At 38.3% G+C, this 576,716-nt stretch overlaps 2 protein-coding genes across 3 annotated transcripts; both read left to right on the plus strand.

Annotated features, from left to right (window-relative positions):
* The first annotated feature begins 22,090 nt into the window (after positions 1 to 22,090).
* Positions 22,091 to 268,188, plus strand: LOC150077348 (cholinephosphotransferase 1-like). The gene is made up of 8 exons (XM_090386825.1): positions 22,091 to 22,406; positions 51,853 to 52,000; positions 68,819 to 68,960; positions 120,244 to 120,328; positions 146,948 to 147,079; positions 191,162 to 191,320; positions 207,162 to 207,287; positions 267,772 to 268,188. Exons 1-8 carry the CDS (start codon positions 22,170 to 22,172, stop codon positions 267,949 to 267,951), a joined length of 1,209 nt encoding a protein of 402 aa, XP_090242951.1. The 5' UTR covers positions 22,091 to 22,169; the 3' UTR covers positions 267,952 to 268,188.
* A 77,015-nt stretch (positions 268,189 to 345,203) lies between these two features.
* Art1 (arginine methyltransferase 1) lies at positions 345,204 to 574,502 on the plus strand. 2 transcript variants are annotated; one of them, XM_090386508.1, is made up of 11 exons: positions 345,204 to 345,432; positions 410,187 to 410,366; positions 436,201 to 436,398; positions 444,728 to 444,883; positions 467,090 to 467,153; positions 504,132 to 504,280; positions 514,007 to 514,094; positions 521,823 to 521,938; positions 532,131 to 532,281; positions 558,826 to 558,947; positions 573,611 to 574,502. In XM_090386508.1, exons 3-11 carry the CDS (start codon positions 436,231 to 436,233, stop codon positions 573,692 to 573,694), a joined length of 1,098 nt encoding a protein of 365 aa, XP_090242634.1. In that variant the 5' UTR covers positions 345,204 to 345,432; positions 410,187 to 410,366; positions 436,201 to 436,230; the 3' UTR covers positions 573,695 to 574,502. The 2 variants fall into 2 exon arrangements, with proteins under 2 accessions (XP_090242634.1, XP_090242633.1); XM_090386507.1 differs by lacking the exon at positions 410,187 to 410,366.
* Positions 574,503 to 576,716: the final 2,214 nt, after the last annotated feature.

The raw sequence follows: 576,716 nt of genomic DNA on the forward strand, positions 1-576,716 counted from the left end.
TAATAATAATAATAGTGATAGTCATGTGCAGTTTTTTTCCAATCATGTTATAAAGTTTTTAATTTAATAGAATAAAGACACGCCATGTCTGGTAAAAGTAGTTAATTGAATCCTAGTGCAATATTCGAAGGATAGAATCTGATGAAAGCCACCGTAATGTGTGTAGGGCTATGAATATGCCTCCATCGACTATTAGTACAACTATGAAGAATGCTAATAAAATAAAACAATTGATGCAAAGTGGTAGGGGTTGAACTTTGGAACCTGGTACACATCCGGTTTACTAGACTGAGGAGGCTACGTCACTGCAGTGATCAACAACTTTCGCTCCTCCCACTTGCCTACGTTCAGCTTCTGTCACGTGACACCTTCCGCCCTCCCTCGCTGCCCCACAACCACGCCGAAGCGTCAGTTATGAACGAGCCCAGTTTTCGCCATGCTGAAGCGAGTGTCAGTTGTCACGTGACCGATTTCCGAAGCATATTTGCGGAAAGCAACGATGGCGAAGCGGCATGAAAGCTGATGCCGTCCCACCAACAACTGCGTGTCGGCGTACCAGTTTCCAAATTTACGTTGATCGCAGGACAACTGCCGACACTTTCACACGGCACGGCGATAGTAGCACTGATGCTAGAGTACGAAATTCTACGGATGCATTGCGATGATAGCAGGAGAACTACGTAACACATGCGGGAAAACATTCGGTTATCCGTTTAAAATTTATATACCGTAATTTCTTTCTAAAAATTATTAGGACACACCAGTAGGTGAATCTTGTTTTCCGAACTCAGTAATGTAAACTTAAAATTAGAAGAATAGACTCACTTACCAGATGTGGCCGGACTTTTCAATCCTCATCCATAGGTGGATATAACGCGCACACAGGACCCCTTTCGCACCGATCTTTTCACGTAATGCCCATTTAACCCTCCACCTACTCTACACTTCCACTCAACCATCCATAATATCCTTTGTCTCGGTTAATCGCATCATATTCCCACACTTAGGACATTTATATCGGGAGGATATCAAACCAACACTCATGCACCATTCAACTACATTCATAAAAGTACTATCATACTGCAAACGAATAAAAAAAGTAGAAGTTAATCTCTCTAGAGGGTTCATGGCGAGCGATCTTTGAACAAGCGAGCTTCTCAAAATGAATGAATGGCAATTCGCAATTGCTTAGGAGGAATCATTACTTTTCAACACAAAGAGCGGGTACTGATAGCGAATCAAACCAAATCAATAGCAAATGACCGCTAATTAGTAACCAATCAAAGTGATAGTCCGTAATTTTTTGTGCTAAAAAAAAAAAAGACAATACTATTAGATGCACAATGCAACGAAAACTAAAATGTTATGACAGGAATAAATGAACAAATGAAAGCATCAGATTTTACATGCAACGTATAAATTTTGCTACCGCTCTAAATTAAAAAGTCTGGTGAAAGGCAGTCATGTTCATCATATTCCTGCCATAACATTTTAGTTTTCGTTGCATTGTGCATCTAATAGTATTATCTTTTTTTTTTTTTAGCGCAAAAAATTACGGACTATCACTTTGATTGGTTACTAATTAGCGGTCATTTGCTATTGATTTGGTTTGATTGGCTATCAGTACCCGCTCTTTGTGTTGAAAAGTAATGATTCCTCCTAAGCAATTGCGAATTGCCATTCATTCATTTTGAGAAGCTCGCTTGTTTAAAGATCGCTCGCCATGAACCCTCTAGAGAGATTAACTTCTACTTTTTTTATTCGTTTGCAGTATGATAGTACTTTTATGAATGTAGTTGAATGGTGCATGAGTGTTGGTTTGATATCCTCCCGATATAAATGTCCTAAGTGTGGGAATATGATGCGATTGACCGAGAGAAAGGATATTATGGATGGTTATGAGTGGAAGTGTAGAGTAGGTGGAGGGTTAAATGGGCATTACGTGAAAAGATCGGTGCGAAAGGGGTCCTGGTTCTCGGAGAGCAAGTTGCAAATGTCTGAGGTGCTGCTTCTGACCTATTATTTGGTTCAGAAGTTGCCCTGTGAACATGCAATACATGATTTGCGTGTTAGTTCCAGTACCGTTTCTGACTGATGTAGCTTTTGTCGGGAGGTGTGTGTTGATGCCTGTGTCAGAGAAAGTTGCATAATAGGTGGCGAAAATGTTGTGGTCGAAATTGACAAGAGCAAGTTTGGAAAAAGGAAATACAACAGAGGAAGGCGTGTAAAGGGCAAATGGGTTTTTGGAGGTGTTCAGAGAGGCACTACACGGTGTTTTTTCAGGGTCGTTGAGAGCAGGAGTAAAGATGTCCTGCTAGACATCATTAAGTCTTTCATTTTGCCGGGTACTACAATAGTATCTGATTGCTGGAAGGCTTACGATTGCCTAGGGGATGAAGGATTTACGCATATAGCGATAAATCACTCGCTTCATTTCAGCGATCCTGAAACAGGAGAAAACACGAACAGTATAGAGGGATCATGGAGTGCGATCAAGAGACAGATGCCGTGCCGGACTGCTGAGGATCAATTTGATTCTTACTTGGCGGAATACATGTGGCATCGGAAATACTCACAGTCAACCGATCTCATGAAGGAATTTTTAAAAGCCGTGTGCACGTTATATCCACCTATGGATGAGGATTGAAAAGTCCGGCGACATCTGGTAAGTGAGTCTATTCTTTTAATTTTAAGTTTACATTACTGAGTTCGGAAAACAAGATTCACCTACTGGTGTGTCCTAATAATTTTTAGAAAGAAATTACGGTATATCAATTTTAAACGGATAACCGAACGTTTTCCCGCATGTGTGACGTAGTTCTCCTGCGATCATTGCAATGCATCCATAGAATTTCGTACTCTAGCATCTGTGCTACTATCGCCGTGCCGTGTGCAAGTGTCGGCAGTTGTCCTGCGATCAATGTAAATTTGGAAACTGGTACGCCGACACGCAGTTGTTGGTGGGACGGCATCAGCTTTCACGCTGCTTTGCCATCGTTGCTTTCCGCAAATATGCTTCGGAAATCGGTCACGTGACAACTGACGCTCGCTTCAGCATGGCGAAAACTGGGCTCATTCATAACGAGCTTCGGCGTGGTTGTGGGGCAGCGAGGGAGGGCGGAAGGTGTCACGTGACAGAAGCTGAACGTAGGCAAGTGGGAGGAGCGAAAGTTGTCCATCACTGCAGTGACGTAGCCTCCTCAGTCTAGTAAACCGGATGTGTACCAGGTTCCAAAGATCAACCGTGGTAGGTAAAATTTTTCGTGCCTGGAACCTAACCCTGTGATTTCCAATTAACTCCATTATATAAAGGGTTCCATTTGCGCCTGTCCCTCCGACGTAAATCGAGGGCTACCTATACTGTGGAGTCACCGTGAGCCGAATGATATTCCCATGTCTGATGATGATGTGCCCAGTAATGCACTTGAAATCATCGCCAAACATTATTCGGTTGAGCGGCACAATCTTGATCCCTAACAGGATATTTAAATTGTTGATTATTCGAGTGATTACCGCCAGCGCTCATGGCTTGAAGCCACCAATAATAGTACTATGAATTGGACGAGGGGAGTACACTTACACTTTACACCCTATTATAGAATGTACTGTATTGCAGTGCGAGGAGCGCTGGCGATCATCACGTGTACGTAATTCTGCTTTACCGACAGCAGACTCGTGATACATGATCATGCCCAGCTGACTTGTGCTATTGTAACCATCAATATATACTGAAGTACACCATTCACTCACTGACCAGCCGATGAAGAGGCACTTCGCTTCGAAAGCTACTATATATTTTAACGCTTTTATTATATAAATTTTAACTCTTTTATCGTATTGTATTTTAACGCTTTTATCTTATTTTATTTCTGTTTTACCTTATGTATATATCATTTTTAGTTTAATAAACTTATTTTAATCAGTTAGTGAGTCGTCGCACAAGGCCTGTTTTCTAATGCACTTGAAATCATTGTATTAACAAGACAAGACCTTTTATATGCAATTAATAAATTGCCTGCAACTGGTACTGTAGCAATCGACAAAGTACCAAAGCAATACACAGTTTATCATTAATTGTTTGAGCCCATATCTAAGTGATCCCCTCTTAGTAATTTTTAAAAATTACTAAGAGGTAATAGTAATTTTTAATATCACCATATTAAAAGGAGAATTTTTCCCTCCAACATGTAATATGTATTCTGTTAGGCCACTACGAAAGTTTCCCAGCCAGCTGAACCCAAGCACTAATTATTGAAGTTGCTTGAGAAAACTACTGAAAACACTTACCACGCACATTCTTCCTCACTGACCTCAGCAAATTCATTATGCTTTGCATGACAGATCAACAATTAGTAATCTACTTACGACTACCAATGCCATCCTTGGATCATATGAGAAGAAAGAAGAAATAGCAATCACATATCTAGATCTGCAAGCTGTGTTCAATAGTGTCAACATCCCAGCCTTGGCTCCAAGCCAGTGGCAATGCAGCACACATCAACGTTATTATGCAGCACACATTCAAAATTACTATCACATCACAGGCCATGTATTAAAGTTTGTAACATCCCTTCTTTGGAATAGAACCACTAAACAAATACAAGCAGGCATGGCACAGGAGGAGTCCTGTCTGGAATGCTTTTCATAGATATGATATCATATGCAGATGATTTTAAGATCTTAGCAAAAATAAATTCGACTGATGAAGCAAAAGACACCACAGTAACCATCAACAAGACTTTATCAGAAGTACAGCAGTACCTCACGAAATTTGCAAGTCACCTGGAAGTAAACCCTGAGAAATCTGCCATCATTGTATTCTCACTTAAACCCACACCAACCATGATTCGACTTGCGATTGATGGAGTCCTGATCCCCTGCATCGAAAAGCAGAGAGATCTGTGTGTGACCTTTGACAGAAAATTAAGATTCCATCATCATATAGAAGAACTCTGTGCCAAAGTCAACAGGAAATGGTGGGTTGCCAAGCAGCACTTGCTACATATTCAGAATGCAAACCTGAGAATAATGTATATCAGAACGATAATTTTCAGAGGTGTACTGTATGGAGTAGAGTTGTGGGCTCTGCTGCAAACACCACAATTAAACCATTAAACGCTGCAGAATACTGGCTCCCGAAGTGAGTGACCAGGAAGTGACATCTCCCACCACAGCATCATACAACACCAGTGGCCTAGCGCTGAATTTAATCAGGTTTTCAGCATTAATGCATAAAAGAAGACTCATCTTCACCATAAAAATCACAGGGTCCAACATTTGGGACACTATGTGCTGGGCGCCTCCGTAACCAGGTGGGAAGGAGCAGCAGTACATAGCAAACGCTTCTTGATTAGACCGGGGTTCGAGCCCGTCACCACCATACTGAGGATGCGGAAAGGTCAGGGAATGACCATCGCATAATCCCGGAGCAATATTGCCTTAGTTGCTAATGCTCCTAACAACCAAATAACAAACAAACAAACACTGTGTGCTGGCAGATCCCCCAACCATCTCTCCGCTCCACTCCCATGCTTCTTGCTCTTCCTTCAAGGCTACAGTTTAAAGATTGCTTCCTCCCGTATCAAAAGAGCCATCTAGTTCAATCCCTGGATGCTGACTTCTGTGAAATGATAAATGATAAAGAGTATAGACGACTCATCCGAGATCTGCATGTGGTCTCCACAACTGTCACTTGAAAAACAAACTCAAGGAAACTATCTTTTCTTATCGCAATTTTTATTTATTTTTTTTTTGTATTAGTTTTCCTTTCAAGATAATACGGGATCCATTTTTTACTGCTGTTGTCAATCCAAGTACTGCGCATTCTCTCAATTAGGTACACTGGGACAAGCTGTCATATTTATGGAAATGGGAGATCCTACAGCAACAGCAATTCCAATTTTCTGTTCATTTTTTTTTTAATATTCGGATTGTTGCTTCATTTAAATTGAAACTTTTTGCAACGAATTATACCTTTCCCCCATTTTTAAGACAATCCGAAATTTTTATCTTTGATTCTAGAGAAATAAAGTTTATTTTCAGCAGTGGTTTTTTTGCTCTCCTTATGCACAAATTTAGGGCTGGAATTTAATTCATAACAAAGCCGTTATTCCAATACAGCTCTCAAGATCAGTTTATTAATACATACCCGGAAAAATTATAAACAATCAAATAAGAACCAAAATAACCTTACAAAAATCTAAAGAGTCACGAACTGCAGGCTTCGATGTCACAATTTTTTATGGTCTCAAACAAGCACAAGTTCAATAGCACAGTACCTAACACAGAAATTTCCCAACAAAATAAAATACGAGGATCTCCCAATTGTTGAAAATTACATCCAACATAATATCAGGGTCCCAAGCGTGACCATAAGGTCATATAAAAGGTCATGAGCATGGTTTATAAATTGTATTAGTTACCAATTCAAATCATTAAAATGCACTATATTTTTCAAAAGCATATTTCTCGAGGTTACGACCATAAAACAATTTAAAAAAATTGTACTTTCCAGTTTATTGGGCTTTTTTGTTACTGCAAGCATTTAGCATTAGCATTAGTAGAGGCATATGATGCAAGAAAGCAAGCTTATGCAGCATTAGCCAAAAAAAAAAAAAAAAAAAAAAAACACTTCCACTTCACCCCCCCCCTCCGTGCGTTCGAAATATCTGTCCAGCTGAGCCTTAAATTTATTTAGGCTATCAACTTCCAACTATCAACATACCAACCAAGAAATATTGTTCAAGATTCAGGCCAAAATGGTTGTCAGATGAACTAATGAGACATTTGGCAGAGAAGAAAAATGCATGGGATACGTATAAATTAATGGATGACATGGAAGCCTATGATAGATATAAGTTGGTCTGTAACCAAGTCACAAAGGAGATTAGGCAGGCAAAGGCAGATTATGAGAAATCCTTGGCAAAGGATGCAAAGAAAAAGAGAAAAGAGTTCTTTACCTATTTAAACTAAAGAAGGAAAGGGATGAATCAGATTGGTCCACTGGATGTTGATGGTTCAACAGTTGAGGCTCCTGCTCAGGTGGCTAACAATCTAAACGAGTATTTTGCATCTACATTCACACATGAGGAGTTATTCAGGAAGGGGAATGTCGTAGGTGAAGTAAACATTGGCAGTGAGCTAGATGATTTTCTAATAACTGAGAGGAAAGTGGAGGAGAAATTGTTGAGGTTAAACATAAAAAAAGGCACCCGGGGGTGGATGGGATCTATCCAGTTATATTAAAAGAGGCAGCAAAGGAAGTAAGCAAACCCCTGGCCATAATTATGAGAGCTTCTTTGAACTCAGGGGAGGTACCCATAGACTGGAGAAGTGCAAATGTAACCCCAATTCACAAAGGAGGATCAAAGGCTGACACAAGTAATTATAGACCTCTTAGTTTAACTTCGGTTCCAGGAAAATTAATGGAGGCACTGGTTAAAGAAGCACTGCAGGATGATCTGCACAAGAATTCAGTTATAGCTCAGACACAGCATGGTTTTGTTAAGGGCAGGTCTTGTCTGACCAATTTGATTGGATACTATGATGTAGTCACAAAAGAACTGGATGCAGGGAATAACTTTGATATTATATATTTGGATCTTAGAAAGGCTTTTGATACTGTTGCGCATGGAAGACTGCTGCACAAATTGGAGCAGTGTAGCATTGGAGGCAAACTGCTGCTATGGATAAAGGGATGGTTGAGTGGCAGAAGACAGAGTGGTAATCAATGGCCACTGCTCCACGTGCACTAATGTTATTAGTGGAGTTCCTCAGGGTTCAGGGTTGGGTCCATTGTTGTTTTCTGTATTTATAAATGATATAGATGATGGTATATCAAGCTTAATGTCCAAGTTTGCACACGATACAAAGGTTGGCAGGGTTGTTAAGGACACTACTGATGCTATGCTGCTGCAACAGGATCTGCAAAGGTTGAGCAGATGGGCTGAGAGGTGGCAAATGAAGTTTAACATTGACAAATGTAAAGTACTACATATGGGAAACAGTAACCTCAGATCAACGTATCAACTCTGTGGTACTACGCTCAGTAACTTCAGATCAACGTATCAACTCTGTGGTACTACGCTGACAGTGGTAGAGAACGAAAAGGACCTGGGGGTAATTGTGCAGGCAGATATGAAGTTCTCTGAGCAGTGCAGACGAGCTGCAAGAGTAGCTCATGGTGTCTTGTCAATGATATACAGGAATTTTTCTAGCAGGGATAGGGATGTGATTATTCCCTTGTATAAGGCATTGGTCAGGCCACACCTTGAATACTGTATACAGGTCTGGAGGCCTCATTTCAAGAAGAATGTAGAGCTGCTGGAACGAGTACAGAGAAGGGCAACAAGATTAGTGAATGGAACAAAGGGTTGCTCTTACGAAGAAAGGCTTAAGTTTTGCAAATTACAGAGTCTGGAGACTAGGCATCGGCTAGGTGATCTGATAGAGGTGTACAAGGCTTTGAATGGCTTGAGCATCCTCAATGCCGATGGGATTCTTCCTCTTGCTCAGAATAATCACCTGAGAGGGCATAAATTCAAATTGAGGAAGGACGGATGTTGGATAGATGTGCGGAAATTTGCCTTTAGCCACCGGGCAGTTGGTTTGTGGAATAGACTTCCATCACTTGTTGTTGAAGTTGATAGCCTAAACAAATTTAAGGCTCAGCTGGACAGGTATTTCGAACGAACGGAGGGGTGAAATGGGAGTAGTGGTTGTGCTTTTTTTTTTTTTTTGGCTGATGCTGAATAAGCTTGCTTTCTTGCATTATATGCCTCTGCTAATGCTAATGCTATCAAGATGGTTTGCACGAATTTATGCAGTTCAGCCAGTTGCAAAACATTTATCCGCTATTCGAGCTGCTGTGAATGAAGTGGACTTTCTGAAACTTCAACCACATGCATGTGCCGAATTAACTTCTGTTGATCAATATTTGGAAGGATTCGAATACATTCTTTTATCAACGATGTGGATTGAAATTTTAACCTTAATACAAGAAACAGATCTATTAATGAAGCGTGCAATGCGAAAAACACAGAAAACCTCGAGCTGAAAAATGCAGAAAAAGTTATTTCAACAATTTGACAAGACAGTGGGGAATGGGACAGGATTTAACAAGCCAAAGGAAACTGCAGGAAATTCCAGAGTTTCAAACAGCGTACAGTATAAAAACAGTCGGGCGCCAAAACCATTACAGAATCAACTTTGTTTCTGCATTACTGCAAGCAATTATAAACGGGTAGTAAACCCTATCTTCTTGCATTTGCCAAAATTCCGATAGATGGAATTCTGTGGGTTTTTTTTTTACGTTATTATTGTGAAATGTGATTCCCCTTTACTGAAATCTTCAATTGTATAACAAGCATAAATAAATTTTCAGAATCTTCTCTTCATTCCTGTTTTTTTTAAGCATCATAAAATTGTCACTCCTTGCGAATCGTGTTAGTTGCAATATTGTGTCCGTTAAAAAATGCTTATGCATGCAATCGTGAAATATATAAAGAAAAGAGAAGAGAAGAGATTATCATGGAAACAATCGCCTCTTGAAACCTTTCTGAAGAAGACGACTCCATGTGTAACAAACCAACGAGTGCCAAACCAATAATGAGTGATCAACGAGTGTGCATTTAGTTGATGATGATGAAGAATAAACATTCTTTAAAATTTGTAAGTCGTAAATAATTTCTCTATTATTATAATTTGCTTGATTTTACAGGCTACGTTTTCATTTCTTCCGATAAATCAATCATTGAGTAGGAGACCGGAGATAAATCAATCATAAGAGTAGGAGACCGGCAGAATTATTTAACAAGTACAGGTCACTGTTGACAAAAAAGCCGTGAATTACGGTTGAATTTGAAAGTGTCTGCAATTCTGCCCAGACACGATAGGAGGGAGTATATGATGAGAGCCGTGTCGATCAATTCGGCCCTGGAAAGATTGTGCAAGGCTCAAGGGGTAGAATTTTTTTCAGCCTGGTCGGTACTTGTTAACAGAAGGGACTGCTTCTACAGGGACGGGATACACTTAAATAGAAAGGGTGCAAGAATATTTATTTTTATTTTATTAATAGCAAGATACACAACAGGTAACCATTAACAGTGTATCTGAGATCAGATCAAAAAACATAATAACAATAATATGAAATCCAAAGGACAATAAACATTGATATAGATTCAAACAATAAAAGCATATGTACAAAAGGGGATTGTATTAAGTTAAGTCACCGGTAAAACAAGTAATAATTAATCCCTTAGAGAATAGAAAAATAATATAACAAATAATAAGCTACAATAATTAGATGTGAGCTAGTCACTTTGCAGTTTAAGAGAAGAGGCAAACTTGTAGATGGAGTTCATCAGTGATTGGGAGTTGTCAAAGAAGTCAATGAGAGAGTCATTTGCTGATTTGCTGATTCTGTTCAGTGGACTGAACTTCATAAAGTCCGTGTTGGCAGAGTCAAGGCGAAACGGTGTAAGGTTCCTGACTTGTCTACAAGGAGCATTGAAGTTTATTTTACTTAGGATATCAGATGCTTCGTAAATTCCAGTGATTACTTTGGCTAGAAGGGCGATGTCAGCAGTAACTCTTCTAGTGCACAGAGGCCTCAGATGAAAGTAATCACACAGCGATTCATAATACACTGAGTGATAGAATAGAGGATTGCGGTACGTAAGGTAACGGATAAAGTTTTTTTGGACTGCTTCAATTTTGTTAGTTAAAGTCTTTGTGTGAGGATTCCAGACGGATGAACTGAATTCAAGGTTTGGCAGAACAATAGTTTTATAAAGGATAACTGCATATCTGTAGCTTTTGAACTTGTATGTGTTCCGTTTGATGAAACCCAGTGTTTTGAATGCTTTGCTGGTGATTTTAAGGACGTGGGCATCGAATTTAGCACTGCTGGAAAAGAGAATCCCCAAGTCGTTAACTTGGTCACACCTTTCGATGATCACAGAGTTAATACTATACTCCGTATTCATTAGTTGTGGAGATCTGCAAGATGAGAAAGAGATTACTTTGCACTTCGAGGGGTTAGCAGACAAGCCATTCAGAGATAGCCACAGAGAGAATTTATTGAGAGCACATTGAAGCTGTTGAGAATCGGTAGTCTCCTTCACTGCTGAGTAGATCTTAAGATCATCTGCATGGAGAGCAACTTGAACATTGGAGGTGTAGATGAAAGAAGGAAGATCATTTACGAAAACAATGAAGAGAAGAGGACCTAAGGGAGAGCCTCGTGGTACTCCGCTTAGTGGTATAAAACAGTCTGAGTTCACTTGATCGATGATAACGCTCAAGGAACGATGCGTAATATAGCTGCGTAGCCATGAGAGCAAAGGGTCACGGATACCATATAGCTTAGGTTTTTTCCAGAACTTGTTCGTGCGGGACTTTATCAAATGCCTTAGATATGTCTGTGTAGACTGCATCAACTTGTAGGTGGTTATCAAGAGCTTCAGAGGTGTATTGCCAGAAAGGAAGTAAATTTGTGACTACTGACTTGCCACTGCAGAAACCATGTTGACTCTGATCGATAAAAGGCTTGAAGAATTCGAAGAGATGTTTGTGCACTGCTGTGTCGAAGTGTTTAGCCAGGCTGTTTTGCAAGGTTATGGGTCTGTAATCGCATACGTCATTTTTATCACCTTTTTTGAAAATAGGAACTACATTGACCTGCTTAAAGTGCTTAGGATACTTCCCCAGCCTGAGAGACAAGTTGAAGATCCGCAGTATGAAGGGTTTTAATGTATGCTGATGCTATCAAGGCAGTGTAAGATGGGTCGGAAAACTGCTAGCTTGAGAGGGCATACAAGAACTAATAGATGAACAGTATCCACTGGCAGAGGTGAAAATGATTCTTGCGCTGCTTCTATTGGAATGAGCAGAAGCCTGGAAAACAAGATGCAGGATATTTCAGAGACTGCTGGGAGTCATTGCGGTACAAGTAAACACATGGGTTGTGTTAGGGTAGCTAAGAAAAAGAACAGGTGCATGTATATTTGCTTGTACACCAATACTAGGAGTTTGGTAAATAAATTTGGTGAATTTGAGGTATTGCTCAAAGCATCAAAGGCGGATATCGTTGGGATATCAGAGACGTGGTGTCACGCTGATATAAGGAATGCAGAACTGGAATTTGGGGAGTACAATGTCTAGAGAAAGGATAGACAGGATAGGAAGAGAGGAGAGGTTATTCTATTAGTTAAGAAACATGCAAAATCCAAGGAAGTGAAGCCAGTAGATATCACTGGACAGTGCAGTGTCGAGTCAGTTTGGTGTGACATAAGCATTAGGAGATCAAAATTGAGAGTAGGAATGTGCCATAGGCCTAATGACTCTGATGAGTATAATAAGAAACTGTACAGGGAAATAGAGTGGGCCAGTAAATCAGAGAGTCTTATAATGGGTGATTTTAATTTCCCAGATATTGACTGGAATTTGTGGGTTATTATTATTATTAATATCCATATGATGCAAGGAAGCCTGAGGCTTATGCTGCACCAGGAAAAAAAAAAGTTCCCGAGTAACCCTGAGAGAGAGAGAGAGAGAGAGAGTCAAAAGTAGAAGGGAATCACCAAGAAAGAGAAGAATGATAATATCCAGCTCAGGACCCTGGGTGTGCCTAGCCCATACTCACCAGATGTGAGCCCCTGGGGTTAGTCACTCACAAACCAGCAAAGCTTTTGTGAATTTATTGGATGATTGTTTTCTACATGAGCATGTTCGGGAGGCAACTAGAGGGAGTAATACCTTGAATGGTTTGAGCACGTTGAATTCTGATGGGATCCTTCCAGTTGTTCAGATTACGAACCTAAGGGGGCATAAATTCAAATTAAGAAAAGACAGATGTAGAATAGATGTGCGGAAATTTGCCTTTAGGCAGAGGGTGGTTAACTGCTGGAACAAACTTCCATCTGTCGTTGTGGAAGTTGATAGGTTGGATAAATTTAAGGAGGAACTGGACAGGCAATTTGGAGGAAATGGTGTGATTATTTTTTTATTTATTTATTTTTTTTTTTTGGCTGATGCTGCATAAGCTCATACACTTGCTTTCTTGCATCACATGCCACTGCTACTACTACTACTACTGCTACTACTAATACTCTTGATTTGATTATCAGTAGTGATTTTTCATGCATTAAGAATCTGCAGATAGAGGAACCACTATGTGTCAGTGATTACAGTGTGGTGAAGTGGGATTTACTCAAAAAGGTAACTACCATGAGGGGTAAAGGGAAGGGTGTTTGCTTTCGTAAAGGTGATTACGGTGGTCTCAGACAGTATTTAAATTCTATACAGTGGGACCAAATGATGATGTTACCAATAGCAAATTCAAAATGGGAAGCATTCAAAGAACTTATCTTGGAAGCTACTAGGCTTTACATACAAACTAAGAAATATTGTTCAAGGTTTAGGCCTAAATGGATGTCAGATGAACTAATGATACATATGACAGAGAAGAAAAATGCTTGGGATACATACGAATTAATACGTGACGCAGAAGCCTATGTTAGATATAAGTTGATCTGTAACCAAGTTACAATTCGCCGCAACCTTTTTCCATCTCTACTCCCACCAGAACAACGGAACCATTTGTCCAAACAACATGGTTCAGTTGTCACTTCAGTCAAGGATAAAACTCACCTGCTAGCAACCCATTTTTCTTCCAGTTCATGAATTAATGATTTTAATAAAATACCTGCCACCATTCCCAACACGCTCCATTCAATGTTTCCTGTGGTCTTCCGTAAAAAGGATGTCAGAAGGATTTTGATAAATCTTGATGCTAAGAAAGCTCCAGGTCCCGATCGTATTTCTCCACTTGTTCTCAAAATCTGTGCTCCTGAACTTACTCCTATTCTTTACCGCCTTTTTTCACTTTCTTTTTCAAAGTGTTTTTTCTTCTTCTTGGAAATTTGCTCATATCCAGCCGGTTCCTAAAAAGGGAGACAAATCTCTCTCATTAAATTATCGTCCCATTGCAATTACTTCTACCCTTTCTAAATTAATGGAGAAATAAATTAACCGCCAACTCTTAAACTACCTAGAAATCTTCCTTCCGGTCAACAATCGCCAGTATGGATTCCGTCAGTGTCGATCCAATAACCCATTTATGAACAAATTCAATGGAAAAGTTCGGTGAAACACGAGCAGTTTCTCTTGACATCTTAAAGACTTTCGATCGTGTTTGGCGTAAATTTCTTCTAAACAAGCTTCCATCTTATGGTTTACCGACTGTTTTTTTGTAATTGGTTATCCAGTTTTCCCTCTGATCTCTCACTGAGGGTGATGATAGATGGCTCTCTGTCTTCTTACTTCTCCACTATATTAATGACCTTTTTCCATTGACTGGAAATCCTATCCATTCTTTTGCCGATGATAGCACATTGCATTCCACTTTCCATTTTGAGAAACTTTGCCCTGTTCAATCAGCTTCAATTTCTGAAATATCCGCTACTAATTCCTTACATGCCGATCTTCAGATAATTCTCCAATGAGGCAAAGACAACTGAGTTGATTTCAATCCTTCTAAAACTCAGTCTTCTCTTATATCTCGCAAAAAGGATTCTTCTGCTCCTATGCTTATCTTTGGTGACTCTGATTTCTGGGGAAAACGATATATATCTCTTTTGGGATTACCCTGACTTCTAATCTCTTTTGGCACAAGAACATTAGAAATATTGCTTGCTCTGCATCTAAAAAACTTGGTTTTCTCTTTCGCTCTCGGCGTTACTTTTCTTACCAACAGCTGCTCACTCTGTATAAATTTGTCCTAGCATGGAATATTGTTACTGCATATTGGACGGTGCCCCCGAAACGTCTCTCTCAGGCTTCTTGATTCCATTCATAAGAAGGCAGTTAGGTTAATTAATAATTCATCTCTAATAGAGTCGCTCCACTCGCTGTCTCATAAACGTACTGTTTCTGCTGCATGCCTCTTCTACAAATATTTCCATGGGTACTCTTCTTCTGAATTGGCTTCTGTAATTCCCGTTGTCTCTTTCAAAACCGTCCGAAAACGGGCAGCCACCAGCCAACATCCATTTATTGTCGAACTTCAAACTCATAGAACCAACTTTTCACCTTCCTCGTTTATTCATTCAACTGTCGTTTTCTAGAACAACTTTCATTCATACGTATTTCCTGAAAATTACAATCTACAGAAATTCATGTTGAATATCAACAAATATCTTCTTTCGTTTTCCTAACCTTCAACCCAAGCACGGCACTAACTACTTTAGGTTCTAATACCTTTCGCGCTTGGGGTTTACATAAATAAAAAATGAATAAATAAAATCCTGTGGAGAATAACAGACCACCTCATTAGGCAAATAATTCCACATTACCATGACAAAAATGGTGCAACGGTGGAGGCTATCATACAGCCGTATACTTTGCTGCCATAGCAGCTATTAGGATTAAGGGAAAAGGAACGAGAGACCAGCAGCAGAAGACCCGAAAACAGAACGAATGCCGGCTTGGGAAAGTAGCCTTCAGCAGAAAAATGAAGAATTAAGAGTCAAGATTGGTCAGCTGCCCCAGTACCAACAGAGTAGCAGAACAGAGTAGTAAACAAGGAGCAATTAACCATATGAAATTGATTGGAAAGGTGAAGAGCATCCTCAAGACAGACAGCGTCCAAAGCAAACATGAGGCCAGAAATCAGAGAATAGAAGAATAATTGGGCACATTGAAGCAGAACCTCCTCACCCTCAGCAAGAGCCTACGCAGATACAAGGAGAGTTCCCATAGGAAAATAAACAACCGAATCTTCGGTGAGGACCAAAGAGCCTTTACAGAAAAATGAGCGAAGTTGAGAAAGCAGGAAACGGACCACCGGAGAAGAAGACGATCGAGGAGTTCTGGAGAAATATCTGGAGCAGTTAAGTAAGTCATAACAGCAGAGCACCCTTGATAGAACGGAAGAAAATCAAGAACATACAAAAGAAGAGGAAGTGTGGAAGATTCAGGAAGAAGAAGTAAAACAGACGATCAAGAACTCTCACGAGTGGAGGATTTCCGCACAGGCGCACGAGGCGCGCGCCTGGGGCCTCTTAAATCGAGAGGGCCTCAAATCTCAGGTCCCAAAAAAAATAAATAAATTTGTTTCATTTTAAATTTTTACACTCATCTTTATTACCGTTACTGAATAAAACTATAATTTAATATGGGAAGTTAGTAAACTCTTATGCGAATATCCCCACATATGTGAAATATCTATGCGAACTAAGTGAATCTGAAGTAGAATACATATTATCATTAATGCTAGATATTATGTATTAATTTTATGTATTAATGTTAGATTTGGTAGGGATGGTAGTTGTGTCATTTTTTTCATTTAAACATTAGTTAAAATATGTAGGAAAGAACTGCGCAACCAAAATGATTAAAATCGCAACACCAAATCTAGAGCGCGTGCTATAAATAAAACGTGCGCTTAGAATGCACACTGTAGAGGTGGACCTCAAAATTGAATTGCGCCTGGGATCTCTTAAGTGCTAAATCCGCCACTGCTCTCACAACTGGCGAACTCCAGGAATAGATAACGTCCACAACTACTCGTACAAGAAACTCACCTGCACACACACAAGCACCTGGCAGAGCAGGTCACCCGAATAATAAGTCACCCAGAGACAATCTCGAAGTTTCTTACTCAAGGAATCACATATCTGAAGCCTAAAGACGAAGATACAAGAAACCCGGCGAAATACAGGCGAATCCCCTGCGTCCCAACGATATACAAGATCCTCAGCAGCTGCATAACCAAAAAAATATCGGACCACTTAGAGATTCAGAACATAATGGCTGAACATCAGAACGGATGCAACCGGAGGATCATAGGATACAAGGAACAATTAACCATAGATGCCGCAGTTATGGAGTAAGCCTACAAGAAGCACCGGAACCTATACACGGCCTCCCACCGATTACGACAAGGCCTTCGACTCCTTGCCTTATAGCTTGATAGTAGAGGCGCTGAACAACTACAAGGTCAATCCGATAATGACAAACTTCCTAGGAGAAATGGTGGCGAAATGGAGTACCACCACTAAGGTCAAGAACGGCAAAACCAAGCCAATCCCCATCAGGAGAGGAATCTTTCAGGGAGATGCCCTGAGCCCATTGTGATTCTGCCAAGCACTTAACCCGCTATCCACCATGCTCAACAGTAGAAACTACGGATATAACATTAAAAAAAGGAAGGAAGAACATTTACACCCTCACCCACCTATTTTACATACATGAGATCAAGCTCTTTGCGGCAACCGAGAAGCAACTCCAGCAACTACTCCGGATCACAGAAGAATTCAGCAAGGACATCACGATGGAATTTGGTCTAGACAAATGCAAGACACTACACCAGGGGAAAATTAGTTGGCCGAAACTACCAGCTGCTGACTGGCAAAGAGATCGAAGCTATGAGAGGAGAGACCTACAAATACCTAGGGATGATGCAGGCTGAGCAGTTAGAGCACAAGGAAATCAAGAAGTGCCTGACCGAAAAATACCATCAGAGACTCAGAAGCCAACTGAAAGCAAAATTGGACGGGTGGAACGCAGTTAAAGTTATAAACGCCTATGCAGTTCCAGTACTAACATACACCTTCTAGGCCATAGATTGGATTAACACCGAGCTAGAAGATATCATGCGAAAGACAAGGACAATGACGACCAAGAGCCGCCAACACCACCCAAAGTCAGCAGTGGAGAGACTAACAATAGCTCAGAAAGAGGGAGGGAGGAAGGAGCCTGATAGACCTGACAGAACACAATGATAGTTAACCTGAAGGATTACTTCGAAAACAACACTACACCACTCCAACAGGCCATAAGGAAAACAGATAAATGGTATACCCCACTCATCCTAAGCAAGGAAACCCCTCCAGTCCAGACGGTACAAGAAATGACGTTAGAAAGATGGGCAAAGAAGACACTCCATGGCAGACGCTACAATGACCTTCATCAAGATGACATTGATAACATTGCTTCCAATGCATGGCTCACAAACGGAACGCTCTTACCCTAAACTGAAGGATTCATGCTAGCCATCCAATATCAGGTAATAAACACCAGAAACTATAGAAAATAGCCCAGAATGTCAGATGACACAGGTCGACGTTGCCACCTGGCCTCAGAAACTATCCAACACATCACCGCGGGCAGCAAGGCGATCGATCACCCAGACTGAGTACACTCATAGACACGAGCAGTTAGCCAGGATAATACATCAGAAGCTACCGAGGAAATACCAGTTGACCAAAGGAAGTGTACCATACTACAAGTACGAACCCCAAGCAGTACTATAGACCCGATCCCACAAGCTGTACTGGGATCGCGCCATAATAACGGATAAGACCATCCCGCACAACAGGCCGGACATAACCCTTGTGGACAAAATGGAAAATGCTACCTACCTGATTGACATAGCGTTGCCAAACACTAGCAATGTCCAGAAAACCCATAAGAAAAAAATTAGGAAGTACACGAACCTGAGACATGAGGTCAAGGAGATATGGCTTATGCAAGGAGTGTCGACCAGTCCGATCATCGTGTCAACTACCGGTATGGTACCAAAGACTAGATAGCAGCCTAGCAGCAATGGGTCTCCCAGAGAACACCTACAAGGAACTCCAGAAAGTTACAATCCTGAACACCTGTAGGATAGTCAGAGATTTCCTTGACCAACAGTAACACCAGGCATTACAACTACCCTGTGTACTTGGTAGCAGTACCCATCACGAAGTGGAACCTTCCCAAATCAGGGAGAAATAATATAAGAACAATAATAATAATAATAATAATAATAATAATAATAATAATTAATAGTGATAATATTTTACACTTATTATTATTAGTATTATCATTAGCCATATTGTTGTGCAAGGAAGACAGGATTATCTGCACCAGTAAAAAAAATTCCTGAGTTACTCTGGGATAGAGAGAGAGAGAGGAATAACCAAGAAAAAGAAGAATGATGGGAGATGATATCCAGCTCAGGACCCTCGGGTTGCCAAGCCCATATTCATTAGATGTGAGCCACTGGGGTTGCACTATATCTCACGGTCATGCTTTTATTTTCCCACTTAATAGTGAAAGAACCTCACCTTGGTAATCACTTTAATGATTTCAGATTCCAACTGGTGCTAATTGGAAGTAGGAATTGCAGAACAATAATGAAAATAAAATCGATATATGGATCATATTATAATCGACAACGATATACACTCGTGTACAAAACTTAAGGACTAGTCAGGTTTTCACCTGTAGCTTCTCATAGGAGTGGCCTGGATATGTGAAAAGAATGCCTACGGAACCTCATGAGGTACAGAAATGATGAAGGTAACAACACCGAAACAACAACAGAATCAAAATGGTACAGTGGGACTTTATTCAAAAATGGCAACATAGCACTGGCTGCCATGATACAGATGCATCTCTGCCAAAGATGGAACACAGGGAAGAGGTCGTCCTCAATACGAGATATAGCAACTCCTAATGTCGATGCAGGCTTTGCACTCCCTGTCCATACTTAGAACAATGTTATTGATAAGTTCTTGCGGTAACATCGTCCATTTCTCTGTCAGCGCCCTCTTCAGCTGGTGAACATTTTCCTTGGGGGGGGGGGGTGTTGACGCTCTGGGGGATGGCTAGGCATACCCCAGAGCGTCCCATATGTGTTCGATGGGATTTAGGTTGGTGGAACGGGCAGGCCAATCCATACGAACAATGTTCTCACTTTCCAGAAGCATATCAACAGCTGCAGTGCGGTGGGTATGGCGTTATCATCCATAAACTCGATCTCGGGACCAATGGCACCTAGGATCAGACGCACATGGGGAAGGATTACCTCTGTACAGTAGCATGCACCGTTTACTGTACTGACTTCCAGTATATGGAGTTGCGTCGTCCTTCCAAGATAACGCCTTCCCAGACGAGAACACCTCGACTGCCATATAGATCCCTTTTAGTGATGTTTACGAGGTGATACCGTGTGTCAACCTCTCGCCAAATTAACTGACATCCACAATCGCTGCTGTGACTGAATCTACTCTCATCAGTAAAGTGTACCTTACCCCATTGCGCTGCTGGCCAGTCCTTGTGTTTGAAGCACCACTGTTAACGGTGTCGCCGATGGGCAGGTGTTAAAGGAACACAGCGTACTGGCCGTCGGGCAAACAGACCACCTTTGTCGAGTCGCCTGGCGTAAACCGTGATATCCTGTTTCCCGTACTGCTGGTTTGCAATGTATCCCGCTGTTTGGTGTCGGTCTCTCTTGGGCTGTAGGAGTATATAGCGGTCATAATTGGGCATTGTTTTTCGTTGAGGACCACCACTGGTTCTTCGAACAGCTGTACCTGTCGTTCTGAAGGCCGACCGCGCACGTGAGACGATGCTATGGGCTATATCGTACTGTGCAGCCACACTCATCGCCCTACGGCCTTCCTCGAGCTTCCGAATTATTCGACCCCAGGTAAAGCTATCCAGATGTTGTCTACTGGCCATTTCGTTGTCTGTGGCACTGTAGTAAACCAATCGAACGTCTGCAACAGTCATGCTCACCATTCGGTAATTTGCACGTAACTGCTGCTTTTATCTGAGCCTTCTCAACACGAATTCAAATTTTTGCATGTGCATCAGCCTTCTACTGAACGGCCACAGTTATGCAAATCGTCATAGGCTTTTTCGTTTGATTTTGTGGTTGTAACCTTTAGAAATAGTGTTGGTCTTTAAGTTTTGCACACCAGCGTATCAATACTAGCAATATATCGCAAAGCGAACACCGCAAATTGATATTAGCAATATTTCGCCAATTGAAAACCATTGGTGATAGTTGCAATATATTGCAACCAATATGACGATATATACTTCTTGACTGACTAATAAGGTCAATTAATTGCTTCTGGTAAGCTCACTCTTATTGGAATGAAAGTGTTAATCAGAGGTTGGAATACATGGGGGCGGCAGTGTGGTGCAAGGTGGTACAAGTGCAACACACTTGGGTTTCGAAGTAATACACAATATTTAATAATTTTAATAATTTTTTGAAACATTAAAACAATACAAATTCTCCAAAAAAAAAAACCGAAAATATTAATTCATATAATTTATCAAAACAAGAACAAAATTAGTCAAACCTGACTTAATTAAGATATTGCATGTATTTGAAAATTTGGTGAACAAAAAATGTATTCCCGCCTGCATCACCTTGCAAAATATCCTGTCGGTATACCCTTGAGTTGGAACTGTTGATTTGAGCGTACGGCGGCCTTCAATTAGTTGGCCTTAAAGTAATATGGTTTTCCCCTCCTGAAGCCATGTTTTTCGTACAACAGGGGTACTAAATGGCCTGATTATGAAATACACATCAGGATTACTAACCGTTCCGGTCCTGGTTTATCGCACGCTTCCCTCTATAAAAAAAAAAAAAAGTGCAGCCAATATCAACCCACTCCAGGATGGAAGCCTCCTCAACAATTCATGCTGAGGGAAATAAACAATAATTCAGCAGTCAGGGGTTTGAACCCCCGTCTACTCAAAGAGCGTGTGCTATTGCACTCGCGCTTGACCACTCGGCTACGGAGGTCAGTGCTTCCCTCTATATGCTACTTCAATGTCACAGAGATTCAATGGTTGCATGATATATAATGTAACAAACTAAGACAATGGCATCAGAAGTCCGTTTATAACTACAAAAAAAAATAATAATAAATAAATAAAAAAATAAAAATAAGAAGCAAAAAAAAAAAAAGAAGTAAAAATTTCTTTGATGTGTGGCAGCACAAGTTTCGTATCCTTTTAATCAATGCCACATGGGAGTGAGCGAGTGTTGATAAAAGTGTATAAACAGTAACTTGATGTGTTGTATAAATATATCTTATAAGGCTATTGGCACCCAGTAGTAGTAATTTTTCCCCAAGCAGCTAAAATTCTGTATTGATTGAGTAAAAAATAAATTGAATGAGACTAATATGTCTTTTAAGTAAACATGTAAGATCAGTCTGTTTTTTTTTTTTTTCCCCTTTCTCTCATTCCGTTTTTTTTTTTTTTTTTTTTTTTTCCCCACGTGAACATATATGTTTATAATTGATAAGACAATAAAGGAAACAGATTTCCTTTGAGAATTATAAGTCGTCGTCTTTTTCAGCTGTTAATCTACAAAAATGATATTTAGTAGCACTGATGTCCTTTCAACCCTTCAACTTAAAAGGCTCTCCGAGCACAGATACAGCTCTTCAGGTTCGACCTTTTTGGACCCGTTTCTTCAGCCCTACTGGAATTGGCTAGTTACTCAATTGCCTTTGTGGTTAGCCCCAAATTTAATGACAGTGTCCGGACTTGTTATTACGGTTCTAACTACTCTCATCTTAGTCTACTTTAGTCCGGATGCAAGACAGGAGGTAAGCACTTGATACTGTACCCTTGTGTTAATTTAAAGGATTAACTCTGATGCTTAGACTTAGGGGTTACATCCCCCACTAAATTAGAATTTCTTAAAATATTTTTATGTTTTGTAAAAAAAATACCACAATTATAATTACAAAAAAAAAAAAAAAAACTTGCCCTTTTTGTGTGCGTTTTAATTTAAATTTTTTATTTATTTATTATACTAGGCAGGCCAGGTCAAACTTTGCCAAATCGGCTGTATGTTTACAATAATATACAGAGAGTATTATACTGATCCATATTTACAGTTTACAGATATACTCCTGTAGAAAAAGTAATAAAGTCACAATCATGTATGATTGTGATTTTATTGTGACAGTCAGGTCTGAAGTCCAAAGCACAGAAATAGGTTGAGCAATCCTAATATATCTGAGCAGATCCTTCTTGAGGCACCAAATCTCTACTGACACTACTGGTGGCATAAGGTGCCATATACAGAAATTGCTGTAATAGGGTTTTAGGTGCATCTTCAACTAAGCCCATATTGCTCCATGTATAAATTCAAATTGAGGAAAGACAGATGTAGGATAGATGTGCGGAAATTTGCCTTTAGCCAGCGGGTGGTTGGTGGGTGGAACAGACTTCCATCCCTTGTCGTGGAAGTTGATAGCCTAAATAAGTTTAAGGCTCAGCTGGACAGGTATTTCGAACGAACAGAGGGGTGAAGTGGAAGTGGTTATTTTTATTTATTTATGTTACTTTTTTTTTTTTTTTGGCTGATGCTGCATAAGCTTGCTTTCTTGCATCAAATGCCTCTACTAATGCTAATGCTAATGCTAATGTATATGTCTGTCAATTGCATGTGTTCTGTGGTTGATTTTCTGTTTTGCTGGACGAAAAACTCGAGTTTCTGTGAGTAAAAGCTGTTCTACCCTCGCCTGAGACCGACTACTTCAGCCACGTTGTGAAAAAGGCCCATAAAAATTCCTCATGTCATCAGCTCGACTCGAACTCAGGTCTTTTCCATCTGGTGAGGAGAGGACAGTAATTCTACCAACCATGCTAACCCATATACAGGAGCATAATATGAAGAGACACACCAGATTACACTAAAGAGCACAGAGAATCATAACCCATTGTCTCAGAATCCGTGATTCTTTTTGCAATATAATATAGAAATATGCAGTCAAATTTAGTTGGCATTATGAACAAAGCCAGCACAGATAATTCAGATGACTTCTCACCATGGACCAAGTTAATATTTCTATGTAACTTGGTTCAGATATCTCTTCTTGGTGAAGAGACATCAGACGACTTGGCACCACAAACTCAGTCAGCAAGGATTTTGATAAATTGCTATCCTGCATAATTTTCTCATTCATTTAATTTCCCAAATTGAATTTTTAGATCTGACTACAGTCCCATTTTATTTTTGAATAGTTAAAAATCCAACATAATAAATAAGACGTTCTGAATCCATTTTTTATTAAAAACATATATTTTTGATTAATTTTTGAAAGTGAAATTCCCTTTAGATTTATTGGCAAGCAAAATCAAATAGAAAAACATACATGCTTCAGCTTACTCATGCAATTGGATGGCAACTTGTCGAAACTTTTTCGTTTCATACCGCTGCTACATGAAATGAAACACGGCATTAATAGTTTGCTTCTAGGTATCACTTCAGTGTCACATAGCCTGAAAACATTACCAATTGGAGGAAGTACATGCAGAGGCGGACTGGATCAAAAATTCTTACCGGTAAAAATTTGTAGCAGCCTCATACCAGTGTTTATGGCCAAAATCACACTGGCCTCCATCAGTCTTCAGCCCACTGGGGTTGCCCCCCCCCCCGTAAGTATTATGGCCAGTCTGCCTCTGAGATCATTAGCATTAGTGGAGACATACGATGCAAGAAAGCAAGCTTATGCAGCATCAGCCAAAAAAAAAAAAAGCTCCGATTCACCCCTTCGTTTGTTCCAAATACCGGTCCAACTCAGCCTTAAATTTATTTAGGCTATCAACTTCCACAATAAAAGATGGAAGTCTGTTCCACCAATAAACTACCCATTGGCTAAATGCAAACTTCTGCACATCTATCCTACAACCATCTTTCCTCAATTGGAATTTATGCCCTCTCAGGTGATTATTCTGAGCAAGGAAGAATCCCATCAGCATTGAGCATGCTTAAACCATTCAAGGCTTTATACACCTCAATCAGATCACCTCACAGGTGCCTAGTCTCCAAACACTGTAATCTGCAAAACTTAAGCCTTTCTTCATAAGAGCAACCTTTGTTCCATTCACTAATCTTGTTGCCCTTCTCTGTCTAAAAATGAGGCCTCCACACCTGTATACAGTATTCAAGGCGTCACCTGACCATCGCCTTATACAAGGGAATAATCACCTTATCCCTGCTAGAAAAATTCCTGTATATCATTGACACGACAACCGCGAACTACTCTTGCAGCCTGTCTGCACTGCTCAGAAAACTTCATATCTTCCTGCACAATTACCCCCAGGTCCTTTTCATTCTCTACCATTGTCAATGTAGTACCACAGAGTTGATACGTTATTCTGGGGTTACTGCTTCCCATATGTAGCACTTTATATTTGTCAATGTTAAACTTCATTTGTGACCTCTTTTTCTCATTTGTGACCTCAACTTTTCTAAATCCTGTTGCAGCAGCGTACTGTCATTAGTGTCATTAACAATCTTGCCGACCTTCATATCGTCTGCAAACTTGGAAATGAAGCCTGATATATCATTATCATTTATAAATACAGAAAAAGCATTGGACCCAACACTGAACCCTGAGGGACTCCAGTAAAAATATTAGTCCACGAAGATCAGTGTCCATTGATTACCACTCTCCATCTTCTCCCACTCAACCATCCGTTTATCCATAGCAGTAATTTGCTTCCAATGCCGCCCTGCTATCAAAAGCCTTTCTAAGATCCAAATATATGATATCAAAATTATTCTTTTCATCCAGTTCCTTTGTGACTACATCATAGTATCCAATCAAATTGGTCAGACAAGACTTCCTCCTAACAAACCCATGCTGTGTCCGAGCTATAACTGAAGCCTTGTCTAGATGATCTTGCAGTGCTTCTTTAACCAGTGCCTCCATTAATTTCCCTGGAACAGAAGTTAAACTAACAGGTCTATAATTACTTGTGTCGCCCTTTGATGCTCCTTTGTGAATTGGGGTCGCATTTGCACATCTCTAGTCCACGGGTACCTCCCCTGAGTCCAAGGAAGCTCTGGTGATTATGGCTAAGGGTTTGCTTACTTCCTTTCAGCCTCCTTTAATATAACTGGATAGATCCCATCCATCCCAGTTGCCTTTCTTATGTTTATCTTCAACAATTTCTCCTCCACTTTCCTTTCAGTTATTACAAAATCATCTAGCTTACTGCCACTTTGCTTTCAGTTATTACAAAATCATCTAGCTTACTGCCGGAGTGGAATTCACCTCTGGCATTCCCCTCCCTAAATAACTCCTCATGTGTGAATGTAGATGCAAAATACTTATTTAGTTTGTTAGCCACCTGAGCAGGGTCGTCAACAGTTGAACCGTCGATATCCAGTGGTCCAATCTGATTCATCTCCTTTCTTCTAGAATTTACATGCATAACATTAGCATTAGTAGAGGCATTTGATGCAAGAAAGCAAGCTTATGCAGCATCAGCCAAAAAAAAAAAAAAAAAACCCCACTTCCACTTCACCCCTCTGTTCGTTCAAAATACCTGTCCAGCTGAGCCTTAAACTTATTTAGGCTATCAACCTCCACCACAAGGGATGGCAGTCTGTTCCACCAACCAACCACCCGCTGGCCAAAGGCAAATTTCCGCCCGTCTATCCTACATCTGTCTTTCCTCAATTTGAATTTATGCCCTCTTAGGTGATTTTTCTGAGCTAGAGGAAGAATCACATCAGCATTGAGCATGCTTAAACCATTCAAGGCTTTATACACCTCTATCAGATCACCTCGCTGGTGCCTAGTCTCCAGACACTGTAATTTGCAAAACTTAAGCCTTTCCTCGTAAGAGCACCCCTTTGTTCCATTCACTAATCTTGTTGCCCTTCTCTGAACTCGTTCGAGCAGCTCTACATCCTTCTTGAAATGAGGCCTCCAGACCTGTATACAGTACTGTAGCTGTGGCCTGACCATTGCCTTATACAATGGAATAATCACCTCCTTATCCCTGCTGGAAAAATTCCTGTATATCATTGACAATACTCCATGAGCTACTCTTGCAGCCCGTCTGCACTGCTCAGAGTACTTCATATCTGCCTGCACAATCACCCCCAAGTCCCTTTCATTCTCTACCACTGTCAGTGTAGTACCACAGAGTTGATACGTTGCTCTGGGGTTGCTGTTTCCTATGTGTAGTACTTTACATTTGTCAATGTTAAACTTCATTTGCCACCTCTCAGCCCATCTGCTCAACCTTTCCAGATCCTGTTGCAGCAGCATAGTGTCAGTAGTGTTCTTGACAACCCTGCCAACCTTTGTATCATCTGCAGACTTGGACATTAAGCTTGATATACCATCATCAATATCATTTATAAATACAGAAAACAATAATGGACCCAACACTGAGCCCTGAGGGACTCCACTAATAACATTAGTCCACGATGAGCAGTGTCCATTGATTACCACTCTCTGTCTTCTCCCCCTCAACCACCCCTTTATCCATAGCAGCAATTTGCCTCCAATGTCACACTGCTCCAATTTGTGTAGCAGTCTTCCATGTGCAACAGTATCAAAAGCCTTTCTAAGATCCAAGTATATAATATCAAAGTTATTCCCTGCATCCAGTTCTTTTGTGACTGCATCATAGTATCCAATCAAGTTGGTCAGGCAAGACTTCCCCTTAACAAAACCATGCTGTGTCTGAGCTATAGCTGAAGTCTTGTCTAAATGATCCTGCAGTGCTTCTTTAACCAGTGCCTCCATTAATTTTCCTGGAACAGAAGTTAAGCTCACAGGTCTATAATTACTTGTGTCTGCCTTTGATCCTCCTTTGTGAATTGGAGTCACATTTGCACATTTCCAGTCTATGGGTACCTCCCCTGAGTCCAAGGAAGCTCTCATAATTATGGCTAAGGGTTTGCTTACTTCCTTTGCTGCCTCCTTTAATATAACTGGATAGATCCCATCCACCCCGGGTGCCTTTCTTGTGTTTATCTTCAACAGTTTCTCCTCCACTTTACTACCAGTTATTTCAAGATTCTGTAGCTTACTGCTAGAGTTGAATACACCTCTGGCATTCCCCTTGCTGAATAACTCCTCATGTGTGAATGTCGATGCAAAATATTCATTTAGTTTGTTAGCTACCTGAGCAGGATCATCAACAGTTGACCCATCAATATCAAGTGGACCAATCTGATTCATCCCCTTCCTTCTAGAGTTTACATAAGTAAAGAACTCTTTGCTGTTTTTCTTTGCATCCCTTGCCAAGGATTTCTCGTAATCTGCCTTCGCCTGCCTAACCTCCTTTGTAACTTGGTTGCATATCAACTTGTATCTATCATAGGCTTCTGTGTCATGTGTTAATTTGTAAGTATCCCATGCATTTTTCTTCTCTGCCATATGCCTCATTAGTTCATCTGACATCCATTTTGGCCTAAACCTTGAACAATATTTCTTAGTTGGTATGTAAAGCCTAGTAGCTTCCAAGATCAGTTCTTTGAATGCTTCCCATTTTGAATTTGCTGTTGGTAACATCATCAGTTGGTCCCACTGTATAGAATTTAAATACTGTCTCAGTCCATCGTAGTCGCCTTTACGGAAGCATTAACCCTTCCCTTTACCCCTAATGGTAGTTACCTCTTTCAGTAAATCCCACTTCAGCACACTGTGATCACTGCCACCTAGTGGTTCATTTACCTGCAGATTCTTAATGCATGAAGAATCACTGCTGATAATCAAATCAAGAGTATTACTCCCTCTAGTTGCCTCCCGAACATGCTGATGTAGAAAACAATCATCCAATAAATCCACAAAAGCCCTGCTAGTGTGAGAGTAAATAGCCCCTAAATTCCAGTCAATATCTGGGAAATTAAAATCTCCCATTATAAGACTCTCTGATTTACTGGCCCACTCTATTTCCCTGTACAGTTCCTTATTATACTCATCAGAGTCATTAGGCCTATAGCACACTCCTACTCTCAATTTTGATCTCCCATTGCTTATGTCACACCAAACTGACTCAACACTGCACTGTCCAGCGATGTCGACTGGCTTCACTTCCTTGGTTTTTATGTGTTTCTTAACTAATAGCATAACCCCCTCCCCCCTTTCTATCCTTTCTGTAGACATTGTACTCCTCAAATTGCAATTCTGCATCCCTTATATCTGTGTGACACCACGTCTCTGATATCCCAACAATATCTGCCTTTGATGTTTTGAGCAATACCTCAAATTCATCAAATTTATTTACTAAACTCCTAGCATTGGTGTACACGCAAGTATACCTGCACCTGTTTCTATTCTTAGCTACCCTAACACAACCCATGTGTTTACTTGTACCGCAATGGCTCCCAGCAGTCTCTGAAATACCATGCATCTTGTTTTTCAGGCTTCTGGTCATTCTAATAGAAGCAGTGCAAGAATCTCTTTCACCTCTGCCAGTGGCTACTGTCAATCTATTGGTCTTTGTCTCCCCCCAAGCTAGCAGTTTTCCGACCCACCTAACACTGCCTCGATAGCATCAGCAAATATTCTTGCACCCTTTCTATTTAAGTGTATCCCATCCCTGTAGAAGCAATCTCTCCTGTTAACAAGTACAGTCCAGGCTGAAAAAAATTCTACCCCTTGAGCCTTGCACAATCTTTCCAGGGGCGAATTGATCGACAAGGCTCTCATCATATACTCCCTCCTATCGTGTCTGGGCAGAATTGCAGACACTTTCAAATTCAACCCTAATTCTCGGCTTTTTTTCAACAGTGACCTGTACTTGTTAAGTAATTCTGCCGGTCTCCTACTCTTAATATTATTAGTTCCAATGTGTACAACTATATCACTTTTTGTGCCCTTAAAAGATGATATTCGCTCTACAACGTCATCAACCTTTGCCCCTGGCAGACATACCCTGGTCCTGTTCCACCTATCTTTTTTACAAAGCATGTTCCCCGTTTTCCTGACAATAGAGTCACCAACAACTACTAGTTCCTTCGGGACCAGCGCATTCTGCCTTGGGGGTTGTCTCTGTGTCACGCGATGCCCAAGTGCAAGCTCTGGCGTTGATGTGGGCAGCTGAGAGCTTGATGGGCCCCTCAATTTAGCTTCTTCGAGGGCATCCACCCTGTCCTTCAAGCTCTCATATAGGCCCACAAGAACGCCGAGTTGTTGCCTGATATCGATACACTCCTTGCATCGCGCACACACAAAGACATCCCCCTTGGCAGTATCATGTCCCGTACCCGATTGCTCTGCAAACATCAAGCAAACAGTGCATTTTATAAGGCTGTGAGTCAGAGGACAACTGCCCCCCTCAGTTCTGCTCTGAGCCACAGCGCTTCCATTAGCTTGAGCCTTTTGCTTTGCTGCTCTGGTCTGAGTCATGATTTTATTAATTAATTATGTTATGTTATTAATTATGTTAAATATAATTAATTATATTACGTTTGTAATCTAAGTAGTTATATGTATACAATTTAACTGCTAACGAAGTTCAACTAACACTATCTAGTACGGCATACAACTATCGTATCACAATGGCGGGAAAAGTACGAACGGTAGCGGAGTTGAAACACGTGGAAACCTTTACCGATACTTTTATGCAATTACAAGGCCGAGTAAAGAATAAATACACCAAGTTAATCAGAAAATCACAAAATAATGTTATACTACTAAATTTAAATCAAAAGTTTTAGAAAAACAATAATTTCAAATCAATAAATAAGAAAAATCCACTTAGCGGCTTGGAACACGACCGTCTCTAGTAGCCTCAGACCACTATATAAGAACTCTTTGCTGTTTTTCTTTGCATACTTTGCCAAAGATTTCCTCATAATCTGCCTTTGCCTGTCTAAGCTCCTTTGTGACTTGGTTACAGACCAGCTTATATCTATCGTAGGCTTCCATGTCACCCATTAATTTATATGTATCCCATGCATTTTTCTTCTCTGCCATATGTCTCAATAGTTCATCTGACATCATTTTAGACCTAAACCTTGAACAATATTTGTTAGTTGGTATGTAAAGCCTAGTAGCTTCCAAGATTAATTCTTTGAATGCTTTCAATTTTGAATTTGCTGTTGGTATCATCATCAGTTGGTCCCACTGTATAGAATTTAAAAACTGTCTCAGACCTCCGTAGTCACCTTTACGAAAGCAAAAACCCTTCCCTTTACACCTGATGGTAGTTAGCTCTTTGAGTAAATTCTTCAGCACACTGTTATCACTGCCACCTAGTGGTTTCTTTATCTGCAGATTCTTAATGCATGAAGAATCACTACTGATAATCAGGTCAAGAATATTACACCCTATAGTTGCCTCCCGAACATGGTGATTGTGAAAACAATCACCCAATATATCCACAAAAGCCTTGCTAATGTGTGAGTGACCAACTTACAAATTCCAGTCAATATCAGGGAAATTAAAATTCTGCATTATAAGACTCTCTTATTTACTGGCCCACTCTATTTCCCTGTACAGTTTTTTATTATACTCATCAGAGTCATTAGGCCTATAACACACTATAACTACTCTCAGTTTTGATTTCCCTGTGCTTATGTCACATCAAACTGACTCAACACTGCACTGTCCAGTGATGTCGACTGGCTGCGCTTCCTTGGATTTTATGTGTTTCTTAACTAATAGCATAACGTCTCCTCAAATTCCTATCCTGTCTGTCCTTCCTGTACACATTGCACTCCCGAAATTCCAGATCTGCATTCCTTATATCTGCGTGACACCACGTCTATGATATCCCAACAATATCTGCCTTTGATGTTTTGACCAACACCTCAAATTCATCAAATTTATTTACCAAACTCCTAGCATTGGTGTACACGCAAGTATACTTTCAACTGTTCCTATTCTTAGCTACCCTAACACAGCCCATGTGTTTCCTTGTACCACAATAACTCCGAGCAGTCTCTGAAATCTCCTGCACCTTGTTTTCCAGGTCCAGGTGACAGCAGCTTGTTGTCAATAATTATGTGAGTGATGCCACTCAACATGTGCATATAATTAGGCATAACCTGATTTCCTGTTTGCATGATAGTTAACAGAGATTGTTAATATTTTTGTTGGAGAAATTAAAACATTTTCAAAAACAGCTATTAGAAGGTTCATCTTTGTGGATGGAGTATATCAAGAGTGCTAATTTCTGAAATATTGTTTGGGAACTTGTTAACCCTATACACACCACACAGGGTTGAAAGATCAGGTAATGAATAGCATGGGGTTTGTTAAGGGAAAGTCTTGTCTGACAAATTTTCTTGGATACTATGATGTGGTCACAAAGGAACTCGATGCAAAAAATAATTTTGATATCATAAACTTGGATTTCAGGAAAGCTTTGGACACCGTTGCACCTGGAAGACTACTGTACAAATTGGAGCAGTATGGTATTAAGGGTAAGTTGCTACAATGGATAAAGCGATAGTTGAGTGGGAGACAAGAGAGAGTGGTAATCAATGGATACTTCTCTTCGTGGACTAATGTTATTAGTGGAGTTCCCCCGGGTTCGGTGCAGGGCCCACTATTGTTTTGTCTATTTATTAATGACATTGATGAAGCTATATCAGGCTTAATGTCGCAGTTTGTAGATGATACAAAGGTTGTCAGGGTTGTTAATAACAGTAATGGCAGTGTGCTACAGGATCTAGAAAATTTGGGCAGATGGGCTGAGAAGAGGCAACTGAAGTTTAACATTGACAAATACAAAGTACTGCATATGGGTAGGAGTAACCTGAGAGAAATGTACTAACTGTGTAGTACTACACTCTAGGAAGTGGAAAGTGAAAAAGACCTGGGAGTAATTGTGCAGTCAAATATGAAATTCGCTGAGCAGTGCGGATGTGCTGCCAGGCCAGGTCATGGTGTCTTGTAAATGATATATAGGAATTTTGCTAGCAGGGACAGGGAGGTGATTATCCTGTTGTACGTGGCAATGGTCAGGCCACACCGAGAGTGTGTACAGGTCTGGAGGCCTCATTTTAGGAAGGATGTAGAGTTGCTAGAATGAGTACAAAGAAGGGCAACAAGATTGGTGAGGGGAACAAAGGGGTGCATTAGATGACTTGTAACCAGAACGAACCCAGTCAGATCTGACATTAGAGATTGTGCAAACACTGCAATCTGACTTTGAATGTGGCCTGATAGTCATTGCCAGACATGCAGGTAAAGTACCATGGAGACTGCTGCCCTGCTGGGGTATTAGTTTTAGTATTGGCAGAATAATGTAAGGAAGCAAGCTTATATGGTGTTAGCCAAAAAGAATTTTTGTACATCTACTCTGCAATCCTTTTGCAATTTAAATTTTGTCTTTCTCCCTTATGTGTCTAGTCTCAGAAAGAGTAAAAATACCATTATTGTGTTTCTATTCAATCCTTTAAAAGCCTTAAACACTTCATTAGGCCGCCATGCAGCTGCATAGTTTCCAGATGCTGTAGTTTACAGTACCCTTTTAAGTTCCTCCATATTTATAGAGGAAGCCCTCAAGGAGCCTTTAAAGTCTGTCTGCACTGCTTAGAGAACTTTCTCACATTTCCCAGTTACCCCTAGGTCTTTTTCACTATCGACTACCTTCAATTAGGTGAGTAATCCTTCTACAAATGCTATGTTATTCTACAATTACTGCTTCTCAGGTCGTCATCTTGCATTAATCAGTATCAAGCATCAATTCTCAACCCATCTTTATGAAGTGGCATATATGATTAATTTGTGCCTTGCCTAATTTTGCATCATCAGCAAGCATAGACATTAATCTTAAAATGCTTGCATTAGTATCATTAATAAATATGAAAAACAATAAAGGACACTACTGAACCCTGAACCTAACACTGAACCCTGTGGTATCTCATTCATTATATGAATCTGTGACGAGCAGTTACCATAACTGCTCTGTCTATAACCGCTCAGTATCTCAGTAACTGCCCCGTAATTCCACATTGTTCCAATTTAAACAACAGTCATTCCAGTGGAACAATACCTGAATAGTATATGATGTTAAACTTATTCTTTGCATTCAGTTCCTTTGAGATGACCTCATAGTAGCTAATTGGATTGACTAAACATATGCTCCTCTTAATCCCTGCTGGAATTGCCTTATAGCTCTATGCTTGCCAAGGCGATCTTGCATTACTTTCGTTATTTTCTTTAGCACAGAAGTCGGACTTAACAAATCTCTAATTACTCTCAAAAGGCAAAGTAAGTAATTACTTGCTTTGCTCTTTGAATTTCCTTTATGTAAAGAAGAGAGATTTATACATCTCTGGTTTGTGCTGACATCTCCTGAATCAAAAGATGTGCTTATTATTATAGCTAATGATTTGATTACCTCCCTTGCTACCTAATTTAGGTGCCTCCGTAGCCAGGTGGGTAGGAGCAGCAGTGCGTAGCACACGCTTCTTGATTAGACCGGGGTTCGAGCCCGTCACCACCAAATACGGAGGATCTGGAAAGGTCAGGGAATGACCACCGCATATCCCCGGAGCAATGTGGCCTTAGTTGCTAATGCTCCTAAAAACCAAAAACAACAACAACTACAGCTACCTAATTTAATATAATGGCATAGATCCTATTATCCCCAGGTACCTTGTTTATTTTCAGCTGACCCTCAATGTGGACACCTGGATGCAGTGATGCTGCTGGCCTTCCAGATTTGCATCACTCGGGTCAAATACACATTCCTATCTCCAAGTTTACATCATAGTAATCCAGTGTGTGTGTGTGTGTGTGCGCAGCCATGTGCCACGAACCATGGAAATTCAGAAAGGGGATCTTTTGAGTGAGGGGGGCTAGCCCTAATACACCACTTTGACCACTGACAAGATGGGAGGTTCCAGATTGGCCCGACTGGGATCAATCAGTGGTGGTTCTTACCGCTAGGGTCAACTGCATTCCAATAAGTCTCCTTCCCTACAGTCCTGGAATGGGATTCAGACTTACTAGAAATGTCGGTATGATGCTCTAAGTGAACTTGGCATCCTATTTGTGTATGCAGCAACTTCTAGTTCATGAGTGGGTTTCTCCTTATAAGGCTCCATGGTGGGCAAGCACTTAGGGTATCAACTCTCATGAGTTGATGCCTCATTTTACTCTGAGTAATTTAAATTCATCTTCTTCTGAGACCCAACAAGGTACCTACCTAACTGCTCAGATGAGACTGATAATACCTCTGTGAAAAGACCCAGAAGTGAGGATAAACCACCATCAGTGACACCAGTTTTCTTCATTCTCCCTTCACCATATCAAAATGAGATCTTCATCCATATCAGAGTGGGATCTTCATTTCTCTGAAGAGATCTGCTGTGAATTGAAAGTCAAGGTGTGACAGCTGTCAAGCAAATAGCAATGCTCAAGGGCAGCAATTTCATTCCTTCTTGAGATCTCATCCTTACATTCAATACCCCACAGCCTCCAAGTTCCATCAAAGCAGGCTACTTAAACTACTCAGTAAGGATTTACATTCCAAATCCATGGCAGTGTTACGGTGCCAAAAGTACATCCACTCGCAGACAGCCTGTTGTTGCAACTCTGCCTGTGTTCGATGTGGTGACAACAACCACAACAGCAAGGAATGTTCAGCTTCAAAGCCCATTTGTACAAATTACCAAGGAGAACATGCATACTCAAGTATGCCAACAGTGGAAGGAAGGGAGAGAAATTCAAAAACTGAAAACAGAACTGAATATTTCCTGTTAAGAGGCCAGGAAATGTGGCTAAACTCCAAATAGCAACACGCTGCCATACACCCAGAAGGTTTCTGGGGAAATGCATCATTGGGATACAAACGGAGATGGCCACACCATGAGAGTCATTTACTCTCGTTGCCTACTATTTCCTTTTGACCTGGGCACCTGTATGTGGTGAGGAGACAAATCTAAAAGAATCACACTGAATTTTAACAGGAAACAAAAAGAAAATTTTTTTTTTTTTGCCAACCAGGGTAATTTGTATAATTTAAATCTGTCAATTTCCTGCCCATATAATTTTATTAATATTCAAATTATGTGATTTTAAATATGAATCTGTGAGTGGAGTTGACTGTTCAAAAATACTGATTACCAAATTGATGCATTGCGTAATCATTATTAGCATTAGAATCAGCCAAAAAAAAAAAAAAAAAAACACTTATTTCATCCATCAACTTGCTCCAAGTGTTTGTGTCAAGTTCTGCCTTGAATCTATTTAAGCTATCAACTTCTGCAACAACAGATGGAAGTTTGTTCCAGCATTCAACCACCCGCTGGCTAAATGCAAACTTCCACACTGCCCTTCCTCAGTTTGAATTTATGCCCTCCCTGGTGATTATTCTGAGTAAGAGGAAGAATCCCATCAGCATTGAGAATGGTCAAACCATTCAAGGCTTTATACACCTCAGTGAGATCACCTTGCAGGTGCTTAGTCTCCAGACACTGTAATTTGCAAAACTTAAGCCTTTCTTCATAAGAGCAATCCTTTGTTCCATTCACTAATCTTGTTGCCCTTCTCTGTACTCGTTCCAACAGCTCTACATCTTTCTTAAAATAAGGCGTCAAGGTGTGGCCTGACCATTGCCTTATACAAGGGGATAATCACCTCCTTATCCCTGCTAGAAAAATTCCTGTATACCATTGACAAGACACCATGAGCTGCTCTTGCAGACCATCTGCACTACTCAGAAAACTTCATATTTGCCTGCACAATTACCCTCAGGTCCTTTTCATTCTCTACCACTGTCAGTGTAGTAACACAGAGTTGATACGTTACTCTGGGTTCATTGCTTCCCATGTGTAGTACTATACATTTGTCAAAGTTGCCACCTCTCCTCATCTGCTTAACTTTTCTAGATCCTTTTACAGCAGCGTACTGTCATTAACAACCTTGCTGACCTTCATATCGTTTGCAAACTTGAACATTAAGCCTGATATACCATCATCAATATCATTAATGAATACAGAAAACAATAATGGACCCAACACTGAACCCTGGGGATCTCCACTAATAATATTAGTCCACGAAGAGTGGTGTCCATTGATTACCACTCTCTGTCTTCTCCCACTCAGCCATTCCTTTATCCATAGCAGCAATTTGCCTCTAATGCCACACTGCTCCAATTTGTGCAGCAATCTTTCATGTGCAATCTTCAAAAGTCTTTCTAAGATCCAAATATATGATATAAAAATTATTCTTTGCATCCAGTTCCTTTGTGATTAATCATAATATCCAATCAAATTGGTCAGACAAGTCTTCCCCTTAACAAATCCATTCTCTGTCCGAGCTATAACTGAAGTCTTTTCTAGATGATCCTGCAATGCTTCTTTAACTGAATATATTCCGTCTTCCTCACAATAGTCACTGACAGTAACTATTTCTTGTGGAACCAACAAGAAATAGTTTCTGTCAGTGAACCCACATTCTGCTTTGTAGATTGCCGCTGTGTTGCCTGATGCACAAGAGTGAGCTCAGGCATTGAGTTGGGCAGCTGAGAACTTGATGTGTCCCCCATTTTAATTCTTTCAATGGCATTTACCCTACTCTAACTCTCACAGATGTCCATCAGAAAGTGAGTTGGTGTCTAATTTCTTGACACTGCCTTTTGCACACACAAAGACATCCTCCTTGGCAAGATCATGTCCTGTTCCAGAATGGTCCCTAAACTTTTCACAAGTTACACATTTTTTTAGGCTGTGATATGTTGGAGAATCACCCCCTCTTCTGTTCTCCTTCGAGCCACAACACACTCTCGCTACTTTGTGCTTGTTGCATTACTGCTCTAGTCTGGTTTAAATAATATTTCATTAATTAACAATGAAAATTAATAAGGTTAATGAATTTAATTGACAGTACTATGCTGAGCTAATGTAATGATAGATATTACTACTTTTTTCAAACTACTTTTTTTATCACAATTAAAACTCTACTATTCTTTTGCACTACTTGTTCTGTTCTGCGATATTCATGTCAAAACATTGATACAATAGCAGTATGAGCAGTGAGTCGTAACTTACAAAAATCACTAGTTAAATTTAAAAAATAAGCTAATGAACGCTACTAAGCCTATTTAATATCTTTGTAAAACACAATTTAATATGTTAATTAATCAAGAATAAGGTAAAAATTTCCAAAATACTTAGCCATTTGCAGGAGCTCAAAACTTTGTCTTGGTGCTTCTACCCTTGTCTCACCCTCTGTCATGGTTTCAATCTCTTCATTGGTCTTCAGCCGGTCGTTTTGTCCGACTGGATGTCCTTGATATAATCCATGGGTCTTGCATTTGTGTAGGCTAAATTGTGTCCTGATGTCAGTGCTGAACTCTGGTGATCTGGTGTAACTGTTGGAGTTGATTCTCTGTTACTGCAGAGTTTGATATCATCCATGCAAGATTTTGATATCATCCCTGCATATCATGTGAGACAAGGTGCATAGATTCTTCCTCCCATCTTGAAGGGTATATCTGAACTTGCAGTTATTGAGCATAATGGACAGTGGGTTGAGTGCTAGATAGAACCATAGTGGGTTCAGGGCACTTTCCAGGAACATTCTTCTTCTGATGGGTATCAGTCAGGTCGTGATGTTTTCGCCTTTGATGGTGATCCTCCATTTTGCTATAGCTGCTGCTAGGAAGTCTGTCTGTGTCAGATTGACTTTGTAGATCTTTAGTGCCTTTATCAACCAGCTATGTGGCATTGAATCGAACGTCTTTTGATAGTTCATATTAGTTGTGTACAGGTTACTGTTCTTCTTGCAGACTTGCTCCATAACTGCAGCATCAAGGATCAATTGTTCTTTGTATCTTATTATTATGATAATATTAGGTTTTCCCTGATGGAGGAGTATAAACCCGTGATGGGTAATGGTAGGTTGTTATGTCTGGTGTTATTGTTCGAGGATTGAGCAGGCTCAATGCTGATGGGATTCTTCCTCTTGCTCAGATTACAAATCTGAGGGGGCATACATTCAAATTGAGGAAAGACAGTTGTAGAATAGATGTGCAGAAGTTTGCCTTTAGCCAGCAGGTAGTTGATTGCTGGGAAAAAACCTCCATCTGTTGTGGATGGAAATTGATAGCTTAAATAAATTCAAGGCAGAACTACACAAACATTTGGAATGAATGGATCGGTGAAATGGGAGGGTTTTTGTTGGCTGATGCTGTATAAGCTTGCTTTCTTGCATGATGTGCCTCTACTAATGCTAACTCTCTGACTGTCCTATAGGTGGTCAGGATTGCTAATCTTAGCAATTACTTATATGTTTTCTATTGGAAACCTATTGCTGCTACTCTGTTATGTAATGTTTTTGGCACTATACCAGTGGTTGACACGATGATTGGGATAGTCATTGCTGGTTGCATATAACATATCTCTTTGATCTCCTCTCATAGGGCTGTGTACTTTCTGATCTTTTCCTCATGCTTTTTGTGAAGATTGCCAGTTCTGGGCACCACTATTTTAGTCAGATAGGTAGCCTTTTTCTTCTTGTCAGCAAGGGTTATGCTCGGTCTGTTATGTGGGATTGTTTTGTCCATTATTATGGGCACTGTCCCAGTACAGTTTGTGGGTTGGGGTCTCTAGTGCGGACTGGGGGTCATACATGTAGTATGGTAAACTTTTTTTTTATCATCTGCTTTTAATTGCTAGCTTCTGATGTATTATCCTGGCTACTTGGTTCTATGAGTATAATCCATCTCGATGATTACCTTGAATCCTGCAGTGATGTGTTGGATCATTTCTGAAGCCATGTGGCATTGTTGACATGTCATCTGACACTATGGGCTCCTTGGTTATGTATTTTCTGTAGTTACTGGTGTTGATTACCTGGTCTTGGATGGCATGCATGAATCCTTCAGTCTCGGGGAAGACCGAAGGATTGCATTGGAAGGAATGAGTCATGCATTGGAAGGCATTTTATTTGTGTTGTCTTGATGGAGGTCATTGTAGTGTCTTCTTTTCCCATCTTTCTAGCTTTGTTCTATCTGGGGGGGGGGACTACTTGCTTAGGTTGAGTGGGGAATGCCGCTTGTCTGTCTTCCTAATGGCCTGCTAGAGTGCTGCTGTTTTTTCTGGAAGTAATCCTCCAGGTTAGCTATTGTTGGCCTCTGTTGTTTATTGAGGGCTATCAGGCCCCATCCTCCTTCTTTCTGAGCTATTGTTATTCTCTCCATGGCTGACTTTGGCTGGGTTAGCAGCTCTTTGTCATCATTTCCCTTGTCTTTCTCATGATATCCTCCAGCTCGGTGTTAGTCCAATCTGTGATCCCGAAGGTGTATGTTAGCACCTGGACTGCATAGGTGTTCCCTCCATTCAGCTTTGTTTTGAGCAGGCTTCTGAGTCTCAGATGGTATTTTTCCATCAGGCAGACCTTGATTTCCTTGCGCTCTAACTGCTGAACTGCAGCATCCTTGTGTTTGTAAGTCTCTCCCTCTGTCATGGTTTTAAGCTCTTTACCAGTCTGCTTCTGGTAGTTTTGGCTGAATAATTTCCCCCGATGCAATACTTGTGTCTTGCATTTGTCTAGACCAAATTCCATCCTGATATCATTGCTGAATTCTTCGGTGATCTGGAGTAGCTGCCAGAGTTGCTTCTCGGTTGCAGCGTAGAGCTGGATGTAGATCATAATATCCATATACGTCAAGTGGAAGAGGGTGTACAGGTTTCTTCCTTCTTTGTGGTTATATCCATACTTGCTGTTTTTGAGCATGGTGGATAATGGTCGAATGGTATACAGAATCACAGTGGACTCACTGTGATTCTGTATACCATTCGACCTTTGGCACTGTTGGACTGATTTTGTAGATGTTCAACGTCTCTATTAGTCAGCTATGGGACACAAGGCTTTGCGATCATTGATGTATGCTGTGTACAGGTTGTGGCGCTTCTTTTAGGCTTGCTCTGTAACTGTGGCAGCAATGGTTAATTACTCCTTGCATCCTTTGCTCATTGCTTGCATCCTTTCTACTGTTCAGCCATGATGTTTTGGCTCTCCAAGTGGTCTGATATCTTCTCAGTTATGCAGCTGGTCAGGATCTCTTACATCAGCCTGTATTTCACCAGGTTTCTTTTATCTCAGTGTTTAATCCTCAAATATGTGATTCATTGAATAAGAAACTCTGGGATTGTGTCTGGGTACCTTTTCATTCAGGGGAACTGCTCTGCTAGGTTCTCGTATGTGTGCTTCTTGTACTAGTAGTTGACATCTATTCCTAGGGTTTGCCAGTTGTGGAACTTCCTGATGTACTGTTGTACTTCTTCCTTCTGAATCTCTCATTTTTTGTTACGTCCTTTATTTTCTTCCATTCTAGCTCTATCCAGGGTGCTCGGTTGTTACGTCTTACTTCACTGCTCCATATGTTGCCCCAGAACTCCTTGATCGTCCGATGGTCTGTTTCCATCTTTAATCTTCTTGTCTGGTACTCCTGTAAAAGGCTCTTTTGTTTCGATCAAAGATTTGGTCATTTGTTTTCCTCTGGGAACTCTCTTTGTATTGGCATAGTCTCTTGCTGAGTGCGAGGAGGCTCTGCTTCAACATGTCTAAGTATTTTCTTATTCTCTGATTTTTGGTCTCATGTTTTGCTCATGTCTTGCTTGATTTTTTTCAAGGTTGTCCTTCAATGGTCCTTCTATTCACTCTTCAATGACTCGAATATCCAGGACTCATTCAAACTACTTGGTATGTAGCCTCGGCCTGTACAATGTCATATCGGTCTCTAGCTTAGTTATTTCTTACTATGTTTGTATGAAGAATGTATTCATTTCGCTGCTCCACTTCATGCCTTGCCATTTTCTTCCTTCCTGGTTGGTTACTAGTGCAATTGTACAGGAAGCACTTCCAGTTGTATTTTCTATAGTTCCTGGTGTTGATTACCTGGTCTTGGATGGCATGCAGGAATGGTCTGGATTGAGCTGGATGGTCTTGCCCTTCCCTTTCTGAAGACAGTGGAGCAGTCTCAGACTTTTTGAACTGACACCTCTGCCTAAGGTGAGATGCGAGTGGCTTTACCTTGCACCATAGGATAAAGTCATTTCTCTTCAACATACCATCTATGGAGGTGGACCTGTTTAGCTTTGGCTTACTTCCAGTAGTAGTGTTTGTTCTTGGGAGTGACACCAGATGGCGGTTCGACCTTGGTTCATGTGCTTAGGTTCGTGTACTTCCTGATTTTTCTGAAAGTTGGTTCACTGAAGCAACTTTTGTGTTGGTTTTTTTTATTATTATTATTTTTATTATAATTTATTACTATTATAATTATTATGCTGGTTTCTCAGCATGGTGGAGACTTTTGCTTTTGCCAAAGCGGAACTTCAACCCGGGTCCATCGGGCCGGCACTCCAGTGTCAACTACTGGGCCATCGCACCTGTTGTTATTATTATTATTATTATTATTGCTCTATTATTTCTCCCTGATTGGTAGGTTTCATCCCATGAAGGGAATTGCTACCAAGTACACAGGGTAGTTGTCATGTCTGGTGTTACTGTTGGTCGAGGAACTCTCTGACTATCCTACAGGTGTTCAGGATTGCGACTTTCTGGAGTTTCTTGTAGGTGTTCTCTGGGAGACCTAATGCTTCTAGGATGTTATGCAGGTCTTTTGCACAATACTGGTAGTTGACATGATGATTGGGATGGTCATTACTTGCATATGCCACATATCTTTGATCTCCAGTTTTAAGTTCGTGTATTTCCTTCCTGATTTTCTCATGGGTTTTCTGGGGGTTGCCTGTGTTGGACACTGCTATGTCAATCAGACAGATAGCCTTTTCCTTCTTGTCAACAAGGGTTATTTCCCGGACAAGATAATCCCACACAACTCTGTTGTGTGGGATTATCTTGTCCCAGATCTTGTCCTTTATTATGGCGTGGTCCCAGTACAGCTTGTGGGTCGGGGTCTCTAGTACTGCCTAGAGTTTGTACTTGTAGTACAGTACACTTTCTGTGATCAACTGGTATTTCCTCACTGGCTTCTGGTGTATTATCCTGGCTACCTGGCCGTGTCTACGATTGTACTCAGTCTGGGTAATCACCTGGCATCCCACAGTGATGTGTTGGATCATTTCTGAGGCCAAGTTGCATCATCGACATGTGCCATCTGACACATCTGGCTCCATGGTGATGTATTTTCTGTAGTTTCTGGTGTTGATTTCCTGGTCTTGGATGGCGAGCATGAATTCTTCAGTCTCAGAGAAGAGCGTCCCACTCGTGAGCCATGCATTGGAAGCCATTTTATCTATGTGATCTTCTTTTGTGGCGTCTGGGTGGGAGGAGACTCCTCGCTTATGTTGAGTGGGGTATGCCACTTGTCTATCTTCCTTATGGCCTGGTGGAGTGCTGCTCTGTTTTTCTGGAAGTAATCCTTCAGGTAAGCTATTGCTGTTTTCTTTGCTCAATGAAGTCTATCAGACTCTTTCCAAGCTATTGTCAGTCTCTCCATTACTGACTTTGGATGGTGTTGGCGGCTCTTAATCATCATTGTCCTTCTCACGATATCCTCTGGCTTGGTATTAGTCCAATCTGTGATCACAAAGGAGTATGCTAGTACTGGGACTGCATATTTATTTATGGCTTTAACTGTGTTTTCTTCATTCAGCTTTGCTTTGAGCAGGCGACTGAGTCTCTTGTGGTATTTTTTGGTTAGGCAGGCCTTGATGTCTTTACCGGTCTGCATCTGGTGGTTTTGGCTGGCTAATTTCCCCTGATGGAATCTGTGGGTCTTGCATTTGTCTAGACCAAATTCCTGCCTGATATCATTGTCGAATTTTTCGGTGATCCAGAGTAGTTGCTGGAGTTGCTGCATAGAGTTTGATGTCATCCATTTACATCAGATGGGTGATGTTATACAGGTTTTTCCTTCCTTCCTTTGAGGTTATATCCATAATTGCTGCTGTTGACTGCGCCTCCATAGCCAGGTGGGAAGGAGCAGCAGTGCGTAGCACACGCTTCTTGATTAGACCGGGGTTCGAGCCCGTCACCACCAAATACGGAGGGTGCGGAAAGGTCAGGGAATGACCACCGCATATCCCGGAGCAATATGGCCTTAGTTGCTAATGCTCCTAAAAACCAAATAACAAACAAACAACCTGCTGTTGAGCATGATGGACAATGGGTTGAGTGCTAGACAGAACCACAGTGAGCTCAGGACATTTTGAAAGATTCCTTTCTTGGATGGAATGTTGTTGTTATTATTGTTATTATTATTGCTCTTATATTATTTCTCCTTGAGGAACTCTCTGACTATCCTGTAGATGTTCAAGATTGTGACTTTCTGGAGTTCCTTGTAGGTGTTCTCTGGGAGACCTACTGCTGCAAAGCTGTTATATAGGGTCTTTGCCACCATACCTGTGGTTGACATGATGATCGGGATGGTCGTTACTTGTTGCATATTCCACATCTCTTTAATCTCCTGTCTTAGATTCGTGTACTTCCTGATTTTTTCTCCCATGGGTTTTCTGCAGGTTGCAAGTGTTGGGTACCGCTGTCAATCAGATAGGTAGCCTTTCCCTTCTTGCCAACAAGGGTTATGTCTTGTCTGTTGTGTGGGATTGTCTTATCTGTTATTATTGCGTGGTCCCAGTACAGCTTATGGGTTGGGGTCTCTAGTACTGCCTGGGGTTTGTACTTGTAGTACGGTACACTTTCTTCGATCAGCTGGTATTTCCTGGCTACCTGGTCTGATGTATTATCCTGGCTACGGCGCCTCCGTAGCCAGGTGGGAAGGAGCAGCAGTGCATAGCACACGCTTCTTGATTACACCGGGGTTCGAGCCCGTCACCACCAAATACGGAAGATGCGGAAAGGTCGGGGAATGATCACCGCATATCCCGGAGCAATATGGCCTTAGTTGCTAATGCTCCTAAAAACCAAACAAACATATCCTGGCTACCTGGTCTGGGTGATCACCTTGCATCCCATGATGATATGTTGGATCGTTTCTGAGGCCGGGTGGCATCATTGACACTCTGGACTCCTTGGCGATGTATTTTCTATAGTTTCTGGTGTTGATTACTTGGTCTTGGATGGCGAGCATGAATCCTTCAGTCTCGGGGAAGAGCATCCTGCTCGTGAGTCCTGCATTGGAAGCACTTTTATCTATGTAATCTTGATGGAGATCATTGTAGCGTCTGCCATGGAGTGTCTTCTCTGCCCATCTTTCTAGCTTCGTTTGTGTCTCTTGGTTGGGAGGGGACTCCTTGCTTAAGTTGAGTGGGGTATTCTGCTTGTCTGTTTTCCTTGTGGTCTGATGGAGTGCTGCTCTGTGTTTCTTTTTATTATTATTATTGATGTAGCACATCACATTACTGTATTACTATTAGTGTTATAAAACTTGAATTGTTACTTATAATTGTTAGATGACTAAGAGTATTATGCTATTATTATTAATTTGGTCAAAATGTACAAGGTAGGATCAGGAAGGTTAAGGGAATGAATTAATTCAAAATATCTGAACATCAAGTAAAAAAAAAATTATTAGTTTATTTTGTAAACTAGAATGGCAGGTGTCATTTTGGTTTGCACATGCACAAAGGTTTATTTTTATCTATTGCTTGAGGATGTTTTTGTGTATTGCTCTTTTTTTTTTTTTCAGAATGATACTTTTTGAGCAAAAATCTGTAAAATTTTTATTTTTGTTGAAGAAATCAGCTTCAGAGACCAGCAGTCATTGTTGAAGCATATAGTAAAAAGCTATATCAGAAGTTAGGTTATCTTATTTGAATGATGCAATCACTTTAACCCTTCAGTAGTTGTGTGACCTTTCGTGACACATATTGGCACATAGATGACTATGTCTCCAGTTTAAAATTTATTTTTAATCTTGTAGTTTTTTTGTCCCTTTGTAATTATAGGATGTTTTTGTTGATCTATTCAGAGCCATTATAAACTGGTTATAAGTTTCTGGAACAAAAGGATAGCCATAAATAATCATCTAATGTTCAGCATTGATAGAATATTTGTATCACTTATGATTATTGTATAAGTTTGTAGATTATTATTTATAGTAGGTTCATCATGGAATAATCTGATGTTCAATACTAACGGAATATTTATTAGCATTTCTTGTGTGTTAAACAGATTTTAAAGATTTTGATTTCCATGCATATACAATATACAGAGTGCGGCTATTAAAGAACAAGACTGTTGCAATAAAATAAATAAAATATTTTGTGCCTTACAATTTATCCCTTTCAAATAATTGCTTTGGGCTGGTACACACTGTTCCATACATTTCTTCCGAGCATGGAAACATTTCTGGAAGGCCTCTTTCTTTAAGCCCTTTTACACTTTGGTCATTGTTTTATTTGGTCTGGTGGATTTTTTTTGTCTTCCTTTGCATTGACTGTCTTTTAGTTTCTGGGTCATACTGGAACAGCCAACTGTCATCACAATTACAGTCGGGTCTCCATATTCGCGGGGGTTACGTGTCAACACTTCCCGCAAAAATCTGCACTTTTGCCCAAATAGCCCCAGTTGTTTTCTACGTATGCCTAAACACCTATGCAACCATTTACAGTTAACCGAAAAATGTTTAAATACACATTTAAACATTTTTCGGTTAATTGTAAATGGTTGCATAAAAGGTTTTAATTGGTTTACAATGATGAGTAATATTTTAGACCCATGCTTCGAAAATACTGTATCCAAATTTTATTACATAGTTAAGAACAAGGCATGCAGATTTTGATGTAGAAGTTGTCTTTTCAGGAAAATTGTGATGGGAAACTGCTTCTTCTTTTGTTTGAACTTATTGAATATGGCTGTATATGGTGTTAAAATATTGTTGAGGCTTTCCTTGAATTTCATTGCACGAATCATGTTTGTAGAAGTCTGCAAGGCGTTTGGCATCACACATTGCCTGCACTAGGTTTTCCAAGTCGAACTTCTCTTGGCATGGTACTTCCTTAACTTCGTTCTCATCCTCAGAGTTGGAACAAACAAGCTACTTGAGTTCATAATCTATTATTGTTGTTGCCTGTCCATCAAATAAATTGTTGATGTCCTCCTCCTCTAACTCCTTGAAACCTATTTCCCCTATTCTTCTGGCCAACTCCTTTATTTCTAGGATGGTGGTCTTAACACTTTTCGCCAGGAATGGTTCATAGTTCGTCTGGACTGAAGTTATGCACAACCTTGGGCCAAAAGTTCTTCCAACAGTGTTTACAGACTTGCCCTTGATGTTTACCGGCATGTGTTTTTTTAGAAAGAGACTGTCAGCTATGGTGAAGGTCCTTCCAAAACTGAATAACATTGAGGTTGGCATCATTATCCATGGCCTCAACGATTCGATCCATACACTTCTTTGTATAATTGGGCCTAGAGGCCTTGTTACCCCCCCCCTGGTCGAGCAGCTGGATAAGGGAGGTAGTGTTAGGGGGTAGAAAGACCACCTCAACATCTTCACTTGCATGATCTTGTGATCCAGGTATTCCTTGACTTCAGGGATAAAGCAGTGGTGGAACCAGTTCAGGAAGAGGTCCTTTGTCGTCCAGGCATTTGCATGCCACATCCAGTACTCAGGCATATTCTTGTTACGTCCTCTAAGAGCTCTTGGTTCTGCATGTGGAAAATTAGTCCAGGCTTTGTCATGGAGTGCAGATCGGTACATGCTGCTACACTTATACCGGTCGTTAATAAGATCCAGACTAGACTATGGGTCTCCTGCATATGCCTCAGCTAGAGAAAGTGCATTAAAATGGCTGAACCCAGTACATCACAATGCTCTCTGAATTGCACTAGGAGCTTTTCATACATCGCCAGTTCAGAGTCTCTATATGGAAGCATACGAACCACCTCTATTCCTTCATCGGCATGCTCTGCTATTAAGCTATGCAGCTAAAATCAGAAATTACCCACATCATCCTATAAGGCAGTATCCCAAAATGGCATCATTTGTACCAAATCAAAATAAGCCTTTGCAGAATAAATCATGTGGCATTAGATTACAAAGCTTAAACACATGCTGGGAACTAAATATGAATAACATAATTCTAGATATTAGCACAGCAACACATGGCAAGTACCCTTGGCTAATGTTGACCAACATTTCCAACAATGGGGAAAGAATGCACTTCCAAATCTCAGTATTCAGCAAATCCATGCAACTCACTCTTTTCAGTCCTCTAGTTTTACCCAAATTTTCACTGATGGTTCCAAAGCAGATAGTAAAGTTGGCGCAGCTGCAGCTCTACCAAATATTACAATATCCCAGCAGCACTTACACCGCAGAACTATATGCTATCCTGATGGCTCTAGAGAATGTAAAACAGTCTTTATATCCTCAAACCATTATCTACACTGATTCCTTCAGTGCTGTATCTGCTCTTCAGGGTAAACTTCCTTCCAGTCATCCATTACTACAACAAATTGATATTAAGTTAGTGCAGCTTCTTGCAAACAGGCAAAAAATAATTTTCTGTTGGATACCTGGGCATTCTGGAATCGTAGGAAATGAGCCAACGGATTTTGCTGCCAAGAACGTCAGTCACATAACATCAGGCATCCTTACACGATACCTTACACAGATTTCAAACATTGGCTATCTATTCAGCAGGGGCAAAAAAGCAATAAGCTCTTACAGATCAAAAACGATCGTAAGAAGTGGCTATCAAGCCTAAGAGGCAATAGGCTTGTGCTGGCCAGATTGCGAATAGGACATACCCACCTAACTCAGTTATTTACTCACTCAGGATGACCCTCCACTATGCAGCAACTGTCAAACTCAACTCACAGTAAACCACTTTATCATCGAATGCCCATTATTCTTGGGAGAACAACAATCAGCTTTCTCTTCACATCTACATTCCTCTAATAAACTTACCTTACAGCAGATTCTCAGAGACCGATAAGATATTAATGATGTTTTTACCTTCCTGAGAATTATAAACAGATATCATCTGATCTGAATCCTCTTTTTTAATATAACAATCATGTACCAAATAAGACCCCTTAGTAGCCCTTGCACCAATAAATCCAACAAACAACAACAGCAGCAGCAGCATAACCCGATCTCGTGCCGCCTTGAATTCTGGGACCTTCTCTGCAACGGCTATATAGGTTCACTGAGACAGTGCGTAGCACATGCTTCTTGATTAGACCGGGGTTCGAGTCCGGGTCCATCAAATACGGAGGATGTGGAAAGGTCAGGGAATGACCACCGCATATCCTCGGAGCAATATGGCCTTAGTTGCTAATGCTCCTAAAACCCAAAAAAAACAACCACCACCGAGACATCATTTTCCAGAATAATGCTATCTCATTGGCATTGAAAACCTGTTCAGGTTTATATTCCTTCTCCTCAATGAGGTTTTTGAGTTGCACAGGGTAGACATTAGCAGCCTTGTTATCAGCTGAAGCAGATAATCTTTACATTACGGAGTGAATAATGCCTCTTGAATTTCTGGAACCAGCCTTTGCTGGCAATGAAAATGGTTTCTGCAGCAAACTTTAACAGCAGATTTAAGCAGCAAACCCACTGGTACAGTGGGTTTGCTGCTTAAATCTGTAAAGAATGAGGACCTTAGTGGAAATCATACTAATGTCACAGGCAAGTTTTTCTTGTGCTGGTCTTCAACCCAAATCAACAGTGTATACCCCATTTTTAACATCACTTTATCATGTGCATGAACTGTGTATTTAGCAGTCAGAATTCCACCAGTTTGCACTGCCTCTGATCTCAGTTTCCTGTTTCCTTATGTATTGTACAGTATTTTTGTTGATACCAAACACAAGGTCACAAAATTTATTTTTCAAATTATTGTATTAGGGTCACTCATAATTAATTACCTAAACCCCTTTTGTGGCTGTAAATTGTTTGTGTTCTCTGGTCAATTTGCCTGTTTTGTTGGATAATAAAAATTCCAGTTTTTGGGGAGAGGAAAACTGCTATCTGCACCTGAGACTGACTAACTCAGCCACGGAGTGAAAAAAAACCCCTTAAAGTTCCTCATGTCATCGACGGGATTTGAACCCCAGCTTTTTCCACCCGGTGTAGGGAGGATGGCGACGATACCACCGTGCTACCCGTGTCGTCACACAAAGCTCACAAGCCGACCTACTTAGACAATGCTCACTGCAAGACTGAAGATGTGTGCCCCACCATCACTCAGGGTGAATGCAGCAAGCAGCAACCAGATTTTTAGTATGATAAATTTCTTGACTGCCAATGTGAAAACGTGAATCTGCGAATATTGAGACCTGACTGTAATTATAGTACTCAGAAAATGTGGATCTTGAAGTTATTTCAAAACATCTTCACAAACTTGGAGTTCAAAACTTTATTCAAACATTTTGGCCCCACTTTGGCACACAATTTTCTCATGCTGAAATTTTCGGTTAAAATTTGTCCATATTGAGTTCTGCTGCATCCATTCTAATGCTTAAACAACGATCACTTCTAATCAGTGGCCTTACCCGATTTTCAGTGATGTTCATGGATACCAGACAGCCTGCTCGTTCATCATCTTTCACTTTCTCTCTTTCTTCTAAAAATCTTTTATGCCATTCAGACACACATGCTCTTGACAAAAGTATCTTCTCCATAAACTAAAGAAAACAGTAACTGAAAGTTACAAGTTTTTTTGTTTTTTTTAATGAAAACCCCAAAAACGAGAGGTATTATAACCTACAGTGCTTAATACCATGCTTGGGTTGTAGATTGAGAAGACGAAAGAAGATATTTGTTGACATTAGACTTGAACTTCTGTAGACTGTAATTTTCAGGAAATACGTATGAAGGAAGGTTGTTCCAGAAAGTGGCAGTTGAATGAATAAATGAGGAAGATGAAAAATTGGTTCTGTGAGTTTGAAATTGGACAGTAAATGGATGTTGACTGGTGGCAGCACATGTTCGGACTGTTTTGAAAGAGAGAGCAGGAATTATAGAAGCCAATTCAGAAGAACAGTGCCCGTGGAAGTATCTGTAGAAAAGGCATGCAGCAGTACGTCTATGAGACTAGTGGAGAGACTCTGTTAGAGGTGAGTCATTAATTAACCTAACTGCCCTCTTCTGAATGGAATCAAGAAGCCTGAGAGAGGTTTTGGGGGGCACCGCCCCAGATGTGGGAACAATATTTGATGGTAGGGTGGATTTGCAATTCATACAGAGTGAACAGCTGTTTAGAAGAAAAGTAACACCTAGAGCAAAAGAGAAAACCAAGTTTTTTAGATGCAGAGGAAGCAATATTTGTAATGTGTTTGTGCCAAGAGAGATTAGAAGTCAGGGTAATCCCCAAAAGAGATATATCATTTTGCCTAGAAATCGGAGTGTCACCAAAGATAAGCATAGAAGCAAAAGAATCCTTTTTATAAGACAAGACTGAGTTTTAGAAGGATTTAAATCAACTAAGTTGTCTTTGCCCCACTGAAGGAATACCTGAAGATCGGCATTTAGGGAATTGGTAGCAGATTTTTGTGAAGTTGAAGCTGATTGAGAAGGGCAAGGTTTCTCAAAATGGAAAGTGGAATGCAATGTGCAAAACTATGGATAGCATTTCCAAGTCAATGGAAGAAGGCCATTAATATACAAGACGAAAAGAGTGGGGAAAGAACCGAACCTTGGGAGCTTTGGTGTAGGCAGAAATTAGTGGAGAAGTTAGAAGACAGAGAGCCATCTACCATCACCCTCGGTGAGCAATCAGAGAGAAAACTGGATAACCAATTACAAAAAACAGTTGGAAAACCATAAGATAGAAGCTTGTTTAGAAGACCTTTATGCCAAACACAATTGAAAACCTTTGAGATGTCAAAGGTTTTGAGATTTCAAAGGTTGTCGGATAGATGTGCAGAAGTTTGCCTTTAGCCAGCGGGTGGTTGATTACTGGAACAAACTTCCATCTGTCGTTGTAGAAGTTGATAGCTTAAACAAATTCAAGGCAGAACTAGATAAACCTTTGGAGAGGGTGGATGAGTGAAATGAGAAGGGGTGTGTGTGTGTGTTTGTTTTTTTTTGGCTGATGCTATATAAGCTTGATTTCTTGCATCATGTGCCCTTGCTAATGTTAATGCATTTACCATGGCATGCTCATAATAGTAGTCTTTTACATACAACTTTAATTGGAAAAAGTATTTTCATATTTTCAAAAATATCTTTTATTTATTTATATTTTTTTTTGGTTTTAGTTTTATACTTTATATGATTTACTTTATTTATTTTTATACTCTATATGCCAGACTTTCAGTCAACTGTTATTCATTTTGTATGTAATAATAATGTAGTTAATAAAATTATACAGTTGTCATTGATTAGTTTTCTTTTGTAATTTTTATTATCTTATATATTTTTATATTTTTCTTTTACTTTCTGTAGCCATCAAGTTGGGTCTTTGTTCTGTGTGCCTTGGGCTTGTTTATCTATCAGTCTTTAGATGCATGCGATGGAAAACAAGCAAGAAGAACTGGCACAAGTTCACCGCTTGGTGAACTTTTTGATCATGGCTGTGACTCAATCTGTACAGGTAGAAAATATATATAATTATAATCTTAACTGGCCTAATTTTCAGTTTATTATTTTCTTCCTATTATATTATCACTTATTTTAGTTTATTCCTTAACTGTACATGGGTTGGCACTGGTCTAAGTTGTGTATGTAATCGTGAGCAAACTAAGGTTAAGAACTTTACTAGCCTGTGATATAGACTGCACGATGTGTTACTCTCCATTTTGTCTTGATCATTCTTCAGTCTGCATGCTGACCTGTTTCTGTGCCAGTTTATTCTTATTTTTGGTTGTCAGTAGTTCTTAGTTTTTGCTCTGTTCCATCCAGGCACAACTGACAACCAAAATCAAGAATAAGTTTGTAAGTTTGTCTGCATACAAAATAAAACAGTTGTGCAGCAACGTGAAGGGGTTGATTGTGTAATGAAACAGTGAACGTATTAATCAATCCCAAATATGAATAACAAGTTATACTTGAATAGCAGAGTGAAATGGATGCAATAAATTAAATACAGCACAATATATATACAAAAGTAAAATTTAAAGACTAAATGCACAAGGATTAAATGTAAAATTTAAAGACTAAATGCATAATTCCATATGGATTTAAATTAACTATATAATATCGGTGTAGATATATCATAGTAAACCCATAAAATTAAACTACGTATGTAGTGCAAAGGTATTGTTTAATTATATCTCACATTGTGGACATTGTAGAGAAGCAGCATTTGGCATCTCTCATATTGTGGGATTAAATTTGCAACTGTGATGGCATGTTTGCGTAACTAAAGTACCTGCCCACCCACCAATGATAGGCCAACAAGCTTTGAAATGGTACCCACTGAGAATAAGAGAAGCATTACTTATTCGAAGTGGTGCAATACCTGGTATCTCATTGTGAAGGTAGCCGCAACGTGAGATATAATTAAAACAATGCATTTACACTACGTATGTAGTTTAATTTTATAGTGTATCTTCACCGATATTATATACAAAAGTAAAATATAGTACAATATATACTATAAATATAACAATTATGAATGCTTGAACCATTGGTACACAAAGCTGTCCAGAGGTTCTCCATTAGCTGGTAAGTTTTTCTAAAAAATGGCAGTTCTGTGTATCTTATTGCCAAACATTTGTACTATATCAATGCCCAGCTGGCTCACAAGGTTTACCCCATTGGATGGAAACACTCATTGTAGGCTTCTGAGCTGGTCAAGTTGGAGTGTAGCAGCTTCTTCTTGGTTCTGTGTGCTATCCTTTGCCTGTGAGGAAGAGAGATAATTTCCAAAAGGTTTGGCGCTCTGTTCTGAATGTAAGCAATTTTGCCAGGTTGATGATGTTGGTCCTGATTATGATTAATTTCTTTTGATTAATTTCTTAGGGGATCTATTAAGTTAAAGGTGGTATATAGGATGCTTCTTGAGATTGTGAAAGTTTTTAAAGTGTTCTGTTTAGCCACCTTAGGATCCAGTATTTTATGCTAAGGAAGCTCCTGAGTTGAGTGGACGATGCAGAAGACCAGTCAACAGATGCATGCAGTGCAACCGGGAAGGCACATCTCAGGACATAATAAGGCAAGGATGATAAACACCAATAGGTTCTTGCTTTGCTCTCCAGAGGGCTGCAAGGGTCTTTTTCTTTGTGTTTACAAAGTTTTGCGAGAATGTGAGGTTGTTTGTACCAGATGATTCCTAAGTTTGTGTGATGTGTGACTCTGTTGACTGGAAAGCCATCTAGAAGGACTGTGGTGTTTTTTAATTCTTTTTGTTTGAAAAACTAACCTGGCCAGACTTTCCAGATTTAATTCTAAGCCAATAGCTTTGGTGTAGGCTACAAGGCCAGAATCATGTTTTGCAGCCCTGCAAGATATGTACAGCGTCTTGGCTCTCTTGTGAGGAGATGAACATCTTGAGATCATCTGCATACGAAATAAAACTCTTGCGGCGATATGAAGGGGTCAATTGGTAATGAAGCAGTGAATGTGTTAATCAATCCCAAGATATCTCAATGCTCGTGTTTTATTTTAACTATGATGTTATTTTATCTTATAGATCCATTGTTAGGGGTGGTGGTATGTTATTGTGTTTCAGACAGTCTTTTAGTATCTTAAAATTCTCCAGCATTAATACTCAGGATTTTGAAGGTGTTATCATTTTACAGCCCCTTCTTAAATTTAGTACAAGTCCTTATTATTGTAATGTACTGTTCCCCACTTACTCCTTACCCAGTTTATTTATTTTAATGATTGACCAGCTTTATTCTATTATCCACCTAGTAACATAACTTGATATGTTAGTTCATTTAATTTCAGCCAGGATCTTTCCTTGCATTGATAAGCAGTGTTCAACATCAATTGCTACAGTACATCCCTCTCCATCCACATAAGATGATATATAACTTGTTTGTATTTTCTTCAGTTGTGATTAATTTCAAGCGATGCTTTCAGTATCCCAGGTCTTTTAAGTCTGGCCATGCTGCATTTATAATTGTAGGTGTCCTTATTAGGACGCATGGTGGGCTGCACTGTTTCTGCTGATTTCAGGTGAATCTTTTTGATCACCTGTTTTCTCTCCAAAGTATATTCATCTTTTACATGCAAGTGCATGTGCAGTCATGTTTTAGAGATTTCCATGGTTTTCTCTTGTTTAAACTACCTTTATATGGATAGGTTTGGCTTATTCATTGACCATCATTTATTTCCAGTGAAGCTATGTCAGAGGGCATTGTAACATTTTGGCAGTTATATTAGGACTAGATCTGATGAGAACTAGCGAATTTTTTTCTCTAGCTTGTATATGAGAAAAAATTTGTGCATGCTAAAGCCCAGACACTCTGTAACCACATCATAGTATACAATCAAATTTGTCAGACAAGGCTTTCCCTTAACAAACCCATGTTGTGTCTGAATTATTACTGCAAGATGTCTTGTCTGGATGAGCTTGCAATGCATCTTTAACTAGTGACTCCATTATTTTCCCAGGAACAGAAGTTAAACTAACTGGTCAGTAATTACTCGTGTCACCTTTAGATCCTCATTTGTGAATTGGGGATACATTTGCACATCTCCAGTCCATGGGGACTTCCCCTGAGTACAAGAATGCTCTCATAATTATGGCTAAGGGTTTGCTTACTTCCATTGCCGCCTCCTTTAATATAACTGGATAGATCCCATCCACCGCAGGTGCCTTTCTTATGTTTAACTTCAGTTTCTCCTCCACTTTGCTCTCGGTTATTACAAAGTCAGTAAGCACACTGTTACAGTTTGATTAACTTCTGGCATTTTCCTCCCTTAATAACTCCTCGTGTGAATGTAGAGGCAAAATACTCATTCAGATTATCGTCTATCTGAGCAGGATCATCAACAATCGAATAATCGATATCAAGTGGACCAATCTGATTCATCCCCTTCCTTTTAGAGTTTATATAAGTAAAGAAATCCTTGCTATTTTTTAGCATCCTTTGCCAAAGATTTCTCGTAATCTGCCTTTGCTGGCCTAATCTCCTTAGGCAAGGGCCTGCCAGAGTATGAAATATAATCTACTGGAGGTGCCTCTGTAGCCAGGTAGGCAGGAGCAGCAGTGTGTAGCACGTGCTTCTTGATTAGACCAGGGTTCGAGCCTTGACCACCAAATATGGAGGATGCGGAACGGTCAGGGAATGACTACCGCATATCCCCAGAGCAATTTGGCCTTAGTTGCTAATGCTCCTAAAAACTAAATTACAAACAAACATAATCTGCTGGGTACCTGGCCTGCCTCCTCATGGCAAGTGTGTCTCATTAGGTGGGTCTCATTAGGGGGCCAATAGCTAAATGGTCAGAAGATACAATGCACCATGATATTACACAACAGAACATACCCATATATTTTTTAAATCTCTGGCCTCCACAGAGTACTGTGTTTCACGAACAGTTGCATACAATGCAGAGATGGGAGAAACCCCTGGTGCCATTAGAACCTAAATACTTTACACTTCACAATTTACCATATCCATTCTGCTTACTCAGAGACTTCAGTGCTCATCATCTGCTGTGGGTTCCCCCAACAACCGACAAGAGAAGTTAACTAATAGAATCCTTTCTTGATGCTTATCAACTTACCTTTTTGAACACTGGTAAGCATATCTATATTCATTTTTTGACAGAATCCATGAGTACAATAGACTTTTCAATCTGTTCTCCCTCCATATATGCCATTATGGAGTGGTCTGTTCTTGAAAAGTGATCACCTACCGATTCTCTGCAAGATCCAAACATGAGTAAACCCCCCTTCATTACATCACTCCACTTGAAAATTTCGTAGAGCAAGCTGGAATGAATATGCCTATGTCCAGTTCGATGGTGAAATAATACAATCCCATCCAATCCAAGCCCATAGATAATGTCACAGATAATCAAATATTACAAGCTGATACCTCTTCAATACCAAAATATTTGTCGGGGAAATGCAAACAGTAATTACTGGTAGAATCAGGATTGTATACATGCCAAACAGGAAAAAAATTAGAGCTTGGAATTTATTTCATAAATTCCCCATAACTGGTAACCTAATTAACTTCAAAAGACTGAAAAGCCAAGTTCCACCAAATAAGAAGAAAAGCAAAGAAAGATGTCTGGATTAGCTTTTCCACAAATATAAACAAGGACATGGACAGCAGAATCATCTGGAGGAAAATACAAATGCTTAATGGCAAATATGTTTTTTCCCCAGCTTCAATACTAAACTGGGAAGGTAAGGAGTTTTCCTCACTGGGAGAAATAGCAAATGCCTTAGCAGAATCATTTTCCAGTATATCAGCAGTATCCACCTACAACCCAATCTTTCAATGAATTAAAGAATCTGCAGAATATCTATGATAGTTTTTCTGTGATAGTTTCACACCCATTCACATTAACAGAACTTTTAGGATATCTCAATAAGACATCCAGTACTACTGCTGGTCCAGATGGGATCTACTACATAATGTTAAAACAACTTGACAACAGAGCAAAAAAAAAAATTGTCAAAATATTACAAAATATTGCAGAACTGAAGCTCTTTCATAGAAAGAGCTTCAGTTCTGCAAATTGCAATCTTTTGTTCCCTGCAAATTGCATCCTTTTGTTCCCTTCACCAATCTGGTTACCCTTCTCTGCACCTCTTCTAGCAGATCTACATCCTTCCTAAAGTGAGGCCTCAAGACCTGTATATAATACTCAAGATGTGGCCTAACCATGGTCTTGTACAAAGGGTTATTCACCTCCTTTATCCTTTGCCCAGATTACAAACCTGGGGCATAGATTCAAACTGAGGAAAGGTAGTTTATCACCTTTATCATTGATAATCAGAAATTCTGAATATACAAGGTAATATACAATATTCATCATCATCAGCCATCTTCAATCCACTGCAGGATGAAGGCCTCTCCAGCAACTTTCCGGTTCCTTCTGTTTGAAGCACTGGCCATCCATTTACTACCCAAAAACCCATGAATTTCATCTATCCATCTCCACCTTTGTCTTCCAGGTTTTCTTCTAGCTCCTCTTGGGTACCATTCTGTTATTTTCTTAGCCCATCTGTCATCATGTCTTCGAGCTATGTGTCCTGCGCAAGACCGTTTTAGTTCTTTAGTTTTGATAAGAATGTCCTTTACTTGAGTTTGCTGCCTAATCCATGTGTTTCTCTTCTTATCTAACAGTCTGATTCCCAGTATAATTCGTTCCATTCTTCGCTGTGTAGTTCTCAGCTTCTCTTCCATTCTTTTGGTGAATGCCCAAGTTTCATTTCCATAAGTCATGGTGGGGAGTATACATTGATTCATTATTTTACGTTTCAGACAAACTGGGATATTGCTCTTCAGTATGTGACTATATTTCCTGAATGCTATCCATCCAAAATTTATTCTTCTCTTGACTTCCAGCCATTTATCATTATTACAGCTAATAACTTGTCCCAGATAAGTATGACTCCACCTTTTCAATTACTGCTCCTTCAATCATTATTTCCCTTTCTGTGGCATACTTGTTCATCATTACTTTTGTTTTAGCCATATTCATGTTTAGTCCAAAATCCTTACTAACTGTGCATAACTGATTAAGATTTTCCTGTAATTCTTTGGGATCATGGCTTATGACCACAATGTCATTTGCAAATCGTAAATGGTTTAGGTACTCTCCGTTCACATTGACTCCTTTCTGCGACCAGTCTAATCTTCTGACAGCTTCCTCAAGGGCAACAGTAAACAGCTTCGGAGATATTGTGTCTCCTTGTCGAACTCCTTTCTCGATTTTAAATTTCCTACTGTCTTTGTCTAGTCTAATAAAGGAGGTAGCACTGTCATATATTTTCTTCAAAATCATAATATATGGGGTATCTATGCCTTGTCTTTCCAGTGCCCGAAACATTGCCTTATGCTGTATGGAGTCAAATGCCTTTTCATAATCCACAAATGCCAGGCATAATGGTGTTTTATATTCATTTGCTTTCTCCATTAGCTGTGATATTATGTGAAGGTGATCCATAGTTGAGAATCCTGTCCTAAAGCCAGCTTGCTCTTTCGGTTGATTCTCATTAAGTATTCTTTCTAATCTGTTAGTAATGACCCTTGTGAACAACTTGTAGATGTGGGATAAGAAGCTAATTGGTCTATAATTTCCAATTTCTGATTTATCTCCTTTCTTATGCAGCAAAACTATGATTGCATTATTCCACTGCTTAGGCGTCACACCTTTTCTAATGCACTTTGTGAAGAGCCTTGCCAGTTTTTGTGTTATGTCTCTTCCTCCCAATTTTAACAACTCAACAGTAACTTCATCTTCCCCCGGGGCTTTCCGATTCTTCATTTTCTTCAATACATGTTCTGCCTCATCAGGAAGAATATCAGGTATGTCGTATGTGTTGCTAATTTGCAATCCATCTTCCCCACTGCTGGTATCATTCCCTCGCTCCTTGTATAATTCTCTATAGTAGTCTTCTGCTATTTGAATTATGCCTTCTCTGCTGTTTATAAGTATACCATCGCTATTCTTCAGTTTCAGTATCATTTGTCTTTCTGTATTACTGCTCATGGCTGCTGATTTAAATCCTTTGTTTTCCCTTAATGCTTGTTCTACTTTTCTTGTGTTAAATCTTCTTATGTCCTCTCTGAGTCTCTTTCTAATGGCTTTGCATAACTCAGTATACTCAATTTTCTCCCTGTCAGTGTTTTTCTTGCTCTTCATTTGTCGTCTTCGGTTCATGATGACAAGTGTTTCTTGACTAATTTTTTCTTCTTTGGATTTCTTTTTCCGTATAGGTTTCTTGGGCTTTATCACCTTCAGAAAGTTGTAATATTCCTCGTCGATATCTTGGTCCTGAGCAGTCTGCAGAAGCTCAAACTTGTTCTTAAGTTCCAGTACATACTGCTTTTTCTCCTCCTCTGTTATCTCAAAGACCTTTGTATTATTTACTCAAGTCAGTTTTTTCCTTTCCTTTCCTACATCTATATCAAGTGTACATCTTACCATTCTGTGATCACTTCCAACATTTACCTTATTCAGGACGGTAACATCATTCATAATATATCTTCTGTTAGTGAGGATGAAGTCGATTTCATTAGTTGTTAATCCATTTGGACTCTTCCATGTCCACTTTCTGTTCACCCTTTTCTTGAAAAAAGTGTTCTTTACTGACAGTCCTTGAGATTCTGCAAATACCCCAAGTCTTTCACCTCTTTTATTTCTTTCGCCAATTCCAAAATTTCCTATAGTTCCTCTTTCTGCGCTGTTTTGCCTTTTTCCAACCTTAGCATTGAAATCCCCCATAATAATAGTGTAGTGGGTTTTCTGCTCGTCTAGAAGACTCTTCAGTTTCTGTGCATGGCAACCTGATCGTACCCAGAGATTCTTAGTACCCTCTGCTTCCACTCTGATCCTCTTGCTGCCGTAAGAGGGAGAGTGAAAGCTGCTGGGGACTGAGGGCCATTTGTATTGTTGTGCTGTCATATGCTGGAGGGTTTGGTCTTTTCCTCTTCACGCTGACCAGGCGTCTTGAAGAGAACCACTCTACATGTTCGTTGCCACCTAAGTGACGTAACAGGGCTTACCATTGAGAAGGTGTGCATGAGTGGATTTTAGGGAGGCAGGCCAACCGGACTTCTCCTAAATCTTCTGTAATAGAGAGATATTGGATCCATCAGTGTTTTAGGCTGAGTGTCCGATAACACACAGGATACCTGTTCCCCTCTAAGCCCCAACTATATTGTATAGTTCCCCTCTATACAATATTGCCTTGTATCAAGTCACAAAGGAGGTTAGGCAAGCAAAAGCAGATTATGAAAAATCTTTGGCAAAGAATGCAAAAGAAAAACAGCAAAGACTTCTTTACTTATATAAACTCTAAGAGGAAGGGGATGAATCAGATTGGTCCAACTGATATCAGTGGTCTAACTGTAGATGATCATTCTCAGATAGCTGTGCCGACCGGGCTAGCTGAGTGGGTAAAGTACCTGCCCGGCAACCCAAAGGTCGCGGGTTTGATTCCCGCCTCGGGCTTGGATCAAAGTACTGCAAAAACCTTGGGAGGTGCAATATGGCCACAGAAGCCGATGCGCCAACAACTACCAAATCAAAAAAAAAAAAAAAAAAATCAGATAGCTGCCGAACAAAATGAGTATTTTGCATCTTTGTTCACATATGAGGAGTTATTCAAGGAGGAAGGGCCAGATGTTTATCAAATGCTAACAGGGAGTTAAATGATTTTTTAATAACTGAGAACAAAGTGAAGGAGAAATTATTATTAGCCATATGGTGCAAATTGTTGAAGTTAAACATAAGAAAGGCATGTGGGGTAGATGGGATCTATCCAGTTATATTAAAGGTGGTGGTAAAGGAAGTAAGCAAACCCTTAGCCATAATTATGAGAGCATCCTTGGACTAATTACCCTTTTTCTTGGGTACTTGGGAAAGTACCCATGTACTGGAAATGTGCAAATGTATCACCAGTTCACAAAGGGGAATCGAAAGGTGACACGAGTAATTACAGCCCTGTTAGTTTGACTTTTGTTCCAGGGAAAATAATGGAGTCACTGGTTAAAGAAGCTTTGCAGGATCATCTGGACAAGGCAGAAATGATAATTCAGACACAGCATGGGTTTGTCAAGGGGAGATCTTGTTGAGACCAATTTAATCGTATACTATGATGTGGTCACAAAGCAACTGGATGCAAAAAATGATTTTGATATCATCTACTTGGATTTCAGGAAAGCTTTTGATACTATTACACATGGAAGCTACTGTACAAATTGAAGCAGTATGGCATTAAGGGCAAGTTGCTACAATGGATAAAAGGATGGTTGAGTGGGAGAAGACAGAGTGGTAATCAATGGATACTGCTGTACATGGACTAATGTTATTAGTGGTGTCCCACAGGGTTCTGTTTTGGGTCTGTTGTTGTTTTGTATATTTATCAATGATATCGATAAAGGTATATATCAAGTTTAATGTCAAAGTTTGCAGGTGATACAAAGGTTGACAGGATTGTTAATAACAGTAATGACATATGCTGCCCCAACAGGATCTGGAAGAGTTGGGCAGATGGGGTGAGAAGTGGCAACTGAAGTGACAAATAGAAAGTACTGCTTATGGGTAGCAGTAACCCCAAAGAAATGTACCAACTGGATGGTGTTACATTCAGGGTAGTGGAGAATGAAAGAGACTTTGGGGTAATTGTGGAGTCAGATATGAAGTTTTTTGAGCAGTGTAGACAGGCTGCCAGAGTAGGTCACGGGGTCTTGTCAATGATATACAGGAATTTTGCTAGCAGGGATTAGGAGGTGATTATCCCCTCTTATAAGGCAATGGTCAGGCCTCACTTTGAGTACTGCATACAGGTCTGGAAGCCTCATTTTAGGGAGGTTGTAGAGTTGCTAGAACAAGTACAGAGAAGGGCAACAAGACTGGTGACAGGAACAAAGGGGTGCTCTTATGTAGAAAGGCTTAAGTTCTGCAAATTGCAGCTTCTAGAGAGACTTCACCTGCAAGGCGATCTGATTGAGGTGTATATAAGGCCTCAAATGGATTGAACAGGTTCAATGCTGATAGGATTCTTTCTCATACCCAGGTTACAAACCTGAGGGGGTCATAGATTCAAACTGAGGAAAGATAGTTGTACAATAGATGTGCAGAAGTTTGCCTTGAACCAGCAGATAGTTGATTGCTGGAGCAAATTTTCATCTGTTGTTGTGGAAGTTGATATTTTAAATAAATTCAAGGCAAGGTAGTTAATGTGATTAACTACCCTGCCAACTTTCATATCACCTGCATCCTTTAGACATGAAGCCTGAAATGCCTTCATCAATATCATTAATAAATAATAATAAAAAAAGAACAATGGACCCAGCACTGAATCCGTAGCCAGGTGGTCAGGAGCAGCAGTGCGTAGCAGACGCTTCTTGATTAAGACCAGGGTTCGAGCCTGTGACTACCAAATACGGAGGATACGGAAAGTTCAGGGAATGACCACCGCATATCCCTGGAGAAATATGATCTTAGTTGCTAATGCCCCTAAAAACCAAATAAACTGAATCCTAGGGACTCTGCTAATAACATCATTTTAAGGAGAGTAGTCCCCCATTGATAACAACTCTGTCTCTACCACTCAACTACCCCTTTATCTGTAGCAGTTACTTGCTCTGCCACACTGCTTCATTTTGTAAAGCAGTCTTGTACATACAAAGGTATCAACAGCATTTCTAAAATATAAGTATATGATTTCAGAATTATTTTACTGTCCAGTTCCTTTGTTCCAGCATCACGGTATCCAGTCAGTTTTGTCAGACAAAGATTGCCCCTTAACAAATCATTGCTGTGACTGCAGTATAATTGCGTTCTTGTCTAGTAGTCCTGCATTAGATCTTTAAATAGTGACTCCATTATTTTTGCTGGAACAGAAGTCAAGCTAACAGGTCTGTAATTGCCCATTTCCCACTTTGATCCACTTTATGAATCTGTGATACATTTGCACATCTCCAGTCTACAGAGATTGGTACTGGATCCAAGAATGCTCCCCTGATCATGGCTAAAGGTTTGGTTACCTCTTTTGCTACCTCCCTTATATAATTGGATAGATCCCGACCATCCCAGATGTCCTTTTTTTCATTTAGCTTTAACAATTTCTCCTCCACTCTTCTCTTAGTTATCATGAAATCATTTATATCACTGTTAGAATTTTATGCACTTCTGGTATTCCCCATCCATAAAAAAAAAAATAAAAAAAAAAAATCTTAATACATGAATGTAAATACAAAACCTATATACTTTATCAGCAATTTGCTCTTAGTTAAGTGCACGCTGAATGTAATGGATAAGTACATCCAGTTGATGTAGGAAGCCAATGTAATTTTGAGTCAGGTTGGTATAACATAAGCTGTTCCACAGGTTTCCTCCATTATGGCGTGCTTGCTAGATAACCTTCTTCACAAGACGATCAAGGCAATCATCTCTTACTATCATCCGACGTTCAATGTTTGCTATAAGGTTCTCTGGCAAGTTCAATCACTAATATTAATGTTCCAGAAGACACTTGTTTTCATGATTGACTAGTGGTTTAAATTTAGGACAAAATCTCATGTTCTCAAGATCTGTTCCGAGGCGTAGAGAATAGACTCGCAACATCAAGATAGCACTGTGATTTTCACTCTGAAACCGTCCCTGAAGTTAGGCCTCAGAGTGCCGCAGAATATTGTTCTTTTATTATAACTTGTGCTGTGGAAAGTATGTGGCAAGAGAATGGCTAGAGGCAAGGATGAAACAACAAAACATGATTTATTAAACATAAACATATCATACAAATGGGTAAAAGATACAAACAAATGGATAGGTAGTAGTAGTGGTATGTGATGCAAGAAAGCAAGTGAATGAGCTTATCCAGCATCAGCCAAAAAAAAAAAAAAAAAAAAATCACACCATTCCCTCCAAATGCCTGTCCAGTTCCTCCTTAAATTTATTTAACCTATCAACTTCCACAACGATGGATGGAAGTTTGTTCCAGCAATTAACCACCCGCTGGCTAAAGGCAAATTTCCGCACATCTATTCTACATCTTTCTTTTCTTAATTTGGATTTATGCCCCCTTAGGTTCATAATCTGAACAAGTGGAAGGTTCCTATCAGAATTCAGCGTGCTCAACCCATTCAAGGCCTTATACACCTCAATCAGATCACCGCGCAGGTGCCTAGTCTCCAGCCACTGCTATTTGCAGAACTTAAGCCTCTCTTGGTAAGAGGATCCCTTCATTCCTCTCACCAGTCTTGTTGCCCTTCTCTATACGCGCTCAAGCAAATCTACATCTTTCCTAAAATGAAGCCTCCAGACCTGTTCGCAGTACTCAAGGCTTGGCCTGACCATTGCCTTATACAGAGGGACAATCACCTCCTTTTCCCTGCTAGCAAAATTCCTATATATCATTGACAAAACCCCATGACCTGCCCTGGCAGCCTGTCTGCATTGCTCAGAAAACTTCATATCTGACTGCACAATTACTCCCAGGTCTTTTTCATTTCTACCACCTTAAGTGTAGTACCACACAGTTGGTACGTTTCTCTGGGGTTACTTCTACCCATACGCAGTACTTGGCATTTGTCAAGGTTAAACTTCAGTTGCCACTTCTTAGCCCATCTGCCCAAATTATCTAGATCCTGTTGCAGTAGCACACGGCCATTACTGTCATTAACAACCCTGCCAATCTTTGTATCATCTGCAAACTTCGACACTAAGCCTGATATACCTTCATCAATATCATTGATAAATATACAAAACAACAGAAGACCCAACACCGAACCCTGTGGGACTCCACTAATAACATTAGTCCACGAAGAGCAGCACCCATTAATTACCACCCTCTATCTTCTCCCACTCAACCATCCTTTTATCCATTGTAGCAACTTACCCTTAATACCATTCTGCTCCAATTTGTACAATAGTCTTCCATGCACAACAGTGTCAAAAGCTTTCCTGAAATCCAAATATATGATATCAAAATTATTTTTTGCATCCAGTTCCTTTGTAACCGCATCATAATATCCTATCAAATTTGTCAGACAAGACTTTCCCTTAAAAAACCCATGCTGTGTCTGAATTATTGCTGCAGTCTTGTCTAGATGATCCTGCAATGTATCTTTAACCAGTGACTCCATTATTTTACCTGGAACAGAAGTTAAACTAACTGGTCTGTAATTATTCGTGTCACCCTTCGATCCCCCCCTTTGTGAATTGGGGATACATTTGAACATCTCCAGTCCGTGGGGACCTCTCCTGAGTCCAAGGATGCTCTCATAATTATGGCTAAGGGTTTGCTTAGTTGCTTTGCCGCCTCCTTTAATATAACTGGATAGATCCCATCCACCCCAGGTGCCTTTCTTATGTTTAACTTCAGCAATTTCTCCTCCACTTTGCTTTCAGTTATTACAAAATCATTAAGCACCCTGCTATAATTTGATAACCTTCTGCCCTTTTCAAACCTTAATAATTCCTCATGTGTGAATGTAGATGCAAAATACTCATTCAGTTTGTTTGCTATCTGAGCAGGATCATCAACAATGGAACCATCGATATCAAGTGGACCAATCAGATTCATCCCCTTCCTTTTAGAGTTTATATAAGTAAAGAAATCCTTGCTGTTTTTCTTAGCATCTTTTGCCAAAGATTTCTCATAATCTGCCTTCGCCTGCCTAACCTCCTTTATGACCTGATTACAGACTAGCTTATATCTGCTTTATGCTTCTGAGTCGCTTGATAATTTATATGCATCCCATGCATTTTTCTTCTCTGTCACGAGTCTCATTAGTTTATTTGATAACCCTGTCTTTAGTGTAGTAACATAAACTCTATACTCCTATTTCTGATTAAACAATGGACTAACATGATAATGGTATATATCTGTAGATTTGTCTGTGTTCTTCATGTGGCCTTTTGTAGATAACTATTGCTCGTACTCTCAGGAATTGACGAACATCTCACTGTCCAAGTATTTAACTACCAGTGTAAAGTAGACATGTAAGTTTAACAATGTTGATAGTAATACACTCAATAGTGGATCGTGTTGATGATACATAAAATATACATTTATCATAGTGTATGGCTAGGAGGAGGGATGTCCGCTAGTGGCATCAGTAAGAAAGGGGTAAGTCATTGTCTAACAGTTTCATCCGGTTAACTATTAAGAAATTAGGGTGGACTTACCCGAAAACTCTTCATTATGCTCTGGGGTTTACAATTCAGGATAACCGCAATCACATCTACTCTTCAGACGTCTACTTCTCGTCGGCCAATCTCTCTCTCTCCGTACACGTACTATCATCTTCTTGGACGATGACCTTCTCCGCAACAACTCCAACAACAAAGACTACCAACACATCGACAACCCCATTTCCTTCTCCCATCTCCATATATATAAGGTCCCCTTTTTTAGTTCCCCGAACTTGTATTGGTTCACAGGTCAATTTTGCAGAGAGAAGGAAAACTAGGGACTGTCATCTAGGAGATCTGATACAGCCAAAAATGGGATTTATGAGGAGCAAGGGGAACTTCATATCTGCATGAGGGCTGCAACCCCAGACTGCCCAGCAGAGGTTACTAGACATCAAGTTCGTCCACTCCTACACAAAGAATCTTCAAACAACAAGCACCCTGTAGATACCTGGTTCAGATTACACTAAAAAGTATGTTTTTTACTAACGTTACTCTCTTTTCCTCGACGAAAGTCACATACTTTCTTACCGTTTTTATAAATATTACATGCACGATGTTCATCCGATCCGATCGAGTGATGGTCTCTTGCTGTGATCCAACCGGACCCATTACAGTGGAATATTGTTTCAACTGCTATTTTTTTCCCTAGTGCGGCGTCAATGAGCGAGTGCTAGAGCAAAAAAAAAAAAACAGCTTTCACAGGAAGTGGATGTTGTTCTACAAATATAGTAGTGGCAAAAGTATAGGGTGTCTTTGAGCGGTGACTGCTCTCAAAGGCGAATAAAAAGTAAAAATGAAGACATTTTTACAAAGCACAGAGAAAACAAAAATGAAAGTAGGAGTATGTTATATAGGCTGAATGACTGTGATGAATGTAATGATGAACTATATAGACAAATAGAGTGAGCCAGTAAATCAGAATTTCTTCTGATGGGTATCTTAACTTTCCTGATATTGACTAAAACTTTTCTGAAAATATTCAGAAATTTTGAACAGCAGCAGCATGTTAGAGAGGCAAACAAGAGAAATCAATAATGTGGATCTTATAACTGCAGTGACTTCATGCCTTAAGAATATCTAAATAAAGAAACCACTAGGGTGGGTGGCAACATATTATATTGAAGTGAAATTTACTTAAAATATGACTACTATCAAGTATAACTACTGTCAAAAGTAAAGGATAGGAATTTTGCTTTTGTAAAGATGACTAGAATTGTCTTAGATAATTTATAAATGGGGTGCACTCAGGGAATCATAGGAGCTCCTAAACAGAGGTGTTGTTCAAAGTTTGGAGCTAAATAGATGTCAGATGAACTGATGAGAACAGTTGCAGAAAAGAAAAATGCTTGGCTTTATTAAAATTGCCAGGGTACACAGAAACTAACAGTAAGTACAACATGGTTTGGGTTACTGACAAACTGAATAAATATTTTGCATCTACATTCACCATGTGAAGAAATCTTAAGATATCTTCACATGGTGAATGTAGATGCAAATTATAACTTGTTATACTTTAGAAGTATAATAAGTTATAACTTGGAGCTAAACGATTTTGTGATAATTGAGAAAAAAAGTGGAAGGGAAATTGTTGAAGCTAAATAAGGCACCTGGGGCTGAAGAAATCTCTCTGGTTATATTAGGAGGAGCTCCAAAAGAGGTAAGCAAAGCTACTCCAGACCGATAACACCCAGCGTCTGTTTACTGAGCGAGCAACAATACAAATGCCGTTACGACAAGGTACTTTTACCCTTAAATTTCATTGAACTTTTGCATGCTTCTCGTGCAGGCTTTCTTTACCTTAGCCCAAAAATCTTCTAGATTCCGTCTGCTTACAATTAATTAACTGATTTCCAGAATTTTTTTTTTTAATTAAAAGTTGGCAGCTATGACTATAATAACTGTCTATGTTAGTTATTGACTAACATAGCCAATTATTTATTGTTCATTAAATCTGAAACCAACAAACAGCAGTGTTGTGGTGAACTGTGTATACCTCTTGTAATATGATTCAGAGGAATAGAAAATCATGAGGTCCTTTGCGAAATGAGGATTTCTCAGGGTGGGGGATCAGAAAAATGTATATCATTTTGTTTATTATATTTTGTATTTCAGTTCAATGAATTGTTTTTAAAGATGTTTTATCTACTGTGATATTTGTGATACTATTTTCCACCATCTCCCACAAGACCCCATGCAGTGTGAACTCTGCCAGTTACCTCCGTAGCCAGGTGGGCAGGAGCGGCAGTGCATAGCACGCGCTTCTTGATTTGACCGGGGTTCGAGCCCATGACCACCAAATATGGAGGATGTGGAACGGTCAGGGAATGACCACCGCATATCCCTGGAGCAATATGGCCTTAGTTGCTAATGCTCCTAAAAACCAAATAACAACGACAATATTGTGGACTCTGCCAAGCCTTTCACTTGCCATTAACCAAATAACCAACACAACGATGCAGTGACAAGCAGACCTGTGTGTCACAATTGTTGCTCACATCATTTCCCATTATCTAAATTGTCTCATTCTTTATTGAAAACTGTTTTTTTTTTTGTTTAAAATTTAAAATGATTTGGCTGATGTACAGTGGCTATGACGATTAAACAGTGGCTTTTTTTTTTATTGCAGTATTCATATCACTACAGGTATGCATTGCTGTTCAGTTGGGAAAATATGAGTCATGGATGTTTTTCCAGTGTATGATGGCTGTAATACTTTTTTATTGTGCTCATTGGCAGACATACTTGTCGGGTACTTTACAGTTTAACAAGTAAGTTTATTACTTTACAGTTTAACAAGTAATATGTGCTTTTATAATAGGTTCTAACTGCCTAAGTCAAAAAAATATAATTATCTTATAATAAGATATATGTGGCCAAGAACAAACTAAAGAACTTTTGGTGTGTTCCTGTACCACCTAACTTGACACATGATGAAATTATGTGACTAATTTATAGTGCTGATTTCCACACTTGAAATTGGAAGTTTCTTCACGGGAGAATTCCTTAATTTCCATTTAGATCTTTTCTTCTGTTACAATTTGCATTAAGACAATTTTTAAAGCTTGATTTCTTCTTTAAGGGAACATTAGTACAGATATATCATCCCTCAGCAGAATAAAAGATCACCTTCTTGTCTACCTTTTCACTAATTACAGACCTTGTAAATAATTAATGAACATTTATATATGTTGCTTTGTTTGTGTTGGTATTAACAAGATGCTCACAGAACAGTAGTACAGTAGACTTTCGATTTCCCGGGATAGATGGTAGAAAGAAAATCCTGGATAATCGATTTCCTGGTTAATCCAAAACTAGAGTAAGTCCCTGACATACGTAAGAGATACGTTCCAGGACTTTTTACGTGACTCGGGAATGACTAATAAAATATTGCTACTATATCCGTGATATGCCAGAATTACAAAAACCACATAATATCCTTGGAAGAACGAAGTAAAATAGTTATATACTGTATTTTTAATTAGTTTAATTAAAAACTTTATCTGGGCACAGCGGTGAAGTAGCCAGAGTGGTACATAAGAAAAGAAAACAAAATGAAGAAAAAACGCATGTTATTGTACTGTAAAAACTGATATGTATTTTGTAGTCTTGGTTATTATAGGTTGACTTCATTGGTACCAATCCCCTTACCGCTTCTCATATTCTCTCTTTGTCCTTTATTATTGTGTTCACCGTTGCCACTGACAAATCTGAATTCTGTGCGATACTTGTTAATGTTTGGCCATTTTCATACATCCTTATTTTAATTTTCTGATCCAACTTGGTCACTTTCCTTGGCTGCTGTCACCTATTCTCTTAGTCGGCACCATGATAATGGTCAAAATGAAATTTCCTGTAAAGAACTTCACAGGGTTAAGGCAAAAATTCACTGTTATCACCCCATGAGAGATCACATTTTACTAAAGCACAATTCTGGAGGTCACTGCCATAAAACAATAAAAACAATTTGCACTTTCCGTGTTATTGGGCTTTTCTGTTAGTGCAATTCACTATAAACAGGTATCAATCTTATTGCATTTTCAATAAGACTGATAGCTGGAATTCAGTGAGTTTTTACGTTATTATGGTGAAATGTGTTTCCCCTTCCATGAAATCTTGGAATCGAAATGTTCAGAATCTTCTCTTCATTCCTATTTTTAAGCTTGTTGCTCCATATCTCACTTGTGCAATTTGTGCGTGTCGTGAACGTTGTTATTGATTGCTTATTATATATATTTTTTTACTGTTTTAAATTTTACAATCCTTTAAAAAAAAAAAGTAGAGTGAAAAAAAATTTACATAAGTCCGAAGTTACGTAAATCTGGGACTTACTGTATTGAAAAACGCTCAGCAACCTATGTAAAAAATATGGTAAAAGATAAAAAACGAAAAACCTTATCATGCACTACTCGCTTGTCCAATCCGACGCGTCCCTTTATTTTTTATGATGCCGCGTAAAGTTTGGTCACAAACATTATTATTATTAGCTGCATGGTTCAAGGAAGCTTGAGTCATGCTACACCAGCCAAAAAAAAAAAAAATTCCTGAGAGAGAGAGAGAGTCAAAAGTAGTAGAAAATCAACTACTTTTGACTTCAAGAAAAAGAAGAATGATGATATCCAGCTCAGGACCCTGGGTATGCCAAGCTCTTACTCACCAAATGTGAGCCCCTGGGGTTAAAATGGTTCATTAAACTTCTGAATAATTTCAAGTTTTTGTTTAATCGAAAGCAGCACAATTCTTTTTTTTTTTTTTTTTTTATGTGAACCCCAAACACGAGAGGTATTAGAACCTATAGTACTTAGTACTGTGCTTGGGTTGGAGACTGAGAAGACGAAAGAAGATATTTGTTGACATTGGACTTGAACTTCTGTAGATTGTAATTTTCAGGAAATACGTATGAAGGAAGGTTGTTCCAGAAAACGGCAGTTGAATGAATAAATGAGGAAGATGAAAAGTTGGTTCTGTGGGTTTGAAGTTGTACAGTAAATGGATGTTGGCTGGTGGCGGCACGTGCTCAGACTGTTTTGAAAGAGAGAGCGGGAAATATAGAAGCTAATTCAGAAGAACAGTGCCCATGGAAGTATCTGTAGAAGAGGCATGCAGCAGAAACAGTGCGTCTATGAGACAGCGAGTGGAGAGACTCTGTTAGAGATGAATCATTAATTAACCTAACTGCCCTCTTCTGAATGGAATCAAGAAGCCTGAGAGAGGTTTTGGGAGCACCACCCCAGATGTGGAAACAATATTCCATGGCAGGGCGGATTTGCGATTTATACAGAGTGAGCAGCTGTTTGGAAGAAAAGTAACGCCGAGAGCGAAAGAGAAAACCAAGTTTTTTAGATGCAGAGGAAGCAATATTTGTAATGTGCTTGTGCCAAGAGAGATTAGAAGTCAGGGTAATCCCCAAAAGAGATATATCCTTTTGCCTAGAAATTGGAGTGTCACTAAAGATAAGCATAGGAGCAGAAGAATCCTTTTTGCGAGATATAAGACAAGACTGAGTTTTAGAAGAGTTGAAATCAGCTAAGTTGGTTAGCTGATTTCAACTCTTCTAAAACTGTTGGTTAGCTGATTTCAACTCTTCTAATTCTTCTACTGGAGAATTACCCGAAGATCGGCATTTAAGGAATTGGTAGCAGATTTTCGAGAAGTTGAAGCTGATTGAGCAGGACAAGGTTTCTCAAAATGGAAAGTTGAATGCAATGTGCTATCATCGGCAAAACTATGGATAGGATTTCCAGTCAATGGAAGAAGGTCATTGATATACAAGAGGAAAAGAGTGGGGGAAAGAACTGAACCTTGGGGGACACCGGCATTAGTGGAGAAGTTAGAAGGCAGAGAGCCATCAACCATCACCCTCAGTGAGCGATCAGAGAGAAAACTGGATAACCAATTACTAAACACAATTGGCAAACCATAAGATGGAAGCTTATTTAGAAGACCTTTATGCCAAACACGATCAAAAGCCTTTGAGATGTCAAGAGCAACTACTTGTGTTTCACCGAACCTTTCCATCGAATTAGTCCATAAATGGGTAACATAAGCCAGAATATCACCAGTGGATCGACACTGACCGAATCCATACTGGTGATCGTTGATCAGATGGAAGGTTTCTAGGTAGTTTAAGAGTTGGCGGTTAATTGATTTCTCCATTACTTTAGAAAGAGTAGAAGTAATTGCAATGGGACGATAATTGGATGGGAGGGATTTGTCACCCTTTTTAGGAACTGGCTGGATATAAGCAAATTTCCAAGCAGAAGATAAAACACCTTTAGAATAAGAAAGTGAAAAAAGGCGGCAAAGAATAGGAGTAAGTTCAGGAGCACAGGTTTTGAGAACAAGTGGAGAAATACCATCAGGACCTGGAGCTTTCTTAGCATCGAGATTCATCAAAATCCTTCTGATATCCTTTTGACGGAAGACCACAGGAGGCATTGAATGGAGTGTGTTGGGAATGGTGGGAGGTGTTTTACCAAGATCATTAATACATGAGCTGGAAGAAAAATGGGATGCTAGCAGGTCAGCTTTATCCTTGGCTGAAGTGACAACAGAACCATCTGGTTTGGACAGAGGTGGGAGCAGAGATGGGCAAAATTTGCGGCCAATAGCTTTGGCAAGAGACCAGAATGCTCGGCTACCATTAGGGCAAGAAGCAAGTTTTCTACTCTTAGCCTGTTCAAACTCTACTTTGGACTGATTAATAACTGCTTTACAATTGTTGCGAGCTTTGGTGTAGGCAGAAAATGAAACTGAAGAATTAGAAACAAGCCAATTACGATATGCAACATTCTTCTCTTGGACAGCCTTAGCACATTTATTGGAAAATCAAGGTTTAGATAAAGGACGAGATTTTAAAGTGGAGTGTGGGATAAAGGATTCCATTCCTGCAAGAATAATTTCACTGACACGATCTGAGCAAACATTGACATCAGAACTTTTGAAACAGTAATCCGACCAAGGAAAAGAAGAAAAGAAGTCTCGCAGGTCATCCCATTTTGCATTCTTGTAATGCCAAACAACACGAGGTTGGGAATAGCCATGAGATAAAGGTTCCATTGGAGAAGAGACAATCACCAAGTTGTGATCTGAAGTGCCTAAAGGAGCTCTCACTTCGACCGTGTACTTAGAAGGGTTGTTTGTGAGAAAAAGATCAAGCGTATTGGCTGTATGATTAGGATTGTCCGGTATTCTTGTAGGTAAATGAACAATGTGTGCTAGGTCATTAGTAATTGCAAAAGCCTCAGTATCTCGACCTGCTGGGTCAGTGTGACTAGAAAACGGAAGCCAGCTGGGGTTGTGAACATTAAAATCACCAAGGAAAATTACCTCACTGTTAGGGGAGTTGGACTGGAGAAAGTCAAGTTGCAACGAGAGGAAGTCAAAGTGCTCCAAGTGATTAGTCGAGTTGGGAGAAAGGTAGAGACAACAGATGAATTTGACACAATGAGGTAGAGAGATTTTAAGCCAGAGAAGATCAAAGAGAGGAGATTCCAAATTGCCAAGTCTCTGACAGGGAATATCAGAACGGACATATGCACAAGTACCACCTTTGAGGCGAAAGGAATCATACAGCGAATAATTTGGGCATCTGAGATGAGCAGTAGTTGAATCAACCGATAACTGAGATTCTGTAAAAAAAGTACATGAGGTTTGGCAGACTGCAAGTGGAAATGGACATCGTTGAGATTAGAATTGAGACCACGTATATTTGTGAAATGAATTAGGAAGGCCTTGGGAGGTTTAGATCTTTTCGCAAATAAGCTTGCTCTATAAGTTTGACAATTCATGGTGTATTCAATAGTAAGAAAAAGTGGGTGGGACATGCTGTATGAAGTAATGAAATTTTTGGATATGGCGTACATGTGGTAAGAATATACCCAGATCCTTGACATAACGTGGCCTCGACAATGCCCCCCGCATACACACTACTCGGACTCCCTCCAGTTACTATCTGGCAGAGTAGAGGTAGCAAGATTATACACTAGCTGATCCGGAAGCCTCCTAGAGAGTTACCAATAGGTCCGGTCCAGTGTACTAACTAGCGGCCGGCCTGCGAAAACCGTTTTAGAGCTGTACCCTCGAAATGTAAGGAATACTGGATCTCGCCACGACGTTCATCATAACCTCAAAAGTCATCAATCATACTGCATGATGGAAGAGATAGGGAAGGGTTGACCAGAACTTAGCTCTAGAGACTAAACATGGGTTCCACCACTTCAAGCCTCCAATAAGCAAAGTGGTGGTATTTCACCGGTTGTTGAGAGTCATCTTCCACATAGTACTGCCTGGTAACATAGAGGGGCGGCGTTCGTCCATGTGGTGTGGGCGCCACACCTCGACCCCTGCTTACGTTGGTTCACACCTGGGTGGTCACCCACCATGTACTTGTGCATGGGGGTTATACCCAGGATTACTAACAGTCCCACCATCGCGAAGGTGCAAGCAGAGGATTTGGCTGTCACAGACCGTCCAGACTTCGCCGAAATTGGGTCCACTTGACTTGAGTGTCACCCGAATATCAGTTCCATCAGCGTTTTAGACTCCCAGGTAGCAAGTACAGCTTGTCTGGTATATCTGAGAGAATGTCTGTGACAACCTCAAGGACCAAGTTTTGCGGTTAACCGTCATTTTTGCGATTTCTAAACAAAAAAAAAATTAAAATTTCGACATAACGAAACAAAACTTGGCTTTATGCAATGCGAAGGAACTAAATCGACGCAATACACTAAAACAAACTAAACACAGCTTTTTTTTTTTTTTTTTTGAGCGACTGGTGTGAAGACAGTGGGGGTTGTAGGTTAATAGGTACATTAATTTCCCAATGACGACTTATAACACTGCTTCTTGTTGCTTATTTATGAATTGCAAAACATCTGTATTACTAATTTTATGATTTCTGGTTGTTGTTTTTTTTTTTTTTTTTTTTTTTAAATTGGAACCTTGAAGTGTCCCAGTTAATGCGATCCTGGTAAGTCGAGAGTCTGCTGTATACTGCTGGATAAAAGTAAAAAATTTTGCCTTGCATATGTGTTGGTATTAAAAGTATATCATGGTACTAACTCTTAATGTTTACCACTTTACCTCTTCTTCCAACATCTCTTGTACATCCTCGGTTTTCTTCCATTCTAGTTCTGTTCAGGGGGCTCGGCTGTTATGTCTTACTTTACTGCTCCATATGTTACCCCAGAACTCATCAATTGTCTTCTGCTCGGGTGGTCCATTTCCTTTTTTTTCCCCGTCTTCTCCGAGATGCATATAGAAGGCTCTTTGGTGCACATCGAAGATTCAGTTGTTTATTTTCCTCTGGGAACCATCCCTGTATTGGCATAGTCTCTTGCTGAGTGCAAGGTTTAGTTTCAGTGTGTCCAAGTATTCCTGTGTTCTCTGATTTTTGGTCTCATGTGGATGCTATCTCACTTGATGATGCTTTTCACCTTGCCAATCAATTTCTTACTCCTATTACCTTTTTGGTTCTGGGTCAATTGGCCTACCTTGACTCTTAATTCTTTGGCCTACCTTGACTCTTTTAGCATTAGTAGAGGCACACAATGTAAGAAAGCAAGCTTATAGAGCATCAGCCAAAAAAAAAAAAAAAAAAACATTTCACACATCCTTTACCTCTAAACGGTTGTCCATTTCCTCCTTGAATTTATTTAAGCTATCAACTTCCACAGCAAGAGGTGGAAGTGTGTTCCAGCAATCAACTACCCGCTGGCTTAAGGCAAATTTCCGCACAATGTATTCTGCAACTGTCTTTCCTCAGTTTCAATCTATGTTCCCTCAAGCTTGTAATCTGAGCAAGAGAAAGAATCCCATCAGCATTGAGCCTGCTCAATCCATTCAAGGCCTTATCCACCTCAATCAGATCGCCTAGTCTCCAGACAGCAATTTGCAGAACTCAAGCCTTTCTTCGTAAGAGCACCCCCCCCCTTTGTTCCTCTCACCAGCCTTGTTGCGTTTCTCTGTACTCATTCTAGCAACTCTACATCCTTTCTAAAATGAGGCTTCCATACCTGTAGGCAGTACTCAAGGTGTGGCCTAACCATTGCTTTATACAAGGGGATAATCACCTTATCCCTACTTGTAAAATTCCTGTATGTCATTGACAAGACCCCGTGATCTACTCTGACAGCCTGTCTACACTGCTCAGAAAACTTCATATCTGACTCCACAATAACCCCAAAGTCTTTCATTCTCCACTACCCTGAGTGACGACAATTGGTACATTTCTCTCTGGTTACTGCTACCCATATGCAGTACTTTGCATTTGTCAATGTTAACTTCAGTTTCGACTTTTAAGCCCATTTGCCCAACTTCTCCAGATTCTGTTGCAGCAGCATACTGTCATTACTGTTATTAACAACCCTACCAACCTTTGTATCATCTGCAAACTTTGATATTAAGCTTGATATACCTTCATCAATATCATTGATAAATACAAAAAAACAACAACAGATCCAACACAGAACCCTGAGGGACACCACTAATAACATTAGTCCACTAAGAGCAGTGTCCATTGATTGCTACTTTGTCTTCACCCACTCAGCCATACTTTTATCCATTGTAGCAACTTGCTATTAATGCCATACTGTTCCAATTTGTACAGTAGTCTTCTATGTGCAACAGTATCAAAAGCTTTCCTAAAATTCAAGTATATGATATCAAAATTACTTTTTGCATCCAGTCCCTTTGTGACCAACTGATAGTATCCAATCAAATTGGTCAGACAAGACTTCCACTTAACGAACCCATTCTGTCTAAATTATTACTGCTGTCTTGTCTAGATGATCCTGCAATGCTTCTTTCACCAGTGATGCTATTATTTTCCCAGGAACAGAAGTGTGAAACTGACAGGTCTGTAATTTCTTTTGTCACCTTTTGATTACCCTTTGTGAATTGGAAACACATTTGCACATCTCCAGACAGTGGGGATTTCCCCTGAGTCTAAGGTTGCTCTCATAATTATGGTTAAGCGTGTGCTTACTGCTTTTGCCAACTCCTTTAATATAACTGGATATATCCCATCTACCCCAGTTGCCTTTCTTATATTTAACTTCAACAATTTAACCACCACTTTGCTCTTAATTATTACAAAATCATTTAACTCCCTGTTAGAGTTTGATAAACATCTGGCCCTGCCATCCTGGAATAACTCCTCATGCGTGAATGTAGATGCAAAATACTCATTTAGTTTGGCAGCTATCTGAGAATGATTATCTACAGTCAAGCCATTGATATAAAGTGGATCAATCCTATTTACCTCATTCCTTTTAGAGTTTATATAAGTAAAGAACTCTTTGCTGTTTTTCTTTGCATCCTTTGCAAGGATTTCTCGTAATCTGCCTTCGCCTGCCTAACTTCCTTTGTGACTTGATTACAGACTAGTTTATACCTGACATAGGCTTCTGTGTCACCTGAATGTATGCATCCCATACATTCTTCTTCTCTGCCACTAGCCTCATTAATTCATCTGACATCCATTTAGGCCTAAACCTTGAACAGTATTTCTTATTTGGAATAAAAAGGCTAGTAGCCTCCAAAATTAAGTCCCTGAAGGCTTCCCATTTAGAATTCACTGTTGGTAACATCATCAGTTGATTCCACTGTACAGAATTTAAAAACTGTCTGAGACCTCTGTAGTCACCGTTACAAAAGCAAAAGCCCTTCCCTTTAGCTCTGATGGTAGTTACATCTTTAAATAATTCCCACATCAATACATTGATCACTGTCGCCCAGTGGTTCCTTTATCTGCAGATTCTTAGTGCATGAAGAATCACTACTGATAATCAGATCAAGAATATTACTCCCTCTGGTTGCCTCTCGAACATGTAGCTGTAGAAAACAGTCATCCAATAAATCCACAAAAGTCTTGCTAGTGTGCGAGTGTGCAAACCATAAGTTCCAGTCATTGTCTGGAAAGTTAAAATCTCCCATTATAAGACATTCTGATATACTGGCCCACTCTATTTCTCTGCACAATTTCTCATTATACTCATCAGATTCATTAGGCCTATAGCACACACACCTACTCTCATTTTTCCTTTTCCATTGCTTATTTCACACCATACAGACTCAACACTGCATTGTCTACCAGCATTAATTGGATGTGCTTCCTTAGATTTTGTGTTTCTTAACTAAGAGCATAACCCCTCCTCCCTTCCTATATCCTGTCTGTCCTTCCTATACACCCCAGATTTTAATTCTGCACTGCCTATATCTTTGATATCTCTGATATCCCAAAAATATCTGCCTTCGATGTAGTAGTAGTAGTAGTGGCATGTGATGCAAGAAAGCAAAGGTATGAGCTTATGCAGCATCAGCCAAAAAAAAAAAAAAAAAAAACAGACCATTCCCTCCAAATGCTGCCTGTCCAGTTCCTCCTTAAATTTATTCAACCTATCAACTTCCACAATGACAGATGGAAGTTTGTTCCAGCAATTACCCACCCACTGGCTAAAGGCAAATTTCCGCACATCTATTCTACATCTGTCCTTTCTTAATTTGAATTTATGCCCCCTTAGGTTCGTAATCTGAACAAGTGGAAGGATCCCATCAGAATTCAGCGTGCTGAACCCATTCAAGGCCTTATACACCTCAATCAGATCACCGTGCAGGTGCCTAGTCTCCAGCCACTGCAATTTGCAGAAATCAAGCCTCTCTTGATAAGAGGATCCCTTCATTCCCCTCACCAATCTTGTTGCCCTTCTCTGTACACGCTCAAGTAAATCTACGACCTTCCTAAAATGAGGCCTCCAGACCTGTACGCAGCACTCAAGGCATGGCCTGACCATTGCCTTATACAGAGAGATAATCACCTCCTTTTCCCTGCTAGCAAAATTCCTATATATCATTGACAAAACCCCGTGACCTGCCCTGGCAGCCTGTCTGCATTGCTCAGAAAACTTCATATCTGCCTGCACAATTATTCCCAGGTCTTTTTCATTTTCTACCACCTTAAGTGTAGTACCACACAGTTGGTACGTTTCTCTGGGGTTACTTCTACCCATATGCAGTACTTTGCATTTGTCAAGGTTAAACTTCAGTTGCCACTTCTTAGCCCATCTGCCCAAATTATCTAGATCCTGTTGCACTAGCACACTGCCATTACTGTCATTAACAACCCTTCCAACCTTTGTATCATCTGCAAACTTAAACACTAAGCCTGATATACCTTCATCAATATCATTGATAAATGTACAAAACAACAGTGGACCCAACACTGAACCCTGTGGGACTCCACTAATAACATTAGCCCAAGAAGAGCCATCCTTTATCCATTGTAGCAACTTACCCTTAATACCATTCTGCTCCAATTTGTACAATAGTCTTCCATGCACAACAGGGTCAAAAGCTTTCCTGAAATCCAAATATATGATATCAAAATTATTTTTTGCATCCAGTTCCTTTGTAACCACATCATAATATCCTATCAAATTTGCCAGACAAGACTTTCCCTTAACAAACCCATGCTGTGTCTGAATTATTGCTGCAGTCTTGTCTAGATGATCCTGCAATGCATCTTTAACCAGCGACTCCATTATTTTACCCGGAACAGAAGTTAAACTAACTGGTCTGTAATTACTCGTGTCACCCTTCGATCCCCCTTTGTGAATTGGCCATACATTTGCACATCTCCAGTCCGTGGGAACCTCCCCTGAGTCCAAGGACGCTCTCATAATTATGGCAAAGGGTTTGCTTAGTTGCTTTGCTGCCTCCTTTAATATAACTGGATAGATCCCATCCACCCCAGGTGCTTTTCTTACGTTTAACTTCGACAATTTCTCTTCCACTTTGCTCTCTGTTATTACAAAATCATTAAGTATCCTGCTACAATTTGATAACCTTCTGCCATTTTCAAACCTTAATAATTCCTCACATGTCTTAACTAGCACTTCAAACTCATCAAATTTATTAACTATACTCCTAGCATTGGCGTACATGCAAGTATACATGCACCTGTTCTTGCTCCTAGCCATCCTAACACAGCTCATGTATTTACTGGTTACACTATGACTCCCAACAGTCCTGGAAATCTCCATTACCTTGCTTTCCAATCTGCTGCCCATTCTAATAGAAGAAGTGAAAGAATCACTTTTGCCTCTAAAATTGTTAACCTTTTAGTTTGTGTATCCCCCCACGCTAGCAGTTTTCCGACCCACCTAACACTGCCTCGATAGCATCAGCAAATATTCTTGCACCCTTTCTATTTAAGTTTATCCAATCCCTGTAGAATCAGTCTCTCTTGTCAACAAGTGCAGTCCAGGCTTAAAAATTCTACCCCTTGAGCCTTGCACAATCTCTCCAGCGCCGAATTGATTGACAGGGCTTTCATCATATACTCACTCCTATCATGTCTGGGCAGAATTGCAGACACTTTCACATTCAACCCTAATTCGTGACGTTTTTTCAACATTGACCTGTATATGTTGAGTAGATCTCTTACTCTTAATGTTATTAGTTACAATGTGTACAACAATATCACTTTTTGTGCCCTGAAAAGATGATATCTGCTCTACAACGTCATCAGCTTTTGCCCATGGCAGACATACCCTGGTCCTGTTCCACCTATCCTTCTTGTATAGTATATTCCCCGTCTCCCTGACAATAGCGTCACCAACAATAACTATTTCCTTTGGGACTAGCACATTCTGCCATGGAGATTGCCTCTGTGGTGCCTGATGCACAGGAGTGAGCTCTATCATTGAGCTGGGCAGCTCTAAGCTGCCCAGCTCTCTTATTAATTACTTTCAGGGCATTTACCCAACCTCAAGCTCTCATAGATGCCCATCAGAACGCATAGTTGTCTCCTATATTTATATGCATCGCATGCATTTTTCTTTCTCTGCCACAAGTCTGATTGGTTCATCTGACGTCCATTAGGGCCTAAACATAGAATGGTATTTCTCTAGATGGAACAAAAATCATTAGCATTAGGATTAGCAAAGGCACATGATGGAAGAAAGCAAGCTTATATAGAATCAGCCGGGGGGAAAAAAAAAAAAAAAAAAAAAACCCTTTGTCACCCATCTATTCGCTCCAAATGTTTGTCAAGTTCTGCTTTGAATCTATTTAAGCTATCAACTTCTATAACGACAGATGGAAGTTTGTTCCACCAATCAACCACCTGCTGGCTAAAGGCAAACTTACGTACATCTATCCTACAACCATCTTTCCTCAATTTGAATTTATGCCCTCTCAGGCATTGAGAGGGCATAAATCCGCATTGAGCATGCTCAAACCAATCAAGGCTTTATACAACTCAATCAGGCACATTATAGCCTTAGCAGCTTATGTGCCATTAAGCCTCCAGAACAACAACAACAACAACAACTCAATCAGATCACCTCGCAGATGCCTAATCTCCAGACACTGTAATTTGCAAAATTTAAGCCTTTCTTCGTAACAGCAACACTTTGTTCCATTCAATAATCTTGTTGCCCTTCTCTGTACTCTTTCCAACAGCTCTACATCCTTCTTAAAATGAGGCCTCCAGACCTGTATACAGTACTCAAAGTGTGGCCTGACCATTGCCTTATACAAGGGGATAATCACCTCCTTATCCCTGCTAGAAAAATTCCTGTATGTCATTGACAAGACTCCATGAGTTACTCTTACAGACCGTCTGCACTGCTCAGAAAACTTCATATCTACCTGCAAAATTACCCACAGGTCCTTTTCATTCTCTACCAATGTCTGTGTGGTACCACAGAGTTGATACGTTACTCTGGGATTACTGCTTCCCAAATGTAGTACTTTACATTCGTCAATGTTAAACTTCATTTGCCACCTCTCAGCCCATCTGTTCAACTTTTCTAGATCCTGTTGCAGCAGTGTACTGTCATTAGTGTCATTAACAACCCTGCCAACCTTTGTATCGTCTGCAAACTTGGACATTAAGCCTGATATACCATCATCAGTATCATTTATAAATACAGAAAAAGGAATGGACCCAACACTGAACCTTGAGGGACTCCTGTAATAATATTAGTCCACGAAGATCAGTGTCCATTGATTACCACTCTCCATCTTCTCAACCATCTCAACCATCTGTTTATCCATAGCAGTAATTTGCTTTCAATGCCACACTGCTCCAATTTGTGCAGCAGTCTTCCATGTGCAACAGTATCAAAGGCTTTTCTAAGATCCAAATATATGATATCAAAGTTATTCTTTGCATCCAGTTCCTTTGTTACTACATCATAGTATCCAATCACATTAGTCAGATAAAACTTCTCCTTCGCAAACCCATGCTGTGTCCGAGCTATAAATGAAGTCTTGTCTAGATGATCCTGCAATGTTTCTTTAACCAGTGCCTTCATTAATTTCTCTGGAACAGAAGTTAAACTAACAGGTCTGTAATTACTTGTGTCTCCCTTTGATCCTCCTTTGCGGATTGGGGTCAAATTTACACATCTCCAGTCCATGGGTACCTTCCTCTGAGTCCAGGGAAACTCTTATAATTATGGCTAAGGGTTTGCTTACTTCCTTTGCCGCCTCCTTTAATATAACTGGATAGATTCCCGACCCCCCCCAGGTGCCTTTCTTGTGTTTACCTTCAATTTCTCCTCCATTTTACTCTCAGTTATTACAAGATTATCTAGCTTACTGTCAGGGTTGAATATACCTCTGGCTTTCCCCTCCCTGAATCACTCCTCATGTGTGAATATTCATGCAAAATATTCATTTAGTTTTTAGCTACCTGAGCAGGATCATCAACAGTTGAACCATTGATATCAAGTGACCAATCTGATTCATCCCCTTCCTTCTAGAGTTTACATAGGTTTTACATAGTACTATGTACAAAGGTTTTACATACTTTTCATAAGAACTCTTTGCTGTTTTTCTTTGCATCCATTGCCAAAGATTTCTCGTAATCTGCCTTCACCTGGCTAACCTCCTTTGTAACTTGGTTACATCTGCAGATTCTTGATGCATGAAAAATCACTACCAATAATCAGATCAAGAGCATTACTCCTTTTAATTGCCTCCCGAATATGCTGCTTTTTAAAAACAATCATCCAATAAATCCACAAAAGCCTTGCTAGTGTGTGCGTGACCAACCCACAAATTACAGTCAATATCTGGGAAATTAAAATCCCCCATTATAAGACACTAATTTACTGGCCCACTCTATTTCTCTGCACAATTGCTCATTATACTCATCAGATTCATTAGGCCTATAACACACACCTACTCTCATTTTTCCTTTCCCAGTGCTTATGTCACACAAAATAGACTCAACATTGCATTGCATTGCATTGTCCACCCACATCAATTTGGATGCACTTCCTTAGATTTCCTTAGATTTTGGTGCTGTCAAAATAGTGATTTATTTGTAATTAATTGTGCTTAATGGTCTTATACAATCCATCTGCCTTCGCAGGAAGTGAAAGTATATCCACGGGCACTCTCCTCAAACAGGTATTCGCTTTTTCTCTTACAAATTAAGATGGTTTCTCGTTCGACGTTACGTGCTTGACAGAATGATGGCTGCCTAAGGCGACAGATGTCATCCACGCGGAAGCGGACATACAGGAAACGTGTACAAGAAATTAGTACCTCTGGTATCAGCGGAGCCTGAGTATTTGTACTGATCTTTCGATACTTAATGTTGTTTTATTGTCTTATGTAAGCGTAAGCAATCTACCTTCGCTTGAAGAGAAATACTATTCACTGGCATTCTCCTCAAACAGGTACGCTTTTTACGTCTTACATACCAAGATGGTTTCTCTAACTACGGTACGTGCTTGAATACTGGCGGCTGCCTAAAGTGGAAAACGTCAACAAGGCTGAAGAGTACACCCAGGAAACGTGCACGAGAAATAGTACCTCTCGTATCAGTATTTTCCGATAAACTGTACTGTAGAATTTGAGTGAAAACTTTTATCCAAAAGAAGTGCATATCAATTTCTCGGAGAGTTAACAGCTTTCACCGTAATTTTGCTTTTTTACACGCGTTTGGCTACATTGCAGCGTTACGAAGCCAACGAAGATGGCGGCGACTGACTGTGAAACTAGATGTCAGGGCGGAAGCACATGCCCTGGTGCAACCGCGGCAGAATGCAATGACGTTAACGAAACGTCGGATGAATGGTTTAATCTCGCAGGCTAAGGCAGTCCGCAGTATATTACTTTATGTAATTACTGCATGGATACAAAACCTAATTTAACGTCCTGCTTCATCTGCAGTAAACTTTACTGCAGCAGATGCGTGCCAACGTTAAATCATCTGTGCAAAACCTGCGACGGCGCCAATATTATGAATTCACCGACTGACATTCCAGTGGAGATAAAACTAAGTCCAAAACAAGTGATAAAGGAAATTGAAACCGCTTATTTACCCCCCTTTCCCGACCTGGACTTTGATGACTTTGATGACATAGGCTCGGGTGTGGAGGAAGCGCCAAACAATGATTTGAGAATCCAGCAGATAGGGAAGACACTCAAAAACATGCTGCAGGCCCAAACCAGACATTTTGACACTGAAATTTCTAAATTAAAACAATCGTTGGAAAAGGGATTTCACCAATTGAAGAATGGGAATGAGTTCCTAACCGAACATATTACAACCCTAATAAAATTGATGAAATCTTGTGATCAGGGCTCTCCTAGGGCTTTGCTGTTCCCCTCACACAAGGATCTGGAACAGAGGTACAACAGCTATGAAGCTCCAACTCTCATAGATGAAAATTCACACCGTTCGGAATCCCTCTAAAGCTTGGCAATTAATGAGCTCAAAACAAGCCTTGCCAATCAAAACAACAATATCAATAAAGAGCTCAGTAACCTTAACAAGAGCATAATAGACCTTTCATGCTCGGTCAGCGCACTGCAGGATACACGTTCCAATTCCTACCAAGCAAAAAATGACAGTGAAAGGAATACAAACAAGGAGCCAACCTTAGCCAAGCAATCCAGCAACTCAACCCTGGGCAACCCCCAATTTAAATCAAGTATGAATTCACAAGCACAGATGAAGATGTACTCACATAAAGAAACCAACACTGAGTACAACCACAGCAGCAGCAATAAAAACTCGGTTGCAACCCAAACTCACAATGAGGCCTCATCACGGACAGTGAACAAGCAAACCCAGACTGCATTTGATATAACTCTAGGAGCCATCCCCAAGAGCAAGAATAAATCAGAACTGGCAAACAAAGCTATCAAATCCGACCCCGGGCACTCCTCTCAGAATGATGGTTCTTCTTTTCTTCCTTTGAGGAATCTAAAACAGACATCGCAAATCGAGAATTCTGTTAAATCTAGCAATAAAGTGCACACTCACCATAGTCTAGCAACAGCCCCAACCTCAAAGGGGCCTAAAAACCAACCCAGACACAATAACAAGGCTAAGGATGAACATTCACAACCTATTCACACCAGGAACACTTCTGATGCTGGATTTCTTAATATTTCTAATATTAAGGACAAAACAAGGACAAACTCACTGAAAAGGGAAATGAGACAGGAACAGGCAATGATGGTATGATAACACACCAGGTTAAGGCTACTACTGAAATTATCTCTCTCAATAACACCAATGATAGCAAAATAAGATTCATTGGTAAAGGGGATAGAGGAAACCTAGTAGTGGTTCCTAAAAAGATCTCATGGCATGTCTCCAGGCTGGCACCCTCCATGGAGGAGGCTGACCTAGAGTGCTACTTTAAGAGAAAAATCAACATTAACATAACAGCTGAGAAAATGAAGTCACTTCATCCTGAAATATATTCCTCCTTTAAGATCAGTTTTGATCAAAAGGATATAGAACTAATGGCATCCAAACATAACTTCCCTGATGGGGTCACAGTTCAGGCATTTAGGTTCAGAAAACATAAGATCTACAGACCAATCACAGGAAACACCTTATATAAAAATAATGGTCCTGGACAGGCTGAAAGCAACCACACTAGATAGCAGTCATTGAACAATAATGCTCATGGCAGAGACAAAGACAACAGTGTCTTCATAAATATATACTATCAAAATTGTAGAAGTATCATTGAGAAGCTTAACAAATTTAAAATAGAGGTTAGCCAAGCTGATTCTGATATCTGGGTTCACTCAGAAATTTGTCCCTCAAACTTTCAAATTATTAGAAGAGATAGGGAAAACAAGAAAGGGGGGAGGAGTAATGATTTTACTGCACCATAAAATTGTCATCTCTGACATCATCTCTCTAGAAGATATTGAGGGCATTTACATCAAAGCCAAAGTTGGTAACATAACGGTGCAATTGGTAGGAATCTACCTACCACCACCTGTTAAAATGAACACCTTAAAAGAACTTGAGAGGGTACTTGAACCCATTCTTATCTCCTCCAGGAGTGATGTCAGAACTATAGTATTAGGTGACTTCAACACTCATTTTGAGCATGGATTGGGCAAGGAAGACCATTACAATAAAAATAGCCACCTATTGCAGTTTCTGAAGGATATGTTTCTCAGACTCAACCTGAAGCAAATATGCAAACTCCCCACCAGAAAAGAGAAACTTCTTGACCTGGTCTTCACAAATTTTAACATAAATATTAACTATACTACCAATTACTTCCACTCGGATCATCTAGCCTTATTGCTTGACTTTGATATCAAGACCAAATATATCAGCAATGTAGTCAGGGAATGCTCCTTCAATTTTAGGAGAGCCCCCTGGGACAAAATAAGAAATGAAATCTTAAATGTCAACTGGCAACCGTTATTTAGGAGTCAAGACCCAGATATAATTCTGGATATGCTGTACAACAACTTAGACCTAATTATCAAAAACTATACACCCAAGAGCCATGCAAAGGCAAACACTAATAAATTTCCTATGTGGTTCACAAAAGAAATCATTCAATTACTCAAGAAAAAACAACAAATGTTCATTAATTTCAAAAAAACACAGAGACATGACATTTACATTCAGTTCTCCATTCTAAGAAGGCAAATAAAAAACGATATCAATTTGGCCTATCAAAATCACTTAGCTAACCTACAGAATGCAATGCTAAACAGGCATGATATGGGTCCATTCTGGAAGCATTGAAAAATGGGTTATAAAAAACACAAAAACATGAACAAAATGGAGACCATTCAATCAGATGAATTTGCAAATTTCTACAGTGAACTATATACTGAAAAAGCTGATCACAGTAGTAAGCTTGATAACACCTCTCTCTCCACAGACTTCAGTGATACCCTGACACAATTTGAAGTCAATGCAGAGATTTTATTGAATACCCTCAACAAATTTAAATTAAGTTATGACACAAACACCGGCAGTTTCTCCATGGCACTCTGGAAACACTGCTTTGTTGTATTGCAACAACATCTTATACATCTGATCAAAGCCATTTTCAATAAGGGATCACTCCCCGGAATATTAAAGGAAACCACTATCACCCCTCTTTTTAAAAAAGGGTCTAAAGACACACCTTCCTCATTTCGACCCATACACAAATCTAATCCCCTAAGCAAGATTATTGAGAACCTCCTTTACTCTCAACTCTGCTCCTTCATGAAAAATAAATTCAGCCACATTCATCATGGCTTCCTAATGGGCAGATCTACAGTGACTAACCTACTCTCCATAGAACATGACATAAAACTTAGCCTTGACAATAACAATCAGATAGACATTATATACCTGGACCTACAGAAAGCCTTTGATTCAGTACCACACAAGTTGCTTTGCCTCAAATTAAAGCACATAGGTTTATCAAGTAATGCCTTATCATTTATGTCTAACTTCCTTGAAAATAGGAAAAGCAGAGTATATTTTGAAGGAAAATTCTCCTCCACTTTCCATATACAAAGGGGAGTCCCACAGGGTTCTCCTCTGGGGCCACTACTCTTTGCTGGGATTGTACCACTATACCAAAGAAGAGCTGCGGCAGACTGCAAATTCTTAATGCATCTTGTGGCTGGAAAGTTGGATGCCCCCGAGCTGCTCTACCTCATAAACTTCAGCTGTCCTCCAAGAGTCTTGAGAAGACAAAATATGCTGGCACAAGAGCCATTTAGAACTGATCAACTCAGATCCCACTACTTTAACAGAACTACAAAATTGCTGAATGAAACCAACATTGATATCCTAAATGAAAACATTAATATCAAAAAAAAGCTACAAAGGTATTACAATCAAATTAATAGAGAATGAAAATAAATTACTAATTTAATAATAACAACAATAATAATACTATAAAGATAGGTTTACTTAGCTTTAAGTTTAAAAAGTGATTGACAAAAAAAAAAAAAAAAAAAAATGGGATAACCATAAGATTATAATAACACAAATCAATCAGTGCAACTACTTTTTGTTAACGTTAAGAAAAGAAAACAACAAAATGTTAGTAAAACATATTTCTCTGTTACCACAGCTTTGCTCAAATGCAAATCGCTTGTAACATATGATATGCATTGTATATGTTGTAAATTACCTTGTATATTTGAAATTGTATATTGATACCTGACATTGTGTACAGATTGTAAATAGAATGATTACTATATTGCTGCTGAAAAATTCCTCCTCTGTAAGGCTTCGGCTGTTTTGGAGTAATAAAAAAAAATAATAAATAAAATAAAAGAAAAAAGAAAAAAAAAAGATTTTATGTGTTTCTTAACTAACAGCATAACCCCCTCCTTCCTTCCTGTCCTGTCTATCCTTTCTGTACACATTGTACTCCCCAAATTCCAGTTCTGCACTTATGTCTGTGTGACACCATGTCTCTGATATCCTAACAATATCTGCCTTTGATGTCTTGAGTAGCATCTAGACTCCTAGTAGCTTCCAAGATTACCTCCTTGAATGCTTCCTGTTTAGAATTTGCTATTGGTAACATCATCAGTTGGTCCCACTGTATAGAACTTAAAAAATCTCTGAGACCACTGTAGTTACCTTTTACAAAAGCAAAAACCCTTCCCTCTACCCCTGATAGTAGTTATATCTTTAAGTAAATCCCACATTAGTACGCTGTGATAACTGACACCTAGTGGTCCTTTATCTGTAAATCCTTAATGCATGAATAATCACTGCTGATAATCAGATCAAGAGTTTTACTCCCTCTTGTTTTCTCTCTAACATGCTGCTGTAGAACACAATCATCCAATAAATCCACAAAAGCCTTACCAAATACGGAGGAAGCGGAAAGATCAGGGAATGACCACCGCATATCCCCGGGGCAATATGGCCTTAGTTGCTAATGCTCCTAGAAAAAAAACCAAATAACAATAACACGAAAGCCTTGCTAGTGTGCAAGTGACCAACCCACAAGTTCCAGTCTATATCTGGGAAGTTAAAATCCCTTATTACAAGATACTCTGATTCACTGGCGTAGTCTGTTTCTCTGTATAATTGTTCATTGTACTCATCAGAGTCGTTAGGCCTATAACAAACTCCTCCCCTTATTTTTGCTTTCCGCGTATTTATGTCACACCAAACTGGTTCAACATTGCACTGTCCATATATGTCAATTGGATGCACTTCCTTAGATTTTATGTGTTTCTTAACTAAAGTCTTCTTTCTTTTTCTACTGTCTTCTTTCCCCTGCTGGCGGTTCCTTATTTTTTTTCAGTTCTTCTGCTGCTGGTCTCTTGTGTCCCTTCTGTTAATCCTAGTTGCTACTAAGGCAGCACGGTATACTTCTATGTGGATGGCCTCCCGTTTTGCACCAATGTTTTTGAGGTAACGTGCTGTTATTTGCTGATTGAGATGGCCTGTAACTCTCCACAGGATTCTGTTGGGCCTCTGCTTTGGTATCACATGGGTCTTTGTGTGGTCTATTCCTTTGAATTCTGGTAGGTTCTTGCCCTTCTCTTGTGTTATCCATACGGGGGGGGGGGGGGGCAGCTCCACTTGCTCTGTCTTCCTTGGGTGACTCTCTCAGACTTTTCAAACTGACACCCCCCCACCCGTTCGAACAGAGGGGTTGGTTTGAAAAGTCGTGTGAGATGAGTGACTTTATCCTGCACCATACTCAATGCAGTATGATTATTATTTCTCTTTGACATCATCCATCTATGGAGGTGGACCTGTTTAGCTTTGGCCTTTGGGAACTTAAGTCCTCTGGAGCAACTTTTGCAATACTTATTTTATTATTATTGATTTTTCATTGCTATTATCATAATTTTATTGTTGTTGGTGGTGGTGGCATCATATGATACAAGGAAGCAAAGCATCAGCCAAAAAACCTCCCGTGTCACTTGTCCTCCCTCTCCAGTAATTCATCTAGTTCTTCCATTAATTTGTTCCAACAGTCAACCACCTGCTGGCTGAAGGCAAACATCCTCACATCTATCCTGCAACCATCCTTCCTCAATTTGAATATGTGCCCACTCATATGTGTAGTCTGAGAAACAGGAAGAATCCATTTTTGCTTTGAATCCATTCAAAGCTTTAAAAACCTGGATTAGATCACCTCACAATTGACTAGTCACCAGATACTGTACTATAGTTTGCAGAACTGAAACCCGTCTTGATAAGACCACCGTTTCATTCTCTTCACCAATCCCGTTGGCTTTCCCTGCATCCATTCCAGTAGATCTACATCCATCCTAAAATGAAGCCTCTAGACCTGTATGCAATACTCAAGATGCAGCCTAACCATTGTCTTATACGACAGGATGATCACTTTGTTGTCCCTGCTGACAAAGTTCCTATATATATCATAGACAAAAAAACACCATGAGCTGTCCTGGCATCTCTGTCTGCATTGCTCAAAGAACTTCATATCTGACAGCACAATTACTCTCAGGTATTTTTCATTTTCTACAGCTCTGAGTGTAGTATCATACAGTGGGTGCATTAATCTAGGATTACTGCTACCCATATGCAGTACCTTGCATTTATCAATGTTAAACTTCAACTGCCATTTCTCAGGATGTTGGACTAATTTGTTCAGATCTTGTTGCAGCAACTTACCTTGATTACTGTCATTAACCATCCTGCCAACATTTGTATCAAAGGAGCATTAAGCCTGATAAACCTTCATAAATATCATTAATAAGTATAGAAAACAACAATGAGCAGTGCGTTCAGTGTAAACACACTGCCCATTATTGTTGCATCCAGTTCTTTTATCTCAGCATTATAATATCCAATCAGATTGATCAGAAAAGATTGCCCCTTAACAAATATAAGTTCATTCTTGTCGAGAATTACCCTTCCCCATAAGGCATATGGCCAAAGGAGCTTACATCAAGATAAAAAAAAGAATCCAAAATTTAAATAAAATATAAAATAAAAATTCTGCAAGGATAAAGGTACACCTAGATCTGGCATTTTTTTTAATGTGATTTTGAAGCCAATTTTACTGCATAAGAATGGAAAAGGAATAATTGATGAGTATATTTAGGAGAAGTTTTAAGGGATTCTGTTGCAAATAAGCCAGAGATAGGAGTATATTCTTAGTTTTTGTACGTATCTGATCGTAACCAGGTGAAAAAGAATTCAGCTTTAACAAATGCCTATTTAAGAATATTGAATTGAGTGGAGAGAAGACTGAGATTAGTTTTAATAGAAGTCTGCCAAATTACAGAACCATATACTGTAACAGAGTGCATATGAGTTTTAATGTCTTACTATTGTGAATTAAATTTTTCCTTAAAAGGTATGCACGTTTTAGAGATTTAGCCATAGAATTTTGAAGATGTGTTTTAAGTAAAAGTTTAGAATTCTAAGTAGATTGCCAGATCATTGTGAACTGAAACTTTTTGAACATAGAATTTCCTATGACAGGAATAAACTGAAATGGTGTAGATCACCATGTAACTGATAGATGAGCAGACTTTGGTTGATTAAGAACTAGACCAAAGGAAAACAGAAAATTACAAATGATTTATAGACCATCATTAATATGATAGCTTATTGCTTGTTCAGTGAAACTAGATATGGCCTGTATTATCAAGTCATCTCTGTAAACAGTTATGGGAGAGTTACATTCTAAAAGTGGAGGAATCAAAGAGGAAAATAGCACAGCAGAGAAGATGAGATACCACCATCATGAGGGATACCAGCAGAGAAGTTCAGACACTTTTCTGAAGTGGGGAATTAATTTTCTGAAATTTAATGAAAATAGAATGTCGGAGGAAGGCTTACAAATGACTGGTTGTAGAGTAGTATTCTCTACAATTGTTGACAGCAGCATGAAAAGCTGAGAAGACATCAAAATAAATCAAGTCCAACTGAGAATTTTATCAAGAGGTTCATAGATGAAAGGGCAGAAAAATTTTAAAATAGGAAAATATGAACCTGAAGTGTTATTGAGGGAAATTGTTAATTGCATTCCTAACCATTTTGGGGCTCATGAAGATGGAGAGATGTCTTGTTGCCAAGCCTAAGGAAAAACTAGACAAATGTTGGAGGGAATGAATAGATGAAATAGGGGTGGTGTTTTTTATATATTTTTTTTTTGGCTGATGCCGTATAAGCTTGTTTTCTTGCATCATTTGCTAATGCTAAAGAAGGTTGTAGTTTGATTATCTGTTGTGGGAAAGTAATCAATTTCGAGCAAGTGAAGGGAATTGGCATTCAGGTTTTGAACTTCATTACACAAGGGCCAAGGAAGATCGACATCTGTATAGTAGAGAAGGTATTTGTAAATTACAAGAGATCAGAAACCACATTACAAATTCATTATATATTTCAAAGTTAGACTATAGGGGAAAATATTTATAATATTAATGCTACACAGAGAGCACTTTGCTATGTAAAACTTCAATTTTTACTTACCGATTTAATCAAGGTAGCAGTGCCAACTTTAGCAGCTGTCTTGCAATGAAAAAAGCAATTTTAACCTGCTGTACAGCACAGTTAAATCTAAGCGGTCTTCAGAAAGCCAAGTTTCATTGAGACAAATTAAATCAAATTCAACAGAAATGGACAGCTCTTCAAAGCAAGAAACTATTTTAATGTAAGTATTGGTATAATTTGAGAAATGGTGTTCACACTGCTGTGACTGCTGGGGACCTAATGGGTTGTTATTCAATTAAAAATGATGTTAGTTACTTTAGGCTGACATTTTATTATTATTAGTGGTGGTAGTAGATGGTAGTAGTGGTGGAAATTGATGCAAGGAAGCAAGCCTATACAGCATCAGCCAAAAATAAAACAAAAAAAAAGCCAACACTTCTCATTTCACCTGTCCATTGCTTCTAGCAGTTTATCTAGTGATTCCTTCAGTTTATTCAAACTACCCACCTCTATAACACTAGATGGGAGTTTGTTCAAACAATCAGCTACCCTGTGGTTGAAGGCAAATTTCTACACAATCTGACCAGCAACCATCCTCCTCAATTTGAATTTATGCCTCCTCATGTGTGTATAGTCAGAGCAAGTGACTACATCCTAGTCACTTGCTCTGACTATACGCACATGAGGTGTTCTTTATCTTGAAGGATTCCATCAGCATGGAGCTTGCTCAATCCATTCAAGGCCTTAAAAATCTCAATTAGATCTCCTCGCATATACAGAGAGCACTTCATCAGCTATAAGATACAGAGTGCCTTATTGCAAGGTGTTAAAATTTGTAAAACTGAAAACTTGGTATGAGCACCCTTTTCGCTCCCCTCACCAACCTTGTTGCTCTTCTCTACACTGTTCCAACAAATTCATATCCTTCCTAAAATGAACCTTCCAGACCTGTATGCAGTATTCAAGATGTAGCCTAAATAAAAAGATAAGTGCCTCCCTATCCCTGCTGGAAAAATTCCTGTATATCATTGACAAAACCTCATGAGCTAACTTGGAAGCCTGTCTTCACTGTTCAGAGAACTTCATATCTGCTGGTAAAGTAACCCCAGGTTCTTTCATTCTCCACTGCCCTGAATGCAACACCACACAGATAGTACATTAATATGGGATTGCTGCTCCTCCATATGATGTGCCTTGCATTTATCAAAATTAATAACATTCGTGCAAGAAGGGCAGTTATCAACGGGCGTTGATAACAACTCGGAGTTGTATCAATGGCCACTGCTAGTCTTCTACCACTCAAACATCCTTTTATCCATAGCCATAACCTGCCCTTAATACCACTCTGCTTCAATTTGTTTAGCAGTCTTTTATGTTCAATGGCATTAGCATTTGTAGAGGCATATGATGCAATAAAGCAAGCTTATATAGCATCAGCCAAAAAAAAAACTTCACATTTCATCCATTCATTCACTCCAAATGTTTGTCTAGTTTTTCCTTGAATTTATTTAAGATGTCAACTTCTATGACAGATGGAAGTTTGTTCCAACAATCAACCACCCAGTGGCTAATGGAAATTTCTGCACATCTATTCCACAACTGTATTTCCTCAATTTGAATTTATGTCCCCTCAGGTGACTAATCTGGGCATGAAGTAGAATCCCATCAACAATGAGCTTGCTCAAACCATTCAAGGCATTTATACACTTCAAGGAGATTATCTTGCAGGTGACTAGTCTCCAGATGCTGCAATTTGCAGAACTTAGGCCTTTCTTGCTAAGAGCAACCCCTATGTAACCCTCACCAGTCTTGTAGCCCTTTACTCGTTCTATCAACTCTACATCCTTCTTAAAATGAGGCCTCCAGACCTGTATGCAGTACTCAAGGTGAGGCCTGACCACTGCCTTATACAAGGGGATAATCACCTCCTTATCCTGCTAGCAAAATTCCTGTATATCATTGACAAGACCCCATAACCTGCTGTGGAAAACTGTCTGTACTTCTCAGACTAAAAACTGCATCACTTCTGAATTTTGAAAATAATGTGCTTTGCGCTGCATTGTGGGTTGCAGAAATGTTCAAAATGCATTTGTTAGATGGAATATATCTCTTTGAATGAAATCCAATAAAAAGACTCCACCTGATATACCAAGTTCCCATAAATATCTTCCCAAAGAATAAAATGCATAATTAATGGAAATATGAGAAATCATGCAAATGGCAATCATGACAACCAAACATACATTGTATTGTATTTATGTGTACAAACTGAAATGACACGTTAAAGTAATAGTATTATGTACCGTAAATCAGCAAAATAAGTCCTCAATATTTTGTCCTCGAGCTGCACTTACAGCCTTGCAACAATCTGGCATAGAGTTAATCAACTTCTGGATATACGGTTGCCCAATTTTGTGGTACCACACCCTTACAATGCTTTCCTGTAGCTGAATCTTACTTATTGGCTTCTTCTGAACAATTCTAGAAGACTTTATGTGCCAATAATTTTCAATAGCGTTGAAATCTGAACTGTTGCTGGGACAGTTCAACACTGTAATGCCAACATTTCTGAGGTATGACTGCACCTTGAGGGAGAAAAACTAGGGAAAACATTGGTGTAAGTATGTTATGTTTGAAGCCTTGTGAGACAAGAAGACAAACTCATCATTAAATCTAAATAGCATAAAACTTACCAATTTTGCTGTGTGGCAAGGTGCTGAGTCCTGTTGAAAAATGCAGTTTTGGATGTGTGGTGATCCCTCATAACGGGTTTCAGACACTCCTCCAAGACATCATTGTAGTTTCTGCATTCACTGTTCTGTTAATAAACTTAATTCACCCTACCCCTTTGTTTGTTATGCATCCCCAGACCATCTGACTGGCGGGAAACTTTACAGTCAGATATATGCAGTTGGGATGGTATGCCTCTGATTTTCGTCTTCTGATATTGCTTCCCAATCAAACCATGCAGGTTGAATTTCGATTCGTCAGAAAATATGACAGCATCCCATTGATCTTTTGTCCATGAAACATGCGTTTTAGCCCAAGCAAATCGCTTCTTCCTCATTTGTTGGGTCAACAAAGGCTTCTTCTTGGGCTGATAGGCATGCAGACTACATTCCGAAAGCCGTCTTTGGATAGTTCGTGCACTTGTTTCAACATCAGAGGCCATCTCAAAGTCCAGTTTTAGATCAGGAGCACTAGCATGGCGATTACAAAGGCACAGCCATTTCAAATATTGATCTTGGGAAGGCGTAGTCACTCTCTTACGGCCTGATCCAGGTCTTCTCTTCACATCACCGGTTTCACACATTAATTTCAGCACCTGGGATACTGTTGACTGGTGGCAGTTTATTTTATCAGTGATAGCACACATCGAAAGCCCTTCCTGGAATGGAGCAACAACTACACTTTTTTTTTTTGTTTTCTTGGTGTCAACTGAACATAGGAAGCCATGCTTACACCTCTGGAAAACATGATATTAATGAGCATGTATATCCTTCGAACACCGTAGTTATAGAAATGCTTGATGCAATACCTTGCAACTACTGTGTGTTGGAATAAAGCATTATCTGATGCATTGTGACAAACAATATCTTATACAGTTCAATTTGAAAGTGTCTGCAATTCTGCCCAGACACGATAGGAGAGAGTATATGATGAGAGCCTTGTTGATCAATTCGACCCTGGAAAGATTGTGAAACACTCAAGGGGAAGAATTTTTTTTCAGCCTGGTCTGTACTTGTTAACAGGAGAGACTGCTTCTACAGGGATGGGATACACTTAAATAGAAAGGGTGCAAGAATATTTGCTGATGCTATCGAGGCAGTGTTAGGTGGGATGGAAAACTGCTAACTTGGAGGGATACAAGGACTAATAGATTAACAGTAGCCACTGGCAGAGGTGAAAGTGATTCTTGCACTGCTTCTATTGGAATGAGCAGCAGCCTGGAAAACAAGATGCAGGGTATTTCGGGGACTGCTGGGAGTCATTGCTGTACAAGTAAACACGTGAATTGTGTTAGAGTAACTAAGAATAAGAATAGGTGCATGTATACTTGCATGTACGGCAATGCTAGGAGTTTGGTAAATAAATTTGATCAATTTGAGGTATTGCTCAAAGAATCAAAGGCAGATATTGTTGGGATATCAGAGACGTGGTGTCAGACAGATATAAGGAATGCAAAACTGGAATTTGGAGAGTAGCATTAGCATTAGTAGAGGCATATGATGCAAGAAAGCAAGCTTATTCAGCATCAGCCAAAATAAAAAAAAAAAAAAAACCCCTCTCCCATTTCACCCCTCCGTTCGTTCGAAATACCTGTCCAGTTGAGCTTTAAATTTGTTTAGGCTATCAACTTCAACAACAAGTGATGGAAGTCGGTTCCACCAACCAACCACCCGCTGGCCAAAGGCAAATTTCCGCACATCTATCCGACATCCGTCCTTCCTCAATTTGAATTTATGCCCTCTGAGGTGATTATTCTGAGAAAGATGAAGAATCCCATTGGCATTGAGCATGCTCAAACCATTCGAAGCCTTATACACCTCTATCAGATCATCTCGCTGGTGCCTAGTCTCCAGACTCTGTAATTTGCAAAACTTAAGCCTTTCTTCGTAAGAGCAACCCTTTGTTCCATTTACTAATCTTGTTGCCCTTCTCTGTACCCGTTCCAGCAGCTCTACATCCTTCTTGAAATGAAGCCTCCAGACCTGTATACAGTACTCAAGATGTGGCCTAACCATTGCCTTATACAAGGGAATAATCACCTCCTTATCCTTGCTAGGAAAATTCCTGTATATCATTGACAAGACACCATGAGCTACTCTTGCAGCTTGTCTGCACTGCTCAGAGAACTTCATATCTGCCTGCACAATTACCCCCAGGTCCTTTTCATTCTCCACCACTGTCAGTGTAGTACCAAAGAGTTGATACATTGCTCTGGGGTTACTGTTTCCCATATGTAGTACTTTACATTTGTCAATGTTAAACTTCATTTGCCACCTCTCAGCCCATCTGTTCAACCTTTCCAGATCCTGTTGCAGCAGCATAGCGTCAGTAGTGTCCTTAACGACCCTGCCAACCTTTGTATCATCTGCAAACTTAGACATTAAACTTGATATCCCATCATCAATATCATTCATAAACACCGAAAACAACAATGGACCCAACACTGAACCTTGAGGAACTCCACTAATAACATTAGTCCACGTTGAGCAGTGTCCATTGATTACCACTCTGTCTTCTGCCACTCAACCATCCCCTTATCCATAGCAGCAATTTGCCTCCAATGCCACACTGCTCCAATTTGTGCAGCAGTCTTCCATGTGCAACAGTATCAAAAGCCTTTCTAAGATCCAAATATATAATATCAAAGTTATTCCCTGCATCCAGTTCTTTTGTGACTACATCATAGTATCCAATCAAATTGGTCAGGCAAGACCTGCCCTTAACAAAACCATGCTGCGTCTGAGCTATAACTGAATTCTTGTCTAGATGATCCTGAGTGCTTCTTTAACCAGTGCCTCCATTAATTTACCTGGAACAGAAGTTAAACTAACAGGTCTATAATTACTTGTGTCAGCCTTTGATCCTCCTTTGTGAATTGGGGTTACGTTTGCACATCTCCAGTCTATGGGTACCTCCCCTGAGTCCAAAGAAGCTCTCATAATTATGGCTAAGGGTTTGCATACTTCCTTTGCTGCCTCCTTTAATATAACCGGATAGATCCCATCCACCCCAGGTACAGTGTGTACAGGAAGGATAGACAGGATAGGACAGGAGGAGGGCTTATGCTATTAGTTAAGAAACACAAAAAAAACAAGGAAATGAAGCCAGTTGACATCACTGGACAGTGAAGCGTTGAGTCAGTTTGGTGTGACATAAGCATTGGGAGATCAAAATTGAGAGTAGGAGTGTGTGTGTGTGTTATAGGCTTAATGACTCTGATGAGTATAAGAAACTGTAAGGGAAATAGAGTGGGCCAGTAAATCAGAGAGTCTTATAATGGGGGATTTTAATTTCCCAGATATTGAATGGAATTTGTGGTTGGTCACTCACACACTAGCAAGGCTTTTGTGGATTTATTGGATGATTGTTTTCTACATACTACATCAGCATGTTCAGGAGGCAACTAGAGGGAGTAATACTCTTGATCTGATTATCAGTAGTGATTCTTTGCATTAAGAATCTGCAGATAAAGGAATCACCAGGTGGCAGTGATCACAGTGTGCTGAAGTGGGATTTACTCAAAGAGGTAATTACCATCAGGGGTAAAAGGAAGTGTTTTTGCTTTCATAAAGGCGACTACGGTGGTCTGAGACGGTATTTAAATTCTATACGCTGGGACCAACTAATGATGTTACCAACGGCAAATTCAAAATGGGAAACATTCAAAGAATTAATCTTGAAAGATACTAGGCATTACATACCAACTAAGAAATATTGTTCAAGTTTTAGGCCTAAATGGATTTCAGATGATCTAATGAGACATATGGCAGAGAAGAAAAATGCATGGGATACATATAAATTAATGGGTGACGTGGAAACTTTTGATAGATATAAGCTGGTCTGTAACCAAGTCACAAAGGAGATTAGGCAGGCAAAGGCAGATTATGAGAAATCCTTGGCAAAGGATGCAAAGAAAAACAACAAAAAGTTCTTTACCTATGTAAACTCTAGAAGGAAAGGGATGAATCAGATTGGTCCACTGGATATTGATGGTTCAACTGTTTATGATCCTGCTCAGGTGGCTAACAAACTGAGTATTTTGCATCTACATTCACCCATAAGGAGTTATTCAGGTAGTGGAAAGCCAGAGGTGAATTAACTCTGGCAGTGAGCTAGATGATTTTGAAATAACTTAGAGGAAAGTGGAGGAGAAATTGTTGAAGATAAACATAAAAAAGGCACCCGGAGTGGATGGGATCTATCCAGTTATATTAAAGGAGGCAGCATAGGAAGTAAGCAAATCCTTAGCCATAATTATGAGAGCTTCTTTGGACTCAGGGGAGGTACTGATGTACTCAAGGTGTGCAAATGTGACCCGAATTCACAAAGGAGGATCAAAGGGCAACAAAAGTAGTAGTAGTGGCATGTGATGCAAGAAAGCAAGTGTATGAGCTTATGCAGCATCAGCCACAAAAAAAAAAAAATCATGCCATTCCCTCCAAATGTCCAGTTCCTCCTTAAATTTATTTAACCTATCAACTTCCACAACGACAGATGGAAGTTTGTTCCAACAATTAACCACCCGTTGGCTAGAGGCAAATTTCCGCACATGTATCCTACATCTGTATTACAAGAAATCCTTGGCAAAAACTTCTTTACTTATGTAAACTCTAGAAGGAAGGGAATGAATCAGATTGGTCCACTTGATGTTGGTGGTTCGACTGTTGATGATTCTGCTCAGATAGCTGATAAACTGAATGAGTATTTTGCATCTACATTGACACGTGAGGAATGTGAGGAACGTGCACCTGGGGCAGATTGAATCTATCCAGTTATATGGAAGAAGGCAGCGAGGGAAGTAAGCAAACCATTAGCCATAATTATGAGAGCATCCTTAGATTCTCTCATAATTCTCACCGGAGATGTGTAAATGTATCCCCAATTCACAAAGGGGGGTTCAAAGCGTGATACAACTAATTATAGACCTGTTAGTTTAACTTTTCTTCTAGGGAAAATAATGGTGTCATTGGTTAAAGAAGTGATGCAGGGTCACCTAGACAAGACTGCAGGAATATTCAGACACAGCATGGGTTTGTTGAGGGGAATTCTTGTCTGACAAATTTTATTGGATACTATGATATGGTCACAAAGCAACTGGATTCTAAAAATAATTTTGTTATCATATACAGGGGATCCCCGGTATCAGAGTATTCGTTATCCGAGGATGCACAGTTACAAAGGTTTGAATATGAAAGAATTGAAGCTTTTTCCTCTGCAAAAATTGACTAAGCACTGAATATTTTTTGTGAGAGCAATCTTCTTCATGATCGTGCAATAAAAGTTAAGTGCAAAGTTAAAGACAACTAAATTTAGAGACATAGTTAAAGACATAATGCTATGACATAATTTTATCTGAAAAAATATGGCAAAAAAAAAAACACAAACATCTCTAGATACAGTCTTCATTTATACAGCTGAAAAATAGTGTAACTCAATAACCTTTACTTAACCTCACATTGTGCAATATATAAGTGGTCTCCAAACTTTTTTGGTCACGCACCCCTGTTTTACTTAAAAGGACTAGCACCCTGGAATAAAAAATTAAATACATGTTTAATATATTTTTTTATTTATAAATCATTTATATGGATGGCATTATATCTAAAATCACATTTATAAAATCACATATAATTTTAAAAGATCACAAATAAAAAAATACAAAACCAAATTAAATTGAAGTTCAAGCACAAAATGATCTGAAATCATTAATGAAATAAGTGTAGTAAATGTAATACTTTTTTTTTTTTTTTTTTTATATAAATAATTTACATGGTATGCATTATATCTAGAATCACATATATAAAATCACATTCTTACAAGTTAGTGCAATTGCATTAGATCTACTTGCAACTAACTACTAAATAGTTATAAGATTGGCATCATTATGTGTATCTCATATTGTGAATACCTTCACAATGAGTTGCCATGATACTGTACTACCTCGAATAAGTCACTCTTCACTATAGGAGAATACTATTGTTAATTATTCTCAGCAGATGCCACCACCAAGATGGCACTGTTTGAAATATGGTATAGGAAAAAGATTTCTGTTATCCTCAGTCTATCCCTATTAGACTTAGGGGGAAAAAAAGATGTAGGAAGGTGATGTAGGAGAGGAAGAAATGCCATTGAAGGAAGAAAGGGACAATTGCTCCTTCAACTCACACCACTCAAAAACTCAAATTCTTCGAATAGGCAACGCTTCCCCAGTAGAGAAGATTGGAGTTACCTATTCTCGGAAACTCTGTGGCCCTCAGCTCCCCCCACCCCAGATGGCACCTTTTGGGAGCTGATTGGCTCCTCTTCGATGGGTGGGCAGGTTTTTGGTTTTTTTTTTTTTTTTTTTTTAGGAGCATTAGCAACTAAGGCCATATTGCTCCGGGGATATGCGATGTTCATACCCTGACCTTTCCGCATCCTCCGCATTTGGTGGCTCACGGGTTCGAACCTCGGTCTAATCAAGAAGCATGTGCTACGCACTGCTGCTCCTGCCCACCTGGCTACGGAGACGCCAACGGGGGTGGGCAGGTACTCTGGTATTACAATTATGGCAAGGCAGTTGTGAAGTATAACTCCACAATATGAGAGATGCCTATTGGTGTATAGTAATTTGAATTACATCGCATTTTACAGCAAAAGCCTCAAGTTTTGTGGTGAGTTAACATGCTTACAAGTTAGTGCAAATGCATCAGATCTGCTTGCAGCTAACTACAAATTGTTATAAGATTGGCATCATTATGTATATCTCATATTGTGAATATCTTCACGAGTTGCCACAATGTTGCACTACCTCGAATACGTGTCCGTAGCCAGGTGGGAAGGAGCAGCAGTGTGTAGCACACGCTTCTTGATTACACCGGGGTTCGAGCCCGTCACCACCAAATACGAAGGATGTGGAAAGGTCAGGGAATGACCACCGCATATCCTGGAGCAATATGGCCTTAGTTGCTAATGCTCCTAAAAACCAAATAACAAACAAAAACTACCTCGAATAAGTAACTCTTCACCATAGATGAAGACTTCTTACTTATTCTCAGCAGATGCCACCACCACCCAGACGACACCGTTGCTGTGCTGATTCACTCCTCTTCGGTAGGTGGACAGGCACCATGGTGTTGCAATGATGGCAAGGCAGTTGCGAAGTCCATTGAGAATAAGTAACAATAGTCTTTTCCTATGGTGAAGAGTTACTTATTCGAGGTAGTGCAATATTATGGCAACTCGTTGTGAAGGTATTCACAATATGAGATATACATAATGATGCCTCTTATAACTATTTAGTAGTTAGTTACAAGCAGATATGATGCATTTGCACTAACTTGTAAGCATGTTAACTCACTTCGCAACTTGAGGCCTTTTGCTCTAAAATGCAACGTAATAAAATAATATAAAGAACCTGATTTGAAAAGAACACAAAAGATCACAATCTAATTCGATGCAAAAATACAAAACGAAATTGAAATTAAAGTAAAAAGTGGTATAAATCAAATCAACAGCATTCTTTAGTGGGAACAATGTGGTTTTTTTTTTTGGTTTTTTTTTATGTGAACCCCAAACACGAGAGGTATTAGAACCTATAGTACTTAGTACCATGATTGGGTTGGAGGTTGAGAAGACAAAAGAAGATATTTGTTGACATTGAACTTGAACTGTAGATTGTAATTTACAGGAAATACGTATGAAGGAAGGTTGTTCCAGAAAACGGCAGTTGAATGAATAAATGAGGAAGATGAAAATTTGGTTCTGTGGGTTTGAAGTTGGACAGTAAATGGATGTTGGCTGGTGGCGGCACATGTTCGGACTGTTTTGAAAGAGAGAGTGGGAATTATAGAAGCTAATTCAGAAGAACAGTGCCCATGGAAGTATCGTCTATGAGAAAGAGAGTGGGGAGGCTCTGTTAGAGATGAATCATTAATTAACCTAACTGCCCTCTTCTGAATGGAATCAAGAAGCCTGAGAAAGGTTTTGGGGACACCACCCCAGATGTGGGAACAATATTTCATGGCAGAGCTGATTTGCGATTTATACAGAGTGAGCAGCTTTTTGGAAGAAAAGTAACGCCGAGAGCGAAAGAGAAAACCAAGTTTTTTAGATGCAGAGGAAGCAATATTTGTAATGTGCTTGTGCCAAGAGAGATTAGAAGTCAGGGTAATCCCCAAAAGAGATATATCATTTTGCCTAGAAATTGGAGTGTCATTAAAGATAAGCATAGAAGCAGAAGAATCCTTTTTGCAAGATATAAGACAAGACTGAGTTTTAGAAGGGTTGAAATCAACTAAGTTGTCTTTGCCCCACTGGAGAATTACCTGAAGATCGGCATTTAAGGAATTGGTAGCAGGTTTTCGAGAAGTTGAAGCTGATTGAGCAGGACAAGGTTTCTCAAAATGGAAAGTGGAATGCAATGTGCTATCATCGGCAAAACTATGGATAGGACTTCCAGTCAATGGAAGAAGGTCATTAATATACAAGAGGAAAAGAGTGGGGGAAAGAACTGAACCTTGGGGGACACCGGCATTAGTGGAGAAGTTAGAAGACAGAGAGCCATCTACCATCACCCTCAGTGAGCGATCAGAGAGAAAACTGGATAACCAATTACTAAAAACAGTTGACAAATCATAAGATGGAAGCTTATTTAGAAGACCTTTATGCCAAACACGATCAAAAGCCTTTGAGATGTCAAGAGCAACTACTTGTGTTTCACCGAACCTTTCCATTGAATTAGTCCATAAATGGGTAACATAAGCCAGAATATCACCAGTGGATCGACACTGACAGAATCCATACTGGCAATCGTTGATCAGACGGAAGGTTTCTAGGTAGTTTAAGAGTTGGCGGTTAATTGATTTCTCCATTACTTTAGAAAGAGTAGAAGTAATTGCAATGGGACGATAATTGGATGGGATGGATTTGTCACCCTTTTTAGGAACTGGCTGGATATGAGCAAATTTCCAAGCAGAAGGAAAAACACCTTTGGAATAAGAAAGTGAAAAGGCGGAAAAGAAGGAGTAAGTTCAGGAGCACAGGTTTTGAGAACAAGTGGAGAAATACCATCAGGACCTGGAGCTTTCTTAGCATCAAGATTCATCAAAATCCTTCTGTTATCCTTTTGACGGAAGACCACAGGAGGCATTGAGTGGAGCGTGTTGGGAATGGCGGGAGGTGTTTTACCAAGATCATTAATACATGAGTTGGAAGAAAAATGGGATGCTAGCAGGTCAGCTTTATCCTTGGCTGAAGTGACAACAGATCCATCTGGTTTGGACAGCGGTGGGAGCAGAGATGGGCAAAAGTTGTGGCCAATAGCTTTGGCAAGAGACCAGAATGCTCGACTACCATTAGGGCAAGAAGCAAGTTTTCTACTCTTAGCCTGTTCATACTCTAGTTTGACTGATTAATAACTGCTTTACAATTTTTGCGAGCTTTGGTGTAGGCAGAAAATGAAACTGAAGAATTAGAAAGAAGCCAATTACGATATGCAACATTCTTCTCTTGAACAGCCTTAGCACATTTATTGGAAAACCAAGGTTTAGATAAAGGACGAGATTTTAAAGTGGAGTGTGGGATAAAGGATTCCATTCCTGCAAGAATAATTTCACTGACACGATCTGAGCAAATGTTGACATCAGAACTTTTGAAACAGTAATCCGACCAAGGAAAAGAAGAAAAGAAGTCTCGCAGGTCATCCCATTTTGCATTCTTGTAATGCCAAACAACACGAGGTTGGGAATAGCCATGAGATAAAGGTTCCATTGGAGAAGAGACAATCACCAAGTTGTGATCTGAAGTGCCTAAAGGAGCTCTCACTTCGACCGTGTACTTAGAAGGGTTGTTTGTGAGAAAAAGATCAAGCGTATTGGCTGTATGATTAGGATTGTCCGGTATTCTTGTAGGTAAATGAACAATGTGTGCTGGATCATTAGTAATTGCAAAAGCCTCAGCATCTCGACCTGCTGGGTCGGTGTGACTAGAAAACGGAAGCCAGCTGGGGTTGTGAACATTAAAATCACCAAGGAAAATTACCTCACTGTTAGGGGAGTTGGACTGGAGAAAGTCAAGTTGCAGCGAGAGGAAGTCAAAGTGCTCCAAGTGATTAGTCGAGTTGGGAGAACGATAGAGACAACAGATGAATTTGACAAAATGAGGTAGAGAGATTTTAAGCCAGAGAAGATCAAAGAGAGGAGATTCCAAATTGCCAAGTCTCTGACATGGAATATCAGAACGGACATATGCACAAGTACCACCTTTGAGGCGAAAGGAATCATACAGCGAATAATTTGGGCATCTGAGATGAGCAGTAGTTGAATCAACCGATAACTGAGATTCTGTCATAAAAATTACATGGGGTTTGGCAGACTGCAAGTGGAAATGGACATCGTTGAGATTAGAATTGAGACCACGTATATTTGTGAAATGAATTAGGAAGTCCTTGGGGGGTTTAGATCTTTTCGCAGATAAGCTTGCTCTATTAGTTTGACAATTCATGGTGTATTCAATAGTAAGAAAAAGTGGGTGGGACATGCTGTATGAAGTAATGAAATTTTTGGATATGGCGTACATGTGGTAAGAATATACCCAGATCCTGGACATAACGTGGCCTCGACAATGCTCCCCCCATACACACTACTCTGACTCCCTCCAGTCACTATCTGGCAGAGTAGAGGTAGCAAGATTATACACTAGCTGATCCGGAAGCCTCCTAGAGAGTTACTAATACATTCGGTCCGGTGTACTAACTAGCGGCCGACCTGTGAACACCGTTTTAGAGCTGTACCCTCGAAATGTAAGGTATATTGGATCTCGCCACGACGTTCATCATAACCTCAAAATCATGAATCATACTACATGATGGAAGAGATAGGGAAGGGTTGACCGGAACTTAGCTCTAGAGACTAAACATGGGTTCCACCACTTCAAGCCTCCAATAAGCAAAGTGGTGGTATTTCACCGGTTGATGAGAGTCATCTACCACCTAGTACTGCCTGGTAACATAGAGGGCCAGCATTCCTCCATGTGGTGTGGGTGCCACACCTCGGCCCCTGCTTATGTTGGTTCACACCTGGGTGGTCACCCACCATGTACTTGTGCATGGAGGTTATACCCAGGATTACTAACAGTCCCACCATCATGAAGGTGCAAGCAGAGGATTTGGCTGTCACAGACCATCCAGACTTCGCCGAAATTGGGTCCACTTGACTTGAGTGTCACCCGAATATCAGTTCCATCAGAGTTTTAGACTCCCAGGTAGCAAGTACAGCTTGTCTGGCATATCTGAGAGAATGTCTGTGACAACCTCAAGGACCTTGAATGTGCTTGAATATTTTTAATTATTGCTGTGTATCTTGGTTTCATATTTTGGAACACAGCTACCCAAAATCTGGTTCCAAGTTAAGTTTATTTCTAAACATGGTTTTAATAATAGTCATTACAGAGAAAGTCAGCTCACATAGGTACATTGATCCAAATGGAAGGATTGTATTGCTCACTCTGCTTACCAAATTGCCCCATGGATCATCTCGATCACTCCACTTTGGAGACCACACTAAAAACACACACACACACACACACACACACACACACACACACACACACACACACACACACACACACACACACACACCCTTCTCGTTTCACCCATCCACTCAATCCAAATGTTTGTCTAGTTCTGCTTTGAATCTATGTAAGCTATCAACTTCTACAACAGATGGAAGTTTGTTCCAGAAATCACCACCCACTGGCTAAAGGCAAACTTCCGCACATCTATCCTACAACTGTCTTTTTTCAATTTGAATTTATGCCGTCTCAGGCGATTATTCTGAGCAAGAGGAAGAATTCCATCAGCATTGAGCATGCTCAAACCATTCAAGATTTTGTACACATCAATCAGATCACCTCGCTGGTGTCTAGTCTCCAGACACTGTAATTTGCAAAACTTTAGCCTTTCTTCGTAAGAGCAACCCTTTGTTCCATTCACTAATCTTGTTGCCCTTCTCTGTACTCGTTCCAACAGCTCTACGTCCTTCTTAAAATGAGGCCTCCAGACCTGTATACAGTATTCAATGTGTGGCCTGACCATTGCCATATATTCCCCTTATACAGGCAATGATCACCCCCTTATCCCTGCTAGAAAAATTCCTGTATATAATTGAGAAGACACCATGAGCCACTCTTGCAGACCATCTGCACTGCTCAGAAAACTTCATATCTGTCTGCACAACCCCCAGGTCCTCCTCACTCTCTGCCACTGTCTGTGTAGTACCACACAGTTAATACATTACTCTGAGGTTACTGTTTCCCATATGCAGTACTTTACATTTGTTAATGTTAAACTTTATTTGCCCCCTCAGCCCATCTGCTCAACTTTTCTATATCCTGTTGCAGCAGTGTACTGTCATTAGTGTCATTAACAACCCAGCCAACCTTCATATTGTGTGCAAACTTGGATGTTAAACCTGATATACCATCATCAATATCATTAATAAATACAGAAAACAACAAAGGACCCAACAGTGAACCTTGGGGGACTCCACTAATAACATTAGTCCACGAAGGACTAATGTTATTAGGGGAGGACTAATGGCATTAAGGGCAAGTTGCTGCAATGGATAAAGGAATGGTTGAGTGGGAGACAGCAGAGAGTGGTAATAAATGGACACTGCTCTACGTTGTCTAATGTTATTAGTGGAGTCCCCCAGGGTTTGATGCTGGGCCCGTTGTTGTTTTGTGTATTTATTAATTTTATTGATGAAGTTATGTCAGGCTTAATGTCCAATTTTCCAGATGATACAAAGGTTGGCAAGGTTGTTAATGACAGTAAAGACTCCAACTGACTCTAGAAAAGTCAGGCAGATGGGCTGATAAGTGGCAATTGAAGTTTAACATTGACAAATGCAAAGTACTGCATGTGGGTAGCAGTAACTCAAGAGAAACACACCGTGTTGTACTACCCTCAAGGAGGTGAAGAATGAAGAAAGACCTGGGGGTAATTTTGCAGTCAGATATGAAATTCTCTGAGCAGTGCAGATGGTCTGCCAGAGCAGGTCATGGAGTTTTTTCAATGATATATAGGAATTTTGTTAGCAGAGACAAGGAGGTGATTATACCTTTGTATAAGGCAATGGTCCGGCCACACCTTGCATACTGCATACAGGTCAAGAGGCTTCATTTTAGGAATGATGTAGAGTTGCTAGAACGAGAACAGAGAGAAGGGCAAGATTGGTTAGAGGAACAAAGGAGCACTCTTACCAAGAGAGGTTTTAAGTGCTACAAGTTGCCGCATCTGGAGACCAGGCACCTGTGAAGTGATCTGATTGAGGTGTACAAGGCTTTGAATGGTTTGAGCAGGCTGAATGCTGATGGGATACCTCTGCTTGTGCAGATTAAGAACCTGAGGGGGCATGGATTCAAACTAAGAAAACACAGTTGTAGTATTTATGTGTGGAAATTTGTCTTTAGTTTGTGGAAGTTGATAGCTTAAATAAATTTAACGCTAAACTCAACAAACATTTGGAGTAACCGAATAGGTGAAACGGAAAGCGTTTTTTTTTTTTTTTTGGGTTGATGCTATATAAGCTTGTTTTCTTGCATCATGTGCTTCATCTAATGGTATTGCTAATGCTAATTAAGCCTGATATACCTTCGTCACTATCATTTGTAAATAATAGTGATGAAGGTATACAAAACAACAATGTGCCAGCACTGAACTCTGGGGGACTCCACTATTAACAGTCCATGAAGAGCAGTGTCCACTGATTACCACTCTCTATTTCCCACCCAACCATCCTTTCATCCATTGTGGCAACTTGCTCTTAATGCCATGCTGCTCCAATTTGTACAACAGTGGGCAATGGTATCAAAAGCTTTCCTGAAATCCAAGTATGTATCAAAATTATTTTTTACATCTTTTGTGTTCCTTTGTGACCACATCATAGTATCCAATCAAATTGGTCAGAACTATAACTGCAGTCCTGTCTTGATGATCGTCCAGTGCTTATTTAACCAGTGTGTCCATTAGTTTCCCTGGAACAGAAGTTAAACTAACAGTTCTGTAATTTCTTGTGTCACCCTTTGATCCTCCTTTGTGAATTGGAGTCACATTTGTGCATCGCCAGTTCACGGGGACATCCCCCGAGTCCATGTATCAAAAGCTCTTCTGAAATCTAAGTATGTGATGTCAGAATTACTTTTGCATTCAGTTCCTTTGTTAATGTCTCAGTATCCATTCAAATTGGTAAGTTAAGATCACCCTTTAATAAATTTAAAAAATCCATGCTGTGACTGTATGTAACTGCATTGCTGTCGAGATGGTCCTGTATTACTTCTTTAACTAGTGACTTCATTATTTTCCCTGGAACAAAAATCATGCTACAAAGGAGAACAGATCTCCCTTATTGATTTTTACTCAATCCCATTAATGCCTTATACAACTCAGTTAAATCTCCCCTTAGATGTCTGGTTGTCAGAATTTGCAGCCTCTACCTTCAAAGCCATTCTTTAATGTTTATAACTTACACTCATCAAAAGTTTGGTTACTTTTCTATGAAACCTTTCCAAAAGTTCTCTTTTTAGGTACAGCCTCCACACCTGAATACAATATTCAAAATGTAGTAGTAATAGTGTCATGTGACACAAGAAATCAAGTGTGTGAGCTTATGCAGCATCAGCCAAAAAAAGAAAAAAAAAAATTTACAAAACAATTCCCTCTAAATGTTTGTCCAGTTCCTCCTTAAATTTATTTCACCTATCAACTTCCACAACAACAGATGGAAGTTTGTTCCAGCAATTAACCACCCGCTGGCTAAAGGCAAATTTCCACACATCTATTCTCCATTTGTCTTTCGAATTGTCAATTTGAATTTATGCCCTCTTAGGTTTGTAATCTGAACAAATGAAAGAATCCCATCAGAATTCACTGTGCTCAACCTATTCAAGGCCTTATACACCTCAATCAGATCACCTCGCAGGTGCCTAGTCTCCAGCCACTGCAATTTGCAGAACTTAAACCTCTCTTGGTAAGAGGATCCCTTTATTCCCCTCACCAATCTTGTTGCCCTTCTCTGTACATGCTCAAGTAAATCTACATACTTCCTAAAACGAGGCTTCCACACCTGTAAGCAGTACTCAAGGCATGGCCTGGCCATTGCCTTATACAGAGAGACAATAACCTCCTTTTCCCTGCTACCAAAATTCCTGTATATCATTGACAAAACCCCATGACCTGCCCTGGTAGCCTGTCTGCATTTCCCAGAAAACTTTGTATCTGACTGCACAATTACTCCCAGGTCTTTTTCCTTTTCTACCACCTTAACTGTAGTACCACACAGTTGGTACGTTTCTGTGAGGTTACTTCTACCCATATACAGTACTTTGCATTTGGCAATGTTAAACTTCAGTTGCCACTTCTCAGCCCATCTGTCCAAATTTTTTAGATCCTGTTGCAGTAGCACACTGCAACAGGTTCTAAAAAATGTTGCAGTAGCATAATGTCATTAACAACCCTGCCAACCTTTGTATCATCTGAAAACTTTGACACTAAGCCTGATATACCTTGATCAATATCATTAATAAATATACAAAACAACAGTGGACCCAACACCGAAACGCGTGGGACTTCACTAATAACATTAGTTCATGAACAGCAGCAGCACCTATTGATTACCACCCTCTGTCTTCTCCCACTCAACCATCTTTTTATCCCTTGTAGCAACTTACCCTTAATACCATTCTGCTCCACTTTGTACAGTAGTCTTCCATGCGCAACAGTGTCAAAAGCTTTCCTGAAATCTAAGTATATGATATCAAAATTATTTTTTGCATCCAGTTCCTTTGTAACCACATCATAATACCCAATCAGATTTGTCAGACAAGACTTTTTAGCAGTAGCATTAGCATTAGTAGAGGCATTTGATGCAAGAAAGCAAGCTTATGCAGCATCAGCCAAAAAAAAAAATAAATAAATAAATAAATAAAATAAAAAATAAAAAAATAAAAAGAAACCACTTCCACTTCACCCCTCTGTTCGTTCAAAATACCTGTCCAGCTGAGCCTTAAACTTATTTAGGCTATCAACTTCCACGACAAGGGATGGAAGTCTGTTCCACCAACCAACCACCCGCTGGCTAAAGGCAAATTTCCGCACGTCTATCCTACATCTGTCTTTCTTCAATTTGAATTTATGCCCTCTCAGGTAATTATTCTGAGCGAGAGGAAGAATCCCATCAGCATTGAGCATGCTCAAACCATTCAAGGCTTTATACACCTCTATCAGATCACCTCGCTGGTGCCTAGTCTCCAGACACTGTAATTTACAAAACTTAAGCCTTTCTTCATAAGAGCACCCCTTTGTTCCATTCACTAATCTTGTTGCCCTTCTCTGTACTCGTTCCAGTAGCTCTACATCCTTCTTGAAATGAGGCCTCCAGACCTGTATACAGTACTCTTGGTGTGGCCTGACCATTGCCTTATACAAGGGAATAATCACCTCTTTTTCCCTGCTAGAAAAATTCCTATATATCATTGACAATACACCATGAGCTACTCTTGCAGCCCGTCTCCACTGCTCAGAGAACTTCATATCTGCCTTCACAACCACCCCCAGGTCCCTTTCATTCTCTACCGCTGTCAGTTTAGTACCACAGAGTTGATACGTTGCTCTGGAGTTGCTGTTTCCCATATGTGTAGTACTTTACATTTGTCAATGTTAAACTTCATTTGCCACCTCTCAGTCCATCTGCTCAACCTTTCCAGATCCTGTTGCACCAGCATAGTGTCAGTAGTGTCCTTGACAACCCTGCCTACCTTTGTATCGTCTGCAAACTTAGACATTAAGCTTGATATACCATCATCAGTATCATTTATGAATACAGAAAAGAATAATGGACCCAACACTGAGCCCTGAGGGACTCCACTAATAACATTAGTCCACGACGAGCAGTGTCCATTGATTACCACTCTCTGTTTTCTCCCCCTCAGCCACCCCTTTATCCACAGCAGCAATTTGCCTCCAATGTCACACTGCTCCAATTTGTGCAGCAGGCTTCCATGTGCAACAGTATCAAAAGCCTTTCTAAGATCCAAGTATATAATATCAAAGTTATTCTCTGCATCCAGTTCTTTTGTGACTACATCATAGTATCCAATCAAATTGGTCAGACAAGACCTGCCCTTAACAAAACCATGCTGTGTCTGAGCTATAACTGAATTCTTGTCCAGATGATCCTGCAATGCTTCTTTAACCAGTGCCTCCATTAATTTACCTGGAACAGAAGTTAAACTAACAGGTCTATAATTACTTGTGTCAGCCTTTGATCCTCCTTTGTGAATTGGAGTCACATTTGCACATCTCAAGTCTGTGAGTACCTCCCCTGAGTCCAAGGAAGCTCTCATAATTATGGCTAAGGGTTTGCTTACTTCCTCTGCTGCCTCGTTTAATATAACTGGATAGATCCCATCCACCCCGGGTGCCTTTCTTGTGTTTATCTTCAACAATTTCTCCTCCACTTTACTCTCAGTTATTACAAGATTCTCTAGCTGACTGCTGTAGTTGAGTACACCTCTGGCTTTCCCCTCGCTAAATAACTCCTCATGTGTGAATGTCGATGCAAAATATTCATTTAGTTTGTTAGCTACCTGAGCAGGATCATCAACAGTTGACCCATCGATATCAAGTGGTCCAATCTGATTCATCCCCTTCCTTCTAGAGTTTACATAAGTAAAGAACTCTTTGCTGTTTTTCTTTGCATCCCTTGCCAAAGATTTCTCGTAATCTGCCTTCACCTGCCTAACCTCCTTTGTAACTTGGTTACAGATCAACTTGTATCTGTCTTAGGCTTCTGTGTCATGTGTTAATTTGTACGTATCCCATGCATGTTTCTTCTCTGCCATATACCTCATCAGTTCATCTGACATCCATTTAGGCCTAAACCTTGAACAATATTTCTTGTTTGTTATGTAAAGCCTAGTAGCTTCCAAGATAAGTTCTTTGAATGCTTCCCATTTTGCATTTGCTGTTGGTAACATCATCAGTTGGTCCAACTGTATAGAATTTAAATACTGTCTCAGTCCATCGTAGTCGCTTTTACGAAAGCAATAACCCTTCCCTTTACCCCTAATGGTAGTTACCTCTTTGAGTAAATCCCACTTCACCACACTGTGATCACTGCCACCTAGTGGTTCATTTATCTGCAGATTCTTAATGCATGAAGAATCACTGCTGATAATCAAATCAAGAGTATTCCTCCCTCTAGTTGCCTCCCGAACATGCTGATGTAGAAAACAATCATCCAATAAATCCACAAAAGCCTTGCTAGCGTGTGAGTGACCAGCTCCCAAATTCCAGTCAATATCTGGGAAATTAAAATCTCCCATTATAAGACTCTCTGATTTACTGGCCCACTCTATTTCCCTGTACAGTTTCTTATTATGCTCATCAGAGTCATTAAGCCTATAGCACACTCCTACTCTCAATTTTTATCTCCCAATGCTTATGTCACACCAAACTGACTCGACACTCCACTCTCCAGCGATGTCCACTGGCTTCACTTCTTTGGATTTTATGTATTTCTTAACTAATAGCATAATCCCTCCTCCCTTCCTATCCAGTCTATCCCTTCTGTAGACGTTGTACTCCCCAAATTCCAGTTCTGCATTCCTTATATCTGTGTGACACCACGTCTCTGATATCCCAACAATATCTGCCTTTGATATTTTGAGCAATACCTCAAATTCATCAAATTGATTTACTAAACTCCTAGCATTGGTGTACACGCAAGTATACATGCACCTATTTCTATTCTTAGTTACACTAACACAATTCACGTGTTTACTTGTACAGCAATGACTCCCAGCAGTCTCCGAAATACCATGCATCTTGTTTTCCAGGCTGCTGCTCATTCCAATAGAAGCAGTGCAAGAATCACTTTCACCTCTGCCAGTGGCTACTGTTAATCTATTCGTCTTTGTCTCCCCACAAGCTAGCAGTTTTCCGACCCACCTAACACTGCCTCGATAGCATCAGCAAATATTCTTGCACCCTTTCTATTTAAGTGTATCCCATCCCTGTAGAAGCAATCTCTCCTGTTAACAAGTACAGTCCAGGCTGAAAAAAATTCTACCCTTTGAGCCTTGCACAATCTTTCCAGGGCCGAATTGATCGAGGCTCTCATCATATACTCCCTCCTATTGTGTCTGGGCAGAATTGCAGACACTTTCAAAGTCAACCCTATTTCACGGCTTGTTTTTTCAACAGTGACCTGTATTTGTAAAGCAATTCTGCTGGTCTCTTACTCTTGATATCATTAGTGCCAATGTGTACAACTATATCACCTTTTGTGCCCTTAAAAGATGATATCTGTTCTACAACGTCATCAACCTTTGCCCCTGGCAGACATACCCTGGTCCTGTTCCACCTATCCTTTTTACAATGCATGATCCCCGTTTCCCTGACAATAGAATCACCAACAACCACTAGTTCCTTTGGGACCAGCGCATTCTGCCTTGGGTGTTGCCGCTGTGTTGCGCGATGACCAAGTGCAAGCTCTGGCGTTGATGTGGGCAGTTGAGAGCCTCAACTGCCCACATCAACGGGCCCCTCAATTTAGTTCCTTCGAAGGCATCCACCCTGTCCTTCAAGCTCTCATATAGGCCCATAAGAACGCTGAGTAGTTGTCTGATTTCGATACACTCCTTGCATCACGCACACACAAAGACATCCCCCATGGCAATATCATGTCCCGTACCTGAATGCTCCACAAACATCATGCAAGCTGTGCATTTTAGAAGGCTGTGATTCAGTATACACTCCTTGGAGTGTATACTGAATGGGGTGTATACTGAAAGGAGTGTATTCTGCGATACACTCCTTGCATCACGCACACACAAAGACATCCCCCATGGCAATATCATGTCCCGTACCTGAATGCTCCACAAACATCATGCAAGCTGTGCATTTTAGAAGGCTGTGATTCAGAAGGCAACTGCCCCCCCTCAGTTCTCCTCTGAGCCACAGGACTTCCATTAGCTTGAGCCTTTTGTTTTGCTGCTCTGGTCTGAGTCATGATTTCTTTTAATTTAAATAAAATTTCAATTTCAATTTATAACCCTAACTTATCTCCCAACACAGTTATAACTGAATATATATTTTTTACTGTCAAGTATTAATTATCTCCGAGTTCCCTTTATATAACTTCCGTATCAGTTATGTATTAATTAATTATGTTACGTTTGTAATCTAAGTCGGTATATGTATTTAGTTAAAAGTACAATTTAAATGCCAACGAAGTTCAACAAGTTTAATAGATTTTACCGATTACTGAAAATATTATAACCTATACTATACTAATGCTATCTAGGTTCGATATATTACAATCGTATGACAAAGACAAAAAGTTACGAACGGTAATCTATGGACACTGAAGTATTAATTAACTTTCAAATCTCGCTGTTTCAATTCAGAATAAACTAACGATCCTTACTAGGTCTATAAGCTACTTACAAAAAATAATTTGATGTAAAAAATATTCAATAAGCGGCTAAATATGGCTAAAAACTTCTCGTTCAGCGGAGTTGCGACTTGTAACACGTGGATACCCTTACTGATACTTTTATGCAATTGCAAGGCCGAGAAAAGAATAAATACACCAAATTAATCAGAAAATCACAAAATAATGCTATACTACTAAATTTAAATCAAAAGTTTTAGAAAAACAATAATTTCAAATCAATAAATAAGAAAAATCCACTTAGCAGCTTTTAACACGTCTGGCCCCTACTAGCCTCGTCAGCAGACTTTCCCTTAACAAACCCATGATGTGTGTGAATTATTGCTGCAGTCTTGTCTAGATGATCCTGCAATGATTCTTTAACCAGTGACTCCAGAACAGAAGTTAAATTAACTGGTCTGTAATTACTTGTCACACTTTGATCTCCCCTTTGTGAATTGGGATACATTTGCATATCTCCGGTACGTGGGGACCTCCACTGAATCCAAGGATGCTCTCATAATTATGGCTAAGGGTTTGCTTACTTCCTTTGCTGCCTCCTTTAATATAACTGGATAGATCTCATCCACCCCAGCTGTCTTTCTTATGTTTAACTTCAACAATTTCTCCTCCACTTTGCTCTCGGTTATTACAAAATCATTGAGCACCCTACTAAAATTTGATAACCTTGTGGCATTTTCAAACCTTAATAACTTTTCATGTGTGAATTTAGATGCAAAATACTCATTCAGTTTGTTTGCTATCTGAGCAGTATCATCAACAGTTGAACCATTGATATCAAGTGAACCAATCAGATTCATCCCCCTTCCTTTTAGAGTTTATATAAGTAAAGAAATCCTTGCTGTTTTTCTTAGCATCCTCTGCCAAAGATTTCTCGTAATCTGCCTTCGCCTGCCTATCCTCCTTTGTGACTTGACTGCCATAGGCTTCTGTGTCGCCTGATAATTTATGGCACCTCCGTAGCCAGGTGGGCAGGAGTAGCAGTACATAGCACACGCTCCTTGATTAGACTGGGGTTTGAGCCCGTGTGCACAAAATACAGAGGATGCAGAAAGGTCAGGGAATGATCACTGCATATCCCCTGAGCAATATGGCCTTAATTGCTAATGCTCCTAAAAACAAAATAACTAACAAACAAACTGATAATTTATATGCATCCCATGCATTTTGCTTCTCTTCCATTAGTCTCATTAGTTCATTTGACAACCATTTAGTCCTAAACCTTGAACAGTATTTCTTAATAGGTATGAATCTTTTAATAGCTTTCACGATTAATTCCTTGAACGCTTTCCACTTAGAATTTTCTGTTGGTAACATCATCAGTTGATCCCACTGTACAGAATTTAAAAACTGTCTGAGACCACTGTAGTCACCTTTACTGAAGCAAAAACCCTTTCCTTTATCCCTGATGGTAATGATATCTCTAAGTAAATCCAAGATCAGTACACTGTCATCACTGCCACCTAGTGGTTCCTTTATCTGCAATTCTTAATACACAAATCATCACTTCTGATAACCAGATTATTACCCTCTCTGGTTGCCTCTCAAACATGCTGCTGCAGAAAACAATCATCCAATAAATCCACAAAAGTCTTATTAGTGTGCAAGTGACCACGTACAGGTCACTTGCACACTAGCAGTTTTCCGACCCACCTAAGCTAGCAGTTTTCCGACCCACCTAACACTGCCTCGATAGCATCAGCAAATATTCTTGCACTCTTTCTATTTAAGTGTATCCCATCCCTGTAGAAGCAGTCTCTCCTGTTAACAAGCACAGGCCACGCTGAAAAAAAATTCTACCTCTCGAGCCTTTCACATTCCCTCCAAGCCGAATTGATTGACAAGGCTCTCATCATGTACTCCCTCCTATCATGTCGTGGCAGAATTGCAGACACTTTCAAATTGAACCCTAACTCACAACTTTTTTTGCAATATTGACCTGTACGTGTTAAATAAATCTGCAGATCTCTTATTCTTAATGTCATTGGTGCCAACGTGTATACAACAGTATCACCCTTTGTACCCTTAAAAGATGATATATGCTTCACAACGTCATTAACCTTTGCCCCTGGCAGACATACTCTGGTCCTATTCCATCTATCCTTTTTTCACACATCATAGCCGTAGTTGCTAATGCGCCAAAAAAATCCAAACAAACAAACAAACCTTTTTTCACAATATATTCCCTGTCTCCCCCACAATCAAGTCACCAACAATAACTGATTCCTGTGGAACCAGTGCATTCTGCTTTGGAGATTGCCACTGTGTTGCATGATGCCCAGGAGTGATCTTTGGCATTGAGTTGGGCAGCTGAGAGCTTGATGGCCCCTCGTATTAATTTCTTTGAAGGCATCTACCCTACCATTCGAACGCTGAGTTGACGCCTAATTTCTAGACACTCTGCACCTGGCACACACAAAGACATCAATCATCTTTGGCTAGATCATGTTCTGTTCCAGAGAGAGTTTGGCAAACATTTCACAAGTTGCACATTTTTTTTTAGGCTGTGATGCATTGGAGAATCGCCCTCCTCAGTTCTCCCCCAAGTCACAGCACTTCTGCCACTTTGTGCCCATTACTTTGCTGCTCTAGTTTGGGGCATGATATTTTAAATTAATAAGATCAATAAATTTAATTAATTGTCAATACTACACTATCTAGTAGAATTCTAAATGCAGTGATGCATATTACGCTATATATTTTTGCGTTAGAGCTATCTAGTTACTACAATTAAAAATTTGAATTCTCTACCACTCCATACAAAAACAGTGGCTGCATGATTCGATCGAAACAATGGTTTTACGACGTATATTAAGTAATAATCTACATAAACTCTTATCTAAATTAAAAATATAAATAATCAGCTTAACTAGAACTATAAGGCTATTTATTAAAGTACAATATAAAATAACAATTAGGTAAATAAAATGGCAAACACTTATTGCTTTTTCGGAGCCTATAATTCACAACTGTAATTTTTAAAGAGAGTCGGCACCCTCTAGTTTAACAACTAGAGGACACTGTAGTTGGACTGCCTCCTTGTAATGAGGGATAATGATATCCACTCTGCTGGCAAAGGCCGTATTACTCTCCTAGGAGAGTGTATTGGTTACTTAGAAATAAATATTTTATATTGCTCCCCTTGCTGTGCTAAACATTATGCTGTTAATGCAGCACAGTGTCTTCTTACTAAGAAATCAAAATTTTATCTTGTATCCTCTTTGATATTTTAAATGATTTGTGTGAACAATATTAAGTTAGTTTGGGAATTTTATAAAAGGAGAATCTGTGAAGTTGTCAAAACTTAAGGCTGCAGCTGCTGTTAAGGCATTGCTTTATGCCAGAGTTACATTAAAATGTTGTGATGTAAACATTGGCTTTTGCTACTATCCACTCTGCTACACACATTCAAGGCAGTGGAGAATAACAACAACAACAAAAAAAACCCTAGGTCTTTTTTTGTTTTGTTTGAACAAAAAAAATACCTTGTACAATGTGACAGGAAGTTTCTCTTAAGTGCAGACAGGCTACTGGCTACACAACAAATTAAGCCTATAGATGGGAGCTGCCTGTTTACACTGTAGTAAATTCATGTAACATTGAATCATAATTGTGAATGAACAGCACATCTTATTGGGCAGGGAATCATGCAGTTTTCACTGTGAGAGGTGAATGCCACTTTAGCTTGTTTTTTTTTATTTTTTTGTAATTTTATTTTGAACGTTATGATACCTTGGCACTCGAGTAGCAGAATAACACCTTTCCAACTCTAAAATTAATTGTTGCATTAGTACAGTTTGGTGGTATGATAATTTTTTGTTTTTAAAGTACAGTAGCCTTTAAGTCTTTGTAATTAAATCCACTTTTTTCTTTCTTTCTTTTTCTTATTAGGGTAGTACTTTTTTAATTGAGGAAGGGGGGTTACTTTTAATTGTTCTTTTAAAGCAGACCTGTAGCTGCCACACAACCAGTAAGTTATATGAAAGGTTTTTAAGTTTAAGCCCATCTCGTGAGAAGGCATAGAGAGATGTGCCAAAATGCAAGATGCCTTTTAGTGCTTATATTAATTTTTTTATAGTGTTTTTCAAAATTAATCAGTCTTTTAATGCAGAGATTTCTATTACAACATTCATTATTTATTTTTTCAAGATATGATGTTACTGAAGCGCAAATTAGCATAATTATCGTTCATCTAGTAACAGCAGTGTTTGGTTCTTCAATATGGTCTAGTGAGGTAATGTTTTGTTTATTGTTTGGAATATATGAACTTTTTTTATTTAGAGTTTAAATCCAGTATATACCATAAGATTGGTTGTGTTGTTCTTAGAAATGCTCTTAGCCAGCTTTTCCTTTTCTTCATTACATGCAGTTTTATAAGCTACATAACCATTCCTGGCTTATTCTTTTTTTTTTTTTTTTTTATTTATTTATTTCTTTATTATACTGGCTATTTTATCACCCTGTTTTGTAATGCGAGTGATACCGATCCCCTGACAGGTACAAGGTTTAAACTGTAATATTTAAAAAAAGTATTTGGTTTACTGAAGTATGCTGTAGTGTACTAATATTTAACCTTTTACCACTAGATTGCAATGCTTATTAATTTCAAATCTGTAATTTTTTTGATAATAATTGAAAATTTTGCAAATGTGTTTTTTGCTGCAAAAAATATTCATTAACTTTAGTAAAATAAAAAGTTAATTAATTATTATTAAATTTTCAAAAAATGTTGGTAACATAAAATATTAATCGCTGCCAGATTTATAATTGCTTAAAATTTCAGCATTACTCCAACACAAGTTTTTTTTTTTTTTTTTTTTTTCATTAAATTACATTAATGTACTGGGTGGGTATAAAATAAGTTTCCCTATTCAGGAGACCCTAATATCAAAACGGTTAGAAATAGCACTGTGAAAACTGCTGGGTGTGTCATTTAGGGTATGGGAAAGTGATTTGTAGAAGAAAAAAAATTAGTTAAAATTTTTCGCCACCAGGGGAGAAATTAGCACAGTAAATATGAGATGGAATACTTAACTTAGGATTAGATTTTAATATCAGATCTTAGAAATCTACAGATATTGTTTTTTTGCTTTCATTCACTTGAGATGACGGCGCCTCCGTAGCCAGGTGGGAAGGAGCAGCAGTGCATAGCACACGCTTCTTGATTAGACCGCGGTTCGAGCCTGTCACCACCAAATACGGAGGATGCGGAAAGGTCAGGGAATGACCACCACATATTCCCGGAGCAATATGGCCTTAGTTGCTAATGCTCCTAAAAACCAAACAACTTGAGATGACATTCTGTAAACAGAGGACTGCATGCGACACATTTCGTGTAGCATCTCATTGGCGATGTTGGCTACATACTGTTTAATGTTTGCTTTCAAATCGACAAGCGTCTGTATGCCGCCAAGGTAAACTTCGTCTTTCAGGTATCTCCATAGCCAGAAATCACAGGATCGAGATCTGTGATCGGGCTGGCTAGCACTGCGGAAAGTCTCTAGAAATGATGCGATCATTTCCAAATGTTGAATGGATCAGTTCCTTCACTTGTTGACCAACGTGGGGAGGGGCACCATCTTGCATGAACAGTACGGTGCATTAGTTACCGTACACCTTACAGGGCCATGAGGTGTAGACTCTTCAAAGAAAAATGGTCCAATTATAAACTCTGCTGTGAATCCACACCATACTGTAACATATGGATTTTGTAGTGGTCTTTCATGCACAGCAGATGGACGAGAAGTTCCCCATATTCAGCAGTTTTGTGCTTTTACAGCCCCATGTAAAGTGAAATGTGCCTCATCAGACCACAAGATTATTCAAGCCCATGTATCGTCAAGTTCCATACAAGCCAGAAATCATAGAGCAAAGTCTATTCGTTGTTACTGATCATAAGACTTTAGTTCTTGTGCTATGTGAATCTTGTACGGGAACAAGCATAAAATTATTCGAAGCACTTTCGGTACAGTAGACCAAAGAAGGTTCAAGTCTCTTGACACACCTCTGCCAGGCACTACTGACTGGTAGTGTTTCGCATTCTGATCATTGCAACCGCCACTTCATCCACTACCTCCATTCCAATACGTGGTCATCCCCTGCCTGGAATCACACCTACATCCTCGGTCGCTTCAAATTTATTTAAAAGTTTTCAAAGCCCCACTGACGTCAAAGGTTCTTTATGCAAACCTTTAAGTTTCCGATATTCATGTAGTGCTGCATTAGTGTTACTATTATTCTGGTAGAACAGTTTTACTAAAAGAGCACATTTCTTTTTTGTAAGAGCCATAATATGGTTATTGATTGTGGCAGTGGCATTGGCTTTTCTGCTTTTATCTAACAGGATGTCATTTGCATAAGCAGTGTGTCTTGAAGTAAATGACAACTTTTACATATGTGCAGCGCCGTTTTTCCGAAGGTGGCGGAAATTGGAACAATTTTTTTTTTTTCCTTCTTCAGATTGTTTCCCCGTACCCTAAATGACATACCCACCAACTTTAACAGTGCTAACTCTAACCGTTTTGATGCTAGGGTCTCCTGAATAAGGAAACTTATTTTATAACCACCCAGTATTTTAATGAAAAAAAAAACTTTATTTTGTGTATGTGACAAATGTAATAAATATGAAATGGTAACATGAAGTCATTCATATCCATTTTTTAAAGGTTCTTGTGACATTCGGTACATGAAAATTCTGCACAGATCAAATACAGAAACAGTATTTCATCTCATTTGAAACAACTTATATCATAAATGGTACACGTTGCTTCATGTGTCCAGCCTATATTGAGATCATTAAAGCCTTCTTGACATTGTGTTTTTGTTTTTTGTTTTTTTTTCATGAAAACCCCAAGCATGAAAGAGGTATTAGAACCTATAGTACTTAGTACCGTGCATGGGTGGAAGGTTGAGAAGATAAAAGAAAATACTTGTTAACATTAGACTTGAATTTCTGTAGATTATAATTTTCAGAAAATACATATGAAGGGAAGTTGAATGAATAAATGAGGAAGCAGAAAAGATGGTTTTGTGAGTTTGAAATTGGATAGTAAAAGGATGCTGACTGGTTATGGTACGTGCTCATGGTCGTTTGGTAGAGAAAGCGGGAATTATAGAAGCCATTTCAAAATAACAGTGCCCATGGAAGTATCTATAGAAAAGGCATACAGCAGAAACAGAATGTTTATGAGAAGGAGAGTCTTTTTTAGATTGGGTTATTAATTAACCTAATTGCCATCTTTTGAATGGAGTCTAGATGTCTGTGAGAAATTGAGGCACTACCCCAGATGGATTTGATGGATTTGGGAGGATTTGAGATTTGTATAGAGTGAGTAGCTGTTTGAAAGGAAGTAATGCTCTTGGCATTGCTTTTCTTTCAGCCGAAGAGAAAACTCAGTTTTTTAGATGCAGAGGAAGCAATATTTGTTTGTGATGTGCTTATGCCACAAGAGATTAGAGGTCAGGGTAGTAGTACTGGCATGTAATGCAAGAAAGCAGTGTATGAGCTTATGCAACGTCAACCAAAAAAAAAAAAAAAATCGCATAACCAATTCCTCTAAATGTTTGTCCAGTTCCTCCTTAAATTTATTTATCCTATCAACTTCCACAATAACAGATGGAAGTTTGTTCCAGCAATTAACCACCCACTCGCTAAAGGCAAATTTCCACACATCTATTCTACATCTATCGTTCCTTAATTTGAATTTATGACCCCCTTAGGTTCGTAATCTGAACAATTGGAAGAATCCCACCTTGAATAGGTTGAGCATGCTGAATTCTGATGGGATTCTTCCAATTGTTCAGATTACGAACCTAAGGGGTTCGTAATCAGAACAATTGGAAGATTGTTCTGATTGAGATGTATAACTTCTCATAACATCTCAATCAGATACATCTGATGTATAACTTCTGATGTATAACTTCTCATAACATCTCAATCAGATACATCTGATTGAGATGTATAACTTCTCAGTTATACATCTCAATCAGATCACCGCACAGGTGCCTAGTCTCCAGCAACTGCAATTTGCAGAACTTAAGCCTCTCTTGGTAAGAGGATCCCTTCATTCCCCTCACCAATCTTGTTGCCCTTCTCTGTACACGCTCAAGCAAATCTACATCCTTCCTAAAATGAGGCCTCCAGACCTGTTCGCAGTACTCAAGGCTTGGCCTGACCATTGTCTTATACAGAGGGACAGTCACCTGCTAGCAAAATTCCTATATATCATTGACAAAACCCCATGACCTGCCCTGGCAGCCTGTCTGCATTGCTCAGAAAACTTCATATCTGACTGCACAATTACTCCCAGGTCTTTTTCCTTTTCTACCACCTCAAATGTAGTACCACACAGTTGGTACATTTCTCTGAGGTTACTTCTAACCATACGCAGTACTTGGCATTTGTCAAGGTTAAACTTCAGTTGCCACTTCTCAGCCCATCTGGCCAAATTTTCTAGTTCTTGGTGCAGTAGCACATTGCCATTACTGTCATTAACAACCCTGCCAACCTTTGTATCATCTGCAAACTTCGACAAAGCCTGATATACCTTTATTGATAAATATACAAAAGAACAGTGGACCCAACACCAAACCCTGTGTGACTACACTAATAACATTAGTCCAAGAAGAGCAGCACCCATTGATTACCACCCTCTGTCTTCTCTCACTCAACCATCCTTTTATCCATTGTAGCAATTTACCCTTAATACCATTCTGCTCCAATTTGTACAGTAGTCTTCAATGCAATCCAAGTATATGATATCAAAATTATTTTTTGCATCCAGTTCCTTTGTAACCACATCATAATAACCAATAAAAGTTTTCAGACAAGACTTTCCCTTAACAAACCCATACTGTGTCTGAATTATTGCTGCAGTCTAGATGATCCTGCAATGCATCTTTAACCAGTGACTCCATTATTTTACCCAGAACAGGAGTTAAACTAACTGGTCTGTAATTAGTTGTCACCCTTCGATCCCCTTTGTTGAAGGACCTCCTCTGAGTCCAAGGATGCTCTCATAATTATGGTTTGCTTACTTCCTTTGCCACTTCCTATAATATAACTGGATAGATCCCATCCACCTGAGGTGCCTTTCTTATGTTTAACTTCAACAATTTCTCCTCCACTTTGTTCTCAGTTATTACAAAATCATTAAGCGCACCGTGCTACAATTTGATAACCTTCTGGCCTTTTGCCTTACTTAATAACCCCTCGTGTGAATGTAGATGCAAAATATTCATTCAGTTGTTTGCTATCTGAGAAGGATCATCAACAGTTAAACCATTGATATCAAGTGGACCAATCAGATTCATCCTCTTCCTTTTAGAGTTTATATAAGTAAAGAAATCCTTGCTGTTTTTCTTTGCATCCTTTGCCAAAGATTTCTCGTAATCTGCCTTTACCTGCCTAACCTCCTTAGTGACTTGATTACAGACTAGCTTATATCTGCCGTAGTCTTCTGCGACAGATATGAGGTTAAACTTATATGTCGCCTGATAATTTATATGCATTCCATGCATTTTTCTATTGGGTAATCCCCAATAGAGATATATGATCTTGCCTAGAAATCAGAGTGTCATTGAAGATAAACATAGGAGCAGAAGAATCCTTTTTGTAAGGTATAAGACAATACTGAGTTATAGAAGGATCGAAATCAACAAAGTTATTTTTGGTCCCACTGGAGAAACCTTGGATATTAGCATTTAAGGAATTGACAGAGGATATTCAAGAAGTTAAACCTGTTTGTGCAGGGTAATGTTTCTCAAACTGGTACATGGAATGCAATCTGCTATCATCAGCAAAACTATGGAGAGGCTTTCTGGTCAATGGAAGGTCATTAATATATAAGAGGGAAAGAGTTGAAGAAAGAACTGAACCTTGGAGAACAACAGCATTAGTAGAGTTAGAAGACAGAGAGCTATCCACCATCACCTGCAGTGAGTGATCAGAGAGAACTGGATACCAATTACAAAAAACAGCTGACGAACCATAAGATGGAAACTGATTTAGAAGACCTTTAGCCAAACACAATCAAAAGCCTTTGAAATGTCAAGAGCAGCTGCTTCAGTTTCACCATACTTTTCCATTGAAATTGTCCATAGATGGGTAACACAACCATTATATTACCAGCGAACAGAATGCAAACTGTCAATAATTGATCTGATGGAAAGTTTCTTGATTAGGAGTTGGTGGTTGTTGGATTTCTCCATTACTTTACAAAGAGTAGAAATAAGTGCAATGGGACGATAATTGGATGGGAGGGATTTGTCACCCTTTTTAGGAACTGGCTAGATATGAGCAAATTTATAAGCAGCAGGGAAACCCCTCTCCCTGGAGAATAAAAAAGTGTAAAAAGGTGACAGAACAGGAGCAAGGTCAGGAGCACAGGTTTTCAGAACAACTGGAAAAATACCATCAGAACCTGTGCTTTCTTGGTATCAAGGCTGTTCAAAATTCTTCTGATATGCTTTTGACTGAAGACCACAGGAGGTTGAATGGAGTGTACAGGAACTCCCCAACTTAAGTAATACTCGACTTACGGATATTCGACTTCATGTGAGTTTTGCCGGCCGGTGAAAACTTTAAAAAAATCACGGAAACCGGTAGGAATAAATGGGGGGTATCGTGAAAATATCGTAATCTGAACCCAATAACAAATTTCTTTTTTTTTTTTTTTTTTGGCAATTCATTCCAAGACCTCGGAAGTTGAAATTTTCGCTATATAACTGAGCTATTTATCTCTCTAAAAGAGATAAATAGCTTAGTTAGCTTTTTATAATGGAAATTGCACTACACTTTCATCGTTATATGTTCCATTATAAGAATCAGTTTTATACTCCTTTGTGATATTTTTCTAAAACACATTTCTGGAGGTTACTGCTAAAAGGTGGCTAACAATCTAAACGGGTATTTTGCATCTACATTCACGCATGAGGAGTTAATCAGGAAGGGGAATGTCGTAGGTGAAGTAAACTTGGCAGTGAGCTAGATGATTTTCTAATAACTGAGAGGAAAGTGGAGGAGAAATTGTTGAGGATAAACATAAAAAAGGCACCCGGGGTGGATGGGATCTATCCAGTTATATTAAAGGAGGCAGCAAAGGAAGTAAGCAAACCCCTAGCCATAATTATGAGAGTTTCTTTGGACTCATGGGAGGTACCCATGGACTGGAGATGTGCAAATGTAACCCCAATTCACAAAGGAGGATCAAAGGCTGACACAAGTAATTATAGACCTGTTAGTTTAACTTCTGTTCCAGGTAAATTAATGGAGGTACTGGTTAAAGAAGCATTACAGGATCATCTGGACAAGAATTCAGTTATAGCTCAGACACAGCATGGTTTTGTTAAGGGCAGGTCTTGTCTGACCAATTTGATTGGATACTATGATGTAGTCACAAAGGAACTGGATGCAGAGAATAACTTTGATATTATATATTTTGATCTTAGAAAGGCTTTTGATACTGTTGCGCATGCAAGACTGCTGCACAAATTGGAGAAGTGTGGCATTGGAGGCAAATTGCTGCTATGGATAAAGGGATGGTTGAGTGGCAGAAGACAGAGAGTGGTAATCAATGGACACTGCTCAACGTGGACTAATGTTATTAGTGGAGTTCCTCAGGGTTCAGTGTTGGGTCCATTGTTGTTTTCTGTATTTATAAATGATATTGATGATGGTGTATCAGGCTTAATGTCCAAGTTTGCAGACGATACCAAGGTTGGCAGGGTTGTTAAGGACACTACTGATACTATGCTGTTGCAACAGGATCTGGAAAGGTTGAGCAGATGGGCTGAGAGGTGGCAAATGAAGTTTAACATTGACAAATGTAAAGTACTACATATGGGAAACAGTAACCCCAGATCAACGTATCAACTCTGGTACTACGCTGACAGTGGTAGAGAATGAAAAGGGCCTGGGGGTAATTGTGCAGGCAGATATGACGTTCTCTGAGCAGTGCAGACGAGCTGCAAGAGTAGCTCATGGTGTCTTGTCAATGATATACAGGAATTTTTCTAGCAGGGACAGGGATGTGATTATTCCCTTGTATAAGGCATTGGTCAGGCCACACCTTGAGTACTGTATACAGGTCTGGAGGCCTCATTTCAAGAAGGATGTAGAGCTGCTGGAACGAGTACAGAGAAGGGCAACAAGATTAGTGAATGGAACAAAGGGTTGCTCTTACGAAGAAAGGCTTAAGTTTTGCAAATTACAGAGCCTGGAGACTAGGCATCGGCGAGGTGATCTGATAGAGGTGTATAAGGCTTTGAATGGCTTGAGCATGCTCAATGCCGATGGGATTCTTCCTCTTGCTCAGAATAATCACCTGAGAGGGCATAAATTCAAATTGAGGAAGGACGGATGTCGGATAGATGTGCGGAAATTTGCCTTTAGCCAGCGGGCAGTTGGTTTGTGGAATAGACTCCCATCGCTTGTTGTTGAAGTTGATAGCCTAAACAAATTTAAAGCTCAGCTGGACAGGTATTTCGAACGAACGGAGGGGTGAAATGGGAGTAGTGGTGGTTTTTTTTTTTTTTTTTTTGGCTGATGCTGAATAAGCTTGCTTTCTTGCATCATATGCCTCTACTAATGCTAAAACAATTTGGACTTTCCGGTTTATTAGGCTTTTCTGTTAGTGCATCTAATTATATACGGGTAGTAAACTCGATCTTATTGCATTTGCGATAATACCGATAACTGCAATTGTGTGGGTTTTTATGTTATTATGGTGAAATGTGTTCCCCTTCACTGAAATCTTCAATCATATAAAAAACTAATTTTCAGAAACTTCTCTTCATACCTATTTACGTATTACAATGATGAAGGGAAAGCGACCAACGGAAAGTACAAGTGGTGGCAGTGCTAGGAAACAAAATAAAATTGATTTAGAAATGAAGATGATTAATTAAGAAGTACGAAGCAAGACAGAGTTTGTCATCTATTGCATGGAATTAGGTCTCGCTGCTATAACAGTGAATACTGTTGTAGTGTGCATATAAAAGAACATGTTAAAGGATCAACGCATTTAAGATCAACAGTGATCACAAAACAGCATTCCGGTGCTTTATCGAAGATGGAAAAACTATTAATACTATAGATGGAAAATCAGATTCCGAAACAAGTGTCCCTGAGTCGAATGGCTACTCAAGCAAAAGCAAGAAGTATTTATGAAGGATATTACGGATAAGTACAGCAAACCCCAAGCCAAGTTCGTGGCAAGTTTTATAGGTTCAAGCATCACGCTGGTTTCCACAAAGTTAAAGTATTCAGCAAAGTCTCCAGTGACGATTCTGCAGTTGCAGAGAAATTTTGTGATGTGTTGGAAAAAATTATTGATGAAGGCGGCTATTCAATGCAGCAAATTTTTAACATTGACAAGACTGCTCTGTATTTGAAAAAAATGCCGGATCGAAGTTACATTGCCAAACACGAAAAAACAATGCCAGGTTTCAAGGCTTCAAAAGGTAGGGACACACTCTTGCTTGTGGCTAATGCAGCGGGAGATTACAGATTAAAACCACTGCTTGTGTACCATTCTGGAAATCTTCATGCATTTAAGGGCATCAATAAAGCCACCCTACCCGTGCAGTTCCAATCGAACCAGAGAGCAAGGATAACAATATCTCTCTTTGAGGATTGGTTTAAATGCTGCTTCATTCCCGAGGTTGAAAAATATTGTAAAGACAACGATGTTCCTTTCAAGATTTTGCTTCTATTAGATAATGCTCCTGGACATCCTGCGCATCTAGATGATTTCAATTCGAACACAATAGTCATATTTCTACCACCAAACATGACTTCAATCATTCAACCTATGGATCAGGGTGTTATTCCGAATTTAAAAGTATACTATTTATGCATAACATTTGCTCAGGCATTGTCTGCAGTAGATGGTGAGAAAAATTTAACACTAAGACTTTCGAAAATCTTGCAGTATTTACCACGCCATCTTAAACATTAATAAAGTCTGGGCAGAAATTACTAAAAGGTGTTTAAATGGCACATGGAAGAAAATATGCCCACTGCACATAAAAGGCTTCGAAGGATTTTAAACGACGAATCATATGAAGAGGTACAGATAAGATTGTAAAGGTTGTGGAGTTTCTTCAGTTGGAGGTTGACGCCAAAGACTTGGAGGAATTAACAGAGGAAGAAGAGAAGGAATCATCTAACGAAGAACTTATTGACTTGCAGGCAGCGATAGTGAAAGAAGAAAATGCTGACCAAGCTCAAGATGAGCCAAATGAGGAGCCGAAACGCTTCATCGCCAGAGAGAGAGAGAGAGAGAGATGGCAATGGCGAGGTTTGAGAAGATGGATTCTTAAAAGCGAATGATTCTTAAAAGTTAACAGAGGGATGAATGATATTCTTGCTTGCTACAAAGAAATCTATGATGAAAAGAAAGAAGCCCCGTCCAATCATCCATTAATATGTTCTTTAATTCATCCATTATTATGTTTATTAATATAAGTACACCTCCGCAGTGGTGTACTTAGCTGAAGACGTTGATTCTGACAACAATGCTCGAGAGGTAAAACTTACTGATTCTCCTCTTTTTTTGTCGCCTGTCTCCTCTTTTTTTGTAATTTTATAATTTTGAATTTTTTTTAAATTGCACACTTTTGTAATTTTTCCTACACATGAGATAAAAAATTGAATAATTACAATAAATAATTCTGTTTACATGTTCGTCGAACATTTCTTTTTTGATTCGATCAATTCAATCTTTCCGACTTATGTAAAATCCGACTTACGTAGCGTTCTGCGGAATGCAACCCTTACATAAGTCGGGGAGTTGCTGTACTGGGAATGGTAGGAGGCGGTTTACCAACAGAATCAATACATGAGTTAGAAGAAAAGTAGGATGCGAGCAGGTCAACTTTATCTTTAGCTGAGGTGGAAATAGAACCATCCAGTTTCAATGGAGGTTGGAGTATAGATGGACAATAGTTTTGGCCAATAGCTTTGGCAGGAAAACAGAAAGTTTAGCTACCAAACTTTTGGACATGAAGCAAGTTTTCTACTCTTAGCCTGTACAAAATCTAGTTTGGACTGATTAATAACTGTTTACAATTGTTGCAATCTTTTGTGTAGGCAGAAAATTAACCTGGAGATATGGATGCAAGCGAATTGTGATATGCAACATTCTTATCTTGAACAGCGTTAGCACATTTATTGGAAAACAAAAGTTTAGATAAAGGACGGGATTTTAAGGTGGAGTGTGGAATAAATGATTTCATTGGTATGGGTGAATGTTGAGAATGGCCACAAGATAAAGGCTCCATTGCAGAAGAGATCAATATCAAGTCTTGATCTGAGGTGCCTACCTGACCACTCACCTTGACCATGTACTTGGAATGGTTGATTGTTAAGAAAAAGATCAAGAGTGTTGGCTGTGTGGTTAGGATTTTCTGCTATTCTAGTAGATAAAATGAACAATCTGTGCAAAGTCATTAGTAATTGCAAATGCCTCAGTATCTCTACCAGCTGTCTTTGTGACTGAAAAACAGAAGCCAGCTGGAGTTATGAACATTTCCTCACTGTTAGGAAAGTTGGACTGGAGAAAGTCAGTTTCAAAGAGTTCCAAGTGATTAGTGGAATTTGGAGAACAATAGAGTCAACAGATGAATTTGAGAGAATGGGGTAGGGAGATTTTAAGCCAAAAAAAATCACAAAAGAGGAGATTCCAAATTGCTAAGTGTCTGACAGGGAATATCAGAGTAGACATATACTCAAGTACCACCTTTGAAGTGAAAGGAATCGTACAGTGAATAATTAGGACAACTGAGATGAGCAGTAGTTGAATCAACCAATAACTGGGTTTCTATTAGAAAAAGTACATGGGGTTTGGCAGACTATAAGTGGAAATGGAAATCGAGATTAGAACCAAGCCCGCATATATTTGTAAAACGAATGAGGAAGTATTTGAGAAGTTTAGCTCTTTTTGCAAATAAGTTTGTTCTATTAATTGGAAATTCATGATGTATTCAGTAGTAAGGAAAGGTGGGGAGGACATGCCATATGAAGTAATGAAATATTTGGATATGGCATACACATGGCAAGAACAAAGCCTCGATAATGTCTCCCCCCCTACACACACACACACTAGTTGGACTCCCTCTAATCACTGTCTGGCAGAGTGGAGGCAGTGAGATTATATTATAGCTAATCTGGAAGCCTCCTAGAGAATTACCAACAGGTTTGGTCCTGTGGACTATCTAGTGGCTTGACTGTGAATGCAGTTTTAGAGCTGTACCCTTGAAATGTAAGGAAGATTGGATCCCACTATGATGCCTATAATAAAATTGAAAGACATCAGTCAAACTGCATGATGGAATAAATTGGGGGGGGGGGCGCCTAAACTTTACTCTGGAGAATAAACACTGATTCCATCACTCAAGCCTCCAATAAGCAAAGTGGTGGTATTGCAGCAGTTGATGAGAGTCATCTGCCACTTTGTTACCAGGAAATATAAAGTGGCAGATGAGAGTCATCTGCCACTTTATATTTCCTGGTAACAAAGAGATTCCTCTTTGTGGTTGTGGACACCCACCTTGACTTCTGATTATGTTTGTTGGCACCTGGGTAGTCACCTCCATTGTTAGTGCTATATTTTGGACTTGCACATGATTTATACCAATGGTTACTAACCATCATGAAGGTGCAAGCAGAGAATTTGGTTCTTGCAGAACGACCAGACTTCACCAAAATTTGTTCCACTTGACTCAAGTGTTCACCTGAATAGCAGTTCCATCAACATTTTAGACTCCCGGGTAGCAAGCCCAACTTGTTATACCTGAGCGAATGTCTGTGATAGTCTCAAGGCTCATTCATATCTATCTAATAGATATGAATGGTTTAAATGTTAATGATCCTGCTTGGGTTGCTGACAAACTGAATGTATAATTTGCATGAGAATCTGTGAAAATTACATAATTCTGTTATTATTGATTCAGAATAGGATGAATGTTCATGTGAACTGTTTTGTTCAAAATTGCCTCAGAAGTCAGCTCCTGAATTTGTGCCATAGCTTCAGGAATCACCCTGTAATGTTATTATCACAGAATAAACAAACATTTTTTTTTTTTTTTTTTTTATTTTCTGACAGAGTTGCCTTGTAGTTTCATTATATAAATATTGAAAAAGGGATACCACCGTTCACAGACAACATCAGTGGAATCGTCATCCCAAACAAGGTGAATTACTTACAAAAGATCCAGGTACTGTTGGATGACATTGATCTCTCCAGACTTTTCAAGAGGAAAGTAAAAAATGCCTTGATAATGTGTCTTAGTACCAATAAAATAAACCAAACACATACAAGCACATCAATCCCAACAACTTGGAACCTTACCATTATTTTTAGGAGTATGAAGTCTTGGTCACTGACAAAGGTGATAGGCTAGCTGCTCTCTAATTCAGAATTATCAGCCCCCTCCTCCACTTTCTGAAAAATTAAAGACTTTCTTGAGAGACTTGAGCAAACTTCTTTACAAAAAAGAAGACATGGACAAACTTTGATATAATCAGTGTTCACCAATATAAATTATATAAATTTCTCTCGTAAATTTTTGGGTTGGCCTAGGCCAGTGCCTTGACATGCACACAGGCCATCTTCCATCTCTCTCTCTCTCTTAAAGAATGACATCCTTAATCTCATTACTTCTTGGCTGGATGGACCAATTTCCAGTTTTAGGGGAAATTCTGCTGTAGAACGGAAGCATGGAAAGCCTGCTGTCCCAACCTTCTTATTGAGATCTTTATGGCAGACCTTAAGTGGTACATAGTCATTATCTACCCAAGTTTCACTCAAAACTAATATTTTTCTCTGTTGTTGGACAGAGTCAGTTTCGATGTCTCATGCACGACTGCATAAATTTTATACATTTGTTGATCAAGAAATCTCTATAATGAAGGAAATCTTGTAATTTGCTTTTGTAGAAATGTTAGGTTATTCTTCTTTAAACAATCTATTTCCATGAAGAATTTGACATGACTCATTCCCTTTCCATGGTAGAATGTGAAATCATTACAAGGATTGGTAATTATATATAAATTATATATAAACCCTTCAATGAGGTCATACAAGATAGCGCTACATATACAAGTTGCTGAGGCGCCTCCGTACCCAGGTGGGAAGGAGCAGCAGTGCGTAGCGCACGCTTCTTGATTAGACCGGGGTTCGAGCCCGTCACCACCAAATGCGGAGGACGCGGAAAGGTCAGGGAATGACCACCGCATATCCCGGAGCAATATGGCCTTAGTTGCTAATGCTCCTAAAAACCAAAAAAAAAAACAACAAAACAAGTTGCTGATCTTTATCGTAATTGTATATCACTTCATCAAAAGTCCCCCTTGAGAATTATGTATAGTTAAAGCACATGCAGGTACCAAAGGAAATTGAGTGCATCTGCATGTCAGTTGTGTATTATATTCTTAAATGGATTCATTGTTGACCTTAACAATATGCTCACATAGGAATAGGTGCATGTATACTTGCATTTATACCAATGCTAGAAGTATAGTAAATAAATTTGATGAATTTGAAGTGTTGGTCAAGACATCAAAGGCGGATATTGTTGGGATATCAGAGACGTGGTGTCACACAAATATAAGGAATGCCGAACTGGAATTTGGGAAGTACAATGTGTACAGAAAGGATAGACAGGATAGGAAGGGAGGAGGAGGTGTTATGCTGTTAATAAAGAAAAACATAAAATCAAAAGAAGTGCATCCAGTTGATATAGATGAACAGTGCACTGTTGAGTCAGTTTGGTGTGACATAAGCACTGCGAAAGCAAAAATTAGAGTAGGAGTGTGCTATAGGCCTAATGACTCGAATGAGTACAATGAACAATTGTACAGAGAAATAGAGTGGGCTAGTAAATCGGAATGTCTTATAATGGGGGATTTTAACTTCCCAGATATCGACTGAAACTTGTGGGTTGGGCACTCACACACTAGTCAGAATTTTGTGGATTTATTGGATGATTGTTTTCTGCAGCAGCATGTTCGAGAGGCAACCAGAGAAAGTAATGTGATCATTCATGTATTAGGAATTTGCAGATAAAAGAACCACTAGGTGGCAGTGATCACAGTGTACTGACGTGGGATTTACTTAAAGATTTAATTACCATCAGGGGTAAAGGAAAGGGTTTTTGCTTCCGTAAAGGCGAGTACAGTGGTCTCCCACAGTTTTTAAATTCTGTACAGTGGGATCAACTGACGATGTTACCAACAGTAAATTCTAAGTGGGAAGCATTCAAGGAATTAATCGTGGAAGCTACTAAAAGTTTCATACCTATTAAGAAATATTGTTCAAGGTTTAGGCCTAAATTGTTGTCAAATGAACTAATGCGACTCATAACAGAGAAGAAAAATGCATGGGATGCATATAAATTATCAAGCGACTCAGAAGCCTATAGCAGATATAAGTTAATCTGTAATCAGGTCACAAAGGAGGTTCGGCAGGCGAAGGCAGATTACGAGAAATCCTTGGCAAAAGATGGTAAGAAAAACAGCAAGGATTTCTTTACTTATATAAACTCTAAAAGGAAGGGGATGAATCTGATTGGTCCACTTGACATCGATGGTTCGACTGTTGATGATCCTGCTCAGATAGCAAACAAACTGAATGAGTATTTTGCATCTACATTCACACGTGAGGAATTATTAAGGTTTGAAAATGGCAGAAGGTTATCAAATTGTAGCAGGGTGCTTAATGATCTTGTAATAACTGAGAGCAAAGTGGAAGAGAAATTGTTGAAGTTAAACGTAAGAAAAGCACCTGGGGTGGATGGGATCTATCCAGTTATATTAAAGGAGGTGGCAAAGCAACTAAGCAAACCCTTAGCCATAATTATGAGAGCATCCTTGGACTCAGGGGAGATTCCCACGGACTGGAGATGTGCAAATGTATCCCCAATTCACAAAGGGGGGTCGAAGGGTGACAGGAGTAATTACGGACCAGTTAGTTTAACTTCTGTTCCGGGTAAAATAATGGAGTCGCTGGTTAAAGATGCATTGCAGGATCATCTAGACAAGACTGCAGCAATAATTCAGACACAGCATGGGTTTGTTAAGGGAAAGTCTTGTCTGACAAATTTGATAGGATATTATGATGTGGTTACAAAGGAACTGGATGCAAAAAATAATTTTGATATCATATATTTGGATTTCAGGAAAGTTTTTGACACTGTTGTGCATGGTAGACTATTGTACAAATTGGAGCAGAATGGTATTAAGGGTAAGTTGCTACAATGGATAAAAGGATGGTTAAGTGCGAGAAGACAGAGGGTGGTAATCAATGGGTGCTGCTCTTCTTGGACTAATGTTATTAGTGGTGTCCCACAGGGTTCGGTGTTAGGTCCACTGTTGTTTTGTATATTTATCAATGATATTGATGAAGGTATATCAGGCTTAATGTCGAAGTTTGCAGATGATACAAAGGTTGGCAGGGTTGTTAATGACAGTAATGGCAGTGTGCTACTGCAACAGGATCTAGATAATTTGGGCAGATGGGCTAAGAAGTGGCAACTGAAGTTTAACCTTGACAAATGCAAAGTACTGCATATGGGTAGAAGTAACCCCAGAGAAACGTACCAACTGTGTGGTACTACACTTAAGGTGGTAGAAAATGAAAAAGACCTGGGAGTAATTGTGCAGTCAGATATGAAGTTCTCTGAGCAGTGCAGACAGGCTGCCAGGGCAGGTCATGGGGTTTTGTCAATGATATATAGGAATTTTGCTAGCAGGGAAAAGGAGGTGATTATCCCTCTGTATAAGGCAATGGTCAGGCCACGCCTTGTGCGTACAGGTCTGGAGGCCTCATTTTAGGAAGGATGTAGATTTACTTGAGTGTGTACAGAGAAGGGCAACAAGATTGGTGAGGGGAATGAAGGGATCCTCTTACCAAGAGAGGCTTAAGTTCTGCAAATTGCAGTGGCTGGAGACTAGGCACCTGCGCGTTGATCTGATTGAGGTATATAAGACCTTGAATGGGTTGAGCACGCTGAATTCTGATGGGATCCTTCCACTTGTTCAGATTACGAACCTAAGGGGGCATAAATTCAAATTAAGAAAAGACAGATGTAGAATAGATGTGCGGAAATTTGCCTTTAGCCAGCAGGTGGTTAATTGCTGGAACAAACTTCCATCTGTCGTTGTGGAAGTTGATAGGTTGAATAAATTTAAGGAGGAACTGGACAGGCATTTGGAGGGAATGGTGTGATTTTTTTTTTTTTTTTTTGGCTGATGCTGCATAAGCTCATACATTTGTATGAGCTTATGCAGCATCACATGCCACTACTACTACTACTACATACATAGGTATAGATTTATCTTTCATATATTGTTTATGTTGCAATTGAAGATTATGCCGTATTTTTTCCTCAGGAAATTCAATCCATACTCATTTGACAGTTTGTTTTCTTTGTATATACCCTAATGTACCAATCACACCATTTACCATTCCATCTAAAACATCTATATTTGTAGTAATCATATACAGTTTTCCCTATAATAAAAAAAGCTTATATGGGAGATCTGCTGTTTCAGCCATTGTCATTTTATGAAGTTTATTTCTCATACTCTTCGATTGTTCTTCAGAATTATATCCTTGGTACATGTTCTAGACTACTTTGTGCATTCCTTACTGAGATAAAATAATTGTTTTATCTCAGGAAGGTTTCATTAGCAAGTACCCAGTTACCACTGGATCATTTACTATTGTTTTCATATATGCTTTCAGCAGGAAAATTTTTTCCCATAATGATGGAACCCTGAATATATGGAGCCCTTCAGAGATTTTTGCTTCTCCATCACCTATTTTTGTAAGTAGTGCCAAGAATGTACTAACAGACTGTCATACAACTTGTACAAGTTCATGAAACTAATGAGTGTTATAATACTGAACCAACTAAAGAATTCTTTAAAGGCTTATGTATAGCTACTGCACGCACAGGAAGTAATTGGTGTAAATCTTCTATAAAATATATATTCATACTTCCAAATGAGAGGTCATGAATTCATGTTATCTGCTTTAGACAATTATAATTAATAACAATTCAGCACTAACTTCATCAATTATAATTAAATGTACATGTAGAAAGGCAGTTCTATAATGTTGGAGGGTTTTGTTAGCAGGTGACCAGTTATTTGATCACTGGATCATTTACTATTGTTTTCATATATACTTTCAATAGGAAAATTTTTTTAGATAATGACAAAACTGACAATATATCTGTCTCTTATATTATACACTTTTATACCAATACAACATATATATACCGTGTATTGTATCTCGCATATTAAGGTTAAACAATTAGGGTAATTACTTACCGTAATAATATATGCACTTGTGGACTTCTCTGTGTTGAAATTCGATTCATTTGAAAGCATCTACAATATGATATTCTTCAAAGGGACTTCTTGCATATTATGAATTGTTTAACTATCAGCCCACATGAGCATGTTACAGGATCTTCATTTATTAAAGTTGCTCGCTCCATATATGGTAAAGTCATTATTCCTTCAGTCGTAACAGGAAATTTTTTTTTTCCATAACTGCGGAACTCTCACTATATCTATCTCTTAAGTTATACACTTTTATACCATTACAACATACACTGAGTGAGCACTGAATTATGACCACCTCTATGAAAACTAAATGCGACCCATTGACATTGACCATGTGAGGTACAAGAGTGCGGAGTTAGTCGACCTTTGTAGCATATATAAGGTGTCAGTGGTTCAGTAGGTAGTAAAATTCCGAGCGTGATGGGTAAAAGGAAGGATGTATTGGACTTTGATAAAGGATAGGTTGTGGGTGCTCGACAAGCTGGTGCCTCAATTTCCCAAACGGCTGAACTGGTGGGGTGTCCGAGAGCCACCATAGTTAAAGTGTACCAGGACTGGTGTCAAAATGGTCAAACAACAACCCAATGGGAAAATTGCAATGGTCAGCGAAAGGTTGATGTTAGAGATGAGTGCCAGGCCCGACGACGTGTAGAGGTGAACAGGCACAGCACTGTTGAAGAGTTGACTACCCAATACAACATTGGCCAACCCAGAACATCTGGCATAACCATGCATCACACGCTTGCACATATGGGCTACCCCAGCAGATGACCACTACAGCATCCTCTCCTAACCAAGATTCATCGGCGTAAAAGTCTCACCTGGTGCAAAGAGCATCAAGTTGGATGTTGGAAGACTGGAAGAAGGTGTGCTGGTCAGATGAGTCACGTTATTTACTCCACACTGTGGATGGTCATGTACGGATTTGGCGTCAACAACATGAGGCTCTTGATCCATCATGCATGGTAATAAAAGTGCAGGCTTGGAGGAGGTGGTTGTATGGTGTGGGGCATGTTTCACTGGCAGGAACTTGGACCCTTGGTGCATGTGGAACAATGTATCACTGGTCTCCACTATCATCAATTGCTTGTTGACTGTGTACACCCTGCTATGTTACACTTTTTCCCGAATGGCGATGTCTTCCAAGATGACAGTGCACTGGGCCATCGAGCACTTGTTTTGCAGGAATGGTTTGAGGAACACAGTTCTGCCTTCCAGCCTATCGACTGGCCTCTGAACTCTGCTGATATCAATCCCATAGAACACTTATGGGACACTATGGAAAGGCATATCAGGCATCTGGATACACCAATTACCTCCATACTTGCATTGCTGACTGCATTACACACAGCTTGGTTGGACATACCTCCTGAACGCTTCCAACACCTTGTGGAATCAATGCCATGTCGGATAGCTGCTGTACTGGGGCAAAAGGAGGACCTACGAAATATTAGGAAGGTGGTCATAATTCGGTGATCACTCAGTGTATATACCGCATATTGTATCTCTCATCTTGTTACTGTATCTCAGTAATTTTTTCTGGAGTCAGATGTTACAAACTGAATTCATTCTACAATCCCCATAACATGAATGGTATATATTTCCACCTTTTTTTTTGTAGAGCAAAAATTCAGCTAACTCCACTAAAGACATTTTCAACATCAAAAAACCAAGAAGGCACAGTTGCAATGAGCTCAGGAACACCAATAGTGGAGAACTGGAAAAATGTTCCATGGTCTGACGAATCCAGAACTTCCCATCAGCATGAAGTAGCAGTTCCTGCTACTTCACCCTGGTGGGAAGACTGCAATATGTTGAAAACAATATGAACTCATGAACTTGTTCTGCTGAGTGTCAACAATAAGCTAGTGGTAGCAGTCTAATGATGTGGGGAGTATTTTCTTGGTGTACATTGTGCCACTTGATGCCAGTATCTGTGAATGAGTTCTTCCAACAGGATAATGCATCATGTTCCAAGATCAGAATTATAAAGAACTAGTTCTAGGAATATGTCAGTGAATATGGCTTACTGTGGTGGCCTCCTAGTCACCAGACCTCAGCCCAGTTGATCATGTGTGGAATGAGGTGAAAGCTCTTTAAAGTAGATCCACAATCATCCAGTTTACAAAAACTGTGGGAAGCAGTTGAGTCAACAGAACAGCATCCCTGAGGCATGCTTTTGACACCTCACTGAGTCTGTGCTAAGATGAATCCAACAGGCTGCTTTGAGAGCTAAAGGGCAACCCACTCTCTATTAGGTAGGTGTATCTAATAAAATGGTCACTTAGTATATAAACAGAATATATTAATAGCATATATACATTCATGTGAATCTGGACAGTCACTAGCCCTACACTTCCAAGTTACTGTAATAAGTTTGTCTTGGCACCTGCTAGATCTGTAATGTCCAACAGTTTCCACATGCTCGCCAAACTTGTGATGAAAGTGTCAACATTTTTGCCACACACACACACTCATTTATAATTAATAAATTTCCTATAGAAAAGTAACAGAGCATCGCTATTTTCGATTATTTATTAATACTTGTGTGGGTACTTCACAAATTTTTGCATTAATTAAAGCAGAGAAATTAGGAATAGAGTTGGCTACTGAACATCTTAATTCTGCATCCAAATTATCATCCAGAATTTGTGATCTATATTTTAATTTTATAAGAATCACTGCTGAAAACATTAATTTGCAGAGGCATGTGGATCCAAACATTGAAAATAGTCTTGGAATAATTAAATTCATAACTGTGAACTTGCGTGTATCTATTCAAAATTTTCAACCACATCTCTACAATCAAATCGGCTTTTAACTGATGACTGCTTTTGAAGCATTATTATATCTGTCTCTAAAGGAGCCCTGTTACAACCTATTCGACTTTCAAGTTTTGGAGAGTTTCGAATCGTGGGAGTAAAAATTAAAAGGATTAAGCATGAGTTGAAAAACAATTCTGTAATTTTCAAAATCATAAACTCGCTGTTCCAATTTCTGGAGTAATTTTTGTAACGCTGCTTGTCAAAATCAGTCTTTTCTGCCTATTGCTCCATCATATTCGGAAAATGCAAAGAATCTTTAATCTTCATAAGTGGAACAAAAAGTTCCAATTTTTTATAATATTGCACCAAAATGCAGATTAATTTGTTTTTTCCCTCTAGTTTCAGGTTCAGCTCATTCAAATGGGTAATAATATCAGTCAAAAAATGAAAGTTACATTGCCATTCATCATCCTCCAACACTGGAAAAATTGTTTTCTTTTTTAATAAGGAAGATTTGCGTTAGCAAAGAAATTAATCATTGCAAGTCCTTTTCACAGATTGTCCATGGTTCAGAGCACTACTTCAAATATAATTCACCAAATTTAATAACCATGTCCATCACATCTTTCAATGCTTCATCCTCGATCATTTGAGCACAAAGATTCTCTTGAGTATAATGGAGCAGAATGAGACCAAAGCATTGCCATTAAAGCCATTCTCTTTTAAATATAATCAGGAGGCTAATAAAACTAGAGTTATGCCCAATCATTGCTTGTGCACCATCCACTGTTACCAAATCCAATTTCCTCAAATCTAATTTAAACTGTTGAGCAATTTCCAAGGCAGAATGCACTGGTCCCACGGGAGCTAGTTATGGTTGGTGACTCTATTGTCAGGAAGATGGGTAATACGTTGTGTAAAAAGGATAAGTTGAATAGAACCGGGGTATATCTGCCAGGAGCAAAAGTTGATGATGTTTTAGAGCAAATATCATCTTTTAAGGCACAAAGTGTGATATTGTTGTACACTTTGGCACTAATAACATTAAGAGTAGGAGATTTGCAGATTTACTTAACAAATACAGGTCAATGTTGAAAAAAAGTCGTGTGAGTTAGGGTTAAATTTGAAAGTGCCCTCAATTCTGCCCAGACACGATAGGAGGGAGTGCACAATAAGAGCCTTGTCAATAAATTTATCTCTGGAGAGATTGTGCAAGGCTCATGGGGTAGAATTTTTCTCAGCATGGTCTGTGCTTGCTAATAGGAGAGACTACTTCTACTTTTTTTTTTTTTTTTTTTTTTAGGAGCATTAGCAACTAAGGCCATATTGCTCCGGGGATATGCAGTGGTCATTTCCTGACCTTTCCACATCCTCCATATTTGGTGGTCACAGGCTCAAACCCCGGTCTGATCAAGAAACATGTGTTTTGCACTGCTGCTCCTGCCCACCTGGCTATGGAGGCGCCACTTCTACAGGGATTAAATACACTTAAATGGAAGGGGTGCAAGAGTGTTTGCTGATTCTGTCAAGGCATTGGTAGATGGGTCGGAAGACTGCTGGCTTGCAGGTGATTCGGAGACTAACAGGTTAACAGTAGCCACAGGCAGAAGTGAAAGTGATATTCTTGCAGTGCTTCTGTTAGAATGGGCAGTGGCCTTGGAGGGTGGGTGCTGGAGGTTTCATGGACTGGTGGGAGTCATCATGAAACAAATAAATACATGGGCTGTATTAGGGTAACTAAGAATAAGAATTGGTGCATACACCAGTGCTAGGCATGTAGTAAATAAATTTGATGAATTTGAAGTATTAGTCAAGACATCAAAGGTGGTTATTGTTGGGATATCAGAGACATGGTGTCACACACATATAAGGAATGCAGAATTATTTGGGGAGTACAATTTGTACAGAAAGAATAGACAGGATAGGAAAAGAAGAGGAGTTTGGTGTTAATTAAGAAACACCAAAAATCTAAGGAAATGCATCCAGTTCACATAGCTGGACAATGCAATGTTGTGTCAATTTGGTGTGACAGAAGCACTGAGAAAGGAAAAATGAGAGTAGGTGTGTGTTATAGGCCTAATGAATCTGATGAGTATAATGAGAAATTGTGCAGAGAAATAGAGTGGACCAGTAAATCAGAGTGTCTTATAATGGGGGATTTTAACTTCCCAGATATAGATGGGAACTGTGGGTTGGTCACTTGCACACTAGCAAGACTTTTGTGGATTTATTGGATGATTGTTTTCTGCTATTCTCACGTTCGAGAGGCAACCAGAGGGAGTAATACTCTTCTGGTTACCAGCAGCGATTATTTGTGCTTTAAGAATTTGCAGAAAAAGGAACCACTAGGTGACAGTGATCACAGTGGCAGTGTGGCATTTACTTAAAGATATAACTACCATCAGGGGTAGAGGGAAGGGTTTTTGCTTTTATAAAGGTGACTATAGTGGTCTCAGAGTTTATAAATTCTATATAGTGGGACCAACTGATGATGTTACCAACAGCAAATTCTAAATGGGAAGCATTCAAGGTAGCTTCCTTGAATGCTTCCCATTCAAAAAGCCTAGTAGCTTCCAAGTAATCTTGGAAACTACTAGGCTTTTTCTTCCGACTAAGAAATAGTGTTCTAGGTTTAGGCCCAAATGGATATCAGATGAACTACTGAGACTCGTGGCAGAAAAGAAAAATGCATGGAATGCATATAAATTATCAAACACATAAGCCTATGGTAGATATAAACTAGTCTGTAATCAAGTCACAAAGGAGGTTAGGCAAGCGAAGACAGATTACGAGAAATCTGCAGTAATAATTCAGACACAGCATGGGTTTGTTAAGGGGAAGTCTTGTCTGACCAATCTGATTGGATACTACGATGTGGTCACAAAGAAACTGGATGCAAAAAATAATTTTGATGTCATATACTTGGATTTCAAGAAAGCTTTTGATACAGTTGCTACTATGGATAAAAGGGGTGGTTGAGTGGATGCTGCTCTTCATGAACTAACATTATTATTGGAGTTCCCCAGTGTTTGGTGTTGGGTCCACTGTTGTTTTGCATATTTATCAGTGATATTGATGAAGGTATATCAGGTTTGATGTCCAAGTATGCAGATGATACAAAGATTGGCAGAGTTGTTAGTGACAGTGATGGCAGTGTGATACTGCAACGGGATCTAGAAAAGTTGGGCAGTTGGGCCGAGAAGTGGCAACTGAAATTTAACATTGACAAATGCAGATTACTGCATATGGGTAGAAATAACCACAGAGAAATGTACTAACTGTGTGGTACTACCCTTAAGGTGGTAGAAAATGAAAAAGACCTAGGAGTAATTGTGCAGTCAGATATGAACTTTTCCTAGCAGTGCAGACAGGCTGCCAGAGCAGGTCATGGGCTATTTTCAATGATATACAGGAATTTTTCTAGCATGGAAAAGATGATTATCCTTTTGTATAAGGCAGTGATCATGCCATGCCTTGAGTACTGCATACAGGTCTGGAGGTCTCATTTTAGTAAAGATGTAGAGTTGTTAGCGAGTACAGAGAAGGGCAACAAGATTGATGAGAGGAATGAAGGGGTCCTCTTACCAAGAAAGGTTTATTGTACATGTGTTCCACGCACCTTAGTCTGTAAATATTTACACCCTTCTGGCACAGAGCTGTCCCGAGGTGACCCAAGGTTTCTTGGGAAATAAACTGATTTTAATAATAATAATAATAATTAATATTCAGTGCTATGTTAAATATGCTGCTTTCTTGAATAGAAGGGTGCAGTGTTGTTTCTGCTGGTATTTCATTGCATTTTAAAATGAGTGATTTTACTGGCCAGTAAATTTGCACCAAACTTAGTTTTAAGTTAGGAATAAGTGGAACAGAAACCTATGCAAAATATTAAGAACAGCTTTTGGGGAAGATGCTATGCCCTGTATTTGTCACATGGGTTCAACTCAACCCCACACAACTAACCAATCTGTGCTTCATCTACTCAATCTGCACACCTGAAACTCCTAAATACTTATTGTTGAAAATGTTTTTTTTTTCAAATTGGTTACAGAATATTCCAAAAATGTTTGTTAATATAACACGATTAGTAAAATTTCACAACTAAGTTAAACCCAATTGCATTCATATGTTAATTAACACCTGTCATGAACAGATATTGATAATAATTTCGCTTTACTGCTTGAGCACGTTATCCAATCAGTAATGCTGTCTGGGTGCCTCTGTAGCCAGGTGGGCAGGCGCAGCAGTGCATAGCACACGCTTCTTGATTAGACCGGGGTTCGAGCCCATACCCACCAAATACGGAAAGGTCAGAGAATGACCACTGCATATCCCCGGAGCAATGTGGCCTTAGTTTCTAATGCTCCTAAAAACCAAAAAAACAAACAAACAATGCTGTCTGGCTTTGTGATATTGATGCATCATCTAGAATCAAACTGTTTATGCATGCACTTCAAATTGCATACAGTGAGCTACTGTTAGTGACTCATGCTCCTTGAATCAGAGTATAGGTTGAAGGGCACAATTTTAAATTTGCATTTACTCTCTGACAGGTGTACAAGTGAGTTTTAATTTTCAAAAATTAATTAAAATTATATATTTTTAATATAGAACATGGATTTTTCACAGTTGCATTCATAAAAGATTGAGTCATAGGAGCATCAAAAAAATAAGAACAATTTAAAATTTTTTTTTGCTGATTTTTCAAATTTTCACGGGCACTGAGGAATTTCACATTTTCAAGCAACCAAAACAGGGTTAGAAGACTTTTCAGTGTTTGTAAAGTTTAATGAGGGCTGCTTGTCCATCAAGGATGTTCCTCACTCAATAAGTAATTGATATTGAAAAGAAATTTAAAACTAATGTGGAAAATGAATGCTGCAATTAGGGTTATATTCAGGAAGGTGTGGTTCTGGTACTAACCTAAGTACCAAGATATGCTAGCATTCAAAATAAAGGTGCCTCCATAGCCAGGTGGGCAGGAGCAGCAGTGGGTAGCGCACGCTTCTTGATTAGACCGGGGTTCGAGCCGGTAACCACCAAATACGGAGGATGCGGAAAGGTCAGGGAATGACCACCGCATATCCCCAGAGCAATATGGCCTTAGTTGCTAATGCTCCTAAAAAACCAAAATAACATAACATTCAAAATAAAATGAAATCATAAAAATGAGAAAGCAACAGAGCAGTATAGACACAACTTGCTACCCAAGAAAATGCACTCTCACACCCACCAAGAGTGCCACTCCCAAATTAAATAAATAAAAACAGACAAAAAACTAGCACCACCTCAGGGAACATCAGCACTTATGAACTCCAAAAGGATTGCATTTCAGTTATTGGCTCATATCTAGCCAAACGTCAGTGGCATCCATATAGTATAATCTTAGCGTTAATTTGCTGCAAATAGTTTCTTGCTGTATTAGTGTTCCTTTTTTATACAGTAGCTTGGAGACATAGCTTCTTATGTCTTTATAGTAAGGATTTTAAACTCTATGTGGGTCTATTGGCAGCCTTAAACTTCATTAAGCTACTTGTATTTATAGATCAGGTTTTCAACAAGGGAATATAAAACACAGAATTCATTACCTAGAAAGTATATATTTTAAATGTTATCTGAGAAATCAGTCAAACTTTATTTGTTTCTTTTGCTATACACTGTAGCTTGATGAGAAATTTTTAGCATTAAATAATGCATGTTATGTTTATAAAACTTCTTTATGTATGATTTACAGATTCCAATTCTAAATATCGAATGCCGACTAATTCCAATATCCTTGGCCTTTGTTGTAAGTCTTGTCATGTTTTGTTCTCACGTCAGTGTTGTTTATGCTGGTGGAATAGGAAAAAATGGGTCTACTGTAGCTGTAAGTCACAACTGGTGTTAACAATTTGAAGCATATTTATTAATGTTTTCTGAAATTTGTATGCATATATATTTTTTATATGTTTTTCATGTGTGGGTTCTGATATGCATAAACATTCCTCAGAACCCACACATTGTTTGACATTGTATAAATAACACCTCAAAATAGGTTACAAATCTTCTATGTGCTACCATCATGTGTGTTTCTAAGTAATTCTAGACGAAGCATAAAAATATATTAAAATCAGAGGATGAGATTGTACCCTGTTATTCTTGTTCAGTTTTGCTTACAGAAGCATGAAATTTTCTAGAATTCAGATGCAGAAATTTCTAAAATTAAATCAAGTGATACAGCTATTATTATTTTATTATTTTCTTTTTATGAATCCAACCCCCCCAAACACGAGAGGTACTAGAACCTATAGTAGTTAGTACCATGCATGGGCTGAAGGTTCAAAAGATGAAAGAAGATACTTGTTGACATTAGATTGAATTTCTGTAGGTGTAATTTTATATTATTAGCTACATGGTGCAAGGAAGCTTGAGGCTTACGCTGCACCAGCCAAAAAAAAAAAAAGTCCCAAATTACCCTGAGTGAGAGAGAGAGAGAGAGAGAGTCAAAAGTAGAAGGGAATCACCAAGAAAGACAAGAATGATGATATCCAGCTCAAGACCCTGAGTGTGCCAAGCCCATACTTACCAGATATGAGCCCAAGGGGTTAAGCAATACATACGGGCGCCTCCGTAGCCAGGTGGGAAGGAGCAGCAGTGCATAGCACACGCTTCTTGATTAGAACAGGGTTCGAGCCTGTCACCACCAAATACGGAGGATGCGGAAAGGTCAGGGAATGACCACTGCATATCCCGGAGCAATATGGCCTTAGTTGCTAGTGCTCCTAAAAACCAAACAACGGTAACAGTGCTACAGGCCTAGATGGGATGCTACATTGCATTAGGCTTAAGCATTGACTTAAAGAGGACTTCTGTACCCTGTTGATTTTCTACAATCAGATCTTCTATGAAAATGCCTATCCTTCTTCCTGGCACAATTCTTTCATTATCACTTACCAAAACCTAGTTTTAAATATTAATTAAAACTAGGGTTAGTGCATACTTAACTGTAGCATTTATGGTTTGTGTTCTTTTTCTCACACACTTACACTTTCATTCATTCTTCTATCTTTCATTTCATTTATTCGACTCTTTCTTTCTGCACTGCACTCTCTGGGCACCTCAACTTACTGTTATTCTTCAGTTGTGGTGCAGGCCTAGCCGCAAGTTTTTTACAGACCAGGGGAGAATGCAGTGATAGCGTTCTCCCCTGGCCTACATTTACTATGGTTAGTAAATGTTTGTTAATATATATAAAGTAATGCAAGTTATTTTTAACTTTGTATTCTTTCGGCCAATTATGATTATGGTTATGACGAATATCAGGCGAGATCCAATCTTCCTTACATTTCGAGGGTACAGCTCTAAAATGGTGTTCACAGGCCTAGTTAGTACACCGGGCTGAACCTATAATCCTAGTTATAGGTTCGGTCTGGAATACTGGACAATCCTAACCATACAGCCAACATGCTTGATCTTTTTCTCACAAACGACCCTTCCTAAGTACACGGTCGAAGTGAGTGGTCCTTTAGGCACCTCAGATCACAACTTGGCGATTGTCTCTTCTCCAATGGAGCCTTTATCTCATAGCTATTTTTGGCATTACAAGAATGCAAAATGGAATGACCTGCGAGATTTCTTTTCTTCCTTTTCTAGATCGGATTACTGTTCCAAAGCCTTGTTTTTCCAATAAATGTGCTAAGGCTGTTCAAGAGAAGAACGTTGCATATCGTAATTGGCTTGTTTCCAATTCTTCAGTTTCATTTTCTGCCTACACCAAAGCTCGCAACATTTGTAAAGCAGTTTCAGTCCAAACTAGATTTTGAACAGGCTAAGAGTAGAAAACTTCTTGCCCTGTTGGTAGCCGAGCATTCTGGTCTCTTGCCAAAGCTATTGGCCGCAACTTTTGCCCAGCTCCCACCATTCTCAACACGCTCCATTCAATGCCTCCTGTGGTCTACTGTCAAAAGGATGTCAGAAGGATTTTGACAAATCTTGATACTAAGACAGCTCCAGGTCCTGATGGTATTTCTCCACTTGTTTTCAAAACCTGTGCTCCTGAACTTATTCCTATTCTTTGCCACCTTTTTCACTTTCTTGTTCCAAAGGTGTTTTTCCTTCTGTTTGGAAATTTTCTCATATCCAGCCATTCCTGAAAAGGGTGACAAATCTCCCCCATCCAATTATCATCCCATTGCAATTACTTCTACTCTTTCTAAAGTAATGGAGAAAGCAATTAACCGCCAACTCTTAGTTAAACTGCCTAGAAACCTTCCGTCTGATCGACGATCGCCAGTATGGATTCTGGCAGTGTTGATCCACTGGTGATATTCTGGCTTATGTTATTCATTTATGGACTAATTCAATGGAAAATTTTGGTGAAACACAAACAGTTGCTCTTGACATCTCAAAGGCTTTCGATCGTGTTTGGCCTAAAGGTCTTCTAAACAAGCTTCGATCTTATGGTTTGCCAACTGTTTTTTGTAATTGATTATCCAGTTTTCTCTCTTATCGCTCACTGAGGGAGATAGTAGATGGCTCTCTGTCTTCTAACTTCCCCACTAATGCCGGTGTCCCCCCAAGGTTCAGTTCTTTCCCCCACTCATTTCCTCTTGTATATTAATGACCTTGTTCCATTGACGGGAAATCCTATCCATAGTTTTGCCGATGATAGCACATTACATTCCACTTTCCATTTTGAGAAAGCTTGCCATGCTCAATCAGCTTCGATTTCTCGAATATCCACTACTGATTCCTTAAATGCCGATCTTCAAGTAATTCTCCAGTGGGGCAAAGACAACTTAGTTGATTTCAATCCTTCTAAAACTCAGTCTTGTCTTGTATCTCGTAAAAAGGATTCTTCTGCTCCATATGCTTATTTTTGGTGATATTCCGATTTCTAGGCAAAATGATATAATCTCTTTTAGGGATTACCCTGATTTGTAATCTCTCTTGGTACAAGCACATTACAAATATTGCTTCCTCTGCATCTAAAAAATTTGTTTTTTTCTTTTACTCTTGACGTTACTTTTCTTCCAAACTCAGTTCACTCTGTACAAATCGCAAATCCACCCTACCATCGTATATTGTTCCCACATCTGGGGTGGTGCCCCCAAAACCTCTCTCAGGCTTCTAGATTCTATTCAGAAGAGGGCAGTTAGGTTAATTAAGGATTAATCTCTAACAGTCTCTCCACTCACTGTCTCATAGACGTACTGTTTCTGCCGCCTGCCTCTTCTACAGATACTTCCATTGGCACTGTTCTTCTTAATTGGCTTCTATAATTCCTGTTCTCTCTTTCAAAACAGTCCAAACATGCCACCACCAGCCAACATCCATTTTCTGTTCATCTTCAAACTCACAGAACCAACTTTTCGTCTTCCTCATTTATTCATTCAACTGCCGTTTTCTGGAACAACCTTCCTTCATACGTATTTCTTGAAAATTACAATCTACAGAAGTTCAAGTCCAATGCAACAAATATCTTCTTTCGTCTTCTCAATCTCCAACCCAATCATGGTACTAAGTACTATAGGTTCTAATACTTCTCGTGTTTGGGATTTACATAAAAAAAAAAATAAAAATCCTTATTTTGTAGATTTTGTAATTATTTTATCATTTTAATAATTATTTGTCTCTTATTATGCATTTTTTTGTTACCTTCTGGCCTCTTTCTATTACTCTCTAGTTCCTTCACTTTTTTTTTTCACATTGTTTTCCATGGTTTAGCATTAGCTGCCTTTGACTGCACTAGACTACTTCCTCTTTTTTTTTCATTTTCCTGTTATTCCACTTTCTTGTTATTCTATTAAAAAAAAAAAGGTAAAGTGCAGCCATTATCAACCCACTACAGGATGGAAGCCTCCTCAACAATTCATGCTGAGGGAAATGGACCATAATCTGCCACGCTGGTCCACTGCGGGTTGGCAGATTGACCGTATTCAGCAGTCAGGGATTTGAACCCCAGTCTACTCAAAGAGCGTGTGATCCTGACCACTCAGGATTATTATTTATATAGGAGAATTATTTTGGAGAATTTTAAAATTATTTTTTCCAGTTTTGTGCCTTTTCTATCAGTTAAAAAAAAAAAAAAAAAAAACCTGCAGAATTTCAGATGGGTTTGATATCAGGAACACTTGCCACACTGAACTTGAAGGTGAACTTGAAGCCAAAACCTAGTTCCAAGGTCACTGCGACGTGTTATCATTATACAAACAAATTTCATTTGTGTAAATAAGTTTCAGTGTGGTCAGATCAGTATGGCTTTAATCGCTGAAACTCCTAAAACTTTTCCATGTGAAAAGTTTGATTTTTTTTTTTTTTTTTTTATTTAATTTGAAACTAAAGGGAAAAAATCACTAGTTTTCGTACAAATCTCTCATCGGGATAATGAAAAACGGATCTTAGGCAATAAGTTGCCCTCTAAAAGAGATGTATTGAGTGTGCTGTTTTTTGATCTAAGAACTGTGGATTAGAATTTTTATGACAGTGCAAGTCTCATGATTGATAAAGTGCTAGTTTTTGAAAGAAAGCCCGAATCCCAATTCAAAACCGATCAAATTGTATTGCGAAATTAAAAACATTTTACAGCAATCAACAGAACTTGGAAAAGTCAAAAGGCAGAAGCAGTTTATACCATCAGCAAAAAGAAAATAAGTTCAAGGAAGGTGTAAACAATCTGTATGATATTGTGACCTCAGATGCATTGAGGGTAATTAAAGTTGTTGACGAGAGAGAATTTTTGCTTTTGCAAAGGCTCGACAGGGCTTTATTCTAGGAGTGGATTTAAAATTACTGAAAACTGAGAAGCGTAAAGAAGAATAATGAATGGCTGGCTGCAGGAGCAAGGAGGGTGGGAAGGCATTCTTCCTGGAATGTCAGTTGTGCAGAACAAAAATTCTGTTTTTTTTTTTTTTTTTTTTTGAAAATCCCAAACATGAGAGCTATTAGAACCTACAGTACTTAGTACCATGCATGGGTTGGAAGCTGAGAAGACAAAAAAATATATTTGTTGACATTAGACTTGAACTTCTGTAGACTTTAATTATATGTGTGAAGTATGTATGAAGGAAGGTTGTTGCAGAAAATGCTAGGATGATGAAAAGTTCGTTCTCTGAGTTTGTAGTTGGACAGTAAATTGGATGTTGACTGGTGGCAGCAGATGTTCAGACTGTTTTGAAACAGAGATCGGGAATTATAGAAGCTAATTGAGAAGAACAGTGCCCGTGGAAAGTATCTGTAGAAAAGGTATGCAGCAAAAACAGTACATCTATAAGACAGTGAGTGGAGAGACTCTCTTAGAGAGGAGTCATTAATTAACCTAACTGCCCTCTTCTAAATGGAATCTAGAAGCCTGAGAGAGGTTTTGGGGGCACCGTCCCAGATGTGGGAACAATATTCCATGGTAGGGCAGATTTACGATTTGTACAGAGTGAATAGCTGTTTGGAAGAAAAGTATCGGCGAGAGCGAAAGAGAAAACCAAGTTTTTTAGTTGCAAAGGAAGTAATATTTGTAATGTGCTTGTGCCAAGAGAGATTAGAAGTCAGGGTAATCCCCAAAAGAGATATTATCATCTTGACTAGAAATCGGAATGTCACCAAAGATAAACATAGGAGCAGAAGAATCCGTTTTGCGAGATATAAGACTGGACTCAGTTTTAGAAGGATTGAAATCAACTCAGCTGTCTTTGCCCCACTGAAGAATTACCTGGAGATCAGCATTTAAGGAATTTGTAGCGGATGTTCGAGAAGTTGAAGCTGATTGAGCAGGACAAGATTTCTCAAACTGGAAAGTGGAATGCAATGTGCTATCATCAGCAAAACTATGGATAGGATTTCCAGTCAATGAAAGAAAGTCATTAATATATAAGATGAATAGAGTGGAGGAAAGAACTGAACCTTTGGGCTACCAGCATTACTGGAGAAGTTAGAAGACAGAGAGCCATCTACCATCACCCGCAGTGAGCGATCAGAGAGAAAACTGGATAATCAATTACAAAAAACAGTTGGCAAACCATAAGATGGAACCTTGTTTAGAAGACCTTTATGGCAGACACGATCGAAAGCCTCTGAGATGTCATGAGCAACTGCTTGTGTTTCACCGAACTCTTCCATTGAATTTGTCCATAAATGGGTAACATAAGCCAGAATATCACCAGTGGATTGACACTGACGTAATCCATACTGGCAATCGTTTAATTGATTTCTCCATTACTTTAATTCCATTACAAGTAAATTGAAATGGGACGATAATTGGATTGGAGGGATTTGTCACCCTTTTTAGGAACTGGCTGGATATGAGCAAATTTCCAAGCAGAAGGAAAAACACCTTTGGAATAAGAAAGTGAAAAGGGGCAGCAAAGAACAGGAGTAAGTTCAGGGGCACAGGTTTTCAGAACAAGTGGAGAAATATCATCAGCACCTGGAGCTTTCTTAGCATCAAGATTCATCAAAATCGTTCTGACATCCTTTTGATGGAAGACCACATGAGGCATTGAATGGTGTGTACTGGGAATGGTGGGAGTGTTTTACGAAGATCATTAATACGAGTTGGAAGAAAAATGGGATGCTAGCAAGTCAGCTTTTTCCTTGGCTGAAGTGACAATAGAACCATCTGGTTTCAACGGAGGTGGGAGAAGAGATGGGCAAAAGGTGTTGCCAGTAGCTTTAGCAAGAGATCAGAATCCTTGGCTACCATTAGAGCAGGAAGCAAGTTTTCTACTCTTAGCCTCTGTTCAAAATCTAGTTTGGACTGAATAATAACTGTTTTACAATTGTTGCGAGCTCTGGTGTGTAGGCATAAAATGAAACTGAAGAATTAGAAAGAAGCCAGTTAGGATATGCAATACTCGTTTCTTGAATAGCCTTAGCACATTTATTGGAAAAACAATAAAGGACGAGATTTTAAGGTGGAATGTGGAATAAAGGATTCCATTCCTACAAGAATAATTTCATTGACACGATCTGAGCAAAGGTTGACATCAGAAGTTTTGAAACAGTAATCTGACGAACGAAAAGAAGAGAAGAAATCTCGCAAGACATCCCATTTTGCATTCTTGTAATGCCAAAGAGCAGGAGGTTGGGAATAGCCATGAGGTAAAGGCTCCTTTGAAGAAGAGACAATCACCAAGTTGTGATTTGAGGTGCCTAAAGGACCACCCACTTCCTGAATACTATTAAACACTTCAAGAAGTGGATGGGGAGTATACATTGGTTCATTAAAGACACAAGAAAATCATTTTTCCTTTGAAGACTGCGAATGACACTGCTGAAAGAGATCTCAAATTGATGGAGGAATACAATAACAAAATAACAAGGAATGAAGATCAAAAACAGTTTTTGTTACAGGTACGTTTGATTATTTAAATCAAGTACTACTTATTTTTTTAATAAGGACACATTTCACAGAAAAAAATTTTTATTCCTAATTTATTTTAAACCTTTACTTAGTTTGTTTAGGATCGCAGAAAATATCCAACAGAAAGAAGGATGCAACGAATAAAGAATGCTATGATAAAAATTGTTATAAATGTGTAAGTGGATCATCTTATTTAAAAATAAACACTATAAAAATTTATGATGTGTACACTTTTTTTTGATTAAATGTCTCCACAATTAGAATATGATTATAGAATTATCCACTGAAATTCAGTTTAGTTTTGGCACATGTTAATATTATCCTATTGACTTGCAATTTTGCATGTTACTATTTTACACGTGAAAGGACTAGGAAAACTTATTCCAAAATAATAATTTGATAAATACGGACCACCCTAATATATATTCATACATACACATATATCATCATCAGCCATTTTCAATCCACTGCAGGATGAAGGCCTCTCCAGCAACTTTCCAGTTCTTTCTGTTTTGTGATGGCCATCCAGTTACTACCTACAGACTCTTGAATTTCATCTGTCCATCTCTGTCATTTCATTGCTTTCCAGGTTTTCTTCTAGCTCCTCTTGGATACCATTCTGTTATTTTCTTAGTCCATATGTGTTCGAGCTGTGTCCTGCCCAAGACCATTTTAGTTCTTTAGTTTTGATAAGAATGTCCTTTACTGCCTAAATCCATGTGTTTCCCTTCTTATCTAACAGTCTGATTCCCAATAAAATTTGTTCCATTCTTCGCTGTGTCGTTCTCAGCTTCTCTTCCATTCTTTTTGCGAGTGCCCAAGTTTCACTTCCATAAGTCATGGTGGGGAGTATATATATATATATAATTTATATACACACACACACACACACACACACACACACACACACACACACACACACACACACACACACACACACACACACACACACACATATATATATATAAATTAAAAACTTTAACTAATTACAATAGAAAGAAAATTAGTATCGCAAATATCAGTGGCTGCATTGATGTATAATCCACCACATACTGCTTATAATAAATAAAAATAAATGAAACAAGTGGGATGACAAACCAGTAGCGGCAAAGTAAAATACATAATAAAACAACAAAAGGGGTGTGGGGGATAAAGATAGAGTATTGCAGAAAGAACACTCCTAAAATAATTTAGAAAAAACCAAAAATATCCAATACCAAAATATTTAATAAAATTAAAAATAAAATAAAATAAAATAGACTGACTATTATTCCCCATCTAGACGAGGACCACAAGGCTGATTTTAGTTTTGTTGGTTCAAATATAGTTAGTTTTTTTCGTCTCTGTTTTCAGAGACGAAAATTTAGGTTCCACTAAATTTTAATTCAATTGGCATATTCTAAAATATTTTTGTTATTTGGTATCGTATATTTTTGGCTATTTCTAAGTTATTTTAGGAGCATGCTTCTGCAATACCATTTATCTTGATCCTCCTTTTCTCCCTTATTGTTGTTGTTTTTATGTGTATTTTACTTTCGCTCTACTGGCTTGCCATGCTACTGGTACTTTTTTCATTTTGATTTATTATAAGCAGCTTGTGTTGGATTATGCATATATGCAGCCACTGATGTTTGTAATACTAATTTTCTTTCTATTATAATGAGTTAAAAGTTTTCAATTTATTTTACATGGTTGGTTAGTAGTCAGTTTATGTATTTTACTTTTGCTTTACTGGTTTTCCATGCTACTGGCACTAGTTTTATTTATTTTGATTTTGATTTATATATATGTGCATATTCTCTCTCTCTCTCTCTCTCTCTCTCTCTCTCTCTCTCTCTCTCTCTCTCTCTCTCTCTCTCTCTCTGAGGAGTTTTCAAAGTATTTTAAACAAGATTAAAGAATCTTAACCCTGCACTGTCAATGCTTGACCAATGAGCTGACACAAAATCTTACTAGTATCCTGCTTTTTTTTTCTAACACTTGTATTGACAATCTTGGTAAACCACCTCTTATCATTCCTAGTGCATTCCCCTCAGTGCCTCCTGTTTTCTTCAGTCAAAAGGATGCCAGAAGAATTTTGAACAATCTTTGATGCCAAAAAACTCTAGATCCTGATGGCATTTCTCTACTTGTTCTCAAAACCTGTGCCTCTATTCTGTGCCACCTTTTTAAACTTTCTTATTCCACTTGTGTTTTTCCTTCTTAAAGATTTGCTCATATTCAGCCAGTCCCTAAAAATGTGACAAATCACTTCCATTCAGTTATTGTTCCATTGTACTTAACTCTTCTCTTGAAACTATCTTGAAGCCTACCTGATCAATGATTGCTAAAGCTTATTCTGTCAGTGTTAATCCACAAATTCATTGTAGAGGTTGGGTGAAGCTTAGGCAGTTGCACTTGAAATATCTAAGGCTTTTGATTGTGTTTGGCTTTAAGGTTTTCTAACAAACTTCTATTTTACAGATTGATGACTGTTTTTTACAGCTGGGTATCCAGTTTTCTCTCTGAGTGCTGTCTGCAAATGATAGTAGATGGCTCTCTGTCTTTCAACTTCTCCAGTAATGCTGGAGAAGTTGTTCCTTTTTCCCACTCTTTTCCTCTTATATATTCATGACCTTCTTCTTCCATTGACTGGAAATCCTATCCATAGTTTTGCTGATGATGACGCATTGCATTCCACCTTCCAGTTTGAAAAATCTTGCCCTGCAAGAATAGTTTCAACTTATCGAATATCCACTACCGGTTTTTTAAATGATAATCTCCAGGTAATTCTCCAATGGGACAAAGATAACTTAGTTAATTTTAGTCCTAATACTCAGTGCTGTCATTCATTTATAATTCATTTATATCTTGCAAAAACTGCTTAAAACTCTCTTGTTCCTATGCTTATCTTTGATGACACCCCACATCTCTAAACATGATCACATATTTCTATTAGGGATTACTCTGACTTCTAATCTCTCTTAGCATGAGCACATCACAAATATTGCCTCCTCTGCATCTAAAAAGTTAGGTTTTCTCTTTTACTCTCAACATTACTTTTCCTCTAAACAACTACTCTGTACAAATATGCAATCTACCTAACTATGGAATATTGTTCCAACATATGTGGTTCTGCACCCAAAACCTATCTCAGGTTACTGTACTCTGTTCAAAAGACGAAAGTCAGGTTAATTAATAACTCATCTCTTACAGAGTCTCTTCACTTTCTAACTCATAGATGTTCTGGTTCTGCTGTATGTCTTTTCTGTAGGTTCTTCCATGGGCACTGTTTTTATGTATTACATCTCTCGACATGGACACCTATACATGGTGAGGGGACCTCCCAGTGATGCTGCTGGTCCTCCAGATTGGCATCACTGAGATCTAGTGCCCACAGCCTATGTTGCAGGCTAACATCATAGGAATCTGGCATGTTTGCTGTGCACTGCGACCCGTGGAAACTTGGATCCTGGTGATCGAGGGGCCCAGCTTCAACACACCACTTTGACCCCTACTTCGACAAAACGGGTGGTCCGGGATGGCTCAGCTAGTAGGTTCACCTGCAAGGGTCAACCGCGTCAATGTTATACTCCTACCCTCGTGGTCCGAGGTACGGGATTCAGGCTGGCAGCGGTGCCAGTATAGTGTCTGGGTAGCCCTAGCATCCCACTCTCAAGCGCATTTATTGCTTGCCAAGTAGTGAGCATCCCTTTGGGCTCCATGGTAGGTGGGGAGCCTGGGCACTGAACAAAACTAAAACCTTCATGAATCCTAATACTCTAAATATTTCTTCTGGGACCCCAACACGATCCTTACCAGAAGTCAATGACATAGATGCAGACACCATCACTTCAGTAAAGAGGCCTAGAACTGAAACAATATCAGGTCCTACACCGAGGTACCTGATAATCCACTCTACTGGAGAAAAACCGATAGGGAAAATGTCACCCTTCTTTATCCAGAAGGGATTGGAAAGGTTGGCAGGCTCCCCTAAATCGATAAAGCAGCTATGTTCCGGCGATATCTTCATCGAAATGAAGCGTGATAAACACTCTGAACAGCTCCTTAGAGCAACAGCCATTGGGGGAATGCCAATTATGCTAACACCCCACAAGACACTCAACTCATCCCAAGGTGTGATCTTCGAATGGGATCTTTTTGAAGTATCTGAAGAGATCTGTTTAGAACAAAAATTGCAACAAGTGACAGCTGAAAAGCGAACGAATGTTTGTATGTAGGGATGGGAATCTAGTCCCGACTAGAAATATCATCCTTACATTTAATACATCTACATCACCTAATGAGATAAAAGCTGGTTATCTGAACTGTACAATACATCCATATGTTCCAAACTCGTTAAGGTGCTTCAAGTGCCAGAAATATGGACATTCACAAATGGCCTGCCTTTGTGCTCTTGCTTGCGCTTGCTGTGATTCAAAAGACCACAAAATGACATCATGTAAGGCTTCAAAACCTACCTGCAATAATTGCCAAGGCGAGCACCCTGCCAACTCTAGAGCATGTGCCAGGGGTAGAAAGAAGAAAAGGAAATTCAAAGACTAAAGGCAGAGCTGAACATCTCATACCAGGAGGCCAGATAAGCAGTTAAGGCAACATACGTAGAAAAGGTCGCAAAAAATGTTCAATTGGAACTCAAGCGGAAATGACATACCATAGAAAAGTCATTTGCACCTATTGCTCGCTATTTACTGAGCTCAGAAAAACCAGCACAGAAATCTCAGTCAGTTGCCACTCCAATAGCAGTTCCTCCTTCTGCTCCAGCATTACCAAAATCAAATGAAAAAATAACAGTACAGAAAACTCAACTGCCAAAGGCGATTCAAGAAAAAATGGATGTAGAAACAAAGGAGGTACCTGATGACTCAGTCTTGGAACTCAAAGGGTTCCAAGACTGAGTCATCAGAGGAGGAAGTGGACACACGACAGCATCTATACTTCCCCAAAAGAGAAAAATCCAAGACTCATAAAAGTAAGCCCTCAACACTTCAGAAGCCACTAAGCCCACATAATGGCTAAATTCCTACATTGGAATTATCATGGATTCTGGAAAAATACAGAAGACATCAAGGCACAAACCATCTTGCTTTTGCTTACAGGAGACTTCCCTAAGGGCAAATAATGACTCCAAGATACGTAATGTTACTATTATTCGAAAGGATAGAATTGGGGATGGCCCTGCTCATGGAGGAGTCGCAATCCTTGTGGGCAACCAAATCGCATTTCAGTCTCTGCCACTTACAACCAGCATACAGGCTGTAGCAATTAGAGTTACAGTGGGGTTTTTACTAATTGTCTGCTCTGTATATTTGCCACTTGGGACTGACCTCTCAGAAAGACCTTGATCTTGTAACATAGTTGCCTCCTCCTTTCTACTTCTGAGGGACTTCAGTGGACATAACATCCTGTGAGGTAGTGCTAACATCAGTGGAAGGGGATGAGTCATTGAACATATGCTCACAGACAGTGATCTCTCCTTTTTAAATGTGGGAACAAATACCTCTTTCCACAAACCTACCCGTATATTTTCTCCCATCGATCTTTCTATCTGCTCCCCTTCACTTCTCCCTTCTCTTACCTGGGAGGTAAAGGAAAACCTGTATTGAAATGATTAGCCCCAGGTACCAAGCGATTTTATGATCAAGTGTCTCTGCTAGTAAATTAGCGCACTCTCTCTTAGTGAAATAAAATCATTTTCTTATTTTCAGCGTTACATTAAGACTCAATGCATTCAGTAAAGAAAGCACTTTACTAGATCAGAAGGAAAGGTAACTTTCTTTCTTCTCTTTTTTGTTTTATTACCAACCCATTACTGCTTGGTCACAAAGGTGGCACTACTCCTGCCTCCACGTGGCAGGGTCGGTAACCTGGAGGGTGAAATAGAGCAAACAGTTCCTAAGACCCAGAAATCCACTGGATGAGACCCTTACAGGGCAAAAACAGTCAGAGCCTGATTTTGTTGCAGCTAAATGTCAAAAGATTGACATAGCCAAAATCAGAACTCCAACCTTTCTTATCATTCACTCAACTGAAGAACAACCTATTACCAAACTCTCACCATTTCTAGTGCAAAAATGCCTAGAAAGCATAATAGGTACCCCCCAAGACAGTTCATCACTTAAGATCGGGAGACTTACTGGTTGAAGTTGCCATTGTTCGACAGTCTGAGCAACTACTAAAACTAAAAACTTTTGGTGAAACTTCCATTACCGTTTCACCACACATTTCCCTGAACACATCAAGAGGTGTCATCACAGAATGGGACCTCGTGAACGGGTCAGATGGAGTTAAAACAGGAATTACAAGATCAAGGAGTAATCAATGTAAGAAGAATAATGACAGAGAAAGACGGCATACTAGTTCCCACTCGGAAAATAATACTCACTTTTGATAACTCTAAACCACCAACAGCCAATCAAAGCAGGTTATCTTAATTGCCATGTTAAAGCATACATTCCAAACCCCTTATGCTGCTACAAGTGCCAGAAGTTTGGGCACTCACAGACAGTCAAACACATCCGTAGCCAGGTGAGCAGGAGCAGCAGTGCGTAGCACACGCTTCTTGATTAGACTGGGGTTCGAGAACATGACCACCAAATACGGAGGATGCGGGAAGGTCAGGGAATGACCACCACATATCCCCAGAGCAATATGGCCTTAGTTGCTAATGCTCCTAAAAAAAAAAAAAACCAAACAACAAAAAACAATAATCACAGACAGTCTGCAGAAGAGCAGCTGCCTGTGCCCCATGTGGATCCACTGCGGACACAAACACTGAATGCACAGCTATAACATCTATTTGTCCAAACTGCATATAAGCACATCCGGCATTTCCCCATGTGGATCCACTGTGGACACAAACACTGAAAGCACAGCTATAACATCTATTTGTCCAAACTGCATATAAGCACATCCGGCATTTTCTAATAAGGAGTGTCCCCTTTGGAAATTTGAAAAACACATACAACGATACAAAACTGAACACAATGTCACTTATCAAGAGACCAAAAAAAAAATTTACCAGCCCTAAATAATAATAATCCAACCTATGCTCAAACAACCAAAAGACATGTATCAATTGCAGCCCAAACGGTGGTAACCATACCACCAAGCAAATCACTATCTCAGTGGGCAAGGTCAGTATTGGCCATCATAGTAAACCAAACGACAAGCAAACAAAGTAAAGCCATAAATACTCCAATTATTGTACAGACAGATGCCTCCCCACAGCAAAACACTAAAGTAACTACCTCTCCTGATTTAAACCAAACAGATTGCATGGACTTAGAAGATAGCTCACAGAAAGATCAGCACTTACTAGAACTATTTACTGATGATGATATGGACACGGGAAAACCATACTTTCCAAAGAAGGGAAAAGGGGAACCTGAGCAAAACAAACCTTCAGCCTCTTGAAAACAAATCGAGGGTTCTACTAAACCCAAATATTGCTTACATCGCAGTGGAACTGTAGAGGATATAACAGTAATTTTAAATGATATCCAAAATCTCCTCACACAATATAATCTTATTGCTTTCTGCCTTCAGGAAACCAACCTGACCCCACATAACTGTTTCTCTCCAGAACTATATAATTCATTGGCAAGATCATGTTGTACACAACCCTAACAATCAAGTGCACTGATAATCGATGCTCAAATACCCTCCAAACCACTACCATTAAAAACAAACCTTAAGGCAGTTGCTGTGCGAGTCGACATTAATTTTGATTTTATTATCGTCTCTCTATACTTGCCACTTAATCAAAATATAAAGACCTAGAAGAACAGTGGAACAACTTCCTCAACACTACTTCATCCTAGGGGACCTAAATAGTCATCATCCGTTATGGGAAAATTAAAATATGGACAAACGAGGACAAATTATTGAAAAGTTACTTGACCGGAACAATTTGATTACTCTCAATAATGGCGCACTCACCTATACACATTTACCTACAGGATCTACTTCAGCTATTGATGTCATACTGTGCTCAGCATCCATATATCTCTCATTGGATGGACTATTCATAGCAATCCACTGGGTAGTGACCATTACCCGGTGACATGCTGGTTTGATTTACATCCCCCCACTTTTCTAACAGAACTGTCAAATGGAACTTTTTAAAGCGAAATGGGAAAATATACAAACAACTAGCAATACTGGAAGAAAAGTAGGTCCAGCAAGCATCCATGAACTTAGCCACAGAATATTATTATTATTATTATTATTTTTATGTAAACCCAAACATGAGAGGTATTAGAACCTATAATACTTAGGCATGAGCTGGAGGTCGAGAAGATGAAAGAGGATATTTGTTGACATTAGACTTCAACTTCTGTAGATGGCCATTTTCAGGAAATACGTACGAAGGAAGGTTGTGCCATAAAACGGCAGTTGAATGAATAAACGAGGAAGATGAAATGTTCGTTCTCTGAGTTTGAAGTTGGACAGTAAATGAATGTTGGCAGGTGGCGGTACGTGTTCAGGCTGTTTTGAAAGAGAGAGTGGGAATTATAGAAGCCAATTGAGAACAGTGCCCATGGAAGTATCTGTAGAAAAGGCATGCAGCGAAACAGTACATCTATGAGACAGCGAGTGGAGAGAGAGAGAGAGAGAGAGAGAGAGAGAGACTATTAGAGATGAGTCATTAATTAACCTAACTGCCTTCTTCTGAATGTAAACTAGAAGCCTGAGAGAGGATTTGGGGGCACCGCCCCAGATATGGGAACAATATTCCATGGTAGGGCAGATCTGCGATTGTAATGTGCTTGTGCCAAGAGAGATTAAAAGTCAGGGTAATCCCCAAAAGAGATATCATTTTGCCTAGAAATCGGAGTGCCACCAAAGATAAGCATAGGAGCAGAAGAATCCTTTTTACGAGACATAAGACAATGCTGAGTTTTAGAAGGATTGAAATCAACTAAGTATGTCTTTGCCCCACTGGAGAATTACCTGGAGATCGGCATTTCAGTAATTGGTAGCGGATATACGAGAAGTTGAAGCTGATTGAGCAGGGCAAGATTTCTCAAAATGGAAGGTAGAATGCAATGTGCTATCATCGGCAAAACTATGGATAGGATTTCCAGTCAGTGGAACAAGAGGAAAAGAGTAGGGGAAAGAACTGAACCTTGGGGGACACTAGCATTAGTGGAAAAGTTAGAAGACAGAGAGCCATCTACCATTACCTTCAGTGAGCGATCAGAGAGGAAACGGGATAACCAATTACAAAACCAGTTGGCAAACCATAAGGTGGAACCTTGTTTAGAAGACCTTTATGCCAAACATGATTGAAAGCCTTTGAGATGGCAAGAGCAACTGTTTGTATTTCACCGAATTTTTCCATTGAATTTGTCCATAAATAGGTAACATAAGCCAGAATTTCCCCAGTGGATCGACACTGATGTAATCTATACTGGCGATCGTTGATCAAACAGAAGATTTCTAGGTTGTTTAAGAGTTAGCAGTAAATTGATTTCTCCATTACTTTAGAAAGATTAGAAGTAATTACAATGGGAAGATAATTGGATGGGAGGGATTTGTCACCCTTTTTTTAGAAACTTGCTTTATATGAGTAAATTTCCAAGCAGAAGGAAAAACATCTTTTGGAATAAGAAAGTGAAAAAGGGTAGCAAAGAACAGGATGTTCGGGAGCACAGGTTTTAAGCACAAGTGGAAAAATACCCTCAGGACCTGGAGCTTTCTTAGCATCAAGATTTGTTAAAATTCTTCTGACATCCTTTTGACGGAAGACCACAGGAGGCATTGAATGGAGCATGTTCTGAATGGTGGCAGGTGTTTTACCAAGATAATTAATACATGAGTTGGAAGAAAAATGGGGTGCAGGCAGGTCAGCTCTATCCTTGGCTGAAGTGACAACAGAACTATCTGGTTTTGACAGAGATGGGCAAAAGTTGCGGCCAATAGCTTTGACAAGAGACCAGAATGCTCGGCTACCATTAGGGCAAGAAGCAAGTTTTCTACTCTTAGCCTGTTCGAAATCTAGTTTGGACTGATTAATAACCACTTTACAATTGTTGAGAGGTTTGCTGCAGGCAGAAAATGAAACTGAAGAATTGGAAATAAGCTAATTACAATATGCAACATTCTTCTCTTGAACAGCCTTAGCACATTTATTGGAAAACCAAGTTTTAGATAAAGGACAAGATTTTAAAGTGAAATGTGGGATAAAGGATTCCATTCCAACAATAATAATTTCACTGACACGATCTGTGCAAACGTTTCCATCAGAAATTTTGAAACAGTAATCCGAGCAAGGAAAAGTAGAAAAAAAATCTCACAGGCCATCCCATTTTGAATTCTTGTAATGCCAAACAACACGAGGTTGAGAATAGCCATGAGATAATGGCTCCATTGGAGAAGAGACAATCAGCAAGTTGTGATCTGAGGTGCGTAAAGGACCACTCACTTTGACTGTGTACTAAAAAGGATTGTTTATGAGAAAAAAATCAAGTGTGTTGGCTGTATCGTTAGGATTGTCTGGTATTCTTGTAGGTAAATGAACAATCTGTGCAAGGTCATTAGTAATTGCAGAAGTCTCAGCATCTCGACCAGCTGGGACGGTGTGACTAGAAAACAGAAGCCAGCTGCAGTTGTGAACATTAAAATCACAAATGAACATTTCCTCATTGTTAGGAATGTTGGACCGGAGAAAGTCAAGTTGCAAAGAGAGAAGTCAAAGAGCTCCAAGTGATTAGTGGAGTTTGGAGAACAGTAGAGACAACAGATGAATTTCATAGAGTGAGGTAAAGAGATTTTAAGCCAGTGAAGATGGAAAAGAGGAGATTCCAAATTACCAAGTCTCTGACAGGGAATATCGGAACGGACATGTTCACAAGTGCCACCATTGAGGCAAAAGAAATCGTACAGCAAATAATTTGTGCAGCTGAGATGAGCAGAGGTTGAATCAACCGATAGAAAAAGTACATGGGGTTTGGCAGACTCCAACTGGAAATGGACATCATTGAGATTAGAATTGAGACCACATATATTTGTAAAACGAACTAGGAAGTGTTTGGGAGGTTTAGATCTCTTTGCAGATAAGCTTACTCTATTAGTTTGGCAATTCATGGCATATTCAATAGTAAGAAAAAGTCGGGGTGGATGGGCCATCTGTATGAAGTAATGAAATTTTTGGATATGGCGTACACATGGTAAGAATATACCCAGATTCTTGGCCACGACAATGCCTCCCTGCATACACACTACTCGGACTCTCTCAAGTCACTATCTCGCAGAGTAGAGATAGCAAGATTCTACACTAGTTGATCTGGAAGCCTCCTGAAGAGTTACCAATAGGTTCGGTCTGGTGTACTAACTAGCGGCTGGCCTGCAAACTTTGTTTTAGAGCTGTACCCTCGAAATGTTAGGAAGATTGGATCTCGCCATGATGTTCATGATAACCTCAAAAGTCATCAATCATACTGCATGATGGAAGAGATGGGGAAGGGTTGACCAGAACTTAACTCTGGAGAATAAACATAGGTTCCACCACTTCAAGCCTCCAATAAGCAAAGTGGTGGTATTGCACCGGTTGATGAGAGTCACCTACCACCTAGTATTGCCTGGTAACGCAGAGGGTCGGCATTCCTCCATGTAGTATGCGCGCCACACCTTGACCCTTACTTATGTTGGTTCACACCTGGGTGGTCACCCACAGTGTGCTTGTGCATGGAGGTTATACCCAGGATTACTAACAGTCCCACTATCATGAAGGTGCAAGCAGAGGATTTGGCTGTCGCAGACCGTCCGGACTTTGTCGAAATTGAGTCCACTTGACTTGAGTATCACCTGAATATCAGTTCTATCTCGGAATTTTAGATTCCAAGGTAGCAAGTACAGCTTCTCTGGAATATCTGAGAGAATGTCTGTGGTAACCTCAAGGACCAAGGAATATATATCTAACCACTACAGGGAGCAGACGAAGCAATTCCAACAAAATATCAGCACGCTCAAAATTTTGGTGGAATAATGAATGCAGTGCAGCTAAAAAACAAAAGAACAAAGCATGGAACATCTTCAGGAAGTTTCCAACAGCTGCAAATCTCATCCACTTTAAACAAGCTTAGGCAAAAGCAAAATATTAGACAGATTAGTAAAAGGGAAGCATGGAGACGTTTCACCTCCACAATTACAAGAACTACAAAAACGCAAATGATATGGACCAAAATATGACGTAACGTACTCAAAAAACATCCACGCATCTACCTTCCCATAATAACTGTAAATGGTTGTGATGTTACAACACCAGTGGAGATTGGAAATGCACTGGGCGAATCGTTCATGAAAATTTCAGCCACGACATCTTACACACCTCTTTTTCGGGTATGCAAGGCACAGGCTAAGAAATATTTCATCAACTTCGAATCAGCATCTAGTGCTGCATACAATCTTCCCTTCAGAATGACAGAATTGCATCATACTTTAGCCACCACCAAACTCTGCAGCAGGACCAGATGGAATACACTACATTGCGATAACACAACTTACTGAGCCAGCCCTTAAGACATTGTTACTCTTTTATAACAGAATAACTTCCCGGACAAATGGCATTAGCATTTTAGCATTTGTAAAGGCATATGATGCAAGAAAGTAAGCTTATGCAGCATCAGCCAAAAAAAAAAAAAAAAAAAAAAACCTCCAATTTCACCCCTCCGTTTGTTCCAAATACCTGTCCAGCTCAGCCTGAAATTTATTTAGGCTATCAACTTCCACATCAAAGGATGGAAGTCTGTTCCTCCAACCAACTACTCGCTGACTAAAGGCAAATTTCTGCACATCTATCCTACATCTGTCTTTCCTCAATTCGAATTTATGCCCTCTCAGGTGATTATTCTGAGCAAGAGGCAGTATCCCATCAGCATTGAGCATGCTCAAACCATTCAAGGCTTTGTACGCCTCTATCAGATCACCTCGCCGGCGCCTAGTCTCCAGACACTGTAATTTGCAAAACTTAAGCCTTTCTTCGTAAGAGCAACCCTTTGTTCCGTTCACTAACCTTGTTGCTCTTCTCTGTACTCGTTCCAGCAGCTCTACATCCTTCTTAAAATGAATCCTTCAGACCTGTATACAGTACTTAATGTGCGGCCTGACCATTGCCTTATATAAGGGAATAATCACCTCCTTATCCCTACTAGAAAAATTCCTGTATATCATTGATAAGACACCATGAGCTACTCTTGCAGCCCGTCTGCACTGCTCAGAGAACTTCATATCTCCCTGCACAATTACCTCCAGGTCCTTTTCATTCTCTACCACTGTCAGTGTAGTACCATAGAGTTGATACTTTGCTTTGGGGTTGCTGTTTCCCATACGTAGTACTTTATATTTGTCAATGTTAAACTTCATATGCCACCTCTCAGCCCATCTACTCAACCTTTCCAGATCCTGTTGCAGCAGCATAGTGTCAGTAATGTCCTTAACAACCATGCCAGCCTTTGCATCATCTGCAAACTTGGTCATTAAGCTTGATATACCATCATCAATATTATTTATAAATACAGAAAACAACAATGGACCCAACACTGAACCCTGAGGGACTCCACTATTAGCAGTGTCCATTAATTACCACTCTCTGTCTTCTGCCACTCAACCATCCCTTTATCCATAGCAACAATTTGCCTCCAATGCCACACTGCTCCAATTTGTGCGGCAGTCTTACATGTGCAACAGTATCAAAAGCCTTTCTAAGATCCAAATATATAATATCAAAGTTATTCCCTGCATCCAATTCTTTTGTGACTACATCATAGCATCCAATCAAATTGGTCAGGCAAGACTTTCCCTTAACAAAACCATGCTGTGTCTGAGCTATAACTGAATTCTTGTCAAGATGATCCTGCAGTGCTTCCATTAACTTTCCTCGAACAGAAGTTAAACTCACAGGTCTATAATTACTTGTGTCAGCCTTTGATCCTCCTTTGTGAATTAGGGTTACATTTGCTCATCTCCAGTGTGTCGGTACCTCCCCTGAGTCCAAGGAAGCTCTCATAATTATGGCTAACTGACTGCTTACTTCCTTTGCTGCCTCCTTTAATATAACTGGATAGATCCCATCCACCCCAGGTGCCTTTCTTGTATTTATCTTCAACAATTTCTCCTCCACTTTACTCTCAATTATTACAAGGTCATCTAACTCACTGCCAGTGTTTACTTCATCTATGGCATTCCCCTTCCTGAATAACTCCTCATGTGTGAATGTAGATGCAAAATATTGATTTAGTTTGTTAGCTACCTGAACAGTTGAACCATCATGAATAGTTGAATAGTTGAACCATCGATATCAAGAGGACCAATCTTATTCATCCCCTTCCTTCTAGAGCTTACATAAGTAAAGAACTCCTTGCTGTTTTTCTTTGCATCCCTTGCCAAACATTTCTCGTAATCTGCCTTTGCCTGCCTAACCTGCTTTCTAACTTGGTTACAGATCAACTTATATCTATCATAGGTTTCTGTGTCACATGTTAATTTATATGTATCCCATGCATTTTTCTTCTCTGCCATATGTCTCATTAGTTCATCTGACATCCATTTAGGCCTGAACTTTGAACAATATTTCTTAGTTGGTATATAAAGCCTAGTAGCTGCCAAGATAAGTTCTTTGAATGCTTCCCATTTTGAGTTTGCTGTTGGTAACATCATCAGTTGGTCCCACTGTATAGAATTTAAATACTGTCTCAGACCATCGTAGTCGCCTTTACGAAAGCAGTAACCCTTCCCTTTACCCCTGATGGTAGTTACCTCTTTGAGTAAATCCCACTTCAGCACACTGTGATCACTGCCACCTAGTGGTTCCTGTATCTGCAGATTCTTAATGCATGAAGAATCACTACTGATAATCAAATCAAGAGTATTGCTCTCTCTATTTGCCGCCCGAACATGCTGATTTAGAAAACAATCATCCAATAAATCCACAAAAGCCTTGCTAGTGTGTGAGTGACCAACCCACAAATTCCAGTCAATATCTGGGAAATTAAAATCCCCCATTATACGACTCTTGGATTTACTGGCACACTCTATTTCCCTGTACAGTTTCTTATTATATTCATCAGAGTCATTAGGCCTATAGCACACTCATACTCTCAATTTCGATCTCCCAATGCTTATGTCACACCAAACTGACTCGACACTGCACTGTCCAGCGATGCCGACTGGCTTCACTTCCTTGGATTTTATGTGTTTCTTAACTAATAGCATAACCCCTCCTACTCCTCCCTTTCTATCCTGTCTATCGTTTCTGTAGACGTTGTACTCCCAAATTCCAGTTCTGCATTACTTATATCTATGTGAGACCACGTCTTTGATATCCCAACAATATCCGCCTTTGATGCTTTGAGCAATACCTCAAATTCATCAAATTTATTTACCAAACTCCTAGCATCAGTGTAAATGCAAGTATACATGCACCTGTTCTTTTTCTTAGCTACCCTAACAAAACCCATGTGTTTACTTGTACCCCAATGACTCCCAGCAGTCTGTGAAATATCCTGCATCTTATTTTCCAGGCTGCTGCTCATTCCAATAGAAGCAGTGCAAGAATCACTTTCACTTCTGCCAGTGGCTACTGTTAATCTATTAGTCCTTGTATCCCCACAAGCTAGCAGTTTTCCAACCCACCTAACACTGCCTCGATAGCATCAGCAAACATTCTTGCACCCTTTCTATTTAAGTGTATCCCATCCCTGTAGAAGCAGTCTCTCCTGTTAACAAGCACAGACCAGGCTGAAAAAAATTGTACCCCTTGAGCCTTGCACAATCTTTCCAGGGCCGAATTGATCGACAGTTCTCTCATCATATACTCCCTCCTATCCTGTCTGGGCAGAATTGCAGACACTTTCAATCATCATCATCATCTTTTCATTTTCAATCCACTGCAGGATGAAGGCCTCTCCAGCAACTTTCCAGTTCCTTCTGTTTTGAGCACTGGCCATCCATTTACTACTCAAAAACTCATGAATTTCATCTATCCATCTCCGCCTTTGTCTTCCAGGTTTTCTTCTAGCTCCTCTTGGGTACCATTCTGTTATTTTCTTAGTCCATCTGTCATCATGTCTTCGAGCTATGTGTCCTGCCCAAGACCATTTTAGTTCTTTTGTTTTGATAAGAATGTCCTTTACTTGAGTTTGCTGCCTAATCCATGTGTTTCTCTTCTTATCTAACAGTCTGATTCCCAATATACTTTCAAACTCAACCCTAATTCACAGCTTTTTTTCAACAGTGACCTGTACTTGTTAAGTAATTCCGCCGGTCTCCTGCTCTTAATATCATTAGTGCCAACATGTACAACTATATCATCTTTTGTGTCCTTAAAAGATGATATCCGCTTTACAACGTCACCAGCCTTTGCCCCTAGCAAACATACCCTGGTCCTGTTCCACCTATCCTTTTTACAAAGCATGTTTCCTGTTTCCCTGACAGTAGAGTCACCAACAACTACTCTACTAGTTCCTTTGGGACCAGTGCATTCTGCCTTGGGGGTTGCCGTTGTGTTGCACGATGCCAAGTGTAAGCTCTGGCGTTGGTGTGGGCAGCTGAGAGCTTATTGGGCCCCTCAATTTAAATCCATCGAGTGTATCCACCCTGTCCTTCAAGCTCTCATATAGGCCCATAACAACACTGAGCTGTTGCCTGATTTCCTTACACTCCTTGCATCGCGCACATCCAAAGATATCCCCCATGGCAGTATCATGTCCCGTACCCGAATGCTCCACAAACATCAAGCAAATAGTGCATTTTAAAAGGCTGTGATTCAGAGGGCAACTGCCCCCCTGAGCCACAGCACTTCCATTGGCTTGAGCCTTTTGCTTTGCTGCTCTGGTCTGAGTCATGATTTTGATTTAATTTCATTAAAATTTAAATTTTAGTACAAAATTAAAACCTTAAACTTGTATAACACAGTTATAACGCTATATTTATGTTTCAGTATCGCGTGTTATCTACGTAATCTAAGTCGTTATATGTATATAGTTAAAAGTACAATTTAATTGACAATGAAGTTCAACAAGACCAATAGATTTACTGATTAATTGACAATATTATATTATGTACTATACTATACTAGGTTTATGCTATCTAGTTCAAGATATTTTGTATCGCGTAACAATGGCGGCAAGTTTACGAACGGTAAGTCCACGGTCATTTAAGTATCGATTAACTTCCAAATCTCGTCTCAATTCAGAATAAACTAAGGATCTTGACTAGCTACTTACAGAAAATAATTTGATTTAACAATTGGTTAATAAATCAGCTAAATATGGTTTAAAAAAAAAAAAAATACCTCTCGTTCAACGGAGCTGTAACTTGTAACACGTGGATTTGATACCCTTACCGATACTAAGTAATACCTACAAAATCTCTATCTACGTTAAATTTTAACTACGTATCGTAACTAGGAATATAAAGCTACTCTAGAAAATAAGTTAATATTCCAATTTAAGCTAATAAAACAGAAAATTAATCAAAAAAAACTTCTCTGTTCCAGGAATGGCAATAAGCTACACCCGCACAGGCTACCCTCGTTCTCAAACTCTAAAGTAGTCGCCTTTACGAAAGCAAAATCCCTTCCCTTTACCCCTGATGGTATTTACCTCTTTGAGTAAATCCCACTTCAGCACATTGTAATCACTGCCACCTCGTGGTTTCTTTATCTGCAGATTCTTAATGCATGAAGAATCACTAATGATAATTAGATCAAGAGTATTATGTTGAAAACAATCAACCAATAAATCCACAAAAGCTTTGCTAGTGTGTGAGTGACCAACCTACAAATTCCAGCGAATATCTGGGAAATTAAAATCCCCCATTATAACACTCTCTGATTTACTGGCCCACTCTATTTCCCTGTACAGTTTCTTATTATACTCATCAGTGTCATTAGACCTATAACACACTCGTACTCTCAATTTTGATCTCCCAATGCTTCTGTCACACTAAACTGACTGGACACCGCACTGTCCAGTGATGTCGACTGGAGTCACTTCCTTGGATTTTGTTTTTCTTAACTAATAGCATAACCCTTCCTCCCTTCCTATCCTTTCTGTACACATTGTACTCTCCAAATTCCAGTTCTGTATTCCTTATATCTGTGTGGCACGCTGATATCCCAAAAATATCTACATTTGATGTTTTGAGAAATACTTCAAAACGCTTGTTTTGGCATTTCCAAAACCAGGAAAAAGATCCTACAACTCCATAACACTACCGACCTATTCCACTCACCAGCTCTATGAGCAAGGTCCTGGAAAAAATGATCAATGTCCGCTTGTCCTGGTTTCTGGTCCAAAACAACCTTCTTAACCTAGTACGGTGCTGTTTCCGTGAAGGAAAATCCACTCTTGATTTACTGATCGGGGCAAAAATAAACATCTGATGCTTTTGTATGAAAAGAACACCATTAGCATTAGTAGAGGCATATGATGCAAGAAAGCAAGCTTATACAGTGTCAGCCAAGAAAAAAAAAAAAAAAAAAACCCACTTCCACTTCACCCCTCCATTCGTTCGAAATACCTATCCAGCTGAGCCTTAAATTTATTTAGGCCATCAACTTCCACAACAAGGGATGGAAGTCTGTTCCACCAACCAACTACTCGCTGGCTAAAGGCAAATTTCCGCACATCTATCCTACATCTGGCTTTCCTCAATTTGAATTTATGCCCTCTCAGGTGATTATTCTGAGCAAGAGGAAGAATCCCATCAGCATTGAGCATGCTCAAACCATTCAAGGCTTTATACACCCCTATAGATCACCTCGCTTGTGCCTAGTCTCCAGACACTGTAATTTGCAAAACTTAAGCCTTTCTTCGTAAAAGTACCCCTTTGTTCCATTCACTAATCTCTTTGCCCTTCTCTGTACTCGTTCCAGCACTCTACATCCTTCTTGAAATGAGGCCTCCAGACCTGTATACAGTACTCAAGGTGTGGCTTGACCATTGCCTTATAAAAGGGAATAATCACCTCCTTATCCCTGCTAGAAAAATTCCTGTATATCACTGGCAAGACACCATGAGCTACTCTTGCAGCCCGTCTGCACCGCTCAGAGAACTTCATATCTGCCTGCACAATTACCCCCAGGTCCTTTTCATTCTCTACCACTGTCAGTGTAGTACCATAGAGTTGATACTTTGCTCTGTGGTTGCTTTTTCCCATATGTAGTACTTTACATTTGTCAATGTTAAACTTCATTTGCCACCTCCCAGCCTATCTGCTCAACCTTTCCAGATCCTATTGCAGCAGCATAGTGTCAGTAGTTTCCTTGACAACCCTGCCAACCTTTGTATCGTCTGCAAACTTGGACATTAAGCTTGATATACCATTATCAATATCATTTATAAATACAGAAAACAATAATTGACCCAACACTGAGCCCTGAGGGACTCAACTAATAACATTAGTCCACGATGAGCAGTGTCCATTGATTACCACTCTCTGTCTTCTCCCCCTCAACCACCCCTTTATCCATAGCAGCAATTTGCCTCCAGTGCCACTCTGCTCCAATTTGTGCAGCAGTCTTCCATGTGCAACAGTATCGAAAGCCTTTCTAAGATCCTAGTATATAATATCAAAGTTATTCCCTGCATCTAGTTCTTTTGTGACTGCATCATAGTATCCAATCAAATTGGTCAGGCAAGACTTTCCCTTAACAAAACCATGCTGTGTCTGAGCTATAACTGAATTCTTGTCAAGATGATCCTGCAGTGCTTCCATTAACTTTCCTCGAACAGAAGTGCATTTTTCTTCTCTGTCATATGTCTCATTAGTTCATCTGACATCCATTTAGGCCTGAGCCTTGAACAATATTTCTTAGTTGGTATGTAAAGCCTAGTAGCTTCTAAGATAAGTTCTTTGAATGCTTCCCATTTTGAATTTGCTGTTGGTAACATCTTCACTTGGTCCCACTGTATAGAATTTAAATATTGTCTCAGACCATCGTAGTCGCCTTTACGAAAGCAATAACTCTTCCCTTTACCTCTGATGGTAGTTACCTCTGAGTAAATTCCACTTCAGCACACTGTGATCACTGCCCCCTAGTGATTCCTTTATCTGCAGATTCTTAATGCATGAAGAATCACTCTGATAATCAAATGAAGAGTATTACTCCCTGTAGTTGCCTCTCGAACATGCTGATGTAGAAAACAATCATCCAATAAATCCACAAAAGCCTTGCTAGTGTGTGAGTGACCAACCCACAAATTCCAGTCAACATCTGAGAAATTAAAACCCCCCTGTTATAAGACTCTCTGATATACTGGCCCACACTCTTTCCCTGTACAGTTTCTTATTATACTGTACAGAGTCATTAGGCCTATAGCACACTCCTACTCTCAATTTTGATCACCCAATGCTTATGTCACACCAAACTGACTCGACACTGCACTGTCCAGCGATGTTGATTGGCTTCACTTTCTTGGATTTTATGTGTTTCTTAACTAATAGCATAACCCCTCCTCCCTTCCTATCCCGTCTATCCTTTCTGTAGACGTACTCCCCAAATTCCAGTTCTGCATTACATATATCTGTGTGACACCACATCTCTGATATCCCAACAATATCCGCCTTTGATGCCTTGAGCATTACCTCAAATTCATCAAATTTATTTACCAAACTCCTAGCATTGGTGTACACGCAAGTATACATGCACCTGTTTCTATTCTTAGCTACCCTAACACAACCCATGTGTTTACTTGTACTGCAATGACTCCCAGCAGTCTCTGAAATATCCTGCATCTTGTTTGTCAGGCTGCTTCTCATTCCAATTCAGGCTGCTTCTCATCATACTTCCTGTGATGTACATGACTGCAGTGATGCAGTCATGTTCATCACAGGAAGTATTGTCCAAGCAGCTGCAATCGCAATTCCAAAAGCATCTACCTGGTTTCCACCATGGTGGAGATGCACAGCAGCAAAGAAGTTGCAAAACAAAGCATAGGGAATATTCCACTGATATCCCACCACAGCCAATTTAATAGCTTTTAAACGTGCACGTTTTATCCGAGGTCAGAGCAAAAAAGAATCCTGGAACCATTTTACATTGTCTATTAACCAGGCGACCAGCTCTAAGGTAGTCTGTGAAGAAGTGCGGAAAATGAAGGGGAAGTACAATGCACACCCCTCATTGGTCCTGGAATGTAATGGATGCACTATTGCAAACTCAAAAGCAATAGCTAATGCTCTTGGGGAAACATTTGCTAACATTTCAGCAATGTCATCTTACTCCCCTGAGTTTCTGGTCCTTAAACACAAAACTGAAAAAACAGGTCCTTAATTTTACATCCAAGGGCTGCCATCCATATAACGGGCCTTTTACCATCTGTGAGTTTAAAACAGTGCTTGCCTTCACAAAGGCTACCGCTGTTGGACCAGAATTTGCCTTGAAGAGCTTTTCCTGGATGCCTGGCACAAGGCAATTATTCTTGCCTTTGCTAAACCGGGCAAGGATCCTAAACTTCCAGCAAATTACCATCCTGTTGCTCTGACTACCGCTTATGTAAATTATTGGAGAGAATGGTCAATGCTTGCCTTTTATGGTACTTAGAATCAAATGACCTTCTCTCTCTCTCTCTCTCTCTCTCTCTCTCTCTCTCTCTCTCTCTCTCTCTCTCTCTCTCTCTCTCTCTCTCTCTCTCGAAATCAGTGTGGCTTCTGAAAGAATAGGTCCACTTTGGACCACTTAATTAGAATGGAAACATCTATTCCAGATGCTTTCCTTAAAAGAGAGCACCCGGTGTCATCTTCTTTGATATGGAAAAATCATATGACACAACTTGGAGATTTGGTATTTTAAAAGATATTTACAACTTTTGTCTTAGAGGCCACCTTCCTGTTTTCATTGAAAACTTTTTATCTTCTCGTCTCTTCCAAGTTCGAGTAGGATCCACCCTTTCCCAGCCCTTTTTGCCAAGATGAAGGAGTACTGCAAGGAGTCTTAAGTGTTACGCTTTTTGCCATTAAAATTAACTCTATTACCGAAGAACCTCCTCCTACCGTAAACAGTGCACTGTATGTTGATAAGTTCAGCATTTTTACCCAGTCATGCAACATGAGAGTTATAGAGAGACAACTACAACAAGCCGTTGATTGTCATAATTCCTGGGCAAAGGCCAATGGCCTCAGGTTCTCATCAGAGAAGACCGTTTGCATCCATTTTTGCTGCAAGTGTAATCTTCAGCCCGAACCTGAATTGAGACTGGACAAAGCAGTATTCCAGTAGTGGCGGAAACAAAATTCTTGGGACTCATATTTGACAAAAAGCTGTCTTTTCTCCATTATATCTGTCAACTACGCACCAAATGCACGAGAGGCTGAACCCTCTCCTCTCCCTGTTGGGGTGCAGATCGGTGCACATTACTCCGTTTGTATTGTGCACTTGTGCTGTCAAAATTAGATTATGGTTGTCAAGTGTATGCATCTGCCAGGAATAGCGTCCTTCGGTGGTTTGATCCCATCCACCACCAGGCTATCCGTATTGCTACTGGCGCATTTAGAACATCTCTGGTGCAAAGTCTGTATGTCGAAGCAAATGAACTGCCCTTGTCGCTTTGACGAAAACAGTTGTCCCTACAGTATGCTTTTAAGCTGAACACCCTGCTGGACCGTTCCACGTGGACATCCATTTTTGAGCCATGATGGAAAAATCTGTATAACAGGCGTCGGGCTGCCAACCATCCATCTGGTATATGTGTCCAAGAGTTACTGAAAGAGCTGAACTTCACGGTAGACAAGGTTGCACTGTCACTCAACCAGCCTTTTCCACCCTGGCATGCCCTAACCCCAGCATCTGACTTCTCTTTTAAAAACTGGATGAAATCAAATACTCCACCTGCTATCTACCTTCAGCTCTACTCACAACACCGAGCCGAACATTCTGACCACACCAGTTTACCCAGATGACGCAAAGTCAGAATTATATGTGGGATCTACAGCTGTCTTTTCTGACTGTAGTACATCTGAGCAGATTCCCCTCGAATTCAGCATATACATTGCAGAGCTGCACACTATAGAGTTAGCCTTGGACCACATTAGAACTTTTCACACCAACAGTTTATTATGTATACCAATTCATTGAGTATGCTACAGTCTTTATCAGCAATGAGAAACACTGCTCATCCAATCTTGTCCCAGGTTCTGCAGATGTTACACATCCTCTATGAAGGTGGTTTTGATATCAGCATCTGTTGGATCCTCAGCCACATTGGGATTAAACGAAATGACTTGGCTGACAATGCAACCAAATCAGCAACCCTGTCGAATAATCTTAGTCTGTCAATCCCCCCCTATATAGACTACAGGCAAATAATCCGTAACAAGATTTATTCGCAGTGGCAAGACTCATGGCATGGACAGGTAACCAACAAGCTGTATCACATTAATCCTATAATCAAACCATGGCAGTCTAGCCTACGCAGGGTTTGTAAGGAGGAAGTTGTTCTTTCTCAACTCCGTATAGGACACAGTCATCTGATACATTCCTTTCTGCTGAGGGCAGATGACCCTCCTATATGTGAGCATCGACACCGTACTATCAATCAAGCATATTTTAGCTGAATATACCAATTTTAACAATGCACGTTTAATGCTTTTAACCATATGACTGTGCCTTATACACTCAGCCAGATTTTATCTGACAGTGACCGTTTGTCAGCAGTTTTTAACTTTTTATGTGCTATTAATATGTACAGTCGTATATAAAGTAGGAAGTATATTTTTACCGTATAAATGATGAAGGGCCTGTGGTACTGAATTCCATGACTAAAAGAAAATAACAATACAGTATACATCTAGTGACAAATTTTAATGACTAAAAATGGAACTAATCAGGGTAAACGGACCCTTTCTTAGAAATCTCTAAGAAAATGTATACAGATTCTGTTAGAATCTGTATACACTTTAATGCTGAAGAAAGGGTCCGTTTACTCTGAAAACTCCATTTTTAGTCATTAAAATTTGTCACTGGATGTACACCTAATTCTGTTTTTACATGATAGATACGTTCCTGAAAAATACGTGTAAAAAAAATTCGTGTAAAAAAAGACATTGTATTTTTGGAAGAAAAGAAGATTGGTTCCGGATCTAAAAAATCAGTAAAAATAATTTAAAAAAAAACACAAAAATATTCGTTTTAAGCTTATTATTTTATTTCAACAAAATAAACATGTAATAATATGTAATGAAAATGTATTAAAGTAAATTTGTATGCATGTGAAATGAAAAAAATTCTTTATGAACAAAAAAAATTTGTTTTACACATCATTTTCACTTTCTGATAATAAACGGCGCATACGACTGGAATATGATTTTGGCAAAAGATTTGGCAAAAGATGCTAAGAAAATGCAATTTGGCAAAAGATGCTAAGAAAAACAGCAAGGATTTCTTTACTTATATAAACTCTAAAAGGAAGGGGATGAATATGATTGGACCACTTGACAGTTGGGTATATGGGATGTGTTAGGGTAACAGGGAATAGGCATAGGAGCATGTATGCTTGCATGTATACCAATGCTAGAAGTATAGTAAATAAATTTGATGAATTTGAAGTGTTGGTCAAGACATCAAAGGCGGATATTGTTGGGATAGCAGAGACGTGGTGTCACAAAGATATAAGGAATGCAGAACTGGAATTTGGGGAGTACAATGTGTACAGAAAGGATAGACAGGACAGAAAGGGAGGGGGTGTTATGCTGTTAATTAAGAAAAACATAAAATCAAAGGAAGTGCACCCAGTTAATATAGATGAACAGTGCTCTGTTGAGTCAGTTTGGTGTGAGATAAGCACTGCGAAAGGAAAAATAAGAGTAGGAGTGTGTTATAGGCCTAATGACTTGAATGAGTACAATGAACAATTGTACAGAGAAATAGAGTGGGCCAGTAAATCAGAATGTCTTATAATGGGGGATTTTAACTTCCCAGATATTGACTGGAACTTGTGGGTTGGTCACTCACACACTAGTCAGACTTTTGTGGAGTTATTGGATGATTGTTTTCTGCAGCAGCATGTTCGAGAGGCAACCAGAGAAAGTAACACTCTTGATCTGGTTATCAGCAGTGATCATTCGTGTATTAAGAATTTGCAGATAAAGGAACCACTAGGTGGCAGTGATCACAGTGTGCTGAAGTGGGATTTACTCAAAGAGGTAACTACCGTCAGGGGTAAAGGAAAGGGTTTTTGCTTCCGTAAAGGGGAGTACAGTGGTCTCAGACAGTTTTTAAATTCTGTACAGTGGGATCAACTGACGATGTTACAAACAGTAAATTCTAAGTGGGAAGCATTCAAAGAATTAATCGTGGAAGCTACTAGACTTTATATACCGATTAAGAAATATCGTTCAAGGTTTAGGCCTAAATGGTTATCAAATGAACTAATGAGACTCGTGACAGAGAAGAAAAATGCATGGGATGCATATAAATTATCAGGCGACGCAGAAGCCTGTAGCAGATATAAGCTAGTCTGTAATCAGGTCACAAAGGAGGTTCGGCAGGCGAAGGCGGATTACGAGAAATCTTTGGCAAAAGATGCTAAGAAAAACAGCAAGGATTTCTTTACTTATATAAACTCTAAAAGGAAGGGGATGAATATGATTGGACCACTTGACATCGATGGTTCGACTGTTGATGATCCTGCTCAGATAGCAAACAAACTGAATGAGTATTTTGCATCTACATTCACACGTGAGGAATTATTACAATTTGAAAATGGAAGAAGGTTATCAAATTGTAGCAGTGTGCTTAATGATTTTGTAATAACTGAGAGCAAAGTGGAGGAGAAATTGTTGAAGTTAAACATAAGAAAGGCACCTGGGGTGGATGGGATCTATCCAGTTATTTTAAAGGAGGCGGCAAAGCAACTAAGCAAACCCTTAGCCATAATTATGAGAGCATCCTTGGACTCAGGGGAGGTTCCCACGGACTGGAGATGTGCAAATGTGTCCCCAATTCACAAAGGTGGATCGAAGGGTGACACGAGTAATTACAGACCAGTTAGTTTAACTTCTGTTCCGGGTAAAATAATGGAGTCGCTGGTTAAAGATGCATTGCAGGATCATCTAGACGAGACTGCAGCGATAACTCAAACACAGCATGGGTTTGTTAAGGGAAAGTCTTGTCTGACAAATTTGATTGGTTATTATGATGTGGTCACAAAGGAACTGGATGCAAAAAATAATTTTGATATCATATACTTGGATTTCAGGAAAGCTTTTGACACTGTTGCGCATGGAAGACTACTGTACAAATTGGAGCAGAATGGTATTAAGGGTAAGTTGCTACAATGGATAAAAGGATGGTTAAGTGGGAGAAGACAGAGGGTGGTAATCAATGGGTGCTGCTCTTCGTGGACTAATGTTATTAGTGGAGTCCCACAGGGTTCGGTGTTGGGTCCACTGTTGTTTTGTGTATTTATCAATGATATTGATGAAGGTATATCAGGCTTAATGTCGAAGTTTGCAGATGACACAAAGGTTGGCAGGGTTGTTAATGACAGTAATGGCAGTGTGCTACTGCAACAGGATCTAGATAATTTGGGCAGATGGGCTAAGAAGTGGCAACTGAAGTTCAACCTTGACAAATGCAAAGTACTGCATATGGGTAGAAATAACCCCAGAGAAACGTACCAACTGTGTGGTACTACACTTAAGGTGGTAGAAAATGAAAAAGACCTGGGAGTAATTGTGCAGTCAGATATGAAGTTTTCTGAGCAGTGCAGACAGGCTGCCAGGGCGGGTCATGGGGTTTTGTCAATGATATATAGGAATTTTGCTAGCAGGGAAAAGGAGGTGATTGTCCCTCTGTATAAGGCAATGGTCAGGCCACGCCTTGAGTACTGCGTACAGGTCTGGAGGCCTCATTTTAGGAAGGATGTAGATTTGCTTGAGCGTGTACAGAGAAGAGCAACACGATTGGTGAGGGGAATGAAGGGATTCACTTACCAAGAGAGGCTTAAGTTCTGCAAATTGCAGTGGCTGGAGACTAGGCACCTGCGCGGTGATCTGATTGAGGTCTATAAGGCCTTGAATGGGTTGAGCACGCTGAATTCTGATGGGATCCTTCCACTTGTTCAGATTACCAACCTACGGGGACATAAGTTCAAATTAAGAAAGGACAGATGTAGAATAGATGTGCGGAAATTTGCCTTTAGCCAGCGGGTGGTTAATTGCTGGAACAAACTTCCATCTGTCGTTGTAGAAGTTGATAGGTTAAATAAATTTAAGGAGGAACTGGACAGGCATTTGGAGGGAATGGTGTGATTTTTTTTTTTTTTTTTTTTTTTTTTGGCTGATGCTGCATAAGCTCCTACACTTGCTTTCTTGCATCATGTGCCACTACTACTACTACTACTACTATTACTATCACTGCCATCACTAGAAATGTTGTGGACATCGTCTTCCTCCTCTATTAATGAAATTCTTTCTGTGATCTCTTCAGCAAAATCAACACGAGTCTCCTCTAGTGCTGATGTTTCACCGGTTTTACGAACGAATTCAGTTATTAATCGTTCCATTCATGCTTTGGTTAGGTCGTTATATAATTCTCTGTAAGAGGCTGTCAACAACTTCAGTTCACGTTGAAACTTCCCAGTGCGTTCCTCATTAGGGTCATGTTTGACAAAATGATTACCTAATTTTTTGGCCAGTTCCAGACCTTTTATTAATCACTACGTTCTGTGGGATAAGGAGTTCCAAGGACAAGCTCTAATATTTCATCTTCGCTTAGGGCTTTGTCGGTTAACAATTCATCAATATCTTCAAACGATAGATCATCGAATCCTTCTCCACCAATTTTGTGTGCCATTGTTGGGAAACTCAGTCGTATTAGGGATGATGGGATCTTTGCTTTTTACACATTGTGGCCAAACCGCTTTCCAACACGCATTTAAAGTTTCTGGTTTTAATTCAGTTATCTCTAATCCAACTTGATTGATACAATCCATAATTGAGAATTTCTTCCACACATCAATGACTGTTAGTGTTTCATCATTCAGTTTGTCCAAAACGTGTTGGAATGTTCGTTTTACGTAGTATGTTTTAATTGTAGCAATTATACCTTGGTCTAGCGGTTGTATCAAAGATGTAGTATTAGGTGGCAGAAATAAAATTTGTACGTTTGGGTGTTTCAAGACAGGATGGCCGGGTGCATTGTCAAGAATCAGAAGAACTTTAAATTCGAGACCTTTCAAATTCATATAACGTCTGACTTCTGGAACGAAACATTTGTTGAACCATTCTGTAAAGATAGCAGTGGTCAGCCAGGGCTTCTTGTTTGCCATCCAGTGAGCAGGCAGTTTATTGATATCTACACCTTTCATTGAACGTGGGTTTAGGGCTCGATTTACCAGCAGTGGTTTCAACATACGATCTCCTGAAGCGTTGGAGGAAAATAATAAGGTCACACGATCCTTAGCTACCTTAAAACCACCAGCGGTTTTCTGCAATTTGGCTACATACGTTCTGTTCGGCATTCATTTCCAGAAGAAACCAGTTTCATCTGCATTCCACACTTGATCAGGAGTGTATCCTCCATCATTCATACAAATCGTGTTAAATCAAAATGACTCGCGTAAAAAGAGAATGAAATGTTTATTTTGAATTCGTGTTAAATCAAATTCGTGTAAAAAAAGTTCGTGCAAAAACAGAATTAGGTGTATACTGTATTGTTATTTTCTTTTATATTTTTACCCTTATATTGCCTTTTACTTACTAATACATATATACAACTTTTGACAAGGTAACCTTTTTCATAGGTTATCAAAATCTCAAACTTTTCTGCAAATTTAAATTATTCCTGGTGCATTATAACCTTTGATGTTTTTGAACCATTAAAACCAAAATTCATTCATTCTTCTGCATTACATCTATAATTCTCCTAATTCTACCAAACAAGTTGTCATCCATTTGCTGTCTAACTTGAAGCTCGCTGAATCAACTTTTCTATATTTATCGCTTCAGCTCCATTTTTTGGAACAATCTTCACATGTATTTTTTGGAAAATTACAATCTGTTGAAATTCATGTCAACAAGTATCGTTTGTCTTCTCAACCTTTGTCCCACACACACTGTACTAAGTGCCATAGATTCTAATGCATACCTTTCGTGTTTGGAATATTCCTTTAAAAAAAAAAAATCATGCTTACTAACACATTTTAAAATATCTTTGAATATAGCCTAAAAATATTTTGTTACCAAATTCAAGATATGAATAATTGTTATTGATCAATATTAAATAACAGAATTAGTATTAGTAGTGGTAAATAATGGCAGGCTTATACAGCATCAGCCAAAAAAAAAAAGAAAATAGAAAAAAATTCTTCCCATTTCACCTATCCATTCCCTGCAATAGTTTGTCTAGTTCTTCCTTGAATTTATTTAAACTATCCATTTCCACAACAACAGATGGAAGGTTCAACGTAGTTAGGGAAGGTATTAATATAATAACTTGGAAGTTTGTTCAAGCAATCTACCACCTTCTGGCTAAAGGCAACCATCCTTCCTCAGTTTGAATTTGTGCCCTCCTCATGAGCAACTGAGCAAAACAAAGAATCCCATCAGCATTGTCAAGAATCAGAAGAACTTTAAATTCGAGACCTTTCAAATTCATATAACGTCTGACTTCTGGAACGAAACATTTGTTGAACCATTCTGTAAAGATAGCAGAATTCAAAGCCTTAAACACATCAATCAGATCACCTCGCAGGTGCCTAGTCAACAGGCATTGCAGTTTGCAGAATTGAAGCCTTTCTTAGTAAGAGAACCCTTTTGTTTCCCCCTCAGCAATCTTGTTGCCCTTCTCTGCCCTTTTTGTGTCTGAAACTCATTACTGAGAAAACAAGTCAAATCTAAACAGTATTGTAAATTCTGATAAGAACAGATGAAATTCCAGCAATAGCATTTTCTGTGGCTATGGTTTCCATGAATTTCACAAAATTTCTAAGAAAATATTGGGGATTGCATAGAGTCTATAACTTTATTTTGTCAAATGGGGGCATAAGGGAAAAAAAACGCTGCTTCAACAGGATCTGGAAAAGTTGAGCAGATGGGCTGAGAGGTGGCAACTAAAGTTTAACATTGACATATGCAAAGTACTGTATAGGGGTACAGTAACCACAGAGTAATGTACAAACTGTGTGGTACTGCACTCAGGGTAGTGGAGAATGAAACAGATCTGGGAGTAATTGTGCAGTCAGATATAAAGTTTTCAGAACAGTGAAGACAGGCTGCCAGAGCAGGTCATGGGGTATTGTCAATGATATACAGGAATTTTTCAAGTAGGGAAAAGGAGGTGATTATCCATTTGTATAAAGCAATGGTCAGGCCACATCTTGATATAACAATGTTTTTATTTTATTAATAATAATTACATATCGGTTACTCAAAGTGTTGGTCTATGATGACTAAGTAGGATATATAATTTTTACATTGAAAAGATATTTGTTCCATTATGTATAGTATTTATTGAAAGATCTGATGACATGGCCAAGTTTAAGAATGTTTTCATAAAAGTGCAGAACTCTTTTCCAGCCTCGGAGTTTAATTGTAAAGAAAAAAATTACATTCAATCTGAAAAAGCCAGGTGACTTGAAACTAGATGCCTTTTCGAATTAACACATTTCCCAGTTTCCAAAAGTTTTTTTCTATTTTAAAACCTTAATATTTCTGTTTTTCTAAATTTCTTAGCTTTCCAACGATATGCTATACATCCACATTATCCCATTTATTAAGTGAGAAAATTTCCTTGATCACATGTTCATATTTTCTACTATCCTTGAAAATCTACAATTTTCAGTGGTTTGAATGTTTTTCCTCTAGTATAGAGTTAAGATGAGCTCCGTGCAAAATTTCATTAAATTTGGTCCAGTAGAAGATAAATTAAACTAGAACAAATTTTCATAACACTTTTTGCGTGACAGTTTTTCGTTACAAAATTTTTGGAATAACGCAAACAATACAAACAGTACAAACGTTTTTAATATCAAAAATAAAGTGTCTGCAATCCTGCCCAGACATGACAGGAGGTAGTATATGATGAGATCCTTATCAGTCAACTCTGCCCTCTAGATTTTGTGCAAGGCTTATGGGGTAGAATTTTTTTCACCGTGATCTGTGCTTGTTAACAGGAGTTATTGCTTCTACACGGATGGGGATACACTTAAATAGAAAGGGTACTAGAATATTTGCTGATGCTATCGAGGCAATGTCAGGTGGATTGGAAATCTGCTAGCTTGGATGGATGCACAGACTAAAAGATTAAGAGTAGCTGCAGGCAGAGGTGGAAATAATTCTTACACTACTTCTATTGGAATAAGCAGCAGCCCAGAAAGCAAGTTGCTGGGGATTTCAGGAACTGCTGGGAGTCATGAAGCAAGTAAATACTTAGGCTGTGTTAGAGTAACTAAGAGTAAGAATAGTAAATAAATTTGATATTTATTTACTATAATAAGAGGAATATAGTAAATAAATTTGATAAATTTGAAGTGCTAGTTAAGACATCAAAGGTGAATATTGTTAGGATATCAGAGATGTGGTGTCACACAGATATAAGCAGTGCTGAATTGGAATTTGGGAAGTACAATGCGTACAGGGTTGAGGTTATGCTTGTTAGTCAAGAAACATAAAATTTAAAGAAGTGCATCCAGTTGCATGGGTGAACAGCGCAATGGTTGAGTCAGTCTGGTGTGACATAAGCAAAAATTAGGGTAGGAGTTTGTTATAAGCCTAATGACCCTGATGAGTACAATGAACGATTATGCACAGAAATAGAGCGGGCCAGTAAATCAGGTGTCTTATAATGGGGGATTTTAACTTCCCAGATATCGACTGGATGTTGTGGGTTGGCACTCCGCACACTAGCAAGACTTTTGTGGATTTATTGGATGATTGTTTTCTATAGCAGCATGTTAGCGAGTAACACTCTTGACCTGATTATCAGCAGTTATTATTCATGCATTAAGAATTTACAGATAAAGAAACCACTCAGTGGCAGTGATCACAGTGTATTGATGTGGGATTTACTTAAAGGTGTAACTACCATCGGGGTAAAGGAAAGGGTTTTTGCTTTCATGAAGGTGACTACAGTGGTCTCGGAGATTTTTTAAGTTCTATACAATGGGCCCAACTGATGTGTTACCAACAGCAAATTCTAAATGGGAAGCATTTGCGGAATTAATCTTGGAAGCTATTAGGCTTTTTATTCCAACTAAGAAATACTGTTCTAGGTTTAAGCCCAAATGGATGTCAGATGAACTAATGAGACTCGTGGCAGAGAATCAAAATGCATGGGATCCATATATATTATCAGGCAACACAGAAGCCTATGGGATATATACGTAAGCTAGTCTGTAATGAAGTCATAAAGGAGGTTAGGCAAGCAAAGGCAGATTATGAGAAATCTTTGGCAATGGATACAAAGAAAAACAGCAAAGACGGCTTTACTTATATGAACTCTAAAAGGAAGGGGATGAATCAGATTGGTCCACTTAATATCAATGGTTTGACTGTAGATAATCATTCTCAGATAGTCAGAAAACTAAATGAGTATTTTGCATTTACTTTCACACATTAGGAGTCATTCAAGGAGGAGAGGGCCAGATATTTATCAAATTCTAACAGGGAGTTAAATGATTTTGTAATAACTGAGGGCAAAGTGGAGGAGAAATTGTTGAAGTTAAACATAAGAAAGACACCTGGGGGTGGGCGGGATCTTTCCAGTAATATTAAAGGAGTTGGCAAAGGAAATAAGCAAACTCTTAACCATAATTATGAGAGCATCCTTGGACTCGGGGGAAGTCCCCTAGGGACTGGAGATGTATAACTGTATCTCCAATTCACAAAGGGAAATCAAAGGGTGACACGAGTAATTACAGACTTGTTAGTTTCACTTCTGTTCCAGGGAAAATAATGGAGTCACTGGTTAAAGAAGCATTGCAGGATAATCTAGACATGACAACAGTAATAATTCAGACACAGCATGCGTTTGTTAAGGGGAAGTCTTGTCTGACCAATCTGATTGGATACTATGACGTGGTCACAAAGGAACTGGTGATAATTGATTTCATGTACTTGGATTCCAGGAAAGCTTTTGATACTGTTGCACATAGAAGACTACTGTACAAATTGGAGCAGTCTGGCATTAAGGGTAAGTTGCTACATTGGATAAAGGGATGGTTGAGTGTGAGAAGACAGCGTAGTTATCAATGGACACTGCTCTTCATGGATTAATGTTATTAGTGGTGTTTCTCAGGGAACGGTGCTAGGCCCTTTATTGTTTTGTATATTTATCAATGATATTGATGAAGGTATATCAAGCTTAATGTAAAAGTTTGCCGATGATACAAAGGTTGGGAGTGTTTGTTAATAACAGTAATGACAGTATGCTGCTGCAACAGGATCTCTAAAAGTTGGGCAGGTTGGCTGAGAAGTGGCAGCTGAGGTTTACCATTGACAAATGCAATGTACAATGCAATGCAAGGTATGTACAGTGCAATGCAAGTAACCCCCAGAGAAATGTACCAGCTGGGTGGTGTTATACTCAGGGTAATGGAGAATGAAAGATACTTGCAGGTAATTGTGCAGTCAGATATGAAGTTTTCTGATCAGTGCAGACAGACTGCCAGAGTAGGTCATGGGGGTCTTGTCAGTGATATACAGGAATTTTGCGAGCAAGGATAAAAAAAGTATTATCCCCTTGTATAAGGCAATGAACAGGCCACACCTTGAGTACTGTGTACAGGTCTGGAGGCCTCATTTTAGGAAGGATGTAGAGTTGGTAGAACGAGTACAGAGAAAGGCAGCAAGACTGGTGAGGGTGAACAAAGGGGGTGCAAATTCTGCAGCATCTGGAGACTAGGCTCCTGCGAGGCAAATCTGATTGAGGTGTATAAGACTTGGAATGGATTGAGCAGGCTGAATGCTGATGGGATTCTTCCTCTTGCTCAGATTACAAACCTAGAGGGGGCATAAACTGAAATTGAGGAAAGACAGTTGTCGAATAGATGTGCAGAAATTTTCCTTTAACCTGCAGGTAGTTGATTGCTGGAACAAACTTCCATCTGTCATTGTGGAAGTTGATAGCCTTAAATAAATTCAAGGCAGAACTAGAGAAACATTTGGAACGAATGGATGAGTGAAATGGGAATTTTTTTTTTTTTTTTGGCTGATGCTATTATAAGCTTGCTTTCTTGTGTCATATGCCTCTACTAATGCTAATCTGTCAGTCTGGAAGTTGATAGCTTAAATAAATTCAAGGTAGAACTGGCAAACTTTTGGAGCGAATTGGATAGGTGAATGGGAAGTTTTTTTTTTTTTTTTGTTTGTTTGTTTGGTTGATGCTGCATAATCTTCCTTTCTCGTGTCATATGCCACTACTAGTGCTAAAAGTCATTTCATAGGAAAAGTACGTTTTAACAGCATAAAGGTAGTAAGGACATAATCTCCTAATTAATATGACTGTGGTTGCTAACTGCATTTTTATTTAAATAAATCTTCTCGCTTTCATCTGCTATTAATTTTATAAAACTTTCATGGTTTTTAGTTATAGTTTTATTTGAGTAATGTTGCATTATGTGAATATCTTTTATTTAGTGTATTTGTTGTTTATGTACCATTAACCATTTATAAACATTTATCTTATTATTACTATTTTAAGATAGAAATCATATTTGTGATTTCTTGATTTTATGATTATTGAGATTTATGATAAAATATGTGTCCTCATAAGATGTTAACATATACATACCAAAGAAATAACAGGATATATTTAAATAATCCAAACAGAAAAATTAGAACATAAAATTTTACTATATAACCCACAATTACATTGTATGTAATTGTTTTCGTGAACAGGTTTATCAATTTGAGACTCTACATTCAACATTGCAACTTGAAGTGGAGTGTGAATGTCCAGCATGTTTCAGAATTTTTTTTATTTTTATTTCAGTAATTGTCAAATTCAGTTTTGCTTAGGTATGTTAATGAAATGTGAAGCAATGTCTTAAAGCTATTTCACTTAATTCAGAATATCCTGGGGAACTTTCAACCAAAAATCTTGCTAGGACAGTGGATTTTTTTAGTTGTTTCCAAACCCTTATCACTTGAAAATGCCAAAAGCATATCTTCTTGTCTTATTAAATTACTATTTTTATAATTACTGAATGGAGTTGTTACCCACTCATTTCCAGACCTAGGATCCCTGTCATATAGAAAACAAAAACTAAAGTGCCCAGATATGGATTTCACATATTTTATAATAATGTTATATATGTTCTGAACACATAGCTCGAAGACATGATGACAGATGAACTAAGAAAATAACAGAATGGTACCCAAGAAGAGCTAGAAGAAAACCTGGAAAATAACAACAGAGATGGACAGATGAAATTCATGAGTTTGTGGGTAGTAATGGATGGCCATTGCACAAAACAGAAGGAACTGGAAAGTTGCTGGAGAGGCCTTCATCCTGCAGTGGATTGAAAATGGCTGATGATGTTCTGAACATTGAGGGTTTTCTCCACGTTCATCTACAATGAATGCTGCATTAGGAAACCTGATAACATTTTTTTAAATGCATCTACTTTTGTCAGTCATTTGAAAATTTGAAACATGCTTCCTTGTAGCAAAGGCTTTACTCATTTGAACTGAAAAATATGTCATTTAAGCTTGCAAGCAAGTCAGTCTTTATTCTGGAAGAATTTCATCCACTTGGTATTTTATCATGAAGAAAAAAAAAGTTCGGATGTGAATGATAATATTTTTTGCCGTGAGAGCCAGCAGATTTCTGTATGAAGTAGTAGTAGTTGTTTATACAGAGCTCCTCTATCATCACACAGCAATGAAAAGAAACAATAGAGGGAATTCACTTTTATAAAATTTATAGTTTTTTAACCACATTCATAACTTGATGTAGTTCAATGCACATCTTTTTTTTTTTTGCTGCCAACATTTTTCGATGAAATGTTGTTCCTGTCATAGTAGCTGCTCCATCCATACATAAACCAACACATGCCTTCCAATCCAAGTCATGTTTAACCACATAATCATTGAGAACATTGAATGTATCTACTGCTTTAGTAGTCAATTGAAGTTCAGTGGAACAAAGTTTCTTCTTTGATGTTAGTCCTTCTTCATATCTTAGGTATGCTAACATAATTGATTTATTTGTTATATCCATTGATTCATCAATCTGAAAGTGGAAAATAATTTAAAAATTTAATTTGCTGTAGCAATTGAACTTTTATATTCTGAGACATTTCTTCTACTGGAATGTCCGAACTTTAATAACAGAACTGAATATTTATTTACTATAGTCACAGAAGCTGAAGCACTATTAAAACCAAACTAAACCCATTGAACTTTAATTGCTCAAAAGATGAATTGAGAAATAAGCAGCATATTAATGTAGCCCTTTCTCTTTTCTGTACGTTCGACTTATTTCCACATATACTGCTCAGCATTTTAATTGAAGTAAGATTTAGGTGAGAGTAAGATTTAAATAAACCAGGAAAATACTGGATAAATGGAGGTTTTAATTATTAAAAAAATTTTAAAATACTGTCTCAAAAAATTTAAATTTAAAAATAAAAATTTAAATCAGTTTATTTAAATTTTTTATTTGAACAGGGTACAAGTGTTCTTTCTCCTTTCATTCCTGTTGCATTAGTCATTCTGCCAGCATATATTATTTATCATAAATCAGTGCAGAACATCTATGAAAATCATCCTTGCCTCTATATTCTTGCATTTGGTATTGTGACTGCCAAAATTACTAATCGTTTAGTGGTGAGTATGTTTCTTAAAGATGAGAGTTAGCTTTCTTAAAATATGAAATTTTATTCAGTGATTTAAATTTAATTATGACTCATGGATAATTTTCTTAAAATTTGAACGTTTATTCAGTGATGTTAATTTGCATCCTTGTTTCAAAGAAAACACTTAATCTGCACACTAAATATCCATACAAGATATAAATTAAACAGAAATTAATTACAATGTTACCAGAATTCATTACAAAATCAGTTCATCAGAATTGTGCAATAGTGTTAAGTCATAAGTCACTTAACACTGTTTATTTCCATGTATTTCTAGAGAAAAGGTAAAACTGTTCTATATATCATTGATTAAAAAATAACAAAAAAGTATTTAAATTGTAACCAATAAACATTTTCCATAATTTTTCAAATTTTTGTTCTTGCACCTCAATTTATAGATGCATTCTTTTATACATATATTAACATTCTTTTGTCATTAGCACATGATTAATTTTAGAAAATTCTTCAGCACTGAATATTTTTGGAATGTTTAAAGGTCAAGATTTATGGCTGTACACAAATTTAGACCTTCCAAAGATATTACTTTAGACATAAATCTTTCTTTCCCTTAACCACATGGAAAAATCCACAGAGATTAAATCGGAAGACCTTTGAGGCCAGTCATTGGGTTTGTGGCATCCTGTTCATTTGTTGTAGAATTTTTAATTAAAAAATTCCCTTACACTGAGAGAATAATTTGTAATTTGCTTGCACCATCTTTTCCCTGTAGTTTTGGAGTAACCTGTAACCTTATAAGATAGTGACAGTGCCCTCAGAAAAGACTGGTTCAATCAGTCCTTCTCAACATATTTCACCTCCCACCCCCCCCCCTAAACAACTAATCACTCCATGAACATTTTTTGACTTTGTTTGCATGTGGATTAACATGCACCCAATAAGCACAAAATTATGGAAATTAGCATTGCCATTCAGTTTGGAAATTGCCTCTTTAGGCCAAATGCTTTTGTTGGGAAAATTTTCATTTTCTTCAATCTCTTGGATACAAAATATAAGTTTTTTTGAGCATATGACTATGAGCAACCACTGTGTATGATAGCATTAGAATGTTTATTAGGAAAATTTCTATACTAAGTTTTTCAGGATCGTCATCAACTCGGACTTGATATAATTTTGAAATATATGCTTTATATTCCAAATCTTTTAAAATTCTTATAATAGAAGTTCGTGGCAATTTCAGTTGAGGTGATAGCTGTTGTATTGACTTTTGAGGTCTGGTTTGTAGAGCTTAATTGGCTAGTTTTTTGTTTTGTTTTTTTGTAGTGATAGAATGTGGTATACAACTTATAAGAAGACTAGAATACTCTCAAATGTGTTTATTGTTTGGCAGCTTATTGACTTTAGTTTTGGATCATTATTCTTTCTTCCTTATTAGCAGTGGCAAATTACAAGAAAGCAAGCTTATACAGCATCAGCCAAAAAAAAAAAAAACCCACAAAACCACCTCCCATTTCACCTGTTCATTCCATCCAATAGTTTATCTGGCTCTTCCTTGAATTTATTTAAGCTATCAATTTCATAATACCAGATGGAAGTTTGTTCCAGCAGTCAAGCATCCACTAGCTAAAGGCAAACTTCTGCACATCATTCTGCAACTGTCCTTCTTCAATTTGAATTTGTGCCTCGTGTGTGATCTGAGCAAGAGGAAGAAATTGAGCTTGCTGCTCAATCCATTCAAAGCCTAAAAAATCTCAGTCAGATCACCTCCTCACAGGTGCCCAGTCTCCAGACTTTACAATTTGCAGAACTGAAGCCTTTCTTGGTAAGAGCACCCCTTTGTTCCCCTCACTAATCTCATTGCCTTTCTCCGTGCTCATTCCAGCATCTCCACGTCCTTCCTAAAATTAGGCTTCCAGACCTGTATGCAATACTCAAGATATGGCCTGACTTAAACCATTACCTTATAGAATGGGATAATCACCTCCTTATCCCTGCTAGCAAAATTCTTTACGTCATTGACAAAACCCCATGAGCTATCCTGGCAGCCCATTTGCATTGCTCAGAAAACTTCATATCTGACTGCACAATTACCACCAGGTCTTTTTTATTCTCCACTACCCTGTGCCTAACCGCACAGTTGGTGTGTTACTCTCAATATTAAACTTCAATTGCCATTTATCAACCCATCTGCCTAACTTTTCTAGATCCTGATGTTGCACTAGCATACTATCATTACCAACCTTTGTATCATCTGCAAACATGGACATTATGACTTTATTGAATCACTGTACCTTTTGGACAAATTTTTATTAAAATGTTTCAGCAAAAAAAAAAAAAAATTCTGTGAATAAAATGAAAGAGTTAATGATATTTAGCTTTGAAAGCTTTGAATGTGTAAAGTAATTTGTGGATTATCCTATATAATACATTGTTTATCCATAAATGTACAGCTCAGAGAAACAAATCACATTATATACAAACTGTAACAAAATACAAAGGGTACTAGGAAAGTTTTGCAATATGACGCAACAATGAATCACAGGAAGCTGCTTGTTGCTGCATGTTGAGACATGTTCACACGTGCATAGTAGCCGCCGCGCCAAGTCGATGGGCTCAGTTATTCATTAGTAGTGAGAGTGTAAAGTGCTTGCGATGGCATCGTGGTCACGAAATGAGATAAGGACAGTTTTGCGGTATAATTTCGTGCGTGGTTTAACCATAGACCAGTGCTTAGAAGAAATGACTGTTGCACTAGATGATGATTGTCCACATCGTACAACGATATTCAGGTGGTATAGAGAATTCCAAAGGGGAAATTTCACTCTGGAGGATTCTGAGAGGCCGGGAAGGCTACGAACGTCAGTTACGGAGGAAAACGTTACTGCTGTGAGGAAAATGCTTGACGAAAACAGGCGAGTGACCTACCAACAGATAGAGGATACTTTGGGCCTAAATGCACCAGCAATTCGTTCGATTCTGCAAGATCATTTGCACGTGAAGAAACTTTGCTCTCTCTGGGTGCCGCATCAACTGACTGAAGAGCAGATGACACGACGTGTGACTTGGTGCCAGGAGATGTTAAAAAAAGTTTGATAAGGGACAATCTCGGTATGTGAACAACATCGTGACAGGTGACGAGACTTGGCTGTACTATTACGATCTGCCGACCAAGGCTCAAAACAAAGTTTGGGTCTTTGATGATGACAACACACCCGTAATTGTCAGAAAATCCCGATCTGTAAAGAAGAAAATGATAGCTGTATTTTTCAAATTGAGTGGAATTGTGGAATGTGTCGTTTTGGACACGCAGAAGACAGTCACAGCTAAGTGGTATACTGAACAATGCCTGCCTAAAGTCATTGGATCTATGAAGAACCTGCGGCCAAAGTCAAGAATGGACACCTGGTGCCTCCATCACGATAATGCTGCAGCTCACCGCGCCAAAGCCTGCACCGAATATTTGACCACGACAGGACTGAAACTTCTCGAGCACCCTCCCTACAGACCAGACCTTGCTCCCTGCGACTTTGCACTGTTCCCGCATGTGAAAATGAAGCTAAAAGGGAGGCGGTTTTCCAGTGATGAGGACCTTCTACGGGCTTGGGACAACGAGTGTGCTTTACTCACTTGTTGTGAAACTTGGCAGAACTGGTTTAAAGATTGGTTTCGGAGGATGGAGAGGTGTATTGAATGTAGAGGAAATTACTTTGAAAAAATTAAATAAACAAAGCTGTATTGCAAAACTTTCCTAGTACCCTTTGTAACTAACTCTTTACAGTAAACACTTGTTACTTGTGGTCACTTGTAGATGCTTAAAATTAATTTAAATAAAATATTAATACCCCAATTAGTGGCCTAATGGGCCACTAATTGGGGATCAGGAAGGAAAGCTGAAAATATAAATTTTTGAACGTGTGACTGTAATTGATGAACCACACTATTGAATATATGATAGTATTAGAATGTTAATTGTGGAAAATTTTGTACTAAATTAAAGTAAAACTATAATTAAAAATAGCAAGAGCTTAAAATACCGAAAGTTAAGACTGAAAATATGCACTTTAGTCAAAGCTTAAATAAAACCGGCACTCACTTCACAATCTGTTTAGTTGCATGAATTATATAAAAAAAAAGGGGGGGGGGGTTATGAGAAGGTCTCAGATTAAAAATTAAAAACTAAAATCATAAGTTAAAAATCTTGGGTTAAAAATTGAAATTAAGCTCAGAGGAGGAAGAGGTACACCGGGTCATCCTCTAGTTGTCAGTTTTAAAACATAAAACTGTAAAGTTATGTTTAAATGAGAATAATGACGATAGTTGTGAATGATGGACTTTCAAAAAAACATCTTCAGTTGGCACTAAAGAAATGAAGGATAGGGAATCGGCGTGAACTTTAAATAAGTACCCAAAATGTTATGCTGAACATGGTATATTAATGCGTGCGAGATTCCAAATTGGGGAAAGGGAAGCCTGAAGTTTGGTGTTGAGAACGTCAAGGTTGGTTTTAAGCCAGCACCATTCTATTATGAGAGTTTCGTATTGAAAGAGCTTGTAGCTTGAATTTAATTTAATAATGGTAATTGCAGCATCAATTGAGGGGTTATGGTTGTGAGTATGCATGTGTTGAGAGAGCTCGGTACTTAATAGTAATCGTGAAGCGGACTTAATAGTAAGCTGTGAATAAATTCAAAATAGCGGGAAAATAGAGACCTCTATAGTGAATATATAAAGAATTATATGGTGGCTACATTATAATAAGCTGAAAAGTAAATGTATCAGAGTATGGTAAATAAGAATCATCAAATATTTTGAGAAATAAATTAATTAATTAATAATTATAATCTATCCAAATTTGCATGAAAGTGCATCCAAGGAAAAAGAACTGGTTTAAATCCAATGAAATAAGTAAAATAGTGACTTAAGATCCAAAGGAGGTGCATTTTATGGAACCGATTATAAAAGAAATAACATGCAAAAAGTCTATGTATATGAAACAATTCCAAGGAACATTTATAGTACAGGAAATAATTCCATGTATATAATACTAGATATATTCACAGGTAGTATCAACTATGAATTTACTGTGGAAATAGCATTAGCATTAGCATTAGTAGAGGCATTTGATGCAAGAAAGCAAGCTTATGCAGCATCAGCCAAAAAAAAAAAAAAAAAAAAACCACTTCCACTTCACCCCTCTGTTCGTTCAAAATACCTGTCCAGCTGAGCCTTAAACTTATTTAGGCTATCAACCTCCACCACAAGGGATGGAAGTCTGTTCCACCAACCAACCACCCGCTGGCTAAAGGCAAATTTCCGCACGTCTATCCTACATCTGTCTTTCCTCAATTTGAATTTATGCCCTCTCAGGTGATTATTCTGAGCTAGAGGAAGAATCCCATCAGCATTGAGCATGCTTAAACCATTCAAGGCTTTATACACCTCTATCAGATCACCTCGCTGGTGCCTAGTCTCCAGACACTGTAATTTAAGAGCACCCCTTTGTTCCATTCACTAATCTTGTTGCCCTTCTGTGTACTCGTTCCAGCAGCTCTACATCCTTCTTGAAATGAGGCCTCCAGACCTGTATACAGTACTCTAGGTGTGGCCTGACCATCGCCTTATACAATGGAATAATCACCTCCTTATCCCTGCTGGAAAAATTCCTGTATATCATTGACAATACTCCATGAGCTACTCTTGCAGCCCGTCTGCACTGCTCAGAGAACTTCATATCTGCCTGCACAACCACCCCCAAGTCCCTTTCATTCTCTACCACTGTCAGTGTTGTACCATAGAGTTGATACGTTGCTCTGGGGTTGCTGTTTCCCATGTGTAGTACTTTACATTTGTCAATGTTAAACTTCATTTGCCACCTCTCAGCCCATCTGCTCAACCTTTCCAGATCCTGTTGCAGAAGCATAGTGTCAGTAGTGTCCTTGACAACCCTGCCAACCTTTGTATCGTCTGCAAACTTGGACATTAATCCCGATATACCATCATCAATATCATTTATAAATACAGAAAACAATAATGGACCCAACACTGAGCCCTGAGGGACTCCACTAATAACATCAGTCCACAATGAGCAGTGTCCATTGATTACCACTCTCTGTCTTCTCCCCCTCAACCACCCCTTTATCCATAGCAGCAATTTGCCTCCAATGTCACACTGCTCCAATTTGTGTAGCAGTCTTCCATGTGCAACAGTATCAAAAGCCTTTCTAAGATCCAAGTATATAATATCAAAGTTATTCCCTGCATCCAGTTCTTTTGTGACTGCATCATAGTATCCAATCAAGTTGGTCAGGCAAGACTTCCCCTTAACAAAACCATGCTGTGTCTGAGCTATAACTGAAGTCTTGTCTAAATGATCCTGCAGTGCGTCTTTAACCAGTGCCTCCATTAATTTTCCTGGAACAGAAGTCAAGCTCACAGGTCTATAATTACTTGTGTCAGCCTTTGATCCTCCTTTGTGAATTGGGGTCACATTTGCACATTTCCAGTCTATGGGTACCTCCCCTGAGTCCAAGGAAGCTCTCATAATTATGGCTAAGGGTTTGCTTACTTCCTTTGCTGCCTCCTTTAATATAACTGGATAGATCCCATCCACCCCGGGTGCCTTTCTTGTGTTTATCTTCAACAGTTTCTCCTCCACTTTACTCCCAGTTATTTCAAGATTCTGTAACTTACTGCTAGAGTTGAATACACCTCTGGCATTCCCCTCGCTGAATAACTCCTCATGTGTGAATGTCGATGCAAAATATTCATTTAGTTTGTTAGCCACCTGAGCAGGATCCTCAACACTTGACCCATCAATATCAAGTGGACCAATCTGATTCATCCCTTTCCTTCTAGAGTTTATAAATTAGTAAATAAATTAGTAAATAAATTTGATGAATTTGAGGTATTGCTCAAAACATCGAAGGCAGATATTGTTGGGATATCAGAGACGTGGTGTCACACAGATATAAGGGATGCGGAACTGCAATTTGGCGAGTACAACGTCTACAGAAAGGATAGACAGGATAGGAAGGGGGGAGGTGTTATGCTATTAGTTAAGAAACACATAAAAACCAAGGAAGTGAAGCCAGTCGACATCGCTGGACAGTGCAGTGTGGAGTCAGTTTGGTGTGACATAAGCATTGGGAGATCAAAATTGAGAGTAGGAGTGTGCTATAGGCCTAATGACTCTGATGAGTATAATAAGGAACTGTACAGGGAAATAGAGTGGGCCAGTAAATCAGAGTGTCTTATAATGGGAGATTTTAATTTCCCAGATATTGACTGGAATTTGGGGGCTGGATACTCACACACTAGCAGGGCTTTTGTGGATTTATTGGATGATTGTTTTCTACATCAGCATGTTCGGGAGGCAACTAGAGGGAGTAATACTCTTGATTTGATTATCAGCAGTGATTCTTCATGCATTAAGAATCTGCAGATAAATGAACCACTAGGTGGCAGTGATCACAGTGTGCTGAAGTGGGATTTACTCAAAGAGGTAACTACCATTAGGGGTAAAGGGAAGGGTTATTGCTTCCGTAAAGGCGACTACGATGGACTGAGACAGTATTTAAATTCTATACAGTGGGACCAACTGATGATGTTACCAACAGCAAATTCAAAATGGGAAGCATTCAAAGAACTTATCTTGGAAGCTACTAGGCTTTACATACCAACTAAGAAATATTGTTCAAGGTTTAGGCCAAAATGGATGTCAGATGAACTAATGAGGCATATGGCAGAGAAGAAAAATGCATGGGATACTTACAAATTAACACATGACACAGAAGCCTATGATAGATACAAGTTGATATGCAACCAAGTTACAAAGGAGGTTAGGCAGGCGAAGGCAGATTACGAGAAATCCTTGGCAAGGGATGCAAAGAAAAACAGCAAAGAGTTCTTTACTTATGTAAACTCTATGCAACCTATGCAAATAGTAGTAAATGAAACCAAGGAAAAAGAATCAGTTAACATTATATCCAATTATGAAGTGATATAACTCCAGGGTAATCAGTCAATCAGTTTTTGCTGGATCCCTGGCCATTCTGGGATTTTGGTAAATTAAAGTGCTAACTTTGCTGCTGAACATCCTCAACCCACTCTCTCAAAAAATCATCAGGTTCCTTACAGCGACTACAAGTCTGTCGTACAAAAAGCATGCTACGATAAATGGTCACAGATCTGGAAAATTAACATCAACAATAAACTTTACCAAATAAAACAAAATCCAAACCTGTGGCTCTCTTGCTTCTGACGAAACAGACGAGAGGAAATGGTATTGGCAAGATTCAGAATTATACACATTCATCATACTCATCTCTTCCTACTATTGGGAGAAAACCCACCTCGGTACTCATCCTGTCACAGACAACTTACGCTCCACCATTTTCTGGTTAATTTTCCCATACATTCAACCAGACACTTCATTCACTCTCCACATTGAACATCTCACTTCTTAGGAAATTAAGCAAATATTTAAGAACTTTTGATGTACAGGCAGTTCCTGGGTTTACAAGGTGTGTTTTTTTTTTTTTTTCCCTCAAGTATCAAGTATCAACAAAATCGAAATCATTTTTTGCAATTCATTAATTGCAAAAAATGAATGTTAAACAATCATAAATACCGCATTTCAAACTACCCATATAACTGTACAATACAGTATACCCTGCTTTACAATATTAATCCGTTACCAGCGTATCGCGAAAATATCGTAATGTGAACCCAGTAACACATTGTTTTTTGGTGATTCATTCCACGACCTCGGAAGTTCAAATTTTCGCTATCTAAAAGGTCTTTTTTTATAGTGTAAATTGTATTAGTTACCAATTCAAATCATTAAACACACTACACTTTCATTGTTATCATATGTTATAAGAACCAATTTTGAACGGCTTTGTGATATTTTTCTAAAGCAGATTTCTGGAAGTCACAACCATAAAACAAAAGCAATTTGCACTTTCCAGTTTATTGGGCTTTTCTGTTACTGCAAACAATTATAAATGGGTAGTAAACTCGATGTTATTGCATTTGTGGAAATACCGATAGCTGGAATTGTGTGGGTTTTTATGTTATTATGGTGAAATGTGTTTGCTCTTTACTGAAATCTTCAATTGTATAAAAAAACATAAATAAATTTTCAGAATCTTCTCTTCATTACTTTTTTTTAAGCTTCGTAAACTTGTTACTCCGAGCAAATCGTGTTAATTGCAATTTGTGCATTCCGTTAAAAAATGCTTGTGCATGCTATTAAAATTTATAAAGAAAAGAGAAGATTATTTTGGAAATAAACACCTCTTGAAGCATTTCTGAAGAAGATGACTCCTTGTGCAACAAACCAACGAGTGCCAAGCCAATAATGAGTGATCAACGAGTGTACATTTAGTCGATGATGATAATGGAGAATAAACATTCTTTAACATTTGTAAGTCATAAATAATTTCACTATTATTATAATTTGCTTGATTTTACAGGCTATGTTTTCATTTCTTTGGATAAATCAATCATTGTTTAAACATAAACTAATTAGTTAACTAATTTCATTATTGATAACCTAACCCCTATTTTTAACATTGTCTATGGGAAATAAATTACGAGCGCACACTAGGAACGAATTAACTCGTAAAGTCGAGAACTACCTGTATTTGAAACATGCCTGTACAATAGCATATTATTTAACATCACTAACGATATGCTTGAGAATAAACTATGAACAGACACAATTTGGCCTCAGTAGTCCTTGTGTCGTTAAACCCAGTACCAAAAACAAGCTTGCTTTCTTGCATCTTTTGTCACTAATACTAATATGTTGCCTTTATGTTTTTCTAATGATGAAACACCAAGATTTAAAATTGCATATTAGCAGTAGTACAACCAAAGGTGTGTATTCCAGAGAAATTTATACATCTGACTGTTGTCAGTTTAAGTTATTTCAAGCACCCTACTGTTAATTTTATTACTATCCATTTTTAGATATCAAAAACTAATAGTATGTTGTAATAATATAATAAAAAATAATAGTTGTAATATTATCAAAAAATAATAATAGTCAAACAATGATGTGTTGTACGTGCTCTCCCAAAATATGTGCAGAATATATGCCTTTAGCCATTGGGTAGTTGATTACTGGAACAGACTTCCATCTGTTGTTGTGGAAGTTGATAGCTTAAAATAAATTTAAGGCTGAACTAGACAAACATTTGGAGTAACCAGATGGATGAAATGGGAAGCGTTTTTTTTTTTTTTTTTTTGGCTGATGCTGTATAAGCTTGCTTTCGTACATCTTGCACTTTTAGATATCAAAAAATAATAGTGGGTTGTAATAATATAATAAAAAAATAATAGTTGTAATAATATCAAAAAATAATAATAGTCAAATAATTTCCAGTCCCCCTCCCATGTACTTATGTCACTTGGGCACAAATATAATTAGGCACAAATTGCCAGTAGCTTTGGCCAAAGACCAGAAGTTTTGTTAATAACTTTATTTTTACTTTTGTTGGGAATTTAAATATTGGCAGAAAATTAAGCTGGAGATTTGGATACCAAACCCTTTGCTGTGCTTTATATTTTTGTTTTAAACAGCCTTAGCACATTTATTGGAAACCAATGTTTAAGACAATAAAAATTCAGGGTTAAAAGGCCCAGACTACAGAAAACCTTATATTATATTCTCATATTGTGAAGGCATTCATTCACAATATGACATGTAATGAAATGATGCTATTATAATTAACTTTGGTTAACCTACTATGTGTAGACATGATGCATTTGTGCCAACTTATGTCTGGAAACCAATTTTTATATAGAGGATAAGAGTATAGATAAAAGAAGTATAGAAATCATAATGCTCATCCCATTTCACATTACTGAAATGCAAAATAAAGCTGAGAATGGACATGGAAGAGGGGCTCCTCAGGAAAGAGAAAATCACTAAATTTTAATCTGAGATGGTGTAGATAACTCAGATAACAATGTTTCACAGTTTACGCTAGTTGTCTTCTCTAGAGGATAGTTAGCATAAACTTCTACTCTGAGTTATAATTAAATGAATAAAGAGTAATTATTTGATTAGAATTGTCTGGTACATAGGTAAATGAACAGGTTGTGTGAAGTCATATAGTGAATGCCATTTATTGATGTAGAGCAGAAATATGTACATAAAAAGGTGGAAATGGACAATCAAGCAGTATAACATACTATAATTTGACTAGTCACAATTTTTTTGAGGAAGTCATCAATAAACTGCCATAATCCATACAAACCATTAAAATCCTTAAGTTCTGCAAATTGCAGTGCCTGGAGAGTAGGCACCTGCGAGGTGATCTGATTGAGTTGTATAAAGCCTTGAATGGCTTGAGCAAGCTGAATGCTGATGGGATTCTTCCTCTTGCTCAGATTAAGAACCTGAGGGGACACAGTTTCAAATTGAGGAAAGGCAGTTGTAGAATAGATGTGCAGAAATTTGCCTTTAGCCTGCAGGTAGTTGAATGGTGGAACAGATTTCCATCTTTTGTTGTGGAAGTTGATAGCCAAAATAAATTTAAGGCTGAGTGAGCTGGTCAGGCATTTGGAACAAATGGAAGGGTCAAATGGGAGGGTTTTTTTTTTTTTTTTTTGGTTTTTTTTGGCTGATGCTGCATAAGCTTGCTTTCTTGTATCGTATGCCTCTGCTAATGCTAAAACAAAGAAAATATTAAAATCATGAATTAGAAAAGGGTTAATGCTCTAGTGTAAAACAGTCAGACTGGCAGGAGTACAGACAGAGTACTTTCATTCATGAAAGTAATGACATTGACAACCATACAAACCAAACTGTATGAAGCAACAACAGTAACTGGACTTGCAACATGTCAGAGTCCAAGAACAAATCAGGATGTTATGTAATCATGTCATAAGGAAAAAAAAGTGATAACATAAACTAAAGTTCTGATTTCCATAAACGTTTTTCTGTGTATTAGTATACATCTGATGGAACTTGTGATGACATTAAACTAATGATAATGTTAACCGTGATCATGATAAGCACCGTGCACTGCTTATTGTGATCTGTATTAACAAATACAGTAAACCCCCGCTATTCGCGGGGGTTACGTTCCTGAGAAATGCCGCGAATACTGAGTTATGGCTCCCATAGTAATAAAGGGGTTCCGTTCCAAAGTATGAAATATATAAGAAAAAATAGTCTAAAATTTTGACTATGTATGTATTATATGTACCTTCATAATATGACTATGTACATAGACAGTACATAGTGAAATGCAAGCATAAGGCATCGAAAGGAAAATAAGAAACAATTTAATATTAAATGTAATATTTATTAGAAATTTCAAACCAGCGCCTTTGCTAGCTAAAAAACTTATCCCGCCAGTGCTATCACCAGTTTCGCTAAAGTGTTGATAAAGGAGTTTTGCCTTTTCACGAATGATGAGTGAACTTACAGAATTTTATTTTGAGTTCGGTCTTCTATCCACAGATTTAAAGCTTTTTCCATTTTTTCTAATTTAACATCACGAGTTAGAGCAAATTTTTTAAGCAATTAGCGCATTTTCATGGACACTACAGTGGATTTTTCTTCCGATTTCTTGATTGATCGTACCATTGACTCATTGATTTTTATAATGTTTTGCCACTGAGGAGACACTTTCACCATTAGACATTTTGTCTAATAACTGAATTTTATTCGCTAATGTCATCACCTTCTTTGATCTTTTCACAATTCCCTTGTTATTCGTAGCGATATTTTTGTAGGGGTTAGAAAAGAATTTGTCCACAATAACGTCACTTTCTTCCGTTAACACACTCGAAAAAGTCTGTTTTCACTAACACACTGCAAAACGGTATATTTTTCGCTTTTGTAAGCATATCAATTTATAAATTGATATATAAATTGATAAATTTATTCAATTTATAAGCATATAAATTAAAAGCAAACCACGAATTCTTCCATGAGAAGCGATAGCACATACTGAACAAGGATTAGCGAGAAACATCCACGATCATGATTTTGTCAGCCCTCTCCCCCCACCCACTGAGTGCTGTTTTGACCAGGAAAGATAATTTTAGCCACGCCCATGTTTTTTTTTTTTGCGGAAAATGTTCACGGCGATTTAAAATTCAATTTTTTTACGTTTCATTTTATATTAAGTCAGCGACCGCGAATACACAAAACCGCGAATAGCGGGGGTTTACTGTATTAATAAATTAATACTTAAATGCATTTAGACACAAAGTATTAATTTTTATAATTTTTTTAAAAATTACATCAAAATATTCACTTGACAGAACCAGCTATAGCATAAATCTCATTACCATGAGCTAGGGCTTACAATACCAGTCAAAATCTTAATACTGGTATTTCAGTATTTTTAATTTATGAAACCGGGATATCGGTATTAATACCGGTATTCCAGAAACAAACATTTTTCTCAATAAATTTTGATGACAATTAGGTGCAATAAAGTAAGGGAAAAAAACAAGTACTGTAATTACTTGAATTCAGGTTTTAAATAAACTTTTATTACAATAATAAATATTCTAAAAAAAAATCATCAAAATACAGTTATTCTAAAAACAAAAAAATACATATTGTTACTGCAAAGTTCAGTTATGTTTAAGCATCCACACTACCTGTCCGAATAAAGTGAGCTCTTAAGAAACATAAGCAATCAATAGTATGAGCATTTAAAATGGATCTAATTTTGGTACATACATTTGATTAACAGCAGAAAACACCCCTTCGGATTTTACTCTGGTACTATTGTACTGAGATAATCGAAGTTGATCTCAGTCCATATTTTCTAGGCTTTGAACTTTTTTAACAAAAATAATTAATTTCCGACTCAAGATAATCTTTTAAAATCTCATTGGAGTCAGATAATTTCTAATTTTGGAAAGAATTTGCAGAACGCTGATGTTCTGTTCCATGTTGGTTTTCCATGGTTGAATTATGTTCATCATTTTCTGAAGGAGAAAGACTTTCATTCAGTGAAGTATAATTTTCACTATAGTATCTTTACTGAGTCTGGGAGAGAGCAAAGGGGGGATAAGAATAAAGAAGAGAGCAAAGAGTGCAGTTAAGGAATTCTTCACATATAAATGCAAAGAACGGAAGGGCAAATCAGATTGGACCTTTATGCAATGGACATGGGATAGTATTAGATAACATAGCTGAATAACAGTTACTTTGCATCGATATTTACATAAAAAAACCCCTTTGTGTCAATGAAATATTATGGAAGTGAAGTTGAAAAAAATATAATTAATGATGTTGAAATTTCAAATGATTATTTAATGAGAACTTTTGTGCCTACAGGCAAGTAAGGCTCCTGTGGTTGATGGCATATACCCTATAATCTTAAAGGAGGTGGCAAGTGAGTGCATTGAACCATTAAGTCTAGTTATGAGAGCATCACTGGACTCAGGAGAGATTCCATTGGATTGGTGTAAATTGGAACGTAAAGGCGGGAGTGTAACGGGAAATTACCGACCAGCCAGTCTAACTTCAGTAGTAGGGAAAATCATGGAGGTAATGATCAAGGATGGAATTCAGAATCATTTAGATGGAAATGGAATTCTGTAGAATACACAGCATGGTTTTGTAAAGGGAAAATCATGTTTAACAAATCTGGTTAGCCATTTTGACAGGTCACTCGTGAGCTGGATTTATGGAATAATTTCGACATTGTTTATTTGGATTTCAGCAAAGCATTTGACTCAGTCCCACATGAGCGGTTACTCTATAAGCTGGAGCAGGCTGGAATCATAGGGAAAATCCTTAGATGAATAGCGCAATGGCTTGAGGACACCAGGCAGAGGTTTGTGATTAATAGTTATTCCTTAGATTGGGTTAATGTAAGAAGTGGGATTCCCCAAGGATCAGTATTGGGGCCACTGTTGTTTTTGATTATCTTAAATGACATCTATGAAGGGATGGAGGGCGTGAGGTCTAAACTTGCAGATGATATAAAGATCAGTAGAGTAGTTAATGATTGCCACTAAGCAGAGCTTTTTCAGAATGACCTAGATAGACTTCTGGGATGGTCAGAAAAGTGGCAGCTATGCTTTAATTCAGCAAAATGCAAGGTCTTATACCTGGGGAACAGCAACCCCAAAATAACTTATACATTTATACACTTGGAGTTGAGCTAAAGTAAGTAGTGGAGGAATGGGACTTGGGAGTTACGATACGGTCAGACATGAAGTTGTCTGAAAATTGTGGAGAGGTTGCAATGTTGCATGGTGTCCTATCGATGATTTATCGAACATTTGCTAGTAGAGATCATAATCACATAAAGACGTCATAATCACATAAAGGTGATTTTATAACCTTTATGTGATTAAATTATAAACAATTATTTTTTTTTTTAAATTAGTACAAACAGGTATTTTTTGTATCAATACCAGTATTGTAAGCCCTACCATGAGCCCATACACATTTGGCAAACTTACAAATGAAAAATAAGGTTAACAATAGGGGGTGGTTAATTATATTCCTAATCCATGAAGCACTTCATGGATTAGGAAACATCAGCAGAAGCTGACTTCATGATGTATTGGCAGCCACAATGCATGAAGAGAGTACATACACATCTGCCAGTTTGCCATTCTTTGTGGAGAGAATAGATGGTGGTGGTGGTGGCAGATATAAGGTGAAATGCTATTATATTATGCAAATTTGTGTTACAATGTTGTGCATTACTTTCAGTACAAACCTTGTTTATTCAAAATATATTCTCAAAAATATATTACTTAAAATATATATTCTTCAGTTAGAACTTTCCTTTGAATTTGCTGCATAACAGAAACCAAGATAATCTACATTCTGTCCTGATTAGAGAATTTTCTTTTAGATTGCTCACATGACAAAAACAGAACTGGATTATTTAGATTCTATCTTGATTGGACCAGGAATGCTGTTTCTTAATCAATATTTTAATACATACTTCAATGAATATATTATTCTTTGGCTATGCGTGGTAAGTATGGTCTTTCAATTAGCAGTACCCTAGAAGTACTTTTCATGGTACTCCTTGGTACAAAGTTAATGTTTGAAATAGTTATAGATAGTTGAGTCAAAATTTAGAGGTAGTGAGATGATTACATTGTATAGTTTCCATAGTTTAATCTATATTTGGCAATTACAAACTATATGCAAAATGCATGTTTTCAGTTACTTTTGTTATGACACAGCATTGCCTGCTTACTAGCTCATGGTAAAAGCAATCGCAATTCATATTACTTAAGTTTCAGTAGCTTTAGAGCTTCCAACATCAAGAATTACTTTCACAATAAAACATTTATTCTCTGCTGATTGTACAGAATGTCATATCTTTTAAACTGCTTTCTCAATTCTTAAGCAATGGAATGAAATTTAACCCATTTACAGAAACATGGGAGGGTTTGATAGATATCCAGTGAAATAACTTTTTTTTTTTTTTTTTTTTTCTGCTATACGCTTAAATTGTTCACTCGGTTGTAACTCAAAATACTGTACAAAAACAGTTGATCTTTAGTTTTTATATTAACAGTTTAGACAAACAACTGATAATTATCAAGTAAACAGAATGCAAAATGGCAGAATTTTTCATCCTGTGCAAAATAAAGACCATAATTGCCTCTTTTCAGTTATCAAATTTTAGATAAATTTTTTAAGACAGTTTAGGTATAGCATCTCCATGTCAGATATCCAGTGAAAGAACTTTTTTTTTTTTTTCTGCTATACACTTAAATTGTTCACTCAGTTGTAATTCAAAATACTGTACAAAAACAATGTGATCTTTAGTTTTTATATTAACAGATTGTACAAACAACTGATAATTATCAAATAGACAGAATGCAAAGTGCCAAAATACCAGCATACATAAAGACCATAATTGCCTCTTTTCAATTATCAGTTTTTTAGATAAACAAATTTTTTAAGACAGTTTGAGTGTAACATCTGCCCTCAGTGTGTGTGGCTATGCTATGCCATATCATCTTTAAGTTAATTGTCTAAAAACTCATTCATTATCTGTTTAGACCATGAAAGTTTTTTTTTTTAATTTGTGTAATAACATTATATGATATTTTGATTTTAACAATGTTTGTTATTATTGACGAGAAAAATATGAGAAATATTCATAAATGATCGTGCTGTATTCTTCTAATTGTAATTTAAAGACTTAATAGCTCACTGAGTATTTCATCAAGAATTTTTGTATATATGCATCAGGATTTTAATCTATTGTTTTTTAATCACAATCATTACAGTATCATTCTTCAGTGTGTACAACTTTTTTGTTAATCTAAACACTGAGTATGAAATTGAATGCACTATTCATATAACTGATTGGGGTAGGAGAGAAGAAATATTCATAAATGCCCACACTATGAACTTCATGGATACTAGACTCTTACGTGATTGCCAATATTACAAAACTATGCATGACTGTGTGTCACCATTAAACAGTGACAAATTAAGAGGTAAATATTTTCTACGAATAAATTAAATGACTAAGACTAAGAAACGTGCCATCATTTTGGAATGTAATTGCTAACAGATTACAGCACTTAGTTTCTCTGAAAAAAGTCCTGAAAATCTGTAATCATTATTTAAATGTTGTACTATTTAAGAAAATTCAGCTATATAGAGTAAATTTGAGTACCTATGTTCCTACAATTAATATGTTGAACATGAACTTTCATCCATAAAGATAGCTGCCATCAACGTCAGAAGAATGGCTGTGAAGTGGAATTAGCAGAAGATCTAGATAATATTAGAATAGTAAATTATCACAGAACTGGGAGTATGATATAGGTAAACTAGTGGTAACAAAATTATAAATGAATTTATTGCAAAAATAAAATGCAGTGTGAGGAAAGTGTAGCAATATTCCTTAGAACTATTCTAAAAGCAAGTTTCTTTGGCTGGGAAGCATTATCCTGTTTTTGTTATATGCAAAATTTAAGATGGAAAATAGATGAATGCCCAAAGAAAGAAGTAATAGAAGAGTTCTTTAATTTTTTTTTAAACATGGAAATGAAGGACAATGAAAGAATAGTATTTGTTGGAAATTTATATAGCTGGCAGGAAATTACATCTACGGAGATATTTTAGGAAAATTTGGAAAGAAACTTAAACCTGACATTTAATGGTAAAAGGCTATTAGAATTTTGTGCCAGCCATGCACTTTTAATTACAAACATTGCAGCATAAAAAGATAGCATTACTTGACCTAATCAAAAACTGAGATATGTTTAATTTATTTTCAGACTCCTGAAATAACTATATAGACATTAAATTTTGTACTTTATGGTTTTTTACAACCTTGATACAGTCCTTATATCAGCCTAAGCATGTTTTACCCAGCAGTATATGCTGGTGGTTTTTGCACCTATTTCTACATGTCTTTTTGTGCATAACGTAATTACAGGTTGCACACAGGTTCTCAAAGGAACCATGCCATTAACCTACCATTAACCAACTCCCCTAAGACCACAAGTAAGAAGTTTCTCGAGAGCTCTTAAAACCTCCTTAATGACATTAACAAAGACCCTTGTACCACCTGTGTCCAATTAATTCCATCTTAATAAAAAAAAAAAATTCTTCTAACACCCTCCACCACATATAACTTGCCTAGTCACAAAAGTTAATCCAAAAGGCCATTGTTATATAATTCCTACTGTTATGTTTGGGAAGAATTTCAGACACAAGAATATTTTGTCCATTCTTGCAACATTTGTCCAGCATATCCTTATATTTCTCAACCAAATCACCAGTTTGTTTTATGTTTTAAGTAATTAGTTCCTACTTGGATCCCTATGCCGTTAGTAACCTTAAAAACTAATGACCAGTTAATTTCATCATAAATTTTAGCACCTGGCAGTCACAGATTGGTTCTGTTCCATCTGTCTTTATTACATAATATATTTAACTTACAGCTGGGAAGCATTATATTATATACACATTCATGGGTGAGTTCCAAGATGATGTGCAATGTTTGTGCAGGTGACTTTTGATGGCATGGAATCTGTGGAATGAGTTTCTTTCTAGAACTTTGAAGTCTTATAAAAATGAACACTTTGTACATAACACATTTTAAATATTAATGTATTCTTATCTTGGTTTGATTGCCCAACAAAATTATTGTCAAAAATCAAATTAGATTTAAAAATAAAATTCATGGCAAAAGGTCATGAAAAAAATAAGCTCATTATATATATATATATATATATATATATATATATATATATATATATTTTTTTTTTTTTTTTGATCCTCTACATCTGTTTATATATCACATGATTCAGTTTCATCAGCTTACAGGGGAGAATCCCAAAGCATTTACTCACTTTCAGTTTTTGCATGCTCAAATTGACTGCCAACAGGTATGAGTTTTTCTTCTGTTTTTCTTATCACCATCTATTATAAACTGTTTTGGCAATTTATATATGAACTATTTCCACTTGGAGATTCTTCATATACGAGAAGCGGTACAAAAGTAATGCCTCCTACTTTTTTTCCTCAGAAAATTTAATCCCTACAACTATACCTTTTACATTAATTAAGCTGCAATTATTAATAAAGACACTGTATTTTCCAAAGTCATCATTTTCTCTACTCTTCTGCCATCTCTGGTGCTGTATTCCAATCCTGTAAAAGTCCTTACTCTTGCTCCGGAGGGCTTTGTGACACTGTGCTTGAGCCGGTCATCATCTGCAAAATGGGTTCTACAGAGTGCATCCTTCAGGAAGCCGAAGAGATGATAGTTAGAAGGTGCAAGATCCAGGCTATGAGAAGGTAAGGAAGAACAGTGCACCCCAGTTTTGCAATGGCTTCCATCGTGCACAGACTGGTGTGGGGTTGTGCATTGTCATGGAGAAGAACCTCGTTAAGGTTTTTGTACAGTCAAACTGTACAGATGTGGGTTTTCAACTTTTTCAGTGCTTCCACATATCAATCTGAGTTAATTGTGGTGCCACACTCAAAGAAGTCCACAAACAAGACCTCATCATATTTGTCCCAAAACACTGTCGCCGTGACTTTACCAACAGAAGGCTGTCTTTTGAACTTCTTGTGTGATGAATTTTGAAGGTGCCACTCCATCTACTGTTTCTTCATTTCTGGGTCATAATGGTGGACCCAAGTTTCATCACCTGTGACTATTCATGAAAGAAAAACCTCTCCTTCACTCTCATAATGCTGAAGAAGTTCCATACAGAAGACTTTCCAGGCTTCTTTGTGCTCATGTGTCAGCATTTTGAGGACCCACCATTTTTAAGTCTGATGTTTCCCTATACTTACTGCATTGCACAATTTGTGTGTTGTGATGCAGTGGTCCTCTTTGACCAGTGTGTTGATCTGGCGCTTATCTGTTGTCACTGATGTTACTGGCCAACTGCTTCGGGGCTTGTCAACAATGTCACTTTCTCCACTCATAAAGTGTCTTACCCAACATCTAACTGTACTCATGTCTACAGTATTGTCACCATAAACATTTTTGAGATGTGTGGATTTCAATAGATGTCACTTCTTCCTTGGTAAGAAATTGAATTGTTACTCTTTGCTTGATACATATATCTGTAACATCCACAATTTTGAACTATCCATATGCTGCACTTATGAGACCAAGTATATATCATAAAATATAACACCTATTACAATAAAGTTAGTATTTAGTATTTCATACTAACCATTTGAAAGACAGAATATGACCCTGGCAGCCTATGTGTCGTAAAACTCCATCACAACAACAATAACCACATCATGAAACCAACACAGCGCCACTCAGTATGGTGAAACTAGAGTACTCTAGTGACTACTAGAGTACTCTACTAGCATGTCACCGAGTACTCTGACTACTAGAGTACTCGGTGACATGCTAAATGATCTATGGCACCAGGTTTGAAAGCAAAAAATTTAGATGGCATTACTTTCATATCGGTCTTTGTATAAACAGACACATTACTATTAGTATTATTATTGTTAACCAAATAATGCAAGAAAGGCTTTTGCTACAGCAAAAAATAATAAATATATAAATATAAATAAATCAAATAAACTACCTATGTGTTTCCCTCCTTGCATAGGGAACTATCCAGCTGACCTTGAATTTCCCCAAGCTTTCAGCCCTCATCTACCCCCGGATGCAACTTATTGCACTAAGAAATTTCCTACAATCCAGTCTAAACCTCATTTGAATTTTAAGTCTAAACCTGACTTAAAATTCAAATTCCCTGTAATTTGAATTTTAAGTCACTAATTCTAGAATCATTTATAAGAGAGGAAATTTTGCCATCATTCATTTCACTATCCCTTCTCAGAACCTTGTAGACTTCATTTAGTTTCCCTCTAAGCTGCCTGGTTACCAAGCTCTGTAGCCCACATATTCGAAGTCTAAGCAGATCTCACCAAGCAAATTGCCTGTGTCTGGACCCTTTCAAGAAGCTTGGCATCTTTTATTTTTAGATGTGGGTTCCATACTAGATACAGTATGCCAAGTACAGTCTTAAAACTGCCTTATACAGTCAGATTATGACTTCCTTATCTCCACAAGCAAATGGTCAATAATCATTGATGAAACACCATGGGCCTCTTTGCTGCCTGTCTACACTCCATGGAGAACTTTGTCTGTCCACCTTGTAATTTCTTTCTCTACTGTTTTTCTTTCCCTCAAATTTCTTTCTCTACTGTTTTTAATTCAACACCACCAAATTTCTTACATTAAAACATAGCTGACACTTTTCTGACTATCCTAAAAAGCTGTTGAAGGTGCATGGTGCTGTCTTATCTCCTCTCCCAGTCTTTACATCTGCAAATTCTGACATAATGCCCTCATTCATTATGAGGTCGATGTTATTTAAGAACCCAGAAAAAACAGTGGTTCCAGAAATGGTCCTGGGGACTCTACTTCTAATGCTGATCCAATCTGAAGAGTAACCATTAATCACAATCCTTTCCTTCTTGCCCAACAGCCATCCTGCAGTCCATCTAAGAATCTTACCTGTAATCCCATGTTCCAGCTTATTCAGTAACCTCTTGTGCTAGACTAGGTCAACTGCTCTGCTGAAATCCAAATAAACAATGTCTAAATTATTTCCCACATCCAGCTCATGAGTTACTGTGACTGGGATGATGATGTCCTGCCTCCTTGAGTATAAAGACTGCAGTCAGTTTGACTGCAATAATCTTATGGAGAATGGAGAAAACTCATGATCTATAAGACTTTGAAAAAGGTCTTATTGTGGGTGCACATTTACCAGGAGCCACGATTCATAAAATGAAAGACACTAATTTCAGTTTGTACCATTCACAGAGAATTGAAGAAATGAGTATTGGCAGTCACCTGTCTATTTGGAAGCCACTTTTTTTTTTAGAGAAAAACAGAAAAATCTGCTGTGCCGAGAACATCATGATTGCACAGTGGAACAATGGAAGAAAATAATGTGGTCATGAATCACAATACACTGATTTTTATTGATGGTAGGTAGGGAGTGTGGTTAGAACCTCACAAACAGTGGGCCCTGCTTGCCTTGTTAAGACAAACCAAGCATATGGAGGTAGTATGGGGAATGTTTTGTTGGCACTCTGGGTCTGTTGATACCAATGGAAGGTAGAGTGTCATCCAGGGAGTACCTGAATTTTGTATTAAATCTACTGCACCTAGCAAGGTTACACTTTTATCAAAGATGATGGCCACTTTATGAATGACAGTGCAACAGCACATCATGCAAGAATGGTTTGTAGAACATTACACTGATTTCCTCCATCTTCCCTGGTCTCCACATTTACCTGATCTCAATCCAATATATTGAGAATATGTGGGATATGCTGGAGAGAGAGAGAGAGAGAGAGAGAGAGAGAGAGAGAGAGAGAGAGAGAGAGAGAGAGAGAGATTTGACAACGAAGTCCTCTTCCTTCAACTTTGCAACAGGAACAGTGCAACTTCGTCTTCAAGTAATACAAGGTGAACGTAAAACCTGAACATAGCGACCTGCGCAGCAATGCATACAAGTTTATGAAGCTTAAAAAATGTCAAACGTCAAATGTGCAAGAGATGTATTTCCCATTTACTGTAACTGCATTTGTCGGAGACACTGTTGTCATTCTCTGTATTCACAAGATTTTTTTGTTCAAACAGAAATTTTGTGAGACGAGATAGCGTGAGTGGAGGAGCACATTTCTGAAGTCACTACCATAAAACAATAAAAACAATTTGCAGTTCCCAGTTTATTGGGCTTTTCTGTTAGCACAGTCTAATTATAAACCTGTAGTAAACCCGATTTTACTGCATTTGCAATAATAGCGATAGCTGGAATTCTGTGGGTTTTCATGCTGTTGGTGAGATGTTTCCCCTTCCTCTTCAGTAATATGAAAAACATAAATTAATTTTCAGAATCTTTTCTTTTGTGCATGCCGTGTTTGTCATTATTAATCAATAATGACAAACGCTTATCTTTTTTACTGTTTTAAATTTTACAATCCAAAAAAAAAAAAGTCTGTGAACAGAAATATCAATTAGTATGTATATATTACAGTAATAATTAAGCTATGTACGTAAGTGTACATAGTCTCCGACCAATACAACTAAATAGGAAATATAGCTCTCACGCATTTGAAGTTTAACATGTTTACATGTGAGCTTAATGTATGAGGTGATAATAGTGTATTTCCACCTTAAAGGAAAAAACACATACATTCTCAACTTAGAGAGACACGAACCTCATATATCTCTTACCTCAGTTCATCCGCATGCATAATCCTACAAATGTGTGTCTTGGACTGTTCTCCTGCATTTGTTAACTTTTCTTTATAAAAAGTATATTCATACAGCATCAAGGAAAGCATTAAGTATAGAAGCGAAACTTAAATAATAAAAAGTTTTGAAAGAAATCAGAGAACGTGATATCTCTAGAGCAACAGGCTTAAGTGAACCCACATTGCGCACCATCAGAGACAGTGTCGCAAAAATAAAAGCTACATGTATTGCTGGAACAACTTCAAGTGCCGCAAAGTCAACTAGAACAAGACCTAAAGAAATAGAAGAAATGGAAAGGCTGCTAAGCATATGGAGTGAAGACCAAACCAAAAAAAAAAAATCAGGAGCAAGCTTCCTCACAATGAAAGAGAGAGAGAGAGAGAGAGAGAGAGAGAGAGAGAGAGAGAGAGAGAGAGAGAGAGAATACTAACTATATATGAAGACCCTAAAAAGAAATCACCAAATCCTGCAGAAGTGGCTCCTTTTAATGCTAATAGTGGCTTCAAATACTGCTACTCTTTTCACAATGTTAAGCTGTCTGGTGAAGCCGCAAAGGCGTTTCCACCTGTGGTACAGAAAATAATTGAAGGCGGCGGCTATACATTGGATCAGATTTTAAACCTGGATGAAACAGGCCTCTATTGGAAACGTATGCCTTCGAGAACCTACATCTCTAAGGCAGATGCACATGCCTCAGGATTTAAGGCTGCAAAATATCACTTAACTGTGATGTTTGCTGCCAACGTCAGCGGAGACTTGAAGTTAAAACCAGTAGTAGTTTATCACTCTGCCAATCCGCAATCTTTAAAAGGAATTGTGAAATTCAGCCTTGGTGTTCATTATAGGTCTAGCAAGAAAGGTTGGATGACTGGGCAAATATTCACTGATATTTTCAAGAATTATTGCAAAAAGAAGAACTTAGATTTTAAAATTCTAATAATTCTTGATAATGCACCAAGCCATCCTCAGACAGCTACTGAACTCTCTCTGAATATCAAATTCATCTTTTTACCTCCGAACATAACCTCTCTACTACCTTAAATGCTGTTATCACACCCTTGACTAGGGTGTGATAACAGCATTTAAGGCTTACTATTTAAGTCAAACATTCAACATGTTAATTGCTGCTACTGAAGGTGACAAACTGTTATGGGCACAAACTGTTATGGAATTTTGAAAGAGATTTAACATCAAAGTTGTCATCAATATGATTGTAGAAGCCTGGAATGATGTTACAAAAGACTGCTTGAATCGTGTGTGGCGAAAACTTATCCCTCATTTAATTCGCGATTTTTGAAGGCTTTGAACCTTAAGAGCAACTAAAAAAAATCAAAGCAGGTTGTGTTGCTTTTTATATATTTTTTTAATAATATATTATAAATATTTACTGTATAAATATTAATAAATAAATAAAAATTATAAATTTTATATATATATATATATATATATATATATATATATATATACACAGTGCTTTTTTTGTAAAAAAATAGGTGCTGGTACTCATTCTTTGCTATCAGGAAAAATTTTAAATTAAAATGATATGAAAAGTACTCTAATTTTTTTTCCCCTGATATCATTACTTTAGTAGTAATGTTTTTAGAATAAGAACAACAAATTAAGTATATTAAAAAGTTTATTAAGAATAAATTTATTATTCAAGTATATAAAAAAATAAGTAAACTGTCAGTAACATAAGTAAAAATAATTTCATAATAAAGTTTTTGTAGAATATTCCAAATTTTTATTAAGTTCTCATCCGACATGCTGTGCTAACTTCTTTTTCTCCTCTTTGTGTGTCGGTTGCTGAATAAAGATTCCGAAGCAGACACAAATCAACATATTTTGTTGGATCGAAGCAGGTCAGCGGTGGGCCTACAGTTTTAAGAAACAGTAGTGAAGAAACTGTTTTTGTCATCAGTGAAGCGTTGGTTGGGCTGGCGATCAGATTCGTTTGTGAAAATCCTCGCTCACTTTCACTCAGTGAAATTGGTATCGTACTCAGAGCATTCATCAAATGCTTCAATTCTTCCGAAACCTTCTTACCAATTAGGTATCCCCGAAATCCACTTAACTGTAATTGAGAATTTTCTAACTTCATTTTCACCAAATGCTGACAATTCATATTTAGAAGGATTAATGCCTTCATTGTCCTTGTTATCCTTCTCTCGTCATTGGTATTGTCACTAGTTCTTAAATTTGAATTTTTTTTTTCTTTTTTTTTTTTTTTTTTTTTTGAAACTGTCCAAAATATTGGTGTCATTTGGATATTCAGGTGCTATGAACTTGTAAACAGAGATAGGGAAAATTTATGGAAAAATGTGGATAACACACTTCCGCAAAACAACAGATGATTATTTGTCGCTATAAAAGAAAATCACATTTCTAATTCTTGAACGGGGTACTTATGGTTCATTCATAGTGGTGTCCAATCTATGGCCCACGAGGAAAATGAACTAAAACAGCATTTTAAATTTTGTGTATTGTACTTAAAAAAATTTTTGAATATTTTCAATTTTACTATTACATGCAACAAGATATCGAAAATGTAACACACTAAAGAAATCCAACTGAATTTTTTTGAATATGGCCCCTGTACAAGAAAAGGTTGGACACCACTGCAGTAGAAGGTGGGCCAGAGCCCATTGGGAATACATCTTGATCTGCTTACTCTTGAGCAGATCAAGATGTATTCCCAATCCGACCACCTGTCCGTATATGGGACAGGTGGTCGGATAGGTTTTACCAGGTACCAATAAGTTGTAGAATGCTAATCCCTTTAGCTCTCTTAATTCGCGCAGCAGCACTAATTGCCTAAATTGCCTGAAAGCCAGAAAAATGAACAGGGCATACTGAGTTAATTTTCTCCTAATCTGTTCGCTATATGAAAATTTTCTTTGCTCAATGGAAACTATTTTAAATGTAACTTACAAGGGGAATTCAAAATAATTAAACAGAGGTCCGACTGAGTAATTTAGACTTATAAAAATGGTTATACAGTTTTATATAGAAAAAATCTTAACAATAGAAAGTAAAAAATGCAAATTTAGTTAAATCATTTTAAGCTTATTTGAATAGTAGGTAAACGTGAAAAAAATTTACAGAATATTACAAATTTCAGAGTGCTATTAAACTGAAGTGCTAATATTAGTGTTATTAAAGAATTTCCAGAGACTGATCACTACAGATCTCAGCCAATTCTTCTTCCTCTTACAAATTAAGTTCTAACATTGGAAGGTTTCTTGTTGCAAATGGGTCTCTTACCTACAAATATTTTTTGGTATTAAAGAAAATGATCATACTCCAGTTCCTCGCATGATTTTCCAAAAAAACATATTTTTTTTTTACAAAAAAAAGACAAGTTTTAAATTTGGTACAACTGTCTTCACTACTAGAACTTGTCCATGTATAAAACAGTGTGTTGTAATAATATTTGAATTGCATCATTTTACTAAGTTTACAAATCCTTTTAGTGCTCTTGTCATTGCGGAAGCACCTTCGGTACAAATGCCAACACATGACTTCCATTATAAACCACACTTTTGTAAATAATTATTCGTTACTTCAAAAATATCTTGGCCAGTTTTTCTTTCAGTGAGTTCTTTACAACAACAACAAAAAAAAATTAAAGTTACTTCTAGAAACTAATACTGTTAATTGAAAATACCTGTTCTATACGAATTAACCAAATATGACATTTTAGAGATAAAAACACAAAAAGTACTTTTAAAACACAGGAAATTTCTTACTATGCTGCTTACAAGTTGCACTTAATTCATAGTCCTTTGCTTTTCGCATAGGACTATGAATACAACATATATAGTGACGAATGGGCCTGGAGTACTGGGGTCCATAGTTTCAAATACAGATAAATACAGTTATACCCAGTTATTTATTAACAAATAAAGTACAAATAAAATAAAATATAAGTACAAAAACCAGTAGCTTTCGGAACACGTGTCCCTTTATCAACTGATAAGTTAATATAAAATTTGAATACATTACAAGCAAAGTGTGGCACGTTAATTATGCGTCATTGTTGTAGCACGGACGTGTGCTGCTTTACGCCAGTGATCATCCATCAATAAAACGGTTGTCTCTAGGATGGGATGTAGATGCATGCCTTTCTGGTGATTTAATGCCTTAGGATTGTTTATTATGTTTAGTGACTCTAGCCATAGGTGGTGGCGAAAGTGTCGCGCGTGGTCCACTATCTCAAAGTCGCGCTTGGGGTCAAGATCGTGGTTGGTAGCCCAAAAATGTTCTGCGACCACGGACTGGTCAGTTTTGGCAAGCCGGATTGCTCTGTCGTGTTCCGTGAGGCGATCCTGGAGACGTCTCGATGTCTCACCTACGTAGCAACTGTTACAGGCCCTACAGGTGATACGGTACACTACATTGCTGCGTAAGACAGGTGTGACAGGGGTCTTCACGCTGGAGACAAGTGAACGTAGGTTCCTACCGTGTAATTGCACACATTTGATGTTGTAACATCTAAGGAGATTCGAGATACGTCCTGACACTCCTGGATAGTACGGAATGTAGGCGGACGATATGCCGACTTGCTTCGGAGGTCTTGGGTTGGATGTAAGTTCTTCTGCCTGTAACAAGCATCTGTTTAGTACATGGGATGGATAACTGCATCTGGTTAGGTCCGCCTTCACATGGGAGGTCTCGTTACGTCTAATTGTGTCGGTGCTGGAATGGCTCCAGGCCCTGGAGAATAGGGTGCAGGCAGTGCTATTGAGATGGCTTGGAGCGTGGCCGGACCCGTAGTTGGTGAATTGACCGCACCACATGGGTTTGCGGTATACTGAGGTCTCTAGACGTGGGCCTACGCGATGCACTAGCACGTCCAGAAACGGGAGCGAACCGTTCACCTCTGATTCTACGGTAAACTTGATGAAATTGGATAGGGAGTTGAGGTGTTCTAGTAGTACTGTTTCAGAACCACGTGGTATTATAGTAAAAATATCGTCGACGTATCTACACCACGTTGTAATAGGTGTAGGTGGGTTCTGGTGTATCTGCTCCTCCAGATCTTCCATGGCGATGTTAGCTACTACGGAACTGACAGGGGCACCCATAGCAGTGCCATGTACTTGTTTGTAGAGTGAGTCTTCAAAGGTGAAGATGCTGCTAGAGAGGCATAGGTTGAGGGCGGTACAGATGTCATCAGTGGATAGTGACGTCCTGGATTGGAGGCTTAAGTCGCTCTCAAGGAGCCTTCTGGCGCAGTGCACGGCCTGTTGGACGGGAATCGAGGTGAATAAAGAAACACGTCAAATGATGCCATGACAGAGTTGTCAGGGATTGAAATGTCCTTAATGATGTTAATGAATTCACTGCCGTTTTTAACAGTGTGAGATGTATTACCTATAAGAGGCGAGAGGAGGCTCGCGATATGTTTGGACAGTTCATACGTTGGGGCACTGCAGCAAGACACTATAGGTCTGAGAGGAATCCCCAGTTTGTGGATCTTTGGTAATCCGTAGAATTGCGGTAGTTGGCAGCCAGTAGCACGTAGAAGATGGTGAGTCGTGGTCGGGATCTTCTTATCTTTAAGCCATGCGTGGACAAGTTTATTAACATTTGCTTCCAGACGTTTCAAGACTTTAACGGGAGGATCAGGTAGAGGTTCATATACGTTAGGATCGAGTAATAGGGTCAAGGCTTTCTCTTGGTAGGCTGATCGGTACAGCACAATAGGCTGATCGGTCCAGCCCTTTATCCGCAGGAAGTACAACGATGGAGTTGTCTTTTCTTAAAGATGACAGGGCGGCACGCTGGCAGTGGTAGAGGTACAAAAACATATATACAATTTGCAGTTGTGTATATATATATTTTTGAATATTGATAAAAAAGTAAAGAAAGAAAATTAAAACGACAATAACTGTAACTAATATTTATGAGTCAATGCAGTTGCAAGCAATCATGCAATACACCCATAATGTTAATGATAATATAAAGAATTATTAGAAAAAGTAAATCAATCCAATAATAATACCATCAGGGATCTAAGAAAACGCAAAAAAAAAAAAAAAAAATAATAATATATATATATATATATATATATATATTATCGCTTTTTACCGACAATCTAGATGACTTCAACTGGGGCCAACCACCCAGAATGAAGGCAAAAAATGACAAAAAGTTCTCTGTTTCTGTGATGATCAATATATGCTAAATAATTTAAATCTAATTTAAATCTAAACCAAATATAAACCATTAAAGGCCAAATATAAATCGAATATAAATAAATCGAATGGTGATAAAAGTTAAGAAAATTTAGAAATATTGGAATCAAAGGGATAAGTAAAATATAAATGTAAGCATATATTTATCATCGTTGACCCGACAGAGAACGTAATTTAATGATTAAAATAAGATTAAATATATAATACATACTACATATTGACCGTATCTAGGACATAATGTAATAGTCATCAAAATAATATGTGGTGCCCCCTATGTGATGGGAAGTCCAGCATCAAGCATAATAGCAAACCTTTATCTACATTATACAGAAAGAGAATTCCAAGATAACCTACTTATATATAGATACGTAGATGATATATGTGTTTTTAATTGTCCACATTTCGTCCAGGACTACAGTAAATTATATCCAGTAGAACTTGTACTGGAAAAAACTAATAGTTCCGATACTATAGCAAATTACTTGGATCTTCATATAGAAATATTCAATAATAATAAAATAGACGTAAACGTATATAATAAAAGAGATGCATTTAATTTTAACGTAGTTAGCCTTACAAATTGGAGATCTAATATATCAAAATCAGTGCATGCTGATATAATTTTATCGCAATGTCTAAGGATTGCTTATATCTGCAATAGTAATAAAAATTGTTCAGTGGGCTTAACAGCGTTGTACAACAAGTTGATCAATAATAATTTCCCTATCGCTTACCTGAAATATCATTTCAGGAAAGCTATAAGCATAATTAATTTTAAAAATTTGTTTTCTGAACCTATTGTTTCAATATAATTTGCAATATAATTTTCATATTTAGTGCCATGTATATATGTACATAGGATACACTTTGCATTCTTGGTGTCTTACGGCGTAGAAAACTTGTACCCACCGGCTTGCAAACTACAGTGTATCATTTTTTTTTTTTTTTTATATATAGTTAATTTCATTTAAATTTAATTTCACGCTGAGATAACATGCAAATTCAGCTCAGGGTCCTACTATAGGAACGGGTTTGTGATCCCGGGCATACCTGAGCCACAACTTATATCTTGTAATGTCTTTAAGCTGTCCTACACTCTTTATTTTTATTTCTCCGAAATTATTAGGGCAATCCGAGGACGTAGGAGATACTATTTCTTATCTATACCACTATTTTTCGCCTTTTTGGAGTTCAGGTTCTATTATTCCTACTCCTTTAGTTTTTCTTCTTACTATCTGCATGTTTCTCTATGCGTTAATTTATTTATTTATTTTTACCGTATCCATCACATAGGGGGCACCACATATTATTTTGATGACTATTACATTATGTCCTAGATACAGTCAATATGTAGTATGTATTATATATTTAATCTTATTTTAATCATTAAATTACATTCTCTGTCGGGTCAATGATGATTAATATATGCTTACATTTATATTTTACTTATCCCTTTGATTCCAATATTTCTAAATTTTCTTAACTTTTATCACCATTTGATTTATTTATATTCGATTTATATTTGGCCTTTAATGGTTTATATTTGGTTTAGATTTAAATTAGATTTAAATTATTTAGCATATATTGATCATCACAGAAACAGAGAACTTTTTGTCGTTTTTTGCCTTCATTCTGGGTGGTTGGCCCCAGTTGAAGTCATCTAGATTGTCGGTAAAAAGCGACAATATATATATATATATATATATATATTTTTTTTTTTTTTTTGCATTTTCTTAGATCCCTGATGGTATTATTATTGGATTGATTTACTTTTTCTAAAGGCGCCTCCGTAGCCAGGTGGGAAGGAGCAGCAGTGCGTAGCACATGCTTCTTGATTAGACCGGGGTTCGAGCCCGTCACCACCAAATACGGAGGATGTGGAAAGGTCAGGGAATGACCACCGCATATCCCGGAGCAATATGGCCTTAGTTGCTAATGCTCCTAAAAACCAAATAACAACAACAACAACAACTTTTTCTAATAATTCTTTATATTATTATTATATATATATATACATATACACAACTGCAAATTGCACTGTGGGGTGCCTGGGAGAGACCCTCAAGTGATAAAAATGGCCTAATAATTGTGAACAATTCTAGTACTAGGAATTAAAGGCGATGTCACATTGACCACCAGAAGGAACTCGGATCGGTGCAGCATAAATAAACAAATTTTTTATTTGAACTAATTTTTATTATAAAATTGGATTTATTAATTTTTTTTATTTGCATTTTCCCTGGCACACTTGAAGCATACTCGCGGCACACCAATGTACTGCAGCACGCAGGTTGAGAAACACTGTTCTGGAATCTCACAATGAAGATTTATCTACTGAAGACTTACCACAACTTGTTGCAGCCAGTCAAGTGGAAAGTCAAGATGAGGATGATGACGAAGTCCAGCAGACTGCCCCCACGAGAACTTAAAACAGCAGAGTATCAGCTGCTTTAAGTGGAATCAAAAAGCACCTGCAGTGGATTGAAGATAATTATTGTAATGCTAAATGTAATAGGATAGTGCTTGGTGGCATTTGGACCCATTTGGAACCATACAGGCAGCTCCTGTATGAAAGAAGGAGGCAGGAAAAGCAACAAAAGCTAGATAGCTATTTTAAACCAGCGCAGAAGAAAGAAAATCAGGACAGTGAATCACACCCTTCCACATAGGGTATATTATTATTATTATTATTATTATTATTATTAACTCCATGGTGCAAGGAAGCCTGAAGCTGTACCCAAAAAAAAAAAAAAAAAAAATTCCTGAGTTACCCTGAGAGAGAGAGAGAGAGAATCAGAATCAAAAGTAGAAGGGAATCACCAAGAAAGAGAAGAATTTGATGATATCCAGCTCAGGATCCTTGGGGTTAAACAACATTTCTTCCAAAGAATGATAACCCTCCTACCTCTTCACTATAACTCACCAGCTACAGCCCTTCACCACATCCACTTCAAACGAGCAAACTTCATATCTTGTCAAAGTAAAGTGCTATATTTACTATAATATTTATTTTATTTATTTATTAGGAATTTAAGATGTTTAAACCTGTGTTAGCAATTTTATTGGGTTTCTATCTCTTTTTTTTTGGTGTTTTACTTACAAGATTGAACTTTTTTTTGAGTGCTCTGCCCCTGTCCCCCATCCCTATTTTTCCCATAAGCCCTGTTGTTTTTAATATGTGAAATACCATAACTTGGAGATTTTTAGGAACGCATGTTCCGCATTATAGCAGAACTGACTGTATACTAAACTCTAATAGGGAGCTAATGATTTTGTAATAAAAGAGAGCAAAGTGGAGGAGAAATTGAAGTTAAACATAAAAAAAGGCACCTGGGGTGGATGGAATATTAACTATTTATATTGAAGGAGGCAGCAAGAGAAGTAAGCAAACCCTTAATTATCAGAGCATTGTTAGATTCAGGGGAGGTCCCCACAGACTGGATGTGTGCAAATGTATCCCCAATTCACAAAGGGGGTTCAAAGGGTGAAAAATAATTATAGACCTGTTAGTTTAATTATATTCCCGGGGAAAATAATGGAGCCACTGGTTAAAGAATCATTGCAGGATCATCTAGACAAGACTGCAGTAATAGTTCAGACACAGCATAGGTTTAAGTGTCAACCAATTTGATTGGATACTATGATGTGGTCACAAAGGAACTGGATGCAAAAACTAATTCTGATATCATATACTTGGATTTCAAGGAAGCTTTTGATACTGTTGCACATGGAAGACTAATGTACAAATTGGAGCAGTATGGCATTAAGGGCAAATTGCTACAATGGATAAAGGGATGGCTAAGTTGTAGACAACAGAGAGTGGCAATCAATGGACACTGCTCTTCGTGAACTAATGTTATTAGTTGAGGTCCTCAGGGTTCAGTGCTCGGCCGATTGTTGTTTTGTGTATTTATCATTGATATCAATGAAAGTATATCAGCTTAATGTCCAAGTTTGCAGATGATACAAAGCCTGGCAGGGTTGTTAATGACAGTAAAGACAGTATGCTACTTCAACAGGATATAGAAAAGTTAGGCAGATGGGCTGAGAAGTGGCCACTGAAGTGTAACATTGACAAATGCAAAGTACTACATATGGGTAACAGTAACCCAAGAGAAACGTACCAACTGTGTGGTGCTACACTCAGAGAAGTGGAGAATGAAAAAGGTAATTTTGCAGTCAGATATGAAGTTCTTTGAGCAGTGCAGATGGGCTGCCAAAGCAGGTCATGGAGTCTTGTCAATGATATATAGGAATTTTGCTAGCAGGAATAAGGTGATTATCCCCTTATATCAGGAGCACACGCTTCTTGATTAGACCTGGGTTCGAGCCCGTCACCACCGAATACGAAGGATGCAGAAAGGTCAGGGAATGACCACCACATATCCTGGAGCAATATAAATTTAAATAAATTTTTCTGTTTATACTCCGGGATGACCACACAGTCAGAGGAGTTAACAAGATAGACAGAATACAAGAAACAGCACCGTATTCAGCAGTCACAGGCTTGAACCCCAGTCACTCAAGGCACGTGTACTTATGCACCCGCGCGCCTGACCACTAGGCTTCGGCGGCCCATAGTTGGCCTTAGTTGCTAATGCTCCTAAATAACAAACACACCCTTATATCAGGCCACACCTTGAGTACTGCATACAGGTCCAGAGGCCTCATTTTAGGAAGGATGTAGAGTTGCTAGAACAAGTATGGAAAAGGGCAACAAGATTGGTGAGAAGAACAAAGGGGTGCTCTTACAAATAAAGACTTCAGTTCTGCAAATTGGAGTGTTTAGAGACTAGACACTTGCAAAGTGATCTGATTGAGTTGTATAAGACCTTTAATGCAGCGATTTTCAAAATGGGAGATGCGCCTCCCTGGGGAGGCGTGAACTAGTGCAAAAGGAGGCACGAAAAATTTAACAGAAATGTAATTTTCATAACATAACATATATAAATAAAAAAATATATACATGAGTTTAATAAACAAAAGCAAACCTTCAAAAAAATAGTTTTTGTTCCATCAAATGCATTGCTAGCGTCGTACCAAGTTTCTTACAGAATTGCGAAATGTAAAAAACCACACACAATAGGAGAAACTCTAGTTTTGCCGAAGAACTAGAAATTGCATAATTATGGATGTTTTACTTCAAGGGAGGCGCCGGGAAAATTTTACAGGTCAAGGGAGGCGTGGGCTCAGAAAGTTTGGGAAACGCTGCTTTACTGGTTTGAGCAGGCTCAATGTTGATAGGATTCTTCTACCTTCTCAGATTAAGAACCTTAGGGGACGTAGATTCAAATTAAGGAAAGACAGTTCTAGAATAGATGTGTGGAAATTTGCCTTTAGTCAGTGGGTAGTTAATTGCTCGAACAGACTTCCATCTGTTGTTGTGGAAGTTGATAGCCTTAAATAAATTTAAGGCTTAATTAGACAAACATTTGGAGTAACCGGATGGGGGTAGTGGGAAGAGGTTTTTTTTTTTTGCTGATGCCGTATAAGCTTGCTTTCTTGCATCATATGCCTCAACTAATGCTAATGCCAAAGTTCGCTAACTGGTCAGGTATATGAACATGAATTCTCCATCCTTCCAGGCCACCCAATTCAACTGATCTCCGCCCATTTGAACATGTTGAGACTAAAAGGTAATGGACAAAAGGGAGGCGCCGGGAAAATTTTACAGGTCAAGGGAGGCGTGGGCTCAGAAAGTTTGGGAAACGCTGCTTTACTGGTTTGAGCAGGCTCAATGTTGATAGGATTCTTCCACCTTCTCAGATTAAGAACCTTAGGGGACGTAGATTCAAATTAAGGAAAGACAGTTCTAGAATAGATGTGTGGAAATTTGCCTTTAGTCAGTGGGTAGTTGATTGCTCGAACAGACTTCCATCTGTTGTTGTGGAAGTTGATAGCCTTAAATAAATTTAAGGCTTAATTAGACAAACATTTGGAGTAACCGGATGGGGGTAGTGGGAAGAGGTTTTTTTTTTTTTTGCTGATGCCGTATAAGCTTGCTTTCTTGCATCATATGCCTCAACTAATGCTAATGCCAAAGTTCGCTAACTGGTCAGGTATATGAACATGAATTCTCCATCCTTCCAGGCCACCCAATTCAACTGATCTCCGCCCATTTGAACATGTTGAGACTAAAAGGTAATGGACAAAACTAATGCTAAAACCTGAATTTATTGAAGCACAGAACCTGACAATGTGCTGGCATTACAGGACACATTGTGCAACATGTGGGTAGTACCCACAGCACCTTGTGGAGTCCACGCCAAGGTGTGTACAGGCTCTATTACAGTAAAAAGGTGTCCCCAGAAGATATTAGATAGGCATTGCTATGCAAAGCCAACTCAGTGTACATTCTGATGTGCCTAAAAAGTCATAAGATGCAAGCTCGATATAATATAATAATAAGATAAATTATTTTATTAGTTTAAACGTAATTCTGAAATGGGTGGATTTAAAAATATTATTTTTTTAAAGTCAATCATATTTAAATACAGGTGACTCCCGCTTAACGCTGATAATTTCTTCCGGAAAAACAGAGCACTAAGTGAATCCGCGCTAAAAGGGGTATTAATTTTAAATCCCCCACAGCGTTACCACCCGACAATAAAGTCAACCGATCCTTCGCCGCTTTGAAACCTGGCATGTTTTTTTCTTCTTTCAATATGAAGCTTCTTTTAGGCATTCGTTTCTGCAAGTCCTGCTTCATCAATGTTAAAAACTTGTTGAGAAGTATAACACATAATATCCCTCTTCAGTAATTTAACAAGTTCTTTTTTGAAAGTTTTGGTTCCTTAATCTGCACTTGCGGCTTCTCTCTGGATTTTAAATCTATTCAACCAGCCCTTACTAGTTTTAAATGGTTCCACATTTTTTTTTTTTTTTTTTTAGGTGAGTTTTCTTAAGATCATCATATTGGCTAATCTCTCTCTCTCTCTCTCTCTCTTTTTTTTTTTTTTTATAATATTTAACTTAACTGAATTCTACATTGGATATTATCTTCAATAAAATCCTAATAGCCGGCCTAGCCCTAGTTGCTTGCAATGGAACAGCTATCTTTCCTGCTACTAAAATTAATTCTTTATTTTTTTTTATAATTGTTCTTACAGTTAAATTTGCAAGTCCTAAATTATGGCACACATCCGCTTGTCTTTGACCGGAATCGATTTCGCTTTAAAACGTCTAATTTAATTTTCAAATTCAGTCTTTTTCTTACATTTATAGTCTTCGTACTGCACCCAGACATTGTTGCTTTTTCATTCTTATCTGTCATTATTAACTCTTCGAAAATGTAACTACATTGGTTGTTAATTACGATACAATGTTTGAGTAAACTGTCCATTATGCACAATGTCTAATACTGTACTGAGTGACGACTAGACTTCGGATAAATGCATATAACGCAAATATTACAAGCAATATACTTGATCATTTTTTTTAAAATGTTGATCTCGGAACTACGTAACAAGTCACTCTACTGCAATTAAATTAGCATGCGAGAAAATATCAACTGAGCGTGGGAAAATTTCTCAAGTCAGCGTGGGAAACGTTTTAATGCTGTTTTGATATTCGTTTTCAAGCTACCGACTCCATCAAATGAAACAATTTCGTTAAATATGCCAAAAATGGAATCTGTAAAAGAGCGTTATAGTGATCTAAGACAGCGTTATAGTCAGATATGGGTTATAATATAAGAACAGCATTATAGCAAATCAGCGTAAAGCAAACCGGGAGGCCTGCTGTATATAGAACTTTCCAGCGTATCCATTCAAATGATTAAAGAATACAATTACGGGAAGTCGTAGAGCCTTAAAGGGAAACTAATTTAAGAACTTATTCATTTTCCTTCAGTTGTAGATTAGATGTGTGGAAATTTGTCCTTTTAGCCAGCAATTAGTTGATTGGTGGAACAGGCTTCCATCTTTTGTTGTGGAAGCTAATAGCCTAAATAAATTTAAGGCTGAGCTAGACAAGCATTTGGAATGAATGGAGGAGTGAAATGGGAGGGTTTTTTTTTTTTTTTTTTTTGGCTGATGCTGCATAAGCTTGCTTTCTTGCAACGTATGCCTCTACTAATGCTAATGCCTTTGAATTTTTTTCCTTACACACTAAACCGACATCTATTTCATTAAATCCCATTACTGCCCTACTAAAAAATTGATATTTATCCCAGCAGCAGTGGCACTTTGTCTAATAGGCCTATCAGCAAAATATCTGTTAACAGCATATTAATTGCCAACACAAGGATTAGCTGTCACTGCTCCTCTCTCTCTCTTCATACAACACACAGCCTTGAGTAGTTTTAGAAGTCACAAATTATTGTTTATGCAGAGTAATTACGAAATGTACTGCTAGATGAGGAGGTGCTACCATCTATTAACTACTAGTTTTGTAAAAAATTTTTAGTTCTTGTCAACAACTGATGCTATTATATATGCTATTCCTCTGCATTAATAGCATTAATTTTATGTGTGAGTATTTATATGAAATGATTTCTTGTCCCATTTATTTATTTGACAAAACTAAGATATTTACCTATACCACATGTGTTAACAAAACATGTTAACACATGCAGATGCATAAAGGTTTTCTAAACTTGAAATTTGAAGTAACATAGTTTCATGTTTATAATGTAATTTTTAGTAGAATTAATGAAAGTTTGGTTTCTTTGGAAATAAAGTAAATCCTCGTTTCACAAAAGGGATGCATTCCTTGAAAGTAATTTGTTAAGCAAAAATTTGGTGACTGAAAATGAATTTCCATTAATTTAACGGTAGTAACAGGGATACAGTAACGGAGAGAGTGCATACATGTAAAAATAATAGTAAAAGAAAGCATATATATATATATAATACACATATGTACGTATTTATTTATTTATTTATTATAATGATATAATGAACAATAATTAAATTTAAATGAACAATAAAAATTAAAACAAAATATAAAAGGAAAAAAAAGGAACACTATGAAAAATAAATTAACTGACATTATTTCAAATTGATGAATGATGATAATTCATATACTTGCAGAAGTTGATGTCTGAGGTTCTAGGGTTGCTGGATCCTTGTCTTGAAGAAAGTACTGAGTGACATACGTAGCTTGTTTTTTATTTCATAGAACTCCCCCTAGAAGTGAAGGGCATCTTCAACTTCTCTGCTCTTATTGAAGCTGCATCCCATTCAGATCATCATTGAAAATTTCTAAGGCTTGTTCAATTAGTGTAAAAGCATTCAACATATGCTTCACGGTTAGCATTTCATTGAAGCTGTTTGAGAATCATTTCCTTCTTTTTCCTGTATGATCCTTTGTAATAAGATCTTTGTTTATCAGATCCTCATCGTGGGACTCCAGCAACTCATTATTTAATGTCACCTTTATAAACTTCTGTAAATCCTGCTGTATGGTTGCACTGTTTTTTTATGAAAACCTCAAACACGAAAGATATTAGATATCATATTCTATATAGGCTCCAGGTGTCAAGTGATTGTAATCAAGTGTCTTTGCCAGTAAATTTGCACTAATGGGAAGGGAAGTGAAGTGAAGATTTGCAGTAATGTGAAGAGAAAAAGCTCTCCCTTTGCAAAATGGAGCAAACTTCCTAAAGCCCAGAAATCCACTGTGTGCATAGATGAAACCCTTACAGGGCAAAAACAATTGGAGCCTGATTTTTGTTGCAACTAAACATCAAAAGACTGACCAGAATCCTAACTTCAACCTTCCTTATTATCCACTCAGCCGAAGAACAACCGATTGGCAAACTCTCTCCATTTATAGTGCAGAAATGTCTATAAACTTAAGTACCCCCCCCCCAAAAAGACAGTTTGTCATTTAAGATCGGGAGACTTACTGCCACTACTCAACAATCTTAGCAACTACTAAAACTAAAAACTTTTGGTGGAACTTGCGTTACCATTTCACCACGTTTCCCTGAACACGTCAAGAGGTGTCATTGCCGAATGGAACCTCATCGATGTGTCAGATGAACAGTTAAAATAAGAACTACAAGATCAAAGAGTTATCAATGTCAGAAGAATTATGAAAAAGGATGGCATAATAGTTCCTACTCGGAACATAATACTCACTTTTGACAACTCCAAACCACCAACAGTGATCAAAGCAGGTGATCTTAAGTGTCATGTTAAAGCCTACATTCCAAACCCCTTACACTGCTATAAGTGTCATATATGGATCCACTGTGCATATTAATACTAATTGCACAGCTGCAACACCCAGTTGTCCTAACTGCAGAGAAGCACATCCGGCATTTTCTTTCCAAGGATTGTCCCCCTTTGGAAATGTGAAAAAAATATACAGCGATACAAAATTGAACACAATTGAACACCTACCAAGAGGCCAAAAAAATCCTTACCAGCCCAAATATTAATAAGCCAACCTATGTATGCTCAAGTAACCAAAAGACAAATATCAACTGCAATCCAAGTGGTGCTAACCATACCACCAAGTGAATCACTATCGGAGTGGGCAAGGTCAGTATTGGCCACTGTACAAATAAACGAAACAACAAGCAGTCAAAGTAAAGCTATAAATACACCGATTACTGTACAACCAGATGCCCCCCCCAGGAAAACACCACAGATGCAAACCCAAACAGATTGCATGGACTTGTAATATAGTTCAACGTGTAATAGAACTATTCACTGATGAGGAGATGGACATGGGAAACCATACTTTCCAAAGAGGAGGAAAGGGGATCTTGAGCGAAACAAGCCTTCAGCCCCTCAAAAGCAAACTTAGATTTCTACTAAACCCAAATAATGCTTACATTTCTGCAGTGAAACTGTAGAAATTTAAATTATCATAATAATTTAAATGACATCCAAGACCTCCTCACACAATGTGACCCTCTCACTTTCTGCCTACAGGAAACCAATCTAACCCCACATATAACTGTTTCTCTCTGGAACTACATAATTCATCAGCAAGGTCATGTTGCACACAACCCAAACAATCTGGCACATGGAGGTATAGCTTTGATAATCAACACTAAAATACCCTCCAAACCAATCCCACTAAACACAAACCTTGAGGCAGTACTTGACCATCGTCTCGCTATACCTGCCCCCTAATCAAAATATACGCTATGCCGACCTAGAATTAGTGGTACAACTTCCTCACCCAGTTACCATCTATTATGGGGAAATCAAAACATGGACAAATAATGAAAAAAATTACTTGACCAGCACAATTTAATTACTCTCCATAATGGTGCACACACTTGTACATATTTACCTACAGGTTCTACTTCATCTATTAATGTCTCTGTATGCTCAGCAGCCATATATCCTCTGTTTGGATGGACCTTTCATAGCAATCGGCCAGGTAGTGATCATACCCAGTGATATGCCGGATTGATACAAGCATTCCCCCACTTTTCTAACCAAACTGCCAAATGGAACTTTTTCAAAGCAAAATGGGATATATACAAGCAGTTGGCAATACTAGAAGAAAAGCAGATCCAACAAACATATGGCCATAAACTTGGTCACAGAATATATATATCTAACCAAATAATATATGCAGTGGACCAAGCGATTACAAAATAATCCAAGAAAATATCAGCATGTTCAAAATTGTGGTGGAATAGTGAATGCAGTGCAGCTAAAAAACAGAATTACAAAACATGGAACATCTTTAGTAAGATATCAACAACTGCAAATCTCATCTGCTTTAAACAGGCTTGAGCAAAAGCAAAAATTATTAGGGAGACTGCAAAAGGGAAGCATGAAGACATTTTGCTTTCACAATTACAAGAACTACAAAATGCAAATGATACAAACCAAAATACACCAGATGTACTCAAAACATCCATGCCTCAACCTTTCCATACTCACTATTAAATGTTGTGATGTAACAAAACCAGTGGAGATTATGAATACATTGGCAAATCATTCATGAAAATCTCAGCTATGACATCTTACCCACCTCATTTTCGGGTACACAAGGCACAGGCTGAGAAACATTCCATCAACTTCAAATCAGCATCTTGTGCTGCATACAATCTCCCCTTCACAATGTTAGAATTGCACCATGTTTTAACCACCGGCCTCCTCCGTAGCTGAGTGAGCGGGAGTGCAGTAGCACACGCTCTTTGAGTAGACCGGGGTTCAAGCCCCTGACTGCTGAATACGGTCGATCTGCCAACCCGCACTGGACCAGCGTGGCAGATTATGGTCCATTTCCCTCAGCATGAATTGTTGAGGAGGCTTCCACCCTGCAGTGGGTTGATAATGGCTGCACTTTACTTTTTTTTAACCACCACCCAACCCAGTGTAGCAGGACCGAATGGAATACATTATATCATGATAGCACAACTTACTGAACCAGCCCTTAGGACATTGTTACTTCCTCTACAATGGCCCCTCGACGTGGGCACCTGTACATGGTGATGGGACCTCCCAGTGATGCTGCTAGGCTTCCAGATTATCATCAATGGAATCCGGCGTTTTTGCCGTGAACTGCGACCCGTGGAAATTCGGAAAGTGGGATCCTGGTGGTTGAGGGACCCAGCTCCACTTTGGCATCTGCTTCAACAAGACGTGTGGTCCTGGATGGCTCGGCCACGATCAATTGGTCAATTGGCTAGTAGGTGGTTCGCCTGCAAGGATCAGCTGTGTCGATACCATGCCCCTACTCTCAAGGTCGCGAGACAGGACTCCAGCTGGCAGAAGTGCGGGTATAGCGTCTGGGTAGCCCTGGCATCCCACTCCCGAGCGCATTTTTTGCATGCCAGGTAGTGGGCGTCCCATTTGGGCTCCGTGGTGGGTGGGGAGCCCGGGCACTGAATCATTCCAAAACACTTTTCTCCTAGGGCCTCAACTCGGTCCCTACCAGATCAAAATACAGATGAACAGAATAAGACTAACGCAGCCAAACGGCCAAGAATGGAAGAAAAGTCAGGACCAATCTTATGCTTTTTGGTTATCCATTCAACATCTGTGAAAGATCCATTGGAAAGATGTTTCCCTTCTTTATTCAGAAGGGACTGGAAGGGATGGCAGGTTCGCCAAAATCAGTCAAACGGCTATGCTCCGGCAATATCTTAATAGAAACGAAAAGCACTCAGAACAGCTTCTTCGAGCCACCTTAATCGGGGGACTTCCGATTATAGTTATCCCTCATAAGACATTAAATTCTTCTTGTGGCGTGATCTCGGAGTGGGATCTTATGGAAGTGTCAGAGGAAGAAATCTGTTCTGAACTTAAGCCACGAGGAGTGACAGCTGCCAAGAGAATATTTACATAGGGATGGGGAATTTAGTACCTACTAGAAACCTGATCCTTACATTTAATAGGCCAATATTGCCTAATGAGATTAAAGCTGGGTACCTGAACTGTAAAGTAAGGCCATACATACCAAACCCTTTAAGATGCTTCAAGTGTCAAAAATACAGACACTCGCAAATGGCCTGCCATGGTTCCCTTGCATGCACCTGATGTGTTGCAAAGGACCATGAAATAACTGGATGTTCAGCTACGAAAGCTGCATGTATTAACTGTAATGGAGAACACCCTGCATATTCAAGAGCTTGCCAGCGGTGGAAGGAAGAAAAGGAAATAAGACTAAAGGCAGAACTTAACATCTCATACCAAGAGGCCAGGAAAGCAGTTAAACCAGTAAGTAGCAGTAAAGCAACATACGCCAAAAAGGTATCCAATAAATGCTCAATTGGCACCCAAACGGAAATGACTGTACGACCCAGTCATTCGCGCCCATCGCCCGCTATCTATTAAGTTCAGAAAAACCAGCACAAAAATCACAGTCAGCTGCCACTCCAATATCAGTACCTCCCAGTGCTCCAGCACTATCAAAAGCGAGCACTAAAATAACAGTACAAAAAAATCAACAGCCCATGTCAGGACAAGAAAAAATGGATGTCGAAACCAAGGAGGTACAGTCGGTCCTCGTATAACACGTGTTTGCATTACACGAATTCGATCATACACGATTTATAAATAGGGGAACGTTATCTTATATAACACGAACCGAATTTGCTTATACATGATTCGCCTTTGTGTTTACAAGAAATGGCAGTCGAACGCGGAATCACCCCAACTGAACGCAACACGATAGGAATGAAGGAGATTCTGAAAATGTATTTATGTGTTTTATATCAGTGAAGGGGTAACACATTTCACCATAATAACGTAAAAACCAACACAATTCCAGCTATCGATATAATCGCAAATGCAATTAGATCGAGTTTACTACCAGTTTATAACAGATTCCACTAGTAGAAACGCAACTGGAAAATGTTTTTATTGTTTTATGGTAGTAACCCCTAGAAATGTGATTTAGTAAAATGTGAGGTGTTAATAGTGTATCTCGGGCTTTACAGTGTTGTTTATTCAGTTGCTACACGCGCGCAGCTTTGTTTATGTGTATCAAGCGTGCCTCCTCGTTTTGTAATTGTGCTTTATTCCCTAAAAATTAGTAAAATACTTAAAAGGTGTGAAAGCGTGCCTCCTCGTTTTGTAATTGTGCTTTATTCCCTAAAAATTAGTATAAATACTTAAAAGGTGAAAAAAAAATACTTAAAAGGTGGGAAGCGTCCTGGCGAAGACACTGCAGATTCAGAGAGAGAAAAAAAAGCAATATGGATAAACAGAGGTGGACTGGCTCAAAAATTCTTACCCGGGAAAATTTATAGTGGCCTCATACTACGGTTTATGGCCAAAATCACACCGGCCTCCGGCCCACTGTGGTTCCCCCGTAAGGCTTATGGCCATTCCGCTTCTGTCGATAGAGAAAAAATATGAAATTGTGAAACGCTTTGAGCGAAATGAAAGACCATGTGATATTGCACGTGCTACAGACCTAAATGAGGCAACGCCGAGAATTACAAAGAATGCAGATAAAATAAAAACAACTTTCATAGCGGGAACAACTCAGTGTAATTAAAATCTCTTAGATTAAGACACAAAGAATTGGAAGAGATGGAACGGCTGTCATCTCTTTGGATAGAAAATCAAACAAAAAGCAAGTTTGCTTACAATAGAAGCAAAAGCATTAGCAATATTTTATTACGACTTACGTATTACGTATTATAAAATACGTATTTTATTACGACTATTTTATTTAATATAATAATTTTTTTACGAATAAAATACGTATTTTATTCGTATAAAATACTTTTTTAGTATTAAAAAATACTAAAAATACTTTATTATAATATAATATTATTTTTATTACGTATTTTAATCATTATAAAATACGTAAGTATTTTATAACGATTAAAATTACCCGATTATTTATTGTGTTTGGTAATGTTTTGGTTCCAAATGTGTGTTCAATCTTGGGTGGTCGGCACCTAACCCCACTTTTCCCATAGGGCCTCTTGTTTATATTGCACGATTTTGCATTGCACGGGATACGAGGACAGACTGTACATGACAATTCAGTCTTAGAACTCTTTACGGAGGAAGAAATGGACACAGGACAGCACCCATTCTTCTTCAAAAAAGAAAAACCCAAGACTGTTAAAAGTAAGCCCTCAGCACCTTGGAAGCTGCCTGATGGACCCACCAAGCCAAAATAATGGCTAAAATCCTACAGTGACACTGTTGTGGATCCCGGCGAAATATTGATGACATCAAGGCACTTCTGCAAAAGCACAAGCCAGTGTGCTTTTGTGTACAGGAAACCTATTTAAAGGCAAATGATGACCCCCCACCATGCGTAACATTAACATCATTTGTAAGGACAGAATTGTGGACGGTCTTGCTCATGGAGGAGTTGCAATCCTCGTGAACAACCAAATTCCCTTTCAGCATTTGCAACTTACAACCAACGTAGAGGCTGTAGCAATTCGCCTTAAAGTGGGGTTTTTATTATCCGTTTGCTCTCTTTATTTGCCACCTGGTATTGACATCCTCCAGGAAGACCTTGATGATCTCGTCATGCAGTTGCCTCCCCCTATATTACTTCTTGGGGATTTTAATGGACATAACACTCTGTGGGGTAATGCTAACATTAATGGAAGGTGACGAGTCATAGAGCGTATGCTTACTGACAATGACCTCTCCCTCCTAAATGTGGGAACAAACACCTTCTTCCACATGCCTACCCATACGTTTTCTGCCATTGATCTTTCTATTTGCTCCTCTTCTCTCACTTATTTGGGAGGTGGAAGAAAACCCATATGGAAGCGATCACTTCCCCGTGATAACCACCCTAACTAGTGGTAGACCGCATCAGCCATTTAGTTTACCACCGTGGAAGATTGATCAGGCTGAGTGGAATGCCTTTCAACATCTGGCAAATCTTGACATCACTACAGTCATTCTGGAACATATCAATGATGCAGTCGCATACGTTATAGATAGTATTCTCCAAGCAGCTGCAATTGCAATCCCAAAAACATCCAGCCGGTTTCCACTATTTCCTAAACCTTGGTAGATTTCAGAGTGCACAACAGAAAAAAAGGCACAAAACAAAGCCTGGGGGATATTCCGCCAATATCCCACGACCGATAATCTAATATCATTTAAACATGCATGTGCAAAAGCACGTTATATCCAACGTCAGAGCCAAAGGAAATCTTGGATCTGTTTTACATCACCCATAACCCCAAACTGCCAGCTCAAAAGTAGTCTGGGACAAGATCCGGAAAATGAAGGGAAAATACCTACCATGCCCTTCGATGATTCTCGAGCACAATGGATATCCAATTGCAGACCGAACTGCAGTTGTAAATACTCTAGGGAAAAACATTTGCCAAAATATCTGCAATAACATCATTCCCTCCAGAGTTTTTGGCCCTGAAAGAGAAACGTGAGAAACATCCATTAAACTTCTCTTCGAAAGGGCTTGAACCGTATAACAAGCCCTTTACACAGGAAGAGTTAAATGCAGCACTCTTTCTTACGCATGCAAGTGCTGTGGGGCCCGATGACATCCACTATGAAATGATAAAACATCTGTCAACACATTCTAAAAATCACCTATTAATTTTGTTTAACAGAATTTTTCTTAATAAACAATTTCTGGATTCCTGGCAGAAAGCAATCGTTCTTGCCTTCCTAAAACCAGGTAAGGATCCTAGAAATCCAAGTAACTATCATCCTATTGCTCTGACAAGCTGTTTGTGGAAAGAATGGTTAATGCCCGCCTTGTGTGGTATTTGGAAACAAATGGTCTGCTTTCCAGGAAACAGTGCAGCTTCCGAAGAGACAGAACCACTTTGGATCATTTAATCCGACTTGAAACATACATTTGTGAGTCTTTTATTAAATCCGTGCATCTGGTAGCAGTTTTCTTTGATATTGAAAAAGAGTATGACACAGCCTGGCGATTTGGAATATTACAAGACCTCTACAACTTTGTTCTTAGGGATAACCTCCCTCTCTTTATTAAAAACTTCCTTTCAAATCGCCATTTTCAAGTCCATTTAGGTTCCACTCTCGAGAGAGAGTTTTGTCAGGAGGAGGGAGTTCCACAAGGGTCCGTTCTAAGTGTCACGCTTTTTGCAATCAAAATAAACTATCACAAAACAACTTCTGCCCACAGTAAACAATGAACAATGCCCTCTATGTTGACGACTTTACTATATTTTGTCATTCATGCAATATGAGGGTCATTGAAAGGCAACTGCAGAAGACTGTTTGTGTGAACCAGATTTAAGGTTTTGACAAAACAACATCCTAGTCGTAGCAGAAGTCAAATTCCTTGGACTTATTTTCGACAAAAAGCTGACATTTCTTTAACATATTCGGCAGCTTAGGACAAGGTGTGTTAAAGGGCTTAACGTCCTTCATGCCCTTTCGTCATTTCATGGGGCGCAGATCGGTCTACCCTTTTTCGTCTCTATCGAGCCCTTGTCCATTTTAAACTCGATTATGGGTCCCAGGTATATGGATCTTCTAGAGATAGCGTACTTCGGTGGTTAGATCCAGTCCACCATCAGGCCATTCGGACAGCCACAGGAGCATTTCGCCCATCTCCAGTCCAAAGCCTTTACGTTGAAGCAAATGAACCATCGCTATCTCTTTGACGTAAGCAGTTGTGTTTACATTACACCTTTAAATTGAAAGCCCTGCCTGATCATCCCACGTGGGCATCAGTTTTTGCACCACGTTGGGAAAATCTCTATAACACCCGTCGGACTGACAACAGACCCTTTGGAATTCGGATCCAAGGGCTGTTAAGTGAACTAAACATGACGGTAGACAACGTTGCCCAGTCACCAAGGCAACTCCTTCCACCTTGGTGTGCACATCTGCCAACTTGTGACTTCTCCCTTAAGATCATGGAGAAGGCTAGTAAGCCGCCGGCCGTCTGCCAACATCTCTTCGCATCACATAGGGAGCAGTACTCTTTCTGCCAGTCTATACAGATGGCTCAAAGTCAGAATCTTATGTGGGATCTGCTGTCGTATTTCCTCACAAGAGATAGGCGCCTCCGTAGCCAAGTGGGAAGGAGCAGTAGCACACGCTTCTTGATTAGACCAGGGTTCGAGCCCGTCACCACCAAATACAGAGGATGCAGAAAGGTCAGGGAATGACCACCGCATATCCCGGAGCAATATGGCCTTAGTTGCTAATGCTCCTAAAAAAAAAAAAAAACCTCACAAGACATTATCATTTAAGATCCCACAAGAAACTAGCATTTATACTACAGAGTTGCATGCAATTGAAATAGCCCTTGAGTTCATTATAAATAGCGATTACTAAAGGTACATGATTTACTGTGATTCACTGAGCGTGTTATAGGATCTAGTATTGATGAGGTACAACTCTCATCCAGTCCTGTCCCTGATCCGGCAGATGCTTTGTTCTGCCTTTGAATCAGAATTTGACATTGGCTTCTGCTGGATCCCAAGCCACATTCGGATCCGCGGAAATGAATTGGCTGATGTCGCTGCTAAATCAGCCATTTCCCTGGATAATTGACATTGCCTGTCAGTCCCCTATACAGACTACAGGCAAATAATACACTCTAAATTATATTCCCAATGGCAAAACTCTTGGCATGGACAGACCGCAAATAAACTACACCATATTAAGCCTATAATCATGCAATGGCAAGTCCAGTCTACACAGGGTCCAAAAAGAGGAAGTTGTTCTTGCTCAGCTCCGCATAGGTCATAGCCATCTACCACCCTCCTTTTTGCTGAGGGTGGATGGCCCACCAATGTGTGAGACGTGTAACGTTATTTTAACTGTCTCTCACATTTTTATCGAATGCCCTGTCTTTAGACAATCTTTTTTTAGAACTTTTAATAATCTGGCTGAAACCATTTACACTCAGTCAGATTTTAGGTGACAGAGACAACATGTCTGATGTTTTTAACTTTTTACACACAATCAATTTATACACAAAGATTTAAGTTTATATTTTATACCTTTTATATAACCTTTAACCATAGTATCATATTTATCTTTTTGACATGGTAGCCTGACCAATATTTTTGTATTAGTTTTATTTTTGATTTGGCGCATTATGGCCACGCGCCTCTGTAGCCAGGTGGGAAAGAGCAGCAGTGCATAGCACACGCTTCTTGATTAGACCGGGGTTCGAGCCCGTGACCACCAAATACGGAGGATGCGGAAAGGTCAGGGAATGATCACCGCATATCCCGGATCAATATGGCCTTAGTTGCTAATGCTCCAAATAACAAATAAAAATTATGGCAACAGCTACCAATGCACCATTAAAAACCAAACAAACCTCTACAATGGAATTTTCAAAGAAAATACCTTCCCAGACAAATGGCATCGTGCTTATATTTTGGCATTTCCAAAACCAGGAAAAGATCCCATAGATCCATGCATTACTGACCTATTGTACTCTCAAGCTGTACAGGCAAGGTCCTGGAAAAAATGATTAATGCTCACCTAATCTGGTTTCTAGTTCAAAGTAACCTTCTTAACCCAATGCAGTTTCTGTGAAGGCAGATCCACTTTTGACCTACTGGTCAGGGCAGAAATAAACATCTGTGAAGCTTTTGTACAAAAAGAACACCACGTCATGGTTCTCCTTGACGTAGAAAAACTCGTTGACACCGCTTGGAGATATATAATGCAAAACCTATAAACTCTAGGACTATGCACACACCCGCCACAGTTTATCAGACCTCTCAGTGTGGCATCTGTACAGGTTGAGGGGACCTCCCAGTGATGCTGCTGCTGGCCTTCTGGACTAGCATCACTGGGATGCAACCCCCATACCTAGGTTCCAGCATGTACAGCCATGCGCCACAACCCGTGAAAACTCAGAAAAGGGGATCTTGGTGGTTGAGGGACCCAGCCCTAAAACTCCACTTTGGTTCTGGGATGGAGTCAAGATTTATGTACACGGTACCTGCTAGTTCCCAAATGGGCATTCCCTCATAGGGCTCCATGGTGGGTGAGATGCTTAGGGTATCTGAAATTTTTATCTTACTCTTGTGAGTAATTTAAATCTCTCTTTCTCTTCTGGGGCCCCAACAAGGCCCTACCTAACTGATCTGAAGACACCAATAATACCAACTCAAAAGGACCCAGAACTAAGGATAGACTACCATCAGTGACACTGCTTTTCCTCATTCTCCATTCCACCAGACAGTGGGAAAATGTCACCCTTTTTTATCCAGAAAGGATTAGAAGGGTTGACAGGATCTTCAAAAGGCTGCATTCTGGAGACCTTTTAGTTGAGGCTGCAAGCCTAAAACATGCACAGCAACTTTTTTAAAGCCACATCGATAGGGGGAATACCCATTGTCATTACCCCCACAAAACTCTGACCTCTTCATGAGATGTCATATCAGAGTGGGACCTTCATGTCTCTGAAGAGATCTGCTCTGAATTGAGAGACCAAGGAGTAACAGCTGTCGAGAGAATATCAATGAGAAAGGATGGGAATCTTATCCATAGCTAAGTTCTCATCCTAAAATTCAATATCCCATGGCCTCCAAACTTAAACTTCCCAGTGAGGATCTTTGTTCCAAACTCACTGAGGTGTTTTAAATGCCAAAAAGTATACCTACTCTCAAAAAGCTTGTCATGGCTCCCCTGCTATGGTGCTAAAGATAGTGAGAGATCAAGGAATGTTTAGCTTCTAAGCCAAATTGTACTAACTGCCAAGATTCTTTTTCATCCTTCCACCAGTGGAAGGATGAAAAAGAAATTTAAAAAATTTAAAAAAATGCTGAACATCTCCTATAAGGAGGCCAGAAAACGCATCCAACCAGTAAATAGTGCCAAGCCCTCGTACACCCAGAAAGCTTCTGGGAAGAATACCACCAGGAACTAGCCTGATATGACTGTTCCACCAAGGGAGTCATTTACTCCCATTGCACACTATTTAAAGTGCCTGCCTGGCAACTCAAAGGTCACGGGTTCGAATCCCGCCTCAGGCTTGGATCAAAGTACTGCAAAAACCTTGGGAGGTGCATTATGGTCACAGAAGCCGATGCGCCAACAACTACCAAAATAATAATAATAATAATGCACACTATTTGTTAAGTTTCCCAAAAGACCACCCAAAAATCACAGTCAGCTTCCACTCATATCCGTACCTCCTAGTGCTCCAACATGTCCAAAACACAGTACTAAAGCAACTCCAGATAAATTGGAACAGCCAACAAGAAAACACTAGAAAAGACATAAAATGTTACAAAAATGAAAATACCCAATCTTATTTAATTTCATGTTGCTGAAAACGAAAATCACATTAAAATTTGTTGATTGGCTCTTGCTTTTGAATTACAGTTAAGTTCTAATATTAGTGAGTTGCTCTACATTATCAACTACAGCTCTCGGCAAAACACATGGTAACACTGCAGTTTCAGTACCACCACTCTCTTATGTGATCGGCAACTGTCACCTTGCTCTGCATCACATGATAAGTTGTTGCCTCAAATGTATCATCAACACTGCTGCAGTAATCCTCAAATCCTCAGGTACTGGGTGATTTATTCTTATTTAATGGTTGTTCTCTGTGAGATTTTTACTTTTTACTCAATATTTGTGTCAGAGTTATCTGTCGAATCTGCTGCTGTGTTTCCAATTAGTACTACCATATTTCTTTGATTCTAAGACACCATTGATTGTAAGAGGCACCTAACTTTCAGTACCACCAACAAAAAAAAGCTTTGATTCTAAGAAAAAAAATAATAAAATAAAATGCTAAAATATATCTAACAAATATTTTTATTATACAGGTCGATCATCACTAATCCGGTTCCACTACTAATTCGAACGTAATTTCAAATTTCCCAGGTCGGCGCGCTGACCTGCCGCTACTGTTTTGGTGGCGTTGGTTGCAGCATCAGCTGTTGGCACGATCTCGTAAACACTAGCAAGCCATTCCCGCTTGTTTTTCTGCATTTATTATTATAACCTGCTCACATTTAGCCCCAGCCATGGTTCCAATGCATAAAGGAAGTGCCTCTCGTGGTGTAAAGCGAAAACATCGTACATTGTCCATAACAGATAAAGTTGAACTTCTGAAAAAACTGAACAGCGGTGTGTCTGTGAGAAGTTTAACTCTGTTTAATTGTAAATTCCAGCAGTTTCTCTCAGTTCCTCTTACTTAGTAATTTTCTTTTAGCCATTCCTTTTTTTAGATTTTTTTTTTTTTTTTTTTTACAACACACTTATATAAACTTGCAGAAAAAAACAATATGATGGATAATACAGCATGCTAACGAACTTGTTTCCGCAAAATCTCTAACAATACTGACAAACTTACTTATTGCAATGTTTGAGAGTTTATTTTATCCTAATTAATTTTATTGCAGCGCTGCAATAAACTAATCACAAACGACCTTCATATGTATGCCGTAAAAGCGTCACACATATGTGGCCGACACGGCTTCTCATGAAATAAAGTAACCAACATATGTGGTCATGTTGGCCACATATATGCGACATAAAAAAGATTTTTTTTTTTTTTATATTTTCAGCGAAAAAACGACAACACTGACATTACAATATTTATTTTAGAATTAGTAATCAAATTATTTCCTAAATATTTTTGGCCCCTGGGGAATTTTTTTCTTAAACTAGCTTGGCAGTCAATCTGTTAAAGGTAGGAGGTGGTCAGCTGTTGGGTAAAATGTATGTGCTAAAATAACCACCGGTGATCCAGCAAACTCACATCCATGGTTCCAATGCATAATTAATGATGGTCGACCTGTAATAGAATTCAATTCTCATGCTAACAACAATAGTATTTATCAGTAGGTATGTTATTCCTCACTTCCTTCTGAATCTTCTGAGCCGTCGATATCTGAATCAATAACAGAGTCTACTTCACATTCAGAGTCTGATTCTTCTGAGCCGTTGTTATCTTCATTATCCCATAATATATCGTCTTCTGAGCTATTGAGAGCATTGGTGATGCAACAATTTTTTAATTGAGTGCTGCACTATTCTTTCTGGGATTAACTTCCAAGCTGTTGATACCCATTCTGCCAATTTTATGCTGGCGCTTTCTTAATTTTTCCGGAAGGTGTCAGCGGAAGGTTTGGCAGTCAACAGCCAGGATTCGTATTCCTTTCCCAAGTAATCCTTAAATGGTTTGTTGACTGAAACGTCAAGTGGCTGCAGTTGGCTAGTCAGGCCACCAGGTATCACAATCAAGTCACCACAATTTTATTTTTCACCCTTTCAGAAAAATGTAAACGAAATTCATCAAGTATTAGCATGCTAGGTGGGTTATGAAGACCATGGCAGATATAAGTTAGTCTGTAATCAGGTCACAAAGGAGGTTCAGCAGGCAAAGGCAGATTACTAGAAATCCTTGGCAAAAGATGCTAAGAAAAACAGCAAGGATTTCTTTACTTATAAAAACTCTAAAAGGAAGGGGATGAATCAGATTGATCCAATTGACATTGATGGTTCGACTGCTGATGATCCTGCTCAGATAGCAAACAAACTGAATGAGTATTTTGCCTCTACATTCACACGTGAGGAATTAAGGTTTGAAAATGACAGAAGGTTATCAAATTGTAGCAGGATACTTAATGATTTTGTAATAACCGAGAGCAAAGTGGAAGAGAAATTGTTGAAGTTAAACGTAAGGAAAGCACCTGGGGTGGATGGGATCTATCCAGTTATATTAAAGGAGGCGGCAAAGCAACTAAGCAAACCCTTAGCCATAATTATGAGAGCATCCTTGGACTCAGGGGAGGTTCCCACGGACTGGAGATGTGAAAATGTATCCCCAATTCACAAAGGGGGATCGAAGGGTGACACGAGTAATTACAGACCAGTTAGTTTAACTTCTGTTCCGGGTAACATAATGGAGTCACTGGTTAAAGATGCATTGCAGGATCATCTAGACAAGACTGCAGCAATAATTCAGACATAGCATGGGTTTGTTAAGGGAAAGTCTTGTCTGACAAATTTGATAGGATATTATGATGTGGTTACAAAGGAACTGGATGCAAAAAATAATTTTGATATCATATACTTGGATTTCAGGAAAGCTTTTGACACTGTTGCGCATGGAAGACTATTGTACAAATTGGAGCAGAATGGTATTAAGGGTAAGTTGCTACAATGGATAAATGGATGGTTAAGTGGGAGAAGACAGAGGGTGGTAATCAATGGGTGCTGCTCTTCTTGGACTAATGTTATTAGTGGGTCTCACGGGGTTCGGTCCACTGTTGTTTTGTATATTTATCAATGATATTGATGAAGGTATATCAGGCTTAATGCAAAGTTTGCAGATGATACAAAGGTTGGCAGGGTTGTTAATGACAGTAATGGCAGTGTGCTACTGCAACAGGATCTAGATAATTTGGGCAGATGGGCCCAAATTATCTAGATCCTGTGCAGGCAGATATGAAGTTTTCTGAGCAATGCAGACAGGCTGCCAGGACAGGTCATGGGGTTTTGTCAATGATATATAGGAATTTTGCTAGCAGGGAAAAGGAGGTGATTATCCCTCTGTATAAGGCAATGGTCAGGCCACGCCTTGAGTACTGCGTACAGGTCTGGAGGCCTCATTTTAGGAAGGATGTAGATTTACTTGATCGTGTACAGAGAAGGGCAACAAGATTGGTGAGGGGAATGAAGGGATCCTCTTATCAAGAAAGGCTTAAGTTCTGCAAGTTGCAGTGGCCGGAAACTAGGTACCTGCGTGGTGATCTGATTGAGGTGTATAAGGCCTTGAATGGGTTCAGCACGCTGAATTCTGATGGGATCCTTCCACTTGTTCAGATTACGAATCTAAGGGGGCATAAATTCAAATTAAGAAAGGACAGATGTAGAATAGATGTGCGGAAATTTGCCTTTAGCCAGCGGGTGGTTAATTGCTGGAACAAACTTCCATCTGTCGTTGTGGAAGTTGATAGGTTGAATAAATTTAAGGAGGAACTGGACATGCATTTGGAGGGAATGGTGTGATTTTTTTTTTTTTTTTTGCCTGATGCTGCATAAGCTCATACACTTGCTTTCTTGCATCACATGCCACTACTACTACTACTACTTCCGGGATGTCTATTCCACACAACATTTAGCCAGTCTTCCATAAGCTCTGCCGACACCCATCCATTTTTTTGTGCATACACAATAACCTATTTGGGGAAAGAGGTTATTGTGTATGCACAATAACCTCTTTTCCCAAAAACCAAATAGAAGAATTTTCATTCTTCTATATGTTTTTTCGATTTAAAATTAAATATGGTGGCAACTTTAGACCATCAGCAGTGATGCATAGCATCACAGTGATACGGTGCTTTTCGTAGCCCATGCTTATAATCTTGATTTCTTTAGCACCTTTAGCATTGATGGTCTAATTTTAAGGCATATCAAAGAAGACCGGGGTTTCATCAGCATTTCCAATTTGACTAAACTCGGTTTCTTTTTTTCCTTAATTTCATCACCTGTCACTGAAAGTTAATCAGCTTCTGTTGAAAGTCTGCAGGAATTTTTTGACTGATAGATGTTCAGCAATTTAACAGTAATCTGCTACAACGTATGAGTCTGTCGCACCAACCACGACTGCCTTTAAAAATTATTTTCCCTATTCCGAGGGACTTGGCAATTTCTCCGGCTTTCAATTGCATGGCTTGTTGAGTGATGGGTAATCCTTTTGCGTGTGTCTCTGTTACAAAATGTATCACAGCTTCATCGACTTGTGGAAATCTTCCTTTCTTAGGCTCTGTAAAGCACTTGGTTGTTGCTTTGCATGAAAATATGGAATTGCGATCATTTCTCCAACAACGAACATTTACTTCACTAATGTCAAAATGTCGACCTGCAGCTCTATTTCCACATTCTTTTGCATACACAATAACTTCTCGTTTCAATGCGGCTTCGTAGTGCAATCTTTTTGACAATATTTTAATGTGCAATAAGTGATCAAAACGAACGAAATACAGTAACTCCGCTTCTTACATACTTTTGAAGATACAAACAAAACTTCCTAGTTTTTGCTGAGTGAGCTCCACTATAATGAAATAATGGTGGCTTCACATTCAAAAGTGTGTGAAATCACCCACGCCATTTTATTCTTCAATTCCATTGGAGAATGTGATAAGGGTCAAACTTAGAGATGGGGTTTCCACATAAAAACAAAACATGTGGTGCCGGGTGCAAAGTGTGGGAAAATTAAAAAAAACTGAAATTGTAAGACGCCATTGATTCTAAGATGCACCCTGTTTTTGGAGACATTTATAGGGGGGGGAAAGTGTCTTATAATCGTAGAAATACAGTATATCTGGGAATGGCGCACTATGGCCATAGTTGCCGATGCGCCCAATAAATTCCGAAACAAACAAACAAACAAACAATATCTGGGAAGATTCCCCATGAACACGCATATATACAACTGAGTTGTATGCTATACATTTAGCCTTGGGCCATATTGAAGCACACAATTACCAGAGGTATGTTCGTGTCAGACGGCACCTGGGATTTCTCCCATCTCCGCTATTACCAGAGGTGTATGATGTATACTGACTTGTTAAGTATACTACAGGCTTTATCAGAGATGAGACATAATCCTCATCCGCACCTGCCTTGGGTTGAGCAGATGCTCCATTCTCTTTCTGAGCAGTTCTTTGACATTCATTTCTGCTGGATCCCAAGCTACAATGGGATTAAGGGTAATGAACTGGCTGATGCTGCTGCCAGATCATTGCAACCCCACACCAACAGTAGCCTGTTAGTCTCTATACAGACTACAGGCAACTAATAGCTAAATTACTCACCCAATGGCAACAATCTTAGCATTAGCAGGTCACAAAAAAACTATATCAGATGAAGCCTGTTATACAACTGGCAATCTAATCTACACAGGCACCATAAAGAAGAACTTGTTCTAGTTCACCTCCGCATAGAACATAGTCATCTTATGCATGCATTCTTGCTGAGGGCAGATGACTCTCCCCTATGTGTGAGAATTGTGACACCTTTTTAAACAAATATCAAAAATCTTTTAAATCTCTTTTTAAACGTCATATTTTAAGTGAATGTCCACAATATAGACAGGAATGTTTTATATATTTCAATGTTTTTACTCCTCTGAATGAACCTTATACACCAGTCAGATTTTATCTGACAACGAAAATGTGTCAGCTGTTTTTAGGTTTTTAAAATCAATAAACCTTATCTTTTTTATTTAAATATAAATTGATGTCTTTATACATTTTACATACAGTGGCGGAGAAGAAAACTGCATCACTTGTGAATTTTGCATATAATGTGTTTTGCGCTGCATTGTGGGTTGCAAAAATGTTCGAAATGCATTTGCTAGGTGGGATATACACCGAAGAGCCAAAACATTATAACCACCTACATAATATATGGTGTTGGTCCTCCACGTGCAGCCAAAACAGCTCGTGCCCGGCGAGGCATAGACACTACAATATTTCTAAATGTCTTGTGGTATTTGGTACCATCACGTAACCACCAGATCCTTTAACTCCATGGTTGAAATGCTGCAGATCGGAATTACCGTTCCAACACAAAACCACAGATGCTCGATGAGATTGATGTCCAGGGAATTTGGAGGCCAGGGCAATACCTAGAAGTCTTCCTCATGTTCCGCAAACCAGTCTCGAACAATCCGGGCAGTGTGGCATGGCACATTATCCTGCTGAAAGACGGCACTGCCAGAGGGGAAGACCATTGCCATGAAAGTAGCATGCCTGTTCAGCAATGAGGTTTAGATAGGTGGTAAACATCAGAGTACCTGGCACCTGGATGACTGGACCCAGGGTATCCCAGCAGAACATCACCCAAAGCATGACGCTGCCACCGGCTTGTTTTCGTCCCACAGTGCATCCAGGTGCCATCACTTCCCCAGGTAAACGATGCACACATACCCTGCCGTCCACATGGTGCAACAGGAAACGTGATTCATTGGACCAGACAACCTTCTTCCACTCACTCAAAGTCCAGTTTTGATGCTCGCATGCCCGTTGTAGGTGCTGTTGCCGGTGGATCGTGGTTAGCATGGACACAGACACAGCGGCCTGCAGCTGCACAGCCCCATTTTCAGCAGGGTTTGATGTACTGCGTGTTGTGACACATTACTCCCATCACCGGCAGTCCAATTACTGGCGAGTTGCACCACAATTGCCCCTCTGTTGTCACGCACCATCTGGGAGAGCCTTTGCTCACCTCGAGCAATCGATGAGCCGTGGTTGTCCAACACCTCACCTGTGATTCATGGGCTTTCCCTTCTTGGACCACTTTCAGTAGGTACTAACCACGGCTGACTGTGAGCATCCCACCAGTTGTGTCATTTCGGATATGCTCTGGCCTTTGTCAAACTCACTAAAGTCCACTGCCTTTTCCATCTGAAGAACAAGAATAACACTGATTAACGGAGCTCAGTATCAGGTGTTTTTTATAACGTGACCTAACCCGTGAATGCACTGTAGTTGCTTCTTTTTGCATAATGACTCACTGGTCATAATTTTGGCTCATTGGTGTATATCTCTGTGAATGAAATCCAATAAAAAGATTCCACCTGATATACCTAATTGCCATAAATATCTTCCCAAAGGGTAAAATGTGTAATTAATGGAAATATAAGAAATCGTGCAAATGGCAATCATGACAACTAAACATACATTTTATTGCATTTACATGTGCAAACTGAAAAGACAACTTAATCTAATAGTATTATGTACTGTAAATCAGCAAAATATGTCCTCTTGCTATTCCTCCTCAAGCTGCAATTACAGTCTTGCAACGATCTGGCATAGAGTTAACTTCTGGATATACGGTTGCCCAATTTCATGGTACCATACCCTAACAATTCTCTCCTGCAGCTGAATCTTACGACATTACTTGTTGGCTTCTTCTGAGTAATTTTAGACGACATTATGTACCGGCAATTTTCAGTAGGATTTAAATCTCAACTGTTGCTAGGCCAATCCAACACTGTAATGCCAGCATTTCTGAGATATCACTGCACCTTGAAGGAGAAAAACCGAGGGAAAACATTGATGTAAGTATGTTTTAAGTCTTGTGAAACAAGAAGACAAACTCATCATTAAATCTAAATAGCATAAAACTTACCAATTTTTCTGTGTGGCAAGGTGCTGAGTCCTGTTGAAAAATCCAGTTTTGGACATCTGTTTAGTGATCCCTAATAATGGGTTTCAGGCACTCTTCCAAGATAGCAGTGTAGGTTTCTGCATTCACCGTTCTGTTAATAAACTTAATTCACCCCACCCCTTTGCTTGTTAGCATCCCCAGACCATCTGACTGGCGGGGAACTTTACAGTCGGTGTTATGCAGTCAGGATGGTATGCCTCTGATTTTCGTCTTCTGACATATCACTTCCCATCCGAGCCGTGCAGGTTGAATTTCGATTCGTCAGAAAAGATAACAGTGTCTCATTGCTCTTTTGCCCATGAAATATGCATTTTAGTCCACACAAGTCGCTTCTTCCTCATTTGTTTGGTCAACAAAGGCTTCTTCTTGGGCCATTAGGCATGCAGACCACATTCCGAAAGCCATCTGTGGATAGTTTGTGCACTTGTTTTTGAACACCAGAGGCCATCTCAGAGTACAGTTTTAGATCAGGAGCACTAGCATGGCAATTACAAAGGCATAGCAGTTTCAAATATTGATCTTGGAATGGCATAGTCACCCTCTTACGGCCTGATCCGGGTCGTCTCTTTCACATCACTGGTTTCACGCTTTAATTTCAGCACCCGGGATACTTTTGACTGGTGACAGCCTATTTTATTATCGATAACATGTGTAGAAAGCCCTTCCTGGGAGACAGGACAACAGCTACACTTTTTTTTTTCTTGGTGTGAACTGAACATATGGAGCTATGCTTACACCGCAAAACAGGATGCTAATGAGTGTGTATACCCTTCCAATGCTGTATTTATAGAAATGGCTGATACAACACCTTGCAATTACTGTCTAATGCAATAGAAGCGTTATCTGACACAATACCTATGCTTTGCTACAAACAAAATAAGTGTAATCCAACAATATCTAGGTGCCTCCGTAGCCAGGTGGGAAGGAGCAGCAGCAGTGCGTAGCACACGCTTCTTGATTAAACCGGGGTTCGAGCCCGTCACCACCAAATACGGAGGATGCGGAAAGGTCAGGAAATGACCACCGCATATCCCGGAGCAATATGGCCTTAGTTGCTAATGCTCCTAAAAACCAAAAACAACAACAACCAAGAATACCTTATACATTTCACTACAAATGTTACTTTTTTTTAAGGTGATTCAGTTTTTTTGTCTGCTACTGTATTTATATTAGTATACCTTTTAATATATTCATATTAGTATACCTTTTTACATATTTCTATTTATAAACATACTGACTTAGTGACCTAAGTAATTAGGTCACTGAAATTCCCACTATTATTTTGTATGGGGCATGGTGTTGCCAAGTAGCTGATGCGCCATTAAAATTCAAACAGCCAACGAACAGTTTATCAGAAACTTCCTACATCATCGCCCATTTCAAATTAGAGTTGACAACCAGTTATCTTCAAATTTTTTCCAGGAAGAAGGGCTTCCACAAGGTTCAGTGCTAATTGTAACCCTATTTAACTTAATAATGAACTCCATAACACAGGGTCTACCGCAAACAGTGTCCACCATCCTATATACCAGGTCTCCCGCCTACGGCCTGCGAATAATTTTTATAAGGCCTATGCGGAAAGTGAACTAAAACAGCATCAGTTGCCACTGTATATACAGGCATGCAAGCGTCCAGCTTGACTGTATCAAACAGATACATGTGGTTCATTGCAGTCATATGTATGCTAAATACAGTTATGTATTTTGATATAGCTTGTTCATTGCATTGAATTAATTATTAATTTGTATTGAATTTTAAAAAAAAAATCATTCTTAAAAATGTTCCAAAAGGGGAAAATCGGTTTGGAGTGTCGTGTTTTTGATCCAAGGTAGTCAGGAGACTGTGTGAGTTTTTAAAGAATATAATTTAAAACAACACTGATTCCAATTATAAATCTTATCATCAAGATAAAGGAGTGCTGCGAAAAGAAAAGTGTTCAAAGTTACAAAACGAATTAAGAAAACAACAAAACATACCGAAAACCTATCAGTCAAGAAATTTATCTGCTGTACAAGCCAGTTATCAAGTTGCACATTTGATTGCTTTTGAAAGTAAACCGTTCAATGATGGTGAATTTATTAAGTGTCATTTGTTAAAAGTTGTAGAAGAAATTTGTCCAGAGAGATGAACAATGATACAAGACATTAGTTTGTCTCGACAAACAATTATGCGAAGAGTAGAAGATATTGAAAAGAATTTGTTCGAACAAGTTTTGGAAAACATAAAACAAATGAAATATTTTAGTGGCATTGGATGACAATGCTGATGTAAATGACACAGTCCAACTCCTCATCTTCATACTGTGGAATTAATGATAATTTTGTACCAGTTGAAAATTTAGCTGATCTACAGAGTATATGTGGAACAACTACAGGTGAAAATCTTTCTGAAAATTTTTGCCAATCTATCGAAAAGTTAGGATTAAATATTAAAAACCTGGTAGGAGTCACAATTGGCAGTGCAAAAAATATGATTTGTAAAAACATTGGGCTTATGGGTAGAAAAACCAAGAAAATGATAGGTATCGGAGCTGAAACTCCAATTCGAATTCACTGCATTGTGCGTCAAGAAGCTCTTTATGGGAAAGTATTGGATCTCCATGTTATTAATGTGGTTATTTCAACTGTACAATTTACAACGTCACATGGCCTTAATGTGGCTGTTGAAACATCACCGAATGTTTCAACACAGAAAAGGGAAAACCAGTAAAACAACTATCAAATATGGAGTGGCTGTTTGATCTAGTAATTCATACATACATTTCTAGTCATTTAAATGCTCTTAATTTAAAACTATAAGAGAAAGGAAAATTAGTCTGATTTGTTTGGTGACATCAAATCATATCAGAATAAGTTGCTGTTATTTAAATCCCAGTTCAGCAAGACAATTTAGTTCACTTTGAATGTTGTACTGAGCTAAAGGAGAAACACGATTTCCAAAGGATCGTTGCCTTTCGTTATTACAGTTACTTTTTGACAAGTTTGAAAGTCGATTTTCTGATATAAAATCCCATGAAAAAACAAGCTTTTGTTTGAGAACCATTTACTTCTATGCCTGAAAACTACAATCCCAGATTGAAACTTGAAATTATTGATCTTCAAGCAACAAATATGATTCAAAAATAAGTATATAGACTGCAAAAATAAACTATTTGAATTCTACAAGCCTTTCCCAACTGAAGGTTTTCTGCTAATAAAAGAAAATGCCATGAAAATGGCTGCTTTGTTTGGATCAAGATATGTTTGCAAGCAGATTTTTTTCACTCGTAAAATCGAATAAATATTTAAATAGAAACAGAATAACAGATGAGCATTTCTTTTTATGAAAACCCCAAACATGAGAGGTATTAGAACCTATAGTACTGTGCATGGTTTTTCTGTAGACTGTAATTTTCAGGAAATACATGTGAAGGAAGGTTGTTCCAGAAAACGGCAGTTGAATGAATAAACGAGGAAGATGAAAAGTTGGTTCTGTGAGTTTGAAGTTGTACAGTAAATAGATATTGGTTGAGGGCAGCACATGTTCGGATTGTTTTGAAAGAGAGACCAGGAATTATTAAAGCAAATTCAGAGGAACAGTGCCCATGAAAGTATCTGTAGGAAAGGCATGCAGCAGAAACAGTATGTCTATGAGACAGAGAGTGGAGAGACTCTGTTAGAGATGAATCATTAATTAACCTAACTACCCTATTCTGAATGGAATCTAGAAGCCTGAAAGAGAAGTTTTGGAGGCACCGCCCAGATGTGGGAACAGTATTACACGGTAGGGGGATTTGCGATTTGTACAGAGTGAACAGCTGTTTTGAGGAAAAGTAGCCAAGAGCAAAAGAGAAAACCAAGTTTTTTAGATGCAGAGGAAGCAGTATCTGTAATGTGCTTGTGCCAAAAGGGATTACAAGTCAGGGTAATCTCCAAAAGAGATATACCATCTTGCCTAGAAATCGGAGTGTCACCAAAGATAAGCATAGAAGGTTTTGCAAGAGCTAAGACAGGACTCAGTTTTAGAAGGATTGAAATCAACTAAGTTGTCTTTGCCCCACTGGAGAATTACCTGAAGATTGGCATTTAAGGACTTGATTGAGGATATTCGAGAAGTTGAAGCTGATTGAGCAGGGCAAGGTTTCCCAAACTGGAAAGTGGAATGCAATGTGCTGTCATCAGCAAAACTACGGATAGGATTTCCGATCAGTGAAAGAAGGTCATTAATATACAAGTGGAAAAGAATGGAGGGAAAGAACTGAACCTTGGGAAACACCAGCCATCTACCATCACCCTCAGTGAGCAGTCACAGAGAAAACTGGATAACCAATTACAAAGAACAGTTGACAAACCATAAGATGGAAGCTTATTTAGAAGATCTTCTAAACAAGGCTTCCATCTTCCATAAGATGGAAGCCTTGTTTAGAAGACAAATACGATTGAAAGCCTTTGATATTTCAAGAGCAACTGCTTGTGTTTCACCGAAACTTTTCCATTGAATTTGTCCATAAATGGGTAACATAGGCCAGAATATCACCTATGGATCTACACTGACAGAATCCATACTGAAAATCCTTGATCAGACAGAAGGTTTCTAGATAGTTTAAGAATTGACGGCTAAAAGATTTCTCCATTACTTTAGAAAGAGTACAAGTAATTTGATGGGAAGGATTTGTCACCCGTTTTAGGAACTGGGTGGATATGACTAAATTTCCAAGCAGAAGGAAAAACACCTTGGGAATAAAAAGTGAATAAAGTTGGCATAGAACAGGGGTAAGTTCAGGAGCACAAGTTTTGAGAACAAGTGGAGAAATACCATCAGGTTCTGGAGCTCCATCGAGAAATACCATCAGAACATAATCTTCATTATTTATTTAGATTGGCGTCACAAATTTGCAACCAAATTTTGAACAGTTATTTAAAAATATCCAGCCATAATCATCTCATTAAATGTTAAGTTTTGGCCAGTAGTTGCTATTGTGTATTGTACTTTGGCCCATGAGGTTGTAACAGACATTCTCTCAATACCAGATAAGTTGTACTTGCTATCTAGGAGTCTAAAACGCTGATGGAACTGATATTCGGTGACATTCAAGTCAAGTGGACCCAATTTCGGTGAAGTCCGAACGATGTGTGACAGCCAAATCCACAAAAAATCTTTTGTGTGACAGCCAAATCTCGCAGAGGATTTGGCTGTCACACATCTTTTTACATGTGTGATTACTAACAGTCACACCACCTTCATGATGGTGTGACTGTTAGTAATCCTGGGTATAACCTCCATCCACAAGCATGCTGTGGGTGACCACCCAGGTGTGAACCAACATAAGCAGTGGTCGAGGTGTAGTGCCCACACCATATGGAGGAATGCCGCCCCTCTGTGTTACCAGGCAATACTAGGGGTAGATGACTCTCATCTCCAGTGCAATACCACAACTTTGCTTATTGGAAGCTTGAAGTGGTGGAACCCATGTTTAGTCTCTAGAGATAAGTTCCGGTCAGCCCTTTCTTCCATCATGCAGTATGACTAATGACTTTTGAGGTTATAATGAACATCATGGCGAGATCCAGTCTTCCTTACATTTCGAGGGTACAGCTCTAAAACGGTGTTCGCAGGCTGGCTGCTAGTTAGTACACCAGAAAGAACCTATTGGTAACTCTTTACGAGGCTTCTGAATCAGCTGGTGTATAATGTACAATTCCAGATAGTGACTGGAGGGAGTCGAAGTAGTGTGTATGCGGGGAGCATTGTCAAGGCCACATTATGTCAAGGATCTGGGTGTATTCTTATACCCAGATCCTTGATAGTCAAACTAATAGATTAAGATTATCTGCGAAAAGATCTAAACCTCCAAAACACTTCCTAGTTCATTTCACAAATATATATATAGTCTCAGTTCTAATCTCAACGATGTCCATTGCAGTCTGCCAAACCCCATGTACTTTTTCTAACAGAATCTCAGTTATTGGTTGATTAAACTACTGCTCATCTCTATTGCCCAAATTATTTGCTGTATGATTCCTTTCACCTCAAAGGTGGTACTTGTGCATATGTCCTTTCTGATATTCCACATCAGAGACTTGGTAATTTGGAATCTCCTCTTTTCGATCTTCTCTGGCTTAAAATTTCTTTACCTCATTGTGTCAAATTCAGCTATTGTCTCTGCCGTTCTCCCAACTCCATTAATCACATGGAGCTCTTTGACTTCCTCTCTTTGCAACTTGACTTTCTCCAGTCCAACTTTCCTAACAGTGAGGTAATTTTCCTTGGTGATTTTAATGTTCACAACTCCAGCTGGCTTCCGTTTTTCTTGTCACACCGACCCGGCTGGTCGAGATGGTAAGGCTTTTGCAATTACCAATGACCTTGCACAGATTGTTCATTTGCCTACAAGAATACCAGACAATCCTAACCATACAGCCAACACGCTTGACCTTTTTCTCACAAACAACCCTTCTAAGTACACGATCGAAATGAGTGGTCCTTTAGGTACCTCAGATCACAACTTGATGATTGTCTCTTCTCCAATGGAACCTTTATCTCATGGCTATTCCCAATCTCGTGTTGTTTGGCATTACAAGAATGCAAAATGGGATGACCTGTGAGACTTTTCTTCTTTTCCTTGGTCGGACTACTGTTTCAAATCTTCTGATGTCAGCATTTGGTCAGATCGTGTCAGTGAAATTATTCTTGTAGGAATGGAACACTTTATTCCACACTCTGCTTTAAAATCTTTTCCTTTATCTAAACCTTGGTTTTCTAATAAATGTGCTAAGGCTGTTCAAGAGAAGAAAGTTGCATATCGTAATTGGCTTGTTTCCAATTCTTCGACAATTGTAACGCAGGTACTATTCAGTCCCAAGCTAGATTTTGAACAGGCTAAGAGTAGAAAACTTGCTTTTTGCCGTAATGGTAGCCAAGCATTCTGGTCTCTTGCCAAAACTATTGGCCACAACTTTTGCACATCTCTGCTCCCACCTCTGTCAAAACCAGATGGTTCTGTTGTCACTTCAGCCAAGGATTAAGCTGATCTACTAGCATCCCATTTTTCTTCCAACTCATGTATTAATGATATTGGTACAACGCCTTCCACCAATTCCCAACACGCTCCATTCAATGTCTCCTGTGATTTTCCGCCAAAAGAGGGATGAGGGATTTTGACGAATCTTAATGCTAAGAAAGTTCCAGGTCCCGATGGTATTTCTCCAGTTGTTCTCAAAACCTGTGATCCCCAACTTACGCCCGTTCTTTGCCACCTTTTTTCACTTTCTTATTCCAAAGGTGTTTTTCCTTCTGCTTGGAAATTTGGTCATATCCAGCCAGTTCCTAAAAAGGGTCACAAATCCCTCCCATCCAATTATCATCCTATTGCAATTACTTCTACTCTTTCTAAATAATGGAGAAATCAATTAACAGCCAACTCTTAAACTACCTAGAAACCTTCCGTCTGATCAACAATCGCCACTGTGGATTCCGTCAGTCGGTCCACTGGTGATATTCTGACTTATGTTACCTATTTATGGACAAATTCAATGGAAAAGTTCGGTGAAACACAAGCAGTTGTCCTTGACATCTCAAAAGCTTTCGATCGTGTTTGGCATAAAGGTCTTCTAAACAAGATTCCATCTTATGATTTGTCAACTGTTTTTTTGTAATTGGTTATCCAGTTTTCTCTCTGATCGCTCACTGAGGGTGATGGTAAATGACTCTCTGTCTTCTAACTTCTCCACTAATGCTGGTCTTCCCTAAGGTTCAGTTCTTTCCCCCACTCTTTTCCTCTTATATATTAATGACCTTCTTCCATTGACTGGAAATCCTATTCATAGTTTTGCCGATGATAGCACACTGCATTCCACTTTCCATTTTGAGAAACCTTGCCCTGCTCAATCATTTAACTTCTCGAAAATCTACTACCAATTCCTTAAATGCCAATCTCCAGGTAATTCTCCAGTGGGGCAACGACAACTTAGTTCATTTCAATCCTTCTAAAACTCAGTCTTGTCTTATATCTCGCAAAAAGGATTCTTCTGCTCCTATGCTTATCTTTGGTGACACTCTGATTTCTAGGCAAAATGATATATCTCTTTTGGGGATTACCCTGACTTCTAATCTCTCTTGGCACAAGCACATTACAAATATTGCTTCCTCTTCATCTAAAAAACTTGGTTTTCTCTTTCGCTCTCGACGTTACTTTTCTTCCAAACAGCTGTTCACTCTGTACAAATCGTAAATCCGCCCTACCATTGAATATTGTTCCCACATCTGGGATGGTGCCCCCAAAACCTCGCTCAGGCTTCTAGATTCCATTCAGAAGAGGGCAGTTAGGTTAATTAATGACTCCTCTCTAAGAGAGTCTCTCCATTCACTGTCTTATAGATGTACTGTTTTTGCTGCATGCCTTTTCTATAGATACTTCCATGGGCACTGTTCTGAATTGGCATCTATAATTCCAGTTCTCTCTTTCCAAACACCTGCTGCCATCAGCCAACATCCATTTACTGTCCAACTTGAAATTCGCAGAACCAACTTTTCATCTTCCTCATTTATTCATTCATCTGCCGTTTTCTGTAACAGCCTACCTTCATATGTATTTCCTGAAAATTACAGTCTACAGGAATTCAAGTCTAATGTCAACAAATATCTTCTTTCATCTTCACAACCTCTAACCCAAGAACAGTACTAAGTACTGTAGGCTCTAATACCTCTTGTGTTTGGGGTTTTCATAAAAAAAAAAAAACTTAATAAAATTTTTGAATATTTCAATTTTAAGTTTATATTGAAAAGTATTTTCAGGTTGTAAATTTTCTAAAATGAGCATTTAAAAGCAAAACTAAGTCATTTTTTTATAATTTTAATAAAATCTAAAAAAAATAAATCAATGATATAGATTTGTTATATGTAAAAAGTGCTGGGAATTTGCATTTTTTTATATATAGCTTGAAAAGAAAAAATAAAAAATAAAAAAAAAAAACTTTTACAACTAACAAGATATAGAAAATGTTACACACAATTTTTTGTCAAATCACTTTGTGCGGCACGCAAAACAAATCTAACTTTGAATACGGCCCCCCGTACAGGAAAAGGTTGGTCACCACTGCTGTATACCTATAACTTCAGTATCCTGCCATTCCCCTGATATGCTAATGGTAGAAAAACAGCTGCAAGATGCCATCAACAAAGTTGTTAAATGGTCCCAATCGTTTTTGCCTCTCACCACAAAAGACTGTAGAGATACACTTCTGTAGGAAGCACAACTTGACCTTGGTATTATACAGCCTACCACTCCTCGTAAAGTCTGACCTTGAAAATATCACATACCACTATGATACCGTTCACTCTCCTCATTGGGGAAACGCACCTTATCCCAACAGAACATACTGCATGCACAGTACATGCAGACAGATGCATGTACTGTGCATGCACAGAACATGCATGTACTGCAGACAGATGCATGCAGTACATGCAGACAGATCTAAAACTGATGCCCATATTGGTGCAGCAGCATTATTTCCCAACCTTACCATAGCCAATAAACACCCTATTGAATATAGCAGTTACACTGCAGAACTCTGTACTATCTACACCTTAAATTACACATTTTCAACAAACATATTGCACAGTGCTATCTATACAGACTTCATTAGTGCTACCCAAACTATTAGCATTGGCATTAGTAGAGGCATATGATGCAAGAAAGCAAGCAGGCATATGCAGCATTAGCCAAAAAAAAAAAAAAAAAAAAAAAAACTTGCCATTTCACCCCACCATTCGTTCCAAATTGCCTGTCCAGTTCAGCCTTAAATTTATATAGGCTATCAACTTCCACAACAAAGAATGGAAGTCTGTTCCACCAATCAACTACCCACTGGCTAAAGGCAAATTCCGCACATCTGTTCTACAACTGTCTTTCCTCAACTTGAAACTGTGCCCCCTCCTCAGGTTCTTAATCTGAGCATGAGGAAGAATCCCATTAGCATTCAGCTTGTTCAACCCATTCAAGGCCTTATACACCTCAATCAGATCACCTCGCAGGTGCCTACTCTCCAGGCGCTGCAAGTTGCAGAGCTTAAGCCTTTCTTGGTAAGTGCACCCTTTTGTTCCCTTCACCAATCTTGTTGCCCTTCTTTATACTCGTTCTAGTAATTCTACATCCTTCCTAAAATTAGGCCTCCAGACCTGTACACAGTACTCTAGGTGTGGCCTGACCATTGCCTTGTAAAACGGGATAATTGCCTCCCTGTCCCTGGTAGCAAAATTCCTATATATCATTGACAAGGCTCCATGACCTGCCCTGGCAGCAAGTCTGCACTGGTCAGCAAACTTCATATTTGACTGCACAGTTACCCCCAGGTCTTTTACTTTCCACTTTCCTGAGTGTAGTATATGTTTCTCTTCACAGTTGGCATGTTTCTCTTCAGTTATTGCTATCCATATGCAATATTTTGAATTTGTCAATGTAAAACTTCAGTTGCCACTTCTCAGCCAATTTCCCCAACTTATCTAGATCCAGTTGGAGTAGCATACTGTCTTTACTGTCGTTAACAACCCTTCCAACCTTTGTATCATATGCAAATTTGGACATTAAACCATATATAACTTCATCAGTATCATTGATAAATATACAAAACAGCAATGGGCCCAACACCGAACCCTTGGGGAATTCCACTAATAACGTTTGTCCACGAAGAGCAGTGTCCATTGATTACCACTCTCTCTCTGCCATCTCCCACTCAACCATCCCTTTATCCACTGTAGCAACTTACCCTTAATGCCATACCTCTCCAATTTGTACAGCAGTCTTCCATGTGCAACAGTATCAAAAGCTTTCTTGAAATCCAAATACTTGGCAAATTTTTTCAGCAAAAAAATGCTCCGATATTAATCCAATATTCGTCACGAAAATCACCCTCCATGTGGTCATCCTTGCGTCGTTCTGTCGCCCACCCAGTCAGCCAGCCCCAGGTGATAGCCCAGCAGTCTGCCTTCTGCTGTGATTGTTCAGTGCGCATCACCTGTAATTTTATCTTTGAAATTTTTTGCAGTTATTTTTGTAAAAGAAGTGACCATGGCCCCAAAAAAGTGTAGTGAAGAAAAACAACCGAAAAGGAAAGCTGTGAGAACCACAATTGAGTTGAAAAAAGAAATCATTGCTGTTTGAAAATGGAACGAGTGTTTCCAATTTTGCGTTAGAATTTAACATGCTAAGAACTACAGTAAGCAGCATAATTAAAAATAAAGAAGCAATTAAAGCGGCTGATGTGGCAAAAGGTGTAAAATTTCTTGCTGCTAAAAGATCAAAAACGTATGAAGACATGGAAATCTTTTATTACTATGGATTACTGAAAAGAAAATGGCTGGTGATAGTATTTCAGAATCTATCATTGGCAAAAAATCAAGGCAGTTATATGATGACCTGCAGCAAAAGAACCCAGGAACCAGTGGTGATTTCCTGGCAAGTAGGGACTGGTTCGGAAGATTTAAAAGGCAAACGGGCATTCATAGTGTAGTTAGGCATGGAGAGGCTTCAAGCTCAAATGCAGAAGATGCTAAAATGTTTGTTGAAGATTTCAAAATGTAGACACTGAGGAATTTATCCCTCAACAAGTTTTTAATTGTGATGAGACAGGCCTATTCTGGAAAAAAATGCCTAGAAAAACCTTCATCACATAAGAGGAAAAAGCATTGCCTGGACACAAACCAATGAAAGACAGATTAACACTCTTGGTGTGTGGTAATGCTAGTGAGGACTTCAAAATTAAACCACTGCTCATTTATCATTCAGAAAATCTGAGAGTTTTTAAGAAGAACAATGTCATAAAAAGTAAACTAAATGTGATGTGGAGGGCTAAGAGTAAGACAGTTTTTCCTGGAGTGGATTCACAAAGTGTTTGCCTCAAGTGTGAAAGCTTATCTAGAAAGATATAATTTACCTGTAAAGGCCCTCTTGGTTTTGGACAATGCTCCTGCTCATCCCCCTGGCTTGGAAGATGATTTGAAAGGGGAATACAGCTTTATTCACATTAAATATCTACCACCAAACACAACTCTAATCCAACCCATGGATTAGCAGGTTGTTGCCTGTTTTAAAAAACATTATAACAAAAGCCCTGTTTCAAAGGTGTTTTGAAGTGACGTCGGAGACAGAACTTACATTGAGAGAATTTTGAAAAAAAAATCACTTCAATATCCACCATTGTTTGAGGATAATTGATAGGACATGTAGGGAGTCTTCCATGACAATGAACTCAGCCTAGAGGAAATTGTGGCCAGAGTGTATGTGTCAGAATTTTGAAGGTTTTGGGTCAGAGCCTGTTGTTGATGAAATTGTGTCTCTGGGCAGATCCATGGGATTGGAGGTTGATAGTGAGAATGTAGAGTAATTGGTGGAGGACCATAGAAGGGAGCTCACCACAGAAGAACTGTTGGACCTCCATAAAGAACAAGAAGCTGAATCAGTAAAGGAAATTTCATCAGAGGAGGATGGGTCTAGTAAAGGCAGTGCCCCAACTGCTCACATTAAGGAAATTAGCATTAGTAGAGGCATATGATGCAAGAAAGCAAGCTTATGCAGCATCAGCCAAAAAAAAAAAAAAAAAAACTTCCACTTCACCCCTCCGTTTGTTCGAAATACCTGTCTAGCTGAGCCTTAAATTTATTTAGGCTATTAACTTCCACAACAAGGGATGGAAGTCTGTTCCACCAACCGACTACATGCTGGCTAAAGGCAAATTTCCGCACATCTATCCTACATCTGTCTTTCCTCAATTTGAATCTATGCCCTCTCAGGTGATTATTCTGAGCAAGAGGCAGAATCCCATCAGCATTGAGCATGCTCAAACCATTCAAGTGTTTAAGTTTTAATGATAAAGTAAAGATTCTTCATAATATTGACCAGGTTTTTAAGAAAAGATGTTGCGGAGAAATATGGCATATATGCAAGCAGCTTATCTACGATTTTAAAAAAATCGAGAATCAATTTTAAATGAAATTGAAGGAGGAGCACACAAGAAGCGAGTTAAGTTGTGTATATATGAAGATGTTGATAAAGCTGTTCTAAAATGGGTGCAAATGATACGTGAAAAGAATATACCAATATCGGGTCCAATAATTAAACAACAAGCTCTGAAATTTGCACAGTCCCTTGGACATACAAAATTTAATGCGAGCACTGGGTGGCTAGATAAATTTAAGAAGCGCCACAGAATTGTGGAAAAGGTTATTTTTGGAGAAAGTGTTAATGTAAGCGAAGAAGATTGCAACAGTTGGAAGAACAATACCTTAAAGAAGATTTTGGAAGAATATGAACCTAAGGATGTTTTTAATGCTGACGAAATGGGTTTATTCTTTAAATGTTTACCGAATAGAACACCTGCTTTTAAGGATGATAAATGTTTTGGCGGAAAACAAAGCAACGAAAGAATCACTGTGCTAGTTGGGGCAAATATGACAGGAAGTGAAAAATTAAGACTTTTCATCATCGGAAAATCAAAAAACCCAAGATGTTTTAGAGGCACAAAATCTTTGGAAGTTGACTACACCTTTAATAAAAAAGCATGGATGACAAGTGATATCTTTGAAGACTGGATATTAAAACTAGACAGGCGTATAACAAAAGAAAAAAGGAAAATAGTGTTGGTAACTGACAACTGTCCGGCACATCCTGCCGGTATTTCTGCCAAACTTAAAAGTGTGAAGTTGTTGTTTTTACCACCAAATGTAATGTCAAAACTCCAGCCAGTGGACCAAGGCATTATTAAAAATTTTAAATTTCATTATCAAAAGAGAATAATAATGAAGATTGTCAATGCATTATCAGAAAATAGAAACTTGGAGGTTACAATTAACCTTAGAGATTGCATCTCTGAACTGGCAAAAGTTTGGACAAACGATATCACTGAATACACTATTCAAAATTGTTTTTCGAAAGCGGGATTTGCGTTGAATACAGAAGTCGAACAACAACTGGACGAACAAGATAAACTGCCCCTTTCACAACAGAAAAACTTTTGGACATTATTAGAATCGTCCGGAAACATCGAAAATGAAATAACACTGGATAGTTATGTTTATGTAGATCAAGATCTGACTACAACAGAACGTCCAAATGAAGATGAAATACTGCTGAACAGTGTTAGACGTGACCATGATCACGAAGAAATTAACGATGCCGCTGAAGACGCATCAGAACAACCCATAGAAAAGGAAAAGCCAACTCGCGAAGAAATTATTAATGCTTTTAAAATGGTTTGTATGGGTCTACAGTTTTGTGAAAATGTTCCTGATAATGTTTTTAATGCTCTGAACAAATGTGAGGTTTTCTTTGAGAATCAGACATTTTTTAATTGTACTGTGCAAATGAAAATTACAGATTTTTTTTAATTTGTGATACTTACTGGCGAAAATTGTGTAAACGTAATTTAAATAAGTGTTTTTGAAATAAAATACATTAAAAATAAATGTAGAATCATTTTCATTTTCTAATTAAATAACAATTTTTAATAAAAAAGATATTCTCTGTATAAAGAAATTTCTCAATAACGAATTTTTTCACTGGATTTATCAAATTCATTATAGGGAGGTTCGAATGTACATATAATAAATTTATTTTTTAATTTTCGGCGAATATTTTAATTATATTTGTTTTTTCGAGTTTTTCAAAAACTAGAAGGTATACGCTATTCAAGTAAAAAAAATCCATAGGATATACCCACGTACCCTCCATTACAGCCCTGTCTCCATCTCTCTCCTAAAATGAGGCCTCCAGACCTATGCAGTACTCAAGGTGTGGCCTGACAATTGCCTTATACAAATGGAGAATGTCCTCCTTATCCCTGCTAGCAAAATTCCTATATAACATTGACAAGTATCATGAGCTACTCTTGCAGCCAATCTGCGCTGCTCAGAAAACTTCATATCTAACTGCACATTAACACCCCCCCCCCCCGAAGTCTTTTTCATTCTCCACTACCCTGAGTGTAGTAATGCACAGTTGAGTTACTCTGGGGTTACTGCTACCCATATGCAGTACTTTACATTTGTCAATTTGTATTTTGTATGGGTGGCTTCTAGAACAGAAGTTCATCTCCGCCTCGTTGCTCTGTTCAGTTTTTACAGACTCTGTCAAGGTAAGGCTGGTATGTGTCATGTAATAATAAAAAAAAAATAAAAAAAATAAAAATCATCCTGCTCAGGACGGAGGATTCTGTGCTGGTTGAACTGGGATAGGAGAAAAGGAAACAAAGAGGGGAAGAAAAGGAAAGTTTTTCATCCTGCAAAGGAGAGTGATAGGACAGAAAAATTCTGTCTGTGAACTTGTGTGTGTGTTCTGTAGTATAGTGTTGTGTATTAGTCTTTTGGCTAACTGGAAGCAGTGATCACCTAAACATCTGCTTCCAGGTACTCGTCGATAGCCACGGGAAGGCAAGGCCTCCCCTGCTATCTGCTCGCCCTCCTCCCTGGGAAACTCGTTCCCCAGGGAGGAAAATAAAACTAGAGTATGGTGAAGAGGGGGAATGACGAAAGAAGAGGACCCAGTCCAGGATAAATTGTTAGGGGGAAAAAAAAAAAACAAGAGTGGGTTAGAGGTTGCTAGCCTGACCTGGAGAGCCCCAGACCAGGGCAGAACATGAGAACGAGAAAAATAAAAAAAAATCTTTAAATGCTGCATCCTGATCGCGGAAAGGAAGGGAGCATCGATTAGGTTCCAGCAACAGGTAGACAGGGAGAGAAATAAATAAATAATAATAATAATAAAAGTTTTTCAGCCCACACGGGACAGAAAGGGAAAGGGTAGCAGGAGAGTGCTATTGCTACTCTGGATCCAGAAACTACCCAGAGCAGAATGTGGAGAGAGAGAGAACAAAAAAATAAAATAAAATAAATGTTATATAGGACGTTTATTTGTCAATGTTAAACTTCAGTTGCTACCTATCTACTCAACTTTTCTAGATCCTGTTGCAATAGAATACTGTCATTAACAACCCTGCCAACCTTCGTTTTGTGCTGTCCAATTGGGCGAAAACACAGAGTATGGTCGAGAAGTGGCACCCAAACATTGCCATAGTTAATAAAATATAAATTCATTCAGTGATAATGTGATTGGCTACTTTCGGAAAATTTTAAAAAATAGACGGAAACAGACAACATTGGATAAGTCCTTTGCTAAATCGAGTGCTAGTGAATCGTTGGGAAAGGGACAAAAAAAGACATTGATCACCAGAATTGGAGTTACAGTACCTAATGTTTTAATGGAAGGTGACACCCCTTCAAAACAATACATAATTCCTCTCCTCCTCTTCAGCTTCTGCCATCATCGCTCCTCAGTAAAGGTAAAGTTCTGGTTAAATTTTTATTTATGTATCAGATTCGGGGCTGGGAACAGATTATTCCAATTTTAGTTAATTCCTATGGATAAAATTGATTATATATTTTTCCCAGCCAGAAGTATCAGAAATTTCATGTTAGACGACCTCTCCAAAATGCACATGCTGTAATACAGATGCAGACACTTTCAATTTAGTTAATTGCCACACACACATTTCCATTAATCAATGGGCATTGTGGTGGTATCTGCTGAGAATAAGTAACAGTAGTCTTCTCCACTGGTGAAGTGTTACTTATTCGAGGTAGTACAATACCATGGAAACTCATTATGAAGGTATTCACAATTATTATTATTAGCCATATGGTGCAAGGAAGCCTGAGACATATGCTGCACCAGCAAAAAAAAAAAAAAAAAATTTTCTGAATTACCCCGAGATGTGAATCGATGCCAATTTAATTAATTAATTTAACTACTTTGTTAGATGGCTACTTTAAAATGATGCTTTTGCACTAACCTATATGTTAGTCATTCTACCTCGTAGCATGAGGCCTTTGCCCTTAAATATTTTATAGTCTATAATTAGAATTAATTATCCTACATGTTTTTCTCTCATAAATGAATACAATTTTCTTTAAAAAATTTTAATATGTGAAGAAGTGCACTTTTTTTATACTAATTTACTTCTTTCTTTGTTATAGGTTTATTCTTCAGCAGATTTACTTCATTATTGCACTATAGTTTGTAGTCAGATTACTAGTCATCTTAATATTGAGCTGTTTCGAATAGTACCACACCATTTGCAAAAAGGCCATTCACCATTATCTTATCGCAAAAAGACTAACATTAGGATGAACCACTCATTACAGAAGCATGCATAACAAGAGTCGTGCCTTAAGCTTCTTTTTTTTTATTATGATAATCTGTGCACTGTATTTGATAAATACAGAATGAACTTATTTAGATATTTTGCTCTTTACTGCATCTAGTATTAAACCTTTCTCTATCAGCATGCTGTTGATGTAGGAATAAAATATTGCAAAGTAATTTTTTATGTGTGAACAAACCTATTGAGGTTAAAAATTATGATAGCAGTGCATACAAAATGTTAATTTTATGACACCAGTTCATTCACTCATTACTGCCTAATAAATTAACAAACTAGTCAAAAGCTTTTCTCACTTAAGATAGTGTCCTGTTTGTTATATCATGAAAAATGCAGTATATAAATAGAGAAATAAAGATTTTAGTTATTTTATTTCATTTGTTTCTTTCATTTCCGAAACTTTAAATAAGTCTGTATCTGAAATTTCATTTCAGATATGATTTTCAGAAGACAGCTTAGAAACATTACTTTCAGAAAACAAGTAAAAAGCAGGGGGGATAAATTGTGTACAGTGTAATGTAATGTAATTTACCCTGAATAATATTGAAAGAATAATAATCATATTAGTGGAAATAAAACATTCAATTTTTTCTTACATAAACTATTTATTGCCAGTTTTTTTAGGCATTTATTGCTGGTTGACATGTTTCCAATACAGTGAAACCTCCCTTAATAGACACCTCTCTAAAAGGGACTCCCATTGCAACATTCAAGCATGGGTCCCAGCCAGAAGTATCAGAAATTTCATGTTAGACGACCTCTCCAAAATGCACATGTTGTAATACAGAGCAGACACTTTCAATTTAGTTAATTGCCACACACCCATTTTCCGTTAATCAATAGGCATTTACAATGAAGGCAGGTGAAGGTCCCGGTCATTACAGTAATACTAATTATGCTTGTGATTACTATGGATTACTCACAGAGCAAGTAGTAAGTTGTTAATACTCTCACCACTGCTGATAAGGAATGTTTACAAATTGAATTGCACTGTCCAATACAGTTTCACTGCTGTGCATCACTTAACAAAACAGTAAAATTGAAACTGAGAGGTAGTATATCAATTTGTGGTATGCATATTCAGAAAAAAAAAGTGTGGGAATAGTGCTATCGTGCATTTCTTTCAAAAAAAAATCCTACCAGCAACTGCATAGATAATTTGAACATTACCCCATGAGGATTTTCCACAAGCACAAGATATCCACAAGCCTCCTTTACAAAACTAAAACATTATTGTCTGAAAAGGCTACGTGATATGAATCTAAACCACTTCCAAGTGATAGAGGATATCTTCAAGTTTTCATTCATCAACCAGAAAAGTGCGCTCTGCATTAGATGACAACATACTTGCAAAATAGTAATCATGGCAGAATTTACCAATCCCAGTGAGGCACAGTATGTACTTTGGTTCAACAAGCTGCAGATCTGCCACCACTGCAGATCTGCAGTGCATAAATTTTGAACAGTTTATGTTCAAAACCACTAAATAAACCAGTTATGTAATGGTATGGAAAATTCATGAAGGATACTTGTTTGTGCAATCACCCAGGCAGAGGTGGTAGCTGAACAAAAGTCAATGAGGGCAAAGTGAAGCTGGTTCCAGGAAATTTTACTCAAAGCCTAGGGAAATCCATACAGCGTGCTAGTTGTGAGCTTAACATGTTAAGGTTAACAGCATGTGACATGTCACATCACTGTGAGGGGGTGAAACTATACAAGTTACAGCTTGTACAGAAGCTGTCAATCAATAACAATATCTGTGATATGCTCATGCCAAAAAAGATTAGAAGTCAAGATATATGATCCTGTCTTCAATCTGTATTCAAATATCAGCATGGAAGCTGACTCCTTTTTGTGAGTATAAGAGGGGACTGAGTTTTAGAATTGAAATTAAATAAGTTATATTTGTCTCGGATAACTACCTGGAGATTGGCATTTAAGGAATTGAGGTTGGGGTTGGATATGCTAGAAGTTGAAGCTGTTTCCCTAACCGGAAGACAGAATACAGTGTGCTAATCAGCAGAACTGGATACATTTCTGGGCAATGGAAGGTCATTTAATTACAAGAGGAAAAGAGTGTGAGAAAGAAATAAGCATTTGGGAACACCAGCATTAGTTGATATGTTAGAAGAGAGCTATCACCCACAGTGAATGGTTATAGACAAAACTGGGTAGCCAATTACAAAAACCAGTTGGCAATCCAAAAGATGGAAGCTTATGCAGAATACCTTCATACCAAACTACACAACAACAAATTTTGGTCATATCTTGTTACAGACAGGAAAGTAAGTTTACTTTATAGATTTTGGGGTTCTAATCATAGAAATAGTGCTGAAAATGGTAGATTGGCTCTTGTTTTCGGAAAAAGTAGTTTTTTATAATTATACAAGATATTTTTATATGTATGACAGTAAGATGTAGCTATGAACATACCTGTATCAAACACATGACCTTTCTGCCTTTCACTTGTATTCAGCTTCAAGAGCATCCATTTTCCCCATCCAACATTAATTGATTAACATGACAGCACTCCATTTGCTTTTGTATCTTTGTTCCATCGCTGCGATGTCTTGATGGAAGTGCTCACCATGTTCGTTGCTGACAGCACCACAGTTTCGTGGGAAGAAATTCAAGTGTGAGTGCAAGAAAGGCATCTTTAGTGACATGTTGCACTCCAGTTTTTCATAAGAAGTAATGAAATATTCCACAAGCTGTCTGTGATTGCCGTTTTTAACATTTCCTATAAAACAAGTCGAAACATTTTGAAAGGCTTTCCCCGCTGATTTCTCGGTATCACTAAGGACACATTCGAACTGTTCATCTTTAAAAAGTTGCCTTATTTGCGGACCAATGAAAATGCCTTCCTTAATCTTCTCTGCACTTAAGTGTTGGGAATTTCTCTTGCAAGTATGTGAATGCAGGACCGTTCATTTCCAAAGCCGTCATTAAATTTTTCATCAGCCCCAATTTCATATGGAGTGGTGGAAGCAAAACTTTATTTGAATCTACCAAAGGATCAAATCCTACATTCTTCATTCCAGGTGTTAATAATTTTCATTGAGGCCAACTCCTCTTCTCGTAGTGCATATTCTTGGCAACACTATCTCACTTGCAGAGAAAGCAACAATGCTTAGCATAACCCTTTCAGTCCTAATAAAATGGCAGTTGCCTTTAAATCACCGCATATCTGCCACTCATACTTCTGATAGTGTACACCTAAGAGGTTCTCCATGTTTGTGTATGTTTCTTTTGTGAACGACATACACAGGAGGTAGCATATTTCCATTGTGTAATAAGACTATTGTTGACTATTGTAGATGCTGCTATGGTTAGCCTTAAGGCTAACCATAGAAGCATGAGGCACATTCTGGAATGTGCCTCATGTTCATTGCTGCCATTAGACCATCAACATCCTTACAAACAGTAAGCTCATGACTAATTTTCCCTGCTGCAATCCGTGGGTCTTGCATTTGTCTAGACTCTAGACCATATTCCATCCTAATATCCTTGCTGAATTCTTCGGTGATCTGGAGTAGTTGCTAGAGTTGCTTCTAGGTTGCCGCGTAGTGCTTGATGTTATCCATGTACATCAGGTGAGTGAGGATGGACAGATTCTTTCTTCCTTCTTTGAGGTTATATCCATACTTGCTGCTGCTGAGCATGGTGGATGGTGGGGTAAGTGCTAGACAGAACCACAGTGCACTCAGGGCATCTCCCTGAAAGATTCCTTTTCTGATGTGGATTGACCTGCTTGTGAAGTTCTCGACCTTAATGGTGGTACTCCATTTCACTATCGTTTCTCCTAGGAAGCTTTTCACTATCGGATTGCTTTGTAGATGTTCAGCTCCTCTGCAGCCAGCTATGAGGCACAGAGTCGAAGGCCTTACGGTAATTGATGTATGTTGTGTACATGTTGCAGAACTTCTTGTAGTCTTGCTTTCTAACTCTGGCATCTATGGTTAATTGCTCCTTGCATCCTTTCTGATATTTGGCCATTACATTCTGGCTCTCCAAATGGTCCAATATCTTCTTCGTTATGCAGCTGGTCAGGATTTTATACATCGTTGGGAGGCAGGTGATTGGTCTATATTTTGCCTTGCCTTGGTCTATATTATGGTTTCTTGTAGCTTCATCTTTAGGCTTCAGATATCTGATTCCTTGAGTGAGAAACTTCAGGATTGTCTCAGGGTGCCTTATCATTTGGGTGAACTGCTCTGCCAGGTGCTTGTGTGTGCAAGTGAGCTTCTTGTACCAGTAGTTGTGGACATTATTCCTGGAGTTTGCCAGTTGTGAGAGTTCCTGATCATCTATTTTACTTCTTCCCAAATCGCCGACCGGGCAAGCCAGGTGGGTAAAGTGCCTGCCTGGCAACCCAAAGGTCGCGGGTTCGAATCCCGCCTCGGGCTTGGATCAAAGTACTGCAAAAAACTTGGGAGGTGCACTATGGCCACAGAAGCCGATGCGCCAACAACTACAAAAAAAAAAAAAAAAAAAAAATCTTCCAAATCTCCAACTCTCTCATCTCTTGTACGCCCTGGTTTTCTTAGGTTCTAGTTCTATCCAGGGGGCTCGGCTGTTATGTCTTACTTCCCTGCTCCATACATTACCCCAGAACTCCTCAATCATCTTCTGCTTGAGTGGTCCATTCCCTTCTTTCCTGTCTTCTCCGAGACTCCTGTAGAAGCCACTTTGATCCTCATTGAAGATTTGGTTGTTTATTTTCCTCTGGGAGCTCTCTTTGTATTCGCGTAGGCCCTTGCTGAATGCGAGGAGGTTCTGCTTCATTGTGTCCAAGTACTCTCCTATTCTCATATTTTTTTATCTCATGTTTGCTGTGGATGCTGTTTCTCTTGAGGATGCTCTTCACTTTTTCCAGTAAATTTCTTACTCCTATTACCCCATTAATACTGGGTCAATTGGCCTATCTTGACTCTTAATTCTTCTGTCTTCTGCTGAAGTCTTCTTTCCCAAGCTGGTTCTTTTCTTCTGTTTTTGGTTCTTCTGCTGCTGGGCTCTCGTTTCTCTTCCATTAATCCTAGTGGTTGCTATGGCAGTACAATAAATGGCTGTATGAATGGCCTCCAGTGCTGCACTGTTGTTGTCGAGGTATATTGCTAATTGAGGTGGTCTGTGACTCTCCACAAGGTTCTGTTGGGCCTCTGCTTCGGTATCACATGGGTCTTTGTGGGATCCATTCTTTCGAATTCTATTAGGGCCTTCTTCCACTCGTCCTATTCTGGATCATGACCTTGTCTCTTTCCACTTCAGCTGCTGTGGGTTGTATTTCTTCTTGCTCTTCCTCCTCTGGTTCTGTATTGACCATATTTTTTATTCTTTGTAGTTGATCGCTCATGTCCTGCTTGATTTTTTCCAAGATTGCAGGAGCTATCAGGTTCTTCGTGATGAGGTCTGCTATTCGCTGTTCAGTGACCTGAATATCCGGGAATCATTCCAGCCACTTGGTATGTAGTCTTGCCCTTTACATTGTCATATTGGTCCCTAGCTTTGTTATTTCGTAGTATGCTTGCATGATGTACGTATTCATTTCAATGCTCCACTTCATGTGTTGGCGTTTTCTTCCTTCTTGGGTGGTCATTAGCTCAGTTGTGCAAGAAGCACTCCCAGTTGGTGGGTCAGGATGGTCTTTCCCTTCTCTTGTGGTAGCTATATGGGGGGGGGACAGTGCCACATGTTCCACTGTCTTCCTCAGGAGACAGTCTCTGATTTTTCGAACTGACGCCTCTGCCTTTGGCCTGAACGTGAGTGATTATCCTGTGCCACACGCAATGCAGTATGATTAATATTTCTCTACGACATCATCCATTTATGGAGGTGGACCTGTTGGGCTTCAGCTTATGGTAGTTCTCTGGAGTGATGCCAGATGGCTCCACGAACCCCCTAAGCCACCACTCCAACCTTGGGGTGGGTTGGTAGGTAGGTTGGAGCAACTTTCACGATGTGCATTTATTTATTAATTTTTATTACTATTAATTTATTTATTATTCTAATTTATTACTATTATTATACTGGTCTCCCAGCATGATGGAGCCATGTTTGCTTCCCCCAAGGTGGAATTCGAGCCTGGGTCCATCAGGCTGGTCCGTGCACGATGGCCCAGTGGTTACGATACCGGACTAGTAGCCTAGTAATATTAATAATATTATTACTATTATTAGCCATATGGTGCAAGGAAGCCTGAGGCTTATGCCCCAGCCAAAAAAAAAATTTCTGAATTACCCTGAGAGAGAGAGAGAGAGAGAGAAGTAGAAAGGAATCACCAAGAAAGAGAAGAATGATGATAACCAGCTGAGGACCCTGGGTGTGCCAAGCCCATACTCACCAGATGTGAGCCGTTGATATACAAAGCACTCTTTCTAAATTACGGTGTTCGCTTTTATAATTTGTATCACTTACTTGTGTTTTTTTATAATTTTGCAAAACACTCTAGAATCATCCACAATCTTTTATAATATTGAAACAAAACTGTAGAATGTTCTAGAAATTGGGAATCATTTACGTCTTATCACATTCAATAGTGTTCTACACCTTTCTGGAATATTTTCAGATATTCTAGAAATTTCTTAAAGATTGTTTCAGTTTATTTATTTTATTTATTTTTTTTTATTTTTGTTTTTATACATAATAGAAAAGATTTTATTAGAATTGATAAACAAGTTGATAGTGTTTTAAGAAAATTAAGAAAAATGAAACCTGATTTGAAACTTTTAGGCTGGAGAGTATATTTTTCCTTGTGGCTTTTGAAGTTAAATCGTTTTGGGGCCATTTTGGACTATGCTATCACCACAAAGAACTCCAACCATGACCGAATTTATGCATAAGCTAGACAAGTTACAGCTAACGGCCTCACATTACAAGGAGCCTCCACATCAGTATAGAAAATCTAATGAGCATCATTAGTATATAAAAAAAAATGAATATTGTTGTTATTGTAGACGTTTTGCTTTTCTGCTTTTACTTGTCTTAAAAAACAATTTATCGCAATATACCTTTGAGGGGCTCACATCTGGTTAGTTATGGGCTTGGCACATCCAGGGTCCTGAGCTTTATATTATCATTCTTCTCTTTCTTGAATGATTCCTTGGTGATTCCTTTCTACTTCTCTCTCTCTCTCTCTCTCTCTCACTCAGGGTAATTTGAAATTTTTTTTTTTTTGGCCAGTGCAGCATAAGCCTCAGGTTTCCTTGCCATAGGTCTAATAATAATAATGCATGCCTATTTGAATCAATAAATTGTGAATGTGCCAACGATAAGCATCAAATTGGAGACTGTTTACTTAGTTATAGGGAAAAAATGGGGCAAAACTGCTAATCTTTTGTCAGACAGTTTGCTTTCAGTGTTTTATATTAATATGTATGTGTGATCTTGTTTAAAGTGAGCAAGACTTTTGGAATAGTTTAAAAATAATATACTGTACATACTAAAGGCATTTTAAGGCTTAAGCCTCAGGCTGCGTAAAAGTTTAACTGACGTACAGCTTAGGGCAAGAGCATCATGTTAGTACGCAGCAAACTCTAAAATAGCTGAAAACGGCATCATTTTAAGTGTATCTCATATTGCGAATATCTTCACACCGAGTTGCCATAACATTGGATGATATCATTGTAAAGGTATTCACAATATGAGATACACTTAAAATGATGCCGTTTTCAGCTATTTTTAGATTTTACTGCGTACTAACTGATGTTCTTGCACTATTAAACTTGTAGTTCAATAATATAAATATTATTACAACATTATTAGTATATCATTTAATAAAGTAATTATCTTTATTTTATCTAAATTTATCTTTAGTATATAAAGATATACTAAATTATCTTTAGAATACAGTGAAACTTCCCTTTAACGGACAGCCATGGGGAACTAAAATGTGTCCGTTAGAGAGAAGTGTCCGCTAACAAGAAGTCTGAGGGAGAAAAAAAAAAAAGAAAGAAAAATCGTTAAACGTTTAATGTAAAATTAAATTAAAATATATACAGATTTTGAACAATATTTTTGTAAATAATATACAATTACATACACAAGTGATAAAGAAAAATCGTTAAACGTTTAATGTAAAATTAAATTAAATTATATACAGATTTTGCACAATATTTTTGTAAATAATATACATACAATTGTGCTATGCATATTATGACTTTATCTTATGAAAAATACATACAGTAATCACTTATTTTCTTCTGCACCTTCTTCCGGCTGATAATTTTGTTTTCAACATTTGTTTGGAGTGAAGAAACCATTGAAAGTCCTTCAGTAAGATACTTCAGCGGCGAAAAACATTTTTAAACGATTGATTTGTATGTGCGCTTCTTCTATTTTCATCGGTGGTTCGTCGTTAATATGTTCTTCGACATAATGACCTCCTTCCATTTCTTCATCCTCATGAGGAACTTCTTCAAAAATATTGATGATAATGTCGTTGATATCTATAGCACCATCTTCTGTAGTGAGGTTCGAGTCTATATCTTTGTAGCCAGGGTCACTTGTAGCTGAAGTATCGTACATTATCAATAGATGAAGTTCTTGTTCTTCTTGGTGCTCCACATTGCTGTTCACAACTTCAATTTTTGCGTTTGAGAAGCCAGACTTTGCAAAACAGTTCACGACAGTTTGTTTTCTAATTGCGTTTACTGAAGAGGAAATCCATTGAATCGCATCTAGGATGCTGATTTTCTTTGCAAGTTCGCTCGCACATGTTACACCATTCATGTTTGCAATGAGATGTCTTAAAACACGTTTTCTGTAGTGAAGTTTAAAATTTTTTATTATCCCTTGATCCAAGGGCTGACACTCTGCAGATGTGTTTGGTGGCAGAAAAACGATTTGAATGTTGGACAATTCAATGTGCGCATGAGATGCAGCATTATCCATGAAAAGAATAATTTTTCTGTTTTGACGAATCATGTTTTGGTTAAAGTGACTTATCCATTCGCTCATGATATCTCGTGTTATCCACGTTTTTTTATTAGACTTCCAGTCAACATTCAAAAGATTCAACGTTACGCTCTTGAAACAACGAGGATTTTGTGGTTTTCCTATAACAAGTTCCTATAACAAGTTGTTCAAAGTCTCCCAGCATATTTGTACACAATAGTACAGTCAAGCGTTCCTTAGAAATTTTTCCGCCCTGCCACTTTTCGTTTTTTAGACTCATTGTTTTTTCAGGAAGAACTTTAAAAACAACCCTGTTTCGTCACAGTTGTAAATATCCTTAGCTTCAAAATCACGACATAAATCTTCCAATTTGACGGTCCACTCTGTTACAACCCCAGTATCAACAGATCCACCTTCACCACTTACGGTTTTCCAAGAAATTTTATGCCGAGTTTTGAACTTGTCTAGCCATCCCACAGAAGCTTTGAACTCATTTACTCCCATAGATTTCGCAACCTCCAAAGCCTTTTCCCTAATAATAGGCCCATTAATGGGAATTTTTTTAGCACGTTCGCAACAAAACCATCCATACGTAACATTGTCAATTTGAAGTCCAACAGTTTTCGGGAATGATTTTTGAACCTGATCATTTCCGTGTTGCCAAAATTGTTTGAGCAGTCCATTTTTTTTCTTTAGGATGTCGCTTACCTGCGTCTTCCCGATTTTGAATTTTGCAGCGAGAGTGCGAACACTATTTTTTTGCCGATCATACGCATTAATGAGTTCGACTTTATCTTTGAAAGTTAAATGTTTACAAGAAGACATTGTGCACTTCACACGACACTGAACAAAACTGAAAACTGAAAAGACGAAAGGCCGACCATATTTCCCCCCACCCTTGCACACACCGAATTCATCAGAAGTTTTATACGTGCCTTAAAATTCTTGAAAAATGGTTTAAAACTGCGACGTAAACTTTGAATTCATAAACATAAAATTCAGAGAATCGGAAATAGAAAATAAACACACGATTGAGGCAATCCGTGGAAGAAAAGTTCCTAGAAAAAGGGCCGTAAGCTCGCCCGCTGTCCGTTATGGGGAGATCAAATTAAGTGTTAATCTAAACGAAACAGTGCAGATTGCCTGTCCGCGTCCGTTACAGAGAATGTCTGCTAGACAGAAGCTGCAAACACGTTAAAACCAATAGAGGTGAGTTGGGGAATTTGAAAATGTCCGTTGTAGAGAGATGTCCGTTAATGAGAAGTGTCCGTTAGGAGAAGTTTCACGGTATCTTTAATAAAGTAATTATCTTTATTTAAATTGTGAGGTGAGTTAGAAACATATTTTATGTAACAATTTACAGATAAAAATAATCTATTGACAATAATAAAATAATCAATTTAATCTTATTCTTGGATTTCTCCGTTATATCAACAATTATCCTCAACTGAACTTTTTGCTTTTTTTTTCTAATTTAATTTTGTTCCTCCACTCTTTTCTGCCCTCTCAGTTTCCATTATTTAATTTCCTCTTTCCTGTAGCCACCCTCATCCTCTCCATCCATGTGCTTCTAGGTCTTCTACTCCTTTTCCTTCTGGGAAGTGTCCATTCCATTGCTCTTTTAGGTAATCTCTCTTCTCCCATTCTCATAACATGTCCACACCATTCTAATCTTTTTTGTTCTATTTTGTCAATGACGTTTATTTGCCCATCCATTGCTTTTCTTATGTCTTCATTCCTAACTCTTTCTAGTTTAAATCTTCGGCTGATCTCCAAAAATCCATCTCAACAGCTAGCAATTTCTTCCTTTGCCTTTCCTTTATAGTCCAAATCTCAGATCCATATAGTAAGATACTCTGAAAAATTGCATTATATAGTAATCGTCTGGTATTTGGAAGAATGTGATTGCTCCATAATATTGGATTCAACATTTCCAAGACTTTTCTTCCCTCATTAATTCTCCTTGTAATCTCATCTTCAGATATACCATCCATCTGCATAATAGCTCCTAGATATTTAAATTGCTTCACATTCTTTATCTCTGCTCTATTTACAATCAAAATGTCCCCTGTTGAATTCATATATTCTATCATGTTAAAATTTATTATCAAACCCCATTCTCTATATTGTTCCAATAGCTTTCTGCACATATAGTCAGAATCCTCCACATCCTGCACAATTAGTACCTGGTCATCTGTGAACAAAAGGTAGATGTTTTGAGCCGCACATAATCCCAAGCCTCCAGAATCACTTCCAGGTACAATTTAAATAACTTGGGGGATAAACAACACCCTTGTAGGAAGCCTTTTGATGTTTTGAATTTCCTTGATATTTCTGACCCAATTTTAATGCAGAAAGTGTTATTTTTGTATATTTTTCTAATTATAATCCTATATCTTGTCCAGTAGCTTGGAATTTTTCAATAATCTGCTTGACCATGAATACAGTACGACCGATACAGGACCATCCAGCTGTAAATCCACACTGCTCCTCCAAAATTCTTATTTTTTTTCTTTAGTTTAGTTTTCGGTATCCCACTAAAAAGTTTTGCAATTGGGTTTAAAACACTTTTAACATAAATTTAATAATATAAATAAATAATTACCTTGCATAATGTCATTTGCAATACAGTCAGTCCTCGTATAGCACGATAGTTGTGTTCCTAGCAACCCTCGTGCAATATAAACAACAGTCCCTATGGGAAAAATAGGGTTAGGTGCCGACTACTCAAGATTGAACACACATTTGTAACCAAAACATTACCAAACACAATAAATAAATAAATAACACAAAAAAAATAAAACAATAAATAATTATGACTATTACGTAATAAAATATTGCTAATGCTTTTGCTTTTACGTAAAGAAAACTTGTTTTTTGTTTCATTTTCTATCCAAACAGATGACAAGCCTTTCCATCTCTTCCAATTCTTTGTGTCTTAATCTAATGGATTTTAATTACACTTTGAGTTGTTCCTGCTATGAAAGTTGTTTTTATTTTCTCGGCGTTGTCTCATTTAGGTCTGTAGCACGTGCAATATCACATGGTCTTTCATTTCACTCAAAGCGTTTCACAATTTCATATTTTTTCTCTCTATCGACAGGCGGACTGGCCATAAGCCTTAGTGGGCCTGAGGCCGGTGTGATTTTGACCATAAACCATAGTATGAGGCCACTATAAATTTTCCCGGGTAAGAATTTTTGATCCAGTCCACCTGTTTATCGATATTGCTTTTCTTTTTCTCTCTGAATCTGCAGTGTCTTCACCAGGACGCTTCCTTTTCACACCTTTTAAGTATTTTACTCATTTTTAGGGAATAAAGAACAATTACAAAACGAGGAGGCACGCGTGTAGCAACTGAATGAACACCGTAAAGGCAGAGATACACTATTAACACCTCACATTTTACTAAAGCACATTTGTGGAGCACTACCATAAAACAATAAAAACAATTTCCAGTTGCGTTCCTGCTAGTGGAATCTGTTATAAACTGGTAGTTAACTCGATCTAATTGCATTTGCGATTATATCGATTGCTGGAATTGTGTTGGTTTTTACGTTATTATGGTGAAATGTGTTTCCCCTTAACTGATATAAAAAACATAAACAAATTTTCAGAATCTTCTCTTCATCCCTATCGTGTTGTGTTCGGTTGGGGTGATTCTGCGTTCGACTGCCATTTCTTGTGAACACAAAGGCGAATCGTGCATAAGCGAATTCAGTTCGTGTTATATAAGATATCGTTTCCCTATTTATAAATCGTGTATGATCGAATTCGTGTAGTGCAAACACGTGTTATACGATGACTTACTGTATTGTAATAAAAGTAATAGTAAATAATTATTATTTACTAAAATTTCAAAATTTTTGTTTTTTATATTTTTTTTTACTTATCTGAAATAAATTTTGCTTAAGATTAAATATGAAGAGAAGTTTTACAAGTTGGTATCAAAAGAGAAAAAATAAGAAGTTTCTACAGGCTCACTTATCTAGTTTATCCAAAGTTGAAACTTATTTTAAAGTAACACAAATAAACGAAGATTCATCTATTTAGGATCAACCTGACGTATCAATACCACTAGTCCTATTTTTTTTGTTATTTGGTTTTTAGGAGCATTAGCAACTAAGGCCATATTGCTCCGGGATATGCGGTGGTCATTCCCTGACCTTTCCGCATCCTCCGTATTTGGTGGTGACGGGCTCGAACCCCGCTCTAATCAAGAAGCGTGTGCTACGCACTGCTGCTCCTGCCCACCTGGCTACGGAGGTGCCCCACTAGTCCTACAGATGTTTCTAGTGCAATTACATCTAATCCTGATATTTCAGACTATAAAACAGAAACTATTCCTATAGATATTTTTAAGGCAACTACATTTGATCCTGATATTTCAGACTGGGATACAGAAAAAAATTAACAAAACATCTATACAAAATATGATTGGGTCTATGGAGTACTTTAACTAAGGATGATATCTCTTTTTGATTTCAAAATGGACCTGTTTAGTGTCAAGGATTCATTTGACAAAATCAAACCAGATATTTAAAAATCAAATAATGTATTGCTCCCAGTGAGTCTTTCACTCCAAAAAATTTCAAAAAAGAATCAACAAAACATCTATACAAAATACAATGATGTGGGTCTATAGAGTACTTTAACCAGGGATATCTCCTTTTGGATTCAAAAAGGACCTGTTGACTGGAAGGATTCATTTGAAAAATCAAAACAGATATTTAAAAATCAAGTAAGGTATTATTACTCCCAAGGATTCTTTCACTTCAGAAAAATTAATGTGAAAAATACAGTTGAGAGTGGCTAGACCAGGAGACCTGACTCCAGTCATCCAAGATCCAGTCCCAATGTTCTTTTGCCCAGTTGAGGCGTAGAATCCTGTGTCGTGGTGTTAGCAATGGGACTCTGGTCAGTGGCTCCCATAACATATTGCAGCTAATGATCTCTGATGGTCTTAGTGGAGACGTTTCTGGCACCTCCCTCATTGAAGTCTGCGGTGATTTGTGCCCCTGTTGCTCTCCGGTTCTCTGAAACAATGCAAGACAGAAGTCGACGGCCACGTTCATCCACCACCTTTCTCTGACCACAGCGCTGTCCACAATGAGATGCTATTCTGGAAACGGCATATTCCTGATATACCTTGAGTACTGTCGAATGGGGATAGTGCAATTTCTGTACCACTTCTGTGACAGAGTAACCCATGTGTCGGGCACCCACTATCATCCCTCTTTCAAAGTTGGTTAACTCAACATGTTTATCCATACTCACATCGAATTACCGTCTATGTCAGGGGTCTGCAACCTGCAGCACTTTGAACATGTAAACATGCTGCTCTAACTTTTAGTTTAGTTTAGTTTGCATGCGCATCGCAAGCATTAATAAATAATATTATTTATTATTTCTTAATGAATAATCATTAATAAAAATAGTTTTTTTTAATAAAACACCTTCCTACACTATACAATTTTTTACCCCTCCCTTTCCCAGCTTGAGCTGAGGTGTGGCTCTTTGGATTCTTTTTTTTTTTTTTTTTTTATTTGATCAAAAATGGCTCGTCACTCAAAAAAGTTGCCAACCCCTGGTCTACTTGAATGCAGTGAACCTATATACCTGCCAAGCGGTGGGTTCGTCCACTAGCGAGAGGAGTGACAGTTGCGTTGCTCAGGAATCAGATATCCCATGAATTCTGTTGTTATTTGGTTTTTTTTTTAGGAGCATTAGCAACTAAGGCCATATTGCTCCTGGGTATGCGGTGGTTATTCCCTGACCTTTCCGCATCCTTCGTATTTGGTGGTGACGGGCTCGAACCCCGGTTTAATCAAGAAGCGTGTGCTACGCACTGCTGCTCCTTCCCACCTGGCTACGGAGGCGCCCATGAATTCTGTTCTTTCACTGTATCACAAGACCCTCGGACATCATTAAGTACATGTTCAAAACTGTATTACATATTTATCAGATTTCATAAAAGAAACCAGAAATCGTTTGGATAAATTTGAGCAAAATGCAAAAGAAAAATTACCAGATAACATAGATTATAAGAGTGCAAAGAAAGGAAGATCTAGAAAAGTATAGATTAATGATTGAAATGCATCTGATATTGACGTTCTTTCTGCAAGAGATAAATTTAGAATGAAATCAAATCTTTAATTTCTATCATGAATTCTTTAGATAGTTTAGATAATTTACAAAGAAGAGTTGAGGTGTATAAGAATATTTCTCAAAAAATTTCATTTTTATTAAATTTTGAAAGGACAGACGAAGAACTCAGAGAAAATGTAAAAATTTTAGTGAATAATTACCCTGAAGACATAGAGATGATAACATAGAGATAACTTATACGAAGATATAAAACGTTTTCATCTGTATATAAAGAAAAATTATTCTCAAACAAATGAGTTTAATTAACAAAATTTATACAATATAATAATTCAAGACAAAATACGGTCAGTTTTTTTCCAATTGTTGAAACTATATTTCGAATTTTTCTTGCCTTGATGATAACTAATTGCTCTGGAGAAAGTGTGGGGGGGGGGTATTTAATGATGATATTCTTTACTTATTTATATATGTAATTATTTACACACAATATATATATTCATATCCCCTCCTTGGAACCTTCATTAGGCCGATGCTTAAGAAATTTATTTGATTTTCTTTTCTTGAAGCAAGGGGGGTCCTCAATTTCCTTCCAAGGCCCACATGCTACCTGCTGCATATTATATTATCCATTAATTTTATCAGAAGATCCAAGTTCTAAGGACTTTATTTTATTATTTTTCTTTTTACTCTAGCTTCCCAGCTTGGATAATTCGTACCATTAATTGTTAATAGTTGGTGTCAATATCACACATAAGATCAAGATAAAACAACAAACTAGATTTATTTTACACAAGGTATTTACACACACTTTATAATTCATAATATCGAAATTTTACAACAATCAACTATTACTATACATGTTATGATGTCTACACTCATCTTTGTTCTTCTAACCATAATTGTAACTTCCTCATCTACTATACAGAATGCTAATAACTAACCAATACAATCATTTGAGGTTAACACAATCATTTGAGCCCTTTCAGGCTTAATAACTTTCCTTGTTTCTCAGATACTTCTAATCACAGATGATTAACACACACACTTTCTTTCTCTCTTTCTCCCAAGTTATTGACTCTACTTCCTATCACTTACAATATTTTCTGTTCCCCTGGTTTCAGTTCTTTACTAAATGTCCTGTCAATTACTTTTTCTTTCGTTTATTTATTTCTAACACCGTTTCCGCTAATAATAATTCTATATAAACTTACTTGCATTCCTTTTCTACCACCTGGATGAGTTCTTTTTTTTTTTTTTTGTTTCTTCCTATTTCCTCTCTGGCTTGGTCACCGCAAACTCGCTAGATGTGCTCCAGGCTCGACCTCAGACGTTCCAACTGCGCACAGAATCTTTTTCCAGGACTATTGTGTTTAGCCCTCCAAGGGTAACTCGGACGACCTTCCTTACTCAGATCATTCCTCCTTTGCTATTTTCTTTTCCCACTATACTATCATCTTTCCGGAACTATCTATATGCATTTCCCACACTCCCAGAATTTCCTTCAGCCACTCTCAAGCGCCTTCCCGGGATTCTCCTCCGCTTTGGGACTCTGACCTTTTTCCCCTCCTTTCCTCACTCCCACATCCGAGTTTTGTTTCCAACTCTCGTTTATTTTCCATCCAATCACATTTTTCTCTCTCTCTTCATCTTGAATTTCATTCGCTTAATTTTCTTTTCTCCTCGCCTGGACCCGCGTCTGATAGGTACAGCTCCTTTCTTTGTATTCACAACATCCGGGCTCTAACCAATCTCTAGAAATTATCCTGGGATGACCATTTCACTTACCTCTTCTGTCACGCTTCCTTACAAGACATCGCCTGTGAAATCATTGAGTGCTTCCCGTGTCGGCCTGTTTGTACTTTGTTTACATCTCGAGTCTGTTTACTGATCTGGGTCTTCCCTTTGGATGGAGATGGAACCACTTTAGGGGTGTGGGCGTTCTTTTGTCCCCTGCTATGGTATGTTGGCCACAGCCCTTATTTTCTGTAGGGACGAACTGCATCATCTGGCCTACCCATTGTATCATAATCTGGTCAGCGTCCCTCCTGCTGCTACACTAATCTCTCACTTTCGAAGAGTAAACAGCACAAACAATTCTGCTGAGTGCTTCACTGTTTTTAACTTAGTTATTTATTAAAATTTGATAATCTATAAATTCTAAAAAATAAGTGTAAGAATAGTTCTTACAAAAGATCATTTAGCAGACTTAAGAGGATAAAAAAAAGAATGTCGTACAAGCATTCAAAACAAACTCTCTTCCTTGAGCATCTTATATGTGGAAAGTAACAAGCTTGGACTCTTATCATTTGAAGATATTATTTCAGATTTAATCATGAAATCGCGGAAACAAAAATTTTAAATAATTTTAATCAATAATTTTTGTTATTAATAAAATATATGTTATTATTATTATTAGCTATATGGTGCAAGGAAGCCTGAGGCTTTTGATACATCAGCCAAAAAAAAAAAAATTCCCGAATTACCCTGAGAGAGAGAGAGAGAGAGAGAGAGAGAGAGAGAGAGAGTCAAAAGTAGAAAGGAATCACCAAAGAAGAAAAGAATGATGATATCCAGCTCAGGACCCTGGGTGTGCCAAGCCCATACTGGCCAGATGTGAGACCCATTAAATAAAAAAAAAATTATTTATCTGTTACAAGCAAAAAGTTTTATTTATATATTTTTTATTTGAATGAAAATAATGTTTTTTGTTTTATTATATTATTAATTTAATTGATATTATTGTTATTACCAATGTCAAAAATATCTGGGGTTTTTTTTTAACAATCAATACAAAACTTATGTGCAGTATTACTATGTATATAGAATTTTATACGCACCCTTTGATGAACATGAAATGCTATTAAACATAAAATGTAATCAGTACAGGGGTCTCTTAAAATTTATAGCTTAAGGGCCTTAACAACCTTAAATCCTGCCATGACTCCAACTTCCAAATTTTCTCATTTTACCCATTCTCACTTTACCCATTGATCTAAATATCATCTTCTGTGGATTATGCTATCATATTATAAAAAATATTCCCTTAGAGTTTCTGGCATAACCATAAATTACAGACAAAGATAGAGGAGGGGGAAAAAAAGATGCTGCCATAAAGGTGTTTATTTTGTGATAGAACACTTGTATCTTTCTGTCAAGCTCCTGTTACTGTATCTTGCTAGACTTCTTTCCTAGCAGTGTTGAATCTACAGTGTTTGCACTGAGGGGAAAATGTAAACTTCGGGGTTACATGCAGTAAATGTGCATTTTTTTTATTATTATTTAATATTTGCAATATATGTATATATTACAAACAAATCTGTATATTTATGAATGTTGTAAACCCCGGGGGCCCACATCTGGTGAGTATGGGCTTGGCACACCCAGGGTCCTGAACTGGATATCATCATTCTTCTCTTTCTTGGTGATTCCCTTCTACGTTTTTCGCAATTCCCCCCCCCCTTCGCTCACAAGGTAACTCGGGAATTTTTTTTTTGGCTGGTGCAGTATAAGCCTCAGATTTCCTTGCCCCATATAGCTAATAATAATAAGAAGAGAATATGAGAAAACAAAAAGAAATACTTGTTATTTAACATCTAAATACGCTGGTGTGCCAAATTTAAGGACCGATCAGGTTTTCGCCTGTAGCTTCTCAGGAATGGCCTTGATATGGAAAAAGCATACCAAAGGAACCTCGTGAGGTGCAAAAATGGTTAAGGAAACAACACCGACACAACAACAGAAACAAAATGGTACAGAGGGACTATTCAAAAATGGCAACATAGCACTGGCTGCCATGATACAGATGCATCACTGCCAAAGATGGAACAAAGGAAAGAGGTGGTCCTCAGTAGAAGATATGGCCACCCCTTATGTCGATGCAGGCTTTGCACCGCCTGTCTATACTTAGAACAAAGTTGTTGATAAGTTCTTGTGGTAACATTGTCCATTCCTCTGTCAGCGCCATCTTCAGCTGGTGAACATTTTCTGGTGGGTGTGGATGTGCCACTAGGCATCTCCCCAGAGCATCCCATATGTGGTCGATGGGATTTAGATCAGCGGAACAGGCAGGCCAATCATACGAACAATGTCCTCACTTTCCAAAAGCATATCAACAGCTGCAGTGCGATGGGGTGTGGCATTATCATCCATAAATATGAACTCGGGGCCAATGGCACCTCGGAACAGATGCACATGGGAAAGGATTACCTCAGTACAGTAGCGTGCACCGGTTACAGTACCGCCTTCCAGTATCTGGAGTTGTGTACATCCATCCAAGATGCCTCCCCAGATGAGAACACCTCGACTGCCACATCGATCCCTTTCAGTGATGTTTGTATCACCCTGCAAACATCCCTTTCAGTGATGTTTGCAGGGTGATACCATGTGCCAACCTCTTGCCAGATTAGCTGACATCCAGAATTATTGGTGAGACTGATTCTACTCGCATCAGTAAAGAGTACCTTAAGTAAAGATTTTGTGGTTGTACCCTTTAGATAGCGTTGGTCCTTAAGTTTTGCACACCATTGTACTAATAGTCAGTTCATAAAAACCACATTAATGAAAATAATCGCAGTTTTATAATATGAAAATCATCACAAAAATCATACAAATTATAATCGACATGCAAATATTATAATAATCTTATTCTTCTTTGCATACGTATCAATCACGTAGCCGAGTGGTCTGGGGCGAGAGTGCATAGTACGCGTTCCTTGAGTGAACCAGAGTTCAAGCCCATGACTACTAAATACGATAAATATTTGTATTGACGATTTATTGTAAACTCTACTGACTTGGTTGTCGTGCCGGAGTATAAACAGAATATTTATTTATTAATTTTTCCGATAACTCATTTGGGCCTTCTATGTTTACCTTTGTGCAATCTTGCAATGTTTCTTGTCCTGGCGATTCCTTAATTTTGTCATTAACTGATTCATTGTGCTAAAAGATCGTTCAGCACTAGCAGTTGAAACAGGAATACAGTATAGCTTGATACACAATATCTTTAGCTCAACATAGAGCAAAGTTTCCGGCATCCCCCTCCCCCATACTTCTCCTTCTACCCATGCACGGTACTAAGTACTATAGGTTTTGATACCTTTCGTGTTTGGAGTTTTCATTAAAAAAAATATCCAATATTTGATTCCAAAATTGAATGTATAAGATAGTTGTTGAATTGACTTTCTGTTTTTGTCACATATTTAAATAAGCGAATGTCATTTCACAAAGGATCAAAGTTCAAGTTTAGACAAGATGAGATTATCCTTGTCATCTGTTAATTCACAGAAAGATTTCAAACTTTGCAGTAATGTTGATGATCAACATTGCTTTCTCATTAAAACAATCCTTCATTTGACTGACCATGGTATCAACAAATTTTTTTGCCATTTTGTAACTCGTACTAATATCTTCATTTAGAACAATTGGTTGAATATTATTTATTATTATTATTATTATTATTAATGGCCATATGGTACAAGGAAGCCTGAGGCTTATGCTGCACCAGCCAAAAAAAAAAAAAATTCCCAAGTTACCCCCTGAGAGAGAGAGAGAGAGAGAGAGAGAGAAAGAAAGTAGAAAGGAATCACCAAGAAAGAGAAGAATGATATGATGAATAATTTGAAGCATTTTATGATAATTTTTACAAATTGTACTTTCTGGGTATTGTTCGATACAATCTAATGATATATTTTCTAAATGCTGTATCGTTGAATTGATAAGCATCGGCAGTGAAGACAAGTGGAGCTCTTTCTTTTATAAAACTGTACTCAAATTTGAAACAGCGAATAAAGCATGCAAGATGCAGAGATTGATTAAAAAGCTAGATTTTTCTAATTCCAATAAAATTCCAACTGCCAGTTGGCTCCATCGTTGTGAATATGTTTACTTGTCATCATGATGCTACTATAACACAACTTCACTGCATTAATCGATCGGAAATTGCTCAGCCAACGAACTTCGATTGTTTTGGGAATTTTTAACTGTGGCTCTTCCAGGATAGCTTGTACATGTAATATTCTCTCAAGTTTTGATGATTTAGGAAACAAGTTGTAGATGTCTTTTATAATGTGTAACACATGTTTGATGGTTGCATATTTATTTATTTTGCACTGGTTAATGCTAATGAAAGTATCTGTGCTCGGCAATGAATGTACGGTATTTCTGTTTGTGTCATTTCAGAGATTTTCCTCCTGACTCCGTTAATATTCCCAGAAAAATCTGCACCATCAAAGGCACAGGCTACTAAATATTTTAAGTCAATGTCTCCCTGTTTAAATTCTCTCGTGATAGTTTGAGTTATCATTTCAGCATCTGTACTGTAAACTTTGACCAAACATAGAAACATTTCCCTGATATTATTTCCGTCATCCACAAAATGTATTAAGACATTAATTTCAGTTATATTATTGATATTTTTATTATTGTTAATTCATCGGCCATTAAAGAGAAGTATTTACCTTTAATGTTCTTTAAATCCTGCTTATTGAGTACTTCGGCAATACATGAAAGAAATTCAGATCCAGTTGCTTTAATGATGTATGTTGAATGGCTGCTTTGCTCTTCTAACCAGGCGTTTAGGGTTTCATTGCTTTTAAGTATTATTCGTTTAATTAAAGGTTCATATTTTGTTGTGTGAGGTATTTCTTCTTTAGCCAAAAAATATAAACCCTCAATTAAAGCTAAAGCACACAGAGATTTTTGGTTATCACATTTCTGTTTTTTGCTTTCATTAATTAGCACATAATGAATTGGTTTATGCAATCCTTGTGAAAGAATTTTCTCCATGGAAAGACTGTATGCATGCTTTTCAGAATTATGTTTTTCAAGCTTACCGGTTTTTCCACTTGCCTTCCGGAAATTATTGAAAGGCACCGTAATAAATATGCCGCCAGTTTTTTGCAGCGTTCAAGTCATTTCTTAGAAAAACCTTGCAAAACTTACAAAAAGCTCCACCGTGAGATTTGTCAAAGTATAACCAAGTACAACACAAGTTGTACTTGGTTTCCCAATTTTTTTTATACACTGGTGTTCAAAGAAACTGCATCACCTAGGAAATTCACATTTCTAACCCATTTTTCGCGATGGTATGTTACATTAATGACTATTATTGAGAAGCCAACCTCACATAAATATGTAGACCCGAAAGGTAGCAATGTTTGTATCGCCATTTTTGATAATTCTGGATACTCGTCTCGAAGAGAATACCAAAAATTTTCCCAAGAAGTAGTCTTGAAAAGAGCACGTAATGCTTCGTCAGACGACAAGTCAAAGTATTTTATTATTTTTTGGCTGGCTCCAGGGTTTCCCCTATTTGCCGCTGAAAGTAATCTATCTATACATTGTGTACAATTTACAATGATTAATTATACATGAAAAGTAGAATGATTAATTATACATAAAAAGACTATTTACAATGATGGTGCATAAAAAGACTATATACAATGATGGTACATAAAGAAATACTGGGCTTCGGAGTCCAGCAGACTGATCAATACATCAGGTAAGAGTAATCCAAAGAAACAGTCTAGCATTTTACTGAACCTCAGGAGCAAGAATTCTTTTCCTCCGTTTAAACAATTTCTCTGCATAGGTGGAGAAGGCAGTATAATATTCAGAACAGTTAACTAAACAGTTCGGAGCAGTCAAATACATTTGTGAGAAGTTGAAAGTCCAGTCTTCAATCATCGTACAGGGGACAATGAAAGACGAGGTGCTCAACAGTTTCTTGAACACCACAACTACAGAGAGGAGTGTTACTTAATCCTAATGAGAACAATTTAAAGTTAAGACTTCCATGACCGGTATATAAAAATGTAACGTATAAACCAGGATTGAACCAGTCCATTTTCTTGTCGTAATCAACAACCTCGGGAAAAAAACTTAAAGGTCTCCCTACCCAAGGTAGAGGTAGAGCAGGTATTTTGCCACGCTCTACAACATTCATTTCTCATTCTTTTAATGTCTACCTTTTCTTGCAAGTCAGTATTATATGTTATACCATTTACAATCGCAGGAACATTTTTTTCTCCTACAATATAAAAGATAATGTAACATTACTTCATATTGGATTGGCAGTCAATGACTGAGGACCTGGAGAGCAGCTGTACAGACAGTTCGACAAGCTCTATTTACAGCGAAAAGAAAGAATCTTTGTGCTTGAGTAAAATATTTTTGAACAAGGGAGTTACCGATTCTGTATCCCCAGGCCCCAGCCTCATAACACACAATTGGTATAAATATACAACTGTAGTATAATTTAATGGAAGATTTCTTTACACCAAAAGTACTCCTGGTAATCTTAATAATTTTGCAGGTCATAGCTTTTATTTTCTGAAGTACATATTTTGCATGGTAATTAAAATTAAGACGGTTATCAAAATAAATTCCTGAGTATTTATGCTGCCGAGTACTCCTAATCATTTCTCCATTCAACTTAATAACAGGTGGTCTATTCACATCAAGAGAGCCTTTTAGCAACATTTATTTTGTTTTATTAGTCGAGATTTGAAGTTCATGTGTTTGACACCAGATATCCAAGTCCTCTAGAACTTCATTTGCTCTGCACTCTAGCTCCCGGCGGGAATTACCAAAAATCAGAATAGCAAGGTTGTCTGCATAAGCTATCTGAAGGATATTGTCTCAATCAACCGAGAGCCACCCATCAAGGACCATGTTCCAGCACACAGGACCAAGAACAGAGCCCTGAGGGCAGCCCTTAGAAACAGATCTGGAGACAGAGCAGAATCCTGAGGAAACTGTGATGCTGCGAGAATCAAAGTAATTCGAAAGGAGACGGTAAATAGGAGCAGAGGCCCCGGCCTCTCTGGACCTCGCCAGGACACTCGGCCACCAAACAGTGTCGAATGCCCCTTGGAAATCAACAAAGAGACCGAGGACATATTTAGAATTGGAATTTTGAACAGAACTCAAAACCTAACAAATAGCATCAACAGAAGACCTTCCACATGTAAAGCCAAATTGAAGTGGGAAACTTAGGTTTCTGTCTAAATAGTAATTTAGAAGACGAGAAACAATTAATTTTTCCAAGACTTTGCTAAGGATGGGCAGCAGTGCAATGGCCTGTAAGAGGCCGGATCATTGGAGGGTTTGTCAAGGGACTTAAGCAGAAGTTTCCTGTTAGTCTAGCCTGTTTCCATCCAGTGGGAATAATCCTGAAGACAGACAAGCATTCAAAAAATTTAATATACAGTAAACCCCCGCTATTCGCGGTATCTGTATTCGCGGTTTCGTGTATTCGCGATCGCCGATTTAATATAAAATGAAACCTAAAAAAATGTGAATTTTAAAGTGCCGTAAATATTTTCCGCCATAAAAAACATGGGCGTGGCTAAAATTATCTTTCCCGGTCAAAACAGCGCTCAGTGGGTGGGGGGAGAGGGGTGACAAAATCGCGAGCGTGGATGTTTCTCGCTAATCCTTGTTCAGTATGTGTTATGCATTTGTCATGGAAGGTTTCGTCGTTTGCTTTTAATTTATATGTTTATAAATTGAATAAATTTATCAATTTATAAATTGATATGCTTACAAAAATGATGAATCTACCGTTTTGCAGTGTAAAACAGACTTTTTCGAGTGTGTTAACGGAAGAAAGTGACTTTATTGTGGACAAGTTCTTTCTAACCCCTACAAAAATATGGCTACGAATAAAAAGAGAAATGTGAAAAGATCAAAGACGGTGATGACATTAGCGAATAAAATTGAGTTATTAGACAAAATTTCTAATGGTGAAAGTGTCTCCTCAGTGGCAAAACATTATAAAATCAATGAGTCAACAGTACGATCAATCAAGAAATCGGAAGAAAAAGTCTGCCGTAGTGTCCGTGAAAACGCGCTAATTGCTTCAAAAATTTGCTCTGTAACCCGTGATGTTAAATTAAAAAAAATGGAAAAAGCTTTAAATCTGTGGATAGAAGACCGAACTCAAAATAAAATTCCCTTAAGTTCACTCATCATTCGTGAAAAGGCAAAACTCCTTTATCAACACTTTAGCGAAACTGGTGATAGCACCGGCGGGATAAGTTTTTTTGCTAGCAAAGGCGCTGGTTTGAAAGATTTGTTTGAAATTTCTAATAAATATTACATTTAATATTAAATTGTTTCTTATTTTCATTTTGATGCCATATGCTTGCATTTCACTATGTACTGTCTATGTACAAGTCATATTATGAAGGTACATATAATACATACATAGGCAAAATTTTAGACTAGTTTTTCTTATATATTTCATACTTTGGAACGGAACCCCTTTATTACTATGCGTTTCGGTATTCGCGTTTTCGGTATTCGCGACATTTCTCAGGAACGTAACCCCCGCGAATAGCGGGGGTTTACTGTAATTAATGGGCAATTTTTCCAAAATCTTTTAAGTACAGAAACCTCAAGGAGATCCTGTCCAGGACATTTACCATCCCTTAAGGTTGAGATAGCAGATTCCAACTCAGTATCTGTAAAAGGAGCTTCGGTTCGGGGCCCTTGGTAAGATAAATGATCTAATCTCATTGTAGTTTGGATGGTGTTTTCACAGGAGGCAGTCAAATGTTTCATTACCAATTACAATAATAGAAGAAAGAACATCGCCGGGATGAAACTTGTTAGTAACAAGTTTGTAGGGTAATCCCCACGGATCTTCATTTACCTTGCCAGGAAAGTTTCTTCTCTTGGAAAATGGTATTGAAATAACTCCTTCTATTGGATTTATACAACTCACCAAGTCTGTCAGTCTCATCTCTGGGCCTGTTAGCTCTCTTTGCTCTGAAAATTACGAGAGCATTTTGTAAGTTTCTTCTCAGAATTGTGAGATTTGGGGTCCACCATGAAACACTATTCGTTTTTCGTTTTTTTCTTTTTTAGAGTAGACTCACAGACGACAGTTGATAAGACCTTCCTTTTGCTCAGTGGTAATCCAGCAAACAAATAATTTTGGGACATGAAGAACTATCAAATGCAAAAGGATCGCGAATCCAATACAACTTTTTTTTATAGAGATACATTAAATCATTTGGAAAATTTCTTAATTAGCATTGTTAGGTGGGAATGATATCCCTAAATTGTAAAATGTAAATATTATAACAAAATCAGAAAAGAATGGGAATATTTCAGTAATATTACGCTCAAATTCAAGCTTCCATTTGAAGGTTTCTCAATTTTCTCTGATTTTATCAATGAGTATTAATACAATTGCTCCCTGTGCTTGAAGACAAATTAAAATCATTAAGTTTTTCAAATATATCAGCAAGGGAACTAAGTTTTCCAAGCCATTTTTGATTTATAAACAGTTGAGCAAGGTTCTCATTTTTATCTGATAAAAACAAAACTTGATGTTTGGGGGTAAAAAAGACATCGCAACACTTAACCACTGGATAACCACACCACTTTTGAATATAAAAGAAGCGTTTCATCCCATTTCATTACAAAGCATTGTGAAAAGTCTGCTATTTAAGCTTCTACTTTTTAATAAAGGTGGTCACACTTATCGCATCTTTCAAAACTTCGTGCAAATCAGTTTGCATTTGCTACTAATGCAATGATGATTCAAAACTATATTTGGAGCAATTTCCTTTACTTTGCCTTTTAAACCTTATTTTATCCTGTTAATGCAGACGCACCATCAGTACAAATCGCAAAGCAGTTGTTCCACTTTAGGCAATATTTGTTTGAAATAAAATATTTATAACATCAAAAATTTTCTCGTCGTCGTTTTTCCTTCCAAAGCTTTGCAAAATAGAAAATCCTCCAAAATATCTCCATCGTAGTAGTATCTGACATACAATAAGTTGGGCATGGTTTTAAATATCTGTGAATTCATCTAACTGTATTGCAAAAATTGGACTTTCGCTCAATCGATTTTATAAATTGGATTTTATGTTGCTCGCGATAACTGTGTCTCTGAATGAAGGAATGGTATTTAAATCGTTGCTGTACTTTTCTCCATGCATAATTGAAATCATTTTTTTTTTTTTTTTTTTTAGCAGGGAGAACAAAAGATTCGACAATACTATGTGATTTTAAATATGAAACTTCCAACTTTTAAAGCTTTACAAGGAATCGCAGTGTTTCTTCATGCAAGATTTCAGATCTTGTATGGCGTCGGCGTGTCTTTTGAACAAGGATTCAGTATTTTTCATTATCTCTGGATGTTTCGTATGTGTCTTTTTAATTTAATAGGTTTCATGCTTTCGCTAGCCAGTTTTTCGTAATATATTACGCACAAATGACGTCGTTCATCATAAACAACTCTGTAAGTAAAGCCTTATACTTCATAAATTCCTCTTGATATTTTCTATTCTTTTGGATTTGGATTATGATAGCTCTCTAGCAGAAATTGGTGGTTGCATTACACTTGAAATAACGTTAGTGTCCGAATTTTCGCATGATACATTTCTTACCCTTTCAGCTTCTGACGTATCTGTAACAACATTATTATCGACTGTTTTGTTCTGATTACCCAATTGTCCATGGTAAAATATATAAAAATTTGTATTTTTTCTTATTAAAAGACAACGATAATATAAAAAGTAGCAGAAGAATAAAAACACATCCGAGTTAATGAGAAAGCACCGAATTACGATGCAGAATAATGCGTGCGTGCAACAGACTTGCCATTTACTGCCACCGCATATTCGCACCTCTGGCCTTCGGGCAATTTCAGAAATATTTGCTGTAGGAAACATGAATTAACAGCTAGAGGGATTACAGTTCAGCAATTGAGTAGTACTGAGAAGTATTGATACATACTGAGAAATCACGCTAGTCAGCTGTTTTCTGTGTGTCCATAGCCAGTGAGCAAATTAAGCCGTATTATCCACAAGGACAATAAGTAAGAAATCCGCCTGCATCACACGTGAAACCACCCTAAAAAAATAATGGCAATAGGGCAAATGGTAATATGGCATTCGTATCTCAGGCTCCATTCGAATAGTAACGTCTCTACACCTATAGAATTGAAAAAGTAATTTTAACAACAGGGTTTTTGGCTTTCGTGTACACAAAAACTAATTTCATTTAAAAATTGAGGCGAACCCTCTGGGGGTCACGCCCCACTGAGTAGGACCACAGAGAAATAGGATACTACTCTGTGAGTTAGACAGCATCAACATTGTCTCGTCCGAAGTCGACTTCTTCGGGTGGGGCTCACTGGACTCCTTGTTTGATCTCGTGGTCTTCTACACACCTTTTTTTTTCACTGTCTGCTCTTTCTCTCTCTACCCTCCGACCTGGATTTTGCGCATTATAGCCTTAGTTGCTAATGCGCCAATCAAATAATGCCCCAACTCAAATCAAATCTCTACCCTCCCTGACTCCCGAGGATCCGTTTTTATGTCCCAAGTTCTCCCAAACTATTTAACACTTCGCTCTCATTGGGGAGATCCAAATCTTGAGACACGCGGTCGGCATGTGATGGAATTTTAGTCAAAGGGGTAACTAGTTATCTCCTCATCACGCTAATGAGTATCCCTGCAATGCATGCACCCACTCTTCCATATCTCCTTCTTAGGTAAAAACTACAGCATACATCTGTGCAGACCTTAAATAGGCTGAGAGGTATTTCAGATATCTATTCACGTGAGAATCACGGTTTCTTAGCCCTAGACAGATCCGGAACTAGGGAACCCTACACCTGGGGCAAAAATAATATAAATATGCCTCCCGCCATAAGGGCGGGAGGCGTATTTATATTACTAAAAATCGACTTAGTTCTTATACCTGCATATAAGATGCAGGTAGTCGATTTTTATAAATTTATAAAAATCTATGATTTGCATATATTTATTAATAAAATAATGTAAATAATACAATGAATATAATAAAACAAATTATCAAAGAAAAAGAAACTTACAAATATTCATTTATATCTACAGACACATTGTTTCTATATAAACTACAAAGAAATTAAAAAATCACAGATGGCTTATGTTTATTATATATTTAGTATAAAATCATAGAAATAAAATATTGTATGAAATACAGTATAGTACTTTTAACATTATAACATAAAATAAAAATATGCAATGAAGATGCATTATTTTAATCCAATTTTTTTAGCTTTTGCCGAAGCAAAAGCGAAATGTTGATGTAAAGTAATTTTTAATCAATTTAAGTTTACTGAAGGATCTTTCACAAGAAGCTACTGTTACAAGCAGAGTAAGAAAAATTCATAATGCTATTTCTATATTTGGATAAGATTGTACAGTATTACATAATACTCATGAATGAATTATTATTATTAGCCATGTGGGGCAAGGAAGCCTGAGGCTTATGCTGCACCAGCCAAAAAAATTACCAGGTTTCCCTGAAAGAGAGAAGTAGAAAGGAATCACCATGAAAGAGAAGAATGATATGAATTAGAGAAGTTGTAAAGAGTTTGCAGATTTTATATCCTGCAGAATTGATAAAACAATTTTTGAAACTTCCAATTTCTGTTGTAATATCTGACGCATTTAAATCTTTGTTGTATTTTAATGCAAGGTCGGAAGCAGCCTTGCGAGGGAAGTCCGAAATCTGAAGAAATAGTATTCAATTTTTTTCAAATCTAGTGTTTAAGTCATTCATAAGAACATCCAAAACATATTTCATTTCAATACAAAAATGTTGTTCGGCAGATAAATTGAAAGTCATTCCAGGGGCTCACATCTGGTGAGTATGGGCTTGGCACACCCACTGGATATCATCATTCTTTTCTTTCTTGGTGATTCCCTTCTCTCTCTCTCAGTGTAACTCGGGAATTTTTTTGAAATTTTTAGATAAATTGAAATCGTCTGAAGGTTCTTCAGACGATTTCAATTTATCTGCCATTAAGAATGACACTTTACGAATCGTAAAGTGTCATTCTTTTTTTCTTTCTTCTTCTTTTATCTGGTGTGGACATGCTGCTATGCTGTGGTAGCAGCATGTCCGAAAATATCTTGAAATTCACTTTCCCGCATTTCTTGAAATTTTGTTTATCAGTCCGCATATTAAGTGGGAATAGTTACGTAGTAAACGCTTTAGCTTGCAATGCTTTATTTACACAATCAGTATTATGAAGAATTTTATTCCATATAGCCAATTTGTATAAAAATGGATAGTCTCTTTGTAAAAGAAGACTGAACAATACTGATCGTTTCTGCATTTGCAGACGTATCTTCAATATCAATTAACATTTCATGAACTTTTGTTATTTGTAAGAACAAAGATTTTATAGCTAGTTCTTTGGATGGCCATCTTGTGTCTGTATGTCTTTTAAGTGAAATCTTCACAAAGTATTCATTAAAATTTCCCAGTGACTAGTGGAACCAGAAAAAAAAGTAAATCTTCTTTGAACAATGCCAAAAAAACGTATCATCCCAGACGTTATTGACGCTGCATGTACACCAGCTAAATGAAGACTATATTGCTGAACACGGTACAAATGTTGCAAATTCATTTTTTTTTTTTTAAATTATTGCCTGTACGTCATATTAGCCCTGTTATCGTATCCCTGTCCCCTTACATTTTCAATGTCAAGTCCATTCTTTTCTAATTTGGTAAGAATTTCTGGCGGGTAAATATTTAGTTTATGGTGCACCCTTCAAAATGGCGGCGAGGAGAAGAGGAGGAAAGCAGTGATTTCGGATTGTGACTCCGCCCACTCACCGCGTTCCCCCCCTCTTTTCCTCGCCTTGCGTTTGTCAAGTGACACGCGGATGGCACGTGGCACAGCAACAAATATGGCGGCTGAAAACAGGATAAATCCAATAAATTTAAAAATTCAAGTTACAAAAATACGTTTTTCGGGATCACAAAATGTCACGTGACATTTGAATAAGTCGGATAGAGACGAAAAGAAGAAAAAAAAGGGGGAAAGGTAATTTGAAAAGAAATTTCGCGAAGGAAAAGGAACGGCAAATGAACAATTATTAAAAATAAAACAAACAAAAATGCACGTTTTACTAAGCTATATTTTACGAGCATTAACAATGAGATTGGCTGAAAAGAATAAAAACAAAAGCAAAGCGGTAATTTTTAAGGAAATTTCACGATAGAAATAGAACAGCAAATCAACAATTTTTATTGTCTAGGTCCACAACAATGTGGCAAATCAAAAAGAAAAATTTGGAAAGGTGAATAATACGTATATCGGGGGGGTAGGGCAGGAGCCCCCATACCCCCGATATATGTATTATTCGCCCTTTTCCAAAACCAAACAACTTTTCTTTTGTTTTTAATTACGCATCCATAAAATAAAATAATCGGCTAATCAAATATTAACTCCCCGTGACATTTCTAACAGCGAAGTTCATAACCTGAACATACAGAAACATGACACGGGTGACACGCACCACGTGGCTCTCGTGCCAGATGTCTCCGTATGATTAGGAGATCACGTGACACTGGGCGGAGTCAGCACCCGTCAATCACTGCCGTGTCGGCGAGGCTAGAGAGGGTGCACCATAAACTAAATTTCAGCCGTTTTTTTTAACCGAACTACACTCCCACTTCGGCACTTTTCAAGTGAAAAGTTCCAAGCGAAATACTTGCCAACTGATATAGCACGTGCAAAGATAATGCAATACTGTATTTCTCCTAATAAAATTTTTATTTTTTTATAAACAAAGAACACAGGTTGACCAGAGGCTATATCCGTATCGGAACACTCTTTAATATTCTGACTGGCTGTAGAAAGCGCGACTTCTTGATATGTGGGATAGGTAGCTGCACACGTTTTACGCGCACCACTTACATTGCGGAACTGTAATCATTTTAACTCTTAATTCCCGCTTTCTAATTGCTGAAGGCCAGATGTGGTTACAATGCTTACAAAGTGAGTTAAGTGTCTCGTTATATTAAAATTTTCTTCGTTCTACGGAAACTATTTTAAATGTAATTATCAAAAGGAATTCAAATAAAATTCGCTATAATGAAGTTTGCTAAACAGAGGTCTGACTGTAATTAAATCAAAAATGAATCAATATAAAAATACATAATCGGTCGAGTACTCCCTTAAAATTCTGCACCTGGGGCTCGAGCCCCGGCTCTGGCCCTAGATTCACATTCCGATCTGAGTGGAACCTTCCGATGTTTATAGAATCTAACGGTTCTAAACCTTTGAACTCGTAAGTGCCGAACCGAAATAGCAGTTACTGGATAACAACTGTAGGCTTTTAAGACACATCTCTGTTATAGCGAATAATTTCGCCATCATCTCTACAAAACACACACCCTTTTCTGAATGACATTTAATTCGTTTTTACTCTATAAGTGAAACTCTAGGTTATTAATAAAGTGCAATTTTGAAAGGCATCCAGGGTGGCAACGATATGGTAATTTCAGTAATTACTTAAAGTGCTTTTTTTGTAAAAAAAAAAATAGATGCCGGTATTCATTCTTTGCTATCAGGAAAAATTGAAAATTAAAAGGATGTGAAAATTACTCAAATTTTTTCCCCTGATATTGTTACTTTAGTAGTAATGTTTTTAGAATAAGAACAACAAAATAAGTATATTAACACAGTTTATTAAGCATAATTTTATTATTCAAGTATATAAAAAAATAAGTAAACTGTGAGATTCATTTGCGAAAATCCTCGCTCACATTCACTTGTTGAAATTGGTATCGTACTCAGAGCGTTCATCAAATGCTTCAATTCTTCCGAAACCTTCTTACCAATTAGGTATCCACGAATTGCATTCAACTGTAATTGACAATTTTCTAACTTCATTTTCACCAAATGCCAACAATTCATATTTAAAAGGATGAAAATCGTTGATCTTCTCTCGTAATCGTTATTGTCACTAGTTCTTAAATTTGAATTTCTTTCTTTTTTTTTTTTTTTTTGAAACTGTCCAAAATATCGGTGTCATTCGGATATTCAAGTGCTGTGAACTTGTAAACAGAGATAGGGAAAATTTATGGAAAAATGTGGATAACACACTTCCGTAAAACAACAGATGATTATTTGTCGCTATAAAAGAAAATCACTTTTCTAATTCTCGAACGGGGCGCTAACAGTTGATTCATAGCGGTGTCCAACCTACGACCCGCGAGGAAAGTGAACTAAAACAGCATTTTAAATTTTGTTAATTATCAAAAACATTTTATAATTAAATGTTTTGTTCAGTAAATGTAATTGTGTATTGTACTTAATAAAATTTTTGAATATTTTCAATTTTACCATTACATGCAAACAAGATATCGAAAATGTAACACACTAAAGAAATCTAATTTTTTTGATATGGCCCCTGTACAAGAAAAGGTTGGACACCACTGCAGTAGAAGGTGGGCCAGAGCCCTTTGGGAATACATCTTGATCTGCTTACTCTTGAATAGTGTGACTTCTCCGTATATGGGACAGGTGGTCGGATAGGTTTTACCAGGTACCACTAAGTTGTAGAATGCTAATCCCTTTAGCTATCTTAATTTGCGCAGCAGCACTAATTGCCTAAATTGCCTGAAGGCCAGAAAAGCGAACAGGGCGTACTGAGTTAATTTTCTCCTAACCGTTCGCTTTATGAAAATTTTCTTCGCTGAACGGAAACTATTTTAAATGTAACTTCCAAGGGAAATTCAAAATATTTAAACAGTGGGTCCGACTGAGTAATTTAGAATTATAAAAATGGTTATACAGTTTTATATAGAAAAAATCTTAACAATAGACCGTAAAAAATGTAAATTTAGTTAAATCATTTTAGGCTTATTTGAATAGTAGGTAAACATGTGAAAAAAATTTACGGAATATTACAAATTTCGAAGTGCATTGCATCCAAATGTCACACATCACTGTAAAAGTGCCAGTACGCCGTACCGTTGCGTACCGGCCCAAAAAAAAGCACTGCTCAGGAAAAAAGGGGAGCCGAAATTAAAGCTATAACATTACTACTCGTTCATAATAACTAACTAACTAACCAATCATTTGCCAAATACAGTACCACCACACCCTTTTGGCATCTCTCATATTGTGGATATAACTTCGCAACTGTAATAGCTTGGTGTATTACCTGGGTACCTGCCCGCCCACTGATGATGAAGCCGCATAGCTTCGAAACGATCGTCTGGGTCGTGGTGGTACCGCTGAAAATAAATAACAGTAGTCTTCTCTACTAGAGAAGCGTTATTTATTTGAAGTAATGCAATACTAGCTATCTCGTTGTGAAGGTAACCACATTATGAGATACAATTAAAACGATGCCCTCTACGCTACATACGTAGTTCAAGTTTATGGGTTAACTATGGTGTATTTACACCGATACTATATAATAACTAACAGAAAAGCTCAATTAACTGGAAAATGCAAATTAACGATATTGTGATGTCCATAAATGTGCTTCAGAGAAATCTGACAAAGGCGTTCAAAATTGATTCTTATAACTGAGCGTGTACAATCCTAATAGACAATGAAAGTGCTGTATATTTTAATGATTTGGTCTTTTGCACTCATAATTGCTCTCTCACTTTATGAAATTCCGACTGAAACTTCACTAGTAAATCTTAACTTCGTCGAAAGAGTATTCTATCCCAATTGTACTGTCTGCACGACTTCGGCTGATATAATTTGTAAAAGGTGGCAAAGATAAAAGAATCAAATTTGGATATCCCTGTGATCGGCAGAATTTTTCTCGTTTCAATTCCTGCACGTTTTCTTTGTTTCAGCTTCCCAGGTGATCTGATTGAGGTGTATAAGGCCTTGAATGGGTTGAGCAAGCTGAATGATGATGGGATTCTTCCTCTTGCTCAGACTAAGAACCTGAGGGGGCACAGTTTCAAATTGAGGAAAGATAGTTGTAGAATATATGTGCGGAAATTTGCCTTTAGCCAGCGGGTTGATTGGTGGAAGAGGCTTCCATCTTTTGTTGTGGAAGCTAATAGCCTAAATAAATTTAAGGCTGAGCCGGACAGGCATTTGGAGATATTGTTTGGGAGATACAAACAATATTACCCACAAATAGACTCTTGCTGTGAAAAAAAATTAAGGGAGCCTGAAAACCATAAAGCGGAACTGCCAAGGAGTGAAATAGTGGCTGCAGTGGACTCCTCTCTCTCTGCCCAGATATAGTTTAGCCCTCCCCCTGCAATACACTAATTACACTAGCAATCGTCACTGAGGAATCAATTCAGGTGAACTTATTCATGACCTGAGATCCGGCCGTTTATCTTGTTTGCGATATACAAAGAATGAGTCGCAAGTAGACCGTTTGTGGAAAACACTATCAAGAAATGGTTTGTGTGAAAATCAGTGGCGTAGCTACCATGTAGGCAGGCAAGGCAATTTCCTCCGGGCCTGGGCTGTTTAGGGGCCCCGGCGTCTTTGGCTAATTTTATTTAATTGTTTTCATATTAATTTGTGACCTCCTAATGTGTTTGCGTGTGGAAAACAAATAAGAAAGGTATTTAGCAGAAAATCAAGTAAATTCATCTACTGGAAGCCACACTGGAAACGGGAAAAACTGGTGTAAAACTTATAACACTGCAATGCGCATTTGATCAAAAAAAAAAAAAAAAAAAGTTAGCTTTATTGTAATTGTTTTTAGGGAATAATATCGGAACAGCAGTTTCCTTGGATGTATATTTGATCTTCTAACTAAATTTCAAGAAAATATTTATATTTATAGCCGCGTTATAAACTTTGAAAACTGGTGTGCAAAAGAATAAAAAAAAATCATCCGCTATGAATAACGGATTGTTTCTTGAAATGTGTCTTGTTCACATTTTTTTTTTTTTTTTTTTTTTTTGGAAGTTGTTGGCGCATCGGCTTCTGTGGCCATATTGCACCTCCCAAGGTTTTTGCAGTACTTTGATCCAAGCTCGAGGCGGGAATCGAACCCGCGACCTTTGGGTTGCCGGTCAGGTACTTTACCCACTCGGCTAGCCCGGTCGGCTGTCTTCCTCACAATACTGCAAGATTTCTAACAATACAAAGCTAACAGATAACGGCTGCTCAAAAAGTATTGTTAGAAGATATTTTCTTGTTACGCTTTGATGTCATCGCAAAGGGAGAAATTCAGTTTTAGTACAGAAGCCGAATAAATTCACGGTCATATGCTGTTCTGAGCTGTAATAAAAAGAAAAACCCCGCTGAAAAATAGATTTTCTCCCCATCACTTCTCTTGTTTTACTGTGATTTTTGGCAGATTGTGTAATTTCACACAATCAATCCATGACTACTAAACACGGTGCGGTTTCTTGTAATCTCTCTATTTTGTGATCTCCTCTGATCGGGGTCGTACCGGAGTATAAACAGAAAATTTGTTTGTCTGTCGGAATGCTGCCCACCAATGGCACCAATTATCAACTCTTTTACTGTCCTAATTTACATTGTATTCAGATGATCCACTTTGCGAAAATTCGAAAGTGTTACATCAATTAGGAGCAACAAATGTTTCCACCAACATAACGAATTACTTTAGTACAATAAAGCACTACTACTAATGATTTTACTGGAAGGAAGTACTGTATCCACAATAAAACATCTGTACAAGACGAAAACATGCGGCCACTGGAAAAAAAGTAACCGTAGTCATTTGCATTCAAATTTGCACTGGACCAAAATCGGTCTTATTAGAACTTCGACATCCTAGGATGAAGAGCTATAGAGCCTTAGAGCTATAATGCTAATTTGTTATTTTATTTATTTATTATTATTATTTTTTTTTTTTTGTGTTTTTGTATGGGCGGCTCTTAGAACAAAAGTTCATCTCTGTTCATCGCTTCAGTTTTAACAGACTCTGTCAAGGTAAGGTGTCAAGGCAAGGCAAGGTGTGTCGTGTAAAATAAAAAAATTAAAAAAATTCATTCCACATAGCAATATCCCATGCTGGATGAAGACAGACGAAAAGGGAGGCAAGAGAGAGAGAGAGAGAGAGAGAGAGAGAGAGAGAGAGAGAGAGAGAGAGAAAAAAAAAAAAAAAATTCGTCCTGCACGGGAGAAAGTGACAGGAAAGAAAAACTGTGTTTGTTAGCTTATGTGTGTGTTCTGTAGTGTGATGTTGTGTTTTGGCCTTTTGACTACCTTGAAGCAGTGATCAGTGCTCTCCTCCCTTGGGAACGAGTTTCCCAGGGAGGAAAGAAAAACTTGTATAAGATGAAGAGAGGGAAGAAGAAAAGAGGAGGACTATCCGGGCCCAGAGAAGGCCCAAACCAGGATGGATTGCTAATCACAACACAAGCATAAAAAAAAAAATAATAAATAAATAATAATAATAATAAAATAAAATAAATGAAAAAAATAATAATAAATAAAACATATAGGGTGAGAGAGGGGCTGGCCTGGTCTGGGGAGCCGCAGCCTAATGCTAGTATGAAGCTGACTTATTAGAACTTTTAGCATCTGTTGTGAAACTGAATGCAATAAAGAAATAGACATTAGAACTTCCGCGTCCACGATGAAATTGACTTATTAGAACTTCAGCATCTCTTATGAAAGTTAGAGCTCTGGAGCTTTGACAACCTCCTGGCCGTCTCCCCACCAAAAGGGTATTTTTATCTCTCTCTCTCTCTCTCTCTCTCTCTCTCTCTCTCTCTCTCTCCCCCGTAGGGTCGGACTAGAAAGGGCGACCTCCCTGCCCTAAGGAGTTTTTTCCCCCCCAAGTGAATGAAAGGGACTGGCAATTTCAGGAAAATGAACCCTGTTTTCCTTCATTCGGCAAACAGCTACTCTCAGCGCAAGAGAAGTGAAATTATATTTGCAGCTCAGAATGAAATCCAGGCATCCAAACATATGACACTTTATGGCGAATTTTTCCGGCGTGTGTGTGATAATGAAAATTCAATTTTTCTCTTGAAATTTTTTGATTGTATCAAATGCATATCAAGGAAATATCGAAGTACTCAGTAACAATTACAATTTTCAACATGCATCTCACCTGTTTGTACACCAGGTGAGATGCATGCGAAGTTCCTTCGATATCAGTTTTCGAAGTTTATAACGCAGCTATGAATAGAAACATTTTCTTGAAATTTCGTAAGAAGATCAAATATACATCCGTGAAACTGCTGTTCCGATTTAGTCCTCTAAAAACAATTACAATGAAGCGAACTTTTTTTTTTATGAAATGCGCATTGTGGTGATCAGTTTTACGACAGTTTTTTTTTTTTTTTTTTACTTCCGTTTCCACTGTGGTTTCTAATAGATGAATTTCCTTGATTTTTTGTAATACATACTGAAGAAAGTAAATGCGATATTTTTGTTTTTCAAAAACAATTCGTTGCAATTCTTTTGTACAACAATTACGAAAAGCAGTAAAAGCAAAATGTTGTGACGAGCGACAATGCAAAATATTGTTCGCAAATAATGATGCTCAACTTTCAGAAGAAAGTTTTCCAAGAAAGTTGCTTACATTTTTATTTTCTCTTTGGATCAACTTGGTAATGCTAATGACGTAAGCTCGAGTGAATTAATAGTTTTTGCTGCAATTTAAAGATAGGAAATTGTGGGGGTGGGTTTAGTTATCTTTATTATTCTGAAAATCCTATTCCTCAAAGAGGCCTACAATTATATTATATTATGTTATATTTTTTTTATATCCCCTTATTTTAACCCCTCCCACTTTAACACCTGACTTGATTGATTTCAGAAAATTCCCAGACTCACGGGGACCCCTAATATATTAAGGTATTCTTCCACTGGACTGGCTGAGTTTAGAAATGACAGACACACACACAAGAATGTAGAATATACAATTTGTTTTTTATTGTCATATTATATATAAGAAAATTACAATAACCTTTAACAGAATACAGTATTTAGTTTGACACTTGTTATTTTACTAATTTTTAAATGTGTATATATCTTGTAATTTACAGTCAACCTTGTTATCAAAAGAACTACTAAATCCTAATACTTATATACATCTACATATATATATATATATATCACTGTGTCTCTTCATGTTGCTCTACAAAGATTTCAGTAGGTCCGGGCATTTATTACCCCTCACAACGCACAATCTGTCTCTTTGCTCCTTAACAGTCCATGTAAGTCAATAAACCACCATCAGCCAATGAACAGACAAAATATAATTTCATAAGTGCTCGTTTCCCAACTTATTAGGAAATACATATATATTCATTCCAGAATCCTTACTTGCAAACATGTCAACAGTCAACAATATCCAACCAATTTACTTAGTTACCTTTCCGTTCAATTAATCCACTATTTCACAATTAGGGCTAGATGCTCATTTAATTGTTTACCTGTTTAATCATTTTCTACCCCAAATAAGTCATACTCACAGCAATTTAACATTCACAATAATTCAAGGACAAAATTTTTACTTCCTACTACAGATTAACTTACTCTTAAATTGCATTACTCTGATCTCTATACTAAATTAAATTATCACTCCTTAAGTATTACACTCGTTCAAATATATATGTATATATATTTAGTACTTTGACATTCTCTCTTAAAACTTATAGCGTCCTCCTAGAGTCCTTTTCATTATTAAATTAGTTCCCCTTTTTTTTCAAATTATATTCTCAGTACTTATTCTAACACTTACGCAATGGTCTGGTATTCCTCCCTGCTCGGTCTCTCTTCCTATCTGCTCGGGTTGAGGACTGGAAAGCGAAAGGTTGCTCATCCGGGGAACACAGTAACCTATCCTGGGTTTCTCTACCGGGTACTGCACGGCTGAAGATAATACCGGATCTTATCTCCTTTCTTCCTCCATCTGCGTTGCGTCCGAGGACTGGGATACCTTCCGGGTCGACTAGTCACTCAACTGCTCAATCGAGAAATTTGCCTCTAGGGCGTTTCACCATTCTTCCTCCATTGACTGCATTAACTTCTTCAAGGGAACGATACTTCCGACTCTAGACTTTCACAAAATAAATTCTTATAATCAATTCTCCCACTACAGCTTCCATCTCCCCAGGACTGCTTCCACCACAAAAACTCCTCTCCGAATGATCAGTATCAATTTTTTCTTCCCTTCTCTCCTTTCTCTCAAATTTCCCACCGCTTTCTTCCTGGCCAATCGTTGACTTCCCTATCCTTTCCTTCGTGATCCTATTCGTCTCCCTTCATTTCCGTGGGCGTGCTTTCTTTTTCCTAGTGTGACCGAACTTCCGATAATCTGGAAAATACTGGTAATTTCTCGAAATTAAACGTAAGTTCCGGTCAGCTAAGAGAGTTTCAGGCTTTCTTTGTGACCTCACCCCCCATTACTACGTCGCCCACACCTGCTAGAGGTCGAACCGTGAAATTTATTAATAGGGCCACTTCCGCACTCAGTGCCCTTTCTATAGTGTATATGCTCCTGTCTTAAGTGGGATTTGTTTCGGTCCATTATGATTGCTTTTACTGACTCGCTTAAGGAATTTTTCCATACAACCGAGATTTAACTAACTGGGTGTGTCTGGAATAACCTTCGAATTTCAGTGTTTCTTAACAAATGATACTTGTCTGAAACTAACTATATACGCCACAATTAATTCTTCCAATATTTAACAAACTTTATTAAATTATTGTAAGGCTGGGTCCTTACATTGCATCTCTCTCCCCCTTAAAATTTATATCCCATATATATAAATTTTATACAGGTCCTCAGGCGGTGTGCCTTCTTCCAGGGCCTACTTATTATCGACAACCAATAATTCTCCTATTCCTATATACAATTCTATACATGTACATTAATTAAATGTATAAATTTTTTTTTTTTTTTTTTTTTTTTGTCACTAAAACTATTCCCATCCCATGTTTTCATTAAATGCTGCTCCTAAATACATTTGTTGAAGCCTGTTTGTTTCTTTCAACTTGAGGGCCCTTTCCCCATAGGAAGTTTCAGTTCTGTGGTTCCCTGGCCATTCGATTCTTTTCGGCTCTGTTGATTCATTTACCAAGTTGTCATTCTTTTCACCTCCACTTTCTTCCACTTTATTTAACAGTTCGCTATCTTCATGTTTCTCTTTATCTTTCTCCTTTACTTCTAATGTTCCCACGTGTAGTGTTTTGGTCCTATTCCGCCGTCTAGGTCCCTTCTTTCGCCCTTTCACATCAATTTTTTCAGTCTCTTTCCACTTCTTTTCTTTCCTTTCAATTGCCGAGCTTGATCTCTTGTCGTTTCTCTCACTTACCGGACTTCCATAATTCATCTCTCTCATTTCTGGCCTATCCTTGCACTCTATTGGACCAAATATGAGGTTTCTTGAGCGCCAAGGATAAAATCGACCTCTCTTGATCTTCCATGACTTTCTGGGATCAGTATTCCCATACTTGACTCCCTGATCCACCATCTGAGTCCGGCAGAATCTGGCTATATGCCCATATCTGCTGCACCTATAACACTTCACCTGGCCTTGATGATTCCATTTATGTCCTCGATTGGCCAAAACTATTGGTTCTTTATTCATAAACTTACTTCTATGTGTGAGGGGCATCGTCCTTGTGCTGCCTGATTTATTCCTCCCTTTTTCACAGGAATTATTTTTCCAGTGTCTAAGATGCAGAGCATTCATACTTATATGCTGCCCTTGATTTGTGCCCCTGTCTTGGCAGTGTTCATTTCTGTCCCCGTGATATCTATCCCTATACCAGCAGTCTTTGGCCCAGTGATTGCTTCGCCCGCATATATAGCATTTCTTTCCATATCTTTCTCGCCTAACTTCTTTGACTTCCCCTTTCCACCCCTCTGTGTCGTTGTACTTACCTCTTGTGCTCTGCCCCGTTTGCGGTCTTTCACCCCCCTGCCTATTATTTTCATCTAGTGCATTGTTTTTTGTGTTTAATTGCTCTAATAATTTATTTAACTTTATTTCCATTCCCGCTATCTGTTTTTCTAGCCCTTCTAACTTAATTTCGCCTTCCCTTTCTTTATTACCTTTCGGTTTTGTCCCTTCTCCTGTGGCTAATACATTTATGTCCCCTCTTATTGCCCCCCGACCTTGGAGATCTAGCTTTTCCTCATCAGTGGCTAGTTTCATGGCCTCGGCTAATGAATTGGGTTTTCTCCTTAGAATCTCTCGCTTATATTTATCCCTGACCCCCATCAAAAATTGTCCCATCAGGATTTTGTCAAAGGCGCTATTTTCTTTTTCTGATACTTCTGTATTTAATTTTACTGTTAAAAATCTTTTGTAATAGTCCTCTATGCTTTCGCGATTATTTTGACTGTAATTATTTAATATCCCGATCCCTTCCAGAAACGTGATCTTTGGGGAAAATAACTTCTTTAATATCTTTTCAAAATTATCTAATGTTTCTATTTCCATCCCTTGGGTTTCCTCTAAATACCTAGTCTGGGCCCTGCCTTCCAGTTTGAATTCCGCCATCATGACTATTTCTAGTTCCGTTAATTCTTCCTTTTCCTTAATCATTTTCAGTTTTCTCAGAAAATGTTCCACATTTTCTGATGGTTCCCCTTTAAATACTTTTAAAAATTTGCTTAACTTAATTGGGCCCCTATTATCATTCCCTATACTAACAATTGCTTCTCCTGATATCTCCTGCCCGTTGATATTTTCCTCCCTTTCTCTATCCCTACTGCTGTTCGCTCTCCTTGTAGCCATGACTTATCTTTCGAGGTTGGGGTTTAATCTAATTAACTCGTTATTTGTTGTCAATACCTTTCTTATTCTATAACTTAATTCACCTAATTCTAAACACAAGGAAATTCTATTTCAGTACCCACTTTAACTACTTACTTTTTCACTTTTCACTTTCTGGCTCGCCAGCTGAATTTTTTCTATCAGTTTCAGCAACTGGATTACATATATATATACATGTATATATATTTTCCTGTCGTTCTGAACTCAGCCTTCCGTTGTGCAGAATTATCCTGGCTTACGCTCGCCAATTGTGGGGGTGGGTTTAGTTATCTTTATTATTCTGAAAATCCTATTCCTCAAAGAGGCCTACAATTATATTATATTATGTTATATTTTTTTTATATCCCCTTATTTTAACCCCTCCCACTTTAACACCTGACTTGATTGATTTCAGAAAATTCCCAGACTCACGGGGACCCCTAATATATTAAGGTATTCTTCCACTGGACTGGCTGAGTTTAGAAATGACAGACACACACACAAGAATGTAGAATATACAATTTGTTTTTTATTGTCATATTATATATAAGAAAATTACAATAACCTTTAACAGAATACAGTATTTAGTTTGACACTTGTTATTTTACTAATTTTTAAATGTGTATATATCTTGTAATTTACAGTCAACCTTGTTATCAAAAGAACTACTAAATCCTAATACTTATTATACATCTACATATATATATATATATATCACTGTGTCTCTTCATGTTGCTCTACAAAGATTTCAGTAGGTCCGGGCATTTATTACCCCTCACAACGCACAATCTGTCTCTTTGCTCCTTAACAGTCCATGTAAGTCAATAAACCACCATCAGCCAATGAACAGACAAAATATAATTTCATAAGTGCTCGTTTCCCAACTTATTAGGAAATACATATATATTCATTCCAGAATCCTTACTTGCAAACATGTCAACAGTCAACAATATCCAACCAATTTACTTAGTTACCTTTCCGTTCAATTAATCCACTATTTCACAATTAGGGCTAGATGCTCATTTAATTGTTTACCTGTTTAATCATTTTCTACCCCAAATAAGTCATACTCACAGCAATTTAACATTCACAATAATTCAAGGACAAAATTTTTACTTCCTACTACAGATTAACTTACTCTTAAATTGCATTACTCTGATCTCTATACTAAATTAAATTATCACTCCTTAAGTATTACACTCGTTCAAATATATATGTATATATATTTAGTACTTTGACATTCTCTCTTAAAACTTATAGCGTCCTCCTAGAGTCCTTTTCATTATTAAATTAGTTCCCCTTTTTTTTCAAATTATATTCTCAGTACTTATTCTAACACTTACGCAATGGTCTGGTATTCCTCCCTGCTCGGTCTCTCTTCCTATCTGCTCGGGTTGAGGACTGGAAAGCGAAAGGTTGCTCATCCGGGGAACACAGTAACCTATCCTGGGTTTCTCTACCGGGTACTGCACGGCTGAAGATAATACCGGATCTTATCTCCTTTCTTCCTCCATCTGCGTTGCGTCCGAGGACTGGGATACCTTCCGGGTCGACTAGTCACTCAACTGCTCAATCGAGAAATTTGCCTCTAGGGCGTTTCACCATTCTTCCTCCATTGACTGCATTAACTTCTTCAAGGGAACGATACTTCCGACTCTAGACTTTCACAAAATAAATTCTTATAATCAATTCTCCCACTACAGCTTCCATCTCCCCAGGACTGCTTCCACCACAAAAACTCCTCTCCGAATGATCAGTATCAATTTTTTCTTCCCTTCTCTCCTTTCTCTCAAATTTCCCACCGCTTTCTTCCTGGCCAATCGTTGACTTCCCTATCCTTTCCTTCGTGATCCTATTCGTCTCCCTTCATTTCCGTGGGCGTGCTTTCTTTTTCCTAGTGTGACCGAACTTCCGATAATCTGGAAAATACTGGTAATTTCTCGAAATTAAACGTAAGTTCCGGTCAGCTAAGAGAGTTTCAGGCTTTCTTTGTGACCTCACCCCCCATTACTACGTCGCCCACACCTGCTAGAGGTCGAACCGTGAAATTTATTAATAGGGCCACTTCCGCACTCAGTGCCCTTTCTATAGTGTATATGCTCCTGTCTTAAGTGGGATTTGTTTCGGTCCATTATGATTGCTTTTACTGACTCGCTTAAGGAATTTTTCCATACAACCGAGATTTAACTAACTGGGTGTGTCTGGAATAACCTTCGAATTTCAGTGTTTCTTAACAAATGATACTTGTCTGAAACTAACTATATACGCCACAATTAATTCTTCCAATATTTAACAAACTTTATTAAATTATTGTAAGGCTGGGTCCTTACAAAATCAAAGAATATACTTCTGTTTATGTATATTGAAAGTTTCAATTTTGTAAATCGAGTAGAAATTATAGAAATTATTAGTTTTTTTCAGGGGGGGGACAACTTTCAAGTTAGGGTTAAAAATTAGAGCTTAGGGGGCGGACGTAAACAGATACTCGTATTCAGGAAAGAAGACCAATATGTCATAACCATAAATCGTGTGCAGTAAGCGAAGGACGTAAGTCGGATTGATCAGTGTCAACAATGGTTAACATAAATATAAACATTAGGACAGTCTGCATCTGTCTCCCGTCTGCACCAATCACAAGCCGTCAAATTTGCACCCTATACCAAACTACGCTGCACTTTAAACCAAATAGGCTTTAGTGACGCTATTGAATCTTATCTTATATGATTATTATTCACCCTTTTGAAGCTGTTTTCGAAACACCTCACGCTTAACAGGGTAAGTTATTATTTTTTATGCTCAGTTGCACCAATGAGACTTAAATTTTAAGCTAGACTTAAACAAAAAACTGCACATCAAAATTTTGACTCAACACTCAATAACTCACTTGCCATTTCGTTTCGATACGATATTGGGAACACTTAAATTTTAAGTGTTCCCAATATCGTATTTAAGGAACACTTAAAATTTAAGTTACATTGGTACAATCGGCCATTTAATCAATTTACGCGTGAAGTTTCACATACCTACTTAAAAAATCTAATGTTCATTTTTTTTCCCTATAATTTAAATATTTAAAATCACTTGGTCAATGTAATTTGATACACCATGTACGTATTATTAATATAATTATTGAAATAGTAATTATTTACACTAGTTTCACTGTTACACTGTATGTGTATCAAAAATAACAATATCTATTTTATTTATTTGAATTTTCGGTAAGCCCTTCCCCCGGGAGATACCGGGTGATCGTAAAAATTTTACAGTCGTTTTTTTTTTTTTTTTTTTAAATGGGGGATTGTTAAATCATTTTTATTTATAGAACAAAAATTTAATTATCTTTTTATTAAAGGAGTGTTAAATAATTTTTTGTAGTGGTTTCGTTCTGGGGGGTTACCGAATTTTTAATAAAGTGTTTTATTCTTAGTGTTAAAAATAAAATAATACTGCTGAAACTTTTATGGTAAAGCATGCATACTTTTACAGTTATCGTTCTTTTTTTACTTTACTCCATAAATTGCAGATGTCTGGCCATGTACATAAATACCTTAGCGGTGCAGAAAAACGAAAAAAAGTAAGGGAAACCACGGAAAAATTAAACAAAATGCAGAAGATAGATAATTTTTTCCAACGACAACCGCAAGCCAATCCACGTAATGTACCAGCTGAATTAAGCGAAGATCGCCCTGCTTCATTGGATCTGGCAAGAACAAATGATGATCAAGACCATCAAGTTATGGAAAATGAAACAGTAAGTCCAGAAACAAACTCATTTGTTTACGAAGGTTCAAGATTAGGTCCCTCAGTTATTTCGCAACAGTATCCAACAAATTTTTCAGAAAATATTTCTGATGCAGAGAAACGTATGATAATAGCTTCAGGTCCATGCCAGCCTAAAGGTCCCTTTCCGATTACTGTACAAAATAATATCAAAAATCAGATTTTGTGTATTGTGAACCATGTATGTTATTTGGAGATCGCTCTAATGCAGATTTAAAAAAATCTTGGATAAACGGCATATCTGACTGGAAAAATTTATCTAATAAAATTAAAAGACACGAAGCTTCCTCTGTTCACATTTCTGCTTGTATAACATACGATCTTTGGCGCACAAATAAAACAATTGATGCTAATTTAGTAACCGGTAGAACTAAAGAAAAAAAATTCTGGACACAAGTTTTGAAACGCATTATTCATGTTACATTAGTATTAAGCAGTTGCAGCATGGCATTCAGAGGTCACCGAGAAAATCTGAATGATAAAAATATAAAAAGTTGAATTTTTTTGTCTATACAATGTAATTGATCTTCTATCAAACTATGATCCCATATTAAAGGAATTAATTTAAAAACGTAATTACCGGTCAACATATTTGAGTCCAACTATTCAAAATGAAATTATTTGTCTTTTATCTGAGAAAGTCAAAAATGTTATTATTGACTTTCTCAGATAAAAAACGGTCTGCGCCGTTTTTCTCCGTAATCATGGACACTACCCTGGATGTCACAAAAAACTGACCAGATGAGTCAAATATTTCGTTATGTTACTGTAAAAACAGAAAATGATATACCATCAGAAATCACTATAAATGAGCGATTTTGGGGATTTTATAGTATAAAAGATCAATCAGCTAGCAAAATTGAAAGTGACATTATTTACTATATAGAATCCAAAGGGCTAGATTTACAGAACTGCCGAGGTCAAGGATATGATGGTGCCGCAACAATGAGTGGGGCATATAGCGGTGTGCAATCAAGAATATTACAAAAAGTTCCAAATGCCTACTATGTTCATTGCGCGGCTCATCATGCGCAACCATAATGCCTCCTGCATAACATGGGCGAGTGCCATGTACTCAGCCTGAGTTGTTGAACAAGCTACAGTTTGCTGCTTTTTACTTAACCAGCTCTCCATTTGCCAACTTGAAAACGTATCCGCTCACCGATTATCTATCGTCTCGGTCGTCGGCAAAGCAATACAGTTATACGATCAGTACACATGTATTTTATTTTATTTTACATTATCATAATAAAGTATGTTTTACAAGTTTGAGTCAGTGTTATTTAATAGTATTACAGATGAATTACATTGTTCCTGATTCCAAAGGCGCCTCGGTAGCCAGGTGGGAAGGAGCAACAGTGCGTAGCATACGCTTCTTGATTAGACCGGGGTTCGAGCCCCGCACCATCAAATACGGAGGATGCGGAAAGGTCAGGGAGTGACCACCGCATATCCCGGAACAATATGGCCTTAGTTTCTAATGCTCCAAATAACAAACAAACAACCTGACTCCAGAGGCCTTTTCAAAGCCTTAAACAGTTCAACACCCAACAGATCAAATTCACTATATCTTCAAACAGGCCTATGAGGCTGGAAAATTTCGTACTGCAATAATTACACTCAAACACCAGCCAAGCGATTAAAAATTTTACTATAAAATATAATAAAATACTATGATACAAATATCGGGAGACTTAACTATTACAATAAAATAAAATAAGTTACGATAAAACAATTAAAAAAAACAATGCTAAAATCGTTAATATTTACTAATATACCGAAGCTTTCCGAGACTGCTGTCCCCTTCTTCTGTTGAAGACTCACACTGTTGAAGAAGGAGACAGCAGTCTCCGAAAGCTTCGGTATTTTAGTAAATTTTAACGATTTTAGCATTTCTTTTAATTGTTTTATCGTAACTTATTTTATTTTATTGTAATAGTTTAGTCTCCCGATATTTGTATCATAGCATTTTATTATATTTTATTTTATTTTATAGTAAAATTTTTAATTGCTTGGCTGGTGTTTGAATGTATTGCAGTATAGGTCAAATTCATCCAACTTAACGTGCAATGGGCCAAGGCACTTGAATATACAAAACAATCCAAGCATATAATGAAACTCCCTGGGTGGCAATTGTAGTCAGGAACACAGAACTCACGACCACCAAAATATCAAGTCTCTGCACATCCTGGGCAGTGTCCCTAAATGTCATACGCCCCCTTGGAACCTTTTATGTGATTTCTATATATAACAGACCTGGAGAGCATATTATACGAACAATAGACTATTTGGAAAACATAGCGGCCCTCTTTCCCAGTGCGAAATTATCATGGGGCAGATGTAAACTGTCACTCTCCTGCTTGGTTTGTAGGGTGTGATGACCATACTGGCACCAGCAATGGACAGCGATTGGAAGAGTTTCTCTCCAATTGACAGCTTACCATATTAAATTCCATTCTCTGGGAATCAAATATATCACCCTGGCTGGCTACATCTCTAGCTGGTGTGTCCAGAATGCCTGGACTACCGGGATTGGAAGAGCTTCTCTCATAACCTTCCAAATGTCTAGAATTCAACAGGAACCATTGAATCCAAAACTCACACTGAGCAGATTTAAAATAGAAAATGCTAACTCGGACAACTTCATAGCAGCTCTGGACATCTCTGTCATCCAATTTCCGGCAGGGGACTATAACTTGCTGAATACAGAAGTGCGCCAGTGAACTGTTACCAGGGTCATTACAAACGCCTGTACCACAACCTTTAAACAAAAAAATCTGCTCTCCAGTGCTGTTCCCTGGTGGTCTCCAGAGCTGCAGCGCCTCCCTAGACAGGTAAAAGGAAAGCTTTCCAAAGAGAAAAGAGATCATGGGCACAGCCAGAGGTGCAGGCTTTGAGATGTAAGATTTGAAAATCTTACAAAAATAAATTTTTTTATAAAGACTTTGGAAGTTAGTTTTCCTTTGGATTCTTGCTGTTAGTAGGATAATATGGTAATGTCCGCAGTTTCAATAACAAGAATTATTCAGTAAAAAATTAGTGGGTAGTAGTAATGAAAAACAGAGCCATTAGCATAACTTCCCTTGTAAGCAGGGAACAGACGGTGAATACTACGGCAAAAGCAGCAAGTGGTTTTGCGAAACAAACAAGTTAATGTTTATGCAAGGTCAAAATAGTAGGGGCAATTTACTTCAGTCGCAGACCGGAAGTCGGTTCTTAAACGCGCACACAGTTTTGGAAACCACAAGTTTCCAAATATAGATGCTGTGGTCACTAACTTCACTTTTTGTGGTTTTAAAATGCTATGGAGACAAGGCGTTGTATGTGAAGGGTAAAGTGTTGTTTTTGGACAACCGGCTACTTCAAAGAACACACCGGATGGCCGCAGATCCAACAGGTAAAATAGGGGTGTATTGATCACGTGCTACTGGGCCAGTGGAATAAGGGGTTTTCCAACAAATGGAATGAGATAGAATCCGAAAGTAAATGTAAGATTGGTAGAAGTCGCTGGGAAATGGGCGTGGTGAAATCGGCAGTAAGAAGTAGGAAAAAGGCAGTGAACGAGTGGCAAAGACACGAAGTTGAGATTTGGCGGTGTGAATGAAAGAATGGTTTAGTCAGACACAAGTTTAGATTTTGGTCGGTGCTAGTAAGAATGGTTTAGTCAGACACATAGTTTAGATTTTGGTTGGTGCTGGTAAGAATGGGTTAGTCGTTGAGAAAGTCATAGTTTTTTTTTTGAGTGGAACATAGTCAATGTTGGCTCTTTGAGATGTCTAGGAGTTGGGAAGAAATATGTGGAAGACAAAACGAGTCTCTCACAAGGAAAGGGTAGACTCAAATCTGCCGTTAAAGACCAAGATTCCTGAAATCTTGGAAAGCAAAGTGCTGGAATCGGATGGAATCGGAACCCCGACCGACATGATAGTAGCCATTCCGGAACAGGAGAAGTGCATCAAGCGGGCTGAATAAAATGAAGCCGAAACCTCCTGGCAGCACAACTACCAGTTGCCTAATTCTTCAAGAATAGTAAGACGCCGCCCCAGAAAGTGAAGATAAGCTGTACCTGCTCTGACCGCACACCAATACAAGCCCAACTGTGTGCCTCAAATGAGTGCTACACCATGCAGGAAACTGAAGAGCCCACCCTGGAGGAACTTCACTGAGTAGTATTGAAATTCAAGGACAGGAAATGCCCGGGTCCTGACCTTCTGGAGCCCGAGATTCTCAGAAGAGGCAGACTACAAGCCATACTTACTGCTGAACCTTGTCAACTACTGTCTGGCAAAAGGATCCTTTCCACTTGATTGGAAGACAGCTAATCTTTGACCTCTCCTCAAGAATTCGAATAAATCGCCACAACAGCCAACATCATACAGACCAATCCCTCCTAGTTGTTCTCAGCAAACTCTTTGGGAGACCCACCATCAGAATTCACAAGTATTATACAAACACAAACAAACCTACAGGTCAACAACCAGTATGAATTCTATCAGGGGCGCTCGAGAATAGATGACTAAATAATCTGATAACTTCTGCTCAATCCACACCTGAAAAATTCTTCTTTGTAATTGCAGTCGACTTCGCCGGGGCATTTGATTCACTTTGGTGGCAAAGCGTCATTGGAAGGCAAGATTCCATAGATTCCTCAAAATGTCTACTCCTGCATTAAAAGCTATCTATGCGAAAGATCTGTCAGGGTAGAGACTACCTACTCCAGGGTGATCAGAGAGATCCACAGGGTTCGTCCTAGGACGAACTTTCTGGAACATGGTCCTAGATGAGTTCCTAAATCAAGTTCTTGAGCATGATAAGTCCCAAGCCTATACAGACGATTTGATCCTTTCCATGTCTGCCCAGCTTGAAATTTTGCTAACCAAGCACTCTGGCTCCTCCAGGAGTGGGTTACCCAGCACAACCTGACAATCTCGGCTGAGGAAACCTCCAGCATCCTGAAATGCATTAATAATATACACACCAATGGTGGCAAGGGTCACCAATGCTGTGTCGGTTTAGGCCACAGGGACCGGGGTCTAAACAGATGTACCCTAGTCCTGTTTTACAAACCACTATTTATTCCAGCCATCTCATATGCTGCAGGGGTCAGAAATCACCAGGCAGCTATTGTCACAAATCAAGAAATCCACCACCAGAACCTGCTGCACACTGAGCACACCTCTCCAAGTTCTCCTTGGAGTCCTCCCTCTAGATCTTGAAATAATTAGATGTGACATGCTGTATCATCTGTCTAAAGGAATCTCCACTACCACCATTGGATTCACCACCAAGCCAGCATCAATCGCAAGACAGAAAAGGCGGCTTCTCGCACATCTGCATCAAGCCTGGTAGGACAGATGGACGACATCCACTAAGGGAGCAATTAGAAAGAAATTCATCCCTGAAATAACGTTCACGTTACCAAAAGCCCCAAGCTAGTTTTCCCCTGGCCTGTACATAATGTACCTCCTCACAGGCCATTGGTCGATACAAGAAAAATTAACGTCTCTGGGCATCACAGATGATCCACGCTGCCACTGTCGCACTGACGAGTCTTGGCAGCATCATCATCATCATCAGCCATTTTCAATCCACTGCAGGATGAAGGGCACTCCAGCAACTTTCCAGTTCCTTCTGTTTTGAACACTGGCCATCCACTTACTACCCAAAAACTCATGAATTTCATCTATCCATCTCCGCCTCTGTCTTCCAGGTTTTCTTCTAGCTCCTCTTGAGTACCATTCTGTTATTTTCTTAGTCCATCTGTCATCATGTCTTCGAGCTATGTGTCCTGCCCAAGACCATTTTAGTTCTTTAGTTTTGATAAGAATGTCCTTTACTTGAGTTTGCTGTCTGATCCATGTGTTTCTCTTTTTATCTAACAGTCTGATTCACAATACAATTCTGTCCATTCTTCGCTGTGTAGTTCTCAGCTTCTCTTCCATTCTTTTGGTGAGTGCCCAAGTTTCACTTCCATAAGTCATGGTGGAGAGTATACATTGGTTCATTATTTTAGGTTTCAGACAAACTGGGATATTGCTCTTCAGTATGTGACTATATTTCCGAAATGCTATCCATCCAAAATTTATTCTCTCTTGACTTCCAGCCATTTATCATTATTACAGCTAATAACTTGTCCCAGATAAGTATATGACTACACCTTTTCAATTACTGCTCCTTCAGTCATTATTTCCCTTTCTGTGGCATACTTGTTCATCATTACTTTTGTTTTAGCCATATTCATCTTTAGTCCAAAATCCTTACTAATTGTGCATAACTGATTAAGATTTTCCTCTAATTCTTTGGGATCGTGGCTTATGACCACAATGTCATCTGCAAATCGTAAATGGTTTAGGTACTCTCTGTTCACATTGATTCCTTTCTGCGACCAGTCTAATCTGAAAGCTTCCTCAAGGGCAGCAGTAAACAGCTTCGGAGATATTGTCTCCTTGTCGAACTCCTTTCTCGATTTTAAATTTCCTACTGTCTTTGTCTAGTCTAATAAAGGAGGTAGCACTCTCATATATTTTCTTCAAAATCATAATATATGGGGTACCTATGCCTTTCCTTTGCAGTGCCCGAAACATTGCCTTAGGCTGTATGGAGTCAAATGTCTTTTCATAATCCACAAATGTTAGGCATAATGGTGTTTTGTATTCATTTCCTTTCTCCATTAGCTGTGATATTACGTGAGCATATAATGCTCACGTAATTGACAGCATATAATATATGCTGTCAATTACGTCAATCAATTGGCAGCATATAATGTATAACTATCCTGAATTTGAAGACTTGAGATCTATTCTGATCACAAAGATTGTTAATTTGCCAAAGGAATAAGAACATATACTAATTCATAACCATGACAATTATAAATACTTCACCACTTTTGCCCAGGTTGTCTTCAACAGACGAAGAACATTAAGGAACCTAAAACACCAAGACCAATAACTTGAGACAGATTCTGGGCACCCCTCTCCATTAGCATCAACCATCAATCTCATCGAAGCTCAATTAAACTGAGATTTACTTCTTTCATCCAAGTTCCATCGGGCTGATATCTGCAACTGAATCTCAGGCAGTCAATCAATCAATCGGGCTGTGATATTACCTGATTTCTTTGAAACCCCTCAACCTACCGAATTATCACCAGAATTAGAAGAAACAAGGAAGTGAGTGCAAATTCCGGATGGGACTTAATCCCACTCAAGACTTCAAACGGAGACATTGGAGAACCTAGCAGCTTCTCTGCCACAAGCCACATTGGCAATCAAACCCAGCATTCTAGCTTGGTTTTCTTTTACGCTCCTCCCTGGCCAGAGGGAGGAGATGAATCCCAGGCTTCCCCCTGCACCCCCTTCCACCTGGTGAGACATCGGCTTGCCTCACTGATTCACTGGGGTCGCCTTCTCTATCGTCCCCATACCTCTGTCTTTCCCACCAGACTTCTGTTTCCCCCCCGCCCCCACTCTGTCTAATTCGCAGTGTACACCCCACACAATTTATCAATTAATAACCTCCAAATTCAAACTTTGCTTACATAAACCTCTCTCGGCCGTTTATGTTCGGGCGTTTTATGGGCGTTACCCCCACTTTTTTTTTTTTTTTTACACATAGGTCCTTGCTACTGAAATGTTCGGAAACTAGGTGGCAGGGCCTGCCAGAGTACAAAATAAAATCTACTGGGTACCTGACCTGTTGCCCTGGGGCACAGTGCAGTAACAGTTGGTCCCAAAAGGGGCCCAATGGCTAAATGGTCAGAAGAACAACGGTACATAACACTACTCATCCTTCCACTCCCCACACACTTTTTTAAATCTCTGGCCTACACAGTTAGAGTACACAACCTGGGGATGGGGGAAACCTCTGGTGCCGTCAGACAACTAACACACACTTTGCATTTTGCACCACCTTCAGTTTACGCTGGTAACACAGTGGTATGTCACCTCTCTCCATACACCGAGTGGAAAAGGTCCGGGTTCGAATCCTGTCATTGAAACGAGGAACTTTTATGGGCTTTTTTTGACTCGTTATGGGCTTTAGTCGGTCTCAGGTGTAGACAACAAGTTTTTTTCCCCAGAAACAAGTGTTTTCCTCCACGAAACAGGAAAATCGATTAGAGAACACACGAAATTTACAGACAATACACATGGGTATACATAATAACTCTGAGTTTGGCGCATTATAGCCTTAGTTGCTAATGCGCCAATAAAAACCAAACAAACAAACATAATAACTGACTTGGTGATCGTAATGTAATACATCAGGATAATCGTCGATTATCCGAACTAATTGGGACCAAGTTTGGTTCGGTTAATCAAATAATTCGAATAATCAAACATATAAGAGAATACCCAGTTTACACAAAACAAAGTGGAATTAGGCCAATAATTAAATTATTGTACGCAAGGTTATTGATATTGTATTTTGAAATATAAAGTTTTATAAAAAATAATTGATTTAGGGAATGGTTTGTAAATACAGTAATAACCAAAGCTTTTCTAAAAAACAATGCATATTATATATTACATTTATTTTGGACTTACATAATTGTTTTACATGGTTGCTACTATAAATCACACTTTCTTTTTTTTTTTTTTACATAAACAGAAATAAAGACACAGAAATAACTGCACACAAATAAGAGTACAATGAATCTTGAGAAGGTTTATTTTTTAAAATATATAATCTTGAATAATTCTTTGAACCATGCGACATTGTCGCGAGGTCTCTCATTCTCTTTAATAGCAATATCTCCGTTGAACTGCATTCGGACAGTGCTCACATCGTGCCATTGCAGTTTCTAGCCAGTGAAGGCCTCAGAGTGAGCGGGCCCGCTCCCTCTCCTTCTTCGTCATCAGAATCACCTTGGTTAAAAGTCAGCACGTTCTTCATCTGGACTAATGCAACAATTTCTTCTTCGGTAAAAATATAGATAACCAGTTTCATCAGCATCGTTGTTTAACCATGCCTCTGCATCATCTTGCCCACACTCGAAAAACCAGGGAATCCCTTGAAATAAGCCTGTGCGGCCGCAGCTATTTTGCAGCTCCTGGAGAAGAGAAGTTTTTTTCTGATTTATTTTCTGTTTCATTAGCTTAAATTGGCATATTCACTTATTTTCTAGAGTAGTTTTATATTCCTAGTTACGATACTTAGTTTAAAGTTTAACTTGATAGAGATTTTGTGGGTATTACTTAGTATCGGTAACGGTATCAAATCCACGTGTTACAAATTGCAGCTCCGTTGAACGAGAGGTTTTTAACCGTATTAGCGGATTTATTAACCAATTGTTATATCAAATTATTATCTGTAATTTGTAGCTATAGATCTAGTCAGGATCCTTAGTTTATTCTAAATTGAGACAGCGAGATTTGGGAGTTAATCAATACTTAAAAGTCCGTAGAACTACCGTTCGTAATTACCGCCATTGTAACACGATACAGCATATCCGGAATTCGATACCATTAGTTTTGTATAGTATAGTGCATAATATAATATTGTCAATTAATCAGTAAATCTATTAATCTTGTTAAACTTCATTGTCAATTAAATTGTACTTTTAACTATATATATATAACGACTTCGAGTACAAAAGTAACAAATAATTAATAACTTGATACGGAAGTTATATAAAGGGAACTCGTAGATAACACTCGATACTGAAAAATAAATATAGCGTTATAACTGTGTTAGGATACAAGTTTAAGGTTTTAATTTTGTTCTGAAATTGTAATTTTATTGACTTAAATCTAAATCATGACTCAGACCAGAGCAGCAAAGCAAAAGGCTCAAGCTAATGGGAGTGCTGTGGCTCAGGGGAGAACTGAGGGGGGGGGGGAAGTTGCCCTCTGAATCACAGCCTTTTAAGATGCACTGTTTGCTTGATGTTTGCGGAACAATCGGGTACGGGACATGATACTGCCATGGGGATGTCTTTGTGTGTGTGCACGATGCAAGGAGACCAAGGAAATTAGGCGACAACTCAGCGTTGTTATGGGCTTATATGAGACCTTGAAGGACAGGGTGGATGCCCTCGAAGGAAATAAATTGAGGGGCCCGTCAAGCTCTCAGCTGCCCACATCAACGCCAGAGCTTGCACTTGGTCATCTTGCAAAACAGAGGCACCCCCAAGGCAGAATGCGCTGGTCCCACAGAAACTAGTAGTTGTTGCTGACTCAATTGTCAGGGAAACGGGGAACATGCTTTGTAAAAAGGATAGATGGAACAGGACCAGGTTCCATCTATCCTTTATAACCAGGTTGATATAGTTGTACACGTTGGCACTAATGATATTAAGAGTAGGAGAGCAGCGGATTTCTCAACAAGTACAGGTCACTGTTGAAAAAAAGCCGTGAAGTAGGGTTGAATTTGAAAGTGTCTGTAATTCTGCCCAGACACGATAGGAGGGAGTATATGATGAGAGCCTTGTCGATCAATTCGGCCCTGGAAAGATTGTGCAAGGCTCAAGGAGTAGAATTTTTTTCAGCCTGGACTGTACTTCTTAACAGGAGAGATTGCTTCTACAGCGACGGGATACACTTAAATAGAAAGGGTGCAAGAATATTTGCTAATGCTATCCAGGCAGTGTTAGGTGGGTCGGAAAACTGGCAGCTTGGGGGGAGACAAAGACTAATAGATTAACAGTAGCCACGGGCAGAGGTGAAAGAGATTCTTGCACTGCATCTATTGGAATGAGCAGAAGCCTGAAAAACAAGATGCAGGATATTTCAGAGACTGCTGGAAGTCATTGCGGTACAAGTAAACACATGGGTTGTGTTAGAGTAGCTAAGAATAGAAACAGGTGCATGTATACTTGCGTGTACACCAATGCTAGGAGTTTAGTAAATCAATTTGATGAATTTGAGGTATTGCTCAAAACATCAAAGGCAGATATTGTTGGGATATGAGAGACGTGGTGTCACACAGATATAAGGAATGCAGAACTGGAATTTGGGGAGTACAACGTCTACAGAAAGGATAGACAGGATAGGAAGGGAGGAGGTGTTATGCTATTAGTTAAGAAACACAAAATCCAAGGAAGTGAAGCCAGTCGACATCGATGGACAGGGCAGTGTCGAGTCAGTTTGGTGTGACATAAGCATAGGTAAATCAAAATTGAGAGTAGGAGTGTGCTATAGGCCTAATGACTCTGATGAGTATAATAAGATACTGTACAGGGAAAAAGAATGGGCCAGTAAATCAGAGAGTCTTATAATGGGGGATTTTAATTTCCCAGATATTGACTGGAATAGTGGGTTGGTCACTCACACACTAGCAAGGCTTTTGTGGATTTATTGGATGATTGTTTTCTACAAAAGCATGTTCGGGAGGCAACTAGAGAGTAATACTCTTGATCTGATTATCAATAGTGATTCTTCATGCATTAAGAATCTGCAGATAAAGGAACCACTAGGTGGCGGTGATCACAGTGTGCTGAAGTGGGATTTACTCAAGGAGGTAACTACCATCAGAGGTAAAGGGAAGGGTTTTTGCTTTCGTAAAGACGACTATGATGGTCTGAGACAGTATTTAAATTCTATACAGTGGGACCAACTGAGGATGTTACCAACAGCAGATTCAAAATGGGAAGCATTCAAAGAACTTATCTTGGAAGCTACTAGGCTTTACATACCAACCAAGAAATATTGTTGAAGGTTCAGGCTTGTCAGATGAACTAATGAGACATACAGCAGAGAAGAAAAATGCATGGGATACATACAAATTAATGGGTGACATGGAAGCCTATGATAGATATAAGTTGGTCTGTAACCAAGTCACAAAGGAGATTAGGCAGGCAAAGGCAGATTATGAGAAATCCTTGGCAAAGGATGCAAAGAAAAACAGAAAAGAGTTCTTTACCTATTTAAACTCAAGAAGGAAAGGGATGAATCAGATTGGTGCACTGGATGTTGATGGTTCAACAGTTGAGGATCCAGCTCAGGTGGCTAACAATCTAAACGAGTATTTTGCATCTACATTCACACATGAGGAGTTATTCAGGAAGGGGAATGTCGTAGGTGAAGTAAACATTGGCAGTGAGCTAGATGATTTTCTAATAACTGAGAGGGAAGTGGAGGAGAAATTGTTGAGGATAAACATAAAAAAGGCACCCGGGGTGGATGGGATCTATCCAGTTATATTAAAGGAGGCAGCAAAGGAAGTAAGCAAACCCCTAGCCATAATTATGAGAGCTTCTTTGGACTCAGGGGAGGTACCCATGGACTGGAGATGTGCAAATGTAACCCCAATTCACAAAGGAGGATCAAAGGCTGACACAAGTAATTATAGACCTGTTAGTTTAACTTCGGTTCCAGGAAAATTAATGGAGACACTGGTTAAAGAAGCACTGCAGGATCATCTGGACAAGAATTCAGTTATAGCTCAGACACAGCATGGTTTTGTTAAGGGCAGGTCTTGTCTGACCAATTTGATTGGATACTATGATGTAGTCACAAAAGAACTGGATGCAGGGAATAACTTTGATATTATATATTTGGATCTTAGAAAGGCTTTTGATACTGTTGCGCATGGAAGACTGCTGTACAAATTGGAGCAGTGTGGCATTGGAGGCAAATTGCTGCTATGGATAAAGGGATGGTTGAGTGGCAGAAGACAGAGAGTGGTAATCAATGCACACTGCTCAACGTGGACTAATGTTATTAGTGGAGTTCCTCAGGGTTCAGTGTTGGGTCTATTGTTGTTTTCTGTATTTATAAATGATATTGATGATGGTGTATCAGGCTTAATGTCCAAGTTTACAGACGATACCAAGGTTGGCAGGGTTGTTAAGGACACTACTGATACTATGCTGCTGCAACAGGAACTGGAAAGGTTGAGCAGATGGGCTGAGAGGTGGCAAATGAAGTTTAACATTGACAAATGTAAAGAACTACATATGGGAAACAGTAACCCCAGATCAACGTATCAACTCTGAGGTACTACGCTGACAGTGGTGGAGAATGAAAAGGACCTGGGGATAATTGTGCAGGCAGATATGAAGTTCTCTGAGCAGTGCAGACGAGCTGCAAGAGTAGCTCATGGTGTCTTGTGAATGATATACAGGAATTTTTCTAGAAGGGATAGGGATGTGATTATTCCCTTGTATAAGGCATTGGTCAGGCCACACCTTGAGTACTGTATACAGGTCTGGAGGCCTCATTTCAAGAAGGATGTAGAGCTGCTGGAACGAATACAGAGAAGGGCAACAAGATTAGTAATGGAACAAAGGGTTGCTCTTACGAAGAAAGGCTTAAGTTTTGCAAATTACAGAGCCTGGAGACTAGGCATCGGCGAGGTGATCTGATAGAGGTGTATAAGGCTTTGAATGGCTTGAGCATGCTCAATGCCGATGGGATTCTTCCTCTTGCTTAGAATAATCACATGAGAGGGCATAAATTCAAATTGAGGAAGGACGGATGTCGGATAGATGTGCGGAAATTTGCCTTTAGCCAGCGGGCAGTTGGTTTGTGGAATAGACTCCCATCGCTTGTTGTTGAAGTTGATAGCCTAAACAAATTTAAGGCTCAGCTGGACAGGTATTTCGAACGAACGGAGGGGTGAAATGGGAGTAGTGGTTGTTTTTTTTTTTTTTTTTTTTTTTGGCTGATGCTGAATAAGCTTGCTTTCTTGCATCATATGCCTCTACTAATGCTAATGTTAATGCTAAATGGTTGTCAGATGAACTAATGATACATATGGCAGAGAAGAAAAATGCATGGGATATATACAAATTAATGGGTGACATGGAAGCCTATGATAGATATAAGTTGGTCTGTAACCAAGTCACAAAGGAGATTAGGCAGGCAAAGGCAGATTATGAGAAATCCTTGGCAAAGGATGCAAAGAAAAACAGAAAAGAGTTCTTTACCTATTTAAACTCAAGAAGGAAAGGGATGAATCAGATTGGTCCACTGGATGTTGATGGTTCAACAGTTGGGGATCCTGCTCAGGTGGCTAACAATCTAAACGAGTATTTTGCATCTACATTCACACATGAGGAGTAATTCAGGAAGGGGAATGTCGTAGGTGAAGTAAACATTGGCAGTGAGCTAGATGATTTTCTAATAACTGACAGAAAAATGGAGCAGAAGTTGTTGAGGATAAACATAAAAAAGCACCTGGGGTGGATGGGATCGATCCAGTTATATTAAAGGAGGCAGCAAAGGAAGTAAGCAAACCCCTAGCCATAATTATGAGAGCTTCTTTGGACTCAGGGGAGGTACCCATAGGCTGGAGATGTGCAAATGTAACCCCAATTCACAAAGGAGGATCAAAGGCTGACACAAGTAACTATAGACCTGTTCGTTTAACTTCGGTTCCAGGAAAATTAATGGAGGCACTGGTTAAAGAAGCACTGCAGGATCATCTAGACAAGAATTCAGTTATAGCTGAATGCATGGTTTTGTTAAGGGCAGGGCTTGTCTGACCAATTTGATTGGATACTATAATGTAGTCACAAAAGAACTGGATGCAGGGAATAACTTTGATATTATATATTTGGATCTTAGAAAGGCTTTTGATACTGTTGCACATGGATGACTGCTACACAAATTGGAGCAGTGTGGCATTGGAGGCAAATTGCTGCTGTGGATAAAAAGATGGTTGAGTGGCAGAAGACATAGAGTGGTAATCAATGCACACTGCTCATCGTGGACTAATGTTATTAGTGGAGTTCCTCAGGGTTCGGTGTTGGGTCCATTGTTGTTTTCTGTATTTATAAATGATATTGATGATGGTATATCAAGTTTATGTCCAAGTTTGCAGACGATACAAAAGTTGGCAGGGTTGTTAAGGACACTACTGATGCTATGCTGCTGCAATAGGATCTGGAAAGGTTGAGCAGATGGGCTGAGAGGTGACAAATGAAGTTTAACATTGACAAATGTAAAGTACTACTTATGGGAAACAGTAACCCCAGATCAACGTATCAACTCTGTGGTACTACGCTGACAGTGTAAAGTGTGTTTAGGGTCAAGCGGCACCAGGGGTTCCCCCCCTTCTCCGCGTAGTTTACATTGTGGGTGAGCCAGTTGACTGGAAAAGCCAGAGATTTAAAAGTGTATGGACTTTGTATATATTTGATGCCTTGTACCGTTGTTCATCTTGTCATTTAGCCGCCAGACCCCTACTGAGGCCCGACGTTGTCCCACTTTAGCCCCGTGGAGGCAGACCAGGTACTCACTAGTATATAGTTCACTCTGGCAGGTCCTGCCACCTAATTTCTTAAGATTTCAGTGGCTAGGACCTTAAAAAAAAAACAAATCGCGTACGCGTCGCGGGGAGCTCTAGAAATCCAAAATGTTCGGCAAAATTAATTTAGATTGATGATTTTAGAGTGTGTGGGGCGTGTTCACGTTGCTATCAGATAGAGCGGGGTGAAGGCTGAAGTCTGGGGGGCAAATAGACAGAAATATGGAGCCGAAAGGGAAGGCAACTCCAGTTTACAGTGGGGCATGCCCATGCCCCACCAGAGGGAAGGACAGTGGTAGAGCATGAAAAGGACCTGGGGGTAATTGTACAGGCAGATATGAAGTTCTGTGAGCAGTGCAGACGAGCTGCAAGAGTAGCTGATGGTGTCTTGTCAATGATATACAGGAATTTTTCTAGCAGGAACAGGGATGTGATAATTCCCTTGTATAAGGCATTGGTCCGGCCACACCTTGAGTACTGTATACAGGTCTGGAGGTCTCATTTCAAGAAGGATGTAGACATGCTGGAACGAGTACAGAGAAGGGCAAAAAGATTAGTGAATGGAACAAAGGGTTTCTCTTACGAAGAAAGGCTTAAGTTTTGCAAATTACTGAGTCTGGAGATTAGGCATCGGCGAGGTGAACTGATAGAGGTGAACTGATAGAGGTCTGCTTCCGGGACATCATCTGATAAAGCTTCTGGAATTTTAAGCTCCCTTATACTGAGCCAAGGTTTGAAAATTTTCAACTTCCTGTACTGGCTTTAAATTCAGATGGGCTTTTAAAATTTTAATTCAATTGTAACGCTTTTTCGGATAACAGAGATCCAGAAAATTACAGATAAATTGGTCCTTATAGCAGTACATATGATACCTATGAAAGTGTAGTGCATTTTAATGATTTGAATTGGTAATTAATACAATTTACACCATTAAAATGACCTTTCAGAAAGTTATATAGCGAAAATTTCAACTTCTGAGGTTGTCGAACGAATTACCAAAAAACTATTAGTGGAGTCAGGGCTCAGTGTTGGGTCCATTATTGTTTTCTGTATTTATAAATGATATTGATGATGGTATATCAAGCTTAATGTCCAAGTTTGCAGATGATACAAAGGTTGGCAGGGTTGTCAAGGACACTACTGACACTATGCTGCTGCAACAGGATCTGGAAAGGTTGAGCAGATGGGCTGAGAGGTGGCAAATGAAGTTTAACATTGACAAATGTAAAGTACTACACATGGGAAACAGCAACCCCAGAGCAACGTATCAACTCTGTGGTACTACACTGACAGTGGTAGAGAATGAAAGGGACTTGGGGGTGATTGTGCAGGCAGATATGAAGTTCTCTGAGCAGTGCAGACGGGCTGCAAGAGTAGCTCATGGAGTATTGTCAATGATATACAGGAATTTTTCCAGCAGGGATAAGGAGGTGATTATTCCATTGTATAAGGCAATGGTCAGGCCACACCTAGAGTACTGTATACAGGTCTGGAGGCCTCATTTCAAGAAGGATGTAGAGCTGCTGGAACGAGTACAGAGAAGGGCAACAAGATTAGTGAATGGAACAAAGGGGTGCTCTTACGAAGAAAGGCTTAAGTTTTGCAAATTACAGTGTCTGGAGACTAGGCACCAGCGAGGTGATCTGATAGAGGTGTATAAAGCCTTGAATGGTTTAAGCATGCTCAATGCTGATGGGATTCTTCCTCTCGCTCAGAAAAATCACCTGAGGGGGCATAAATTCAAATTGAGGAAAGACAGATGTAGGATAGACGTGCGGAAATTTGCCTTTAGCCAGCGGGTGGTTGGTGGGTGGAACAGACTGCCATCCCTTGTGGTGGAGGTTGATAGCCTAAATAAGTTTAAGGCTCGGCTGGACAGGTATTTTGAACGAACAGAGGGGTGAAGTGGAAGTGGGTTTTTTTTTTTTTTTTTTTTTTTGGCTGATGCTGCATAAGCTTGCTTTCTTGCATCAAATGCCTCTACTAATGCTAATGCTAATGCTAATGCTAACAATGTGTTATTGGGTTCACTTACGCTGTTTTCACGATACGATGGTGTCTCTGGAACGGATTATTATCTTAAAACAGGGTACACTGTATCGTATAGATTATAGATACGGGCGAGGTTTCAAATGGAATGTATTTAGAAATGTTTACATTCATATTTTTTGCAATTAATGTTCATATTTTTGATTTTGTTGATACTTGAAAAAAAAAAAAAAAAAAAAAAAAACTCGTAAACCTGGGAACTACCTGTACAATTAAATCGATGCCATTTATACTACTTTCGTAGATTTTTCCATTACGGATAAATATATGGTGATATTTCACTGCTATTTTTAATAGATTAACAGTCTGTAACTTATTACGCCTTGTTGTGTTTATTTTATTTCTATTTAAATAGAAAGTGTGCAAGAATATCTGCTGTTGTTATCGAAACAGTGATACGTGAGTCAAAAAGCTGCTAGCTTGGGGGTAAGCACACTCTAATAGATTAACAATAGCCGCAGAAAGATGTGGGAAGTGATTCTGGTAATGCTTCTATTGGAATGAGCAGCAGCCTCAAAATAAACGTGCTCGGTATTTAAACAATTGCTGGGAATCATCGTGAAACAAGTAAATACATGGGTTAGGTTATTTAAGAGCAGGGGCGGGCCGTTCCGAGGGTGGAAGTGGTGCACTGCACCCGGCCCCAACGTTCAAGGGGCGCCTGAAAACCTGAAACTTACATACACGTATGAAGAAAATCTTAAGGTGAGCGGAAATTTTCAATTGGCATCTGGGCACTACATACCCTAGGAAAGCCACTGACTAAGAGTAAGAGCAGTTGCATGTACACTAAAGCTAGCAGCATAGCAAATAAATTTCATGAATTTGAATGTTGGTCGAGACATCAAATGTAAACATAGTGGGATACCAGAGATGCCACGTCACTAAAATACACTGTCTGCCACTTTATTAAGTACACCCCTGCTGTGCACCCAAATGGTTTGTCCCACAACGTTGCAAGTCACATGACCACAGTTGTGGATATAAATGCAGAAGAACAACCTTTCTAGTATCAGTTAAGCGTATAAACCATGGTAGTAGGTGCAACACGTGCTGGACAAAGCATCTCTGAAACGGCAATTCACCTGAAATTTTCACGCACCACAGCTTCAAGGGTGTATCGAGAATGGTGCAACAAACAGAAAACATCCTTTCAATGGCACTCCTGTGCTTGTTGTTGAGAAAAAAGTGTAAAGTGTAAAGTGTAAAGTGTATTTAGTGTCTAACGGCACCAGGGGTTTCCCCCATCTCCGCGTTGCTTTCATTGTGGGTGTACCAGTTTACTGGGAAGGCCAGAGATTTAAAAGTGTATGGATATTGTACATGTGTAGTGTTGTGTTCTGTTGTTCATCTGGCCATTTAGCCGCTGGACCCCTACTGAGGCCCAACGTTGCCCACACTTAGCCCCGTGGAGGCAGACCAGGTACACCAGTATTTTTAGATAAGTACTCTGGAAGGTCCTGCCACCTAATTTCCTGAGATTTCAGTGGCTAGGACCTATATATAAAAAAAAAAAAAAAAAAAAAAAAGGGGGGGGAATAAACGCTTGGATTTAATTAGGCCGAAAGAGGTTGCAAGTGTGTCGAGTTTGGCATTTAAAATTTTTACGTTGTGTGGGGCATTCGCTTTTCGCTGGCGATATAGGTAGAGTAGGGGGGAGAGACGGGGGGAGAGACGGATATAGGTAGAGTAGGGGGGGAGGGGGGAAGGCTGGGGGGAAAAGACAGAAGTATGGGGTCAATAGGGAAGGCGACCCCAGGTGTATCAGTGGGGCATGCCCTTGCCCCACCAGAGGGAAATGAGGGGGTGGTGGGGTGAGGAGGGAGCAGGAAGTCCTTCCCCTCACCCCACCAGGGATAGGGAATGAAAGTGGGCTGGGCAAGGGAGCCCTGCCCAGTTCGCCATAGCGGCAATTTGCAGTGCCCTCCAGCAAGTGCAGTCTGTTGATGACTCGTTGGTGGGGTTTGGTCCTTTTCTAGGTGTGTGGTTTCATCCTGGGAGCGACGACAATCTGGCTGGAGCCACTCCCATTGGTTCCTAGGTCGATGCTGTTTCATTTATTCTGCTGCATATTACGCCGTTTGTCCTTAGTATTTTGCGATCCTTTCCTCTGTGTTGATGTTTTATCAGTTTGTCTTTATTTATTATTTGTGGTCATCTAATCGTTGTGGATGGCTATTTCTGTTCGTCGTCTATTGAAGACGTCAAGTGTAAATCGGCTGAGGGCTTTGTATTCATCTTCTGAATCCAGTAGATGGTACTCTTGATTTTTCGGCAAGTATTGAATCTCAGTTATAAGTCTACTTCTGTGTTCTTCGTAGCATTCACAGTCGTGCATAATATGCTGCCAGGTTTCAGGTTCTCCACAGGTGCATGTGGACTCTTCTATTATTCCGAGTGCGTTCAGTTTTGCTTTAAATGGGCCGTGGCCCGTCAGGAGGAAGGTTGTATTTAGCCCAGGATAGAACCACGAGGGGGCTTTTGGGTACATTTTTGCGACTATCGGTATGAAGCTTCTTGTAACTTGACCCTTTGGCGACATCTCCCATCTGTGCTGCCAAATCTTCAACATGTGAGCCACTATTCGTTGTTTCTCTACCGTCCGGCTGTTGGTTGGGTCCAAGGTAAAGTCATAGATGGAGGCAGGTATATCCTTGGACAGTAAATACATGAGTCCACATCTAGTCACCTCGAGGTCCAGCGGAAGAGCTCCTGCCAAGACCTGCAGAGCGTGGGTGCTCACCGTTTTGCATGCCCTAGTTATAGTTAGAAGTATGTTTCTTTGGATAGTGTCCAGCAGTCTTCTGTTGACCGCGGTTCCGGCCTTCCTGAACCAGATTGGTGATCCGTAGGTGATCGCTGGGATGAATATTGTTTTATAATACAGGGACAGGGTCTTCCTGTTGAGTCCCCAGTCCCTGCGAGATACTCTTGCTACAAGTGCTGCATAGTTCCTTAGTTTCTCTCTCAAGTAGGTGAGGTGAGGTGTAAAGGACAGGTTTCCATCCAGGATAATACCTAGATACTTTATTTGCTTTGCTAGTTTAATGGTGGATCCCGCTATCTTTATTTGCGGTGGTCGTCTGATGTTTAGAGAGCCTTTTAGTAGTACTGAGTTTGTCTTGGTTGGTGAGATCATTAACATATGTGTTTTTGCCCAATTCTGTAAGGTTTGTAGTGCTTGGTTTGCCTGTGTTTCAAGTCCTGTTCTGGAGTCCGCTTCCACCATTAAAATGAGATCATCAGCAAAGGCTTGACTGGCCACATTTCCCAGGTCCAGAGCCAAGAAGTCATCAAAAACCATGTTCCACATTAGTGGCCCCAGGACAGATCCCTGTGGGCAGCCCCTTCGGACGCTTTTAACAACTCTTCGGAAAGTTGTGACGACCTCAATTTTCCTATCCGACAGATATGCCCGGACACTGTTATACAAGTTTTCTGGGATTGCTGCTTTCCGGAGTCTGCCAAGGACACTGGGCCACCAGATGGTGTCGAAGGCCCCAGCAAAATCCACTGCTATTACCAGAAAATATTTCTTGTTACTTTGGGTTGCCTTGGTTATGAGGTTTTGGACTGCTTCAATGGTCGAGAAGCCCGGTTTGAATCCATATTGCCTGGGTGATTCTAGGTTGGCGGTTTTGTAATGGTTCATGATCCTTTTGTGGAGCAGCCTTTCATAGAGTTTGCTTAGGGTAGAGAGTAGGGCTATGGGGCGATATGAGGCTGGTTGGTCCGGAGGTTTTGTTGGGTTTTTTAAGATAAGTTTTAGGTGTGCAGTCTTCCAACTTGTCGGGAAGTTCCCAGTTTCCAGGCATCGGTTGAGGAGATTAAGTATCAGGTTTGGTATATATTCCACAGCTTTTTTGACCATCTCTGGTTCTATGAGATCCGGGCCGGGACATTTCCTGTTGCGCATTTGCAAGGCCGCACCCTGTAATTCATCGACTGTGAAGGGCGGTTCTATTTCTTGGGTTCTATACGTTTGGTTTGCCTGGCATATTACCTTTTGTTGTTCATTAAGGATATCTGGTGGTTCATGGATGATAGTACTAAGGATATTGGTAATCGATTCCTCCCACGCTTTGGTCAGGCTTCCATTGGGCATCCTCGTTACAGTGGATGCTTCTCCCCTGGGGAGCTTGTTTGTGGTGATTTTATACACTACGCCCCAGGGGTTCTCGTTCCCTGTCTTGGGGACCAGGTTTTCCCAAGAGGCTCGCTTGTTCTTTTTAATTTTTTCTGTATAGGTGTTTCGCACCTCTTTGTATTGTTGCCTTAGTACTGCTACCTCTGTTGGTGGCCATGTTCTTCGTGCTCTTTGGAATTCTTTCCGTTTTGTCTGGACCTGTTTTCTCAATCTTTGCAATTCTGGAGTCCACCAGGGCATGTCCCCGACTGAGGGGGTTTTCCTCTTCATTGCTGTCTCTGCTGCTTCAGTTATGATACTGGTGATTTTCTCTTGGAGTGTATCTGGGTTTTTAATGTCACTGTCCACCGCCTGTCTATCCATTTCCTCCAGCGTTTTTTGCGCCTTGCTGGTCAGTTGTACTCTGAAGAGTTCCCAGTCTGCCTTTTGGATTGCGAATCTGTTTGCCAATTGTCTGTTTGTAGTTATTTTTGTCATTGATCTTCTGATTTGGTAGGTTATTGTACGGTGATCCGATGTGGTCCAGGCATTTTGCACTGTCCAATCGGTCACGTGGGCTTCAATATTCCTCGTAGTCAGGGTGATATCAATCGTGGCTTCCCACAAGGTATTGCAGAATATGGGCAGGTTAAAGGGTTGGTTTTTGACTGTGAGGATTGAATTTGCCAGGAATTCGTCCAGTCTTTGTCCATTTCTGGTTCCGCGGCGGTCCGGTGTGGCACTGTGCCAAACAGGGGAGCGGCAGTTTACATCTGCTCCTACAATTATTCTTTGTCCTGCTAGGGTTGTCTGGACGGATTGGAGATATGTGATAGCAAAGTCGATCTCCACACCAGGTCTGCAGTACAATGAAATTGCGTAGAAGCTCCCAATTGAGCTGATTATATGAGCACAGGCAGCCCAGGGCGTACAGAGCTGTGGTAATTTTGTTGCCGCTATTTCCGGATTCCTCACTACTACTGCTGCTGCCCATGGGGTATCCTCGTCACTCTGGATAATTTTATAACTCATTGGGAATCCCCTGACCTGCTTTGTGTGTGTATAGGGCTCCTGGATAAGGATGATGTCGGCATTTTCTTCATCGGCTTTGTGGCGCACCTGGTCAACCACTGCCCTGGCACGCTGCCCATTGATCTGGTGTATCTTCAGAACTCCGTAGTTATATTTCTTATGGTGTGTCCCCATAATCAATTCGTTGTTGGAATACACTCTTTACTTTTTGGTAAGTTGGGCATTTTGCATCCCGTATGGAGTGTGTGTGGTCCAGCCTCAGGGATTTGCAATTGACGCATATGGGATCTTTCTCCTTGTTTGGGCAGTTTTTAAATTCATGCCCTTTCTCTGAGCAGTGGCCGCACGTAGCTTCTTTCTGGTTGCAGGTATGGGAGGTGTGGCCATACTTGCAGCACCTATAGCACTTTATTACTGCCACATGCTCCCTATACTTATGACTGCTCCACTCCACATAGATGGTACTCTGTGTTCGTAGAATTCGCCAAGCCTCAGGGGCAAGTTCTATGACCCAATTACAGTTGCCACTGTTATTTACTCTGGTTTTGTATTTTGGGAAAACCAGCACTTTCCCATCCCGGTCTGGGAGTGCACTTTTTAGATTCTTCCTGTAGATCTCCCCAGCCAGAAGTTCAGGGGTCAAATCCTGGTCCATGTTGAAGATAACCACTGAGGGCCTTTTTCTCTTCGGGGCCTATTCCTTCTGCTTCTTCCTTACTCTCCGTTTCTATTACTATCCCTGGATTTCTGGTCTTTCTTATGGCTTTTATTCTGGTTGCTCCGAATTCTTCTCTGAGGTTTTGGATTACTTTTTTCTTGATTTCCTCACTTGTACTGGTTTCTTCCCCTGTTGGTCTTAAAATGACTATATTGGGCGTTGGCAGAAGTGTTTTCTTTTTAGCTTCTATGGCCTTGCCCATTCTCAGTGTTTCTGTGGGTGTGTTCCTCAGCGCTTGAGCATATGATGGGGCGCGCTGTGGCATTTGATTGCCGCCATCTGCACGTAGGGCATCCAGGGTTGCCATTGTTCTCTGGTAATTTGTATGTGTGTTCATTAGTATGGTCTCCAGCTTATTCCATTGCAGGATTATTTCTGCACGGATGGATGAAGAGATCCTACTACTATTCTCCTTCATTATATTTTCGAGGGCCATACGCAGTCTTGTTGTTGAGAGAGGTCAGAGGAGGGTGGCAAGAATTGTGCAAGTAAACAGATGGGCCACAACGTCGCACATCACATTAGAATACAATCTTGGTGCGCAGAACAAAATATCGCAACGGAGCACTTTTCGCACTTTGTAGCGAATGGGCTACAACAGCCGATGGTCACTTCGCGTACCTTTGTTATCAATGAAGAACAAGCCAGCACACCTGTGGGCACTGCAACACCAGCACCAGAACTGGACTTTCAAGGATTAGAAAACAGTTGCTTGATCTGACGGGTCGAAGTTCCTGGTGGGGGCATCATGTTGATGGAAGGCTCTGAATTTGGCGAAAACATGAATCCATGGACCTTTTATTTCTGATGACTACTGTGCAAGGTGGACGGGGGCAGTGTTATGGTGTGCAGAATGCTTTCTTGGCACACATTGGGTCCATTGATACCCATAGATTCACGTCTGAATGCCACATCGTACCTAAACATCGTTGCTGACCAAGTGCATCCGTTCATGTTGACAGTTTATCCTCAGTCAGATGGTTACTTCCAACAGGATAATGCGCTCGTGCACCAACCCCGAATCATTATGGAATGTTCCAGGAACGTGACAATAACTTTTCTTTCCTGCGATGGCCCGCTTAGTCCGTGGATCTCAATCCTATTGAACATCTTTGGGATGAGCTGTAAAGGGCTGTTCAATGCAGGCCTACACCTACGTTTAATCTCAAGGAACTGCGTGACACACTCATGTCTGCATGGTACGCATCGCATTTGGCGATTCTCTGTACAAACAGATAAACGGTACGGCTATGGGCGCCCCTGTCAATTCGTCGCTAACATCGCAATGGAGGAGTTTCTGGAACACATATTCCTGAACCCAATGGTACCAATTACCATGTGGTGCAGATATGTTGATATTTTCACCACCACAACTCGTAGTTCACAGGCTGCATTGTTGGAGTAGCTCAACTCCATATCCATACTTTAGAGTTGAAAGCGAAAAGGTCCCTTCCTTTTCTGGTTGCTTTGGTGAAATGAGTGAGCAATTCACTAATTACAGGTCAGCACTTGCCCCTTGTCATCTAAAAAGCACCGCAAGCGCTCTACTTTCTCAAGCTTGGAGCCATTCGAGCTCAAGTATCAGGTGAAACAGAAGCTTATGGTGGTGTAAACCAGTCTGTAATAAATTCACAAAGGAGGTCAGGCAAGCGAAGGCAGTTTACGAGAAACCGTTGGGAAAGGATACAAAGAAAACAGCAAAGGCATCTTTACTTATGTAAACTCTAGAAGGAAAGGGATGAATCATATTGGACCACTTAACACAGATGGATTGATTATTGATGAACATGCTCAGGTAGCTGATTAACTGAATGAGTATTTTGCATCTACATTCACACATGAGGAGTCATTCAATGAGGGATTGACAGAAATTTATCAAACGCTAACCGGGAGCTAAGTGATTTTGTGATAACTGAGAGCAAAGTGGAGGAGAAATTGTTGAATTTAGACATAAGGAAGGCACCTGGGTAAACCAGATCTATCTAGTTATTTTAAAGGAGGCGGCAAAGCAACTAAGCAAGCCCTCTCATAATTATTTATGAGAGCATCCTCGGAATCAGGGGAGGTCCCAACGGACTGGAGCTGTGCAAATGTATCCCCAATTCACATAGGGGGGATCGAAGGGTGACACAAGTAATTACAGACCAGTTAGTTTGATTTCTCTTCCGCATAAAATTATGGAGTCACTGGTTAAAGATGCTTTGCAGGATCATCTAGAGAAGACTGCAGCAATAATTCAGACACAGCATTGGTTTGTTAAGGGAAAGTCTTGTCTGACAAATTTGATAAGATATTATGATGTGGTTACAATGGAATGGGATGCAAAAAATAATTTTGTTATCATATATTTGAATTTCAGGAAAGCTTTTGACACTGTTGCGCAAGGAAGACTATTGTACAAATTGGAGTAGTATGGTATTAAGGGTAAGTTGCTACAATGGATAAAAGGGTGGTTGAGTGGGAGAAGACAGAATGTGGTAATTAATTAATTGATGAATGTGGTAATTAATGGGCTCTTCGTGGACTAATGTTGTTAGTGGAGTCCCACAGGGTTCGGTTTGAGGTCCACTGTTGTTTTGCATATTTATCAATGATATTGGTGAAGGTATATCAGGCTTAATGTCGAAGTTTGCAGATGATACAAGGTTCGCATGGTTGTTAATGACGGTAATGGCAGAGTGCTACTGCAGCACGATTTAGATAATTTGGGCAGATGGGCTAAGAAATGGCAACTGAAGTTTAACCTTGAGAAATGCGAAGTACTGCCTATGGGTAGAAGTAACCCCAGAGAAACGTACCAACTGTGTGGTGGTACTACACTTAAGGTGGTAGAAAAGGAAAAAGACCTGGGAGTAATTGGGTAATCGGATATGAAGTTTTCTGAGCAATGCAGACAGGCTATCAGGGCAGGTCTTGGAGTTTTGTCAATGATATATAGGAATTTTGCTAGGAGGGAGAAGGAGGTGATTGTCCCTCTGTATAAGGCCGCGCCTTGAGTACTGCGTACAAGTTTGGAGGCCTCATTTTAGGAAGGATGTAGATTTACTTTAGCATTAGCATTAGCATTAGTAGAGGCATTTGATGCAAGAAAGCAAGCTTATGCAGCATCAGCCAAAAAAAAAAAAAAAACCCACTTCCACTTCACCCCTCTGTTCGTTCAAAATACCTGTCCAGCTGAGCCTTAAACTTATTTAGGCTATCAATCTCCACCACAAGGGATGACAGTCTGTTCCACCAACCAACCACCCGCTGGCTAAAGGCAAATTTCCGCACGTCTATGCTACATCTGTCTTTCCTCAATTTGAATTTATGCCCTCTCAGGTGAATTTTCTGAGCGAGAGGAAGAATCCCATCAGCATTGAGCATGCTTAAACCATTCAAGGCTTTATACACCTCTATCAGATCACCTCGCTGGTGCCTAGTCTCCAGACACTGTAATTTGCAAAACTTAAGCCTTTCCTCGTAAGAGCACCCCCTTGTTCCATTCACTAATCTTGTTGCCCTTCTCTGAACTCGTTCCAGCAGCTCTACATCCTTCTTGAAATGAGGCCTCCAGACCTGTATACAGTACTCAAGGTGTGGCCTGACCATTGCCTTATACAATGGAATAATCACCTCCTTATCCCTGCTGGAAAAAGTCCTGTATATCATTGACAATACTCCATGAGCTACTCTTGCAGCCCGTCTGCACTGCTCAGAGAACTTCATATCTGCCTGCACAATCACCCCCAAGTCCCTTTCATTCTCTACCACTGTCAGTGTAGTACCACAGAGTTGATACGTTGCTCTGGGGTTGCTGTTTCCCATGTGTAGTACTTTACATTTGTCAATGTTAAACTTCATTTGCCACCTCTCAGCCCATCTGCTCAACCTTTCCAGATCCTCTTGCAGCAGTGTAGTGTCAGTAGTGTCCTTGACAACCCTGCCAACCTTTGTATCATCTGCAAACTTGGACATTAAGCTTGATATACCATGATCAATATCATTTATAAATACAGAAAACAATAATGGACCCAACACTGAGCCCTGAGGGACTCCACTAATAACATTAGTCCACGATGAGCAGTGTCCATTGATTACCACTCTCTGTCTTCTCCCACTCAACCACCCCTTTATCCATAGCAGCAATTTGCCTCCAATGTCACACTGCTCCAATTTGTGTAGCAGTCTTCCATGTGCAACAGTATCAAAAGCCTTTCTAAGATCCAAGAATATAATATCAAAGTTATTCCCTGCATCCAGTTCTTTTGTGACTGCATCATAGTATCCAATCAAGTTAGTCAGGCAAGACTTCCCCTTAACAAAACCATGCTGTGTCTGAGCTATAACTGAAGTCTTGTCTAAATGATCCTGCAGTGCTTCTTTAACCAGTGCCTCCATTAATTTTCCTGGAACAGAAGTTAAGCTCACAGGTCTATAGTTACTTGTGTCAGCCTTTGATCCTCCTTTGTGAATTGGGGTCACATTTGCACATTTCCAGTCTATGGGTACCTCCCCTGAGTCCAAGGAAGCTCTCATAATTATGGCTAAGGGTTTGCTTACTTCCTTTGCTGCCTCCTTTAATATAACTGGATAGATCCCATCCACCCCGGGTGCCTTTCTTGTGTTTATCTTCAACAGTTTCTCCTCCACTTTACTCCCAGTTATTTCAAGATTCTGTAGCTTACTGCTAGAGTTGAATACACCTCTGGCATTCCCCTTGCTGAATAACTCCTCCTGTGTGAATGTCGATGCAAAATATTCATTTAGTTTGTTAGCTACCTGAGCAGGATCATAAACACTTGACCCATCAATATCAAGTGGACCAATCTGATTCATCCCCTTCCTTCTAGAGTTTACATAAGTAAAGAACTCTTTGCTGTTTTTCTTTGCATCCCTTGCCAAGGATTTCTCGTAATCTGCCTTCGCCTGCCTAACCTCCTTTGTAACTTGGTTGCATATCAACTTGTATCTATCATAGGCTTCTGTGTCATGTGTTAATTTGTAAGTATCCCATGCATTTTTCTTCTCTGCCATATGCCTCATTAGTTCATCTGACATCCATTTTGGCCTAAACCTTGAACAATATTTCTTAGTTGGTATGTAAAGCCTAGTAGCTTCCAAGATCAGTTCTTTGAATGCTTCCCATTTTGAATTTGCTGTTGGTAACATCATCGGTTGGTCCCACTGTATAGAATTTAAATACTGTCTCAGTCCATCGTAGTCGCCTTTACGGAAGCAATAACCCTTCCCTTTACCCCTAATGGTAGTTACCTCTTTCAGTAAATCCCACTTCAGCACACTGTGATCACTGCCACCTAGTGGTTCATTTATCTGCAGATTCTTAATGCATGAAGAATCACTGCTGATAATCAAATCAAGAGTATTACTCCCTCTAGTTGCCTCCTGAACATGCTGATGTAGAAAACAATCATCCAATAAATCCACAAAAGCCCTGCTAGTGTGTGAGTAACCAGCCCCCAAATTCCAGTCAATATCTGGGAAATTAAAATCTCCCATTATAAGACTCTCTGATTTACTGGCCCACTCTATTTCCCTGTACAGTTCCTTATTATACTCATCAGAGTCATTAGGCCTATAGCACACTCCTACTCTCAATTTTGATCTCCCAATGCTTATGTCACACCAAACTGACTCAACACTGCACTGTCCAGCGATGTCGACTGGCTTCACTTCCTTGGTTTTTATGTGTTTCTTAACTAATAGCATAACCCCTCCCCCCTTCCTATCCTGTCTATCCTTTCTGTAGACGTTGTACTCCCCAAATTGGAGTTCTGCATCCCTTATATCTGTGTGACACCACGTCTCTGATATCCCAACAATATCTGCCTTTGATGTTTTGAGCAATACCTCAAATTCATCAAATTTATTTACTAAACTCCTAGCATTGGTGTACACGCAAGTATACCTGCACCTGTTTCTATTCTCAGCTACCCTAACACAACCCATGTGTTTATTTGTACCGCAATGGCTCCCAGCAGTCTCTGAAATACCATGCATCTTGTTTTTCAGGCTTCTGCTCATTCTAATAGAAGCACTGCAAGAATCTCTTTCACCTCTGCCAGTGGCTACTGTCAATCTATTGGTCTTTGTCTCCCCCCAAGCTAGCAGTTTTCCGACCCACCTAACACTGCCTCGATAGCATCAGCAAATATTCTTGCACCCTTTCTATTTAAGTGTATCCCATCCCTGTAGAAGCAATCTCTCCTGTTAACAAGTACAGTCCAGGCTGAAAAAAATTCTACTCCTTGAGCCTTGCACAATCTTTCCAGGGTCGAATTGATCGACAAGGCTCTCATCATATACTCCCTCCTATCGTGTCTGGGCAGAATTGCAGACACTTTCAAATTCAACCCTAATTCTCGGCTTTTGTTCAGCAGTGACCTGTACTTGTTAAGTAATTCTGCCGGTCTCCTACTCTTAATATTATTAGTGCCAACGTGTACAACTATATCACCTTTTGTGCTCTTAAAAGATGATATTCGCTCTACAACGTCATCAACATTTGCCCCTGGTAGACATACCCTGGTCCTGTTCCACCTATCTTTTTTACAAAGCATGTTCCCCGTTTCCCTGACAATAGAGTCACCAACAACTACTAGTTCCTTCGGGACCAGGGCATTCTGCCTTGGGGGTTGTCTGTGTGTCACGCGATGCCCAAGTGCAAGCTCTGGTGTTGATGTGGGCAGCTGAGAGCTTGATGGGCCCCTCAATTTAGTTTCTTCGAGGGCATCCACCCTGTCCTTCAAGCTCTCATATAGGCCCACAAGAACGCCGAGTTGTTGCCTGATATCGATACACTCCTTGCATCGCGCACACACAAAGACATCCCCCTTGGCAGTATCATGTCCCGTACCCGATTGCTCTGCAAACATCAAGCAAACAGTGCATTTTATAAGGCTGTGAGTCAGAGGACAACTGCTCCCCTCAGTTCTGCTCTGAGCCACAGCGCTTCCATTAGCTTGAGCCTTTTGCTTTGCTGCTCTGGTCTGAGTCATAATACTTGAGCGTTTACAGAGAAGTGCAACAAGATTGGTGAGGGGAAAGAAGGGATCCTCTTACCAAGAGAGATTTAAGTTCTGCAAATTGCAGTGGCTGGAGACTAGGCACCTGCGAGGTGATCTGATTGAGGTCTATAAGGCCTTGAATGGGTTGAGCACGCTTAATTCTGATGGGATACTTGCACTTGTTCAGATTACGAACCTAAGGGGGCATAAATTCAAATTAAGAAAATACAGAAGTAGAATAGATGTGCGGAAATTTGCCTTAAACAGCGTGTGATTAATTACCGGAACAAACTTCCATCTGCCGTTGTGGAAGTTGATAGGTTAAATAAATTTAAGGAGGAACTGGACAGGCATTGGGAGGGAATGATGTGATTTTTTTTTTTTTTTTCTTTCTTGGCTGATGCTGCATAAGCTCATACACTTGCTTTCTTGCATCACATGCCACTACTACTACTACTACTACTGACAACAATGGAAGCACCGTTCTACCTTGGGGATTATTATTTCTATGTTGGCTTATTTCTTTGTTATTTCTATTTCTATGTTGATGAGAGTTCGATGGGATTCAATTTAAATACTTCGATGGACATCTCGATTAAATGGGTCCTTCATATGCATATATTACAACATAAAAAATAAGATTTTTTTATTGAGAAGTATTCCGTTTCGAAAAATTTTCCTTTTCAAGCTGTTCAGCATGTCTTTAACAATCTTGAAATTTTAAAGCCAACCAGGGTTTATAACCATGTGGTGTATTAATGTATTTTCTTAATTTTAAGTGCCGTTAGGGGGTTAGTAAGCCGAAAAGAACCTGTTTCTAAACAGCTTCGCTCTGCAGTTTACTTGTTTTTATTAATTTTGTTTTGTGTGAACGTTGATCGTTGTGCTTGATTTATACTGATTTTGTTGTAGATACATCAGAAATGAACTACAATTAGGACAATTAGCCTGTATTTAATAATATTTTATCTGTTTTAAATCGAATTGCTTTTATTCTAAGAAGTTTTGAAATCGTGGAACTCATATTTGCCGGCTTCAAGCACGTGGGTTATAAACGACATGGCGGAACAAATGGAAGTGAGTTTTGTTACTTTTACTTTGTTGCTGTTTTGTTTCTCAGTCTGAGTAGTATTTAAACAGTTTTTTTTTTTTTTTTTTTTCCGGTTATGTCAAGAATGTTTAAGTCATATGAAATGAAACTTAATTTTCCGCATATCTACTAGAATAAAATTTACTCAAATGATTTCGCGACATTTCAGAGTTTGATGAATTCTAGTTATGCTTTATTTAGTCTTAACAGTCTTGCCCATTTTATAAAGTTATTGGTGAGCACACGAACAAAGCAAGTTCCTTTACAGAATGATTGAAAATATTTCCTGTAATGTGAGTAATTAAGAGCTTCGACTTGAATAGAAATCTGTGCTACTATCAGTGCTTTACTTGCATTTTAATGTTATTCAAATTGCATTAAAAGGTGATCCATATTCTTGCTGTTAGCGCGATGTGAATGTTTCAAGGGGATTTAAGTGATTACCTAATGAACAGTATTAAGTGCGCTTAGGCGTTTCTATCATTTCCAATAGAAGCGTTTAGGTGGGTTTTTCATTGTTATTACAGTACACAAAGAAGACTTGAAAAGCAATTCACTGTATGCTAAATCTTTCATATATTTAATAACTTAATTAAATGTTTTATCAGTGAGAAAAGTTACCTTATGGGGTCATTTAACCGAAAAATACTTTGTTTTACTAGCTATAAGTTTTAATTTACAAACATATGACAGCATTGTTTTTCGAAAACTTTGGAATTAAATACCAAAGTAAGTTTTCTGGTAATTCTAAAAATATATAAAAATAACATTACAGTTTTATATGTTCTTAGATCTTTTTCCTTAATGTAAGTATAAAGAGCAGTATACAAGGTTTGATCAAAAGGTTCTGCGAATGATGTTTTAATTCCTGAATGCATAGCAATACCAGGGGTTTCAAAAAGTGTTGAGAATAGGGTATATAAAGTATATTAATACATTATAGAATCGGCTATTTTGATAGCTTAATGTCTTATACAATAACATGAAAAAAATTGTCAGTGGTTGTGCAGTTTCTGAAGTTCAAATTTTTATGTTGGTAGGGGGAAGAAGAATGAATATCTAGAAAATCGAGCATCATTCAGCAATCAGATTTTAGGCCAAAGAGGGCAGAAATATTAAAGGAGTGTATGAAAGAATGACTTGTGTTTGGGGCGGTATCACCCAGTTACGCTATTGTTGCAAGATGGTTGGTAGGGTTTTAAAAAGAATGTCAGTGATCGAAGGTCAACCGAAGAATTAAAGTAAACCTGAAACATTAAGCTGAATTTGAAAAAGTACTTAACCTGATCGGCGAGACTTAAATAATGATCTGTATTAATCAGTGATTAAAAATCGGAAATTTTTTCCTTCTTAACCATAGTCAAACTTTTATTGCAGCAGTTTCTGAAGTGATTGTTTTTTTTGGCTGTTTGCTAGAAGACATGCACAAATGCTTTTTTTTTTTTTGTTTAATGTTTCATGTTACTTTTTCTAATTCAGTAAACATCTACAGGCTTATCCTAATTGTTTTTGAAAGGTTTATTAGCATTAGTAGAGGTGCAAGAAACCTTCCCATTTCCCCCCATCCATTCATTCCAGATGTTTGTCTAGTTCAGCCTTGAATTTATTTAAGCTGTCAACTTCCACAATGACAGACGAAAGTTTGTTCTAGTAATTGACCACCTGCTGGCTAAAGGCAAATTTCTGCACATCAGTTCTACAACTGTCTTTCCTCAGTTTGAATTTATGCCCCCTCAGGGATTAATCTGGATAAGAGGAAGAATCCCATCAGCATTGAGCTTGCTCAAACCATTCAAGGCCTTATATACACCTCAATCCGATCGCCTCTCAAATGCCTAGTCTCCAGACTGCAATTTTCAGAACTTAGTCTTTCTTTGTAACAGCAACCCTTTGTTCCACTCATTAATCTCGTTTCCCTTCTCTGTACTTGTTCCAGCAGCTCTACATCTTTCCTAAAATGAGGCCTCCAGACCTGTTTACACAACTCAAGGTGTGGCCTGAGCATTGCCTTATACAAGGGGATAATGACCTTCTTATCCCTGCTAGAAAAATTCCTGTATATCATTGACAAGACCCCACTCTTGCAGCCTGTCTGCACTGTCCAGAAAACTTAATATCTGACTGCACAGTTACCCCCAGTTCTTTTTCATTCTACGTTATCCAGAGTGCAATACTGCACAGTTGGTGTGCTACGCTGGGGTTACTGCTACTCGTTTGCAGCACTTTGTATATGTTAATGTTAAACTTCAGTTGCCCCTCTCATCCCCACTGCTCAACTTTTCCAGATCCTGTTGCTGTAGCATACCATCCTTACTGTCATTAACAACCATATCAACCTTCATATTGTCTGCAAACTTGGATGTTAAGCCTGATATACCTACATCAATATCATTGATAAATACGGGAAACAACAATGGGCCAAACACGAATCTCTGAGGGACACGACTACTAACATTAGTCTATGAAGAGCAGTGTACATTGATTACCACTCTGTCTTCTCCCACCCAACCATCCCTTTATCCATATCAGCAACCTGCCCTTAATGCCATACTGCTCCAACTTGTACAGTAGTCTTCTATGTGTAACAGTATCAGAAAATATCCTAAAATCCAAGTACAGTCAAACTTGGTTATAACAAGTATGGAAATAACAAGATCACGGATGTAATGAGCAAAAAGACAATGATTTAATTTACATATATTCCCATATAATCGCTCACTTATAACGAGCATACTGCACGGATATACTGTACAAATTTTGGTAACTATGCAAACATTCTTAATTGCTTGGGTAGTCGAAAAAACCCAATTTTTGCAATAGACAAAAATGAAAAGGGTGACTTAGCTTTTATGACCACCTGCATTGGATTATCAGCTGGGATTATGACCTGTACTTTCGGGTACAGGGCTATACAATAGTGCATTGGTGTTCAGCTTGTTGCATTACCCTATTTACAGATTGTCTTTTATTCACTGAACCATAGATTTATTTCAGGACTTCTAAAAAAATTTGGAAATGGGACTTCTAAGAACTTTGTATGAAGTTCACTTTACTGTCATTTTAAAGTAAAATCAGTTAGAAATGAACCTTTCTTTCAGAAACTTGTCTAAAAACAAGTCAAGAGTCTCTCTTGATTTGTGAAAAAGTTGAAATTATTTGTGAGTTAGAATGTGGTGCGAAAAATGTTGAAGTGTGTAAAAAGCTTACTTTGTCCTCTTACACAGTATCGATATTGTGGATGAATAAACATGTTTATATATTGGCATGGAAAAGACCATGACTGGAGGGAAAAAAAAAATTTTGAAAGTGTGAGGTTACAAACCGATGAATCATTGCTTTAATGGTTCACTACACAAAGAAGTGCTAGATTTTCAATAGACGGTCTGATCTTGAAGGCCCAAGAGGAAAAATTTGCTAAACAATTTATACTTCATGATTTTGTATGTAACAACGGTTGGCTGTATCTGTTTAAAAACCGACAGCATCGTTTATGCAAAAATTAGTAGAGGATCTCGGTCTGCAGATCCAATAATGGCTAATAAATGGATTGACTGTGTTCGGCAGAAATCAGGAAAGATTTCAATGACGAAGACATCTACAATGCTGATGAAAGAGGGCTTTTTTTTATAATTTGACACCTGATGATACATTTAAATTCAAAGGGGGAAAATGTGTTGGAAAAAAATCACTCACTTGACCGTGCCCCCATGTGCAAATATGACAGGAACTGATAAAAGAAAACTGTTTGTTTGTTATCGGAAAATTGTTAAAACCTCAATGTTTCAAAAATGCAAGGAAACTTACTGCATAAACTTACAGTGTAAAGATTGCACTGTGAACAAGAAAGTTTGAATGACTGGATATTTTTCGGCAATACGTAAATGATTGGAATAAGGAGCTATTCAAAAAGAAGAAAAATATTTATTGTTGGTTGATAACTGTCCTGCATATCCCCAAATTCAAAATTTGTCCAACATTAAGCTAGTGTTTGTGCCTCCCAGTGCGACAATAATTTTACAACCAATGGGCATAGGTGTAATCAAGAATTTGAAAGGATTTCATAAAAGATTTCTATTTCTATGTCTGATCAGTCAAAGAGAACAGAAACTTAAGTCTATATTGATGTTGGCTGGTATAAATTTATTGAATGATGCGTGGAAATACTGTTTCTCGACAACCATATCAAATTGCTTCAAGAAATCAAAATTAAATTCAAATGAAATTTAAATCATAGATGAAGATGATGGAAACAAAGAAAACTTACCATTATCCAAATGTTTGCTACTAACAGTGTTGTAGGTTTTAATACAGATAACGTCGATGAATTTGTACGTATTGATGACAACTTGTTAACTAGTGGTTTTCCCACAACTGGTATTGTAGATGCTGTGCTCAACAAAGACGATGATTGTGATGATGATGATATGATGGCAATTCAAAGTGAACCAAAATCTGTACCGACAATCTCCCAAGCTCAAGGTGCAGTGGACATATTAGTCAGTTTTTTTGAAGGAACTGAGGCAAATAATCAAACTTTTAATTCATTGAGTGTTTTAAGGGGAAACTTCAGAAATATCAAAGTGAAATTTTTAAAGCAAACATCAATTTTAAGGTTCATAAATAAAAAGACTAATTGAAATCGTGTTCAATTAGTATTGTTTTTAATTATGGAGAAATAAATTGTGTTTAGTATTAAGTGTATGGTTTTAAAATTACAAAAAATAAGTTGTTTAATATTAAGTGTATTGTAGTTTATACAAGCATATTAATACAAATAATATGTAGGTATATACTTATTTTTTTCTATAATATTTCTTTTGTTTTTTAAATTTATTGAGAATTAAAAAAAACAGGAGGTAGATTTAACTCATTACTGATATAATGAGTAATGGGTATAACAAGGAAATTTTGCTGGTCCCTTGATGCTCATTATCAACACGTTCGATTGTATATGATATCAAAATTATTTTTTGCATTCAGTTCCTTTGTGACTAGGGCTTACAATACCGGGATCCCGGTCATTTTTTTCCAGTATTGATACAAAAAATACCATTTTTTTGGTACTAATTAAAAAAAAAATAATTGCTTATAATTTAATCACATGGAGGTTATAAAATCACCTTTATGTGATTATGACGTTATCTCTACTAGCAAATGTTCGATAAATCATCGATAGGACACCATGCAACACTGCAACCTGTCCACAATTCTCGGACAACTTCACGTCTGACTGTATCGTAACTCCCAAGTCCCGTTCCTCCACTACTGACTTTAGTTCAACTCCACCAAGTGTATAAATTATTTTGGGGTTGCTGTTCCTCAGGTGTAAGACCTTGCATTTTGCTGAATTAAAGCATAGCTGCCACTTTTCTGACCATCCCGGAAGTCTATCTAGGTCACTCTGAAGAAGCTCTGCTTAGCAGCGATCGTTAACTATTCTACTGGTCACACTGCAAGTCGTTGCTAGCGTTGATAGAGGGAGAAAAATGCAATCAGACTGTTTCTTGGCATAAAAAACATGACCAAAAGAATTGCAACAGATTGTTTTTGACAATCTGTTGCAATTCTTTCGTTACAAACTTTGAAAACTAGTGTCTTCGCATGAGCATTCGTAAAATCAAAACAACACTAATCCTTTTTTGCACAGAAAGTAATCTGTTACAGTGTGGGTAGTGGAGAATGTTTTCTGTTTCAAATGGATGGAAGTTACTTGTCAGTATTCCATCTGGAAATAATATCACGGGGTGGGAAGACAGTAACATAGGTGTTTTTTTTTTCTGAGAACTCTCATGTGGTAAAATCAAACAGGAAGTTACCCTTTATGTTACTGAAAGTAATTCTGTAAGACACCATGTCTTACAAATACCTTAATCTCTGAATAAGAATAGTGGGTAAAAATAAAATAATTTTACAAACAAAAAACATTTCAGTATTATTTCAATTAGTGTGATTTGGCCTCTCTGTACAGCATGTAAAGCATAGATGTAAACATCGATATTGATTTCCACATCATGGTAACAAATTTTGTGTTATTTTCACTAACATTAGAAGTTCATCAAATCTGTATTGACATTCTGTAAAATGAAAATAAAAACACTTGCGAGACTTCCTGTGTGTTTCTAATGTAACATAAAAGTGTCCTGTTTTTAACCTATTTGAATTTTCTGGATGAAACCACCATTATCGTTTTCTCTTTCTAATCCCAATCAACACTATACATAACTGTTCGATACATCCAACTTGAACAGCATTCATCTTGAAACTGGGAATAGAAAAAGTGAGTTGCTGGTGATATCCAATGAAATGGTTAGAAACGACTTGATGTTAGGAGTGTAGTTTGCTGTTTTGGAGGCAATCAGAATGCTGTCTAATGCTCGTGTTTCAAGTGCTCATGTAGTATAGCCCTAATACTAGCTCCTGTGGGATCAGCACATTCTGTCCTGAAGGTAGCCGCTGTGTTGCCTCAAGCACAAGAGTCGAGTTCTCGCATTGATTTTTGGTAGCTGAGAGTTTGATCCCCCCCCCTCCCATTTCAGTTCCTTTGAAGGCATCTATCCTACTCTTCAAACTTTCATAGATCTCATCAAATGCTAATTTCCCACCTAATTTCTTGATACTGTGTATCTAACATGCACACACACACACACTCATTCTCCTTAGATCATGGCCTGTTCCAGAAAGGTTGTTTTTTTATGATTGTTATTAGAAAAACTTTTAAGCATAAAAGCAAGTACACTCCCGGGCTTACGTAATACTCCACTTACGGAAATTCGACTTTACGTAAGTTTTTGCTGGCCAGTGCAAACTTAAAAAAATCATGAAAACGAATTTTGCATCCCGTAGGAATAAATATTGTAATGTGAACCCAATAACACATTCTTTTTTTTTTTTGGTAATTCATTCCAAGACCTTGGAAGTTGAAATTTTTGCTATATAACTAAGCTATTTATCTCTCTAAAAGGCCATTTTTATAATGGAAATTGCACTACACTTTCATCGTTATCATATGTTCTGTTATAAGAATTAATTTTGGGCGCCTTCGTGATATTTTTCTAAAACATATTTCTGGAGGTCACTACCATAAAACAATAAAAACAATTTCAACTTTCTGGTTTATTGGGCTTTTCTGTTAGCGCAATAAATGGGGAGTGAACTTGATCTTATTGCATTTGTGATAATCCCGATAAATGGAATTGTGTTGGTTTTTATGTTATTATGGTGAAATGGGTTTCCCCTTCACTTAAATCTTCAATCATATATAAAAAAACAAATTTTCAGACTCTTCTCTTCATTCCTATTTATGTACTTATTACAATGTTGAAGGGAAAGTAACCAATGGAAAACCAAGTGAAAGTGAAAGTGGTGGCAGTGCTAGGAAACGAAACAAAATTGATTTAGAAATGAAGATGAAAATGGTTAAAAAATATGAAGCAAGACAAAGTTTGTCAACTATTGCACCGGAATTAGGCCTTGCTGCTTCAACGGTGAATACTGTTTTAAAGAACAGTGTGTGTGTGTGTGTGTGTGTGTGTGTGTGTAAAAGATCATGTTAAAGGATCAGTGCATTTAAGATCAACAGTGATCACAAAACAGCATTCAGGAATAATATTGAAGCTGGAAAAGCTTTAATGTGGATGGAAAATCAGATTCAGAAGCAACTGCTCCTGAGCCCAATTGGCATTCAAGCAAAAGCAAGAAGTATTTATGAAGATATTAAGGATAAGTACAGCAAGATAAGTACAACAAATTCATCTGTTGTCTCAACCTTTCTCCCAACTCAACTAATCACTTGGAGCTCTTTGACTTCCTCTCTTTGCAACTTGACTTTCTCCAGTCCAACTTTCCTAACAGTGAAGTAATTTTCCTTGGTGATTTTAATGTTCACAACTCCAGCTGGCTTCCATTTTCTAGTCACACCGACCCAGCAGGTTAAGATGCTGAGGCTTTTGCAATTACTAATGACCTAGCACAGATTGTTCATTTACCTACAAGAATACCGGACAATCCTAATCATACAGCCAATATGCTTGATCTTTTTCTCACAAACAACCCTTCTAAGTACACGGTCGAAGTGAGAGCTCCTTTAAGCACTTCAGATCACAACTTGGTGATTGTCTCTTCTCCAATGGAACCTTTATCTCATGGCTATTCCCAACAGTGGGCATTCAACGCTTCAACTGCTTAATGGCAGTTAATTCTGGTAATGCCAAACAACCTCTTGTTGTTTGGCATTACCAGAATGCAAAATGGGATGACCTGCGAGACTTCTTTTCTTCTTTTCCTTGGTCGGATTACTGTTTCAAAACTTCTGATATCAACGTTTGCTCAAATCGTGTCAGTGAAATTATTCTTGCAGGAATGGAATCCTTTATCTCACACTCCACTTTAAAATCTCGTCCTTTATCTAAACCTTGGTTTTCCAATAAATGTGCTAAGGCTGTTCAAGAGAAGAATGTTGCATATCGTAATTGGCTTGTTTCTAATTCTTCAGTGTCATTTTCTGCCTACACTAAAGCTTGCAATAATTGTAAAGCAGTTATTAATCAGTCCAAACTAGAGTTTGAACTGGCTAAGAGTAGAAAACTTGCTTCTTGCCCTAATGGTAGCCGAGCATTCTGGTCTCTTGCCAAAGCTATTGGCCACAACTTTTGCCCATCTCTGCTCCCACCTCTGTCCAAACCAGATGGTTCTGTTGTCACTTCAGCCAAGGATAAAGCTGACCTGCTAGCATCCCACTTTTCTTCCAGCTCATGTATTAATGATTTTGGTAAAACACCTCCCACCATGCCCAACACGCTCCATTCAATGCCTCCTGTGGTCTTCCGTCAAAAGGATATCAGAAGGATTTTGATGAATCTTGATGCTAAGAAAGCACCAGGTTCTGATGGTATTTCTCCACTTGTTCTCAAAACCTGTGCTCCTGAACTTACTCCTATTCTTTTCCGCCTTTTTTTCACTTTCTTATTCCAAAGGTGTTTTTCCTTCTGCTTGGAAATTTGCTCATATCCAGCCAGTTCCTAAAAAGGGTGACAAATCTCTCCCATCCAATTATCTTCCCATTGCAATTACTTCTACTCTTTCTAAAGTAATGGAGAAATCAATTAACCGCCAACTCTTAAACTACCTAGAAACCTTCTGTCAGATCAACGAACGCCAGTATGGATTCCGTCGATCCACTGGTGATATTCTGGCTTATGTTACCTATTTATGGACTAATTCAATGGAAAGGTTTGGCGAAACACAAGTAGTTGCTCTTGACATCTCAAAGGCTTTTGATTGTGTTTGGCATAAAGGTCTTCTAAACAAGCTTCCATCTTATGGTTTGCCAACTGTTTTTAGTAATTGGTTATCCAGTTTTCTCTCTGATTGCTCACTGAGGGTGATGGTAGATGGCTCTCTGTTTTCTAACTTCTCCACTAATGCCGGTGTCCCCCAAGGTTCAGTTCTTTCCCCCACTCTTTTCCTCTTGTATATTAATGACCTTCTTCCATTGACTGGAAATGCTATCCATAGTTTTGCCAATGATAGCACATTGCATTCGGCCGACCGGGCTAGCCGAGTGGGTCAAGTACCTGCCCGGCAACCCAAAGGTCGCGGGTTCGATTCCCGCCTCGGGCTTGGATCAATGTACTGCAAAAACCTTAGGAGGTGCAATATGGCCACAGAAGCCGATGCGCCAACAACTACCAAATCAAAAAAAAAAAAAAACATTGCATTCCACTTTCCATTTTGAGAAACCTTGTCCTGCTCAATCAGCTTCAACTTCTCAAAAATCTGCTACCAATTCCTTAAATGCCGATCTTCAGGTAATTCTCCAGTGGGGCAAAGACAACTTAGTTGATTTCAACCCTTCTTAAACTCAGTCTTGTCTTATATCTTGCAAAAAGGATTCTTCTGCCCCTATGCTTATGTTTAGTGACACTTCGATTTCTAGGCAAAATGATATATCTCTTTTGGGGATTACCCTGACTTCTAATTTCTCTTGGCACAAGCACATTACAAATATTGCTTCCTCTGCATCTAAAAAACTTGGTTTTCTCTTTTGCTCTCGGCGTTACTTTTCTTCCAAACAGTTGCTCACTCTGTATAAATCGCAAATCCGCCCTCCCATGGAATATTGTTCCCACATCTGGGGTGGTGCCCCCAAAACCTCTCTCTCAGGTTTCTTGATTCCATTCAGAAGAGGGCAGTTAGGTTAATTAATGAATCATCTCTAACAGAGTCTGTCCACTCACTTTCTCATAGACGTACTGTTTCTGCTGCATGCCTCTTCTACAGATACTTCTATGGGCACAGTTCTTCTGAATTGTCTTCTATAATTCCTGCTCTCTCTTTCAAAACAGTCCGAACACGTGTCGCCACCAGCCAACATCATTTACTATCCAACTTCAAACCCACAGAACCAACTTTTCATCTTCCTCATTTATTCATTCAACTGCCATTTTCTGGAACAACCTTCCTTCATGTGTATTTCCTGAAAATTGCCATCTACAGAAGTTCAAGTCCATTGTCAACAAATATCTTCTTTGGTCCTCTCAATCTCCCACCCAAGCATGGTACTAAGTACTATAGGTTCTAATACCTCTCGTGTTTGGGATTCACATAAAAAAAAAAAAAAGGCAACAGGTGGTTTAATTGGTTCAAGCATCGTGCTGGTTTCCAAAACATTAAAGTATGCGGTGATGTCTCCAGTGCAGATTCTGCAGCTGTAGAGAAATTTTTTGATGTGTTGGAAAAAACCCTTTCAAAATGTCCACAGCCCTCAAATTCCTCAGTGGTGTGCTTATCAGCTGGAAAGTTAATTCTGGCAATGATGCTCAAAAGATAAAACTTGATGACGTTATGCCTGCATCCTCTCTCTTTTTGTAATTTTTCTTGCTCATGAGATAAAAAAAATTAATAAATAATTCTATTTTACATGTTCGTTGAACATTTATTTTTTTGCTTCAAACAAATTCAATCAAATTTGCGACTGCTACATAAGCATTTAGGGAAATTCTGACTTACATAGAGTTCTATGTAACACAACCCTTACGTAAGTCGGGGAGTGGCTGTAATTTATAGCATATATATTTGATAATTTTGAGGGAGTGTGTTGAACTGGAAGGGTGTGTGTATTGAACCATTGAGGTTAATTATGGGGGCATCTTTGGACTCGGGGGAGTTTCCTTTGGATTGGAGAAGTGCCAACATATCGCCAATACATAAAGGTGGTTCTGAAAGTGAAGTTGGTAACTACAGACTGGGTAGTCTGACTTCAGGAAAAATATTAGAGGCAATGATTAATAGTGCAGTCCAGGGACATTAAGATAGATATGGCATTCTGAAAGACACAACATGGTTTTGTTAAGGGAAAATCATGTGTAACTAACTTAGTAGGCTGTTTTAGCATAACTACTCATGAGCAGAATGTAAGGAAAAATTTCAGCAAAACATTTGGCTTGGTCTCTCATTACTGTATAATCACTTGATATTGATGGTTCGACTGTTGATGATCCTGCTGAGATAGCAAACAAACTGAATGAGTATTTTGTATCTATATTTACACATGAGGAGTTATTAAGGATTGAAAATGCCAGAAGGTTATCAAATTGTAGCAGGGTGCTTTATGATTTTGTAATAACTGAGAGCAAAGTGAAGGAGAAATTGTAGTTAAACATAAGAAAGGCACCTGGGGTGGGTGGGATCTATCCAGTTATATTAGAGGTGGAACTAAGCAAACCTTTAGCCATAATTATGAGAGCATCCTTGGACTCAGGGGAGGTCCCCACAGACTGGAGATGTGCAAATGTATCCCCAATTCACAGAGGGGGGATCGAAGGGTGACACAAGTAATTACAGACCAGTTAGTTTAACTTCTGTTCCAGGTAAAATAATGGAGTCACTGGTTAAAGATGCATTGCAGGATCATCTAGACAAGACTGCAGCAATAATTCAGACACAGCATGGGTTTGTTAAGGGAGAGTCTTGTCTGACAAATTTGATTGGATATTATAATGGGGTTACAAAGCAACTGGATGAAAAAATAATTTTGATACCATATTCTTGGATTTCAGGAAAGCTTTTGATACTGTTGTGCATGGAAGTCTACTGTACAAATTGGAGCAGAATGATATTAAGGGTAAGTTGCTACAATGGAAAAAAAGATGGTTGAGTGGGAGAAGACAGGGTTGTAATCAATGGGTGCTGCTCTTTGTGGACTAATGTTATTAGTGGAGTCCCACAGGGTTCAGGTTGGGTCCACTGCTGTTTTGTATATTTATCAATGATATTGATGAAGGTATATCAGGCTATAGCGTCGAAGTTTGCAGATGATACAAAGGTTGACGTGGTTGTTAATGACAGTAATGGCAGTGTGCTACTGCAACAGGATCTAGAAAATTTTGAAGATGGGCTAGACAAGACTGCCGTAATAGTTAAGACACAGCATGAGTTTGTTAAAGGGAGGTCTCGTCTGACTAATTTGATTGGATACTATGATGTGGTCACAAAGGAACTGAATGCGAAAAATAAATTTGATATCATATACTTTGATTTCAGGAAATCCTTTGATACTGTTGCACAAGGAAGACTGCTGTACAAATTTGAGAGATATGGCATTAAGGGTAAGTTGCTACATTGGATAAAGGGATGGTTGAGTGGGAGATGACAGAAAGTGGTAATCAATGGACACTGCTCCTCATGGACAAATGTTATTAGTGGAGTTCCCCAGGGTTCGGTGTTGGGCCCAATGTTGTTTTGCATATTTATCAATAATATTAATGAAGGTATATCAGGTTTATAGTTGATACAGTTTGCAATCAATACAAAGGTTGGCAAGGTTGTTAACAACAGTAAAGACAGTATGCTACTCCAACCGGATCTAGATAAGTTGGGCAAATGGGCTGAGAAGTGTCAACTGAAATTTTAACACTGACAAATGCAAAGTACTGCATATGGGTAGCAATAATCCAAGAGAAATGTACCAACTGTGTGGTACTACACTCAGGAAAGTGAAAAGGACCTGGGGAGTAGTTGTGCAGTGGAATGTGAAGTTCACTGAACAGTGCAGATGGGCTGCCAGGGCAGGTCATGGACTCTTGTCAATGATATAGGAATTTTGCTAGCAAGGATAGGAAGGTAATTATCCCGTTATACAAGGCAGTGGGGAAGCCACACCTAGAGTACTGTGTACAGGTCTGGAGGCCTCATTTTAGGAAGGATGTAGAGTTGCTAGAACGAGTACAAAGAATGGCAACAAGTTTGGTGAGGGGCACCAAGGGGCGATCTTACCAAGAAAGGCTTAAGTTCTGCAAATTGGCGGCTGGAGACTATGCATCTGTGTGGTGATCTGATTGAAGTGTATAAGGCGTTGAATGGGTTGAGCAAGCTGAATGCTGATGGGATTCTTCCTCTTGCTCAGATTAACACCCTGAGGGGGCACAGATTCAAATTGAGGAAAGATAGTTGTAGAATAGATGTGAAGAAATTTCCTTTAGCCAGTGGGTAGTTGATTGGTGGAACAGTCTTCCATCTTTTGTTGTGGAAGCTGATAGCCTAAATAAATTGAAGGCTGAGGTGGACAGGCATTTGGAATGAATGGAGGAGTGAAATGGGAGGTTTATTTATTTTTTATTTTTGGCTGATGCTGCATAAGCTTGCTTTCTTGCATCATATGCCTCTACTATAATGAAGGGATAGAAGGTGTGATATTAAAATCTGCAGATTGGTAGAGTTTGGTAGAATTAATGATCAAAGCAGCATACCTTCAGGATGACTTGAAGAGGCATCAGGAACGGTCAGAAAAGTGGCAGCTAAGTTTTTATACAGCAAAATGCCAGGTCTTACATTAGGAAAAAGCAACCCTAAAGTAAAATATATACTTGAATTAAAAACAGTAGAGGAAGAAAGGGATCTTGGGTTTACGATATATGTAGATATGAAGTTTTCTGAAAAGTGTAAACAGGCAGCCAGGAAAGCCCAAGTTGTCCTTCGATGATTTATCAAACATTATCCTGTGGAGATAGGGAGGTCATAAACCCACTGTATAAGGAAATTGTAAGATATTTGGAATACTGTGTTCAATTATGGAGACCTCATCTAAAAAAAAGTGACATTGAGCTTTGTGAGAGGGTCCAAAGACAAGCAGTGGTGAGATTGGCAAAAGGACAACTGTAAGAGGAAAGACTAATTATGTGGGCTGTAGAGCTTGGCAGCCAGGCACCTCAGAGGTGATCTGATTCAGGCATTTAGACTTCAGTGCCATATTTTTATGGCACTGAGAGGGATTAGTAAAATGATTGAAGGTGTAATTTTCACTCATAAATAATTCCAGAACTAGCGGCTATTACTTCAAATTTAGGGGTTGAGGTATAGATTAAATTGTAGGAAGTTTTCTTTTAGCCAGCAGTTTCTTGATTGCTGTAACAAGTTGTCCTTGCAGATATTTGAGGCTGATAGTTTGCACAAATTCAAAGGTCTGTGGACCTGTATAAGGAGAGATATGTATAATTTGTATTTTCTTATCTACTTCGTGCTTTCTTTTTTTTTTTTTTTTTGCCAGTGCAGCAAAAGGCTGCAGCTTCCTTGCACTATTTCGAATGAACAGAGGGGTGAAGTGGAAGTGAATATTTTTTATTTATTTTTTTTTTTTGCCTGATGCTGCATAAGCTTGCTTTCTTGCATCAAATGCCTATGCTAATGCTATATGGCGATTACTATTACCAACTAGTCAGAACAGGATCCTTCAGTGGTTATGCCATTCATATATAGTGGAAAAGTGAGTAAGCTCCAGTGTAATGTTGTTATTGTTGTTGTTATTTGGTTTTTTAGGAGCATTAGCAACTAAGGCCACATATATATGCGGTGGTGATTCCCTGATCTTTCCGCATCCTCCGTCACGGGCTCGAACCCCAGTCTAATCAAGAAACGTGTGCTTCGCACTGCCACTCCTGCCCACCTGGCTACAGAGGCGCCTGGGGTGTAATGTCATCCTTCCTCTTGCTCAGACTACATGCATGAGTTGGCATAAATTCAGAATGACGAAGGATGATTGCAGAAAGTGCCTTCAGCCAGCTTATCTCTTTTCTTAGTCAGTGACCTCAATCAAGATTCTTAGTCTGCTGGCCTACCATTTTTAGTAACATGATTGTCAACTAGTTTGTATTTACTCTGTGTTTGCTGATAACACTGCTTTTGCATGGTTTTCAATGATTGTAAACCAATAGCTGTTTTTAACTCAGTTTTTTTATGCTGATTTTAGAAATGTTTATTCATTTTTTTCTCAAATCACTTAAGTTAATGTCGTGAATTTGTAGTTGATGTTGAGAATTTTTATTATTGAATGTATTTAGTTAGGAGTAAATGCTGGGAGTTAGTAAACTAAATCTTCACATTTTGGCAGCACTGCCTTCAATCATTTTAGTTATTCCATGTCAAGTGGCCTAATTTTGAAGATGGTCCTTGCTTGACCATCTTCAATTTTGTTGAAACTTGGTGTAGATGTTTAAACAGGTTTCCAAAGAAGCTGTGCAAAAATTTAGTTCAAATTATAGAATGCTTGAGGCACCAGTACCTTTTTTGTGGAGCACTTGTGTTATGCAGGGCAAATCACAACATTTTTTTTTAGTTTTAAGAGTTACTGTTGCACAACATTGAGAGGCAATTCCCCTGAAACTTGGTATACCTAGTTAACTTTTGGCAGAGAATGCAAAACTTGGTGTCCAGGCTCAAAAACCTTTACATCTTTTACAATGCAGTCTAAAACTGGCACCAAAAATTTGTTGCAACAAATTTAAGCAAGACTTTTGAATGTCATAACTTTGAAATAAAAACCTTTGGTACCTTCTTCTTTGGGCATTCCATTTAACATTGTATGAATTCAGCCTAACTAAATATGAGCTTTTATTCTTGTTTGCTGGCTCAGCTATTTTCTTTCAAAGATAGACTCAAAATTTGAAAGTCAGAATTTGACCTATCTTAAGGGAAAATATCTTAATGTGGGACACCTTCAATTCTCTAGTTTTTGCCACCATTGGAAAGAGCAGGTTTTAAGCAACAAGAATTGTGGTTTTTTAGTTTTCTTGCTATTTAAGGCCTAAAAAATGGTCTTAAACATTTTACATTTTCCACAATAATATTTACATACTTATTTGATTGTGAAGTGTCACATCTCAATAAGGACAGAACTATTGCATTTACAAGAGTGAAATTTTCTGCAGTTACTCTGCCCTTTGGTTTAAGGAGAAAGGATATATTGCCAGTGCACAAAAAGATCTGTATTTTTTACAATGGGGGTGCAAATGGCAAGAAAAGAAAAGAAATTGCATGGGTTTCTTTAGTGTAAGTTCCCAAGCCTGAAAAGTGGTCTTAAAGATGATGTTCTATTGGTTTCTAAGCTTGAAAGAAGTTAACTGCAACAAAATTTATTTAAAACACAATACAATTTGAAATAAGCAAGTGAGTGTGAAGATATTGAATCACTGCTTCGTAATGGACTGGAATTTTCATTGATGGTTGATATCACTACTTCAGGCAAGCTATGTGTTGTTTTTGGAGCTGGAAGATTGGCAATAATTTGTTGTTCAGGAATCCAGCAGACATCTTGTCTAGCAGGCCAGTGAAATGAGCGAGCTGCTCCATGAGGATGCATGAAATTTATCAATACATCATGTTCTTCAAATGAAATTTCACAAATTTTTCCAATCCACCAATTATTGTCATAAATACAGGCAATGTATTGGCCAGGTTGTAAATTAACAATTGACACATATTGAATATTGGTTCACTAATCTGATCTATATGAGCTACAAATGATGGTGTGTCATTTGATACTCTGTTTATGAATCTTTTCTCTTGAAATGGCTTACTTGCTCAATTTCCTCTTTAGAAACAAAGCAGAATTTTATTCCAGTCATATGCTTGTCACAAAATTCAAACATGTTTCTTGGTGTCAGGATTTGGTTTTCAATTGGGCATTGAAGACTTGCATGTGCTGTCAATCATTTTATTGTTCCACCAATTCCATCATATGGTGACGTGCCATGGCTAGTGCCAAAGAAAGCCCCTCGACGTGGGCACCTGTACGTGGTGAGGGGACCTCCCAGTGACGCTGCTGGACTTCCAGACTAGCATCACTGGGATCCAACGCCCACAGCCCAGGTTCCAGGCTTACATCAATGGAATCCGGCGTGTTTGCCGTGCGCTGCGACCCGTGGAAATTCGGAAAGGGGGATCCTGGTGGTTGAGGGGCCCAGCTTCAATACACCACTTTGGCCCCTGCTTCGACAAGACGGGTGGTCCTGGAAGGCCCGGCTAGGATCAATCGGCTAGTAGGTTCGCCTGCGAGGGTCAACCGTGTCAATGCCACGCCCCTACCCTCATGGTCCGAGGGACAGGATTCAGGCTGGCAGCGGTGCGGGTATAGTGTCTGGGTAGCCCTGGCGTCCCACTCCCGAGCGCGTTTATTGCATGCCGGGTAGTGGGCGTCCCTTTGGGCTCCGTGGTGGGTGGGGAGCCCGGGCACTGAACAACTAAATAAACTTCATGAATCCTGATAAACCTACTTCTTCAGGGGCCCCAACCCGGTCCCTATCTGAAAAATTAGACGGAGAGGCAGATAATATTATTGCAACAAAGAGGCAGCGAACGGAAACACCATCATCAGGGCCTGTCCCAAGATTTTTTATTATGCATTCTACCACTGAAAAACCGATTGGTAAAATGTCGCCCTTTTTTATTCAGAAAGGGTTAGATGGGTTAGTAGGTTCTCCCAAATCAGTTAAGAGGCTCCGCTCTGGAGACCTCTTAATTGAAACTAAAAATGACAGGCAATCCGAACATCTACTCCGAGTAACATCAATCGGAGGAATCCCTATAACAGTGACACCACACAGAACACTCAATTATTCTAGAGTTGTCATTTCGGAGTGGGACCTTCTTGACGTATATGAGGAGGAAATCTGCTCCGAATTAAAACCACAGGGAGTCATTGCCGTCAAGAGTATCACTGCGCGAAGGGATGGAAAAATTGTTAAAACCAGGAGCGTTATCCTGACTTTTAACACTCCTAAACCTCCTGACGAGATTAAAGCTGGATACATCAACTGTTCAGTGCGTCCATACGTTCCCAACCCTTTACGGTGCTTTAAGTGCCAGAAGTATGGACATTCTCAAATGGCCTGCCGTGGAGTCCTTGCATGCGCTCGATGCGGTGCAAAAGACCACGAAACAACAGCATGTTCAGCCACAAAACCCACCTGTATTAACTGTGAAGGCGAACACCCCGCCTACTCACGAGCATGCCAGAGGTGGAAAGAAGAAAAAGAGATTCAACGGCTGAAGGCAGAGCTTAACATATCATACCAGGAAGCAAGGAAACCGGTCAAACCCCTGAATATCAACAAACCTACCTACGCCCAGAAGGTAGCAGGGAGATGTTCCGTCGGAACTCAGACGGACATGACCATTCCTCCAAAGGAGTCTTTCACTCCCATCGCGCGGTATCTATTAAGTTCTCAAAAACCTGCACAAAAGGACCAATCAGCTGCCATTCCTATATCGGTACCTCCTAATGCTCCACAAGTTCCAAAGGTAACTGCGAAAGAAAAGAATAAAAAAGGGGAAGTCCCCCCTAGTACCCAAGAAAAGATGGATGTAGAGCAGAAGGAGGTACCCGATGATTCTGTCTTGGAACTCTTTGCGGAGGAGGAAATGGACACGGGACAGCGTCCATTCTTCCCCAAAAAAGATAAATCCAAGACTGATAAAAGTAAGCCCTCAGCACCTCGGAAGCCGCCTGATGGACCCACCAAGCCAAAATAATGGCTAAATTCCTACAATGGAATTGTCGTGGATTCCGGCGAAATATAGATGACATCAAGGCCCTCCTGCAAAAGCACGAGCCAGTTTGCTTTTGCTTGCAGGAGACATATTTAAAGGCAAATGATGATCCCACCATGCACAACATCACAGTTTTCCGAAAGGATAGAATTGCGGATGGCTCTGTACATGGGGGAGTGGCTATCCTTGTGGGTAACCAGACCCCAGTGCAGCCCTTGCTAATTACAACCAGCATAGAGGCTGTTGCAATTCGCCTTTTAGTGGGATTCTTATTAACTGTATGCTCTATTTATTTGCCACCTGGGACTGACATCTCCCAGGCAGACCTTGATGATCTTCTAGCGCAGCTGCCTCCCCCTTTCTTACTTCTTGGGGATTTTAATGGACATAACACCCTGTGGGGTAGTGCTAACATCAATGGAAGGGGACGAGTCATAGAGCATATGCTCAATGACAATGACCTTTCCCTTCTAAATACTGGAACAAACACCTTTTTCCACATGCCTACCCGTACTTTTTCTGCCATTGATCTCTCTATCTGCTCCCCTTCTCTACTCCCTTCACTCACCTGGGAAGTGGAGGAGAATCCACACGGTAGTGATCACTTCCCCGTGATAACCTTGCTACACAGTGGGAGACCATGTCTTCCCTTCAGGCTACCACGGTGGAAGATTGATCAGGCTGACTGGACTGCCTTCCAACACCAGGCAAATTTTGATCTTAGTACAGTCAGTCAAGAGCCTATCAATGATGCAGTTAAGTACATCACAGAAAATATTGTCCAAGCAGCTGCTAATGTTGTCCCAAAAACATCAGCCCGGTTTCCACCATTTCCTAAACCTTGGTGGAATTCACAATGCACAGCAGCAAAAAAGGCTCAAAACAAAGCGTGGGGGATATTTCGCCGATATCCTACCACGAACAACCATATAGCCTTCAAACGTGCACGAGGCAAAGCACGTTACATCCGTCGTCAGAGTCAAAAGGAATCGTGGATCCGTTTTACATCATCTATTAACCAGTCTACCAACTCTAAGGTAGTCTGGGATAAAATCCGGAAAATGAAGGGAAAATATACATCCCACCCTTCTTCAATCCTAGATTATAATGGATGCGCTATTGCAGATCCAACTGCAATAGCTAATTCTCTTGGGGAAACATTCTCCAAGATCTCTGCAACATCTTCGTATTCCCCAGAGTTTCTGGTCCTGAAATATAAAATCGAAAAACAGGCACTTAACTTTAAATCTAAGAGTATTTATCCCTACAACGGGGATTTCACTATTCTGGAACTGAAAAGGGCCCTCGCTCTTTCCAAAGCAAGTGCCGTTGGACCAGATGGCATCCATTATGAAATGATTAAACATCTTTCATCAAAATCTATGGATTGTCTGCTCCTTCTGTATAACAGAATCTTTACTGAAGGGCAGTTTCCGGACTCCTGGCGAAAGGCTATCGTTCTTGCCTTTCCTAAGCCAGGAAAGGATCCAAAAGTCACCAACAATTATCGCCCTATTGCTCTGACTAGCTGTCTGTGCAAAATCCTGGAGAGAATGGTTAATTCACGTTTAATTTGGTATCTTGAATCAAACGACCTTCTCTCCAACATCCAGTGCGGCTTCCGAAGGAACCGGTCCACTTTGGACCATCTTATTAGAATGGAAACATCCATCCGGGATGCTTTCCTAAAACGCGAACACTTGGTGTCGGTGTTCTTTGACTTGGAAAAAGCGTATGACACAACTTGGAGATTTGGCATTTTAAAAGATTTACATAACCTAGGCCTTAGAGGGCAGCTCCCCTTTTTTATCCAAAACTTTCTCGCCAAACGATCGTTCCAAGTTCGTGTGGGATCCTCACTCTCTCGCTCCTTTGACCAAGAGGAGGGAGTACCACAAGGATCAGTATTAAGTGTCACGCTTTTTGCCATCAAAATAAATTCCATCACAGAACAACTTCCTCCAACTGTAAACAGTGCCCTCTATGTTGATGACTTTAGCATTTTTTGCCAGTCATGCAACATGAGGGTTATTGAAAGACAACTACAGAAAGCCATCAATAGTCTGAATTCCTGGGCGCTTGCTAATGGCTTCAGGTTCTCGCCGGAGAAGACCGTTTGCGTACACTTTTGCCGCAAGCGTAATCTTCATCCTGAACCTGAATTAAGGCTCGGACAAAATGCTATTCCAGTAGCAGCGAACACAAAATTCTTGGGACTCATATTCAATAAAAAAATTGACCTTTTTGGATCACATTCGCCAACTCCGCACAAAGTGCACAAGAGCCCTTAATATGCTCCGCTCGCTGTCCTCCTTATCCTGGGGTGCAGACCGATGCACCCTTTTACGGCTTTACCGTGCACTTGTGCGATCCAAATTAGATTATGGGTCCCAAGTATATTCTTCAGCCAGAGACAGTGTACTTCGATGGCTGGATCCTGTCCATCATCAGGCTATACGTATTGCTACTGGAGCATTTCGAACATCTCCTGTCCAGAGTTTATACGTCGAAGCAAACGAACCACCGTTATCGTTTCGACTAAAGCAGTTGTCTTTAAAGTACGCTTTAAAACTGAAATCCCTGCCAGACCATCCTACGTGGCCCTTCGTTTTTGAGCCACGATGGAAAAACTTGTACAACACCCGTAAGACTGCCAATCGTCCTTTTGGTATTCGTGTCCAAGAGCTACTCAACGAACTCAATATCAAGGTAGACAAGGTTGCCCAAACATCCAAGCAACCCTTTCCACCCTGGCATGCTCGTGTCCCGGGATGCGACTTGTCGCTTAGAAACTGGGGAAAGTCGGACACTCCATCATGCGTCTACCTGCAGCTTCATTCAGCACACCGAACTGAATATTCCGACTTCGCGCCAGTCTACACAGACGGCTCGAAGTCGGAATCATATGTGGGCTCTGCTGCTGTCTTTACAGACAGCACTATATCAGAGCAGATTCCCTCTGAATGCAGCATATTTACTGCAGAGCTGCACGCTGTAGAGTTAGCCTTGGATCATATTAGTAAATGCCAATACCAACGGTTCATTTTATATTCCGACTCTCTTAGCATGTTACAGGCTGTAATATCTGTGAGGTATAATCCCCATCCAGTTCTGTCTAGCATTCAGCAGAAGATTCACGTTCTCCATGATCGTGAATATGACATCCGCTTCTGCTGGATTCCGAGCCACATTGGGATTAGGGGAAATGATTTGGCCGACGCCGCAGCCAAATCAGCAATTCCCAATAATAACCGTTGCCTGTTAGTCCCTTATACAGACTACAGGCAAATAATACATCAAAACATACACTCCCAATGGCAGGACTCGTGGAATAGACAGACTGCGAATAAATTATATCGTATAAAGCCTGTAATTGAACCGTGGCAGTCTTGTCTGCGCAGGAATCGTAAGGAGGAAGTTGTTCTAGCTCGTCTCCGCATAGGACACAGTCATCTTACACATTCTTTTCTGCTGAGGGCAGATGACTGTCCTATGTGCGAGCAATGCGACACCGTTTTATCTATTCATCACATTTTAACCGTATGTCCACGTTTTAGACACGAACGTGATTTATACTTTACCGTTTTTAGTCATCTGGCTGAGCCTTATACACTCAGTCAGATTTTATCTGACAATGACCGACCATGTGTCTGCTGTTTTTAGCTTTTTAAAATCAATAAACATTTTTACTGCCATATAAAATTTACATTTTATCGTTCTTTTCTATTGATTTATATTTTATACTTTTGTTATTATTTATTTTGACATGGTGACCTAACTAGTTAGGTCACTGAAAGTTTAAATTTTTATTAATGACATGGTCTTGGCGCATTATAGCCTTAGTAGCTAATGCGCCAATAAAACCAAAACAAACAAACAAACAAGCCAAAGAAATTCCATTCAGCACTGATATCAAAATCCTTCTGATGATGACACAAGTTAATAAAATTTTTGAATTTCTTGTATTGAGTTGCAGAACCATTACTGAAGTAGTAAATGTGCCTGATTTCTGTCATGAAACTTCAAATATTCAATTAAGTTGGTTAGAAAAACATGCGCTGCAATTATCATGTCTAAGGCAGTCATTGATTATGCAGAAACTTATATTCTGAAGTTCAACATCCTTGTAATAAATGACAAATGGATGCAATGTAGCCTGGCTATTTTCCCAGTGGAACCCTTGAACAGCATCTTGCACAACAAATGAATAATTTTCTGCAAAATCCATCAAGATGACCAATTCTCGTGAATATAGACTTTAGACTGAATTTAGGCTTTCCTTTGTTGACTTCAAATGGTAGCTTTGATGTTTGTATCAGTGTGTATCCATTGCTTGAATTCAATAATATCTTCTGGTTCATTGTTTTCAAAAATATTCCCTAGAAACCTTTTTCCTGGACATTTTTCACACTGATGAAGCATACAATCTTTTGACTCCAAATCACAGACTGTTTTACCAATGAGAACCTTGTAATTACATTCAGTAGGACTTGATGTTAGCATTAACTTGACATTTTGATGGATTGTGCATACACATACAGAATACAGAAATACAGAAAGCATTAGCATTAGTAGAGGCATTTGATGCAAGAAAGCAAGCTTATGTAGCATCAGCCAAAAAAAAAAAAAAAAACCCACTTCCACTTCACCCCTCTGTTCGTTCAAAATACCTGTCCAGCTGAGCCTTAAACTTATTTAGGCTATCAACCTCCACCACAAGGGATGGAAGTCTGTTCCACCAACCAACCACCCACTGGCTAAAGGCAAATTTCCGCATGTCTATCCTACATCTGTCTTTCCTCAATTTGAATTTATGCCCACTCAGGTGATTTTTCTGAGCTAGAGGAAGAATCCCATCAGCATTGAGCATGCTTAAACCATTCAAGGCTTTATACACCTCTATCAGATCACCTCGCTGGTGCCTAGTCTCCAGACACTGTAATTTACAAAACTTAAGCCTTTCTTCGTAACAGCACCCCTTTGTTCCATTCACTAATCTTGTTGCCCTTCTCTGTACTCGTTCCAGCAGCTCTACATCCTTCTTGAAATGAGGCCTCCAGACCTGTATACAGTACTCTAGGTGTGGCCTGACCATCGCTTTATACAATGGAATAATCACCTCCTTATCCCTGCTGGAAAAATTCCTGTATATCATTGACAATACTCCATGAGCTACTCTTGCAGCCCGTCTGCACTGCTCAGAGAACTTCATATCTGCCTGCACAACCACCCCCAAGTCCCTTTCATTCTCTACCATTGTCAGTGTTGTACCACAGAGTTGATACGTTGCTCTGGGTTTGCTGTTTCCCATGTGTAGTACTTTACATTTGTCAATGTTAAACTTCATTTGCCACCTCTCAGCCCATCTGCTCAACCTTTCCAGATCCTGTTGCAGCAGCATAGTGTCAGTAGTGTCCTTGACAACCCTGCCAACCTTTGTATCGTCTGCAAACTTGGACATTGAGCCCGATATACCATCATAAATATCATTTATAAATACAGAAAACAATGGACCCAACACTGAGCCCTGAGGGACTCCATTAATAACATTAGTCCACGATGAGCAGTGTCCATTGATTACCACTCTCTGTCTTCTCCCCCTCAACCACCCCTTTATCCATAGCAGCAATTTTCCTCCAATGTCACACTGCTCCAATTTGTGTAGCAGTCTTCCATGTGCAACAGTATCAAAAGGCTTTCTAAGATCCAAGTATATAATATCAAAGTTATTCCCTGCATCCAGTTCTTTTGTGACTGCATCATAGTATCCAATCAAGTTGGTCAGGCAAGACTTCCCCTTAACAAAACCATGCTGTGTCTGAGCTATAAGTCTTGTCTAACTGATCCTGCAGTGCTTCTTTAACCAGTGCCTCCATTAATTTTCCTGGAACAGAAGTTAAGCTCACAGGTCTATAATTACTTGTGTCAGCCTTTGATCCTCCTTTGTGAATTGGGGTCACATTTTCACATTTCCAGTCTATGGGTACCTCCCCTGAGTCCAAGGAAGCTCTCATAATTATGGCTAAGGGTTTGCTTACTTCCTTTGCTGCCTCCTTTAATATAACTGGATAGATCCCATCCGCCCCGGGTGCCTTTCTTGTGTTTTTCTTCAACAGTTTCTCCTCCACTTTACTCCCAGTTATTTCAAGATTCTGTAGCTTACTGCTAGAGTTGAATACACCTCTGGCATTCCCCTCGCTGAATACCTCCTCATGTGTGAATGTCGATGCAAAATATTCATTTAGTTTGTTAGCTACCTGAGCAGGATCATCAACACTTGACCGATCAATATCAAGTGGACCAATCTGATTCATCCCCTTCCTTCTAGAGTTTACATAAGTAAAGAACTCTTTGCTGTTTTTCTTTGCATCCCTTGTCAAGGATTTCTCGTAATCTGCCTTCGCCTGCCTAACCTCCTTTGTAACTTGGTTGCATATCAACTTGTATCTATCATAGGCTTCTGTGTCATGTGTTAATTTGTATGTATCCCATGCATTTTTCTTCTCTGCCATATTGCCTCATTAGTTCATCTGACATCCATTTTGGCCTAAACCTTGAACAATATTTCTTAGTTGGTATGTAAAGCCTAGTAGCTTCCAAGATAAGTTCTTTGAATGCTTCCCATTTTGAATTTGCTGTTGGTAACATCATCAGTTGGTCCCACTGTATAGAATTTAAATACTGTCTCAGTCCATCGTAGTCGCCTTTACGGAAGCAATAACCCTTCCCTTTACCCCTAATGATAGTTACCTCTTTGAGTAAATCCCACTTCAGCACACTGTGATCACTGCCACCTAGTGGTTCATTTATCTGCACATTCTTAATGCATGAAGAATCACTGCTGATAATCAAATCAAGAGTATTACTCCCTCTAGTTGCCTCCCGAACATGCTGATGTAGAAAACAATCATCCAATAAATCCACAAAAGCCCTGCTAGTGTGTGAGTAACCAGCCCCCAAAATCCAGTCAATATCTGGGAAATTAAAATCTCCCATTATAAGACACTCTGATTTACTGGCCCACTCTATTTCCCTGTACAGTTCCTTATTATACTCATCAGAGTCATTAGGCCTATAGCACACTCCTACTCTCAATTTTGATCTCCCAATGTTTATGTCACACCAAACTGACCACACTGCACTGTCCAGCAATGTCGACTGGCTTCACTTCCTTGGTTTTTATGTGTTTCTTAACTAATAGCATAACACCTCCCCCCTTCCTATCCTGTCTATCCTTTCTGTAGACGTTGTACTCCCCAAATTGCAGTTCCGCATCCCTTATATCTGTGTGACACCACGTCTCTGATATCCCAACAATATCTGCCTTCGATGTTTTGAGCAATACCTCAAATTCATCAAATTTATTTACTAAACTCCTAGCATTGGTGTACACGCAAGTATACCTGCACCTGTTTCTATTCTTAGCTACCCTAACACTACCCATGTGTTTACTTGTACCGCAATGTCTCCCAGCAGTCTCTGAAATACCATGCATCTTGTTTTTCAGGCTTCTGCTCATTCTAATAGAAGCAGTGCAAGAATCTCTTTCACCTCTGCCAGTGGCTACTGTCAATCTATTGGTCTTTGTCTCCCCCCAAGCTAGCAGTTTTTCGACCCACCTAACACTGCCTCGATAGCATCAGCAAATATTCTTGCACCCTTTCTATTTAAGTGTATCCCATCCCTGTAGAAGCAATCTCTCCTGTTAAGAAGTACAGTCCAGACTGAAAAAAATTCTACCCCTTGAGCCTTGCACAATCTTTCCAGGGCCGAATTGATCGACAAGGCTCTCATCATATACTCCCTCCTATCGTGTCTGGGCAGAATTGCAGACACTTTCAAATTCAACCCTAATTCTCGGCTTTTGTTCAACAGTGACCTGTACTTGTTAAGTAATTCTGCCGGTCTCCTACTCTTAATATTATTAGTGCCAACGTGTAAAACTATATCACCTTTTGTGCCCTTAAAAGATGATATTCGCTCTACAACGTCATCAACCTTTGCCCCTGGCAGACATACCCTGGTCCTGTTCCACCTATATGTTCCTGGTGCACCAACTGTGACACACCACTTGGGTCAAAGCTCACACAATTTAGAAAATCCAATGTCAGATCCATTTCTGTTTCGATGACTTATAAACATTTCCTTCAAGTTCCTGAGTAGTAGTCGCTTTTGCATTTTTATTCCATCTGCATTTCTAATGGAAATGTAATCTTTCTTTCCAGGGCATATCCAACTAAATTCATCATTTTAAAAAAAATTTGATCACCTTTTGCTTTATTTGCTCAGAAAGCTTTTTTCTGAGCAAATAAAGGTATGGCCATGATTCCTTCTTCTGCTTTAAGTTTTCTAGCTTTCTTGGCTATTCTTTCAATGGCCAAGTGTCTAAAAAAGTGTCTAAACTCTTCCATTGTTTTCTTTATGGAACAACTAACTGGAGCTAGTATTAATATTTGAAGTATTTCTGAATGACTTGATACCATCAACTTTTCTTTCAATTTTTTAGCAGCTCATTGTAATCTAAGCAGTTTCCACACTTGGATCTAAATGACATCATGAAGCACTTGGCTTCATGATGTCATTTGGATCCAAGCCACCAATAGATGCAGTTTTACTGGCAATTACACCTTATACTTGACTTGCCTTCCTTTTGGCATAGCCTTGTGAGTCTCTCTCTCTTAGCCATTCGCTGAAATTTCAGAGGAGAAATACCAGTAGCCATCAAACTTGTGTTCAAGCTTTCAGTCACATGCATTTTATCATCGTGGTCTGATCCAGGTGAAGTTGATGTTCCTATTGCTGCTTTTCGGCTGTTAGACTCTTTTTGGCATGATGGGCACAGCTTCTGGCCTGGTTTTATGTCTACCTTTGTTAGGTCTTTCAGGTAGTCTGCCATTGACAAATCAATTGGTTGTGAACTTTTTTCACCATATGATTTCTCTTCTGGAAAGGATTGCAACACGAACGCTGCAAAAATCCAAATTTTGTCAAAAGCAAAGCTTCATGATGTAGACAAACTTGCTTTTTCACCCAGTTTTAATCCACAACGTCGACTTATCAGCTGCTGTTCTTCAAATTCAAATTATTTAAATAATTTTAACCCAGTTTTGCGTGTATAGGATCTTCTTCCAGTCACATAGTTCCCTGAGGAGCTGTTCTGCCTCCAACTGCATCGATCATATGCTATACGAGCAGCATCGCAAAGTGTCATGCCCAGAAGAAGTTCACTGATCCCATCCTTCCTAGTTGCAGGTCTTCCTCTGCACCTCTTCCCCCTCAGTTTTTCCTTCCATTATATTCTTCAACAGAAAGTTTTCCCTTCTTACGATATGATCAAAAAACTTTTCTCTTGTTGTGATTCTATGAAGAAGAAATTTAGGCCTGCCAATTTTATTCAATACCCACTCATTTGTTTTTTTTTATCCAAGTAAGAAATATGCTGTATTCTCCTGTAACACCACATTTCAAATGCCTCAATTTTCTTCCTGTCTATTCTTTTCAGATTCCATCCTTCACATCCATAAGTGGCAACTGGAAAAATGAATGAATCAATGATTCTCAGTTTTATCTTTACGGGTCAATGTTTTAACAGTTGCGTGTCGTCTCTTTACATCATTTGAGCAGTTACTATTTTTATTTATTCCTGCCTCTAAGTAATCTAATTCATCAACTTCTTCGCTATCTTGCCCATTAACCTTCACTTTACGAGAATCGAGATTATCACCAATCACCATAATTTTAGTTTTACACATTCAGAAACAATCCTTTTTTTCTTACTTGCTTCACATACTCTCCTCAGAGTTTCTTTAAGATGCTCCTTAGAATTACAGATTAGCATGTATCATCTGCATAACGAAGGTTGTTTATCTTCAGTCCTCCAATTTTGATGCCAGTCTCTAAATCTTCCAAAGCTTCATGCATGATGTGTTTGGCATAAAGATTAAAAAGGTTAGGTGACAAAATACAGCCCTGCCTGACACCGTTACCTATTATGAAAAAAGTCCGTGGATTGGAAAACCCATAAGTCATTGTTTCCCTTAGTTTCTCATGTTGAATAAAATCAAATGCTTTTGCATAATCTATAAAACACAAAATGACTGGAACATTGAATTCTTTGCATTTTTCAATAATCAGTTGTAGGCTTAAGATCTGATCTCTGGTTCCTCTACCACTTCTGAAACCTGCTTGCTCTTCTGGCATTTCTGGCAATGTGATTTTAAGAACCTTGCTAGTGTGAGAAATTAGTCAGTCTTATAATTTGAGCAAATTTTCGGATCTCCTTTTTTTTGGTACGGGGATTGATTTGATTGAAAATTGATTTCTTCCAATCTGATGGCCATCGTCCTGTTTCCCAAATTTTTACAATCAATTTAAGAAAAAACTCGGTGCCCTTCACACCTGTAGCTTTAATCAATTCCGCTGGATCATCAATTCCAAGTGACTTGCCACACGTTAGTTCTCTGATGGCTTTTTCGACTTCTTCCTTCAGTGGAACTGGTTCATGATCACACTCTTGAAAAGGGGGTGGCAGATCATTGTGCCAGTAGGTGCTCGGAAGAGCTGCTTACAGTATTCTTCCCACCTTCCTTTGATTGTGTTCTCCTCTGTTAAAATTTTCCCTTTATAGTCCTTAATTACATTAAGTTTTGGTCAGAATTTTTGTCTTAAGGACTTAATTACATCATACATTGCACCTCCGTAGCCAGGTGGGCAGGAAGCAGCAGTGCGTAGCACACGCTTCTTGATTAGACCGGGCTTCAAGCCCGTGACCACCAAATATGAGGATGCGGAAAGGTCAGGGAATGACCACCGCATATCCCCGGAGCAATATGGCCTTAGTTGCTAATGCTCCTAAAAACCAAATAACAACAACATCATACATCTTTTTAGTGTTGTTTCGTTTGTTGTGGTATTCGATTTCTTTACACTTTCAATTGATATAATCCTGTTTGTTCTGGCTTAAACAACGCTTGATGACTTTGCTTAGTTCCTGGTATTCTTTGTTTCCTTGTACACCATGGGCTTTTGCAGTTCTTCTGTGTTGAATAAGTTTAAAAGTGGCTTCTGTAATCCAAGCCTTCCTGATTTTTTTTTTACCTTTCTCTAATGTGTCTATTTGCTGAATCCTTAAATCCTTAATAATGCTTTTTGTATTTTCCCACATTTCCTCAGGCAGCATATTGTTGTCTAGTTCTAATAGAGCTTGAAGACAATTGCCTATTTCAAGCATAAAAATTTTTTTCATCTTCAGCCTGAGAATGATGTAGAGTAGTTGATGATCACTGCCACAATCTCCAGGAAGTGTGTTTGCTGTGATTACACTGGAACACCACCTTTGCTGCATAAGGATATAATCAATCTGATTCCTTGTTTTATGATCAGTCCAGCTTATCTCCAGCAAAATCTTCTGATTCTGTGGTTTCATGCTGACTAATAAGTGGACGTTTCTGCAAGCAATGAAAACTTAATTAACTTTATTATCAAACAATAAAAAATAGAGGAGCAAAATAAACAAACTGTTAATCATGAAGATAAAACACATTAATAACAGCATGGTTCAATTGTATCAGCTATTTATGCTTTTTTTGTATGATTCTAGAATATTCAGAGTTTAAATTTTTTATTTGTTTTCTTTTTTTTTCCTTTTTTTTTCTTTTCTTTTTTTTTTTTTTTTTTTTTTTTCTTTTTTTTTTCTTTTTTTTTTTTCTTTTTTTTTTTTTTCTTTTTTTTTTTTTTTTTGGAATTCAAGAATATTCTATAATTCTTGGGTATTCTAGAATATACTCTGTTTCTAGATTATTCTAAACATTAGGCAGATTTATTGAAGTGTTCTGCAACAAAAAAGATCTCACAAAATAACAGTACGGTACATAAAACTACTTGATGTTTAGGCTTAATTTTAAACCTTAAGTGGAAAGACAAAACAGATAAACCATGATCCTTCTAGCTGAAACCCTGCTGTTTCCAGTGGTGGAAAAAATGAGAGAATTGAAGGTGCCCCACATTAAGATATTTGCCCCTTAAGATAAGTCAAATCTGACTTTCAAAATTTGACTCAATCTTTGAAGGAAAATATCTCAGCCAGAAAACAAGTATAAGAGCTGATATTTAGTGAGGCTGAATTCATGCAGTTGGTAAGTGGAATGTCCAAAGAAGAAGGTACCAAAGGTTTTTATTTCAAAGTTATGACTTTCAAAAGGCTTGCTTAAATTTGTTGCAACAAATTTTTGGTGCCGGTTTTAGACCACATTGTAAAAAATGTGAAGGTTTTTGACCCTGGACACCAAAAGTTTTGCATTCTCTGCCAAAAGTTAATTAGGTATACCAAGTTTCAGAGCACTGCCTCTCAATGTTGTGTAACAGTAACACTTAAAACTGAACTTTTTTTGTAATTTGCTACAAGGTGCATAAACAAGGTGCTGGTGCTTCAAGCATACTATCTTACCAATCTGTGATCACTTCAAACATTTACTTTGTTCGGGACAGTAACACCATCCACGATTTATCTTTTGTTAGTGAGGATGAAGTGAATTTCATTAGTTGTTAATCCATTTGGGCTCTTCCATGTCAATTTTCTGTTCACCCTTTTCTTGAAAAAAGTGTTCATTACTGACAAACCTCAAGATTCTGTAAATTCCACAAGTCTTTCATTTCTTTCACCAATTTCGAAATTTCTTATAGTTCCCCTTTCTGTGTTGTTTTGTCTCTTTCCAACCTTAGCATTGAAGTCCCCCATAATGATAGTGTAGTGGGTTTCTGCTCATCTAGAAGACTCAATTTCAGTACACATTTCTTCAACCTTTTTATCATCATGGCTTGATGTTGCTGCATAAATCATTATAACCTTTAGCTTGTACCTCTTAGAAATCATGAATAGTAGTTCTGACACCCTTGGTGATGTACTTTTGAATTCCAAAATTTTGTTTTTTATATCTTTATGGACCAGAAAGCAACTCCACCTTCGTTCCTTTCTTGTTTCAGCCACACTGATGATATTCCAATTCATATTTTCTTTTCCGGCTCTAATATCATGTCTTCACCGATGAGCGACCTTATGTTGTAACAGGCCAAGTTTAGTTTCTGTGCATTGCAGCCTGGTCGTGCCCAGAGATTCTTAGCACCCTCTGCTTCCACTCTGATCCTCATGCTGCCACAAGAGGGGGAGTGAAAGCCGCTGGAGACTGAGGGCCATTTGTTTCGTTGTGCTGAAGGGTTGGGTGGTTTCCTTTTCATCCTGACAAAAACTCACAACTCTCCACATTCGTTGCCACTTAAGTGACGTAACAGGGCTTACCATCGAATAGGTGTGAATGGATTTTAGGGAGGAAGCCCAACTGGACTTCTCCTAAGTCTTCTGAGATAGAAAGTTATTGGATCCATCAGTGTTTTAGACTGAGTGTCTGATACACACAATGCCTGTTCCCCTCTAAGTCCCCATAAGTCCATTGATTTCCACTTAGTCTTCTCCCACTCAACATCCCTTTATCCATATCAGCAATTTGCTTCAAATGCCACACTGCTCCAATTTGTGCAACAGTATCAAAAGCCTTTCTAAGATCCAAATACAGTGAAACTTCCCTTTAACGGACAGCCATGGGGAATGAAAATTTGTCCGTTACAGAGAAATGTCCGCTAACAAGAAGTGTGAGGGAGAAAAAAAAAAGAAAGAAAGAAAAATCGTTAAACGTTTAATGTAAAATTAAATTAAAATATATGCAGATTTTGAACAATATTTTTGTAAATAATATACAATTATATACACAAGAGATAAAGAAAAATCATTAAATGTTTAATGTAAAATTAAATTAAATTATATACAAATATTTGCACAATATTTTTGTAAATAATATACATACAATTGTGCTATGCATATTATGACTTTATCTTAAGAAAAATACATACAGTAATCACTTATTTTCTTCTGCACCTTGTTCCGGCTGATAATTTTGTTTTCAACATTTGTTTGGAGTGAAGAAACCATCGAAAGTCCTTCAGTATCTTCTTCACCGGCGAAAAACATTTTTAAACGATTGATTTCAATGAGCGCTTCTTCCATTTTCATCGGTGGTTCGTCGTTAATATGTTCTTCGACAGAATGACCTCCTTCCATTTCTTGATCCTCACGAGCAACTTCTTGAACAATATCGATGATAATGTCGTTGATATCTAGAGCACCATCTTGTGTAGTGAGGTTTGAGTCTATATCTTTGTAGCCAGGGTCACTTGTAGCTGAAGTATCGTACATTATCAATAGATGTTGAAGTTCTTGTTCTTCTTGGTGCTCCACATTGCTGTTCACAACTTCAATTTTTGCGTTTGAGAAGCCAGACTTTGCAAAACAGTTCACGACAGTTTGTTTTCTAATTGCGTTTACTGAAGAGGAAATCCATTGAATCGCATCTAGGATGCTGATTTTCTTTGCAAGTTCGCTCGTACATGTTACATCGTTCATGTTTGCAATGAGATGTCTTAAAACACGTTTTCTGTAGTGAAGTTTAAATTTTTTTTATTATCCCTTGATCCAAGGGCTGACACACTGCAGATGTGTTTGGTGGCAGACAAAGGATTTGAATGTTGGACAATTCAATGTGCGGGTGAGATGCAGCATTATCTATGAAAAGAATTTTTCTGTTTTGACGAATCATGTTTTGGTTAAAGTGACTTCTCCATTCGCTCATGATATCTCGTGTTATCCACGCTTTTTTATTAGATTTCCAGTCAACATTCAAAAGATTCAACTTTATGCTTTTGAAACAACGAGGATTTTGTGGTTTTCCTATAACAAGAGGTTGTTCAAAGTCTCCCAGCATTTTTGTACACAATAGTACAGTCAAACGTTCCTTAGAAATTTTTCCGCCCTGCCACTTTTCGTTTTTTAGACTCATTGTTTTTTCAGGAAGAGCTTTAAAAAACAACCCTGTTTCATCACAGTTGTAAATATCCTTAGCTTCAAAATCATGACATAACTCTTCCAATTTGACGGTCCACTCTGTTACAACCCCAGTATCAACAGATCCACCTTCACCAGTTACGGTTTTCCAAGAAATTTTATGCTGAGTTTTGAACTTGTCTAGCCATTTCACAGAAGCTTTGAACTCATTTACTCCCATAGATTTCGCAACCTCCAAAGCCTTTTCCCTAATAATAGCCCATTAATGGGAATTTTTTTAGCACATGTGCGACAAAACCACTCACAAGTAACATTGTCAATTTGAAGTCCAACAGTTTTCGGGAATGATTTTTGAACCTGATCATTTCCGTGTTGCCAAAATTGTTTGAGCAGTTCGTTTTTTTTTCCTTTAGGATGTCGCTTACCTGCGTCTTCCCGATTTTGAATTTTGCAGCGAGATTGCGAACACTGTTTTTTTGCCGATCATGCGCATTAATGAGTTCGACATTTATCTTATAAAGTTAAATGTTTACAAGAAGACATTGTGCTCTTCGCACTCAAAAGACGAAAGGCCGACCAAATTCCCCCCCCACCCCCTGCACACACCGAATTCATCAGAAGTTTTACCTGTGCCTTAAAATTCTTGAAAAAGGGTTTAGAACCGCGACGTAAACCTTGATAAAATTCAGAGAATCAGAAATAGAAAATAAACACACGATTGAGGCAATACGTGGAAGAAAAGTTCCTAGAAAAAGGGACGTGAGCTCTCCCGCAGTCCGTTATGGGGAGATCAAATTAAGTGCTAATCTAAACGAAACAGTGCAGATTACCTGTTCGCGTCCGTTACAGAGAATGTCCGCTAGACAGAAGCTGGAAACACATTAAAACCAATAGAGGTGAGTTGGGGAATTTAAAAATGTCCGTTGTAGAGAGGTGTCCGTTAGAAGTTTTACTGTATATGATATCAAAGTTATTCCCTGAATCCAGTTCCTTATCCAATTCCATCATAATACCAATCAAATTGGCCAGACAAGACTTCCCCTTAAGAAAACCATGCTGTGTTCAAGCTATAACTGAAGTCTTGTCTAGATGATCTGCAGTGCTTCTTTAATCAGTGCCTCCATTAATTTCCCTGGAACAGAACTAAACTAACAGGTTTAACTAACAGGTGTATAATTACTTGTCGCCCTTTGATCCTCCTTTGAATTTGGGTCACATTTGCACATCTCCAGTCCATGGGGTACCTCCCCCGAGTCCAAGGAAGCTCTCATAATTAGGACTAAGGATTTGCTTACTTCTTTTGCTGCCTCCTTTAATATAACTGGATAAATCCCATCCACCCCTGGTGCCTTTTTTATGTTTATCTTCAGCAATTTCTCCTCCACTTTTCCCTCAGTTATTATAAAATCATCTAGCTCACTGCTAGAGGTTAATTTACCTCTGGCATTCCCCTCCCTGAATAACTCCTCATGTGTGCATGTAGATGCAAAATACTCATTTAGTTTGTTAGCCACCTGAGCAGGATCATCAAAAGTCGAACCATCAAAATCCAGTGGACTAATCTGATACATCTTTCCTTCTAGATTTTACGTAGGTAAAGAACTCTTTGCTGTGTTTCTTTGCATCCATTGCCAAAAGTTTCTCGTAATTTGCCTTTGCCTGCATAATCTCCTTTGACTTGGTTACAGGCCAGTTTATATCTATCATAGGCTTCCATGTCACCCATTAATTTATATTTATCCCATGCATTTTTCTTCTCTGCCTGATGTCTCATAAGTTCATCTGATATCCATTTAGGCTTAAACCTTGAACAATATTTCTTAGGTGGTATGTAACAACTAGTAGCTTCCAAGATCTTCCAAAATTTAGTCCTTGAGGTTGTCACAGACATTCTCTCAGATATGCCAGACAAGCTGTACTTGCTACCTGGGAGTCTAAAACGCTGATGGAACTGATATTCGGGTGACACTCAAGTCAAGTGGACCCAATTTCGGCGAAGTCTGGATGGTCTATGACAGCCAAATCCTCTGCTTGCACCTTCATGATGGTGGGACTGTTAGTAATCCTGGATATAATCTCCATGCACAAGTAAATGGTGGGTGACCACCCAGGTGTGAACCAAGGCAGTACTAGGTGGTAGATGACTCTCATCAACCGGTGCAATACCCCCACTTTGCTTATTGGCGGCCTGAAGTGGTGGAACCCATGTTTAGTCTCTAGAGCTAAGTTACGGTTAACCCTTCCCCATCTCTTGCATCATACAGTATGATTGATGACTTTTGAGGTTATGAAGAACATCGTGGCGAGATAGAATATTCCCCACATTTCGAGGGTACGGCTCTAAAACGGTGTTAAGGGCCGCCCGCTAGTTAGTACACCGGACCGAACCTATTGGTAACTCTCTAGGAGGCTTCCAGATCAACTAGTGTATAATCTTGCTGCCTCTACTCTGCCAGATAGTGACTGGAGGAAGTCTTAGTAGTGTGTATGCGGGGAGCATTGTCGAGGCCACGTTATGTCAAGGATCTGGGTATATTCGTACCATGTGTATGCCATATCCAAATTTTTCATTACTTCATACAGTATGTCCCACCCACTTTTTCTTACTATTGAATACACCATGAATTCTCAAACTAATAGAGCAAGCTTATCTGCGAAAAGGTCTAAACCTCCCAAGCACTTCCTAATTCATTTCACAAATATCCGTGAATGGATCTCAATTCTAATCTCGACAATGTCCATTTCCACTTGCGGTCTGACAAACCCCATGTACTTTTTCTGACAGAATCTCAATTATCGATTGGTTCAACTACTTCTCATCTCAGTTCCCCAAATTATTCGCTGTATGATTCCTTTCACCTCAGAGGTGGTACTTGTGCATATGTCCGTTCTGATATTCCCTGTCAGAGATTTGGCAATTTGGAATCTCCTCTCTTTGATCTTCTGGCTTAAAATCTCTCTACCTTATTGTGTCAAATTCATCTGTCTCTACCATTCTCCCAACCTCCCAACTCCACTAATCACTTGGTGCTATTTGACTTCCTCTCTTTGCAACTTGACTTTCTCCAGTCCAACCTTCCTAACAGTGAGGTAATTTTTCTTGGTGATTTTAATGTTCACAACTCCAGCTGGCTTCTGTTTTCTAGTCACACCGACCCAGATGGTCGAGATGCTGAGGCTTTTGCAATTACTAATGACCTTGCACAGATTGTTCATTTACCTACAAGAATAGCGGACAATCCTAATCATACAGCCAATACGCGTGATCTTTTCTCACAAACAACCCTTCTAAGTACATGGTCGAAGTGAGAGGTCCATTAGGCACTTCAGATCACAACTTGTAATTGTCTCTTCTCTAATGCATCATTTATCTCGGCTATTCCGAACCTTGTGTTGTTTGGCATTACAAGAATGCAAAATGGGATGACCTGCGAGACTTCTTTTCTTCATTTCCTTGGTCAGATTACTGTTTCAAAACTTCTGATGGCAATGTTTGCTTAGATCATGTCAATGAAATTATTCTTGCAGGAATGAAATTCTTTATCCGACACTCCAATTTAAAATCTCGTCTTTTATCTAAACCTTGGTTTTCCAATAAATGTGCTAAGGCTGTTCAAGAGAAGAATGTTGCATATCGCAATTGGCTTGTTTCTAATTCTCCAGTTTCATTTTCTGCCTATACCAAAGCTCGCAACAATTGTAAAGCAGTTATTAATCAGTCCAAACTAGAGTTTGAACAGGCTAAGAATAGAAAACCTGCTTCTTGCCCTAATGGTAGCCGAGCATTCTGGTCTCTTGCCAAAGCTATTGGCCACAACTTTTGCTCATCTCTGCTCCCACCTCTGTCCAAACCAGATGGTTCTATTGTCACTTCAGCCAAGGATAAAGCTGACCTACTAGCATCCCATTTTTCTTTCGACTCAAGGCTTTCGATCGTGTTTGGCATAAAGGTCTTCTAAACAAGCTTCCATCTTATGGATTGCCAACTGTTTTTTGTAATTGGTTATCTAGTTTTCTCTCTGATCGCTCACTGAGGGTGATAGAGGCTCTGTCTTCTAACTTCTCCACTAATGCCGGTGTCTCCCAAGGTTCAGTTCTTTCCCCCACTCTTTTCCTCTTGTATATTAATGACCTTCTTCCATTGACTGGAAATCCTATCCATAGTTTTGCTGATGATAGCACATTGCATTCCACTTTACATTTTGAGAAACCTTGTCCTGCTCAATCAGCTTCAACTTCTCAAAAATCTGCTACCCATTTCTTCAGTCTTGTCTTATATCTCGCAAAAAGGATTCTTCTGCTCCTATGCTTATCTTTAGTGACACTTCGATTTCTAGGCAAAATGATATATCTCTTTTGGGGATTACCCTGACTTCTAATCTCTCTTGGCACAAGCACATTACAAATATTGCTTCCTCTGCATCTAAAAAACTTGGTTTCCTCTTTCACTCTCAGTGTTACTTTTCTTCCAAACAGCTGCTCACTCTGTATAAATCGCAAATCCGCCCTCCCATGGAATATTGTTTCCACATCTGGGGTGGTGCGCCTAAAACCTCTCTCAGGCTTCTTGATTCTATTCAGAAGAGGGCAGTTAGGTTAATTGATGATCATCTCTAACAGAGTCTCTCCACTCGCAGTCTCATAGACGTACTGTTTTTGCTGCATGCCTCTTCTACAGATACTTCCACTGTTCTTCTGAATTGGCTTCTATAATTCCTGCTCTCTCTCTCTCTCTCTCTCTCTCTCTCTCTCTCTCTCTCTCTCTCTCTCTCTCTCTCACAAAACAGGCCGAACACGTGCCGCCACCAGCCAACATCCATTTACTGTCCAACTTCAAACCCACAGAACCAACTTTTCATCTTCTTTGTCTTTGTCACTTCTTTTCAACTCAACACTGCACTGTCCAGCGATGTCGACTGGCTTCACTTCCTTGGTTTTTATGTGTTTCTTAACTAATAGCATAACCCCTCCCCCCTTCCTATCCTGTCTATCCTTTCTGTAGACGTTGTACTCCCCATATTTCAGTTCTGCCTTCCTTATATCTGTGTGGCCCCACGTCTCTGATATCACACCAATATCTACCTTTGATGTTTTGACCAACACCTCAAATTCATCAAATTTATTTAACAAACTCCTAGGTTTGGTGTACATGCAAGTATACACAACCCAAGTGTTTACTTGTACCTGAGTGACTCCCAGAAGTCTCTGAAATGCCCTGCATCTTGTTTTCCAGTCTGCTGCTCGTTCCAATAGAAGCAGTGCAAGAATCACTTTCACCTCTGCCAGCGGCTACTGTTAGTCCATGTATCCCCCCCAAAGCTAGTAGTTTTCTAACCCACCTAACACTGCCTCCTGATTTACCTGAGTCTGTCCCACTGACACCTTACCTAGCAGCATATTGACACTAGAGGAGACTCTAGTGTCAATATTGTTAGAGTTAGCACTGTGAAAATCGGTGGATATGTCATTTAGTGTTATAGGGACGTGATCTGTAGAAGGAAAAAAAATTATTTCAAATTTCAGCCACTCTCGGAAAAACGGCACTGCACATATGTAAAAGTTGTCATTTACTTCAAGATACGCTGCTTATGCAAATGAAATCCTGTTAGATAAAAGCAGAAAAGCCAATGCCACCATTAATAACCATTATGGCTCTTACAAAAAAGGAATGTGCTCTTTTAGTAAAACTGTTTTATCAGAATAATAGTAATGCTAATGCAGCACTACGTGAATATCAGAAACTTAAAGGTTTACATAAAGGACCTTTGATGTTAGTTGGGCTTTGAAAACTAATAAAGAAATTTGAAGCGACCAGGGAGTTGTGTAATTCCAGGTAGGGGATGACCACAGATCGGAACGGAGGTAGTGGATGAAGTGGTGGTTGCAATGGTCATAATGCAAAACACTACCAGTCACTAGTGCCAGAGGTATATCAAGAGAGGTGAACCTTCCTTGTGCTACTGTACGTAAAGTGCTTCGAACAATTTTACACTGGTTCTGGTAGAAGATTCACGTAGTGCAAGAACTAAAGTCTTGTGATCAGCAACAACGAATAGACTTTGCTCTACGATTTCTGGCTCGTATGGAACTTGACGATACATGGGCTTGAATGATCTTGTGGTCTGATGAGGCACATTTCACTCTTCATGGGGCCGTTAATGCACAAAACTGCTGAATATGGGGAACTTCTCGTCCATCTGCTGTGCATGAAAGACCACTACAAAATCCATATGTTACAGTATGGTGTGGATTCACAGCAGAGTTTATAATTGGACCATTTTTCTTCGAAGCATCTACACCTCAATGTCCCGTAAGGTGTATGGTAACTAGTGCACGGTACTGCATTCTTCTGAGAGATCACATTATTCCCACTCTTCAAGAAAGGCAATGCTTGGAGATGTAGCATTCATGCAAGTTGGTGCCCCCATCCCATGTTAGTCGACAAGTGAAGGAACTGATCCGTTCAATATTCAGAAATGATTGCATCATTTCTAAAGATTTTCCGCAGTTCTGGCCAGCCCGATCACAGATCTCAATCCCATGATTTCTGGTTACGGGGAACCTGAAAGACAGAGTTTACCGTGGTGGCATACAGATGATTGTCGGTTTGAAAATAAGCATTAAACAGCATGTAACCAACATCCCCAATGAGATGCTATGCAAAACTGTGTCGCATGCAGTCCTCTGTTTTCAGAATGTCATCTGAAGTGAAGGAAAGTCTATAGAACAATATCTGTCTATATCTAAGTTCTGATATTAAAATCTAATTCTAAGTTAATTATTCCATCTCATGTTTACCGTTCCAATTTCTCTCCAGGTGGCAGAAATTTGAAGTAATTTTTTTCCCCACAAATTGTTCCCTCATACCCTAAATGACATGCCCACCGATTTCCACCGATTTCCCATTTGACTCTCTAACTGTTCTGACATTAGGGTCTCTTGAATAGGGGAACTTATTTTATAACCACCCGGTATATATGTGTACATTCGTTTGTCTTTATCATACCTCAACTCCCAGTGGACAGGTTTTAGTGGAATTTTATATTTATTTCTCTTAGTTCATAGCCAATTTCATTAAAATAAGATGTAGAAATGAGATTTTTTTTTTTTTTTTTTTTTTTTTATCCATACAGTTTGTATGGAAAACTAAAATTCGTAAATTAAACATTGTTTTAATGAGGTATTGTTAGCATTAGAAAGTCCATACATGCTTTGCACGTGTTGTTTTGCATCACTCGTTAACATTGTATTAATTGTTGAGAGGGAGGAGGAAGAGACTTAAAAAAAAAAAAAAAAAAAAAAAGCTGATATGGGAGAAATATAATACAGTTGTAATTTTAGTTAAGTTTAAAGAATGCAAAACTATAAAGTTTTATTTATAGTTACCCCATATATTATGATTTTGAAGAAAATATATGAGAATGCTACCTCCTTTATTAGACTAGACAAAGACAGTAGTAAATTTAAAATCAAGAAAGGGGTTTGACAAGGAGACACATCTCCGAAGTTGTTTACTGCTGCCCTTGAGGAAACTTTCAGAAAGATTAGACTGGTCACAGAAAGGAGTCAATGTGAACGGTTACAATTTGCAGATGACATTGTGGTCATAAGCCAAGATCCCAAAGAATTAGAGGAAAATCTTAATCAGTTATGCACAACTAGTAATGATGAACAAGTATGCCACAGAAAGGGAAATAATGACTGAAGGAGCAGTAATTGAAGAGGTGGAGGCATATACTTATCTGGGACAAGTCAATTGCTGTAATAATGATAAATGGCTGGAAGTCAAGAGAAGAATAAATTTTGGATGGATAGCATTCAGGAAATATATTCACATACTGAGGAGCAATATCCCAGTTTGTCTGAAACGTAAAATAATGAACCAATGTATACTGCCCACCATGACTTATGGAAATGAAACTTGGGCACTCACCTAAAGAATGGAAGAGAAGCCGAGAACTACACAGCGAAGAATGGAACGAATTATATTGGGAATCAGACTGTTAGATAAGAAGAGAAACATGGATTAGGCAGCAAACTCAAGTAAAGGACATTCTTATCAAAACTAAAGAACTAAAATGGTCCTGGACAGGACACATAGCTCGAAGACATGATGACAGATGAACTAAGAAAATAACAGAATGGTACCCAAGAGGAGCTAAGAGAAAACCTGGAAGACAAAGGCGGAGATGGACAGATGAAATTCATGAGTTTGTGTGTAGTAAATGGATGGCCATCGCACAAAACAGAAGGAACTGGAAAGTTGCTGGAGTGGCCTTCATCCTGCAGTGGATTGAAAACTGATGATGAAGAGTGATGAGAAAGAAATAAAGTATGGTAGAGTGTCGACAATCCGTACTAATTTGAACCAGGGGTAGTTCCAACTTCTGATTTGTTTGGATTTTCAGACTTAAGAAAAATACCATTCTGGAGACTAAAAAAAAAGTTTAATAACTTTAGAAATAAAAACACTAAGTTGTTTTTATATAATAAAAACTATGTATTTTTATTCATTGGTAGCAAAACAAGTGAAACTTTCAGCCACAATAACACATATGTATAGGCCTTTAATGAAAATAACTACTTATTTTGCTGTACCATATTTGAACTTTGTTTCTTTGCTGCCAGATCTCTCAATCTTTTCAGCAAGAGTAGTTGAGTTGGAACTTGGACAACATTCAGTTTGTTGATCATTTGTCGATTCAGCATTCAGTTTGTTTGTTTGTTGATTTTCACATATCATTTAATTTTGTTAATTGGTAACATAATAAAAGTGTAAATTTGTGCTTTATATCTTCATTTTTATAGCCTATGGATAATATTCCTCTGATTTTGGCTTATTAGAATTGCCTTTTAATAGAATCAAAATTCAATTTGAAACATGATCACAATAACTGGCACTTACTGTAACATTTTATAGCACCAGCATAGAAAAAGAAATAATTGCCGGCTCATTCGGATTATTGATGTTTGTATTTTCAACACTACTATATGTGTTAGCATGATGAAGATCCTAGCATGAGAACTTGCCATGATCATCAGTGAGGATGTGCGGCACAAACTTATCTGAAACTCATTGCTTTCCAAATGTTTAATTAAAATTGATAGATCTATTCCGTAAGAAATATTATTTCAATAGCAGTTTTGTGGATACAAAACTGCTATTGAACTTTAATTATTCCTGATCAGATCATAAACATAAGTGATTAAATCATTAGTTTTTGAAATTAAAGGGCAACCAGACAGAGGATTATTTTTGACAGACAGGCAGCCCTAGTTAAACTTGGCAAACACTGAAAAAAGTCATTTTGAACAACACAGTATCTTCACCAAAATCTATTTTTAACATTTTATAGATTTCTCTTTCAATTTTTCCTAACTTGAAAAAATTTTGATGCAAATTTTCTGTGCAGTAAAATCACTCATTTTAAAATTTGATGAAACACAACTTTCTATTCAACACTTGCTAATTCAGACTGCAGATAAATAAAGTGATTGATGTTACTATATTTAGATGAGTCACTGAGCAAGCTGTGACAAGTTGCAACTCTGTTTGCTACAATTTCAAGATATATATGTCTCTAAACTTTTTGATCATACCTTGTATATAAATGTATTTGAAAATTAGGCGTTGCAAGAGGGCATATCTGATTCTGCCTAAAATAAATAGAAGTATTGAAGTAAAACTTTAAGCAAATGGCAGAGTTTCATTGTGAGTCATTTATTCAGATATTGTAATGCTGTCATTCATATTTTTATGAATAACTGATATAATGTTTCATAATCCTTCATTAACAAAAGAATTTTGCATTGTTATGATTGTTTTTTAGGAAACTGTATTGTATGGAACGTTTTCTTAATGAAATTTCAAGAAAGTATTCTGTTAATAACTGCATTATGAATTTCTGAAAACAAGTTTTGCATTCATCTTGTGTATACCATAATGGATTGGATTTTTTTTTTTAAATTTGTATTGTTAGAAAATCTTTCTTTTGTATATATTTGACCTAATAATAAAATTTCAAGAAAAAATTTTCATTGGAAGTAGACTATAACCAGTGTTAAATTGAATAAATGGGATTTTTAAAAAAAATAACTACTGTGATTATTAAAACCAAATTTAAGAAATGTGAACTAGATAATATTTATTAACTGGGGGAAAAACGTTAAATTTTTATAAATGCCTGCAGAATGTTGAGTTTAATTTTCTTTGTAAAAAGATGCAGACAGACAAGTTATCTAAGAACAGTGTGGGACCAAACAAGGGTAATCACCGTTCATGTTTTTTTTGTTTGTTAACCTGTAGCTGGTTGTGCACGGTCTCCAAGACCCGAAATGATTTTAGACCTGATGTAGCCAAGTGCTCAAGACCAAAAGTGCAGAAGCCCTGTTCTTTAAGAGGGCCATGGTTCAACATCATGTGATTACCAAATGCAATTAACAATTACTGTATATTGTAACCTCTCTGAACTGGTCATCACGCTAAAATATAAACAAGAATTTTTTTTTTTTTTTTTTTTTTGTGCTATTTGGTGCTCACAGCTGAAACCTCCATTCATCAGAGGTGTGTTTTTTTTTTTTTTTCTTTTTTTTTTTTTTTTCATCCTCTGAAAATTCTGGTATTTTCAGAAGAAAATCTCATTTAATTACCTCCCAAATAGGAAAAATTCAGGATCAAGTTAAGCTTATTCTTGATAATTATATGTATGTGCTGAAAAACATGAATTTAAAACTAGCAGCATCTCTCGCATCCAATTATTGAAGTATAAACCCTTATGTTTTATAGCAGTGTCTCCAGTCTTTACACACTCAGGATTTGGTGTACCATCCTCTTTACATTACAGAATAGTGTATCTGGAATACAATTTGAAGCACATGGCTTTTTCAATTGATATTTCACTTGCTGTCAGTGAAGGCAATAAAGTAGATAATATTCAAAATTATTTGAATGAGAGAGGTGATGAAAAATGCTTAAAGTGCTGTAGAGGGTAATTTATTTTAAATAATAAAAATGTGTTTTTAATATAAAAAAAAAAATTCGCAGTTGTGTTCATAACAGATTGAAAATAAAGGTAGCATCAAAATGTGACCAGTTTTGAATTATTTCTTTCCAGTTTTTAAGGTTATAAGTTGGGTATCTTTTTATTTCATTCAACGTATGCACTCAAAATACTGGTGCACACAGTTTCATGTTAAATTGAATTAAAAAAACCCTGGGTAATTGAAATTTGGTAATGGTATGGAAAGTTGAAAATTTCTTTCATCAAAACAACTGCCAGTGATTATTTGAAAAATGATTTGCTAAAGATGATTTTGAGCTTTTAACTAATGTGTGATTTGTAAATATCTATGGGTGTAGTAAAAGTAGCACAATGATGAGGAACTATTTTTATTATAACAGCTATTTATGGATAATGTTTAAAGATCATATTGTCAATCCTGTAAAATAGAAAAGTTTTTTAATCTCATAGTACAACTTTTAATATAGCAGCTATAGTTGTATTTAAAAAGACAAGAGGATTTATTGCAATCCAGATATGTTTTGTATGAATTTGGTTTTTAATTCTTAGATTTCTGTCTACACTGTTAGAAAATTTTGGTAAGTGTATACTGTATGTGCAGTAAGTAATAACTCTACTATTGGCAGGAGAGTTTAATTTTTTTTTTTTTATTGGAACAGCAGTTGTTCTGTAATAAAATATTTGGCTGAGTTTTCACTGAATAATTAATGCTTGTATGACGGAAAATATAGTATGTGTGTTCATCTGTAGTGCTTTATTCATTTTCTGATATTTCTCATTACCCTACATAATCAAAATTTTCTCCTTACAAAAGATTTTGACTCCAAATTTAACACCATTTGCACAGTTTTCAAAAGAGCTGAGATATCCACAATAGAAAAAAATTTTAGTTTCAATGTGTGTGTGTGCGTTTGTGTGAATAAGAGGAAAGATTTATATTTTGTATCTACTAACCAGTTCACTTTGAAGTTTTGAAATCATTGTTATAATTCTCATCATTAAGTGAAACTTTTTATATACTTTGTGTGTATGCATGCATGCAGCCCTGTGGCAATTCCTGTGTGTATTATGTGATTATATTGTACTGATAAAGGCCAATCAGTGAAATTATATTGATTTATCATAGTTGTTGGGTTATGTTGCTAATGTTCAGTGACTGGGCATTTACATAGCAAAGTTATACAACCACATTTTCATATGCTTTTTCTTTTTAAGGGTGAAAGAATAGTATAATCTTAATGTGGACAATCAGTATTTGTCCACATTTTAGATTGTCCACATTTTAAGAGTTTATGATTACATTAAAAATCCAACAAGATACTTTTATGGTGGGGGAGATCTTAAGAGGTATAACAATTTCCCTTCCAAGATCTGTTTTGAGCCTCAAAATTCTCTACAGCAATTGGGTCACTTCAGACATATTCAACCTGATGAGTATACATCATTCATTATACAGCTTTCAGTAATATGGAAAGAAATGTTTTAAAGCAATTTTGAGACTCATGCCACCTATATGAAAATTTTTTGATATTGTGTGGAGTGTTTAAAAAATGAAATCTTGCTTTGAATTACAAAAAGCTTACAAATAAATTAATGAAGGATAATCATTGAGATAAGCACATTATATTCTTTAATATAATTTGCTATACATTATCCAAACTGTTCTTGAATGTATGTTTATTCATGATATTTGCTTAGAATTTTGTATCTCCAATGATAACTCATATCATTTGGTAAGTCTCAATCAGGAATTGTTTATAATGTTCATCAGAATTTAATGAGTAAGAAATTAAGTCACTAAGTCATTTTTCAAATGACTGACATTGGAAATCAGGATATTTTAAGGACAGTGAAATTAGTTGAGTGAGTAGCATAATGGATAAAGCAGTTTTGTGTGGTTTCATTAAGTGTGAATTTGTTGCTTTTTAGCAGTTGTTTGTGACTCTCTCAGTGATGGATACTTTTACTGTGGTATTGAAAAGGATTGATTTCTCCATTACTTTTCAGTTCTATATCAACCTATATCAAAGGATTCTATGAGTTCTGTATTAGCTTTCATTCTTTTAATGAAGGTTTGGGGAATGAAAGGGACTTGGGGGTGATTGTGCAGGCAGATATGAAGTTCTCTGAGCAGTGCAGACGGGCTGCAAGAGTAGCTCATGGAGTATTGACAATGATATACAGGAATTTTTCCAGCAGGGATAAGGAGGTGATTATTCCATTGTATAAGGCAATGGTCAGGCCACACCTAGAGTACTGTATACAGGTCTGGAGGCCTCATTTCAAGAAGGATGTAGAGCTGCTGCAATGAGTACAGAGAAGGGCAACAAGATTAGTGAATGGAACAAAGGGGTGCTCTTACGAAGAAAGGCTTAAGTTTTGCAAATTACAGTGTCTGGAGACTAGGCACCAGCGAGGTGATCTGATAGAGGTGTATAAAGCCTTGAATGGTTTAAGCATGCTCAATGCTGATGGGATTCTTCCTCTAGCTCAGAAAAATCACCTGAGAGGGCATAAATTCAAATTGAGGAAAGACAGATGTAGGATAGACGTGTGGAAATTTGCCTTTAGCCAGCGGGTGGTTGGTTGGTGGAACAGACTGCCATCCCTTGTGGTGGAGGTTGATAGCCTAGATAAGTTTAAGGCTCAGCTGGACAGGTATTTTGAACGAACAGAGGGGTGAAGTGGAAGTGGGTTTTTTTTTTTTTTTTTGGCTGATGCTGCATAAGCTAGCTTTCTTGCATCAAATGCCTCTACTAATGCTAATGCTAATGTTTTTTTTTTTTTTTTTTTATGAAAACCCCAAACACGAGAGGTGTTAGAACCTATAGTACTTGGTACCGTGCTTGGATTTTCGGTTGAGAAGCTGAAAGAAGATATTTGTTGATATTAGACTTGAACTTCTGTAGACTATAATTTTCAGGAAAATTTGTGCGAAGGAAGGTTGTTCCAGAAAACAGCAGTTCAATTAATAAACAAGGAAGATGAAAAGTTGGTTCTGTGAGTTTGAAGTTGGACAGTAAATGGATGTTGGCTGGTGGCGGCACGTGTTCGGACTGTTTTGAAAGAGAGCATAATAATAGAAGCCAATTCAGAAGAACAGTGCCCATAGAAGTATCTATAGAAAAGGCACGCAGAAGAAACAGTACGTGTATGAGACAGCGAGTGCAGAGACTGTTAGAGAGGAGTCATTAATTAACCTAACTGCCATCTTCTGAATGGAATCTAGAAGCCCTAGAGAGGTTATGGGGACACCGCCCCAGATGTGGGAACAATATTCCATGGTAGAGCGGATTTGCGATTTGTACAGAGTGAACAGCTGTTTGGAAGAAAAGTAACGCCGAGAGCGAAAGAGCAAACCAAGTTTTTTAGATGCAGAGGAAGCAATATTTGTAATGTGCTTGTGCCGAGAGAGAGAGAGAGAGAGAGAGAGAGAGAATAGAAGTCAAGGTAATCCCCAAAAAAGATATATCAACTTGCCTAGAAATCGGAGTGTCACCAAAGGTAAGCATAGGAGCAGAAGAATCCTTGTTGTGAGATATAAGACAAGACTGAGTTTAGAAGGATTTGAAATCAACTAAGTTGTCTTTGCCTCACTGGAGAATTACCTCGAGATTGGCATTTAAGGAATTGGTAGCAGATATTCGAGAAGTTGAAGCTGATTGTGCAGGGCAAGGTTCCTTAAAATGGTAAGTGGAATGCAATGTGCTATCATAGGAAAAACTATGGATAGGATTTCCAGTCAATGGAAGAAGGTCATTAATATACAAGAGGAAAAGAACTGAACTTTGGGGGACACCAGCATTAGTAGAGAAGTTAGAAGACAGAGACCCATCTACCATTACCTTCAGTGAGCCATCAGAGAGAAAACTGGATAACCAATTATAAAAAACAGTTGGCAAACCATAAGATGGAAGCTTGTTTAGAAGACCTTTATGCCAAACACAATCGAAAGCCTTTGAGATGTCAAACCAACTGCTTGTGTTTCACCGAACTTTTCCATTGAATTTGTCCATAAATGGGTAACATAAACCAGAATATGACCAGTGGATCGACACTGACGGAATTCATACTGGCGATCGTTGATCAGATGGAAGGTTTCTAGGTAGTTTAAGAGTTGGTGGTTAATTGATTTCTCCATTACTTTAGAAAGATTAGAAGTAATTGAAATGGGACAATAATTGGATGGGAGGGATTTGTCACCCTTATTAGGAACTGGCTGGATATGAGCAAATTTCCAAGCAGAAGGAAAAACTCCTTTGGAATAAGAAAGTGAAAAAAGGCAGCAAAGAACAGGAGTAAGTTCATGAGCACAGGTTTTGAGAACAAGTGGAAAAATACCATCAGGACCTGGAGTTTTCTTAGTGTCAAAATTCGTCAAGATTCCTCCTGTGGTCGGAAGACCACAGGAGGCATTGAATGGAGTGGGTTGGGAATGGTGGGAGGTGTTTTACAAAGACCATTAGTACATGAGTTGGAAGAAACATGGGATGCTAACAGGTCAGCTTTATCCTTGGTTGAAGTGACAACAGAATCATCTGGTTTTGACAGAGGTGGGAGCAAAGATAGGCAAAAGTTATGGTCATTAGCTTTGACAAGAGACCAGAATGCTCGGCTACCATTAGGGCAAGAAGCAAGTTTTCTACTCTTAGCCTGTTCAAAATCTATTTTGGACTGATTAATAACTGCTTTACAATGGTTGCGAGCTTTGGTGTAGGCAGAAAATGAAACTGAAGAACGTAATTGGAAACAAACCAATTATGTTCTTCATGCAACGTTCTTTTCTTGAACAGCCTTAGCACATTTATTGGAAAACCAAAGTTTAGATAAAAGACGAGATTTTAAATTGGAGTGTGGAATAAATGATTCCATTCCTACAAGAATAATCTGGTACGATCCATTCCTGATACGATCTGAGCAAATGTTTACATCAGAAGTTTTGAAACAGTAATCCATCCAAGGAAAAGAAGAAAAGAAATCTTGCAGGTCATCCCATTTTGGCATTCTTGTAATGCCAAACAACATGAGGTTTGGAATAGCCATGATATAAAGGCTCCATTGGAGAAGAGACAATCACCAAGTTGTGATCTGAGGTGCCTAAAGGATCACTCACTTCAACTGGGTTGTTTGTGAGAAAAAGATCAAGTGTGTTGGCTGTATGATTAGGATTATCCGGTATTCTTGTAGGTAAATGAACAATCTGTGCAAGGTCATTAGTAATTGCAAAAGCCTCAGCATCTCGACCAGCTGGGTCGGTGTGACTAGAAAATGGAAGCCAGCTGGAGTTGTGAACATTAAAATCACCAAGGAAAATTACCTCACTGTTAGGAAAGTTGGACTGGATCAAGTCAAAGAGCTTCAAATGATTAGTGGAATTGGTAGAACGGTAGAGACAACAGATGAATTTGACACAATGAGGTAGAGATTTTAAGCCAGAGGAGATTCTAAATTATCAAGAGTCTGACAGGGAATATCGGAACGGACATATGCACAAGTACCACCTTTGAGGCGAAAGGAATCATACAGCGAATAATTTGTGCAGCTGAGATGAGCAGTAGTTGAATCAACTGATAACTGAGATTCTGTTAGAAAAAAGTACATGGGGTTTGGCAGACTGCAAGTGGAAATGGACATCATTGAGAATAGAATTGAGACCACATATTTGTGAATTGAACTAGGAACTAGGTTGATATAGATAATATAGCAGCTATAGTTGTATATAAAAAGACAGGAGGTTTTATTGCAATCCAATGTTATATATGAATTTGGATTTCTGTCTACACTGTTAAGAAACTACACTGTTAAGTAAGTAATAATTCTACTATTGGCAGGAGAGTATTCGTTCATTCTTCTTTTTTCATTTTTTCTTTTAATTGTGAAAGCCAAAACAACTTTAATTTGCAACTAGAGTACTGATTTCCATATATGATTTATCCAAATATTCCTCCAAATTATGGTATACAGGCCAGATAATGTTCTTGTTTTTATACTCCGGCATGACAGCTAGATCAGAGGAGTTTACATTAATCATTTTTGATAATGAATATGATCATTAACTATATTTAGCAGTTATGCAGGCTTTGAACCTGGTCCACTCAATTTGTGCACTTCAACATGACCACTTTAGCACTTGTGTATGACCACTTGGCTAAACAGTGCTTCTTAAAAGCCTGCTTAATCATTTTTGATAATGAATATGATCATTAACTGTATTTAGCAGTCATGCAGACTTGAACCTGGTTCACTCAGTTTTTGTGCTTTAGCACTTGTGCCTGACCACTTAAAGTTGTGGTCCTTAAAAGTCAGTGCTTCTTAAAAGTCTGCTGGCTGTGTTTTATATTGGTACAAAACAGAACCAAACCATAAAACATGCTCTTTGATAATTTTTAACAATAATGATAGTTGTGTTTTCACTTGGGTTGCAGATATTTACAGAAAACTTATTCTTTTGTGGCTATTGTGTTTTTAAATAAAAAAACACAATGCTGAAATGCATTTTATTTTTGAAAACAACATCAAAATAAAAATATACGTATAAAAATTAAATCAATTGAAAATTAAAGCTGTAGTCTACGTAAGTAAAGTCATATACAATACATACCAAAACAACATGAATTATGATTTTTAAAGGAAAAAAAAATTAATTGCATTTTAATGGGATTGGTGTTTCTGTCTTTGAATCACAAATTCGCTTAATATTAGATATAATGCTGGAAAGTTGAATACTTATGTCAGGTCAAGTTTATTCCTATATTTAGTTTTTGTTTGCAGTATAATAGAAAAAGCCAGTGTAAGGAAAAGTAAGTTGTAGCAAAATGAAGTAATACTCAAACTGAATGTTTAGCCACAATCGGGTGCCACTGAATGTTTACCCACTATTAAGCTACTCCAAAAATTATTAATCAGAAGTTTCTTAAACTTTTGTTTTAAATTAGAGTCAAATTAAATCAATTAGGCTTTCGTAATCGTGCCTAGGGAAGCAGACTGATTTGGTTGTAATTATAGATGGATTTCGAACCCAGGAATTATCATTGGTTTTTGGAAAATATTCTAATAAAGATGACTGCAAGTCATGTAAGTATTTTAAAATTGTGATGGAAACTTCTTCACAGACATAGAAATTATTTCTATCAGAAATTCATGTAATGTGGGGAAGCAGTCAAAGTTATTTAGTTCTACAGAAGATATCCAGAATTCCAGTTAGTTTCTAAAGGATGAAATTTTATCCATTGTACTAAAAATTGTCACATTTAATATAGTTAGGATAAGATGTTACATGATTGCTTTAGATTACTAAATATAATACCACTTTGGTACTGCGTGAAATTAATAATATAGTTTATTAAGCTATTCACCTAAACTACTATACATTAAGGTAATGTTATAGTAACGTGTTAGGTATCTTACCGATACCCATCCCCCAACAGCACAATCTGATGATGGGTATCAGTAAGATACTTGAAACGTTACCTTAATGTATAGTAGTTTAGGCAAATAGCTTAATAAACTATATTATTAATTTCACCTGGTATATAAGGTGCCTCTGTAGCCAGGTGGGAAGGAGCAGCAGTGCATAGCGCACTCTTCTTGATTAGACCGGGGTTTGAGCCCATCACCACCAAATACGGAGGATGCGGAAAGATCAGGGAATGACCACCGCATATCCCGGAGCAATACGGCCTTCGTTGCTAATGCTCCCAAAAAACCAAATAACAAACAAACTTGGTATAAGAGTGGTATTATTTATCTTGTCATATTCTTCCCTTGTAGTGACAGATTAATTTCATTTAATTTTGAAAAAAATATCTGCAAGATATGCACGTCTCATTTGCCATGAGGAATTTGTCAAGCAGTCAATAAAATGTCATCCTGAGTTACCAGAAGAGAAGAATACCAGTAGTTCACTACAAAGTTCAACAAGTCTCACAAATGCTTTGCCTCTGGATAGGCACTTCAGTGTGTAAAAGAAGCCGCTTTATGCTGACTACGCATTTCATCGCACAAAATTTTAAATAATCTGGATTGAAGTTGAAGTGGTTGAGATTTGACAAAGTTAATGATTTTTTTAGCTGAAGGAGCTTGTCTGTGTAGAACACAATGACTGTTAGTGCTTGGTGGTGCCACATTTAACATTTGCATCACAGTTCCATTCATCTTCCCAATCATTGTCTGAGCACCATCAGTACATACAATACCTTTTCCCCAACTAATTTCATGCATTGTGCTAAAATTGTTGATGTAGTTGATGTTGCTTTGCAGCGATTCATATAAGAGCAGGTCTTCTTCAGTAGTATCATTAAATCTATATTGGACAAATACTAATAGCACAGCAAATCCTGAAATGTCAGTGCATTCATCTATCTGCAATGAATACTCACTGCAAAGTTTCAGTCAACAAACCAGTTCTTTTTCTATGTCATCAGAAAGATCTTTAATATGTACACGTTGGAACCAATGACATTAAGAGTAAGAGATCTGCAGATGTACTCAACAAGTACAGGTCAATGTTGAAAAAAAAAGTTGAGTTAGGGTTGAATGTGAAAGTGTCTGCAATTCTGCCCAGATACGATAGGAGGGAGTATATGATGAGAGCCTCATAGATCAATTTGGCCCTGGAGAGATTGTGCAAGGCTAAAGGGGTAGAATTTTTTTGGGCTTAGACTGTGCTTGTTGACAGGAGAGACTGCTTCTACAGGGATGGGGTACACTTAAATAGAAAGGGTGCAAGAATATTTCCTGATGCTATCAGTGCAGTGTATACTTTGGGCAATCTTCCAAAGCCACCCAGGTGGTATGCCCTGAATCATAATCATTTTCCCCCAACCAGCTGGTTTATGCCAGCTCTGAGCACATCCAAGGTCGCCTCCCATGATCCTTTGCATGATCTCCTCTTCTGACTGTTTTTGTTTGTTATGAAACGGAAATGATGTCATACCCATGTTACAAAATTGTGACAAATTGATTTTACTAACATCCTAAATTTAGTAGATCTGCAAGATCACCTTCCATGATCCTTTGGATGACCACATCCAAGATCACTCCCATGATCCTTTGCACGATCTTCTCTCCCGACTCAGTTTTTCTTTATTATGAAATGACATCATTTCTTTGTCGCAGAATTGTGACAAATTGATTTTACTACCATCCGAAATTTAGTAGGTGCTGCCAAAGATGTTTACGCATCAAAATATTATTTAAGCTCTCAACTTCCACAACAACAGATGGAAGTTTGTTCCAGCAATCAACTATCTGCTGGCCAAAGGCAAATTTATGCACATTTATTCTGTAACTGTGTTTCCTCAATTTGAATTTATACCCCCCTCAGGTTTGCAATCTGAGCAAGAGGAAGAATCCCATCAGAACCCATTCAAAGCCTTATACACCTCAATCAGATCACCTCGCAGGTGCATAGTCTCCAGACACTGCAACTTGCAGAACTTGAGTCTTTCTTGGTCAGACCACCCTTTCGTTGCCCTCACCAATGTTGTTGCCTTTCTGTGTACTCACCAATCAATTCTGCATCTTTCCCAAAACCAGGTGAGCATGCAAGAGAGAAAGAAAAAGAATTACAAAGAATTAAGGCTATCATATGAGAAGGCAAGAAGACTGGTGGAACCTTTAAATACAAACAAACCTTTGTGCATTCAGAAGGTAGCAGGGAAATGTTCCAGTCGAACTCCAACAGAAATGACTGTCACTCCCAACCCACTCTATATGTTAACCTCAAAACCTGCATAGATGGACCAATCAGCTGACACTCCAGTATCTGTACCGCTCTAGTTCATTAAAAAAAAAAAAAAAAAAAAAAAAGGAGGTATCAGGCTATTCTGTCTTGGAACTCTGCAGAAGAAGAAATGGACACAGGATAGTGTTCATATTTCCCCAAAAAAGATAAATCCAAGACTGAGCACTCTGGTGCTCAGTTTTGGATTTATCTTTTTTAAACCCTCAGCACTCTGGAAGCCAACTGATGGATAGTTTAAGCCAAAATAATGGCTAAATTCCTACAGTGGAAATGTTGTGGATTCCAACAAAATATGATGACGTAAAGACCCTCCTACAAAAGCATAAGCCATGTGATATTGCTTGCAGGAGACAACATATTTGAAGGCAAATGAAAACCCTTCCTATTGTAATACTTTTATTATACATAAGGACAGAACTGAGGATGAACCTACTCATGGAGGGATTGCTATCCTTTTTGGGCAACCAGACCCCATTTTTTTAACATATGCTGCTTTCCATCAACATAGAAGGGGCAATTCACCTTATAGTAGAGTTTTTATTAACAGTATTCAATTTATTTGCCACCTGGGATGTACATTTCCCACACAGACTTAAACAGTCTCATTCTGCAGCTGCCTACTCCTATCTTATGCCTTGGTGATTTCAAATGGATATATTATGTAAAAGTGAAATGTTAATTGAAAGGGATATGTCATAGATCATATGACATATCCTCCTCTTTATTCTTGCACTGCATCTGTTGTAATGAGCAGCAGCCTGGAAAACAAGATGCAGAATACTTCAGACTGCTTGGAGTCATTGCAGTACAAGTAAAGCCATTCATCTAAATTTGATAAATTGGAGGTATTGCTCAAAACATCAAAGGCAGATATTGTTGGGATATCAGATACGTGGTGTCACACAGATATAAGGAAGGCAGAACTAGAATTTGGGGAGTACAATGTGTACAGACAGGATAGGAAGGGAGGAGGGGTTATGCTATTGGTTAAGAAACATATAAATCCAAGGAAGTACAGCCAGTCGATATGGCTGGACAGTGCAGTGTCGAGTCAGTTTGGTGTGACATAAGCATTGGGAGATCAAAATTGAGACTAGGAGTGTGCTATAGGCCTAATGACTCTGATGAGTATAATAAGAAACTATACAGGGAAATAGTGGGCCAGTAAATCAGAGAGTCTTATAATGGGGGATTTTACTTTCCCAGATATTGACTGAAATTTGTGGGTTGGTCACTCACACACTAGCTAGGCTTTTGTGGATTTATTGAATGATTGTTTTCTAAATCAGCATGTTCAGGAAGCAACTAGAGGGAGCAATACTCTTGATTTGATTATCAGTAGTGATTCTTCATTCATTAGGAATCTGCAGATAAAGGAACCACTAGGTGGCAGTGATCATAGTGTGCTGAAGGGGGATTTACTCAAAGAGGTAACTACCATGGTCTGAGACAGTGTTTAAATTCTATACAGTGGGACCAACTGATGATATTACCAACAGCAAATTCAAAACGTGAAGCATTCAAAGAATTTATCTTGGAAGCTACTAGGCTTTAAATACCAACTAAGAAATATTGTTCAAGGTTTAGGCTTAAATGTATGTCAGATGAACTAATGAGACATATGGCAGAGAAGAAAAATGCATGGGATACATATAAATTAATGGGTGACATGGAAGCCTATTATAGATATAAGCTGGTCTCTAACCAAGTCACAAAGGAGATTATGCAGGCAAAGGCAGATTATGAGAAATCCTTGGCAAAGGATGCAAAGAAAAACAGAAGAGAGTTCTTTATCTATGTAAACTCTAGAAGGAAAGGGATGAATCAGATTGGTCCACTGGATATTGATGGTTCAACTGTTGATGATCCTGATCAGGTGGCTAACAAACTAAATGAGTATTTTGCCTCTACATTCACACATGGAGTTATTCTGGAAGGGGAATGCCAGAGGTGAAGTAAGCTCTGGCAGTGAGCTAGATGATTTTGTAATAACTGAGAGGAAAGTGGAGGAGAAATTGTTGAGGATAAACATAAAAAAGGCACCTGGGGTGGATGGGATCTATTCAGTTATATTAAAGGAGGCAGCAAAGGAAGTAAGCAAACCTTAGCCATAATTATGAGAGCTTCTTTGGATTCAGGGGAGGTACCTGTAGACTGGAGATGTGCAAATGTGACCCCAATTCACAAAGGAGGATCAAAGGCTGACACAAGTAATTATAGACCTGTGAGTTTAACTTATGTTCGAGGAAAATTAATTGAGGCACTGGTTAAAGAAACACTGCAGGATCATCTAGACAAGACTAGTTATAGCTTGGACACTAAGGGAAAGTCCTGCCTGACCAATTTAATTGGATACCATGATACAGTGACACAAGAACTGGATGCAGGGAATAACTTTGATATTATATATTTGGATCTTAGAAAGGTTTTTGATACTGTTGCACATGAAAGACTGCTGCACAAATTGGAGGCAAATTGCTGCTATGGATACAGGAATGGTTGAGGGGGAGAAGACAGAGTGGTAATCAATGGACACTGCTCATCATGGACTAATGTTATTAGTGGAGTCCCTGAGGGTTCAGTGTTCTAAATCTTCTGATTTATGCATTGTTGTTTTCTGTGTTAATAAATAATATTTATGATGGTATATCAGGCTTAATATCCAAGTTTGCAGACGATACGAAGATTGGCATAGTTGTTAAGGATACTACTGACAGTACGCTGTTGCAAGATCTGGAAAGGTTGAGAGGTGGCAAATGAAGTTTAATATTGACAAATGTAAAATACTACATATGGGAAACAGTAACCCCAGAGTAACGTATCAACTCTGTGGTACTACAGTGACAGTGATAGAGAATGAAAAGGACCTGGGAGTAATTGTGCAGGCAGATATGATGTTTTCTGAGCAGTGCAGATGGCCTGCAAGAGTAGCTCATGGTGTCTTGTCTATGATATACAGAAATTTTTTTACCCTATATAAGGAGGTGATCCATAGTTGAGAATCCTGTCCTAAAGCCAGCTTGCTCTTTCGGTTGGTTCTTATTAAGTAATCTTTCTAATGTGTTAGTAATGACCCTTGTGAACAACTTGTAGATGTGGGATAACAAGCTAATTGGTCTATGATTTCCAATTTATCTCCTTTCTTATGCAGCAAAATTATGATTGCATTATTCGACTCTTTGGCGTCACACCTTTTCTAATGCATATTGTGAAGAGTCTTACCAGTTTTTGTGTCATGTGTCTTCCTCCCAATTTTAACAAATCTACAGTAACTTCATCTTCCCTTGGGGCTTTCTGATTCTTCATTTCATCAATGCATGTTCTACCTCATCAGGAAGGATATCAGGTATGTTGTACGTGTTACTAATTTGTGATCCATCTTCCCTACTGCTGTCATCATTCCCTCGCTCCTTGTATAACTCTTTATAGTAGTCTTCTGTTATTTGAATTATCCCTTCTCTGCTATTTATAAGTGCACCATCGCTGTTCTTCAGTTTTTCAGTATCATTTGTCTTTCTGTATTACTGCTCATGGCTGTTGATTTAAATCTTAGCATTGAAGTCCCCCATAATAAAGTGTAGGGGGTTTTCTGTTCATCTAGAAGACTCAACCTCTTCATCATCATGGCTTGATGTTGGCGCATAAATCATTATAACCTTTAGCTTGTACCTCTTAGAAATCTTGACTATTAGTTGACACACTTGATGTACTTTTGAATTCCAAAATGTTGTTTTTTATATCTCTATGGACCAGAAACCCAACTCCACCTTCACTCCTTTCACCGTTTCCATTGGTGTACAGCAGATTTATGCTTGATAAATTTATAAGTGATTCATTTCTTCTTGTTTCAGCCAAACCAGTGATATCCAAATTCACATTTTGTAGTTCCTTTTCCATCTCTAATATCCTGTCTTCACTGATGAGCGATCTTATGGCCAAGTTTAGTTTCCGTGCATGGCAGCCTGGTCGTACCCAGAGATTCTTAGCACCCTCTGCTTCCACTCTGATCATCTCGCTGCTGTAAGAGGGGGAGTGAAAGCCTCTGGGGACTGAGGGCCATTTGTTTCGTTGTGCTGTCATATGCTGGAGGGTTTGGGCTTTTCCTCTTCACGCTGACCAGGCGTCTTGAAGAGAACCACTCTACATGTTCGTTGCAACCTAAGTGACATAACAGGGCATACCATCGAGAAGGTGTGCATGAGTGGATTTTAGGGAGGCAAGCCAACCGGACTTCTCCTAAATCTTCTGTAATAGAAAGATATTGGATCCATCAGTGTTTTATACTGAGCGTCTTTAGTATTAGTAACGCCCAAATGGTGCAAGAAAGCTTATGGCTTATGCTGCACCAGCCAAAAAAAAAAAAAAAAAAAAAAAGCCTGATATATCTTCATCAATGATAAATATTGAAAACAACAATGGACCCAGCACTGAACCCTGGGAACTCCATGAAGAATAGTTAATAACCATTGTCTTCTTCCTTTTAACTATCCCTTTATCCTTATCAGTAACTTGCACTTAATGCCATATTGCTCCAGTTTGTATAGCAGCCTTTTATATGCAACAGTATCAAAAGCCTTCCTTAAATCCAAGTATATGATGTCAAAATTATTTTTTTAATTCTGTTCCTTCACATCATAGTAACCTATCAGATTGGTTAGACAAGACCGCCACCTGACAAATCCATGCTGTAATTGCATGCCTGTCCAAATAGTTCTGCATTGCTTCTTTAACCAGTGATTATATTATTTTATCTTCCTGAGAAAATAATTAGTCATGTCGCTTTTGATCCCGCTTTATGAATTGGTGATATATTGGCACTTCTCCAGTCCATTGGGACTTCCCCTAAATCCAAGAATGCTGTCATAATTATGGCTAAGGATTCACTTACCTCCTTTTCTGCCTCCCCTAATGTAATTGGATAGATACCGTTTGCCCCCGGTGCCTTTTTTTTAATGTCTATCCACAACAATTTTTCCTCCATTTTAGTTATCACAGTCATTTAGACCCTCAGAGTTTGATTCACTTTTGCCATCTCCTTCCCTAGAGACTTCTCATCTGCCTTAGCTTGCTTAATCTCCTTTTGTGACTTGCTTACAGACTAATTTATATGCATCCTATGCACTTTTATTCTCTGCTGTGTCTCAATGGTTCATCTGACAACCATTTAGGTGTAAGTCTTGAACAATATTTGTTGGTATGTAGAGCCTGGTAGCTTCTTTGATTACTTATGTAAATCCTTCCCATTTAGAATTTGCTGTTGGTAACAAAACATCAGTTGTTCCCACTGCACATAATTTTAAAAGTGACCTCTGTATTCACCCTTAAAAAGCAAAATCCTTTCCCTTTACAATAGTTCTGTCTTTAATTAAGTTTAACATTAGTACCCCATTGTCGTTGCCACCCAGCCCGTCTTTTACCTGCAGATTCTCAATGCATGAAGAATCACCAGATCAAGGGTATTGCTTCCTCTTGTTGCCTCTCTAAAATGCTGCTGTAGATAGTCATACAAGATCCACAAAAGTCATTAATGAGAGTATATTAGTTTTTGGGGTCGCCCCCACAGGTGTGGGAACGATGTACCATTGTGGGACAGATTTGCGGTTTGTACAAAGTTATCCAAGAAATCAACAAAAGTTTTGCCTGTGTGCGATTCCGGTCAACACCTGGAAAGTTGTTGTTGAATGTCCATTATGAGACATTCTGATTTGCTGGCCCACTCTATTTCCTTGTTTAGCTGTTTGGTATATTCATCACAGTCAGTCATTAGGTCTATAACATGCTCAGTCTCAATTTTGTTTGACTCAACATTACTCTCATCACCCAAGTCAACTGGATGCATTAGGTTTAATATTCTTCTGAACTATGAGCATAACACCTCAACCTCTCTTATCCTGTCTGTATACATTGTATCCCCATATTCAAATCAGCATCACTTATATCTGAGGGGTGCCTCCGTAGGCAGGTGGGCAAGAGCAGCAGTGTGTAGCACACACCTTGATTAGGCCGGGGTTCGAGCCCGTGACCGCCAAATACGGAAAGGTCAGAACGAACACCGCATATCCCCAGAGCAATATGGCCTTAGTTGCTAATGCTCCTAAAAACCAAATAACAAAGAAACAAACTTATATCTGAACGAAACACTCTTCTTCTACAATGTATGCATTAGTTGACTTAATCAGTACTTCAAATTGACCAAATTTGTTTACAGTGCTCCAGCTTTAGTGTACATGCAAGTATACATGCACATGTTCTTACTCTTAGTTACCCTAACACAGCCTATGTATTCATTTGTTCCATGATGACCCATGGCAGGTCCTGAAATACCAGAACCCTGCTTTCCAGGCTGCTGCATGTACCAATAGTAACAGTGCAAGGATCACTCTCCTCTGCCTGTGGCCTTAGTTAAATTTTTAGTTTGTGTATTTCCCCCCCCCCCCCATGCTAGCAGTTTTCCGACCCACTTATCAAGTCGCCTTAATTGCATCAGCAAATATTCTTGCACCCCTTCTATTTAAGTGTTTCCCATCACCGTAAAAACAGTCTCTCCTATTAACAAGCACTGATCACACTGAGAAAACCCCATGAGCCTCGTACGTTCTTTCCAGGGCCAAATATATTGAAAAGGTTCTCAACATATACTCTGTCTTGTATCTGGGCAGAATTGCAGATACTTTCAAATTCAGTCTTAACTCGCAACTTTTTGCCGTTAACAGTAAGACAGTAAGTAAGTTCTTAATATCATTATTATTAATTTAGTGCAATGTGTACAACAGTGTCACCTTTCGTGCACTTAAAAGATGATATCTGCTCTACAACATCATCTACTCTTGCCCCTGGAAGACATACCATGGTTCTATTTCACCTATTCTTCTTGTACAATATATTTCTAGTTTCCCTGACAATAGAATCATGAACCATAACTGGCTCCTATGCGATTAGCACATTCTATCTTGGAGATTGCCACTGTGTTGTCTGATGCATAAGAGTGAGCTCAGCATTGAGTAGGGCAGCTGAGACCTTGACAGGACCCCCATTTTAATTCCTTCAAGGGCATCTACCCTACTCTTCAAACTCTCATAAACGTCCATCAGAATGCTGATTTGGTGCCTAATTTCTTCACACTTCTGCACCTTACGCACAAAGATATCCTCCCTGCCCTCTTCAATGCAGTTATCTAATTAAATCCAAAAATTAACTGGAACTGTGATCTTGTTTGAAGTCATAGTATCTCCATGATAATGTTTTTTACTTGTCCCCACTATTTCTTCCAAAGTTGATTTTTTTTTTTTTCTTGGCTTGAATACCACTAGGTCAGATTAACACTAAACCAAAAATGCTATACAGTAAACCCCCGCGAATAGCGGGGGTTACGTTCCTGAGAAATGTTGCGAATACTGAGTTATGGCTCCCATAGTAATAAAGCAGTTCCGTTCCAAAGTATGAAATATATAAGAAAAACTAGTCTAAAAATTTTGTATTTGTATGTATTATATGTTCTTTCATAATATGACTATGTGCATAGACAGTACATAGTGAAATGCAAGCATTTCACTATGTACTGTCTGTATCGAATGAAAATAAGAAACAATTTAATATTAAATGAAATATTAATTGGAAATGTCAAAGAAATCTTTCAACAAAGAAACATTTGTTGAAAACCTTTGCTAACTAAAAAACTTATCACGTCAGTGCTATCACCTGTTTCGCTTCGCTAAAATGTTTTCTATCTAAAATGTTTTGAGTTCGGTCTTCTATCCACAGATTTAAAGTTTTTTCCATTTTTTCTAATTTAACATCACGAATTACAGAGCAGATTTTTGAAGCAATTAGCGCGTTTTCACGGACACTACGGCGGATTTTTTCTTCCGATTTCTTGATTGATCATACCGTTGACTTATTGATTTTATAATGTTTTGCCACTGAGGAGACACTTTCACCATTAGAAATTTAGTCTAATAACTGAATTTTACTCGCTAATCTCTCACCTTCTTTGATCTTTTCACAATTCCCTTGTTATTCGTAGCCATATTTTTGTACGGGTTAGAAAGAACTTGTTTACAATAAAGTCACTTTCTACCGTTAATACACTCAATTTTGTAAGCATATCAATTTATAAATTGATAAATTTATTCAATTTATAAGCATATAAATTAAAAGCAAACGATGAAAGCTTCCATGACAAGTGCATAGCACATACTGAACAAGGATTGGTGAGACCCATACATGCTCGCAATTTTGTCACCCCTCTCCCCCACCCACTGAGCGCTGTTTTGACTGGGAAAGATAATTTTAGCCACGTCCATGTTTTTTTATGGCGGAAAATGTTCACGGTGCTTTAAAATTCACATCTTTTTAGGTTTCATTTTAAATTAAATCAGCGACCGCGAAACCAGGAATACAGATATCGCGAATAGCGGGGGTTTTCTGTATTTACTATGGCAATAGTTATTTAAAAAATAATTTTGTTGGTTGAATTAGCTTCCCCTAACCGAACCATATAAGTATATTGTGGCTTTCACCCACCCTCCTATTCTGCTTGTATTGCATGCATGGCGCCTCCGTAGCCAGGTGGGCAGGAGCAGCAGTGCATAGCACATGCTACTTGATTAGACCAGGGTTCGAGCCCGTGACCACCAAATACAGAGGATGCGGAAAGGTCAGGGAATGACCACCGCATATCCCCGGAGCAGTATAGCATTAGCTCCTAAAAACCAAATAACAAACAAATGTGTGCCCGTGCACACACATACGCGCACACTCCCCCCTCCCCTTTTCTATGTTCAAATATAGATGGTAGAAAGATTGTAATGATACCTTCAACATCATTATAGTATTTTACCTTTCAGTTTTTGTTTATAGTGCTATTTGATTTGTTTGCTAAGCATAATTAACCCTCATCCAATTCTCGGTAAAAAAAAAAACTCCTATGTATAGACCAGTATATTGAATGAAAACATTTGCAGTATTAAATTGCTTTTTTTTTGTTATATGTTTTAATATTTTAAATTTAAATTCAGGGGAAAAGATTAGTCTTTATTTTTCCACTTGTGTACTTGAGTTACTTATCAGAAAATCAAGAGTTTCCTACAAGAAAAATTAACTCCTTCCTAGACCAGAAATTGGCTGGTTACTATTATGTACTGGCTTCTTTGAGAAAGAACCGTGATAGAGGTTGCTATCTCAAAAAGCAACCTCTGTGGTGGTGCTGCTTTCTCAAAATCATTGACATGTTGAATTAAATCGTAATCTTCTTGAAAGTTACTGAAAGGCTTGTCAATGATTGGCCAATATATTTTTAGGTGATGAGGTTTTAAACCAGTGGATTGAAATTGCCAATGCCTCAAGCACTGTTGTCATGCAATTTTTGGTAACAAACTTGTACATTTGACTTCAATACATTGCATGTAAATTCATACTTTTATTGAAAGGTACTAAATACCAAGCATGGCACTTTATGATTTTACATTTGAAATGGTTTTTATTATCCATGGGATGCTATCACAGCTGTAAGCAACTGTGTTTGTGACTTAATGCAACTCATACCATCCAACTTGCATAGTTTACACTAAATTTATAAATAGTTATTCTAATTAGTTGAAAAATATTGAACAGTAAGCTCCTGTTATAACATTCCCACTTTTAGTGTTCTTTTCTTCTGGTCCCATGACCAATCCCATGAAGGGGGGGGTCCTGGTGTGGGTCCTGCTTTTAATAATAATAAATAAAAAAAAAAGGTGAACTGCAGCCATTGTCAACCAACTGCGGGATGGAAGCCTTCTCAACGATTCATGTTGAGGAAAATGAACTCTAATCTGCCTTGCCAGTCCAGTGTGGGTTGGCAGATTGACCATATTTAGCAGTCAGGGTTGAACCCTGATCGACTCAGAGCATGTGCTACTGCACCCCGCTCCTGACCACTCGGCTGTGGAGGACACAATACTTGCCCTCTTATAGTGGCCTTTAGGGCCAGTCCCTTTGAAACAGCTATAATGGGAGTTTACTGTATTTCATTTTTTTTTTTTTTTTTTTTAATCACTTGATTTTAATAGATCCTCTTCAGATTTTTGTCAAAAGAAAAGTGGTCAGAATAAAGAACCTTTATTATAACTTCTTTCTAAAGTCCATAATATTGCCATCCTTTATTTTACCAGGAAATGTCAGAGAAATCATTTTAGTATGTGGATTGCAGGGTAAATGTTTTTCAGAATTGTAGAATAAATGATTTTTCAAAGACAGATATTTAAATATTGGTAATTTTTATCCAAGGTTCAGATAAAAGCAGTCTTCAAGCCATAGATTGAGTATCCAAGCTCTAGGTAGTTTTATCTAAAGAAAACTTACCTTCCTCAGGAAGAAAGAAAAACAGCCGTGAGAATGTTTTGAATCATCTGTGCATTTACTGTGTCATATTTGGAGTCTAAAATCAAGCTGTTGCTTTATAATTAGGTATAGAACTGTATATTTATGTCTGTATATGTATGTATATATATATAAATATATATAAATGTTTTTCAAATTTTGTGTAGATTTTATTTTTATAAAAATAAAGTTTTTAATCAAACAAAGCACTGTCTCTAGAGTTTTCAGTGATGAGATGTAATCCTATCTAGTTAATTCAAATTTTATTTTAGGAAATAGTGACTTCTCTGGACTTATTTTTATTTCTGTTTGTTTGCTGATAATTTCATTCCATATGTTATATGACAGTATGACTTTTGTGACTGTCCTTTCACAGGGTTTACATGTTAGAAGAAGTCAACAAATGAAAATGAAACAGTTAAGGGAATATGAGAAAGGGTAGATTAAGTTCTCACCTTGCAAGATACTTTAGTAATGTGTTATTTTATTATTTTATACTTATTTACTAGTTATTTTATTATTTTATACTTATTTACTAGTTATTTATTCTGCCACATCTCTGCTGATTAGAAATCCATATACATGTAGTTAGTGGTATAAATTAACACAGCTGAAACCTTTTTGGCAGAACCCCAGGGGCAAATTTGGAACATATGCAAGAGTTACGGCATTTTCTGAGTGTGACTGATAATATGATAGAGTTTGTTGGGAGGAGGGGAATGCACTTCTGAATAGTTGCCTAAAAATTACTAATTCTGGCTGTCTTCAGTGTACAAGAGCAAGTGTTCAAAATTTGTACACTGCTCTTATTGGGCAAGTCATTTTAGATGCAAAAAAAAAAAACCCCTCTTAACATGTAATAGTTTCTTTAGTAATCTTGAATACCAGGTTAATCGATAAAACTCTTTCAATCTAGCACTGTAAAATCTAATGTCACAACAGTAATAGTAACAAATTGATTAACTAAGTGGTTCCAAGCTAATTAAAATGCATAATTATTGCAGTTTCCCAGTGAGCACATAGAAGTGACATTTTCCAAGCAAGGTAAGATTTGGCAAATGAACAAATGCCTGATCTGTGGTGGATGAAATACAATCAAAGTGTAAACCACAAGTAGCCAAAACAATTGCCTGCAATTTTTGAAATGGTAAAAAAAAAAAAAAATTCATTCTAAATAAGCAACTCAGTGGATAGAAAGCCACAAACTGCATGGTTATTACTTTTACACGTAGTTGCCACACTTTATTTGTAAAGGTGATGTAATTACTTTAAAATATTTAAGTTTAACTTGGAAATAGTATCAACCCATTTTTAGTATTAGGTGTAGAAAATGATGCAAGAAAGCACACTTATAAAATATCAACAACAACAAAAAAAAAGAAAAACCCACATCTGTCAATCCCCTTAAATAGTTTGTCTAGTTCTTCCTTGAATTATTTCAAATAACCAACTTCCACTTCCAACAGATTCAACTTTGTTTTAACTATCAACCAAACTTCCATATATGTATTCTGAGCTATAGGAAGAATGCCATCAATACTCAGCTTGCTCAATAAATTCAGACCTGGAAACACCTCAGTCAGATCACATTGTAGGTGCTGAGTCTTCAGATGCTGTAATTTGCAGAATTGAGGTCTTTCTTAGTAAGACCACCGTTTTGTTCTCCTCACCAATCTTGTCTTCAAGATTTGTAAGGAGAACAAAACTTAAAACAGTACTCAAGATGTAGCCTAACCAATGTCTTGTACAAACAAATAATTACCTATTCTTGTCAGCAATGTTCTGTATATCATTGACAAAATTCCATGTGCTTTCCTGGCACCTGTCTGCACTGCTCAGAAAAATTCGTATCCGACTGCACGGTTATATCCAGGTCTTGTTTTCCATTACTCTGGGTGTAGTACCACAGAGATAGTACATTAATCTGCAACTCAGAATGTTCCCCATTTAATCTACCATTTCTCAGCCCATCTGCCTAATTTTTTTAGATATTGTTGTAGTAGCTTACCCTGATTACTGTCATTAACCATTTTGCCAACCTTGTGTCATCTGCAAACTTATACATTTAGCCTCATACATCGTACACCAATATCATTATACTCTCAGCTGCCCACATCAATGCCAGAGCTTGCACTTGAACATCATGCAACACAGCAGCAACCCCAAAGGCAGAATGCGCTGGTCCTAAAGGAACTAGTTGTTGTAGGTGACTCTATTGTCAGGGAAATGGTGAACATTGTGCAAAAAGGATAGATGGAACAGGACCAGTATGTGTCTGCCAGGGGCAAAGGTTGATGACGTTGTAGGGCAGATATCATCCTTTAAGGGCACAAAGGCTCCTATCGAACCTTGTTAATATTGTTGTACACGTTGGCACTAATGATATTAAAAATAGGGGACCAGCAGAACTTGAAATTGAAATTCTGCAATTCTGCCCAGACACGATACGATAGGAGGGAGTATATGATGAAAGCCTTGTCAATCAATTCGACGCTGGAGAGATTGTGCAAGGCTCAAGGTGTAGAATTTTTCTCAGCCTGGTCTGTGCTTGTTAACAAGAGAGACTGCTTCCACAGTGATGGGATACACTTAAATAGAAAGGGTGCAAGTATATTTGCTGATGCTATCGAGACAGAGTTAGGTGGGTCGGGAAAACTGCTAGCTCGGGGGGGGGGATACACTGACTAATAGATTAACAGTAGCCGCTGGCAGAGGTAAAAGTGATTCTTGCACTACCTCTGTTAAAATGCACTTGAGCAGCAGCCTGGAAAGCAAGGGAATGGGAATTTCCAGGACTGCTGGGAGTCATAGTGGACATGTAACAAGTAAATACAAGTAAATACAAGAGTAGAAAGAAGTGCATGCATAACTAAGAGAAGAAAGAGGTGCATGCATATTTGCATGTACACCAATGCTAGGAGTATAGTTAATAAATTCGATGAGCTTGAAATGCTAGTCAAGACATCAAAGGCAGATATTGTTGGGATATCAGAGACATGGTGTCACACAGACATAAGCAGTGCAGAACTGGAATTTGGGGAGTACAGTGTGTACAGAAAGGATAGACAGGACAGAAAGGGAGGAGGGGTTATGCTGCTAGTTAAGAAACACATAACATCTAAGGAAGTTCATCCAATTGATGTGGGTGGACAATGCAATGTTGAGTCTGTTTGGTGTGACATAAGCACTGTGAAAGAAAAAATGAGAGTAGGTGTGTGTGTTATAGGCCTAATGAATCTGATGAGTATAATGAGCAATTGTGCAGAGAAATAGTGGGTCAGTAAATTAGAGTGTCTTATAATGGGGGAATTTAATTTCCTGGATATTGACTGGAATTTGTGGTTTGGTCACTCACACACTAGCAAGGCTTTTGTGGATTTATTGGATGATTGTTTTCTACAGCAGCAGGTCGGGAGACAACTAGAGGCAGTAATGCTCTTGATCTGATTATCAGTAGTGATTCTTCATGCATCAAGGATCTGTAGATAAAGGGACCACCAGGTGGCAATAATCAAGTGTGCTAAAGTGGGATTTACTCAAAGAGGTAACTACCATCAAGGGTAAAGGGAAGAGTTTTTGCTTTCGTAAAGGTGACTATGGTGGTCTGAGACAGTATTTAAATTCTATGCGGTGGAACCAACTGATGTTACCAACAGCAAATTCAAAATGGGAAGCATTCAAAGAACTTATCTTAGAAGCTACTAGGCTTTACATACCAACTAAGAAATATTCTTCAAGGTTTAGGCTTAAATGGATGTCAGATGAACTAATTAGACATGTGATAGAGAAGAAAGTGGCAAGGGATACATAAATTAACATGTGACACAGAAGCCTATGATAGATATAATCTGGTCTGTAACCAAGTTACAAAGGAGGTTAGGCAGGCGAAAGCAGATTACGAGAAATCTTTGGCAAAGAATGCAAAAAAAAACAGCAAAGAGTTCTTTACTTACGTAAATGGAGAAAGGGGATTAATCAGATTGGTCCACTTCATATCGACTGTTCAACTGTTGTTGATCCTGCTCAGGTAGCTAACAAACTAAAGGAATATTTTGCATCGACATTCACACATGAGGAGTTATTCAGGGAGGAGAATGCCAGAGGTGTATTCAATGCCAGAGAAATTTTCTGGCAGTAAGCTAGATAATCTTGTAATAACTGAGAGTAAAGTGGAGGAAAAATTGTCGAAGATAAACACAAGAAAGGCACCTGGGGGTGGATTGAATCTACCCAGTTATATTAAAGGAGGTGGCAAAGGAAGTAAGCAAACCCTTAGCCATAATTATGAGAGCTTCCCTGGAATCACGGAAGGTACCCAAGGACTGGAGATGTTCAAATGTGACCCCCAATACACAAAGGAGGATCAAAGGGAGACAGGTAATTATAGACCTGTTCCAGGAAAATTAATGGAGGCACTGGTTAAAGAAGCATTGCAGGATCATCTAGACAAGACTTCAGTTATAGCCCGGACACAGCATGGGTTTGTTAAGGGGAAGTCTTGTCTGACTAATTTGATTGGATATTATTATCTAGTCACAAAGGAACTGGATGCAAAGAATTACTGATATCATATATTTGGATCTTAGAAAAGCCTTTGATACTGTTGCACATGGAAGACTGCTGCACAAATTGGAGCAGTGTGGTATTGGAGGCAAATTGCTGCTGTGGTATCAAAGAGATGGTTGAGTGGGAGAAGACAGTGTGGTAATCAATGGAGACTGCTTTTCATGGACTAATGTTAATCGTGGAGTCCCTCAGGGTCCATTGTTGTTTTCTGTATTTATAAATGATATTGATTATGGTATATCAGGCTTAATTGTCCAAGTTTGCAGACGATACGAAGGTTGGCAGGGTTGTTATGACACTAATGACAGTACACTGCTGCAACAGGATCTAGAAAAGTTGAGCAGATGGGCTGAGAGGTGGCAAATGAAGTTTAACTTTGACAAATGTAAAGTACTACATATGGGAAGCAGTAATCCCAGAGTAACGTTTCAACTCTGTGGTACTACACTGACAGTGGCAGAGAATGAAAAGGAACTGGGGGTAATTGTACAGGCAGATATGAAATTTTAGGAGCAGTGCAGACAGTCTGCAAGAGTAGCTCTTGGTGTCTTGTCAATGATATAAAGGAATTTTTCTAGTAGGGATAAGGAGGTGATTATTCCCTTGTATAAGGCAATGGTCAGGCAACACGTTGAGGCAACAGGGCTGGAGGGCTCATTTTAAGAAAGATGTAGAACTGTTGGAATGAGTACAGAGAAGGGCATCAAGATTTGTGAATGGAACAAAGGGTTGCTCTTACGAAGAAAGGCATAAGTTTAGCAGATTACAGGGTTTGGAGACTAGGCACCTGCTAGGTGATCTGATTGAGGTGTATAAAGCGTTGAATGGGTTGAGCATACTCATTGCTGGTGGAATTTTTCCTCTTGCTCAGAATAATCGCCTGGGAGAGCATAAATTCAAATTGAGGAAATACGGTTGTAAGATAGATGTGCGAAAGTTTGCATTTAGCCAGCAGGTGGTTGATTGCTGGAACAAAGTTCCATCTGTTGTTGTAGAAGTTGGTAGCTTAAATAGATTCAAGGCAGAACTTGACAAACATTTTAAGCCAGTGGACAGGTGAAATAATGGCTTTTTTTTTTTTTTTTTTTTTGGCTGATGCTATATAAGCTTGCTTTCTTGCATCATGTGCCTATGTAATGCTAAATAGAAAATGAAGAGCTAGTTATTGTTCTGAAAAATAGACCATTTTGATTGCTACAGATGGCAAGATTATTGCAAGCTGTATCCCATTGTGATGACCTTATCTAATTTAAAAAAATCATCAGCTCAAAAGCAGTTTTTTTCTTAGTGCCAACATTTGGAAGATGATTCAATAGCAGAGATTGGCAACCTGCGGCTCTTTTACTTTTAGCCCACTTGAAGCACAATTTGAAATGGAGTTAGAGGACTTAAAAATCGAGGACATGTGGAGTGCAAGACCAAAATGCCTTAAAACTGAAACTGTGGGATTTGGAGAGGCAAAAGGCTGCCATTGCAATTCTATATCAATGGACGGCGATAGACGAGCTAAAAAAGCAAGAGTAAATTGTTTGATGTGTGGAGTAACTTACCGGACACTTATACAGATTTTAAAATACAGTGGATTCTGATTATTTGTGCCACCGGTTAATCGGGGCAGCCGTTTATTATAGCCTGGGTTTACTTTGCTTAATTGGGACAATGTGCTGTTTAATCGGGGCAGCATACCGCTGCACTCCAGATTACCATACGATTCTCTCTGACCATACCATGTGGTTCGGTCAGATTTCTGGAGGTAACAGCCATAAAACAATTAGCAGTCCCTGTTTCGGAATCTCGACCCAGTCCCCTGTTTATTGGTCTTTTCTGTCAGTGCTTCAATCATATAAAAAATTAATTTTCAGAATCTGCTCTTCATTCCTATTTTTTTAGCTTCGTGATTTGTTACTCCCTTCTCACTTGCTTGTATCGTGTTACTTGCAATTTCTGTATGTCGTATTCTTTGTTATTGATTGCTTATCTTTTTTACTGTTTTTAATTTTAACCCCCACCCACAAATCTCAGTGAACAGAAATATCAAGTAGTTAGTATGTACATATTACAGTACGTATTAATTAAGCTGTGCACATAAGCGTAAATCTATTTTTATTTTGCTAACCCTTGGAAAATATTCTTCCGATTTTCACGAATCATTTAATTTTTTAATTAGTAATGTAATAAAGTGTAAAATTGTACTTAATACAGTATATTCTTTACTTTTATAGCCTGTGGATAATATTCCTCCTATTTTTCTAATTAGAATCGCTGTTTAATAGAATTAAACTTCAATTCACAAACACGATCACAATGACCGGTGCTTACTACACATTGTGTAGTGATTGGTATTTTACTATGGTGAGTCCATCGTAACATGATTTGATCTTACAGTAAATCAATAGTAAAGCTGTATTTTTAACTATTTACGTGAAACTCTGCATAATTGGGGTAACCGCTTAATCGGCCAAAAAGGCACTAGTCCCGATGTGTCCCAGATAACCGGAATCGACTGTATTTGCGTTTGGACTTATCTCAGTTTTTGGTTCGAATTTCTGCGGACAGTATTTCCAAACATGAACTATATTAAAAATAAATCTAGAAACCATCTGAACAATGAGAGTCTCTCTGCATGTTTAAAGATGAAAATTTCGGCCTACTCGCCTGATGTTGAGAGACTTGCTCAAGAAGTTCAGCAGCAAAAGTCACATTAATTTGTACCTAATTGACTGTTTGTTACATTTATTCAGTATTAATAATATTTCAAAATATATATATTTTTAATAAAAGACCTTCCCAATTTATTCCATTTCTTAAAAAACTCCCCCACCCCTTCTCCTCCTCCCAGCTTGAGCTGAGGTGCAGCTCTTCAGATTCTCTTCTCTCTTTTTTTTTAATTAGATCAAAACTGGCTCTTCATTCATAAAAGGTTGCCAACTCCTGTTCTATAGGGTTTTGTATTGACATCTTCCAAACAACATGAAAGCATGTGGGATTCCTTTAGAAAACTGTGTGTGTGTACTTTAGCTGTCTTTGATTAAGTGTGAAACTAGATTGGTAGACCAGTGGCAGCCTTTGGGAAGGCTGCCACTCTTCTTTAAACAGCATCAAAATTACTTTTAATTCAGTGACAAGCATCAGTTGAAATTGTAAATTTATCTTTCCTTTTAGCACTTCTCTTCAGATAATAGAAAATATCTACCAAATATTGATCCAGTTTCACAGGAAGGGATATCTTCTCAGTACAGAAAATAATAAGATGACAAAAAAATTAATAAAATAGCTACTCCAGTTTTCAGACTTGCATAACAAGTGCATTATCAACCCTAAGTGCAAGGCAGTTTTCTGAAGGAATCCCACATGCTTTCATGTTGTTCAGAAGATGTGAATATAAAACCCTATAGAACAGGGGTTGGCAACCTTTTATGAATGAAGAGCCATTTTTGATCTAATTAAAAAAAAAAAAAAAAAAAGAGTAGAGGATCCGAAGAGCTGCACCTCAGCTCAAGCTGGGTGGAGCAGGGGTGGGGGAGTTTTTTAAGAAATGGAATAGATTAGGAAGGTGTTTTATTAAAAAATATATATTTTTTGAAATATTATTAATACTGAATAAATGTAACAAACATTCAATTAGGTACAAATTAATGTGACTTTTGCTACTGAACTTCTTGAGCAAGTCTCTCAACTTCAGGCGAGTAGGCCGAAATTTTCATCTTTAAACATGCAGAGAGACTCTCATTGTTCAGATGGTTTCTAGATTTATTTTTAATATACAGTAAACCCCCGCTATTCGCGGGGTTACGTTCCTGAGAAATGCCGCGAATACCGAAAACGCGAATACTCAGTTATGGCTCCCATAGTAATAAAGGGGTTCCGTTCCAAAGTATGAAATATATAAGAAAAACTAGTCTAAAATTTTGTCTGTGTAGGTATTATATGTACCTTCATAATATGACTATGTACATAGACAGTACATAGTGAAATGCAAGCATATGGCATTGAAATGAAAATAAGAAACAATTTAATATTAAATGTAATATTTATTAGAAATTTCAAACCAGCGTCTTTGCTAGCTAAAAAACCTATCCCGCCAGTGCTATCACCAGTTTCGCTAAAGCGTTGATAAGGAGTTTTCCGTTTTCACGAATGATGAGTGAAGTTAACGGAATTTTATTTTGAATTCGGTCTTCTACCCACAAATTTAAAGCCTTTTCCATTTTTTCTAATTTAACATCACGAGTTACAGAGCAAATTTTTGAAGCAATTAGCGCATTTTCACGGACACTATGGCGGATTTTTTCTTCCGATTTCTTGATTGATCGTACCGTTGACTCATTGATTTTTATAATGTTTTGCCACTGAGGAGACACTTTCACCATTAGAAATTTTATCTAATAACTCAATTTTATTGGCTAATGTCATCACCTTCTTTGATATTTTCACATTTCTCTTGCTATTCGTAGTCATATTTTTGTAGGGGTTAGAAAGAACTTGTCCACAATAAAGTCACATTCTTCCGTTAACACACTTTTTCGAGTGTTAACATCGAAAAAGTGTGTCTATCTGTTTTACACTGCAAAATGGTAGATTTATTACTTTTGTAAGCATATCAATTTATAAATTTATTCAATTTATAAGCATATAAATTAAAAGCAAACGACGAAACCTTCCATAACAAGCGCATAACACATACTGAACAAGGATTAGGGAGAAACATTCACGCTCGCGATTTTGTCACCCCTCTCCCCCACCCACTGAGCGCTGTTTTGACCGGGAAAGATCATTTTAGCCACGCCCATGTTTTTTTTTATGGTGGAAAATATTCACAGCGCTTTAAAATCCACATTTTTTAGGTTTCATTTTATATTAAATCGGCGATCGCGAAACCGCGAATAGCGGGGGTTTACTGTAGTTCATGTTTGGAAATACTGTCCGCAGAAATTCGAACCAAAAACTGAGATAAGTCCAAACGCAAATACAGTCGATTCTGGTTATCTGGGACACATCGGGACTAGTGCCTTTTTGGCCGATTAAGCGGTTACCCCAATTATGCAGAGTTTCACGTAAATAGTTAAAAATACAGCTTTACTATTGATTTACTGTAAGATCAAATCGTGTTACGATGGACTCACCATAGTAAAATACCAATCACTACACAATGTGTAGTAAGCACCGGTCATTGTGATCGTGTTTGTGAATTGAAGTTTAATTCTATTAAACAGCGATTCTAATTAGCAAAAATAAGAGGAATATTATCCACAGGCTATAAAAGTAAAGATATACTGTATTAAGTACAATTTTACACTTTATTACGTTACAAATTAAAAAATTAAATGATACGTGAAAATCGGAAGAATATTTTCCACAGGTTAGCAAAATAAAAATAAATTTACGCTTATGTGCATAGCTTAATTAATACGTACTGTAATATGTACATACTAACTAGTTCATATTTCTGTTCACTGACATTTGTGGGTAGGGGGTTAAAATTTAAAACAGTAATAAAGATAAGCAATCAATAACAAAGAACACGACATACTGCTAATTGTTTTATGGTTGTGACCTACAGAAAACCGACCGAACCACATGGTATGGTCGGAGACAATCGTAGGGTAATCTCGAGTGCCGAGGTATGCTGCCCCGATTAAACAGCACACTGTCCCAATTAAGCAAAGTAAACCCAGGCTTTTTTCTCGATTGGGTTCTGTTCTTTAAGATTTGTCCAAATAAACAGCTGCCCCGATTAACCGGTGGCTCAAATAACCGGAATCCGCTGTATTTTAAAATCTGTATCAGTGTCCGGTAAGTTACTCCACACATCAAACACAATTTGGTCTTGCTTTTATAACTCGTCTATCGCCGTCCATTTATGTAGAATTGCAATAGCCTTTTGCCTCTCCAAACCCCACAGTTTCAGTTTTAAGGCATTTTGGTCTTGCACTCTACATGTCCTTGATTTTTATGTCCTCTAACTCCATTTCAAATTGTGCTTCATGTGGGCTAAAAGTTAAAGAACTGCAGGCTGCCGACCCCTGCTGTTGAATCACCTTCCAAATGTTGGCGCTAAGAAAAAACTGCTTTTGAGCTGATGTTTTTTTAAATTAGATAAAGTCATCACAATGGAATACAGCTTGCAATACTCTTGCCATCTGTAGCAATCAAAATGGCCTAATTTTCAGAACAATAACTAGCTCTTCTTTTCCTATTTAGCATTACATAGGCAGATGATGATGCAAGAAAGCAAGCGTGTAGCATCAGCCAAAAAAAAAAAAAAAAAAAAAAAAACAAGCCATTATTTTACACGTCCACTAACTTCAAATGTTTGTCAAGTTCTGCCTTGAATCTATTTAAGCTATCAACTTCTACAACGACAGATGGAAGTTTGTTCTGGCAATCAACCACCCTCTGGCTAAAGGCAGACTTTTGCAGATCTATCCTACAACATTCTTTCCTCAATTTGAATTTATGCCCTCCCAGGCGATTATTCTGAGCAAGAGGAAGAATCCCGTCAGCATTGACCATGCTCAAACCATTCAAGGCTTTATACACCTCAATCAGATCACCTAGCAGGTGCCTAGTCTCCAAACACTGTAATCTGCAAAACTTATGCCTTTCTTCGTAAGAGCAACCCTTTGTTCCATTCACAAATCTTATGCCCTTCTCTGTACTCTTTCCAACAGCTCTAATTCCTTCTTAAAATGAGGCCTCCAGACCTGTATACAGTACTCAAGGTTTGGTCTGACTATTGCCTTATATAAGGGGATAATCATCTCCTTATCCCTGCTAGGAAAATTCCCAGGAGGCTGTTTAAAGAAAGGCTTAAGTTTTGCAGATTACAGTGTTTAGAGACTAGGTACCTGTGTGAGGTGTATGGTTTGAGTGGTTTGAGCATGCTAAATGCTGATGGGATTCTTCCTCTTGCTCAGAATAATCGCCTGGGAGGGCATACAAAGGGTACTAGAAAAGTTTTGCAATATGACGCAACAATGAATCACAGGAAGCTGCTTGTTGCTGCATGCTGAGACATGTTCATATGCGCATAGTAGCCGCCGCGCCAAGTCGATGGGCTTAGTTATTCATTAGTAGTGAGAGTGTAAAGTGCTTGCGATGGCATCGTGGTCACGAAATGAGATAAGGATAGTTTTGCGGTATAATTTCGTGCTATGATTTAACCATAGACCAGTGCTTAGAAGAAATGACTCTTGCACTAGATGATGATTGTCCACATCGTACAACGATATTCAGGTGGTATACAGAATTCCAAAGGGGAAATTTCACTCTGGAGGATTCTGAGAGGCCGGGAAGGCCACGAACGTCAGTTACAGAGGAAAACGTTACTGCTGTGAGGAAAATGCTTGACGAAAACAGGCGAGTGACTTACCAACAGATAGAGGATACTTTGGGCCTAAATGCACCAGCAATTCGTTTGATTCTGCAAGATCATTTGCACGTGAAGAAACTTTGTTCTCTCTGGGTGCCGCATCAACTGACTGAAGAGCAGATGACACGACGTGTGACTTGGTGCCGGGAGATGTTAAAAAAGTTTGATAAGGGACAATCTCGGTATGTGAACAACATCGTGACAGGTGACGAGACTTGGCTGTACTATTATGATCTGCCGACCAAGGCTCAAAACAAAGTTTGGGTCTTTGATGATGACGACACACCCGTAATTGTCAGAAAATCCCGATCTGTAAAGAAGAAAATGATAGCTGTATTTTTCAAATCGAGTGGAATTGTGGAACGTGTCGTTTTGGACACGCAGAAGACAGTCACAGCTAAGTGGTATACTGAACAATGCCTGCCTAAAGTCATTGGATCTATGAAGAACCTGCGGCCAAAGTCAAGAATGGACACCTGGTACCTCCATCACGATAATGCTCCAGCTCACTGCGCCAAAGCCTGCACCGAATATTTGACCACGACAGGACTGAAACTTCTCGAGCACCCTCCCTACAGACCAGACCTTGCTCCCTGCGACTTTGCACTGTTCCCGCATGTGAAAATAAAGCTAAAAGGGAGGCGGTTTTCCAGTGATGAGGACCTTCTACGGGCTTGGGACAACGAGTGTGCTTTACTCACTTGTTGTGAAACTTGGCAGAACTGGTTTAAAGATTGGTTTCGGAGGATGGAGAGGTGTATTGAATGTAGAGGAAATTACTTTGAAAAAATTAAATAAACAAAGCTGTATTGCAAAACTTTCCTAGTACCCTTTGTATATTCAAATTGAGGAAAGGCAGTTGTAAGATAGATCTGCGGAAATTTGCCTATAGCCAGCGGGTGGTTGATTGCTGGAACAAACTTCCATCTGTTGTAAAAATTGACAGCTTAAATAAATTCAAGGCAGAGCTAGACAAATTTGGAGTGAGTGGATAGGTGAAATGGGAAGTTTTTTTTTTTTTTTTTCCCCTTGGCTGATGCTGTATAAGTTTGCTTTTTTTGCATCATATGCCTCAAGTAATGCTAATGCACAGTGGATGACTTGATGTCCTCATTAAGTTATAAAATAATTTTATTGTCGTAAAAGGACCCCTTGTATTATATTTAAACACATAACCAAAAACTTGTGTGTAGTACACAAGGAAGCCATTCCGTGAAACTGCATAACGCAGGGGCCTCGTGGCTTAATGGGCTACGTCATTAGATTGATGCAGAGCAGCAGCCGTGTTGAAGCTAATATCGAGAGCCGTACAGCCAAAATTTGCACATTGAACATTTTATTTTTTTTCAATGAAACCCTCAAACAAGAGACATATTAGAACTTATAGTACTTGGTACCATGCACGGGCTGAAAGTCGAGAAGTTGAAAGAAGATACTTGTTGACATTAGACTAACTTCTGTAGATTGTAAATTTCAGGAAATTAGTATGAAGGAAGGCTGTGCCAGAAAATGGAAATTGAATCAATAAATGAAGGTGAAAAGTGGTGCTGTGAGTTTGCAGTTAAAGAGTAAAAGGCTGGGAGATAGAGGAAGGATTACAGAAGCCAATTCAGAAGAACAGTGACCATGGAAGTATCTTTAGAAAAGTCATGTAAGAGAGAGAGAGAGAGAGAGAGAGAGAGAGAGAGAAGTCATTAATTAACCTAACTGCCCTCTTTTGAATGGAGTCTGGGAGTGGTTTTGGGGGCAATGCCCCAGATGTGGGAACAATGTCCCATCTTAGGATGGATTGCCATTTGTATAGACTGAACTGTTTGGAAGAAAAGTAACACCAAGGACAAAAGAGAACCCAGTTTTTTTAGATTGCAGAGCAAGCAATATTTGTAATGCTGTTTGAGATTCACCAAATTTGGAAAAGTTTGGTGGAACTCAAGTACTCAAATAGGCATATGAAATGGCATTTGTATGGTGGATGTCTTGGAAAAAAGTTTTATATGTACTTACATTACTTTTTTTTTTTTTAAGTTTGCATTCAAAGTTATGTGAGCACTGCAAAAATATATCTTCATTAATTTTTTAGTATATTGTTTTGGCCACAAAAATTATACGAGGAAGGAAGATATCCACATAATGTGTTGTGTTTTAACCAGATGTGGTTATTAAGTACTTGGTCATTTAGGCTTGTCGGACATTCTCTCAGTATCACAAACTAGGGCTTTCTGATGTGACTGATATTAAGGAAAGCCTTGACTTAAGTGGACTGAATTTTGATGATGTTTGGTCATTCTTCAACAACCAAATCCTCTGCTTGAACCTTCACGATTGTGAGACTCTTAGTAACCCATGGGCATGTCATGAAATTCTATATCTAGCGTGCTGGAGATAACTATCCATGTGGGAAAAAAACTTAAGTAGGGGTCGAAGTGTGGTGTCCAACTGCCCCTGTGTTACCAGGCAATACTAAGTGGTACATGACTCATCAGTGGGTGCATTACCACCACTTTCCTTATTGGAGACTTGAAGTACTAAAATGCATGTTTAGTCACCAGAGCAAGGATCTGGCAATCCTATGTCTTCCATCATTCAGTATGATTGATGTGTTTTTAGGGGTTATGATGGGTGTCATGGGGAGAGCCAGTCTCCCTTACATTTTCAGGGTACAGCTCTAAAATGGTGTTCACAAGAATGGCTGCTAGATAGTAATAACCACACAGTTCAATGAAGCTGGAGGCTTTTCTGTATTGGCTGAGGATTGGAGGGAATGAGTAGATAAGAAAATGCAAATTATTTGCTTTTCTTCTTACATAGGTAACTATCCAGCTAACCTTTGAATTTAATCCAAACTGTCAGTCTCAACTATGCAACCTGTTTCAGCAATCAACGACTCGCCGGCTAAAAGAAAACTTGATACAGTCTAGTCCCTGTAATTTGAATTTATGCTTATGAGTTCTGGAATTCTTGATAACAGTGATAATTCAGTATTTTTTTTAATTTTACTAACCCCTCTCAGAGCCTTATAAACCTCAATTAAGTCATCTCTGAGGTGCCTGGCTGTCAAGCTCCTGTAGCCCACATATTCGGAGACTCTCCTCGTATGGTCGTCCATTTGCCAATCTCAACATGCAAATTGCCTATCTTTGAACCATTTCAAGAAGTGCAATGTCTTTTTTCAGATGAAGGCTCCATTCTTCAACACACTATTTCAAATGTGGTCTTACAATTGATTTATACACTGGGATTATGACCTCCAGATCTCTACACGATAATGTTCCATAAATGAACATTTATGGTACACCATGGGCTTTACTTGACTTGCATCCTGTCTATACTGCTTAGAAAATTCATATCTGCCTGTATTATAACTCCTAAAACCCTTTCTTCATCTTATGCTTTTAATAAATCTCCACCAAGTGTGTAATTTTTTTTTTGGGGTTGTTGTTTCCCAAGTTCCAATAAGATCTTTCAGCCTGTTCAAGGCATCCTGAAGGAGCACAGCTTGGTTGATCATTAACTGCTTTGCCAATCTTTACATCATCTGAAAATTTTGACATCAAGCCTTCTGAAACAACAGTGGTCCAAGAACTTATATATAAATAAGTTTATTTTATTACTTATATAAATAAGTGATAAAATAAACATAGTCAGTCCTCGTATAACACATGTTTACACTACACGAATTCGATCATACACGATTTATAAATAGGGGAACGATATCTTATATAACACGAACTGAATTCGCTTATGCACGATTCACCTTTGTGTTTACAAGAAATGGCAGTCCAATGCGGAATCACCCCAACTGAATGCAACATGATAGGAATGAAGAGGATGTATTTGTTTTTTATATCAGTGAAGGGGAAACACATTTCACCATGATAATGTAAAAAGCAACACAATTCCAGCTATCGATATAATCGCAAATACAATTAGATCGAGTTTACTACCAGTTTATAACAGATTCCATTAGCAGAAAGGCAACTGGAAATTGTTTTTATTGTTTTATGGTAGTAACCCCTAGAAATGTGCTTTAGTAAAATGTGAGGTGTTAATAATGTTCTCTGCCTTTACAGTGTTGTTTATTCAGTTGCTACACTCGCGCAGCTTTGTTTATGTGTATAAAGCGTGCCTCCTGCTTTTGTAATTGTGCTTTTTTCCCTAAAAATGAGTAAAATACTTAAAAGGCGTGAAAAGGAAGTGTCCTGGTGAAGACACTGCAGATTCACAGAGAAAAACAAAAGCAATATCGATAAACAGAGGCGGACTGGGTCAAAAATTCTTACCCAGGAAAATTTATAGTGGCCTCATACTATGGTTTATGGCCAAAATCACACTGGACTCTGGCCCACCGGGGTTTCCCTGGTAAGGCTAATGGCAAGTCCGCGTCTGTCGATAATGCTAATATTGTAAATATTGCTAATGCTTTTGCTTCTATCGTCAGCAAACTTGTTTTTTTTTTTTTTTTATTTTCTATCCAAACAAGCCTTTCCATCTCTTTCAATTCTTAATCTAATGGATTTTAATTACACTTTGAGTTGTTCCTGCTATGAAAGTTGTTTTTATTTTCTCTGCATTCTTTGTAATTCTCTGCGTTGCCTTATTTAGATCTGTAGCACGTGCAATATCACATGGTCTTTCATTTTGCTCAAAGCGTTTCATAATTTCATATAAAAAATATGAAATTACAAAGAATGCAGAGAAAATAAACACAACTTTCATAGCAGGAACAACTCAAAGTGTAATTAAAATCCATTAGATTAAGAATTGGAAGAGATGGAAAGGCATGTTTGGAAAATTTTTAAAAAGGCTTGTTTTATTAGAAAATCAAAAAAAAAAAAAAAAAAAAGTTTGCTGACGATAGAAGCAAAAGCATTAGCAATATTTTATTACAAATAGTCGTAATAAAATACTTACATATTACTTAAAATATTTAAGCAATTAAAATGCTTATGTATTACGTATAATAATAAATAATCGTAATAAAATACTTACGTATTTTATTACGATTATTTATTGTGTTTGGTAATGTTTTGGTTACAAATGTGTGTTCAATCTTGGGTGGTCGGCACCTAATCCTAATTTTCCCATAGGGCCTGTTTTTTTCTAGGAACACAACTATCGTGCTATACGAGGACTGACTGTACATGGAACTTTCGAGGGGTAGGGATCTCTTTGTCAACTTACACTGAAGCAATGCCAACAGATTTTCTTATACTGCAGAAGCTACACCTGATATCCAACATTGCATATTGAGCCTGGCAGGGGGGTGGAGGAGAGAAGTGAGCTAACATAATTTAACCTTCAGTCAATCATTCATCAGACTCTGAACGCAGTACACGATGGCTACCTACTCAATTATTTACCTGTCCTCTCTCATCACTATGTAAAATAACAGCCTCATTAATAGGATCTATGCTGGCTCCAGAATTGCAATTAATAATTGGATCTGCAACAGCTATATGGAGGGCCTCTTACCATGAGAGGTGTTGTGCATTGTGAGCTACATTCAATATTTCATTATTGATCCGGGGATTAAGATTATGATGCTGTTCAACTCAGTAATGTTCTGCGACAGCAGAGCTACTACAATCGTCCTTGTGAGTAGGAAACACGATCTTGTTCTGCTCAGAAACATCACTGGGAAGGCCAGAGATTTAAAAGTGTACAGACATTCTCTGTGTAGTGTTATGTACCATTGTTCTTCTGGCCATTTAGCTGCTGGACCCCTGCTGAGGTCAAACGTTCCCCCACTTTTGCCCTGTGGAGACATGGTAGTTTTAGAACTCAGTAGTTTTAGATTTACTCTGGCAGGCCCTGCCACCTAATTTCCTGAGATTTCAGTGGCTAGGACCCAAAAAAAAAAAAAAAAAAAAAACGTGCGCTCTTTTATGTGCACATACGTACAGACAGATCCATATAAATGCGTTACATATATCCATCATTGCCAGTTTTGATGAACATTATGTGAGGGGGATATCGCTTGTATAATAAAGGCTGAAAATATGGGCGAACGGTAATTTGGGCACAATGGAGTTTTTGTGTGTGGGACATTCGCTGGCATAAAGATGGTGGGTGGGAGACTGAAGGCCTGTGGGGGGGTTAAGGTAGAAATATGTGGATGATAGTGTAAGCAACCCCAGAAGTCAGTGAGGCAGGCCCATGCCTCATCAGGAGAAAGGAGGGGGCACCGGTGGAAGGAGTGGAAGGCACCACGCAAGGGAGCTGGTGCTATCGCCAACAGGCATCTACAGGGAAACTATACATAGACCCTGCTGGTGTCATGTCTGAGTTGTCATCTGTGGAACAAGGGTCCCATCCATGTTAGGCCTTTACCTTAGTGTGGTTTATTTCCTATGTCTTCCAGTTCTCAGGAATGTGTTATTCACATAGACCCAGCTGCTGAGGTGTCCAAGGTTGGTAGTCATCTCCATTTGTCCGACAGGGTCATTTCTGGTGTCCCAGTCCAAGCCAGCTGAAGAACCGATGTTCTCTGGTTATAATGGTAGTGGTTTGTGGGCTACAGCGATTTGGTTGCACCTCCTCGCGAGCAGTGCCTGTGTATAATCTAAGAAGACTTGATATTCCTCCTTCGTGTCTAGAGGCAATGTTCTTGTCCCTGTTGTAAGTAGTGGATCCTGGTGAATAAAACACCACATAGGTCTTCATAGAGCCGGCAGTCATACATGAGGTGCTGCCAGCTCTCCAGCCTCCCACAAGTGCAAGTTGGATCATCCTGGATCCCAAGTAAAGACAGTTTGGCATTAATCGTTCCTTGTCCTAAGAGGCGAGTTACCTGTAGACCTGGGGAGAACTAGTTTGGTGATGTTGGGTAGTTTCGTTCAATATTGGGTAGAAACTTTTGTGATGTCTCCCTCTTGAGAGGTGCTCCACCTCTGGAAGAAAAATGGGATGCCAGCACAGGTCAGTTTTGTCCTTGGCTGAAGTGACAGTAGAACCATAAGTTTTTGACAGAGGTGGGCAAAAGTTGTGGCCAATAGCTTTGGCAATTGACCAGAATGCTCTGCTACTATTAGGGCAAGAAGCAAGTTTTCTACTATTACCTTTTCAAAATCTAGTTTCGACTGATTAATAACTGCTTTACAATTGTTGTGAGCTTTGGTGTAGGCAGAAAATGAAACTGAACAATTGGAAACAAGCCAATTACGATATGCAACATTCTTCTCTTGAACAACCTTAGCACATTTATTGGAAAACCAAGGTTTTAGATGAAGAATGAGATTTTAAAGGGGAGTGTGGAATAAAGGATTCCATTCCTACAAGAATAATTTCACTAACACGATCTGAGAAAACATTTACTTCAGAAAAGTAGAAAAGAAATTTCGCACGTCATCCCATTTTGCATTCTTGCAATGCCGAACAACACGAGATTGGGAATAGACAATCATTGTCTATTCTGACAATGATTGTCTATAGGTGATTGTCTCTTCCCCAATTCTTTTGGGAACAGACAATCACCAAGTTGTGATCTGAGGTGCCTAAAGGTGGACCACTCACTTCAACCGTGAATTTAGAAGGGTTGTTGTGAGAAAAAGATCAAATGTGTTGGCTGTATGGTTAGGATTGTCCTGTATTCTTGTAGGTAAATGAACAATCTGTGCAAGGTCATTAGTAATTGCAAAAGTCTCAGCATCTCAACCAGCTGGGTCAGTGTGACTAGAAAACAGAAGCCAGCTGGAGTTCTCAACATTAAAGTCACCAAGGAAAATTACCTCACTGTTAGGAAAGTTGGACTGGAGAAAGTCAAGTTGCAAAGAGAGGAAGTCAAAGGGTTCCAAGTGATTAGCAGAATTGGGAGAGCAGTAGAGACAACAGATGAAACTGACAGAATGAGGTCGAGAGATTTTAAGCCAAAGAAGATCAAAAAGAGGAGATTCCAAATTACCAAATCTCTGATAGGGAATATTGGAATGGTCATATGTACAGGTACCACCTTTGAGGCGAAAGGAATCATACACGAATAATTTGGGCAGCTGAAATGAGCTGTGGTTGAATCAACCAATAACTGAGATTCTGTCAGAAAAAGTACATGGGGTTTGACTGACTGTAAGTGGAAATGCATATCATTGAGATTAGAACTGAGACCACGTATATTTGTGAAATGAACTAGGAAGTGTTTGGGAGGTTTAGATCTTTTTGCAGATAATCTTGCTCTATTAGTTTGTCAATTCATGGTGTATTCAATAGTAAGAAATGAAACTTTTTGAAACAGTAATGAACAGTAATGAAATTTTTGGACATGCATACGCATGGTACATGCATATACCCAGATCCTTGACATAACGTGGCCTTGACAATGCACCCTATATACACACTACTCAGACTTCCTCCAGTCCCTATCTGGTAGAGTAGGGGTAGCAAGATTATACACTAGCTGATCTGGAAGCCTCCTAGAGAGTTACCAGTGTACTCGCTAGCAGCCAGCCTGTGAACACCATTTTAGAGCTGTATTCTTGAAATATAAGCAATTTTGGATCTTGCCATGGTTTTCATCATAACCTCAAAAGACCTCAGTGATACTGCATGATGAAAGAGCTGGGGAAGGGTTGACTGGAACCTAGCTCTGGAGACTAACCATGGGTTAGTCACTTTTAAGCCTCCAATAATCAAAGTGGTGGTATTGCACTGGTTGATGAGTCATCTACCACCTAGCTTACTGTGTTTTACCTAGCCTGTAAAACAGAGGGGTGGCAATCCACCATGTGGTGTGGGTGTCACACCTCGATCCCTGCTCACGTTTGTTCACACCTGGGTGGTCATCCACGATGTGTTTGCGCATAGGGGTTATACCCAGAATTACTAATAGTCCCACCATCAAGCATAGGATTTGGCTGTCACAGACCGTCCGGACTTCGCCGAAATCAGGTCCACTTGATTTGAGTGTCACCCGAATATCAGTTCCATCAGCGTTTTAGACTCCTGGGTAGCAAGTACAGCTTGTCTGGGATATTCAGGCAAACTCAAGGACCATTTATTTTAAAATCAATGAATTAATATAATAGCAAAATGTTTTTCTACTTAGGTTTTATTTACTTATACAGTTGGTCGTTGACTTAAGACCGACTTCTGTTCTGACTGACAGGTCGCAAGTCGATCTGATCGTATGTCGGCCATATATTTATTAACAGTATTTTTTAACCTTTCTAATCTTTTTATAATCTTTTAAATTTTTATTATCTTTATAATTTATTTTTTTAATCTTTTAAATTTTTATTATCTTTATAATTTATTTTTTTAATCTTTTAAATTTTTATCATCTTTTATTTTTCATATTAAATGCAGTAATGTTTTTATCTTTTACTTAGCGATACTGTACATACCTTCGTTTCTACGCCTAGGCTATCTCTCTTTATGAGGTTAAATTCAAACGTTCTCTACATTTTAATTGGTTTATTATTCACACTGTTTATAAAAATACAAAACTATAATCTATAATTATATTGTACATAATGTGTGAAAAATAATACTGTACATATTGTACTGTAAACACAAAAATACAATCTAAAATTAATGTAAAAATTAATACAAATGAAATTTACAGAATCAATTAATCTTTGCTTATGCTGGGTTATGGATCGTCAGGGTCATGTTCCTGAGTTGAGGTAGGAGATGTTTTCTTGACGAGGAACATGCTGAACTTTGTTTGAACAGTTTGTTTCTTTTTTTTTTTCCCCCTTCATCTATCTCATGATAGCAATGCACAGCATCTTGAATGATGCGTTCAACTTTTGTAAATCATTCGACTTTAGTGTTGATCCCTTCGGAACTGGCAAGAGCTTTATTCAGTTGTGAAAAAGAATCTGGTAAACCCTTTGCAGTGAATTTCTTTTCTGGCTCCTCTTCTTCCTCTCTCGCTTTTTCTTGTGCCACTCTGTGCTTCCAATTCAATCAACTCTTCATTCGAAAGTTCTTTTGTCTCACAATCTAGCAACTCCTCTACGTCTTCTATTTCACATTCTAATTTAAGATTTTTGGAAAGTTTAACTATTTTTTCTGTAATCACTTCCAGCTCCTCCTTTTTCAGTTCCTTCAAATGTAGTATTTTAGACGCCTTTTCCAAATTCCCGACATACAGTTCTTTGTTACATTCCCATGCGGTCGAAATATTCTTGATACACTGAAGAATGTTGTACTGCTTCCAAAAGTCTCGCAAAGATAAATCAGCATCAGAATCTATCGCTTTGATGGCTTGTGCGAATGTCGTTCTGAGATAGTGAGCCTTGAATGCTGAAATAGCACCCTGATCCATGGGTTGAATAAGAGCAGTTGTGTTAGGTGGCATAAAAACCACTCTAACATCATGATGAAGGTCGTCCAGATGAGGGGGGGGGATGTCCAGGGGCATTGTCCATAACCAATAAAATCTTGAAAGGGATACCTCTCTCTGCACAATATTCACAATTCTGGTGAATGAAACAGTTCATGAACTAGTCTTCAAACAGTGCTTGAGTCATCCAAGCTTTAGGGTTTGAACGGTGGTAAATGGGCAGTGTGTGCTTGTTGATGTGCTTAAATGCATGAAGGTTTTCTGAATGATAAATGAGAAAAGGCTTCAGCTTAAAACCTGTGGCATTCCCACCAAGCAACAAATCTAACCAATCCTTAAAAGCTTTGAATACTGGCATCCTTTTTGCTTCTTGGTGTATGTACGTATGATTAGGCATGCGTTTCCATTGCAAGCCAATTTCATCTATGTTGAATATTTGTTCCGGTAGATAACCTCTTTCTTCTTTGATTAAAGAGTCGAAACTATCAACAAATTTTTTGGCACCATCTTCAGCTGCACTTCTTGCTTCTCCTGTGATATGTACACTATGCAAAGCAAATCTTTTTTTTAAAACACTTAAACCACCCAGTACTAGCCTGAAAATCTTCTCCATAATCGTCTCTGACGCTTGATTTTCAACTCCGAAACAAACTTCTAGCCTTCGCTTGCACTGTGAAGGCACATTGTTGTATTTTTTTGTATTAAATCTTCCATCCACATAAACAACAATTTCTCCATTTCATGGATGGGGTTCCTGTCGTTGTTTGGTTAAAATTGTAGACTTAATAGGTGCTGAACCTTTCACAGCTTCCCAAATTCTTTCTTTGTCCTTAAGTATCGCCGACACCGTGGAATGTGATAACTTCAAATCACGTGCTATCGTATTCTTTTTTTCCGCCTTCATACTGCTGGATAACTTTCATTTTGCACTCTAAATCAGTAGTTTTCCTTGACTTCTTAGCTGATGTATATGTAGATAAAGGCATTTTCCTTTTATTACAAATTTTATGGGTATTTCAGTAGAATTTTAATTAATACACCACACGCAACAGATGCTTGAAAGTGACTGAGTGTATGTGAGATAGAGCGACTGAGTGTATGTGCCTGGTGATGTCTTCAAGCCTCCCATCATCGAAGTGCCTCCTCACCTGGGTTATGGGTGTCCTCAGTAGTGACTTCCTGATATAATATTAATTTATTCATTTATTTAGTATTGTTTTTTTTTTTTTTTTTTTTTGTGGTCGCAAGTGCGGCCGGTTGTAAGTCGACGGCCCATGCGCGCGCGTATATATTGAGTATTTTGTATATATTGACTGAAAGCATTATTCTGGACATATGTTAAACCTGTATTAAAAATATGAATGTAATTTTTTATACATGCCATAGTGTTTAAAATTAAATTATTGTGGGAGAAGAGTCCAAATTAGTAAAACTCAATATTCAACTATTTAGGATAATCCAAATCTTACTCTGTATGAATACAGCAAAATACAGTTTACTTACAACAAACTATATGGGAACATATCTCGAAATCTTTCTCATCTAATTCTTCTCCCTTAATGGGAGAGAAAAAATTTCTCTTTCCCAAGTGCAATACTTTGTTGTGGTAGCATTCAACTTTTTTGAAACATTAAAAAATTATTATTAGTTTAAATAAATTCTGCTGTGCTTTTATACAGCAGCATGTAAAACGTAATTTCTGCATTATTTAAATATTTATTCTAAAATCAAATGAATTAATAAAATGGAAAATGCTTTTTCAGAGATTATAAATTGATACGACATTTTGCTTACTACACATTCAAATTTTGATATGGTAGATGCAACTTATTGTTACATTTCACATATATACAATTTTTGCTTTTTTGTCTTGCAACGTTTTATCCTGATTAATATGGGAATTTAACTTTGCAGTGAAATTGTGCAGATTCAACTAGTACCAAGTTGAATTTGTTTACCGAGTGTGATTCTGTAGCATATCATTCATTCAAAAAAAATTTGGAAATTATAAAGGGCATAATTTTGAATCCATGCTATATTTTTTTAGAACTTCCATATTTTTCTTCAAGCAAATACTCCCATAACCATATCTACAATTTAGGCAACACAGTGGCAGTCATAACTTTGTGAAAAAAAAATTTTTTTGTTTGTTGTACACCACTCAGTTTAGCCATAGGTGGACTTTGATTATAATTATTTATATCAAATTTCCCCAAAAAGTGTTTTGTTTAAATTGAATTTACAAAGCACTACTGATGAGGGAGGTTGGCTGGAACTTAGAAATATTTTTGTTATAGTGAATATGTCCTTAAAATAGTGTTATTTCTTTGCAGTAGGATTATGTGGTTTTGTTAATTATTCCTCCAATTTTTTTAGTTATTTTGCAGCAGGATGCACCCTCAGTTTCATTTTACTTCACTTGAGGATAAACTTGGATACCTTTAGAAAGTTTCCACTAATTTACTGTTAGTAATATAACCTTTCATCTTCTCCCTCATCTCTTCTCACTTTACTTATATTGAATGATTTCATGATGGGCAGTCCAGCTTGTAGGCTGTTGGTAGTCTACAGGTAGCAATTTTTTTTAATTGTCTAGTAATTTTTCTTCAAGCAAATATTGTCACAGCTGTATATAAATTTTGGCCTACATGGTGCCATTCATAATTTTTATGAATAAGAGTTTGTTGTAAACCATTAAATTCAGGCATATGAGAATAATTCTTTATACTTTTGAGGAAAGTTGAAATTGCTTAGCTGCAGTGGGAGGAGTGCTTTAATATTGATTTTTGAAAAGTAGAAAATAGAAATTTCAGTAAGAGCCACCCTGCCAGTGTGGTCAAACTTACTGCAGCTGTACACTTGATGTAATAGATATCTTCTGTGGGCATGCATTGGTATTTTGTATAAAATAGCATGTGAACTTTGTTAGCACACACTTGTGTGTACAAGAACTTTCAAAAAGCACCACTTACATGCTATTAAAGAACTATTCTGAATAATCAGCCTAAATTTTTTTTTTTTTTTTTTTTATCCAATAGTAATAGATTATTTGAATTTTCCTAGCAGATAAATCAATTTTATTTACATCAGTGGTTCCCAACCTGTGCTCCGCAGAGCCCTGAGGGCTCCGCTCACACTTCCCAGGGGCTCCGCGGCCACTCCAGGAAAATAAAATAGCTAAAAATTGAATGAAATTAAAGAATTAGAAAACTAGAAATTGCATTCTGAATAAAAATTTGCTAAGTTGAATTTTGCGCGTTCTCTATCAGACGACGTCCAGTCATTTTGCTGCCATTAGCTTCAAAATTATTGTAGTACGAAATGGACAGACAATGAGGCGGAGCGGAGCACCAGCATAGTGGCTCCGGCACAGGGGCTCCTCCATAGAAGTTGATTCTAAAAAGGGCTCCGCAGGTCACAAAGGTTTGGAATCGCTGATTTACATAATCACTAGGCTTCTAAATAAAATTTAAACTGAGAAGTGCCACCAGATGTCTGTAGATTATTCTGCTGTCCTGTTTTTTGGTGTAAAAAATTTTATTTTTATTTCTTAAGTATAAGAAATATATTTTTAAATATTATTTTTATCTTAGAGATTACTCTATCTCTCTCTCTCTCTCTCTTCCCCCCACACACACACACATTGCTGATGTCACACTTTTTATTTTACTTGACAGTTCACTACAATTGTTATATTATAGGTTTCTACAACAGAAGGAAATATTGCTAACATGAATATGATTGGAGGTGAGTCTGGCTACTCAGCTGAAGGATCAAAGCTCGGCAAATACTGTTGGAGATGCCAGAAAGAGATGAATGGACTTACAACTTATAGACCAGAAGAAATGACATCCAAAGATTACTATTTTGATTCATATGCTCACTTTGGCATCCATGAGGTAAGTAAAAAAAGATTTATAACCTTATTTCATGCTTTCAACATATTACTGCCTTGACTTTGGTCAGATTAGTTCAAGGTGTCTGTTTTATTAAACAATTTCGTTTGCCCATGAAAAAAATTATATTTTAATTATATATTTGAAGCAAAATAAACATGTTTTGCTTCAAAGGCAATAGACCTCTCAAAGCTAAACATGTTTTTTTTATGATCTGTTTTTGAATTGGTTCAAAATCAAATTAGAATTTTTCAGTATAGCCTTTAAAGTTTTAGTGGTGATAGAGTATCACATCGCTAAAAATAGGAGTTGCTTTTCACTCCTCGTGTACTGCAAGTGATCCCTTCTAGACACATTCTCTTACTGACTCCTCAAAGTCACGCTAACCTTAGTTTCTGTGTATCAGAATCTCTATTTAATGTTTCTTGATCCAAAATTTTCCTGTGTTTTAAATTAATATTTAGGTTCTAAAACCCTCGTATAAATTTTCAAAATTAGTGTTTTTCAGTGTGTGCGCGTGTGTTTATTGAATTATTTCACTTGATTACGGGAAAAAATTGTGCCTTTTAATTATATTGAGCATGTTTTGCTTTGAATGTATAAAAATTCAATCCTACATGAAATCCATGCCTTGGTCTCGTTTTCATCTGATAGTTATTGATAAGTAAGAACCCTAAGATTTTTTTTCTCAAGGAATGTCCGTAATGAACACTTTTTTCAAGAACAGGGTGAACAGAAAGTGGACTTGGATTAATAACAAATTAATTGTTAACCCAAATGGATTAACAATTAATGAAATCGACTTCATCCTCACTAACAGAAAATATTGTTAATGATATTACCATCCTGAACAAGGTAAATGTTGGAAGTGATCACAGAATGGTAAGATGCACACTCGATATAGATGTAAGAAAAGAAAGGAAAAAACTGACTCAAGTAAATAATAGAAGAGGAGAAAAACCAGTATGTACTGGAACTTAAGAACAAGTTTGAGCTTCTGCAGCCTGCTCAGGACCAAGATATCGATGGGAATACAACTTTCTGAAAGTGATAAAGCCCAAGAAACCTATAGATAAAAAGAAATCCAAAGAAGAAAAAATTAGTCAAGAAACACTTGTAGTGATGAACTGAACATGACAAATGAAGAGCAAGAAAAACACTGACAAGTAGAAAATCGAGTATACTGAATTATGCAAAGCCATTAGAAAGTGACTCAGAGAGGACATAAGAAGATTTAACACAAGAAAAGTAGAACAAGCATTAAGGGAAAACAAAGGATTTAAATCAGCAGCCATGAGCAGTAATACAGAAAGACAAATGATACTGAAACTGAAGAATAGCGATGGTGCACTTATAAATAGCAGAGAAGGCATAATTCAAATAGCAGAAGACTACTATAAAGAATTATACAAGGAACGAGCGAATGATGCCAGCAGTGGGGAAAATGGATCGCAAATTAGCAACACTTACAACATACCTGATATCCTTCCTGATGAGGTAGAACACGTGTTGAAGAAAATGAAAAATCAGAAAGCCCCAAGGGAAGATGAAGTTACTGTACAGTTGTTAAAATTGGGAGGAAGACACATGACACAAAAACTGGTAAGACTCTTTCACAATATGCATTAGAAAAGGTGTGATGCCAAAGAGTTGAATAATGCAATCATAATTTTGCTGCATAAGAAAGGAGATAAATTGGAAAGTATAGGCTAATTAACCTGTTATCCCACATCCACAAGTTGTTCACAAGGGTCATTACTAACAGATTAGAAAGAATACTTAATGAGAACCAACTGAAAGCCCAAACTGGCTTTAGGATAGGATTCTTAACTATGGATCACCTTCACATTATATCAGCTGTGATATTATTATTACGGATGTAATAATAATATCACAGCTCATAGAGAAAGCAAATGAATATAAAACACCATTATGCCTGGCATTTGACTCCATACAGCATAAGGCAATGTTTTGGGTACTGGAAAGACAAGGCATAGATACCCCATATATTATGATTTTGAAGAAAATATGAGAATACTACCTCCTTTATTAGACTAGACAAAGACAGTATCAAATTTAAAGTTGAGAAAGGATTTCGACAAGGAGACACAATATCTCCAAAGTTGTCATCTGTGGCTTATGACCACAGATGACACTGTGGTCATAAGCCACGATTCCAAAGAATTAGAGGAAAATCTTAATCGGTTATGCAGAGTTAGTAAGGATTTTAGACTAAAGATGAATATGGCTAAAACAAATGATGAACAAGTATGCCTCAGAAAGGGACATAATGATTGAAGGAGCAGTAATTGAAAAGGTGGAGTCATATACTTATCTGGGACAAGTTATTAGATGTAGTAATGATAAATGGCTGGAAGTCAAGAGAAGAATAATTTTGGATGGATTGCATTCAGGAAATATAGTCACATACTGAAGAGCAGTATCCCAGTTTGTATGAAATTTGGTTGTTATTTGTTTTTTTTTTTTTTTTTGTTTTTTTGGAGCATTAGCAACTAAGGCCATATTGCTCTGGGATATGCGGTCGTCATTCCCTGACCTTTCCGCATCCTCCGTATTTGGTGGTGACGGGCTCGAACCCCGGTCTAATCAAGAAGCGAGTGGTACGCACTGCTGCTCCTTCCCACCTGGCTACGGAGGCGCCCTATGGCTAAGGGTTTGCTTGCTTACTTTGCTGCCTCCTTTAATATAACTGGATAGATCCCATCCACCCTGGGTGCCTTTTTTATGTTTATCCTCAGTTTCTCCTCCACTTTCCCCTCAGTTATTACAAATCATCTAGCTCACAGCCAGAGTTTACTTCACCTCTGGCATTCCTCTTCCTGAATAACTCCTCATGTGTGAATGTAGACGTAAAATACTCTAGTTTGTTAGCCACCTGAGCAGGATCATTAACAGTTGAACCATCAATATCCAGTGGACCAATGCGATTCATCCCTTTCCTTCTAGAGTTTACACAGGTAAAGAACTCTTTTCTGATTTTCTTTGCAACCTGTGCTAAGGATTTCTCGTAATCTGCCTTTGCCTGCCTAATCTCCTTTGTGACTTGGTTCGAGATCAGTACAAAGAGTTGGTAAAGAACTGTTTTCTGTTTTTCTTTGCATCCTTTGCCAAGGATTTCTCATAATCTGCCTTTGCCTGCCTAATCTCCTTTGTGACTTGGTTAGAGACCAGCTTATATCTATCATACGCTTCCATGTCACCCATTAATTTATATGTATCCCATGCATTTTTCTTCTCTACCATATGTCTCGTTAGTTCATTTTACATCCATTTAAGCCTAAACCTTGAAGAATATTTCTTAGTTGGTATGTAAAGCCTAGTAGCTTCCAAGAGAAATTCTTTGAATGCTTCCCATTTTGAATTTGCTGTTGGTAACCTCATCAGTTGGTGCCACTGTATAGAATTTAAATACTGTCTCAGACCATGGTAGTCGCCTTTACGAAAGCAAAAACCCCTGATGGTAGTTACCTTTTTGAGTAAATCCCACTTGACCACACTGTGATTACTGCCACCTAGTGGTTCCTTTATCTGCAGATTCTTAATGCATGAAGAATCACTACTGATCATGAGATCAAGAGTATTACTCCCTCTAGTTGCCTCCCGAACATGCTGATGTAGAAAACAGTCATCTAATAAAGCCACAAAAGCCTTGCTAGTGTATGAGTGACCATTCCACAAATTCCAGTCAATATCTGGGAAATTAAAATCCCCCATAATAAGACTCTCTGATTTACTGGCCCACTCTATTTCTCTGTACAGTTACTTTTATACTCATCAGAGTCATTAGGCCTATAGCTCCTACTCTCAATTTTGATCTCCCAATACTGACTCAACACTGCATTGTCCAGCGATGTCGACTGGCTTCACTTCCTTGTATTTTGCGTTTCTTAACTAATAGCATAACCCCTTCTCCCTTCCTATTCTGACTATCCTTTCTGTACACATTGTACTCCCCAAATTCCAGTTCTGCAATCCTTATATCTGTGTGTCACAGATATAAGGAATGTAGGAATGCATCTCTGATATCTGCCAATATCTGCCTTTGATGTTTTGAGCAATACCTCAAATTCATCAAATTTATTTACCAAATTCCTAGCATTGGTGTACATGCACCTGTTCCTATTCTTAGCTACCCTAACACAACCCATGTGTTTATTTGTACCGCAATGAATTCCAGCAGTCTCTGAAGTACCCTGCATCTTGTTTTCCAGGCTGCTGTTCATTCCGATAAGCATCAGCCTGGTTTCTTCTGTGTTCGTTGCCAAACCGTTTTTATTCTTCAACAGAGCTTTTTTTTTTTTTTTATATGCAGTTACTGACTTTTTTCTGTCATGCATGACAGAAGGCAATGATGCATGAAACCTACTGCCATTACCTCATAAGGTAATGGCAGTAGGTTTCATGCATTATTCTTTATTGACAAACACGATTATAGACTGTAGGCAATATTGTTGAATGGCGAAGCAGGGGATTCACTTAACACAGTTCTTAGTTACAAAATTAAACATAATAGTGTTAGTAAAAATAAATCTGGTATTGTTTACCTTTACAGTTCAGTAGCACTTTTTTTTTTACATTTATGTATATACATTGGACCCCCCCACCTCTATGATTGGTTCACTGTACAATCAAATCACTTATGGAAATTTGCCATCAGGTGGTTGATTGCTGGACCAAACTACCATCTGTTATTGTGGAAGTTGATAGCTTAAATAATTTCAAGGAAGAACTGGACAAATTTTTGGAGTGACTAGATGGAAAGGATTTTTTTTTTTTTTTTTTTTTGGCTGATGCTGTATAAGCTTGCTTTCTTGCATCATATGTCTCTACTAATGCTAATGCTGAATTATTGTCCAGGATGTGTAGATAGACCTTAGCATTTATGTTTTTTTCCAAAGCAACCAACTGTCCCATGCCAAACCACGATAAACAGCCCCAGACCATTATGCTGATTCTCCCAAACATCGTTGTCAGGATGATAGTCTGACAGGTGACTTTCTCCATGCATCCACCACACCCAGACATAATTGTCAGATTGGAAGACCATGTACTATGACTTTTCACTCCAAAGACAGCTTTTCATTGGTCTACAGTCCAAGAATCGTGGGCCTTATACCAGTCAAGATGGTGTCTGGCATTAGTCAGGTTGATTGGTGGCTGTTGGAAAGCTGCACGACCATGGTAAACCCCTAATATGCAGTGTACTGCCCGCTGTACTGACATTATCTCAACATCTCACTGTGGCTCTGTGTGTTGCGACAACGTCGACCTGCAATCCAAGCAGATGATTTTCAGCAGGCTGCTACTTGTTTCGTTCTGTCAGCTTTGGATTTTCTGGGTTGTTTCATGATAGTTTCAGCACCAGTCCTCTTCCATTTTCAACATCATGCCATCAATTTTCAACCTAGGGACCTTCAGTGCCATTGCAATGGTACAGACAGGCCATTGGCTCATTTGGCACCCAGTAATTATTCTCCTAGAAATCTATTAATTCCATCGATCGTGTTATCTTGCATTTACGGGCATACTACTTGAAGGCCTGCGAGCATATCTGTAGTTCTTAGGTAAGACCTGACCAACTGTTATCAGAGGGTCACTGGATATTAATAGTACGGCATTGTATATAATACAAGGATTTGAATTCTTGTCTTCCTTACCTTAGATTTTGTTTCCTTTTTTACAGCAATATTTATTTTTTTATCTTAAAAATAATAAAAAGTGTTAATAAAAATAATTCTTAGTTATGTATAACTATGACTACCACATACATTCTGTATAACCACATAATATTGAATGGTTTTTGAACAAAAGACTATTTATGGTAGTTGTTCCAACTTCTCTAGCTGATAGCTAATGGAAATTTGATTCCATATTGATTACTTTGTTAAAGTTATTGTGTTGTAAGCAAATTAGCATTAGCATTAGCATTAGTAGAGGCATATGATGCAAGAAAGCAAGCTTATTCAGCATCAGCCAAAAAAAAAAAAAAAAACCCTCTCCTATTTCACCCCTCCGTTCGTTCGAAATACCTGTCCAGTTGAGCTTTAAATTTGTTTAGGCTATCAACTTCAACAACAAGTGATGGAAGTCGGTTCCACCAACCAACCACCCGCTGGCCAAAGGCAAATTTCCGCACATCTATCCGACATCCGTCCTTCCTCAATTTGAATTTATGCCCTCTGAGGTGATTATTCTGAGAAAGATGAAGAATCCCATTGGCATTGAGCATGCTCAAACCATTCAAAGCCTTATACACCTCTATCAGATCACCTCGCCGGTGCCTAGTCTCCAGACTCTGTAATTTGCAAAACTTAAGCCTTTCTTCGTAAGAGCAACCCTTTGTTCCATTTACTAATCTTGTTGCCCTTCTCTGTACCCGTTCCAGCAGCTCTACATCCTTCTTGAAATGAGGCCTCCAGACCTGTATACAGTACTCAAGATGTGGCCTAACCATTGCCTTATACAAGGGAATAATCACCTCCTTATCCCTGCTAGAAAAATTCCTGTATATCATTGACAAGACACCATGAGCTACTCTTGCAGCTCGTCTGCACTGCTCAGAGAACTTCATATCTGCCTGCACAATTACCCCCAGGTCCTTTTCATTCTCCACCACTGTCAGTGTAGTACCGCAGAGTTGATACATTGCTCTGGGGTTACTGTTACCCATATGTAGTACTTTACATTTGTCAATGTTAAACTTCATTTGCCACCTCTCAGCCCATCTGTTCAACCTTTCCAGATCCTGTTGCAGCAGCATAGCGTCAGTAGTGTCCTTAACGACCCTGCCAACCTTTGTATCATCTGCAAACTTAGACATTAAACTTGATATCCCATCATCAATATCATTCATAAACACCGAAAACAACAATGGACCCAACACTGAACCTTGAGGAACTCCACTAATAACATTAGTCCACGTTGAGCAGTGTCCATTGATTACCACTCTCTGTCTTCTGCCACTCAACCATCCCCTTATCCATAGCAGCAATTTGCCTCCAATGCCACACTGCTCCAATTTGTGCAGCAGTCTTCCATGTGCAACAGTATCAAAAGCCTTTCTAAGATCCAAATATATAATATCAAAGTTATTCCCTGCATCCAGTTCTTTTGTGACTACATCATAGTATCCAATCAAATTGGTCAGGCAAAACCTGCCCTTAACAAAACTATGCTGCGTCTGAGCTATAACTGAATTCTTGTCTAGATGATTCTGCAGTCCTTCTTTAACCAGTGCCTCCATTAATTTACCTGGAACAGAAGTTAAACTAACAGGTCTATAATTACTTGTGTCAGCCTTTGATCCTCCTTTGTGAATTGGGGTTACATTTGCACGTCTCCAGTCTATGGGTACCTCCCCTGAGTCCAAAGAAGCTCTCATAATTATGGCTAGGGGTTTGCATACTTCCTTTGCTGCCTCCTTTAATATAACTGGATAGATCCCATCCACCCCAGGTGCCTTTTTTATGTTTATCCTCAACAATCTCTCCTCCACTTTCCTCTCAGTTATTACAAAATCATCCAGCTCACTGCCAATGTTTACTTTACCTACATCATTCTCCTTCCTGAATAACTCCTCATGCGTGAATGTAGATGCAAAATACTCGTTTAGATTGTTAGCCACCTGAGCAGGATCCTCAACTGTTGAACCATCAATATCCAGTGGACCAATTTGATTCATCCCTTTCCTTCTCGAGTTCAAGTATGTAAAGAACTCCTTTCTGTTTTTCTTTGCATCCTTTGCCAAGGATTTTTCGTAGTCTGCCTTTGCCTGCCTAATCTCCTTTGTGACTTGGTTACAGACCAACTTATATCTATCATAGGCTTCCATGTCACCCATTAATTTGTATGTATCCCATGCATTTTTCTTCTCTGCCACATGTCTCATTAGTCCATCTGACAACCATTTAGGCCTAAACCTTGAACAATAAAGTACAGACAGGCCATTGGCTCATTTGGCACCCAGTAATTATTCTCCTAGAAATCTATTAATTCCATCGATCGTGTTATCTTGCATTTACGGGCATACTACTTGAAGGCCTGCGAGCATATCTGTAGTTCTTAGGTAAGACCTGACCAACTGTTATCAGAGGGTCACTGGATATTAATAGTACGGCATTGTATATAATACAAGGATTTGAATTCTGTGCCTTCCTTACCTTAGATTTTGTTTCCTTTTTTACAGCAATATTTATTTTTTTATCTTAAAAATAAAAAAAATGGTCGATCTTCGGCCTGAAATCCAATATTCTACGTATTTATTGAAATTTTTTGTCATTTTTTATTTTAATTTAATTTTATTTTTATTTAGGAAATGCTAAAAGATGAAGTGCGTACTTTAACATATAGGAATTCCATGTATCACAACAAACATCTATTCAGAGGAAAAGTAGTTCTTGACATCGGATGTGGTACAGGAATCTTATGCATGTTTGCTGCAAAAGCAGGAGCTTCTAAAGTTATTGGGGTAAGGGTGTAATTGAATATATCATGTTTACTTATATGTTTTGCATCTGATTATTTTCAGAAATGTCTTTTTGCATTATTTAAGAACTTTATAGCAAATGGTTCCTCACCCATGTGTAATGAATGAAGTCTTATTTATTTTTAAATAGTATCAAATGTGTTTGTTTTTAAATGGCATAAGAAGAGCAATTCCTTCAGTTTTATTAGGGAGGAAATTATGCTTTCATTGTTATTCATAAATTGCTAGTACATTAATGTGTGACTTTTTCTCTTCTGTTACATGCAGTTTGTTACTCCTTTAAATCTGAACTACATTGTAATGGTGTAAGGAAGGAAACTACAGGTTCCTCTCTAAAGTGGGCACCCCTGGTGGGGTGTCCACTCAGGCTTGGGTTCCAGCCATAAGTATTACAACCTCTCCAAAGCAGAAACTCTCTAGTACAGATGTGGACGCTTGGATAGCTGTCCCTTTTGATTTTTCGACCTACTTGCAGCAGACACTTACATTTTTTTCAAGGATAATATTATGGATGAACACTTTTATTGCTGGTGGCACACGCGTGCGTGCACACACACACACACACACACACACACACACACACACACACACACACACACACACACACACACACACACACACACACACTTTCATAGGTCATTCTTTAAGCAATGAAGAGGCAATCAAAGTCATTACAAAACAATAATTAGACTTTCGATAGCCGCGGATTACTTACGGAGTAGATTGCAGAACATGTTGTTATTACGCTCACTGCTAATATAGAATTTACAAACTTATTTTGAGTATCTGAAACAGTTCGACTGGCCTGCACATCGCTTAGCAAGGTAGCAAAATTGCAAACCTGAGTTTTAGTGTGAATGTGAGAATACAGTACTGTGCAATAAATTTCTTTAAAAAAAATTAACACCCTACAAATGGACTGTAATTCATTTTCATTAGAGTCCTCTACAAATGCATGCTATATTAATAAAACTGTCAGTCAAACTTAATCTGTCACTTTGATTGAAACTGCTCCGTAGACTATCACCACTAAACACATAGTATGTCTAGATCTTCAAAGTGTAAAACCAACTTGCATATATGGCACTACCATCTATCTATCAACTCTGTATGGCTCAGTTTTTTTCCCTCAGAGCGTATGTGTGGTTGTTATAGTACTGTAGTAAATTTCAAGTGGACAGATTCTGGATGACCATGAAATTCTGTGCAGTTCCAGGCTCAGGCAAGAATTTACAATTGCTTTACAGTATGTACAAGCAACTATAAACATTTTCTCATGGCAAAGGTGCTTTGGTGGATAAACTGGCATTTGAGTGGTTTAGTCAGGTATGCAGTCAAAGCATTCTCATGATTTAAACCAAAGCTTTCGAAATTGCTAAAGAAATTGGCATCATTGACTTTAAAGGGCCTAATGGCCGGTTAGGTAAGTTCCATGGACATCACAGTATTTTCTTCAAAGCAATTTGTGGGTAGTCTCTCTCTCTCTCTCTTCCAGTCACATAGCTCCATGAGGAGATGTCATGGCCACCAACAAATTCCTCCAACTGCATCGATCATGTGCTCTATGAGTGGCATTGCAAATGTGTTATGCCCAGAAATTCACTGAACCCATCCTTCCAGCAGGTCTTCCTCTGCACCTCTTCCCCTTGATTTTTCCTTCCATTATATACTTCAAGAGAAAGTTTTTCCTTCTTACTATACAGTGGTGTTCATAGAATGTGCATCACCTAGGAATTTCACATTTCTAACTCTTTTTTTGCTATAACCTTTATTATAACCCTTTATATTACATTAATGACTAGCATCACAAATAGAAATATAAACAAAAGATATTTATTAATAGTTAAGGCAAAGCTAAGTAATATTTGACAAGTGCTCTCAAAATATTCCAAAATGAAAATTTGCAACCTTTATACAACAGTTTTTGTAAACACTACTATCAACCCTAAAATGTTATCAGAAGCTCTCAATTTGCTTTAGTTTATCATTTTAAATGGAAAACAAAATGAAAAGTTCACCAGGTGCAAACTAATATTTAGTTGAACCGCCTCTGGCCCTGAAGACAGCAGAACACGGTCGAGGCAGTGACAGGATCAATTTCTGAAGATAATCAACTGATGGTTTGTGGTTCCAAACATGATTTAAGGCTTCCACGGATGGTCTTTTGTTTCTTTCTGGCAACTGCAGATTCCACGTGATGCCAACAGTTCTCTATAGGATTAAGGTCTGGGCTGTTTCCTGGTAAGCTAAGAGTTGTAATGGACCGTTCTTCCACCCATTTTTTCCACCTGTAACAAATGTAAACACATTACTGTTGAAATGAAACTAAAATAACTACAGAAGTGCCTACTTACACTTTTCGCCCGATGACAAGGAGTAGAGTCTTCCTGAAAGATGCAGTTGCTTGGCAGGTTGAAATGGTCTAATGGTTGGCAGCAATTTGCCTTCCAATATAGCCAGGTATCGATTGGCATTTATGGAACCATTTACAAACTGCAGGTGACCTACTCTGCAATACGAAATGCCCCCCCTTCCCCAAATGATATGGGGGTGCATTTCTTGGACTGCTTGGGGGTACATTTAACATGCTCCTTACACCAAATCAATCGGGTCTTTTTCATTTTTTGTGTGTGGGGGGGGAGACAATGAGCTACAAATCCATTCTTGAAGAGGCATCTTCGGACTGTTGCACCTGCTACCACTCCTGTATGTTCTTCCCATTCTCTTTTTAGCTTAGACGAAGAAGCTTTATGGTTTTTAAGGCAAAACTGCTTCAAAACACAGTCCTGTTTTGGCATAGACTCGTTTGCGTCTGATTCCTTTTTTTTTTTTTTTTTTTCCCTATCAGCAGAACCAGTATTCTTGAGTTTGAAAAGAAATCTACTCACTATCGACTGATTACAAGGTTACAAGACTGATTACAAGCAGTACGACGGGAAGAACATCCTTCCTTGCATAAAGCAACAATAGCACTCTTTCTTCATGGTGTCAACTGCATGTAACTTGCCATCCTGACACAGTCAAGGAATGACTGCAATGCTTGCAGAACGTGCTTATACAGCTGAAAGTAACAGCTGATGCAATGTTACATCATCAGCTGCAAGTGTCAATCTTATCTGATGCAATCTGTAAGTATATTGCCATATACTTAAGTTATTTGGAAGACAGTTACAATTTTAGGGGTGATGCACTTTCTTTGAACATCAGTGTATGACCAAAAAACTTGTTTTCTTTTGTTGATGCTATGAAAAAGAATCTTAGGCCTGCCAGTTTTATTCAATACCCAGTCATTTGTTCTTTGATCCAAGTAAGAAATACGCAGTATTCACCTGTAACACAGCGTTTCAAATGCCTGAATTTTCTTCCTGTCAACTCTTTTCAGATTCCATCCTTCAAATCCATAAATGGCAATGGGAAAAATGAATGAATCAATGATTCTCAGTTTTGTCTTTAGGGGCAGGTCTTGATCTCTTCATAATTTTGTCAGATCAGTGATCAACATTTTAGCAATTGCCTGTTGTCTCTTTATATCATTTGAGCAGTCACTATTTTTATTTATTCTTAACCCTGAGTGATCAAATTAACCAACTTCTTCGATATCTTGCCCATTAACCATTCACTTTACTGGAACCGAGGTTATCGCCAATCACCATAATTTTAGTTTTACACACGTTCGGAAAAAAATCCTTTCTTCTTACTTGCTTCACATACTCTCTTCAGAGTTTCTTTAAGATGATATTTAGAATTGCAAATTAGCACAATATCATCTGCATAACAAAGGTTGTATATTGTATATCTTCAGTCCTCCAATTTTGATGCCAGTCTCTAAATCTTCCAAAACTTCAAGCATGATATCTTCAGCATAAAGATTAAAAAGGTGAGGTGACAAAATATAGCCCTGCCTATTGTGAAAAAGTCAATGTTTGCCATGTTGGTTCTCACAGTTCCTTCCTGTTCCTGGTACAGTAGCTTAATCAGCTGAATTATGTGATTGGAAAAGCCATATTAGTCAACATTTCTCATATTGAACACAATCAAATACTTTTGCAAAATCTATAGATCACAAAATGACTGGAACATTGAATTCTTTGAATTTTTTAATAATCAGTCATAGACTTAAGATCTGATCTCTGGTTCCTCTGCCCCTTCTGAAACCTGCTTGCTCTTCTGGCGTTTCTTCTTCAAGTTTTCTTAAGATTCTGTTTAATATGATTTTAAGAAGAATCGTGCTAGTGTGAGAAATTAGGCTAATAGTCCTGTAATTTGAGCAAATTTTCAGATTTTTTTTGGTAAGGGAATGAAAATTGATTTCTTCCAATCTTATGGCCACCGTCCTGTTTCCCAAATTTTTACAATCATTATATGAAAAACACTAGTAGTGCCCTTCACACTTGTAGCTTTCATCAATTCCAGGTGACTTGGCCACATGTCAGTTCTCTGATGGCTTTTTTGACTTCGTCCTTCAAAAACAAGTAAAGAATGGAAGTTCGTTATTCAATATGTCATCTCTGTGCATGGAACTGGTTCAGGAAAAGGGGTGCTCAGAAGAGCTGCTCATAGTATTCTTTCCACCTTCCTTTAATTGTGTTCTCCTCTGTTAAAATTTCCCCTTTGGAGTCCATAATTACATTAAGTTTTGGTCCTAAGGACTTAATTACATCATAATCTTTTTAGTGTTTCATTTGTTGTGGTATTCGATTTCTTTACACTTTTCATTGAGTGGGGAGTCTAGTTAATTTGAAAGCCATTGCTGAGTGAAAAAAGGCTGCTGTCAATACTTATTGCATACTCACCAGAAAACATATTGAATGCTTCTAAAAGGGGTCTTTTTTTTGCACAGTTTTGTGTTGGATAAAACAAACTTCCAGATGTGCCTTAGGGGAGGAAAACGTGCTGTAGAGAAATTGGCAAAGGAGTGTCTAACTGTGCTTTTGCTTACAAGCATGATGGGCACTTGAAAAATACTTGTTGTTAAATCCATGAAACCAAATTGTTTTTAAGATTTTTTAAAGCAAACTCAATGTACATTGGAAATTAAACAATAAGGCTTGGATGTCTAGGGAGATAATGAGAGTATGGCAGGTACAGTTGGATAAAAGAATGCTGAAAGAAAGATTTGCCAGAATAGAAAATTTATTTTATTCCTTGACAGTACCATATCTCACTCACAGTTTACGCTGTCTAATTTTGAAACAGTGTTTTTTTCTTACCAGTTTTCTTCATACCCGCTTTTCAACCTTGATCAAGGAATAAGTGTATAGTTTAAGGTGAAATTTAGAAAAATGGTTCGTAAATATGTGATTTCAAAATTTGATGAACAAAAGGTTGTTAAAAACTTTGCAGAGGTATAGATGTACTACAAGCTATAACCTGGATTAGTGCAACATAGAATGCAGTGAACCTCTCCACAATTAAAAACTGCTTCCACAAAGCAGAATTTGATTTGAATGTTAGTCAGTGTGATAGTGACTTTGCAGATGCAGCTGATTCATCTGTACTTCATGGCTAGCTACAGAGACTAGGAATTCCTGGGCAGTGATGAACATGTTTCTGTAGACTAATGTGGTGGTGGAAGGCATCAACACTGAAGTAAAGAACATTATAGAACTCATAGAAGAAAAAAGATGAACAGCGGTGTGACCCCAAATTTAAAAAAAATATATGCTGATGCATTGATTACCTAAACACATTAAAAGAATTCAATACGAGCAAAAACAATGAATTTGTAATAAAACTAGTGAATGATCTAATTATACACAATGAAAATGAAGTACTCTAAACAAAACAAAGAAATTTGTATTCACTTCATTCTAATAGTTGATGTTTTATAATCATCATCAATTTTATTTTGATGTTTTTTAAAAAAATGGTTATAATAAACAAGACAAAAGTTTGCTATTTATTGAAAGTTAATTGAAACAAAAGTACGATTATAAACAATAAAAAAGTCTAAGGTATACAACCAGTTTTGGTGAATTTAATTTTTCCGAATTATTGAAACTGACTCCATGTACTCTGACCTTGGAAAAGTGAACACCTCCCTATAGTAGACACTTTCTTCCTACCCAGTGGTGTCTGCTATGGAGAGGTTTCACTCTGTATGTTATTATTAATTCCTTTGCTGCATAAAATGTTTTGAAATCGAGTTCTGCTACTTTTCCTACCTTTCCTCCAAGGCTTTGCCATTGTGGGATAAATGGATAGAAGCAAAACCCTTTAACTGCAAATAACGTAACAGTTAAAGCAGGGTTGACAAATCTGGTTGCCCTAGCTGAAGAATCTGCCATAGTGCCCAATATTGTATAGCTGAATATAAAATTCAGCTATAATATTGAATACAATAATATTGAATATAAAATTCTTTCTGTTATGATTCTAATGATCTCCCGTGAAAAGGATTGGTTGATCTTTTTATGGTGGTGTAGAATGATGGATTCTGAAACATTAATTTCGTTATGATATGATGATGATGAAGGAAAGCTGAAGATGAAGGAAACCAGACATATCTGGCTTTCATTATGATTGTGTAAAAGGTGAAATAGTTACTTGAAAAGGCATTTTGCTTTGTATAATAGAGCATTTTATAAATTACATTTTGTTAGTCATTTTTTATTATTCTCTTCCGCCCTCTTGCTATGTATTATACTTTAATTGGGATAAAATTTGTGAAAGTGATTAAGAAATAGTTGCATATAGTATTTTCAAAACCAGAATGATTTCTTAAAAAACAAATGAATTGAGCTTATTGTGAAGTACTCACTTTCAGCCAATCTTGTAAAGATATTCCTTTTCTAAATAAAGTGATCTTCCAGTTAAGAACATCTGATTTAAGAACAGAAAATTTGACTGGACATTGATTTATGAAATTGAGATGTGTTCATAAATCATTCATATCTTTATGACATAATATCCATTATTTCATAAAACATCGCTTTCTGAAAGTAAAGTGAGTAAGAGTGAAATATTTTTAGCTTTATATACTGTATTTTTCATTTAAAATACGCTGAGTGGTCATGAAAATGATAGGTGTACCAGTGGATTGGTATTCAGTAACAGCATCAGAAACCGTGTGCTTTATATTCAATGGTACATATGTACCATTTGAATTGAATATAAAGTCATTGGCAGATACATGTTTTCTGTGTTCAGTTCAGTTTAGTGCAAGAGTGGGCAACATGAATAGTTTTAGTGACTTTGAATGTGGCAAGATGGTTGTTACCAGATATGCCAATATGAATATCTCAGAAACTACAACCCTACTGGCCTTTTTAAACATGACTCTCGGGTGTGCTAAGATTGGGCCATTAATCAAATAATATTCAGCTAGTGGCAATCCTATGGTCAGAAACAGCTTTGATGCAAGACACCAACAGTCAGGCATGACATTCAAGTTAGTCAAATAACCAAAGAGGCATTTCAGAATGTACGACTTGTACCTTGTTATGAATAGCTGACAGTTGAACTGAGTTCCACACCTGTCAACATGAAAAAAAAAAAAAAAAAAAAAAAAGTATGCATATAGTAGGCTCAGGAATACCCATACTGGATAGTGAACGATTGGAAAAACCATTTCCTTGTCTTTGAAGAGTTTTGGTTCTTGCTGTTTCATCCTGATGATGGGAGGACTAGAAAATGCTGAGGCAGCATGAGTCCACAAGCCTGTCCTACCAGATGTCAAGTGTGCAGGCCGGTGATGACAGTGTTAATAGAGTTGGAAGTGTTTTTCTGGTGCACATTGGGGAGGAGGTGGGGGGGGAAGCTTTGATACAAGTAGAGCAACATTTGGATGCCCATTTTGGACGATTTCCAGGTTATCTGGAAATTGTTTCCAACCCGTGCATCCCTTCACAGATACAATGTATCGATCTGCAAATTGTTTCTTCCAGTAATATGCCATGCCAGAGCCAAAATTTTAAAAGAACTAGTTCCAGGAACAAACCTACTTTAGTGGTGTGTTCTCCAGTCACCTTGTCCTGGTCCATTTTGAGTATCTGTGGGGTGAAGTGGAAAAAGCACTCTTCAGAGTAGGGACCAGCTACAACTGATTGAAGTAATCAAGTCAAACATGCAGTTCAATCTAACATACTATTTAACAAGCACATGTGATGAAGATGCGGATTGCTGACATGATTTCTGTTTATCCCAGAAACAACTGTGAGAAGTAATCGAGTCAATGTGGACATGATTTCCGCAACTTTAGTCTTTTTTCCATGACAAATGTAGGCTGTTCTGAGAGCTGAAAGGGACTACCTCTCACTCACTATTAGTAAGTGTTGTTGCCTAATAAAGTGGCCACTCTCTGTATACTGTACATAAAGTTAAATCTAACATACTATTTAAAGTATATTGTAGAGATCAAACTATCAACGCACACGTGATGAAGATGCAGATTACTAACATGATTTTCTTTTTAGAACTGTCATTTTTTTGCCTGGGAATAGTAATTGTTTTCTTTACAATTGTGTTTTTTTTTTTTTTTTTTTAATATTCAGAAGTGTGCTGTCAAGCACACTTCTGAGTAATGCCTTTCTTATCAAAAACGTTTAGCCATGATGCTGTGAATTTTGTTTTATAATCAATGAATCTTCAAATAATAACAGAGAATGAATTTATCTGCAAAAAACACTGCTTCAAGAAGTGAAAATTTGCTGATCTGGTGCATGGTTCTAAACATATGTTTAATAGTATGAACCAGACCTGCAATGCTCAGTATGTTCTACATTGATATCAATATTTGTAAAATAATATTGATAATATTGAGGTAAGGAGTTAACCTCAATATAATATGTAGAACACTTCCGTATGATACCAACAATTACAACAAAAAAATCGAAAATCTTACGTTACAAGTAAAAAATAATTAAAAATAAATTGAACATAAGAATTTTGATTTTTTGTTTTGATTTAATTTAATCATTTCTGAAATTTCAGAGAAATGATTAGATTCATCAAAATACTATATTTTCATCATGTGTTGCTATCTGGTTTTTTTTTTTTTTTTTTTTTTTGTTATAAGAACCAAAAGATGAATTAAAATGTAGTATTGTATTTAATTTCTCATTCAGTTGCTATTGCTTGCTTCATTGCAAAACATTTGAAGTGTGGTAGTTGGGAAATAAATATTTTTTGGATAATAAGACTTACAGGAGATATTATTTGTTCATATAATATGTTATTACCATTCGTGAAATTATAAAGCTCAACTTTTTCAAATATTTTCAACATTTTATCCTAAATGAAACTGCATTGGTTCATGAAGTAATCGTATCTCACTCTTAGATTCTCCCTCCACCCCATGTGCCTGCTAAACTGTGTGGATTGTGGGTAACACTTGTAGTGTTTGGGCAGAAGTGGATAAAAAAAATCAAATGCCTCACTAATTAGTAATTACACAAGAAACAACCAAAAGTAAACATAGCTGTTTGTGGGGAGGGAGACTGGTTACTACATTTACAGTATAATATGTTTGGTTACTGGGTATATTTTTGATCTTAAAGAATAGCATCTAACTTCCTTTCCTAGACAATACCATTTAGAAAAGCATAAATCACTAATGGCCTAACACACACAAAGTGTACATGAATTGACAAGCAGTTTAAAGGAGACACTTGATATCACGTTTAACTATACATAGTAGGAGTTTAAATATTTAGCATTGAATATGCAACAACAAATTAAATTAAATAGATTTATATAAACAAATGGGCAATACAGCTAATTACTCAGGTGTAGCACAGTTTCAATTATCTTATAGTCACAATAAAGAAACAATAACCCTCATGCAAAAGTGAAATAACTGATACAACATATAAACAGAATGCAGTATCCTACCATAAAGTATATTGGTAGATAACAATAAGCAGCCCATAATTTGCATTAGCAGTAGCAAATGATGAAAGAAAGAAAGCTTATACAGCATCAGCAAAAAAAAAAAAAAGAAAAACTTCCCATTTAACCTATTTGTCCCTCCAAAAGTTTCTCTGATTCTTTAAATTTATTTAAGCTATCAACTTCCACAACAACAGATGGCAGTTTCCTCCAACAATCAACCACCTACCGGATCAAGACAAACTTCTGCACATCCATTCTGTGACCATCCTTCCTAAGCTTGAATTTGTGCCTCACCCCCATGTGTGGTCTGAGCAAGAAGAAGAATCCCATCAGCTGAATCATTCAAAGCCTTAAACATCTCAGTCAGATCACTTGCAGGTACTAAGTACATTGCTTTGTTCCCCTCACCAATTTTGCTGCCCTTCTCTGCACTCATTCCAGCAGCTCCACATCCTTCCTAAAATGAGGCCTCCAGACCTTTAGGCAAGATGTAGCTTTACCATTGTCTTGTAAAGTGGGATAATCAGCTCCTTATCCGAGCTAGCAAAATTCCTGTATATCATTGACAAAACCCCATGATCTGTTCTGGCTGCTGGCCTGCACTGCTCAGAAAACTTCATATCTGACTGCACAATTATCTCAAATTTTCAAGACAGTTATCTAAATTTTAAATTTATCGATATCTGTGGCAACTATAAAATATTTAGGGGCAAAGGCCTCATGTTACGGGAAGAATGACTAACATATAGGTTAGTGCATTTAAATTGATGTTTTTGCACTAGCCTATACACCGATGACTAATATCACACCGATGTCAAGACTAATACTCAAGATTTCTAAGAGGTACAAGCTAAAAATTATAATGATTTATGCACCAACATTGAGCCATGATGATGAAGAGGTTGTAGAAATGTACACCGAAATAGAGTCTTCTACACGAACAGAAAACCTGCTACACTATCATTATGGGAGACTTAAATACTAAGGTTGAAAAAAGCCAAAACAGCACAGGATGGGGAACTATTGGAAATTTTGGAATTGGTGAAAGAAATGAAAGAGGTGAAAGACTTGTGGAATTTGCAGAATCTCAAGGAATATCAGTAATGAACATTTTTTTTCAAGAAAAGGGTGAACAGAAAGTGGACACAGAAGAGTCCAAATGGATTAATTACTAATGAAATAGACTTCATCCTCACTAACAGAAGATATGTTGTGAATGATGTTACTGTCCTGAATAAGGTAAATGTTGGAAGTGATCACAGAATGGTAAGATATACACTTGATATAGATGTAGGAAAGAAAAAAACTGACTCGAGTAAATAATACAAAGGTCTTTGAGATAACAGAAGAGGAGAAAAAGCAGTATGTACTGGAACTTAAGAACAAGTTTGAGCTTCTACAGATTGTTCAGGACCAAGATATCGATGAGGAATGTTAGAACTTTCTGAAAGTGATAAAGCCCAAGAAACCTATAAGGAAAAAGAAATCCAAAGAACAAAAAATTAGTCAAGAAACACTTGTCATGCTGAACCGAAGACGACAAATGAAAAGCAAGAAAACACTGACAGGGAGAAAATTAAGTATACTGAGTTATGCAAAGCCATTAGAAAGAGACTCAGAGAGGACATAAGAAGATTTAACACAAGAAAAGTAGAACAAGCATTAAGGGAAAACAAAGGATTTAAATCAGCAGCCATGAGCAGTAATACAGAAAGACAAATGATACTGAAACTGAAGAATAGCGATGGTGTACTTATAAACAGCAGAGAAGGCATAATTCAAATAGCAGAAAACTACTATAGAGAATTACACAAGGAGCAGGGGAATGATGCCAGCAGTGGGGAAGATGGATTGCAAAGTAGCAACACTTACGACATACCCGATATTCTTCCTGATCAGGTAGAACAGGCATTGAAGAAAATGAAGAATCAGAAAGCCCTGGCAGAAGAAGTTACTGTTTAAATTGGGAGGAAGAGACATAACGCAAAAACTGGCAAGGCTCTTCACAAAGTGCATTAGAAAAGGTGTGATGCCTAAGCAGTGGAATAATGCAATCATAGTTTTGCTGCATAAGAAAGGAGATAAATCAGAAATTGGAAATTATAGACCAATTAGCTGGTTATCCCACATCTACAAGTTTTTCACAAGGGTCATTACTAACAGATTAGAAAGAATACTTGATGAGAATCAATCGAAAGAGCAAGCTGGCTTTAGGACAGGATTCTCAACTATGGATCACCTTCACGTAATATCACAGCTAATGGAGAAAGCAAATGAATATAAAACACCATTATGCCTGGCATTTGTGGATTATGAAAAGGCATTTGACTCCATACAGTATAAGGCAATGTTTCGGGCACTGGAAAGACAAGGCATAGATACCCCATATATTATGATTTTGAAGAAAATATATGAGAGTGCTACCTCCTTTATTAGACTAGACAAAGATAGTAGGAAATTTAAAATTGAGAAAGGAGTTCGACAAGGAGACATAATATCTCCGAAGCTGTTTGGCATTTTTTTTTTTTTTTAAGCACTAGTAGAGGCATTTGATGCAAGAAAGCAGGCTTATGCAGCATCAGCCAAAAAAAAAAAAAAGAACCCACTTCACCCCTCTGTTTGTTCGAAATACCTGTCCAGCTGAGCCTTAAACTTATTTAGGCTATCAACTTCCACGACAAGGGATGGAAGTCTGTTCCACCAACCAACCACCCGCTGGCTAAAGCCAAATTTCTGCACGTCTATTCTACATCTGGCTTTCCTCAATTTGAATTTATGCCCTCTCAGGTAATTATTCTGAGCAAGAGGAAGAATCCCATCAGCATTGTGCAGGTGCCTAGTCTCCAGCCACTGCAATTTGCAGAACTTAAGCATCTCTTGGTAAGAGGATCTCTTCATTTCCCTCACCAATCTTGCTGCTCTTCTCTGTACACTCTCAAGAAAATCTACATCCTTCTTGAAATGAGGCCTCCAGACCTGTATACAGTACACAAGGTGTTGCCTGACTGTTGCCTTATACAAGGGAATAATCACCTCCTTATCTCTGCTAGAAAAATTCCTGTATATCATTGACAAGGCACCATGAGCCACTCTTGCAGCCCGTCTGCACCGCTGAGAGAACTTCATGTCTGCCTGCACAATTACCCCCAGGTCCGTTTCATTCTCTGCCACTGTCAGTGTAGTACCACAGAGTTGATATGTTACTCTGGGATTGCTGTTTCCCATATGTAGTACTTTACATTTGTCAATGTTAAACTTCATTTGCCACCTCTCAGTCCATCTGTTCAACCTTTCCAGATCCTGTTGCACCAGCATAGCGTCAGTAGTTCCTTGACAACCCTGCCAACCTTCGTATTGTCTGCAAACTTAGACATTAAGCTTGATATACCATCATCAGTATCATTTATAAATACAGAAAATAATAATGGACCCAAAACTGAACCCTGAGGGACTCCACTGATAACATTGGTCCACGATGTGCGGTGTCCATTGATTACCACTCTCTGTCTTCTCTCCCTCAACCACACCTTTATCCATAGCAGCAATTTGTCTCCAATGCCACACTGCTCCAATTTGTGCAGCAGTCTTCCATGTGCAACAGTATCAAAAGCCTTTCTAAGATCCAAGTATATAATATCAAAGTTATTCCCTGCATCCAGTTCTTTTGTGACTGCATCATAGTATCCAATCAAATTGGTCAGTCAAAACTTCCCCCTAACAAAACCATGCTGTGTCCAAGCTATAACTGAAGTCTCGTCTAGATGATCCTGCAGTGCTTCGTTAACCAGTGCCTCCATTAATTTTCTGGGAACATAAGTTAAATTCACAGGTCTATAATTACTTGTGTCAGCCTTTGATCCTCCTTTGTGAATTGGGGTCACATTTGCACATTTCCAAGCTGTGGGTACCTCCTCTGAGTCCAAGGAAGCTCTCATAATTATGGCTAAGGGTTTGCTTACTTCCTTTGCTGCCTCCTTTAATATAACTGGATAGATCCCATCCACCCCAGGTGCCTTTCTTGTCTTTATCTTCAACAATTTCTCCTCCACTTTACTCTCAGTTATTACCAGACTCTTTAGCTTGCTGTCAGAGTTGAATACACCTCTGGCATTCCTCTCGCTGAATAACTCATCATGTGTGAATGTCGATGCAAAATATTCATTTAATTTGTTAGCTACCTGAGCAGGATCATCAACAGATGACCCATCGATATCAAATGGACCAATCTGATTCATCCCTTCCTTCTAGAGTTTACATAAGTAAAGAAGTCTTTGCTGTTTTACATTGCATCCCTTGCCAAAGAATTCTCGTAATCTGCCCTCGCCTGGCTAACCTCCTTTGTAACTTGGTTACAGATCAAATTGTATCTATCATAGGCTTCTGTGTCACGTGTTAATTTGTATGTATCCCATGCATTTTTCTTCTCTGCCATATGTCTCATTAGTTCATCTGACATCCATTTAGGCCTAAACCTTGAACAATATTTCTTAGTTGGTATGTAAAGTAGCTTCCAAGTAGTTTCCAAGGTAAGTTCTTTGAATGCTTCCCATTTTGAATTTGCTGTTGGTAACATCATCAGTTGGTCCCACTATATAGAATTTAAATACTGTCTCAGTCCATCGTAGTCGCCTTTACAAAAGCAATAACCCTTCCCTTTACCTCTAATGGTAGTTACCTCTTTGAGTAAATCCCACTTCAGCACACTGTGATCACTGCCACCTAGTGGTTCATTTATCTGCAGATTCTTAATGCATGAAGAATCACTACTGATAATCAAATCAAGAGTATTACTCCCTCTAGTTGCCTCCCGCACAATCATCCAATAAATCCACAAAAGCCTTGCTAGTGTGTGAGTGATCAGCCACCAAATTCCAGTCAATATCTGGGAAATTAAAATCCCCCATTATAAGACTCTCTGATTTACTGGCCCATTCTATTTCCCTGTACAGTTTCTTATTATACTCATTAGAGTCATTAGGCCTATAACAAACACACTCCTACTCTCAATTTTGATCTCCCAGTGCGTATGTCACACCAAACTGACTCGACATTGCACTGTCCAGCGATGTCAACTGGCTTCACTTCCTTGGATTTTGTGTTTCTTAACTAATAGCTTTGGAAAATTAAATGCACTAGGCATAATCCTTATGGGTTTTGATAATTAACTATATAATATCGGTATAAATACACCATAGTTAACCCATATATTTGAGCTACGATTGTAGCGTAGAAGGCATCGTTTTAATTGTATCTCATAATGTGGTTGCCTTCACAACAAGATAGCTACTATTGAATTACTTCAAATAAATAACGCTTCTCTAGTAGAGAAGACTACTGTTATTTATTTTCAGCGTACCACCACCCAGACGATCGTTTCGAAGCTTTTTGGCTTCGTCATCAGTGGGCGGGTAGATAATACAATATGCCATCTCAGTTGCGAAGTTATATCCACATTATGAGAGATGCCAGAAGGGTGTGGTGGTAATGTATACATTAAAGAATCAATAAAGTAAAATAATGAATCAATGTATACTCCCCACCATAACTTATGGAAGTGAAACTTGGGCACTTACCAAAAGAATGGAAGCGAAGCTGAGAACTACACAGCGAAGAATGGAACGAATTATATTGGGAATCAGACTTAGATAAGAAGAGAAACACGTGGAGTAGGCAGCAATCTCAAGTAAAGGACATTCGTATCAAAACTAAAGAACTAAAATGAGTTTGTGGGTAGTAAACGGATGGCCAGTGCTCAAAACAGAAGGAACTGGAAAGTTTTTGGAGAGGCCTTCATCCTGCAGTGGATTGAAAATGGCTGATGATGATACACCAATGAGCCAAAACATTATGACCACCCACCTAATATGATGCTGGTCCTCCACATGCATCCAAAACAAGTCGTACCTGGCGAGGCATGGATGCTACAAGATTTTGAAATGTGTCTTGTGGTATTTGGTACCAATATTGTAATCAGCAGATCCTTTAATTCCTGTAAGGTCTGTGGTTGAGGCGCCACAAATCCGGAGTTGCTGTTCCGACACAAACCATATGCTCGATGGGATATCTGGGGAATTTGGAGGCCGGGGCAATACCTGGAATTCTTCCTCATGTTCCATGAATCAGTTTCGAACAATCCGGGCGGTGTGGCATGGCACATTATCCTGCTGAAAGATGGCACTGCCAAAGGGAAAGACTGTTGTCATGAAAGGGTGTACCTGGTCAGCAATGATGCTTAAGTAGGTGGTAGATGTCAGTACCCAGCAAATGGATGATCGGACCCAGGATATCCCAGCAGAACATTGCCCAAAGCATGACACCGCCGCCACTGGCTTGTTTTTGTCCCACGGTGCATCCAGGCACCATCACTTCCCCAGGTAAACGACGCACACATACCCAGGTGACCTTTTTCCAATCACTCAAGATCCAGTATCGATGCTCGCATGCCCATTGTAGGTGCTGTCGCCTGTGAACTGGTTAGCATGGGCACTCGGAACTTTCAAAAGGGTTCGATGTACTGTGTTGTGACACATTACTCCCGTCACCAGCATTCCAATTACCGGCGAGTTGTGTCACAGTCGCCCTTCTGTTGCCACGTGCCAGCCAGGAGAGTCTTTGCTCACCTCAAGCATCAATGAGCAGCGTTTGTCCAACTTCCCCCTCCTTAGACCACTTTCAGTAGGTACTAACCACGGCTGACTGTGAGCTTCGCACCAGCCATGCCATTTTGGATATGCTCTGACCCAGTTGTCTGGCCATTACAATATGGCCTTTGTCAAACTAGCTGAAGGCTGCTGCCTTTCCCATCTGAAGAACAAGGGTAACGCTGATTAACTGAGCTAAATATCAGGTGTGTTTTATACTGTGTACAGACCCACGCGACACCTCCTTAGCCAGGTGGGCAGGAGCATCAGTGCGCAGCACACGTTTATTGATTAGACCGGGGTTCGAGCCCATGACCACCAGATATGGAGGAAGCAGAAAGATCGGGGAATGATCACCGCATATCCCCGGAGCAATATGGACTTAGTTGCTAATGCTCCTAAAAACCAAATAACAAACAAACCGGCCCACGCACGTGCCATAGTTTACCTACAGTTTTTTCGATTTGCATAACGACTTGCTGGTCATAATGTTTTGGCTCATTGGTGTTTGTTAGATATTCTACCTCGTAGCAAGAGGCTTTTGCCCTCATGCTACGAGCTAGAAGACTGTATCTGTCTATATCACTGCACATCATCAGACTTCTCTCATATTGTGAAGTTATACTTCATAACTGGGTTGTGACTATTGCAACACCAGGGTACCTGCCCACCCACTGATGAAAAGCCAACAAGCTTTGAAACGGTGCCATCTGGGTGGTGGTATCCACTGAGAAAAGTAACAGTAGCCATCCCCACTGGTGAGGACTACTGTTACTTTTTCAAGGTAGTACAATACCATGGCAACTCACGAAGGCATTAAAAATATGAGATATAACCAAAACGATGCCAATTTAATTAATTAATTTAACTACTTTGGTGATGCTTTTTCACTACCCTATATAGATAGCTGGTTAAAATTTCAAGTATTCGTTACGTAAACCCAATGTTATTTTTAGACATTCTCGTACAGTGTCATAGATATGGATTATCTCTTCTTGTGTCCCATTCAGTATTTTACAGAAAATAGAGAAACAAGTCTGCATCTGTAAAAACAATAGATAATCAATGTACACTGTGGTTTGTATACACCTTACAGCGGAGTGAAATGTCTACAGGTTGACTATAACATAAATTATTGTATTTGTGTAATGGTTATTTTATTTAAGTGAAGTTCTTATGTATCATATCAATGTGTTTGGTATTACAGAAAAGCGAGATTGGTGAAATTTTCTATTTGTACTTGTTAATGGAATTGTGATTTTATTAGCAAAAGTTTTCTTGTGAATTTCACAGTACAAATATTCTAATTTTGAAAATGTTATATTCACCTACTTCATTTGCTTCTACATGAATAACAATAACATACATTCTTTATGTAGCAGAGGTGAAAAAGTTGCAACTAAATTAATTAAATTAATAGCAGAATGCCGTTTAGTCACCCAATCTTTTCCTCTAAATTTAGTTACAATAAATTTAAAATTATGAGAATACAGGAACTCCCCGACTTACATAATACTTGAAGTATGGAAATTTGACTTTGTGCAAGTTTTTGCCTGCCGGTGCAAACTTAAAAAAAAATCGTGGAAGTGTATTTTGCATCCTGTAGGAATATTGTGAAAATATCGTAATGTTGAACCCAATAACACATTGCTTTTTTTTTTTTTTTTTTTTTTTTTTGTAATTCGTTCCAAGTCCTTAGAAGCTGAAATTTTTGCTATATTACTAAGCTATTTATCTCTCTAAAAGGTCATATTTATAATGGAAATTGCACTACCCTTTCATCGTTATCATATGTTCCTGTTATAAGAATCAATTTTCAATGCCTTTGTGATAGTTTTCTGAAGCACGTTTCTGGAAGTCATGACCATAAAAACATTTGCTCTTTCCAGTTTATTGAGCCTTTCTGTTAGTGCACCTAATTATAAACCTGTATTATACTCGATCTTATTGCATTTGCGATAATACTAATAACTGGAATTCTTTGGGTTTTTACGTTACGATATTACAATTAAATGAGTTCCCCCTTCACTGAAATCTTCAATTGTATAAAAAAACATATCTTCAGCAACTTCTCTCTTCATTCCTATTTACATATTACAATGGTGAAGGGAAAGCAACCAATGAAAAGTGCAAGTGGTGGTAGTGCCAGGAAACGAAACAAAATTGATTTAGAAATGAAGATGAAAATGATTAAGAAGTACCAAACAGGACAAAGTTTGTCATTTTTTGCACAGAATTAGGTCTTGCTGCTTCAACAGTGAATACAACTTTACGGGACAGTGCACATATAAAAGAACATGTCAAAGGATCGATGCACTTAAGATCAACAATGATCACAAAACAGCGTTTGGGTGCTATATCAAAGATGGAACAGCTGTTAATAATTTGGATGGAAAATCAGATTCAGAAACGAGAGCCCCAGTCTAATGACCATTCAAGCAAAAGCAACAAGTATTTATAAAGATATTAAGGATAAGTACGGCGAACCCTAACGCAAGTTTGTGGCAAGCAGTGGGTGGTTTTATAGATTCAAGTATCACACTGGTTCCCACAACTTTAAAATATGCAGTGAAGTCGCCAGTGCAGATTCTGCAGCTGCAGAGAAATTTTGTGATGTGTTGGAAAAAATTATTGATGATGGCAGCTATTCAATGTAGCAAATTTTTAACGTTGACGAAACTGCTTTGTATTGGAAAAAAATGCCGGATCGAACATACACTGCCAAAGCGGAAAATACAATGACAGGTTTCAAGGCGTCAAAAGATAGGTCCATGCTCTTGCTTTGGGCTAATGCAGCTATAGAGTACAGATTAAAACCACTGCTTGTGTACCCTTCTGGAAATCCTCGTGCATCAATAAAGCCACCCTGCCCATGCATTTCCGATCGAACCAGATAGCATGTATAACAATATCTCTCTTTAAGGATTGGTTTAAATGCTGCTTCATTACCGAGGTTGAAAAATATTGTAAAGACAACGACGTTCCTTTCAAGATTTTGCTTCTATTCGATAATGCTTCTATTCCTGGACATCCTACGCATCTTAATGATTTCAATTTGAATGAGAGTCATATTTCTACCCCCAAATACAACTTCACTCATCCAACCTATGGATCAGGGTGTTATTTTGAATTTAAAAGCATACTATTTATGCACAACATTCGCTCAGGTATTATCTGCAGTAGGCGGTGAGAAAAATTCAACGCTAAGAGGCTTTTGGAAATCTTGTAATTTTTAGTACGCCATCTTAAACATTAATAAGGCCTTGGCAGAAATTACTAAAAGTTGTTTAAATGGCGTACGGAAGAAAAAAGACGAATCATATGAAGAGATTACAGATAAGATTGTAAAAGGTTGCAGAGCTACTTCAGTTGGAGGTTGATGCCAAAGATGTGGAGGAGTTGATAGAGGAAGAAGAGAAGGGATTATCTAACGAAGAATTTGACGCAGGCAGCGATAGTGAAAGAAGAAAATGCTGATGAAGCTCAAGATGAACCAAATGAGGAGCCGAGACGCTTCATCGCCAGAGAGAGAGAGAGAGAGAGAGAGATGGCAATGGCATTTTGTGAAATTGCATCGGCAATGACAAGGTTTGAGAAGATGGATCCTGACATCGAATGATTCTTAAAAGTTAACAGAGGGGTAAATGATATGCTTGCTGCAAAGAAATCTACAATGAAAAGAAAAAAGCCACTATCCAGTCATCTATTAATATGTTCTTTCGTAAGATTTAGTGGCCAATCCCTTCCAAATCTCCACAGTCCTCAGCCTCCACAGAGGCAGTACTTATCAGCTGAAGACATCGATTCTGGCAACGATGCTCGAGAGGTAAAACTTGCTGACATTATGCTTGTCTCCTTTTTTTGTAATTTTATAATTTTGAAATTTTTTAAATACCATGCTTTTTGACTCTTGATTTTTTAAGGAGTCCTTATGTGTTGTAATGTAATAACTAGATCGTATGTAAGGCTTAGCTTAATTTTCAGCACTCACCTCATAGTAATCCGTTTAGCTGGTGGAAAGTTTTACCATATACATAGTGGTTATAGGATTCTAATAACTTACAGGGATTATGGGTTGAAAACTAAGTTATGGGCTATAAAAAGTTTTTTAAGAAAGGAAAGTGCACCTTCCATTGTATGGTTGCCTAATTAAATTAAATTAAGAAAAATAGAAGCTTTTACAGCATTGTAAAATATAGCTTTATGTTTGGCTATATATTACAACGCTGTAAAATATAGCCACACACAAACAGACCTATCTGTAGAATTGCAATACCTCACCAAAAAATTCATTGACAGAAAATACCCATCACAACTAATAAAAGAAACCATCACCAAAGTTCATAATAACACTAATAACCCAAACAAAATTATTAATCACGTGAACAAGAATAAGATACATAAACCCCTTATCGCGCTCCCATATCATCAACAATACGCCAGAAGACTTCAACAGATTTTAAAAATACAGATATCGAATTAATATTCACATCTTATAACAAATTAAGTTCCAAATTCAATTCATACAAGACAACACAAGAGTACGAGACACAAGATTACAACAACATTATATATTTGATTAGATGCCAATCAGATTGCCAAGCATGTTACTAGGCAGTACAACAGCAAATTTCGGGACATCAAAAATTTCCAACACGCGTGCATACTACCACTTTAATAGCTTCAAAACTAATTCAGCAAGTACAGAACTAACACAACACGTGCAATCTCAAAATCACAACCCACTCATCGATTTAGCCATCACAGTAGTTAAATTAAATTCTAGCTACAAAATCCTTGAAAACGAAGCCCTCGTCATCGAATGGTTTAAGTGCCATACATTGCTCGACGTGTTAAACAAAAAGATTCCTGCCAATTTCTCCCCCATTTGGAATTTAGCACGTATTAAGTTTTCACGTGCACTGAAATGCATTTCGGGAACCCAACCCGTATATAACACAAGCGCGTTCTCTTCTCCCCCCCCCACTATAGCTAGCTGAAGACGAATTTCGAAAGTTGCTCGTGCGCGACTATTAGCTTCTATTTTTCTTCTTCATTTAATTAGGCAACCATAGAATGGAAGGTGCACTTTCCTTCCTTAAAAAAAAATTTTATATCCCATAACTTAGTTTTAAACCCATAATCCCTGTAAGTTATTAGAATCCTATAACCACTATGTATGTGGTAAAACTCTCCACCAGCTAAACGGATTACTATGAGGTGAGTGCTGAAAATTAAGCTAAGCTATACATACGATCTAGATACCATGCTTTTGTAATTTTTCCTGTGCATGTGATAAAAAATTTAATAAACACAATAAATAGTTCTATTCACATGTTTGTTGAACATTTCTTTTTTGATTCAATCAATTCAGTGAGCACAGTTGCGAGTGCTGCACAAGCATGGGTGAAATTCCAACTTACATAACGTCCTGGGGAATGCAACCCTTACGTAAATTGGGGAATTAATGTATAGGTCTAGATCCATGTTTTAAACTGCCAATTCATGAAACTTATTGGCAACTATGGCAACTAGCTCAGCAACTATGACTGGTCTAGATGACAAATCTTCTAAATCCTAAAAATAAGTGGAACGGACCACATTACTTCTCAGTTCCAAATACCTTATGTATTTATTGTACATAAAAGTACTATTATTATTAATCATAATAAGAGCAATCTGTCTTATTAATGCTTTGTTTTTATTTAAATTTCAGATTGAATGTTCTAGTATTGTGGAACATGCAGAAAGGATTGTCAGGGATAACCATTTAGATAACAGTAAGAATTATTTTGCTGTTGGGCAATTTTTTAAAATTTTATTTCTCATTTAAAATGTGTGTTGTATCAGTTTTGCCTTTACATAAAATGATGTATTAGTCACCCGAAGATATTTCGCCATTATAGATTGTCTTATTTTGAAGTGTGCTTTCATTCATTCATGTTGTTATTACATCTTTTATGAATTGCATATACCCTTTTCACCTTTTTAATAGAATACTTTATTGCTACTCACTAATATCTGTGTTTTAACATAACAGCCAGGCATTGCTCCCTGCCTGTTGTTGCAGTGAACTGGAAAATATGATAGAGCAGGTTAGTGGCATGCAGTCTCTACAAAGTACTTGATCAATGTGAACAAGAGGCAAAATCTGACAGACTTAGCATTAGCATTAGTAGAGGCATTTGATGCAAGAAAGCAAGCTTATGCAGCATCAGCCAAAAAAAAAAAAAAACTCACTTCCACTTCACCCCTCTGTTCGTTCAAAATACCTGTCCAGCTGAGCCTTAAACTTATTTAGGCTATCAACCTCCACCACAAGGGATGGAAGTCTGTTCCACCAACCAACCACCCGCTGGCTAAAGGCAAATTTCCGCACGTCTATCCTACATCTGTCTTTCCTCAATTTAAATTTATGCCCTCTCAGGTGATTTTTCTGAGCTAGAGGAAGAATCCCATCAGCATTGAGCATGCTTAAACCACTCAAACCATTCATTGAGCATGCTTAAACCATTTGGAAATTTGGAATCTCCTCCTTTTAATCTTCTCTGGCTTAAAATCTCTCTACCACATTCTGTCAAATTCATCAGTTGCCTTTATCGTTCTCCCATCTCCACTAACTTCAAAAAGTGGATGATTGTTCGTTACCAGTTTAGAAGTAGCAGTATTATCCTTGCATTTTGAGGGTACAGCTCGAAATGGTGTTCGCAGGATGCCGCTAAATAGTCCACTGGACCAAATCTGTTGTTAACTCTCTAGGAAGCTTCCAGATCAGCTAGTGTATAATCTCACTGCCTCTACTGGAGTGACTGGAGAAAGTCTGATGTGTGTATGTGGGGGTAATCTCAGAATCCCCACTCTAATCTCATTTCTGACAGAATCCCCAGTTATCAGTTTACATTTACATGAAAACATCAGCAAACCTAGAAAACTCAGTGAAGGAGTCTGGTTCCAGGACAGTGCACATACACACAAGTCTGTCATTGCCATATTGCACTGCATGAGTGCAACTTTGAAATGTTGGACCAACCCCCCATTGGACTTTCACCTATTTCCTAATTTCAAAAAAAGTAATAAAAATTAAATAAATAATAATAACCTGGCTGGTATCCAGTTTCCCACCAACAGTGATGTCATTGCTGCAGTGGATGTATTCCTGGACGCCCAAGAGAAAAGTGTATGGATTCCAGAGGAGACTGTTGAGACGTAACATGTTACCAGACTCCTCATATATAGGAGTCCGGGAATGTGTTACCAGACTCCTATAAAAACTGTTCATACTGAGTCCACAAAATTTCAAACACTTGTAATTAAGAAGTGTAAATTAGGTGAATATCATCTATATAATAATTTCCTTATGTCCATCTGTTTGGAAATCTCTTTCTACTTGAATAATTCAAAGAGAAAACAAGCTTTTGACCTGATTTCTTTTGCAATGTCCCCCCCTGTAAAATTTTGTTTTTGGTGGGGTGGGGAGATTTTGCTATTGGCTTTCGAAATTATCATTCTTTTTTGAAGTTCCATAATGGAACTGTTGAGCAATAGTTTCATTGCAGTTTTGGTGAAATATTTGTCACAGTACAATAGAATTTTGTGCACTAATTTTAAATATATTTTATTACCTGAGTCCATTCCATTGACACCTCAGCTGGCAGTGTAGTTCGATGTTAATGTTTATTCCTCAACAGTTTTGGTGAAATATTTTCCACTAGTATCATAATATTCAATTTCAGACCAGTACGAACTAGCAAATTGGCTTCAGCTTTCTTTCAAATTAGAGGAGAATGCAATAAATACCCAGAAAATAATAAACATAAATTTTGGAAAAGATGCTATGTGTAATTTAAAGGCTTTTCAGTGATTTGAAATGTTTAAAGGCTACTTGTTCATCAAAGATAATCCTTACCCTGGCTACCTTTAAACTTCAGAAATTTGTGTTCATGATTTGATCAGGAGTGTCAGTGAAGTTGCTAGTTTCTTATGGGACATTCTGTTCAGTGTTAACTTATATTTAAGGTTATATTTAAATTAATTTTTATATTTAAATATTTAAGTTTATATTTAATATTAATTTAATTTAATACATTTGATATTAATTTAATTTAATATATTTGATATTAAAGTTTATATTTAAATTAAAAGGGTTGTGCTTCATATTTCCTGCATTTCCAGTGAATATCACAGTCAACAGATCTCTGGCGACCCTTCAATATCCTGGCTCCTTCACTTCCTTAGATATAAAGGGCCTTGCTGGCATTCTCTTCCAGTATAGACCTGGCCAGTCTGTATTAAATACCTGACATTAAATAATTGACAGTAAAAAGCAATACATACCCCATGCAAAATATATACTCCAGAAAGTTAAGACAGTAACAGGAAAATTAATTCGAATTACCAGAACCTCGTGGGATATCAAACCACGCACCTTGTTGCTTTACTACAACTGCATTCTGCTTCCAATCATAACTTACGCTGCAGGTGCATGGGCAGGCAGTATACAAAAACATACTGTTAACAAAATAATCACTCAAGCCCAAAGATTCTTCCTTCTGGCATCCACCAAAGCGTGCCGCACTATATCAACATCAGCACTACAGATAATTAGCGGAAAGCTCCCAATTAAATTTGAGGTCATAAATACCTATCTCCAATATTGCCGAAGTAGGAACATCATATCTATTTTTGAAAGATACCAAATAGATAGAAACCTCACAATTAAAAAAGACAACGAGAGACTACGGGAACTATACGTCATAGACTGGCAAGAGAGCTGGACCAATGACAGCAAGGGGCGGACAACACATCTATTCCTACCTCAAGCGGCGGAAATAACCAAACAAATAAGATCGTGGTTTAATCCGGGACTCTACCTAACATTCCTCCTTAGTGGTCATGGCAGCCTGAACTCGAGGCTAAACGCACTGGGATTATCAGCTACCCCGTGCTGTAAGTGTGGGGGCCTGGAAACGGTCCAACATATCATCCTGGAGTGTCCCTACTACACGGATTACAGGCTTCCCCTTCAACTCGAAACCAACGTCTTTGATACAAGTGACTTTCCACGGTTGGTTGCTACTGAGGAACACTAAACAGGTATCGACTTTCGCGGAGCGCGTTTTCAAAAGAAGACAGGCGATACAAGGGAACAATCAGAACTGACTGGTTGGACTGGACGAACTGGGACTCAATCCACACTGTGATGTGCGTCATTAAACTGGAACCACGTGGTGGTCCACCACAAATGGACATGCCACTCTGGGCAATACTCACGCTTAAGTGTCATCAATATGTGTCTTCAATATGTGCCCTAAACTACCATCAACTCACCAGACCAGCATGGGCTCGAAAATGCCAGGGCCTTTGCCAAAATGGATATTAAACCATGTAAATACAGACTTTCACTCACCATGAGGCACCGCACTAGGTCAGGATTGAGCCCTGCGAGAGTGGATCCATCACAATTGAACAGTCCAAATCATGTGTCAACACTAGTATCTTCCTCACTAGGTCAGGATTGGGCCCTGCAAGTGTGGGATCTACTACATTTGGACGGTCCATAAACACGTAATGACTAAGTGACATACCTAGATATCCCTCACACTAGGTCAGGATTGGGCCCTGCAAGTGTGGGATGGCTTACCACGTAATACTAAGCTTATAACCATGTTAAAGGAAGGGAGAAAGGAGGAAAAAAAAAAAAAAAAAAAAAAAAAAGAGAGAGAATCTGGCTGCCTCCTCGTGGCGCGGTACGGGAGCGGGGGGTCGGGACTAGTTCTCCGCGGCCCCCTGCTGCTAAATGCCAGATGCCAGCCACAAACAACATACACAACACATTACACACACTAATGACAATTATAAATAGTAACCGCGATAGATAACTTAAATTCCGTAAAGGCTCGCGTACTTATCACTCACTAAATACTTACTATAATTATAAATCACACTCAAATCTTAAATCTTACATTCAACCTAAACTTAAACTAAAATTAAATTAAACCTAACTCTACCTCAAACCCGACTTAACTTCAGCTTAACTTAAAACTAAATTAAATTAGGAAACATCAACCATAAATTAAACTTATAACTTTAATTAAACAGTAACTCAAATCTAAGCTTAAACTTAAACCTAAACTACAACCTAAACTTAAACTCATCTATAACTTAAATTTAAACCTAAACCGAACCTACACTAATGTCAAAACCAGCTTCATAATTACTTAACTCAAACCCAAACTTGCCCACTAAATTAACTAACACTCAACTTAAACACACAACAGAACTTAAACTTTACTCAAACTTAACTTAACCCTAACCTAAAACTAAACACTAAACATTAACTTAAATTAACTAAAACACATTCAAACGATTTGATCTAAACTTCAACTTTAAACTTAACTTTAAACTTAAATTTTAATTAGATGAACTAAAAAAACGATTCTGCTGGCACACAATTAAGCTTAACGAACGGCGGACATAGGGGACACCCTGGAAACCGCCAGTAAACTACAAAAAAAAATACTTTGTATTAAATACCTGCTTTGCTAAATAGCCTCTCCATCTGGATTAAATTTAACAATTCAGCAGAATATCAATTGCTTGCAGACTAGTTTGGCACTTGCAGCTTTGCCACTAAACTTAATATTGTTTATATTATAGTGCTTGTGAAACTTGTCAAATCTTCTTCACACTGAAAGTACTGCAAGATATTTATTGGCCTTTTGCTTGATAATGTTTCCATCAACTGGAGTGTGCTTTAAATTATTATCTTCTGTCCATGTCTCAACAGCAATTCCATACGCATTAACAATGGGTTTTGCATATAGTTAATGATTTTTGCAGCCAGACGTTTTGAATGCTGCACAGATGACTTTATGGAATCCTTCTTTGCAAATGGTGTGCACAATGGATTTGTTGATTCCAAATGCATGTCTTATGGCGACGCACTTTCTCCAACTTTCAGGCTTTGAAACAATTTAAAGCTTCTCCAAGCTCATCTTCCTTTTCTCTTTGATGTGTTTAGGCATAGTTTATGAGATGCAAAAATTATGTAGAACAATTTTAAATATTACACATGGGTTGAAAATGCTTATGATAGGGATGCCTGTTGGTGTTATTGTTATTATTTGGTTTTTAGGAGCATTAGCAACTAAGGCCATATTGCTACTGGGATATGCGGTGGTCATTTCCTGACCTTTCCACATCCTCCGTATTTGGTGGTCACGGGCTCGAACCCCGGTCTGATCAAGAAGTATGTGCTACACACTGCTGCTCCTGCCCACCTGGCTACGGAGGCGGCTCACCTGTTGGTGACTAGACTAAACCCTCAGTGACAGTTTTAACAACCATTTTTACAATTCTTAATAACTCAACATCACTTGTAATCAGTGGACCAAACAAGTACATAATGCATTGTTTATCATCATTTGCTCACCATACGTCCTTACAACACAAGTCCAAAGTATCATATACCAAAAGTATTATTATTGAAACTAGTCACTACTTGTTTTGAAACAGAGCCATGCAATAATTCACATTATGTGGACAGTGTTTTTTTTTTTTTTTTATCCACGATGTCATTTCGTGGTTTTCTATAATATTTGGGTATATTATAGAAAACCAGGATATATCTGAATTTGGCTTTGCATACAAAAAATATAGGTATCTAAAAATGATTCACATTGAGAGATCTTGCAGATACGGAATGGCTAGTGTATCTGCAAAACCGTGCTATAAATTTGACAAGTATATTTCTGTTGCAAGTTGTTTCTGAGAAGTCTGACTAGTTCGGCATATCGGTGGTGCATTATATATTCAGGGGGTACAAGGCAAAATGGAATTTGGGGCTCCCATCAACCGTAAATATTGAGTGGCAGAAAACATGGAGTGCTGAACTAAGTTCAGCTCTCTGTGTCCTTCTGTCGCTCAGTATTTAATGTTTTTATACTCATTTTTTATGTTTCTTACAGTTGTTCATTTATTATTATTATTATTTATTCAAGTAAAGGAAAAGGAAAAGTTACATCCACCCCTAGACAGCAAACATTTGCTAGGAGGGTAAACAACTATTACAGATTAACAATATATGCATTAAATAATATAAAAGATACTGAGATTCTGTCAAATTAATTACAGCAGACTAAGACAAATATGTTCAAGATAAATGTTCTAAATAAATTCAGCTTCCCTCGAAGCATGTGTGTGTGGGGGGAGGGGGGTAAATTGTAGAAGGCCCTCTAAAACAGAAAAGGGAGTGCAGGTTATCCCCAAACACAGATGCCTATGGAGAGCGGAGGAAACTTTAAACATCTAAAATTGCAACATTGCATAGATGTCAGCATAGACTTTGGAACTGCAGATCCTGTCCACGCAAATGGCCTCAGGGTTAATATTTGGGTTGTTCAGCAGTCCAATCTTGTTTGCCGGAAACATATGACTGGGTGAGCTGATTTGGTTGGGAGAAGGTCGAATCTTAGATGCTTGGTGGTTACGTATTCTTCTGTTGTCCATTGGCAGGATGATGAGGCTATCTATTTTGGAAGAATCTAGTCTACCTGAAATAAGCTATATTGTGAGTAGTGATTATTTGTTTCCAAGGGGTTATTCCATGCAGTGAATGTAGTATAGCCTTGGAGATAGTCAGGGGATGTCCTGAAGTCCTGTTGAGGGATGGCAGGAGCCACTGAACAAGTCCCAAGAACTGCTGCAGGTAGGTTGGCAGGGCGGAGGATCAGATTTCTGATGTATAGAGAGCTTCCGGTACAACACGTTTGGACAAATCTGGTTTTCGGCTTGTTATAGCTGTAACCAACCAATTCCTGTTGAGTAGATCAAAAGGCTGCGAAGAATTTGTGTTTTGCTTCTTTGAAGTGCTCAAGAAAAGACAGCTTTGAATCTCAGACCAAACCGATTTGATGTTCCTTTATAAAGGCATGCATTGGGTTTATTCTTTTCCTCTGTGTGAACGTAACCCAGGAAAATTGTTTGGCATTTAGCTCGAGTCCAATATAGTGCAGAAAGGTGTTTTTCTCGAGTATTTGTTTTGCTGCAGCTCTTTGGACTGAGACACTTGTTCTGGCTGATCTGAATGAATACACAGCTTCATATCATTGGTGTATCAGATCATGTTTTGGAAATTTGCCAGCAGAGATTCCAAATTAGCTGTAAACAGTGCTGCTGACAGGATGCCACCCTGTGGAACCCCTCTGAAGGCAGTAAAGGAATGAGAGAGGCCAATGTGCTCAAAAGCAGCCGTCTTTCCTGCAAAATTTTGAGTGTGATGAGGAGGTTATCGGAGATCCTGAAGTAGTTCTATAGGATATTAAACAAAGATGGTTTGTGAAACAAAGATTTTATTGAAGAAGTTTTAGGTGAAGGCGCACTTTTGTATATAAAAATTAAATAAAGCAAGCAAATGATATAGACAGAGAATAAAGCATGGAAAGGGAAGGGAAAAGAAATTAATCAAATGAGGCGAACATAGCATAGAGCAGGGGTGGCAAACGTTTTTAAGGGTGTGTGACAAAATTGGCTAAATCTTTTTAAAAAAATTAGCATCACATTGGAATTTTTCATGTGCTCCACACAAGGTGATATTCAAAACATTCAATCACACAATTTTGTCAGTATGTCACACCACTCAGACTTTAAACAAATCGCTGCATGAATATGGTTATTCACTGAATGGTGTGACATTAAAAGAATGGTCATGCCAAGGTCAACTTAAGGTGCATTCCTGAAGTGATGTTGTTTTGAAGCTTGAAATTTTTTGGGATGCTCTAAATTCCGCATGCCCAAAAAATTTGTTTGCATGCCAGTTGTGGCATGTGTGCCATGGGTTCGCCACCCCTTACATAAAGGAAAGGAAGTGTGTCCATATTGCCCTAATACCTCAGTGGATGAGAGAATGAAGAGCAGAAGGATATAAAGCAAAGAGGAGAATTTAAAAGGTGCTCGGGCAATTTAGGGGTGTAACAACCCAACCTCTTAGAAAGGTTGGGTTATTAGCATTAGTAGAGGCATACGATGCAAGAAAGCAAGCTTATACAGCATCAGCCAAAAAAAAAAAAAAAAAAAAAAAAACACCTTCCCATTTCACCCATCAGGTCACTTCAAATGTATGTCTAGTTCAGCCTTAAATTTATTTAAGCTATCAACTTCCACAACAACAGATGGAAGTCTGTTCCAGAATCAACTATCGGCTGGCTAAAGGCAAACTTCCGCACATCTATTCTTAAGCCTTTCTTTGTAAGCACACCCCTTTGTTTATCTCACTAATCTTGTTTCCCCTTCTCTGTACTCATTCTAGCAACTCTACATCCTTCATAAAATGAGGCTCAAGGCCTGTATAAAGTACTCAAGGTGTGACCTGACCATCGGCTTCTAGAAAGGGATAATCACCTCCTTGTCTCTGCTACCAAAATTCCTATATATCATTAACAAAACTCCATGACCTGCTCTGGCAACTCATCTGGACTGCTCAGAGAACTGCATATCTGACTGCACAATTACCCCCTGGTCTTTTTCATTCTCCACCCCCTGAGTGTAGTACCACACAGTTGGTACATTTCTCTTGGGTTACTGTTACCCATATGGAGTACTTTGCTGCATTTGTCAACGCTAAACTTCAGTTGTCACTTCTCAGCCCATCTGACTAACTTTTCTATATCCTGTCTTTACTGTCATTAACAACCCTGCCAACCTTTGTGTCATCTGCAAACTTGGACATTAAGCCTGATATACCTTCATCGATATCATTGATAAATACACAAAACAACGTGCCCAGCATCGAACCCCGGGGAAACTCTGCTAATAACGTTAGTCCATGTAGAGCAGTGTCCATTTATTACCACTCTCTACTGTTTCCTACTCAATTAGCATTAGCATTAATAGAGGCATTTGATGCAAGAAAGCAAGCTTATGTAGCACAGCCAAAAAAAAAAAAAAAAAAAAACCCACTTCCACTTCACCCCTCTGTTCGTTCAAAATACCTGTCCAGCTGAGCCTTAAACTTATTTATGCTATCAACCTCCACCACAAGGGATGGAAGTCTCTTCCACCAACCAACCACCCGCTGGCTAAACGCAAATTTCTGCACGTCTATCCTACATCTATCTTTCCTCAATTTGAATTTATGCCCTCTCAGGTGATTTTTCTGAGCTAGAGAAAGAATCCCATCAGCATTGAGCATGCTTAAACCATTCAAGGCTTTATACACCTCTATCAGATCACCTCGCTGGTTCCTAGTCTCCAGATATTGTAATTTGCAAAACTTAAGCCTTTCTTCGTAAGAGCACCCCTTTGTTCCATTCACTAATCTTGTTGCCCTTCTCTGTACTCGTTCCAGCAGCTCTACATCCTTCTTGAAATGAGGCCTCCAGACCTGTATACAATACTCTAGGTGTGGCCTGACCATTGCCTTATACAATGGAATAATCACCTCCTTATCCCTGCTAGAAAAATTCCTGTATATCATTGACAATACTCCATGAGCTACTCTTGCAGCCCGTCTGCACTGCTCAGAGAACTCCATATCTGCCTGCACAACCACCCCCAAGTCCCTTTCATTCTCTACCACTGTCAGTGTAGTACCACAGAGTTGATATGTTGCTCTGGGGTTGCTGTTTCCCATGTGTAGTACTTTACATTTGTCAACGTTAAACTTCATTTGCCACCTCTCAGCCCATCTGCTCAACCTTTCCAGATCCTGTTGCAGCAGCATAGTGTCAGTAGTGTCCTTGACAACCCTGCCAACCTTTGTATCATCTGCAAACTTGGACATTAAGCTTGATATACCATCATCAATATCATTTATAAATACAGAAAACAATAATGGACCCAACACTGAGCCCTGAGGGACTCCACTAATAACATTAGTCCACGATGAGCAGTGTCCATTGATTACCCCTCTCTGTCTTCTCCCCCCTCAACCACCCCTTTATCCATAGCAGCAATTTGCCTCCAATGTCACACTGCTCCAATTTGTGTAGCAGTCATCCATGTGCAACAGTATCAAAAGCCTTTCTAAGATCCAAGTATATAATATCAAAGTTATTCCCTGCATCCAGTTCTTTTGTGACTGCATCATAGTATCCAATCAAGTTGGTCAGGCAAGACTTCCCCTTAACAAAACCATGCTGTGTCTGAGCTATAACTGAAGTCTTGTCTAAATGATTCTGCAGTGCTTCTTTAACCAGTGCCTCCATTAATTTTCCTGGAACAGAAGTTAAGCTCACAGGTCTATAATTACTTGTGTCAGCCTTTGATCCTCCTTTGTGAATTGGGGTCACATTTGCACATTTCCAGTCTATGGGTACCTCCCCTGATTCCAAGGAAGCTCTCATAATTATGGCTAAGGGTTTGCTTACTTCCTTTGCTGCCTCCTTTAATATAACTGGATAGATCCCATCCACCCCGGGTGCCTTTCTTGTGTTTATCTTCAACAGTTTCTCCTCCACTTTACTCCCAGTTATTTCAAGATTCTGTACACCTCTGGCATTCCCCTTGCTGAATAACTCCTCATGTGTGAATGTCGATGCAAAATATTCATTTAGTTTGTTAGCTACCTGAGCAGGATCATCAACAGTTGACCCATCAATATCAAGTGGACCAATCTGATTCATCCCCTTTCTTCTAGAGTTTACATAAGTAAAGAACTCTTTGCTGTTTTTCTTTGCATCCCTTGCCAAGGATTTTTCGTAGTCTGCCTTCGCCTGCCTAACCTCCTTTGTAACTTGGTTGCATATCAACTTGTATCTATCATAGGCTTCTGTGTCATGTGTTAATTTGTAACTATCCCATGCATTTTTCTTCTCTGCCATATGCCTCATTAGTTCATCTGACATCCATTTTGGCCTAAACCTTGAACAATATTTCTTAGTTGGTATGTAAAGCCTAGTAGCTTCCAAGATAAGTTCTTTGAATGCTTCCCATTTTGAATTTGCTGTTGGTAACATCATCAGTTGGTCCCACTGTATAGAATTTAAATACTGTCTCAGTCCATCGTAGTCGCCTTTACGGAAGCAATAACCCTTCCCTTTACCCCTAATGGTAGTTACCTCTTTGAGTAAATCCCACTTCAGCACACTGTGATTACTGCCACCTAGTGGTTCATTTATCTGCAGATTCTTAATGCATGAAGAATCACTGCTGATAATCAAATCAAGACTATTACTCCCTCTAGTTGCCTCCCGAACATGCTGATGTAGAAAACAATCATCCAATAAATCCACAAAAGCCCTGCTAGTGTGTGAGTAACCAGCCCCCAAATTCCAGTCAATATCTGGGAAATTAAAATCTCCTATTATAAGACTCTCTGATTTACTGGCCCACTCTATTTCCCTGTACAGTTCCTTAATATACTCATCAGAGTCATTAGGCCTATAGCACACTCCTACTTTCAATTTTGATCTCCCAATGCTTATGTCACACCAAACTGACTCAACACTGCACTGTCCGGCGATGTCGACTGGCTTCACTTCCTTGGTTTTTATGTGTTTCTTAACTAAGCATAATCCCCTCCCCCTTCCTATCCTGTCTATCCTTTCTGTAGACGTTGTACTCCCCAAATTGGAGTTCTGCATCCCTTATATCTGTGTGACACCACGTCTCTGATATCCCAACAATACCTGCCTTTGATGTTTTGAGCAATACCTCAAATTCATCAAATTTATTTACTAAACTCCTAGCATTGGTGTACACGCAAGTATGCCTGCACCTGTTTCTATTCTTAGCTACCCTAACACAACCCATATGTTTACTTGTACCGCAATGGCTCCCAGCAGTCTCTGAAATACCATGCATCTTGTTTTTCAGGCTTCTGCTCATTCTAATAGAAGCAGTGCAAGAATCTCTTTCACTTCTGCCAGTGGCTTCTGTCAATCTATTGGTCTTTGTCTCCCCCCAAGCTAGCAGTTTTCCGACCCACCTAACACTGCCTTAATAGCATCAGCAAATATTCTTGCACCCTTTCTATTTAAGTGTATCCCATCCCTGTAGAAGCAATCTCTCCTGTTAACAAGTACAGTCCAGGCTGAAAAAAATTCTACCCCTTGAGCCTTGCACAATCTTTCCAGGGCCGAATTGATCGACAAGGCTCTCATCATATACTCCCTCCTATCGTGTCTGGGCAGAATTGCAGACACTTTCAAATTCAACTCTAATTCTCAGCTTTTGTTCAACAGTGACCTGTACTTTTTAAGTAATTCTGCCGGTCTCCTACTCTTAATATTATTAGTGCCAACGTGTACAACTATATCACCTTTTGTGCCCTTAAAAGATGATATTCGCTCTCCAACGTCATCAACCTTTGCCCCTGGCAGACATACCCTGGTCCTGTTCCACCTATCTTTTTTACAAAGCATGTTCCCCGTTTCCCTGACAATAGTCGCCAACAACTACTAGTTCCTTCGGGACCAGCGCATTCTGCCTTGGGGGTTGTCTCTGTGTCATCATCACTTGATCCATTGGAGTAACTTGCCCTTAATGCCATACAGCTCAAATTTGTACAGCAGTCTTCCATGTGTAATAGTATCAAAAGCTTTCCTTTAAATCCAAGTTTATGATATCAAAATTATTTTTAGCATGCAGTTCCTCTGTGACCACTGTCATAGTATACAATCAAATTGGTCAGACAAGACTTCCCTTCTCTTTAACAAACCCATGTTGTATCTGAACTATTACTGCTGTCTTGTCTAGGTGATCCTGTATCACCTCTTTAACCAGTGACTCCATTATTTTTCCTGGAACAGGAGTTAAACTAAGACGTCGATAGTCATTTCTGTTGTTAAAAATATCACTTAGCTCCCTGTTAGAGTTTGATAAACTTCTGGCATTTCCCTCCTTGAATAACTCCTCATGTGCGAATGTAGATGCAAAATACTCATTCAGTTTATCAGCCACTTGAGCAGGATTATCAATAGTCGAACCATCTATGTTAAGTGGACCAATCTGATTCATCCCCTTCCTTCTAGACCAGGGTTTCCCAAACTTTTTTAGCCATGGAACACTTTTCATCTCACAATATATGTACAATAGCTTATGGAACACAAGTTTAGCAGGAGCCAAAGAACTGTTGGCTGATATTTTGTTATGTATGACTCAACGTGCATCAGGAGCATATTTTATTTCCAACACGTGTAAACCCAAAATTCAAATAATTGTCATCATACTTTTGTTTTGGTCTTTTTATTAGTTGGTGTCTGTTTTTTTTCACTTCAGATTTTTAAGGAACAAAAGGCTGTGATTGTTCATCCTCACTTTCAATTGTGACAATATTGTGTTTGTTTTCATCGACTCCAGTTGCACCACTAGAAGTACTTGCTTCTCGTTTTAAAGTCCCTTTTTTCAACCACAAATCCATGGTCATTTATTTTGATAATATTTCTAAATACTGATAATCATCAAAAAAAAATATTTACATAAAGAAGTGAGTTTAATTATGCTTACTAGTGTCCAGCACTACTACAGACTTGCTGTATAAACAGGCAATAACGCGTCAGCGGAAGGCTACTTTGTTTCATCCACCCAAATGATGCATGATATCTGTACGCTTCTCCCTCAACCTGTCTACTCCAGGCTAAATCGCATAGTGGTTCACTGCTACTTTGCTACTTTTTCGTAGATGTGATTACATCTATGCATATTCAAAGCCCGCCAAAATAAAGTGTTCCGAGGGGTATTTGATTAGTTGATGTTAGTACAGTATATTAATAACCGGGGGGGAAAAAATTAAATTAGAATGATACAAAAGTGGTGTATGCTACAAAATATGCAAAATTATTTATTTTATTTTTTAAAACTATTAATTAGAATTTTTCACAGAACACTAGTGTTCCATGGAACACAGTTTGAGAAACACCATTCTAGAGTTTACATAAAACTCTTTGCATCCTTTTCCAAAGATTTCTCGTAATCTTCCTTCACCTGCCTAACCTCCTCTGTGACTTGATTACAGATTAGCTTATATCTGCTGTACGCTCCTGTGCCACCTGATAATTTATATGCCTCCCATGCATTTTTCTTCTGCCATGAACCTCATTAATTCATCCAACATCCATTTAGGCCTGAACCCTGAACAGTGTTTCTTAGTTGGTATGAAAAGCTCCAAGATTAAGTCCCTGAAGGCTTCCCATTTAGAATTCACCATTGGTAACATCATCAGCTGATTCCATTGTATAGAATTTAAAAACTGTCTGAGACCACTGTAGTCACCTTTACAAAAACAAAACCCTTCCCTTTACTCTTGGTGGTAGTTACATCTTTAAGTAAATCCTGCACCAGTACACTGTGATCACTGCTGATAATCAGATCAAGGATATTAATCCCTCTGGTTGCCCTCCGAACATGTTGCTGTAGAAAACAATCCTCCAATAAATCCACAAAAGTCTTGCTAGCGTGCGAGTGACCAATCCACAACTTCCAGTCAATATCTGGAAAGTTAAAATCCCTCATTACAAGACATTCTGATTTACTGGCCTACTCTATCTCTCTGCACAATTGTTCGTTCTAATCATCAGAGTCATTAGGCCTATAGCACATTCCTACTCTTATTTTCCCTTTCCGAAGTGTTTATTTACACCAAACACCCAACAATGCACTGTCCACCTGTGTCAACTGGATGCACTTCCTGAGATTGTGTTTCTTAACTAATATCATAATCCCTCCTCCCTTCCTATTCTGTCTGTCCTTTCTCTTCATTTTGTACTCCCCAAATTAAAATTCTGCACTGCTTATATCTGTGTGACACCATGTCTCCAATATCCCAACAATATCTGCCTTTGGTGTTTTGATCAGCACTTCAAATTCATCAATTTTATTTACTATACTTCTAGCATTAGTGTACATGCACTTGTTCTTACTCTTAGTTACCCTAACACAGCCCATGTATTTACTTGTTCCATGATGACTCACAGCAGCTCTTGAAGTCACCAGCAACCCGCTCTCTTGGCTGGTGCTCATGACAATAGAAGCAGTGCAAGAATCACTTTCACTTCTGTTTGCGGCTATCGTTAATCTTTTAGTCTGTGAATCTCTCCCCCACAATCTAGCAGTTTTCTGACCCACCTAGCCTTGATAGCATCAGTAAATATTCTTGCACCCTTTCTATTTAAGTGTATCCCATCCCTGTAGAAGCAGTCTCTCCTGTTAGCAAGCACAGACCATGTTGAAAAAAATTCTACCCCGTGAGCCCCGCACAGTCTCTCCAGAGCGGAATTGATTGACAAGGTTCTCATTATATACTCCCTCCTATCGTGTCTATGTAGAATTGTAGACACTTTCAAATTTAACCCTAACTTTCAACTTTTTTATTTTTAAGCATTGACCTGTACTTGTTAAGGAAATCTGCAGATCTCTTATTCTTAATCTCTTCAGTCCCAACATGTACAACAATATCACATCTTGTGCCCTTCAAAGATATCTGTCCTACAACGTGATCAACGTTTGCCTGCCAGATGTCCCCTGGTTATATAGAATGAGCTTAAAAAAAAAAAAAAAAAAAAGCTCCATTTTACCCATCTATTTTATTCACTCAAAATGTTTATCTAGTTCTGCCTTAAACTTATTTAAGTTGTTGACCTCCACTACAACAGATGGAAGTTTGTTCCAACTATCAACCAACTGCTGGCTAAAGGCAAATTTCCGGGTACACTATTCAGACTCGCTCCAGAGTACAGGCAGTGAGATCACACACCAGATCAGAGTTACTGATAGGTTTGGAACTTGTGGAACATTAACAGAGCAAAAAAGCAAGCTTATACAGCATTAGCCAAAAAACCTTCCCATTTCACCCATCGATTTGCTCCAAATGTTTGTCTATTTCTGCCTTGAATTTATTTAAGCTCTCAGCTTCTACAACAACAAATTGAAGTTTCTTCCAGCAATCGACCACAAACTGGCTAAAGGAAAATTTTTGCACATCTATTCTACAACTCTTTCCTCAATTTGAATTTATGTCTCCTAATGCGATTAATCTGGGCAAAGAGGAAGAATCCCATCAGCATTGAGCTTGCTCAAGCTATTGAAGGTCTTACACACCTCAATCAGATCTCATAGATGCCTAGTCACCAGTCACTGTAATGACACTGTTGCGCATAGAAGACTATTGTACAAATTGGAGCAGAATGGTATTAAGGGTAAGTTGCTACAATGGATAAAAGTGGGAGAAGACAGAGGGTGGTAATCAATGGGTGCTGCTCTTCGTGGACTAATGTTATTAGTGGAGTCCCACAGGGTTCGGTGTTGGGTCCACTGTTTTGTATATTTATCAGTGATATTGATGAAGGTATATCAGACTTAATGTCGAAGTTTGCAGATGATACAAAGGTTGGCAGCGTTGTTAATGACAGTAATGGCAGTGTGCTACTACAACAGGATCTAGATAATTTGGGCAGATGGGCTAAGAAGTGGCAACTAAAGTTTAACCTTGACAAATGCAAAGTACTGCATATGGGCAGAAGTAATCCGAGAGAAAAGTACCAACTGTGTGGTACTACCCTTAAGGTGGTAGAAAATGAAAAAAAACCTGGGCGTAATTGTGCAGTCAGATATGAAGTTTCCTGAGCAACGCAGACATGCTGCCAGGGCAGGTCATGGGGTTTTGTCAATGATATATAGGAATTTTGCTAGCAGGGAGAAGGAGGTTATTGTCCCTCTGTATAAGGCAATGGTCGGGCCACGCCTTGAGTACTGCGTACAGGTCTGGAGGCCTCATTTTAGGAAGGAAGTAGATTTACTTGAGCGTGTACAGAGAAGGGCAACAAGATTGGTGAGGGGAATGAAGGGATCCTCTTACCAAGAGAGGCTTAAGTTCTGCAAATTGCAGTGGCTGGAGACTAGGCACCTGCACGGTGATCTGATTGAGGTGTATAAGGCCTTGAATGGGTTGAGCACACTGAATTCTGATGGGATCCTTCCACTTGTTCAGATTACGAACCTAAGGGGCATAAATTAAGAAAAGACAAATGTAGAATAGATGTGCAGAAATTTGCCTTTAGCTAGTGGGTGGTTAATTGCTGGAACAAACTTCCATCTGTTGTTGTGGAAGTTGATAGGTTGAATAAATTTAAGGAGGGAATGGTGTGATTTTTTTTTTTTTTTTTTTTTTTGGCTGATGCTGCATAAGCTCAAACATACACTTGCTTTCTTGCATCACATGCCACTATTACTACTACTATTTGAAAATCTTAAGCCCTTTCTTCAAAAGAGCAACCCTTAAGTTCCATTCACTAATCTTATTGTCCTTCTCTGTACTCGTTCCAGCAGCTCTACATCCGAAAATGAGGTCTCCAGACCTGTATACAGTATTCAAGGTGTGGTCTGACCATTGCCACAAGTGGATAATCACCCCCTTATCCCTGTTTAGAAAAATTTTGTATATCATTGACAAGAAACCATGAGCTACTCTTGCAGACCATGTGCACTGCTCAGAAAATTTCATATCTGACTGCACAAATACCCCAGGTCCTTTTCATTCTTCACCACCCTGAGTGTAGAATCACAATTGCGCCTACCGTTAATCTTTTAGTCAAAAGATAAACAGTAATCTTTTATCGGAAAATCAAAAAACATCTTGGGTTTTTTGATTTTCCAATGACTAAAAGTCTTAATTTTTCACTTCCTGTCATATTTGCTCCATCTAGCACAGTGATTCTTTCTCTGCTTTGTTTCCTGCTAAAACATTTATCATCCTTCTATTTGGTAAACATTTAAAGAATGAACCCATTTCGTCAGCATTAAAAACATCCTTAGGTTTGTATTCTTCCAAAATCTTCTTTAAGGTATTGTTCCTCCAACAGTTGCCACCTCTTAGCCCCTCTGCTCAATGTTTCTAGATCCTGTTGCAGTAGCGTACTGTCATTAGTGTCATTAACAACCCTCCCCACCTTCGTATCATCTGCAAACCTAGACGGTAACTCTGATAAACCTTCATCAATATCAATAATAAATACAGAAAACAACAATGGACCCAACACTGAACCCTGAGGAACTCCACTAATAACATTAGTCCATGAAGAGCAGTGTCCATTGATTACCACTCTGTCTTCTCCCACTCAACCATCCCTTTATCCCTACCAGCATTTTGCCTTTAATGCCATACTTCTCCAATTTGTACAGTAGTCTACCATATGCAACAATATCAAAAGCTTTCTAAGATCCAAGTATATGATATCAAAATTTTTTTTGTATCGAGTTCCTTTGTGACCATATAATAGTATCCAATCAGATTTGTCGGGCAAGACTTCCCCTTAACAAACCCATGCTGTGTCTGAACAATAACTAGTTGTCTAGATGATTCTGAATCTCTTCCTTAATCAGTGCCTCCATTAATTCCCCTGGAACCGAAGTTAAACTAACAGGTCTGTAATTACTTGTCGCCCTTTGAACCTCCTTTGTGAATTGGGGTTACATTTGTGCATCTCCAGCCCATGGGTAGTACCTTCCTTGAGTCCAAGGAAGCTCTCATAATTATGGCTAAGGGTTTGCTTATTTCCTTTGATGCTTCTTTAATATACCTGGATAGATCCCATCCACTCAAGGTGCCATCTTCCACAATTTCTCCTCCACTTTGCTCTCATTATTAAAAAAATCATTCAACTCACTACCATAGTCCAGCACACCTCTGGCACTCCCCTTCCTGAACAACTCCTCATGTGTAAATGTTGATGCAAAATACTCATTCAGTTTGTTAGCTACCTGTGCAGGATCATCAACAATTGAACCATCGATATCAAGTGGACCAGTCTGATTCTTCCCCTTTCTTCATAAGTAAAGAACTCTTTGCTGTTTTTCTTTGCCAAAGATCTTGTAATGTGGCTTTGCTTGCCTAACCTCCTTTGTGACTTGATTACAGATCAGCTTATATCTCCCATAGGCTTTTGTGTCGCCTGTTAATTTATATATATCCCATGCATTTTTCTTCTCTGCCCTATGTCTCATTAGGTCATCTGACATCCATTTACCTTGAACAATATTTCTTAGTTGGTATGAAAAGCATAGTAGCTTCCAAGATTAATTCTTTGAATGCTTCCCATTTAGAATTTTCTGTTGGTAACATCATCAATTTGTCCCACTGCATAGACTTTTAAAAACTGTCTCAGACCTCCATAGGCACCTTTACAAAAGCAAAAACCTTGCCCTTTATCCCTGATGGCCCATACCTTGGTTCCAGGGTTACATCTTTGGAATCCGGCGTGTGCAGCCGTGCGCCGCGACCCGTGGAAGCGGAAAGGGGGATCCTGGTGGTTGAGGGGCCCCGCCTTAATACACCACTTTGGCCCCTGCTTCGACAAGACGGGCGGTCCCGGACCGGCTCGACTGGGATCAATCGGCGGGTGGTTTTATACTGCTAGGGTCAACTGCGTTCCAATAAGTCTCCCTCCCTTTGGTCCTGGGACAGGATAAAGACTTATTGGTAACGTGGGTATGGTGTTCTAAGCGAACTCGGCGTCCCATTCGTGTACGCAGTACCTGCTAGTTCACGAGTGGGCGCCCCCTCGTAGGGCTCCATGGTGGGTGAGGTACTTAGGCATCAGACATTTTTTCTTTACTCCTATGAGTAATTTAAATCCCTCTTTTTCTGGGGCCCCAACAAGGCCCCTACCTAATCGATCGTCGGAAGAAAGTGAGAGCAATTCTGCTAAAAGAGCCAGAACTGAGGAGAAAACACCGTCTGTGACACCGCTTTTCCTCATTCTCCATTCCACCGGAGAGCAGTCAATAGGGAAAATGTCACCTTTCTTTATCCAGACAGGATTAGAAGGGATGACAGGTTCACCCAAATCCGTAAAACGGCTGCGTTCTGGAGATATTCTTATTGAAGCATCGAATATAAATCAAGCAGAAAAAATTTTGAAAGCCACATCTATAGGGGGAATACCCATTATTGTAACCCCTCACAAAACTTTGAACTCTTCACGAGGTGTCATATCAGAGTGGGATCTCCTTCACGTTTCTGAAGAAGAGATCTGCTCTGAATTAAAAGAACAAGGAGTAACAGCTGTCAAGCGAATATCCATGCGTAAGGATGGGAATCTTGTCCCTACCCGAGTTCTCATCCTAACATTCAACACCCCAAGGCCTCCAAGTTCCATCAAGGCAGAGTACTTAAACTGCCCAGTGAGGATTTACGTTCCAAACCCACTGAGGTGTTTTAAATGTCAAAAGTACGGCCACTCACAAACAGCTTGTCTTGGTAACCCTGCCTGTGCTCGATGTGGTGCTAAAGATCACGAGAGCAAGGAATGTATAGCTCCTAAGCCTAACTGTATTAATTGCCAAGGAGAGCACCCTGCATACTCTCGAGCATGCCAGCGGTGGAAGGACGAAAAGGAGATACAAAAGTTAAAAACGGAGCTTAACATCTCCTACCCAGAGGCTAGAAAACGCATACAACCAATAAATAGCGGGAAGCCTTCATATGCTCAGAAGGTTTCTGCGAAGTGCACTATCGGTACACAAACAGATATGACTATACCACCAAGAGAGTCATTCACGCCGATTGCACGCTATTTATTGAGTTCCCAAAAGCCCACCACAAAAACACAATCAGCTGCTACTCCAATATCCGTACCTCCTAGTGCTCCACCACTACCAAAACCGAGTGGTAAAAAAGAGCAAAAACGTTCGGAAGAGTCACCCGTAATACCAGAAACAATGGATGTAGAAAACAAGGAGGTACAGGATGAATCAGTCTTGGAACTCTTTGCGGAGGAAGAAATGGACACAGGACAGCGTCCATTCTTCCCCAAAAAAGATAAAGCCAAGACTGATAAAAGTAAGCCCTCAGCACCTCGGAAGCCGCCTGATGGACCCACCAAGCCAAAATAATGGCTAAATTCCTACAATGGAATTGTCGTGGATTCCGGCGAAATACTGATGACATCAAGGCCCTCCTGCAAAAGCACGAGCCAGTTTGCTTTTGCTTGCAGGAGACTTATCTAAAGGCAAATGATGATCCCACCATGCATAACATCACAATCTTTCGTAAGGATAGAATTGTGGATGGTCCTACTCATGGAGGAGTGGCTATCCTTGTGGGTAATCAGACCCCAGTTCAGCCCTTGCTAATTACAACCAGCATAGAGGCTGTTGCAATTCGCCTTACAGTGGGATTTTTATTAACGGTCTGCTCTATTTATTTGCCACCTGGGACTGACATCTCCCAGGAAGACCTTGATGATCTTTTAACGCAGTTGCCTCCCCCTTTCTTACTTCTCGGGGATTTTAATGGACATAACACCCTGTGGGGTAGTGCTAATATTAATGGAAGGGGACGAGTCATAGAGCATATGCTCAATGACAATGACCTTTCCCTTCTAAATATTGGAACAAACACCTTCTTCCACATGCCTACCCGTACCTTTTCTGCCATTGATCTTTCTATCTGCTCCCCTTCTCTACTCCCTTCACTCACTTGGGAAGTGGAAGAGAATCCATACGGAAGTGATCACTTCCCTGTGATAACCTTGTTACAAAGTGGGAGACCTTGTCTTCCCTTCAGGTTACCACGGTGGAAGATTGATCAGGCTGACTGGACTGCCTTCCAACATCAGGCAAATTTTGACCTCAGTACAGTCAGTCAGGAGCCTATCAATGATGCAGTAACGTACGTCACAGAAACTATCGTCCAAGCAGCTGCGAATACTGTTCCAAAAACATCTGCCTGGTTTCCACCATTTCCCAAACCTTGGTGGAATTCACAATGCACAGTAGCAAAAAAGGCTCAAAATAAAGCGTGGGGGATATTCCGCCGATATCCTACCACGAACAACCTTATAGTCTTTAAACGCGCACGAGCCAAAGCACGTTACATCCGCCGTCAGAGTCAAAAGGAATCGTGGATCCGTTTTACATCATCAATTACTCAGTCCACTAGTACTAAGGTGGTCTGGGATAAAATTCAGAAAATGAAGGGAATAATACACAGCACATCCCTCATCGGTCCTTGATTATAATGGATGTACTATTGCAGACTCTACTGCAATAGCCAATGCTCTTGGGGAAACATTTTCTAACATCTCTGCAACATCATCTTACTCCCCAGAGTTTCTGGTCACAAAGCGCAAAACTGAAAAACAGGCCCTTAAATTCACATCGAAGGGTTCCCACCCATACAATGGGCCATTTAATATCCATGAGCTGAAAACAGCATTCGCCCTTACAAAGGCTACCGCTGTTGGACCAGACAACATCCATTATGAAATGATCAAACATCTTTCATCAGATTCCATGGACCGTTTGCTCTTTCTGTACAACAGAATCTTCCTTGAAGAGCACTTTCCGGATACCTGGCGCAAGGCAACTATTCTTGCTTTTGCTAAGCCAGGAAAGGATCCTAAATGTCCAAAAAACTATCGTCCTATTGCTCTGACCAGCTGTCTGTGCAAAATATTGGAGAGAATGGTCAATGCTCGTCTCTTATGGTATTTAGAATCGAACGACCTTCTCTCCCGCTTTCAGTGCGGCTTCCGAAGAAACAGGTCCACACTGGACCACTTAATTAGACTGGAAACATCTATCCGAGATGCTTTCCTAAAAAGAGAACATTTGGTGTCCATCTTCTTTGACATGGAAAAAGCGTACGACACAACTTGGAGATTTGGTATTTTAAAAGACCTTTACAACCTTGGTCTAAGAGGTCACCTTCCCATTTTCATTAAAAATTTTTTATCCTCTCGTTATTTCCAAGTTCGTGTAGGATCCTCCCTTTCGCGGCCTTTTTGCCAAGAGGAGGGGGTACCACAAGGATCTGTCTTAAGTGTTACGCTTTTTGCCATCAAAATAAATTCTATTTCTGAACAACTTCCTCCAACTATAAACAGTGCACTCTATGTCGATGACTTCAGCATATTCTCTCAATCATGCAATATGAGGGTTATTGAGAGAAAACTGCAACAAACTATTGACCGTCTTAACTCCTGGGCCACGGCCAATGGCTTCAGTTTCTCACCGGAGAAGACCGTCTGCGTACATTTTTGTCGCAAACTTAACCTCCACCCTGGGCCTGAATTACGACTTGGACAAAGCACCATTCCAGTTGTATCAGAGGCGAAATTCCTGGGACTCATTTTTGACAAAAAGCTGACATTTGTCCAACACATTCGTCAGCTATACAAAGTGCACGAGAGGGCTTAACATTCTCCGGTCTCTCTCTTCTACCTCTTGGGGTGCAGACCGATGCACTCTACTACGTCTGTACCGTGCACTTGTACGCTCAAAATTAGATTATGGGTCTCAGGTATATGCATCTGCCAGAAATAGCGCTGTTCGTTGGCTTGACCCCGTCCATCACCAAGCCATTCGTACTGCTACTGGTGCATTCAGAACATCACCTGTCCAAAGTCTGTATGTCGAAGCAAATGAACCATCCTTGTTGCTTCGACGAATGCAGTTGTCTCTACAATATGCCTTCAAGCTGAAGTCCCTGCCAGACCATCCCACGTGGACATCGGTTTTCGAGCCACGATGGGAAAATCTTTATAACACACGACGGACCGCCAATCGCCCATTCGGCATTCAAGAGCTACTCAATGAGCTTAACATCTCGGTAGACAAGGTTGCTCGATCACCAAAGGAGCCCCTTCCACCCTGGCATGCACAAACACCAGCATGTGACTTCTCGCTCAAGATTGCGAAGAAGTCTAATACTCCAGCTTCTGTCTACCTTCAGCTCTATTCACAACACCGTGCAGAACATTCTGACTTCTTGCCAGTTTACACAGACGGCTCGAAGTCAGAATCGTATGTGGGATCTGCTGCTGTTTTTCCAAATGACACCATATCAGAACAGATACCCCTGGACTGCAGCATTTACACTGCAGAGCTGCATGGTATAGAGTTAGCTCTAGATCACATTAGAAAGCATCGTTACCAACGGTGTATTATATATGCTGATTCAATGAGTGCACTACAGGCTTTAACAGCGATGTCACATACTAATCATCCAACCCTGTCCCGAATTCAGCAGATAATATACAACCTCTATGTAAGTGGATTCGATATCCGCTTCTGCTGGATCCCCAGTCACATCGGGATTAGAGGAAATGATTTGGCTGACATTGCAGCCAAATCGGCACCCCTGACGGTTAATCCTGGCCTGTTAGTCCCCTATACAGACTACAAGCAAGTGATCCGTAGTAACCTACAATCTCAGTGGCAAGATTCGTGGCATCGCCTGGTTATTACAAATAAACTATGTCGAATTAAGCCTGTGATCCATCCTTGGCGGTCCAGCTTACGTAGGGATCGCAAAGAGGAAGTTGTTCTTGCTCGGCTCCGCATAGGACATTGTCATTTGACACACTCCTTTCTGCTGAGGGCTGATGACCCTCCCATGTGCGAGCAATGCGACACCATCTTATCTGTTCAACATATATTATGTGACTGTACTAGTTTTAGAAATGCTCGTTTTATCGCTTTTAACCATCTGACTGAGCTGTATACACTCAGTCAGATTTTATCTGACAATGACCATGTGTCTGCTATTTTTAGCTTTCTAAAATCAGTAAACCTCTTTACGCACATTTAAAAAATCTACCTTATTATTGTTACTTGTTTACTGATATTTATCTTTTACAGTTTATACTTGGTTTTTATATTTTGACTTAGTGACCTAATTCATTAGGTCACTGAACGTTTTTTACTTTTTTATGACAAGGTTTTGGCGCATTATAGCCTTAGTTGCTGATGCGCCAATAAAACCCAACCAACCAACCAACTTATCCCTGATGGTTCCTCTTTGATTAAATCTCACATCAGTACAACACTCTAATCACTGCCACCTAGTTCCTTTTTCTGCAGATTCTTAATGCATAAAGAATCACTACTGATAATCAGATCAAGAATATTACTCCCGAACATGCTGTAGTTCCGGAGGCAACCAGATGTGTGTGTTTGCCATCGAAAATAAAATTAAATAAACAGGGACTGATATTTAATTTGTCTTTATATTTGTGATAGAGCTGTTTAAATGCAAACACAAGCAAGTTGTGAGGTATTGAAATAAAAAAATGGGTAAAATCATAGGTTTCTATGCTGGATATGGTGATATCACATCTGAAGGTGTTAACTGACAGCTTGGATTATTGTTTATAATCCACGTAGATGAAAAATTATTGAAAATACTATTAAGTAATTTTAAGAATTGCTTACTTGTAACAGCCACTGTTATTAGCACTGGTACTGAATCTAATTCCACTGGTTGTTTATGAAATTTGGGTATCATATATAGAATGGGTAGAGTGGTGTTTTGTAATTTAGTATGCATTTGTTTGTGCAAAGCTATAAGATTTTTAATAGTGGAAGTAGGATTGACAGTACAAGGTTTAAACATGGAAGTATTTTCTATTTAATGTCATGGTCATATTACTTTTATATTTTCCAGGTACCTAATGATTTTTTCCATTGTTACTACTTCCAGATTTGTCTACTTTTTCCATTGTTCCCCCAATCTCTTTATTTATCGACATTCCATTATGATCATTCTACAAGGTATTTCTAGTAGTGCTCCTATCCCAATATATCTCTAAATATCATTCTTTATTTTACTGTAAACATGCATTACATCTCTCTCTCTCTCTCTCTCTCTCTCTCTCTCTCTCTCTCTCTCTCTCTCTCTCTCTCTCTCTCTCTCTCTCTCTCTCTCTGTGTGCGTAGACTGAGATAAAAAAAACCATAAATGCTATTTCATGTAAGCTAAAAAAAATACCTTCCTTTTTTGTGCTGGTAGTCCCCCCCCCCCACCCCCCCTAGCTTTTGAGGAAGTAAAAATACAGTCAACCTTCCCTATAACGAATTTGATAAATCCAGCAAAAAAAATTGTTTATTGAGAAATTTCGTTATACCGGAGAGAATATCTTTTTTATTAGAAATTATCTAATTAGAAAACAAATCTACATTTATTTTTAATGTATTTTATTTCAAAAACATATTTATTTTCCATTTACACAACATCCTCCAACAACTCTCAAAGTGTTTGCTCTAGAAAACGCAAATAGATTCGTCCATCTAAACATGCAGGCAACATGTATGGTCCAACTAAAACATTTCCCACAATGCCAGCCCACACAATGACACTAAACCTGTGTTGGGCCCCGGGTGCAATTAAAAAAATGTCCAATTCTCAAAGAAAACCTCACATTTATTCAGAACATTAGAAACATTATCAGAAACATTTTCACAAAACTGTAGACCTACACGAACTGTTTTAAAAGTGTGAATCATTTCTTCATGAGTTGGTTTTTCTATGGGTTGTTCTGATGCGTCTTCAGTGTCATCGTTAATTTCTTCGTGATCATGGTCGCCTCTAACACTATTCAGCAGTATTTCATCTTCATTTGGATGTTCTGTTCTAGTCAGATCTTGATCTACATAAACATAACTATCCAGTGTTGTTTCATTTTCGATGTTTCCAGACGATTCTAATAATGTCCAAAAGTTTTTCAGTTGTGAAAGGGGCAGTTCATCTTTTTCATCCGGTGTCTTTCGACTTCTGTATTCAATGCAAATCTCGCTTTTGAAAAACAATTTTGAATAGTGTATTCAGTGACATCGTTTGTCCAAACTTTTGCCATTTCAGAGATGCAATCTCTAAAGTTTAATTGTAACCTCCAAGTTTCTATTTTCTGATAACGCATTGACAATCTTCATTATTATTCTCTTTTGATAATGAAATTTAAAATTTTTGATAATGCCTTGGTCCATCGACTGAGTTTTGACGTTACGTTTGGTGGTAAAAAGAACAACTTCACAATTAAGTTTGGCAGGATGTTCCAGACAGTTGTCAGTTGCAAACACGATTTTTCTTTTTTCACACGCTAGTCTAGTTTTAATATCCATTCTTCAAAAATATTACTTGTCAACCATGCTTTTTTATTAAAGGTGTAGTCAACTTCCAGAGATTTTGTGCCCCTAAAACATATTAGGTTTTTTTGATTTTCCGACGACTAAAAGTCTTAATTTTTCACTTCCTATCATATTTGCTCCAACCAGCACAGTGATTCCTTCTTTGCTTTGTTTTCTGCCAAAACATTTATCATCCTTAAAAGCAAGTGTTCTATTTGGTAAACCTTTAAACAATAAATCCATTTTGTCAGCATTAAAAACATCCTAGGTTCATATTCTTCCAAAATCTTCTTTAAGGTATTGTTCCTCCAACTGTTGCAATCTTCTTCGCTTACATTAACACTTTCTTCACAAATAACCTTTTCCACAATTCTTTGGTACTCTGTATGTCCAAGGAACAGTGAAAATTTCGGAACTTGTTACTTAATTATTGGATCCGATATTGGTATATTCTTTTCACGCATCATTTGCACTAATTCTAGAACAACATCTTCGTATATACGCAACTTAATTTGCTTCTTGACTGCTCCTCCTTCAATTACATTTATTAAGAAAACCCATTTGGTTTTATAACTGTAACGAAAATGAAACAAAGACCCCCCCCCCCCCACCATGGGCATCAATGGCCACAAGTGTTGACTAAAAGGATGATTAATTCCAGATGCTAATGAGCAATTTCTGAGGTAAGGAGGCCCGCTGAAATTGCTCATTAGCTTTTTTTTTTTTTTTATGCGAACCCCAAACACGAGAGGTATTGGAACCTAATACTTAGTACCGTGCTTGGGTTGGAGGTTGAGAAGACGAAAGAAGATATTTGTTGACATTGGACTTAAACTTCTGTAGATTGTAATTTTCAGGAAATACGTATGAAGGAAGGTTGTTCCAGAAAATGGCAGTTGAATGAATAAATGAGGAAGATGAAAAGTTGGTTCTGTGGGTTTGAAGTTGGACAGTAAATGGATGTTGGCTGGTGGCGGCACATGTCCAGACTGTTTTGAAAGAGAGAGCGAATATTATAGAAGCCAATTCAGAAGAACAGTGCCCATGGAAGTATTTGTAGAAGAGGCATGCAGCAGAAACAGTATGTCTATGAGAAAGCGAGTGGAGAGACTCTGTTAGAGATGAATCATTAATTAACCTAACAGCCCTCTTCTGAATGGAATCAAGAGGTCTGAGAGAGGTTTTGTGGGCACCACCTGAGATGTGGGAACAATATTCCATGGCTGGGCAGATTTGCAATTTATACAGATTGAGCAGCTGTTTGGAAGAAAAGTAACGCTGAGAGCGAAAGAGAAAATCAAGTTTTTTAGATGCAGAGGAAGCAATATTTGTAATGTGCTTGTGCCAAGAGATATTAGAAGTCAGGATAATCCCCAAAAGAGATATATCATTTTGCCTAGAAATCGGAGTGTCACTAAATATAAGCATAAGAGCAGAAGAATCCTTTTTGCGAGATATAAGACAAAACTGAGTTTTAGAATGGTTGAAATCAACCAAGTTGTCTTTTGCCCCACTGGAGAATTACCTGAAGATCGGCATTTAAGGAATTCTTAGCAGATTTTCGAGAAGTTGAAGCTGATTGAGCAGGACAAGGTTTCTCAAAATGGAAAGTGGAATGCAATGTGCTATCATTGGCAAAACTATGGATAGGATTGCCAGTCAATGGAAGAAGGTTATTAATATTCAAGAGGAAAAGAGTGGGGGAAAGAACTGAACCTTGGGGGACACCGGCATTAGTGGAGAAGTTAGAAGACAAAGAGAAAACTGGATAACCAATTACTAAAAACAGTTGGCAAACCATAAGATGGAAGCTTGTTTAGAAGACCTTTATGCCAAACACGATCAAAAGCCTTTGAGATGTCAAGAGCAACTACTTGTGTTTCACCGAACCTTTCCATTGAATTAGTCCATAAATGGGTAACAAAGCCAGAATATCGCCAGTGGATCCGACACTGACGGAATCCATACTGGCGATCGTTGATCAGACGGAAGGTTTCTAGGTAGTTTAAGAGTTGACGGTTAATTGTTTTCTCCATTACTTTAGAAAGAGTAGAAGTAATTCCAATGGGACGATAATTGATGGCAGGGATTTGTCACCCTTTTTAGGAACTGGCTGGATATGAGCAAATTTCCAAGCAGAAGGAAAAACACCTTTGGAATAAGAAAGTGAAAAAAGGCGGCAAAGAATAGGAGTCAGTTCAGGAGCACAGGTTTTGAGAACAAGTGGAGAAATACCATCAGGACCTGGAGCTTTCTTAGCATCAAGATTCATCAAAATCCTTCTGATATCCTTTTGACGGAAGACCACAGGAGGCATTGAATAGAGCGTGTTGGGAATGGTGGGAGGTGTTTTACCAAGGTCATTAATACATGAGCTGGAAGAAAAATGGGATGCTAGCAGGTCAGCTTTATCCTTGGCTGAAGTGACAACAGAACTGTCTGGTTTGGACAGAGGTGGGGAAAAGTTGCGGCCAATAGCTTTGGCAAGAGACCAGAATGCTCAGCTACCATTAGGGCAAGAAGCAAGTTTTCTACTCTTAGCCTGTTCAAACTCTAGTTTGGACTGATTAATAACTGTTTTACAATTGTTGCGAGCTTTGGTGTAGGCAGAAAATGAAACTGAAGAATTAGAAACAAGCCAATTACGATATGCAACATTCTTGAACAGCCTTAGCACATTTATTGGAAAACCAAGATTTAGATTAAGGACGAGATTTTAAAGTGGAGTGTGGGATAAAGGATTCCATTCCTTCAAGAATAATTTCACTGACACGATCTGAGCAAACGTTGACATCAGAAGTTTTGAAACAGTAATCCGACCAAGGAAAAGAAGAAAAGAAGTCTCTCAGGTCATCCCATTTTGCATTCTTGGCTAAATCTGGAATTAATTATGCTTGAAATTCTTCAAAAATGCTTTTTTACTAATTTTTTTAAAAATTCGTTATTGAGCGACTAACACTTCCACTATATGGGATTAATTTTACACGTAATTTAGTTTCAAGGTGCAATGTTTTGTGAAAAAATTCGTAATACAGAGAAATTCATGAAATAGAAGTTTCTAATAGAGAAGTTCAACTGTATTTGAATATTTACTCTACAAGCTACTAAATATTATGTAATAGTTTTGTTGTATATCAAATATTTGATGTATTATAAAGAAAAGCACTAGTACATAATGTTCTGACCGTTTTAAAGGTTATCAAACTTATGCTTTACAAATGTAAACATTTTCATGGTGCATTATAACCTTGTCGTTTTTGCACCAAAAAAAATTAAATCAAAACAAACATAATAATTCATCTAGCATCATATTTCTTTATAAAAATAAGATATTGACAAACTTATTGACTTTCCTTACAAAAATGCCATATATTTGTAACTTTGAATTACCTGGCAGCATTCCTTGAAATCAGTTTTACTTGCATATATTGTCGTTTACAGATTAGTTCAAGCGAGGACAAAGTCTTGTTTATTGTTGTAGCACATTCTACACTAACTACTGAAAGTGACACTGTACCCAAGAAGGCATTTGTATTAATATATTCACTCCTCAATATAACTAATCTCAGAAACTCTGTTAGCAAAATCATTAGTGTCAGAAACTGTGATTGACACAGTTAACTTTGTGCATAGCATCAGTAGTGTCCTTAACAACCCTGCCAAATTTTGTATTGTCTGCAAACTTGGACATTAAGCTTGATATGCCTTCATCAATATTATTTATAAATACCGAAAACAAAAATGGACCCAACACTAAACCCTGAGGGACTCCACTAATAACATTGGTCCACGTTGAGCAGTTTCCATTGATTACCACTCTTTCTTCTCCTCCTCAACCACCCCTTTATCCTTGGCAGCAGTTTGCCTCCAATGCCACACTGCTCCAATTTGTGCAGCAGTCTTCCATGTGCAACAGTATCAAAAGCCTTTCTAAGATGAGGCGCCTCCGTAGCCAGGTGGGAAGGAGCAGCAGTGCGTAGCACACGCTTCTTGATTAGATCGGGGTTCGAGCACGTCACCACCAAATACGGAGGATGAGGAAAGGTCAGGAAATGACCACTGCATTTCCCGGAGCAATATGTCCTTAGTTGCTAATGCTCCTAAAAACCAAATAACAACAACTTTCTAAGATCCAAGTATATAATATCAAAGTTATTCCCTGCATCCAGTTGTTTTGTGACTGTATCATAGTATCCAATCAAACTGTTCAGGCAAGACTTCCCCTTAACAAAACCATGCTGTGTCCGAGTTATAACTGAAGTCTTGTCTAGATGATCCTGCAGTCCTTCTTTAACCAGTGCCTCCATTAATTTTCCTGGAACAGAAGTTAAACTCACAGGTCTATAATTACTTGTGTCAGCCTTTGATCCTCTTTTGTGAATTGGGGTCACATTTGCACATTTCCAGTCTGTGGGTACCTCACTTGAGTCCAAGGAATCTCTCATAATTATGGCTAAGGGTTTGTTTACTTCCTTTGCTGCCTCCTTTAATATAACTAGATAGTCCCATCCACCCCAGGTGCCTTTCTTGTGTTTATCTTCAACAATTTCTCCTTCACTTTACCCCCAGTTATTACAAGATTATCTAGCATACTGCCACAGTTGAATAAACCTCTGGCATTCCCCTCGCTGAATAACTCCTCATGTGTGAATGTTGATGCAAAATATTCATTTAGTTTGTTAGTTACCTGAGCAGGATCATCAACAGTTGAACCATCGATATCATGTGGACCAATCTGATTCATCCCCTTCCTTCTAGGGGATGAATCAGATTGGTCCACATAAGAAAAGAACCCTTCACTGTTTTTCTTTGCACCATTTGCCAAAGATTTCTCGTAATCTGCTTTCACCTGCCTAACCTCCTTTGTAACTTGGTTACAGATCAACTTATATCTATCATAGACTTCTGTGTCACATGTTAATTTTTATGAATCCCAAGCATTTTTCTTCTCTGTCATATGTCTGATTAGTTCATCTGACATCCATTTAGGCCTAAACCTTGAACAATATTTCTTAGTTGGTATGTAAAGCCTTGTTGCTTCCAAGATAAGTTCTTTGAATGCTTCCCATTTTGAATTTGCTGTTGGTAACATCATCAGTTGGTTCCACTGTATGGAATTTAAATACTGTCTCAGACCATCGTAGTTGCCTTTACGAAAGCAATAACCCTTCCCTTTACCCCCTGATGGTAGTTACCTCTTTGAGTAAATCCCACTTCAGCACACTGTGATCACTGCTACCTAGTGGTTCCTCTATCTGCAGATTCTTAATGCATGAAGAATCACTACTGATAATCAAATCGAGAGTATTACTCCCTCTAGTTGCCCTCCCCCCCTCCCCCCCCAACATGCTGATGTAGAAAACAATCATCCAATAAATTCACAAAAGGCTTGCTAGTGTGTGAGTGACCAACCCAAAAATTCCAGTCAATATCTGGGAAATTAAAATCTCCCATTATAAGACTCTCTGATTTACTGGCCCACTATTTCCCTGTACAGTTTCTTATTATACTCATCAGAGTCATTAGGCCTATAGCACACTCCTCTCAATTTTGATCTCCCAGTGCTTATGTCACACCAAACTGACTCGACATTGCACTGTCCAGCGATGTCGACTGGCTTCACTTCCTTGGATTTTTATGTGTTTCTTAACTAATAGCATAACCCCTCCTCCCTTCCTATCTTGTCTATCCTTTCTGTAGACGTTGTACTCCCCAAATTCTAGTTCTGCATTCCTTATGTGACACCACGTCTCTGATATCCCAACAATATCCGCCTTTGATGCTTTGAGCAATACCTCAAATTTATTTACCAAACTCCTAGCATTGGTGTACACACAAGTATACATGCACCTGTTCTTTTTTTTAGCTACCCAAACAGAAACCCATGTGTTTACTTGTACCCCAATGACTCCCAGCAGTCTCTGAAATAACCTGCATCTTGTTTTCCAGGCTTCTGCTCATTCCAATAGAATCAGTGCAAGAATCACTTTCACCTCTGCCAGTGGCTACTGTTAATCTATTAGTCCTTGTATCCCCCCAAGCTAGCAGTTTTCCGACCCACTTAACACTGCCTCGATAGCATCAGGAAATATTCTTGCACCCTTTCTATTTAAGTGTATCCCATCCCTGTAGAAGCAGTCCCTTCTGTTAACAAATACAGACCAGGCTGAAAAAAATTCAACCCCTTGAGCCTTGCACAATCTTTCCAGGGCCGAATTGATCGATAAGGCTCTCATCATATATTCCCTCCTATCGTGTCTGGGCAGAATTGCAGACACTTTCAAATTCAACCCTAATTTACGGCTTTTTTCCAACAGTGACCTGTACTTGTTAAGTAATTTCCCGCCACTTGGCCCATCCAGATTTTATCTGACTTCGGACGTTCTGTTCACACCTGCCATTTGTGTCTAGCACTGACCCAAGTTACTTGTAGTTGTTAACCCTATTAAGCTGTACATTGCCGGTGCTGAGAGAGCTGTCTCGATATTGTCAAAGGACTCGAACTGTTACCCATCTTGCGATTTGCCACTAAGCATGATGTCGCCTGTAAAGAGTAAACTGTCAGAACCATTGCTCTGGATGTCTTTGGTTAATGTGAAAAAAATTATACTGAGAATTGAAACAAACCAACCTATAGATTCTGTTTTAGATTTGTGGACGTGCATATCAGATTTGGCCAAAGTGTGGAGTCAGTGACAGAAGAACGATTAAGAATTGTTTTGCTAAAGCCGGTTTCGCTAAAATGGGAACTAACAGTGATGAGCGATGAACTGCTAGAAGACATTAAACATTCTTGGTAAGAACTCGAAGTGAGAGGTTTGAACAGTGGAGAAATTGTTCTTGAAGAATTTTTAAGAGTTGATAATGATGTCGTAGTAGCTGAATATTCCAGTGACTCCAACATTTTTGTGAGTAATCAAAGAAGTAGTGAAAATATCGAAGAGGAGTTGGATGAAAATGAGGGCAATATTAAACCTTCCAAACGTGAAATTAAATGTTGGCAGCCTTCAGTGAAGGAAATGTGCCAGAAGATATATTTGAGTGCTTAAACAAATGCAAACATTTTTATGAACGATGTACAATGAAATCCAGTGTACAACACAAAATATTTACAGCATAATTTTCAGAAGTGTACTGATATATAGTTCACGTCATGTAAGTAGTTATTTGTATGTATTAATAAATTAATTGTTTTAAAATGTTAGAAACTTGATTCATTCCCACTTATTTCTGATTTATTTCCCGTATTTTACTGTATTTCTGAATGTTCAATTACAGTATTGTTGATTTCATATTTCTTTATAATGAAATTTTTGTTTAATGAATTTTTTCAAGTGAACGATCGATTTTGTTATATAGAGGTCAGACTAATTACAAAACTGCAGTTTTTAAAAAATAATCTTTTCACACAGCAAAATATACAAAAAAAAAAAAAAAAAAAAAAAAAGTCACACTCTTTAATATTGTGACTTTTATGTGATTCGAACTCATATCTGAAAACATGACCGACAACCTCCACCAGTATCCTGAAATTTTAAACTTTTTATTATGAAAAGTAAGTTGGTAACATATAACACTATAGACCTATCAAACTAAGGAACCAGACAATGAAGTGGTTAGAGAGGGTTGTCAAAAGAAGAGACAGAGTTAAATGGCGCCTCTGTAGCCAGGTGGGAAGGAGCAGCAGTGCATAGCACACACTTCTTGATTAGACCGAGGTTCGAGCCCGTCACCACCAAATATGGAGGATGCGGAAAGGTCAGGGAAAGACCACCGTATATCTCGGAGCAATATGGCCCTAGTTGCTAATGCTCATAAAAACTAAATAACAAACAGTTAAATTGCAAGATAGGCTGCGGGCAGTATGCACCACTTCCACAAGTGCAATATGGCCTAAGTAGCCATTGCACTTAAAACCCCCATCAACAACAGCAAGACAGGTTACCAAGAACCAGCTTGGCCTTAGGAGGATGAGAAGCACTACTGATGGAATATTTAAGCAAGGGTCCTGCAAGAGAAGTGTAGGGAGAAGGAACAAGCTCTCCACTTAGTCTTCATAGACCTAGAAAAGGCTTATGACAAAGTACCTAGGAGCCTTCTGTAGAAGTGTCTGAGGAAGAGGTGTGTTCCTGAGACTTACGTCAAGCTTATCCAGCATAGTAGAACTAGAGTACATAGTGAGATGGAGTTAGTGATGCCTTCGCTGTTAATGTCAGCTTACACCAGGGCTGCCCCTTAGCCCGTTTCTATTCATCTTCAGAATGGGCATACTTAATTCTTGATAATGCCATGGTCCATTGGCTCCAGTTTATACAAGGTAATGGAGGGAAGCAAACAAACTTCACTTCTAAGTTTTGAAATTATTGTGCAAGGCAATTGTTGGCAATCAAAGCAATTTTTCTGTTTTCTTTTGTCATCTTTCTATCAAAATTTAAAGTCCACTTCAAAAATTTCACTTGTCATCCAAGCTTTTTTGTTGTAGTTGTAGTCCAACTCTAAAAACTTTACTCCTTTGAAACACCAGATTTGTTTACCTTTGCCTATTAACAAAAGCTTCAGTTTTTCCTTACCAGCCATATTTGCACCAACCAAGACTGTAATTCTCTCCTTACTATTTTTACCACCTACACATTTATCACCTTTAAAGGTGTCTTGTTCGGCCAACATCTAAAAAATAGACCTGTTTCATCAACGTTGAATATGTCTTTGGGCTCGCGGTCCTCCATAATTTTCTTCAAAACTGTTTCCCTCCAATGGGAACAGTCTTCTTAGATTACAACCTTACTTTCACTAGAAATAATTTTTTTGAGTAAGCCATGGCACTTTTTAAATTGTCCAGCCAGAATTGGCTTGGAATGTTTTATGCCCCAGAAAAGACGTGTGCTCCATAGATTTTTCTTTTATTAATGACCCTGATATAGGGATGTTGAATCAACTTGACCCACTTAAAAATGGCTTCATCTACGTCTTCATACAGGCATAATTTCACACACTTCCATTTCCTCAAACAGTGTGAGAATCTAAATATGGTTTTTCAGAATGGTTCACACTACTGGTAGGAATACCAAATTTTAAAACTTTTTTTTTTTTTTTTGAACACCCTAATCTACACTATTAAGCACTTCCATACACTCAAGGATTTCCTCTTAGACATTGTAAGGTTACTCATACAGCTGCTAAAACAGTATTGATGACTTATTTCTGTGAAACAACAGATGAATTTCCAGGATAAAGGAAAATCACTCTCCCCTGATTCTCTAATATGGTGCTTACAATATAAAACAGGTTGACCAGACCCAATGTCTGTGCCAGGAATATGCCTTAATCTTTGCCGATTACTTGGACACAGATAGCAGTTGACCAGTGCAATTTCTCAGTACAGTAAAGGCTTTATGGGCACCACTAAATTGTGGAATGCTCTTAAGAATTAAACCCTTTAGCTATCGAATGCTAAAGTGATTAATTCTTAATCATTTTAGCTCTTAATTCGTGCTTTCTACAGGTGCAAACAATGCATATCATGGTTTAGAATGAGTTCGTTATATGGAAACTGTTTTTAGTGTAATGAAATCCAAAAAGTTCCCTACATATGGAAGTTCATTAAAGAGAGGTTCACAAAAAAAATAAATAATAATAATAATAATAAAATATACTAAAATAGTCATTTGTGCCACAACAGAATGTGATTCATACCTATTGTCTGGAAATTTATTTTGCATACCCTTCATTTAGTATTATACTGACTTTTTTTTTTTTTTTTTTGCTGTTGTTGTTATTGTTAGAATAAAACTTACAGATAGGTATTACCACTTGTAGACCTACTTATTATTAATCATCTATAAATGCATTTTTATTAAAATAAGTAATATTTTTAACACATTTTTAGGTGTTGATAAGTAATACTTGTGATTTTTGTTCAGTTGTTACTATAGTTAAAGGGAAAGTTGAAGAAGTAGAATTGCCGGGTGGAATAGAAAAGGTTGATATAATTATTTCAGAGTGGATGGGCTACTGTCTTTTCTATGAATCCATGCTTGATACTGTGATTTTTGCTAGAGACAGATGGTTGGTAAGTAGTATGCTGTGTTTGCTGACATTTAGTTATTGACAGCAGATAAATTAGTACTATTTAGAGTATTTAATAAGGTTGCTTCTAACATTGTTAGTTAAAAAGGTAACACGTCTGGATTTATATTACCACATCTAGTAAATTTAGGTATGACCTAAGGTGATTTCATGTACCCTGCTCAATCTGTATTGAAGCCGACATGTTTGGCTCCTAATTTGTTTGAAAGTCCACTTAGTAAATGTATTATGTCCAAGAAGTAGACCTCCCCCTTCCAGTACTCAGAACTTTAAAAGTAGTGACCTTTGATTTTAAAGATTTTCCAAGATGTCTACGAAGAAAAAGCTACTGATTTTGAGGCAGTAGTTGAGGGTACCATGTAGTCCAATTGCAAAAAAGTTTGGAAGAGAATTGATTAACCCCTTTAAGTTGGAAGATGAAACTGACATTTCAGACAGCACATCACAAAATGAAGAGTCATGGAACATAAGGAATCTATTGGCAAATGAAATATGTCCTTATCTTGGTAACATAATCAACCCCAGCCTCACATCCATCCATCCTTCAAAGCTGGAAGTCTTGAGGGATGGATATGAATTTTTGTGAAAAGCCCCTCTTACCTTTATGAGATCAAGCATTGATAAATTCAGTTAGGGCTGCTTTCTTAGAAGTATTTAACAGGGAATGATGAGCTGAGAAATCAGCCTGTCTTGTAAGTGTAATGGCTAGGTCTTCAAAACTTACCGAATACTTTCTGCTTGTTCTGAAAAAGGTTCGATAAGTTGAATGTCTACCATGGTTTTTTTTTTCACAAGGAGAACCAGCACCACCTAGATACTGTCACACATGAAATAAAAGCAAGACAGCAAGGAAAACCAAGCATTTGGGAGAGGAGTGTGAAGGCAGGCTGAGCAGGGGGAAAAGATGAACAAGAATTTGGCAAGATCTTGGCCCGGGAAAAGTGGTGATAAAATTGTCTTGCACAAAGACTTAGGAGATGGTTTTGGGGTGAGATTATTATCATCATTAGCCATATGATGCCACGAAGCCTGAGGCTTTTGCTGCACCAGCCCAAAAAAAAAAAAAGAAATCTAAGTAATCCTAACAGAAAGAGGGAAGTAGAGGGGAATCACCAAGGAAAAGAAGAATGATCATATCCAGATCAGGACCTTGGGTGTTGCAGCCCACACTCACCAGATGTGAGCCCCTGGGTGGCAAAATACTGAGTTAAAGAAAACTGGTAGATTTGGTGAAAACAGCAACCTGGGTAAAAAGATTTTGTCTAACGTGGCAGCATTCCTAGTGGATATGCAGTTTTCATATAGGTGATAATTAGAAGCTGGCTAAGCAAATGAGTGGCAAGTGAATCGCTAGGTTTAAAGTCGCCAGCACAATTTATAACAAAGTACCTGCCTGGCAACCCAAAGGTCGCGGGTTCGATTCCCGTCTCGAGCTTGGATCAAAGTACTGCAAAAACCTTGGGAGGTGCATTATGGCCACAGAAGCCTATGCGCCAACAACTACCAAAAAAAAAAAAAAAAAACAATTTATAACATCAGATGGTTTAGCAATGGAGATTAACCAGGAGTGGAGTTGTCAAACTGGGCAATGGACACAGGAGCATGCCACAATAAGGATGGAGATGCCAGAAATGTAGATGCGGACAGCTGCAGCTTCAAGTCGAGAAGCCTGAAACTGATGGGAAGATGTTGAAGCTCTATATAACGACCCCCCCCACCAAAGGAAAGAGAAAATAGGTTGTTATATCGGAAGATATTATACTGATCATTTATAAAGTCAGCCAAAAAACAAGTAAAAGCTTAAACGTTTAATGCAATTCTACTAATATAATACAGTATAATCTTATATTTATAATACGCACTGCGTATTATAATGACCACAGGGAATGACCACCGCACATCCCCGGAGCAATATGGCCTTAGTTGCTAATGCTCCTAAAAATCAAATACAGTGGTACCTTGGTTTGCGAGCATAATTCATTCCTGAAATGTGCTCGTAATCCAAAGCACTTTTATATCAAAGCAAATTTACCCATAAGAAATAATGGAAACCCAGATGATTTGTTCCAAAACTCAAAAATATTCATATACTGTAAAAATGATTAATACAAAATACATACCTTTTTATATTTTTAATATTTAAATTTAATATACATAAAGCAATCGAATTTATTAATTATTGGGTAGGACAACTTTCACTGTCTCTAATGGAATCACTGCTATCTGTTGACTTTTTCTTTTTGTGCGACTTTAACAAGGAATCTTTCCAGTGACACTTGATTTTGCCTCCTTTTGAGGATTTCACGGAAATCAGATTCACCGCTTGCACTATTACAAAACGAGGAGGCACGTTTGATACACATAAACAAAGCTGCGCGCGTGTAGCAACTGAAGAAACAACACTGTAAAGGCAGAGACACACTATTAACACAGTACTAGCCCACATTTTACTAAAGCACATTTCTGCAGGTCACTACCATAAAACAATAATAAAAAATCTCTAGTTGCATTTCTGCTAGTGGAATCTGTTATAAATGGGTAGTAAACTCGATCTAATTGCAGTTGTGATAATACCGATACAGTGGTACCTTGGTTTGCGAGCATAATAATCAAATACAGTGGTACCTTGGGTACTTTTACTTTATTATGGTGAAATGTGTTTCCTCTTCATTGATATAAAAAACATAAAAACATTTTCAGAATCTTCTCTTCATTCATATCATGTTGCGCTCAGTTGGGGGCGATTCTGCATTTGACTGTCATTTCTTGTAAACCCAAAGGCAAATTGTGCAAAAACAAATTTGGGTTGTGTTATACACGATATCGTTCCCTGATTTATTAATCTTATATGATCGAATCTGTGTAGTGTAAACACATGTTATACGAGGACTGATTGTACTCATTATGTTTTATTGAAGGTAAATTTTGAGGATGATTTGTTTGAATTCAGGTAAGAGATGTATCAATTTAGAGTGTAAGAACGTTAACTTGAGATTGGAATTATGGAAATCATTTTATTGGTGTGTGTGTGTGTGTGTGTGTGTGTGTGTGTGTGTGTGTGTGTGTGTGTGTGTGTGTGTGTGTGTGTGTGTGTGTGTGTGTGTGTGTGTGTGTGATTAAGATTATTTGGATTAATGTGAATAATTGTGTTAATTATAGATATTAGGATGCTTAACTTTACTCAAGAAGGTATTTACTTATACATATGTGTGTTACTGAGTAGAAAATTGTCCATATGGGACGTTATATAATTAATGTCTGAAATTATTATATTAAACTTTCTGAACTTGTACTTGTCTAGTGTAAGTTGCTTCACCATACTCTGTTTTAAAAAAAAAAAAAACCCGAATTTTGAATTTCCTCGGCAGTCAGAGACCATAAGTGAAAATGAATTAAAGTAGGAAGGTGGCCTTTTACACAAATTATAACTAGTGTGAATTGTTATGGGTAAACCTAAAGTTGGCTTTAATCAGCCAGAATGTTTTTATAGCCTTCTTTTCTTAAAACCCCTTCACTTCTATATCACGCATACATGAAAAACTCAGATGATGCTAGAACCACCATTGTGCTTGACTGGTAATAAACAATGTTGCACCATTTTTTTTCTTCAGTTGATCATCTCAAACAAACTCTAGCTTGGATCCAGATATTTCAAATTTGGATTCATCCATGAACATTTTTCCACTCTTCACTTCTTCAATGTTGATGCCTCTTAGCCCAAGCAAGCCATTTCTTTCACTTTTCCACTTTTCATAATGGCTTTTGGACCTCTATGCAACCATGAATTTCTACTTGTTTAAGATGAAGTTTCTCTGTTCCAGTTAAACTTAACTTGGGTTTCAGGTACAGTAAGTCATCAATTGCATTTAAAAATTATTGTTGTTGATCTTGTGATTCCATTGTTGTGTGTAGTCATCCTGATTGTGGTTTGTGCTTTAAATTGCATTCATATTTTTTCCTGTGAATCTTTCAAGTTGAAAAAAGGCTATGAGCCAGTCTCCTTGAATCGTCAAATAGTAGTTTGTACTCTTTTAAATGAAGCACCTAGTTTTTTGCCAGTACTTTGCATGGAATAAATTTCTTTATACAGAATTATGATAGTACTTCTTTTTTCAACACTTAGTTCCTTATTTCTTGCCATATTTATCACACCTTGATTCTTGAGGCTGTCACTGACATTCTCTCAGGAATGACAAGTTGAACTTTTTATCTCGTGTTGTGGACCAAATTTTGGCAAAGTCCAGTTGTTCTGCGACAACCAAATCCTCTGTCTGCACCTTCACAATAACCCCTTTGTGTAAGTTTTGAATAGGCATCTTGTATAATGGAGGTGACCACCCATAACACACAAAGGAATGCCACTCCTCTTTGTTACCAGGCAGCATTTGGTGACAGATTATTCCAGCTCGTGAAATTCCACTTTGCTTATTGGATGCTTGAAGTGGTGGAACCCATGCTTAGTCTCCAGAGCAAAACTCCGGTGAGATTTAATCTTCTTTACATTTCAAGGGTACAGCTGTAAAACAGCTTTTCACGCCATTTAGATATTTGGAATTTCCCCTTTTCGAACTACACTGGCTTAAAATCTCTTTACCACATTCTGTCAAATCATTGTTGCCTCTATTGTTCTCCCAACTCCACTAATCACTTGGAACTCTTTGAAACTTGACTATCTCCAGTCCAACTTTCTTAATGGTGGGGTAATTTTCCTTGATTTTAATGTTCTCAACTCCAGCTTGTCGAGATGCTGAGGCATTTTGCAATTACTGATGACCTCACACAGATTGTTCATTTATCTTACAGAGTACCAGATAATCCTAACCAAGCAGCCAACACTTGATCCTTTTCTCACAAATGAGACTGTACACAGTCTAGGTGAGTGGTCCTCTAGGGAAGAAATCCTTTATTCCAAGCCCCATTTTAAAATCTCATCCTTTTATATAAACCTTGGTTTTTCAATAAATGTACTGAGGCTGTTTAAGATAAGTATGTTGCAGGTTGCAATTGGCTTGCATCCAAATCTCCGGGTTCATTTTATGTGTACAGCAAAGCTCACAACAATTGTAAAGCAGTAATTAATCAGTCTAAACCAGATTTTGAACTGACAAAAAGTATAAAACTTGCTTATTTGTCCAACTGGTAGTTAGGTGTTCTGTTGCCAAAGCAACCTTTTGCCACTCTCTGCAGCCTTTTCCCCATCTCTGCATGCATCCCTTTTGAAACCCGAAGGTTTGATTGCCACTTTAACTAAAGATAAAGCTGACTTGCTAATATCCTACTTTTCATCTAACTCGTGTATAGTAAACAACCTCCTACCATTCCTAGTACAGTACAGTACATTTCATTTCTATTCAGTGCCTGTTTTCTTGTCAAGAGGTTGTCAGAAGAATTTTGAACAATCTTGATTCCAAGAAAGTGGCAGGTGGTCCTTATGGTATTTCTTCACTTGTTCTCAAAATCTGTGATCCTGAGCTTATTCTTGTTCTCTATCTCCTTTTTTACACTTATTTCACCGGCGTTTTTCCTTCTGTCTCTGATATGAGCAAATTTCCAGAAGAAAATTTGCTCATATCCAGTAAGTTCTTAGAAAAGGCAACAAACCCCCTTCCATCCAATTATTACTTCCCTCTGCACTTACTTCTGTTCTTTCTAAAGTAATGAAGAAATCCATCAACTGCCAGCTCTTAAACTAGCTAGAAACCATTCATCTAATTACACTAGTTTACAAATTTAAGTTTGTTCACTGGGGTTTGAATTTCAATAGTCCTACTGCTGAAATATGTTGCTGTGATTTTAAATAGGACTTAGATTTTTTTCTATCACATCCAGATACATCACAATTTAAGAAATAAAAAAGTATCGTTTTTATGAAAGAATATAACTTTATTGTATTTAGTAATGTCAAATTGATAAGATTACATTTTCATATATCAAAAAATATTATAAATCAACAGGGATTACCTTTATTTTAGATATAGGAAGCTTCTTTTCCAACTCCTAGTCCAACTCGCTAATAATTCTTGAGGATGGCGATATCAATTTTGTGAACCCGGTGGGACATCTTCCCCACTGTCAGAACCGTAGTGTTCAAACCGTGCGGAACGATGATCGCTCAAAGACAATTATCGAGCACTTAATAGCTGTCAATTATCAAATCAAAAAATATGTAAATACTAACAAGTATTAATCAAAATTCTGAAACTTTCATTAATCAGATCTTCGTCTCTTTGTTAGAAAAGAACGTTTAATCGTTTTTCTTTTATGCACAGTGCCAGGTTTCTCTCTTTTTAAACACCAGCAGTAGTCGGCCATCATGCTTGTATTCCACCTTCCCTGGTACCTCTTCTCCATTTCCTTTATGTCCTGATGGTATCTTTCCCCTTGTTCTTCACTCATCTGTGCAAGATTTTCGGGGGAAAAATCAAGACGGGCATGCAAAAAGTGAATTTTGATGCTCATATTACAACCTAAATTGCGAAGCTTTTCAAGCATATTTTGAACAATTTTCTCATAATCCTGTGATTTAGGATTTCCTAGAAAGTTTTCCATTTTTTTCCCATTAGACTTTTAAAAGCAATCCAGGCTTCCCTTTCAAAGTCAGTCATAGTAGTTTCAAACTGACTGTCTAAAACCAATTTTCTACTTTGGGGACCAGTGAAGATACCCTCCTTAAGTTTTGCATCAGACAAACCAGGAAATTTACTTCAAATGTACTTAAAACAGTTGCCATCCTTATTCAATGCTTTAACAAATTGCTTCATTATGCCTAATTTGATATGCGCCTCTGTAGCCATGTGGGCAGGAGCAGCAGTGCGTAGCACACGCTTCTTGATTAGACCGGGGTTCGAACCTGTGCCCACCAAATACGGAGGATGCAGAAAGGTCAGGGAATGACCACCGCATATCCCTGGAGCAATATGGCCTTAGTTGCTAAAAACCAAATAATAACAACAACAACTTGATATGCAGTGGAGATAAAAGTATTTTATCTGGCTTCACCAAACTTTCATGCACAATATTTTTTGACCCCAGTGCAAGATTGTGCCTCCGAGGCCATTGCTTCTTTGTCCAGTGCAGTGCTTTAGCTCTGCTATCCTATTCACAAATAAATCACTTCCCTCTGCATTTACTTCTATTCTTTCTAAAGTAATAAAGTAATAATAAAAATCCATCAACTGCCAACTCCTAAACTAGCTAGTTTTAGTGTACCTACCCTGTTACCCCAACAACATACATAACACTTAAGTCTCCACATAGTTGCCATTCGTGATCTTGATATTTAATTTTCTCCAAAAGCAACTTTAGATTGTCATGAGTTTCTTTTAAGTAGACTGAATGAACAACTGGCACAGATGTATAATTATCTCCATTATACAAGAGAGAACCTTTTAAACTACTCTTAGAAGAGTCTATAAATAGTCTCCACTCACTAGGAACATATGATGGAGCTCCTAAAGCACTTATTAAACCAGCGATATCACTGCAATATACGAGAGGACCTTCTTGTGAAAAATACTGTATAAACTCCCTTTCACGAATTCTGTACCTGGAGCAAGTAAGTTTTTCGCTTGAAGTCTACTTTGGAAGACCCAAGTATACTTTGGAAGTATACTTAGCAGCATACTTTGGAAGACCTAAGCCCCTTATTAAATTGTTCAGTTCGACTTGCATGAATTGCTGTGTCGTTAAAATATTTTCTGGTTGATAACATTCCTCTTCACTAACCTTCTGCTTCAGTGGAAGATGATGCTGACTCCAAAGTTTCTGGTGGAGGTTTTATAGGCAGATCAGGTCCAGGCGGCATTGGTCTTATGGTTGATGGTAGATCCGGATATTTGTTCTTTTTTATTTTTTGAATTGTAACCATTAACATCACATACACAAAAGCAACATTTGGCATGGCTTACTGGCTCGCACCATACCATAGGAATAGCAAATGGAAAGCATACCTTTTTTTTTCCCTTGACTCCATTTTATAAGATGTTCGACACATGTATAGCATACTTTATGCGGTGCCCACGATTTATCCTGATTACCTAGCTTTATGTCAAAGCATGCATAATACAGATTTTTTTTACAAAATCTGTAATATTTTGCCTCTGCTTTACAGGAACAAAACAACCACATATGTAACAAAATATGTCTGGACTGTTTATACAACTTTCTGGTTGCCATACTAAAAGAAAACTTAACACACAATGAGAGCTCACGACGGTTTTTACAGGAGTACTGTGACCGCATAAGGGATGTGCCACTTATATAGGCTCTGTGGTTGAGTGGACTGTACAAACAAGTGAGTTTGATAATTGAGAGCTATTAAGTGCTCGATAATTCCTATATGGCAGTTTGTAGAACTGCCAGAAGTATGGTTTTTGTAGACAGCAGTCATGAGCGCTTGTTGTTGAGACCGCACGGTCTGAACACTACGGTTTTGACAGTGGGGAAGATGTCCCACCTGCTTTACAAAATAGATATCGCCATCCTCGAGAATTATTAGCGAGTTGGACTAGGAGAGTTGGAAAAGAAGCTTCCTATATCTAAAATAAAGGCAATCCCTGTTGATTTATAAAACAAGTGAGTGCATGCTCAGACAAGTTTAACCCAATAACTACACAGTAGTCTCCCAGACTCCACTCGGAAAATAAAATTCTGGGAATCACAAATGGGCCGGAAGAGCGGGGTGTGGTGCCGTCTACCTTCCTGGGTCAAGGTCGGCTACCTTGCAGTGCGCGTGTAGATACGGGTTAAACATGCACAATCTGTTGTATTTGAGGCAAATATTTGAAATTGATTACAAATATAGAGGTATAAAATTTGTAAACCATTGCAGAAACTATAGTTATGTACACATTTGCGTATAATACCTAGGTAATATTTTAACAAATTGTGAAAAATCTTTAGATGATAGAAACAAACAGACTTCGGTTTAGTAATCAGTAAACATACATAAATAACTGCTTTTACTCAAACTCCAGATACTGTAAGCCAGTGTTATCTATCGATCACCACTATGAATTCCATCAGTGGCAATCCGCTGCTGATATACTAGCTTGTGTTACCTGTCTATGAATAAATTCAGTAGAAAAGTTTGTAACTTGTGCAGTTGCATTTGACACTTTAAAGGCTTTTGATCATGTTTGGCATAATGGTATTCTAAATAAGGTTCAATCATATGGTTTGCCAACTGCTTTTTGTAATTGGGTATCCAGTTTTCTCTCTGACAACTCACTGTGCACAAAGGTAGACAGCTCTATCTTTACTTTCTCCACTGAGGTAGGTGTTCCCCCAAGATTTACTTTTCTTCCCCCTCTTTTCCTCTTGTATACTAATGACCTTCTTCCATTGAAGGTCATCAGTATACAAGATACTAATGTATACTAATGACCTTCTTCCATTGACCGGAAATCTTATCCATAGTTTTGCTGATGATAGCACATTGCATTCCACAATCCAGTTTGAGAAAACTAGCCGTGCACAAATAGTTTCAACATTTCTAATGTCAACTTTCATAAAAATTGTAAAGTTAGGGCTATTTTAATAAAAAAAAATTTTGAAAATTAAGATAAATGAAACATGATTCCAAATGCGTGTGTGTGTGTTCACATTCCACTTTTACATGATAATTTAATATTTCCTTTGACTACTTAATAAAAATATTTCAGAATATCTTTTTCTGCTACAGTACTAAAAATTACCTTTGTGCATTCAGAAACCAGATGGTATGATGTTTCCTGATCGAGCTACACTCTTCATTTGTGCTATAGAAGACAGACAGTATAAAGATGAAAAGATTAACTGTGAGTCATTTTTAATTGAATGTTGATATTAATTATTGGATATCAGTGTGTCCATTTTATTTTTTGCTACTTTTATAAAGAAGTGTCATGCATGTTTTATTTATTTTTTTTTTTTTTTGCAGAAAAAAGGAAGGAAGGAGAGAGAGAGAGAGAGAGAGAGAGAGAGAGAGAGAGAGAGAGAGAGAGTCTATCCATAGATTTTATTCTTTTTATTGAGAATATTCACATTTTTCATATCAAAGTGACTTTCTAGATTTAAAAAGTCCCTCCCCCTTTCATCTGATATTTGTTATGGAGTTTAAACCATTTAATCGGTTTTATTTTATCATTTCTATATGAGTCCTCATGTACTGTAGATGTATTAAAAACTTGTGAAGTCCCCCCCCCAGCCTCCCAGTTAATTCAGTATGAATGAATTAACTGGGAGGCTTAAGGAGCCATTACTATATTCAACTTCCCTATCACATGCAAGGTGATGGTTTTAAATGAGTACCCATAAAATTTATGAGTAACTTCTTTATTCTGTGACCTTACTTAATTTGTCAAAACTATAGAAAATGTTCACCAATATGATCATAAAATAACTGAGTACAATGAAACACTTTTTAAAAATGCATTTTTAATGTAGTGAACATCTTTCAGCCTCCTTGAACATTCCACATTCTTTCATGTCCCAGATTTTAATGGTGCCTTGCTATGTTGAAATGGTCTACAAAGGATCAAATTGAGTAGTTTGAAATGAATCTGTTTTGAGGTAATGTTCTACCCTGTTTCTCAATTCCAAACAGTTTCATATCTCTTGCACTTTTACTTGAAGCTGTTTTCATTTTTTGCAGTAGTTTTCTCATTTAAAATTATCATCCTATACTTAACATGGGAGTACATATTTCTTTTATTAGAGTGGGGGAAAAAATCAAACTTGTGGGGCTCAAATTTATGCAATATAATGCTATAGTATTAATAATATTGCTTTTATTACTAATTAGACTTGAAACAGCAATGAAGCCCAATATGTTCTATTATTATTAATCTTAAATTATAAGTGGAAACCTCATACCTTTTTAGTAGGGCTGTAATTCTCTCAACACAATTGCGGATGAATGTATTATTATATGAACCAATGCCATATGCTTAGTATTAAATAAATCCAATTAAAAATAGCTACTAATTAAAATCATGTATTAAATTCTCTTGTGTCACCTAGCGATCTAGAAGTGCTATGGAAAGTCGGTGGCCACCAACCCCCCAAATCCAATCAATATCACATGCTACCATGAGAATTGAAAAACAGTTGCCGCAAAAAATCTTAAAACCACGAAATAAATACTTCAATTCACAAATAATTTAAACTCTAAAAAATTGTCTAAAACTTCTTTTTAGTGACCAACTTATTCAGATCGTTTCCGTGTTCACAAAAAGTAAAAAGCCCTTCGTGAATGATATCCCCCCTCCTGTTTTATACTAACTTATTGAAACCTGACGCGAGATTGTTTATATAGACCAATGTACGATGGTCCAAGAACCAATCCTTGAGGGAGGATCCCCCTCTTCTGACATTACATCAATCTGAAGAATACTCAGTAATCACAACCCTCTGCCTTTTGCCTGGTCCTCCGTAGCCAGGAGCGGGAGTGCAGAGCACACGCTCTTTGAGTAGACCGAGGTTCAAGCCCCTGACTGCTGAATACAGTCGATCTGCCAACCCGCACTGGACCAGCGTGGCAGATTATGGTCCATTTCCCTCAGCATGAATTATTGAGGAGGCTTCCATCCTGCAGTGGGTTGATAATGGCTGCACTTTACTTTTTTTTTACATGTGCATTAGAGTCCACGAGTCCGAAATATTACAAGGTCTGCGTATATTAATAGAGTCTGCATTTAATCTCATTTCTAATGTTTCAGCAATTAATAATTTAAAATATTCCTCCTGTGCATTAAGGATTTTCAATTCAATAACTACAATCACATGCAAGGTGATTGTTTTAAATGAGTACCCATAAAAAAAAGATTTTTTTTTATGGGTACTCATTTTTATGGGTTCGGGGTGGCAGCGGTGTGGGCAGCCCTGACTTCCCTCTCCCGAGTGGGATGGGTGGGGAGCCTGGGTGCTGAATAAAAAAAAAAAAAAAAAAAAACTCATGAATTCTGATAAAGTTTTCTTCTGGGCCCCAGCCCGGCTGACCCAGATAATGTAACTTCTTCTAAACACAGAAAACCGAAGTTATATCAGGTCCACCACCTCGATGCCTGATAATTCACTCTACTAGTGAGAGAAACCTTAGGAAAAATATCATCCTTCTTTATCCAGAAGTATTTGAAGGGTTGGCAGGCTCTCCTAAATCTGTCACATAGCTTTGTTCAGGTGACATACTTGTGCAGACCACAAATGACAAACATTCAGTACAGCTTCTCCAAGCTACATCTGTGGGGGGTGCCTATTACAGTTACCCCCCCCCCCAAAAGACACAGAACTCATCCCATGGTATCATCGCTGAATGGGATGTCATAGAAGTGTCTGAAGAGAATCTGTTCTGAATTAAAACCACAAGGAGCGATAGTTGTGAAACGATGGCCACGTGTAGGGATAGGAAACTTTTTCCAACCAGAAACATTATCTCAACATTTAAGTCACCAGTGTCTCCTAATGAGATCAAAGCTGGCTATATGAACTGTCCAGTGCATCCGTGCGTACCAAATCCTTTACTGTGCTTTAAGTTCCAGAAATACAGACGCTTGCATTGGAGCCCTTGAATGCTCTTGCTGTGCTGCAAAAGACCATGCAACCTCATCCTGTTCAGCTTCAAAACCATCATGTGCATTAACTGCCAAGGAGAGCACCCTGCTTATTCACGAGCATGCCAGAGGTGGAAAGAAGAAAGAGAAATTCAAAGACTTAAGGCAGGGTAGAACATATGTCAGGAGGCAAGAAAAGCAATGCAACGTGTTATTGTTATTTGTTTTTTTTTAGGAGCATTAGCAACTAAGGCCATATTGCTCTGGGGATATGTGGTGGTCATTCCATTACCATTCCGCATCCTCCGTATTTGGTGGCTTACGGGCTCGAACCCCGGTCTAATCAAGAAGCATTCTGAATACGCTCTGCTGCTCCTGCCCACCTGGCTACAGAGGTGTGTGTGTGTGTGTGTGTGTGTGTGTGTGTGTATGTGTGTGTGTGTGTGTGTGTGTGTGTGTGTGTGTGTGTGTGTGTGCGCGCGCGCAACCTATGAATACAAACAAACCTGCCTATGCTCAGAAGGTAGCAGGGAAATGTTTCATTAGAACTCAGACTGAAATGACCATTCCATCAAAGGTAATTCACTCCCCTTGCACACCCTGTTAAGTTAACGAAAACCCACACAGAAGGACCAGTCAGCTGCCGTTCCTATATCCACACCTCCTAATGCTCCTCCACATCAGTACCGAAAGAAGTTGCTGGAGAAAAGAACAAGAAGCCTGAAATAACCCATAGTTCCCAAGAAAAAAAATGGATGTCAAGGAGAAGGAGGTACCAGATGATTCTGTCTTGGAACTCTTTTCAGAGAAGGAAATAGATACTGGACAGGATCCATAATTTCCCAAAAGAGATAAATCCAAGACTGAGAAAAATAAGCACTCAGCACCTCGGAAGCTGCCTGATGAATCCACCAAGTCAAAATAATGTTAGTCCCCTATACAGACTACAGGAAAATAATCCATAGTAAGATTTTTTTGCAATGGCAATGTTTGTGGCACGGACAGGCAACAAACAAACAAACAAACTCAATCGGGTTAATTATGCCTGTGATCAAAAGCTTGGCAGGTGCCCCTGTAGCCAGGTGGGCAGGAGCAGCAGTGCGTAGCACATGCTTCTTGATTAGACCGGGGTTCAAGCCCGTGACCACCAAATACGGAGGATGCTGAAAGGTCAGGGAACGAGCACCACAAATCCCTGGAATAATATGGCTTTAGTTGCTAATGCTCTTAAAAACCAAATAACAACAAAATCCTGGCAGTCAAGTTAGTGCAGGGTTCTTAAAGAGTAAGTTGTTCTTGCTTGGCTCTGCATAGGACATAGTTATCTGACACATTCTTTTCTGCTGATGGCCGATGACCCTCCCTTTCACCATAACAACCGAAATCAAAACCAATGACCCTCGTATATACGAGCAATGTGGCACCATTTTATTCACCTGACTGAGCCTTATACACAGTCAGATTTTATCCGATAATGACCGTATAACAGCAGTTTTTAATTTTTTTCAATTCGTTAACATGTATACACTTATATAATACAGATAGTTTTTAATGCCACTGATTTTTATTTATTGATGTTGATATGTAACATTTTGACAAGGTAACCTTTTTAAAGGTTACCAAAATGCTGACCTTTTTAAATTTTAATTGTGACCTGGCACATTATAACCATAGTTGTTTTTGCACCATAAAAAACCAAAACCTAACCTGCATTGAAAGTTGACTTTACAGGATACAATTGGGAATCTTCTAAACAACCTGAAATCATGTGGGATTTGTGTGTAAATTAACAATGAGTTGATAATTTTCCCGTATGGTAGGTCTACAAACTAGGGTAGGATATTAACTTGGCAGCGGCGAGGCACTTATTTGGTGGCCCTTGAAAATAACAGTTCTGTGTTAATTATAGCCATTAATAAGTGTTTAATAAAAATGTAGAATTTTTTTATCAGCCTTTTTTACTGTTAGTTTCTGAATTAATTTTCTTAAGAGTTTTCATACAAAAAGTGGGTGGAAGAATCTGTCAGGTGCCCTTCACTATTTTTACAACTATTTTGGATTTTGCACGAAGAATGGCATGATGCATCTATGATCTTTTTGAAAGATTTCTTGTTGTTGCTCTCTCAACATGACCATTACTCTGCAGAAGTAGAATTTGCACATTTTTGATGGGTGCCAAATTGAAAATAAATTTTGAAATAAGTCTGAAAAATGGAACTAACTAATAATATGAAATATGCATAATATATATATATGTATATATATATATTTATTTTTAATAATTATTTATAGACATAATAAGCATAAACATATATGCACGAGCAGTTTGAAATTTCACGCACTTCTCAGTCTTTTAAATTGAAAATGGAAGAGACTAAGAGACCACTATTTCTATCTTATATCTAATATGTTTTCTGTAATTTTTAGTGAAATTAATATATATTTTTGAAAACTTAAAAAGATACATATATATATGTTGCAATCCATTATTTTTAAATTAAATATTTTCAAGCAGAATTAAAAAAAAAAAAAAAAACACTTTTCCAAAACAATACGGACACCTCTGAAGAGCCCTGTCACCATCTGCTGCATATGTTTTCTGTAATTTTTAGTGAAATTAATATATATTTTTGAAAACTTAAAAAGATACATATATATATGTTGCAATCCATTATTTTTAAATTAAATATTGTCAAGCAGAATTAAAAAAAAAAAAAAAAAAAACACTTTTCCAAAACAATACGGACACCTCTGAAGAGCCCTGTCACCATCTGCTGCAAATGGTGTTGCCACCGCACCAAGATTAAACGAGGACGTTGAACACGATTTGATGTGTTGGACATTTATTACTAATTAAATGGAAAAGTACATTTAAATAGTTTAGATTAATGCATATCACTGAAGTAAAAAGATGCTCTCAAAGCTGTCTCAGAGTTGTCTGTCTTTGAGAAATGTTTAACTAGATAGTAGAATAATGGCACTCTATAACACTGTTTAAAGAGGTAATAAATGATGAGAGAAGCCCCAATATGAATACTTTTCAGAGCTGCCAAATCAAAGTATAACAAAATAATTGGTAAGTGGTAGTGGCTTGTCCAAATCATTTCACGAGTCTTCAGATGCTAAACAAACCGACTATGATTACTGTACCATTCTTTAACTGTGATTTAAGTTTCCGTTGTCTTTCTCTTAAAGAGTCTTTCATTTGAAGCAGTTTAATTCTTAAAAGTCATAAGTTAAAACATAGGAGGGAACACTACCTTTAAGATGAATATTGTTGCTACTGACTAGAAAGAAAATGCAACTAAAACTTTTAAGAAGAAGGAAACATCAAACCAGTGAAAGTGTTTCTTTACAAGTGTAGGGTTTTAAAAAAATGGAAAACTACAGTAGTTAGAAGAAGAAGAAAGTTTTCAGAAGAAAACTCTGGAAAGCTACTGACATAGTGTGTCTCCTTGATTGTTAAAGGTGTCAAACTTTGCTAGTCAGAACTGTGATTTCTTACTGGTTGCAAAATGTCTGGGTCTACATTTGTTGAATTCAGACTCTTCTGGGTTATTAAAGGTTTATTAAAACAGGGTTATTAAAACAAATATGTTCATCCTTCACCCACTGCAGGGTCCTGTAGCCTCCCCTTGAAAAGACGGGTCATCAGCAGCTAAATTTCTCCTTTATTATTTTCCAATTGTTTTCACTTATTTTTTTCTTCATTAGGTGGCCTTCCTTTCATTTAAGTTTTTCTCTCTAAATTTTAATTTAGAGAGAAAAACAGACAGCAAGATGGTCAGAATCCCTGCCATCTTTCAAAAGAAAGATGCTGCCCCAGCCAACTTTTTTTATGATGCATTCTCTGACAGACCACCAAGTCAGCAAGTCCTCCCCATTCTTAATGCTTAGAAATGTTTAGAAAATGCTGCAATCTCATTAAAAATGGTTCAGTGTCAAATCCAGAGATTTACTAATTGAAACTACAAATCTGAGACATTCAGAATGTTTGTTACACCTGATCAGCTTTGGTAGAATCTCAGTTTGTCTCTCCCATGCCACCTTTAATATTTCAAAGGCTACACATCACTGATAGTGAAATTACTTAAGAGGTGCAGATCAAGCTGTCATTTGGACCAAGAAAATCCTAATCAAACAAGATGGTTCTCTTATACCTACTAGAAAAGATTTGAAGAGTTATAATAATTAATTTCACATGGTGGTTGCACATGTTAAGTATATTTTTTACAAGAAGAGTATTTAACCACAGAGTTTTGCTGTTAAGTTGTAGTACTTGACTAAGAAACAATTTTTATTAATGTACAAAATTAGTATTAATCTTGTACATTAATCATGTTGTACATAGTTTTCTTTCCAATTTAAACTATGATTTTTAAAATATTGGAGAATGTCATTTTCCGCATTGTGAATTTCAAATATGTTGGGATAGAAGAAACAAATAACATGTGCTGTTGAAGTTTTGGAAATTGTAATATTTATTGGAAAATTGTAATTGTAAAGAATTTTATGCAGTGTAATTGTGGTCAGATTAGTACTCGCAAAATTTGGGGGAAAAAAATAAAAATAAATAAATAAAATTCCAGATTATAGTAACTGTCAACGCACTGCAGAGTTACAAACCTCGTTCTTATACAAAATGTTAACTGGAATCAAGAAAGATGAACATTATGTTCATGGCAGCTTCACAAGTCAAATAGGATGGGGTATGGGATCCAGACCTGCCTAACTTATCAGTTTCTCCACTCATGGTTGATAAATGCACTTCAGAATTTAGTTTGTTTCATAATGTATGAGTAATGAAATAATTACTCATATTGCTCATAATTACTCATATTTCGGATAATTTATTGTATGTTGTCTGGGTATGTTATGTGATTTAGTGTATTAGTTTGGAAATAGTATAATAGTGTTGTGCTGATATTTTATTGCATGTTGTCTGGGCAATTTTATGTGATTTAGTGTTTTATTCCCCCCCCCTTTCATTTTCAGGGTGGGATAGCGTTTATGGTTTCAACATGAGCTGCATACGAAAAGTAGCTATATCTGAGCCACTTGTTGATGTTGTTGATCCCAAACAGGTTGTGACTAATGCCTGCTTACTAAAGGTAATAATTTAAAGTTATTATATTTGTTATTTATTTTCAATAAAGTGTCTCAACAGTGAATGCATCAAGTGTTGAAAAGATATTCACAACTGCTTCCAACTCAATCGATTTACAACATAGAATCCATGTTTTTCACTCAGTTTGACCTCTTCTGCATCTTTTAGTAAAAGATGGAGGAAGTCAAAAGTTTTTCTCCCACAAACATTTTTTTTTTTTTAAAGCATAGTACTTGTGTGATGCAAAGCTAATTAATAATGTCTTTCAGTTAGAAACAAAAGAAATACAATGTAAAAATTAAGAAACATGTGCAGGATTTTCCATATTCATATATTGTAAAACTTAGAAAAGTTAGCAGCTACATTGTGTATTGAATATTCCAACAAACTGGCATAAAGATAGTGTGTAGTATATAGAAAGAAATGCAAAAATAGATGTAGTATTTCATTGTGACAGTGGTGTTATATGTGCCAAAGGTTTATTATTTGCATCTTTTGCGCCAGAATATAATCTTCCTCTGAATTAAGCTGATCATGCAGGTGTGTTGTTCAGAAATGTTTCCTGATAGTGAAATAGCAAAAGGTATGGTTGTAGAAGTTGATTACCACAGCAGACTTAAACCAAAAGGGTGATTTTGTCGTACTCATCAATATTTCACTGGGCCAGTTTGCGGAGAGAGACTAAAACAACAGAAGGTTCTGTTCTTTTGCTCATTGAGGAAGTACTTTATTGCTGCATGTGACTACATGGTGTGCAAGATGTCCCATTAAAAAACGGAGTTCTTATAATTGCCCAGGTAGCACAGATTTCATAAATTGGCAGCGCATTGTTTTAATTTTGTGTACATGCGTGTGCCCACTTGCTTGCACATGTGTGAATAAGTTTCCAGTACTTCTTGGTGCTGATAAAGAAATGGATCAAGCAATAGATGTTTTTTAGCATCAGTTTCAGTGTTAGAAACCATTATGAAAGAAGGAAGTGACATACATTAGTCTGCAGTTGGGGAACTGAGAAGTGCACAAGGAAGTATAACAGATTATTCCAAGTCATGCTTAATGTTTTTAACAATTCCTCATAGCAGTGCTGAGTGGGAGGGGATATTCATCCGGGATAGAAAAAGAAAAATGGTTGAGATCTTTCTGGTGAAGCTGTGGAAGTGCTCTTGACAGCCAAGTTTAGACAGCAGGAACATTGTTATAAACAAGCTTTGATTCCAAATTTCTGAAGAGCAAAGTCTGCAACAGTATTTTTCTTGAAGCAATCAAAATCAGTTGACATCCAATCAGAAATCCATAGACAGAAAAAAATGTTTGAAGACGTACCGGTAAACAGTCCTATGTGTGTATATTTTTAGTGTGTGTTGTGAATGTAATTTAATTTCTAATGCAGTGTGGACTTCATCAGGCCCTTCCTGCTTTTTGCTGATAAATCTCCTGTTTTCCTTCTACTAAAGCTTCGTGATCTCCAGCATCTTAATGAAAGTCATAAGTTGGCAGCTAGGTATTCAATCACATTAATACATTAACTGTATTAAATTTTCCTTTATAGTAGAAACGAAACCCATCTAACTAAATTTGCTTGGCTTAGTTAATAAATAAAAGAAACAATGGATATATCTGTTAAAGTAAAAGACATTTCTAGTAGGGCGCAAATGTAAATTAATAATTCAAATCAAAAGGGACTATGAAGTCCTATTATTATAATAATCTTAAATTATAGGTGAAAACCTCCTACCTTTTTAGTAGGACTGTTAATCTGTCAACACTCAATCGCGAATAAATATAATATGAACTTACCCCCCATGCATAGTCATAAATAAACCAAGTTAAAATAATCATGCCTTCAGTTCTCGTATCACGTCAAAGGAATCTGAAAGAATTACGGAAAGACTGCAACCGCCAACCTCCAAAAACCAACCAACATCACAAGCCATCATGAGAATTGAAAAACAGTTGTTGCAAAATTCTAAAAACGGCAAAACAAATAAATTAATTGACACATAAATTAAACTTTAAAACTTTTTTTTTTTTTTTTTTTTTTTTTAACTTCTTTTAAGGGACCACCTTATTCGGTTTGTTACCATGTTCACAAGAAGTACAAAAGTGATTCGCGAATGATATCCCCCTGTTTTATATAAAATTAACATCTGACACAAGATTATTTATATAAACCAATGTATGAATTACTATTCATTCATGCGCATAAGTGTCCACTAGTCTGAAATATTATAAAGTCTGTGTATATTAATAGAGTTAACATTTAATCTTGTTTCTAATGGTTTGGCAATTAATAATTTAAAACATTCCCGCTGTTTATTAAGAACCTTCGATTCGTTAAAAAGGAACACATGTCCATAAGTGATTGCATGAAACGCAAGCTCAGAGACACCCGTCCTACCTGCCCTAACTGATGCTAAATGCTGCTGTATCCATACCGAAAGTAAATTTTGGGTCGAGCCAATATACGTAGAATTGCACCCACCACAAGAAATGTTGTAAACAATATTGTGAGCTTCCATGGTAGTTCCTACCATGGAAGCTCACAATAGACGAGCTATCCACCGACCTAGGCTCACTACTCCATCTGGCATTGTTGCTACAATAATGCAATTTGAAACTCGCCACGTTTCTCTACTTTGCCCTATAGAATGCTATTCTGCAAAAATAAGTGATTCTAATCAGAATTTTTTCAAAGTATCACGGAAAAAGTAAACGAGAGAGAAAAAAAAAAAAAAAAAGAAAGAAAGAAAGAAAGAAACAAACAAACAGAATTTGTAGTCAAATTTGCTTTCCTTCTCTTGAACACACTTGATGCATTTTAAATAAATTCATTTTTCTCAGTGCCAGATTTTAACTTCTGATTGAAAATTGCTGAACTCACTCAAATTCACTGAAAATGAAACTTTCTTTGCTGTTTTGTTATGTTATGTTATTTGGTTTTTAGGAGCATTAGCAACTGAGGCCATATTGCTCCAGGGATATGCGGTGGTCATTCCCTGACCTTTCCGCATCCTTCGTATTTGGTAGTCATGGGCTCGAACCCCAGTCTAATCAAGAAGCATGTGCTACGCACTGCTGCTGCTCCTGCCCACCTGGCTACGGAGGCGCCACTTTCTTTGCAGCTGAAGTGTCAAACAGAAAAAACAAAATTGAGAAACAGAAAACTGAAGGACAGGTGGGTGTAACAAAGTCAATGGGTTCATTGAGCTCTTAGTGTAGTATTCAGCAGCATTACATATTCTGATTTTATCAAACATTTGAACATACCCCCCCCCCCCCCCCATGTTCAAACTGAATAGTTCTAGTACAGGGAACTGGTTTTTTTTTTGTTTTTTTTTTTTTTTTTTGTTACCTAATATATAGTTCCCGGATATTTTCCTTTCAAGAAGCTTCCATAATGTGGAATAATCTTGTCCATAAATAGCAATTTATGTAGAAGCACGATGATTTAATTCCACATAGCCATCAAGGCCACAATCCCCTGAACCAGTTGTCTTTGATCTTTTCCTTTTAACTCTATCTTTCCTAAAGAAACTATCTTATGTGTTGTCCAATAAAGAGGAAGGATGGCAACACATAAGGGAATCATACTTAAATTCATTTAATTCCCCCCAGCCAAGATAAAATTTTACAATTGTAACCAAACACTTTCTTTTAGCTCTACTCATACAACATGCATTTTTTGTCTATATCACTATATGCTGTTCTAAAGTGATGTCAGGTTGGCCACCGGCTAATGCAGCATGATTAGGCCAGTTTGTGTTTAATTATGAAGTTTAAAAAAGGCAATAACAAGAAAGAGAAATTTTATCATTTCTTCCATGGATTACGAGCATTAAATAACAAATAATATCCCAGGCACAGGTATTCAATCTCTCTATTCCCCCATACCACTTACACCCCCAATCTCTTTATTCCCCCATATTATACATAATATGCAACACACTTCTTACTTCAATGCACATCAAACTATGTTTGATGTGTATTATGAGTACCACAGATATGGTACTACAGATGATATGGCCGGTACTGCTAAAGTTCCAGGCACCTCAAAATAATGATGAAAGGGAAGGTGAGACCAAGTTTAAATGCCATTATACCATGTATAAGAATTGCTGCAATGGGGAATAATTTTGTTTTGTTACATCATTTGTTGCTTATCAGTTTTAATTTACATATTAAATTATAGGTGAAAACCTCATACCTTTTAATCTCTCAACACTCAATTGCGAATGATTATAATATGAAATTATAATCCCATGCATAGTCATAAATAAATCGAGTTAAAATAGCTATTAATTAAAATAATCATGCCTTCCACTCTCATATCACGTCAAGGGAAAAGGAAAGAATTACGGAAAGACGGCGGCCACCAACCTCCAAAAACCAAACAACATCAACAAGCCATCATGAGAATTGAAAAACAATTGTCGCAAAATTCTAAAAACGACGAAACAAATAAATTAATTGACATATAAATTAAACTTAAATTATTTTTTAACTTCTTTTAAGAGACCACCTTATTCGGTTTGTTACCGTGTTCACAAGAAGTACAAAAGTGATTCGCGAATGATATCCCCCTGTTTTATATAAAATTAACGACATCTGACACAAGATTATTTATCAATAAATAAGAAATGGACCAAAAAAGCAATGAAGAAATGGACCAAAAAACATCATGCTTTCATTATTAAAACAAATTTCAAGAATGGTAACTGTTATCCCAAAGCAGTGATTATTCTCACTCACTTCAATATCCCTAATCATGGCGCAATTCCCAGCCATAACATGCTAAAAGTTCTGTACACATAGCTTTATCAAAGTGCTTCTGCAATGAAGAAGAAACCTCCAGGTGTTGTTTGAAAAGTACGAACACCAGAAAATGTTGAAAATGGGAGATGAGCTGTTCCTTTGTAGTCTACACCATTTGGCCAGGAGTGCTGCACTACCTGAGAATTTCTGTGCAAAATTTTGCATAAGGATCTGAGGTTTCATCTGTACAAAGTTGCGGTTGTTAAAGGGCTAAGTGATATGGACTTAGCTCTTTAATGACCTTTAAAGATTCCAGCTTTTTGAATGAAAATTACTTCTGGTTGGAATGTCAGGCTCATGCACCATTTAAAAATATTTCCCAACAGCCAATAGGGATACTCTGCATAAAGGAAAGATAGTTAAAAGCTAGGTTTCTTCTTTTATCACTGGCAAAAATTTGATGTTAATTATAATCACTGTGCTATTACTGACAAGTGAATTAGCCATAACATGTGCAGAAGAACCAGCTCTGACACGAATGATTCGTCCTAAAATTTATTGAAACGATCTACTTCCATGACAACAAATGGTAGTTTGTTTCAACAAGCAGTTACTCTCTGACTGAAAGCAAATTTTCACATGATGGCTGGTCCTGCAACCATCTTTTTTTGAATTTAAGTGTGTTTCCCTTATGTGTTGTCCAAGAAAGAGGAAGGATGCCATCCTTCCTCTTTCTTGAACAACACATAAGATGGTTTCTTTAGGAAAGGTAGTTACATGGAGAAGATCGAAGACAACTGGTTCAGAGGATTGTAGCCACGATTTCACTGACCTGTTAACACATTCACTACATGCTTCAAATGGCACTACAAGTGCCATGCCATGCATGTGGGCTGTCATTCTTAACGTAAACAAGTGCTGTAAAAGTGCAAGAAATTAACAACTGCTCAGCTCTGGTGGCACACCCAATTGAACTCTGGGCTAATAGCAGCAATGCTTGGTTTTTGTTTATAGCTTGGCGTGCAGTTTTTTTTTTTTTTTTTTGCATCTGTATAGAATAGTCTTGATAAAAACTGAGATTTGTTCTGATTTATAGCTCAGCACTAAAAAGTAAGTGCCATGAACTCCAGACTTTCACTTTTCAACCATTTACAAATTTTTTCAGAATGTTAAGAAACAACATTCTGAAAAATGGAACTGATTATGAAATGGTTCTTACTCTTGCTTCTGCCCCTACCTAAGTAAAAACCCTGTAAAATAAATTCACAATTTCCATCCCTTTCAAGAAAATAAAACCTAAGCTACTTCCTTATTGAAAAGGAACAAAATTTTGCTAAACATGCAAATGACACGGCAAAGATCCCCTTTGACATTGACTCCATTCTGGATACTTTTACTGTCAATCAGTTATATTGCAAAGTATGCAATGAACAGTGGGTGCAAATAGGGTATATCCATATCCGTATGCACTCTCCCTTTGAACATGCATACACTGCACCCCATTTTGTGCTTATCATAAAGCACATACTCAGTGACTGTTCATTATCAGGGTGCTAGAATTGTGTTTTTCTGACCTGTTTAACATAAGAACCAGTGGGTTTTTTTTTTTTTTTTTTTACAGTGGGTCAATTTTTGCCATTTTGATCCCAGGTTCTCAGCTAATGGACGAGTTTTCAAATTCAAACAAATTTTTATTTGTGCATTTAACAGTTCTTATATTATGACATTAGAGAATTTGTACAAACTGCATATAATAGAACTGTAATAATCTTATAAAAAAAAAAAAAAAAAATCAAATGTTCCCAGTCAAATTTGTTTGAACTTGAATACTTGCCCATTCTTCTTCTTCTTCTTTGGTCCTTAGCTGGCAGCTGGGGGAGGCGGTTGGCCACGCAACCAGTATGCTGCTGTAGGTGCCGCAGGGTTTCGGACTTGCTCTGTGATGTTCTTCCATACCTTACGATCCATGGCTTCAGTCCTGGCCTGGTTAAGGTCGAGACGTCGGCTCTTCAAGTCATCTTCCACTTGCTTGGCCCACGTTTTCCTAGGCGCGGTCCGTTGGATGCTCCATTGGGTGGGTCGTTGTCTCCAAAGGAGTGTGGATGGTATTCTGTTCGTGCCCATTCTACATACGTGGCCAAACCATCTGAGCCTTCGCTTCTGGATTTGGTCGGCAGTGGTTGGTTGCTGTTGGCATCTGGCGCGGATGGTATCATTAGTGATGCGGTCGCGAAGAGAGATGCCCAAGATCTGCCGCAGGCATCGCATTTGGAATACCTCAAGTTTGTTCAAATCTAACTTGAGACAAATCCATGTTTCCGATCCGTAAAGAAGAATGGGCAGGATCAAAGTCCGGAAGAGTCGGATTTTAGTCTTTGTGGAAATGTTGGTCCTCTTCCATAGACACCATTTGAGCGAGGCGAACGCAGTGGCCGCCTGTCCAATTCTGCTGTGGATTTCCATGGTGGATGCAACTTTCTTCTCCTGGACCAGCGACCCAAGGTATTTAAAGTCCTGCACTTGCTCGATCTGGAAGCCTTCGAGATAGATGGTGGTTTGCGACCCATCTGTTGTCAGGGCCTTTGTCTTACCAGCATTGATCTTCAAACCGTATGGCCGGGCAATGTCGTAGAGGATGTCCGTGGCTTCAGCGTCGTTACCGGCAAGGATAGCACTATCATCAGCAAACATCAGGTCAGTCACATAGTGATCCTTATCATATTGTATGCCCTGTCTGTTTCTGAATGCTTGCCTCATAATGGCGTCGACCACGATGTTGAAAAGCAACGGGGAGGCTACATCCCCTTGGCGGACTCCAGTTTGGATGGTAAATTCCTCAGATAAATCGTTCTGGATGCGCACCTGGCTGGTTAAACCGTTGTATGCAGTTTGGAGGAGTGTGATGACTTTTCGAGGTACATGTTCAACCTCTAGTAGTTTCCATAAGGCAGGCCGGTGGACACAGTCGAAAGCAGACTTAAAGTCAATGAAAACAATGACGGTTCGCTGTCCACACCGGATCCTCTCCTCCATCAGCTGACGAATGGCAAAGATTTGATCACAGCATCCTCGCCCGGGTCTAAATCCTGCCTGTTCTTCTCGACTGGTTTGCTCGCGATGTTTTTGCAGTCTTGACTGGATGATCTTCATAAAGACCTTTCCGATGATGGAAAGGAGGCTGATGCCACGGTAGTTCTTGCAGTCCCGGTTATCACCTTTCTTGTGGATCGGTACGATAATGGCTTTCCTCCATGTTAACGGAATTTGTTCAGTGCACCAGATGGTTTTGAGGAGTGAGTGTAGTCGGCGAAGCAGTACATCTCCCCCGGCTTTGATCGCTTCTGTGGTGACTTGGTCCACTCCTGGTGCCCTGCCATTCTTCAGGGATTGTATGGCTGCTTTCACTTCTTCTACTGTACGCTCAACATCGACCATGGAGACCTCAGGGGGGTCGATCGAGAGTGCTGTTGCTGGCGGTCCCTGAGGTGGGTCGTGATTATACAAAGCTTTGAAGAATTCACTCCACCGTTGCAGGCGTTCGGATGGTGATCGCACGAAGGTCCCATCAGCATTCTTGATGTTGTCACTAGTCAATTTGGTCTTTCCACTCAGACATCTGAGGGTGCGGTAGAGAGTGCGGTACTCGTTTTTGGATGCCGCCACTTCAAGATCGTCTGCCACTTGGTTCCAGTATGCTTCTCTTTCTGCTGTCATTCTTTGTCGGACTTCTCGGTTTAGCTGCCGGTACCGTTCAAAGTCGACCAACTTTGCCTGTTTCCGTTTGTCCACGAGGTCGAGGCACTCGTCTGATATCCATGGTTGCGTTCGACGTCGGGCAGGTGGACATAGGGGCTTGGCACATTCCAGGATGGCATCAGAGATCTGCCTTTCTTCTTCATTTATATCCTCGGGCACAGCCAGCATCTCGAAGCGGTTGGATAGGGCGATCTGATATGCCTGTTTGTTGGCAGCATTCATTAGCTGCCTCCAGTCCAGCTTGGCTGACCGAGATGATCTTTTTGCATGCCGTAATTTGAGCTGCACCTTAGCCCGGATGAGGTAGTGATCAGATCCGCAATCAGGTCCCCTCATGGCACGAACGTCCATGAGTGATGAGCGAAATCTGGCATTGATCAAAATGTAGTCCAGGATTGCTGAGTCCTTGCCAGATGGATTTCGCCATGTAAGTTGATGTTTTTGAGGGTGCTGGAAATGGCTGTTTCCAATGATCAGGTTGTTAGATGCGGCAAAGGACAACAAACGTAAGCCGTTGTCATTGATCTTCCCATGGCCAAACTTGCCCATTGTTGTTTCCCAACCAGATCTGTCCACGCCAATATGGGCATTAAAGTCCCCTGCGAGGATGATCACTTCTGTCTGCGGAATTGAATCCAGCGTATGTTGGAGCTGGTTGTAGAAGTCATTCTTGGTCGGGTCCAGGCTAGTCTCAGTTGGCGCATAGGCGGAGGTAATATGGGTCTTGATGGTGCCCTTGACAGTAAGGACTGCCAGGCGGTCCGATATTGGTTGGAAAGCGATCACACTACTGGTGGCCTGAGCATCGACCATAAAGCCCACTCCTGCTTCTCGTTTCTCACCACCAGAGTAGAATAGCATAACCGCTTCATTAGGTGCTGGTGGTTGGATGATCATCGTTCCAGACCCGGTGAGTCTTAATTCGGATAATGCCGCGATTGATATCTTGCACCTAAGTAGTTCTTGGGCAATGATTTCCTTTTGTCCAACGTGGTGCCCCGTTCACTTGCCCATTAGCTAAAAACCTAGGATCAAGTCGACAAAAAATAAATAAATAAAAGAGCAGAAGTTCATGGGTGTTGTGACAATTTTAATTTTAAGCACATTTGGGGGGGGGGGTAATAAAATCTACAAAATATGCAAAAAGGTAATAATGCTACAAAATATGGAAAAAGGATATTTTGTAACATTATGAAAAAAAAAAAAACTGAAATACTAGTTTTCTTTTTTCCATGATATGGAATAAATTCTGCCTATTCAAGAAGTTTCTGTGATGCAAATAATACCTGAATATTTCACATACAATTTACTGAAATTGTCTTTTACTGAAATTGTTATTTGTATACTTCATAGGAATTACATATATCAAGAAAGATATGACTAAAATTTAAAAGATAAAGAGATTGTTGCAAATATTAGTATTAACTTAATTTGCAACTGTCCCCCCCCCTAGGTACTTCATTTCTATTTATTACTTTTATCACGATTCTTCCAAAATATATATATAAAAAAAGAAGAAAATAATGAAATACCCTTGCTTTTAATTTAATTGCAAGTTGAACAAAAATAAAATTCATTTTTGCTATTGGAAAGATAATCCCAATGAGATAATGAACTTTTTTATTATTTTTAGTAATTAAAGAATTTCAATTACTGTGAGTTTTTAACTTTGTTAAAATTTTAAACAGGAAGTTGATCTTTACACTGTGAAGACAGAAGATTTAAGCTTTAAATCCCCATTCCATCTTGGTGTAAGAAGAGATGATTATATTCAAGCTTTTGTGACATTCTTTAATGTTGAATTCACCAAATGTCACAAAAGAACTGGATTTTCCACAGGTAAGAGGAGACCACCTTGTATATATATATATATATATACACATACATACATACAGGTAGTTTCTGCTTTTCAAGTTATTTTCATGGTTTACAGGTTATTCTTTTCAAATATCAAGTATCAACAGAATAAAAAATATGAACATTAATTGCAATAAATAAATACTAAACATTCATAAATGTGGCATTTCAAACCACAGCTTAGCTATACAATACATTACTACTGTGCATTTATTTGTCAGGTAGAGATAACGAGGGGTGTCCAGCTCTTAAAGAAGTTTGGAAAAAATATTTTAGATGCAATCAAAATAATAAAACAAGGCTGGAACAAAATTACAGAGAAGAACATGGTGTTTGAAATAAACTTCATCATAATTTTATTGATAATTTTGAAGGACCAGCACAGGTCTTACAAAATGAAATAGAAACAGTTGTTAATAATGCTAGCCAATTGCACTTGAGGTTTCTATAACTAACATTCTTCGTGGACTAATGTTATTAGTGGAGTCCCACAGGGTTCGGTGTTGGGTCCACTGTTGTTTTGTATATTTATCAATGATATTGATGAAGGTATATCAGGCTTAATGTCGAAGTTTGCAGATGATACAAAGGTTGGCAGGGTTGTTAATGACAGCAAGGGCAGTGTGCTACTGCAACAGGATCTAGATAATTTGGGCAGATGGGCTAAGAAGAGGCAACTGAAGTTTAACCTTGACAAATGCAAAGTACTGCATATGGGTAGAAGTAACCCCAGAGAAGTGTACCATGTGGTACTACACTTAAGGTGGTAGAAAATGAAAAAGACCTGGGAGTAATTGTGCAGTCAGATATGAAGTTTTCTGAGCAATGCAGACAGGCTGCCAGGGCAGGTCATGGGGTTTTGTCAATGATATATAGGAATTAGCAGGGAAAAGGAGGTGATTGTCCCTCTGTATAAGGGGCGCATTATAGCCTTAGTAGCTAATGCGCCAATAAAACCAAAACCAAACCAAACCCTCTGTATAAGGCAATGGTCAGGCCATGCCTTCAGTACTGCATACAGGTCTGGAGGCCTCATTTTAGGAAGGATGTAGATTTGTTTGAGCGTGTACAGAGAAAGGCAACAAGATTGGTGAGGGAAACGAAGGGATCCTCTTACCAAGAGAGGCTTAAGTTCTGCAAATTGCAGTGGGTGGAGACTAGGCACCTGCGTGGTGATCTGATTGAGGTATATAAGGCCTTGGAATGGCTTGAGCATGCTGAATTCTGATGGGATCCTTCCACTTGTTCAGATTACGAACCTAAGGGGGCATAAATTCAAATTAAGAAAAGACAGATGTAGAATAGATGTGCGGAAATTTGCCTTCAGCCAGCGGGTGGTTAATTGCTGGAACTAACTTCCATCTGTCATTGTGGAAGTTGATAGGTTGAATAAATTTAAGGAGGAACTGGACAGGCATTTGGAGGGAATGGTGTGATTTTCTTTTTTTTTCTTTTTTTGGCTGATGCTGCATAAGCTCATACACTTGCTTTCTTGCATCACATGCCACTACTACTACTACATCACTGATCTACTACAAATAAACAAACAATGGAGAGCTCACAAATCAAGGCCTTTAAATGGCAAAATGTGAAGAAGCCAAGGAAAAAGAAGATTTTACATGTGAAACTCCTGTTTGTTCCTTTACTCTCAAGGGGCTTCACGAAGCTTTTCAACACAGAAAAAGCAATTGAGATTTTCGAGTCATAAGAATCAAATTTTGAGCACACTAGAAAAGCTGCTACAGATTTAAAAAATGCTTGTGCATGCTATCATAAAATTTCTAAAGAAAAGAGAAGACTGTCTTGGAAACATGACTCTTGAAGCATTTCCAAAGTAGTTGTTAATAATGCTAACCAATTGCACTTGAGGTTTCTATAACTAATGTCAGTGAACAAACAACCAAACAATGGAGAGCTCACAAACCAAGGCCTTTAAATGGCAAAATGTGAAGAAGCTGAGGAAAAAGATTTAACAGATGAAACTCCTGTTCGTTCCTTTACTCCTGAGGGACTTGATGAAGCTTTTCAACACATAGAAAAAGCAATTGAGAATTTCGAGCCATAAGAATCAAATTTTGAGCACACTAGAAAAGCTGCTACAGATTTAAAAAATGCTTGTGCATGCTATCATAAAATTTCTAAAGAAAAGAGAAGACTGTCTTGAAAACATGACTCTTGAAGCATTTCTGAAGAAGAAAATTCCTCCTTGTACTTCCTACAACCAACACGTGCCAAGCCAAAACGAATGAAGTGTACATATGAGTGTACATTTAGTCAATGATGATGAAGAATAAACATTCTTTAACATTTATATAACATAAATGATTTCCTTATTATTGTAATTTGCTTGATTTTTAAAGGCTATGTTTTGATTTATTTGGATTAATGAATCAATTTTTAAGCATAAACTATTGTTTTGTTCATCTTTATTTAACATTACTATGGTCAAATTTCATTGTTGGGAGCTCAACCCCTGTTTTTAACATTACGTCGGGGGGGATTACCACGTTACGAGCTCTCGCTATGAACAAATTAACTCGTAAAGTCAGGAACTACCTGTATATAAAACTGGAAGAACAACAGGGATTGAGCAGGATAAAAATTGAATTGTCAAATGAGAATTTAGGACTGTAAAACGAATGTGATTATGGCATTCGTAATTTCTTCAATGTACAACCGCCCAATATTATAATCATGTGTTATATCATTTAGGACAGCAAAAAGTTAATGTAAAGATAACTGATTAACTTATATATAGGTAACTAATTAATATTAATTACCTGTAATTTAGTTTGAAGTTGCATGCCTTAACTCAAGGTACTTTGATCCTTGTATAACAAACACTGCATTAAAACATAATACACAACCATTATTTTCATTTCCTTTACCTAGCTATTTGGAGTTTTCAAGTTGTCTGAATTATGCACAGTTTCTTTAGAAATCTGGAGCAGTATCTAAGATAATAAAATATCATTTACTACTATATGAAAACTTCAAACTTGAAATATATTTTTAAATAACCTCGTATACTCCATTTCTCTCTGTGACCACTGTAAGAAATTTGTGCATACGAACAGAATTCCACGTGTCAAATAATAAATGATCAATGGATGTTAACATGATTTATACTAGTCCCTGAAATTAATAAATTAAAATAATTGGGTTGGAAATCTAAAATTGCAATTTGATCAAAACATAAAAGGTGACTAGCAATCTACTCAATTGGTAAGCTCTGATCACCTGCACATTTTGCATTTCCTGAAATTTTCTAGTGTGTACATCATATACAGTGTGCAGTAAGTTGAGCCGTACGAGTAATCAAAACTGTGCATGCTATTTTGTAAATGACATTGCTGATGCTCTGGGTTTACAATGCATAATCCATCCTTTTGACTCACTCTGACTAAATCTTTGTCATTGGTACCATAGAGTTTTTCCATTGTTTTGCAAAAAATAGTAAAACTGCATTAAAATCTGAATTTTTCTTAATCCCTTTAAAGAATATTCCACTAAAAAAAATAGTCTGCCACAGTTGTTCAATAAGCACACAAAAAAAAGAGAGAGAGAGAGAGAGAGAGAGAGAGAGAGAGAGAGAGAGAGAGAGAGAGAGAGGGAGGGGGGGAGAGAGAGAGAGAGAGAGAGAGGGAAGGAGGGGGAGAGAGAGAGAGAGAGGGAGGGAGGGAGAGAGCGAACGAACTTCATTCTATAGGTTTTCGTTTTCGGTGAAAGATGCAGCCTAGCCTAGGGATGATATAAAGATTTATTTTCAAAGAAAATAAATTAGACATTTTCAACTCCTAACTCTGCCAGTTTACAAATATGAGTCATACCTGCCTCCTCAGAATATATTAGTAAAGGCCATCTTCCTTGTCAATCATAAATTACAAAATTTCATTGAGAGAACTGCTAAGAGGTTTTATTCATGAGGTAAAGAAAAAAGGTGTTTGTGCAAATTTACATGTACCACAAGTTGATTTATGTGGTGATACAATCAAATGAAGTACTAATACAGCCTTATGGCACTTGAAAATCTGCCAGCTTCAAACAGCATAGGTTTTATGTTATCTGTGAATTCGTAGATAATAAAAAAAACACAATTTCCAATACTTCTCAGTAGCACAGAGTAAAGAAATAGATATTTTGCAGATTCGTTCTATCAATTTAAAAAGAAAAATGAATTGATGTGTAGTGTTCCTTTGAAATGCAGTAGGAAGCATGAAATACATTAGTGGCCACATAAATTGCATCACCCACTTAAAAAGTTTAATATTTCTTAACTCCCTCTGTAGGTAAAATTATGTCATCTCAACATACTAGAACTATTGCATCATCTTGTTTATAAAAGCATTCATCTACTATCTGTCTTCACTTGCTTTTCAGCAGCGGTATTGAATATGCTCAGTTAACTCTAGAGAAGAAATGTGAGAGTGGAGATGTCAAAAGGAAATCTAAAACTGGACTGAAATGGCAAACGTACTGCAGCACAGGACAGTTTTGAAGGAGCGAAGCCTCCATGATAATGCTTATTCCACGGAACTAAAATCCATGTGGAAGACACATGGACACTGGGGTAAATGCAACAATTGGACAATGTAAATTTGTAATATTCTCTGATGAATCCAAATTTAACCTCTACAGATCAGGCGGTAAGTGCTGCATTCAGTGTAGATCTAATGCTTATCACCCTGATTTTTCAATCAACAGCAAAATTTTGATTGTGCCATTTGGTTTGGGGATGCATAACAAGCAAAGGATTGGGCAAAAGACATTTTGTAAATATTACTGTTAATGATGACTATTACACTAAAATTTTAAAGGAGATCTGCTTGTTGTCAGAGACCTTCCAAGCAGCAGAAGATTTTTTCCAACGTAACTGCACCTTGCAACACTGCATCATTAGTGCAACAGTATATAATCATTTAATACAATTTCTAACATGCTAATTTTAATGTCTTTGAAACACTGACCTTTTTTTTTTTTTTTTCATTTTTGTAAATGAAGAAGATTATGTAAGATTGCAATATCCAATCCTTATTGTAGCCAGGAAATTGCCCATTTGAACCTGATTGAAAACTGCTGGGAAATTACTGCTAAAAAAAACTATCAAGCAAAATAACATTGCAAGAAAATATTATTCATTCTTGATATAATCTCTGTTTGGTGAATTACCATTCACCAAACTGTGATTATATCAAGAATCTTATATGCACTCCATTCCAGATAGATGCAAGCAGTAATTAAAGCTTGCATCTATCTGGGATATAGAAGAACTAATAGTATCAGAACTGTATTACATTACTGCTGGGGTATTTATTTTTTCCTCTTCTTTTTATATAATGTAAATTTCAAACATTGTTAACAATGAAAAGGCATTTGTATGGCTTGCAGCTTAATTTCTGTGATATATTTCTAAATAAATATGTCTAAATAGTTTTTATTTTCAATAAAATGCATAACCATTTTACATCAATGTATAACAAATTTGAGGCTACAGGAGCAGTTATTTCAATTATAATATTTATTTTGGGAGAAAATTTAGAGGTTCAATTTATGTGGTTGCAACTGTATAACAAGTTACTACATGCATTCTTAACATTTTAATAATTCCTTGTGGCAATGCTAAGTGTCAGAATATTCAACTATTGGGGTGTGGGGGAAATGTATTCAGATCTCTTTATGGTGCACTTTCAGAAATACTCTAGATAGTCAGGTCTGAAAAGCAGTGCTGTTGTTATAAACAGAACTTTGATGGCACTTCTGAAGAGGGCAAAGTCAGCATCAATATCTTTCTTGAAATAATAAATATCAGTTGGTGTATAATAGAAAATCCAGACAGAGACATTATAGGTAAACATATTTGAAAGCATCCTCTACTAGTAGACAATCCAATGTGTATTTAGGCAGTCCTCATTTTGCACCAGTCCGGTTTGTGCTGATTCACAATAGTGCCAGTCGCTAACCAGAAGGCCATTTTTATTTATTTATTTATTTTTGCAATTTTTTTATAAATTGAAAGTTTAAAATTGTCGGACAAAATCTGTCGGTTTTGTACTTTATCATGCACTGTTCACGTGATCAAGAACAATCTGAACCAATCAGTGATTAGCACGTCTGTATCATTGCCAATCAGAGACGAGAAAGCTTCCCACCCTCAAAATAACCAGTTGTGGATTTGGGTGGTAAAAGTTCATGTGGAGAGGCATTCAGTTGGTTGTTGTTTACGCCATTTACACATGTTGGAAATTTAACTAACAATTTTTTAATTGTGCTATTAATAAATTAAATAATAATTAATAATAGTGATAGTCATGTGCAGCTTTTGTCAGTCGTGTTATAAAGTTTTTAATTTAATAGAATAAAGAGATGCCATGTCTGGTAAAAAAGTTCAATGAATCCTAGTGCAAATGAAAGTGTGAAAAAGGCACATCAATCTATCACATTGGAAAATAAGATGGAAGTTATTCGGAGAATGGAAGCTGGTGAAAACCACCCTAATGTGTGTAGGGATATGCCTCCATCGACTATTACTACAATTATGAAGAATGCTGATAAAATAAAACAATTGATGCAAAGTGCTACCAGAGTAAGAGCTACAAAAGTTAATTACAGCAGAAGTAAGCTTTTAGGAAAAAATGAGCAATCTGGGTCACTTTGGGTTGGTAATTTGAATCAAAAAAAATATTCCCTTGACCCAAGCTGTAATAACTGAATAGGCTCTCAATTTTTGAAGACTTAAAGAAAGAAAGGAGGGCAGTGCAATGAAATATTTTTGGCTAGCAAGGGCTGGTTCATGAGATTTAAAGCAAGCACCAAATGCAGAAGTGTGAAAATTACTGGCAAGGCAGCAAGTGCAGATGCTGAGGCAGCTGCTGCAGAGCTTCAGGGCATAGTAGAGGAGGGTGAATATCAGATCTCATCTTAAATGTTGATGAAACGGGCCTTAATTGGAAAACCTTGCCTTCAAGAATCTTCATTGCACGTGAAAGAAAGATGGCTCCTGGGTTTAAAGAATCAAAAGACAGGGTGACACTTTTGTTGGGAGCAAATATGTCAGTAGATTTAAAATCGAAGCCAATGTTGGTGTACCACTCAGAAACACCACGTGTTATGAAAGGCTTAAACAAAGACATGTTGCCTGTGTACTGGAAGTCAAAGAAGAAGGTTTGCGTGACACCAGACATCTTCTGGGATTGGTATACCAACTATTTGCCTTACTGTTCTCAAATTCTGCAATGACAAAAATTTACCAACCAAGGCTATTCTTCTTTTGGACAATGCCCCTGGACATATTACAAATCTAGGCAAAGTCAGAATGCCTCTTAAAGTTAATGTTGTCTACATGCACCCTAATACAACACCAGTTTTGCAACTCATGGACCATGGGATAATAGCCACCTTTAAAGCTTATTGTCTACGGCAAACATACAGAAATGGTAAAAGCTTTGGACAAGTCCAACATTAACATCAGAGAATATTGGTGATCGTTTGATGTCTTAAAGGGATCAATCACATTAACACAGCCTGGCAGGGAGGGACTGTCAATTGTCTAAATGGATGTGTGTAAACTACCAGATTTCAGAGGATTTGAAGCACAATAGAATGTTGTAGAAGACATCAGCAGGCTGGCACAAGAAGCAGGGTTAGAAGTTACAGTTGAAGATGTAACTGAGCTCTTAAAGTCATGCAGAAACCTTTAAATGAAGACCTTGAAGAGTTGCTGTTGAACTTAGCCAACAGCTGGAGGAAGAGAAAGAAGACTAAAAATTATGAATACCAGTGATCTACAACGAATTGAAGTGCATGAGCCACAGTCACTTTTGGATCAGTTAAAGTAATTTAATATATAGGTTTATGAATTCACATAACTTGTGTAAAATAGTTCCCCCATATCTGTAGCAGTAATCTCAAAGTAACTTATCAACTGTGGTATACACTCTGGGTAGGGGAAAATGAAAAAAAGATCTGGGGATAATTGTGCAGTCAGATATGAAATTCTCTGAGCAGTGCAGACAGGCTTCCAGGGCACCTCATAGGGTTTTATCAATGATGTACACAAACTTTGCTAGCAGGGATAAGGAGGTGATTATGTAGAGCAGCTGGAATGAGTACAGAGAGGAGCAATGAAATTGGTGCTCTTATCTAGAAAGGCTTCAGTTCTGCAAATTGCAGTATCTCAAGATTTGTGGAGAGATCTGATCAACATTTTTAAGTCCTTAAAGGGATTGAGTAAGCTAAATGTTGATGGAATTCTTCCTCTTGCTGAGACTACACACGAGAGGCATAAATTCAAGTTGAGATAGGATGGTTGTAGGATAGATGTACAGCAGTTTGCCTACAGCCAATCGTTGGTTGGTTGTTGCAATAAATTCAGGGGAGAACTAGACACATTCTTGGAGGGTATGGATGGGTGAAGTTTTTTTTTTTTTTTTTTTAAAATACTATTTAAATTTGTTTTCTTGCATCATTAGCCACTTCTGCTGCTACTACATACAATATAATAATGTAATATACATTTAGAAAATATCAATGTTATTTGGCTACTTTGTATATCATTAGTTCTCATAAATTAACATTTTTACTACTAATGGTACTGTAAGAGGCAAATGATACAAGAAAGCAAGCGTCCCCCCCCCTTCTGATGCTGTATAACAGCATCAGAAGGGGGAGGGGGGAACGACACCTCCCTTTCACCAATTCATTCCCTCCGATAGTTTATGTAGTTCTTCCTTGAGTTTATTTAAACTATGACCTTCCACAACAACAGATGGAAATTTTTCCAGCAATCAATCAGCCACTGGCTGAAGGCCAACTTCAGCACATCTCTTCTGCAACGGCCCTTTCACAATTTGAATTTGTTACCCTCCTGTACTTGTTCCAGCAGCTCTACATCTTTTCTAAAATGAGGTTTCCTGACCATTGCTTTATACAATGAGATAGTCACCTCCTTATCACCACTAGAAAAATTCCTATATATTAGTGACAAAACCCCATGAGCTGTCTTGGCAGCCTGTCTGCTTTCCTCAGAAAACTTCATATTTGACTGAACAATTACTCTAGGGTTCCCCCCCCCACTCCTCTGAGTGTGTTATTGGTACATTACTCTGCAGTAACTGCTATCCATATGCAGAACATGGCATTTGTTAAACTTCAATTGCCATTTCTCAGCCCATCTGCCAAACTTTTCTAGATCTTGTGTAGTAGCATACCAATATTCCTGTTAATAACCACCTTGCCAACCTTTGTATCATCTGCAAACTTGGACATTAAGCCTCATATGTCTTCATCAATATCATTCATAAATTTAGAAAAAACAATGGGACCTAGCACTGAACCCCGTGGGACTCCACTAATAACATTAGTGTACAAAGAGCAATGGCCACTAATCACCACTTTGTCTTCTCCCACTGAACTCTAACAGGGAGCTAAGTGATTTTGTAATAACAGAGCAAAGGGGGGGAAGAAAAATTGTTCAAGTTAAACATAAAGAAGTCCTCTAGGGTGGATGGGATCTATCCAGTTATATTAAAGGAGGCAGCAAAGGAAGTAAGCAAATCTGTAGCCATAATTATGACAGCATCCTTAGGTTCAGGAGAGGTCCTCATAAACTGGAGGTGGGCAAATGTATCTCCAATTCACAAAGGGGGGTTCAAAAGGTGACACAAGTAACTGGACCTGTTTGTTTTAACTTGTGTTCCAGGGAAAATAAGGGAGTCACTGGTTAAAGAAGCATTGCAGGATCATCTACACAAGACTGCAGTAATAGTTAAGACACAGCATGGGTTTTTTAAAGTGGGGTCTTATCTGAACAATTTTATTGCATACTAAGATGTAGTCACAAAGGAATTGGATGAAAAAAAAAATAATTTTGATGTCATATACTTGGATTTCAGGAAAGTTTTTGATACTGTTGCACACGGAAGACTACTGTACAAATTGGAGTGGTAAAGGCAAGCGGCTACAACAGATAAAGGGATTGTTGAGTGGGAGATAACAGAGAGTGGTAATCAATAGACACTGTTCTTCGTGGCCTGATGTTATTAGTGGAATTCCCCAGGGTTTGGTGCTGAGCCGATTGTTGTTTTATGTATTCATCAATGATACTAATGGAGGTATATCAGGCTTAATGTCCAAGTTTGCAGACGATACGAAGGTTGGCAGGGTTGTTAACAACAGTAAAGTCATTATGCTACTGCAACAGGATCTAGATAAGTTGGACAAATGGGATTAGAAGTGGCAACATTGACAAATGCTAAGTACTGCATATGGTTAGCTGTAACATAAGAAAAACGTACTAACTGTGTGGTACCATACTCAGGGGAAGTGGAGAATGGAAAAGACCTGGGAGTAATTGTGCAGTCAGATATGAAGTTTGCTGGGCAGTGCAGATGAGCTGCTGACAGGTCATGGAGTCTTGTCAGTGATATATAGGAATTTTGCTAGCAGGGACAAGGTCATTATCCCATAGTGCAAAGCAATGGGACAATGATCAGGCCACATCATGAGTACTGTGATCAGGTCTGGATGCCTCATTTTAGGAAGGATGTAGAATTGCTAAATCTTATGGCCACACCACCTCTAGGTCATGTATAGTCAGTGCTTTTTTTGAGACAGTACGCAACGGTACGGCATACCAGCACCTTTATTGACAGTGATGTGTGACATTTCGATGCAGTGCACTTCGAAATTTGTAATATTCTGTAAATTATTTTCACATGTTTACCCACTATTCAAATAATCTTAAAATTATTTAAATTTGCATTTTTTACTGTTTATTGTTAAGGTATTTACTATATAAAACTGTATAACCGTTTTTATAATTCTAAATTACTCAGTCGGACCTCTGTTTAACGAAGTCCTTTTATAACGAATTATTTGAATTCCTCTTGGAAGTTACATTTAAAATACTTTCCATTGAGCAGAGAAAATTTTCATATAGCGAATGGATTAGGAGAGAATTAACTCGGGTCGTCCTGTTTGCATTTCTGGCCTTCAGGCAGTTTAGGCAATTAGTGTTGCTGCACGAAGAGAGATAAAGCATCCTACAACTTAGTGGTACATGGTAAAACCTATCTGACCACCTGTCCCACATATGGAGGAGTCGTGCTAGTCAAGAGTGAGCAGATCAAGGTATATTCCAATGGGCTCTGGCCCACCTTCTACTGCAGTGGTGTCCAACCTTTTTCCGTACAGGGGCCATATTGAAAAAAAATTCAAAGTTAGATTTCTTTAGTGTGTTACATTTTCCATATCTTGTTGCATGTAAAAGTAAAATCGAAATATTCGAAAATTTTATTAAGTACAATACACTTAATTAATTTTGTTCGGTAAATGTAATTTACCGAACAAAACATTTAATTAGAATTTTTTTGATAATTAACAAAATTTTAAAATGCCGTTTTAGTTCACTTTCCTCACGGGCTGTAGGTTGGATACCTTTGTGAATCAATGTAAGCGCCCCTTTCGAGAATTATAAAAGTGATTTTCTTTTACCTTGACAAATAACCATCTGTTGTTTCGAGGAAGTGCGTTATCCACGTTTCCCCATAATATTTCCTTATCTCTGTTTACATGGTCACAGTACCTGAATATCCGAATGACACCAACATTTTGGACAGTTTCAAAAAAAAAAAAAAAAAAAATTCACATTTAAGAACTAGTGACAATACCGATGAAGAGAGACGGAAAACGAGAACAACAAAGGTATCAATCCTTCTAAACATCAATTGTTGCCATTTGGTGAAAGTGAAGTTAGAAAATTGTCAATTAGGTTACAGTTAAATTTGTAAGTGCCCCTTTCGAGAATTAGAAAAGTGATTTTCTTTTACCTTGACAAATAACCATCTGTTGTTTCGAGGAAGTGCGTTATCCACGTTTCCCCATAATATTTCCTTATCTCTGTTTACACGGTCACAGTACCTGAATATCCAAATGACACCAACATTTTGGACAGTTTCAAAAAAAAAAAAAAAGAAAGAAAAGAAAAAATAAAAAATTCAAATTTAAGAACTAGTGACAATACAGATGACGAGAGACGGAAAACGAGAACAACAAAGGTATCAATCCTTCTAAACATGAATTGTTGGCATTTGGTGAAAGTGAAGTTAGAAAATTGTCAATTAGGTAACAGTTAAATGAAAGTGATGCAATTCGCAGTTTTCGGTGATACCTAATTGATAAGAAGGTTTCGGAAGAATTTGATGAACTAACTCTGAGTACAATACCAATTTCATCGAGTGAATGTGAATGACGATTTTCACAAATGAATCTGATCGCCAGCCCAACCAGCGCTTCGTTGGTTGGGCTGGTTGAATAGTGAAGAAACAAAAACAGTTTCTTCACTATTGTTTCTTAAAACTGTAGACCCACTGCTGACCCGCTTCTATCCAGCAAAATATGACGATTCGTGGCTGCTTTGGAAACATCATTCATTCAGCAACTGACACACAGAGGAAGAAAAGAAGTTGTCATAGGACAGGAGTCGGCAACCTGCGGCTTGCGAGCCACATGCAGCTCTTTTAACATGTGACTGCGGTTCTTTAACTTTACAGTTCATATGAAGCACAATTTGAAATGGAGTTAAAGGACTTAAAAATCAAGGACATGTGGAATGCAAGACTAAAATGCCTTAAAACTGAAAATGAGGATTTAGAGAGACAAAAAGCTACCCTTGTAATTCTACATAAATGGATGACGATAGATAAGTTTAAATGCCGACCAAATTGTGTCCGATAAATGGAGTAGCTTACCAGACTCATATAAATTTGCAAATATTTGCGTTTTGACTTCTCTCAGTGTTTGGTTCGACGTATTTCTGCGAGCAAATATTTTTGAACATGAACTATATTAAAAATAAATCAAGAAATTGTCGTCTGAACAGTGCAAGAATGTTTAAAGCTCATGTTTAATTACGACATACTCGCATGATGTTGAGAGACTCGCTCAAGAAGTTCATCAGCAAAAGTCACATTAATTTGTATCTAATTGTTACGTGTTTTCAGTATTAATAAATAATATTTCAAAATATATTTTTTAATAAACGCCTTCCCACTCTATTCCATTTCTTAAAAAAACTCTCGCCTTCCCCCTCCCAGCTTGAACTGAGGGTGCGGCTCTTCGGATTCTCTCTTTTTCTTTCTTTCTTTCTTTCTTTTTTTAATTAGATCAAAAATGGCTCTTCACTCAAAAAAGCTTGCCGGCCCCAAAAAGGTGTCGGATGAGAACTTAATAAAAATTTGGAATATTCTACAAAAACTTTATTATTGCGAAATTATTTTTACTTATTTTACTCACATTTTACTTATTTTTTTATATACTTGAATGATAAATTTATGCTTAATAAACTGTGTGTTAATACACTTAATTTGTTGTTCTTATTCTAAAAACATTACTACTGAAGTAACAGGTAACCAGAAGAAACAGAACAGGGAGAAAATAAAACATTTATTTTTGTCATATCTTGATATGTTGTATCTATTTATTTATGAAATATCTATATAAAACAAAATATATAGATATTTCATAAATAAATACATCCACAACACTGCCATGAATCTAATCCTCAAAAAGCACAGGCAAACATTTTAAAGGCTAGGATGAAACAAGACATGAAGGCAGTTGGTGCAACTCTGAGGAATGTTATGGAAAATATTTTATCAGAAGTGTAATAGGGATGTTTTGGACCAAAGCAATCCTCACTCACACAAAGTCTTTTTAAACATAAAGAAACTACTTATATTCCTAATCCAGCTACAACTTCCTTGAGGTTGTCACAGACATTCTCTCAGATATGCCAGACAAGCTGCACTTGCTACCTGGGAGTCTAAAACGCTGATGGAACTGATATTCGGGTGACACTCAAGTCAAGTGGACCCAATTTCGGCAAAGTCCGGACGGTCTGTGACAGCCAAATCCTCTGCTTGCACCTTCACGATGGTGGGACTGTTAGTAATCCTGGGTATAACCTCCATGCACAAGCACATGGTGGGTGACCACCCAGGTGTGAACCAACGTAAGCAGGGGTCGAGGTGTGGCGCCCACACCACATGGAGGAATGCCACCCCTCTATGTTACCAGGCAGTACTAGGTGGTAGATGACTCTCATCAACCGGTGAAATACCACCACTTTGCTTATTGGAGGCTTGAAGTGGTGGAACCCATGTTTAGTCTCTAGAGCTAAGTTCCGGTCAACCCTTCCCTATCTCTTCCATCATGCAGTATGATTGATGACTTTTGAGGTTATGATGAACGTCGTGGCGAGATAGAATATTCCCCACATTTCGAGGGTACGGCTCTAAAACGGTGTTAAGGGCCGCCCGCTAGTTAGTACACCGGACCGAACCTATTGGTAACTCTCTAGGAGGCTTCCGGATCAGCTAGTGTATAATCTTGCTACCTCTACTCTGCCAGATAGTGACTGGAGGGAGTCCGAGTAGTGTGTATGCGGGGAGCATTGTCGAGGCCACGTTATGTCAAGGATCTGGGTATATTCTTACCACATGTACGCCATATCCAAAAATTTCATTACGTCATACAGCATGTCCCACCCACTTTTTCTTACTATTGAATACACCATGAATTGTCAAACTAATAGAACAAGCTTATCTGCGAAAAGATCTAAACCTCCCAAGGACTTCCTAATTCATTTCACAAATATACGTGGTCTCAATTCTAATCTCAACGATGTCCATTTCCACTTGCAGTCTGCCAAACCACATGTACTTTTTCTGACAGAATCTCAGTTATCGGTTGATTCAACTACTGCTCATGTCAGATGCCCAAATTATTCGCTGTATGATTCCTTTCGCCTCAAAGGTGGTACTTGTGCATATGTTCGTTCTGATATTCCCTGTCAGAGACTTGGCAATTTGGAATCTCCTCTCTTTGATCTTCTCTGGCTTAAAATCTCTCTACCGCATTGTGTCAAATTCATCTGTTGTCTCTACCGTTCTCCCAACTCCACTAATCACTTGGATCTCTTTGACTTTCTTCAGTCCAACTTTCCTAACAGTGAGGTAATTTTCCTTGATGATTTTAATGTTCACAACTCCAGCTGGCTTCCGTTTTCTAGTCACACCGATCCAGCAGGTCGAGATGCTGAGGCTTTTGCAATTACTAGTGACCTAGCACAGATTGTTCATTCACCTACAAGAATACCGGACAATCCGAATCATACAGCCAATACGCTTGATCTTTTTCTCACAAACAACCCTTCTAAGTACACGGTCGAAGTGAAAGGTCCTTTAGGCACTTCAGATCGCAACTTGGTGATTGTCTCTTCTCCAATGGAACCTTTATCTCATGGCTATTCCCAACCTCGTGTTGTTTGCCATTACAAGAATGCAAAATGGGATGACCTGCGAGACTTCTTTTCTTCTTTTCCTTGGTCGGATTACTGTTTCAAAACTCCTGATGTCAATGTTTGCTCAGATCGTGTCAGTGAAATTATTCTTGCAGGAATGGAATCCTTTATCCCACACTCCACTTTAAAATATCGTCCTTTATCTAAACCTTGGTTTTCCAATAAATGTGCTAAGGCTGTTCAAGAGAAGAATGTTGATTATCGTAATTGGCTTTCATTTTCTGCCTACACCAAAGCTCGCAACAATTGTAAAGCAGTTATTAATCAGTCCAAACTAGAGTTTGAACAGGCTAAGAGTAGAAAACTTGCTTCTTGCCCTAATGGTAGCCGAGCATTCCGGTCTCTTGCCAAAGCTATTGGCCACAACTTTTGCCCATCTCTGCTTCCACCTCTGTCCAAACCAGATGATTCTGTTTTCACTTCAGCCAAGGATAAAGCTGACCTACTAGCATCCCATTTTTCTTCCAGCTCATGTATTAATGAACTTGGTAAAACACCTCCCACCATTCCCAACACTGTCCATTCAATGCCTCCTGTGGTCTTCTGTCAAAAGGATATCAGAAGGATTTTGATGGATCTTGATGCTAAGAAAGCTCAAGGTCCTGATGGTATTTCTCCACTTGTTCTCAAAATCTGTGCTCCTGAACTTACTCCTATTCTTTGCCGCCTTTTTTCACTTTCTTATTCCAAAGGTGTTTTTCCTTCTGCTTGGAAATTTGCTCATATCCAGCCAGTTCCTAAAAAGGGTGACAAATCTCTCCCATCCAATTATCGTCCCATTGCAATTACTTTTACTCTTTCTAAAGTAATGGAGAAATCAATTAACTGCCAACTCTTAAACTACCTAGAAACCTTCCGTCTGATCAACGATCGCCAGTATGGATTCCGTCAGTGTCGATCCACTGGTGATATCCTGGGTTATGTTACCCATTTATGGACTACTTCAATGGAAAGGTTTGGTGAAACACAAGTAGTTGCTCTTGAAATCTCGGCGCCTCCGTAGCCAGGTGGGAAGGAGCAGCAGTGCGTAGCACACGCTTCTTGATTAGACCGGGGTTCGAGCCCGTCACCACCAAATACGGAGGATGCGGAAAGGTCAAGGATTGACCACCGCATATCCCGGAGCAATATGGCCTTAGTTGCTAATGCTCCTAAAAACCAAATAACAACAACAACAACAATCTTGACATCTCAAAGGCTTTTGATCGTGTTTGGCATAACGGTCTTCTAAACAAGCTTCCATCTTATGGTTTGCCAACTGTTTTTAGTAATTGGTTATCCAGTTTTCTCTCTGATCGCTCACTGAGGGTGATGGTAGATGGCTCTCTGTCTTCTAACTTCTCCACTAGTGCCGGTGTCCCCCAAGGTTCAGTTCTTTCCCCCACTCTTTTCCTCTTGTATATTAATGACCTTCTTCCAGTGACTGGCAATCCTATCCATAGTTTTGCCAATGATAGCACATTGCATTCCACTTTCCATTTTGAGAAACCTTGTCCTGCTCAATCAGCTTCAATTTCTCGAAAATCTGCTACCAATTCCTTAAATGCCGATCGTCAGGTAATTCTCCAGTGGGGCAAAGACAACTTAGTTGATTTCAACCCTTCTAAAACTCAGTCTTGTCTTATATCTCGCAAAAAGGATTCTTCTGCTCCTATGCTTATCTTTAGTGACACTCCAATTTCTAGGCAAAATGATATATCTCTTTTGGGGATTACCCTGACTTCTAATCTCTCTTGGCACAAGCACATTACAAATATTGCTTCATCTGCATCTAAAAAACTTGGTTTTCTCTTTCGCTCTCGGCATTACTTTTCTTCCAAACAGCTGCTCACTCTGTATAAATCGTAAATCCGCCCTGCCATGGAATATTGTTCCCACATTTGGGGTGGTGGCCCCAAAACCTCTCTCAGGCTTCTTGATTCCATTCAGAAGAGGGCAGTTAGGTTAATTAATGACTCATCTCTAACAGAGTCTCTCCACTCGCTTTCTCATAGACGCACTGTTTCTGCTGCATGCCTCTTTTACAGATACTTCCATGGGCACTGTTCTTCTGAATTGGCTTCTATAATTCCTGCTCTCTTTCAAAACAGTCCGAACACGTGCCGCCACCAGCCAACATCCATTTACTGTCCAACTTCAAACCCACAGAACCAACTTTTCATCTTCCTCATTTATTCATTCAACTGCCGTTTTCTGGAACAACCTTCCTTCATACATATTTCCTGAAAATTACAATCTACAGAAGTTCAAGTCCAATGTCAACAAATATCTTCTTTCGTCTTCTCAACCTCCAACCCAAGCACGGTACTAAGTACTATAGGTTCTAATACCTCTCGTGTTTGGGGTTCACATAAAAAAAAAAAAAAAAAAAAAACTGATTTTCCTATCCCAGAGAAGTATGCTGACCTCATTTTGTATGATACGGGAGCTGGTGACCCAGAAAGAATATTGACAATTGGGAATGATAATCTGCTCTCAGAATTAGACAAGGATGTCATTTATGGAGACAGAACATTTGATAAAGCACATGGCATGTTTTATCAGCTGTATACATGACATGCTAAGATTGGCAATTCTTTTGCAAAAAAAGAATATGGATACATACAACAGAATGTTTACCCTATTGCAACAATTGGTGCCCAATATAACACCCCAAAAGATTCTTCTGGACTTTGAAAAAGCATGTATGTCTGCTGCTCAAGTTGCTTTCCCACAAGCAGAAGTAAAAGGTGCTACGTTCACCCTTACCAGAGTGTTATTAGGAAGATCAACAGTGTTGGCTTAAAGGAAGTGTACGAGTCTGACATTGCCATGATGTTGAAACTGAAGTCCCTACCTGCTCTCTCTCCTTTGTGCCAATACCAGATGTCTTTGACCAACTAAGATCACCTCTCTTTCCAGTTAGAATATGGAATCATTTTGAGGCTGCTGCTGCTGAGAGATGTCCTAAGACTACAAATTGTTGTGAAGCTTTTCACAACGCCTTAAACTCAGTTTCATTGTAGTCACCCACGCATTTGGAACCTATTACATGGATTAGGACGAGATATAGCTTTCTATCGATTATTATTAGCCAATGCCCATACAGGTCACCTAGAAGTCAGAAAAAAGAGGGATAAGACCCCTTAGTAATCAAGTGGCAATAGATATTTCATAAATAGTTGTGCAGAAATATCAAAATCAAGAAGATAAATTGAGGTTTTTACACCGAATGGCCAACCTGCAGTGATTAAAAATTTTTTTTTATATATATATATTTCTTTTGTATTTTGTTTTATATAGATATTTCATAAATAAATAGATATGACATATCGAGATACAACAAAAATAAATGTTTTTCATGAAACCAAAGTAACAATATCAGGGGGGGAAAAAAATTTAGGGTACTTTTCATATCCTTTTAATTTTCAATTTTTCCTGATAGTAAAGAATGAGTACCGGCACCTTTTTTTTTTTTTTTTTTTTTTTTTTTTACAAAAAAAGCAGTGTGTGTCCATCCGTGAGGATGGACAGTGTACGACAACATATTTCTCCAGTTTGGAAACTTTTAGCTCACACCTTGTGCATTGTTTTCTCTTCATCAAAAAATTTTACTGGGGTCCATGGTTGAGAAAAATGGATACGTACAATGATAACCCAGTTTAATGTAATATAATAAAATATATAATAATAAGTATCAGGCAGTAGCTTTCAAGACTAACGAGTCTCTTTTTCAACTGAATTTAAATACAATGGATAAGTGCAATGAGCCTGAGTGAGGCACATTATTCATTTGCTATTTTTGTTGCACGGACATGCACTGTTTTTTTTTTTTTTTTTTTTTTACTCCACTGATCATCTAGCATTAAAACGGTTGTCTCTAGGATGGTTTTTGTTTTTTTTTTTTTTTTTTTTTTGGAGCATTAGCAACTAAGGCCATATTGCTCCGGGCTCCGGGAAATGCGGTAGTCATTCCCTGACCTTTCCGGATTTGGTGGTAACGGGCTCGAACCCCGGTCTAATCAAGAAGCATGTGGTACGCACTGCTGCTCCTTCCCACCTGGCTACGGAGGTGCCTAAACTCTCTAGGATGGGGTGTAGATGTATGCCTTTGTGGCGGTTTATTGTCTTTGGATTGTTTAACATGTTAAGTGACTCTAGCCATAGGCAGTGGCGAAAGTGTCGTGAGTGGTCTACTATTTCAAAGTCACGTTTGGGATCAAGATCGTGGTTGGTGGCACAAAATTGTTACGCGACTGTGGACTGGTCAGTTTCGGCAAGCCAGATTGCTCTGTCATGTTCCGTAAGGCGATCTTGGAGACGTTTTGATGTTTCTCCTATGTAGCAGCTGTCACAGTCTCTACAGGTGATGCGATAATACTACATTGCTGCTAAATTACAACATCAAATGCGTAAGAGAGGTGTGACAGGGGTCTTCACACTGGAGACAAGTGAACGTAGGTTCCTGCAGGGTAACTGCACGCATTTGATGTTGTAATTTCTAAGAATTTTCGAGATCCGTCCTGACACGCCTGGATAATAGGGAATGTAGCGGACGGTATACCGTCTTGAAAATACTGTACTTGCCAACATCCATTCACTGTTTAACTCTGAATACACTACACTAGTCATCATCATCATCTGTCATCATTCCACTATTCCACGGATCAACTCATGACCTGCTACCTCATTCTCGGTGCCTCCCTCAGTTTTTTTCCCCCCTTAATTGTAAATCAAAGAATTTTTCTCTTCCACAGTTATACCTTCTGTTCTTTTGTTCAACAGTCATTCACGTTTTGTGAAGATTACAGTCTACATAAATTAGTGCCCATCTTATCAGCCCTAAACCCATAGACAGTACGTAGATAGTAAGTTTTATAGGTTATAATGGCTTTTTATTGTTTGGAATCTCCATATTAAAAAAAAAAAATTATGTTGACTACTTCAGTGTCTTATGTCACAATAAACTGATTTGGAGCCTACATTTTTTTTTTTTTTTATCCAATCTAATCGGGACTGGGGGTAATTCAAACTTTCAATTTGTTTGGATTTTTCGAACTAATCAAAATGCTGTTCTGGAGACTAAAAAAAGTGGTTAGTTTAGAAATTAAAAACACTGGCTTTAAAACCTGAGAGACTGCCTAATTTTTTATTAAAATCCGGCACCTTTTCACACAACAAAGGTCCAGATATACGTTCTCCTAAACTTTGTCTCTGTGTGAACCACAAATAAATGGCATCTTCGAGGACAAGTTGTTAGTTGTTCTCAGTTTTTCTTTTTTCTTGCACAATCTGAATCAAGTTTCAATGCGAACGTTAAAATTTTTTTCTTGTTTTTAATGTCCATGTTTGACTTTCTAACTTACAAATGTATGTTTACAAAGTGTTATGTTTAGTTTGTCATCATCTGTCATCATGCCACTATTCCACGGTTCAACTCATGTCCTGCTACCTCATTCTTGGTGCTTCTCTTGGTCCCCCCCCCCCAAATTGTAAATCAAAGATTCTTCTTGGCAAACGCCTCTCGTTCATCCTTTTGACATGTCCAAACCATTTCAAACATGACCTTTAATCCTGTTCTAGAGGTTTTCAACCTAAATTCTCTCCCTAATCACATCATTCCTGATTTTGTCGCATCTTGTCTTTCCACCTATGCTCCTCACAAATCTCATTTCTCCTTTCATCCTTTTTCCCCATAGTCCAAGTTTCAGCTGCATACATCAGAATTGGTACATAATCGGTCTGATATATAGCCTTCTTACACTTCAGTTGGATGTTCCTGTTTCAGATCAGATCTCCTGTCTGCTATAGAAATTCGCACCTGCTTGTATCCTTCTCTTATTTTTCCTCTATCACTCCAGCCTTATCTATCTAGGAAGCATGATAGTTAACCATTTTTAGTTGTTTCCCTACCATTGTAATGTATCCGCCAGACCCATTATTTCACTCTTCTCCCGACTGAAAACCAGTCCAAATTCATTGGCCATACTAGCACCTTATCAACTTGCTGTTGCACTTGTTCCCTGCTCTCTCTCTCTCCCTCTCTCTCTCTCTCCCCATATGCAAAGGTCATCTGTGAAGAACACGACTTTCATCTGGTCTTGTCCAAGTTGTTCCACCACTCTACATTGCACATCATTCATGACAGCTATGAACAGTACTGGTAACAGGATGTTGCCTTGCCTCAAACCTGATGTTATTTCGAAGCTCTCCTTCAACCCCATCACTGTTCTTACTTTGCGCACTGTATTTCCTCAAGTTTCTCAAAACCTCCCACACTTTCTCTCTCTCTTCACAGCATCAAATGCTATCTTTATGTCCAAAAATGCCAACTGCAATTCTTTATTGTGTTCATAACATTTTCCCACCAGTTGCCTGATGTATAAAATTAGATCCACTGTTGATCTGTCAGGCGTAGATCCACTGTTGATCTGTCAGGCGTAAATCCATACTGTTCCTCGGCCATCCTATTTTTAATCATTCCTCTTATCTTCCGTTCTAACACTTTCTCATACAGCTTACTCACATGATGTCTCTTGGAACACTTCTTCCTGTTCCCCTTGAACGCAGGATGATCAAACTTTTCCAGTCCTTTGGCACCTATCTCTCATCCCAGATTGTGCAGAATGCTGTCCCTACCTTGCCTGTGGCTTTCAGCATCTCCATTTATCTCATCTATACCGGCAGACTTAACTGTATTGATGTTTTCCACCTGAATTTCCCTGCCTGCACTACATCATTCCACGTCAAGTCTGTCTGGTCTCTCTCCGTATCTTCCCTTTCATCCCTTCTTTTATAATCAACTTGTCTTTGTCCCTTTTGCTGGCTGTCCTGCTCGATCAACAGATTTTCAAAATACTTCCATGTTTTTCTTGTGTGTTCAATCCTTGCTTATTAGATTCTCATTCTCATCCATCAAGTATTTGCTCTGCTCACCATCTCTTCTGCCGACCGGGCTAGCCGAGTGGGTAAAGTACCTGCCCTGCAACCCAAAGGTCGCGGGTTCGATTCCCGCCTCGGGCTTGGATCAAAGTACTGCAAAAACCTTGGGAGGTGCAATATGGCCACAGAAGCCGATGTGCCAACAACTACCAAATCAAAATCAATCACCATCTCTTCTCCTATTGCTCACCATACCATACAGTGTCTTTTTATTGCCATCAATATCTTGTCTTTCACTCCATTCTTCCAACCACAGTCTTCTCTCCTCGTTAACTATCCTCTTGGCATCTCTCTTTATTCTCATCAGTTCTGTTCTGGAAGTAGGTCCTGAATGCATTATTCTTGATTTTCACAGCCTCTTTCATCCTATCATTTCACCTTGGGCTTTCTTTCCATCTCCTATTGCTTGTCCTGCAAACCTGCTCTGTCAGTCCTACTGAACAGTCTTTGAATGCTTTCCATTCCACACCGTTCACCACTGTCTTAGGTGCAACCTTCCTGAACTGTTCGCCGAACATCGCTTATCACTCCCCAGGGAGACACTCGGAATGACCTTGACACCCACAAGTCTTCTGTGTCACTCCGTGTCCATGAGTATATAGTCAAGGAGAGATTCCTGTTGACCGTCCCAACCATATCTTGTCACTTTGTGACTCTCCTGAACCAGGTGTTTCCTATGACCAAGCTGTTCCGTAAACAGAAATCCAGCAGCCTGTCACCATCATCATTCCTAGGTCCCCAACCATACAGACCCATAGCCTATTCTAGTCCTTGTCTCTCCACTCTACCTTTTGCGTTCAGGTCACACATGATGACTATATCTTCACCCGTGATGTTCTCTTCGAGCTTGTCCTCAAACTCTGGCTTCTCTGTTTCTTCGCAATCGGTTTGCGGTGCATAGCATTGTATTATCTTCAATGTTTCACTGTCATTCATTTGCAGTTTAATTGATGTGAATCTGTTGCTGATATTATTCACCTCCAGTAGCCTTTCCTTAATCCTGTGATCCATAATGATGGCTACACCCTTCCTCACTACATCACCCCCAGACCAATATAGGTAATAGCCTCCTTGTAATTCTCTACTCCCATTTCCTTTCCATTTTGATTCACTCAATCCAGGTATGTTTATTTATCTGTCCTTTAAGATGTCCACACTCAATTTTTCCTGACAGTGTCATAATATTGAGTATGGCTTTAATGTGTTGGCATCACCGATACCACCAGTAAGATCAGCTGTGTCACATCCGGGCTTATTAGTTTCAAGGCTTCTTTTTCTATTGAAGGCAATAAATTTAAGCTGCCGATCTGCCAAACCCGTCGCAGCCATATAGATGTGGTAGCTCTTATTCAATGGTGAAGCTCGTGATGTCGCAGTTCTATCCATGTATATACTAAAACTAGAACTTTAGCTCGTATGCTTTGATATTCTCTATCTACTTCCTCGCAGATTCAAATAACTGTTTGATCATTACTGTTGTAAAGATGTAAATTAATAAACAGTTTTATGCAATTTATGCTGATTTCCTAGTCACCACTGAACATGCAGGATTGCTGTAGTTCTTTTATCTCACGAAAGATAAATTCAAATGGTTGACTTGATAGAATTACCATGACCTTGAAATTTACAAAAATTAATAACAGCAATAAATGAGTATTTTTAAATGCAAATTGTTATCCTGGAAGTAGGTCCTGAAAACCTCTACAGCAAAGCTATCAAGTAGCACCACTGTTCTGTTCTGTTTCAAAGTCCCAGTTACTGATCATAGTTCCTTAGGTTTCTTACCTTGAAATTTCTTAGGTTTTTCTATATTCAAAGATAATAATAGTACGAGTATATAATAGTACCGTATATATATATTAATTAAGCTATGTAGGTAAGCGTAAATTTATTTTTATTTTACTAACCGGTAGATAATGATTCTGAATTTCACGTATCGTTTAATTTTGTTAATTGGTGGCTGGGGGGGTGCTTTTATCTTCATCACTACATACTTTCTAGCAACAACCAACAAACTGATTTAAGTTAAACTTTATTAAAATAAATAAGGAGATATAGACATTAATAAAATACTGAAACAGATATAAAATAAAAGAGTTAAAAAATATAAAGTTAAAAGCTTTAGAACATGATTCTAACAAGATTCCAAAAAACGTTTGTTGGAAACTCCATGTGACATGTAACCAGATCCCGCAATTTTATGGACTTCCGAAGATCCATAAACCTGATATTCCTTTGTGGCTTATTGTTTCATTGTATCACGCCTACATACGAACTTTCCAAATACATGGTCAGGTTGTTAGCACCCCTTTTTGGGAGAACTGACCATACTGTTTCTTGCAGTTGAATTTTTTACATATTATTAAGGATTTTATCATTTCGAAGGGCGGGGTTTTGGTCTCCCTATTTACTTCTGTCCCTTTGAAGCAGGCCGTTGCTTGCAAGGCAACTTTTGGTTGGGGATGCTACCTTTGAAGGACAGGACATTGCTCTCTACTTTTGACATTTGTACTGCTCTCAATTTGTGTTTGACTGGTAGCATGACCACATTTAATGACTCTTTGGTTCATCCGATCATAGCTCATATTGCTGTGGAGAAACTGGAGAGTTGTATATTTTTGAACCTACTTGTTCCCGTTACCCTAAGGCATTGGTATGTCGATGATGTCTTTTCTGTTTTCCCTCTGGGATCAGAGACTCAACTCCTTTCACCCTTAATTCAATTTACTGTTGAGTTGGAAACAAATGATAATTACTCTTCATTCCTTAGATGTCTTAGTCCAACGTGTGATTATACTCTTTACAACCTCCATCTTCAGGAAACCTGTATGCAGTCCAGTTTACTAATTATGGGTCTGCTCATCTCCTGAATATCTATGTAGTGCTACTTATACTTTATTTACCCGTGCACGAATGCAATCCAGTTCCGTTAGTGATAGGCAGTTGGAGATTTGTAAAGTAAGAATGGATGTTCCCTGATGTTCTGGATAGGTGTGAGTCGAAGCTCGCAATTTTGTCACTCTACCAAATCCCACCCATGATAATGAGTTTCGTATTACCTACATCCCTTATTATCTGGCAATGTTGGCACGTCTTGCTAGAATTTTATGCTCTTACCATATACGGTGTGCGCAACTCCCTGGTAGGAAATTTCAATTCATTATTTCCGGAGACACCTATTCCTCCTTTTTTACGGAATAGTTCCATTTACCACATTGCCTGTCCGGATTGTGGGGTGCGTTATGTTGGTGAGACTGCCAGGAGGTTACAAGATCATGTTTTAGAACATGGGGCGGCTCTCCACACCGCTAATTTTGAATGCTCTGCTGTTGCTGAACATTATTGGCTCGAGCAACATAACTTTGATCCCCGATGCGACTTGACTATTCACGTGACTACCGCCAGCGCTCATGGCTTGTATGAATTGTAATAATAGTATGAATTGTTCACCCCATTATGTGGCATGTTGTAATGCGATGAGCGCTGGCATTTCTTACGCATGCATAATATTGTGTTACCAGAACCAGAGTTGTGATTCGTTATCATGCCCAGTCTGCTTCTGTTAATTTTACCCAATGTGTATATGCTCAGTACACCATTCACTGACTGCTGCACACCTCACCCCAAAAGCTACTCTGTGGATAATATTCCTCCGATTTTTACTTCTTAGAATTTTTCTTTAATAGAATCAAAATACAATTTGTAAGCATGATTGCAATAATCAGCGCCTACTGTAATTATTTTGTGGCACCAGCGTAAAAAAAATGCTGGCTTGCTCGAATTAGTGACGTTCTGATTTTCGACACTTCTATTTCTAATGGCTTTTAAATTTCTCCCCATTATTTTCACAAATTACCAAAAAACAACTTTGAAATTATGCTTTTCATTTACTGTTACTCTGTAAAAGGTAGTTAAATATATATAATGCACTAACTAGTTAATAAGAATGTATTTGGTACCAGCATGACATGTATTTAAGTTATAGATTCTCCACACAGTTTGCAGAAGGATACAATAATGGTTTACAGTTAAATTTCAGATAAACAAGTTGTAAAGTATTTCAAAAGAATGTGTGTGATGAGGTTTGAAATTAATGATTGAAATACTTGCTAGAATTATTTCTAAGTGATGGAGATGGAGAGAGAGAGAGAGAGAGAGAGACAAATTTAGTTGTGATAGGCTCTTTTATAATAAAAATTATATAGTACTATCATATTTATTATTCTTGTTGATTTTTTTCTTTTTAGCTCCTGAAGCTCCATATACTCACTGGAAACAAACAGTTTTCTATTTTGATGAATACTTAACAGTGAAAAAGGGAGAAGAAATATATGGTGTATTCAGTATGAAACCCAATTCAAAAAACAAGGTACAAGAAGTATTGATTTTAATTAATGATCTGAATAAGAAAATGTCTTTCAAAATTCTTCTGGGATTGACTTTCTTAGATTATAGAAAAATTCAGTATTTATAGATCATGGATTCCCAACAGGGTTGATTATTTACCCCCTGGGGTAAGGGTGGGGGGGGGGTCCATGGGCAAATTATATAATAATAAATATATATGATTTAAAAATGTAATTATGAACATTGGCCTTATTAATTTTCCCTTTTTAGCAAATTTGGTATGTGAATTTTGCTGCCAGGAGGCAGAACACTAATCCAACAAATGGCCATTTCTCATTATACTCATGTGTTGTACTGTTAGTGATGATGATTAATGGCGGTTGGCAGCCGACTTACAGATCTGTTGCAGTTAAACTCAGTGTTACCATCTGAAAAGTTGTACATAGGCATATTTAAACACTATTGAAGTTATTTCAAATAATAACATATTACAGCTTTGATAACAAGTATTTTTTAGGAAAATTCTTATAGTATGGCGCACTCAAAAAAGAAGTGTTGCCTATATTTGCAAGATTATTTAACAATGTGATTTATTTCTTGTTACAAAGCATTGCATAATTCATTTGCCAAATAATGCAAGTAAGCTGTGGAAATTAGGAATAGTACATAAAAGGCAGGCAAAGTAAAGAGTGAATACAAAAAAAACTCAGTATTAATAATGTAATTATGACAATTGTTCCAATTAGAACTGATCTCAGACAAACTGAAAAATATGGCTGCAATCGAGCCAGGATGCAAAGGATGGGTACAAGAGGACTGATTACTTACAATTTACACTTTGTAGCACTAATAGAAGAATACACACCGATTGAGGTGTAATTGTATAAGACATGTTTTCACAGCATACCCTTGGTCCCACTTGATTCTGCTGGAGGGAATTGTGAATGCCAGAGCATACCAACATTACTGGATTTGGTATGCAATCACCAATTGTGCCATATGTTTGAAAGATGTTTCCTCACTTCTTCAGGCAAGAACCAAACTGCTCTGGCCAACCCAATCACTCATCTCAGATGAATTCAAAAGTCATGTTTAATGGCACAATCCTATGTGCCCACATTACACCAGGAACTGAGGACAATTTTTTCATAAATAGTCCAATGCTCTTTATATCATTTTTCAACACTTTGCTGACTCTGTGCCATGTTACATTAGAGCCAATTAAACTCCAGCATGCTATTAGTTCATGGTCCATATAAAATGGCCAGGCAGCATAGAAGGGGTTTTGAACATAACATAAAGACATACCTAAAAAGGTTTATTTTTGAAAACAACATTTTTATGGAATTTTATTTTGCTTTTACTGTATCTTTCAGAATAAACTTAAGTAAAGAACCAGCTGTGAATAAATAGAATATAATCACAGATAACAGTGTAGTCAACGTTTTATGGACGTAGAGCATGTGTTTGGTGTGGGGGGGGGGGTGTTCAGTTTAATTAAGTCCAAATTGATGCAGTTCATTGTGTACCACAAATGCATTTATACCAGGGGATTCCCCAACTTTACCTGCCAACTCCTTTAAAAAAGATTTTTTTTTCTCATAGACCCTCATTCAAAAAAATACCACACACATTTAATTTCACTGAGTGGATTTATGAAAAAAATCCTGTTAGTTATTTATTGAAAATAATTGTAACATAGGTCATTATCATTCAGTTCTTGATTACTTACCAATTACTTTAGTAACAAAAAACACAGTAAAAAAATTATTTCGTTTATTACTGCCAATTTTAGTCTTGTAAATATCAGTGTTATAATTAGTGTTAACTGTAACGAGATGATCGTGGTTGATGGTATGGGCGCCTCCATGGCCAGGTGGGCAGGAGCAGCAGTGCATAGCATATGCTTCTTGATTAGACCGGGGTTCGAGCCCATGACCGCCAGATATGGAGGATGCGGAAAAGTCAGGACATGACCACCGCATATCCCCGGAGCAATATGGTCTTAGTTGCTAATGCTCCTAAAAACCAAATAACAAACAAACAAGCTGATGGTATGCAATAACTGTGTGGAATCTGCACTAAAATTGCTTACTTTTATCCTTAGGTCCTCATATTCTGATACGTTCAGCATGTTTCTTGTTTTTCTCAGTGAATTATTAATATGGTTGAATCCAACTTCCACTAGATAAGAACTAGGGAAAGTTAATAAGCAATTCTGCTATGGTTTGTAATTTGGAATATTTATTATGTGTATCGTCATTATTCCAATGGGTGTACCCTTTAGTCTGGAATACAGATTTGGCCTCCAAATCTTGTCATTGCAATTAATTCTTGTAAAATAGATTCAACTTGAAGTAGCACATTCAAATGGTTGTAAAATTCATTCTGGTATAATCATATCAAGCAGATCTTGAAATTGAATGTTAAAGTCTTCTTTCAGTTTCTTCAAGTGGAAAATGTACATTGAATTGTTGTCTGAAATTGTATCTTTTTCCATAATTGACAGTCATGACGCAAAGTAGCAAAAATCTCTTTGACTTAAAGTTTAAATAGGTACATTTAAATCAAAACCATTGTCTAAACTTCAGTTGTATTCATATCTCTGCCTTGTAGGCTTGTTTGAATATATATACAGGGTGTTTCAGTTAAACGTTTCAGAACTTCTAAGAGGGGTAGGGTACATCCTGACAACTCGAAATCATATAGCAATGTGGGGTCGGAAATGCTTTCCTGAAGCGGTGTTGCACACAGAAGCACCATAAAAAGAAAAGAGACCGTAAGTGAGAAATCGTTTTAATAATACATGAAAAGAAGCAAAAGGTACATGGATTAAAGTAAGTGTTCGAAGTTTCTTCCACGGGCTACAATGCACGCCTCACATCTCCGACGCATGGACATCCGAACATTCTGGAATACTCCAGGCGAATTTCGAATTTCTTCGGCAGCTACTGCGATTCTTGCAACCAGCTCCTCAGCATTGTCAACAGGGGTGTCATAAACTAGCGATTTCATATGACCCCAGAAATAAAAATCAAGACATGATAGGTCGGGTGACCGAGCAGGCCAACGCACGGGACCACCACGTCCGATCCACTGTTGACCAAATGTGACATCCAGGTAGTTACGAACATCTCCGCTATAATGGGCAGGGGCTCCATCGTGTTGGAACCACATTGTCTGTTGTGTCGATGCAGAAATCTGTTCATCTCTCAAAAGTCGTGGCAATACTTGCTGCAGAAAGATCAAGTAGATAGGTCCGGTTAGACGACACGGTAACAGGTAAGGTCCGATGAGGTGATCTCCCATAATACCGGCCCATACATTGACCGAAAATCGAATCTGTGCTGCACGACGTCGTATTGCATGCGGGTTCTCGACCGCCCAGATATGGTCGTTATGCGTGTTGAAAATTCCTGCCCTTGTGAAGGATGCCTCATCGGAAAACAACACTTCAGCAGGAAAAAGGGGATTTGTAGCACATTTTCCAAGGTACCACTGTGCGAAAGCAATACGAGGTTGAAGAAACTTCGAACACTTACTTTAATCCATGTACCTTTTGCTTCTTTTCATGTATTATTAAAACGATTTCTCACTTACGGTCTCTTTTCTTTATGGTGCTTCTGTGTACAACACCGCTTCAGGAAAGCATTTCCGACCCCACATTGCTATATGATTTCGAGTTGTCAGGATGTATCCTGCCCCTCTTAGAAGTTCTGAAACGTTTAACTGAAACACCCTATATATATATATATATATATATATATATCAACAACAGGCCCTATGGGAAAAATGGGGTTAGATGCCGACCACCCAAGATTGAACACACATTTGTAACCAAAACATTACCAAACACAATAAATAATCATAATAAAATACTTACGCATTTTATTACGACTATTACATAATAAAATATTGCTAATGCTTTTACTTCTATCGTAAGCAAACTTGTTTTTTGTTTGATTTTCTATCCAAACAGATGACAGGCGTTCCATATCTTCCATTTCTTTCTATCTTAATCTAATGGATTTTAATTACACTTTGAGTTGTTCCTGCTATGAAAGTTCTTTTTATTTTCTCTGCATTCTTTCTAATTCTCGGCGTTGCCTCATTTAGGTCTGTAGCACGTGCAATATCACATGGTCTTTCATTTCGCTCAAAGCGTTTCACAATTTCATATTTTTTTTCTCTGTCGACAGAGGTGGACTGGCCATAAGCCTTACCGGGGAAACCCCGGTGTGATTTTGGCCATAAACCATAGTATGAGGCCACTATAAATTTTCCCGGGTAAGAATTTTTGACTCAGTCCGTCTCTGTTTATCGATATTGCTTTTCTTTTTCTCTCTGAATCTGCAGTGTCTTCACCAGGATGCTTCCTTTTCACACCTTTTAAGTATTTTACTCATTTTTAGGGAACAAAGCACAATTACAAAACGAGGAGGCACGCTTGATACACATAAACAAAGCTGCGTGCGTGTAGCAACTAAATAAACAACACCGTAAAGGCCAAGATACACTATTAACACCTCACATTTTACTAAAGCACATTTCTAGGGGTTACTACCATAAAACAATAAAAACAATTTCCAGTTGCGTTTCTGTGAGTGGAATCTGTTATAAACTAGTAGTAAACTCAATCTAATTGCATTTGCGATTATATCGATTGCTGGAATTGTGTTGGTTTTTACATTATTATGGTAAAATGTGTTTCCCCTTCACTGATATAAAAAAACATAATACATTTTTAGAAACTTCTCTTTATTCCTATCGTGTTGCGTTCAGTTGGGGTGATTCCGCTTTCGACTGCCATTTCTTGTAAACACAAAGACGAATCGTGCATAAGCGATTTCGGTTCTTGTTATATAAGATATCGTTCCCCTATTTATAAATTGTGTATGATCGAATTCGTGTAGTGTAAACACGTGTTTTACGAGAAGGAGGCATGTGATGCAAGAAAGCAAGCGTATGGGCTTATGTAGCATCAGCAAAAAAAAAAAAAAAAAACACAATTTCACACGTCCATTCTCTCTAAAAGTTTGTCCAGTTCCTCCTTGAATTTATTTAGGCCATCAACTTCCATGACATGGAAGTTTGTTCCAGCAATTAACCACCCGCTGGCTAAAGGCAAATTTCCACACAATCTATTCCTCAATTTGTATTTATGCCTCCTCGGATTTGTAATCTGAGCAAGCAGAAGAATCCCATCAGAATTCAGTGTGCTCAACCCATTTCAAGGCCTTATACACCTCAATCTGATCACTTTGCAGTTGTCTAGTCTGTCTCCAGGTGTTGCAATTTGCAGAACTTAAGCCTTTCTTGGTAAGATGACTCATTCGTTCCCAGCCAAGTGATTTTCTCTGAGATGCACATAGAATGCTCTTTCTAAGAAACAAAGTTCAAATTCCTTTCTAGTGCCTTTTTCTCTTTTCTTTACCGCAAAGTAGTTCTGTGCTTCAACTGCAAAGCAGGAACACAGAAAGGAAAACTACCTTTCTTTATTCAGTGTATATATATATATTAATTACTAACTTCTACAACCGCTTGGTCACTGGTGGCACCACTCCTGTCTCCACATGGTGGGGGCCGGTAACCTGTGAGAAAATCCTTCTCTCTGAGCTAAAAGGATCAAACATGTAATTTGATAATTTTCCTCCAATTGAGCCTCGATGCTTATGTTAAAAATTAAATGACACTGACTGTGACACATGACAGTCAAAGCTGCTGACTACGCTCAGCAGGTTCCCTAAAATGTCAAAAAGACAGATCCGGAGATTTGCTAATAGAAAGTATGAGTCGTAAGCATTCAGAGACTCAGCTGAATTTCTCAAACATTGGTGGTATTCCCGTACAAATTACCCCACATGCAACACTAAATACCTCTAAAGGGGTAATTGCTGAGTGGGACTTGATCAATGTGCGAGCATCACTAGACTCTGGGGAGATTCCCTTGGATTGGAAAAGTGCAAATGTATCTCCCATACATAAGGGTGGCTCTAAAAGTGAAGTTGGAAATTATCGACCTGTCAATCTGACTTCAGTAGTAGGGAAAATCATGGAGGCAATGATCAAGGGTGGAATTCAGGATCATTTGGATCGAATTGAAATTCTCAAGGATACTCAGCATGGTTTTGTAAAGGGAAAATCATGTTTAGCAAATCTTGTTCCCTATTTCGAAAGGGTCACTCACGAGCTGGATTTAGGGAACAATTTCGACATTGTTTATTTAGATTTCAGCAAAGCTTTTGGCTCAGTCCCACATGAGCGGTTGCTTTATAAGCTGGAACAGGTTGGAATCACTGGGAAAATCCTTAGATGGATAGAAGGATGGCTTCAGGGCAGGAGGCAGAGGGTTGTGATAAATGGCTATTCCTCAGATTGGGTTGATGTAAAAAGTGGGGTTCACCAAGAATCAGTATTAGGACCACTGTTGTTTTTAATTTTCATAAACGACATTGATGAAGGGATAGAGGGCGTGATGTTAAAATTGGTAGAGTAGTTAATGATCACTGTCAAGCTGAGTTTCTTCAGAGAGACCTAGATAGACTTCAGGAATGGTCAGAAAAATGGCAGCTGTGCTTTAATCCAACAAAGTGTAAGGTATTCCACCTGGGAAACAGTAATCCCAAAAAAACTTATTCACTTATTCACTAAACCCAGTACTGGAGGAAAGGGACTTGGGTGTTACGATACGGTCAGACATGAAATTCTCTGAGCATTGTAAACAGGTTGCAAGGAAGGCCCATGGTGTCCTATCGATGATCTATCGAACTTTTGCAAGTAGAGATAGGGACGTGATAATCCCATTATATAAGGCTTATGTTAGACCACACTTGGAATACTGTGTTCAAGTATGGAGACCGCACCTAAAGAAAGACATCGAGCTTCTTGAAAGGGTGCAAAGAAGGGTAACTCGCCTGGTGAGATCGGCAAAAGGGCGTTCTTATGAAGAAAGACTTCGAATATGTGGGTTGCAGAGTTTGGAAACTAGACACCTCAGAGGAGATTTGATTGAGGTGTTGTTTAAGGCTCTGAGAGGCATCAGTTAAATGAATGAGGACAAAATTTTCAAGATTATAAATGATGCTAGAACTAGGGGACATAAATTCAAGTTACGGGGGGAAATGTTTAGATTGGACTGCAGGAAGTTTTATTTTAGCCAGTGAGTTATAAATTACTGGAATAAGTTGCCTTCATGGGTGGTAGAGGCCGACAATTTGGGGAAATTCAAAGGTCATCTGGATAGTACTTTCGGGTAAGGGAAGCGCGTAGGATGATAGGTTTAATTTCCTTTTTATTTATTTTTTTATTTATTAATTATAATTATTTTGTTATTTATTTTATTTATTTTTTGTTTTTATCATTGTTTTGTTCAAATTTTTTTTTTTTTTTTTTTTTTGGCTGGTGCAGCATAAGCCATAGGCTTTCTTGCACCATGCGGCCGTTACTAATACCAATACTAAATACTAATAAAAAATGTCACAGAAGATGAACTGGTTAAAGAGTTAAAAGAACAAAAAGTCACACAAGCTAAAATGGTTAGCTTTTTCCCACACAGAACATCATCCTTGCGTTTGACACACCAAATTTTCCTTCGAGTGTTAAAGCTGTCTGTCTCCATTGCCATATAAGACCCTACATTCCTAATCCCATTAGGTGTTATGAGTGTCAAAAGTTTGGGCACTCTCATCCTGTCTGTCGAAGGGATGCAGTGTGCCCAAAATGTAGTTCAAAATCCCACACACAAATGGAATGTGATACTGAAACACAACATTGTCGTAACTGTCAAGGTTAACACCTGGCTTATTCGGGTCTGTGAATTATGGAAAACAGGAAAAAGGATCCAAAAATACAAAGTAGAGCGGAAAGTGACATACCAGGAGGCAAATAAGCAAATTATACTTGCCACACCAAAATATACATATGCAGTAGCAGCAAAGAAATACCAGTCAGCAAACACTCAAATTGATATGTCAGTTCCACCAAACATGTCTATTGCAGATTGGTCCCAAGAATACTCTCAACCTCACAGCAATCTACTAAGGAACAGCATACGATAAATCGTGCCAACAACACACCAATTACTGTACAGTCTGTCCTCGTATAGCACGATAGTTGTGTTCCTAGAAACCCTCATGCAATGCAAAATTGTGCATTATAAACAACAGGCCCTATGGGAAAAGTAGGGTTAGGTGCCAACCACCCAATATTGAACACACATTTGGAACCAAAACATTACCAAACATAATAAATAATCGGGTAATTTTAATCGTTATAAAATACTTACGTATTTTATAATGATTAAAATACGTAATAAAAAATATAACATATCTTTTATTATAATATAATAAATAATAAATATTTTTTATTATTTATTATATTATAATAAAGTATTTTTAATACTAAAAAAGTATTTTTTACGAATAAAATACGTATTTTATTCGTAAAAAATTTATTATATTAAATAAAATAGTCGTAATAAAATACTTATGTATTTTATAATACGTAAGTATAAATTATAATACGTAAGTCGTAATAAAATGCTTACGTATTTTATTACAACTATTACGTAATAAAATATTGCTAATGCTTTTGCTTCTGTCATAAGCAAACTTGTTTTTTGTTTGATTTTTCTATCCAAACAGATGACAGCCGTTCCATCTCTTCCAATTCTTTGTGTCTTAATCTAATGGATTTTAATTACAATTTGAGTTGTTCCCACTATGAAAGTTGTTTTTATTTCCTCTGCATTCTTTGTAATTCTCGGCGTTGCCTCATTTAGGTCTGTAGCACGTGCAATATCACATGGTCTTTCATTTCGCTCAAAGCGTTTCACAATTTCATATTTTTTTCTCTATCGACAGAGGCGGACTGGCCATAAGCCTTACCCGGGAAATCCCGGTGGACCGGACGCCGGTGTGATTTTGGCCATAAACCGTAGTATGAGGCCACTATAAATTTTCCCGGGTAAGAATTTTTGACCCAGTCCACCTCTGTTTATCGATATTCCTTTTTTTTCTCTCTCTCTCTGAATCTGCAGTGTCTTCGCCAGGACGCTTCCTTTTCACACCTTTTAAGTATTTTACTAATTTTTAGGGAAAAAGCGCAATTACAAAACGAGGAGGCACGCTTAATACACATAAACAAAGCTGTGCACGTATAGCAACTGAATAAACAACACCGTAAAGGCCGAGATACACTATTAACACCCCACATTTTACTAAAGCACATTTCTGGGGGTTACTTCCATAAAACAATAAAAACAATTTCCAGTTTCGTTTCTGCTAGTGGAATCTATTATAAACTGGTAGTAAACTCCATCTAATTCTATTTGCGATTACATATGTATACCGATAGCTGGAATTGTGTTGGTTTTTACCAACACAATTTATGGTGAAATGTGTTTCCCCTTCACTGATATAAAACACATAAATACATTTTCAGAATCTTCTTCATTCCTATCGTGTTGCGTTCGGTTGGGGTGATTCCACGTTTGACTGCCATTTCTTGTAAACACAAAGGTGAATCGTGCATAAGCGAATTCGGTTCGTGTTATATAAGATAACATTCCCCTATTTATAAATCGTGTATGATCGAATTCGTGTAATGTAAACACGTGTATACGAGGACCGACTGTACTGCCAACTGCATCACAGTCTTCCTCAGAAGCCGACCGGGCTAGCCGAGTGGGTAAAGTACCTGCCTGGCAATCCAAAGGTCGCGGGTTCGATTTCCGCCTCGGGCTTGGATCAAAGTACTGCAAAAACCTTGGGAGGTGCAATATGGCCACAGAAGCCGATGCGCCAACAACTACCAAATCAAAAAAAAAAAAAAAAAAAAAAAATCTTCCTCAGAAACCATAAAAACTAAAACAGCAGTCTCAATAAAGAAAAGTTGGCCAAATTTAACAAATATGGATACAGATGAAAACATCAGCCCGGATAAGCCAAACTTAGATCTGTTCGCAGAAGATTGCATGGACACAGGCATCCTATCTTCTCGAAAAAAGAAAGGCTAAAATTTGAGAGACAAAAACAGACTGGACCAAAAAAGCAGACTGAATCAAACCCAACTCTAAAAACAAATAATGGATCGCATCATACAGTGGAACTGTAGAGGCCTATTAGCAACATTGATGATATCTATGACCTAATCCAACAGCGTAGTCCAGTAAGCATGTTTAAAAGAAACTAATCTACCACCACAAGTAATTTAAAAATCAAGAACTATACTGTATATCAGCATGATGGAAATAACAATAACACTGTGCATGGAGGTGTGGCTATTCTCATAAACTCAAGAATACCTACTAAACACATTCCACTGCAGGCCTATTTAGAAGCAATAGCGATATGTGTCTCCATAGGAATCATGTTAACAATAGTTTCAATTTATCTATTGCCAAACAAAGAATATACTTATAATGACCTAGAAGAACTGCCAAAGATCCCTCCTCCCTTTTGTTTATTAGGGGATTTTAATGCACACAACACACTCTGGGGCTCCCCACGTACATACAGATGAGTAAAACTTCTGGAACCACTGCTTGACAAACACAATGTAACACTGTTGAATAGTGGTGCAGATACTTACATTCATTTTGCTACTAGAACAACTACTACAGCTCTAGACTCAAACAGTCTACTCTCCAACATTGTATCCACTTGTTCGCTGGTCAACTCTGGACAATCTGCTAAACAGTGACCATTATCCGATAATTTGTCGGATACAGTTCAAACATCTGAGATAGTTTTTAAAGTCTATACAGTGGGACCAACTTATGATGCAAATTCAAAATGGGCAGCATTCAGAGAATTAATCTTGGAAGCCACTAGCTTTACATACCAATTAAGAAATATTGTTTAGGGTTTAGGCCTAAATGGATGTCATGAACTAATGATACATGTGGCAGAGAAGAAAAATGCATGGGATACACATAAATTAATGGGTGACATGGAAGCCTACGATAGATATAAGCTGGTCTGTAACCAAGTCACAAAGGAGGTTAGGCGGGCAAAGGCAGATTACGAGAAATCTTTGGCAAAGGAAGCAAAGAGTTCTTTACGTATGTAAACTCTAGAAGGAAGGGGATGAATCAGATTGGTCCACTGGATATCGATGGTTCAACTGTTGATGATCCGTATTGTAACCCCCGCAAATAGCGGGGGTTACAATACGTTCCTGAGAAATGCCGCGAATACTAAAATTCATGGCTCCCATAGTAATAAAGGGGTTCCGTTCCAAAGTATGAAATATATAAGAAAAACTAGTCTAAAATTTTGTCTATGTATGTATTGTATGTACCTTCATAATATGACTATGTACACAGTGAAATGCAAGCATATAGCATCGAAATGAAAATAAGAAACAATTTAATATTAAATGTAATATTTATTAGAAATTTCAAAAAAAACTTTCAAACCAGTGCCTTTGCTAGCTAAAAAACTTATCCCGCCAGTGCTATCGCCAGTTTCGCTAAAGTGTTGATAAAGGAGTTTGCCTTTTCACGAATGATGAGTGAACGTAACGGAATTTTATTTTGAGTTCGGTCTTCTATCCACAGATTTGAATCCTTTTCCATTTTTTCTAATTTAACATCACAAGTTACGGAGCAAATTTTTGAAACAATTAGCACGTTTTCACAGACACTACGGCAGATTTTTTCTTCTGATTTCTTGATTGATCGTGCCGTTGACTCATTGATTTTATAATGTTTTGCCACTGAGGAGACACTTCCACAATTAGAAATTTTGTCTAATAACTCAATTTTATTCGCTAATGTCATCACCTTCTTTGATCTTTTCACATTTCCCTTGTTATTCGTAGCCATATTTTTGTACGGGTTAGAAAGAACTTGTCCACAATAAAGTCACTTTCTTCCGTTAATACACTCAAAAAAGTCTGTTTTACACTGCAAAACGGTAGGTTTATCACTTTGTAAGCATATCAATTTATAAATTTATTCAATTTATAAGCATATAAATTAAAAGCAGACGACGAAAGCTTCCATGACAAGCGCATAACACATACTGAACAAGGATTAGCGAGACACATCCACGCTCACGATTTTGTCACCCCTCTCTCCCACTCTCTGAGCGCTGTTTTGACCGGGAAAGATAATTTTAGCTATGCCCATGTTTTTTTATGGCGGAAAATGTTCACAGCGATTTAAAATTCACATTTTTTTAGGTTTCATTTTATATTAAATCAGCGACCACGAGTAATGGGGGTTTACTGTATTTTTTAATCGGTATGAAAAGCCTAGTAGCTTCCACGATTAGTTCCTTGAATGCGTCCCATTTAGAATTTGCTGTTGGTAACATCATCAGTTGGTCCCACTGCATAGAATTTAAAAACTGTCTGAGACCACTGTTAGTGGTCTCAGACCCTTACAAAAGCAAAATCCCTTCCCTTTATCCCTGATGGTACTTATGTCTTTAAGTAAATCCCACACCAGTACGCACTGTAATCACTACTACCTAGTGATTCCTTTATCTGCAAATTCTTAATGCATGAATAACCACTGCTGATACTCATATCAAGAGCATTACCCCCTCTGGTTGCCTCTCGAACATGCTGCTGCAGAAAACAGTCATCCAATAAATTCACAAAAGTCTTTCTGGCGTGCTTTTCAATACCTGGAAAGCTAAAATCCCCCATTACAATTCACTAGCCCATTCTATTTCTCTGTACAGTTGTTCATTATACCATTAGTCATTAGGCCTCTAACACACTCCTACTCTCATTTTTGCTTTCCCAGTCACACCAAACTGACTCAACATTGCACTGCCCATCTATGTCATCTGGATGCACTTCCTTATGTTTTTTCTTAATTAACAACATAACCCCTCCTTTCCTATCCTTTCTGTACACATTGTACTCCTCAAATTCCTATTCTGCACTGCTTATATCTGTGTGACATCATGTCTCTGATATCCCAACATTATCCACTTTTCATGTCTTGACCAGCATTTCAAATTCATCAAATATAATTACCATACTTCTAGCATTGCTGTACATGCACCTTTTCTTATTCTTAGTTACCTAAAACAGCCCCTATATTTAATTGTTTCATGATGACTCCCACCAGCACCCCACCCTCCAGGCCACTGCTCATTCTAATAGAAGCAGTGCAAGAATCACTTTCATCTCTGCCTGTGGCTACTTTTAACCTTTTAGTCTGTGAATTCCCCCCCCCCACAAGCTAGCAGTTTTCTGACCCACCTAGCGCTGCCTGATGATGCTTTCATAGCATCAGCAAAACACTCTTGCATCTCTTATATTTCAGTGTATCCCATCCCTGTAGAAACAGTCTTTCCTGTTAACAAGCACAGACCACGCTGGGAAAATCTCCCCATGAGCTTTGCACAATCCCTCCAGGACCAAATTGATTCACAAAACTGTCATCATATACTCCCTCCTATCGAGTCTGGGTAGAATTGAATCACTTTCAAATTTAACCCTAACATGATTTTCTTTCAACATTCACTTATACTTGTAAAGTAAATCTGCAGATCTTCAACTGCTAATGTCATTAGTGTCAAGGTGTACAACATCATCAAATTTTGTACCCTAGTCATATTCCATCTATCATTTTGATACATAATTGACCAAAGAGACGATCAAGAATTTGGTCTCTATTTCATTTATTGATTTAATACACGCTTAAGAACATCGTGGATTTTTTACGAACGTTAGTAACCAAATGCTGCTCTGTGCAGAACACAGTTTGCAGTTCTAACATCAGTAATCTTTTTCTTCAAAATGCTAAAAACCCTCTATATTTGCTGATCATTGCTGGTGCTCCATCAGAAGCATCTGCTACAATATTAGTAATAGGAATCATGTAAGTATTATTCAAAGCACAAAAAAAAAAAAATCATTTCTCCATCTTTAATTTTTCAGCAAAAAGAAAATCTATTACCTTTTTTCTTTGGTTGTAAGCCATAAGCATAAGCTGTTCATAACTAATAATAATGCTTTAAGTTCCAAATGTTCCCACATCCAATAGTACAGACAAATTTAGTTCCGTGCTTCAGAAACCAGGTTTTTTTTTTTTTTTTTAATCTTAGCTCATTTCAATTTGACACTGAACTGTAACGTTACTCAGCAGAATGCTTTTTAATACTGGATCCAGATTCATTTTCATGACATTTCTTTAATCGATGGCAGTATCAGTTGCTCCCCAGCTGTGTGTGAATATCTACTTTGGCAATTGAGTGATAGAGGCTTCCAATCCTCCTTCAGCATTTCCACCAACTGAAGGTTTCAAAAATTATTTTAAACCAGTTTTAGAACCTTTTTTTAAATTTATCTTTAAGACATTTGAATATTCAAAATCCTTATCTTTTGTACCATGATGCATTCTTTCTGGGTGTTCTTTCCTCTTTGATGGTTTAATAACATCCTTCTGAAAGGTTTTCTCACATGAGAGACATAGTGATATTGATTTGTTGCCAGTAAAGAAATAAATTGCACTGTTAAATTCTATATATTTAATCTAAATGTAAATATTTATTTGGAATTAATTTATCAATAATGCAGTGATTAATTTCTGAATCACAATAATTTTAAAATGCTTGCGCCGCCTTGTTATATATATATATATATAGTGCATATACTGATATATATATGTGTGTGTGTGTGTGTGTTTATATATATATATATATATTTTTTTTTTTTTTACAGCGCGACCTTGACTTCTCTGTTGACCTTGACTTCAAAGGAGATCTCTCTGAACTCTGTGACAGCTTTGATTATCGAATGCGCTGAGACATTTAAGCGATAGTATGGGTGTACTCTGAAGTGTCAGCAGAAAAAGTTGCTCTTTTTTAATCCCTAAAATCATTATACAGTAAAGAAACAAAATTGTTTGCTCCTGAGCCTCTGTTTTTACCTTGTATCTGATATCAGCCATTTTGCCATCTGTATATCTAATTGCATCATAGTGTTGCATTTATCTTGGTGCATTCAGTAGCAAGTTCTTTACTGTACTTTGTGATAGTTGGGTGTGTATGTGCTTCCAGATTAAAAGATTGGTTTTTCAGAAATAAAAAGTTCTTTTTGTTTGATGTTGGTATAAATTTTTTTTATGTTTATTAGCATAATTAAATATTTTTTTCAAAACAGTGAAACATTTTAAGATATGTTAATTTTTTCTGACTGGGTAGAACCTAGGAAACAAGTGTAATTATTGTTTACTCTCCTCCCTAGTACCACTCATTTTTGTGGAATAGTTTAGGCAGCATAAAAAGATTTGCAGGAATTAAAATGAGACTTGGTTATGCATACTAGTTATCACTTTTCATATATAATCTGGAAGTGTTGACAGACCTCTTTTATTTTGAGGCACAAGCACACTACAAGTTTTAAAATTATGTTAATAATTACAATAAAATGTAGGATAAGCATGTGTCACTGAGAAACCACCATATTTTATAGCAGTGATGTAATTTGGTGCTGCTGTTCAGAATTTTTGTTTTTGTATGTCCAAGATAAACAGATGCAAATCTGCTTTATCCATTAAAAAAAAAAAAATGTATTGGCAGAATAAATAAGTCTGGGGATATTTGACCAGTAATTTGCTTTTGTAGTTCTCTTAATAAAATTGGATCTATGAAACACATTAGTTACAATTTTAATGCATCAAGTCTAAAATATAGTGTATGCTTTGTACATTCATCCCTGAAACAAAAATTACCTTTGGGTTTGTATGCATTCCATAGAAAATAACTTTAAATGTTGTGTAGTATCTAGTTTATCAGTATCTTTTCTTCAAATAGTGGTTATAATTCGTAGTCTTTTTATGTTGTTTATTAGTCTTCTGATTAAACTTTATATGGATTGAGAACTTATCCAATATTGTGTTATTGTATGGGTTTCCGAAATGCAGTTTCCTCATTTCTGGCCTTGCCAAGAAACAATCTCCATAATTTAGAAGGATTCTTCATTTTAAATATGTCTAGGATAAAGTAAATATTTGCATTGTGTGTTCTGTGTAAATTCCTCTGGAAGATAATCTAAGAGAATGAATCTGGCTTAAGAAGACAGTATCTGATCAGCATAGGTGATAAAACAAGTTGTAGTGCCGTCAAAATTGTAGCCTATGTAGTCAGAATGAGTTGCATCTGTTATTTAATCCCCTCCCCCCAGTCCTCATGACTAGATCCAGTTGTGCTGCTCTGTGAATGGATATGTTTGGAAACAATGTGCTCCAGGCAAGTGCATATTTTTTGGTATATGTTATCAACTATGTGATATGGAATTTGTTATTTGTCTTTCTACAATGTTCATATGCAGCTGATATAGAACTACATGCACCATATACACTACCCTCCAAAACATGTCCAGACACCTCACTTTACATAGTCCATTATACCTTTCTTGATAAACAAGTGACTCAGACTGGTGTGTTTAATGTCATTCTTCATTTCTCTTTGAGGTTAGAAATATTTTCAAATTCAATCAGAATTATAAAATTTTATTAAGAGTATTTCATGTAATTTAACCTTTCTTCATCGCTTTGATTTTCCCCCTCAATGTTGTTACTGTTTCATCCCTATGTTTTTACATCACATAAATTAATATCCTTCTTTTACACTACCGTGTAACATATTGACCCCTTTTATCTTTGATTCCTTCTAAGTAGAAGTGTTTAACAGTTAACAAACCGTTAACTATGAAATGTTTTTAATATTGATGAAACTGGTTTATTTTTAAGTGCATGCTGGGGAAAATAGTGTGAAATTAGTGTTTTGCATGCACTTACTATTGTATATTGTATTCTGCTTTACTCCATCCCAGCCTGCAACTTAGTTGTAAATAGCACTTCGTTATAATTTTTAATATTTTCCACTGTCTTTTTTGCTCTTTTTTCCCACCCTCTATGATGCCCGAATTGTTTACTTTAACGTAAAACAGAGGTTCCCAAACTTTTTATGCCTTGAGCTCACTTAAAATTTTTCATAAATTTCACATGCTGCCTACAGTTCTAGAAAAGATACATATAAACATAACCTAAAATTTAGCTACTACAACTTTACATACCTTTATAAATTAATATAGGCCAAGTACATAAAACTGAAACCTGAAGACCAGTTTTTTATGCTGTATGTATACATAGAAGCTTTTTCTTGTGTAACTAAGCTGTGCCTTGTTGCCTGTTTGATACTGTACTGCAAATTATTTGCTCTGAACAATTTACTAATAAGAAACTGATAAATTCTATAGATAGATTCAATCTGAAGAAGATTGACATCTTGGTTTCAAAAGGTGAGAATGTATATTTGCATAAAAGTATATGTTATGAATTGTAAGTACAGTGGAGCTTGGATAATTCAAAGTTGGGTTTAAACAGTACTGTTTCCAGTAGATATTACATTTATGAAATTCATATTGTGCATGGTTGAGGCCCAAGTTTATTCTTGTGTTTATTTGATTTGCTTAGTAAAAAAAGGATTGGCTAATTTGGAGTAATTTTAATGCCTGTTAATTTTTGAATTATCCAAGCTGTGCTGTATATAGGTATTAATTCAAGTTTAAGATTTTATACTCTGCATATGATTGACATTGAAATTTTGGGGTTTTTAGAGCTTCATTGGTCAAATTATATACCAGAATATACAATGTGAACTAAATTAGCATATAACCCATAAAATGACAAAGGAAATACTGTAAATGAAAATTTATTTTAGCTCACATTATTCAGAAAATTTCTTAATAAACAAAATTAATAGTAAAATATTGCTATAACTTTGACTTCTCTCTACATCATGCACATGAAATAGTTATATAT

The sequence above is a fragment of the Mastigoproctus giganteus genome, chromosome 12 (genome assembly GCF_048544385.1).
Source record: "Mastigoproctus giganteus isolate SK-2022 chromosome 12, ASM4854438v1, whole genome shotgun sequence".
In the NCBI taxonomy this organism is placed as follows: Eukaryota; Metazoa; Arthropoda; class Arachnida; order Uropygi; family Thelyphonidae; genus Mastigoproctus; species Mastigoproctus giganteus.

Coding starts and splice junctions, on each gene's coding strand:
- LOC150077348 (XM_090386825.1), top strand. CDS start 22,170: ATGATATTTAGTAGCACTGATGTCCTTTCAACCCTTCAACTTAAAAGG. Junction 52,001..68,818: donor CTGTGACTCAATCTGTACAG/GTAGAAAATATA, acceptor TTTTTATTGCAG/TATTCATATCACTACAGGTA. Junction 207,288..267,771: donor TTATTCTTTGGCTATGCGTG/GTAAGTATGGTC, acceptor TCTTTGTTATAG/GTTTATTCTTCAGCAGATTT.
- Art1 (XM_090386507.1), top strand. Junction 436,399..444,727: donor CTCACTTTGGCATCCATGAG/GTAAGTAAAAAA, acceptor ATTTTTATTTAG/GAAATGCTAAAAGATGAAGT. Junction 514,095..521,822: donor TAAAGATGAAAAGATTAACT/GTGAGTCATTTT, acceptor TTTCATTTTCAG/GGTGGGATAGCGTTTATGGT.